A 519,802-nucleotide genomic window follows, 5' to 3' on the forward strand; every position below is an offset into this window, starting at 1 on the left:
CAGGGCACTTATGCAGGTATTGAGCCCAGCATTTCTATTTAAACAAACAAACAAACAAACAAACAAACAAACAAACAACTTTGCTCCAACATCCTTTGGCAGCATTCTGAGAATACAGCCAAAATTGTTAACTTGATACTTAACATTTAACCAGTCATCCCATCTACTGGGCACCCAGAGCTGGCAAATCAGGAGAAACAAATCATACACAATGTGTATGTACAGCCCCTTCTACATTCAACTCAGTTCCTAATGAATGAAATATTATTAGGTTTTGATGAATATTAACATAATTAAAAGACGGCAGAAAATAATTTTGAACATTATGGAAATCATCCATATCAGAAGGATTGAAAGTTAATTATACAGCATCACAATTACATGATCATAAGGTGATTACACTCTTCTGGAAAGTAAGTGCTTAAGGCATCCATTCCATTACAGGCAAGTCTCTTGCTTCAGTCAGTCATACAGAGCTGTTTTGTACTGTGATATGAAGCATTTCTAAACCAAAGCTATTTTCACTGGTCCCAAAATTTGGTCATGGCTGTGTGAGTGCCTAAAACCAGGCACCAGGGGCCTCAGATAGATGCACACAGCCTTACTTGCTCCAAAGCATCCAACAGGGAAAAGAGAACAGAGAAATTTTAAAGCCACATAAAGATGTTTTACCACACTGTTTTCCATTCAGATCAGAGGTGGGCAACTTACAACCTTCTGTCTAGTTTCAGTGTGGTGCAAACACTCTGGAGGAGCCAATTCAGCACTTTTTAATTTTTTAAAATTTTTATTAGAGATTTTCTTGGTTTACAAAAGTACATACCTTGTCTCTCTTTTTTAGGTTGTATAGTCTTTCTTATAAACCAGTTTCATTTGTTGTGAGACATTAGTGTTGAGTACAGTATGAAGGTAGGGGAGAGGAGGGGTGGGGTAGTGAGGCTTATATTCTTTTATATAGCAAACGTGTGGGATTTTATTTCAGCGTCAACTAGGTAGGTTCTCTTTCTATTTATTCATTTATTACATTTCCTTGGTAGTGAGAGGCAGTGAGTGGTTGCTTGTCTGTGGTTGTCTGCAGTGGGGTTTGTTTGCATTTGTGTGGGGGGAGGGCTTGCTGGGTCAGGTAAACCAGATGGATTCGTATGCTGTCGGTGGATTCTGGTTCTTGTCCTGTTGGGCCGTGTTTGTGATAAGGGAGAGCCATACTGGGGTGAAGGCATCCTCTTCTATTTGTCCCCATGTCAGTTTCAGTTTATTGGTTCGCTTTTCTAGTTAGGCCGTTTCCCATACAATTTGATACCATTGGTCCATGTTTACTCCTGACAGGTCTCTCCAGTATCTGGCTATGAGGCTTCTGGTTGCTGAGAGTAGGTGGGTTATAAGCTCTATATGAATGGTCATTCAGTAGGACCAGTTCTGGGGTGAGTTCTAATACCTGTTTAGTTATTTTGCATATCTCTTATAGGACTGCTGTCCAGAAGGGTTGGGTTTCAGGCATTCCCACCAGATGTGGAAATTTGTGCCTGTGGAGATGCAGCCTCTCCAACATCTTGGTGAGGTTCCTGGGTGTATCAGTGCCAGTTTCCTTGGTGTTGAGCCCTGCCTGTAAGTGAGTTTCAGAGTGAGGTCCCTTCTTTTGGCTGATATGGACTTAAAGAGAAGTTTAGATCACATTCTAGTCCATAGCCTGTGTCATGCTCCCATTGTTCTTTGATTGAGTCAAGGGGCTTTGTGGGATTTTGGAGCAGTATTTTGTATATTGTGGATACCATCCCTTTGTAGTGTCCCTCTGCTGTCAGGAGAAGGTTTTTGGTCAAGGGCATAGTGGCTGCTGATTTTACTGCTGGATTGTTTAAGACGGCATGCAATTGATAGTGTGTTAGCCAAGGTATTTGGGTGTCCCCTAGTTTGTCTTGCATTTCTTGTGCTGGGATGGGTCTATTGTTTTTGTATACATCTTTTAGCCAGTGTAGGCCTTTTGCTTGCCAGGTTTTTATCTGGAGAATTTGTGATGCGTGTTAGAATAGTGGGTGATAGGCCAAGGGGGTTAGTGGGGATGGGGATAGTTTGTTTACTTTTCCCTTCCATGCTGTGTGAACCTGTTCTGTATTGTGGATATTTTCTTTAGTTTGTTTTGGAGAAATGGGAGTGTTTTCAATGGTGTCTCTCTCCAAGTGGACCCAAGTGGCTGTGTTTCGGTTCGCGTACTGTTTTGGAAAGTGCAGATTTAATAGATTTACCTTTAATTGCAAATTGAATATAATTTCTCCCCCATCCCTACCTACCCTTAACAAAAAACATTGCCTTCCTCTGACTTACTGTAATATTAATTTGATGCAAAACATTTTTGTTTGGTGTTGTTCTGGTTTTGTGTTGGTCCAGATACAGCACATAGTCAAAGCCAGTGTTTCCCAAACTTGTGCAGATATTTTGGGCTGTTTTGGAGTCAGCAGGGGGTTGAAGTCTAAAGCACCTGGAGGAAATCAGGTTGATCCAAACAACTCTTCCATTTTGAACTAATTGAAACCATCCATTTCAATTTAATTTTTAGGCCTTATTGGCATTTTTTTTTTAAGAATTCAGATTCATGCTGATTGAATATACATTAATAGGTATCTAAGCTCTGTCTGTTGTGCTGCTGGCAATATGTGTAAACATTGTTAGAGTGCTAACAATCTCTCCACATGAAGAAGCGTTAGATTTCACCAGTGTGATTAACAACACAATATATGTTGCTTTGTAGAAAAGCTAAATATTGGCTGTTTTTGACCTTTTACAAAGCTCCCCATCACAATTTCAAGTTTAGCTGCAGTCATGGGGAGAAAACTTTTTTTTTCATTAAAAAAGATTATGAAATTTGGAAGGGCTTGTTCCAGGAAATGAGTTCACATTCAAAAATAGATAAATAGATTAGAAATTGGCATAATATCCATAGTAACATCCTTGGCTTTTTCTTCTCCAGAAGAAGAATGACATGCTCTTGTATTGTCTCTTGAGACAGACGGATGCTAAAAACAATAGTAAAATTATATTACAAACCTTTAAATTTATTCAACCCCCTTCATGATGAAATGTAGGTTAGGCTTCTCAGGTTGAAAAGGAGTTTGTAATGCATTTAGAGGAGCTCTGTTTGGAAAATTTTGTTGTGGTAGGTGAAAGCTAATGTCAGTCTTACTCAGAGTAAAAGGTAAAGGTAAAGGGACCCTTGACGGTTAGGTCCAGTCGTGACCAACTCTGGGGATGCGGCGCTCATCTCGCTTTTTTGGCCGAGGGAGCTGGTGTACAGCTTCTGGGTCATGTGGCCAGCATGACTAAGCCGCTTCTGGAGAACCAGAGCAGCACATGGAAACGCTGTTTACCTTCCCGCCGGAGCAGTACCTATTTATCTACTTGCACTTTGACGTGCTTTCAAACTGCTAGGTTGGCAGGAGCAGGGACCGAGCAATGGGAGCTCACTCTGTCGTGGGGATTCAAACCACCAACCTTCTGATTGGCAAGTCCTAGGCTGTGTGGTTTAACCCACAGTGCCACCCGCATACCCTTACTCAGAGTAGACCCACTGAAATCAGTGGATATAAGTAAGTTGTTCATTATTTTCCAAGGGTTTACTTTGCATGTAACTTAGTTGGGTATCTACCATTGTGTTTATGAGTACTTCTATTCTTCATCTTTTAAAAAAATCTACTTTACATATTCATAGCTCAAGGCAGCTTTCAACATTTAACAGCACAGCAAATGTTGTGCTAAACACATATGCAAGTCCACATAGAAGGAAGTTCGAAGTGAAGTTAGAAGTGCAGGGACTCATCATGACAGCTCCCATAGCCATCCATGCTCCCAAGAGGGAGAGGGAGAGGTGCAGGGAAGGTTTGAAACAGGAGAGACATTTGGGATGTGGTGGAGAATTCTGACATTCTAGAGAACTTATGGGAAAACTCTAGCAAGTTTCTTCAAAGGCTACAAGATTTCTCCTGCATATCTTGGATGTTTCTTTGGCATGAAGCACTCTTTCTGATGTCATCCTTAGACCTCTTTTCAGGGCCAGCCCACCCTTGAGGCAAGATGAGGTGACTGCCTCAGGCAGCAGGCTCCACAGGGGCAGCAGATTCAGCGTCTCAGGAATGCATTGCCCACCACCACTGTGGTGACATCAACAGCTGCAGCACATTCATTGAAGGCCAGATATGTTGCCTCTTTGGCAGTACCCCCTCCCCATACTGCCTCTACAGTGGCCTCTTGGTGAATAGGAGGCACTAGTGGTCTCCTCCTACCCTTATTCCTGATGTAGATCTTTATTCCCCACTTGATCCTTATGTTAATCTTCACTTACCCCTTGTTCCCTGGTGAGCAGGCATCATTTTGTGGTTTGCCTCAGGAACCAAAATGGTTTGGGCTGACCCTGCCCCTATTGACACCCAGCAAGTCTTTACAAAAAGGAACACTGATAATAAGGACTGAGAATTCTCTTGAACTACACTGTTGGGGAGGTACTGTATGTAATTTAATCTTAGTCTCTTGCTGTGGATCTGTGAATGGCATCCTTGGTTTTAATATCAACAAGCAAATAATACAGAGAAAGGAAGCAAAGTCCTACAAATGTTTGCTTAAATAAATTCACTTTAAGACGTAAGATGATCCTGAATATGTGAGTTGGGTAGGGTGTGATCTCATGTAAAAGAGATTTTTGACGGAGGTCTGACCATTGGCCATGCTGGCTGGGGTCAATGGGATGTTGGAGTCCAGCAACCTCTGGAGGACCACTGGTTTCCTGTCCTTTTTATATAGGTTTGGCCGAGGAAATGTATAGAACATCAACTGCTGGGAGTTAATATGCAGTTTGTTCTGATTTTCAGTTTGGTAACTGTTTGATTGCCATCAGAATTCAAATAAAACTGTGAAGACTTGAATCCTAAGATAACTTAAGGAAGTTCATATAATAAATGTTTCCTGTTGCCTTCACTCCCTTCTTCTTCCTGAACAGCATCTCTGGAGGGTTGAGAGGGCCTCCTGAACAAAGCAGGATGGAGCCCAGAGGTTGCTGGGCAAGAGAGGAGAAGGATGGGAAAAGTTCCTTCCATGAATTTTCTTAAATTAGCTTATCAGAGAGTGCTAGGATATTTTGTATGTTTTTTTGGGGGGGTGAAAGCACCACCCTGAACATGGGATTAATTTTGGGGGATTCTAATAATTTTTCAGAGGAAGCTGCCTTCTCTTCAAATACAGCGGTACCTCGGGTTAAGTACTTAATTCGTTCCGGAGGTCTGTTCTTAACCTGCAACTGTTCTTAACCTGAAGCACCACTTTACCTAATGGGGCCACCTGCTACCGCCGCGCTGCCGGAGCACAATTTCTGTTCTCATCCTGAAGCAAAGTTCTTAACCCGAGGTACTATTTCTGGGTTAGCGGAGTCTGTAACCTGAAGCGCATGTAACCTGAAGGATATGTAACCCGAGGTACCACTGTATGAAGTGTTGAGGATGTCCCTTTCCCAACAACAAAAGCCTTGCCATTGCTTCAAAGCAGCAGCTTGGCTGCCCTTAATAGGCCATGCAATTTCATGATGTAGTATGGTTCCCAAGAAGGCTTGTCCCTACCATTAGGCAAAGAGACACAACTGCATTAGACCACTCATTTGGGGTAAGTATTATAAAAGAGCAGCACATTTGTTAGCTATTTAATTTATCATTCTTTGTTTGGGTTTGTTTGTTTGCTTGTTTGTCTACTGCATGGAGAGGGGCTTATGGGATTTTCTGCCTCGGATGCCAAAATGATTTTACCAGTCATAGGTGAATAATTTCACCCACATTGACTAGAGCACAGGCGATATAATTTGCCCCTCCTCCTCAGGCAGGAACATACTTGGGGGAGTGGGGGACATGTCTGCCTCCACTGGTCTGGAAGTTACAGAATAACCCTTTTGAATAGTCCCCTGAAGGTGTGTATTTGTGTGATATTCAGCTCAGCTTTCTTTGCAGGAGCTGAGCCAGATTTTGTGTTATTACCACATCTTGCAGCAGACTCCTGCACCCAAACACACACTGTTCAGAAGAGGGCACCTAACTTTTCTCCCACAGAGGCTTTGGTGGGGGGTGTCAAGTGGTAAATTAAGGATCTAAGCTAAAGAACGCAATTACTTTTAATATTCTGCTATCTGATAAAACCAAATGTATATGTAAAAGAAGCAATTGCATTCACAACCTGCCTGCCCTTATTTCCCCAGGAGGAAAGCTAATTCATCTGAGTTTGTCAATTCTATTGATCACTCTTAAATAGTGGAAAAATCAACTTTCCCTTCAGTGATCAGCATGGAGTTTACAGTCTAATAAGTAAAAGAGGGAAGTGTTCATCCAGACTAATCCGGCAAGGAAATACACTTAAAACCTTATCCAGATATTTCATACCTGGCAGTTAGGAAGCATGAATGCATACAGGAAAACAGTGTAACCTGAAAATGCCTAAAATGATACAAGAAGCAACATCAATACTAAATATGGATTTAAAAACAGCCACAGAAAGAAAATATCAGAGCTGCTTCCCCTTTTATATTTTTTTCCCATCTAGCGAGCATCCACCAAGCACTCAAGTGATACAAATACTAATATTTGGGAAGAAGGAGAGACAGAAGGCATTGTGCCCAGACTTAGCTCTGGCTGAGATGAGACCTACACACATCCACACAGCACAAGCAACTGCCGCTGCAATCTCAAAGCATGCGAACTTAGAAGGAGGTTGCAGTAACAGTTAGATGTGCCCATCCATGTACCTCTTCCACAGTTCCACACTCTGTTTGAGGCAAGGAACTTTTCTTAAATTAAAGTACTAGTTATGACCTTTAAAACCCTAAACTCTGTGTGTGGAGGGAGGCTTCATGTCCTTGCACAATTTTATGGAAATGTAAAAATTTGGAAAGAATTTAACCCCCGGCTTGCAAATCATGTATGAGTATCACAGTGCTTAAAGCAGCTAATCAAAGCATCACTTTGAGTGAGGCCTGCTTTCACTGATTTAGAAATCCTCTTTCCATAATACAAAATTATGAAATTTCCTATGCCAAATGACTTCCAAGAGAGATTGAAACTTGTAGAACCAGGATCTTCCACTAGCCGGTGTTTGTGGAAGATCGCTATCACAACTTTTCCTGCAGCTGGTACAAATGTCAACAATCCTCAAATGCACTCAATGTGGACGCCGGACCAGGAAATAACTGATTCCAGTTGAGCTGATCTTTATAAACAAGTGCTCTGGAAAGCAGGGATGCAGAGGGCTTGATTAACTTATTCACAGACCTAAGGGTTACTTTATTTCGTTCAGGGACCCATTGTGGCTAGCTAATCTTTCCGCACATGGAAGAACACATGAAGAGAGCAGTTAGGCCATTTTAAACATTCACTGCTGCTGTTAGACAGTGCTGTACAGTGGTACCTCGGGTTACAGATGCTTCAGGTTACATACGCTTCAGGTTACAGACTCTGCTAACCCAGAAATAGTACCTCAGGTTAAGAACTTTGCTTCAGGATGAGAACAGAAATCGTGCTCCGGCGGCACGGCGACAGCAGGAGGCCCCATTAGCTAAAGTGGTGCTTCAGGTTAAGAACAGTTTCAGGTTAAGAACGGACCTCCGGAACAAATTACAGTAAATTCTTAACCCGAGGTACCGCTGGACACTAAAAGGGGCATCTTAATATGAAAATCTAGGTGCAGAGCTGGGCTGTTTCTTTCACAGTTCCAGGATCATGCTGCAGTGGTGAGATTTTGTATTAAGTGCCGAACTTGGCATCCCTCTCCCAGAGGCAAATGTAGTGTGACCAATTCCATCGCACTGAGTCCTGAGCCTAGGGGGTATCACAACTATGGCATAGTGAATTAAGCAGAACAGGAGGCGGGGGACACCAAATTTTGGCCTCACACAGGGCACCACTGAAATTTGAAGGACCAAAGTCTCTCCCAAAAAACCCCAGCTGTTATTTCTTAAACAAACAAGGTTCTAGTCCTTATGACTCTGAAATGTTTTCAGTGCCTGATCAAATATGGGTTTGTATGGGTTTACTTGTGCAGGATTTCCATTGGGCGTGGATCTGTGCCTTGCATAGTTAGCTGAAATAGGATCAGCTTTGCAAAACAAGCAAATATATGCAACTTGTTTGCATAGCAGGGAGGAGAATGAATTTAGGTGTCCCTGGCACAGATGGGTGTTCCCCACCCAGTTTATCATAGCCTCAGCTGTTAAGTAAAAGCCAGGCTGAGATACAAAAAAGCTACTTTAGATATGTCCAACTCAGGGGTGCCAACAGGATTTACTAGGTCTGTGGAATGGAGTCTGTGCTGCACTTTCAAAAGAGGGCACAACTCTGGATGTACCTTCTGTCATATGCAAATTTGTATCTCCCGTCTCAGGTGGAATGCGGGGCCAAAAATTAATTATGCGCCACATACTAGTAACAAATGCCATTTCCATACCATGCCATTTCCGTAAGAAAAGGCTTAACCTGTTGAATTTCTGCCTGCCACACAGTTGTAAAATGTGTAAGAGCACTGCTTTCCCCTAATGTTAACCATAAACCATGCAAGCAGCCAGTGGCGTAGCGTGGGGGGTGCAGGGGGGGCCGGCCGCACCGGGCGCAACATCTGGGGGTTAGGGAAATCCACGGGTTAGGGGGCGCAAATCCACGGGTTAGGGGGCACAAATCCATGGGTTAGGGGGCGCAAATTACTTGCCTTGCCCCGGGTGCTGATAACCCACGCTACGCCACTGCAAGCAGCTCATGTGACATGAACTGTAATCCAATGATGTTACTGTAGAACTATTGATTTGCGGCTGGCAATACTATACTCAGTGCAATAGGAGGCATGGTACTTCAGAAGGAGGGGATCAAATGAGAGTCAAGATTCATAGCAACCAAGGTTCTGATATCACCGCTTGGATAAATTCAAGATCAAATTGTTAAAAAGCAAGCAGTGTGTGTTAAAAGCATTTGTTGTGGTTATTTATTTATACTGCACAATAGCTATGGCAGTGTTATCAGAGCAGGTCAAACAGCCGCTGTTTTATTCTTTGAGCAAATAAATATTTCAGCCTTTGCCATGAATATACTCATTCAAGTATTTATAGCTGCAACAACAACCCACCCCCAAGAACCCTATTTCTACCCCAAAGATGGAATTCCTCCACTCCCATGCTGCTGCTGCTGCTACAATTGACTTAACAGCCCATCCAACTGCATTCCCCTAAACACACACACACATGCACACACAGAGAGACTGAATACTGTATTTTAAATATAAATTGAATTTAGCAACATTGGGCTACTTTGCAGAACTTATGTAACGCATGCATTCTTAACCACAACACAACACACTTTCCCTGCACAGCATGGCTATAATACTGATTAGTTTAATTGCATTTGCAGTGTAATTTTTTAAAATGTTCACATGGGGGGGAGGGACTGTTGTCGTTTTTTGCATGAAATTAAACCTGTGTTGCTGCTATCCTATTTTTGCTGCTACTGCCAAGTCACAATTGTACTAAAAATCATGACTTTCTAAATTATTTGCTCTGGGCTGCAATCACTTCTTTACTAGGAAAGACAATGGAAAAGCAGCTTCTGTGTGAGTCAGGAATTCTTCAAAACAAAGTCAGTATCTTCTCCACTGCCTGAGTCAAGAGAAAAAAATATAGACACCCACCAAGGAAGTAAAAAACAGACCTTCCAACTCTGCCTTACAAACTCTGCATTGTCTGGAGAAGTGATTCCCTGGGTCATTCTGAAGCCATTTTTTGCAATATTCTCTGTGTATAACTTCAAATTTCTTGACTCATCAATCATAGCTGTGACTTCACCCATTGGATAGAAACACAATGAAAGATGGGAGCAAGCTCATATCTCATAAAAGCAATTGTTTCACATGGTGTCTGCCAATTTTTGCTTCATAATTTTTGTTCTACAAAGTGCTAGAGACTTACCTTTTTAAAAAATGAAAGCTCCTTGCTCTTGGCGGCTGCTCTTGGAGAAAGCAAGTCCAAAGCATGGAATCAGAACAGCAGTTCTTTGGATCCTAGCCAGAGGATGGATCCTAGCCAGAGGATGGCAATGGAGGAAGGAAATGGCTTGTCTAGATCCTAGAGCTTAGTCACTTTAAAGGCCACTTTGGTTCTTGTAAATCACAACTTTTTGGCACTATTTGATACCATTTTTTCTCCTTTGGTAACACAGACTTCTATCAACGGCTTTTTGATATGGTACTGAGAAATCTCAGCTGTGTGTGTACACACAGAATGATGAAACCACACTCATGCTATACCTCTAATATTAGTTGTTTCAAATTCTTGTATAAAGGACCAAAATGAATATTGATCCTACAAAAGGAGATACATCCATAATAAGAGACTGAAGACTGAAACCCTTTGTGATTAAAAAGTGTGTGTCATTTATAAAAGTGACAAAACATTTAAAAATAAAAAGGTGGTGCTTTGGGTGCCAAATGTTGGCTTCAGAAATGCAAAAAGACGAATAAATCTGCATTTTTGTGAAACGGGAAAATGTTTTTATTGCAGCAACAACTTAACATAGCCAACAGCACAATCAATTAAATTAATCCCATGAAATAAAACTTGAAATAAAGATGATATCTGAAATCATTTTTATTCATGGTTAGAGACCGTGCAGATTCATTTGACAAGGCTTAAAAACCTTATGGGTGATGTTGAAAACTTCAATGTACAAGTACTGATTCAATTTGAAGGGGAAAATTGACTTGATAGGATGGTTTCTGTGGAGACATTACTAGAACAGCAAACCCCCAAGCAATACAAAGGCAACTAGAGTATTGTATGCTCATTACCTGAATTTTCAAATGCTGAACAACTGTGAGCAGTATGAATATGCAAAGCTTGTGGGCTCTGAACCAATATCCTTTTAAAAAAAAAAATCTTCTCTGCTTTTCAAGGCAAAGATGTCACCACTTCAGGCTCAACCTTCCAATATTTGTGTGCACCTTTGTCTAAATTGGAGGAATTGGAAGTTAAGGATTTAGAACAGAACACTTTCCTCAGGCCTGCACTGGGCAATACTACTTCTGAAGTCCTTTGCACCCAATTATCTGGCATTTTAAAAATGGGAACCCTCAAAAGGAGCTGGAAGCAGAAGCAAAAAAACAACAACACCATGAGGTAAACACGAGAGACATCTTCAGGGAATTTTAAAGAACGGTTATTCAAAATTCTGATGAGCTAACTTCCTATTCAGACATTACCTGATTACTAGTTATAGATATTACTAGTTGTAATATCTCTTTGCATTCACAAGGATGCAAATCACACTTCTACAAGCACCCATCTAAGCTTAACTATACATCTGCAGCAAATATTTGGCTTGTAAAATGTACTCTGTCATTGGGAGAGATTTAAAAATGATGATGATGATTTGCTATACAGTCGTACCTTGGGTCTTGAACGCCCTGGAACTCGGACATTTTGGCTCCTCAATGCTGCAAACCTAGAAGTGATTGTTCTGGTTTGTGAACATTCTTTTGGAACCCAAACATCCAACAGGGCTTCCAAGGCTTCTGATTGGCTACAGGAGCTTCCTGCAGCCATTCAGAAGCCATGATTTGGTTTTTGAACATTTTGGAAGTCAAACAGACTTCCGGAATGGATTCCATTTGACTTCCAAGGTATGACTGTATTTATTAGCTACTCTTCACCAGTTGGTCTTATGGTGGGTTACAACTCTTTTAAAATACACATTAAAAATAGTTAATACAAATTACAGTCAATGGTATAGGGTGGGACCTGAAAACACGCATCTCCGGTGTTGAAGGCCACAATTTTTGATGTTTTAAGCATTCACCTGAAAGCTGTATAGTGAATGCATGTCCTGGGTTGAGTTGGCATCCATCTGCCTTGGGAGACAATGGAGGAGTGCGCCTTCGGTGGTAAAGTCAAACCGTTGTAGAGTTACAGTGCCTGCTGTGGCCATAGAGACCAATATGGGAGACATATGTCTTATTGCAAGTGGGCAGATGAAGGTGCCTTGTAGACGCATGTCTATTGGGAGGGAATTCCACAAATTAGGAGCTTCCACAGGCTGCCACCCATCCCTACCCCCAAGTAAGTAGGCCCACCATCAAAGGCCAGTGAGAAGGAAACATCATTGTCCAGAATAGTTTGTACACCACTGATGATATGTTTTAGTGGGTTCTGCTTGGAACAGCAAGTACCGGTCTCATAGCCTGTCAATAGAGGTTTTGTACAATAAAAATGTAGAGTGTGAAACATGCTTCTCTGCTCCTCTAATTGTGATTTTCTCATCCCCTTCAAACACCCATACAGTAGTACCTTGGAAGTCAAATCATAGCTCTCAACCTTCCCTTTTTTTGCGGGAAATTCCCTTATTCCAGCACTGTTTCCCGCTTCTTCCTGCTTCTATCCCGGATTGTTAGATATCCTGTAGACTTTCCCCAGGACAGGTGGGGCTGCTGATCCCTTATTTTCGAGGCTGCTGATCCCTTATTTTCGAGGCTGCTGATCCCTTATTTTCAAATCTGAAAGTTGACAGCTATCAGTCAAATGGAATCCATTCGACTTCCAAAACATTCGGAAACCAAAGCGCGGAAGTTCCTGCAGCCAATTGGAAGCCGCGGAAGCCCCTTCAGACATTTGGCTTCCAAAAATAGTTTGCAAACTGGAACAGTCACCTCCAGGTTTGTGGCATCAGGAGCCAAAACATCTGAGAACTAAGCTGTTCAAAAACCAAGGTACAACTGTAGTCTTGTCGCTCGTGGGAAGTATTCCAGGAGAAAAATGTAGGCAAAGACTAGCTCAGGACCTGCTCATCCTGGACTCTCCAATCCCAAACACAGAGAGAGTGATGTACCATCAACTTCCCTGTGAAAAGATCCCCAGATTCCTGCTTCACTTGGACTCCCCCCTCCCCCCGCTGCTATGGCCATCTACCTTCAACTAACTCTGTGAAGGATTCCAGGGCTTATTTTCAGCCAGAACTTGCTGGAACTCAGTTCTGGCACATCTCAGGTGGGCATCATTGTCATTATAAGAGAAAAAGGGAGGTATTCATGGTGAGGTCTGGCAATCTTTTTCTAGAAAAACAGCACTGAGTGCAGCTAAATATCACCTCAGAGCCTGCTCCAACTGGACTATCCTTTTCCCCCTCCTAGGGTTATTCTGCCACCAACTACCTTGTCAGAAACATGCCAATTACATTCCATTCATTGGTAGCTTTTAAAAAGTTAGATTATAATATTATTTGTAAACTGCCTTGGAAGGATTTGTATCCTGAAAGGCATGCTCTAGGTAACTGTAATATATAGTGTCATGGCACAAAAGTGTCAGATGCTTATTGCAATATTTGCAAGAATGAGCTTGCCTTGGCCCAGAATTTGGGTTACTTTGTGCAAGAAATCAAGGTTTTTTCCCCAGATTGCACACATTCCTGACTACAGCATTTGGCATTTCACCCATACATACAGGCTATTTCCACATGTAAATTTACAGTCAAATTTTGAAATTGACTATTACTTAGCATTGAGGCAAAAAGTAAAAAAAGCAAGAGCCAACGTGATCAAGGCAATTAAAAACTGGTAATATGTCCATCTGCCAGATGGTGATCAAAGGCCAGTGATGCCATTAAGAGATCATGCTACTTCCCCTCAGTCACCAGAGTGACGACTTCTCAAGAAGCATTTATTAAAACGCTCTGGACTTCCGGGTTGGCGCCATCGCCGAATGGCGGATTCCCTCCGAGCTCCGGAGGGAGTCTGCTCGACAGGGGTCGGGTTCTGCCGCGCCAGCGACGCGGGGACCCTTAAAAACCATGGGCGCGGATGCCCGTGGACCTGGTGACTCGGCGGGCACTGTTAGCGCCCTCCCGACCCGCGAAGTAGCCTTTTTAAAGGCTACGGAACGGGGGACGGGGAGCGGCGCGGTGCTGTGAGTTTACTGCTTCCCCTGCCGAGCGAAGCCGCATGCCATTCGTCGGAGAGCGCTGACTTCTTCCTTTGAAAATTTGGACTAAAAACCAAGAACAACAACTAAAATTTGGACTAAAAACCAAGAACAACAACCCGTGAGTAATTTGGAAACTGGATTAAAAAATTTTCCCTTTTTGTGGATTCGGCACGAGCGGGGGAGGTGCAAGGAGGAAGTCCGTCTCCCCCCCACTGTAAACATTTTAAAGCAAGGATTTGACAACTAAGGTCGAGAGAAGAGTCTTTTTTTCCTTTTTGGATAAAAGTTATTAATTCCACGGATTTAAAAGTATAAGTTACTGTGCTGGAGGATAAGAGCTTATTTTCTGATCAAGTGCCACCCTTCCCGGGACCGGGAGTGATCCGCGAGAGGAGCCTGCTGAGGAGATACAGAAGATTTTGACAGCTGTCAAATTAGCTGTCAAAGTCGGAAAAAATAGAAAGCTTTGGTTTAGCCGGTTATATTGTTACAAGTTGTTGAAAATAAAGAAGGACTGAAACAAATTAACTTGATTTTTGGACTGGAAGTGAAAGGAATACTAAATAACCAGAATCCCTCTAGAGGGGGTTCACGGACATTACAAGAATGGAAATAGGTCGGAAAATACTGGCTGATTTGGATGAGGTTGTTTTTCTCATGGGAAAGCTGCGAAAGATGTACGAGCAAGGTCATGTTTTGTCTACAAGTGCTACAAATTTGAAGTCAACAGCAAATATATCTATTGAGATGGAAAAGGACTTGACGCACAAAACTCAGGCAGCTGGACAAGAAAAGAAACTAGAGACTGAAGAGGAGGAAGAGATATACGCTGAACAGGAGGAGCAGAAAGGAGGGGCTGAAATGTTACAGAAGGCAAATGAGAGCCGGAGGCCTGCCAAGATGGATATAAAAGAAAACAAGGATTGGAAGAGGAAAACTTGGTTTGAACTTAGAAATGAGGAATGGGAAGATATTCTTTTGTGGGGATCTGAAGATTTAGGGACTATTAATTTGATCAAGGTGGAAGCTGGAGCTTTTGGGACATTTGGATCTAAGAAACAGGACTTGAGCTCCACTTTTAAACAAGGAGGCCTGGCTGGAAGGAATATGGACATTATAGAGAGAGTGCCCCTTCGAGACTGGGTGTTAAATACAAGGGACTTTCAAAGAAGCCGGCAGAAAGGGACTGAGAGAGATTTAAGAGCCTCGGACGTGAGGTTGCCAGGCTAATAATAGATGGACCAATGGACTATGGTTTTGGGATCGAAACTGGGGAAGGGAGGGTGGGGTTTGGAAATCCAAAGGGGGCTTGATCTTCTTTATTCTGTGTTTAATTCTGTATTGCTATTAGTATAAGAATGGGGAATTCATGGAAGGGAAATAGGGTCAACCTTAGAAAAAGTTTTCTATAAATGATTGAGGTACATAAGGTAAAAGTTGATATATAAATTGAATTAAATATAATAATGAATTAAGGTTAAAAATTTAATATAAATAAACATAACAACAAATTAAGGTTAAGAAATTAGAGATAAGAACTTGTTGGATAAATATTTGGACTTGGAATACAAGAAGGGGAGGTGAGGGGAAGTCGCGGAAAAAAGTTATTGAAAATGGGACTGTAAAGGATGAATTTTTTTCTTTTTTTTCTTTTTGTTTTTTGTATTATTCAAAACTCTAATAAATATTACTTTAAAAAAAAGAAGCATTTATTAAAACTCTTAATATTTTTCCTTTTTCTTATTCCTACAAGATGTTCACGATTCAATCAAAACAGAAAATGTTTTTCTTTATTATTCTTAATGGTTTTCAAAAAAGAGCAGGCTTGCAAACACAAATAAAGAAGTTCATTGCTCAAGGCTTTGCTCTACGTAACTTGCATAAAAGTATGATACTTAAGAGTTGCCAAATTAGTATTTTTAAAAAATATTTGCATAAAGTTATCCACATTGTTGGAGTGTTGATTTGAAAATTAAAAATGCAGGCCAGACTTCAGGAAATTTTTACTTACTGTGTTAATAAACTTTTGTTTATGCCTAGAGGTGCTGTTAAATTGCCAGCCAGACATTAATATAGAGTCCACAAGGGATCCTGTATAGAAAATGTGATTATTGCTGTAGGATTCACATAGAACTTGTAATGTGCTTGGATATCTGCTGGACAGGAAGCAAGTGTAAATTTATATCGAAATGCAATCTAAAAGTTTTTTATTATTATGTCTGTTTTTTAAAAGTCCAAATATGGAACTAATTTTTTTCAGGTATTATTGAACACATTTTGAGACACACATGTTCTTAAAAAAAAAAGAAGGTGATATGGAATTAAAAAGAAACAAATAGTTTTCTGAGGAGAGATGTTTTGAAGAGGTCCAGAGAGGCCCAGCTAACTTCCAGCCTTTAAGGCTCTTAGCTATAGTAATAATTTTTAAAATGACAACATCATAAAAAATTAAATACTAGTAGTTTGTTTATATAATCAGCTGATCTGATAGGGTACATCCATCATGGTTCATCTGATATTGTACATTCAGAACCTTTGCATTTTTAGTAATATAGTGGTACATCTACTTGCAGACACGATCCATTCCGGGGTGCCATTCACACCCTGAAAAGTCCACAACTAGAACGGCACTTCTGCACAAGCGCGGAGCGTGATAGAGCACTTCTGCGCATGTGCGAAGCATGGAGTATACACTTCTGGGTTTGCCACATTCGCAACCTGAAAAGCCACAACATGAAGCAAACACAACAAGAGGTATGACTGTATTTATGAAAAACATTTAACTCTTTAATATGACAAAATCTACATCAATTAATAACAACAAAATAATTTTACCCAATCATTTATTTGATTTGTTCAAACTTGTAGCTCTGAGGCAAGAATGTGTGTCTCATTTTGGTCCGATTAGCAAGCGGCGAAACTTATCAAATGCCAAAATTTTTATTATTTTTTTAATCGCAGGGGTCAGCACACCCGCAGTGCAATGGATGAGCCTCACCCTGGGAATACCTCCTTCATGATCAAGGTGTCTCCCCTGCCAGGTAAGTATCAAATGCCAAAAAATTAACCAAGTGTCTAAATTTGGGGCCCGGTTTGTGGTTGAGGTCCCAGGCCAAATAGTCCCTTTGCTCTACCCTGCTTGTGATTGATCCTGTTTGAAACTCGATCGGAGATTGTGGCAAGCCATTTGAAGTAAAAATATTTATTTTTGAAAGTTATATTGATCTTTCAAACAGTTTTGCGGATTTTAGCTTTTTTCAACTATAATTGTATTGGAGAGTTTTAAGCTTCAGTGGCCCACGAATCTTTCTAAATAAACAAAAGATGGTTGTGTACTCTGCATTGGATAAGGAAGCCTTCCTGATGACTTGGATTATAATACCTGGAAGCGTTTTTTATCATCTTAGCAGCAGTATGATGTGAGGAGAGGAAGGCCACAATGTTCTAACAGAACTGAGTTCAAACTGATGGTTGCATCCCTCAATTAAATTATTTGTTTCTGTTTCTTGTAATTTGAGGCACTGGTTTTAACCGAAATATGGTTTGTTCTATTGCTGTGTCATTTAGCTAAACTCCTACATGATGTAAATAGCTTGGATGCCCCTTCTGCAATGGCCACTTGGGCAATTTTGGTAGGACTGCATCTCTACAAAGCACCACAAGAAGTACTGTGTTTCTTTCACATCTGTAAAGGACAAAACTGTGGAGGACCAATTAGGAGTCTGCCTCTAGGAATGATGCTAGATCACAACCTAGCATTGTTCTCATGGGGGCCTTTTGAAAGTAAAGGAACACTGCTGCACTGGGACTGGCTGCACATTGAGGAGTGGTGGCTGGAGCCTGGTAACTGGGCACAGGGAGAAGAGGGGTTGGGACTGACTGGGAAGAAGAAGGGATCAGTGAACTGGGAGAACCTGTAGTGGCCCGGAGGCAAGAGACAGAGGCAGGAGAAGCTGCAGGACTGGAGAGGGATGAACAGGTGCAGGAGGAGAACATTGAAGAGAGAGGAGCAGAAGCAGGTTACATGCAGGCAGGGTCTGTGCCTGCTTGCATGCAGCTCAGATAGGGGAGATACATAAGGTGAGGTCGGGGCAGGGGCTGGGTCTCTCTGTTGTGGTAGCTACTGCCTCATCAGGTGCATACCTAGGAGTAGCTGAGAGATGGAGGACTGATGGACATGCCTTTTCCTAACTTGTGAGTGTACTTTAGGCAATAAAGAGTTAAGTCCTCACTCTGTACATTCCCTGCCTGACAGAAGACAGCTGCTCAGGAAGATCCACCTTGTGGGGGGGGAGTACAGGAAAAAACCCTCAGTACCCATTGTTTGGAATAGAAAACCCCTTTCCCTGAAAATTGTAAGCCTTGTCCCCAAATCGCCGGATTTTTCCAAATTTGTCGTCAAAAGAATACCACTGCAAAAATGAACACGAATATTTGGCCCAGCTTTATAAATTTATATACCATTTCCACAATAAAACACCAGTCTGGAGGGGCCGCTTAAAGTAACAAAAGCATTTCCATAAGACTTTGCATTCTAGAATCTTCTCTCTCATTTGGGGAAGGATATTTTAATTCTCATGTTATATTTGCATGTAAGTCTCAAACATGGGAGTGACTCCCAAGGGTGTGCATATGTCATTCGTTGAAATTTAATGTGAGAAATGTCGCTCAGTTGGGATTTGCTTTTACATCTGATCTGTTCTGAAGAAAAATTCTTCATCGTTCCTAGGAGGAAAGCTCACAAACACTCCCAGAGAGGAGATGCCTTCAAAGCTCAATTATATACCACTATCTGTATGTAGGAATAACAAGAAAAACAGGATAGTTCCCATTCTGACAACAACCTCCTGCTGTGCCATTTTTTAAGTGCTTCAGGTGGCGTGTATGTGGCACTAACACCACAAACTGACACATTGGACAGGTGAAAGGATGCACACATTTACAATAAAGGTAATCACCACAGAGAGTTCTGTGGTGCCTTAAAGATTATATTTCTGCATTTTAGGGAGTTGGACTAGATGACCCTCGGAGTCCCTTCCAACTCTACAGTTCAGTGATTCTATGATTCTATGGACTACTTCATCCACTTAATCTGATACACTGAGCGTTTTCAGAGTTATATCTACATGTGGTGGTGGGAGCATTGTAAGAAGTAAGGGATCTAGATTTCTGAGCTAACGTAACTATACTAAATTCATAGCAGCCATTCGAATTCTTTATACATATAGGTAAAATTAGTAGGTAAATGACACCCTGGACAGTTAAGCCCAGTCAAAGGCTTTCATGACATGCAAATCGTTTGTGTTTTTGGTGATTAAGCAGCATATAAATACTACTAAATATATATATATGTTTAAATTCTCTTTTTGCACTGTCCATCAGTCTCTGACTTTCACAACCAACACTCCCCCAACTCCAGCAGTCAGAACCATCCCACCCACCTCCACTGTTAATAATTTTTCCACTAGCTCTTCTGACACACCTAAATACACACTTATCTGGGAATTCAGTGGGGCTTACTCAATTCTGAGGATCACCCCCCCCATTCTACTCATGGTAACAAAAGAAGGGTGTGGCAGATGAAGTGAACTCTCCTCCAGGAAAGTTTCAACATAATCAATCTGTTAGATTTTCAGGTGCCACAAGGCTATTTGCTGTTTTTTTGTTGCAAAAGATTAAGATCTGGAAATAGTTGAAAAAGAAGGTTGCTTCTCTTCGCTGTATACCTCCAGGCTACTCAAGCGGTAGATGAGGAACTCTATTTCAGACCAACATCTGTGAACTAACTGCAGGGTGACTGAGGCTGTAATCCTAAATACACTTACTAGGGAATAATCCCCATTGAACACCATGGGACTTCTTCCAAAAGCAAATATAAAACAAATGGAAGACAAAAAGTCACTAAGTCATAAAAGTGATATAAAAAGAGCCAGCAGGATTAAAGTATTTTAAAAGTTCAGGATTTGTTTTAAAAGGGTTTGTGATGGGCATCAAAATGTCAACAACAGAGATGTCAGAGAGCGTTCCACAGCTGTGGTACCACCCCTGAGATGTCCCGGTATCTACGTACACCTCTTCAAATGGTGAGACACCCATAGGAGTTCACTGAAGATCTTAATGCATTGGTAGATACATATAGAGGCAGACCTTCAAGTATGCCCACATTCCTGCCGTTACATTTCCCTAATATAGCATAGATTTTTACTTTAGGCAAGTGTGAATACAATAGCAATTCCTTTCAGTGGCTGGGGGGGGGGGGCTGAACTTATGCCATTAAGTGCTTGTGAGAAATAAAAATGGGTTGTAACCTGTCTCCCATACATTTCTAGATTTCTTCCTCAACTTCTCTATTCATAATTAATATCTCTCTTTATCTTGTTCCTTTTGACTATCTTTGTTCTTTCCAAGTTAAATTATTTACCACCACCTCTTCTTTTCATTTAAGCTCTCTTTATCTTGTGAGCTGCTTTCCTTTATTCTGAAATCTCTGCTGTCTAAACGCATAATCAGTTGACATCCACTGCCGTATGGCTTTAAAACCTTGGTGGGTTCGTGAAAATCATTTAACTGTGTACTTATTTGATCGTAAGGTAGGTCATGTGGATAAGGAGCCAGCATACTTCAGAGAGATGTGAATTAAAAGGTCAAGGACTTCAGATCACCACTGAAGGAAACCTTTACACATCACTCCTGCCAGCCACAGTGGACTTTCATTAGGCCTATCAACAGATATATTTTAGCAGAATAACAGTTTAAACCAATTAGCTAATGAAACAAGGATTTTTAATAATATTCAATAAATTTTGTTTGTACCATCTGCTTGAAGATATTTAAAACAACATCCTTCCATAGCTTGACCAAACCGAACACAGCTCTACAGCTACGTAAAGTGCTTTGCCAGTTAGTTGACAATTTCTCCTTTTTTTGCAGCCCTGGAGTGATATCATTACAGGATGATAATATGATATTTGAGGCCTCTGAATTTTTTCTCTTTCACACATGAGGAAGCTGTGGAATGGAGAAGTTTAAAAGAGTCAAATGTTTTCTTTCACTGTTCCTTCCTTCTCACTGTACTCAAACAACAGCAGAAGTTTGAGAAAATCAAGGATGGAGCAACACTGAGGGGCCATTTTAAAAAACAAACACACCAGTTTTATCAAGGAAAAGTAGCAGAGATCATTACAACACAGAAGTTAACACTACAACGCTAACACAGCCTTTCCCAACTCCCTTGTTGTTGTACTCAAACCTTGTTTATATGGCCACTTCTCCATCCTAGTGTCACCCTTCCATCACACTTCTCAAACCTCTGCTATTGTTCAAAACCGGCATTCCCCCCCCCCCTTTGTTTTTCTCTATTCCTGCCTTCTCTTTTGCTCCCCTGCCCCTCCTTGACCATGCAAATCAGGACTGTGATGAGGCACTATAAATTCTCCAATGGGGGCTGCACTCTGATTTCATGCAAATCCAGGATTACAGTGTGGCGCTACATACTGTATCATGCAACAGGGGCTGTGTGGTGACCGCCTTGCATTTTTGTTATACAGTATATAGAAAGACACACACACACACACACACACACACACAGAGAGAGAGAGAGGGGGGGGTTAAAACAGCTTTGAACAAGTGCAACTTGTGCAATACAGTGAATGTGGCACAGATACCATCATGGTTTATCACATCTTTTGATAAAGGAAAAAGACTGAAGGGAAAACAAACAAATAAAAATAATAATGAAGTACAGTATTGGGGCTTGGAGGATCAGTTTATACTGTGCTATCAGTATCTATGGAGCCTTACAGAGTTTCATTGGCAAAAATGGAAAGGTCTTTTCCCCCAGGGGGGCTTACAATGTAAAAAAAGACAATGTGGGAAACAAAAGGAGTTGGGGAGCTTAGGCAAGAGACACAAAGGACCAGGGATGAATGTGAGAAAATGCACTACCTAAATTTTGATGATGTTTGAAAATGGAGATTAAGAAATTAAGCCAGAGGCTTTACAGAAATGGATATTGAGGGAGGATCTGAAGGACAATGAAGAAATGGCAACACATACATGTTCTAAGAGAGTATTTTATGATATGCTTTATTAGCAGAGATTTATTTAACATTGAAATAAGCCCACTGACTTTCAGGTAAAGTACAGAAGAGGATCATATATATTTTCCTAAGTCTGGGAGCAATCTTATTCAGCAGGAACTCATACATAATGAAACAGAATAAATCACAAGAGATTAAGTTGTCTTTAGTTTATAATAGGTGTGCCCTTTCCCCAAGGAATGGCAGATGTTTCAGAATCCAGTCAGGTCAAGGCTTTCAGTAGCAGAGCGTTGTATTTGCCACTAATGGTTTTATAGAATTATTAAATTAGTCATTACCCTAAAGCTCATTCTTTTCTGATTCTGGCTGTATACCACTTTTGATTGATTGAAAAATAGCTATGTGAAAAGCAGTCTTTTTTAAGAGACTTGTATAGACTGCCTGTTTTCCCCCTCTCCTGCAACTGTGATGACTTAGCAGAGCAGACCTGTCTCTTCCTTTTCTAGTCTCAGAGAAGTGCTGATCTGTGAGGAGGAAAGAGCAACTGAGAACTCAAGTTACCAGTTCAAAGAGCACAGCATTCTCTTCTAGCCATAAAAGGCTGGCAAACTCTAAGACTAGGAGATAAATTGAATGAGTGCCCCCAAGCCATGCATGGACAGGAGCAGTTAGTGGATGCTCACCCAACAAACACTTGCTACTTATCTGAAGCAGGTGAATGACAAAATATAGGACTGTATAAAACGCAGATAACATAATTTGGAGGACCAAAAATGGTAAGAAATGGATATCTTCCCTGAGGCAAGCAATCAGAATCCTTTGCTTCTACTGTTTGTTCAGGCAGTTAAGCTGTTTTAAGTTTTGATGGTTGCTGCCTTTAAGCTGCCACTCTATTACCCAGCCACTTGCATGTAAGCCTCACTGAGTAGACATGCATAGGCTTGCACTGCTGTCTACACCTTTACAGTGGTACCTCGGGTTAAGTACTTAATTCGTTCCGGAGGTCCGTACTTAAGCTGAAACTGTTCTTAACCTGAAGCACCACTTTAGCTAATGGGGCCTCCTGCTGCTGCCACGCCGCCAGAGCCCGAATTCTGTTCTTATCCTGAAGCAAAGTTCGTAACCTGAAGCACTATTTCTGGGTTAGCGGAGTGTGTAACCTGAAGCGTATGTAACCTGAAGCATATGTAACCGGAAGTACCACTATATTTTCTGTCTCTCACTCTCCAATACAGGGGTGCCAACCTGAACAAAATATTGGGTAGGAGGTTAGGTAAGCCACACCCCACACAATTGATCCCATGACGTGGCGCGCACACAGCAACTGAATGGCAGTGCCCATCAACTTTTGGGGGGTCCAGCCCCCTCAAATATTTTATTGTGGTAGCTGAAGGGACCTCTGCCCCTAGGAGCTGGCTCCTATGCTCCAGTATAATTGCTAATGTTTTCCTTCTTAATGAATGGCTCCTTGTTGCTTATACAGTGGTGCCTCGCAAGACGAAAAGAATCCGTTCTGTGATTCTCTTCGTCTAGCGGTTTTTTCATCTTGCGAAGCAAGCCCATTGACGGATTAGCGGATTAGCGCTATTAGCGGCTTTTAGCGGCTTATCTGCTGATCGGATCAGCTGATAAGTGGCTTAGCTGCTTGGAAAAAGGGGGGGGAGGGGAAAAAACCAGCAGGAACTCGCAATACATTGTTGTCTTGCGAAGCAAGCCCATAGGAAATTCGTTTTGCGAAGCACCTCCAAAACGGAAAACTCTTTCGTCTAGCGAGTTTTCCGTCTTGCGAGGCATTCGTCTTGCGGGGCACCACTGTATACTGCTTGGTATATGCATTATGTGTGCTCCTGAAAGGACAGGCTCTAAGAACTGGTGGTGCTTTCCACTCAATGGGAGCAGCAAGAATTAGCAAGGTAGGAAGCTACTTTATACTGAGTCAGACCAACTGTCCACATAGCCAGTACTGTCTATATTGGCTGGAAGCAGCTCTTCAAGGTTTCAGACAGGAAGTCTCTCTCGACCATACTGGAGATGCTGAGGATTGAAGCGAGGACATTTTGCATGCAATGCCATATGCTTTACCATTGAGTCATGGCCCATCCGTGATAGTTACAGGTGAACCATCACACAGAGGCTGTGCCACACCTTCAACATATATACATATGCTAAAGCATAAATGCCAAAGAACAGCTGCTCTATGTTAGCAACTTTTGTGTCCCCCCGTCTCCGTCTGAATGCAAATACAGAAAAACTTTTGCAAATCAGCCTCTGGCTCAGAATATACACACACTTCAAAACAAAACTGCACAGAGGATACAGAGAGAAATTCTGCTAGGTAACACTAGAGAGAGAGAGAGAGAGAGAGAGAGAGAGAGAGAGAGATTATTCTTATTTGTTCATTTAATTTATGAATCACTTTTTTTCAATTTACAAACATACTATAAAAAGAGCGATAAACAGCTTTAAATACAGTGCAAAACAAAACTATAGAAAGACATTCATTCTGTATTGTTTTTAAACCTAAGGCAAGTGGTGTTTTGATCCAGCTAGAAAAATCTGTTGGAGCAAAAATGCCTTCACTTGTTTCCAGAAAGTTAGTGGGCACCTATTGCATCTCAACAGGGATGCTATTCCACAAAACAGAAGCAGCCACACTAAATGTCTTACTCTATGTTATGGCGAGAGTTTCTGATACTTTGGGGACTCTTAAGGAGAAACTGTTTGCAGAAGGCATTGATCTACTGGGAATATAAGAGAAAAGGCAATCCCATAAGGAAATAGGACCTGGGCTGCATTGGGCCTTATATATTAGTACCAAAACCTTGAATTTAGCCCAGTAGCAGATTGACAGCCAGTGCAAATTCCACAGACAAGTGAATCACGGCCATTCAGTTGTGAGGTCATCAATGCATGGACAACTGTGGTCAAGCTATCTCAATTTAGGAATGTCCTCAGCTCTCTTACTAGCTGTACCTGATAAAATGTACTCCTAGCCACTGAGATCACCTGGATCTAGAATTGTCCCCTAGAAGTACTTTTCTCTCTCAATGCAAATACGCTTGAAAGCACATCAGCTTTGGCCCTATAATACCTAAATTATCCTTTTTTCCAACAAGAGATGGATTCACAACCAGTAGAAAACGTGCTCTTCTATAAACAAAGGTATCTTCCTTTTTTATATATATGCTTACATCCACGATTAAGATTTGAGCACTGCTCCTTTGTCACACTTCTGTTTCCCCATTACAGTAGATCACCTTCTCTATTAATCCTAAAACTGTTAATTCTGAAGTCCCACTCAGTTGGCTGCAGGTTAGGCGACTGCCTCAGATGGCAGGATCCACATTGAGTCGGAAGGGGTCCACCTAGTCCAACCCCTTGCAGTGCAGGAATCTCAACACACACGTCCCGCACCCCCATTTGAGGGGGCCGCATTGCTTGCTGTTTAACAGCAATGTGTTATTTTGCAACGTTTATCTGCAACCATTTCAAGACCGTTCCTCTGTAAAGCTTCCAAATGCATTCTTGTGGTGGGGAGCAGACGCGCTTCTACTCCGCAAGGGGTCCAGACTGGGGATTCCGTTTGCACCAATGCTAGCAGCCCGTCCAGCCAACACTTCCCCACGTCCTTAGAACTTTCATAGCCGAAGCGGCGGCCACCTGGCTTTAAAATATGGAAACCCTCAATAGCGGCGCGTTTTGCACCTTCAGGTGCCCGAGAAGCAGGCCCCGCCCCGCACAACCCGGCCAGCCAATCCTGCCTCTCTCTTCGCCACGAGCCCAACTCCCGGGAAACGCGTCCCACTCCAGGAAACTGAAAGCTCCGCCCCGCCCTCCCCACGTCAAGCGCGTCGCGTCGGCGAACGGGCGTAAAGTCTCGAAGAAGCGCGCAGCCCCGCACCAACCGCCGCTCGCGAGGTTACCGTTGCCTTTCCCCCTCCCCCACGAGCAGACGCGGGGCCTCGCTGTCCCGCGCGCCGCTGGCGGGCGAAGGGGCTGCCGGGAGTTTCTCGCGCGCGCGCCTTCCCCGCTGTGAGGGAAAGAGGACGCGGGCCTTTTTCTCCCGTGTGACTGACGGGCTCTTTCGCGCAATATGCCGGCGACGCGGTGGCGGCGGCTGCTGCTACTGCTGAAGAGCTTCGCGTTTCTCGGGAGCCGGCCTCTCTCTGCCTTCGTCCAGCCTCAGCCGCCGCCGCACCTCGTCGCTTGCCGGCTTCCAGAGATGGCGTGCGAGTCTATTAGTAGGCGCGTGGTAGTGATGGCGGCTTTCAGGGAGACTTTTCCTGTCACTGGATACTGTTCCTACTACCGGCGGCGGCGGCGGGAGCAGCTTCTAAGTAGCCCCGCTGCTGCTGCTTCCACGCTGCACAGCCCTTCTGCAGGAGGGGCCAAAGGGAAGTCTTGACCAACTCCCCGCCTTCCTCCTCCCCTCCCTTTCCTAGCTGCCTGCAGCCGCGGGAGTATCGCGGCCACGCCGCCGCCACCATGGGCTTTTTGGACAGGCTGAGGAAAGACTGGTTCATTCTCGGAATAGTCCTGGTCATCACGGTGGCCAAGCTGGAGCCGGCCTTTGGGGTGAAAGGGGGTAAGTCTGGCCGTGGGCATACCGTTGCCTCATGAAATGCGTGTCAGCCCTGCCTGGATTCCGCCCCCCCTCCATGCCCAACTCGCTTGTTTGCAAACAAAGAGGAAATTGGGATTTTTAAATATATATTAAAAAGTCGGGTGTTGTGGGTATATGGAGTCCATTGCAAAATGTTGCGCTCTCCACACCGTAGCAGAACTGGAGGAAGCCCACGGCCCGAATATCTGCACGCTGCTTGGGGTTTGCTATCCGATCCCTTCTTTCTTTTGGCCGCTGCAGCCATTCTGAGGTTCAGTATAGCTTCCCTAGCGCTCCAAAACTCTTCGGCAAAGGAGCTGCGTTGACACGTTGCACACTCGGAGCGAGCGAGACGACCCAACTTCCGCGTGGTGACACCCAGCAAGCAGGAGGGGCAGAGCTCTGGGGCGGGTTGAGCAAACTTAAGTCCCAGCAACAAGATAACATTGAAGGAGATATGTGGACTCCTTTAAAAAAATAATAATTTTGATACCTGCAAACACCAAGCAGTTGCAAAAAAAAGGGACAGATATTTAACTCCCTCACTCCCCAAATCGCCTTTATTGTTTCCCAGCCAGTGTAGAAACTTAAAAGTACATTGACTAGCTGGAAACTCTTGTTCTGCTATTAGGCTATGTAAATGAACATGGAGAGGGGGAAGTCATTCCCAGATTAGGAAATGATTGGGTTTGATGTAATCCTTGTATGCTCCCACCTTCAGAAATGTGTGTGTGCGTCAATAATTTTCACAGTAATAGTTGGTAAAACATAATCCAGAGGAGGTAGTTTTTCACATCCGTGAGGACTGAGTTAACAATGAACTTAAACAAATACACTTGTTAACAGGGAGCATCTTCCTTACTTCCACGTACTATATCCATTTCACCTGGGAAAATTACTTCTGTTGAATCTGGGATAATTACTCCTCCTCTTCCGGAGAGAATTACTTGGAATGCATGAATTATGTATAGCCATTCCCCTAGTGCAAGAACGAGCTTATAAAGCAGTTGTGTTAGTTTTGTTTTCTTCAAATTATGGGGAAGAGCAAACTTCATTACCATTGGGCCCTTTTAAAAGCAGATAAGTCCTGCACACACCACCAAAAACTGTTGTGAATAAAGCACATAGACTGCCTGTGACTCAGTAATACTGTCTGTGTCTGTTGCACAAAGAAAGAAGCTTGAATATTAAGACTCAGTTTGTGGATTTGCTAAATAGCCTTTGACATACCATAAATGTACAAGCTGTTCTTGTTCAAGTGTCAAAATGAAATATTGAGCACTGAGTCGAAAATATGAGTAGGAACATCTTCCTTTTTATTTTAAAATGTATTGGTGAGTACTTAATGCCATATCCTCTCAATTAGTGTGTGCCAGTGATGTGGGATGGAAAATTTCCAAATGCTTAATTTTTATCAGCATAAAATGTTCTGTTTCAGGAGTTCATTAGAAAAAATGAAGGGGTGCCCAATTGCAAATACAGTTAAGGCAAACTAGGCAGTTTCAAAGTTTTCTTTACTAAATGCAAGTAAAATAAACTTGCTAAATTAGATCAACTCCCTCGGGATGCAAACTGACATTTTTCTTATGCACATTAGCTTAATTTCCATAGAATTCCCCCTCCCTATTATCTTATGCATGTATATATGAAAGTAAGTCCTACTCATTTTGTCCCTAATGGAGTGGCAAGATGTAAGAAGTGGATGGAGCTCTGACAAAGCTGCACTTGCTGAAATATCTTCACAGATTTTTGTTAAAATTGTAGGATTCCTGTTTTATCTTTTTCATCTGGTCACCTATCCTGCTTCCAGGTAAGCATGCATAGGACATTGCTGTCATGTTTTGAAAATGGCAGGAAACAAAAAACCTTTGAAATTGATGCAAGGCAAATGGCTCTTTTAGCTAAACTTATATAAAATGTATAACTTGCTTGGCCTGCAGATTCAACCACTTTAGCTTTTTTTGTTCTAATTATCTTCTAAATAAAAATAAAATTGTGGCCAATTTTTAGATATCCCAGAAAATATTTATTGCCTCATAGCACATGGCTTTGTAGGAAGGGCTGCTAACTTTTGTGTTGAGCTTAACAAAAATATATTTTAAATAATGCTATGAGTTTAATTCTGCAGATTTTGCTGTGGGAGTGCTCCAGTGTTTAAAGAGGATTATCTGTTAAAGTGGTAATTTTAAACTGGACAGTGGGGCATTTTGTCACATACCTTTTCCTCTTCAGTGCATCTGAGCACATTTACTGATGTAATTCCCACTCAGTTCAGTGACTTTTTATTTTATCTGTGGTGATCCAGACTTGGCTCCTGCAGTTGCATCGGTCATATATCACTGGTCTTCTGCCATCTGTAAGCTTGACAGCCTTTCAGTAGCCGGCCTAACTAGTCTTAGGCAGTTATTCTTTCAAGGTTTTTGGCCAGCAATTGTTTACAAATGTATTGAGTATTGCATTTAATCACTCTTCATTTATCAAGGAACATTTATGTCCAGGAGACCACTTCTTTCCCTGTATATCACTGCAGGTTAAGAGCACACTTTCCAATCTAGTTTTCTGCCAGGTTGGCTTATACTGCCCAGTGGAAAGCTGGAACCTGGACATGAAGTTCTTGGGTTCTTAATCTTCAGTTCCATGACTTCATATATTTTGCTCCTGAATTTAGAAATGTTGTAATTAACCCTGGGTCAGAAATCTGACTTAATAATGGCTAGTAATCTGTTCTGTGGTAGGTAGCATGTTGTGTTTCATTGTTTTGGTAATGAAGAATTGCTTTGCTCCATTGAGAAAACACTGGTTCCCAGGAGGTTCTGATGCATTTTATGGAAGACATAAAGTGTTGATACCTCCACATTTGCCTGTATGTCAGTTCAGTGAAATGTGAGAATCTTTTGCCTGGTGTTCAGGATAAATAACAGAATCACAGAACTGTAGAGTTGGATGGGATCCCCCAAGGGTTATCTAGCCCAGCCCCTTGCAAAGCAGGAATCTCAACATAGAATACAAACTTTACATTTTAAAAAAGTCTACAAAAATAGTGTCAACTAAGGATTCATTCTGTTGCCCAGCTAGAGAAATTGATTGTGTTGATTGTTTGATTAAATGTGAAACAATTGACATATACATAAAAACAGTAGTTATAAACCAAGGCACATATTTCTTTTCTCGAGTTGATGTGCATGTGTGATGTATCTGAGAAAGAAGAAAGCCTCTTCTAAGATAGCGTTTGCTACCTACAATTTGTATAATTGTATTAATGATAAGCTTTTTAAAAAAGTGCTAGCCAATTAATTGGGACTTTTAAATTTATTTCATTTAGCAAGATTTATATACCACTTCATAAATAAACAGCCTCTAAGCAGCTTACATAAAAATAGTTCATGAAACAATTATGTAGTTGAAACACTTTTTAATTGGTTTTTACAACTGATTGTACCAGCATTACAGCCCTGCTAAGGATGCTTTGAGGCATAGCATTTTGTGAGTGATTAACACTGACTTAGAACAGTAGCCATTTACCAGTAAGTGCACCAGTCATTCCATAATGATCATCCCATGCCAGTTACTTCTAGTCCATATGAACCAGCAGGAGCAGTACAGCTGGAGCAATTAGCGTGGTGTCAAAACAGTGATAGTACCTCTAAATTTTTACTTTCCCTGCAGTCCTTCCTTTTTCAGTTCTGCCAGTGCTGCTAGAAACAACAATGGAAAACTTACTAAAACTGACTAATGACACTCCTAAGGGAACACTATCCACATACCTTAAGGAGGTGTAGGGAGGGAACATTATTTGAATTTATTCAGTGTATCAGCCAGAAGTGAACATCGATAGCTTTTCTGTTTTTCCTGCTAACAGTATAACAAATGCACAATATTTACTGTATTTTTGGTTGCCAAATATCTAAAGTTCTCTGGGTGACATATAGCATATAATAAAAACCATGAAATACAAAATACAATTCTAAAAAGTAGCATTAAAACAATTAATATAAAACTGAACTAAAATCAAAGCCACAACAAAAACATTCCAGGTGTGAAACAAGGGTAAAAGCATCAGATTTAAAAGACCTGTGAGAATAAAAAGGTCTTTGCCTGGCACTGAAACATGCTGCTTATTTATTATGTGAGCCAGACATCTCTCAAGGAACCACAAAGAGGTCTAGGTTATCTCATTTCTTCAAAACTAAAGAACAATTTTTTGTTGCTGAGAGAATGCAGTTCTTTCGCCAGTTAGCCAAACTGTGCAATTAAAAGTACTGCCCGTAATGCTGTTGCACATATAGTGTGAGGGCCTATTGGACAGTGCTTGTGACATCATTAATGGGCGATAATGGATAAGCCCACTGTTTGCAAGCTCTTGTGTGTTAAAACTGCTCGGAAATTAGTCAGTATGGAGAAGCCCCTTACTACTTTCTCGTCCCACCCACTTTCTATTCCATGTTGTGTACATCTCTTGTGAACTATAGGGCACTATATAGCTCAAGTATTCCACTACCATCATCTTTGTAGTGATTCCCATCCCCCATTCATTATGTGTGAATTTGATATTGAATTGTTGACTTTGTATTTGGACTTGCTGGATTACTCTGCAAATATTAAAATCAATAGGAGCTGGATTTCAACTGCTTGTCCAGATATGAACCCCTATTTTCCCCTATTGAAAATACACATTAGGACAGCACAGAATCTAACTTACAGTAATTTACAAGAAGTAATTATAAAAGCTAGGCCTTTCTTCATAGCTGGTTTTACAGGGGGGCGGGGCGGTTAATGTTAAAGAAGGCCTTTGCTTTTATTCTTTAGATCACAAGTCTGTTAGATTTTTGTTTCTGCAATATCCAAATCTTATTACTTCCTTGTCTCTGTCACTCCTTTGTATATGAATCATAACCCTTCATATTGATCTTGAATGCATTGACTGCACACTGGTAGAGCTGGGCTGCTTCTGCACTTCTGCTCTTAGCTTGGGAAGAGAAGAAGCCAGTAAGCTTGGTTTTAACCCATATAGTCTTCAGTGGGAACCACATAATCATGTGTGTGTGGAGGGGCCTGTAAGTCTTATGTGGAAATCAATCTTGGCTGTCTTGGTTTATTTTTGTTTATTTTTTGTATTTGTATTTTCAGGACCACTGAAACCAGAAATCACCATCACATACATAGCTGTTTCAGCTATATTCTTTAACAGTGGGCTCTCGTTGAAAACTGAGGTACTGCAAATGAATGTTAATCTTTCTCACTTTTTTGTTGTTGATGGGAGCATCAGGCTGCTAATGGCATAGTACCAACAGCAGTCAATATGTGCTTATAGTTTTAGGAGACTATATGCATCAAGAGTGGGAGAAAAAGATGTAATGGATTACATCCGTACCCATAAATTACTGTCACAAGGTCCCTTATTGCTTCTGTATTAAACTTGATATTTTGCTATTAGTTTAACATGGAAATTATCTGTATGGATTGTGTTGAGTCTATATCTGCAGTCCTACAGTGGGTCATTTGCAAAGTATTTACTTGGAGTCATTTTATTGATTCAAATGGAACTTGGGTCCCAGAAAATTGTGATCAGGTGACTCTAATTTTGGTAACACAGGTTTTTCAGAGCTGATTCTGCTAGTATGGGCATGTGGCTAATAAATTGGCGTTGAACCAGCATCAGCTGAACAGCCCATGTGATCTATTGAAGTTAGGTATATTTCAGAGCAGTGACACCCTGTTTTTCCCACGCTCCTAATTATGCATTGTGGCATGACCTTGGTGTGTGGGCAGCTTTTGTAAACATGTGTTTAATATCGCCACTTAATCTCCAGCTGTTGTAAGTTTGTTCCCAATTTATTATTTCTCCATGTGTAATCTGAGGCTCAGAATTCAAGTCCTGCAGTATTTATGTGGTAAAGTAGGCTTGGAGCCACCTTACATAACACTGGATGGCTTTTTGATAAGTCATTTTTTGGGGGGGAAATTAGAATAGCTTTAGATAACAGGATTGATTATTTAGGGTCATAGCTTGACAAATATTGAAAATATTGTTGCACTAGGACTAGCCATTTATATACACGCACATATATGCTAGCTAGTCTTTTTCTGGGTGGTGGCAGGGCTAACCTTTGGTGAAGTCTTGCTGCTACGTAATTCTCATCATACCTGACTGTTGGCCATGCTGGCTAGGGATAATGGGAGTTGGACTCAACACCTGGGGACCCAGAGTTTTAGAAGACTGCTCTAAAGTCTATTATTTTTTAACGTTGTAGGTACAGGTGTCACCTGTCCAGTTGTTATAATTTTTAATTTGAATGTGTATTTTACTATTAATCTGGCTTCTGCTTAGTTTTGACAGTGGGTGATTTAAAATTTGCATGCATCAGGACAGTGAAGCAAAGACCCTTTTTTACAGAATTGGAGAATAGGCTTTTTGAAGCAATATGTATCTGACATATATAATAATGATACCAACTTAAGCAATACAAAATAGAACTGACTTCAGCTGTTAAAACTGCAACCTCTTCTTCTCTTGTTGCTTTGTAGGAGCTGACAAGTGCTTTGATGCATGTGAAATTGCATCTTTTTGTCCAGATCTTCACACTTGTATTCTTCCCAACAGCAATATGGCTATTTCTTCAACTGTTATCTATCACACCTATAAATGAATGGCTTTTAAAAGGGTATGTTTTAACATCTAAAGGGTGAAATATTTATGGCTGCTTTTCCAGAAATGTGCTATCGGTATCATTAGGGCTGATTTTTCCCTCCTGTGTACGTGATTTTTCTGCGTACGTTCATGCTTTGACACTTGCTGTTGGAAAAAAAATATGTATGCAAAACATTACTCTTTCAAAATCTTGGTCTCATGTATCCAAAGACTTGGCAGCTAATTTTATATGTAGGGACTTACTCAGCAGATCATGCCTCTTCTTGACAAGCCTTCTGTATTGAATTTGCTAGTTTAGGTTTCAAGGACTAGGAGTAAAAATGGGGGGAAATTGGTGGTAGAATAGTAGCTTAACTGTTTGAGTATGTATGAAACAGAATATGCAGCTTCACTCTCCACAGCAGGGGTGAGGAACCTTTTTTCTATGATGGTCTGTTGACCCGTGGGAAAAGTCAATCAGGGGTCACAGTTGATGGCAGGCACTGCCAGGGCTAAAAGCGAGTGGAGCCGGCAAGATTACATGGTGATCTCTCTCTTTAGCTATTAGCTTCCCAGCATCTTGAATTATTTTTTCACTCTCTCAAATTCTGACTAAGAAAAGTCCTTTGCCATGTTGGTAATTGTTTTTCAATGCAGTATGCCCCTCCCCCATTTTATCTGTAAATGCTTTCAGAGATCAAGAGCTATAGAAAATTGCAGTGTATGAATATGGCTGTCAATGTGCAGAAAAAAATATCAAGCACCATATTGCAGCATATTCAGCTAAATTCTGTAATGAAAGCAGTTCAAGTTGTATCCTTTTCTAGAAGTACTCTTTTTTTGCCTCTAAGGAATATAGCTGCTCTATTTATTTATTTAATGTGCCAGTATGCTACCGTTCCATCTGCATATTGCTCATGGTAGATAATAAAAGGAAAATCAGAATACAAACTGAAACATACTCAAAATACACCATAAAAACCACACACCAGTGACTGCACCAGTCATGCGTACAAGCAGTGGAAATGGAAAATGATTAAAAATTGGTTTGATCCCAAAGAGGACTTCATTGAGGGCGGAGGAAGCCCCAAAGAGACTGGAGGCGCAGCAGGGCTTTGTTAAGGCTCCTCAGGCTCCCTGCCTAGTAGCTGACATGTGCAGCCCCACAACCCCAGCTGCTTTTCTGCATAGCCTTCAGCTGGCTCCAGAGCTTCAACTCTAGTTGAAGAGAGAGTTGTGTGGAGAGAGAACCTGAAAAGAGGGAGCTGGAGAGCAGGAAAAAAATGGGTGTTTAGAGACTTTTTAGAGGGTCTTCCCACTTAGGCGATTTTAGCTTATGCCTGCAGGGGCTTGGAACATAACTCCCGCACAAGTGGGGAGACACCTGTACAAATGTAAACGCTGGTGTGTAACTATTCACAAAGATAAGACCCAAATATTTAGAAACAGGACAATTTTTATTTTACTGTCTGTGGGTGAAGTGTTGAATTGCAGGTAAGCTGTTAGAAATTCAAGGCAAAACAGTTGCAAAACAAATGTGGTTTGAGGACTATTGTTTGTACATCTTCTCCCAGTAATGCTATTTAGAAGGTTTTTTGAAGTGCAAAACTGTGTGCCACTCCCTCAACTTTAACTCCAGTATGTAGAAAATATTACAGCAAATATCTCTCTTTAGGGCAATTACTTACATCTCACTCACAGGCTGTCAGTCTACATTGTATATTATTAGGCTGCTAAATACTGTATAAGAACATTTTATTGTTTACTTCTGGTATAATATCGCTGCCTCCTTTTTATTTCTTGGTCTCATCTTTGCCGCATAGGATATGTTTTGTTAACTCATACAATATATTGTCATGGTCGTCTTTGAGACTCTTGTCCTAACTAGGGTTCATTAATACCAAGAATGTGATCATAATGAACAGCGCTTTTCCATAAGGGACGATCTTGTGATGCAATTCCTCTGTCCTTTCACTGTGTTCTGGTTATTATTTCTCTTCTGGCAATGTTATAGTGAGAGCAATCATACTTGAGATTTACATGGGGTCATCAGCAGGGAGCTGGACCAGATAGCTTTTGAGATTCCTTTCAACTTTATGATTCTTTAGCACTTTCTGACTTTGAGGTAGATCATGTTTCTGTCTCCTTTTTTGTGGGTAGAGGGCAAAGAGAGGATAGAACACATGAAACTGCCTTATACTAGGTCAGACTAATGTCAATTTCATCCAGTATTTTCTACTCTTAACTTGGTGGCCTGTTGCTTGTTCCAGGATTGAACCTGGCACCTGGAGGCAAAACATATGTTCGTCCACCGAACCAGGGGTCCTCCCCTAAGACCACTTCAGATTTCTCTCAGCACTGTTGCTAAGCCTGCTTGCAAACCACATCCTCTGAAGCAGAGAATACTTTCTCCAATTCCAGATATATGATGGATGGGGGTGGGGTATGTAATAATGAAAATTGTACTCCGCATGTGTTCAGGGGTCCTCTTGTTTCTGGAGCTGAATCTTGATATTGAAAGCAGATTCTGGGAGTGAACCTTAGTAGGTTCAAAGTAAGCTTTATATGCACATCCTCCCAGGAAGCTTCTCAAATTAATGCATGTATTACCATATCCCCAGCAGAAACAACCACTTATAATGTAAAGGCAGAAGTTCCTGAAAGCTACTCAGCTCTTTCATTCTCAGGGCTTGCCACCTTCCTAGGTTACTCCTATCTGTACAGATTTACCAAACATTATTCACATTAAGACAGTATTCTTCAATCTTGGTTCCCCAGAAGTCATTGGACTACAATTCCCATCATCCATCAGCTGGCCTGGAAAGATGGGAGTTGTAGTCCTACAGCATCTAAGGGCCCAAGTTGAAGGACATTGCATTAAGATTTCTCTCTATAATCTGGAAGGGGTAGAAAAATGCTTTTTAAAAGAACAAACATAAATGCTTGGAAATTAAATGTATTGACTACACCTGGAAGCTAGAATTTCACCATGCATGGCACAATCACAGCGTGCAGTGAGCACCTCCTTGTTTTCCTGTGAATGGTGGGACTGGTACTCCTGCCACAGGATGTAAGAGTACATCCTGTGGTAGAAGTTATCTTAGACTTTGAGTTCAGGACCGGAAGAGATTTTAGCATGTTAGTGTAGTTCAAAGCATCTGGGAAGTTGGATTTCAATTTTCAGTATACAGTATATTCCTTGGCTTCAGTTTTTAATAACAGTTTTCTATCTCCTTTCCTGTCATGTCTAATAGATTGCAAGCAGGGATTTTTATTTTTATTTTGTATTAAAAAAATTATTGCCAAGTGCCCAGATATTTTAGACTCTGAATAAATAAAAGCAACAAAACAAAGCAGAGACAGTATGTTTACCTAGGAATGAACTGAGGCCTGACCCAGCCAAAATTTACAAGGACAAGCATCCTACAGCCGCCGCTCCATGGATTATTTTCCATAACTGATGAGGGATCTTGGAACATTTTTTGAATTTAATAGATTGGTAGGTCATGCCTCAGAGCAATCTACTGCCACACACTCCATTAACATGAATAAAGTTTGAACAGTTAAAGTGTTTAGGGAATTGTAGCTTATGCCTCAAGAGCCCTGCACTGAATATCATAACACTCCGATTTACAGAGGAAAAACAAAGCTTTATAACAAAGCTTCTTATCCCGTTTTGTGTAGAATGACTTCTGCAAGCTGCTCATGTATCTGTATACATCTGAAAAGGAATGAGCAGTAGACTGCAAATGGATTTATCAGAAGACCATGTGGTCTTCCTTAAAGGGAATATTTAGCTTCTTGGGCAGATACAGAAACAGCTTGTATGAGTTGCCCATTATCCCAGTCCAGATCTACTTGTGCATTACAGTTTGAGCTACCCCATTTACTTTCATGGGGCATGTAGCATACAGATACTTGCACGCTTGTGAATGGGGTAGCCTTTGTGGATTCAAGTATTTTAGCACAGAATTATGAAGTTGGACAGGACCATGGCGGTCATCTAGTCCAACCCCCTGCAGTGCAGGAATCTTTTGTCCAATGTGGGGCTTAAAACTACAACCCTGAAATCAAGAGTCTCATGCTCTACCAGCTGAGCTATCATACTATCTCAGTTAAGAAAGCTATCCTGTTTTTGTATTCTAGTCACAAAACAAAGAATATTGGTATTCGTGGCTTCTGAATGTAGTGTGTAATTTTGCCCATTCTCCTTTATGGGTTGTTTTGTGATTAATTTCAATGAATATTACATTTGTATCTGTGTATGTTTTCTGCCCCTTAGTTTGCAGACAGTAGGCTGCATGCCACCTCCTGTGTCTTCAGCAGTGATTTTAACCAAAGCTGTTGGTGGAAATGAGGTGAGTTGATTACAGTTTTGTTTTATTAATTGCTTTAAAAAAAATGCTTTTGTGCAAAAGTTTTCTTTCCTTAAGGTTGACTGACAGATCATGAAAATACCACTTGAGATCCCATCAAATAACAATACCTTCAAATGCAGAGGTATAACTTTTGGTGAATATTTTGAAACCTTGGGGATACATGCCCTTTAAACTTTCAAAATGCCTATCTCTTTGTGACCGTAGCTCTTTTGCAGTTGCATCAGAGCCAGGATGGATAGGCCTATTCTGACCAAATCAAGTGTCATTATAGAGTGATTATTCCCTGCAGTACAAGGATGAAGGGAGAGGAGGAGAGAAGTCCCTCTATCCTTAAAGGAATATCCTACTTACCTTCCCTACTTACTTACCTTAAGTAGGAATATCCTACTTACCTACCTATCCTACTTACTGGCAGCAGAGAGCACTGGACAGGCATGGGCACACAGACTTTTGGATCTGGAGTTTAACAGACTAAAGGGAATCTGTAGGTTTGAAGTGGTGGTAGGGGAAGGGGATTGGACTGTGCCACATGTCCTTAAAACTCATTTCCTCACTGAATAGATCCCAGGTGAGGGGTTGACTTCCTCCATGTCCAATTTTCACCCCTCATCATCTTTTTGGTGAGGGGATTACTTTCCAATCATTTCTGGGTGGTTCTATGCTAAAGGTATGTTCTGTCTTTACTAAAAATCTTTAAAGGAATCCTATTTATGGCTCTCATGATTTGGTGTTACGCATTTAAATCTGTACTAAATTTCTTCTTTTTAATCTGTATTCAATGCACAAAAGGTGTTACTTAGTGTAAAGAATATTATATTTTTAGATCTAGTGATGCCTCCAAATCTAAAGCCTTTTCAGAAACGAAATCTTGGAGAGTCCCATGGGGCAAGGTAAATTATTGCATGTGGTGAACTCTTTAAGTCATAGACCAAGGTCAAGGCAGTAGGAGTCTTATTTGAAAAAGCTTTTCTCTCTGCTTGGAAAGCAAATGAAACCTCTCATCATTTAACTTTAAAATTATAGCTTTAAGAAAATTTTCACTGCAGCTGAAAGATCAAGTTCATGGCAGACATAAAGGACTCAGAAGTCCTTTCTCAGATGTAACCGTGGAACAAGAGACGTTCTGATTCCCCCACCCCTTGTGCATTCTTGATGGAAAATAAAGAGTTCACAAAGATCAGAATCTTTGTAATCTACTGAATAAAATCAAAGGCTTCACAAGGCAGAAAGGAATATATTAAGTCTTAGACTGCTTTATTTTATTTAAGACAATACTTTTAAGGTAACTTTATTTCAATTAAGATTATTTGCTTAAAATGTAATGAAATAAAATGTTTTGAACATTTTATCTGTTGAACATACCTCAGCGATCTGCTTTGCATGCAGAAGGTTCCAAGTTCAATCCTCTACATCTCCAGGTAGGGCTGAGAAAGGCTCCCTGCCTGAAGCCCCCAGAGAGCCACTTCCAGTCAGTGTAGGCAATACTGATGTAGATGGACCAGTGATCTGACTCCATATAACATTTCTTCCAAGGAACTCAAGGAAGTATACAGTTCTCTCCCTTTCTACCTTATCCGTAAATGAACCTGTGAGGTAGAATAGGGTGAGGGAGTGGACCAAGGTCATCCTGTCAGCATGAAGCTGAATGGGAATTTGATAAAGTAAACACTATACCACGCCATTCTGGATTCCATCTGGCAAATGCTCCTACATTAGCATCATAAGGTAATGCACTTGGGAGTCCTGCATTTGCATTAGGCCCTCACATGTTACCCAAGTTTGCCATCATGTGTAATACCCATTTAGAGGAAATAGCCAGTTCCAGCTCTCTTAAGTGAATGTATGGCATTCACATTTTATATATTTATCAATGGATATAACTATATTACATGTACATTAAAAAAACACCCCACGACACTATATGTGACGGTCAAGTATTTTTTAAAACCACTGTCAATTTTGCAGATAACTCTAGATACTGTATCATACTGGTTTTTGATATCTGCGATGGTGTGAGTCAGAACCAGAAAAAAACAAGCAAGCCATTTCTGTGGTAGTGCCACTGAAGCTTGATACTGCAGCAGATCCACTGATTTTTTGACTTTAGCCAGAGTGGTACAATTTGTCTAGTCGGGAATGGGCACAGAGCTCATTGATGGCAACTCAGTTGCTTGATCTGTATGAATTGCCTTAAGTATCTATGACATACCAATTAGAGTGATGTCACATGCAAGTTATTACGGTTTCCATCTTCTTTTAAAGAAAGTGAAGAATTTTACTAATACTATGGAAGGCACTCACAGTGCTGTTTCATTCTGTTCTGTTCTGTTGGATAAAATTGGAAGGGCTGTATAGAAATGGGAAGACAGGCAGACTGTAAAATGCAGCCAGACCATCCACTGGACAGATAAAATGTTTATTGTGCCGATGATGAAGGTGAGGTAACTATTGGGTGTATTGGGCATTGTTGCATAAAGGAAAACTCAAAAGGGGAAAAAAAAGAAATGAAATAAATGCATGAATGCTCCTTGTGCTGATCTTATCAGTGGAGAAAGCAGATGTCCATCAAATGTTTTCCAAAGTCAAGCCAGTTTTTAGTGTATTGTTGCTTTTGTTATTTTTAAAAATTCTCAATTTTCTAATCACCCCACTATCTTCAAACTGTTTATAGTTGGGAAAGGGGAGAAAAAGAATCTTCCATACTGAATTAACAGTAGTGGCATTGCAAAAGATGTTATTTAAATTTGTTCAGAAATAAGGCAAAACTGTTGTATTGAGTTTTTCTTTTAATTAGCAGGTGCCAGCTGTTCTAGGCAGAGAACACCTGTGCTACTTGAGGTATTAGGGAGTTCAGGTCCCAGTCTCTTTGCACACCAGTCAAAATTAGAAATAACGGATTCCTGTGGAGATGTGGGTTGTTAATGGCCTTAGCAGCTACTGTTCTCTTGACACATTCTCAGTCTTGAGATCTGAGGAAGTTAACTTGAGCACTTTGAAAGTGTTGGAAAACCATTGGCAAGACCAGGGGTCAGCAAACTTTTTCAGCAGGGGACCGGTCCACTGTCCCTCAGACCTTGTGGGGGGCCAGACTATATTTTGGAAAAGAAAAGAAAAAAGCACGAATTCCTATGCCCTACAAATAACCCAGAGATGCATTTTAAATAAAAGGACACATTCTACTCATGTAAAAACATGCTGATTCCCAGACCGTCCACAGGCCAGATTTAGACGGCGTTTGGGCCGGATCCAGCCCCCAGGCCTTAGTTTGCCTACCCACGGGCAAGGCGTTTGGACCACAGGTGCTTTTAGCAAAAATTTGCCCCTGCTCAAAGTGTACTGAACTCATCTTCATAGCTTCTCTTTACTGGTTGATAAAATCCATTGCCCATATCTACCAATAATTTGTAGAAGAGTTTTGAATGTAATTTAAAAAATATATAAATTAGCATTGTTGAGTGAGTGAGTAGACTCTAATGTTTTACAAAACATCCCTTTTAACACGAATATATGAGCATATGCGAATCTTAAGCTTTACTTTTGGGTCACTCAATAAGTTTTAATCAAAATATAGAGGTACTGGGGTGCCAATACAATACCATATCTAATATTATTGTGGTGGGAACCCCCACCCCATCACTAAGAAACATTTCACAATTTTGGAGCTTGGGCTTGATCTCCCCCTTTTAAATGACCATCATTTTTTAAAAAACAACAACCCTGGTCTGTTTTTGTTTGTTTTTTAAAAGTTCCAATTTAACACCTCCATGGATTCTTTCACCCTATCTCCTCTTTATATAGCCGGAGTCTTGACAACCTGGTTGGAAGTGATTAGCTGGACATGAGGGAAACCTCTGCTGTGTTTTAAGAATACTGTAACAGTGGTGCAGTTAGTGGGCTTGAAGAGGTTATTAAGATACTGCTTGTTGCCTGACCCATATCGATTTCTGGCTAGTAAGCATATGGAGTACTGTGTGGCAGTTTAGATGACAGTGCCGTTTTAGCTTATTATTGATGGGGCTGCTGGCTTGCCACAATTTGGGAGCAAGGATGCTATGCTTAAACAGGTGGGACAAGAATTGATGAGGGAGCCCTGCACCTGACTGGCTGTTTTGGGACCTGTTTGTGTTGTGGGGGGGGGGAAGAGAAGTTGTATCTCGCTGACAGAAGTTGTACAGTATCTGTCTTTGTACCTTGTGAGGCAAGAAAGCTCTTGTATTCATGGATGGATGGAGAGAGAGGAGGGAGGGAAAATTGCTTCTGGCTGCCACTGCCGGGAACCCACTTCAATATTTTTGAGTCTTTGGAGCTTACAAGGCTGCTATTATCTTATTTATCATAATGCTATAGAAAAAATAGTCTCACTAGTGAAGTGGATGTTTGAAATCCTGGCTGCAGAACAAAGGCTAAATGCTTAATCATGTGTTCTCTCAATGTTGGGTGTTTTGTTTTTTAAAAAGTATGTTGCTTTTACAGCAAAATACTTTATTTTATCCTTTACTGCAGTGTTTCCCAACCACTGTTCCGCGGCACACTAGTGTGCCGCGAGATGTTGCCTGGTGTGCCGCGAGATGTTGCCTGGAGGGAGGCGGGCGAGTCGGGCGGCGAGAGGCGGGGCGGCGGCGAGGAGAGGCCGCCCAGCGTGGGGCTCTCGCCGTCTGCCTGCCTGGCTGCCTGCGAGCTCGGCGGGCAGCGCCTCCGTCCGCAGCGCCCGCCTCGCGGCTCTCATTCCCTGCCCCTGCCAAAGCTCACCCAGCCAAGCCGCGCTCTCCTTCCTGCCTCGCTTTGCTGCCTCCTCCCCACCCACCCCCAAAGCTTGGAGGTTCCCCGGCAAGGGGGAGGGAAAAAATTGAAACTTACACTTTCGTGCGTCCCTCCCGGCGTGACGCTGCGCGCTGACGTCACGGGGCTGTAATCTTGGTGTGCCTCGAGATTTTTTTCATCAAACAAGTGTGCCTTTGCCCAAAAAAGGTTGGGAAACACTGCTTTACTGGAAAATGTATACCCAATATGCACAAAAATATTAATGCAATTATTCCTATTCTTGTCTTTATTTTCTTCCTATGTAAATGTGTGCAAATTTGCTGGATTTTTTAAAATTAATTACCAATTAATCTGCCTGCAACCTTAACTGGATCCCATGTTAAAACAGCTACACATTTTTGTTAATGTGATCTTTCCTGTACATGATTGAATGGTGTGAACAAAGCTGTACAGGGAAGAAGGCCTGCAGTTCATACAGTTGGTAGTGCAGGAATGTTTGGTGAGAGAGTTTAAAATGTGGCCCCAAGCACCATCCTGCATAGATCTTTGAGTCCATAGGACTTTTCCCAACATCTGAACCATGAAGTGACAGATCAGGCAGGTTCAAAGTTTTTATGTAGGTACAACATACAAAAGAGCAACACACACAAAAGAATAAACAGTAAAGTGAAGGATATTGGTTCACATCCAGTGCAGGTCAAATTCCTTCTTTCTTCCTGACACTTCTCTTGCTACTCTCAAAGTTACTATTCATTCAAGCCATAATCTTTGACTATCACCATTCAAATAGTGTCCATGTGTCTCATTCTGATTGGCTCTCTCTCCTCAGTAATATCTCGCTTTCTACTGTTCCTACTAAAACCCTGATTTAAGATGAAATGCTGAAAATGTTAAGCATATTTGCTGCTGAAAATCTCTGTTCACCACCTATTTAGATAGAACTACTAACATATTCTCTCTGAGGAGATGAATAAGGGTAATGTGGGTCTACAGCGTTTTATTTATTCATTAAAAATATTTGTATCCCATCTCTTAATTGCAAAGATAGCCAGCAACACATAAATATAAAATTCCTATAAAACCACAAAAAGCATCCACAAGTAAAGCAAAAATCAACAACTGCAGTTCAGAGGAGATACTAGTATCAAACCACATTAAAAACTTAGGAGAAAAAGCCACAATTTCAGTTGCTTTCCAAAGGCCAACACATTATTTATCTTCACATTAAGCTTGTTTGAAGAGGACACCCTTGGGAAACCAAATGGAGCTCAGAAGAAGGGTGTGGTGTTACAAGAACTGTACAAATGGCTTTTGCTGGGGCACTTCCAGTGACAAGAAGGAGCAAAGGAATGTAACTTCTTTACTTTTAAGACATCAGTAGCCTCCTTTGCCTTCAGAGCTGGGAATTGTCACAAGTGGACTGTTCCTTAAAAGGTAAAGGTCATCTTGACCAGTCGCGGATGACTCTGGGGTTGCGGCACTCATCTCGCTTTACTGGCTGCGGGAGCCGGCGTACAGCTTCCGGGTCATGTGGCCAGCATTACTAAGCCGCTTATGGCGAACCAGAGCAGTGCACGGAAATGTCGTTTACCTTCCCGCCGGAGCGGTACCTATTTATCTACTTGCACTTTGAAGTGCTTTTAAACTGCTAGGTTGGCAGGAGCAGGGACAGAGCAACGGAAGCTCACCCCGTCGTGGGGATTCAAACCGCCGACCTTCTGATCGGCAAGCCCTAGGCTCTGTGGTTTAGACCACAGCGCCATCCGCGTCCCAAGGACTGTTCCTTAGCTTCTGACTTTTGGCAGTGATTTATGGGTTGCTTTGAATTACTTGGGATATAGACTACAAGGACTTAAAGTGGGATTTAAGTCTAAGTGACCCACCTCCGCAGTATAGCATCTTTTAATCCAGGCTCATTTCTCATTTCATATTTGCACTTGAGTGCAGATACCAAAGTACAGAATGCATTCACCTTATGGCAATAGATAATTGCATACACAGGTTTTAGATAACCAGAAAAAGATCAGTCCTATATTTTGTTATTACATATTGAATGTTTTAATGTTTTAATGTTGTATTTCAATCTTGTTTTTAAGTTGTATTCATTCAACTTGTTTTTATTATTGTTTGTTAGCCGCCCTGAGCCCGGCTTTGGCTGGGGAGGGCGGGGTATAAATAAAAATTATTATTATTATTATTATTATTATTATTATTATTATTATTATTATTATTATTATATTGTTATTAAATGACTTTTGATGGGGAAAATTGTGACTTGAATGGGTGAGCAGCATTCACAAATTATTTTACAGGTGTATTCATATTTGGGTAGTTGTATCCAATGGCTAAAAGTCTTGGCAGAAGGAATCATAGTTCTTAGACCATGTTAATCAGTTTTACGCTAGGTTTACAGGGATACTTTTATGGCTGTGAGTTGACCAGTAACAGTAACACTTGGAAGCTTAAACTTTAGAGAGGCAACCCAAAGAAGAAAAAGGCAGCAGTCTTAGTTTCCAGGGGCAGGAATAATTTTTAAATAATATTTTACACCTTTTGTCATTTTAAAGAAAAATATTTAGTTTCCCCCTTTCCCCTTGTGCCTTTTTTCTGCTAGTTGACAGGGCACACTTTATTTACATTTTGATTGATAGCCCTCAAAGATGTGCTGAACTATTTCTCCCCTTTGCTGTGCTAAAGCAAAACCCCCTATAAAGCGCCAGCAGACCATATGACCCCAGCCTGTAAGAAATGTGAAAACAATGGTGATATGCCAATTCACTTTCAGGATCTGCTAATACTGTAATGTTTTTTCCCTTGCCAGGAGCCTCCTTGCCTGGTGTCATTTCTTGAGCTCTTTTGGGATGAGATTAGTCTACAAGAACAAAGTAGCCAGATGTCTGGTTCTGAGAGAGTCCCAGGGGTCAGGGTATGGTAGGCAACTGTAATCATTTGGGGCTAAGATCAAAGATACCTGAGAATTACTTATGGGCACATAGTGTGTGTCATGCCCGTTATTAACAGTCTGTGAAAATTTGTATCCCTAATTAACCCTTTTGTTGGTTAAGCTTTAGAGAATGAATGCAGTCCTGAATGAGAGAATAATTTGTTCTTTTTAGTAGCCGATACAGACACCTTTTTTTAATCTTCAACTGTGCATAATCTCATTATAGCCAAAATGCAGTATTTTGGCTGGAATACTTGATGTGAGTTGTAAGACTTTGTGTCTTATCCAAAAATGAAATTGGCAGAGAAAAATTCTGAATCCTTTCCTCACCTTTCCCCAAATACTGAAAATGTTAAAAATATATAGTTAGGCTCCACTTAATGTAGCTAGCTTAGCACTGGATGCTAATGTCAAAGTGTGGGCTATATCAGTTGGCTGATTGTATTTAAGTGAACAAATGCAGTGCACCAGTCTGAAACATGCTTTTCCTGGTTCTAGTATACTCAGCCTTTGTTATCAAGGGCCTCATTAGTGGGCCAGTTGTCTGTTTTCAGTGCTGCGACTTCCCTTTCTTTTATACAAAGTAATGTTAATGTGCTGATATGTATGTAAGCGTGTGGAGGGGGAGGAGGGAAGAGTGGTTGTGTTCATGATAAAATTGCATTTGCAATTTATTGCCTGTGATGCATGTTGAGCAATTTTAAGGGACAAATTTGAGTGAGCAGACATTTTTAAACCCTGGTAGGAAAGCCCTCTGGAGTAATTTAAAGGACATAATTGATTTATCTGTTTCAAACTTGACAGCCTCACCATTTTCTTTCTTGCTCTCTCACTCTTACTTAAGAGCACTAAAGGAAAACAGAATAAGCTGATCATTACTGAAAGAGTGGCTTAGGTTAAACTTCCTTTCTTACTGGTGATGCCTGAGGTCTGCATGTGTAAATTGAGAGTGCTTATAATGGCGAGATTTTATTATTGCTTGCAGCAGGCTTAATAATAACAAAAGCAATGAATGAGGTCAAAACAGTGGCTGCAGAGGGAGGTTCGCGGTGGTCTTTGGCCAATGCCATATTCTTGCACTACACTTTCCAATGCAGGCACCCACCCACCCCACTTATGTGCAGATTATGTTCTGGACCCCCATGTGCATAAGTGGAAAAGGTGCAAGTGGGGAGCACTCTCTAAAAAACCTCTAAATGCTGGTTTCGCCCCTGCTCTCCAGCTCCCCCCCCCCTTCTTTCCACACAACTCTCTCTTCAACTAGAGTTGAAGCCCTGGGGCCGGCTGGAGGCATGCGGAAAAGCGGCTTCTTATCCCCCCCAAGTAAGTGTGTTTAGGATTGCAGCCTAAATTTCCTTGTGTCCTGAAAAAGCTTATTTAGGGATCCAGTGTGCCTTTTCCTAGTGACTTGGCCCCCATTTCCTAACATTATGTAACGTCTGATTATTTGTGGACTGTAGAGACCCAAGAAGGATGTTATTCTCAGTAAGCAAAAAAATAGAAGAAAGTTCCCTTAGATGACTGAAAGTTGAGAGTGACTCAAGTAGAGGCTTTTTATTGAAATGTTTTAGCCTTTCTGCTGATCTCTATAACAAGATCAAAAAGCTGCTGTTCTTCCTCCCTATTTTGTATGAGTTAAAACAAGGCTGTGCAGGGATCCCATGTGGATAGAGAGGCCTCTGTAGAGCATGTGTATAGCCTGGAGGGATTCTTCAGATGCCCATTGCCACCCATTTTTCTTGCAAGTGGGGGAGTGACTACACGGGTCTGGTTTCTGAATTTGTTCTTTTTGTTCTGAGAATAATTGATTTAAGTATTTCTGCCCCCCTCCGCAGTTTGGAGTATAATCTCACTGCAAACGTAACATTTACGTTTTGACTATGCATTTCTTGAGAAGATGAAACTTAAAGCACTATTTAATTCTCTGTGGTGGTGGTGTGGAAGGCTTTTGGAGATATTTTATTAATGAAGGCCAAATAACAAACCTGTATGGTTATTTGCATGGTTTTTGACAGGATAAACAATGTAGTATTAGGCATTATTGGTGTAATCATCTTTAAAAGTATAAACAGATGGTATGTCTTACCTGAATGGATTGAACCAAAATGCAAATTGCTTAAAAAGTGCCTTGTAATGTTGTATTATGAAATGGGGGCTGGGGGGAACTCCTGAAATTTCTTCTAGATAAAGTGGGAGTTTTACCATTCATTAGTTCTGATAATCTGATTGAGGATAGCCAACATTTTTTACTTTCCTGAAGCAGCTAGGGTACATTTTAGGATTACTCCTTAACCTGGTCCTTTGCTTGGATGCTCAAGTGCTGGCAGTTGCCTTGTAAAGGCTTAATCTGGTTCACATCTGCAGTCTTTCCTGAAGAACCTGGTGTGGTCTCTCTGTGGGGCTCCCCTTGGAGACAGTGCAGAAGCACCAGTTGATGCAAAATACAGTCACAAATTTGTTTCCTGGAGCTCAAAATACATAATTTCAGGTTGGACATAGTTGGTTGTATCAAAGAAGTTGTCCTATTTGCACAAAGGCTTCTACCTGCACAACAGGACTTTCTCTCCCCCATTAGCTTTGGGGTATCAGAGGAATCACAGAACACATTTAGGGTATGTGCAGGTAGAAGAGAGGGAGAAGTCCTGTTGCAAAGTCCTTGTGCTAATGAGATAACTTCATTAGACAAAACCCAGTGTGACTGAACACGTTTGGGATAATGCTGTTGGTGTTTTCATTCTCAGTGCCTCTTCTGACACTGAATTTTCATCTTTCATTGTCATTGGATACCAAGTTGATATTCTCTTGAATTATTGTTTACAACCCTAAAATCTATTTACTTGGTGGCCACCACCAGTTGATAGTTCATCAGCTTATATATTAATGTAATTTAATACATAAAGTGATGGTTTTTTATATTGCCGTTAAAAAAAACCTTCCCCTTGGCAGATTTACAAATGCATATTTACACATATCAGTACAAAGAGATCAGCAGCAATTGAAAGCAGCATAAAACTGATACCATCAAGGCTTAATAGTTAAGTAAAAGTCATTGGAGAATACCAGCCTTTGACTGGTCTCAGAAAGATAAAGTACATACCAGGTGAAACTTCATTGGGAGAGCATTCCACAACCTGGTTGCTACTGCTGCCACCACTGAGAAGGCCCCCCGAACTTGTTGTGGGGGCAGGGTGCTGTGAAGTTAGCATTTTGTTATGTTAGTATGTACTTATACTTATACATTATGCCTAATTTGTCCTTTGTTTTTTTGCACTTTAGCCCATTTTTGTTACCACATTTGATATATTATGTGTTACTTGTAAAGCATGTTTAAAAGTAAATCCAAGGCAAACAAAAGCATAATATAGTTCAATATTGGCTTGATTTAAGCATGGTAGAAAAATGGAAATCTGTTTTTCATTTTAAAAAATCTCATCTTAAAACAAGGAAAACCCAAAATAATGTAATGGGTTAATGCAATGTCTTCATGTTGTAACTTAATATCACTTAAAACTGTAGTATGCTTTATTTATTTAAACGTGTATTTATTTGTACTCTTTGAAGCATAGCAAGCGACATAGTCAACTCAAGATTTCCTGTGTTTCATCAGAAATTTGACTGCAAACATGATCAAGTTGATAGCAGTCAAAGGTTTTTGCTGGCTGGCTGGGGGACACTGCTGATTGCCTTTTCCCTATTGGAACAGGATTGTAAAGCTTAGGGTAACACATATTTTGATTCATTCTTTACCTTGCTCTTTTTATATTCTTCTGCTCTTCCCAAATTAATCAAGAAGTGAGCAACTGAAAGATGTGTTTTGCATTTTGCAAAGCTGTGCTTGTGGTGGAAATTTGATTTGAAGGGCTCATTTCTGCTAGATGGAGCAATATGTCCTCTAGACTTTCAAAAGTTAAAAGGCAATAAGTCAATCCCTCTGGAAACTATGCAGAAATTCAAATCATAAATAAGGAAATGTGTCAGGTACATTAAACAGACACAGAAAAATGGCTTTCTGTCCTTTGTAGCAAGGTAATTGGGCACCACAGCTTGGCAGGAGCTGGTGCTATTGAGTTGGCTGTAACTGCCACAGGTTGATAGGCAGGTGATAAGGCAGCTTCCACTTGGGTCTGCACAGGAGGCCTACCTAATATGCTGTCTGCCCTAAGGGCCTATGGGAACACAGTTGGATTATTATGTTAATGCATGAGCCTGCTGCCCTCTTCCTATCCCAGCTGGGTTCCCTGTTGTTAGGAACTGCTTTGCACTGACAGTGGAGTAATATGCTTCATGATTGAAAGGGCAAAGGGGCTTCGAAGAAAAAAGAATAGGCCTGCACAGATATGTAAATGAGGAAAGGAAGTCAGTAGGAGGGTTTCCATATAGGTATAGATAGAGAATTTATTAGAAAATGAGTAATACAGGGCTGCTAATTGCACTGTTGTTTAAAAAACCCATTAAAAATAATTTCCACGTGCATTTTTACTTGTAATGTTAGCGGATGCCAGGCTGGTAAATATTTCTGAAGGAGTTGTAGGAATTCTGTTTGGTTTTTTAAATCGAATGATATTGTACAGGTCACCAGTATGCAAACCGATAGCAGTTTAGTTGTTTCAGGCTTTGATCCCAGTTTATTCCCCATTGCTAATTTTCTAAAAAAAATATGTAATTGCCAGTGGAGGTGTACAGTTCCTGCATTGTCTTTTAAAAACCACTTTTTGATCTTTGATGGATTATATGGCCATGGGTATAGCAGTTTTATTTTGTTTTGTTGAATGTTAAATCTTTAAATATACCGTGTGTATATTTACACACACACACACACACACACACACACACACACACACACACACACTGTATTCAAGGGACCCAGTGATGGAGTACACCTTCTGTGTATCCTGGGCTTTATCTGCATACCTAAGGCAACAACTAGCCCACTATTTGCTATATTGGAAGGCTCTGTTTCTGGCACCAGCAAATGAGCAACATTTATTGCTGTTGCTTACAGATCTCCACCCTCAGTTTCTAGGTCCTAAGGCTAGCCTGTTTGTGCTATTTATAGCTAATTGTAATGAAAATATAGACGGTCTTATTGCCCCCTAGTATTTTTACCAAGCCTTGATAGAGACTTGTCTTGAGCTTGCCAGGGTGACACACCCCTCTGTTTGTGTAGGGCTGGGAAGGCTTTGATAACAAGCATACAATTTGCAGGATTGTTTGGGGACACTTCCCCATATAATGTGCTGTGGATGATTGGTACTTTCAGTTGGAACACATGTCACTTGGAAAGCATGTATTGATGGTGCAGTTTCATACTATTCCAGACAGGCTAGAAGAGTTTTTGTGGTGGCACATTTTAAGCTCCTACACTAGGAGTTTTCTATTCCTTGAAGTTCTTCCTTCTTCAGAGCTATAGCGGAAACTGATAATACTGTTTTGAAGTCCCTAGCATAAATAAGTAGGATTGTATGTGTGACTTGAAGAATTTGGTGTCTGTTTCTTTTAAAATAATGATGATGATGCTGAATTAGGAGAGAAGGTTTGGGATTAATGGGAAATTGAGGCATGCATACTGTATGTTAAATTTTCAAGATAGAGTTAATTTCATTTTTCCCCCCAAACTTATGTGATGTGATCTGACTTTAAGCTTGTATGCAGACTTGTATTACAAGTATTATTAAAATAAAAAACATCAGGCAGCACAACACATTGTTTATTGTAGGAAACATAAATGTGTTTGATGACAAATACATCAAGTATGAAAGCAAAATATGCACACAACTTTCTATGCTCAGTGCTGTTGATAGTCAATATAAGTGGTGGTGGTTGCACATGAGAACACACATGCAGATCAGAAAGCTGTTCCTTCCGGATATAATACTGGGTAGATTTAGGCAACTGGTTAACAGGTAAACCACATAATGGATTATATCATTGCATGGAAGCTCTTTTCCCACCCCCACCTCACTGATTGCTACTGCTTTTAACAGATGAAATGACCAGCTTGTATTGAGCAATTATGTAATGAAAGCTTCAGTTGGCTAGGCTGTCATATAATAATTGCAGTTAACCATGTGAATAACATGGTTGTTCCATTCCATTAACTGTGGCTGATTGGTAACTCCTGTTTTTCACCTATCTTAATGCCTCTACAGATAGTTTCACAGGAAATAGCTGGAGAGTATAGGTTCTCCACAGAAAAATATTTGTGTTCATATAGCCTTGGAGGTAAGCTTAAAAGGGCACCATTTAAGATGTGGCCTTGTTCTTTCAGTTCACTTAGAAAGTAATATTCTTTGAAGTTATGGGGATGCATTGTTTTAACTAGACCTCTAATCGTGTTATAGATTATTTGTCTTGAGGAGGATCAAGGGACAAGACCTTTAAGTGTTTTCATCACAGCTTAAGATCTCAGGAAAATTTTAGCTTTAAATGAAACCTCTGTTTGGGAGGCTGTTATTGCTCTGTATCCATTGGAGAATACATTCTGAGGTAATTTAAAAGACAGAGAGGAAAAGTCACTTAGAGATATAAAGTGCTTGACTAGAAGAGAGTCACATGTTGGCAGTTACTTAGGCATCGCTGTTCTGGGGCCTCTTCTATTAAATCATAAAAGTGACAAACCATTTGTCCTGGTATGACAGCTATTGCCTAGCCTACTAAGCTAATAAGCCGTTGGTAGTGAACAAAACTGAGTCGTAAATTAAAATTTCAGATAGTTTCATAGCTGGGGGTTTGGGGTTGCCTTTTATTCATTATTGAGTAACCTTTCACTATCTGAAACCGTATATGAATAAAGTTAGGTTTTGGAAATAGCCCAGCAATGGGCTTCATCTCAGACAAGGAATACTGTAGAAATTCTTTGGACCAAATGCAGTCAGCTGCATTCTGGTTTGATGTCAAGGCAACGAAGCCATTATTTCATTTGTCTTCATGTAAGTAGGTATTGGGTTACATTAGAACAACCCTAAACCCTTCAGAAAAAGAGGGGAGAAGCGTGCACATTTCTGTAAAAGAAACTACAAGTTCAGTTCACTAACTACATGTGCTTTGCAACTTCCACTTGTTTCAATGTGGATTTTGTGGTAGGCCGTGCAAGTGCCTTGGAAGTAGATGAAGGTTGCATAGTAGTTTGGTGAATTGAAATATCATCTTAACTATGTCTACTTAGCAGTAAATCCCCCTGAATTCAGTGGAACTTGGGATTGCAGCCTTATACCTAATGGTTATTTGCTAAGGTTCTGAACGAAGGTGCTGCAGTGCCTTTTTATCTTGTACTAATTCACTTTATATGTTAACATTTAATACTAGAAAGAGGAGAAATTATGATTTCTCTTTCTAATACATTTGCACTCTTCTGTTGTCATTCCAATAACTAAGTTTGCATGTCAGAGGAACAAGCTGGCAGCCAGGTGGCCCATGCTCCTTCCATCAACACCACCATTTCCACTGGTGGGAAAGGGAAATGAAGAGAAAGTATTTTTCACCCTTCACCCTTCCCCACCACTGCCACTGCCACTTCTGATGGGAGGAGGAAGCCTTTGGAATATAGGGAAGGAAGTTCTTCTCCCCTTCTGCCATGCCCCCCACCAATGATGAAGAGAGATGGATTTTAAAATGCAGGCTTGCTTCTCTTGGCGGTGGTGAGAGGTGGGTGGATGAAGGACAGGTTAGGTGGAGAGTGGTGGCTGTGCAGTATCCTGTGTGCATCTTACATGCATTTGACTTGCTCAGTTTCAACCATACCTGCTTGGAGGTGGGCTGGTGAGGCGAAGGATCCCAGGTCCTGGGCAAGGCCCATTTGGAGCACCCTGCAAGCAAGGGAGCCTTTGGCCAGCATCACAGTGACTCTGGAACAGGTAGGGATTATATGGGAGACCCAGCAAGAGCCAAAGGTGCCCTGCTTGGAGGGTGCATCATTGGGATGTTGTCAAGGAAGAAATGCAGAGTTCTCTGAAAAATACTTGTAAATGAAAAGTAGCTTTAATAATAAAATATTTCAAAATATTGTACTTTTCAGAGATTTTACAGATTTTTTTTGATAATTTCAATATTGCCAGTATGGTCAAATTGCACTCTGATCAAATTCCCCTTGCACCCATTTCCAGCAAAGGTTTACTCACTATTGACTTGTTTCAAATCCTGGAACTGAAAATTTGAATAAAGAAGCAAATGTGTATTGCTGATCTATGTAGTAGGAGACAAAATTCTGAATTTGTAGAAGGCAGGAACTTGAAGATCGAGTTCCCAAAGTCTGCAATACAATTGGGACTCTTGAAGGACACTTGCTAATTGTAAAGTTCTCAGACACGGAACATTTGCAGGTGCAATATTGCATGCAAGGAGACAACCCTGAGGCAGGTGGATTCTTCTCCTCTACCCCACTCCAAGCTGGGGTTTGGCATTGCAGGCACTGCCACCTCTTCAAACCAGCAAACCAACAACAGGTGAAATAGCTTTAGAACGTGAGAGCTGAGTGGAAGGCTCAGAGTTGAAGTATATTATATAATCTTCTAACCAGGGACTTGGGGAAGAGATCCTGTCCTTTGTGGAATAGCTATTGTCGAGCTAATCTTCCTTCTTCACTTCCCAAGGGTGTATTGTTGCTTTCTTTCCTCCCCCTCCCCCTTTACCCACATGATAATGTTTTTCAAGATGAATTTAATAGCAAATCCCAGAGATCTGTGTTCCCTCTGTGTAGTGCATCCTGCTCCTGCCAATTAAATCAGTAATACTTTTGCTTTTAGTTTATGACTTAAATGAATGAATGAAGGCATTTAGTTGTCTCCTTCGGACGTGTCATCTACCATGGGTCATGTAACAGAGACAAGGAGGGATGTGAGGATCTAATTTTTCACCTTCAGTGTTTTTAGATATGTGTGATAGGGCTTGCGTGCCATGCAACCCCGTTTTTGTTGCCAGGAAGGTCCATGTTCCAGAACAAGTAGTAAGCTAGTGCACATTCAACTCCAGATATGCATTCAGTTTCCACTTAGTTCAACTACAAAGGCTTATCAAAAGACAGAATCTGGATCTCACTGTGTGTTAAAGTGGTGGCGAAGTACTAAAAGACACAACATGGGCAGTTTTTTGTTTGCCTTAAAGGGACCATTTTATTCATTCCCTGTCTTTTGTCAAGCAGTTAGCGCCACACTTTTATTTTGCTGTTCTGCAATAGGATTTTTATATGCATTTTAACAGTTATTTAAGAGTCCCCGTGTGCTTAAAAAAGCATCTGAATATATGTACTTCCCCCCCTTCTTAAATAAAGCTGCATCATAACCAGAGTGTTCCATCAATACAGAAGAATGAGAAGGGAGCTGTGGCTGGAACAATATGTAAAAATACTGCTCGTAAAAAATTTCCTTTATTAACTGTCATCATCCCCAGAATATATGTTCAAATAAACGTTGTGTAATAACTAAATTTGAGATTAATAGGTCCCTTAAGAAACGGTGAAGTCATTCAGGATAGTCAGTGAAAAATAGGCTGTAAGACTGTAACATGCACATATTGTCCTGCTTACATGCTCTCTCTGGTGTCATTCCCATTTATCAATGTCGGCAGGCTCTGTTCTCATTAAAACACTCGTGCACAAAAGCAACTTAATTTTCTTAAGAGGAAAGGACACCTGATTCAATTTAGCACCAACAACCAATAACTTGAATATATATTCTTTTCCATTCTGATGTCAAATGAATAGTTATGAGCAGGAGCTGAGATAAAATGCGTTCCTATTTTTTTATTTTTTAAGCCTCAGAGGTATGTGAACATGCTTCTAAAAAGGAGAGCATCTAATTCTTGGAAATCACAGTTAAGACTTAAACTGAGATAATATTAACTTTGGTTCCAAAAGGAGCACTTCAAAAGAAAAAGGATGCTTGATGTGGCTCTTTTAGGCACAACTTCTCACTGATTCAGTTTAGTATGGGTTTGCAATTTAGGGCCAAATTAGATGTTATGCTGAACACCCAGGTGAAGCAAAAAAAAGCAAACATGGGTTTAGCACCCTCTTGCTCTCTGTAGCTCCCTGTAAGACTTACCCATGGCCTGACAGTGGAGAATCCTGTATTTATGTGCTCCTGGCTGGGGCTGATGGGAGTTGTAATTCAAAACATATGAGGGGCACCAGGTTGTGGAATTAGAATATATGTTCTGAGACTTACAAAAGGAAGTGGAAAGCTTAATGTGGGTCAGGGAATTGGACATGTAGTGGCAGGGGTGTGGAAGCTGTGGCTTGACTCCAACTCCCACCAGCCTCAGCCAGTGAGGAATGAAATCAAAGAAGCACCCAAAAGAGGAAATGTATTAATGGGTGACTTCAACTTCCCTTACGTAGACTGTTTGCATATGCATTCCAGACACAACAAAGAAGTAAAAAATCTAGATACACTAAATGATTGTGCCCTAGAACAGTTGCTCATGGAACCAACCAGGAGAGCAATGACACTGGGTTTAATATTGAGTGGCACCCATGATGTGGTGTGAGTTGTGTTGTTAAGTCAGTTTGGAGCAGTGACCACAGTGCTATTAAATTAAATATACAGTGGTACCTCGGGTTACAAACACTTCAGGTTACAAACTCCACTAACCGGGAAGTAGTACCTCAGGTTGTGAACTTTGCCCCAGGATAAGAATGGAAATTGTGCGGTGGCGGTGGCAGTGGGAGGCCCTATTAGCGCAAGCACGCCTCAGGTTAAGAACAGTTTTGGGTTAAGAACCGACCTCCGGAACAAATTAAGTTTGTAACCTGAGGTACTACTGTATATGTAAATGGTTAATTGCCAAGAAAGTCCAACATGGTCACATTTGATTTCAAATAAGCAAGCTTGCCCCAAATGAGGAAATTGGTTAAAAGGAAGTTGAAAGGCAAAGTCAAGAGGGTCAAATCACTCCAAAATGTTCTGGAGTTGTTAAAAAAAATGCAATACAGTGGTACCTCGGGTTCTGGAGGTCCGTTCTTAACCTGAAACTGTTCTTAACCTGAGGTACCACTTTAGCTAATGGGGCCTCCTCCTGCTGCCGCCGCGGCCACACGATTTCTGTTCTCATCCTGAAGCAAAGTTCTTAACCTGAGGTACTATTTCTGGGCTAGCGGAGTCTGTAACCTGAAGCGTCTGTAACCTGAACCCAAGGTACCACTGTATTAGGAACTTAGTTGGAGTGTATACTGCAGGTCCAAGAGGATGCCAGAGGACAAATTTATGATCCAACAGACTCTTCTTATATTCAATATAGTGAATGATCACGGTTGTTGGGAGTTATAGTGCAGCAACATCTGAAAGGCCACAGCTCCCCTTACTCCTGTCCTATGGGCTAGGTTTCTAGGTTATGACAAAGGACATATGATTGCTATTCCTTCTGTCCCGTGTTTACAAGTTTTAGGTTTCTATCCTCTCTCCATTTGAATCTAAATTTCACTGGGGGGAAATGGCAGTTTTAAACAACAGCAGAACTTTGAGTAAAGCATGGATGGAGAAATACTGAAGAGGAGTTTCTTTTAAAACAACCCAGTTTGAAATTTATATTCTGCTTGATTGTAAAAAAAACAGTCAGAGCAGTTTACAAAAAATAAAACCTCATAATTATCAGTAAAAGCGGTTGAAAACAACTATTTAAAATATTCAAATAATAATGAAGCAATAAGCTAATAGAGTAAAACACATATTTATTTCCCTTTCAGTTACTGCCATTCAAACTTTTGCAGCTGTTTTAAGCCACCACTTTCCCCCTCTGTCTCCTTCTCTTCTTGTTCCCATGCCAAGGCAACTGCTATTGTGCAACATGCCTTCACTTTTGCTCCCCTGCCCTGCCTTCATGCAAATCCAGGATTGTGATGAGGCTCTACAGATCTTCCAGTGGGGCTGCATGATGATACTCTCTCTCTGTCCCACACCCACCCACCTAAAAACCACTATACAGCAAGGATGGGGAACCTGTTGCCCTCCAGGTGGTGTTAGAGTCTAGCTTCCATCAGCTCCACCTAAAGGTCAGGAAACATGGGAGTTGTAGTCTAGGAATATCTGGAGGGCTGCAGGTTTCCCACCCTTGCTGCTAAAGCTATTCTGGAAATATACTGTTAGGCCTCCCTGTGCTAAGTAGATTCTGAAATGGTGCGCTGTGCATGTTGGGTGCCATGTATGTCTCTAGCCCATACAGAGCCAGAAATGGTGAGTATCCATCTGTGATTCCACATAATCCACTGCTTTAATAGTTATGCCCTACCTTACCCAGATGTACAAACATTAAAACAGTCTAACTTTTTAAAAATCTACTTAAAATCTTAGTTTCAAAATCTCAATACTCTCCTTCTCCTTCTTTGGCAATCATTTGTAGCCGAATAAGATTGTCTTCCATGAACACGGTCTTACCAGTGAGTCCGTAAGTGACTCTGGAGGCCAATTCTGGATCCACACATCCTTCCACAGTGGGGACATAGGACCTGGGAGGGTTTGCCAAACATGCCTTCCTCTTAACACGTTTCTCTCTTTTGTCCTGAGTTTGGGCATCTTCAAAGTCCACAAAACCTTTGGTGAAGGCTGTTCTCCAATTGGAACATTTGCAGGCCAGTGTTTCTGAGTTGTCTGTGTTTATACTACATTTTTTAAGATTTGCCTTTAAACCTCTTTTGCTGACCACCAGCATTATGCTTTCCATTTTTAAGTTCAGTATAAAGTAGTTGCTTTGGAAGATGATAATCAGACATCCAAACAACATGACCAGTCCAAAAAAGTTGATGTTGAAGAATCATTGCTTCGACACTGGTGACCTTTGCTTCTTCTAGTACTCTGGCATTAGTTTGCCTGTCTTCCCAAGTGATGTGTAAAATTTTTTGGAGACACCGTTGATGGAATGTTTCAAGGAGTTGGAAATGGCGTTTATAAGTGGTCTGTGTTTCACAAGCATACAGTAAGGTTGGTAGTACAATGGCTTTTTAAACAAACATTTTGGTTTCCTTGCAAATGTCCCAGTCCTCAAACACTCCGCACTTCAGTTGGGAGAAAGCTGCACTCGCAGAGCTCAGGCGATGCTGGATTTTGGCATCAATTTTAACTGCCCAGGTAGGAGAAGTGATCAACACTTTCCAATGTTACATCACTGAGCTGGATTTGTGGAACTGCAGAGGGGTAGTTTTGTGCTTATTGGTGCAGCATTTTGGTTTTTGGGATGTTGAACAATAGGCCAAGCTTTTCGTAAGCTTCTGCGAAGATATTTACACTAAAGCAGACAAAGTACAGCAGAGAAGCATTCCATTAAATGCTCAAGAGAATAAAGCTGCTTTCACTGAGTACCCTAAAATATAATATTGCTCATGCCACGTGAATGTCTTTGGGGCAGTGCAAGCCCAAGACATTTTGCTACCCAAAGGTCAAATGCTGCCACCCCCCAATTAGGGTCAGCACCGTGAAAAGCTTTGTTCCATTTTTAATGCACCAGATCTACCATACAGAAACACCTAAAGCAGATTGCTTCATTCTAGGGCCATTCTGCTCAGTGGGTATCATTTGTGCAAAGCGGGTGAAATATGACTTATGTCCAGGTACTACTCAGCAAACCTGTAAAGGCAAGGCCACCTAGAAGACAGCCTTAGAAGATGATTGCAAGGGAGATAAGTTCATACTAGAGAGGGCAGTTCTTGTCTGAAGTGCTTTTACAGCTTTGTGGGTGAATATTGGATATGCTTACAGGGCGCACCTGTCTCAAGGTTTGAAACTATAGCTTGGTAGACTATTAGTTAAATTCCTCCTTTTCAGAGAATACGTGTTCCTGTTCTCTACCTGTGATTGCTGGCTAGCAGAGTTGTCTGGACTAGTGCCTACTCCTTATGTTCAGAAGCAGAATGCAGATGAGGTAGAGGTGTTAAAATATGTTGCTGTAGTTCTACAACTGTCAACTGTGATGTTTTATTCAGCTCTGTCTATTCAGAAGCTCCCCGCGCAATGAAGAATGCCATATGCCATTGTCCTTGCTCGCTTGCTCACTAGCTGGTGAGCAAGCAGCTAGGCAAAGGTTTCTAAACCTGTGTTTCCTTGTGTGTTTGGGCCACTGAGAGAGGCTGCAGTCCACTGCTATCTTTTATTGATAAGGCCAGCAAAGGATGACTCTAATGAAATTATCAAAGCTTTGAATTAATTATGAACTCGAATAAGAAAGCTAAGCTCTCTGGAGCCAAGCATCTCATTAGTCATTCATTCACATTGCAATCTCTTTATAGAGGCAGAAGGCAGGTTCTGCTGCAGCTTAGCCTGTGTTTGGATTTGGTTCAAACTTGCCAGCTCTTTCAAACGTCCTTGCTCTGTGGCTTCAAGACATCCTTGGTGATTAACTTGATTCTGCCTCCGTTCTTCATTTAAATGGCAGGTTCTGCTCTCCCCACCCCCACTTCCCTTCCCTCTAATCCTGGTACTGCACCATCGAAGTGGATGTCATGCAAGGGTTTCTTCTTCTCTGATAGCAAAGGGGAAAGCTTTACAAGATTGTAAATATTTTATGTCTCGTGGAGTTTGATAGCTTATCCTTAATGCTTGTTTCCATCATTGTTTCTTGGAAATTTAGGTAAGCACAACACTTTATTTAAAATCAATTCAAAGTCATTTATTTTTCTTACTTGTTGAGTTCCTTACATTCTATAGGTATCTCTGGCCTTCAGGATTAAAAGTCTTGTGTTCTTATGGTTTACCTATTTCAAAATGTATTCAGTTAAAGGTTCACAATGTACATGCCTAATATTAAAGTAAAATATGGCTTGCTACAGTTGAGAAGTTCTCACAATTTGGATGAGTAACACTATTATATTCAATTCTTTTTCAGAATTTTCCCAGTATTGGATTTTTATTTTCCCCAATAGTAACAGTATATTTCTAAGCACTGAGCTCAGTAAGACGTCTTCTCGAGTAAGTTTATGTTAGGATTATACTGTTGGTCTGTTTGTACTATTTGTGTCAGCCATGTAAAAAAAAAAAAATCACTCTGGACAGGTCTTTAGCAGTAGTTTATCATTTGTATCATATTCACTGGCATTGGTCCATTTGCTTTCTGTGCAGCCTCGATGTTTACCTATTTGTTTTCTGAATCACATAATGTTATAGCTACTTGCAGTTGTTATAAGCAGTGATGATGGCAAGCTAGATTCTTGAAGATTTGAATGAAATGAAAGGAGTGTTTTGTGTAAAGCAGAAAGACTTAATGGTTTTTCTTTTTTCTTTATTTAGGCAGCCGCTATATTTAATTCAGCATTTGGAAGTTTTTTGGTAAGTAATCCATATTTTTTTATATGCCTCTTTAATGTACCATTGTTTAATATTTGTATTGCTTGGGAGGAGAATTGGAGACTGTTATTATCCTGGTGCTCATTAAATATACCCAAGCTTGTATTTCTTTTCTGTGTCTCCTGCTGTTTGGAAAATTAGTGCATGAATAATCTCTGATCAATATAATTTAATGATGCTTAAGTACATGTTAATAGTCTCCTTAATGAGGTGACAATCTATTATTATTCAGATGTTTTGGAGGCTAGTGTCAATATATTGATTTTCTAATGAGGCTTATCATTATTTTCTATCAAGGGGCCATGGATTTTGAAAGGAAAACATGGCCCAGATGATGAGAGAGACAATGCTAATTCACTCAGTGATGTGTCACCATTTTTCTCTGCTCCATGACCCCAGGGAGGCTATTGGAAGAAGTATAAATAAGCATACAGTCAATGCTGCTCAAAGTATCATTTCTGTATTTACATGTTAGGGCTGCACTTCCTGAGCACACACTATAAAAACATGCAGAAAGGGCAGCTCAGTAGTTCTTTCCTCTGTTTTATGTATTCATCAAATCAAACAGTTTGGCCCCTTAAGAGACATTTTGTATAATTTTGTATCTTTATAATACACATTGCTCATCTCAAGATTGGTGTTGACAATTACTTTGATAAAAAGTTGCATTATAGTAAATACTTAAAATAAGGGGACATACAATATTACTTTGTGCATTATGAACACTTATCAGTAAGTTAAACATGCATATACAAAAATGCTGCAAATAACATAGGTATTTAGAGAGAGATTCCATACTCAGATGTTATTTTCATGTATATAGCTCTTAATGCTTGAAGCCTGGTATTTTCCCAACTTTTACCATTTTTTAAGCACTAGAATACATTGCAGAGCACTGGTGTTAGGCCTCTGTCAATTAGCTACAAAACTGCCTTTTGCAGCTAGCTGTAGTACTACTGTGGCCCTACTATGCTGCATGATCTCAAGAAAAAATGTGGACAGGCGTAATATGGTCAGTGTGCATGCTTTGTTTGGTATCTAAGCCTTCAGTTAAATTTTATGTAATAAGACTAGTATGTGGTACAATATGGTGTAACTGTCCCTGTGCCATAAACTCCAGTATATCTGCCCGTTCAGCTCCATAGTTACCTCATATAAAGTGAAGCGCACTGCAAACCCTGACATTTGCAAGAGCCCTCCAAGATGATGAGTTTGTATGTCAAGGCCTAATCTCCCAAAGAGTGTTGGATACTGAAAACTGGTTCACTGAGTTGGGTCCGATGGCCTATAGTGTGATAATTCTGTGACCAGTAAAGACATTCCTATAAGTGCTTTTCAGATATGCAATCAGGTGACCTGAAAAGAGAAGAGAATGGTTTTATATATGGTTGGTGAGATCTAGTTTTTCAGACAAAGTGCTGTGCTTTTCTTGGAGGTCCTGGAGATATGAATGAGAGCTTTCTGAAATAATATGTATTCTCCAGTTATTTAAATATATTAGCATTTGATAGTCTGCATTTACTGGCAATGACAGAGGCATATACTGGATGTATGGTTTTTAGAATATGAAACTAAACTTCAAACCAATCTCAGAAAATGAATTGCTGTAGTTTTGCAGACAGAAATATGTGCATATTTATAACTAATGTAATAACATCATAGGTCTAATTAAAACATAGTGTTTTAAAGAACTAATTGTTACAGAAAACTTTTTTTCCTGTAGCTAGCCTGGTAATTAACTAATGATAGATGAATTCAATTTACATAAATTTCAGACCAAGAGAATATTTTAGAATTATGCCACAGAGAATTGCTCTGAGTTTTAATATCATTATCTCCTCCCCTCATTTAAAAAGTTGGGTTTAGAATAATTGTGGAACATAAGTGATTTGAGTTTTCCCCATGACAGCAACTTAATAAAATATGATAGCATTTTAGTAATTCAAAGCAGTTGGTTATCAGCAATAACTGTGGCTCTAAGATGGTAGCTCTATGCACATTTATTTGAGAATAAATCCATTGAACACAGTGGGACTTACTTTTCAGTAAACACATAGGATTAGGTTGCATAGCATGTAGTTATAAAAAAAATGCTGATTAAATCTAGACTACACTCCTGCAATGCTCTCTACAGAGGACTGCCTTTGAAGACAGGAAACTTTGGCTAGTGCAGAATCCAGTGTCCAGAATGCATGTGTGTATGTAGGTGGCTTTATCATATTATTATACAAATTTTCATTGATTGCAGAGGTTTCCTATGTTTTCAGATGCTAATGTGTTAGTGATATTTGAAGTCCAGAACAGTTTTGGGAGTATGTTTCTTAAAAGAGTACCTACTCTCATATGAACTTGCTGGGCCCTGCTCTCTGCCCAACAACCAATGGAGACGTTTCAGTGGTGGAATTTTCTCCCCTGAGATCTCTGCTTGGCCTTGTCTCTTGAGGCAGAACATAGTAATAATAATAAGCCACTAAGGATTTTTCTTTTTAAAAAATTGCTGGACCCCTGTTTATGACTTTATCTGATGCTTTGTTTTATCTGATGCCATTTTACCAGATGTTGTTTGTTCAATTATGTGATGTATTTTCCATTTTTATTGTAAACTGCCTTGTGAAGGCTTGTCCTAAAAGGCAGGATAGAAACAAATATAATAAAAATAATTATACAATAAAATACACATTTTATTATACTGTCGCAGACCTGGAATAATTGGTGTTGTTGGAGTTCACCTGCCAAAGGCAACTGGTTCCTGCATTAAAGGGATAAAATGCTTAAATATTAACTAATTGCACTGTTGTCCAGTTATTCTGGATGTATTGTTTCTAAAGACTGTTGTGTTGAAGTGCTGGTTAGCAGCTTGGTGCTAATATAAGAACAGTGTGACTGTACATAAATTTAGATATGTACATGCACACACCATCTTTCCACAAAATGCCCTTCTAATAAAAATGTATGGAATTCTTATCTACTCCATTTTAGTAGGCATAATGCTTTATATAGCCTGACAGGACCTGTGTAAATGCATTAGGTGCAGTGTCCATTTTTCTTGCAAATTTGTGACAGAGATTTAATTATGAGAATGACCAACAACTTACAAATCTAATTTTCATAGGCTGAGCCAACTTCTTTATTTTTTTTAATAATGATGGATTTTTAATTTTTTTAAGCAATGATTTCATTACTATTTAAAGAAATTCCATTGGTGTGGAACTAACCAATTGACTGGCATTTTTATTTCATTATATTGCACCAAATGCTGTTCATGCTTTTTTCTGTTAATTGTTCTACATTGTGTTAAAAAACCCAAAACATTGTGCAGAAAATTTCAGGGGAGGAGACTGGCTTGTTGATAATATCTTCTTTCCCAGTTTGTAAAATCAGGCAATGTTTTTTAAAAGAAAGAAAAATGTTTGAAGAATGTTGGCCAAACATACCTCTTTGCCTTTCTTATGAGCGCTTATTTTAAGCAACTAAAGTAAGTGTTCACAACTGATGTTGAATAATAATGTGTATAACATCTAGCTGTTGCAACTATGTCTTCATAGTGTAATTTCATATTCTCAATAGTCAGTTTTCCTTTTCTCTGTTAGGAATTGTGGAGAATTGATCCTCTTTTCAGCTTTAGATTCTTTTAGCTCAGATTCCTTACTCCTTGCTGTTTATTTGAGAGGACCCATGTACTAACTTAGGTCCATTAATTTCAATAAATCTATTCTGAATAGAACATAATTGGATACAACCCACCTTCTTTTCTTTTGAGTAGACTGGAAATGGCGACGCTTTGCTATGGCAGTGAACTGTTTGATGACTTAGCTTGTGGAAATTATTTCAAACTTTCATTAATCTGAAACTGGTTTTGGAGATCTTTTGATTTGAAATGTCTTGGTGTCATAGATCCTAGAATGGTTTAGATATTTTAACTGCAAAGCTACCAGGGCCTGCTCAAGACACTTGGACTGCCTGAAGCAAAGATAGCACGACACCTCATTTCCATGTACAGAAGCTGACTGGACTGGCAATTGAAACTTGCTTCAACACTGGTGATGGGAAAGCATGATTCACCAGATCTGAGGGTAGGCAGGGTTGTGTAGCAGATGCATGACAGGCCATGTAGCACATCCTATTCTTTTTCCCCACTGAAGGGAACAGCCAGAGGGTTGTCTATACTGCTCCACAGCCTGTCTTGCCTAAGCCAATTGCCTAATGGTAGGGCTGGCCTGAGAACCACCAGTGGCAGGCAGTTGCTTTGCACCTGGACAGATCTCATCTCATGAGTGAATGAAATCTGCTATAGGTTCTCTCCCATAAATTTATGAACAATTGGAGATCATATTGGCTGAGCTCATATAAGGGTTTATAGGTGATCAGCAACAACTTGAAGTGGTGTTCCATATATATAGGTGGTAAGAAGAAAAAGCAGTTACCTACCGTGCATCTCTTATGGCTGCAGTTCTTTGAGATAAATTTCAGGAAGACGGATGATGAAATGCATACAGGAAGGTTTCCAGAAGTGTGCTGTCTTTCGAGAGTTCTCAGAATCCTTTCCATGTCTTATTGTGTCTATTAACCTTCTGCAGCCCAGCAGGAGAAATTCTTACAACTATGTATGTGAGATGAGGCCTTGTGGTTGGAAGATAGTGGCATGTACAAAAGCACCTTCGTCTATTCCCTATCTAACACTGTCTGCTTGTTCAGGAGCTAGGAATGTAAAGAAGAAAATCGGGTTGCCTTCATTAGTAAAACCAATTTCTCATCCGTATGCTAGAACACTTAAATTGATTAGTCTGGAGTAATCCCACAGGATTTGCTGGGGGAAAGGAAAAAACATTCCTCAAGCATTATAGTCTTTATTTCTGGTTTGCTAGTTTTCTTTCTACTACAGGCTTCTGGCAACTTTTAAGCCTGCACATGGACAAACCTGTTCAATGAAAGATTGCTTGTGACATCGCCCAACCATAAATCTCTCTTTTTATGTTGATGTTGTGCATATTACTATAGCAACAAATAATTCTGTGGTATGCACTAATGAGCCATTGGTGCACTTATGGATTATTTGAAGTCCTCCTTGTTTTGGCCTCCTGCCTATCAATACACCTGAGGCATGTGGTTAATGGCCTATTAAGGTACACCCTGTTGTGCATTATTGCTTAATTGTACTGTAGTTTACTTCCGTTTTTAAATTTTATTTTACTTTATTTTTATTTTTTGCTGGTGGGAGTAAATGCAATGCCAGTTTTTTAAAAGACAAAATGCACATATGTGCAAATAGGATAGCAATAATGTTACTCTTTAAAACATTTTTTTAGTATATGGAATTTTAAATACATCAAAAACAATGTGAATAGTTTCATATCCTTCTAAAGCTAAATAATTAGCAGCCATTGTGCAGTTCTTTTTTTATATTATTGGCTGGACAGCATAAAGATGAAAGAAGATTTATAGATAGTACTGCACTTCATAGCTGACTGAAGCAGGTGTTAGAAATGCAGATGATGTGCATTGACCAAAGACTGTACAAATTTGAAATGAAAATGCCAGTGGTCTGCTTGCAGTGCTATGCACATGTGATGTTTCCAGTAGCTGAATTATTAATTTTGTTGTGCAAAATTGTTCAGCTGTTCAGAAAAAGGTGCCCTTTGAAGATTTTCCCCTCACCCTTTATTTGTATTTGACAACAAGCAATCTCTGTTTTGCTTCATTTTTATTGTCTTTGCTTGAAAAAGCGACCTGCAAATTCAGTAGCCCAGAATAGTCTAATTGGCCAAGCTCCTGAGAATTTGAATGCAGAAGAGGACCTGCTGTTGCATGCAAGAATTTCTGCATATGCACTCATCTCCCAAAATTACAGTTAATTAAGTGGCAGAACCAATTATGCCTGCCATCAGCTTGGGCAAGGGTGGTAAACCTGTGGCCTTCCAGATGTTTATGAGCTGCCAACTCCAGTAGTCTAGCCAATGGTCAAGGATAATGGGAGTTGGAGTCCAACATCATCTGGAGGACTACTTGTTCCACATCTGAGTTAGGGAATGCATGCATGGACCAGAATGGCCAGGGAACAGTACGGGTGCAACCCCAAGAAGTGAATTGCAGGGTGGTTTATCCCAAACATGTACTGTTTTGCACAAGCACACTCCGTTTACAGAGGCCTACCAAACTTACATGGATGTGTGCTACATCCATTCACAGATGACCCTTGCTAGATTGGAATAACTGATTGGAATAAAAGAATATTTTCTTTAAATAAAAGATCTATATGAAATATGTTTAATATTCTGTGTTCAGATCCAAAATACATAGTTAATGTAAATGTATACAAGTGCAGTTGTCAGCTGTTTCAAATTTGTTTTAGCTGATCAACCCTGTCTTTTAACCTATAAGCTATTATGTTGATAAAAGCAACTGCTCTTTACATGTTCTAGATTTAGGTGAATTGACTGAGTTCACACAACATTCTTGTCTGATTGCCTATGGTCCTCAGGTCAAGTTCCACACTTTACTCCATTGTTGATGTATGGAATAATTATTAACCTTTAGTTATTGCACATATCCTGCCTCATGGCACCATACATGGTTATTCTGTCCTTTTTATCATCACAACAACACTATGAAGTAGGTAAACTGAGAGATAGTACCAGGAGCAAGCTTCATGGCTGTCTGGGAATTTGAGACCAGATCTTCCTAATCTAGTGGTGATAAAGGGTCTGGAAACCAAGCCTTCTGAGGAACGGTTAAGGGAGCTGCTATATTTAACCTCAATAGTAGGAAACTGAGAGAAAATCTGGGGCAACCCAGCTAGATGGGTGGGGTATAAATAGTATTATTATTGCCATCTTCAAATGTCTAAAGGCTGTTGCATGGAAGATAGAGCAAGCTTGTTTTCTCCTGTTCTGGAGGGTAGGACCAGAACCAATGGCTTCAAGTTACAAAAATGGAGGTTCTGATTAAACATCAGGAAGAACTTTCTGATGGTAAGAAAGAAGAGACTCCCTTGGGAGGTGGACTCCCTTGGAGGTTTTAAAGAGATTAGATGGCCATCTGTCATGTATGATCTACTTGAGATTCTTGCATTTCAGGGGGTTGGACTAGATGAGCCTTGGAATCCCTTCCAGTATGGAACTTGAACCCATGACCCTGAGGTTAAGAGTCTCATGCTCTACTACAGGCTGAGCTGTCCCTGAGAACACGTGAAAGGGCTTTCTCCACAGCAGTATCCCATCCCTGGAATACTGTTCCCTTGGAGGTGTGTCTAGCTCTGACATTTCAGATTTTTCGTTAGTTGGTGAAGACACACTTCTTCACACATGTCTTTGCAGGGGAAGTAAAGGGGTGGTCTATAATGAGCCACTCAGTCTGCAGCTGTTTGTCACCAGCATATTTTAAGGATATTTTTTGATATTTTAATTTATATAATGTTATGGTTTTACTGTACTGACTTGGCTTATTGTTGTGTTCCTGCCCTGAGAGCACTTGGTAGCCTAGAAATAGCATTGAATGAATTAATAGAAATCTGGAAGGAATTAGTGCATCTAAGCGAGGGGCCAAGATGGCGACGAAGTAAGACACGCTTGTCGGAGCTCCCCTTTCCAGTTCATGCTGTAAGTTACTCCGCTCCTATTTTTCTCTGGAAGTTGGCACGATAATGTTTTGATGAAAACGCCAGGAACTCACCCGGTGGAAGCTTGCAAAGTCAGCGCCATAAATCTCCTTAATGAGCTTCTCTAACAACCTGATAAGCTGTAACTTGGGCAGTCACCGGCCGCGCTTCCCTGGCCTTCCACCAGCTTTTGTTTGGCCTTTGAAGGACTCTTAGATAACCGAGCCGCTCAAGGGGTTTAGGATGACGAGCCTAAAACGTGGCCGTACCTCCTCTGTGGAAGACTGTTCCTTTAACGCCTCAGAACCTATGTCTAAGGTTTCGAAGCCTACTGGGCTGGATTCACCACCTAAGATCTTAGAGCCTTCTATCTCATCATTGGAGGAGTTTTTCTGCAACCTTGTGCCTCCTTCACCTGTTACTTCCAAGCAGTTAGATTGCCTACATGATCCTGCAATGACTCCAAACAACCTTTTAAACACCTCCAAGCAGGTAGACTGCCCATGTGACCCGGCAACGACTGCAAATACTCCCTTGCCAGGAGACAAATCGCTGTTGGATATAACCTCCAGCCCAGATGGCCTCTCTCCCTACCCCGACCCTCATCGTAAATCTTTATGTGATATAGTACAATCAGTGGAGCTGAGGACTTTGCAGAAATTTTGCCTGCACTTGGCTGACAAAATAAAGGTGCTATCAGCTTCCATCAATATGTTAGAGGAAAAACTAAATGCCTTCATCAAAACCCCTGTCTCGATTTTGAATCCGCCATTAAATCATCAGGGACCTGATAATCATGAGGCACAGAGTCTAAGTAGGGGGCAGCAGCTAGTAAACCTCCAACTCACCCCTAACAATATATGCTTGAACATCGTTCACTCCTGCTTCCCCTACTATGCCTGGAAAAATTGTAAAGCAGCTGTGATCTCATTGCGAAGGTTGACCAGGTCCTACTTGGCCCAGGGTGGTCTCCTATCATTAGAATGGCTGCCAGAGACTCCAAAATTTAAGCGCTTGTTGCTCAAGTTCGACTCTCCCAGGCTTCCTGCACTTTTGAGCAAACTTCAAAATCGTCTCAACTGGTTTGGAATCTTCCCACAAAGATGCTTCTTTAACAACTGTAGGGGCACTATTGGGAAAACCCCAAACTCAGCAAATTTGGTTAGCAGGCCTACAAGGAGGATTGAGGATTATGATCGGAATTCCCAGCAATGGACCCTTCCTATGAACCCCTCCCCACGATTTACTAACCGACCATCCCACCGGCAAGAAGGGACTGCCTTAAGGGGTAGAGCTTTGACAGGTCCAGCTTCGGCTATTATAGATGCCCCTAAAGATTGCCAGACACAAGCCCATGTGGACCCCCCTGCAGCGATAACGATCTCCAGTCCTCAAAATGGCTGCATTCCTTGTGCTGATACCATGACGATGCAAGAGACTCTGGGAGATCCAGCAGCCCTTTGGACAAACACTGAGGCAGTGGCAAGGCTAAACATGCTACTGGAAGCTAACCGAAAAGGATGTCTTTCTTCTGTCTTACATAGTGCTTTTCCATCAACAAGCCTCGATCCTCAAGGCACGACTCCTGTAACTATAGAGCATACGGCAAACGACGAGTCTATGGACTTGTCGGCTAGTAACACCCCCTCGTACCAAGACTTTCTCTTACAGCGATCTATAAATTCGCCCCAGCCTCTGGCTGCTCCTGTGACATGTGACAACTTGAACCTGAAATGCAAACAATCAAAAATCACTGCCTTTTTTCACCCTACTGCCCCTCCACGCAGCGTGCACCCCCATTTGGATTCTCCGGGATTAACCACGCAAGAGAAATCATGACTTGAGGGAAACACAAAGCGGCCTCTTACACTACTATCATGGAATGTGGCTGGTATTAAATCCAAACTGACAGATCCATCATTTGTTGCCTATATAAATGGCAGCCACATCCTTCTATTCCAAGAGTCATGGGCCTGTGAGGACTTCTATCTAACAGGATACAAGGGCTTTTACCTGAATGCCACGCAGAACTCGTTATCACATGGTAGACCGCAAGGAGGCTTGGCTACCTTTGTTTCCTTAGCCATAAATCTTCAGGCCGAAAAAATTGACATCCAGTCGTCACTCATGCTGATTATAAAGTTGCAAACAGCAGAGGAAACGATAGTAGTGATCAATATCTACTTATGTCCAATCTATAAGAGAAATTTGGTTGATCTGAGATGGCAGGAAATCCAAGCGACATTGGAAACACTTTTTGATAAATACCCCGAAGCCACTTTTCTGTTGGCGGGAGATTTTAATGGACGCCTGTCACATACTGACCAAATCTTATTCTCTAAATTTAGCAAGTACCCTTCTTCACCTCTTGTGACTACAGAACTTTTACCAAGGAAATTCAAAGATAACATAGCCACCTACGCAGGTTTCAAATGCAGGCAAACCTTGCTGGCCCTCAATTTCCTTCTGCTAAATGGGGCAGTCAGCTCGGACTACCCTGCCGAATTCACCTATTGGTCAGGTTCACGTGCATCCACTATTGATTTTGTATGGATATCTCCTGACCTTACCCCAAAAATATCCAGCTTTAAGGTGGCTACAAGATTGGAGAGCGATCACTTCCCTCTAGAAATTTCCTTGACTCTGGCTGACGAACTTGATAGGCACTCCTTTGTGCACCTATCAAATGATCATCTGGAGATAAGACCTACAGCCCTTAAATGGACCTCTAATTCGGCCCAGCAGTTGAACGAACTTCTCTGGTCTGATCAGCTCCAAATAAAAAGGGCTTCCCTTATGCAGGCGGATGAGCCTCTACCAATATATGACGATATAGTAGAACTTCTAAAACCAACACTAGTCCGGTCCCCCACAAAGCATGGTAAACAGTTTTTCCACAAAAAATGGTTCGATGAGGAATGCAAAAACTTCAAGAATCATCTGTATAATGAATGGGTGGCATACAGAGCATCAAATGACCCCATGCCAAGTAACCGTCTTATCACCCTCAGGAGAAGTTATAAAGCCCTACTAAAGGAAAAGAAGCTTGAGGCAGAAAGAAACAATTGGAACAACCTTTTGATAGCTGCAGAGAATAGAAATCCAGCCTCTTTTTGGCAGTTAATTTCCAGATACCTGGGTAGGCCGCTTGCAAGAATAGAACCCCACATCTCAGCGGTCACTTGGGAAAGATACTTCGCCGATCTGTATGCAGCCCATGATGCCTGCGGAGATACGGTGGAGCCGGAAGCACTGCCCGATTGGGACCCAGTTACATGCCCTGAAGTTGAAACCCTCATAGATCGATTTAAAGCAGGCAAGGCCCCCGGTGATGACCTTATATCCATTGATGCCATCAAAGCAAATAAAGATTGGTGGATCCCACTTTTAGCTGCACTTTACACGTATATAAACAAAACAGCAAAATTTCCCTCCAGCTGGAGCTCTGCGTTGATTGTATTAATACATAAGAAAGGCCCACGTACAGAGCCGAGCAACTTTAGGCCAATCAGCTTGCTAAATGTCATCGGGAAGATTTACTCGGGGTACCTACTAAACAAACTATCGAAATGGATGGAGGACAACAACATCATTGCCGATGAACAGGCGGGTTTTCGCCCTGGAAGATCTACTACAGACCAAATATTAACCTTGAATCACCTGGCGGAAAAGTATGCCGGCAAAGCCCCAAAGGTTCTTCATGTGGCTTTTATTGACCTTAAGCAGGCATTTGATCGAATCTCTAGAAAGCAGCTATGGACAAAACTGGCTGCAACAAATATCGATCGTCGTCTCCTTCATCTGATTATCAGCCTCCATACAAACACCTTTCTGAGAATCAGGCTAGACAATAAAGGCCTAGTCTCCAACCCCGTTACCACCACTAGAGGGGTAAGACAGGGTTGTTTATTGGCCCCAGCATTGTTTAACTTTTACATTAACTCACTGGTGACTCACATGGCCAATGATGCTTTCCACCCCCCCAAACTAGCAGGCCGATCTCTGAATGTTCTTCTGTATGCGGATGACGCTGCACTTCTTGCTAGATCCCCTATTGGACTGAGGAGAATGTTGCAAGCTCTACATGAATACTGTGATCAGCATGAGCTCCAACCCAACTATGCTAAGACCAAGATCATGGTCTTCTCTGCCCGACCGAGACTCTATCGATGGTCGATGAACGGGATCCCCCTAGAGCAGGTTAACTGCTTTAAATATCTGGGACAAGTAATACGGTCAAATAGGTCTTTTCTGGCCCATAGAGACTATATAACAACTAATGCATCTAAAGCAGCCATCCAGATTAGATCTCTATATGCTAAGAATCAGGCTCAATCAGTGAAGATAGCTTTGAGACTCTTTCAAATGAAAGTCCTCCCCCTTCTTTTGGTGGGCATCTCTTTAGGCTCCCGTAGGGACTTTTTGAAACTGGATTCTATCCAAACGCGATTCCTTAGAGCCATCCTTAGGATTCCCCCCTCGGTAGCGGGTGCAGTTATGAGATTAGAGGTCGGCTGGCAAGCTCTACGGTATGTGGCCTTGAAGACGAAGCTCTGGCTATGGCTCAAGCTTTGTTTTAAACCAGTGGGTATTGCCCCCTTGATATTGAGGGACGATTTCCAATCATCGTGGGAAAGGGAGGTCACTAACGAGGTTCAATCCTGCGGATTGTCTCATCTTTACTTTGAGTCTATGTCGTACAATCAAGCTAGAGCTGTGATCTCCCGGAGACTGAGTGACATTGCTAGACAAGAGGACATAGCCCAGGTAAAACCAGGGATGTTCCTAGGGGACCAGATTTATCGGACCATACCAGCCCCCTACCTTGCAGAAATCCACTATGTGGAATACCGCAGACTTCTTACAGCGGCCAGATTAAATGTCCTTGACTCTGCGATTTTGTGGGGAAGGTACAGGGGAGTACCATACGCCCAGAGAACCTGTCATTGTGCCATGGGTGTGGTTGAGTCCACCGAACACATTCTCTTGACTTGCCCTTCTTATGCAGAGCTTAGACAAAATTTTATAGACCCACTTCTATGTCAATTTAGCTCCCTACCTGGAGAAAACCAGGTTTTACACTTGCTGAATAACATCACTAGAGCTATACCTTCCTTGGTGGCCAAATTTCTTTTTTTAGCTTTTAAGCGTCGCAAGACTTTAATTGATTGTATTGATATGGGGCTATCTGTTTAGCCCATTTTAGTGTTGGCTAAGCTCTAAAATCTTCTTGGATGTTTTAACTGTGTATTGACAATTGTACTTTTTTCTGACTGACGGTCGAATAAAAGGTTGTTGTTGTTGTTAGTGCATCTAAGCAGTCTGCAAGGCATCAGGTCCCTTAAAAGTACAATTCTAAGCAGGTTTATTCAGAAGTTCCAGTATATTTCAGTGGGATTTATTCTCTAGTTAACCGAGTTTAGGACTGTAGACCCTGCATCCCAAATGCTTGTTTATCAGCTGCACTGGTTAATCAGAGTTCAGATCAGTTAAACCTTGCCTTGTTGTGAATATGCCTCAAGGTAATGGTGAGATCTTTATGGGAATAAATTTACAATTGAATTGTTTACTTGTTAAAGCCAGAGGCTTTTACAAGTTATCGGATAGTGGTACAAAATAATATAACCATGACAAAAAAGAGTATAAAACAACATTAAAAGGCATCAGACTGCAAGCTGTCCCCTGTGGGTAATGCAGACTCCTACCACGGCTTGCTTGTTACCTCAAGAGAACAAGCTCCATTGCTAAAAAGCTGTGATTTACTTTGCAGTCATGCTGAGTCATGGTTTGTGCCCTGTTCTTTGAAGAAGGGCACATGGGATTCATTTTGTTCCTTTAGTGTGTTAGGCTGAGAGAAAGTGATATAACCAGAGCCATGGTTCATGACCAACCATGGATTTGTACCTATTTGTCCCACTTTCCTAGCCAATATTCTAACTAATACTTAGTTAAATCCACAATAATTCTGTAAAGCTGAGAAAATTGAGAAGCGTGTACGACCATACCTTGGAGTTATTGTGGGTTCCGTTCCAGACCACCGCAATAAAGTGAATATCACAATAAAGTGAGTCACACTTTTTTTGGTTTTGTTTCCCAATGCATATACAGTGGTACCTCGGGTTACATACGCTTCAGGTTACAGACTCCGCTAACCCAGAAATATTACCTTGGGTTAAGAACTTTGCTTCAGGATGAGAGCAGAAATCATGCAGTGGCGGCGTAGCAGCAGCGGGAGGCCCCATTAGCTAAAGTGGTGCTTCAGGTTAAGAACAGTTTCAGGTTAAGAACGGACCCCTGGAACGAATTAAGTACGTAACCAGAGGTACCACTGTATACCGTATTTTTCGCCCCATAAGACGCACTTTTCCCCCTCCAAAAATGAAGGGGAAATCGGGGTGCGTCTTATGGGGCGAATGCCTGCAAGCCTCGCGCGCCCGGCAGGAGGTCCGACCGGGTGCGCGAGGCTTGGGGCGGCAGCCTGTCGCCCGAAGCACGGGGAGCCCTCTGGAGGGCTCCCCCTGCTTCGGGCGAGTGTCTGCAAGCCTCGCGCACCCGGCAGGAGGTCCCGCTGGGTGCGCGAGGCTTGGGGCGGCAGCGGACTGCTTGCGCGCACCTAGAAGCTTGGGGCGGGCTGAGCTCAGCTGGCCCCAAGCTTCTCGGTGCGCGCAAGCAGTCCGCTGCCGCCCCAAGCCTCCCGCACCCGGCAGGAGGTCCCGCTGGGTGCGCGAGGCTTGGGGCGGCAGCGGACTGCTTGCGCGCACCTAGAAGCTTGGGGCCAGCTGAGCTCAGCCCGCCCCAAGCTTCTCGGTGCGCGCAAGCAGTCCGCTGCCGCCCCAAGCCTCCCGCACCCGGCAGGAGGTCCCGCTGGGTGCGCGAGGCTTGGGGCGGCAGCGGACTGCTTGCGCGCACCTAGAAGCTTGGGGCCAGCTGAGCTCAGCCCGCCCCAAGCTTCTCGGTGCGCGCAAGCAGTCCGCTACCGCCCCAAGCCTTGCGCACCCGGCGGGACCTCCTGCCGGGTGCGGGAGGCTTGGGGCGGCAGCGGACTGCTTGCCGGCACGCAGAAGCTTGGGGCGCGCTGACCTCAGCTTGCCCCAAGCTTCTGGATTAGCGCAGCGCACCTGGGGGGGAAATAAATTTTTTTTCCTTTATTTCCCCCCCTAAAATCTAGGTGCGTCTTATGGGCCGGTGCGTCTTATGGGGCGAAAAATACGGTAAGTTACGTTTACACTATGCTGTGGTCTATTAAGCAGCCAGGCTACCTGCAGCTGCGCCCGCGTCCTTGTAAGGAGCAGCAGGAGCCGCTGCATGGCGGGGGCAGGCTCCTGCAGCCTTGTCTCCAGCCCAGCAGCAGCAACTCCTGCAATTCTTCAGTTTGTAAAAAGCTCAACATCTGCGAAGCACAATAAAATGAGGTAGGCCTGTATTCTGCTCCATGATATTCTGCTTTCCATTTTCTTACATGCCCGTAACTCAACCAAGATGGGGCACATCAGTAGCCTTGGTTTCAGAAACTAGTGAACCTGCAAATATGCTGCCTGAATATGAGACCTGCAACTCTGAGGAAGGCCCCTTGTGGCTTAGTTTATTTGTGTTGAAAGAAAGCTTTTGTTTATGGAATATGGCAGAACAGCTCTCAGGATGCAAAACAAGGTGATCAGACTGTATACTGTGCTCAAAGAAAACAAGGGGAGATATGTATGCATTGGCTCATCTTCAGCTGTGAGTTTGGTGGGAGCAAAGGGCAGGAGTAAATAATTTAAGGTTTCTAATCTATCATTTCCCCTGTAATTTACATGTAAATGAATGGAACCAGGTACAAGTTATGGAATCATAGCCAAGGGACAGTGAAAAGGAGGCCATCTGTGAAATATGGGTAAAAGGTTATTGCAGAGACTGTGGAGAGAACAGATGCCCCCTCTTTCCTGAGGACACATGCTTAAAAACCCGTATATTTTTATTCTGAAAAAATAATTTGAGAATAGCTCTGGGATAAATAGCATTTTGAGATGGTTCTCCTGGGACAAAGAATACTTTGGTTCCTAATCCCTGATAAAGAGGCTTTTTGCTCTTTTATCTGAATTGACAAGGTGTTCAGGGTATTCTATAATTTACATCACATGATCATGAGGGCACAGCTCCCATAATCTCCAAGTGGTAAGGGATGATGGGAATTGTAGTCCAAAACATCTGGAGGGGAGCAGACTGGGGTAAGTGGGTATATGGAGGAATCTGAAGCAGTAGAGCAGTTTAGTAAAGCAAATAAGTTTTAGGAGGTGGCCTGCCCTCATAATTGCAAAGTATTAAAACTTACTGTATCATACTTCAGTTAACTCCAGTACACTCCTCTGTTGTCTCCTGAAACAGACAGATGCCAGCCAGTACAGAGTCCTTACAAACTCCTGTATGGAAAGTGAGTAGCCACTTGCCAAAGCTCAGTACTACTTATACCTCCCAGTTTAACTTTTTGCTCAGAGTAAAGTGATTTTTTTTCTTTACAAAAGCAGTGGAGGAATGTGCAGCATTCCAGTTTAAGAACCTCTAGAAAGTTGTGCCCCATTGTATATCTCTGGCAGCATAAAGCGCTGCATTGCAAAGGCTTTGGCCATATTCTGTCAAGGAGCTGTTGGCCCATACGAAAGATGTGTGTCCTTTGTGCAAAATATTGCTAGTGCTAATAATAATATACATTCTCAAAGTGCTTTGAGAAGGTGGAATTCAAAGCACAAACTTACTGTGGCAATCTATTCAGTAGGCTAAAAAGCAGTTATTTTCTGATACACACAAGGGTAACAACTTGGATAAAATTTAAGTACAGTGGTACCTTGGTTTAAGAACAGTTTAGTTTATGAACAACTTAGATTCAGAACACTGCAAACCCGGAAGTAGGTGTTTTGGTTTGTGAACCTGCCTTGGAAGCAGAACGTGTTCCGCTTTCTGTTGAGTGTGTTCCATTTGTAAATTGAGTCCCCCACTGCTATGGGAAAGCATGCCTTGGAATGCTTTGGTTTAAGAACGGACTTCCGGAAAGGATTAAGTTCAGAAACCAAAACCACTGTATAAAGAACAGCACACATTCTACTGCTACACTGAATGAATTATGAACAAACATAATTTGATTCATGCTTTATTAAAAATAAGTCCTGCTCTGTTCAGTGAGACTTACTACTAGTAAGTGTTTTTTAGAATTGTTGCCTTGAAACAATGTAAGAACAAGGTGGCACAGAATAAAAAAAAAGTTTTTTGTAAAAAGTTTGTCTTACCACAAAACGTTGCCACAATTTTTTTTGAAGTATGAAAAAGGTGCATAACATAATTTGTGCAAAACAAATTAAAGTGCAAGTATGTCACTGTGAATTTGTAAGCAGTTTTGTTAGCTCAAGAGCATTATCTTAGTTAAATCCTCGAACATTTCCTTAGCTGTTTTAGCCTCATCATTTTGTGTACTATTATTATGATTATACCATGTTGCATGGCCATGCTATGCAATTGGATTACTTTCTTTTTCCGTTCCATTTTACGATGCCTGTATAATCACCCAAATTGCTCATTTGTGAAAAAGCACAAGACCCAGGCACTGAGTGTATACCCAGAGAGACAGTGGCTCTTTTTTAGCATGATTTAAATAGCAATATGTGCTTAAACCCTGGGTTTTATTTTTATTTTTTTAAATGCTCAGGAGGTTTTATTGTGTAAACTACAAAAACATCTTCTTAAAAACCGTAAGTTGAAGAAAGATAATGTTTTCCTTGCATCGTGATGAATGTAGCAATTGTGCACATATGCTGGAATAGATCATATTGAACATCCCCTGAGCTCCGTTTGCAGACAAGTTGTAGCTCCACCATGACAAAATTCCCACAAGATCTTGAATTATTAATGCTCTGGAATCTGCGGGATTCAGCAGATAACGTTCAGAATTATTGATGGCAAACTTTATCCCTTTTATTTTCTGAGATGCATAATGAAATGGGGAGCCCAACAAGATATTGTGGATAGCGTTTAGGCTAATTTTTGTAGGGACCAACTGGCCTTTTCTCTCATCTAACGTATGTAAATATAATATTTTTCTCTTGTGGCAAAGGGGAGGAGACTGGCGCTGATTTATGAAGCCTTCTAGCATTCTCTGTGCACTGCATCCTGTGAGGGCATGATGCTCTAATTACACTTGCTCTGTATAATGAGAGCTCTTAATGACAATTACGGATTATAGTTAGGGTTGCTCAGGGATTTTTTTCCCCCTCATCTTGAGATGATATATTGACTTTTGCACAATAAGTCTTTATACCGTATAGGTGCAGTGGGCTAAGCAGTGCTCCTTTGCTAGCCCTTTGGGGGGAAATGGAAGTTGTACAGCTGAACAGCTTGATGAACTTAAGTTCCCTGTCAATATTTACACTGCGCACCGGCTTCTTTGAAGTTTATGAAGGTAAAATGACATTTCAATGTGGGCCTTGGGTTCACTATCTTCTAAGCAGCTGGTCCTAATAAGTGGCTTCTGATTTGCACATAGATTTAGCTTGGTGTTTAGGGTGGAGCTAGGCATAGTCATAATACAGGGTTCCAACTCTGTTATGTCCTTGTAATGGTGGGGTGGAGAAAAGTGCACTAGCAAAGCAAAATAGGTGGCTGGGTGGGCGGGCAATATATAATCCTTTCTTCTGCCTACCAATTACTCTCTGAAAATGCCTTCCAGGCTGATTTTAATTGATTTTTTTTTTTAATGAAGCCTGGCTTTAGTGCCCCCCCCAAAAGGCCTGTTTGAGGGAGAGGAAGAGCTGAGGGAGGGAGGGGGCATTTACAGGGATAAACTGGTGGACTTGGGAAGTCTTAAATACCAGTTCCCATGCTCTCTATGCTCTCCTTTGGCCATGCATTCCCATTACCTTAACAAATGTGGGCTGCAGAATGTGTGTGCAGAACATCTAGTTTCACCCTGAGGCTGTTTTGTTGTTGTTGTTTTAAGAATATGGTTCAAGCTTCTGAACATTATCATAGTTGCTTCACATTTTTCATGCTTTGGCAATAAGCTTTTGCTGAAATGAAAGGTTAGACTGAAGGCCAGCTTTGTTATTCCGGCCACTGAAGAGTTAAGAAGCAAAACCTGCCATTTTCTTTAATACTATTGTAATTACTTCCCACTCACTTCCAAACACACAACATGTCTGTCCCAAACAATATTTTCCTAAGTAGGTAATCGTGCCTTGTGTACCTTTCCATTGTGAACAGAACTGTTGAACCAATTGAAAATACGTTTCTCTTCTCGCTCAGCTTCGCCTGAGTGGATGCCTACCTTTTGCTGCAAGGTAACAGCAGGAAGCATTTGTCCCATGTGTCTTGGAAGATTAATGGTAGAACTGTCCAAACCCCTAGAGAAGCCTATCCTAAGTCTGCCTTTTGAGTCTTAAAGACTGACTGTGACCATGTGCTTGCCCATTACTTAAATGTATGTTAAATTGCAGCAATAATTCCAGTAATGTGTGGTTCTGGTGTTGCTGTTGCCACATTCCCTAGTCATTAACCAATTCAGTTTCTCTGGCCCGGAGTCATTGGTTTTCTAATGCTACACCCCCTTTCTTTCAGATTCTTTGATTATAGAAATAGATGGTTTTGATGATTTGTTTTTGCGTAAGTTTTGCACTGCTTTCCAAATATGTAAGTCATCGAAAAAGCAGGGTTTTTTTAATGGACTATCCATTGTGCACACACCCCACAATTCTTTTTAGAGAACCTGGGAGAACTTCCATAAGTTCTTTTACATCTGTTTTTTTAAAAGCACTCTATCACCGTACTACATGCAGACAAATATTTTAGAGCTACTATAGTACAGTTTTCTCAGTGAAGAGAAGCACACACACACAACACATAAATACACAAACACCTGCTGGTAGTTATAAAGTGGTACATAAACAATAGTTGGAATTGTTAAATCTGAAACCCACTGAGAAAATACAGGGAAGACTCAAAGCATAAAGCTCAGAGGTATACCTTTGGTATACTTTACCATAGTTTGGGGGGGGGGGGAAGTGTTATGGACAAAAAAGAAAGAGCATCAGTTTTTGTCCACTGCTTTGTCTTCATGTACCCGCCCCTCCCCCCGCCGCTGCCGCCGCCAGATTTCAGCAACTCCCAACACAAAACGAGAAACATGTATACTGGGAACAATAAGTTGATTAGCTAAGCAAAATGGTTAATGAAGTGGTTGCAATTTTATGCTAAAGTATTTTGGTAACCTTATTTTAATACAGTTGTACCTTGGTCCTTGAATTTAATCTGCAGCCAATCGGAAGCTGTGGAAGCCAGCTGGATGTTCGGCTTCCAAAGAATGTTTGCAAATCGGAACACTCACTTCTGGGTTTGCGACATTCAGTAGCCGATTTGTTCAACAACTAAGGTGTTCAATTACCAAGGTCCTAACAACTGAATTCTTAGAGTGCAGTGTGGTGTCATCAGAGTCGCTACTCTGATGTTGCACCCTGATAGATCATTGCAAAGTGTTAGGGTAGAAATTCAGCTGTATGACTGTAGTATTCATTTATTTTTCTTTTGCTGCATTATATACTTGAAACTGTCACAGTCATAAACTTAATGTTCTTCCTCTCCCTTTACTAATGCTACTATGACACATTCATTTTTACGAAATGGGCATTTTCTTTACTCATGATTATATCCTGGACAGCTCCACTCTCCTGACCCATTTCCTAGAACCTTCACAGTTCTTTTGTTATTACAGTGGATGTAAAATCCTGTTCAGTAATTTAGCTGTTTGTCTTCCTTTCTCAGAGCGTTGGTGAGTGCATCAACAGTAAAATGGAAAAATATTCCACTAGCAAATCTGTTACTGTGAAGTGTATAATTTGGCAAGAGCTAAGGGCCATTCCTTGAGCTATGGGGACTTTGATATCCCTTAGCCATCAGTAGCACATATTGATTCATTACATAATAGTGAAAGTACACTTTGGTATTTGTGCAGTCTTAGAAAGAGTAGTGTCCATTATGATGATTTTACTCTATGTTTTTGAGCAATATGCAATAGAATGAGGAAGCTGATCAGTAGAAAGTACACAACTGCCTACAGAGGCTACATTTCTCAAATAAAACACAGGCTAAGTGTAAAACAAACTAATAACTTGCTTATGCGAGCCATTTCTTAACTTTTTGGGGACCTTCCTTCCCCATTTATCTTTTTAAGTTTTTCCAGAAATGTGACACTTTATTGAAATCATTGGGTGGTGTCTGACGAAGAGCAGACCTATTTAAAAGCTTCTATTTGGAGGATGATTTAGTTGGGTACCATCCAATGGGAGTAATTATCATTGACCTTTATTTCCTTATAAGGAATTAAATCTACCTCTTAGATAAATTTTCTCATTCAGTTTTGTCTTTGAATTGTCAAGCGTGTGTGTGTTTGGTCTCAATCAGGGGTCGGCAAACTATGGCCCAGGGGCTGGATGCGGCCCACCGGGCTCATAAATCTGGCCCTGCAGACCCTGCCACCCGCTCGGCCAGTCCCCGCGCTAAACCGGCGCAGTGTGGAGGCCTCACTGCGTGGGGACTGACTTCTGTGACGCTGGCATGGCTTTGGATTAGCTGCAGGAAGCTCCTGCAGCCAATCTGAAGCCACAGATGCCTCTGGGTGACACCCGTTCCTTCCCACTGAGGTGGCCACGTATGGCCAAGAGCCAAGCGGGAGGAAGCGGTGGCAGTGGGGAGGCTGCCTCCAATGCCCAGGCCAGCAGCATGGGCTCTGCGCCCCGCAGATCACTGGCTGAGGCAAAGGACGACGATGACGCTGCTAAAGACAAGTGGCGGCTACAGCGTGAGTGGCGGGCAGGGGGGTCCTTTCGGGAGAGGGCAGGTCCGGCCCCCCACAAGGTCTGAAGGACACTCCTGAAAAAATTTGCTGACCCCTGGTCTCACCTGTATGGCAACTCCTAGTCCAACTAGGCTTTTCAGGTGCTAATTATTTGTAGAGTGTCTGATCTTAAAATTGTCTAGCTGCTGAAGACACTCCAGAAATAGTATCCTTTTATCTATAAAATGGAATATTAGTTGGAGTACACAAACATTGCAGTTTTCTAGCTGTACGGGTTGTCCCCAAGCTCTGTTCTAATATATTTCTCCTTGACTTTCCACATTCTGGGCTTGTTTGTCTTTTATGTTCAACATGTAAAAATAAAAATTGAATTGTTCAGAATCAGGCTGAAGGTTCAATCAATGGACTGAAAGTTCAGGAACCGGGTGTGATTGAGTGTTCTTAGGATATCATAACTGGTCGCATTTGCTTGTGTCATGATTTCATAATTAATTGTTTTTTCTTTGAGTGCAATGGTTTGATTCCTATTTAACAGGTATATCAGTGGTTCTTACTTATTTGCCAATAATTTGTCTATTTTTAAAGCTGTCTATATCCCAGACTCTCTGTGCATACTCTCACTATCATCTTAAAGCAATGTGTGCATATTACCATATGTCCAATACCTGTTCTTTAAAAGTGTTCCCCTTTGGTGCTTGATGGCTTCATCACTTCCAATATTTCAATGGAATGCACTGGATGGGTTTACCACAGAAATGTTGGTGGGACAATAGGTGTGGGAGGGTTTAAAATTGATAATGTTGAGCATACCTGTAAAGGTTCTTTTTCTTCTTTGCATTTTCTCTGCACAGTTTATATATAGCATAGCAACAAAGTGAGATGAATCCTGATTTGACCTTAAGTGCCTTGCCATTCAGCTGAGTGGTTTCCCTGTAGGAATAAAAGCTGACACTGCTTTGCCTGAGTTCCTTCAATCAATATTAGCGTGGGACAATACACATTATATAGATATGAAATAAAAGCATCCCTATTGATACAGATGGATAGACAGACATATTCCTGGCTCAGATCTTAAAAGGTTATGGCAAAGAGCAGACTATGTCTGGATAGGACTGAAGAATTTTCGTCACTGGTGAGTTAACTATAGATAGTCAGGCATTGATTCCCACATCTTAAGGCCTTTTGATTTGGCTTGGAATTAAATACTGTTACCAAAAGAAGACTGATTTCTTTCGGCTTGCAGAATGCACTTATTAAAATTATGTAATTCATGAATATAAATCTAAAATAGAAAACTTGTAAGGAATTTGACTGACTAGAAATATGAATTATGATAAAGGTGCAGGGAACAATTTTCCTTTGACTTTATTTTTCATTAATCTCATGTATGATTTTTGTGTATTTTGATACAATGTTTATTAAATGTGTAGAAAGGAAATGGTTTTGAAATGTATTTCTATGAATGTCCTTAAGTTCCTTCTTCATGTGGCCTTTATGCTGAACATAGCTTTGAGCATGCTTTGTGCCATATAATAGTTGTACTAATATGATGATCAAATAGTATAAGATTTCAAATACGGATTTAAAAATCAGATTCACTTGCAGTTTTCTCTCTGAATGTGTGTTTCCGGCTAATAAAAATTACTGCAGTTATAAACCATCTATATACATCTTTTGATTTCGGCAGTTGACCCAATTCAGCCAACTCTTCTAAGTTTGCGTGTGCATCTTTTTATGGATGGTTGTGTATTGATTCTTTGGTACATGCAAAATTGACTCCTCCATTGAATACAATGGTCAAGGCCACATGGACAGGAAGTCTATGCAAACTGTAGTACATGTGCTGTGGTTTGGACTGGTAATGTTTTTAAGGTTCCTGTTCCAATAATAAAGTTCCTGTCAGCAAATATTCTTTAAACCTCACCTGTAGTAATTTTATCACTAGAAGTGTGTGCAGTAGCAGTGCCCCATCCACAAAAATATACCCTGCAGAGAAATGTTAAATTGAGGGGAATGGATGGTTCTCTTTCTGGTGTTAGTCAACTTCTTTTAGTGGTATGGAATTTCATTCAAAAGTTTAGTATTAACATCATATACTTCTGAATGATTTGTATTTCTTAAATGTTATGTTTAGTAGTAAGAAAAGAAGAATCCGAGGGTGCATAGTAGGCTAGTTCTTCCTGTTAAACTAACACTCTCTCTCTCTCTCTCTCTCTCTCTCTCTCTCTCTCTCTCTCTCCCTCCCTCTCCCTCTCCCCTCTCTCTCTGATGTTTTAGGTAGAGACAAAATCAAACCAAAGCATTTTCACTTTTCATGAAACTTCAAAGTAGGCTGGCCATGGCATTCAACAGCTAGAGCTTCAGTTTTTCTAAAAGTCTGGTTCATGCATGTTACCACATGCATATGTTCTTTGCCTGTGCATGTAGAAACTTGAATGAACCAGAGATTCAGTGATGTATAGACCACCAAGGCAGTTTATGTGGTGGTGATTTTGGTTTCTCCCCCAGCTGTCATAAGTATAGAAATGACTGCTATTACATACTACATGTAGTTGCAGCCAGTTTATGCTGAGGTTGGCTGTTCATAGAAGGAAGGCATTACAGTGGTACCTCGGGTTAAGTACTTAATTCGTTCTGCAGGTCCGTTCTTAACCTGAAACTGTTCTTAACCTTAGCCACATCGCCGGAGCACGATTTCTGTTCTCATCCTGAAGCAAAGTTCTTAACCCGAGGTACTATTTCTGGGTTATCGGAGTCTGTAACCTGAAGCGTATGTAACCTGAAGTGTATGTAACCCGAGGTACCACTGTACATGGAGTAAATCTGATGGAAGCTAACAAGTGTAAACAGCTCAAAGTCTCTGTTGCTTATGCTACGATTGAGGTGTAAATATCTTCTCCTATATTTAAGGGGAAAATACTGTACCTGAGTTGCTAGTATTCACATAATTATTGCATGAATATGAGAAGAACCCTGTTGGAGCAGACCAAAGATCTATGTAGCCCAGCACCCTTTTTCCAATAGTGCTGGTCAGATATCTCCAGAAAACACACAGCAGGGTTTTCAGTAGTCCTCCCTTGTTTGTTCCTAGCATGTTTTTTTCAGGTATGTGCTGCCTCTGAACCTGGAGTCTCTATTTAGTCATCATGGTTAATAGTCTTATCTTCCATAAAGTTGATTTTAATTTTTGAAACTGCTACACTTTCTTATGGCAATGATTTCTGTATAAGAACATTAGAGATAGTAGATCTGCAGTGACTTAGGCAGAAAACTTTCCAGGGAGGGAACCTGGGATCATCTGCATGTAAAGCATGTCCTCTGCCAATGAACTATGAAACTTCTGTTTCAAGAGAGAGGAGAAAATGCATAGCATTTAGATCTCTGCTACTTGAGGGCAGACCAGCAAAAGCTGCCTTCTGCTTCTTCCTCTCCATCCCAGTGGTGCAATAGCTGACCAGCTGCTTCTGCTTCAGGTTTTTTAGGTGATGTAGTGACAGCAGCACAGGTGCTGCTTCAGGCTCTCTGGGGCCCTGATCTCATCTACAGTGCCTCAGTCTCAGGAAGGCCCCTACTGGAGGGTAGATGCCCTTGGAAAGCCCTGTAGGATTGCTGCTGGCTGCCCTGCTGTGGTGGCAAACACTATTTTAAAAGTTTAACAGTATTTGCACTGTGGCAAAGCAACGGTAGCACATACCTCCTTCAGGACCACCTCTCCCACAATGCCTTGCTCTGAGGGAAGGACCCTGTGTTAGAATGAGACACTATGAAGGCAGGGTGGTGGTGGCTGGGTTATGGAGCTGCAAGTGATGGCAGCCACAGCTCGGAGTCCTGCAACCAGCAGGAGGAAGGCAGCAATCAGCCACATGTCCCAATCCTATGTCTGAGCCATGTGACTAATTTTGTCTCAAGGAAGGGCCACCACTGCCTACATAGGGGACAGCCTGGTGCTTCTCCCTCCCTCTGTCTTTAAAATGTTAGAATCTTTTGCTGGGGCAAAATGTAGTAGCAGCATCACTGGAAAAGGAAGGGGAAGTTGCCTGCGAGAATACTTGAACTTCTTTCTGAAAGATATAAAGGATGTGAAACATGTAAAGTAGCATGAGTGAGAGGCAGATAGATAGATATTGGTGCTGTCAACTGCAACTTCCAATCCAAGGCCTCTGTTGAACAAAATCCCAACAGTGCTAACACACTACCAGATATTAATATGTTGCCATGTTCCACCAAAATAATGAGGAAACATAAGTGCTGATTGAAGCTTCTGTGATGTTCACAGCCATCTTGATCTTTGTTCCTACCTCACATAGATTATATTGTAACCTTGTTGGGATCATTCATATATTTTTTCAGTGTGTATGATGTATGAATGCTGCAGTTCATATGTAGTAGAAGCAGGTGGAAGGGGAAATCAATGTGCAGGCTCTCTTGCTTCTTGAAAACTCCTAACCCATCCATATCCCTGTACCTTTTTAAAAGCATTTCCAGCAATACCATTTCCTCACAGTGTCTTCTGAGTTCCACTGCCCTAGATTTATTCTCTATGTATTAGATCACAGATGAGGAACCCATGGTTCTCCAGATGTTGTGGACTCCCAACTCCCCCAGCCCTAGCTAGTGTGGTCAGTAGGGATGATAGGATTTGAAGTTCAACAGCATCTGAGAGCCACAGTGTCCTTATTCCTGTAATTAGATTGTAATACAGATTGATATGTTTCATACTGATTGGAACAAAGTTCCAATTAACCAGGACATTTTATACCAGGCTTCACCAACTTTTATAAACCCATAGCTACATTTGGATTTTAGAACAAATGCTGTGAATACCACCCCTCTGGTCACTTCTGTCCCCACTCCTGCAGATCAGCCACGCCGTACAGAAGAGACAGAAAGATCAAAAGCACACGCACACTTGATTTTTTCAAGGGATCTGAGTACAAGCTGGATTCAGTAGAATCAATCTGAGCCTCAATAAGCATGTGGGTGAAAGAGGCCATGGGAAAGATTCGCACTCTTCCACCTTAAGCTCTAAGTACTTGTCAAGTGGAAAAGAGTTAACCACCCTCACTACTTCATGACTAGGGGGCAGTGAGTGGTGGAGGGAGGGCTCTGAGGCTTCATGGCTATCAGGGGAAGATCTCAGGTGTGCCACTGTACCCATGAACACCATGCTGGTGATCCCTAAGCCCTACAGACTAGGCAGGTTTCCATATGTCTGTGATTTCTCTGTATCCTTAAATATTCTAAATTTCCTAAATATTGTCACAGTCGCTGTCTAGACTTTTGTATGAATATCCTCTCTGCTAGTTTAATTTGAAGTAGCCAAGCTCACCATAATAATAAGCGAAGTTCTTTTCTTTTTAATGATAAAGATTTGAGAGGGCGGGTATATGTATGCATGTGTGTCATTGATTGCCAGGAAATGTGGCGATGACTAGCAAATCCAGTCAGAGGAGTCATGTGTAACATTATCATTGATGGAACATTTTTTACCATTAAGCCTTCAAACTCTCTTCTTCAGCTGTCAACACATGGGCACTTTTCTGGAGCCAAATTCTCTCACGCTGTGCACTGCCTGCAGCTTGCCTGAAGCTCAACTTTGACTGAAAATGTTGATTTCACTTCTTTTAGCCTTGTTCTCATTTAGCGTTAAAACCTGCCTAGAGTCTGCCTTTTATTCTGTAATGTACACATGCATGTGTCAGCCCTCGCACACTTCTGATGTGAAGTTAAGGTGCTCAAAAGATATGCTCGTAATCTCTATGAATAATTGATTAGAGATGAGTCTGGCGGTGTTAATTGTGAGGTGCAGCTGAGTGAATGCCAAAACAAAAGCTCTTCTGAATGTTTCCGGGGAAAAACTTGTAAAGTCTTTAGCATTGAGCAACAGGGTCAGTGCACCGAAGTGGAATTTAAAGGATGTTCTTGACTGTAATGGATTTTGACTTGCTTTTGTCATGTGCCTCAGTGCATCATTGATTGGGCACTCATTTGTTAAATCAGCTCTATTTTGTTGTTTGTCAGACCATAGACTGTTGAAATCTTCTTCTTTTTAAAAACATCAAAACCAAAAAAATCTCTTTACGAAAAAGATGTTAAATTATCAGATTTCATTGATGAAAATGTCATGTGGATATAACTGTGAAGAAACACATTGTGGGGATATCCACCAGCTTACTGGGGAATGAAAGGAATGAGTTAAGATTTATCTGAACTATTGATCGTTCATCTTCTTAAATGCTGCCTTTAAATTCAGCTCAGGGCTGGTCTCCAAAACTATTTCAGCTGGAAAAGGTCTTAAACAGTGTGCACTAAAAAGCATTGCTCAGGGTACGCACTATGCCATATCCAGTTTGGAAAATGGTTATATAGGAAATCTGATGGATAAAGAGTAAGTGGTGGGTAATAGGATTCTCGGCTTCAATGAGGCTTCTGAGTATTGGAAAACGCAACCTTCTGCAGTGAGCTGGAGTTTTCAAGGTGCTGGGGGGTAGCTAGAGCACAACATTATAAAGAAGTTGACCCTGAACACTTTTGATAATATATCTTCATAGACAGAGGTGGTGTTGCCCTTGGAATGGCTTTTCACTTTCCCCAGATGATTGCTGATGGTTGGAAGTGTTTATGGTGAATTCTTGAGTAATTTACATAAGTGGTGGTGTAGGAATGTTACTTTTGATATCTGAGGGAAAATAATGTGTTTATAGTTAATTGCTGGTTTGGGGGCTTGCAAATAGTTTTCTCTTGGGACACAGGAATGTTTTCATCTTCCCTGTGCTCAAAGCGATTCTATCTTTTAGTCCTTATTCTTTGGATATGTTTTATGTTGCTCCTGGAATGGGCACTTTTTCTTCAGGTAGGAAATCAAACCTTGGGGTGAACAGATTTTGGATTCAACACTAATCCTTACTGCAGCCGTGGGGAACCTTTGGTCCTCAAGATGTTGCTGAACTAAACCTCTCATCAGCCTCATCAAGCATGACCAATAGCAAAGGACAATGACTTGTAGTTCACAACATCTGGAAGGTCAAAGGTTCTCCAAGCCTACTTTAGAGCAGTGTTCCCCAACCTTGGGCCTCCAGCTGTTTTTAGACTACAACTCCCATCATCCCTCGCTAGCAAGTCCAGTGGTCAAGGATGATGGGAATTGTAGTCCAAAAACAGCTGGAGGCCCAAGGTTAGGGAACACTGCTTTAGAGGGTCTCTTTGGTCACTCTAAACTAGACCAGCTACTGGAATGGGATTCTTCTGCACCCACACAGGCACAGAGGCCTGATGCAGATGCTCTCCCCACCCTGCTTACTACTACTCTTCCCATATTTTCCCAACAGTTGTGCCAGGCTGATTGCTGAAGTTGCCATCCAGCATTTAAGCTGGGCAAGTTATCTCCAACAGTCTTTAATCGTGTAGAAAAACATCATAAATCAGCCCGGCGAAAGAGCACACATCTTTTCGCCTCTTGGTCAAAACCGAAAGAGAACTCACACACAGAGAACACTCCTGTATGTGAAACATAGCCACGCCTCAGAATGTGAGACGTCACTCAGAACTGTTTAACCCTGTAAGTTCTGATTCTCTTCACAAGCATTGCTATTGCTCTTATGCACTGAAGGATGAATGCCTTCGTCATAGACAAGGCAAGGTTTTCTGTTTTTGCAACCCTTGCAGAAATGGGGAAACAGTGAGTTGGAGCCAGTCATCCTTTAATCTCAAAAGGATCACAGGAAACTGATTTTTTATACTGGGTCAGTCCATTGTCTACACTGACTAGCAGTAGTTCTTAAGGGTTTCAGACAGGAGTCTTTTTGAGACCTTCCCAGAGACACCAGGAATTGATCCTGGGATCTTTTGTGTGCAAAGTACGCACTCTACTTACTGAATTTCCAAATACTATAATCAGTTAGTCATGACTAACTTAAATATTTGATTTTAGTGGCATGGACATATGCCTGACATAGCATTGCTCCAGCCCAATGTTTGTCCATCTATGGTAGCAGATCCTCCAAGGAAGCATGGGTGCTTGATCCATCAACTCTTGCTCATTTTAGATTTTGAGCAAAGATTAAGAAGTGATTAAAAAGTGAAACGTGAGCAGATGGGAGAAGAAAATGAATATACTCAATACATGTTAACAGCAACCATGTAATTACCTAAACACATACCCACTCCCATCTAGTATGGTGTTTCCCAACTGGGGCCCCCGAGGATATTCCAAGGGGGGCAACAGATGAAAATTGCGTAAATGGGGGGCCACGGCACAAGATTAGGGGACCACAGAGGGAAGAGAGAAGTGACACAGAAAACAGAAGTGCAGAAAATAGAAAACGGAGAACTAGAGTGAACAGAGGAGTGACTTGGGCTTCCCATTGGATGGAGCACCACATGCACTCTGCGGTAACATCTCTTCTGCTTCCTTCTCCCTTCCACTTTCACACTCCACCGCTGTGAGCACCAGGCTGTCCACGTCTCGTTTGTCATAGGAAGAAGTGTGGCTAAAGCAGTATGTGGAGTGCTGTTTCTTCATGCAAGTATTACTGTGAAAGGAGATATGTTGCTGCATGCAAGAGTTACTCAGCCTAATGCGGAATTGCCTTAACATAGTGGGCACAGAGGCGAGCTTCGGTTATCCCTCATAGAAATAGAACCGGATATAAAATAGCTTGTTTCTGGTCATCAAGCAAAAGGGTCACATTGATTGAGAAATACTTAAAGTATAAATTTTTATGTGATTGTATTTTGTATAAATTATATAAATTATAAATAAAATTTGTTCTATTTGCAAACAAAACATTTAAATAGCTACCTTTCTACTGGCAGGAAAGGAGGCCACAGGAAGGAAACAAGGTCAGAAGTGGGCCATGGTCCAGTAAAAGGTTGAGAAACACCAATCCTAGTACACTGTTATCAAGTAAATCTTGAATTCAAGCAGCTTTGTGGGAGTAAGGCCAATGTGAAGTTGGCAGTCACTCCACTGCATAGTTTTCTTGGATTCTCTCATCCTTCATTCTCACCATGCCTTTTGATCATGTGAATTGATCATCAATCTCTAATGAAAGAGTGAAATCGAAATGTGAAACCAAATGGAACAATCATTCAATCAAACAAACCCTTTATTGTAACTTTGTAGTCCATTATATTTAAAGTAGGGTTTTTATATTACCATTATCAGAGATGATATAAAAGCATTTCACTTAGTGTTGAACTTAAATGATCATCCAAGCAATTTTCTTCTCCCTGAATTCAGGCAGCTCAAGTTACTATTATCATTACTATTACTATTGGCTGACTCAGTTGTCTGTTTGCATTATCCTCCAAGTTGCCATGGTGTCATTTTATGGCTTAAAAGACAGAGCAAATTTTAAAGTATTTATTGCAAGTATTCTTTGGTTTTACATAGTCAAATGCTTAGCAAAGGAATCTGTCAAGTTTCTAGAGTTTGCAGTGTTTGCTGGCAAGCAGCTCATTTCGTTGATCTTGGGGCTGACAGAAAACACTTTTTACAATTGAAATAAACTTTTAAAAGCTGACCCACAACTTGCACAAAATGCTGATGTTCAGGGTAGGGGGAAATGCTAGAAGTCATAAAATTGTTGCTTCCTCAGAAAATCCACATCAGAGAAGTCTGATTTTAAAATTTTAATTTCAAATTCCATAGGAAGCTTAAAGCTCTCTTGTACAAAAGGCTACAAGGATCTGGCTTCAATCCTAAACACACTTGGGTAGTATGTGCAACATACTTCTGACAGTATAATAAGGAGTTGTGCATTCACACACATATGCATAACAACACATCTACAATACTGGCACTCACACTGTATTCTTCTGATTCTTTTCTAAATGTACATTCAGTTCCAGGTTCTAACACTCCTTTTACACTTCATTACCTATTGCATTATGGAACAGTGGCTTTTTGATCAATATATATCCATGTCGTGTTAAATTTCATTCAAACCACTGGGTGTGGCATGACACAACAGCAGACATCATTGGACATATCAGCACCCTTTATGTCCATGTGTGCTTCTGTTCCCCACTTAAGTTACCCATGAAAATGTCAGGAAAGAACTGTTCATCAGAATACCATCCCAAATTTTATCAAATGGCAGTGCAAAACTTCCATGATTTTCGAAGTCAGTGGGGTTGCAAACCAATTTTTTTTTAAAGTAATTAAAACAAAAGTGAGTGCTAATCTTCTGCTAGATTCTGCTAGGACTCCATCAGTGGCTTTTACATCTTTTGAAAGATCACATATGACACTGAAATTATTAGGTAAGAAAATACTGGGGGATGGGGGGAGGAATAAGATGCTATCATTGATGCTGTGTGGGTGCACGATAAAAGCCATTGTGACATAAGGTGCTATCTGAACTCAGCCTAAATGTTAACAAATGACTGAACACCTTTTGATTTGCCCTGTCGCTTATTGCATGGCATTGGTAGGAATGGCAACTGGTAATGTATAAATTCTACAAACTTGAAATTCATCAACATTTGAAAGGCAGCTTTATTCTCCTCTTAACCAGGTGTCCTTGGCCTAGGGAGCTCTTTGGCTTTTGAATGGTTTTTAAAATACAAAATTATGGCTTTGCTCCTAACTTCTCTTCAGTGAGCAGGGCAGAGTTCAGTCCATGGGAAGGGACTTTCCTGTCTACCCTTCAGCCCTCTGTGTTCCAGAACATTTTCTTCTGAGGACTGGATAATTCTTGGGAATGAGGTGGGATATGGTGCAGGGTTGTGCAGAGATCTGCCCTTGGGTGAGCAAAATACAGTGGTACCTCTGGTTGCGAACGGGATCTGTTCCGGAGGCCCGTTTGCAACATGAATAGAAAGCAACCCACAGCGGCGTGTCTGTGCATGCATGGGTTGCGATTCGCCACTTCTGTGCATACGCATGATGTCATTTTGCGCATCTGTGCATGTGTGAGCTGCCAAACCCGGAAGTAGCCCTTTCCGGTACTTCCAGGTCACCGCGGGGTGCAACCTGAAAAAACGTATCATGAAGCAAAAGTAACATGAGGTATGACTGTAGCAACTTTGAATCCAAGCCTAATGTTTCAGATGAGACACATTAGCTGATACCAGTTGCTGGAAACTACTGTTGTGCTCAAATCCTGCTTGGGGCTTCCCACAGGCATCTTGTTGGCTGCTGTGAGAGCAAGGATACTGAACTAAATGGGCCATTGACCTGATCCAGCAGGCTCTTCTTCTTATGTTCTTAATTTGTGTCATACCAACAAATCTCAAGTCCTGATAGCTGCATTATCCAAGTGTTGTAGTTGCTGCGTTCCTATAGCTGCACTCTACACCGCTCCAGCAATGGTTTGAAATGGTAAAATCACATGATGAAGGAAAGGCCATGTGGCAAAATCCCACCTCAGTGCTGCGCACACATACATACATACATACATGCATACATCCTAGTGGCCCTTATGCGAATACCTTCGCATTATTTTCTTGTTTCCATACAGGGCTGCCTAAATCCATCTTTATTTCTATCCTTTCACTTTCACATGTGTTCATTCTGTCTTGTTTCTGCTTTAAGCTAAATTGTTTTAATCCTCATGTAAAAGGAAACTTGGCTTTGCTCCTTCTCTTTGTGATGACCCGTTTCTGAGCTGGAAAATGGGTGAAGGAAAGCTGCTATCCACGATGCCTTTCTTGTGTTGATGTATCCAGAGAGGCTGGCTTGGATCAAGAAGGTCCCTTGTGTAATTGGAAGGCAACTCTCACTTAAGCCCCACCCCTTTCTGTATGCGCCTTGCTTCCACTGCAGTATTTTGCACTGTGTACCATGCCATTTCTAAAGGCCTCTCACCCCTGAGGAGGGCTTATCAAGGGGCATTTGGTAGAGGCAGAAAAGTCTCATAGGACTCAACTATACAGCTGCAAATAAAATGTTTTCAATGTGTTTTAAGTGCAATATACAATGTGACACTAGATGACAATGGTGAGCCTTATGGAAAATTCAATGTATTTTTTTAAATAAAAAAAGCATTTTCAGAACAGTTTTTATATGTGTGTAGATTCCACCATAGTATGAGCAGCTTTTGGATACTATGTATCTGGATCCAGCCCACTGTTTTGTTTGGTTCCATTATAAAAAAAGAGTACTTTAAGATCAACTTTTCCGATCTCCCAGTACAAACCTTCTGCATATTTCCTGTATATATTACTTTACTGGAGCTGCAGAAATGAGTTCTGTCTTTCTTCCGAGTCAACGGTGAATTTGTGCAGTTGTAATCTACTGTGAGCACTTTAATAAATCTGATGCAATTTGCTGAAGGCAGGTGGGAGACTAGAAATGGGATTGGATTGCAGGAACAGGAACTAGTGAGGTGTAGCTTCTCAAAGAAATTAGCGGATGAAATTTACAGGGAATCTATGTATGGCTGCAATGCCATGAATTCTTGGTAAATAACAAAGAGGGGGGAGGGGGAGGAAGACTCAGCATACAGCAACCACAGGAAACTTTTTCCAAGCCAGTTGCACAAGGTGTTTCTATTTCTCTAAATGAATTATATGGGCAAACTGGCAGATCACTTGGAGCAGAATGGACAACATCAACTCTTGACCAATTCTGGAAGCTGATCCACACTAAGAGGATGAATATATATTTGGGGGGGGCGTGCAATGTTGCAGAGGCATTTACCTCTGTCTTCATGTTTTCACCTAGAAAGGCATAATAATATAAAGTAATGCATTTGTCCTGTTATTCAAGTTTGTTTGTAAATGCTCACTTAAAAAAAAAGAAATGGTGGGTGGGTCAGTTTGCAAAGCTTTTGAGAATTTGTCACACTCTCTCCTCCCTCCCTCTCCTGATAATAGTAGTTATCCTCCTAGTGCAGTAGTTCTTGGACTACTAAAGTTTAGCATTATGAAAATATAGTATGTAATTTACTTGCACGGCCAAAAACGCAACAAAGGTTGGGTTTACATTGGGATTGGCTCAAGTGCTTGCAGTAGAAATTTAGTTATCCAGAACTCTGCTTATTCCCAGGGGATATGGATTGGTAAAGTACCAGCTGGTGCATTCTGTTTGTAAAACATGAGATGATCTCTCTTGCAATGCTACAATTGTGATATCTATGGAAATATGCTTAGGAGAAAGAGGAGGAAATTGCTAGAGATAACATCATACCAGTTTGTGTTGTTAGTAGCAGCTAGGTAACATTTAACTTATTTGCAATTGTTAGAAATTTTGGGGATCTATTAAGTTGTATTTCAGCAAATGTTTAATTTATATGACCTATGAATCAGTTGCTTTTCTGGACAAGTAAATTTGGTTTTCTTTTTTTCATCTTCCATTATGTCTGTCTAAAAAGTATAATAATCCTTTTTTCGAATGAGGCAAGATTTCTTCCCTTAACAAGAAAGTGAGGTGTTCTTGAATTCATATTTCCTTGGTTCCCCTTATCAGCTAGTAGCTTTCCAATTCTATAAATATTATATTGCAAAACAAAACAAATGTTTTACAGAGTTGATCTTCCTTCTCATTCCCCTCCTCCTGCTTCATGCTTTACTTGATAAATGAATACTTAAAGGTTTCAAAAAAATTCCTCCCCTCTTAATTTTTTTGAAGCCAAAAATTCTTTGTGGGTTTGTGGCTTTCTACATGCCAGAAAAAACAATCAAATGGCAAACCTGTGTTTTCCCCGCCCCCCCTTTCTGAAATCCCCAACAAGCCCCAACACTTGGTCCTTGTACTGCTGTACAGATCTATTCATTATTGATGACTTGGGCCAGGCAGTCAGGCAAAGTGCACAAGCAACACATACATAGATTACCATAGTGTGAGGTTTGCACTCTGCATTTAGAAATTACCTTAATTCCAAAAGAGGGCCTCCACCCACCCACCACAACTGCTGCACAACTTCTATTAATTTATACTAGGGGCAGTATATTCCACAGAAGCCATGAGCCATGCCGATGTAGCAACAAGATCCATGAATATTTTTTACTAATTCTTTTTTAAAAAATAAATAGTATAGGACATGTTCCATAAGGATCTAACTATTAATGAACAAGGAAATGTTCATTAGTTTTATTTTCCAAGCATGTCAGACATACACCTCAAACATAGCGATTATTTTTGAAATCCTATTGACTTGAAGCCAAGCATATATTTGTCTCTGTGGTTGCTGCTAGAAAATGTGATATTTTTCTCTTGGAATCAAATATACATGGAGAAGTTCCAAACTATATTTTGTGCTTCCCAGCATGTGGACTCAAATATATTCCTGTACATGTAATATAACTGTAAAGTCCTAAATAGCCTCGGTCTAGTATACCTGAAGGAGCCCTGTTTTTAATGTTTGATGCACTATTGTATTTTAATATTTTGTTGGAAGCTGCCCAGCGTGGCTGGGGAAACCCAGCCAGATGGTTGGGGTATAAATAAATTATTATTATTATTATTATTATTATTGGGGTATAAATAAATTATTATTATTATTATTATTATTATTATTATTATTATTATCATCATCATCATCATCATCATTATCATCATCATTATCATTATTAATATCCTATTGGAACCAATGAGATTGTGCAAATTTTTCATGCAAGGATGTTCAGAGAAGTGATTTGGATCATAAAAACTCATAGATTGCAGTCATTTACTATAGTATGTGATTCTTTTCGAAAAGTATTTTAACTGCATTACGCATATCCAGTTTGTGACATCTATGTCTATTCTGTAGTCCAATTGCAACTAGGGAATATTGAACAAGAACCAACAACAAAAAGCAATATGAAAATTGGTTTGAAATTCTAATGCTAATAGTTTGTCAATGAGTTTCCTTGGTTATGTCACACTGGTGCAGCACTCTCATGGGACTGGCTGCTGCTGGAGCTCTGGAGTATGGCTGCCCTGATTGGTTAGTTGCCAGTCATGTGCTTTCCTTTGTTAGTAGCTAGCTGCCCCTTCCCTCAGTGGCTGTACTGCTTCTTCCTAATCTGCCTCCCTACCAGATGGTTGCTTGTATTTCACCAGGCAGAGGTGGGGGTAGGGCTGCCTGAAAAGCTCCACCACCCCCTTCCCTGGTTGATAACCAGGTGTTTGGCGGGGTCAGGGGGGGTGGACCAGGAGCTGCCAGGAATCTTTCTCCATCTTCTGCAGTTGCACCAACTTCCTGCATGTGGGAAAGGGCTCCCTCTCAGTCTGTTAATTCCCACAAACACAGGAGCAACACATATAAGCATGGCGGTGATGTTTATTGTGGAGCATCCAGGATGAGGTAAATCATGAAAGGCAAAGATTGGTATCTGGGGTTGTCAACTAGCAACTCCAGCAGGACAACTGTGCCTTTGGCAATGGCAAGACAGAGAGAGGAACAGTTATAGCATCTGTTTATATGGCTCCAGCTGTATGTTGGGAACATCTTCACATAGTGCCCAAGTATTTGTTATGGAGCATGCCAGGACACAAGAGGTTCATACCATTTCCACCACCTGCCCCTGTAAGATTGCCTACCTACCAGTTGAAATTGTTAAACAGTACATTACTGCATGTGTTTCTCCTTTCCTTGCTTGCTTCTGTGAAGTGCCCTTTCCTAGCATCCCCAATTTTTGGAGTGTTTGGGTATTTGTGTCTGGAGGCTAAAGATCTTAGGATTATAGGCTGAGAATTGGTATCAGTGTTTGTGTGTCGAGGCCACGCTCCCCGCTTTGTGATGAAATAAGACACGTGGACACAAGTATTTTAGGTTAATGGGCTAAAAAAAGGCTGTAACTTTATTGGTTACAGAATGTGAGTGGTATTGGCTTAGGCATTGGATCCGAACAGACTATACTTGACTCCTGCCTGCTCAGCAGGGAGTCACACAAGGGTTAACAACCTGTAGGGGGAGCTTATTGATGCAAATCAACTGGAAGCTTTCCCCTAGAGTCACCGGGATTGTGCTGTGGCCCTAGCCACCACCTGGGCATCAGACAGGAACCATGACCACTGGATTCCTTTAACGGAATACCCTTCGAGGGGAGGGGTAGGTGATGGCCACAACCTCCTCTCCAACACACAACACATCTTCCAGTGCCTAACTGCCAAACCTTACAAAGTCATGCCGATTTGTTACGAGGCAGACAAAAAACCAAGTGGAAAAAATTCCTACCAGGCCCCTTGGACAGCCAAGGTGACCAGCGGAGGTCCATAGCAAGGTCAGGTGCTGAAGCAAAACCTAGAGAGAGAGCGGGTGATCTGAGGAAGCCAGAAGAACAATGAAGAGACCATGGGCATGCGGCCGTTTAATTGTGGCTAAACCACGCCCCCCAGCAAGTCGGATTGGCTGGCTGGGGTGCATGACGTGGGCCCAGGACTCCAATGATGCAGGGGGCCCAGCCACGCCACGCCCCCGCAAGCACGGGAAGCGATTCCCACTCACAACCCCTCCCCTCCAGGAAGAGGAGAGGCTTTGTAAGATCCTAGGATGTTCTGGAGACAGGCTGTTTTTCCCCAAAGTGCTCCCTTGGTGGGCAAAACTCATCTTCTCCATAGTTCCCCTCACCAAAGTTCCCACTTGTATCTCTTAAGCGTCACAGTATGGGGGGGGGGAGAGGAAGAAACACCACCACCATCATGCCATCTTCCTGTCATAATACATTTTGTTCACACTGTGTGGACTGTACTAATGGTGATGTACTGTGATGGTGTATTCAGTTGCATCATATCCTACGCTCTGTCTTGGCAATTCAGGTGAGGTGGTCATTCATACAGAGGAAGGTGGTTTAAATAAAAATAAAATAAAAAATCCCTCCCATTGAAACCAGTCAGTAGTGTAAAGCTACACAACAGGGCGTGACTGTGAATTGGAGGGACATAGCATGTGTGTACTCCTCCCCAGAGCAACCTGCCTCCCATCCATGATTCTCTCCCAGCCATTTTGGCCACTCCCTCAGCGTGTCTTCAACAGAACAGGTCTATAGGTAGCATGTCCCAATGACATATCTGTGGTGGTCTCTGAATCTTGTAGCCACTCATACAGATCTTTAGTGTAGGGATTGCCTTATAAATCAATGGGAGTATCAATTTTGGCTTGATTGTGCTGATATGCGTCAATAATTTCAATATACAAATGTCATGCACATTTCCCCATATAACATGCTTATTACATTGCTAATATTTTCTTTAAAGAAAGCAGAATGGTTGATGACTGGGTCATAGGCAAGAAGTTTCATGTGTGAATTTGCCCTGTAATGTATGCAAACATGAAAAATTATATTTCTTTTGATAAAAATGTCTCCCCTAATTCTTGCAATAGCTTTCATTTTATTAGATAGAGATAAAAAGTAAAGCCCTTTTAGTTTTAAATTAGAAATGAATTTGAATATGTTGACTGACTGACAATGAAAACTGTTTGCTTAGAAAGGCTATATACTCTGGTTTGGAAATAGTGATGAGAAGCCATTCTGGAAGTGGGTTATATTTCACTTTCTAGAAAAGGAGTGTCTGCCAACATTAATTGTCTTTGCCATGGTGCATTATTTTCATTTCTTGTATTGCCTTTGTCACCATTTGGAAATGGCTTAACACCCTAATGTAAATTTCAGACCGTAGAATCAACAGCATAATAAAACTTCCTTTTAAGTACTGTAGCAGGTTTTTTTCCTGGAAAGTGGCATAGCACCATCTAGTGTAGAAGCTCATTTCATTTTGACATAATTTTCTATTTCTAAGAATGCCATAACACTCAATTAATTGGACTGTTTCATGGAAGTTAAACTAAATTAGCACACACAGCATCCCAGTCCGAAATATTATCCCAGAAAACAATCAACAATACTCATGTAATCTCAGTCTACTGATATGATTTAGCTCTGTTGTGGTACAGTCCTCAAAATGTACAATTCTTTGTCTATATATGCTGAAATAGAAAATATTGAGGAACAGCCAGTATCAAACTGTCCCATATCCAGATTTACAGGATTTTTGCATTTAGTAATTTATCAACAGAAACTGGGGGCCCCTCCTTCTGTGTGCTTAGAATTGTTTATGTCCCTTCATATTACTGTAGACCTAAGGGGACTTTGGACTTAAGTTTTAAAATGCCCAAATAGTTACCTGGATCATTGAAATCCTGAAAATTGGCCTATATACATAGTGTGGATCTGCAAGCACTTAAAAAAAATATCTTTATCAAATTTGTCAGCATGAAGAAAACCAAAATAAATAGGAACAATAAATGCAAATTTAGACCCAGCAACTCAGTAATAAGCATGTATAATCAGGTAAATTTGTTTTCCAAAGCATTCAGCTCAACAGAAACTGTGAAAGATAAGGGTTGACCAACAAAGAGAATGTCAAGGGAAATATTCTGCATATTCTCTATAAAACGGTTTAGTAGGAGCTTTTGTTCTTTCTTAATCATCAACACAAGCTGCATACATTTGTAGTGCTGGGGTACCACTGCATTTCCAGGTGAAGTTGTTGCATATGAAAAGCATAAGAAGCATGCTTCTAGAAAAAGAGATGAGAATCCCTTGCATTTCAGCCTTACAACCCTGGCACATCAGCTTATATGAACATGTTCAAAGCACATTGTCCATAGCAATAATATTAAAATAATCAAAGCTTTATTGATTTATCTTTTTGTAAATCTCTCTGAGTTTTACAATCAAGCGGTATATAAATTTTATGAAATAATTAATGTGACAGTAATTACATTCAAGGCCTCAACATAACCGGATTAATGGTGATTCAGAAAATACACTGGCAAGGATCCAAACAAGCACACTCTTCAATCCACATTCCCGAGGGGAGTTTGGACTGGTGAAAGTAACTCTTCATGCTGCTTTAACTCTGGGAGCTTGAAAAGCAATTTGTGATGTGGCATGAGGGTCTGTTTAATTGGGGGGGGGGGGGGAGAGAAGCTATCCCCCCAAATAGCTCTTTGGATCCCTGCCATAACTTAGGTACATAGAATCATACTTATCCCTGGCCTGTTGCTATACGTCCATAGGACAGGGTGATACAACCTTGAGGCATTATTGTAGGTAGTACCACTCGACTTTGTAGATAGTGAATACTAACTTGCAGGAACTCCTTGAAAGTGAGGAAGGAAACCTAGCATACTAAGGGAAACTTTCCAGCCTAGCCACTTCTTGCCTGTTTGGTTTTTTGGTTGCTGTTTTTTTAATAGAGTACTAAAAAAGAAAAGAAAGAAAGCTACCAACCCACATACCGTCTGAAGTGGTATGGTCCACTCTACCACCTCAGGTTTCTGTTGCCTCATTCTGCTGCATTTGTAGCCCAGGCCTCCAAGAAGTAGACATTAAATTGTGTGTCTTGCTAAGATCAACAGGGACTGAATAGGCATGTATGAGGAAGCATGAAAAAATGTACAGGGAAGTGAGGTAGAATTGAAATACACATTGCTGGTGGAGAAAGAATATGTGCATGAAAAAGAGAAAGTATGAGAGGTATGTGTAATATTGGCAACATAAGGTCACTGCAGCACCTAAAGTATTTGAAAATGCAGGCAGGCAGATCTATCCATAGGTGTCTAGTAGAGCCCCTGTCCCCACAGCAAAATCCATTAATCCTGTTCTGCTGGGCAGTTATTTCTAAGTGTGTGTCCAAACGAGTGCATGAACTGTGTACATGGCAGCTCTGAACTGCATCCCACCTTTCTTGCTAACCTTGAATGGCATGTTAGACAACAGCACCTTCCCTTTGCAGGCATTGTGTGAATTTCAGATCTATGTTCGAACTGTTCATGTAAGCTGTACTACCTTATGTTTCCAAATGCATATTCCATCAGAAGTATCTTCTGTATAAATACTACTGAAGCTCTTGTTTGGGCTCCATTAATTCCAGTGTTGCCGACACAGAAGAGAGTCTTGGGGTATTGACCCTTGTCTTAGAAACTGTTAAATGTTATTTTCAGAACTGGACAACACTTGGAAACCCATATTTCTATTTTAAATGACACATTTCTTTCCCGTGTGTATAAAATTGTCTTCACTCAACTGAGAAGTTTTTCTAGTGTGTAGAAGATGCCCTCTGCTGGAAGAGAGGGTTTCTCACATCTATATGTGTGGGTGTATGATGTATTATATAAAATAGCATGTATATGTATGTATGGTTTTTAAAAGTGATGCTTACTCAAAAACTGTTGCTCAACATTTTTCTTCTTCTGACCCACCACACACAACTACACACATTTCTCCTCTATTATATAAACCAAACATTTGATTACTTTGTAAATTCTAATCTGCATACATCCCATATTTTTCTTCTTTGATGTTATATTTACTACATTTTAAATATTACATATCTATGCATCTAAGTAACATACAAACCATTCATCTAATCAGATTATGCTTGCTGAGGACATAGGATTGCAACTAAAGCTACAGTGCTATGCACATTACCTGGAAGGAAGTCCTATGGAGCACAGTGGGACTTCTCAATTGATAAGCATAGGGCAATGAGCACAACGTTACTGGGGGGAAATTACATTGGCTTAGTGCTATTCTTGTAGCAGTGGGAGGCTGCATTGACACAACTCTTATCCAGTCGATGGTCTTTTCCATCCCTGATGACAGAATAGCTCAAAAGAGGCAGCATAAACTTAAAATGTTGTAATTGTAGCCGGTAGAGAGCCCTAGATAACTGTCCTTCTATCCCTATCCCTACAGACTCATTGGAGTGTAGGAGCCCAACTAACCCTGGAATCAATCATGGCACACTTTCAGAAGCAGAAATGCCCCAGCAAAGAAATATTATTCATGTGTCCTCTAACAAGACACACAGCATAGGGTTACATAGCCCTACTACTGTGTCTAAAGCACAAGGAGCACACAAATTGGAACTTTGCCCAAACAGACATGCAACAGGTAGGGGATATGGTGGTGGGGTGGGGTTGGTGAAAGGGCAGATGAATGATGCTTGTCTTTTCAGAACCCTTCCAGATACTCTGCTTTTGAACACAAATGCCCAACAGGAACTTCAACTCCGTTGTTGCAACTTGGACTGCAACAACAAAGCACTCAGCACAGAAAAGCCAGGAGGTATAGCTCACTGCGGGGGTGGGGGTGGGGAGACACTATACTTCAAAGCAGGTATCCCTCATATCCTCCATTCCTTCCTGCCAAACCACCAAGAAAAGACACGGGTGAGCAGAGCACTATCATAAACTTCCACAGTGTTTAGTGTGTCATCCAGCGTGGCATAGTGGTTAGATTGTCGGACTAGGACCTGGGCATCAAGGATTAAAATATCCACTCAGCTCACTTGGATGAGTTACTCACTCTCAGCCTAACCTACCTCACAGGGTTTTTGTGTGGATGAAAATGTGGCAGGAGGAGAACTATGTATACACCTTGAGCTCCTTGGAGTAAACATGAGGTGTAACTCAAATAATAAATAATGTGGGTAAAGAGTTTACAGTGGTACCTCGGGTTAAGAACTTAATTCATTCTGGAGGTCTGTTCTTAACCTGAAACTGTTCTTAACCTGAAGCACCATTTTAGCTAATGGGGCCTCCTGCTGCTGCTGCACCGCCGCCGCACGATTTCTGTTCTCATCCTGAAGCAAAGTTCTTAACCTGAGGTAATATTTCTGGGTTAGCGGAGTCTGTAACCTGAAGTGTATGTAACCCGAGGTACCACTGTACTGGCTTTATGACCCTCCATTTACTCAACAGTTTGCAGCAGTATTTCCTGCATAGGGTACACAGGACGAATAAATACTGCGGAATACCAAGAAACCTAGGTAAGTTCACACCAGGCACAAATGAAAAGAATGTATAGCACCATCCATTTGATGGTGAGCACCAGAGCTGGGCAGTGGTTAGTTTTTTGTTTCGGTTACAGGACTACAGGCAGGGGATCCAGAGTAGAGCAAACAATAACTGGAGACAAGACTTCCAGTGCAGCTTCATACATTGAATTGGTGACTATTGTCTCAGTGACTTGCATTGTGAACTCCTCTTGAGATTGGGAGGAGTACCAAAGAGAGGTGAGTGCATATGGGGCACGAGGGATAGAAGAGCACGTAGATAGAGGAGGGATAGAAGAGCAGTACCCTTTCTCAACCAGTCTTCAACAGCCCTTACTGAGTACTTTAACCACTGGGTTGCAACTGCTACCCATTATTCACCACTATCCCTGTGTTTCTCCACAGGTAACCAGAATGCACAGAAGAAAGTGTCTCCCTCCTCCCGTTGCCATGCAAACCACAAGCAAAAAGGCCTACAACTGTAGCAGTGACCTGTGGGGAGCTATTTATACTTACAGTATTTTCTTATGTTTATCTTCCACATTTCTTCCTTCATTGAAGGCAAGGTGGTATCTAGACAGCCACCCAACCAAGCACTGGCAATACCCAGACTGGCTTAGCTTCAGCAAGGTCGTGGTCTCGTGTGCCATCAGACCACAACCTTGGAAATTAGGTGCTCTGCTGCTTGCTTCCATTTTGTTCTTGCATAGTTCCTGTGACTTTGCAGAGTTTTCAAAGACATACAATAGGTGATGGATATCCCATGATGAAGAAAGCTACCTGTGGTACTCCTGTGTCCATCATGCCGCTCTTGAAGGCACGAAGGTCCTGCAAAAACAAGCAAGTTGGTTGGCCCATTACTATATGATGCTGTCAGAACTTAATTCCAGAAATGATGCTGCCAATAAAAGCTATGATTCATTCACCTGTGTTGCTGTTATTACTGATACGTTGTGAATAAGAGTCTGCTTTCCTCAAACTCAGCTGTCTTCATAAGGGAACACACAATGAGAGGGGGCAGAAGGTTCTTTACAGCACCCCACTAGGGCTAAGAGACTGCATCTTGACCGTGGTTTTGCCCATTGAACACCAGCAAGGGAAGCAGGATGGTCCCTGCAGTTCATGGTGCTGTTGGCTTTTCCTCATAGGAATTGGTTTATGATAAATCAGGCTGCATGAATTGAAGGAGGAAATGGATGACATGTTCCGCTGAGGAAACCCCACCTACTGGCAAGCAGCCAGATGCATGTCCATGTGTGCACATGGCTGGTTGCAGTGGAAGGGAGTGAGCAAAATGGCTGGTATCCTGGGCCTCACTGAGGCTGACAGTTGGCAGAGTGAGTATGTTAGTCCTTGCACCATTCACTCCATTGGCAAGCACTCTGTCCCGTTTCAGGTGTGCATGTGTGTCTCCTCCCAACTCTTTCTCCTGGGAATCTAGCCCGGGATTGAACCTAAGATCGCCTGTGGTGTGTCTATGCTGTTTTCTAAGGCTAGAGCTCCATGTTGTTGAGTCCATCTAGTCCTGTCTACATGGCTTGTCTGGTAATCAGCATGCAGAAGAGCAAAGAGGGCATGTCCCTAGGAGACTACAAAAGTCCCAGCACAGATTATTATTCTTCCTACTCCTATAGTTGTGTGGTATAGTACTCAGTGGGATTCCTAGGTTCTAGATCTGCTTCCTCTCTCTTTCCCCATCCAAACACACAGTTGTCAGTGGGGCACCCATACAATCATCTTTGCCCTTTGGGAGTCATCTCACCTGGGTGGGAAATTCACACTGAACTAGCCGTCTTTAAATAAATAAATGAATGCTGTGCTGCTGCCTTCTGTGGTGTGTAGCTTTCTCTTTTATGTGCCCCCACCCCTTGAAAAAAGCTTCCATCTTAATGAAAACACAAATATGAACTTGTTGTGTGCTATGCTTTGAATACACTGTGTGGGGAAAACTCTTTGGATTCATCCTGCATGTACGGCTCCTGATCCGAATCTTGTGCATTGTGGTATCAAAGTGGTATGTTCTGGTGGAATAACATTATCACGGCATTTCTGCTGCTGTTGTGAGTTTATTAGTGCCATTCCTACAATGGCTAGTAGGGATGCCATTAGTTTGCAGTACCAGAATGTGTGGGTGGAACTTGTAGGGGTGCTCTGGCAGTGCCTGCTCATACTGGTACATCGGCTTTTGTTTCTCATGCTGTTCTTGTGCACAAGTTCATGACTACTTAATGTTGGCTTTGGTGCTGGCTTAGCAGGGCCAGAGGACTGGTCCGTCTGACTTACTAGCAGACATTCTGTGTGTGCAGTGCACATTGTGTGTGTCTGGCAGGTGAAATTGTTCCCAAGGTGACTATTTTGTAAATGGTAGAAACACTATCCATTTCTGACTTCTAATACTATTACTGTGTTTTGCATATGATGTGTCTAGCTGTGTTAATGATCCAATCCCTCCTCTTAAGAGACCACAAAAGATGCTGTCCCAGGGGAAAGAAAACCATGAAGCTTCCGATTGGGATTGGATGCCCAGGGCATAATCCCACCATCGAAAATTAAAACTGGCAGATTACGTCCCTTCTAATAAAGTAGAGGTTGTCTCACAATTGCATTTCTGATTTTATAATCCAGTCATTAAAATACAAACATGGGACCTCTCTTTTTAAAAACCTTTTTTTATTTTTACCTTTTGTCACACTTGTCATTTTTAATTGACTTGGAATATAGAAGTTGCATGCATTTGTGAAAATATAATTAAGCTCAACTTTTCATAGCCAGGTGCTTAGCCAAAAATGCAAAACAGATGAATGTTAGTTTAAGAAGAGCTGATTTAGCTAATGGCTGTCAATTCACAAAGGCTGCATTTATCACAAAAGAATATTGTAAATTATATCACATGTAAATAAACCAGATGCTTTTTCTCGCTTGATCTGGAAGTGTTTTAAAGTGTGAATTAGCAAAAAGAAAAATGGAAAGTACATGGCACAGAACTGTAAAAAAATTGGGAAATGCTGAAAATTGTAAACATTGGAAGAGAAAAAGACAGAGAATGAAATAATCATTTAGTATTTAAAATCTTTTATTAAACTAATGATGCAAGGTGAAAAAGGCATACATATTTGGTAAAAGCAACTATGACTATTTTGAGGAGCAGAGTAGTACTCTTATCTGTAAAATGTGTTTAGAGTAATATTTTTTTAAAAGAAAATAATCATGTCTGGTTTTTTATTTTGTTTTTGTTCTGATGTTACTGTTTCATGGGAAATTAGTTAGTTGTCCCATAAAGGGATAAGATACTAAAATGGGAAAGGATATATATCCTTCTTGCTTAGCTTGTTCTCTCTAGTGGCAGCTGATCTTCCCTGAGTAGATAAATGGGTAATTTCCCTTCCTCTGACTGCTCAGGGAAGATTAGATGCTGCCAGAGAGAACAAAATGAACTCGCCAGCAAAGTACAGTATAGGCTAGCCGCTAGCCAATTACAAAGCTAGCCAGAGTGAGTGAGTGGCAGCAGGGGCTTTTTTCTTGCTGAAAGCACCATACAAGGTAAGGGTAAAACAAGTGTTTTGAAGGTGTCCCCAGCTCTTTCTTTGATGCCAGGGAGGGATCGAGAGGTGACACTAAAAGGCACAGAATGACTGCAGCTGGAGAGGCTGCAATTTTTAGACTACATACTTGGGAGCAATCTTGTAGTAGATCCATAAATGTCAGTGGGATAGGTCTAAAATACATGGTTTAAAGACTGGCATCTTAAGCTTTAATTCTCAGTCTCTGAAGAAGTACACCCTTAGCAAAAGTCAGCCAGAGTGATTCCTTCCTTAATAATTAACTCGTGGCTTAAAAAAAAAATCTTCATTGTGTTCTTGCATTGCAATCTGGTTTGGCAGATAATAAGGGCATTGTGCATATTTTTGAAAACTAAACACCTTCCCTATTCAAGTTAATATTCAAAACTGAAATAAGAAGTTAGTTTTTAATCTTCTGTAGGAAGATAAAAACCTACCCCTCGGTGCCTATTTTCCTTTCAGAAAAGCATAACTGCCTTTCCCAAATATGACATGTTAGATGATCCTCACTGTAAAGAAAAGTGCATTTACAGGTTCCTGATGTGACTGCTTCTACACAGAATCATTCTTTGTATGAGCATTTTGGGTCAGGCTGTGAATTTTCCTCTTCTTCTCCTTCCCACTAAAATCATTGAAATATATTCTGTCGGTCTTTCACATCAGAGGTGTAAATGGATTTCTTGAAAGTTTTTCTTCAGAATGGTAAAAGGCAATCACTTTACAACTTTGACTCCATTACGAGCTGCAACACAAAGCTACAAAGATACCACCCTAACTTTGAGAATACTCTGCTGCTGAGTGACCTTGCCGCCACAAGGGCAGATACTGTACATACTCTCTCTGTGCAAAGAAATGCTTGGGCAGAATCTCTGTATCTCTGTATGCTGCTTGTTTGATAGCACTTGCACAAGAAGCACAGTAGAGGGAAGAGCAGTCAAGTTTAAGTTTTGAGTATGGTTCTGTTTTACTGACGGCACTTTTGTGTGCCCTGTGGTGGAAATGAGATTATCCCATTTTTTTCCTTATTTCTTAATGACACCAGCGTTGTATGGTCATAGTTCACATACTGCACAGATACTTATATTTGCTTTCGGAATTTAGGTGTTTCATTATACAGTAGTATTACAGTATTGAAATTGCAGTACTAAGGAAGAAGTTCTGAACAGCACTGGTGGTATTTGGCTACTGAGGAAACAGGCAAAGCAACATGACCTCTTAAAATATTTAGCTTTTAAAGCTTTTATACATAGACAGTGACCATTAGGCAATGCATTTGAGTTCAGAAGAGATGCAGTTTTTAGTTACGCTGTGCAACTTTCAGCATACATTTGTTTATATTTTTAACAAAATGCAACCATCAAATGAATCTCTTGATATATAATTCTATATGTAGCAAAATATATAGTTTGGGTCCTCCTTAATTTTTTCATGTGCTTTGTTCTATATCACCCTACGTTTTCATGTACATCAAAGTTCAATAAGTTGCTGATAAAGGCTTCAGACACCTTGTAAAGACCTGCATTTTCTCCCAGGCTTTCCCTGACGCATAAAATCAGACCCTTTTATGTGTCTGAATCTTTCTGACTCCTGTTTGTATTTGTTTTTAGTGTCTTTTGCTTCGCTTTTTTATTGGTTTCAGGTTGTATCTGTGTTTTCATGATATTGTTTGTTTTTTATATTGCAAACCACTTAGAGATTTTAAAATATTAAGCTGTTTATAAATCCTTTAAAGTAAATAAATGCCATTTCCCCCTTAGATTCTAAATATGGGACAAGAGGCTTCTATACTGTAAGACCCTTGGGTAATCGTTTAGGCTTAGCTGAGTATCCATCACAGAGCAGAATTTGCCCCTATAAATAACTGGCCTAACCCCACCCTAAGACTCCCACAGCACATGCCAGAGACCTGCAGGAATTATCCAGTGTGTGCCAATATTTCAACAAAACCAGCTGCCTGGAAACTGGTAGAACTGAAACAAGTTCTTCTCAGTCCTTTTCTGACGATGACATTAAAGACATTAAGAAACTAGATAGTTAAAATCTGTTGAATTAATGTAATGAAGGGCAAAACATATGTTTCAAAAGTGGTTTCTACTGTATAGAACAATCTCTTTCCAAACACATGTGAAATATAGATGTTTTGTGCTTTCTCCACAAACGATGCAAAAGAGTGAACAGAACTATCTGGACATGTGTCACTTTGAAAATAATTTTTCTCCTGCCTCCTCTTTCCTCCCCTCTGTTTTCTGGAAGCTCACCTGATCTTAGCTTTTTATCCCACCTTCAGACTTTCTGTCGTGAAAGTAAAAAGCATTTTAAATTTGAGCAAGCGTATGGTGGCTGGGGTGAAAACCAATGTAAGGCCGGCATTTTATTAAATTGTATCTATTTCATTGTAGCTGATCTGTATACCAGTGTGTTATAATGGTTTGAGTGTCAGAATGGGGACTGGGAGACTCAGGTTGAAATCCGCACTCAGCCAGGAAGCTCATGAGGTGACACATTCTCTGAGCCTCACTGGCTTGTTGTGAGGATAAGATGGGGGAAAGAGAAACTTTTTATATCACACTAAGCTACTTAGTAGAAGAGTAGGAAAAAATGTTCTCTATGAAATAAATAAAGGTGCACAATTATTAATTGTGTTAAACATTTATATATGTTATAGTTAACAGTAACAAGTGCCCTTAGTTATCCAAGTGCCCTTTGCATTCATTGGTCAGAAAACTAGAGCAACTGAGTAGACTATTTAATCTGTGCATTTCTCCCTATATGTCCACAAATAGAAGGTCTGCATTCCAGCATACTCTCTGAGGAGCCCAGGTCCCTACAGGCTCTCATGTGCCTCTGGCATGAAATACAAATAAATATATGGTCCAAAATAGAAAAGCCTGTGTCCTGAACTGGTGTAAGGAATCCAGATTTTTGTTATTTTTATTTCAGTTCATAGCCTGCCCTGTCCCAAAGGTCCATAGCAGCTAACAGCATGTGCATTTTATGTAGAGCCCTTGCCTCACCCTTCTTCACAACAAACTTGTGAATGGAGGTCATGAATATTTCCTTTTACAAGTGTGGAACTTAAAACTGAAAATGACATGTCAAGGTAAATCAGGGAAATATGGTAGAGCAGCGATTTAAACCCAGATCAAAGACTGTGGACCACTTTGGGTTTTGTTTAAACACATGCACACACATATATACAGATTAGTCCTTTTGTAATGCAGAAAATTGTAATGCAGAAAATTATACCTAATAGATATATTTTGGGGGGGAAATAACCTTAGTTTTTAATGGAAGGGCTAAATAAGATCTTTGAATTAATATGCATTAAGTAGCAGGCTGTTTTATTAATTTATGATAAGTATTGAAGTATGACGGAGTGGGTGAAGTGAGAATTACCATTTGCTGCTGTGAAAATGATGCTTGTCATGTTATCTCCCAATCCTAAAGCGTTGTCTTAAGCTTTGTCTTCATGAGACTTAAAATCTTGTATTATGCCCAGTGATCAGCCTTAAACCTCTTTGCTGTCACTGAAGAAAACAAATCTTTTGCCTTTCTTTGCCTGGGGGATGTGGAGAGCTGAAGTGGTCCTATGTGACTAAATTAGATGAAAGACTTGCCTTCCCACCACGGAGACACAGAGTCTAATCAAGTGAAATGAGTTCTGAGATCTCCACTCACTTCCTAGAGGATATCAGTTTACATTACAAAATCACGCGACACCTAATTCATCACAGTTGATGCAGACTTTACTCGAGAGAGGGCCACAGCGCAGACGAGGATAGTAAACCACCTGTCCCCTCTGTGGAAGGTGTTGATTATTAAGGCAGTGGGAAGCAATGGTGGGAAGGGTCTTTTGACCTGTATTTTATGTATTTTACATAAAAGGAGAGGGAGATGTCAGACTTAAAAGTGGAAAGATTTATACTTTTAATTATAGTTAACATAGATCATTCCCACCCCTTCATCTACATATGAAGCTAAACTTTTTCTTTTCTTTTTTCCAATTTTTAAATTAAATTTTCCACAATTATAACAAAATACAAAAAGTGAAAACAAAAACAAAAAAGAAAGAAAGAAAAGAAACATACCAAAGGGGGAAAAAACCAGTACCAGTACAACACATTACAAGAGAAATACAACCAAAACCACACCATAAAAAAGAAGAAAAAATAATCTTAATACTTTAAAACCCAACCTTGCTTACATATTGATTGACTTCCTCTAATCCCTCCCTTCTGAATTTCCTTGTATTTGAATGTAACAGCTTTCCAATATCATTATTAAACAACAATATTCCAATTATAATCAAATTTGTTCACTTTTCTTACTATTCTAAATCCCATTTATTTAATTGAATCCTAATTTAATCCTAGGCCTTTTTGGTACTTTCAAGTAATTTCTAAGTTTTTTATATTACAATATTTATTCAAATAGTCCTTAAATTTCCTCCAATCTTCTTGGTATTCCTCTTTTCTCTGGTCGCGGATTCTTCCCGTCAGGTCAGCTCCGTCAGGTCAGCTCCGAAAAGTCCATAATCTTCATCTGCCAATCTTCCACTGTTGGTAATTCTTGTGTTTTCCAATTTTTGGCTAGTAAAATTTGAGCAGCCGTTGTGGCATACAAAAACAATTTAACATCTTTCTTGGGCAATTCCAAACCTGTTATTCCAAGTGAAGCTAAACTTTTTCTGTTTGTTGGCACAGAAGTGTTTTAAAGTTATATACCAGTTCAACATCACAAATCGTGGTTGTATGTTACGAGAAAAGTGACATTGCAGTGGCTTTGTAAATAAATGCCCAAATGTTTCTCAGGGTGATGTCTAATGTCTTCATGCTTCCATATTTGGTGTGGTGAAGAAAAACTAATCAACTTCTTGATTTCTTTCAGGGCATTGTGATAACTCCCTTGCTCCTGCTGCTTTTTGTGAGTATCTTAATACTGCTTTTCTTTCTGTCATCATCATAATCATCATCACATTGGCTGTTAAGTAGTGTCATATTGGATGTGGAAAAGGGGCCATTTTGAATGTTCCAGACTATTTTCAGTGATCAAAGTACACATGACTAGTTCTTGACAACTTTCTAAGTTGATATAAATAAAAATGTGTCATGGAAGCAGTTATCACCATTTGCTCATCTAGGTTAGCAGTTGCATTGTTACCCAAACAAGGAGCAGCATTAAATGGCAAGTAACTTACTGGAAGATCTATCTTCTCCTATGTAGGCAGTATCTGCTCTAGATTTTGATTTCATTTGATTTCTTTTTTATTCCTATGCTGCTTATCATTCAAATGAATCCCAAAGCAGTTTGCAAACAGTAAATAACAGTAACATGTTAGAATGTAATAAAACATCATAAATACAGCATGGATCGTACGTAATAATTAACAGATCATCAGTGAAATAATTACCTTCTTTATAACACTGTTAACAAAGCAACTACTAAAAAATAAACTAGACATCACAATTAAAGCAAAAGTCATATGATTATCAATACATTATTTATAATTTATAAAGCAATATTAGCAACGTTAACAAAATATCAGGTAAAAAGAAGACTGTGAAGTTCTTACACACATATTCCACACCCCACTCACATAATCTTTCACTCTGTTCTGCTCATTGAAATACACATAGAAATAATGCCTGTGATAGCAACCCCCTCCTGAAGGTTCCTCTGGCTGGAGGTTGGGCAGCAGAGGTGAAACCAACCACCTTCTGATGGCAAACAGATTTTGGGGGACGCTTAAACAATATAATGGAAATGTAAGACTTGGCAGGATTTTGTTTTTGGAAGTAATGGGATAAGTGTGCTTTATATCTGTATAATTGAAAAAAGAAGGAAAACATATTTGTGATTTTCAGGTTGCCATTTTTAAGTACAAGATAGGGAATCAATGAATATGTATTTCTCAATCCTTGCCTACTCTTTTGATTGAGATAAACAATAAACTTGATTGGAGATATTAAAACACACACACACACACACACACACACACAAAATAAAACACATACAGAGAGAGCTAAAACGGTGAACAAGGGTTTTTTTTGTGTGTTTATCAGGACTATTATCTTGTATGATGACAAATTGCTAAAGCCATTGGGGCTATTAACCAAATTTTGCTCACATTTACCTGCTGCTGGCCTTCAAATCAGGAGGCATATTTGCTCAACCATCCATTAGTTTGGTTGAATTATATTCCTAGAATGAAACCAAGAGACTTTATTCTGTGTTTCTCAAATGTCGTCTTTGTTGTTTGGTGCTCTGTATGTGACTTTGAAAGAGGGATTTCAGAGGACATTTAACAATAGATTTAATTATTATTTCAACCCTACTGAAATAAGTAGCTAATTCCACATTTGGTTTGCATGGCTGTAGTTGTGTAACAAGGGAGAAAGGAAATGACACAAAGAGAAAATCAGCTATGAATTATAACTTAGAAATCTCCAGAGAGGAAATTTTAGGTATGGTCCACTATATAGAAAATGTTTTTGTTTACCTGTGTTTAACCTAGAAGGGTTTAAATATCCTAGAAAAGGTTGTAATTTAGGGTTCCATATAGTGAACTGAAGTGCTACCCTTAGAAGAACTAAGTGAAATTTCTTTATGCATTGCTTAGCTCCCTCCATATATTTTTCTGGTTCACCTGACACTGACAATGCTGGGTAATACAGCAAAATTGGAGCATAAAGTTAGATGAGACTGCCAATGCTCCCTCAGCCTTTGACTGCACCAAATCCCCAGACCAAATGCAGCAATTAAGAAAAGAAATGTGGACGTTCTCTTCTGTCAAACTTGGTCACTTGCTCTGTCTTTGAACTAATGGAGGTGTGTTTCAGAATACATTAAGGGTAAAGGTGAAGGACCCCTGACAGTTAAGTCCAGTCGCAAACGACTCTGGGGTTGCAGCTCTCATCTTGCTTTACTGGCTGAGGGAGCCGACAGTTTTTCCGGGTCATGTGGCCAGCATGACTCAGCTGCTTCTGGCGAAACCAGAGCAGCGCACGGAAATGCCGTTTACCTTCCCGCTGGAACAGTACCTATTTATCTACTTGCACTTTGACGTGCTTTCAAACTGCTAGGTTGGCAGGAGCTGGGACTGAACAACGGGAGCTCACCCTGTTGTGGGGATTTGAACAGCCGACCTTCTGATCGGCAAGCCCAAGGCTCAGTGGTTTATACCACAGTGCCACCCGCATCCCCCTCAGAATACATTACTTCCCTCTAAATCAAGAGAATGTTCTACTTAGTCCTGTTTGTAATTAGTGGCATATGTTGGTGGTGGGAGGCAGTATTCCCTTTGGAAAGCAAGCCCCATACCATGTCTCAAGGAAACAGTTTTGTCATTCCTGCTCACAGTTTTGCTCCTATTCTCAAACCACCTTAAGGTTGTCTGCATTGGTAAGATGTCAATCCATTGGAATTATTTTTTAAAACCTTGTTCCTAGTCCTCATATTAACACCTTTTTGCTATCTCCCCTCGTAATCACACGGTATGCCCCTAGCCCTGCCTTCTGCCCCTAACCGTGGCTTCAGTCTTGACTCTTATATTGCATCCATCCCCTATTTCTATTTATCAAAATGAACTTAGAGATGCATGCAGACATGATTTTATGATATTTTCTGTTGTCTTGCACATAATGGTTGCAAGGTGTAAGGAAAGCATGATGAGTGAAGTTTTATGTGAAAAAGAAGTTTTTTGAGAAATTATGCAATCTTTAAAATGGGAGAAATCATTAGCATGCAAATACATTGGTAGCTATTATTATCATTATAAATGGCATTTTTGTGAAGTATGAAATCATTGAAGTGGCTCGTACAAGTTGTCAAAGTTCTTGCCTTTTTTGTTAGCTCCAGATTGTTTAATTGGAGCCTTCAGAGAATGTCTAGGCAGGTGATTCCAGGCCTGAGAAGCAGATGCAAGCACTCTATCCTCCCACTGGACATGGTGGGAGGTATGGTGGCCAGGAGCTACCATACCAGATGAAACCTAGATACCCCCTGATCTCTCACTCTTGTCCACCAAATTGCATCTAAAGGCCAAATTAGGACAATTGGTTGCTTGTTGGGAAGAGTGTTTAACCTCTCCTGCCTCTGCTAATTCTCCTGCTCAAACCTCCTCAGTTCCATTTTCCTGCAACTGGGCTTCTTTGTTGTTTCAGAGCACCAGCTAGGCTTTACAGGGAAGATTTGCAAGAATAAATTAGTGGGTAGGAATAGGATGAAACCCTTCCACCAATACTCTTCATTGGTGTTGTGAGGATAGCAGGATATGTCTTGGTGCCATCTTAAAGACTTGACCACCTTCCTTCCTTGCAGGAAAAGGGGTGCTTAGACTGAGGGGATGGTGTGCTTTTGACTATGTAAGGAAAGTGAATGTCATGAGCAGGATATTTGTTTGTGCCAGGAGCATGTGTTGATGAGGTTATGTATGAGGGTTAATGAGTAAAAGGGAGATTGGTGTTATTTAATTACATTTTACTCAGAGTAGACATATTGAAATTAATTAACATGACTAAATTAGGCCCATTAATTGAATACCGTCATATGTGTATGTAAACTCCGTGAATTTCCATATTTTCTAGTAACAAAAACAATTATTATTTATTACTTGTATTTATATTTTGGTTTCCTGACCAAAAAGGAGCCTAGAAGCAGACTTTTTAACTTTTACTTCCTATTCTGTACTGCTCTCTAAGGTTTCAAAGCAGCACAATATATGAGTATATATGAGTATACTAATCTGTATGTGTAATGTAGTAAGATAAGAACTCCTTCTAGATAGGTTTACATTTATTGATTACAGTTTATATTTTGTGCTATTTGCACAAAATTTATTACTGGCAGCTTTTAATACTTCACACTGCTTTGCTTCCACATACTTGTTAATGTAAAATGAGTAATATGAAGTAACTTGTTAAAGAAATGCTGAAGTACACAAAGGGAAGAGTGAGCACTTACAATAAATTATACATTTTGCATAAATTATTAATTTTCTTAAATGAATGGTATTAAATGTAAGACAGTTTTGTATTTGAAAGAATACTGTGACCGAACTTAATATTTGATTAATTCCTTTCAAGAAAAATATTCAGGATTTATGTTACCTTAATGATGGGGTTTTTTGGGGTCTCATGTAATTGTAACCTCACTTAAGAAACAGTATCTTCCAGCCTTTTCAATTTTAAAAGTCATCTGTGTGTCTAATTAAACTTTGTTAAAGTGTTACTGAGCCTTTGTTCCCAATTATACTCAGCTATATTTATATCTGTATGAAAATTTCTGAATAAGTGGACAGCCTAAAGAAAGTGATACCATTCATTCATATGGTAGAAAGAAAACATCTCTACTGTACTTAAAAATACTTTCCACATGGGATTAACCCATTCCAGTTGCTAATAGTGGATTTTGTTGACTCTCTTAGTACTTAATGTGAGTTATTGAGAATTGAAAATCAAGCCTGCCCCCATTCAAGGGCTAAACTCAAATGGCCCCATTTATGAATGACACATTGGGCAACATTTCAGCAGCATGCTGATAAAGTCTTGAATGTGTGCGGGGGTTTTTTAAGTGCTCACAGTGCTTTGTATATCTGTCATGTAGTACTTCATTTATTTGAGTTCACTATCCTGTGTAATGTTAGTAGCACAATATTTTTGTATGAAGAGAAACTTTCCACTTCTTTGGCTTATCCCTTTTTCTTAATGCATTCACTCACTTTTATTGAAATTCTTTCATTTGTATCAGTCATTTTGACACTAATAAAGCGAATAACGGGGTTTTCCACTCTCCTGGAATGAAGGCTGAGCTATATTTCTAAACCTGTGAGGTAAGAGGGTAGTATATGACAACAGGGAAAGAGAAAGATGAATTGTAATGTACATTTAGTCAGCGTTTCAGCACAATTTTTGTTTGCATTTTTCTGTTACGTTGTAACTTAAGGCTGATTCTGCAAGGGTGAAAATAGGATGGTGAGTTCATATTTAGACTTGATTATATAACCATAGACTCAAAAGCATTTGACATGCTACCTTTCACAATATATGTTCAGTCAGCCAAGCTCCTCCAGTGGGCGGGGGGGGGGGCTGAGTGCATGTTGAGTGAGCTAAATAGACACATCTGAACATTCACAACTGTCCTGAAACCCAACTAACAGAGTTGCATTCCTCTGGACCACTTCACTTAGATGTATTTTAGGAATACGTTACTAAGAATAATGTAGAAATCTGTCTGCTGAAAGAAGGACAGTGGGAAAATCTCCAGGGGTTTTTGTTGAACTGGAAGTTTGGATAGATTAAGTCAAATATATGAATGCTGTCCTATCAAAAATGCAATAGGAAGCATTTGGAGATACTAGAGCAGCAGTATAAGGTGCTGTTAGCAGCACATATTGTTCCAGTTTTTAGTTTCCAAGCAGTCACCAAGGACAGCATCCTGTAGGTCACACTGCAGTATTCTTACTTTTGAGTTTGCAAAGACCCTAATTACTCTCCTTTGGTCTGGGGTGACAAAAAGCAATACCTCCTTCTAACTAATTTAATGTTGGGAAAATGTATTCCTGGCACTGCCCGTTACTAGGCTAATAGGCATAGTGTTGGATCCAGGGACATTTGAAGACTACAAACAGGAGCATCCTGGGAAAACATGGATATGGTGAATCTTCTTTTATTGCAATGCATTCCTGTATATCCCAGGACCTCCCTGTTTCATGTTTTTTGCAGAACTAGCAGGTACCATTTGGTAGACATTCCTGTCTACACCTTTACTGAATTGTAGTTTTATGTTTAGTAAAGCATATTCTGCATCCCTGTAGTGAAATATCTTCACTCTCAGTTCTCTGTAGCAGACAAAAGTGCAATCAGATAATTTCCTTTATTCAAACATTTATACACGGGGCAATTGACAGCCAGTAGAAACCCATTTAAAACACTGAGTCATAAAACCAGCAAGATTATTAAAACAGGAGAGTTTAAAGGAAAGCGCCAACATTTGGAATGGTGTGTGGAGACAGGTTGTGGATTCCAGATAGTAGCTTAACCACTGTATCCTTTATTAGCTTGAATTCCTAGAGATGTAGGTTCCTAGTGTAGATTCTACAACCTCAATATGATTAGGAGGATGCAAGAACACAACCTGGCTTTATTTTTTTAAAAAATGTTTACGCTCTGAGGAGCATAGCCCCGAGGACTGCCTCTGAAGTGGACTTAACGAAGTGGATGAGGGATTGCAATTTGGCACAACTGATATGAAGTGTTTCATCTGACTCCACTAATGCAATTGTGGCAGTTACAGATGCAGCATCTTCCTTGGAGAATACCACAGCTGTGATATTTGTCCTCTTTGCCAAAAAAGGAGAGAAATTGAACAGCTGGTCTGAGAGAGAAATAAGGGCCTGAAAGTTGATTTCCATCTGAGAACTCTAACAGGGCAAATCTATCCTTTCTTTTGGTGTTTTTGTTTTGTTTGTAAACTGGAATAGAAGTAAGGTCACAATTATTTTGCCAGCCATGGTTAAAACTAGTAACAATGTTTTAGAAAAGCCTAAAAACTGGGGTACCCAAGAAGGTTTCAGGACATTTTCATCGTATTTCATTTTCTTTATATTTTGCTGAGAAGCATGACTTTATGTTTTATCCTGTAATCTGGGGGTAGGAGACTTGCTGCCCCCTAGATGCTAGATTTATTACAGCATCAGATTATGTATGTTCATTGTATGGCCTTGGATGGGAAGCCTCCTGATGCGGCTCTCCTGATGCAAACAACATGGAAGATAGGATGGAAACCTGCAGAACTTTGTTTAACATGGGTGGCTAACTTGAGGCACTCCATATGCTGTTAGACTCCAACTCCCATGAGCCTCAGCCAGCATAGCCAGTGATTAGGGATGATGGGAACTGCATCTGAAGGGGCACAGATTCCCCATCACTAATATTAGTTGTGTAATCAGTATATAATACTTGCAAAATTAGAACATATACAGTGCAATCCAGTAGCTGTCTACTCAGAAGTAAGCCACAGTGAGTTTACACACATAAGTACAGATTTATACAGATTTATGTTTTATATATCTGGACATTTAAACTCATTGGTAATTCATTAGCTGTTAAAATTCCATATTAACATCATGCTTTTAATTTCTTTTACAGCTTGGATCCTCTTCCTCTGTGCCTTTCTCATCTATATTCTCACAACTGTTCATGACCGTTGTAGTTCCACTCATAATTGGACAGGTATGTTTTTAATATACATATATAATGTTTCTAAAGTCTTATGGACTGTAAAAGAGAGGAGTCTGACACTTTGAAAAAGGCCTCTGGATAGTGACATTTAATAACAGAGAGATGACACTGTAATGCTCCCTGAAGCCACATTGATTTTACTTGAGAATGAGCAGCTGTCCCTCATTCCCTGTGATGAATCTTTTACATATCTATCTAAAAAAAGTGTTTGGGAACATGAAGTAGGGGAAGAAAATGGTAATCTTGGTGTAAATGAGCTGTGAAAGTATTGTAAAGGTCTGCAAATGACTTGATTTAGAAAAAGTCTTCTTGATGAAGCTGCACAGCTAATTGTTTCAAATCAAATGTGGTTCACTGCATCTAAGCATGTGGTAAAGTAAAATAGATTATCCAAGAACTAGTTGTGCTTGCTAAAAGAAATTAAGCATTTCTGGTTATCATTTTTCATGTTTGTTTGTTTGTTTGTTTGTTTGTTTGTTTGTTTGTTTATATGTGTTATACATTCTTGTGTAAAAAACTAAGTTTGTAAGGGTATATAATGCATTTATTTATATTTTATTTGAGTATTTGTATACTGCCTTTCAGGAACCTGCATGTGCATGCATATATCCATATTGGTCTCAGGGCATATGTCAAAACCCAAGCAATTTGTGTTGGCCTCCCAAGGTGAAAATTAGGATAAAAATACATACATGCTATTATTTTAGATAGTAGTGTATATATGGATTTTTGGGAGTATATTAAGATTCCTGTTTTTGTACACAAAAAGTAAGATTAATATTAGGTTATACAGGCGACTCCCCACTTATGTGGGGTTCATGTTCTGGGGGCCCCCCACGCATAAGTGGGGATCACCCACTAAAAAGCCTCTAAACATCCGTTTTACCTGCTTTCCATGCTCTCCAGTACCTTTGCCTCTAGATTGCAAGAAAAAGTAGGGAACAATACATCTGAGCCCACTGTTGAGTGGGGTACTGGGCAGCAGCAAGAGCTCCCACCCGCCATTTTGGATCCCATAAGTGTGGTTTTTTAAAAAAAATAATGTAAACATTTATTTCTGGAGTTTGGGCTCATTGACATCCTCTTCAGGCCACAAGTCACAAGGATTTTCCAGCCTTCTCCCACCATTTCAGAATTTGAATTTATTTATTCCAGTTAAGTATAAGCATCTAAATTTTGCCCTGGGACCCACTTTTTGTGTACTGCCTAAATACCATGTATTTCATACATAGATTTTTTCAGGAAAAATGTTTATCCTGTCATTTTTGAACTGTACTTGTATTACAAGACTACAAATAGGCCACTGCATGTACTTTACAGATAAGTGTATACTAAGAGCCAGTCTGGCTACTTTAATAACATGCTTGCACATTATACATATATGTATGAAGTTACCAATTATATTAGTTGCATGACATGTTGATGTTCAGGTCTTTTGACTCTAAAGTCAGAACATATTTCAGCAGTTTAATAAGCTAGAAGTTAAAAGCACACATTCAGAATGTGTGTATTATTAAGCTCCCATATAAGGATCATATAGTGAAAATGATGATCAAACACAAAGTACCCAGTTAGATTAAGGCTGCATGTTTACATCACAAAAGGCAAATTTAAGCACCCTACCCCCCCCCTTGCCCTCACTCTGAATAGAGGTGAAAGGGAGGCATGTCCCTGTTGCCAGGCAGCAGGATGACATTCCTTTTCTTTCTGTATTGCATTGGTAGTTTCACTGTCCACTGATGTTGCATCACCTCTAGTTCTTTATGTGACCTTTAGTGAAGGAATGAAAATTGAGGTGTGCATTTGAATGTGAATCCCCATATACCTTCTGCTGTATCAAGTTAACGCTACCCAGTTGGATTGAGAAATGTAGGAAGCCTCAGTATACTGATTCTCTACACTGACTCGCAACATGTACCCCAGGATTTTAGAGAGGAGTCTCCAAGCCACATCTGAAGATTCCAGTAATTGATTCTGGATCCTTCTGCATGCAGAGGATGTGCTGCATTGCTCCTAAGCTAAGGTTCATCCCCGTGTGTTATCTTCAACACCTGCCCTTCAATACCCAACCCTTTTACAAGCAGCTTAGTGGCCTTTCAGAAAAATGTTCATGTAGAAAAGGCTTTGTTGAAGATTTGTCTTGACCTTATATTATTTCAGTGCCAGATAGATCTGGGATGCAGTGTGCATGAGCCACAGTGATGTGCTGGAGCCAAATTTTCACAGTTCTGTGGTAAAATATTTCTGCATGATATAAAGCACTTTGTTCATCTGCCTCTAAGCCACATTGCCCTATTCCCCACCCCCAATACTGGGACTCTGGACAAAGATTGTGGCCTCTTTTATTTGTGTTGTCTCATTCTAACAGGATTGTGACAGGTACCAGAAAAATGAGTACCATGACAGTATTTCCCTTCCCTTTTCTGCTGTCCTTCTCCCTTTTCTAGAACTAAGTGCTTGTGACAGACTTTTATTTTATGTTTTATTTTAAAGAGTGATTTATGATTAAAAGTTAATGAAATAGAATTTTCACAGTGCTTTTATTATATTCTACCAGTTTGAACATTTTTCAAAGCAGCACACCAAAACCCACTGTTCTCTATGAATAAATAATAAAAGCCATGTCTGTACATTATCATTCATGCATTCTGTAGTTGCCCACTGGTGATTTGTTTGCCAGCCTGAAGTGGGCGCTTCATATTAAACTGTCCTTAACTAAAACTCAAATTAGTTATTACAATTGCACCAATTTAAAATGTAAACATATAGATATATGTAATTGAATTCTACTTTGTAAGCTCACTGGGTTGCTCTCTTGAGATATAGTGATTCTGCCAGTGAACTGTACAAGTGGATTTTGCAGGTGGAGTGGTCTAATCTGTCCCCAAAACATTGCTCAAGCAGGAAGCAAATAGTAATTATTATTTATATTTGTTAGTCGCTTTCCTCACAAAAGCGTCCAGTTAAAACAAATGCAACCAATAAAAACTATAACTAATAAAATCTATAGAGATAAGAGAACAAGGGCCAAAAGTCTGGATAAAGAGAAGAGTCTTTGCTTGGCTTTTAAAAATAGAGACAGATCATGCAAGGTATTCCTCCTTGGGAAGAACAATCCATAAGCAAGGAACTGCCACTGGAAAAGCTCATTTTCATGCCTCAGATGATGATTGCAGGGTCTGGGGATAGGTAGTCCTTGGGGGAATTAGGGTCCTGAGCTGCATAAGGCTTTAAATGTCAAACCCAACATTTTGAATTGAGCCTAGAAACTAAATGGTAGCCAATGCAATTGTGCCAGAATTGCTGCTATATGATCAGAGTGTCCTGTCCTGATCATCAATCTGCTTGCTGAATTCTGAACCAACTGCAGTTTCTAAACTGCCTCCAAAGGGAGCCCCATGTAGAATACATTGTAGTAGTCCATCCTAGAGGTTACCAGAGGGTAGACAACAGAAGTTAGGCACAACTGGCCACTAGCAGAAGTTGATGGCACTCCATGCCACTGAGGGAACTTGAGCCTTAAGCAACTCTAATGGATCCAGAAGTATCTCAAGTTACGTATTTGCTCCTTCAGAGGGAGTATAACCAAATCCCAAGCTGGCCCCATCTCACCCCTCTGGTCCAGGGAACCACCTGCAAACTGTTCCTCAGTTTTGTCAGTATAAAGCTTCAGTTTATTAGCTCTCATGCAGTCAATTCCTGAGGCAAAGCAAACTTTCCAGCACATCCACTGGCACACCTGCAGATGTAAAGGAGAAGTAGAGCTGTGTGTCATCATCATATTACAGACAATGTAGTCCAAAATGCTGGATGGCACCACCCATCATTTTCACGGAGATGTTAAACAGTGGGGGGGATAAAATCACACCCTGCGGAATTCCACACTGAATGCTCCATGGCACCAAACAGTATTATCCAAGCACAACCACCTGAAAATTACCATCCAAGTAGGACTGGAACCACTGTAGAGCAGTGCCACTCAACCCTAACTTAGCTGTTTCAGAAGAATACCATGGTCAAAGGTACTGAAAACCGCTGAGAGATTGAGAAGAGTTAACAGGAACACACTCACCCTGCTTCTTTCCCAGTATAGCTCACTATTCAGTTTCCATATTGAAGTCAACTGAAATGGATCCCAACTGAAATGGATCTAGAAAGCTGGTTTCATCCAAGAGAGCCTGGATCTGTTCCACAACCATTGCTCAGAGACCTTGCCCAAGAAGGGAAGATTAGCAACTGGTTATTAAGGATTGGTCTTGCCACAGCCTCCTTTAAGCAGGCAGAGACCACCCAATCACCATCCTGGCCAAGGCTGACCCCTCTCTTACAGGTTGTCACCCAGACTGAACCAAGCACCTTGACCATGTCCTTGGGCTGTACTAACAGAAACTCATCCAACCCCTGGGACTGGACAGACACTTCTTGAGATGTATCTGCTTTAACAGTGGAGTCAAGGTCTTGGCAAATGCAAGCAATTTTATATCCATCTTGCTCACCCACTCAGGTCTTGGTGATACAGACCAGGTCAGCCTTCTTACCCACAATCAAATCATGGTTAGGAAAAATCTTATTCAAATTCAATCTGGCGTTCAACAGTAATAGCTGCAAACCTGAAGGTTGGCTGATAGGACAGCCACCATTCTTCAAGCTGGAGAGGGGCCTGGCACACTGATTGTCTATTCTGTGTCACCTGGCCTGTGCCTCCTCTCACTCTATATCTACCCTTGCTCAGAATCACTGTAATTGTCCTTTCCCCAGCTGATCTCGTCCCAGGCATATCTTTTCCTCACTCCCCAAAACTGAGTGCCATAAAACACCTCTGAGCAAGTTACAATTAGACAACAACCACCCAAAAGATAAAGTAGCTAGAAAGCATCAGCTACGAATTCCCCCTTTTAAGAGCAGTTTTCCATGGGAAACTGAAAAAGGAAAACCAGTGATAATTTACTCAAGCAAGAACTACTGTAGGTTGATTTTATGAACAGGCTTTCAGGCTGCAGTCCTGTGCACACTGAACTTGGTGGAACTTCCTTCTGACTTGTGCATAGGCTTGCCCTTTCAATATAGTTTGGCATTTAAAGTAAATAAAGCTACAGCATTTCTTAAGAAACATTTTAAACTAGAATGTAACTTTAATCCATATAGAAATGGCCCTGTTTACAGCTAAACTTCAGCTGAATTTCAGGAAGAAGCAGCAATCTTCTGGGAGGCCAACACTGTTGAAAAGCTGTTCAGAAAAATTGAGATGACAGATTAACAGCATTCATGCCATAGTTCACTCTTATCTGACACTTGACTTTAACTACAGACAGATGAATTCTTGATAGGAAGGTAAACAAAGGAAAATATAATATACAGCACCCTAAAAATGTCATGAAAGGTTTGTTTTATGGTATTGAATTGCAGTGTTTTTAACATTTAAAAATAGAAGTTTGAAAATGCCCTTCAGATTGTTTAGGGAATTATAATAAAATGCAAGAGCTTGTGTAACACTCATCTAAAACTAAATAGAACACAATATTGTGATTTGCATCCTGCTCATTGAACAAGATGTTATTCATAAACACACACATTAATGTATATGATGTTTAGAGACTGAGATTTAAAGAAGCAATACGCTAAAGAAAAAATAACAAAATCAAAGCAGAGAACATTTGAAGAGGCATATTCTGACATCCGTCTTTTTGGAAAGTACATTGCTACATCAGAATATTAATAGTCAATAAAGGAAATTATATTTAAAACCTTGCATTGTTTTGTGATCTTTTTCACATTTCTTCAAAGAAGAGAGCACTTGAGTCATAAGTGTTTCTTTGGGATGCTCAAAGAAAAGGGATTTTGTAGATCAAAGTGGCTGGGAAGTAGCAGTCAGCAAAGGCAGCAGTTCAAAAGTAGAATCTGTTCAGAGCACAGATCCAACAAGCTCAGAACCGTTATAGGGTATTCTATCCTATCCAGGCATTAATTGCCAATGAACTCACATCTGATTTTTATTAAGCTCCTATTTGCCCCTTTAAAAAATAAATAAAGGAGATTTGGAGGACCTCCCATGTAATTAACTTAGATCAAATTTACATTAGCATTTTCTTCCTATAGTGTCATTATTAGAATCACCACTGCAGTTGTACCAAGTGTTGTAAGTTCAATGGAAGATATATAGCATTTGCAGGCAACCCTGAATGCAGTGCATACAGTTCTAGATTCAGAAGTTCTTGAGGCCCGACTATGTGTTGCATGGAAGTAAGTGTAATTGAACCGTGATAACCCTTTTATTTTAGGAAATGCTTTTTCAGTAGCAATTTCAGGTAGGGAACTGACATGAGAGGAAAGGACTAAGCACGCCACACACCCAGTTCTCTGCTTCAGATTACCACTTCCTGAAGTGCTTTTTCCTTAAATAAAAGGGCTGCAGTGGTTCAATTACGTGCGTTTGCATCATGTAATGTGTAGTTATATCCTCAGATAGAAACAGGTGGATAGACCATCTTTTTCAAGTGTGATGTTGGAAAGGTGGCATATGAAAAATGTAACTAAATCCATAATAGATAACTTCAGCAATCTTGACACTCTCTTGCTCAGTGGCCTCAGATGCCTTTGTACGACGGACCATACACCCACCTTTACTTGCTGCAATAGAGTATGACATGGGCATAACTTTTCTTTCTTGGAGAGGCTCATACTATTTGTTTTCTTGTTTGGGCCAAATCATGTTTGAGATCCTTTGTTGTAAGAACCACTGTACTGTATGGCTAAGCTGGAAAGTCGCCAATTCAATCTCACCTCAACTATACACAAAGTCCTCTGCCCATATCATCTGCAGAGAGATAATAATACGGACCTAACATACAAGATGGTTGTAAGAATTACTGAGAAGAATGTGCATGGAGCTCTTTGAATATGCAGAAAGTGTTTTTTTGTTTAGTCGTTTAGTCGTGTCCAACTCTTCGTGACCCCATGGACCAGAGCACACCAGGCACTTCTGTATTCCACTGCCTCCCGCAGTTTGGTCAAACTCATGTTCGTAAAACTGTTATATAAATGCTAATAATTAATTTCATTATAGTAGCTGTGAAACTAATAGGCTACCCAATGCCTATTGTTAAGATATCTACCCAGCACTTGCTTTTCATTTCTCCCTTTGTCAGTTGTACCCACTAGCAAATCATTAATTTACATCATGTGATTTCCCCCCCTAGCACGCCACTCTGGATATAGATCAGTATTTCTACCCATAAGCATATATGGGGGAGACTGTGGTGTCCTTGCTGCCACTTACCAAGTTCATTGCAGTGCTTAGATTCAGACAGGTGCCTTTCATAACTTGGTCCTGTTGGCGCTCTGCTACATTGGTTTTCTCTCTCATTTCAAAGCCCCTTCTCTGGACATGACACTTTACCATCCCTGATTTGCAGAAAAGAAGCAGCAACCAGTCTTTAAAGTCATGTGACCAACGTGACTGAGTTATTCCACCCTTAGTTTTGTGAATGAGCTTTAAATCTAGGTTTCCTATTTCCAACCCCAGTGATTACTCCTCTGAGCCTGCCTGTTAGTGTGTCTCTAGTACCATACAGAAAGTGTAATATAGAGAACTGTTGTCTTGTTGGTTCCAGAGTATGAGAGGTTCAAAGTAGATTAGTGATCGGCCTTGAATAACCTGCCTTTATTTGAAAAGCAAATATTGGCTCAGTAAATGTGTTATGGCACCTGTTTGTGTGCAGAAGCACATTGCTATTAATTTGCGCTGATTTGGAGTCTGTAGTAACACTCTTGCAAAGCTCCAGGCTTTCCACAGCTGCCTTTAATTAAATTACTGCTTCCAGTCTACACACAGAGACATGTACACACACATTCATTTATTCAAAGACCTTATGTATTCTACCTTTCAGGGGAAAGCCCTCCCAATGAAGCTTATGAAAGATTTTGATTTCTAAAATTTTATTTAAAAGCATGTCTAAGCCATTTAATATTTTGAAAATCTCTCAAGTGGTGTACAGAAGCAACACCAATGAAAACAAAAATTTAACTTAAAGCCTATAAAAATATAATGGCAAATCCAACAGACTAGCTGGGGCTGATGGGAGTTGTAGTCCAAAAAAGTCCAGATCTGGAGGGTTCCAGGTTGGCAACAGCTGGATTAATGGGTAGCATGAACTTTCTGTGTTACTTCAGAAACACTGCAGTAATAAAATCTGTTGGGGCATTTCTTGAGAAGTCTTGTTATGTAGTGACTGAAAAATTAATGCAAGTCATGGCTTAAATAATTTCCTGCAAGTCTAATGTAAGCTGCAAACTTTGATTGATGTCACATAGCACTTTCATGTAGATTAAAGAGAAAGGGGAGAAAAGATGAAACCCTGTAGGACAGGTATGGTTGAACCTGAGATTCTCCAGGTGTTGCCCAATCAGCTCCTATCAGCCCCAGCCAGTATGGCCAACGATCAAAGATGGTGGAAGTTATATTCCAACAACATCTGGAGGGCTACAGGCTAGTCACCCTGATGTAATTCCCAGGGGGAATTAGTCTTCCAGCACCACCTTCTGGAATTATGTCACAACTTCAAGGAAGTCTAGAAAGAGGACTTTGGTCAATAGTAGCAAAAAGTAGTTATGACTCCTGTGTTTCTAGAACTGTGCTGCCATTAGTTGCTGTACTTCCAAACAATAAAGGGAGAGGAAAACTGATGAAACAATTTCATTTTCAAATTCCTGTATGTGAAAAAGTTGCACTAAACATTGTAGGCTTGCTCATCTTCTTCCGTTAATTCTGCTATTCCAAAAGCATGCAACTGGCATTTGTCTTTCGATTTACAAAAACTCCATATCTTCAAACTCTGAATTATTTAAGCTCCCACAACACATGCACTTTTGCTTTTCAAGCATGAGTTATAATTTAATTAAAAACTTCTGGTGCATTGCTAGCTATTTAAATATTTAAATGTTCCATGGATCACTTTCGATTATCTGCTCACATGAAATTCCTGAAGATGTCAGATTTTTAAGATTCCCAAAGTTACACTTGGAATTGTCTGTTGATGCAAAGGGGACTGTGATAATTACATACATCCATTAGTATCAGCAGAGGAGATAAACTTTGGGGAGGCTTAATGGGCATGTCTCAGTGACAGCTAGCAAAGAACATTTGGCATGATTAAGGATAGACTTGAATGTACTTGAAAATATACTCTCATTATGGACGCCCAGTGGAAGTTGCACTACAAATGTTAAATTCCCCAGAAGAAGAGTTATGTGGCAGGGAAGCTTTGAAATCCACCGTGGCCGTCATCCAAATTATTCTCTTCTCTTTATGTCTTTCCGCTGTCAGATTCATTTTGTGATGCCCAACTTGGCTCCCTGTGTGCGTTGAAAAGAGGCAACCTGTTGATTTTTCTTCTCTCTCCTCCTGCTATGTTTCAGATTGTCCGAAGATACATCAAGGAGTGGCTTGAGAGAAAGAAGCCTCCGTTTGGTGCTATTAGCAGCTGTGTGCTCCTGATGATCATCTATACAACGTTCTGTGATACTTTTTCCAATCCAAACATTGACCTTGATAAGTTTAGCCTGATTATAATCGTTTTCATAAGTAAGTACCACCAGTTCATTTATAATCCCTTTTAAGAGCTGGGAAATGTTCCAAAGGAGCTGTGTAATGCTGCCCAAGGAATCAAGAGCCCATAGTGTACTCCCACATCCATTCTGAGTTTCTTTGTATAGTGACCACATTCTAATATGTGATGAATTGGGGCTATTGAGCACTGCCATGGTCTTTGGATGCATTTTAGAAACGTGGAAGAAGTAACACTCACTATAATTTTCTGTCATAGAAATGGTGCGCCTTAATATGTGGTTAACGCTGCAGTAGCATAGATTCAATTAAGACATTTGTTCCTATTTAGAAATGATGTGCTCCTTGAAGAACAAGCATACTTGTGGGCAGGTGCGTACGAGGGGGGGCAGGGGGCGGCGCACCCTGGGTGCCACCCTGGGAGGGGTGACAAGATGGCCCTCTGTCTCCCCCCCCCCAGCTGTAGCGCAGCCTTTGTACTTGCAGTGACACATGCAAAAAAGTGGCAACTTTTAAGCACACAGTTGCACTATTTTACAAAATGAAGGTTGATGGTTATACCTAGCAGCAAGAGATGGCCTGATACAGGGACCTGCTCATAGTCTCAGCAGTGGCAGCTTTCGTGCCACCAGTTACCCACCCTCTCTCCATTCACACACATGCACACAATATTTTGAGCAAGGGTGCTTAGCTAAGCTGTGCTGCCGTGGTGCTCAGAAAGTAGTGTTGCTAGCATCTGCACTGTTGGATAGCATCCTTGGTTTGTTCTGCTATCAATTTCAGTACAGATGGGCTGCCAGAACAAAGCCTCTCATTGTAAGAAGAATCCAAACACGCAAACGGAAGCATATTTTTCCTCTGTGTGTGCAGAGGACTGTGTGGAAGGATTCTCTTGTGGCCCCTGCAGTGCCTGATGTGGCAAAGTGTCAAGTTCTAAATTCTATTGTGCTTCAGTTAGTCTTCCATCTCTAAGCAGTAAATAGCAGAGCCGACTATGATATGGTCTTCTGGATATAAAATCTTAAAAGGGCATCCACTCTCCATGGGCATTATAGAGCTTACAATATTATGGTTTTCTCCATGGTTAACAGCAAGAGTATCAGTTTTTTCATGGTGAATTTTTGTTGGGTGGTTCTAGTTGAATAGCAGCATGTTAAAATATTTGTTGTTGGTAAAATATTGTTGTGTCATAAAGCACAAATATATATTTCTTGCACAATCAGTATGTTTTGTCCTGTCTATATAATCCGTATGTTTTGGTCAGGAATAAAAAATGTCAGATAAATTGGATCAAAAAGGACCGTGTAAGCATTTTATTAATTGCCTGAGGAGAGAGGGGGTGCTATTCAAGTAAATTTTACTTAGAATAGACCTACTGAAATTAATGGGCCTAACTTAGTCATGTTCATTACTTTCAATGGGTCTACTCTGAGTAAACCTCAGGTAAATACTATTTGTTGTCTTTTGTGTTCTTCCATATATTTGATGATAAATAACATGCCTTGGGATTACCCTTTTAAAGATTAAAATTAGCTCAGAAAATAAAAGTATTCTGCTGAGGACTGTCTGCAACTTAGTTGGGTTAAAAAAAGGTTCCTGTTTTACTAAATAGAGATCAGAATGTGGGGAAACAATTCAGAAATTAATGCATACCAAAAGTGGAAGATGGTGGTGAGGAAGGGCAAGCAGCCACGTGAGACTGTCTGGTGAAGCTACAAAATTTCTAGTCCTTATTCATCCTAGAAGAAATAGACTCATAGAAAGTGCGCACACCCCACACACCCTGCACTTAAGAAGTTATTCTCAACGTAGGAAGGGTCAGGAAGAACTTGAGATGGGGCTAGACATGTTGTCCTGTAGCTCCATGGCTCCTTTGTATCTGTGTTGATTCTGCAAGTGACTAACACATGAAGACTTCTGTATTAACACTTTTAAATTCATAAATACTTTAGGAATATTTAATAAGAAATACTGCAGTCATTTGCGCGTGCGCACACACACATACACACAAATATGCATGTATATGTTCTTCCTACTATTCCTTTCAATATCCTCATCTTTTAATTGTCATAACTTTTCTTGGCTTTTAATTTCTTAGCTTCTTTGTATTTAATATGAAGCAATTTCTTTTGTCAAAAAAAATAACATTTATCAAATTCCTCCAATTAATAAAAGTTCACCCACTCAAAGAAACCAACTTGACCTGTTACGTGAGTCTCATACTGAAAACCAACAAGCCATCAGCCTTTTTGATCATTTATTCAGAGTATGAGAGCCATTTCCAAGCCCTTCATTACTTTTTCCTACTATGATATAAATTCTTTGCACAGGGGGAATAGGAGAATTTTGTAAGGTATTATGACAGTGTTTAGTTCTGCAGGTACATATCTGACTTTTGTACTTGTAGCAGAATAGCAGGCATATATTTTCTCATTCTTAATAGTAAAATATATGCATTTTTTATATGAAAAGATGGGTGTATATCTAAAATGCGCATTTGTGTGGGTCTTTTCATGTTGCACCTAACATTTATCAAACTAATTTGTCTTTCAGTATTTTCAGTTCAGCTGGGATTCATGCTGTTAACTTTCTTCTTCTCTACAAGGTATGTTACAGCAGTAAAGGTTATCTCTATAGCAAAAAAGAATAGTTGGGTGCAAAACAGAGGAGTATTGTCCTTTCTGTCAGCAACTCAAAAGTTTGTACCAGGTGTGTGGAAAGTCTTATGCGCCTGAGAAATCAAAGGATGGATGAATAATCTACTCCGGTTACTGTTTGTTTGAACATTTATACCCCACCTTGCCATGATACAATCTGACTCAATAGAAAATAGAAAACGAGCATTACAATACATTCCCAATATCGCTTAGAACAAGCCCTTTGCAGCTGTTGGGAAAATAACTGTAAATATCAGCAGAGGGTCTCTGACTGGCTGCAGCTCCAATTAACTGCACGGTGAGTGGAAGAGGCAGCTGTAGTGAAGAAAATGCCTAACTGGGGAGTAGTTAATTAAACAATTCAGGAGGAGGGGGTAAAATGGTGTGTTGGGCTTTCCTGGACACTTGCAGTTTGGAATAATTACTACTCTAATACGTATTCACACACTCTCTTTTTACTTAATAGCCACTAATTGAATAAGGTCCAAGAGCTACGTCTCTGCAGTCACAGAGGGAATCCCTTCTGTCCCTGTGCTTTGCTTGTTAACATAGGCCTGATCTAGCCCTATTAGCATAGTGCTCTGCGATGCAACCTGGCTTTTATTACCAAGATTTCTGTGATGCAATTAATTTTTGAAGTGCCTGGGAAAATCTCCTGCACAATCAGCGTGGTTGATTGGCCTCCAGGAGGCAGTTATTAGGCACCTTTAATTTATCTTCTGTATACAGACCATATTTTTTCATAATGATCCCCAGTGGATGGTGGACAAATTTAATATAAAACAGAGCCTACTTCCTGGTTTTACACTCATCTGTGATGTGCTAATTTTATCAGAGCCTAAAAGGTGCTGAATTCAGCACCTTCCCCAATCACCAAACACGCCCCTAATGTAGTACGTAATCTATGCCTTTCTTAGAGCTGGGGTGGTTTATTTCCTTCCCATTGGGATGCAAATCGTAAGTTGTTTTTGTTTCTGTTTAAAAGGGAAAAAGATATAGCTTTCCACATACATATAGTTGGCCATAATGAGACGGCGATGCTGAAGTAGATGGGGAAGAGCTGGGTAGGGGTTTGGACAGGTGGTTCAGGCACTTGCGGTTTTCCCTCCTTCTACACACACACTCCTAGAAATGCAGACTGAATTTTATTGAAAATACTTTGATATTTAAATTAATAATGATTTTCCTGTTGCATATGAGCAGCCATTCCTTTCCCTAAGCCATGTGCCTAGAATCATAGAATCATAGAGTTGGAAGAGACCACAAGGGCCATCGAGTCCAACCCCCTGCCAAGCAGGAAACACCATCAGAGCACTCCTGACATATGGTTGTCAAGCCTCTGCTTTAAAGACCTCCAAAGAAGGAGACTCCACCACACTCCTTGGCAGCAAATTCCACTGTCGAACAGCTCTTACTGTCAGGAAGTTCTTCCTAATGTTTAGGTGGAATCTTCTTTCTTGTAGTTTGGATCCATTGCTCCGTGTCCGCTTCTCTGGAGCAGCAGAAAACAACCTTTCTCCCTCCTCTATATGACATCCTTTTATATATTTGAACATGGCTATCATATCACCCCTTAACCTCCTCTTCTCCAGGCTAAACATGCCCAGCTCCCTTAGCCGTTCCTCAGAAGGCATCGTTTCCAGGCCTTTGACCATTTTGGTTGCCCTCCTCTGGACACGTTCCAGTTTGTCAGTGTCCTTCTTGAATTGCCTAGGTTCAGACCTCACAACAAGCTGCTGTTACTCCATATTGAAAACAAAAGCCTTCCAATTCCTTGTGATATCCCTGGAAGTGGAGTGGGTAGCACAAACCCAAGTGCCACTGCATCTTGTCCTTGTAACACTAAACCTGATTTAACATTGTGTGCAAACACACAGATAATGCTTCAGTAAGGCTACAAGGAAATTATGCCAGTATTTTAGGCTTCACCCTAATAGACTATTTAGAACTGTGTTTTAAGAGGACTGGTGCCCAGTTTTTGGAAAGGTGAAAATTAGCTGTAATGTGGTGCTTTACATTTATGGAAAAGTACTCTGGGCTGGGATAAACATGTCCCATAAGAAACCAATTGGAATCCTTTCATAGGTGCCAACTCCCTGGGTGCCTGAGCACCCACAAAATTCCCCATGAAGTGGCCAGGCACCCACAAATTTTGGTCGCAGAGCCAGGTTGACACACCTGAACCCGCTCATTTTCCAGATAAGAATATATGCAGACAAGATTTTGCAACAACAGAGAAACCATTCCATTTAATGCAAAAATCAAAAGCGGCTGAGCGTATATAGCTAGAATTATATTTTATGAAACCTAATGCAAAGAGATTAAAAACACACTTATGGGGTATGGAAAGTGAGCAGCCATTTGGTAGAAGAGACTTTTAAAGTTCCTTACATTTTTTCTAGGAAGAATTCTGGTTTCACACCAGCAGATACAGTGGCTATTATCTTCTGCTCTACGCACAAATCTCTGACTTTGGGTAAGTCTTTACTAGAGGTTGAGTTCAACTTTTCAGTCTAATCACACGGCTCCTTATACTTCACTTTGATATGAAAGTGGTTTTCTGATATTCTGTTATCAGTTCAGCAATATGACAAGATGTAGTATAAAAGCCTAGCATTAATATTAGTACATTCATGAGAACACTTTTGCAATGGGCAAGTAAATGTTTCCTAAGAGGAAGACAACATAGTCTTCTCCTCTGGGAATTTAGTAATTGTATTGCAGTGCCATTAATCTGTTCCTTCTTTAGAGAAAGTGATGTGATTTTTTCCCCCTTTGTTTTTGATGTTCTCTTTCTCTAATCTAATATTGATAAAGTTTGTGGTTCATTTCAGATTATGTTCTGAGTTATTACAACACAGTCAAACAGCAAAATTATTATAGCTCAAAACTGTAATGCACAAAGCATTTACAATATAAAGAAACATAAATAAAGACAGCAGTGTTTTATCAAATATCAGTGTATTTATCCTAAGCAGTCTCTGGACTATGTGTTTATTCATTACAATTCAGTATTCAAAGATCATTGACTTACTAGTCACTCAAAATTCCCTTGCAATAACATTTGTTATGGTAGATATGTACAATAAATTTAATTAAAATATAGTTGTACTTTGAGTGGGAAGACACTGCTGAACATTGCATTTATTTCCTGTGATTTATGGTGATTAGCGAAGATCAAAATAAGAATTTTTAATACAAAGTTTACAGATATTTGTCATACCATACTTTCTCACAGTGGGTGGCATCCAATAATGTCCACTTGCATGAAAAAGCCACTTGCGCAAAGGGGACTTCTCATTTCCCCCCTTCCTCATCCCCAGAATCTGCTTCACAAGGTCCTTCAATTCTCTGTGGCAGATTTGGGGGGCACACGTCTGCTTGCATTGCTTTGCTGGTGTTTGTGTTCCTTCTGGTGCCCCTCATTCCATCAAAGCTTCTATTTCCTGAAGGAAGTCTTCTTTCTTCAAGTAGCTTGCTTGACTCTGCTCATTAACCACATTGATGCCATCTTGGTGATGCCTTTACTGATGTGTAGCATATATTCGAGCAGAGCTTCTATTATTGTGCTTTTGAATAACTCCACCACTATCAGTTGCAGACCAATGTTGCAATATCCAAAACAAGAAAGGTACAATGACCGCTCAAACCTACTGAGTGTTTTCTTGAAAGTAAGTCCCAGTAGGGCTTTCTTCAAAATGCATGTGCAATCTAACTAGTTGCAGCTAAAAATGATGGTGATGTAAAACAGAGAAATATGCCATATAAGCTGGGACCTAATGTATATTTGGGCTGGGTAACTAAAAACATTTTTGGAAATGAACTTTTTAAAATTGCCATTGGAAGCGCCCTTGGAGATTCCATATGCAAAAACATGGCACTTAGAACTACACCACTGTCTATCAGCCCTTTTCAATTGGAAAGAACACCTCATTATACGGTAATTAATATTTGGCATTTTCTCCAAATATAACCACAAGTCAGTGTTCCGGGAAGCTGACGAAAAATTTACCGAGCAATTTAAATAGAGAGTGGTAACCCTAGGGAAAATATTTGCAAATGCACCCAATTTATTCTTATGTTGGCGTCAATGAGGGCTTCAGTTTCTTTCAGACCTATATGTCAAGATCACTCAGTGTGGACCTTTTTGGGATGGTGTATTTGTTCCATAAGACTGATCTGTTGACTACATGTGCTGATATAGGAAAGATCCTCAAATATCTAGCCACCTTTCTGGCCTTGTTAGCAAACAACTCCAGTGTATTGCATTAATTAAATCAATTGGTTTTGAGATGGAACGATTGCTAGGCACTTTGCAATCTCTCTCACTGTTGTTTCCTAACCCACAGTAAGTCCTACGTTAAATTCACAGCAAATTCCTCAGTGTTAAGACATCCAGTGCTAGAGGTGGAAATGTGGCATTCTAAAAAACCACTTCCGCTGTCTGTGAATCATATGGATGCATCACTTGAAGAAGAAAAAAAGAAGAGGTGGATAATATGGGTGGCCAATATAATGATCATCATCATATACTGTGTTCTTGGACATGTTACATGTATAGGGAGCCCTATATCAAGTAGAAAAAGAGAAATTAGTTGTGTTTTAGTATCTACATTTGGTAGTTGTTAGGGCCTACATAATTTCCAAATGAACTTATAAAGAAGGAAGGCTAGAGAATTATCAGCAAGACAAAGGGGTCTGAATCGAAAAGCTATGAAAAGGGGTGAACATTTACAACAAGCACCAGATTTTCTACTCAAGAGAGACCACGGAGGAACACTTGTGAGTTTCCGCTTTCCAAAGCAAAAGCAATTAGTATGCTTTGTAGCAATAATGATAAAGCAGTTGTTGTTGTTGTTGTTGTTGTTGTTGTTGGCATCCATCTTGTCTTGAGAGATGAGTTGTCTCATCCGTCTTGTCTTGAGAGATGCTTGGCTGCAGGAGTTGCCAGAAGGAGGGCAGATGCAGAGGACAAGCCTTTTCAGTGATGATGCCAGTATGTCTGAATGGCCTTCCTGGGAAGACCCAACAACCTCATTTCTCCCCTTTTTGAGACAGGATCTGAAAAGGTGTTGTTGTTTTTGGATGGACTTTTAATAATGTTGAAGTATCCTTTAAATTGTTTTGGTTTTAATATTGAACCCCCCCCCCTTCTGTTGCAGATTTTTAAACTTGTGCTTTGTTCATTTTTATCCCTGTATGCTGCCTTGGGTGCAGATACTATAGAAAATATTTATTTTTTCTTTTTAAGAGATCTTGTCTATGAACAGTAAAAGTCTTGCACCAGCTAAGTGATTTGAGTGTTTACCTCACTGGAAGTATCAGCTGATCAGGTGGTTATGCTAGCTGAAGCCACTATTGCAGAGTAAAGAGACAGAAGAGGTGAATGTCTGCCATTGTCTTTAGACGCCATTATGGGCAGAGAGCTCCTGAATAAGCATGCGGTTACTGACATAAGATGGATTGCACCAGCAGCGTCTCTACAAATTTCCTTGTTTAATTACATTTTTTAAGAGAAGTGAAAATAGAAGAAAGTAATAGGAGAAAGACTAAGGAAAGAGAAGAGAAGAAGAAAGATGGATTCTAGTGGCTAAAAATAAAAGTGGGTCCCTTGGTTGCCAGCTGGGGTTTATTGTTGATCCGAAAAAGGTAGATTGCTGTGTTACAAATTTCCTAAGTACTGTACTCTGATCTAAAATTTTCTATATTTAGAAAAGTATTTTTTTGTCATAAAATTTACTAGAGGTCCTAGTCAGGAAGCTTTGGAATAATTGTGAAAGTATGTTTAATCTGCCAGCTTTTTAGAGCAGATTTGTTTGTGGTGTGTTTTCTGAGGTTTCAGGGGACGCAATGGGACAAGATGCTGCAGTTCGGGGGGGAGTATAAATGGAATCTCTGGATTGAGGCCCCTGACAACATGGGAGTAATGTTTTGTCTAAAGTCACATTGTTCTGGAATAGTAATTAAGTTAATCTACTATCATCTGTTCCCAAGGCCAGATCTTTCTACCCAGGAAACCAACAAGACTTTTGCTGCCGACTTCATAACGAATGACAACTTGTCTGTTGTGGTGTTCCACTGTAATTTACCTGAACAGATTTAGGAGAGAAGCAAGATTCTGTTTTTAACACTTGTGTTTGAATATTTAAGGGCAGCAGTGAACTTCAGGGCCTTCTTTTAAGTCCGCTGTGAGGATGTTTTTATCTGCCTTCAAAACTCCAGCACCACTAAGCAAACAAGAGCACTTAGGGGCCTCCTGCAACAAAAGCCATTTCACTTGGAGCTTAAACTGATTTTTCACATTCTGGCATGTGAAGCCTCCACAGGGTGCCTTGCGTCCATTCCCTGGGGAGTGCAGCATAGCACCAGCAGAGGAGGAGGAAAGATGACAGCTTTGAAGCCTTAGAAGTGGTAATAAGAGAAGCATGAGAAGACTCTTGTAAGGCACTTCTCCCACACCGTATTATGAAACCAACTAATTCCCACATGCGGCATGCTCAGGAGGCCATCTGCCACTTCCTCTGCTTGGATCCATGAAGAAGCTCTCACTCAACACTGAGACAAGCACAGTTCCCTCCCATATGTTGGGTTTCCTTCTGTAGACAGAACAGTTGATGTACCTGCATTTCCTCAAGGCACAGGGTGCATAGGTTGAATTTGTATGGATCAAAACACACGCACACACGAAAAAACATACAGTCCTCCCTGACATTGCTCCTTGGTATATTTCATCTAATAACATCAGCTTTGATAGAAACTGAACTCTGCTCATTCTTTTTAACAAGAATGCATAATTTCTGCCATGACACCACTTTTATTTGTATTTTGTTTAACTAGATAATTAGGGATATAAAATCTCACTAGCGAAGATAAATGTGGCACCTGAGAATTCCCTCAGGCATATTTGCTCTCATTTTGTTCTTTTCTCTCTCTGCCTCTTTGGAACATGCATGCCTAGTACATGCAAGCACATGAAACACAAGACATTTGATGCATGGCTTTTATTAGTGTATTTGCCATTGATTGATTAGTGCTTAGTATTAGTACTTCTTCTATTGATTGATTGCAGATGAAGTGACTATTTGACCTTTAATTATAAGCTTGGCTATTGAAAATGACATTGAGCTATGGCTTCACATAATCCATCTGGAAACCCTGACATGATGTCATTCCCTGGGGTTAATTCTGCGGGAGAAGGGAGGCCTAGAGGAAGTACCGCAACTATCAGGATGGTTCATCTAGAACAATACTGCAGGCTTTGTTGCCTGCAGTTGATGTGCAGCCCCAGCGCTTTGGAGAAGTTAATTTGCTTATACTATAGAGATGAAACTGCCGGCTACAAGTTGCCAGTTCACAATGAGTACAGCAGATTACCCAGAAATTCAGAGGATGGAAAACCCATTTTAAAGTTACCATTCATTACAGTGTTTGGACCTGCAGTGTATAAATACTAGAAATAATGACATGGTCACATGGTTATTCGTGTATTTAGCTTTTTAAAAATAATTGAAATTAGTGAGACTTGCAAGTGTTTAACTTAGGCTGGATTGCACCCAAACATTTTAGTTTTAATACCAGGAATAAGTAATCATGCCTTCCATGGTTCTCATGTTGAATATATATGATCAGCAAAATGTCAATAATTACCATGTTATGAGCTTTGGTTGAGCTTTCTGATTTGGCTAATAGAACAGCCTAATGTGTCTAAAGAATTGCAAAGAGGTTTTTTCCCTAGCATGGATTTAAGGAGCTTCCTTATATGAATAAACGATAAGATTATATTACTTCGCACAGATTAAATGGAGTTGATTGTTGCAGTCTCTGAAACACTTGCAATTTTATCTTAACTCTATTGAATCATGACCTAATTTGAGGATAGGCATGGTGAATATCCCATTCTTTTACAGAAACCTAGAGTGGGTATCAAAGAGGTCTCCTTACCTCTCCAAGTGTGAAATCACTGTTGTTCCAACTTTCTCAACACCGTGTTGTTCTGTGCTTATGCTAACACTAGTCAGGGTCACACATCTTTTTATTGCTGTCCTCACTTTACTTGCTCCTTGCCTAGTGCAAAGAGGGAAGGAAAGTTAACTCGTCATTCCGGTTAGATGCATTCCAGCTAGATGCTGGCTGGTCTGAGTGCACAGTCAATCCAAGCTGTTGCTCTGGGCAGTAGTTTTAGGGGTATCACGGAAGAAGTGGGTGATTAGGTTGGGATGCCCCCCAGATCCCTTGCAGTCATCCAAAGGATAACTGGGGTACAGCTTTACTCCAGGAGTAAAGCTTGTCTTCTCAAACTAGTATTTCTTAGCTTGCTGGATTAATCACTGTTATGGGTGCTATAACAATATACAGCTATAAGCAGTGAATGAAGTGAGGGAAAATTTAAGAGTAAATAGTAAAGAGAAATGGTTATATGGGAGACTGACTTTATGTGAGTAAACAGTGTGTGATATTGGACACATTAATTAATTGCCTCCCCCCACCTGTGAACATATGGGATGATACCTCCTAATTGGCGGAATCTGTTATTTATTTGACCTGGAATGTAGGCTCTCTGGATTAAACCTTTGACGTGGGCAGGAACGCCATCACCAGAGTGCCTCCCTGATGTTCTCAATTCATCTCTGCAGTCTGCTTGTAGTAGATTTTGAATTAATATTTAGAAAGCTTGCCTGCAGCAATACTAAAATGTGCATCAGAGAACAACAGTTGTTTACTGTGTTTGAACTGAAGAATCTCACCCAGGAGATCACATTCACTTGAAGTTTACATCTCTCAATCTCAACTTGCAAAAGGGGGATCAATGAATAACAATTGTCATTTCAGAATTGCACCTCTCCAATTATTTATTTGGTTGTGTGTCTTCCCAGATATACATTTAATTGGATCAGACACTAAAAACCAGATTGCAGCTTTTCAATGACAGCAGCAAGTTCATGCCTCTTTATAAATATATCTCTCTTCTTTAAAATCTCATATCCAGATGTAAAACGATAATGACACAGGAGACCATATTACTGTCTCTCTCACCCAAAGTGCAGTTAAAGTTAATTTATCTACTTTAAAAAATGGCATTATACCTAGCAGATTATTGACAGGTCACCCACGAGGAAATCCCAGTTTGCTCATGATTCAACATTCCTTTATCCCAAACTGGTGTAGGCTACAGATGTCTCCTACACACAGGCTTTAAAATGTTGAAGATGTTTGAAAGCATCGTATCTGTGTAGTACTCAAAGTGCAGGCAGATCAGGTGGGAAGCCATCCCACTGCACTGCAGGTGGACCAAAACATCCCCCACCCCCGCTTCTTTTCAATGGACACCACTTTCCTTTTTCACCAATTCTGAGTGTTGTTTCTGTTCAAGTACTTGAAAACTCTACAGAGTTTCATCAACCATTTTGCCCAAGCCTGCAGGGAGTTCAGCCTTACCATAAGCCTGATGAAGACCAACATCCTGGGTCTGAATGTTGCCAGGACTCCACCCATCAGCATTGGTGACCACACGCTTGAGGTGATAGACAATTTTTCTACCTGGGTTCTACCATAACCAGCAACTTCTCCATTGACACCGAGCTGGGCAAACGTACTGGCAAGGCAGACCAGGCGTGTGTGTTGAGTACACCACTTTAAGGAAGTGAATCATGGGCAACTTAATTAGGAGCAATGCCTTTCACATGTGCTGCATCAGGAAGATTTGGGGCATGGGATGGCAGGACAGAGACTCTTTCAAGCCCACATTCCCACATGTTTGTACACCTGTCTCAGCGGCATCTACACTGGCTTGGACATGTCCACAGAATGCAAGAGGGAAGGATCCCCAAGGATGTCCTCTATGGGGAAGTGGCTTCAGGCTCCAGTCCCATTTTCAGACCAACTGATGTCTGCAAACAAGACATGAAGGCTGGCAACATCAACCCTGCCATGTGGGAATCCCTTGCAGACAACTGCAGTGCCTCGAGACAAACAGTTAAGTTGTGTATCCACAGCAGTGACCAGAGGAGGAATGACTGCTGGGAGGAGCGCAGAGAGAAGAAACGTCATGGTGCATCTGCAGCAGCACAACCAGATGCCTTCATCTGCCCCAGCTGCAACAAAATGTGTCTCCGATATCAGTCTCTACAGCCACAGCAGGCACTGTAATTCTCTCAAAAGATTGACTTCACTTCCAATGGCGCACTCCTCCATTGTCTCCCAAGACAGATGGATGCCAACAACTCTGAAATTCTGGTGATGTATATAGGATGACTGCAGAGCTATACCATAGCAAATGGCTTCTGTTCTGGATTGCAACTGGAGTAAGGACACACCCCCCCCCAAAAAAAAAAATCCAACCAAGGCTGATTGATTCACCAACATTCTTTTATTCTTTTTTGAGCTTGTTTGTTGTCCGGTGACATATATGTGAAGGCATCTTTCCCTAAAGTCTCACATATCGTCTAAAACCTTAACTCATAAAAAAAGAAAATGCCTGATACGTTCTGATTTTTATCTATATTGTGTTGCCAAACAGGAAGGATTCTAAGCATTCAAATTAAATAACAATGTAAAACCCATTTGGAACATTTATGATATTTGTAACATACGATATATAATCAATTGATAAGCAGTTAGGATGAATTTTTATTTTCTGCATAACTGATGTAAAAGTTTGCCTTTTATGTCATTTTATTTCTTGCGCTACCTCAAATTGTGTAAAATTACTGAAATAAACATATTACTGGAGATACAAGTTTCAAGGGTGTATAACTCAATCCCATAGAAGTTTTGTTGGGGAGTGAGAGTTGTATCTCATGAGATGGAAACCGATAGTGTTTTAGTTCTCTGTTTCTAAGATGTATATTTTCTGTGTACTGTCATTTAACCATATAGTATTTGAATTCATGTCTTATTCTATATATACCAACTGAGTTCTTCATTCGCTAACATAATGGTTCAAACAGCTGGAAAGTTTGGTTGTTAGCAATGAAGCCAGAGCTGTGCTTGTGTAAGAAATGAGGGCACTGCCTGTGTGCGCAGTCACTTAATATTAACTAAGGCAGTCACCATCTGAGTGGTACTAAACCACGATAAGCTACCACTCATAGCACATGTACTGTTGTCCCATTTTATGGCCCACACAACTTTTAAAATCAATCTCGTCGTGACTTGATTCATTTTTTAATTCTCTGTTAACTAATTGCTACTACAACACAGTCAGACAGGTGTAGGTGTTTTTGAATCTGAGGCTGGCATCTTCAGATGTTGGCATTAAATGTTTCATCGTTAGCATCTGGAGAGAGTGCTCAGACCATCCATTAAACATCATTTCCAAGCTGTGCAAACCCACTGGAAAAAAACAAGGAATAGATCGAACACTTGTATCCTTTTCATATTTTCATTTACTCTAAAAGAAAACAGCACCAAGAAGTGCTAAACTTTCCCCTCTTTCTACTGCTTTTCTTTCCTTTTTCCTTTTATATTGAGCATCCTTTTTGTGGCAATGTGAACATTGTGAACCAGTGACCTGAACCTATTGTTAGTGAGAAACACGCTTAGGACAATGTACGTCTTTCCCTTGTTTTCCCCAAGTGTTATGAAGGCCTTGCAGTTAATCTGGGATTCAGAATCATTACTTCCTACAGAGAGTCTTTCTATGCACACAATACTATCAAGTTTCTCATGCAAAAACTTTGAGAAGGAAGATCAGCAAAATAAAAAGAAAAGCTATTTCTTTCACTCTTTCATTTTCAGAAAAGCATTTCTTCCCTAACAGAAAAAGAAAACAAAATAAACTTAACAAGGAAATTTTCTTTCATACAAAAAGCCATGGGGAAGGAAAATGTGATTGTCTTTCAACCAGTAGAAAAAAGAAAAAAATAGGGGTGGGTGGGTAGGTGTGTAATCACCGGCCTCCTCACCGCCACCGCCTCTTGCAATTTTTTCTGGCTCTCACAAAATCCCACTGATTTTAATGGTGGTGACAAAAAGAAAACAAACTTAATAGTAAACACAGCTCTGCTTTAATCAACTTGGTCCAGCCCTAGTGCCTTGATGACAGTTTAAAACCCCTCCTCCATTCTCATCAGATTTAACATTTGATGGGTGGGGGGGGTGAAAACCCTCTTCCTCAGATGATCTGCTCAGACAACTGAGGCAGAGAGCTGTTTAACTCTGTATGTGAGTCCTCTGTCTTGCACTTGGATTTGTTCTGCATGTGTATGGGGTACTTGTGAGTGCACACAAGAGTGAGTGTGGGCGGCACTCACTTTTAGCCACATCTGCTACTGGCATTCAGCCCCTAGAGGGTTGGCCAAAGGTGAATCGTGCTCTCTGGCAAACAAAAGAAAAAAGCCACCCCTGCTCTGAATCCCAGGCTTCGTGTTCTTCACAATATACTCAGCCTCTGTCTTTCACAAGAGTTCTGGGACAGAAACAAACCTTTGGTGAAACTTGAATTTCTTCCAACAATAGTATTCTCCCATGTTGTCTTTTCCCTGTCCACGCTACGTTTAAGGAAACTTGTTTGTTTCCTTGTCATGTTGCACGTTTCCCCCAGTCTCACTCTGCATCAGCCACTAGTGGCTAAAGCAAAAAATTCAATGTGATGACATCAGGACATGGGAGCCTGATCCTGTTTTCATATACTTCTTTCTCCTAATGTGTAGTTCCAAAGAAAGAGTTCCAGAATTGACGTTACATTCTGTCATTAAATATTAGGGTGGGGGTATTTTTTTTAGCCTTAATGGAAGTGTTTCATGCTTCCCTCTCCCCTCCATACTGTTCCAGAGGTGGTTTTCGTGTTGGTGTCTTTCTGTATTGATTTTTAAAATTAAATGTACTGAGGAAATATTTATATTACAGCTTACGAAAAACAAAACTCCTCCTTTTGCATAGATCCATCAGGATGTTTGTGGCCTAAATAATCCTAGTTGACTCTGATTTCTCACAAACACTTCAATGAAACATCATCATATAAGGCAGTTTATGCCGCATTGATGTATGGCTACCTTCCAGCCATCAACAAATTCTCTCATTAATACTTACTGATCTATTGATGGGTTTTGATGCAGTCACCCATAAATGTACACTAGTGGCTAGTATTGATGAAAATACACTTAGGGGACTTTGCTGCATTGCTTTTTGAGACACCCCAGATTATAGAGAGATTGTTAATAGTGCCTCTGTAAATGCACATTCCCACAGTTCAACTTTGCCTAGCCGCCTGGGATGAGTCATAAGGCAAAGTAGACACAAATGCCAATCACATAGACAAATTATTTCGTCTGAGGGTGTTTTCACAGACACACTTCAGTCTGTAACATAACTAAGCTGTAGCATGACCCAGAAAGAGCAGCATGGCTTTTTATCCTCAACCATTGTACTTAGTGTGGCCATCATTGTGGGATCCACTCTATGGCACTTAGACTAGCCTTCCCCAATCTGGTGGCTGCCAGATACTTTGGATCACAACTCCCATTGGCCAGCATGACCAGTGGTCAGGAATGATGAGGCTGGTTGTCCAGCAACATCTGGAGAGCATCTCATTGGCTACCCCTTCAGGGAAAGGGAATGCAAAAGACTTGTGCTTTTTTAGAAGACACTACATTGAACTTCTTCCTTTTCATTCCTCCTCAATTTGATCCCAGTGTTAAGTGCATGTGAAACAAATTGGTTAGTGCAGCCAAATAACTTCTAATTTTTGTTTGGAGTTCCAGTTTTCTAAAAGGCTTGTGGTTCACTACAATCATGTGTAAGTCTGTATAAACAAATGACACTTTTTACTGTTATGAAGCCTAGATTGTGCAGGAAAGGGGAAAAACACTCTTCAATAGGTTGTTTTTCTTTTTCTGTGCCCACAGCAATATTATTTCTAAGTGGGGTAAGGGTCGCAGGCTATTGTACAGCAGGAGGGTTTTCCTCCCCAGTACATCCGTGTTACATGAACACACCTTATCTTTTTCTGTAATGCCCAATCTGTAAGTAAAATATCTCTGTTTACTTGCATGTATACATAAATGATTGGATGTGTGAGAGACTTCTAAAATGAATTGTTGGTTTGGATCTGCATAGGGAAAAGAAATCTAAATGCTGGAGTAAGAAAGAAACTTGGGGGGGGATCCGTGACTTGTGTGAAGGATAACCAATATTTCGGTAGTAACAAAGAGAGGTTCTCTCAAATCATAGCAGTGCCAAGCAGCAAGTGACAAATGCTACTCTGAGGAAAGCACAGAGATTCAAGGAGCATAAAATAAACATATTAAAACGGGGGGTGGGAGACCTGAGCTCCCGTTCTTACTTTTTTATCCTTTCCATCCTGGGTATAGGATAAAAGAAAACTCTTGGTTCCTTGTTAAAGAAAAAAAAAGCTCTTACTTGAAGTTCTTGCTTGGCAGATGTCAGTTGAAAGCTCAGCGAAGGAATAGGCTGCAATGTCAAACTCTGTTGGGTAATTTTAGACAAATGTGTCATGTGTGACATGGAAATATGGCGTGCTGTACATTAGTGATTTCCCAAGTGTTTGGATCAGGTAGTAATGTGCTGAGAAAGTGCTCTTTATCTATCCTCGCTGTGTACTTGTACAGCAGAGGGGGAAATGCTTTTGGTAGAAATTACTTTAGTCAGAAAAAAAGAATCCATTTACAATATGTGCCTGCTAACATCTTTCAGACAATGCATTGTATTAAAAAGGCATTTTTGATTAATGTTTTATAAACATTTTTCAGCATGACAGCTTAAAGTCCCTGTAAAATTGTAAATGCGTGCAGAGTGCTCACTTTCATAAAGTCAAATGCCATCTCCTGAAGCTTGCATGGATCCTGTCAACCATGGTGACACAGAATCAGTACCTTGGAGCATTAAAATTTATTTGCTTCATTTCTGTGGTTGCAGTGATAGCGGGATAGAAAGAGAGTCATATTTAAATTTATGTGAAAATACTTTCCTACCCTGCAAGTTTTTAAAAATACTGTGTGTGTGTGTGTGTGTGTGTGTGTGTGTGTGTGTGTGTGTGTGTAGTGACTGTGAAAATGTGAAGTACAAATGCTGTATTTCAGGGAGGGGGTTTTTTAAATGTAAAAGATTCACAGTCATTAAGAGGCAAGAGACTAAGGAAAGTCTGAAGTTACATGGTACCACCACAGGGGTAGACCTTCCTGCTTGAGTTGACTACTAGTTTGAAGAGTAGCCCTGCTTGCTTTGGGGTTAGCCTGTGATATTGGAGGGGAATTAGGATGCTGCATATATAGGAAATTTGCTTTTTCATAGAGCTACAGGGGACTAAAGACTTATCAGGGCTGTTCTTAAATACTTTGTGTACTGTGTCTCAGTACTTAAGTACTCAGACTGTAGGAGACAGAACAGTGTCTTGTTATGGTAATTAAAATATGGCCTCAGGAAGATGGGGTGGGGCTAAAGAAGCAAAATAGGGAAAGGCAGGATATCCCTTATGATAATGTAAGAGTAGAAAGCTGTATCTTATTTACTAAGGGATGGAAGGTACTCTTGGAAATTACTTCTTTCCATCTTTTTTCCTCTCCATTAGAGCAATCTTGTGCTTCTTGACTTGTGGTCTTATGTTCTGAAATGCTTTGATCATTCAAGAGACCAGATTGCTCCAGTTTGTTTTTGTGTTTCCTAACCATGAGGACGTAGGAAGTCCCATCCTTGGAGAGTGAGACCTGTATTTGAAGGTCTCCTCTCTATTGTCAGAGAAACTTCCACAGCCCTTTCCCTACCAATATCAGATTTCCACTGTTGGTAGGACCAAACCATGGGAGATTTGGGTACATGCTGGGTGTGAACCTGAGAAATGGCTCTATCCAAAGGACCCAACACTTCAGTCCCCTTACATGCCCCCAAACAAGGTGGTGAGTTCAGTCCACCCTGGAGACCCTTTGACTTCCCTCCCAGTGTTTTCAGTAGGAGGGAAATAGTTAAGAAAAATCATGGGAGAGGAGTGGAAGAGCTCTCCTCCATTTTGCCAGCCGGAGCCCAGCAGGGTTCTGGATTGGTTGGTCCACTGTGTATCACGTCAAGCAATCCGACAAAGCGATATTCCAGACATGCCTTACACAGTAAAGCATCAGAAGGCACAAAAGGCCCAGGACTCAAGTCCGCTGGCTCACTCCCCAGCAATGCCCCTGACCTGGGAGTAAAACCCACTGAACACAGTAGAACTTCCAAGGAAATGGATAAGAGTTTCAGTGCCCTAGTGGGGAAACAGTCTTGGTTTCATCCTCCCTCCTGATTTCACTTGCAGAAATTGGTAGGATAGGTGGAGGGATGGGAGGATAGTAGCAAAGTTCCTGGCAGGTTGTTGAATTTTGGTTCTCATTTGTTTCCTCCGGGTCCATGAACAGCAGGAGCAACATTGTTAACACTTGTTTTCCATTCCTTACAAATCGGGTTTGAATAATAATTTCAAATGTTTCCCCTTTAAAAAAACAACACACTGAAAGCAGCCGTCAAACACGGGAACTGGTGCATCTATGGGAAGACTAATGTAACAATGTGAACCATTTTTCTGAAATTCACTTTTTAAAAAGCTATGCTTAACTTTTTGAACATTTTAGAAAAGTAGCTGGATTTGCTATGTTTTAAAATATATATATTTGTGTGTGCCAAGATGCTGCACAACTTTATACTAAAGAGATCTAATGTTGGTGTTCCTATCGTATTCCATTACATCAGAATTTATGTACTATAAGTGATGAAAGAAACTGGAGTGGACAGATAAAAATAAAGATAACCAAATCCTTTTAAGCATAGCACCTTTTGTTCTTTGCTACCCATCTTAAAGATTTAAATTTCTCAGCAGTGCTTTGCTATTTTTGTTATAGTGGCACCTGCTCCTGTCACTGTCGTTTGAATCACTGCTCCTGTTCCATAGTTACATTAACAAACGCTGTGGACTGAAATATCCAAGAGTGGCCTGGGATTTACAATAGGCTTTGTTTCCATGTTTGTAATGTTGTTCAAAGAATCCAGCATCCCTTCTCAGACAAAAGACCAAAAATCAAACAAGCGTGCACATCCTCATGTAGTTTCTTTTCTTCATTCAAAACTTTGTAGGATTTAATGGCACTACATTGGGCCTGATTTCCAAAATGGTTTTGGGCCACAATCCTTTACCCACATACCCAGGAGTAAGCCCTATTCAACTCTATGGGACTTGCCTCTTGAGTAGACATTGTGCTGTTGTAACAGTGTAATGTTTGTTTGTTTGTTTGTTTGTTTGTTTGTTTGTTTGTTTCTTGCTTGCTTGCTTGCTTGCTTGCTTGCTTGCTTGCTTGCTTGCTTTCTAACATTCCTGTAACTGTATTTTTTTTATATACACACACACACACACACAAGCTTTCTAACATTCCAGGAATACTTTATAGCAATAATATGTAACCTGGAGGCCTCTTATAGACCCAACCACCCCAACTGAAGGAACTGCTAGGTAAACAATCAGTCATTCCTTTTGATGCACCAGTTGTCCAAAATGTCCTGGGCAAAGCGGTAAGGATTCCTTTTCCATTCCGAGGTGCAAATGTTCCCCTTTCACTGCAAAGAGAACATATTTGTTTGTGGAAAAGAGAGTAGGCTCAGCGACCGTGAGGAATATCATAAATGGGGGAGAAGGTAAGCAATTTGGCATTGAGATAAAGGAAAGCGAGAGGGTGGGGGAATCTAGGTCACCCCCCAATATTTTGTACAGTTGGCCTCTAGCAGGTTAGAAATTTGCATTCAGCCTCTGGCTGAGAGAATGCCGCTTTCGAGCGGAGGGGAGATTTGTTCTTGGAGTCTCTCCAGCATTCTGTCTCGTCCTTTTTGCCAAAAGGAAAAGGGGCTTTTCTTCACTGCAGAATTAGTTTTTCTGCCTCCTACTACATCTGTGTCTTCTGAACTATCTTTTTTCGTTTGTTTTCTTTTTTGAAATCTTAGTGAAATGTTATAAAAAGTATAATGCTTTCCTGTGATCCCTGACAAAGAAAATACATCAGTCAAAGCAGTCCTAAATTTAGCTGTCTTTCTGTCCACAGGAATACCAATGCTGAAGATAGTATTTGAAGGCTACGAACACCTATCCTTAATCTCAGTCCCTTTACTTATCTATCACCCGGCTCAGATTCTCCTCGGTAGCGTGTTGGTACCAACAATAAAGTCTTGGATGATTTCTAGACAAAAGGTAAGGAATTGTGGCCAGAAGCATAGTTCATTACGATAGATCTAGGGGGAGAGAAAGATAAGATTAGAGAACTGTTGTGTCCATTGCTGTTCAGGTGCTGGCAGAGCCACTCCATGATCATACCAATCTGCAGGCAAGGAGATTAGGCTGGGCTGAATGGGTGCTTCGTGTGGACTTCTGGCAATCATTTTGCACGGAAAAAGCACATCAGTAAATAGGACCTGCAGGCATACCCAGAGATGCTCACTGCATCTGAAGCACCGTGCCACATTTTGTCCTTGTACGATGCTTTGGTGAGATTCTCTGCACAATAAAGTATCTGCTCTTCCTCTGCCTAGATATCATAAACAATGAAGGGGAGGCATTTAGAAAATTTCCAAAGACAGGAAATTGTGACTCTTTCATCCATTCATGTGTGCCCAGTAAAGTCTAAAAAGGCCCTGTTGTGGGTGGTTTTGTTTCCCCCAAATCTAGTAGGGCATTTTCCTTTTTCCTCCGAGATGCGTCCAAAGTCAGGTCTCTTTTCTTGTTAGTTTTAATTAACCAGGCTATGTTGCTTGGCAGATTTATTTTGATCATTTGTCATTTTGCCATACCACTGTTCGTCTTCTGGTCTTGTAGGTTATTTTTCCAAGAATATTATTCTAATTACATGACAATATTATTATTTTTGTAAATCAGGGAAGTTCATTCTTGGTTCAGTAGCAATAATTACAATAGATTTTTGATGTTGTGCTTGGATAATGGTCTCCTGCTTTGAAAGTAAACATGTCAACTTCACCTTGATGTTTATTTTCTATCAACTCCTTGGCTTCACTTTGGCATTTCTTTCCTGGTGGAAAACTGTTATCCAGTCATTGTACTCAGCTCTACAGTGACATCCTTCCTTAATTATGATACCAACATGTGATTTCTTCATGAAGTAGAATTTAAATATTTAGAGGTTCGCCGACAAGAGGGCGTTTCTATTCCAGCAAGTAGTACTGTAGAAGCCTCCACACACCAAAGATCTCATTTTCCCAAACAATGTTGCAAATATATGTGTCTTCATTCGTAATGTATTGAATACAATTAACCCTAATTCCCAAATTTAAGAAACAAATAGTGCACTTTTTACGAGAGCAATGTGGTCTGTGTTCCATCTGTTTTGTTAATGCTTTCTCAATAGCCTGTCTGACTGTTTTTTAAAGATGTTTAAATATAAGATGAATACCCATATCATGGTTCACAAGCTCTTGGGAATATTTCAGCACACAGTAATGAGTTTTAACATTGAAGGAACCTGACAGCAACACTCACGTTACATATATGTGCACATAATTTACATGAGTGCAATTTCTCATATGATTTTTTTTAAAAAAGAAAACAGACCAACAAACACATTAGGCCTGAAACTGGGTCAACCAAATATGGAGAGCTAATGAGACCTTTCAGTACTGTCAGAACTACTACGGTACCAGATCTCACTACTATAAAGCCAACAGAAGTCTTATCACAAGGCATTTGGCAGTGCCAGAGGCTTCTTCAAGAAAGGGGCAGCAAAGCAGTGCAACACACAGTTAAACCATGGAATTCACTCTGATAAGAGGCAGTGAGGGCTCCCAACTTTGGAAAAGGATTCAGGAGAAGAAGGCTTATCAGTGGCTACTAGCCATGATGGCTGTTCTCGTGACTCCATGGCCATAGGCAGTAATGCTTCTGAATACCAGCTGCTGGAAGCTTGCAGGTTTTCCACGGGCATCTGGATGGCCACTGTGAGAACAGAATGCTAGACTAGATGCCATTCTAGCAGGCTCTTCCTAAGTTCTTATGCTCTTCTTTTCTAAGTGTCCAAGGAGGAACTTTCTCTGCCCGGTGCCACCCTGTGGCCCAGTGCTGCCATCTTTCTCCTCTAGGAAATGCAATGGTGCCACTCTAAACTTTTCTTAACAGGAAAGGATAACCTAGGATTTTTTTCTCCCAGGAAATCTGCAACAGATGGCTTCTTAAAAGTTACCAAGCTTCATCATCCGCATTTTATCAGATGGGTGATTCCAGTTCCCTGTCTTTAGGAATTGCCAGGAGTGAGAGAGGAGTAGGGTATGCTGCCAGTCAGTGTCAGAGAAATAAGAAAGTGTCATGTCTCCAGGTGTGAGGGAGAGAGAAAAGGAAGAAACGGTATGTTATAGCCCATCATGAGGTGACTTGTAGAAAAAAGCTAGAGTCTTTTTGATCCTTGCTAATCCCAGAAGAAAGAATTCTTGCATAAGGTGGAGAAGTAAACAGCAAGATAGTGGGGGAACACCCCTTGTAATTTAGCAGCACGAGGCACTCAGGGAAGAGTTGGCCAGAGACACCAGCATCTCTCCCTTCTGTAGGAAACCTATCACCAATTTATTTCAAGTACATTGGGTTGTTTAACTTTGCTGCTGCTTCTTCTTTCAATGCAAACAAACTGATGCTGTGTTTTACTGCTTGCAGGCACTGAAATTAACAAAGCAGCCCAAGATGCCAGTGAAAGTTTAACAGTGGAAGAGATCCAATGAATGTATATATGTACTATTTTGTACATACACAGAGACAATTCAGAAGATGGGCATATGTGAATGTTGCTTCGGCATTTATTTTATTTTTATAGATACTTATATATACATATATATATTTAAAATACCTACTGAAGTGCCTTAAAATATATTTGACAAAAAGCATTGATTCCAAAATCACATGGCTGCTTGGTGTAAGAGATTGCACTAAAGTTTGGGGTCATTTGAATTCCCCCCCCCCCTTATTGAGTGAATAGTTCAGACAATGAGAGACTGGAGCTTCCATCCTCACACCTTCTCAGAGGAAGTGGGCACAAGCCGCCAAGTGTTTCTTACTCTCACGTAAGCTCCACTGAACTGAATGAAGTCAGAACGAGAGCCGTGCTCTGCAGATTCTACTCACCATTCACGTGCATATATGCTAATCCCAGGCCAAAACAAACCAGGGGCAAGCAACACTCTTCTGGCTGACAACGGGAAAGCAATTTCTGACAACGGGAAAGCAATTTCTGAAGTTCTAGTCAAGATTAACTTGAATTTCTGTGTGATTCCGTAACCCTCCCTGCTCCTATGATTATGACATGCCTTTTTCTTCTAAGTTTGTGTACACTCAGCATGGGGCCATCCATTGGAGAGAAACGGAGAAGCATAAATTATTTGCATTTGTTGACACAGTTGTCTAGACATTCCTTCAAAGCTAATGGTTTCTCAAGGCAATTCTCTGCATTCCATTTTTATGATTTTATGGCATTGTATATCTTAAATGCATCGTGAGCATCTTCAAAGAGAAGGCCCGGTGCTTATGGTTGTAAGGGAAGATCTGTGATCTACAAGTGCAGCTAGGAGGGTTTTTATTAGTAACATTAGTATTATTGGTGTTAACCCAAACTGAGCTAAAAGATCTCCCCTCTTTCCCCCAAATTCAGTACACCATACCCCACAGCGACAGAAGAATATCCAATGCTAATATTCTCTTTACTGTCGCTTGCAGAGTGGTGTTCTTTGCAGCAAAGGCAAGCTAGTGAAAATGAAAACCTAATTCTGTAATTAGATATTTCCCACAGAAAGCATATATTTGTGTACTCTTTAAATGTTTGAAAGCACTGGTATAAAAGGGGGAATATTTCTGGTCAATTTGGCTGCTGTAGCTTAAGTGAATTTTTTTAAAGATTAAATATGTTGAGTTTTCTTTACACTTTATAAAAGAGTCCAGTATACTAATGATATACACTTACCTGGGAGTAAGTCCTTCATTGGAATTTACTTCCATTCCTCATAGGAATTTACATAGGATTGCATTGCTAGTAAGCAGTGTACCTTATTCATGTCAGTTGCCTTTAGGCTAAGGCAGGATTCCTCAGCCTCAGCCCTCCAGATGTTTTGAGACTACAATTCCCATTATCCCTGACCACTGGTCCTGCTAGCTAGGGATCATGGGAGTTGTAGGCCAAAAACATCTGGAGGGCCTAGGTTGAGGAAGCCTGGGCTTAAGGGGTAGTCAACCTTTTTATACCTGCCACCCACTAATGCATCTTTCTCAATGGTAAAATTTCCTCACCGCCCACCAGTGCTCGATGGAAGGAGGATTCAGCTTGTGCCGTACAGCCCTCTACCGCCCACCTAGAATCCTGAAACGCCCACTAGTGGGCGGTAGGGACCAGGTTGACAACCCCTGGGCTAAGCAGTGATCTGAGAGGCATATAATGCCATTGCACCCTCGTGAGCTTGGTAATCATGTGGCCCCATCCAGGAGATCCTTATGGACCTGGTAGCTTGCACCGCAACTCTGTCCACAAGATCTTCCTGTTCATAGCCCATTCCACTGAAGTATGTGAAGAAGCCTGCTTCTGCAAGAATGTATGTGTGCATTCAACCGCATATGGAATTGTGGGAATGAAAATTTTGATTTTGACCTCTGTACATTACAGTGGAAAGAAGGGGCAGGTTCTTAGGGAATGTCATCCAGTTTCAATATTATTGACCTGGCTTGTGCAACAATGTGAGCCAACCTGGCTTAGCAAGAACATGCAACCATGTGGGCTCCCATAGAGGAGCTCGCAGGTACTTTTTGATCCTCCTTAGTCCTCGTTACTGCTGTGCCTACCTAAGCCAAGGTTTGGCTTTGTGTGTTGTCTGAACCAGGACTCATGGTTACGCTCTTCCCCTCATTAACTACAATCTGCAGTTTGGCTTACCATGTTGTGCGAACCTTATTAACTGCACACACAAACTGTTTGAAATACATTCCTCTCCCTATACCCCAAGACTTGATAATGCATTATTCATCTTGGGATTAACAGTCCTGTCCAGATAACTGTATTTGGTGCCAAGCTGAGTTGCCTTATTATGTTGTCAACAATCTATATCAATCTGTATAAAATGACTTCCTTGTTGCTTAGGTCAAAATGTGTTTATTGATAGGCCACTTTTCTGAAATGAAGTTACTACTTCTGAATGATAGAGGTGCAAAAGATCTAAGTGCCCATTAATAAGAATTAAGGTCAGTGAAATTGAGCATAGAAGCTACTGCTTTTTGCCAATTAGATAGCCTCAATCATGTTTATTTGCATAAGGGTCAGAATTATAAAATGGTAAAATATCAGATATGTTTCTAAGAAGCAGCCTGTATAGGTACACCACAAACTCATCACAAGCTAGATTCTCAGTTAAGTGGATCAGATATATGTATTTTTACACACACATCACAAATTCACCACATATACATCTTGATTCAGTTGTCTAAAAATACAGGGAGCCAAAACGCCAGAAAAAGAACAGATAACATGTTTTTCTTTTTGTTTTGACAAATCCTTTCTTGGGCCTCCAAAATACAGGTTATCTTAAGTCCACAATCTTGGCCATAAGCTGAGGAAGAAAATGAGACCTGTGAGTTTTGTGGCTGACTGTTCCAAAACTGGATGCAATATCATGTGAATTTCTCTTGTGAGCAAGCCCCATGAAAATGAGGAGATGCACCACAGTGCAAGGCTTGCCCTTATGCAAATCCAATTCATTTTGATGCCTCTTGCAAATGAAATATACCTGGCTGTTTCTTCCACCACTGTTAAACTCACAGCCAACTAACTCTTCTGTCTTATCATTTGAGTCATGTCTGCTCTTAAACAGTCGCTACACTGCTACTCATCCAACAGATCTACCTCAAATTACTACAGTATCATCAGTTCATGACTTTTAACTACGGAAATTTGTCATGGCAATTTCATTGATATTACACTGTATTTAAGGCTTCCAGGGAAAGGCACTTCTGGCTATAATTGTTGATGGCTTTGAACAGCCTAAATGGTGTTATGTTTCTTCCTCATTTTACACAAGTGAATGTTGGGTGGATTGTTCTTAAAGGAACATAAAGCAAAACTGAATTACATCCTTTAAGTCCATACTTAGTAGAACTTAATTATTCATATCCAAAATGTTACATTATGTTTAAAGACTGTTAAGATGTTCATTTCATGCCTTCAGTTATAAGAGGAGCTCATTGGGTGTTAGTTTGGAAAGAGGCAAACGGATAGGTCTGCAGTTTATTTTTGTAACTTGGGTTCTTTTTTCTGCCTGGGTAAAGCTTTTGGTTTGTTTCTTTTTAAAGTCTATATGAACACTTTTAAAAAATAAAAATAACTGATAAAAATGTTTCTCTCTCTTTTTTGTGTGGATGACATCGAAAAGAGTCAAGCAGGAGATGTAACTGCATGGACCACTTGTTGTCTGACCTCTTACTCAGATTTGCTGGGATGTTTGCAGCGTACAATCTCGCAGCAGGGTTTGACTCACTTGTTGCTTTCTTCCATTCTGTGCTTTGAGTTGAGCATTGTTGGATACATTATTGTTGCCTCTGACTCTTTATTTATTAAAGCATTTCTATACCACTGTATCATAAAATATCAAGACAGTGCAACCTACAAAACATTTAAAAATAAATAAATGAAATGCAGTTAACCATTCAAGTGACAGGCTAACAAAAAACAAATAGCTGCAAAGGGTTGTCAGCACAAAAAAAGTCTTCAAGAGACACCTGAAAGTCAAAAGAGAGGCTGCCCTCTCCTGGTTTCTGATCCATAATTGACTTCTGACTTCTGCTCAATGATTGAAACTAAGACCTTCACGTCGAATCTGACTATGGACTAACACGAACTTATCTCTACTCATAAACTCTTATCTCTAATTCTGTAACGAATTATTGTGTTATACACATCCTTTTGAGTTTGTAATCTCTGTTTGAGTTTGCAACTTCTTATTAAGGCAAGTTGGGCCTCTGTAATGCAGGAGGCAAGTAACAGCACTCCTCTGGATGGCATCCTAAAACAACACCACCACAAAATTCCAAACAAGGTAAGTAAGATATTATAGTCACTGGACTTTGATATGCAAGTAAAATATTTCAATTTACGTAGCCCTGTTCAGCTGTTTGGTACTCACAGCTCCCAAATATGTAAAAGTGGGGAGGAAGCTACTTCCAGCACCAGGCCAATTGGCGGACCAACTCTGTGACCTGAAGGCTGGTAGTATCAACCATGTGGAAATCCCTTGCAGACAACCGCAGTTCCTGTAGGCAGGCAGGTTGTGTATCCCCAGCCGTGACCAGAGGAGGAATGACCACTGGGAGGAGCGCAGAGAGAAGCAGCGCCACAGTGCATCTGCAGCAGCACAACTGGATGCCTTCATTAGTTGCAGCTGCAACAAGGCATGCCTCTCCCGCATCAGCCTCTGCAGCCACAGAAGGCACTACCACCATCCAACAGCTTGACCTTACCCCAAAGGCGCACTCCTCCATTGTCTCCCTAGAGTCTGGACGCCAACAAATAATGCTTTTGTGACCCCCATAATAGTAACTTTATCAGGGTGATTAGCCAAATTCATGGAGGATATGTCTCTCTGCGCCTATTAGTCATGCTAATGGAAATTCTGCATGTTGGTGAAGAAGCCCGTAATGCCAGTTGCTGGCATGAGAGGAGTGGTCATGCTGCCATGCCTAATAGACTTAAAGACTTATTTACACATCCTTCTGATTTTGGCCCAGGCAATTTCTTTCTATTACACCCCTCTGCTAACACTTTTAAGGTAAAAATTTGTTGGAAAAGGGAGCTTGACTCTCATTGCTTTTGTAAAAGAACTGCTACTGAAAACGTATGCTAATAACAAAGACTCTACCCAGCATTGCTGCTTCAACAGTCTGGAAAATGATCCGCTCCCCGCAGCGGGTTGTCTTTCTCAAAGGGGTGCCTTTTTCTCTCTCCCCTCCTTGACTTCCTTTCTGTTGAGAAAATGGAGCAATTGATGCTTCAAAAGGGAATTCCGCACTTGGCAATCAGCTCCCGCTTGCAGGATGTCTTTGTCAACGGCAGCTTGAATATATTTTCCTCTCATTTCTCTCTGTTGTGGCAGTGGCAGACACAATTCCTTTCAGATCAGAAGCCTAGTGCCTACCTGGGACAGACTATGAAAGGCATCTTCCCATGAGCCAATCGGATCCTTGCCATGGAACTGAGGATCTTGTTGGCTGCAGTGTGAGTTTTCCATTGAAGCAGATCTGCAGGTCCTGCTGCTGAGCATCATTCCATACAGAGGAAGACTTAACTTCCTGGTGGCCCACAATAAACACCTCTCACCTTCAACTTAAACTATTGTCTGTCTTTCCCCAAGGGCTGCTTCACATACTGCAGGCTTTTTGACTTGAGTCCCATTATGTGAAAACTCTGGCTGTAGTAAAATCTTGATTATTCCCATAATATAGATCCAAACTAGGCTAGAGAGCCATGTCAGATAGTGCTTCTCTGACCCTGTTATCACAGTTGTCGCCATCAGCAATTCCATAGACAACGTTAAGGTTTCTCCTGGACCCCAACTTTCCATGTGTGTCCAGATCATGCATACATGCACCAGGAGAGAGGATGAATCACATGGTGTCTTTCCCCCAAGATTTCCAGTAAGTATACTTCCTATTTTCCATCAGTTAAAGCAAATTGCAGGAGGAGTCTGAAATTTCGTGATGGGGATACTTGCACTGAATTGCGGTTAACTCTTGAATAACATGGCTCTCTCCAGTTGTCCTCAAACTGCAGTGTTGCTGTAATTCACAGATCTTTGTTACTGACATCAGTAGACCCCCATAACATTGGGATTAGAATGAAAAATTTTATATCTTAAAAGGGATACATTATTCAGGAATATTGCCCACCAATAAGTTAAGCAAACTTAGATTTAAGAGTAATATCCAATCTTTTCTACCCACACAAAAATAAGACGCGGGTGGCAGATAATATGTTTGCCTCAAAAAAAACAAAAAGCGGTCTAATTTTAAAAATAAATTTCCTTATAGTATGGTTCACCATTTGACACATTACTCGGCAAACCTGCATTTTCACAAGGAATGAAGAAAAATGGAAAGCCCCTAATCTAATTGGCTACTGACGCCACATAAATTTCAACTCACAATTTGGCTTAGTTTCATAAAATTGGAAAATTCTGCAATTTTTGTGTCTTTCCGTGAGTTTAAACTTGCAATTTATTTTTGTTCCAAAACAGCAAGAGGGTATTTAGACTTGTTGCAGGTCTTAATGTGCGCTGGTTTGCTCTTTTGCATTGTTTTTAAGATTGCTTTTAACACATTATAATCCTGGTGTTAAAACCTTGGGATGAGCTGGCAACTGAGAAAATGAATAGCATTGTCACATAAAATATCCAGGACTCTGCCAGTGAGGAGGAGCACTTTCCTATCCTGTGGGCTGTGGCTGTTGGGATCCAAGGACAATTCTTGCCGATTCTTAGCTTCAGGGGGTTATTGTCTCATGTACAAAGTGTTTGCTCAGAACTTGGAAGCTGCCATCTTACACCCTGAAGGAAACAAGATTTTATAATTGACAATAATTCATTTGGATGTTATGATAATCAGAAAACAAACAAGAAGATTCCTTTGTAAACTGAGAGGTTGTTCATCTGGGATGCTTTGAAAGGAACACACATATGCTCAGTGAGAGTAAAATGTACCAATAACTGACTCTGTTCCATAGAGACTATTCCAGTGTCAAACACAGCAACTTTTTAGCAGTTCGGATTTGCCGGAGAACTATTTTGAGTGGTGTACTAGTGAAGGAACAGCAAGTTTCCTGTGGCTCTCAGCTTTGATTTTAAAGTTTCTAGCCATTATGGCTAGGGATGCGGGTGGCGCTGTGGGTTAAACCACAGAGCCTAGGACTTGCCAATCAGAAGGTCGGCGGTTTGAATCCTTGCAACGGGGTGAGCTCCCGTTGCTCGGTCCCAGCTCCTGCCAACCTAGCAGTTCGAAAGCCCATCAAAGTGCAAGTAGATAAATAGGTACTGCTCCGGCAGGAAGGTAAACGGAATTTCCGTGCGCTGCTCTGGTTCGCCAGAAGCGGCTTAGTCATGCTGGCCACATGACCTGGAAGCTGTACGCCGGCTCCCTCGGCCAATAAAGCGAGATGAGCGCCGCAACCCCAGAGTCGGTCACGACTGGACCTAATGGTCCTTTACCTTTAGCCATTATGGCTGCAAAGCTAGACTTGACACCGTATAGGCAATGCTTGTTGGATCTCAGAAGCCTGAGGTGTGACTGAATACGATTCCCAACAGATGAGGGCGTATGAGTCCTTGCAAAAGTGGATTTGAATATGCCACATCCTGTAAACCTGTGTGATTTGCGTAATTGCAATAAGGAGTAGGCACAGAATCTGGTTTTGTGGTTGAAAAGTTGCAATTTTTTGTCTGTGGAAAATGTGGTGCCCCCACTGATCTTGGTGGTAAGCACATCTGGAAAATTAAGAAACTATCTTAAAATGGCTGCCGGGGGGAGACATGGCCAGCCCAAAATGGCTTGCTTGAGGCAAGGGGCAGGGCGGGGAGAGAACCGGCTAGTCACAAAGCAAAAGTAACTTGCCCAACAAACCAAGTACAAGGCAGAGGTTGAGACTGAGTCCTGAACCAGATATTTAACCTTACAAAGCCCAACAAAATAAGCGGGTTTTTTCCAAGGCTAGCTGATGAGGTTTGAAAAAAAGTAACACGGACAAGTCCAAGAAACTGACTACAAGACAGGTTGGGTCTGGGTCCCATATTTAACCCGCATATTTGACTGCATATAGCAGAACAAAATCCCCATTTCACAGAATGGAAGCCAATTAATTTATCCAGATTACATCTGAATGGTTTGTTTATGTGACTGTTGATATTTGTGGTTTAAATTCTGTTTTACTGTATGCTGCCATGAGATCACATTCAAGATGAAAGATGTGCTAAAAATACCTTAAAATATTATTTCTCTAAAATTAATTTATTCTTCAATATTAATAGCCCTGTGGAACGCCTTCCCACCAGATGTCAAAGAGAACAACTGCCAGACTTTTAGAAGTCATCTGAAGGCAGCCCTGTTTAGGGAAGCTTTTAATGTTTGATGCATTACTGTATTTTAATATTTTGTTGGAAGCCGCCCAGAGTGGCTGGGGAAGCCCAGCCAGATGGGCGGGGTAATAACAACAACAACAAAACAACAACAACAACAACAACAACAACAATAATATCACCCGCAAACCAATTCTTCCAATTCATTTTTAATCAACTCTCTACGCTCATTTCCCCATACCCTGCAGGCCAAATGCAGTCTTCTAGGCCAGTGTTTCCCAACCGGTGTTCTGCGGCACACTAGTGTGCCGTGAGAAGTTGGCTGGTGTGCCGTGGGAGGGAGGCGGGCGAGTCGGGCGGTGAGAGGCGGCGGCGGCGAGGATCCGCGTTGAGCCGGGGGCGGCTCCGCGGTGGTGGTGCCGAGGTTTCTCTCTCCATTCTCCCCTCACACACACACAGGATCAGCTGACAGGACCCAGCCAATGGGGCGGCGGTGGGGCAGCGCGTGCAAAAGGGAGGAGCGCGAGACAGCGGACGAGGAGGCCGGCATGTCCGGGCAGCAGCAGCAACAACAGCAGCAGCAACTCCTGGCGACGGCTCCTCAAGCCCCGGGCAACCCTACTCCCTCACCGGCCTCGGCCGCCCTCCTGCTCCACCCGCCGCCGCCTCCCCTGCCGCCACCGGCCACCTCGGCCCCGCCGCCGCCCCCTCCTCCGCCCGCTATCGACGCCACCACCACAACAGCCGCCGCCGCCTCAGCTGCCGCCGTCCCTCACTCCCTCGCTTTGCTGCCTCCTCCCCCCCACCCCCAAAGCTTGGAGGTTCCCCGGCAAGGGGGAGGGAAAAAAATTGAAAACTTTCACTTTCGTGCGTCCCTCCCGGCGTGACGCTGCGCGCTGACGTCACGGGGCTGTAATGGTGGTGTGCCGCGAGATTTTTTTCCTCAAACAAGTGTGCCTTTGCCCAAAAAAGGTTGGGAAACACTGTTCTAGGCCACTCTGTCTGGTATTTGGGAAGCTCCCCATGGCCTGTCCCTCAGCAGCCTGGCTCTGCATTCACCTCAAGAGTTTTTCTAAAGCTGGGCTGTTTCCTTCAAAATCAGGTGTGTTGATGTTTCTTGCTTAACCAAAGAGAAGGATTTGGAGGCTTGTCTTAGAAAATCTCTGATTCTGTGTACATGATAGGCCCTTCACATGCATGTAACTAACCACGTTGAGTGTAACAGTCACCCAGTGGCAAACACGTACAGGTGATTTAGGAGCTATGTATTCATTTTAGATCAAGCATTGAACTAAATTTATACTTGTTCTGAAACAAATGCCAGAAGTAACTACTGGGTACATGTAATGTTTCTCACCTTTTCTTTGCATTGGGAGAACCCTACGATTTTACTCCACCACCAGCAGCAGAGATTATGTTAGTTGCCCTCCTGGTGTCTGCCATGTTATTTTCCTAGAAGTTCCCAGAGGTTGTATTGTTCTGGAACATTGTGATATTTTTTATTTTATTTTTTAAAGATACCACACACATGCAAAATGGTAGCCCCCCACTGAACTGATTTAAAAAAAAACACAGAATGACACAATGTCTAGGGCATTTGGGGGGGGGGGTAGAATGTCAGCCATTAAGAGCAGCTGTCAAAACCACTGCCACAAATGCTGTCTAAAAATGTGAAAACAATGTAGGACAGATGCACGCCTAACAAGCAAATAACAAAATGTATCTGACAAATCAGTAACAAAAGAAGTATTTTATAACAAAATATTTTTTTAAAAAAAAAAACCTCCCAGAATGAACATGCCTTATGATTTGATTCTGTCATATTTTGTTCTTCCCACAAATCATTTTTCTTTTGACTCTTTTCTCTAGGCGTAAAAATCACTTCAGATGTCTGGCTGCACTTTGTATCCTAAAGCCACCATTTTGAAACATCTGGTGTGGGTGTGTGGGCGTTGGAAGGGGAGAAATATGTGTATTTAAAATAAATTAATATGGCAATACAGTAAGGCTAATTATTGAACAAACTGCTGGAGTCTGTACTAGAAAAGAAATTTGGAGATAAGTGGCTTAAAAAAACCCCACACCTGCCTATGTGCTTCAAGCACAGCAAATCCTTGTTTAATGAGTCCAAAGGATTAGTGCTGCACACCAGCCATATTAGCACCATATTGGCCAGAGGTGTGTATAGATCCCTTCTCCAGAATCGTACCACTTTTTTGTTTTAACTGTGTGCCCCCAAGGCTATGGCTTTTGCCCATTCTGACTCTTTCCAAAGGAGCGAATCAATACCAGTCCATTACGTATGTAGATGAAGACCATCAATAAAGGAGGAACTAACTGGAGGTGAGAAGGCAATCATAGAGGATTTTGCGGTTTTATCAAAGGGCTTTCTCTGTGTTACAAGAGACTTTGCATAACTAAGCCTAGCTGGAAATAGTACAAAATAGCATGGAGAAATATGTTGTAAGTAGACCAGTTGATTATTCTGAGTTATTTGAAAGGGTGTTTTTTTATTTGTTTTTTTAAAAAACCCAACAACAACCATCAGTAGTGTTGTCGTGTTTGGGACAGAAAAGATCTTTTAAATTTTATTTGATCTGCTCTACCCAGAGACGGGGTAAAGATTCAAATTACAAAAACGGCCTTTTGGAAACAGTCATACAAAAGGATCATAATAAATTTGCTAAATTTTGCTAGCTTTTTCCACCGTAGATGCACAAAATTTTGAAATTGGCATCTTTTAAAATTTCTGATGGAAAACGTTAAAATACATAAAAGCTGTGAAAGTTACTATAAATGTTATACCCAAAAATTAAATGAGTATCAAGTAGCCCAGCTATCCCCAGTACGATATACTGTGATAAAAAGCAGATTGGTGAGAAAATTCTTTTGTATACTTTTATGCATGCAAATAAGGCTGAATTTTCAAAACAGGAGTGTAGGCACTGAACTGAAACAATCGTTTTCTTGAAAATTTGCCTGAATAAGACAATAAATTTAGCAATGGTGCCCTCTAGTGGGACGAAATGGCTAGTGCCGAAACAAGCGGAAAGCATGGGCGGCAGTCACAAAGTATCATCAGCCTGGTTTTCCAATAGCAAAAATTCTATTGCAGAGCTAAGGGGATCTTAAGCCTGACCAGGGTTATTTCCTGTTGTAACTAGTCAATTATTGTTTGCAATTGCAGTTGTTGGCAGTGCGGGGAGTAGCGCTGGTTTTCCTTACCATGAGGACTGACATTTTTTCTTTCCTAACAAGAGGTTCTGTGCCTTTAATGGCTGCATAGCAGGCAGACTTCCTAGGCAGGATGATGTAGCGATAAGAAAGGCTGCACCTGTGGAGTTTCTACCTCTCATGTGAATGTTAGAGACTGAGAGCTTGGGCTGAGAGGTGCCGGAACTCCCTTGGTCTCTTATCATGGCAATGGTGTCCACTTGAGAGGTGCTAGAACTGAGTTCCAGTGAATTTCGGCTGGGAAAAAAGCGCATTTTCCCACTTGCAATATGACTGAGGAGGTGCAGGGTATGTCCACATATTCACACACATGTGTATAAGGTACTGTGAGAGGCAAGCAGTATGCATGTGCATCTTAACATGTGCCAACCCAACTTGTGCAACCCTTTCTCCTCAGAAATGGGGGCAGAGCACAGAACGACCACACGAATGAGGCCTACGTTGTTACTGAATGAGCGTAGTGCTGGCATCATATGCATGCGTCAAGGGGCTGTGCCTGCTTCCCACCACCACCACCTGCATAGGATCATCGTCATCATCCAAAGCCGGTAAGTACGTCTCACCCCGGGGATCCAAGCTGATCTAGTTGATATACAGTTGAACTTGGAACAGGAAGTAGTACTAGGTGCACATTTCCATATAGCCACAAAATTCACCGCTTCACCTTGATCCAGTTGTTCTCTCTGCCCAATCTCCAGAGACTGATCTATATAAAACAAAACAAAACAGAAGAGGCCTGTGCTACTTCCAAAGGTGCTGGATAGTTGCTCCAGAGCACTGGAGTCTGTCAAGGACAAAGATGGGGAATCGGAAACACTCCATTTGCTACTGGACTACAACTTCCGCCATCCTTGACCACTGGCCATGCTGGCTGGAGCTGATAGGAGTTGGAGCTGAGAACAGCTGGAGGGCTACAGCTTTTCCATCCCTGTTCTTGGATGTGGGTGGGCAGGATGGAACCTGAGGTTAGCACCAGTGTGGTGTAGTGGTTAAGAGTGGTGGACTCGTAATCTGGTGAACCGGGTTCGCTTCCCCGTTCCTCCACATGCAGCTGCTGGGTGACCTTGGGCTAGTCACGCTTCTTTGAAGTCTCTCAGCCCCACTCACCTCACAGAGTGTTTGTTGTGGGGGAGGAAGGGAAAGGAGAATGTTAGCCGCTTTGAGACTCCTTAGGGCAGTGATAAAGCGGGATATCAAATCCAAAAGCTGCTGCTGCTGCTTCTGCTTCTGCTTCTTCCTTTCCCAGTGCTTTAGAATGTGGTCCTTCTTCAGATGAGTGTGGTGGGAAAACATAGCAATGCTAATACTGTTCAGAACTAAAATTCTGTGATGTATGTTAATGTCATGAAGGTTTAGTGGTAAGAACTGCTCAGGGTCATGACATAAGTTAGGTGTACTATCCAAAGGTTACCTCGTTCAAAGTCTTTATCTTGGATTAATCCCATTTGGGTCAATGGGACTTCTCCAAAGTAAGGAGACCTAAAGGCCCATTCCTGTAGATGGCTTAGACCAGTTGATGGCTGCCAATGGGGAGAGAGTATTGGCAGCAGAAAAAAACCCATATAAACAGTGTACGGCTGGGAGGTTCAGAAGGACAATGGGATTGTGCCTGAAGTATTGAAAGCTTTTTGTGATAGCTTATATAACGGACTGAAATTTCCTTTCCCTTCTTGAGCTTCATGTTTCCGTAATAAACCCCAGCATGTCACATCACCATTTCTCTCCACACTGGCAGCTGAATGCCTGAGCACCTTATGCACCAGTATCTAATGTACATCAACGCATATTAATAAAGTGATTCTGATCTTTGACTTGCCTGTAAAGTAGCAACTGTTTGTAAAGAATCAATTATGTGTTGACATTAGCAAGTGCAGAGCTGTAATGGATAGTGCAATTCCAGGAGTCAGAGAGGCCATCTGGGATCTTTGACCTTAACCTGAGGAGTAGAAGTCCTCCTCCTTGCTACCATATTAGTTGTTAGTTGATCACTACCTTGGGAGCCTGTTTTCTGACTAGTTTTTAAGCTCTACAGCAAAATCATCATCATAATCATCAAGTTCCATTAAAAACAGCAGATGGAGATTATAGGGACATACTGTAATGGCACTCTGCATGTTACGTACTTTCCGAGCAACTCAAGGAAATGAGATTATAAACTAGAAAAAATAAGTCAGCAATATAAGCAGAGGAAGAAGCCATCCCAATAAGCAGAAGCAGAAACTCCAATCTGGTCATGATGATGAACTAGTGAGCTATTCTGTTTCAAGAGCTGCCACAAATGCAGGAAGCCCAAACTGGGATTTGCCAACAGTGCATCACAGTTGCCATGACACTGCTGCACTGCAGGAATATCATGTGACTCATTCAGGCAGTCAGCTGATCTACATACAGTAAGTGATCTAGCCATAAATTCAGTTGACCTACCAAAGCATCGTGTGGTTAAGCTGTGTAAACAGAGTGAGCAGAGGATAAGGGAAGTAAAAGCGGGACATTGCACTGTGAAAGCTGCCTTGGGCCATGGAGAAATTCCAACCCCGGCTGCCAGGCTATGAGGTTGATGTCAGAATGGATGTAAATGGGCTCCTTTTCTGAAGCATCTTAAAACACCACTTTCAAGTCAAGAGCTGAGGCTCTTGCAGCCATCTAGTGACAGAGCTTGTGCGGGCAATTATCACCACTACTAAGACTGAACATGCATTAGAGTCATGTTCTTGTAGATATCATCATGATGAATGAAAAAAGATGAACACTTCATGGCTGCCAAAAACAAAAGCAATAGTTGTACTTTTCCCCCACCCCCATCTGTCTTCTTGTCCTGTCCAGTATTTCTTCAGTAGTTTTTCTTTCTCGCTTTGGTTCGTCAGAAGCGGCTTAGTCACGCTGGCCAAATGACCCAGAATCTGTCTGTGGACAAACGCCGGCTCCCTCGGCCTATAGAGCGAGATGAGCGCCGCAACCCCAGAGTCGTCTGCGACTGGACCTAACGGTCAGGGGTACCTTTACCTTTTTATGCTTTACATATGCATGTTTTTCTCCCAGACCTAAACCAATTCCTCCTTCCAACAAGTGCCTTGTCTTATAAAGTCTTGATTTCTCCATACCTATTTTGCTCTGATTTCTCATCCTCTGCTCTCTTGCTTATTAGCATTTCAGCTATTGTATAGGTTTGATTTGCTTCCTTTGTAGATCTTTATCTCCATTGGAAGGGGTTGTTGCATTAGGGCTGAGCCAATTTTTTTGTGGGCAAGGATTTTTTTGGTGTGCCATGCTATTTTACCCATTCACAACCATTCTTACTTTTGGTGCAAATTTTAAAACAGAGGGTGAGTTTCCTCCACTTTCTGATTATGTCTTCCAGCCACTCAGCGATCATATAGGCAGCATTATGATGCCATGGCACCACAAAACCAATTGATTTGGCTGTGTGACAGCACACTGAAGTAAAATCAGAGTTAGGGCAACTCTTCCTGTTTTCACTCTGAAAGTGGGACTGCTTACCTCAGTTGCTGAAAAGAGTATCATGTTTCACAAAAACAACTGTTAACCAGGTTTGTGGTTTGAGCCCACCCAGAGACAGCTGTGGGCAATATTGTAGGGGTTGGACTATAGAACCCCCCAAGGTCCCTTCCAACTCTACAATTCTATGATTCTATAAAAATTTGGAATATCACCTCTTCCCCAGTTTGGGTCAATACTAAGTCGTGTGTGAGTGAGTGAGTGAGTGAGGGAGTGAGTGAGTGAGTGAATATATCAGAGCAGTGGTAGTGGTGTTTTTCTTAATACTAGTAAATCTAGTAATAAAATCCTATTTATTTTCAGGCAGTAATTTGGTGGGTGGGAAAGAAGCCATTGTATTTAATAAATTCTGTAACTATATTTTCATGCCTAGCAATGCCACTATACCCTCAGCAAAGCATAGCCAGTGCATTGCCTTCTCATTTGCAACAGAGCTACACCAGAGTGCACACAAAAGACTGCATTTGTCCAAAATAAAAGTGTTATTGTCATCCCCTGCCACCTCAAGCTATTCTTAGCAATAGATATTTTGAGATCACCAGAATACATTGTAAGGTGCCCAGGATCTGAGTAGCTGCTTCTTGGAACTTGGGTCTTGCATGGTTGAGGTTTCATTACTTCTAGAATCATTCATTAGAAGTATAAATTACTTGCTACTCAGTAGCTGCCAAGAATAACTCGAACATCATCCTCTGCCAAGCTCTAACATTGGCACTGGGCTCATGCCCTGTCAAAATAAGCTCAGTTCATGTAGTCAAGCTTTTGGCCAGCACTCAGTATGTTAATATTAGGCACTCATGCTAATGGCAGTGAAGGTCATAGGTGTGACAGTGTCATTTGGTACTAAAAAGGTAATGTGTGCTTTAATTAGCTAATACAGTGTTGATAGTGACTGATTTGCCATTGCTATATTTGATCAGTATTGCTAATTTTAATTATCACTCCTCTTTTCCAGAGATGCCCACTTTTGGCTTTGTGTTTCATTACTCCTTACAGTTCGCTTGACTTACATGGCTCGTGGCTTGGTATTCTTTCCTAATGAAATACCAATTGTAACCTCATTATGATCCACAGCGATTGGGTGATGGAAGTGCCTACACAATCTAGGGTAACATATTTCCATGTGCTCTGTGGTTCCCTGAAAACAGGGTCCAGGCAGAAGACCCAGTTTGCCTCGCAACTACATTATCCACAAGCTCCACATTGTCATTCTTCCCATATGCAGCAACAGCAGATATTTATATGGGAGAAAGGAAAAGGGCACAATATCAGGCAGGAGTGGCTAATCTGGCCCCCGTGCAATTTTTTCTGACCCTCAGCCCTAATACTTTTGGTGACAGTAGCACCAACACAGACACAGCTTTGGTGTGGGCAGAGTTGGGCTGATGATGTGAATCAGTCTCTTCCCATTCATCATTTCAACCATGTGATGAGCAGAGAGGGGGTGATGATCCCTTTCCTCGACCAATTTGCTCAGATCATTTGAGGAGCTCGGCTGTGTGCATGTGTGAGTGGGATGAGTGTGAGGTGGCCAAGTTCACACCCACCAGTGGCATGCAGCCTCATGCAGCTCCTGTCCAGTTCCCGGTGACACTAGTATAGGAAGGGAAGCACAAAAGGTTTTGCACTTCTTAACTATGTTGCTGCCTGCAGTCCATTGTCTTTGTCCTATAGAGCTCATCGTGAACTGTGGAGAGCCATACCACCCTTCCTTGGATAATCGCACCTTGGTTTGCACTGCTTGTTCATGCTACTGCGTGATAAAGAAACAGTACCAAGAATTGTTTTTAGGTATGTAAGTAACTTCACTACTAATACTAATTTACAAAGTGCTCCATGACTGGTCTTCTTCACCCTTGGAACACTGTGAGATATAATCTTGCTCTCTTCCTAGAGGCATAGAGCTGAGGACTAGAGGTTGTGATGTCAAGGTTACCCATACCCACTGAATTAAGTTCATTAAAATAAATAAACGCTTATAATCCTGCCTTTCTGCCATGGGGCTCTTAAAGAGGTCTCCATAGGGTTCTCAGGCACTGATCAGAATCAGACCCTGAGCAGCTCAGCTTCAACAAGGTTGCTCCACCCGGCACCTTCAGACAGTGCCCTGATCTAGGGGTTGAACTTTAACCCATATTTGATCTATTTTTAGTTCACACAAAACAGGGAACCAAAAATGCTCAGTTAATGGGTTAAAAATATATATGTTGACTGGGAGCAAATTTTATCACTTGTGTAACCTCGCACTGCCATCTTGCTCCATGTTTACTAAACTCACCTCGCCAAATGGTCCTGGGAGGCAGCCAGGTTACTAAAATATGGCTGTCCACGACAAGTAGAGACAAACTACGATACCATCAATTAATCTATGTGCACTTCAAGTTGCACATTTAACCTTCTCTACAGAAGATAGGACTGGGCAAGGGCGTGTGTGTGTGTGTGTGTGTGTGTTTAAAAAACATCCTAAGCTATAACAATCTAGTATTATTAAACATAGACAGACAGAAATAGTGCGGGAGGACTTAAGAATTTGTAATTTATTCATAAACTGCTAAGCCATCATAGCAAACTTTTTAAATGAAATCTGATAGTTCTTTAAATATTTACCAGCTTGTTGACCCATTTTCTCAGTTAATTAGGGATTGCATTAACAATGTACTGAACAGAGGCAGCTTTTAAAATTAAGCAGCCCAACTATTGTGCATTGCACAAAGTTTTTATTTTGTTCAATGAAGCTAGAGAAAGGATGCTCAATTGAAAACATCCCAATTCTTTAACAAAAAAGACACTTAATATATGACTAGATTAATCACTTTTCCTATGACTTAGTTGACAGATCCAGATTATCTTTCTAGGAAGAACATTCATTTTTCAGTCTTCTCTGTTTCTGTAATAACTTTTTACTTACCGTATTTTTCGCCCTATAAGACGCACTTTTTCCCCTCCAAAAATGAAGGGGAAATGTGTGTGCGTCTTATGGGGCGAATGCAGGCTTTCGCTGAAGCCTGGAGAGCGAGGGGGGTCGGTACGCACCGACCCCTCTCGCTCACCAGGCTTCAGGAAGCTATCCGCTAGCTGTGGGAGACCCAGCTCTCCCAGGGCTAGCGGAGAGCTTGCCTGCACCCAGAAGCTTGGGGCGCGCTGAGCTCCGCATGCCCCAAGCTTCGGGATTAGCGCAGTGCTCCGCTAGCCCTGGGAGAGCCGCGCGGCTCTCCCAGGGCTAGCGGACTGCTTGCGCGCACCCAGAAGCTTGGGGCGCGCTGAGCTCCGCACGCCCCAAGCTTCGGGATTAGCGCAGCTGTCCGCTAGCCCTGGGAGAGCTGCGCGGCTCTCCCAGGGTAGCGGACTGCTTGCCGGCACCCAGAAGCTTGGGGCGTGCGGAGCTCAGCAGGCCCCAAGCTTCAGGATTAGCGCAGCTGTCCGCTAGCCCTGGGAGAGGCGCCCGGCTCTCCCACGGCTAGCAGAGACCTTGCCGGCACCCAGAAGCTTGGGGCGTGCTGAGCTCCGCACGCCCCAAGCTTCGGGATTAGCGCAGCGCACCTGGGGGGGAAATAAATTTTTTTCTCCTTTATTTCCCCCCCAAAAAACTAGGTGCGTCTTATGGGCCGGTGCGTCTTATGGGGCGAAAAATACGGTACTTCAGCTGCACATATTTTCTTACCATGATTTCTGTGATAGCCTGCATTATTTTCCAGTGAAAGGTTTTGCAGTATTTGCTTCTAATGAAAATGAATGAGTAATTCATCATACTTTCTCAACCTTTTTCAGTGCACTCGTTCATTTCCATCCTTAACCTGAATCCCTTCATCTGAAACACATAATTGTGCAGCTGAAAATAATTCAGGGAAGATGTGGCCACACATTTGGCCTGTTGCCAAAAGGGATTGAGAGATGTTTTAGTTGTTTGTTTCTTCCTGGTCATCACCTTTATTTTCCCTCACTATTTCCCTGTTATTAGCTGCTGCCTTGTACTTTATTTTGCATATATTTTGAGTTTTGAAGTCTTTTCAAAAATCTTTTAGCAGAGTGTTTCATATTGAGGATGAAAGTTGGGATATAAATGTTTCTAATAAACACATAGCAAGCTCTGGGAGTAAGAAGAGGCATGCCCAGTGCATCCCATTCTATGACAACTTAATGGTCTTGACGACTATTTAAATCTATTTCAGGTTAAGCAAATTCTTTTAAAAGGTATGTGATTTTAAAGTGAGAGTTGCAACAATGTTGCAGTTTAGAGTGCTTCTCTTCAGGGCCAGCCAGCCATTCCCATTCCCAGGATACTCCATTAAATTTCCTGATTCCCTGGTCTTCTCTTCTCTTGCCCCACCTACTTCCACAGTCAGCCAGCATTGCATGGTTATTGAGCATGCCTTCCCTGGGGTCCCCTCTACTTAATAATGATATTTTTTAAATTTCTACATACTTTGGGATTCCCCAAAGCATACCTTCTGGGTATGCTTAGAGAAGGATTTGCACTCAGAGTAGTAAATAGCCTTTGCCAATTAACTCTGAATTTCTACTTGGTCTCAGAGGAACCATTGCCCATGCCTTCTTTAATCCAGCGCAACCTGAATCTGAAGCAAGTTTTTCCAGTCAAAGTGCTAAAAGGCTGTAAAAGTTGTAATAGGGCCATCCATTGGGTTTCCTGAGTTGACCTGAGGTCTTTGTTCCAATTGTTCCAATTGTTCCAATAGCTGAACTGACCCAAAGTAGAAAACAAAGCAACTGCCAGCCGTGAGGATTAAACAAGCCAGCATATCAAGGTGCAAATGGCTAGAAGAAGCTTTCTCTCCATTTACACCTGATGAGCAGCCATGTTCCTCTGCCAAAAGGTGGCATTTACTGTGTCTTTGTTTCCTTCCTGGAGATCAATTCACAATGCAGCCAGTCAGTGTTTGCATCCCATGGATCAATTTTCTTAACTGCCAGTGTTGCTCTGTTTTGTTTTTCTAAACAGGAAAGTTAGCTCAAGTGGCAAACATTTGACTGATTTGAGAAATCTCACACACCAAACCAAAGGCATCGCAACGTAAGTGAGAAGAGGGCAAAGGGCTTCTATTTACTTGAAAAGAAGAACGCAAGAGCAGAAACTTTTTCTGCAGAGACGAACTAGGAGGTGACACTCAGTGGCAGAGGAATGATTTCTATTTCTGGCACTACCTTAAGGCAACAAAGGAAACATAATAGCAACAATAGTCCAATTTAATGAGCAGGTATGCAATATTAATTGCATTAAGAGTTACACTTTGAACAAAACATAACTTTATCTTTTCATATCTGAAAGTAAGAACATCTGCATAATATCTGCAAAGTAGCTAGATACATCTGCATTGCAACAAAATCATGTGTACACAAAACAGGTTTGCTTAGATGGTTATATGCAACTGCTCCACTTCCTGTGCTATTATTTTCTACTGCAGGCCTACAGATGAAGCTATCTGACATCTAACAGGAAGAACAACCACCATGAGCTAGTAGACATCCTAGAGAACAGCTTTTTTCCCACTGCCTGATGGGCTGATCCAGTTGTATTCTGCCTGTACTAGAACAAAGCTGTTCTCTCGTATTTTTCTGAAATGCATCATCTCCCCATTCTCCTGAAGTGCCATGGCATTATTTTCTGGCTCACTAAAGGACACTTCCGTTCGCTTGTGACAATACTGGGAATGGATGCAGCGTAGACCAACAGCCAGCACCATGCTGAGGACAGCAGAGCATCCAAGGAGAACACCCAGCTGAGCTACTACAAGCTGGGACTCCTTGCGTGACTTTCCTCCTCCTCCTCCAGAAACAGTAGCTTTGGGTGTGGCTCTTGTTAGCTTCAGGAGTGTGTTCTCAGGGATATCCTTTCTGCCCTTTCCTTCCTGCTCATGTGATGTAAGTTCAGCCTGGGGCAGGAAGTTTGCTGGAACTTCCCACGTCGCTGCTTGTTTCTCTGCCATCTTCCTTGAAGCTCCTGATAAAGTTTGATAGACACTCGTGTCCTCTTCACTACCTAAATGCTCTGATATTGTTCCCATGCCTGGAAGGCGTAGAGGATCCCGGAAGTGGACCAGCGGTGAAGCTGTAACGGGTAGCACAGACTTGCTAAGGCCTGGGTTAGGTCTTGTAGAAACCCCCTTAAAAACAAAGAGATGAAGTGCACATGGGATGTGACAGCCTTTTAGTTGTTCAGTTAGATCAAAACTATCATCGTTAACCTACTAGAATCGTCACAATTCTCACAGATAACTGTTCTCATCATAATAGCACACCACTTCTTAAGAGCTCTTAAAATGATCCTAGAACAGTATTGAATCAGACCAATGGGAGGGGATGAGGAAGAAGATAGGTAACCATTGATTAGCATTCAGAATTCTCATTTTAGAAAGGCTTCTTAGCTTGCAGAGGTAGGAGCAGGTTTATGCTGTGTGACCTTCAGAGATGAACATGTTGTTTTCTTACTGTGATGCCGTTATATGCTTTGGTGATGGGCTTGGCGTTTGGGTAAAGGAATGTTACAGAACTATTTTGTTTACCCCACTGGTCTGTGCTCGCTCAAAAAATGTCTGATAGGTTTTATAGACAGAGGAGAATAAAGTTAGCCTGTTGCACAATCAAATGCTTCTATCAGATGTCAAGGAGATAAAGAACTATACAACATTTAGAAGACATCTGGAGGCAACCTTGTATAGGGAAGGATTTAATGTATTATTATGCTTTTATATTTGTTGGAAATCCTCCTCCAGTGGCTGGGGCAACCCAGTCAGATGGGTGCAGTACAATTATTTATTTATTTTTATTATTATTATTCATCTAGGTTAGACTCCACTTCTTGGCCACTGCCAGTTATGGAAAATGGAAATGCGAGAGCCAATATGGTAGAGAAGGGCAAAACTATGGAAATGCATGTTCCAATTCTCACTAAGTAATGAAGTTCATTGGGTGACCTTTGGGCCAGTCACCATCTCTCAGCCTATCCTATTCTATGAAGTAAGCATTTGCCTGTTCTTTTATGCCTTCTGACAATCTCTGTCTTATCCCTACTATTCATGCGGCAATTACTACCCTCTCCTTGACACTGCTGCCTTGTCTCTTCCCTATGAACTATAACTCCTCTGAGCAGAATCTGTATCACTTCTGTGTTCTGCTCAGTGCCTAATATCATGAGCAAAAGAAAACACTGAGTAGCAGGACTAGGAAAGCTACTACCACTGAGAATCGTAGTAGTTGAAAGAGCATATCCGTATGCTGTATCTATGGCCCAAGGGTTAATTGTAAGACATGTCTATCCTCTTTCAGCAGAGCTGTTTACAGCCAGCTGTCTCCTGTCTATACAACTCCAGGAATAATTGGCATCAAAATGAACACTTAGAACACAATAGCTTTGAATGTCTGCATAAAAAGGTACCACAAACCCAGTGGGACTCTCTTTCAAGAGTTTACTTTAACTTATTTAAGATTTCAGAGAGTCTACTGCCCTCTAACTGGAGTAAGCGAGAACAGCACTAATGCCTCAGTATATACGAGATCTACATCAAAATCCACTGACTGGAAAATCAGACATTGACTATTTTGCCTTCTTTCCAGGACCTGCCATCATGAGTACTGCAGCACTGTGCTCATTTAGTCTTTCTGAATGTACTTCAGATTTTCACTAAATTCAGACACTTTAAGGGGAGAGAAACTCACCAAATGCACTTCTTTGCTTGGCCTGTTTTCTCTGTGGTCTACACACCATGCCTGTGTCTGAAGCCAGTAATAGTGGGGAGAGAATTATTTGCTTCAGAATCCGACGAATCTTAAAGCTAACTAGGTCACAACTAATTAAGCACATCAGTTTTGGCAATCTGTGCTTATCAAGAGACATGAAATGACCTCAGATGCAGTCTACGTGTGCCAGACATTCCAGACAGGATTCCGGAAGGCTAAAATCAAGCTTTTGTTGGATCCTCTGTATTTGCAGACTGGGGGCAAGTTTTCAAGTCACAAAGAATTCTTCCTCACTCAAGTAAAAACCAGAGTTTCTACATGCAAAAGGCTTCTGCCCCATTACCAGCAGGCCGACCCTCTGTTAAACCAAATGTTCTGCAAACAAACAACACATTCCCTACAAGGTCTGTTCAGCCTTGTGTGAGTATGGGACCAAGCCTATGACTTTCCCATCACAAAGCAAACAAAGCAGAAGTGTGTCCATTATACTTTTGAGTTCAAGCCTTCAAGGACAATTTGTTCTCCATATACATGGTTGGGGGTGGGAATACAGTTACAGATTTGTTTTCAGTCCCACATTGTTATACTCTTACGATTTCAATGCAGATTAAATAATGAGACAAGTTCTCATTGCATTCAGTGACTCTCTGACTGCAGGCCTTACAAAGCAGCAGGAAAATGGTCTCAGGAGCATTTGAATTTGGGTCTGAGGAGAGACTCTAAATTTTATCATTAGTAGAATTTAGCTATGTGTTGGGTCACTGCAATGGCTCTTACTTATTTGCACACCTCTTTGAGATTAGAGTGTGGTACCAGTTTAAACAAATACATCTCACTTTTATTGTATTAGGCTTTTTTCAGAAAGACACAATGCTGAAGCAGAACAGTAACAATGTACTACCAAAGATCTTTCTTGAAAACAAATCAAATGCCATCCTTTCAGTGCTTACCTCCATGCCTTTTATACATGTAGAGCAAAGCTGTGATATGGGAAAGCTTGAAGTATTTTCTCTCCTGAAATGTTGGGGAGCAAAGGGTAAATTAATTACATTTCATTCAGCTTGTATTCTGCACACATGTTCCTAACTGTCATAGGGAAATTCGTCCCAAAGCTTACTCAGGACTGGGGGTGGGGGGATGCTTTAATTGTATGGTATGTCACAGATATGAATCCCACATAGGAGGCTGCTTACACAGAGCCAGACCACTGGCTTGTCTAGCTCAGCACTGTCTACATGGACAGGTAGCACATCTCCAGGGTTTTAGGCAGAGGTCCTTTGCAGACTTACATGGAGATGCTGCAAGCTAGCTACTCTACCACTGAGCCACAGCCCATATGTGCCACAGAATCAGATCTGTTTCATATAAGCTAGGCACTATGTGAAGGTCATTTGAAATCATACGCTCAGGTGAGCTCTGGAGCTGAAAACCAAAGACAAAGAATGGGCTTGTGCCCAACACTCTGAGCACTGGGACTTCCACTTCCCCTCCTCTCCACTGCAGCCCCCTGCACGACCTCCAGAATCGGCTCCAGAGAGGCCCCCCAAGAGAGATTTGGAGGATACATAGGGGACAGAAGGAAAAGGGGGAAAGGAAAATTCCCTTTGCACAAGTGGAAGTCAATCCTGCACACACAATGGCAGCACTAGATACAAGCTGCAGAGACCATCTCTCCAGAGACTGTCTCTCTCCATGAGCATCTTATTTTGCTACCGGACAGCTATCATTCCAGGTAACTTTCAAATGGCACCCATTTTGCATTTAGCTGGGCTTAGTCCTCCAGAATGCCTACGCCTGGCACTGTTTGAAAGCTCTGCTGCTGTTATTCTGCAATTATTTACACACTTAAAATGAAATACAAACGTGTAACAGAGAGAGATGCAGCACTCAGAATCTTTTAAGACTCTGCCGTGTTTTGGCAAATCCAGAATTCATAAATATTAGTGCAATAAGTGTTATGTGCAGCATGACATGTAATGCTCACACAGTACCTGTTGTACATGCTGTGGCTGGAGGAATGATGTTGTACTATGAAGCCGAGATCCTGGAACTGAAGTGATGGCTCCAGTGTGAGATCACCAACTGTGCCACTTCCATTAGCTTGTCTTTCTCTACTGCGACTGATGGCATGTGAAGTGACCAAGTCTGCAAGGGATTCAGACAGAGCATTTCCATTGTCAGGAGGCTCAGAGACTTGTCGTCCACTGTAAGATGGATCCAAAATCAATGTGGCTGCAAGCCGAGTCAGACTAGTATGTGTTAATTTTGCAAACTGAGTTAAGATGGTGTCAGGAGTGGAACTTTCTGGGGTTAAGCACAAAGCAAAACATTAAAAAATATAACACTGTTAGCAGACATTTCTTAAAATATTGAACATGCTTCTCTTATGTATATATTTCTTGTTTGTTAAGATGACATAACTGGAGTATTGGATCAGACACATCTAATCTGTTAGATGCTTCTGTTTCCAATAGTAGCCAGAATGGTGCCTCTGGAGAACCTCACAAGAAGGGCATGATCATGACATTCAAATCATGACAATCAGTAAGGCAAATACTTTCACATTCATTAGCCCACATTACATTCTGGGAACACAGCACACTGTCTTTTACTGCCACTTCAGTGGTCCACCTCACTCAGTACTGTCTAACTTTATACACCAAGTGGCAGCAGCTCTCCAGGATTTCAGACAGTAGTCTTTCCCAGATCTATATGGAGAAGCTGGGTATTGAAAACAGGACCTTTTCATGCAATGTATGCAGTGTTTATTAAGACTTTCTATTCCCAATGACAATAAGTAATATAAAAGAAAGCTTATAATAAAAGTTAGAAGAAAATCTTACAGCTTTGGAAAAACAAGTGTCATCTTTTGGCTAGTACGTATATTCTGTTTTCAATCAGATAAGCAGGAAGATAAGGAAGTTAGAAGAAAGAAATAGAAGAGAAACAGGAGATGGAAAAGAGGAATGATGGAGTAAGTTTGTGTGTGTCAGCTGGACAAGGAGTTAGACTCTTGGATAAAAGAGCAAGTTTAGTTTTACAAAGGAGCAGAGGGGAGAAGCAACAATTACACACCCTTCTTCTTTTCCACTTCTACCAAAAAACCTCAAAGAGAACTTGTATGGATGTCATCCACAGAGATTGTGAATTACTTTGAGAGTTCTCAGTGAGATCTTGTGAGGCCTCCAAGCAATAAGGCGCTCATGCATTTCATTGCAAGTGAGATCCAAGAGCAAGTGATCTCAACAAAGCTGCTTAAGACTCAGAATTAGTATGTACAATCTAGCTCTGTTAAAGTCCGTTCCCTTTACAATGTAGTGTGAACTGAATCCAATGGAGATCATCTTAAGGATATTTACTTGAACATCAAGGCCATAGAAATCAGTGATATTTACTTCTGCGTCAATGGGTGGTACACAACTAAAACATAAGAGTAGGTTCATTGAAATCAATGGATGCAAGTCCCTTAAGTCCAGTGATTTCAATGAGTCTGTTCTGAGTATGATGAAGGGCATCACACAATGAGTTTATAATTCAATCCAACATAGAAGCTTTGCACTAAGTCCTAATACTTCTAAGTAATATAAGATAACAGAAGTGTGAAATAGCATAGACCTTTAGAAAGGTTCCACTTTGGCGGGGGGGGGGGGTGTTGGATAAAAGCATACCTTTCCCTGCAGCAAATGCTCCTTTTAGATCAGTAGACTTTTGAAGAGGTGTTGGCTTTATTACACTGGGGGCTACATTACTTTCAGCTGTGGTTCTGTTTTGTGTTTGTTGAGACACAGTGGAAGATTCAATCCTTGCCCAATAAACAAAGTACGACTGGACGACTGATAAACTGTTTTTAAAAAAGTGTTTGAAGCAAGGCTTTAGTCATTCTGTACCATAAATAAATCATCAGAACATTTGGTAAATCAAAGGGAATTTTTTAAAATCTACAAAAAGAATTAGCGTAAAAGACATTAAAGGATTAGACCATAACACTTTTCTGTTTTGAAATGACAACAAATAACCAGCTGAAACCTTAGTGAATGGGGTTTTAAATAAAATCACAATTAGAGCTAATCAAAACACATGGGGGGGGGGAGTTACTTTTAATTTAATCAGCTTTTAAAAAATTAATTTTGCATTTGACAAGAATAGCGCCATAGTCAAGAAGGGGAAGAAAACTGAATGTCATTAAAAAAAAGAGAGAGACCAAGTCATAAGTGTAGCCAGAATTTTTGTTGAGGGAGGGTAGCCAAAGTTGTTTAGTTTTTAAAAGAACATAAAATGTTGATCAGACAAAGACAAAGGCCTGGTCAAATAGAAACGTATACTGGTTAAAGACAGATTTTAATAGATGGAGCTTGTCTTAGCACTGAAGTGTCACACTGGGAAACAGAAAAATGTAATCTCTTTCCACAACAGCCTTATGAATGCCCTCAAAAGTTGGCTTTAGTTTCTCTAGGCAGGTAGAGCTAGCTGTGTGAGGAAAAAATGTACTGCTCAATTCTAAAAATGTTTACTTAAAAGGACTTGTGCCCAGTATTTAGTAAATGTGCCCTAAGGCTGGAATCCTAACCTATACTGCCCTGTTTGGCTGGGCGGTTACTAACATTTAGGATGCTTATGAAATCTGCCTGTGCTGGACGCCTTCCAAAATGTTGAGGTTTCACTTTACCAGAGAGAGCAGAGCTGATCAATGTTGGAAATCCATTTATATACAGTTTAAAGGTTTAAAAAGAGAAAGCATAAAAATGGTGCTTTGCCACTCTGTCTGACTTTAAATATCTGACTTAAATCCTCAGGAGTACAACTGTAAACCTGTGCAAAGAGAAGAAATAAAACATTTTCTCTTATTTCCCCTTTCAGCATACACTCCTGCAGGAAAGATTTTTTTAAAGTAATAGTTAATAAATTGTTTTGGGTAGGCTTTTATAGAAAATAATTTTAACTTTTTTAAAGAAAGCCTTCCTGAAGGAAAAAGAAAAACAGAAAGTAATTGTGTAGGGAAATGGGTTGTACTTTCTACAAGTGGAATTCCTACTGGACTACAAACAGAGTGGAACCCAAGGGATATTGGAATGGTGGAACAATAATGGAGCAGACCTGGTTCAAGTTCTCTTATAGTGACCATTACGTTTTTGAGCTTAGAATCAATATCATGCTACCATTCCTCAGTCAATTTTGCAAAGAGCCAGCTAGCTAGCACCCATGGATTCCTCCAGTAGATTTCCAATCTGTTAACCACCAAGCAGACCAGACCTTCAATCTTAACAATCCAAAATTTCTTACAAGAACCTGATGTCTCCAATGGGCTGATCGGGTGCTTTCCACACAAACGACAGGTTTCTCTTCAGGGACTTGTCTGAATGGGTGACGGTGTCGCCATCTTCAAAACATGTCAGCAGTTTGGAGCCAGGAGGAATGTAAACAAAAGTGCCAGCAATTTGATCGTTTGATACCCTGCGAGCTTGAAGCATAAAGCCCATGAAATCACGCGTGCTCCTGACGGTGACTGGGGACAAAGTGGAAGTTACACAATAACATAAGCCCTTGGAAATGCATTTTAATATTTGCGTTGTGAAATTTGTATCTACATTCCATGTTAGGAAGTGTGCTTGGCAATGCCAAGTTGTTGGAATTTTAGATATTTTTAAATAAATGTTGCCCTTGGTAATTTATTAAGCACAGCCAATATTAGCATTAGGGTCCCGGGGGGTGGGGAAAGGTACACCTAAAATAAGCCTTGCCAAACTGACCTCCACTGATTACTGTCAACATTCTGGTGTCATCACCATGAGATCCAAATCTCATAAAGCAAAGAGGGGAATCTGTGGCTCTCCAAATGCTAATGTACTCCAACTCTTAGCAGTCTCAGCCAGGAATGATAGGAGTTGTAGTCCAACCAGATCTGAAGAGTATATGCACATACAGTTTTATGCGCACAGAACCCACTGCCAGAAGTTGTGCAAATGTGTGGACACCAGGGGGCAGGAACAGCAACCAGGACAGTGTCAAAGTGGGGCCAGCAAACACAGTCCCATTCCCCCCTTCACATGTTAACTGTACCATGAAGGATGAGGGGTGGGGTATTTCTGGTCTGTGAAAGTGAAGCTTTCTTTGCCATAACAGAAGGGAGTCACTAGAGCTTCCATAGCAGGAGGCTAAGTTATCTCCTTCGATGAGAGCCAACTGTAACTAGCAGTGATCCATGAACTGTGTATGAAAAACACTGGTGTTTTATTCCAAGCAATGCCACATGCAAGCTACTCCTTCTGTAATATACATGAGCATAACTGCATTTCGATTTCTGTTTACACACAGTTACACCCAACACACATTAATTATCACATATAAAGCAAGTTTCCTTTTAAGTAATATATCTTCCCAACATACCCGTAAAGTGCCCTGACTGTTTTAATTAGTGTTTCAAATTTAATCTTGCTGTTACATCTGCTTACTGCTTGTTATTCGTTCTTCTGTTCATTCAATCACTTTTGTCCTCCTGCATTTGGAGAGCAACTGGGACTTTGGCAAATGCAGGCCATCTTAAGCAGCAAAGAGCAACTGAGACGGGATTCGGTGCTTTGAATCTTTTTCAGCCTGAGGGCTGCATTGCCCACTGGGCAAACCTCCAGCTGCCACAATGATAGGTGGGACATAAAGCAAAAGTGGGCAGAACAAGGAATTTTACCTTTGTACAGTAGGTTAGTTGTGACACACACTCACATACCATTCTCTATGCACCATCCAGGCAAGCAAAAAGCATTATCAGTTTCAATGACACATTCCAGCCAGGCTAAACCACCAAAGGCTCATGCAAAGCAGCAACATTGAAGAGTGTTGCCTGTGGAGAAGGAGCGTTGCTGGGAAGAGTCCCAAGAGCTGTATAGAAAGGCCTAAAAGGTTACATGTGGCTCCCAAGGCTGAGGTTCCCGCTCCTGAATACATCCCTCTGGCTTTTCCCCAAAACATCGTAATTAGCTGTGACTCCTTACCTGGAACCTTGTCACCTGGAAAAAAGGATATATTGGTATGGATGGTAATATAGTTATTCTGTGGGTTCTGGAGGTGAGCTCTGATATGTTTGGGCCTCATATCAGTACATGCCGAAAGACTGGCCCCATGGGAGAATGCTGCGGTGTATGAAACTAAGCACAGGATTGTCAATGTCCACACAACAAAAAGTGCCTGAACTTTCATCTCTTCCTCTACCTGTCAGGAAAAGACGTTGGAAGTTATTGCAGTGCTTTTCAATCAATTTTTTAAAGTACAATTTGTATGAAGCTACACCAGTGACACCTTTGAATTTCAGATGAAACTGTCAATTTCAGAAGCTTTGGACTGTGAGAAAGGAGGTTTTAATCTTCCCCGGAACTTTTTCCTGGTTAGTCCACAAAATAAAACACGTTGAGAACAAAGCAGGCTTTGACATATTCTGGAACTGTTGGGGAGGTGGGGCAGTAACCACCCAGGCAAAGTGGTTACCTGAAATCATTTGCCAGTATGCTTCTGGCTCATGGCAATCAGACGGAGCATGTATTCTCTTACATTGTGGCCATGCTGCAAAATGAGAGCTAGCAGTGGGGTAACTATCAGAAACATTGATGTTCCTTTCCCAATGTTTAGCACGCGGGGAATGGAGAGCAGCTACTTGGATTCCACACACAGTTCAGAGGACACTGCTGCAGCTAACACATCCTTGAAGGGCAGTTGGCATTTCCCCCCGCATTCAAACCCAATACTGAGTAGCTGGAAGACAACACAGCCATTGAAACTGCAAGTACAATATGGGATGAGATAGCATAAGTCGGGAAGGGTTTAGTAGTAGGAGCACATGCTTTTCATTCAGAAGATCCCAGGTATTTCCATTTTAATGGATCAACCTAGCCGAACAAATGCTCTGAGCTGGTATAAAGCAACTTCCTCTGTGTGTGTTACACATACCTATTTAATTTGTATGCTGCTTTTGCAAATATTTCCCAAAGCAGCCTATGACCATATACAAAATTTGTATCACTTATTGGCTGGTTCTCATGGCATCCGTAGTGAACAGGGACACAAGTACTTAATGATGCCCACCATGTTGATGCCATTTTATTTTCTAAAATACTTTTTAGAGGCATCTTTAAAAGTTGAGCATTCAAACCGGCCCAATATAGCCATTTAAATCTAGCATTTCAAACCCAACATTTTATCAGTTCTCCGATTTCCCCCACTTTCACCTTACCTCTGTGTGCTCCTCCTGATCAGTGCTGGAACGCACAACCCTACTGACTTAGAAATATACCAAAGAAGAATAGGAAAAAGGGAGGTGCTCATATATTTAAAAGCCCATGCTGAATATATTCATGTTCTTGGAAATAAATCCTTCAAAAGTATAAATATACATGTAATTATTAAAAGCAGATGTGCTTGAATACAGTAGAGCAGCACTATAGAGCTATGGCAGGAAAGGTCCAAGCAGCAGAAGGTCCTGTCCAAGTCAGGCCTAGGTCTCATGGTCACTTCTCTTGAGGTACAGTGCCAAGAGTGTTACCAGTGTGGTCAGTGAAGTTTAAAGGCCTCGTGTCATACTTGACTCCAAAATTTCCTTTAATTATTCATACTTTCCAAAACAAAACAAAAGCCCAGCTTTTCTGGAAGGTGAGTTAAGATTGGAGAGAATGAAGGGTGGTGAAGCAAACATGCAAGAGTAGAAAAATCATTTCCATCTGCACTGCAGATCCATCATCCAATCTCCTCCTGCCACCTATTCCTTCCCCTTCCATTTGTGTCTGCCTATCAGCAAAATCAGTTCTCCATTAAAGAGTTATCCATTAGCTGATCCCATAAGCTTCTATAGTCATCTCTTCTATCCTACCAGACCATATCAGCCATTTGGCATTTAAATTAGTGTCTTAAAACACCTTAAGCTCATACACAAGAATGGGTCTATGCAGAGTTCAGCTTATATAGACTTTCCTACCACCTTTAAATGTGCCTGATCAGATGCTATTAAATATTGAACTACTTATTCTGAGCCAATGTTTAGCTCAATTCTTTTCCTCCACAGTGATTTCTGAAACCGTTTACAGACTGAAGACAACACAAGGCCATATAAAGGAATCCCTTTTTGAAAACCCAGCCCTTGAATTAGCACAGGTTTTGAACAAATTGAGTCACACACACTCCCATCTTCCAATATAATCCCTGCTACAGCCATTTTTGCAAGTAGTTAAATATATACAAGTTATTTTTCCTGTGTAATAGGATATATCCCCCATATCCCAATTTTGCTTTTAGCCCTATAAAATCTCCTCTTTAGTATTCAACACCTTAGTTGCATTAACATTGCCAGTTTCTTACCTTGGGACACATGTTCCTTCAGACACTCAGCAATTTTCTCCTTCAGCCTGCCAGGCAAACATCCTTTAAGGAAAAAAGTTCTTTACTCTCTCTACTAATGAGAAGAGCAACAGCTGTTACTGCTAATCCTTAATACCTACAGGAACTCTGTCAGTGCTCAAATCCAGTTTTAATCATGTTAGTTTTCTTCACACTCTACTCATCCACTTAAAAAGAAACACAGCAACACCAAGTTTCCACAGTCAAAACAAAACCTGGGATACCATATTATACACATTTACTTGGGAAAAAATCTCAAATAAACTTAAAAGTGAACATAGGATGAGAGCCATTAAAAAGACTGTGGAGAATAATCTAGTGTTTCAGGTACATTAAGGTCTGGCCTCTTTCTCTCGCCTCCCCACACAAGTGTAGCACAAAGAAAGATGTGCTTTCTTTTGTGCACTCAAGGATATACACTGAGTATGTTGCCTTTCAGATTTGTATGGGAATAACTTGAGAGCAAAAATAATTCAGAATTAATGAGACCTAGACACATCTATTTCACTGTATTAAAACATAAATGTTTTGACTTCAAGAACATTTTAAAAGGCAGTTATACAAAGGGGAAAGGTCCTGATCCTTAAAGCTCCCTATTCTCTACCCTCGCTTTGGCTGATGTCATTGATTCTGACCAAGAATATAGGTCATGGCCACAAAATCCCATTCTTAGCGTGAAGAAAGGCTGCAAGTCTTAACTGAAGTTTCAAAACAGGTGTTCCAAACACTAGAGCATGAGCAGCATAGCATTTATTTATACCATATTCCTTGACAACAGCCTCAGTGAAGAAGAACCAATACTGAGAATAAAGTCTGAAAACAACTTAAGCTTGTGTGTGTGTGTGTGTGTGTGTGTGTGTGTGTACACAGAGACACACATGCACAAAATACCGTATTTTTTGCTGTATAAGACTTTTTCCCTCCTAAAAAGTAAGGGGAAATGTGTGTGCGTCTTATGGAGCAAATGCAGGCTGTGCGGCTATCCCAGAAGCCAGAACAGCAAGAGGGATTGCTGCTTTCACTGCGCAGCAATCCCTCTTGCTGTTCTGGCTTCTGAGATTCAGAATTTTTTTTTTCTTGTTTTCCTCCTCCAAAAACTAGGTGCGTCTTGTGGTCTGGTGCATCTCACAGAGCGAAAAATACGGTATATACTAAAATATTTGTAACCTCCCTTTCACATGTTTTAGGTCTGTGGGCACATCTGGATGTTTGAGCAAGTGCCATGGGTACCACCACCCTGGTCACTTCTGCCCCCCAATCCAAAGAAAGGAAGTGCATGCACATCTTACTTCCAAGGGATCTAGGTAGAATTAACCTGAACCTAGAAAAGCACATGGGGCTGAAACAGGAAAGAAGAGTGCCATTCTTCCAACTTCCTCCTTCAGCTGTATGTACTTTTCGGGGGGGGGGAGTAAACTACCATTACCCCGTCATGACCAAGGTGGCAGTTCAGGGAAGCATTCAGAGGCTTTGTGGGCACTAGGGAAAGGCTTCAGGGGCACCATTGTGCCCCTGGATGCAACACTAACAACCTCTGCCCCATGAATACTAACAAGCAACATTAAACAGAGCAGCAGAAATAAAGCCAAAAGCACTCAGCAGAGCCAATCAAAAATCCTCTGGAAAGTGGACACTTTGGCCTGGCAAATATTTAAAATCAAGAGGGAAGGGGCAAGGTAATTTCCTCAAGAAAAGTCCCACAGCTTCAATATCACAGCAACCCTGCTCTGCGTATTATCCAGTAGTTGGGGGCATATGTAGCAGATTTAAAATTAACAGCTTAGCTTTAAAATTTGAATGCTGAAAAACTCAAGTGGAAGGCTGTTCTACTTATGTCTCTTTAGGTTTTAAAATCTTCATCAAGCAGAGTAAAAACGAGAACTCTTGCTTTGGGGAAGGATTGTTAGTTCTGCTGTAGACACATTCTTGGAAGTTTAAAAATTGCTAATTGTCGTTTCCCTCATTAATTGCTCCTTTCAGGAAAGCCTAAGTAGGTGATGGCAAATTTTATCACTAGTGGTATTCATTAAAATTGCTAGAGCTATAGATATTTTGCACAGAAATCCTGTACTTCTATCATTGATCAGTTGCACTTTCCTACCCAAGGGAGGAATTTGTTTGGACTCAGTCTGGGTATTTTAAAGCAGTTGCTACATGATAATGCTCAACTAGCCTTGAGTAGACACTTCAGAAAATAAGGGGCAACTTACAGCGAGTCCACTCAGAAGCCTTAGCTCAGTGGAACTTAACTCTCAGGTGAGTATAGAATTCCAGTTTTAGTATCAAAAAAGATATCAAACAATTTTTTAATAGACTAATATTGGGCAAATAAGCTTCATCTTTATAATAGGAAAGTAAGGTAAAGGTAAAGGGACCCCTGACCATTAGGTCCAGTCGTGACTGACTCTGGGTTTGTGGTGTTCATCTCGCTTTATTGGCCGAGGGAGCCGGCGTACAGATTCCGGGTCATTCGGCCAGCATGACAAAGCTGCTTCTGGCAAACCAGAGCAGCCCACGGAGATGCCATTTACCTTCCCGCCGGAGCGGTACCTATTTATCTACTTGCACTTTGACATGCTTTCGAACTGCTAGGTTGGCAGGAGCAGGGACCGAGCAACGGGAGCTCACCCCTTCGCGGGGATTCGAACCACCAACCTTGTGATCGGCAAGTCCTAGGCGCTGTGGTTTAACCCACAGTGCCACCAAAGTACTGTGCCTTAAATATTCTTGTTACAAATCAGCAGAATACAGACTGAGTTAGCTTTAGACTTTTCAAGATCCCAACAGAAGATAGCAACTTTCTTTTCATTTCCTGCAGGCCTTGATCCACACCAAGAGTTGCTCACTGTGTAAATGACCCTAAGGCAAATAGTGAAGGTTCAGCCAAATATATAGGTAGGATTAACTGTGTGATCCTATACACTCAGATGTTAAGCCCTAAGGAGTTCAATGGTGCTTACTCCCAGCCAAATGTCTATTTCAATCACTTTTCTCCTTAAAAGCAATTAAGTTAAGTCTTCATCCCTGTCACTAAGCCGTTTTGCCTTCCTGGATAGCCATGATTTAATGTTCAGCTACATAATAAAGAACATACAGACATAGCACAATTGCAATGACTCCCAGTCATGCTGCTCTGTTTACATTGCAATGACACAAGGGGATGGCCAGTTATTATCTTGGGCTATGCATGCAATGCAGCACATGTCTATGCATATATTTGAATTAGGGCTCTTAAATAAAGCTGCTCTTTAGAGTTGTGACAGGGTTAAATAACTGTGGGTAAGATTTTATATAATAGTGGATATACTTACAATAAACATTCCATAAATACACTGTTTTAGATGTTTGGAAACAAAATACTTTAGCTACTTCCAGCAACCATTTTGGAAGATGAAGGGATCCAGTGACCTTGCCACCTGTAACCTTTTTCCAAAACAAGTTAAAAATTACATAGTAAAACTGAAGGAACATCCATTTTAAAAAGAAGCCATTAATAGAAAACCATGCCTGTGATTTGTATTTACATGGCAGTCCTTTCTCAAGCCCTTGTCAAGGAGTTATAAATTATTGAAACATGCTATAAAATTGTGTTCTTTGTATGCTGCACAGAGCCATGTGAAATGTGAATAAGTTAACAATTATTAATTCCTTCCCTTCAAGTGTTGCTATTCCCTCCTTGTACCAAAGGTCTTCTGTTATTTGAGGAGATGGAACAATGTTGTATTCACACAATTGTTAATGCTTATTCATGCACAACTCAAAGGTATGTGCTGATTTTAAAAGGCAGCTTTAAGTTGTTCAGAGAACAGCATAATGTACAAGGCACCCCATGCTGGGTTGTTTTATAACTTTTTATCAAAACATTCTCAACTCTATACTATGGGACTTGTTTTAGTTTAGCTTTGCATGCAGTACAATCCTGTACATGCCTATTCAGAGATCCCCCTTTAAGGTAGGTCCCAGCTGAGTTCAATAAGCTGAACATAGAATTACATCCTAAACATATTTTGAACGGGAGTAAGATTCCTTTGTACGCACATCAATGGCTATTTCAGACTAAGGAAACATTTTGTTTGCAGCAACTGAGTTTTAAGTTAGATTGCAAAACACAAGGTTTATAATTCCTTTCCCCCTATACTCCCATTCCTTGGGTTAAAAAGTCAGGCATCTAGTTGAACATTTTGGGGCACAAATGTATGAAAGAAAGTGTGTGTGGCCTAAAGAATGGTTGAGGAATATGCAGTGGAACTTTGACCACAGCAGCTCTATAGAGACGTCCCCCCCCCCATTTCTGTTATAGCCCATCCTACCAATTTATTTAATTTTTATTAGTTTCTTAGCTTTCATGTTTCAAGGCTGACTCTGCTTTAAAAATAAAAAAGAATAGTCTTTGGATTCTGCTCAAGCTGCTGGATTTTATATTACATGTCAGATCCTGCACTCTGTGCAGCCACACAGATTTATGAGTCTCCCAGTGTGCTGAGGGGGGAGAAAGAAGAAAAAGTTAACAGCAATCAGGAGAGCAAAGGGTTGCCAGGATTTGGAGGGCTGGCACATAAACAGAAGCTTCTCACTTGCAGTGCTTACTTGTAGCTGGCACAATGCTACCCCTGGATTTTTCTTCCATCCTGTTCCTATTGTTGAATTGTCACTGTTACACCCACTATTTAAGATTTTTGTTGGTTCACTTCAGACTGCAACTGAAGATTTTACCGTGTGACTAGAGTTAAAGAAAGAGGCTGTGCTTTTTAAAAACAGGGCATGCAGTTTGCCATACCTTTCCAGCCATCCAAACTTTTGAAAACAGGCTTTCACACTTTAGCAGTCCGAGAAAGGTTCCAGCGTGGTGTTAGGTTCCACTATGGTGTTATTCTCTAACTTACCACTGTTCATGTGAGTACCAGATGTTGTATAAAATTAGCTTAGAACATAAACAGATCATATTCTTTTCCAAGTTTATTTCATTCCAAATTATAACACAAGATGTATTCCAAACTCTGTCAGCAATATTCCATTTTGTTTTTACATATAAAAAATAACAACCATCCTTACTTACAGGCCATGTAACTTTTACAGCAGAATGAAATAACCTTGTTCACTGAAGAATTGCCAGTAACAAACAAAATAATGTTAAGAAACTAAAGTTGCAATACAAAAATTTTCCATCTTCAGGTATGCTCACATTCTCCTCTTCTGTGTACTTATATACAAAACTGTTTAAAAGGAGGAAAAGACAATTAGGATGTTTTGCATAAATGTACTTGTATATATAATAGTGTATATATAATAGGTATAATTATAACAGCTACAGTCCATAAACTTAATATTATTGCCAGAAATACTGATTTGATCCAAAAATACTGATCATTGATGGAAAGCCTGTTTTACATCTCGTACTATAACACTGCGAGAAAAGTAAAATAAATCCAAAGAGGTTTTGCTACTGCAACCTTTTGTATGAAACCTGCTACAGAACTGATTTCTTTTAGCATCATTTGACTTTTTGAATATTTGCACCAACAGTGCTAGTATAGCAGCTTCCTTCTGTTCATTATTCCTTGGAGCCAATCCTGTAGTATAGCTCTAAATATATTTTTCTTTGTAAGACAATGAAAAATCTTAGTAGTAAGACTAACTCAATCCTAAAAGAGGCATGATCCTGCCAGGACTAAAAATTGTTAAAGCCCACTGATTACAATGCAAGCTATTTATGCATGTGTGCAACTCTCCCATTGAAACTAAAAGGGCAAATCCTTAATGCTCCCATTGAAATTAGAAGGGCAAATAACTAGATTTGTGCAGCGTATGACACACCCATTAAACTTAAGTTGAGCCATCATACTAGAGAAGCTCCTACCTGCTAGACTGCTCCAAAAGTTTCAAGTGTCCATACACTGCAGGGTCTTTTGTTTCTTTGTTTTAAATATTTATATATATGCATTCCCACCAACCCCGGTTTAATTTACCTGATCCTAGCATCACTACTAAAACAAATGAAGTTATATCACTGCAAAGATCAAGAAAGCCTATTTTTCCAACTCTGTAAAACCTGGTGCAACCACCAAGAAAGCTAATGGAAAATGTTTGAAGGGAAGCACTGCCTAAAAATCTATTTTCCAATCCCAGGAACAATTCCTAAAATGTAAAGTAAAAATAAAACAAACCACCACTGAGCTCCATACTCTTGACTTTGAGGGCAACACAGATCGCTTATTACCTTTTTGCAAAGCCTCACATGAGTTGAAATATTTAATCATACCTCAAATTCTCTCATTTGGCAAGAGGACATGAGGCAAGAGGAAGGTGTTGTAAGAAGTCATTCTGCATGAGGCTTCACAGAAGCCAAACATTTATGGATGCCTGCTTACTACATCTAATTCACCATCAAAAGTATGTACACGAAGAGCCATTACCTAATTTTTCAAAAAAAATCTTCCCTCAAAACAATTTGGATAAATACACTAATACCCAGTATCTTCTAGTTAAGCATACTTACCATTGTTTCCTCTGATGAAAGCATCCCCATATTTATTTTTTAGTTGTCCATTTACATACTCCTCTGTCTGCTCCAGAGCTATATTCATGTACCCATCCAAGCAAGCCAGAACACCTAAAATCAATGAGACCCACAGAACTGCTTAGACTTCAGAGCTACATTTTTAAATCAAATGCTGTATTAAAAATTCAGTACAAGTACAGTACATTATTGCAAAAAAATGACTAGGCAAGCAGAAGTGTAGAGCTATAGGTTGTTATGGTAAAAAGAATTGCCACGTCTTCCTAGAAACTGATTAAGACTGCAATCCTTACCCTATTTCCTAGGAGTAAGCCCCATTGACTTCAATAAGACTTGATTCCAAGTAGATGTTGTTAGGGTTGCACTGTAAGTCACTATCTGTAATTTAGCATATGAAATGTAGTATCACTGTAGCAGAACCCTTTGCCACAAGATCAACAGTTTCTTCTCTGGAGCCTGGAAAGGTTATCCTTCCATTTATGGATTATCTTAAGACTACTGTATCTTAACATTCTGCAGTAAGTTGTCATGAATTTGAATGGACATAGGCACATCAAGTTTAACTCGTACGGTATGGCATGTATTTTATGTTTTCATATTGCAAACCACCCTGTGATCTTTGGATGAAGGGTGGTATAGAAACCAAATAAATCTGAATAATAGAAGGAAGCAGCCATGTACACAAGTCCAAATGTATGTTATTCACTGAAAACTGGAATACTACAGCTATAACAACATTTTAGGTATACAATGTGGGAAAAGTTAATCTAAATTATCAAGTTATCTAAAAAGATAATAATCTAAGAGGCAACTTTTGTTTTAAAAGTGTGTAGTATTAAAAATGGGATGCGGGTGGTGCTGTGGTTTAAACCACTACGCTGCTTGGATTTGTCAATCAGAAGGTCGGTGGTTCAAGGCCCCACAATGGGGTAAGCTCATTGTTCGGTCCCAGCTCCTGCCAACCTAGCAGTTTGAAAGCACACAGTGCAAGTAGATAAATAGGTATCTCCGGCAGGTAGGTAAATGGCATTTCTGTGCGTTGCTCTGGCTTCCCCAGAAGTGGCTTAGTCATGCTGGCCACATGACCTGGAAAAACTGTCTGCGGACAAACGTCGGCTCCCTCAGCTAATAAAGCAAGATGAGCACCACAACCCCAGAATCGTTCGCGACTGGACTTAACTATCAGGGGTACCTTTACCTTTAGTATTAAAGAGAGCTATTTAATATTACCTGAGAGTGCAAACAAGATTCAGATTCAGAGGAAGGCTTGAGGGGGGAAATGCTACGAGTTTATTCTAAAATATGTAATGATTTTGTGGGGTTTAAAAAAATAATGTTGTATGAAATATTTTAAAAATAATGTCCTGCCAACATACTTCAGTTACAGTCGTACCTTGGTTGTCGAACTTAATCCGTTCTGGGAGTCCATTCAACTCCCGAAACGGTTCGAAAACCAAGACACAGCTTCTGATTGGCGGCAGGAGCTTCCTGCACTCAATCGGAAGCCGCGTTGGAAGTTTGGCTTCCGAGAAACATTCGCAAATCGGAACACTCGCTCCCAAGTTTGCGGCGTTCGGGAGCCAAAAAGTCCAGAGTACCAAGGCGTTCAACAGCCAAGGTACGACTGTATTCTTAAACCAAGGTTTCAACCAGTTTCAAGTAAGTCCTAATGATTTTAAAGGGTCTTACTTTCAAGTTAATATGATGAAAATTCAGATACTGAAGTTGAGATCATAGAAATATAGAATTATAGTGTTGGAAGGAACCCCAAGGGTCATTTAGTCCAACCCACTGCAATGCAGGAATCTCAACTAGATCATACTTGACAGATGGCCATCCAAGCTCTGATTAAAAACATCCAAGGAAGGAGAGCCCACTACCTCTCAGGAGAATCTGTTCCACTGTCTACATACTCTTAAAACAAAAGTCCCAGCTGCAAAAGTTAACCTTGGCTAGGTATTAGAAAGGTAACCTTGGCTAGGTATTAGAAAGCTAGACATATCTCAAGGAAATCAGAAAAGCAGACCAAGGTCTCGGATCATATTTATCAAGGGAAGTTTTTAATGTGTGACATTTTAATGTGTTTTTAATCTTTGTTGGAGGCCGCCCAGAGTGGCTGGGGGAACCCAGCCAGATGGGAGGGTACAAATAATAAATTATTATTTTTTATTCTAAAAGGATGTAATTGAAATGTGGCAAAAAAATATTTGTGAATACTTTAAAGTAAACTCTATAAGTAGAACTGTATTTTCTCTCTCAATGTAAAAAAGGAGGAAACCCTACAAACTTGTAGCTTTCATCTTGTGTTTGTCAAGCATTAAATGGTCTCTTTCCTAGAATCACCTCTAGTATGGTAGTGTACAATGAAAACCTCACTCCTGAAAAGATGTACAGTCTCAAAGTTCCCCATCAGCTTTCTTCTTAGCTATAGAATCCTTTTAAATGAAGTGAGTTCTTGGGAAATTTAAACATTTAATTTACACTCAACATCTTAGAAAGATGGTCTAGTATTGCTTAGAAATGTCATCACAGCCTCATCCTCATTTGGAACACCAAGTAGGCTTAGAATTTAAGTAAATCAGCTAGGGTTGCCAGGCTTACTGTTCAAAACAGCAAATTCTCAATCCAAAAAGTTTGGCTAGGATGATAAAAAGATTCCAGATGTGGGGACTAAATTAATCTCACTACTCCTACCTTTGTATATATAACCCATAATGCCTGAGCCTGACTGTGAAGAACTCTCCAAGAACAGGCCAGGATCATAATCCAAATTATATTGGTTCCTTTCTTCCCAACTCAAAGATCACATAAATATATCATGATGACTGGCGCACAAGACTGACAGAACTTACCTCGATAATCAACTCCAGAATTCAACTTTACAACAACTGGTCTTCCAATGATTTGTTTCAAGAAATCACTTGGAGTTTGTTTCCGTAAACTCATTTTGACAGATCTGGGAGGCTAAAGGAAACAGAAATAGGAAAACGGTTGAAATGCAGAACTCAAAACAGCACAAACAAATGCTCAACAAACAGAGGTAGAATGCTGGCTCTGTAAAGTGATCATTTGGGAAATAAATATCAAACAAGAGGATAAAGCAAAAAAAATTTTGAAGCGAGGCTTTTGAAACTGCAGTTCTACAGCCATTGCATGAAACTACTCTCAACTACATACAGTTTGATATTCTTAATAAGAAGCTTATCTAACACATCTGTTCACAACACACCACCATTTGAAAACATTCAAAGTACTCTGGCATGCCTTTATTCTGTCTCTGTAGTTTTTCTACAAAAGAACTTCACAGTATTGTGGAATTCAGATTCTTTTTTTAACATGGTGACTATGGATTTATAAATAAATAGCTAACTGAGGAAGCATAAGCACAGGCACTCTCATCTCATGTACAGCTAATTCAGAACTTTCATTATTTGAAGGCAGTAACATACTGATGAGTGAAATCACTCCAAAGGTACATTGATATAATCGTATAACAAGCCTAATTTGTTAAACGTGTAAATAACCATCTAAAACTTCAGATCCATTTAGTAAATTATTGTTTTTGCAACTGGATACATGTTTCCTAGAAGAACAAGTTGGTGTTGGCAGCATTTCCTCAAATATCACAATAAATATGATCTATTTAAAGTCTTTAAATCTGCTTTTCTTTTGAATATCCTGAACTCTGCACTTTTTGCTAAATCAAATCAACGTATGCCCATTTCACAATATCCATAGCAGCCCAGATGTAACATACTAGACGCCTACACAACACAACTGACCTAACTGGGATTTATGCTGTAACAGATTAGGGCTCCTGCCCAAGAACATCAGCAAAGGATTCATCAAAATATTTTCTTCATTTATTGCCTCTAATATGGTGTTCTGGATTTTTAAGAAGTGTTTTAACTATTCTTATTTTCCTTTTCTATTTTCACCATCATTCACCAGCAACAAGATGATGACAGTCACAGATAACCTAGAAATGAAAACCTACAAGTGGACAGGATGCACAAGGTTTCTGCATGCAAACAAACACAGGTCAGGCCCATTCATTCATAAAAGCTCCAGATGACCCAATTATTTCCAAGACAGCTAGAGGTAGTATCATTATTATACTATGCTTCTCTGCAACAGCCCTTGCAACCTTGCACACATGATGTAGTGTATATGTACCCCAGGAAAAAATAGGGCATTCTTAAGTGTCCACAATTTTCCATCAAAATGTTGGGCATAGACCAATCAGACATTTGGATTATAAAATTCACAGAGACTGGAAGAGCTGCTTAAGGAAAATGAGTCAAGAAGCCTTGCAACTTAACATTTAGCACTCCCATAACTATTTTCTGGGACTCCTCCTGGAGTCCTGCTGGTGAAGGGTGGGTAATAAATTTAATAAAATCAAGGTATCTTGTGGGTGCATACATAGAACAGCACCAGAGGAAGCTTTCCAGTAAACATTTCCTGAAAGAACCTAACAGAGACCTAGGCTCCTTGACCTATCGCCATTTGAGTTATTTGGCATATGCAATCCTTGTGAAGGGCAGGATTAAAAAAATAAATGTCGCTTTCAAGTGTATTCCTATTCTACACTGATGTAAGAAGTTTGCACTTGGAAGTTATTTTGTTACTACCCGCGTGTGCTCCTGCAAAGGCCACTGTGACAGTAGCTGTGTTCCCGTGTGCTGTACAGTAGTGATCAAAGGGACGTATAGGAAGTGGGTGGGTGTGTCAGGTTCAAATTACTGCCCCACTATTAAAGAACCGCCGGGTAACACCGGGCCAGCCCCACCTGCCTCGCAGGTTTGTTGTGAGGATAACGTGAACTTGGGGAGGGAGAAGGTGGAATGCAGAACTGCAGCAGATGAACTGATAAACATTTGCGCGAATTTGAACCCTCTCCGCTGCCAGTCCTTCTGTGGGGTCGTATACCGTTAAGGGGCGCACGCCGAAGCCAGGGAGGCTGCTCGGCCGAGAATCGCAGGCACCCAGCAAAAGGCTGAGGAGCCGAAGCCCACACAATGCGACGGCCAGAGCCGCAGTCTCCTGCTTTTTTTTTGGGGGGGGGGGTGTCACTTGACTCCCAAGCCGGCAGGGTCTAGGAAACCAGCGTCCAGGGCCCCCTCGTTAACAGGGCGGCTGGGAGGCGCTGAGGAAGAAAGCGACACCCTCGACGGCCGCGGCTTGCGAAGAGAGCGGCCCCACCGCGCAGGCCCTGAGAGAGGCCGCGGCCTAGAATGTTCCGCCACAGCAGCGCGCACGCGGCCTCTCCCCCCCCCCCCAACCGCCACCCCTCGCGCCGCCGCTGCCCTGGAGTTCCACGCTTGCCCGCCCTCAGTCACTCACCCGCGCTTCTTCGCGTTACTTAACTAGCTCGGGCGGTTTTTCCCGAACGTAAAAGAAAGATGATGGGCTGCTGGCTCCGCCAATCAGCGCGCTGCAGCTTCGCGTCGCAGCTACGGTGCCCCGACCCGGCCAAAAGTCTTCGCTTCCTCCGCCTTTTCAAAATCGGGGCGGAGTTCTTTCCTTAAGGCTAGAGAGAAGGAGTCCCGTTGGACTTAAATCGGGTTTATTTCCGAGGAAAGGCGACGCACGCAGGGGGATCGGGCTGTAGGGCTCCCTTTGAGAGAGTCCCGCCCTGCTAACGGTATAGGTAGGAGAAGCCGCGAGGGAGGAGTTCATAAGCCGCCCCCTTTTTTTTAGTGAAATAAATACGCGCGTGCAGCGATAAAAAGCGAGCTGTGCCTTTGTTTTCAAATCAGGACGTTGTTGCTGCCGCTCCCAAGTATTATAATCATAAAACTGTAAAGTTGGAAGGGGTCACGAGGGTCATCTAGTCCAACTCCCTGCAAATGCAGGAAACTTTTGCCCAACGCGACTGCCTTAATAAAGAAAAAATTGAAATAGCAATCCTTGGAAGAGCCCCCTGTAAGAAAACGCCTTCTTCGGAGTTGCCAGAAAACATGTTGCAACTGCGTGGGATGCGCAAGTGCTTTCTCCAGGCAGAATTTGGCCCCTGCATAGAATTTGCCCCCCCCCCCATCATTAGGCAGAGTGGAGCAACTGCCTCAAGAGCAGGTGCTGGCAAGGCATCAGGGGTGGCCTCTCCAGTGCCCTCTGCTGACCTCATTGGTGGACAACACTAGCCCATTGTAAGTACTGTATTGGGAAACATGTTTGTGGGCTTCCTATAAGCATATGATTGGCCACTGTGAGTACAACATGAGGTTGTTTTTTTTAGGGGACTTGCCACAATTGTTGAGCTTTATTAGGATAAACAGCCAAAACTTATGTAGCTGGTGTTTTGAGGGACGGGCAGTGGCTCCACCCACCTGCAGTGGCCGAGACACCCAGCAACTGCCATGCCACTCTGCATCTCCTCTGCTGCCCAGCAGTCCAGCCCCCAATGCCCAACAGCCACCATGCCGACCTACAGCCCCCCCTGCGCCCGGGTCAGCTCGCCACCCCCACCCCTACACTACAGGGACTAGGTAAGCTTTTGGCCTCATCCACCATCAATAAGATTCAACTGCCATTCCAATTGGCCCTCTGTCTAATAGAGGTGCTGCCTTGTTCTTTGCCTCAGGCAACAAAATGTCTTGAGCCAGCCCTGCCACTAGGGTCAGCTGTTCAGAAATCCCTGTTATTGGCTTGTGCCTAAACACGCCACTCAAAAATGCCCCACTGGGTTTGACATGTGCATAGAGGTTTCCGCATGTTTACTCAGGCTGCATATACATAATTTTAAAGCACATTCAAAGTGCACCCTGCACGAACCCTGGGAACTGTAGAATTGTAAGAAGAGTTGCAGTTCCCGGCCCCCCTAAACTACAGTGCTCAGAATTATTTGAGGGGTTAAATGTGGTTTGAATCTTCTTTAAATATATGGTGTTAAGCAGCATCAGAAGTAAGCCCTGCTGTATTCAGTGGAGCATCTTCCATACTAAGTGCACTTGAGACTGCAGCCTATTGCTCAGGAAGGAGAGTGTACAGCTTGTGAATTGCAACTAGAGTTGCAGACTCCTGAAATTAATGGATTCTGGTACTGGCTAGGGTCTGGAGGTGGAGTCCAGAGAGGGCCAATTCAGCTGCAGAATCTAGTGGCTCTTGGCGGACCCAGGAATAGAAAACAGCACAGTTTTAAAAATGTTGCAGAAGATGCTCAGGAGTGACTTTGCCTATTGCTTTTCAAACAATTGTCAGAACCTCCCCCCACTGCTTAGTTTGAACTCTCAACAGGTGTGTCACTTGTTTGATGGGACTCTGAGACTGTCCGCTCCCATTATGTGCTGGAGCTAGAGAAATGAGAACATGCACATAAGGCACATGGAGATAAGGGTGGGTAGAGCATCAAAAGTCCCAGGATCAATCCCTAGCATCTCCAGGTAAGGCTGAGAGAGAGCCCTGACTGAAATCCTGGAGAGATTTCTGCCAGTCAGTGTAGACAATACTGAGCTAAATTGAACAATGGTCTGGCTCAGTATAAGGCAGTGTCCTATGTTCCTAATTCACACAACTCTCCTGGAAAAATATCTAGTCTGCTTTTCTTTTTATTACAACCTGGTTGAAGTTTTAAAAACATAGATTGAGGACTCCTATATATTAAGGGAAGGAGCAAAAAATATATTTTGATGATTTTCAAGCCAGAAGATATGAAGTGGTCAAACAGCTGCCTAGACTCTATAAGCTGTAAGGTTTCATGTGACATATTTTACATTTCAATTTTAAGGTTTTGGCTCTTGGATGAAAAATAAAATACCTGTAGTGTCAAAACCAGTCTTGAATACCCGCTAACCCATCATATTGCATATTTTACAGGAATACACAAATGTGTTTTTCTCATATGACTTCCTTGGCCAATCTTGATTTAAATGGCAGCATGAGTTCTTGGCAAATGTTATGTGGAAGGGACCAGGTGAGGGAAATGAGAGGTAGCCAGCTCAGCAACACATTACCCACAGAGGGAAGTTAGGGCAGGGAACTAGTTCTTAATGCTCCTTATCTGCATACCCTTTGTTCTCCATTACATAACTGCTGCCTCTTGATGCATGAACTGAAAATATTTCTTGTTTAGTACGCGATTTCCATTAATTTTGTTTAGTTCCTCTGCCAAGCAAAGCAGGAAGTACACTTTGAGTGCTGGGATGGCTGTAGCTATGCTCTCCAGAGGACAGATGTCAAGGGGAGACAAGAGTAAACACTCAAAAGAGGTGAGCAGTTTTATGTCTGGCCAGAAGAGGAAGCAGAGACAATGGTTTTTGTATTGTTTAAATGGTTTTCAAAGAAAATTGGTCTTCAAAAACAAGGCATTAGCAGCTGGGAAGGTATCTTGCATAAAACCACAACTTCTGCACAACTTCAGTTTATTTAGGAACATAGAATGCTACTTTATATTGAGTTAGATTCCAACTCCATCAAGCTCAGTATTCCCTACACTGACTGGAAGCAGCTGACCAGGCTGGCGGTATTCCCAGCCCTAGGGGACCGGGTGGTGCTGTGGCCTAAACCACTGAGCCCCTTGGGCTTGCCGATGGGAAGGTCAGCGGTTCAAATCTGCACGACAGGGTGAGCTCCCATTGCTCTGTCCCAGCTTCTGCCAACCTAGCAGTTTGAAAGCATACTAGTGTGAGTAGATAAATAGGTACTGCTGTGGCAGGAAGGTAAATGGCATTTCCGTGTGCTTTGGTTTCTGTCATGGTGTTCCATTGTGCCAGAAGCAGTTTAGTCATGCTGGCCACATGACCCGGAAAGCTGTCAGTGGACTAACGCTGGCTCCCTCAGCCTGAAGCGAACTGAGCGCTGCAACCCCATAGTCACCTTTGACTGAATTTAACTGTCCAAGGGTCCTTTAACCTTTTATTCCCAGCCTACCTAGAGATGTTAAGAGATTGAATCTGGGACTTTCTGCTTGCAAGGCAGGTACTCTCCTATTGAGCTATGACTCTTCCCCAAATTTCCCGGAAATTTCAGCAAAGTTTCTTCATAAATTGAATTATGTAGTACAAAATGCCGGACGGCATGTCTGCTTAGGGCATGTTGGGAGATAGTGGTGTTCTGATAAGCTGGGTCAGCTCATCCACTCTTTGCTAGCCAAAGGGTATCCATGCAAACCTGTACCAATCCTCTGGATTGGCCTTTTTGGACCTATGGGTCAATTAGCCATCCAGAGAAATTGTGGGCACCACGCGCGCGCACACATACACACACACACACACAGACAGACATATACACCTCCACCACCACCACCGCAGCCAAGCACACCTTTTCTACTCACTATAGTAAAATGTATCTTTCAAGCCTCATTTCACCTGAGAAGAGGACCCTCTGGGTGCCAGAGAAGACATATTTGGTTTTTGTGTACTAGAAGGTGCCATGTCTGTGAGCCCTGCTCTAGATAGTACAAGTAGAAGGGCATGCAAAATACGTTCTTTGTTTCCCATAGGTTTAACAGGTAACCCAGGTGAGTTGTGAAAGCTCTACCATTATCCCATGAACACGGCAGTAATTTAATTATTCCTGCACAGTTTCAGTTTGGCTCAGCTCATTTTTTGTATTGTACATTCTGTACTGTATGTTTCATTAATAATAATAAAAAATCATGAAAAAATGCATGAGAAATATTCCTTGGGTTCCATAATCTTTTCCAAAGCCTATTTCGGAAAAGGTGGATGAAACATATTTTCAGCTACACAAATTCCTTTGGCTTGAACTTCTCATGAAGACAGTGGAATAGATAGCAGGAGATGTTAATGCCTTCCTGTCATAGTCCTAACAAAGCTCGCCTGCCAGTGCCAGGCCAGTATGAATATGTCTCCAGCACGTTCTCTCTTACGTAGAATACACTTTCTTGCTAGTGGGTAGTACTTAAATTGAATGTTAGATATCACCAGGCTTATATTTGATAAGTGCTTTGATGTATACGGTATATAAAAAGCTTGCCCTTGACCACAAGAGTCATTCACAGAAAAGGCAGGGTAACAATACATTCATCCCCATAGCATCCTCAAACTTCCATTGGAGGGATTGTAATCCAAATTCATTCAGCCTTTCCTTTGGAAAGCAAGGCTCTGATTTTGTTTTTTTTCAAAAACACTATTTGGCAATATTTGCGATGGTGCTTTTAATGTTGACATTTGTAAATAACAGATATCCTTTCTGCTGTGGTTGAATGTTTAGCACTGGAAAGGGCAAGGGAATATCACATTGTGAATACATGCTTCCTCTCAACAATTCCATCTAAAGCCTGAACAACTAAAAACAATGGGAAAGCTTCCATTAGCACCTGTATAATGAAGCTCAACTCATTTGCTCTTCGTCTTCCTGCTACATTTACTGCTACTTGAGAGGTGTATTTCCTGTGAATTTCTGCATGATGTGTGCAGCAAAGGGAACAAATCCCTCCAGTATCATTCAGGGGGCAAATAATGATGCTGAAACTTGGGAAGGCATGGTAAGCATCATCATAAGAACATAGGAAGCTGCCTTGAATTGAGTCATACCAGCTAGCCCAGTATTATTTAGCTTGTAGCAGCTCTCTAAGGTCTTTCACATAATCTACTAGCTCAGAGTTTCTAGACGCCCAAGACCCATCACCCCACTCAGCATGACCAGTGGTCAAGACTGATAGGAGCTGAAGTTCAGAAAGACCTAGAGGGCCATGTGTTCCCTACCCCTGCACTAACAGAAGTCAGCTTCCCTGAAATTAAAAACACTACAAGTCCAACACCAAACACATTGGTGCAACTATATTGCCAAGGGTTTAGCGGTAGGGTAAGAAGCATGTGAAGTGAGCCTGTTTAATAGTCCTTTGATGAAAAGGAGAATCACCGAAGTTCACTTACCAGCACAATCCTATGCATGTTTAATTCAAAGTACATTCTGTGCTGGTTGTTATACACCACCCCAATCTCCACAGCCGTGCAGGATTCCAGGGTTACAGGCACTTACCCAGGGTTCATGTTTCCTTTGGAAATGAGGCACAGTGGAGACTGTGGTGTCTTTATGTTATATGGTTTATTTACACATATATACACCCGAGCCTACAATGTAGGGGTTCAAAGCATTCTACTCAAAGCAGGTTCTGTCTCTCTCATGGTTGCAACATTTAATCCAAAACTTCCAGCCCCATAGTGCTCTAAGTCCTCTTTCTCCAGCTCGCAAATTCCTTGCCAAATGCAACAAACTCTCCTTCAGCTTACATCCTTGCCCACTCTAGTTCTGCCCCTCACTCCTGCAACTCTGCCTTTTGTCTCCTGCTACCTATCTCTCAGCCCATAACTGGGCTCCACCTGCCTGCGTCCAGATAGTCTTTGCCTTCTTGATGGCTTCCTTGATGGGTCAACACCCTGCCTTCATTTGCTTAACGACCTGGCCATTCAGGCTGGCCTGAACACTGGAGGATTGGTTTGGCCTGTATTTTGCAAAGCCAAACTCAGGGTCTGGCAGCCGGGGATTAGAAGTGGGGGTCCAGAGATTAGAAGGTGAGCCCAGGCACCCCACAAACTATAGCACAGGTCAATGGGCTAACTTCAAAATAGTGTGTATAGGATTGCAGCTAAAACGTGCTAGTAGCAGACTTTACAAAAAGTTGTGTACAAGTACATTTATCTCAATGGTTAGGAGACATTCAAAACATTCAGATAATAGACAAATGATGCTGTGTCTGAGACATGCAAAGTAATGGTAGATAGCTGTAATTTTAACTGAAGTATATGCAAGCACTGGATGACCTAGACCATTTGCAGTTCTTTGGAATACTACAGCAAAGGTGAATTAAAATGATTAATCTGAAGTATCTCAGAAAACATTGGATCAACAGGCAAGTATGCCTTATCTCTCTTACCAGTCAAGAGGAGTGGATATTAATTATTAACAAATGTAGGATGGAAACAGCAGATGAAAATTAAAACTCCTAAGATGGTTGAATTCCATCTTAATATATCCTCGAAGATCATGTAATCACATCTGTTAATGGGCAACCTAAGAATGCTACATTTCCTGAGTGACAAAATCGAAATGACCTCAAAGATACAGTCTTCAAAGAGTTTACGTAATCCATAATTAATGGACGTGTTTAAACAGTTCAAAACTCTGGAGGTGAAAATAAAGCCGATCTATGTTCACTACACAAGTATGACCACAGCATTGAAATGATTAAGTCACAAATAGCCTTACATGCATTTTTGAGCAACTGGCTTGAACATTGCAGCCTGGTATCTTTTTTCAGTGTTTAACCTATATAGATGGAAGGCAGATTCAGATCAGATCAGGTAGATTCTATGTACCATTGCTTCTGTAAATTTCTTTACAGTGTACCATGGCAAAGCTTTCCTAGTGTTATTATTCATTGGAATCAGACAGAAGCCGCCCTTGTCTTTTAATCAAGATGAACTTGAAAGGTGAACATGGTAAGTGGCAGAAATTATTTATAATTTTGGTAATAAAAGTTTATGTCCAACATTCCAAATTTCATACATCTGCTCTGGTGCTGGCCTTGAGATATAAAACAATTGGAAGTTTCCTTTAGAGTGGGCATTAGTTGAAAGGGGATAAATCAGAATGATAGAGTTCATAGCCATTCCTAGCTCACAAAATTTCCATATTAACATCTTCACCTCAAACATAAATGGTTACAAAGTTACAATGAGGACAGTTGCATTGGCCTTTGTCAATTGAGCTTAATGATGGAAATCCAGACAATGGAACATTTACCTACTGTGGAGCGTTAAAAGAGGAACAATTTCAGAATCCTTGTGCAGAAGACCCAATTAAAAATTTATGGCCAACTGTAAAACATAAAGTGATATTTGACAGTCTTTCTCTTGTTCTCCTTTTACCGAAGTACAAAACAATGAAACATAAGAAGTCCTCTCACCCCCAACTACTTATAATGAAGCCTTTTTCATAGATCAATGGGAGCTGTACAGAGGATTAAAAATGTGTTTCAGGGTTGTATTTGTTTTATCTGTAGCTCATGCTATTACAAAGGCTGGGATGGCATAACAGAACAAAAAACATAATGTTTTTACAGTTATTAAGCCCTAGCCATAGTTATCAATTTAATTAGGGCTGCAGTTCCTTCATTCCTTTACCTGGGAGCAAGCCCCATTGAACTCAATAGGACTTGCTGTTGAGTAGACATGAATAGAAATGTCTATTGAATGACATTTGGGATTTAAAGCACCACAGCTTTAAAGCACGTTAAAAGTAAATGTATCATTACATAAATTTTCATGGATTACCAAAAAATGATGCAATCTGATGAAGCGAGATTTAACGCCCAAATAAGCTTGTGTCATAATAAATTTATTAGTCTTTAAGGTGTTAGTACTGATCTTTTTATCGTTCTGCTAAAATTGTGCTGTGATCTACTTCACAGGGCTGTTGTGAAGACAGTAGACTGTAAAAGACTTCAGAATTTGGTCACCTCCACACCATACATTAAATGCATATGTAAGGCACATTGCCTCTCTCAAAGAATCCTGAGAAATGCAGTTTGCAATTCCCAGCAGCCGCAACAAACTACTTTCCCCAGGATTCATTGGGGAGGCCATGTCTCTGGGGGGAAGTATAACATTACTGAAGGGCAGCAACTAAGAACATCTTTCTGCTTCCTCCCTCTCAGCCTGTTCCCCACAGTGGGCTCCCCCTTCTCTTCTTCATCTGACAGCAATTATCACCCCAGCCCTGAGCCAGTGATGACACCAACCCAAGACAGACATATCTCCCTCCATAAGTGGATACAGGTATTCCTCACTGTGTACCATTTCACAGTGCTTCCACGAACAAACATAGGGCCCTGGTTCATGACAAATTTTCAGAATTAGGAGAAAGATTGCACTTCAGTATTCACAACCGAAAGGCAAACAACAAAAGCATCCTCAACTGCAAGCCAAAATCACTGTAGTGATAGGAAAGGGTCCGTATGCTCAGACAGGGGTCTCAAGTGGACTCGTTCTGCCAGTGCAGAAGGGAGAGAGAACTAAGCTAGAAACCTCATGTGCTGGAGATTTGACTGGTTCAGTAAACTTAATATATGGCGATAATTGACAAACATGTTTTTGCTGCAGTTTCCTAACCTATCAATCTACTGAGGAGCTTTTAGGCTAGTGTCCTGGTATGTTGTCAGCAATTCCTACAATTTTCAGCAGGACTAGCTGATCTTACGAATCACAATTATTGGCCATGACTAGAAAAGTATTGCTGAAAACAAGCAAGGTCTTAAGAAACTGAACAAATGGTTGGCAGGCATGAACTTTATAGAGCCAGGCATGGGCTTTGGCAAGTTCTGAAACAGACCAACTCTGGCCACAATGTGATATCAAGATGTATGTAAAACCGGGGGGGGGGGCAGTGTGATGCCCTCCAGATGCTGTTGGACTACAAATCCCATCAACCCCAGCCAACATCTCCAATGTTCAGGAATGATGAGAGTTGTAGTCCAACAACATTTAGAAGACATTACGTTGGTTACCCCTCTTCCAGCACTCCAGAGACTCCACAGCTAGCATGATTTGCCACACCATTTGGGTTGTCTAATAGTGTGTGAGTATTCGCACACCCAAAATTTACAAATGGCCAACCCATGTAAACAACCACAGTGACACTCATATTGGCGCTTTTACAGAGTGCGCTGGAGTTGAAGACACTGGTCCCAGTCCTGAGATGTTGGCAAAGGATCGCACCCAAGGATCACCAATGAGGAAGGATGGGACAAGGTTGTTTGAAGCTGTAAGCACATATATGGGGAATGGGGAAGCAAGAAAAGGACTCAGTCCAGTCTCCAGTCTTGTTTCTCTGTCCCCACCACAGATTATTAGTGCTGCCAGAGATGTCCGTTCTTATTATTTGTTTGGCAGTGTCTCTTCAATACAGATGTGCCATGTGAAAGTGCTGGATACACAGTTCTTACTCATCCTTCTTTGATATTTCTAGCAGGGGATAGTCTAGTCAGGAATGAAAATTGGTTTCTGCTTTTGCATCACTCTTGCCAAATCGTGGCAATTGTGTGGTTTCAAGCCCATATCTAATATAGAGAAGCTGTATTTCATGTTAGCCTTTTTGGGGGGAAAGTGATTAAATCACTGGACAATTTTCCAGTTTTATTATAAATTTTTAACTATATGGATCAATTTCAGGGTGTGTCAATTTCAAGGTCTTGAATTAAAGCTGTATCGTTGTCAGACAAGCAGCCTATAACCAGAAATGGTTATTCTCCATCCATGTTTCCAATTACTGAATCTAATATATTATTAAATTAGCCTTTACCCAAAAAGCATTGATTCTCTGCACAAACATCATCTTAGACTGTCTTGTAAACTGCACATTGTTTTCCCTTCTGCTTTTAATTTCATCAAAGTAGAATTGATTTTGTCATGTAGAAGAGCTAACCCCAGCAACAAATCAGGTTTTTGAAACAAAAGTTCATTGTAGATACCATTTCCCCCCTTTTGTTGAAAATGTTTATTTTCATTCTTTGCTTTAGTTTAGACTTGGCTTATAAAAAATGCAATGTTTACTGTTGCTTATATTGCTCTTTAATGTAGCTAGTTTTGTCTACAATTACTACAATATTCAAAGCAAATGTGGTAATATCATGCTCAAAATCTCTTGGACAAAATTACTATCCAGACATGAATCTTATGGTGTGTCCTAGTGAAAATCACAGATTCTTAGTCTAATTCACTTCAGAAGTTGGTCTGGAGGGTAAAATGAGGCAAATGTGCTCTTGGGATGAGGGCAAGAAATATACTCTAAAATAAAAATTAAAAATGGCTAAACACAGCTATTTTCTGGTGACAAGAAATCCAATGAATGCATGGATCTTTCCATGGGTTCCCGTATCGGGGCTTGGTTGCTCCATGTTCTAAAATGCATACTTAAATCTTGCTATTCAGATTCTCTATGCAGGACTCACTGGACTCTGGATCAGGACAGCTAAAAGTTTGCTAACTGCTTTTGAAAGACTAGGGCTGTCATGGGTGTAGCCAAGGGGCAGGCAGGTGCTCCCCTAGACCAAGTAAAACAATATAAATACTTAACTAACCAACCAACCTCGTCAGTTTTGCCCCCACCAACACAAGTCCTGTCCCCCTAATCAAGTCCTGCTTCCCCCAACAAAAATCTCGGCTACACCCATGAAGGTTGTTATTGTTCTTTTAAGTTCTTCAACAATACAAGGGAGGCCTGTTTTACAAACTGAGCCTGTGTAGGATAGTGATTTTTGACTGTTGACCTTGAACCCAGCAAACCAAAGTTCAAACACCCATGTCAGAGGAAGAGTGGAGCCGGGGGTCGTCAGAAAGAGACAGTGGCGGGCTGGCGACATTTTGACTTGCTAGGGCTGCAGAGCAGCAGAGGTCAGGTTGACAGGAATCTCCCCTGTAGTGCAGGGAGTATAGTGACTTGGTCCTGTTGCAAGAATTTCCAGCTCAAGACCCCCAGAACCTTACACACTGCTGCTCAACTGTGATGTCAACTGGGCAATCTTGGGTCAGTCGCTTTCTCTCAGCCTAACGTTATTTACAGGGAAGTTGTGATGATAATATTGGGGAGTCTGGGAGTGTAATATGCTACCAAGAGCTCTTTGAACAAAAGGATGGTATGCATGTAATGCTCAAACGTGTGCAACAAGCAAGCCATTGTGATATAGTGGTTAGATTGTTGAAATAGGACTTGGGAGTCCAATCCCCAGTAATATCTGAAGGGACAGTGTTATTTTTCTAGAAAAAGAGGTGCCGGAACTCACCATGGACACCTCCCTTGTTCTCTTATAATGGCAATGGCACCCACCAGAGAGGTGGCATCACTGAATTCCAGTGAGTTCCAGGTGAGAAAAAAGCCCTAGTCCTTAGATATTGCTTGGATGCTAAAGCTTTTGATGGACTGGTTTTATGGTGTATTTACCATGTATAGTTATTGTTGTCCCTTAGGATAGCTTGCTGGTGAAGGGTGGGTTATCAATATTACAATCAGTCAAGCAAGTAAGTCACTTTATTCGTAGAAGTGACTCTAAACCACTTAACACAAGTAAACTGACCCCCAGCACCCCTCACCATCGGCCAGTACTGGCTGAGGATAAGGATAGAGGACTCTTCCTATTTCTTTCCTGTGTTCGTTTAAGTTATAGGTCTGTTTCATCCCTCCATTTTTTATTTTTTTATTATTTGGCAGACTAAACAAATGAAAAGATGCACGAAAACTTCGCATTTAAAAATGTACGTGTATTTATTTATCCCGCCCTTCCTCCCAAAGCAGCTCAAGGTGGTCAACACTTTATACATATTCTTCCCCAAAATACAGAGTTTGGTCATCCCCCCCCCCCCAATATTTATACTGTTCCATGGTTGCCACATATTCAATTAATTTATACACAAACTATGGCTTTTAGAACAGCGTGGCACCCGTACTTTGGAACACTGTTGCCACTGAAATTAGGCAGGCACCCAGAATTCTAGGAACATATTAAACTGTCTTATACTGAGTTATGCCATTGGTCCATCTAGCTCAGTATTGTGTACACTGATTGGCAGTGACTTTCCAGGGTTTTAAGCAGGAGTCTCTCTCAGTCCTAGATGTTGAAGATGAAACTTGGGACTTCCTGCATACAGGGAAAATGCTCTACCACTGAGCTATGCCCTTCCCCAGATTCTGACGTTTTTCTGCCTGCTGAAAATGTTTCTGTTTCGCCAAGCATTTCTAAAGAATTAATTTGATTCAGAGCTGGTCATTTGTTCTGCACATTACAGTTCGATAATTTTATGGTGTTTTAATGATTTTATTTCACACCCCCATGCTTTCTCTTTTTTCACAATGAATAGGCAGTTTAGAAGTACACTTGCAAATAAATATCTATAAAACATTCCTCATAAAATATGCATTTTTGTGTGCATTTCTTGAACTGAAAGTGCATCATGAAAGTCAAAGAGCACAATCTGATTGACAGCTTTATTCCGATCTGCATATAGGTCCAGGATCAGCAAATGAGGTCAATTGACTTTAAAACGAAGACTGAATAAATTTCTCTTCCATCCTTAGCTGGGGATTATGGGAGTTGTAGTTCAATAGCATCTGAGGACTGGAGGCTGTGGGAGAATGATGCAGACGTGGAACCCTCCACCCGTACTTTTTGTTGTTGCAGGTTAATTACTGAAAAGATATGTAAGTGTGTGCCTTTAACACACATTACAACGCTGGAGAGTAAGGACTGCACAATTAGACACTTTAAAATTACATTAAATTCAATTGGCTTGAACTTATTGCATTAAAGTCAGTGTAACAAAAAGTGATTACAGTAATTGGATTGAATCATGTTCTTAATTATTACCTAGGATTATGTATTGTCCTTAAAACAAAACAAAAAAATCTAAGTACAGATGGGTTTCAGTATTTTTTCCATACCAACCTTAGAAAGTCATGCCCTCCCTTCAGATGTCAGGGAGAAAAAGAATTACAGAACTTTTAGAAAACATTTGAAGGCAGCCCTGTTCAGGGAAGTTTTTAGGTGACATCTTCTTTTATATATATATATATCACTGGAAGCCGCCCAGAGTGGCTGGGGAAACTCAGCCAGAAGGGGGCAGGGTATTATTATTATTATTATTATTATTATTATTATTAAAGCCACTCACTTTTATTCCCATTTTAGAGTTCGGGAACTGAGGCTGACGTAACTGAATTGCTAAAAGGTGAGTCAACAGCTCAGGCAGGGCTTTGAATCTTTTATGTTTCATTTTGCTTTTGTAAAGTCATTCCCAATCAGTTTATTGAAAGCACAAAAGCAGGTGAGCTTTACTAGAAGCCTGACAATGCCATGAGACAGAAACTGATACATTATTTATATTTTTATTACTGCTCAGAAGGAATTTTGCTATCAGATTCCTTTATAGCATGTATAATGGTTGAATATTGTTATAGCCATTTCCTAGAGGCCACACAGGTTTTTTGGTTTGGTTTGGTTTTACGTGTGATTTAAATATGAAAAGAGAGTGGGGGAAACAGGTTAAATTATTGTATGTCATTTCTTTTTGAGGCTGGCGGCCTAAAGTCAATGGGAAAGGCTAATGATTTACTGCATGAGCAAGTTAAAAATGTATGCACTAATACATTTTACTGCCCTGTATATTCATGCTTTATTCCTCTGGCTCTTAAAGTTTTTTAAAAAAAACAAAAACCACACACACACAGAGAGAGAGTTTTCTACATTTAGAGATATCTCCTGAAAAATTGCCCTAACAGATAATAGAAGAGTTAAGAAAATGCAAACATACAATTTTAAAGTACCGGTAACCTCTTTGCAGCTGTGCATCTTTCCCCTTGTAACATGGGAGTGGAGTCCTTATCTTCCTATTTCCATAATGAAAGCTCCCCAAGCACAGGCCACTGTGGCAGATTTACAGCCCTGGAGCAAGAGAAGTGACAGGCATTTTAATATGAACGGAGATATGAGGTCTTTAATGTACAGTGATGTCACTTCTAACAAGGTAGAAAGTGGGGGCGGGGATCGGATGGGACTTTTCATCTGTTTGTTTGTTTCTCCTTCTCACTCCAGTCACCAAAGCAAGTGAAACCAGCCCACTACGCCAATGACCTTTTTTCCCCTGGGAAAAGGTTGCAAATAACTGATAAAATAAGGGATGAGATTCTGCTTATTCAGGTGGAAGGCACATGCTTAGGTTAAGGGAAGGAAACAAACCTACCTTGGGAATGCATTAACCACAGTAAGGTAAAGCCAAGCATAGTCTCTAGACAGAACTTACTTTGGGAGTATGTAAGGGCAAGACGTGGTAATGAATGTCCTCAAGGGAATGTTAAAATGAACCGCTTGTTGAATGTTGACCCTCTTTTTATTATTCTTTTGAACATCCTGGATATGGCCTCGGAACTTCTATGTAGTCTGATAATCCATCTATTGGTCAGAGAACAGGAGTGGCTGGTGCAATAGGGCTGTGTTGCAGAGCCATCCTCCTGACTTGGAATAGGCAAATCCATCAAGTTCTGTTTCTTCTCGTTTCTCATTTTCTTCTGGTCTTAAGTCCAGTCCTTCCCAATTTCCACATCAATCTGCAACTTTTGAAGAAGTCCTCATGGAAATCCACCGGCATCTCAGTGCACAGTTCTTCTAATACTTTTGCAAAGCATTCCTTCCGTAACATAATGCATTTTTGTATGTTATTATCTCCAATACAGTGGTACCTCAGGTTACAGACACTTCAGGTTACAGACTCCACTAACCCAGAAATAGCACCTCGGGTTAAGAACTTTGCTTCAGAATGACAACAGAAATTGTGCGGCGGCAGCGGGATGCCCTATTAGCTAAAGTGGTATCTCAGGTTAAGAACAGTTTCAGGTTCAGAATGGACCTCCGGAAGGGATTAAGTTCTTAACCCGAGGTACCACTGTATATGCATTTGTATGCACACTGGATATGCACTTTTGAAAATATTTCTTGGCTGAGTCAATGGGAGAAAATGCCTGCTCTGCAATTTTCTGTGGGCTGTGATGCACCAATTAACATTTACCCAAGTGCTCTTACAGGTTTCCCCAATATGCAAAACTGTTTAGATTCTGTGATCTTTCAGCCCCTCCCCAACCTTCTCTCCTTGGGAAAAGTTAATGAATGAATGGGTCAGTTGACAGCCTGTGGGCCACTTGGGTGCATTGCTGCCAGCTTTCTGGACTTCCATGTCAGTATGGATTTCATTCATTGTATGATCCCAAAACTGTGCTTGTGGCCTTGCTTGACAATCTTTCTCTAGAAACTGACAGGCAAACTTATACTACATTGACCCTATTAGATCTTTCTCTGGCCTTGGGTACATATGACATCAAGAGGTGTTAGGGACACAGTGGTGGGACCTGAGAGGCATTTGCATGCCAGAAACTCAATTTGTTCTCCAAAGAACGTTCCCAAAAGGTAACAATGAGTAATTGTGCAATGTTCCTCTGGAACCTCCCTTATGGAAAGATTCATAGGTGTCTCATTGTTAGTTTTTACTCTCTCTAACTAGGGCCAGATTTAGGTTTGATGAGGCCCTAAGCTACTGAAGATAATGGGGCCCTTTATATGTCCAGCTGTCCTTTGTCAAAAACAAATTGCTGCTATTTTTTGTGTTGAATATATGCTATATGGTGATTTATGGACCTAATAGGTATCTAAAGCCATTTGCCACTGTTGCTGCATGTAGGTTTTGTTTTATTTGTTTTTTATCTCATATTTTGTAAATGTAAATCCTTTAAACTTTTTTGGGGGCCCCAAGAGAGTGGGACCCTAAGCTATAGCCTGTTTAGCTTATACGTAAATCCAGCACTGTCTGTAACCCTTGGTTGTCAAATATATATTCCATATAAGCAGTGTGATCCTAAACCTGGTTTCTACACAGTGAATTCCATTGAGCTCAGTGGGTCTTACATTCAGAATAATCTTGCTCAGGAATGCACTGTTAGGATGCAATCCTAAACACTAGAAAGCATAACCCAGTGAATATGGTATGACTTACTTCTGAGTAAACATGCATAAGACTCTGCTGCTAATCACTTGCTTCGCAGGGACAAGAAGAGCCCTGGTTTAATTTTAAGTGGCTGGTTATATTTTTACTGTTAATAATGCTACTAAATTAGGTATTGCTGTGCTGTTCAATAAGCTTTATAGTTGCATAGAACATTTATGCTGCCGCATACCACACCTATCTCCAAGCAGTGTGAGATTCCAGGGTTCCAGGCGCATACCCAAGGCTTGTGTTTCATGTGGAGAATTAGAAGCCTTGATTAGATTTTAACACTTGCTAGATCCAGGGATCGGAAGGGTCTCAGCATACAACCTAACCCCCCCCCCCCCGCCCATAGCACTACTTTGGTTTTATATAGCCTCCTTTCCATAGTGATTTATTTCTACCAAGTTATTCTGATGGCTACTTCTGCAGTACAATAACTGCCCCAGATTTTGGAATGGAATCAAAGAGGCAAAAGAAAGAAAGAAGTTATCGGGTGTTTTCATATATTTCTCAGAGTTTAGGGGCCCTCTAGATACCACCAAACTCCAACACCCCCATACCTGACCATAACCATGTTGGGTAGGAATAATAGGAGATGGAGTCCAACAATATATGACTTGGCTACCCTTGGCTTGGGACGCAGGTGGCACTGTGGTTTAAACCACAGAGCCTAGGACTTGCCGATCAGAAGGTCGGCGGTTCGAATCCCCGCAACGGGGTGAGCTATCGTTGCTCGGTCCCTGCTCCTGCCAACCTAGCAGTTTGAAAGCACCTCAAAGTGCAAGTAGATAAATAGGTACCGCTCCGGCGGGAAGGTAAACAGCGTTTCCGTGCGCTGCTCTGGTTCACCAGAAGCGGCTTAGTCATGCTGGCCACATGACCCGGAAGCTGTACGCCAGCTCCCTCGGCCAATAAAGCGAGATGAGTGCCACAACCCCAGAGTCAGTCATGACTGGACCTAATGGTCAGGGGTCCCTTTATCTTTACCTTTACCCTTGGCCTAGGCTATGGCTACCAACTTATTTGGCAATTATTTTTCTGGGTAACCATGCATAGGATTGCACTGTTTGCTTATCATTACTGTTTATTACATTGACCTAAATGTACATCCATTCAGTGAAAAGCGTCTTCTTTCCATTTTCTCTCTCACACTAACAGCTATCTTGAGAGATGCTTAAAGGCACATCTCTGGGCATAATGAATGAAAACGTTCGACGGGACCACAAGAACATTTCCAGATGGATCACACCCATGGCATGCTGCTGCAGATGGAATGTGTTTCAGGAACTGTAGCTCAGTGTGCTGAATCTGTTTAGCAATTAGAATGCCTATGTTGACAAAGACAAAAAAATAAAAATCAGCCAAAGATAGTAATGAGAGACTATAGTCATGGCTCCAGTAGAACATATTATTAGCATTAACCTTAGCACTAGGTCATGCACTGTCCCTTCTAATGAGTGATGTTAGGGCTTCTCTGACAGGCTGATTCCAAGCAGAAGAGTAACATAACCTTTACTATTTGATTATGCCAAGAGGCATATATGAACTGCAGAAGGCTAGACAAGCCTAGCCCTGTATTATAAAGAATAATTTGATTTCCATCCTATTCCCTTCCCTGGCCTTTTAATTTCCTGCCAGCAAAGGGGAGTCCTATAGTCCAGTCGTATACACATGAATCTGGCAGTTAAATCCCATCAAGTTCTACGAGACTTACAGTCCTTGGCGGGTTTACTCAGAAGTAATTTCCACTATACACAATGGGACTCGTTCCCTGAGTACTAGGTGTGTGCATAAGATGGCAGCGTAAATCTAGGATAGGTATGCACATGATTACAGCCCAAGAGTCTCAGAGTACACACTCAAGAGAATTGAATGTGGGTGAAAGAATACAAGAATGCTTTGGCATCTTAAAGGCTGATTTGTTGCAGCATCTTTGGTATTCAAGAGCTTACTTATCTGATTGATTGATTGACGGCATTTACATCATACTTTTTTCTCCAAGGAGCTCAAGGTGGTATACATGGTTTCCCCCCTCCTCATTTCATCTGCACAACAACCCTGCAAAGTAGATTAAGCTGAGAGGCAGTGGCTGGTACAAAGTCACCCAGTGAGCTTCATAGTTGAGTGGGGATTTGAATCCTGGTCTGATACTCTAATACTCTAACCACAAAACCACACCGGCTGATGTACACAATTGTGGTTGTCTGTAATGCAGGCATTGTAAGTGTAGGTGAACACACAAGCACAGACATACACTGGATACTTGAGGAAAAAGAAATAGTTATAAGGAAGGCTGAAAAATCACACCCAACACTGGTAGGCAAGCAAAGAATTTGCACAGCATCACAACATTTGAGTTTTTATTTTTATTTTTTTTAATTATCACATCTACATATCCAATAACCAAAGTAGTAAACAAGCATGAATCATCTAATCCTAAACTGCACAGATAGTATACATAAATGTTAAATATTCAGTTTGACCAATGTACCTAAATATTTACTTGAAGCCACATCCACTCCATACATCCATAAAACTTTTAAAATAACAATCACAAATATCAAGTCATTAATGGTTTTAAATTCTAAATGCCATTATAAAAATATTATTTAAGTAATATGCATGTGATATTATTTTTGTTTGTAGTGAGTTGGCCAACCAATATCTTTGAGCAATTAAATCTGCCAGGGTTTAAGAAGTGCTTATTATGAGTATTCTTTGACAAAGAAGTGATTGGACAGGCATTGTAATCTTCCTTGTAAATCTTCCAATGAATTTTTTAATGTATGTGCATTTTTAGCGATGTCCCTGAGCTTATAGTAAGTCTACCTGAAGTCATAGGTGGAAAGACTGTCCTACAGGTATGCTTTTTGTTGACCACATGCGGAACGACCTATTTGAATGAGCTACAGCAGCATTCTTGTGATGGAAGTGGGGTAAGTCCACACTATTAGCTTATTGTAATAGTATACTTGCTTTGTGCTTTAAAGCCGCCCTGAGCCCAGCTTTGGCTGGGGAGGGCGGGATATAAATAAAATTTATTATTATTATTATTATTATTATTATTATTATTATTATTATTATACATACATATTGCATTTTGACAATGAAGTGAGATGGCAGCACAGGAGCAAAACCTGCAAAACTCCCTTGTGATCTTAGCAGAAGCAGAAGCTCATTAATGCCTAAATAGTGGCTGGGTCCATCTCTTTCAGTCCCACAGATTCCAGTAAAAACATGGCAGCCATATCTCTGCAGTAACAAGGAATCCCAATAGTATATCTGCTAATATTCTATAGCAGATCACTTAATTCAGTATACAGGCAGCCCGCCCACCCCATCCCATTTATGCACATTCAATATGTGCACGACCGTGTATAAGCACATCGTGCCAAACCTGAAAGTGACCCGGAATTGTCCTAAAGACGGCACTGAAATGGGGCAGTGTGGGGTGTTTGCAGCTACATAAGGGAGCTGTTGTATTACAAAGCACTACATAGAAGCTCTCCATGCTGTCCAGGCAGTGATGGCCTTATTTCAGATGCCCTTCTTAATCAGTCGTATTGGAGGGGGAGGAAGAAATACCTTTGAGCTGCTTGTAAGGAAGAATGAGATTGGCTGAAAATAGAGTGTAAGTCTGTCTGGTGTTAAAGCTCTGATGTTGTGTTCAGCAAGAAATCCACTCGGATCAATGCCATCCAAACACAACTATCAATAATCAGAAGAATGTATGACAAGAACTAATGTTTTATATCACAAAGTAGGTCTTGTTCACACAGTTAGCTTTTGGATTCTGGGCAAACAGGCTGATGAATAAAAGTGACAACTGCTTTTTTATGCCTGCTTTTAATGTAATTGCTTGCTGCCTTTAACCCTGTTTACTGTATATTTGGTTAATTTAAAATATTGACTGAAGTTTTTGCTTGCAAAGCTCTGTTCTGTAATGCAGATTACTATGCATCTAAATGGGCCTTTTTGCCTTAGATCTTCCTACCAGAGACCCTCTGAGAGATGATCTTTGTTTTGTTCCGTATCAATACCCATTTTCCAGCTGCACGCAAGATGACAGTAATACATTGCTTCTTTTATACAAGGCAATAAATGACCTTAATAATGTAATACTTATTTAAGGGGGAGCATGGCTTGTTAAACTGGGAAAAGAATGAAGATCAAGAAAGTTCCAGAGATGTTGGCAACTGTCTTTCTCAAGACAATGGAGTGCACCTCCAGGGGTGAAGTCAAACCACTGGGAAATCACAGTGCCTGCTGTGGCTGCAGAGACCGGTAACTCATAACTGCTGCCTTCTGCATTGTTATTTCTGCATTAGCAGCACTGAAGTGACATCCTCAGGGCGCAAGCCCAAGAACTGTGTATGGAGGTCCTGGCCTGCCCAGATGACAAGAGCTCATTGATGTGGGCCAAAGGAAAGCAGAGCAATATGTTTGGCACCAGTTGCTGGAAGGAAGCATACAAGACTCCATCCAGCCCTTTTCACACTGTCACAATTCTCTGAGATGGGAAATGTGATGACTCATGATAGGGTATTCTCAAGAGTGGCACCCCGACTCTGGCATGTCCTCCATTCTCAGGTGCAATCAATATCAACACTAATTGAATTTTGACACATTTGTCCATTCTTCCAAGCATTTGCCTTGGCTAATGTAGTTCTGCTGTTGGCATATTGTCTGATTTGAGATTAAATAGTATTTAAATGAAATATTGTTTTATTGTATATTAGTGGTATTCCTCACTCTGGGATTGTGTGAATTATGAAGAGCAGGTTATAAATAATTTAAACAAACATGTATATATGCAAACTGGAGTTGACCCAATGGGTTCCCATGACCTAGAATCTTCTGGGGCTGTGTGTGCATATGGAGCCATTTTCTTCGGCATCAAGTTTGACTTGTGCACCCAAGGAGTTTTGCGTGCACATTCTGTGGCACACGTACATTGGTGTTGCACCAATGCCTTTCCTGCTGCTAGGGCTTCACTTCTAAGAACCTGGGCTTGTTTGCAACTAATGGTGCCTAATATTTACTGAAATCAGCTGAACGTTGACAGGAATATATAATCAATAATTTCAGAAAATAAATTAAGCCATGTGACAATGTAGCAGCAACCTTCCTTATTCAAATCTGAATAATGAAGAAGAGGGTGACAAAGAGCAGCAAAAGATGGGGGTTCGAAAGCCTTGGTTTTTTACTAATTAGAGCTCTGGAAAAAAATCGTCATCATCACTGGACTCAGCCCTGAAACACAGAAGCAAACGAACAGCCCTGGTTCAATTTTCAGTTTGTGCTTTTGAGTCAGCTCCGGGGTTGCCTTTGATATGTTACGTGCTCATGAACTTTCCATCAATTATAGATGTGAACTTTTTCACTCTGCTGAGTTGTTTGTAAATACTGTGAGGTAGCTTTGCCCCAGATCATACCAACTTAGAACTTCAGAATGGGGAAAAAAAACACATACAGTGGTACCTCGGGTTACATACGCTTCAGGTTACATACGCTTCAGGTTACAGACTTCGTTAACCCAGAAATATTGCTTCAGGATGAGAACAGAAATTGTGCTCTGGCGGCGCGGCAGCAGCAGGAGGCCACATTAGCTAAAGTGGTGCTTCAGGTTAAGAACAGTTTCAGGTTAAGTATGGACCTCTGGAATGAATTAAACACTTAACCTGAGGTACCACTGCACAAAGTTATATGAGATTATCTTCTCCTACACCTATGATTGGCTAGCCAGTTTTGATATGTTTATATTTCTGTCCATCTGCCCCTTTATCCTTTCACCCCACCTGAATCAAAGCCATTCATAAACTCTCCCCTCACCTCCGCTTAGCTAGTAATAACTTTGCCATGAAAACTTTTCCAGAGTTCACTCATGAAAACCAAAGTCTACTGTAAACGCTCCGTGCAAAGTTAGCTGTGCGCTTGAATGATTCCCACAAAATGCTAACAATATGGAGGCAACTGAGGTAACCCACTATCTGTTGCAGGATAGACAGACTAGGTAGCTAGGAGTGGAGGCAGAAAGTTTGCAAGAGTGAGAACTGCCTGGGAATGAAGGAGAGAGACGATTCAGAACCCATGTAATTTGCACTTCTTGAAACATTACATAAACCAAAAGGAAGCTATCCTACAAAATTCACACTTCTCTGAATTTTGCAATGCAGTCATGCAACTAAATATTGTGTAAAAATGTGTACCATGGTACCTCAGGTTACATACGCTTCAGGTTACATATGCTTCAGGTTACAGACTCCGCTAACCCAGAAATATTACCTCAGGTTAAGAACTTTGCTTCAGGATGAGAACAGAAATCGTGCTCCAGCGGCGCAGCAGCAGCAGGAGGCCCCATTAGCTAAAGTGGTGCTTCAGGTTAAGAAGTTTCAAGTTAAGAACGGACCTCCGGAACGGATTAAGTACTTAACCCGAGGTACCACTGTACATTGGGCAAAATTGAAGACAAAAATATGTTTTATTAGGTAAAATGTGCACTACAATAGTAAAGCCTATTTAAAGCACATTTCGTTCCTCCCCTCAAAGGATACAGGGAATGGTAATTTACCCTTCATTGCGCTACAATACCTAGCACACTTAACAGACTACAGTTCCCAAGCTTCTTTGGGGAGGTGCTTTAAATGCAGGGTGGAGTCAAAGACTTTCCCAGCTCTGACTGGAGAAGCTGGGGCCTTTTACATGCAAAGCATGTGCTCTGCTCATTGAGCTAAGGTCTTTCCCCTAAGTATTTTGCCTCTGTCCTGGATGACTGAAAATAAGCTGCGAGTTTCTGCCAATCAGAATTTTAGATCAAGAATACCTTAGAATGTGTTTGCATCATGCAGGCAGCCTGGCTAATAGCTGATGATTAACTAATATATTCCATTCTAATTGATGTTTCAAACCCAGTTAATATTACTGATTTTTCAAATCAGGAGCTAGATGATTATCAGACAGTCAGCTATTTAAAATTGTTTTCTGAATGTAGGTCAAGTGTTACATTTTCCTGGCATGCATTTGTTATCACTGCTGTTGTCGAGTAGACAACAACACCTATGCAGCTAGGGTAATTCAGAGATTTAACGGCTCTTGTCTGGTGCAATCTCCTTTAATTTCAGGGTGAGGATGTTTCTAATTAACCTGTTTCCAACAGGTTTGCTTTGAAGTCCCTGAAATACCTTGGGACAGTCCAAGAACTCAGAAATGCTGGATGTGTTCTAAATCCTGCTTCCTCCTCCATCAGGCTTAGTGGCCTAATATTTTTTATTTCTTTTTTGCTGTATAACATTATCAATTGCAACAATTGGGTTATGTATGCTATGATGGAAAGGGAACTCGTTCAGTTGATCCTTGCACTAGACTTGTACATGCTTTTGGGGTTTCATCAGTAATTAGGATAATGGACTTGGTCTTGATTTTCAGAAGAAAACAACCATAATGCCTTAATGTTTTCTATGGCAGCATTCTGGGCAACATATATTTTAGCTTTCACATCTAAATGATGTTTGTTTTGTGGTCTTGACCTGCCTGTCTAGATTAGGTAGCATCCCATTTAAGAAGGGGTTGGGTGGAGGGAGACAATTTATTATCAATACATTAAATAGCCTCCTCAGTTTATTAATAGCTGTATCCATTACAGAAATGTTTCTGAAGTCTTTCCTGCAATACTGGCATTACTGCTAGCTAAACTATGACAATTTTTCCTGCTATCATTAATCTAGTGAGCTCACCTTTAAAATGTCCATCTTTTTGGCTTTATTCTCCCCTTTGGCATTTTGCCAGTAACTTTTTGCTCTTTTAGCCTTTTTTTTTTTAAGCTACCTAAGTGGATGAAGTAGGACATGCACAAGTCTTCAGATTCACGTTAAGTGGTTTTCAGAAAGCAAGGAGCAGAAGCAGAAATGTGAATTTCATAATGAAAAAAGGAAGGCTCCAGGCTCCAGAATGTATCTGTAATCATTTACGCCCCACGTGGTAGTATGTTTTGGATATGGAGCTAAAAATTGCTGTTCCACTGCAAAAAAAATGATACTAATAACTCATTTGAAAGTGTTATATACAATAATACCCAGCCCAGGCATAATTTCTCACCAATTGTTCAAGACTTTTATACAATTCTGTAGCAGCTAAAAGGTATGGCTGAATAGGACATATTTACTGAGTTCAGAAACTTCTGTGTTCCTATTTCTCCCTGTTACTTACACTAACCTAAAGCCTAATGGGGTTGGTGGAGAACTAAAAACATGGCTGCCAATTTCACTAGATCTTCTTGTAGCAAATGGTGCTGAAGTTGAAATTGTTTTCCATATAAAAACTGTTTGAAGTAGATGTTGTTGTTTCTTTGATTTTTGCTGATTTATTCTTTAAAATAAATATTGCCTTTTTTCATAGGAAGCTATCTTACATTGGGCCAGAACATTAGTCCATCTAGTTCTCTATTTTCTGCACTCACTGACAGCAGCTCTCTAGGCAGGAGTCTACCTGAAGACACCAGGGATTGAATCTGGAACCTTTGGCATGCAAATCAGGTGCTCTACTACTGAGCTATAACTCTTCCCTTTGCAAAGCTGATGTTTTCTCTTTAGAATAAGAAGGAGCTATGATGGAGTCCAGATTATGCTTGGACCAGGGAGGGACTATGGGTGTTATGATGGTGGGCCAAGCAAGGATGTCTTTAAGGGGAACAGTGTTGGAGGAAGTCTCTCTGGCACTCGGTGTGGGGTGCTGAGGGGTGGGGCAAACCACCCAGCTGCGCACACGCGGCACCCCTACGGACAGAGCTCAAACGGCGCCCGTACAGATGGCGCACGTGGCGCCCATACTGACAGCGCGCATGTGGCATCCATTCCAATGGCGTGCGAGCAATGCCCGTACCAACAGCGCATGCGCGCCCTCGACAACCCTACAGCTGGGGGGAGGCAGCGGGCAGACAGCGCAGAGCCTGCAGGCGCCTGAAAAGCATGGCTTGGGCGCACTGCAGGCCCTGCGGTGAGTGCCACGCACCATTGTGTCACTCCCCCCTCAGGGTGACACCTGGGGCAGCCTGCACCCCCACCCCTCTTTGTATGCCCCTGAAGGGGAAGATACCCTCAAGGGAACTCCTAGTGGATGGTGGGAGTAGACTTCACGAAGCACCACTGTTACACCATTTCTCCATTTCAGTGAGATTTGTATGGAATGCCCATTTCTTAAAAGCCTTTGCCGTGTGCTTAGAGTTACATATGTTACAGCACTAGTTCATAGCAGGATTTCATCACCTATATCATCATTAAAGCAATTATTTCAGAAACAGTAGTCTTCAGTATGCTTGTAGTAGCCAGGATCATATATTGCAGTTTTATTTCTACCTTGTCTATATAAATATATAGGAGCATTAGAGAGCTGCTTTGGCTGCAGATGTAATAGATTTATTTAACTAGCCCATCAGTGTGACAGGTTTTATTTATTTTCATTTTCCTATTGTAATGATAATATAAATCAGCAGCAAGCCTCAGCAACCAGGATTCAAACGGGTGGAGGGAGCAGATGAGCGAGTGCTGAAGAGGCTACAGTCTGTCATGGCCTGGTTGGACACAAAGGAATGATGGGAGAAACCAGTTGGGGAACCCCACGGGAAGAAGGCTCAGAGCCCGCCCAGGAAAGTGGTGGGACAATGATGACTGGTCAGAGGGGAGAAGACTGGGAGAAGGAGGCAGAGCCATTGTTACGGAGTGGGGGCCTAGCTGGGGTTTTTGCCCTGAGTGAAGCCTCCAGAGGGGCGCCATTGAGACTCCCAGTCTCTCTGTGTGTGCACAAGTGTGTGTGTGTATGCCAAACTGGGTCTTTGATCTGGGTGAAATAAAGCCTAGTTTCGCCCTTGGGAGGGGGTGTCAGAAGCTGAGGAGGTAATAGGGCTTAGTGATCTAGGAGAGTCTGTGGCTAAGAGAAGTCCAGAATCAGAGAAAGAAGCTGAAGAAGGAAGGTGGGAGGAGATGAGTGAGGCACAGATGAGTGAGGCTGGTGCAGAGTCACAGATGTCTCCCCCTCCTGCTGCGACAAACTCCCCTACTTTTATCTCTCCCAGAACCAGAAGAGGTATGAAAAGGGCAAAGGAGAGATTGGTGACATGCAGACACAGTCTCTTATTGCTTGGGGGGGAACCTGGATAGGAGAGGACTTAGGCAGTTGTGGGAGGCAGGGGACCTTCAGTCTCAGCAACTGCTTCATGGGGGCAAGACCTACCAGAGATGAGTTGCTATGTTCATTAGCACTCCTGTGCAGATCGTGGTTTCCTTAATAAAGAGGTAACTCCCAACTTGCAGTGTTATTTACTGCTGGCTCACTCCTGACACAGTCCTGAGAACTGTACACTGACCCAAGTGGGTTGCAGCAGTCACACTGACCCAATGGCTAACAAGTGGCTTAATAGGACAGGCAAACAGGGAGATTTTCAGCCATCCTGGGCAGCCTGTAAAGCCCCAGGTCGGGGGTGGCCGCCCTAGTGAGCAAAACATAATAATTGCATGCAAAATGCAACTTGTATAACTGATCGGCTATGGACAGAGAAGAACGTGGCATTGTGTTAAAGTACTGATAACAAGGGCTCCAAATTGGGACCCTTCTTTCAGCTGTATTTATTATTTATTTCAAAAACTTAAACAGTGGTACCTTGGGTTAAGTACTTAATTCGTTCTGGAGGTCCGTTCTTAACCTGAAACTGTTCTTAACCTGAAGCACCACTTTAGCTAATGGGGCTTCCTGTTGCTGCCGCACTCCTGGAGTACGATTTCTGTTCTCATCCTGAAGCAAAGTTCTTAACCTGCGGTACTGTTTCTGGGTTAGCGGAGTCTGTAACCTGAAGCGTATGTAACCTGAAGCATATGTAACATGAGGTACCACTGTATCCCACTTTACAACCTCAAGAGGTTCTCAAAGCAGCTGTACAAAAAAATTGCACAATACAATCATATTCAAGACCAGTATCAGGGACATGGGTGTCCGTATGGTGCCAGGATTATACAGGCAGCAATTCCTGTCCTCATCATTAGTCTTCCCTGGTGTCACTCTTTGGCTACGTCAGCCTTCACCAGCCTGTGTCTTCCAGATATTTTGGAGTACAACTCCCATCAGCCATAGCCAGCACAGCCGCAGCAAAGACTTCTAGCCCAAAACATGTAGATGTCACCACCAAGTTGAACATCTGGGTAGGCAACAGGCCCTGCTGAGGACCTCTCAGGTAAATCAGTGAGGCAGATTTGCTCAGTTGAATTTGCTCAGCCCATGATGGAAGCAAATATTCATTTCCTGGCAGTGTGTCAGAAGCTGAGGCAATGAGTTATGCAGCTGAAAACCATTTCTTCTTTGAGACTGCAATCCTACACACTTACCTGGCAGTAAGTCCCATTGGAACTTACTTCTGAATAGACATGCCAATCACTACTGTTATTTTAGCATTAAGAAGGCGAAATAAATTAGCTTTAAGCCTGAGACAACTCACATTGGTTCATTGATTTGTTTACTGACATTCCCTTTCTTAAAACTTAAGGGGGGGAAATCAAAACAATACAATGACACTTCCTTAGTGTTAGATTTCACTGGTGAAATTACCGTACAATGATTCTGAAGTGAAAGGAATGCCCATTTGGTCATTACTTTCAAAGTAATGGTTATCACTTTAAACTGTACTATGCAAATCACTAACACATAGATTTCACCTTGAGGGTCAGAGTTCATTTTAGGCCACCTATTTTGACATTAGGTTTGAACTGTATATCAGTTATTCATGACTGCAATTCCACCCCTACCCCCCCCCCCAAATCGGACAAGTCATTTTCACATCTGCAATAACCGCTAATGGTAATTATTAAATCAGCCTTTGGTATGCATATTGTGTCCTTTTCTTCTCCTGCTTGATACCTACACTTGTGTAGATTTAAACTTTCATATCCTTTCTGTATTATGCAATAGGCGAGGGGTCACACATGTTTCTCTGCTTTGAATAATACATCCCTATGAAGTCTTGGTATATTAACTGTTGGAAAATTTGTTTCTGTCGTTTTAATATTTTATCATTTTTTGTCCTAAGTCGATGACCTTAACTGGTTGCAGTTCATTTCATTTCTTTTCTGCTTAAATATTTTAAAGGCTCTGAAGTACAAATATCAATCATATTGGGTGTTAAGAAAAATGCCAAACTTGAGATTTGAGTTATTTAATTGCAATTGTCAAGCTGTATTTAAATTCTTTTCTTTTCTTTTCCTTTTCCCTTGCACAGTTTTTGCTCTCTCTTCCTATGTAGTTTTCAGCCATACTACCTATTTTCACTGCAAAATACAGAAAGAGACAGGGAAGAACAGGGACCAATCCAGCAAATAAGTTCATTTATTTATTTAGCACCATCAGCGTGCACAGCAGTTGCAGGATATAAAAGGATTTGTCCCTGTTCTGAGGAGCTTACTAGGGACACGGTTCCATCTCAGATGGGCCACAGGGCCGTCTTACCCATAGGCACTAGGGGTGCAAGGCACCCGGGCGCCGGGCTCTCAGGGGCGCCAGGCCAAGAGTCCAGGGCCTGAGAGTTGAGTCCGGGGAAGAGCCTGCCCATCAGTCAGAGCACCACAGTGGGCTCTTCTGCGAGTTTGGGGGCGACCAAGCCAGCGAGACGCTAAGGCGGCTGGCTGGCTCCGCCCTCCTGTGTGCCTGGGACTGGGCAACTAGGGGGGGCGCCGGGCGGATCTTTGCACCCAGGCGCCACATATGCTTAAGACAGCCCTGATGGGCCACCACCCCTTACTCCTGCCTTCTGCCACCTCCTCTTTCCTCCTGTCACCGTCTCCTCCCCATCCTTCCTGGTCTGTTGCTCTCATACTGTGCTCTGAGAAAGTGTCCCTTCATCAGAGGGAAACATTGTGGATGAAGTGGCTGCACAGATCGTCTGTGCCATTGCTGCTTTGCTGCAACATTCACAAAGCCTGCTTAAAATTTAACAGCCCACATCAGTCAAAATGCCTCACTTTCAGGAAGGATCCTTTCCTCAGAGTGAGTTGTGGTGGGCCTGGAGAACTTGGTTGGAGTGATGGCTTCTGTCATGGTAGAGGTGCTGCATTCCTTGTGACTGGGCAGGAAGCAGCTACTGCAGCAACAAATTTACCCACAAGTCTTAGCAGCAGGGGTGGGTGGGTGGTGTGGTCACAGTATGACAGCAGCAGGAAGCTCTATGGGTTGTTGGGGTGGGGCTGTTAAATTCACTACACATCCTAATCTTCTGCTTGTGAGCAAGTGCCTCATACAGGCACTCAGAGCCCAGAAGCTTACCGTGTAATATTTAACACAAGGGAAACAACAGAGAAAAGGCAGGGTAGTGGGGGGAGGGTGCTTGTTTCATTTGTACATGCTTAGGCTTAGATACATGCTAAGAGTCCATCCCAACAGCAATGCCCAGTATCAGGACGAAATGCAGGCTAAAGATTACATCCAACTAAGTTACACTTGGATTGAAGCCATTCAAGTTAATGGGCTTAAGTTAGTCAGGTCTATTAATTTCCATAGGTTTACTCTGGGTATAACATAGGCTGCATACACACCATACTTTTAAAGCACATGACTTCACCCCCAAAATATTGTTAACAGTCATTTGTTAAGGCTGCAGGGAATTGTAGCTCTGTGAGTGGTTGAACTACAGTTTCCATGATTTTCTGGGGGAAATTATGGGCTTTAAATGTATAGTGCGTATTCAGCCTTAGTTGGATACAGCTCTTAAGAGTTGAATACCACCTTGTGGCATAGGCATCTTGGCTTCATTTATCCTTTGGACTCTCTGCAAGGAACAATGAAAGCCAGGCAGGGAGAAATGGCCAAACAACATGCCATGATGGTGTCACGGAAAGGCAGGAGACAAGAGTTCCTTCATCATGGCATTTCACACTGGAAAAATCCTCCACCCCCCATAGAGACCCACAACAAAAAACTCTATGCAATGTCTGCTGGTGGGTGAAAATACCTTTGTATAGAAAAGCTTCCCAACCGCTGATAATAGGTGGGAACTGGTGTTATTCAAAGCTGCTGCTGTTCTTGTTGCAGTGATGGTCTTCTGTAAGCTCACGGGAAGTAACCTGGTTAAGAGGGGAACACAATGAGAGAGATTCTTTGAAGCTCATTTAATTTATTACATCTTTGGAATGACAAATATGGAGATGATCCCGATTCATACAGGTTGTTTTCTGAGCTGCAATTTGTTAACTGTAATATTTTTTAATGAAACAAACAATTGGAATAGCTTACAATTTGTTGCCTTTTTCACTCTTTTGCTTGATTTAATGCTGCGGAACAGCATAGCCTATTCTTTCCCTGTCAAAGACAACAGAAGAGGCACTATTTCTTAAACCAGTATTTTTATTCTGTCCTCCCTATTCACCCACTTTCTAATGTAAATAATTCCGTAATCATATCAAACTCAGAATAAATATTTGTACTATCAATGTTTTTCAAATAAGGCTTAAACAATCCTTTTGGTGTTTGCACACTACTCAGAAATGGCTTCAACATGCCTAGCAATATCTCCTGTGTTCTGGAAATACAGACCACCTTGTACTGTGTGGCTCCCTTTATTTATTTATTTTTGTAGCTTTCCTCCTCCTAAATGCATGGTGCATGCAACAATGTCAGAGTCATAAACCCTATTAGGATGATTAAAACTGCTTTCATTCCTCCATCCCTCCCAAATCCGTAGCTACTAAAAGTGGTTTCAAATAACCTCTTGGGCAGCTCTTCAGAAAGTGCTCAGTTCTGAATACAGTCGTCAAACACCTTGGTACTTGTACGTTTCGGCTCCTGAATGATCAAAACCCAGAAGTGAGTGTTCTGGTTTTTGAATGTTTTTTTTGGAAGCTGAACGTCTGATGCAGCTTCCGCTATTGTTTCCGGCGTGCCTGCGCAATCGGAAGCCAATCGGAAGCTATGCCTTGTTTCTGAACGTTTCGGAAGTCGAATGGACTTCTGGAACGCATTCTGTTCAAAAAACCAAGGTACAACTGTATCTATCCCACAGCTGAGTGGAAACCACATGAAAGAGCTAGACAAGGTGTAGAAAAGAGCAACCCAAATCATCAGAGGACCAGCTCAGCTTCCAGTTGAGGAAAGTCTACAACAAGGGTGGGGAACCAGTGGCCCTCTAGGTGTTGCACAATTCTCATTGACTATGCTGGCTAGTATGGATAGGAGTTGAAATCTACCAACATCTGTAGGTTTTCTATCCCTGGTCTACCATTTTGGGGTGGGTGCACAGGGGAACATGATGCAGACAATAAGGCTTTGGGCAGACCAATCTATAACTCAAATTGCCATGCTGGAGGAGGGTTGGATGAGGCAGAAGTGTCTCTTCACCCAGCTCTGCCTGGCTCTGCCAGTGGAGAACCTTAACTATCACTAAGATCTCCACCCAACCCTTCAGAAGGGAAGCTAGATGTATCCTTACTGTGGGTAGTCAGCATAAACCTATGAAATGGGGTTTTGAGGGGTAGGGATGGAGCAAGGCCAAGCCAGCCTCGGATCCCCTGGATTCTAAGCCAGTCCAGCTATGGGCAAGTTATGCTGAGGCTTGTTTTCTGAGCCAGCCCTGGAGCTGAAGCAGTAAACATAAAGACTTTTCCTGTCCGTCCCCCCCATTCTGGTGTAAGACCAGTTCCAGTGGTGAAGCGGGGCATCTAGACATGGCTTTTAAATCAGCTTTCCAAGGGATGCCCCTGGGATGTTGAGGAAAGAGGTAAGGAGTCTCTGAAAGACTCCAGGGTACACCCTAATCAGTATTAGGAAAAGCAGGATCAAAATTATGCTTTAAAATTGGGCTGAGAGTATGAGTCTGGAGACCTCAGTTCACATCTCACCGTGTGACTTTAGTTTGGGCAAGCTTACAATGACCAGGAATCAGCGTAGTCTACCCATTCAAGAAGTATTACTCAATTAATTGTATGAGTTTTAATGAATAAGTTAATGACTGAAATTTGTATATTAATAAAACAATCATTGTGAAGAGGAAATGCATGTCCTCAGATGTCTGCCTTATGAGTCACAGCACACACCATCTTAGAAGCAGCATAATTTCTTGTGTGCGATAAGAGGAACACTTCTTCTGAGATCAGGGGTTGTGTCCAATGCTGCATGTGTACACTTCCATTCACAAAGCTGGGCTTTTCCTTCCTCTCCTTGTGTACCTCTGGAGCAGATATTGAGGTGGGGGGCCGCAGAGGAGAAGAGGGGAGAATTAAGCTGCAGAGTTCGGTAAAACCCAATACCTGTCATCCTTAACTTTCTAACGTGTTACAAATACAGATAATCTGCTGCTTGATTAATTAGAGTTTTTGATCAATTAGAAGTTTTAAAATGGGATAATCTGACCAATTAATCCTCACATTGTTACAATCCTAGTGAGAACCAAACATAATGTGTGTGAAGTGCATTAAGAATTAGAAATGTGCTCTATGCATGCTTGGTATTATGATCAGCAAAGGAAAATTGCAAGTTGATACTGAGGAGATGTGAGTTACTCCCCTTTTCAGAGAACTCAGCCGATCAAAAAAACAGGTGTAAAGTACTTTTGCCGGGTCTGGTGTCTGTTATTTTTCAGATGTCTGCCCCACCCTTGACCTTAAATTGTTTCTGAGTTATCTTTCTGCAGCCTGGCACATGTAATCATGATTGCTGTGGACACCTGCTAGTCATTGATTAATGGGGCTGGGAAAGAATCTTATTCAGGCAGGCCTGAAATGACTTTTGGACTTCAGAGGTGAAAGAAGGTTGTCTTCTCAGAGAAGCCCATCTAGGGACCTTTGGATTTTTTCCAGTAGTGGGAAGAATGCTTTTAACACTGCATGTTTCTGCATCTGTTGACATTCTGGAATTAGATCAGCCACATAACAGAGGATAGAAGAGGGCACTACAGTCCCTAGATTATTTTCTACAAGGGTGTTCACACCTTTGCACGTCCCATTCAATATGTACAATCTGTGTACACAATAGTTGAGCAGTACAAATCCACTCACACAAATGCTTGTACATGGGTAGAAGCAGCTTGTACCTGTGTTCAGCTCAGCGTGTGAGCAAGCCTTAGAAAAGTTAGGATAGGGCGTTATCAACAAAGCTATAAGGGCTCTCTGCCTGCTAGGCGGCGATACAGGGAGAAATGAGTGTGATTTCTACAAGCAGTGGGACACCTTCCTATGAGCTACAGACACAGCTATCAACACAGCTGCATGCATTGGGCACAGAAAAGTATATTTGCTTCTTAATTAAACATATCTAATGTCCACATATTGGAATTTTAAGAATTTTAAGAAATATTACAAGCAATTATGTTGTTTTAGACCATGCATTCAAGCCACTATGATACCACATTAAATAGTCATGGCTTCACCCATATAATTTTGGGAGCTGAAGTTTGTTAACAGTGTTGAGAGTGGTTAGGAGGCCCCTATTTCCCTCACAGAACTACAAGTCCCAGAGTGGTTTAACAGTCAATTCCTCTTCACTGAGAACTATGAACTATCATTTTGCCTGAGAGTGTGTTGCCTGCTGCACTGAGCACAGAAGAAGTCCCTTCCCAGAGAGAAGATATCATCCAGCATAACATTTCTTGTTGGAAAAACAAAATATTAATATTAAATCAAATCAAATGCTGGGAATTGTAGCTTGGGGAGGGGAATAGGGGTCTTCCTAGTGCACTCAGCACCTTTATCAAACTACAGCTTGCAGAATTCTTTGAGAGAAGCCACAACTGTTTAAAGTGCTTTAAATGTATGGTCCGAATGTGGCCTTAGTCTCCTTTGGTGATCCAGGTGGACAAAGAGAGAGCCAATAGTTATGAAATGAAACCCCAGCATTCAGCTGAAGGTCCATGTATACAGCTGACTGGGAACAATGGCATCTGTATACACAGCCACGGATCATTACAGAAGGACGAGTCAATTAGCCTTTGGCGACACTACATCATGAGCCTGCGAAGTAATTTTTGAATACTTTAGGGGCTGTTGTCAAAAGGACAGTACAAGGAGGGCAATAATGGGGGGGGGGGGGACCAACCACCGTATAAACACTCCAGTGTTCGGAACTCTATCTGATGGCTTAATGTCAAGTAAAAAGGGTTTCGTTTGTTTTTTTTACGAAAAGTATAACAATTAACCTTTACTTACTACACACCATGAAAAAGCAATAGAAGGTGGTCCAAGGCTACATGTCTCATTTGGCCTGTCCGCTGATGCCTATAGCAGGACGCATTATGTACAGAATGCGGAGGGCAACCCTCCAGGCCTGTGGGATGCAAACATCTTGCTGAAAAGGTCTTGATCTTCCCCAAGTGTGACAAATAAGTTGTTTCAACTTAGTATGTGGTGCATCACAATTAGTCAGATATTAAGGCACCGCCTTTTAATCCCATGGCAGCCTTATTTTTACTTACTTATTGTATTGTCAAATCAACCGTGTGGGAGGATTGATTTGGATTGGAGCGGCAGTACCGGGGAGGGAGTGTTTAATATTTCCCCCCACTTACCATTATTCCAGTTTAGAGCAAACCCACCCACTCAAAGCTGCTATTAGCCCCACTTGAGAAAGAAATGTGCAAATACAAAAGGTACCTGTATTTCCTTCACAGAGAGGCTAATAGCAGTTTGGGGGTGATTGAGACTGGGAAAATGGCACAGAGGGAAAGGGTTACATTTTCCGTGTTCCAGAACTGCTGCTTCCCCAGAAAAACTTTCAAGTTAAAAAATAATAATTAAACCCAACAGTAGGAGATCTGATAACATATATCCTATATCTTATCTGTTTTGAACCCTAGTAAAGGTAAAGGGACCCCTGACCATTAGGTCCAGTCGTGGCCGACTCTGGGGTTGTGGCGCTCATCTCACTTTACTGGCCAAGGGAGCCGGTGTACAGCTTCTGGGTCATGTGGCCAGCATGACTAAGCCGCTTCTGGCGAACCAGAGCAGCACACGGAAACACCGTTTAACTTCCCGCCGGAGCGGTACCTATTTATCTACTTACACTTTGACATGCTTTCAAACTGCTAGGTTGGCAGGAGCAGGGACCGAGCAATGGGAGCTCACCCCGTCACAGGGATTCAAACCGCCGACCTTCTGATCGGCAAGTCCTAGGCTCTGTGGTTTAACGCACAGCGCCACCCGCGTCCCCAGCGCCACCCGCGTCCCCGTTTTGAACCCTAGTTAACACCAAAATAACATGTAGAATCTCTGGTATACATATGTATTCCTAGTAAAGGGACTGACACACTGGGGGTTGTTGAATTCTCTCACAATAAGAGACCCTCAGTCTAAAGCACCTACATCCCAGGTGAGCAGCTGTGTGACTACTAGGGATCGGCTCTCTCAGTTCTTCATTTTCTCCAATCTTAAATTCAGTTCTCCACATTTCTGCAGCAATTTGGGGGTTGTGGCTGTTGTTGCTTAAAAAAAAATCTTCATGAAACTTCATCAGTATGTTAGTGAGAATTTCTCCGAATTTTGGCATGCAGTTTTGGCTACACACTTTTGCAAGACCTTCCTTCTAAATAGTGCGTTTTTGTATTCTGTCCACCCTATTACTTTGTATATTGGCCAATCAGAAAAGGCTGTGTCATGAAGTATAGGACTGTGATGCACAGAAATAGAAAAAGAACATCACACTAAGCATGCTATGTTCTCAAGCTGCACGAAAATTTGGACGTGATTTGAAGAGTCTGTCCGCAAAGTTTCACAGTTTGCATTTCCCATGTGAGGAAAAGGAATCCTTGAACATTTACTATGTAGAAGTAATTGCAGAAAATAACTGGTAACGGATTGGGAAGTATTGGTTCTGGTTGCTAGAATGGAGTAAAGTACACTTTGGATATTCCAAGGACTAAACACATGCAGGAAATAAAAGTCCATTAAATTGGAGGGAGAAATGGCAACACTTTAGGATACATATCTATTGGCTGGTGTCCAAACAATTCACTCATCAATTGCAGCCTTCACTTCATTCACTGGTTAAAACCTCATTGGTTAAAAAGGTGGGAGCAGACAGCCAGGCTGGCTCATCTCACAGGAATCACGTTTTGCTTCCCTTTCATAGCAGGTAGAAACTTGCATTATTGTTTTTGAAATGAAAGCTGAGTGTCTGGGCATTAGTTGTGAAGTTTGATGGACCCCTTGGAAAAACTCAGTGTCCACCCCCCACCTACCCGCCAGGGCCTGCAGCCCCCTGCTATAGGACAACAATCTAACAAAGGAGGTCCTGAATCAGAATCTTGGGATTAAGCTCCAATATCTCAACTTCAGTGATGGCTCTCAGATATTTGATATTGAATCTATACATCACGGGGCAGTGGAGACAACACACACATACCCTTCTGAAGTCCTGCTCTGATTAAGTTTTAGAAGTTGTAGAGTTGTTGGTGACCTCTAAGTTAATCAAGCCACTGTGACAGAGGGCACTGGACACTTGCATTTTAAAATACAGTGGTACCCCACAAGACGAATGCCTCGCAAGACGGAAAACCCGCAAGACGAAAGGGTTTTCTGTTTTGGAGGCGCTTCGCAAGACGAATTTCCCTATGGGCTTGCATCGCAAGACGAAAGCCCATAGGGAAATGCTGGCGGTCGGGAGCAAAGACTTTCGCCCACAGCCGGCCTTCAGAAGAGGACCTCTTCTGAAGGCCGGCGGGGGGCAAAAGTCTTTGCTCCCCCCCCGCCTGCCTTCCCCCCGCCTGCCCCGGCGATCTTAAAATGCTGGCGGGCGGGAGCGAAGCGTTCGCTGCCGACCCCCAGCATTTTAAAATCTCCCCGTGTCCCGGGGAGATCTTAAAATGCTGGGGGTCGGGAGCGAAGCGCTGCCGACCCCCAGCATTTTAAAACGCTGTTCCGAAGCGGGGGGCGGGAACAGCTGCCCCATCCGCCCCACTTCGGAATGCTGTTCCGAAGTGGGGAGGGGGGGCGGGAACAGCTGCCCCAGCCGCCCCACTTCGGAACGCTGTTCGAAGGGGGGAGGGGGGGCGGGAACAGCTGCCCCATCCGCCCCACTTCGGAACGCTGTTCCGAAGGGGGGAGGGGGGCGGGAACAGCTGCCCCATCCGCCCCACTTCGGAACGCTGTTCCGAAGGGGGGAGGGGGGCGGGAACAGCTGCCCCATCCGCCCCACTTCGGAACGCTGTTCCGAAGGGGGGAGGGGGGGCGGGAACAGCTGCCCCATCCGCCCCACTTCGGAACGCTGTTCCGAAGGGGGGAGGGGGGCGGGAACAGCTGCCCCATCCGCCCCACTTCGGAACGCTGTTCCGAAGGGGGGAGGGGGGGCGGGAACAGCTGCCCCATCCGCCCCACTTCGGAAAGCTGTTCCGAAGTGGGGAGGGGGGGCGGGAACAGCTGCCCCATCCGCCCCACTTCGGAACGCTGTTCCGAAGGGGGGGGCGGGAACAGCTGCCCCATCCGCCCCACTTCGGAACGCTGTTCCGAAGGGGGGAGGGGGGGCGGGAACAGCTGCCCCATCCGCCCCACTTCGGAAAGCTGTTCCGAAGTGGGGAGGGGGGACGGGGACACCTGGCCCAGCCGCCCCACTTCGGAAAGCTGTTCCGAAGTGGGGCGGGGGGGCGGGGACACCTGCCCCAGCCGCCCCACTTCGGAAAGCTGTTCCAAAGTGGGGCGGGGGCGGGAACACCTTCTGAAGGCGGGCAGGGGGCGAAAGTCTTTGTCCCCCCTGCCTGCCTTCCCAGGGGCTTTTAAATCGCCCCGGGCAGCGGAGGACTTCTCCGCTGTCCGGGGCGATTTTAAAATGCCGCCCGCCAGCATTTTAAGATCGCCCCGGACAGCGGAGAAGTCCTCCTCTGTCCCAGGGTTTTTTAAAATGCTGGGGGTGGGAAGAAAAGCCCTTGTCCCCCCCCCCCAGCCTTCAGAAGAGGTCCGGGGACAGACTGTCCCCGGACCTGGTCCGAAGGCGGTTTCCCTAGGAACGCATTAATTGATTTTCAATGCATTCCTATGGGAAACCGTGCATCACAAGACGAAAAAACCGCAAGACGAAGAGACTTGCGGAACGAATTAATTTCGTCTTGCGAGGCACCACTGTACTTCAAGTACACCGTTGCAGGTGCTTTGCCCTCTTCCAGAAACTTTGGTCAAGAGAAAACCTATTTCAGTGAGAAACTTTAGCAGAAGGTAAACCAAAGACTGAAAGGAATAATGTTCTCAGGCATATAGACCCATATAAAGCTGTTAATAGAGAGGTCGCAACCAAGAGACTTTTCTGGGCTAGGCTGAGTCGGCTTTATTCAGCAACCAACAGGACCATTTCAAGTTTATCCCTCTCTCCAGACATAAAAACCAACTACCTCATTTAGAAAATATAAATTCCAGGTTGAACTGGGTGGGGGGACAATGCTTGAAGCCTCCAAGATAGTCTCATATGACTGCCCTATTTATTTTATTTTGCCACATAGTGTTTAGTTCCTACTGCATAGATAGGAAATACTCTTTGTGTGGTGGCCAGACGGACATTTTCCCCACCCAGAATTGTGTGATCTTGTTCTTTTTTAAAAAATGAATTAATAAATATCCCCAATTAAGCATATGTATGGATGTTGTTGATGGCATCCGTCTCTCTCAGGAGACAATGGAAGAGTGCACCATTGGGGGTAAAATCAAACCATTGGAGAATTACAGCACCTGCTGTGGCTGTAGAGACCGATATGGGAGGGTTGTTTTTTTGTAGGTGGGGCAGATGAAGGAGGCCAGTTTTGCTACGCTGCACTATGGCATTTCATTTTCTCTACCCACCTCCCAGCGGTCCTTCCTCCTCTGGTCACTGCTGTGAATACGCAAGCTAACTGATTGTCTCCAGGCACTGCCGTCATCTGCAAGGGATTCCCACATGGTTGGTTTGATGTTGCCAGCCTTCATGTCTTGTTTGTAGACATCCTTGTAATGCAGAGTTGCTTTGCCAATGGGCCTAGTGCCTGAAGCCAGCTCCCCGTATGGATGTACCAACACATTTTCCAATAGGTTTGTGCAGCGTGCAAAAAGCTGAAAGGGAGATGGAAGCCTGAGGCAACGTCTGGAAATATCTTAATTTCCAAGACCAAAGAATAACTGGATCGTAAGTGTCTGGAGTTTTAGCTTATGGATTATGCTCATTCATAATTGAACATAGTCCTACACATACAGCTACTCATACACATGTGAGCAATTAGCTGTGGAAATACTTCAGTCATGCAGTTATATTAGGCTACAGCTCTCAGCTGTTGTTCCTTCTAAATTAAAAATAAATAAATTTAAGCCATGACCCGATTGTGTGAACTCCAGAGTCCAAAACCAAATGGGAATTCAATTTAGAGCTGTGCCAAGCCATTATATCTTTGTACCAGGGAGCTTATGTGGCATCAGAATTCTTTTTAGGATATTGAACTAAATCTGCTCCTGGTCCTGCCTTCTTTTGGTTGGTGCCATATTTTGAGAAATACATCATCTTCCAAGTGCTCTGTTCCAGTAATGCAGAGGACTACACTGGCAATACATCTGTTGTTGCAATAATATACTGGTGCAATCTGTTATCAGATTGAGACATACAAGTGATCTATTACTTGAGAGGTGGTACTATTCTGAAAGGAAAGTCACCATGAAAGTATTCAGCTATTGAGCAACAGCCAAGCATAGCATACTTGAAGCCACTTTATTCCGAAATCTCAATATTATAGTCTGCTTAGTACTGTAGCTCTAGACTTTAAAATCTTCAGTTCATATGTCTCTTTTAAACCTTTATAAACATACTAAGAGCAACTACCATTAACCTTAAGGTCACTGTAAAACTGACTGCATACCATTGCATTATTTCTACTTTATAGCAGGACAATTCTTACTTACTCGTAACCATTTGGAACCAAGTAACATTGACCCCTAGATGGTCGGAAGAGCACACTGTATCTCATTATAATAATCTCAGCTCCATTCTTTACTCAACATTAATTATTTTCCATTCTAAAACATTTTGTGCTGCATGACAGCAAAACTTTAGCCTGTCGTTATCTGCAGGTCACTTTACCCTAACCTCCTTATTCCCCATTTCGAAGCATTTATTTCTTACAGCTCAGAACAGAGTCGGTCTAGTTTACATTTCCCCCCTGTGAATGATGCAAATTAAATATTTCTAACACCTTCAAAGCATCTTCATGGCATAGGAAGATGCCACGAGCTTTTCTTCCATACATTTCATGCAAACACTGCAGATTAAATAGGCTTTCTTTATCAGGGTTCAAGCTGATATCTCTCCTGTCCCAAGTAAATTTGGAACCAAATTTCACATAAAAACACATTTTTAGGGTCTTGCTTCAACGGGAGAAGTTTCAAGGGAAATTGGGTCAATTTGGATAAGCTACTGCAAGACAAGCGGGAAAAGCCATAGCTCGGTGGCAGAGCACAGGACCCAGGAGAGGGGGTGCAGTGGGTACATTGTACCCCTGCCTGGGGTCAAAATGGGGGCACAGGGGACAGAAATTTCCTGGGACCTCAGGAAACATATGCATATATTGTGTGAATACTTGCATTTACACAAAATGCCATGACACTTCTTCCTCTGCCCGCTTCCTCTTCTGCCAGTGTGCCCCCACCTACTTCTCCCATGCAATCCAGAGAGGCAGCAAAATTTAATGTAAGTGGGCAAGGCGAGAAAGCAAGCTCGCTTTGCCTCTCCTGCAGGTGATGTACTTCACCTTCTGAGGGGACTGCTGTCTGCCAGTGAAGGGTGTCGGTGCTGACAGTGGCCCGCCTTCAAGCAGAGGAATCTGAACAACAAGAAGCAACACGTTGGCGAATAATATACTGATTATAACACTATACTGTATCAAAATTCATAAACAGAACACATGTAATATGTGCATGGAGTCACAAACTAATAAGAATCAGATAAATGTTCCATAACCAGGAATGGTAGGATTGGTAAGTCACTGTCAAGGATCACTGAAATAGAGGCAGAATGCCTTTCCACAGTCAATATCCTATCCAAAATATAGTTGGAAGTAAGTTGGAGCACGGTGGTTCTATGGGCACAACACTACAAACATGAGATGATGGGTGCTCCAAAGGTCGCAATAGGGTGCTCTGAGCACAGCAGCAGACAGAACAGTTCTTCCAGGATAATGAACAAATTAATCGTCCCCAAAGGTACATCAAATGGCTGTGGATCAGCTATCACTCAAAAGTGTGGTAAGAGGAAGGCAAAGCAGCTCATTGCCACCATTACCATCATGAACAGATGAAGAACTCACTACATCTGGAAAAATGATCTTTTCCAGACAAGTGTCCTAAGAATCAGGAGATAGTTAATAACATGAAAAAGGTCATAGTCACAGAGAACGTTACCTAGCTTGGCGAACTAGAAATGTTCCTGCAGTCTGGGACAGGAGTTCACATCATCTTACAAGCATCCATCAAAACTGAAGCTGTGAAATGGTACTTGTTAAAGTGCATCACCAATGTTGCACTCTTCTTGGGAGAAAATGGTTTAGCAGTTAATGATTCATCCCATCGAATTGGTGATTCAAACAATGGAAACTTTTTAGGACTCATTGAACTGCTCTCCAGGTAGGATCCCCATCCTTCAGGAACATGTGCTAAGTGCAGAGGAGTCACAGAAAAGGCGTGAGCAGCCTCAAGTTCGTTATTTGTCCCCTGCCTCACAAAATGAATTTATTACAAAATGCTTGAATCTTGTGAAGCGACACTTTTTGCTTGAGAGGCAATCTGCAAAGGCTTTGCAGTAATAGTAGACTCTACACCAGATTCTTCCCATGTTGAACAAACAACATTTCTTTGGAGATGTACTTTTAAAAGAAATGCAGTATGAGATTCAAGAAAGATTTCTGAAGTTTGCAGATTGTAGCAACAAAAGAGGGAAAGAAATGGCTCAGATGATAACGAATGCATTGGAAGAACATGCTATTCCTCTCAGTGAATGTACAGCACAAGCCTACGATAATGGGACAAATGTGGCATGAAAATACAATGGCGCACAAACCAGGGGTGAACAAAGCATGAACGGTACCCGGGGCAGGGGGGCAGGGCAAACTGACCGTACGGTGCATGCACGGTGCTGCTACGTATGGCGCATGCTCTGCTCGCTCCCTCTGCCTCATGCACCCAGCCTTTTGCCCCACTCCATCAGAAGAAGAAGAGTTTGGATTTGATATCCCACTTTATCACTACTCGAATAAGTCTCAAAGCGGCTAACATTCTCCTTTCCCTTCCTCCCCCACAACAAACACTCTGTGAGGTGAGTGGGGCTGAGAGACTTCAGAGAAGTGTGACTGGCCCAAGGTCACCCAGCAGCTGCATGTGGAGGAGCGGAGATGCAAACCCGGTTCACCAGATTACGAGTCTACTGCTCTTTACCACTACACCACACTGGCTCTCCAGAGTCAGGCGTCAGGTGTGCGAGAGAGGGAGAGCCGGGCAGGTCACTCTTTCTTTCCCTCTCTCCGCGCACACGCGCCTCCCCCACCCACCCCACTCCGCCAGAGACAGCGGAAGTGACACTGAGGCGGTGGCGGTTAGAGCAAGAGCAGACGCGACCAGGGATGGTGTGCCTCAGGTAGGCAGTGGCCTTTGCCACTGCTGCTGCCACTGCTGCCATGCCGGCTGCTGTTACTGCTCCTCCTGCTGCTCCTCCGTCCTTGCTGTGGGGGTGAAGAGGCTGCAGCGGAGGGTGTAGCCGTGAGCGGAGGATCCTTTGCATGTTGCTGTGTCAGCGTAATGGCACCCCCGTGGGGTGCCCTCTTGTCACCCTGCCAGAGATGGTGCTGGGGGTGGTACGCTCCCTCCGCCACCCCCTTCCTACGCCACTGGCACAAGCAGAAATACAATAAAAATACTCAAAAGCAATTTTTTTCACCTTGTGGTTGTCACACACTCAACCTATGTAGAAATGCTGCTGCTGAATGCACCCCTGAAGCAATAACCCTTTTTTTGGAACAATTAAAACTGTGTCCCACCTGTTCAGTTCCAGTCCTAAGTGGTAGGAAATACTACAAAAACTATATTGGTTGTTCTCTTCATAGTATGTCTGAAACAAGATGCTCAAATCCTGTTGAATGTTGAATTTTGCAGATCACTTGCCTGGTATTACATTAGCACTGGAAGACCTCCTAGAACTAAATTTGATGGCCAAAACAAGAAATGAAGTCCATGGAGTTTTATTATATGTGACATCTTTTGCCTGTGTGTTAGTGTCAGCCATGTGGTACAAAACATTAGCTGGCATAGATATTTGAAACAAGGTCTTTCAAGCTAGAGATGCCACACTGGATGTTGATGTAACAGAGCTGACAAAACTTCAAAAGAAGCGGAAATGCATGTGGAATGAAGCCAGATTGGTTGCATCAGACCTAAATATAGAAATAAAACTCTGTCCCATGTATGTAATTAAGTTAGGTGCAAGAGGACAAGGTCACATGACAACAGCACACCTGATGCTAACTTGGAAGAAATGAATGACACAGATGATACTCCAGAAGAGACCCACTTCAGAAAGTGTGTGTTTTAGGTTTTGGTAGACAATGTTATAGCTGGGTTAACTGTCCACTTCAATGCTGTTAAGCAATTTGCACAAAAAATGCTTTCTTGTGGAAATATCTCACCATGTCTGAAAGTGAAGTGGAGAGAAAACCTTTATCTTTATCATAGCAATATGCTGCTGATTTTAATTGGTGATGATTTTGGAAAAGAAATGCAACATTTAGCCTCAGTGCACGGAGCAGATTTTGTAAATGTACAGTTTAAGCCATTAGGTCTGTTGAACTTGTTAAGAAAGTAAAGACTTGGTGACCTGTTTCCAAATGTGTGTGCTAGCTTAAGAGTACTATTAACAATTCCAGCAACAGTAGCTTCTGGAGAGAGGTCACTCAGCAAGCTTCAGCTGATTAATAATTATTTAAGGTCTACAATGTCTCAGAAACGTCTTGTGAATTTGGCCAGGCTAAGTTTTGAATCAAACATTGCCATAACAATTAATTTTCATGCTGTGATTTGAAATTTTTCATAAAAGTCCAGAAAAGCTATTTTTTAAAAGCATATAATAAGTTTATCTTCCTTCCTTTAGTCAAAATAAAAAAATTCCTTCCAGTAGCACCTTAAAGACCAACTGAAACAGAAGTTGCCAGATCCTTCTATATAGTGAGAAGGTGGGGAGGGGTATTACTCAGAAGGGTGGTGGGAATGGGAGATTGGCAGATAGCTGAGATGAGCCTGTTGACGACTCTTAACGACTGCAATAGGTCTTACAGGACCTATAAGACCTATTATAGGATCTATTACAGGATCCTGTAAGACCTATTGCAGTCGTTAAGAGTCGTCAACAGGCTCATCTCCGCTATCTGCCAATCTGTTTCAGTGTATCTGAAGAAGTGTGCATGCACACGAAAGCTCATACCAAGAACTAACTTAGTTGGTCTTTAAGGTGCTACTGGAAGGAATTTTTTTTATTTTGACTATGGCAGACCAACACGGCTACCTATCTGTAACTTCCTTCCTTTACTAACACTAATGTCTTCTGGTGATCTGATCTACATTGCAATATAAGGGGATGTTTCAATGTGAATTATTTTGCCTTATCTGTATTGTAGCATAATCAAAGATGTTCCAATCAAATGTGCTTTCTTATCTCTGATCCTCTTTTATTTTATTTATATTTATCATGGAGGGAGTATAAGAGCATAAGGCCTTACATGCAGAATAATAACAGAGTGCTCCACTCAGCCGATCTGTTGTCTTCCGTACCCTTTTTGACCTTTCAGTATAACCAATGGAGAAGGAAAGGGGACCAAAAGAGACATTTCTTGATAAAATTCCTCTCAGAGGCCCTGGTAGAGCATGCAGAAGGTCCCAAGATCAATCCCTGATGTCTCCAGGTAGGGCTGGGAGAGACTCCTGCCTGAAGCCCTGGAAAACCACTACCAGTCATTGTAGCTCAGCCAGGGAGAAACTGTGGCCTTCCAGAAGTTGTGAGACTCCAACTCCCAACAACCCTAGCCAGCATTAGCAATTGGCAGGGATGATGGGAGTTATCTTCCAACAGCATCTGAAGGGCCACCGCTTGCAAGCAAAAGCCCCTCTTCAGACCTTCCCTGCTCAACATGGGAAGGACAGAGACTGGGTGGGCAGAGCCAATATGCACAACAACTGTGCCTCCTACACATGCTTGAATAGGGCTAGAGAAGACAATGGTTCTTATAGAGGACAATAAGAATGGAAGAAGTGCCCTGCTGGATGTGGTCCATCTAGGCCAGCATCCTGTTCTCAAGGTGGCCTATGGGAAGCCTGAAAGCACAAGCCTGAGCACAATAGCATGCTCCCCACTTGTGAGTCCCAGCAACTGGTGCCTACAGTGGAGGCAGCACATTGTCTATCAATGGCTGCTTGCCACAATGGCTTTCCTATTTCTAATGGGGGGTCATGATGGAGAAAGTGTTCCTTCAGAAACCTCTGGCCCAGATCACCAAATAAGCTGAGGCCTATCTAACTTAAATGAAGCCAATGCCTGTGACAGTCAACTCTGATTAAGCAAGTAAAGTACTGGCTCAATTCCCTTGGCAACGTACTATATTTTTACTCCAGAAGACCAAGGGGGCCCTATTTGTTTGATTTAGCCCTTTAGACGTTCTCTGTTTTTGAAGCAAAATGCTTCCTTTTGCATTGAATAAAATGGAGTACTCTTTGTTATGTATTTAGACTCAGTTAACAAATAAAAAATCCAGCCAGGAAACAGCAATTAATATCACCATATGCCAAAACTGTTTCGTTCTCCTAACCAAAGAAAACTTATTTTTATTCTATTCAGGGATTAATCTGAGCCAAGGCTCAGCAATGGAACCTCTTTTTAATGCCAGCACTTGGCCCTTGAACATCTGAAGCAAAAACAAACCACGGATGTGTAGAATGCTTTTCCTCATCACTGCGGGAGAGTAACCACAATAGCCTACATACCTAGAATTAGATATTTCCAGGCGGTCTCATCTCCCGGCATCTGTCCACTTCAAAAATTAAAACACTGACTCTGTGTTTCCATCCCCCGCCTGCCCTTTAATTAATAGCACTCTCTACACGGGAACTAGAAAAAGAGTCAAATCCTTTCTGGAGGGTGACTGAGAAATTCAAGTTTTAGGAGAGAAATTCTCCTCTTGAGAATTCCGTTGTGCACACAGTGCAGGAAAATGTATGAGCTGCTTCATCTTGGCTGTGTTGCCAAGGACCGATTTGGGAGCCATGCATTTTTCCACACAGTTGAGACTCAGACTCAGCAGTTTAGCAAGATGCCTCTCTGGACTAAAGACATAAACCGATGCAAGGAGGCACCCTCTGCCCCCTCGGAACCAACCACAGACCATTCTAAACTTAATACACTGACTTGAAGAAGCATGCCAAGGAGAGAAATGGTGACACAGACACACGGCTGGGATTGTCAGAGGAATGCTGCCAACACCCCCTCAGCTGACCACTCTTAAAGGGAAAACACATGCGTCTTCCGTATGCCTGCCAGCACTCTGCTAACAGTCATTTATGGGCTTTGGCTCCTCCTGATCGGAGCAAAGTTAAAGAAATCTTACCTAACCAACAAGCTAAAAGGCGTACAGTATTTACAAGAGAAGAAGATTTTCTTTCCTCTGCAAACAGCTTTCGGAACTGAATTTACAACCTTCAAACCACTCTGTGAATTCAAGTAAATTCAGTTTCTGGAAAGTCCTATTATAGCAGGGCGAGGCAAAATACAGTAACTATATGTTTTTGTTATAATACAGATACCTCTAAATTTAGTGTAAGAAAAGATGGTGCCCTACAACTAATAGTAGCACATTTCCCAAATTAATATGTGAGTTTTGGTGACATAAGAACAGTAGTGCCTTTTCTTTTTTTGCCTTACAATGCTTACTCGGAATGCCTACTTACTTGGAAGTCAGTCCCACTGAATAAAGTGGGACTTACCTCTGAGTAAATATGCACAGGAGACTTAGAACTGTGAGTTGCTCCTCACACTCAAGCACCACCCTGAAAATAGAAAAAAGTAATATGCTGGAGGCATTTGTAATCCTTTCAGTCTTTCTTCCATAGCCCTGCCCTCTCCGTCAGAAAGGATATATGGAGAAAGTGGCAGTACATTGGGCGGGGGGGGGGGGGTTAAGCTTCAGCCAGGCCGCTTAATTGGCTCCAGGTGTCCAATGAGCCAAACCAAACCAAACCAGGAGGTTTCAGCAGCAGCTGGGCAAGAATGTGCCACAAATAAAAACGGGCTGCGGTTGTGTAGTAAAAGGAAATGGATGTCTCTGCCCAGTTTTTCCTAGGAGAAGAATAGGGTTGGAACAGCAATGCCACGAGTATTACTTTCTTGCCGACGAACAGAATGAGCTATAGCTCAGTAGGCACATAGTGACAGGGTTGTCAACTTTTCGACAGACCAGTGTAGCAGTTTGTTGTGCATACTTCAGCCGTTGGCAACCTTTAGGTTCACATGGTGAAATAAAGCTACAATTATACGGGAGGAGTAGGGAACAGACTGTGTTGCTTTTTCTAATCAGTTGGCAATCATAAAAACTTATTTCTTTATTTAAATATTTGCAAACTGCACTTTTATAAAACTACAGCAAGGCAATGCACAACATACAAAAGTTACAACAATAAAATATCAGAGCACGGATGGACATCTATAAATATTTGTTGGTTAAAAAGTAATTTGCATTTCGAAGTCTCATCTGAATAACCCTATTTTTAGGTGACATAAAGAAGGCAGGGGTGATTCCTGCTGAACTTCTGCTGGCAAGGACTTCCACAGGGCAAGTGCTAAATATATAAGTTTAATGCACATAAATTGTAATGTTTGTATGCACTGAAGTAAAAAAAAAAAAAAAAAGGTTATGTAGAGAACTCAGGGTCTTAGTCCTTGGAGTCAACAGCAGTAGAAGCTCAGCTCAGCTCAGCTCAGCGATGATGAACAAACAAGATGATTGCATAGGATTGCTCTTTGGGGCCAGGGAGAGGAAGTTTCTTAAACTGTACAGTGGTACCTCGGGTTAAGTACTTAATTTGTTCCGGAGGTCCGTTCTTAACCTGAAACTGTTCTTAACCTGAAGCACCACTTTAGCTAATGGGGCCTCCTGCTGCCGCCGCACCACCGGAGCACGATTTCTGTTCTCATCCTGAAGCAAAGTTCTTAACCCGAGGTACTATTTCTGGGTTAGTGGAGTCTGTAACCTGAAGCGTCTGTAACCTGAAGCATCTGCAACCCAAGGTACCACTGTATTAAGGACTAGAAAGACAAGCAATCTGTTACTTTGTATTTTTGCAATGTTTTATTTTGTAAGTAGTTTAAGGCAGTTTTGCAGTAAAACCTTTTGGAATGCATTCTTGTGGTGGAGCTCATTCATTTCTTCTCTGCATAAGGTCCAGCTCAGGCATTCCGCTTGCAGCAACTCAGACAGTAAGCCCTGCCACACTAAAGGCTCAGTCCCTAATAAAGGCTGACCAAACCTCAGGGGTGTGGGGAACCACAAAAGTGCCCCATCAGAGAATCTCAGTGACCAAGGTGAAGCATAAAGGATCAGGCAATTTTCAAGGTGCTTTGAGACCAAGCTGTTTGAGGCTTTGTGAATTAATTCAAGAACTTTGAGCTGAGTCCAGCAGCAAACTGGCAAAAATAGTTCTTAAAGTTGTTTAGCCTTTGAGTTTTTAAAGCTGCGATTGCCAGCTGATAAGAAGTTGAAAAGGGGGCGTGGAGCTTTTTAGTAGAGCTATGATATGCATAAACCAACAAGCAATGCTTTTTAAATTTTGGAGATAAACATTATCACTGATTAGTTGCTTCAGTTCCTATTGCTGTTAATCAACTGTTCCCCTCTCTCCAGTTCTTCAGTGCACAGGGTTAAGGAGGGACTTGTCTTTTTAAAAAGAGAATTACAATAAACACATGGCAAGACAATACCATATTTTGTGTTATCCAAATATCACTCAAAAATCATGTTACATAAAAATGAAATAAGAAAGCCTTGTCGATTTTACCTCTAATGTTTTGAAAGTACAAATGAAATGGACAAAGGCCTTAACCGCACAGAAGTTTAATGTAGATTTGAAACTGCATTTGATTTTTGGATGTTGCCCACATGATGTTTTCCCTATTCAACTGGTACACTTTAGTATTTCAACAATATACTTGGATTTTCCCTATCTGGAAAAAATCTGAACAGGGGAAGTAAATCCCAAATAAAATCACTTGGTACCCAACTGCAGACATGCAGGAGTGCATTGTCTAGATGGGTTCTGGTGATTTCTGTTTTGTTTCTGTCAGCTAAAAAAACCTTGCTGCTTTTCCCTTAAAAAAAAAAAATGCAGCCTTCCAACCTGTTTCTGGCCCATTAGAGTGTTTTTTTAAACTAGCCTCCTGTGAGGAACTTGTCGTAGGCTTTTTGAAAGGCCATATAAATTATGTTGTTCAGTTCCCCTTTTGTTGACCACTTTGGTCATATTTTCCATTTGTAACAGAAGAATGAATTTCCCTTTACAGAACCTTTCCCAGTTTTCTGCCATCTCTTCCTAGACATACCCAAACCTTATTTTCCACCCTCCCCTCAACTATCTACTGTGTGACATAAAATGCCATACACAAAGGTGTCATTTTTGACTAGGAATAACTAGTTCCTGCTCTAGGGCTTATGTGAAAAGTGGTCAGGGTGGCTGGGGGTGGAGTGAGGGGCAAGGATAAGCTATCTGGATTTTTAGCATCTCTGGTACCAACTGGTTAAATTTAAAGTAGACTCGAATCTTTGTTAGGCTTTCTCCACTCAAGCAATTACAGTCATGGAGAGAGCAGGTTCACACTTGCAGCCTTACCCCCCACTGTTGCATCCTGATGCCCTCAGACAGAAGATCCCCATGCAATTTATAGTGCTGCGTGAGCAGGATTCTAAACTATAGGCATGAGCCTATAGGCATGCAGCAGGCTTGCTGCTTCAGTCCTTCCAATGTATAGATGGTGGCAGGGAAGTGAGCAAAAATTGACAGAAGGGGCAGGGCCAGGAAATGCAGGTGGGCATGCTTCTTCCCCTCACACCAACATGTAACTCAGTATTTGGGGATTTTTCCTTTCTGTACAATCTTGTATAATGGGACTTTGGGACATTTTTCGTCATTGTACAGTCTTGTGTGATAAATAAGGATGGGGGAGAACTATCAGTTCACATTTAATGGGAAACCAGGTTAACATGCACTTTCTGAAACAATACACCAACCAAAACACAGCCATTCTTCTAAATTTACTCTTCTCTGAATTTTGTAATGTAGTTCTCTCATCAATTAAGCCCTGCAATGTGTTACAAAAATGCTTATACTAGGGTAAAGTGTGCGTATCACTGCATATTTTAGTGATCAGAAGTTAATGATGTATTTGGGGAAATATATTCAGGGAAACTGCTTTGCAAAAATGTGAATACCTGACAAATTGCATTAAAAAAGTAAGTGTGTGTGTGTGTGTGTGTGTGTGTGTGTGTGGAGAAATTCATGGATGAATTTTCATGAGGGCTTTGTTATTTCAAAAAAGTTGCAAACTGGTATGAAAATATGGAGAACTGAACTTGAAGATGAGAAATTGAGAAAAACCAAAATTGACAGATTTCCCAATCCCTAGTGATAAATGAGACTAAAAGCAATATAAGCCCGAGATGCTATAACTATATTATAACTATTAAGATAAGGTAGATGAGCACTCTGTTTCTAGAGGAAAATGCTTCTAATTTCCGTTCATTTATCCTCAGGTTTCTGCAAGAGACCATGTGTGTCATAGTTCCTGTAAGTTAGCCTTTGGGTAGTTGAACCCGTCATAGGGTTGTCAGTAAAATCACAGGCTGTGACAACTGCTTTGGCCTTCGTAACACAGTACCATCCACCCATATTAGACTCTGAACCAGTGAATGTATCTGTATAGTCAGAGGAGCCTGTGCGGTGTCGTGGTCTGAATGTCAGCATAGGGCTGAGGAGACCCAAGTTCAAATGCCCACTTAACTGTTCAGTTCACTGAATGACCTTGTGCTAGTAACAGCCTGTGGTGGTCATTTATGCATTGCCAAGGAAAGATGAAGTGCATCGTTGAAAAAGAGAACAAAAGAGGGTGCAGATTTGCATAAAATTTACATGTGTTAATTTATGGTGTAGAGGTGCAAATTTAGACAGAATTACTCTAATTTTAATAGAAATACATCTCACCATCATGGATAAGACAGTGACCAGGTGATCCATGTGTGTGGACTGTTGAGCAACTTCATGGATGCTGCTCTCTCCCCCTTCCTCTGGTTCTTTAACTTTAAACTGGATGTGGACCAGACAGCCTTTTCTGAAAGAAGATTCATTTGAATAAAACGTCTTCACAATTTCTTCAAAGAGAGGAGAGCCCTCTTTGTAGTTCCCCTTCATATCCCAAATATTATCTAAATACTACAGTTTATTTCTTTTCTAATATTTGCTAACAGACTTTGGTACCCCAGCTATAATAATATTTTACCTCATATTTACCTCATTTTACCTCTCAGCTTCTATAAGGGGCAAAGAAATGGTTTTCAAATAAAGGAAGGAAGGAAGGAAGGAAGGAAGGAAGGAAGGAAGGAAGGAAGGAAGGAAGGCATGGCTAAAATCTGGGTAAAACCTGGTCAACCTAGCAAAATGGCCACTCATCTGCTTATATTTGTCTTTTTAAGAAAATACATGTAGCAGGCTTCATCTGAAACAGCATGAGACAAAATGGGGAATGTGGCATTTAAGGTTAGAGTGGGCAGGTAAAAAAAAGAGAACAGTGTTCCTGCACCTTTGATAGTTGTGTATTAAGGGAATCTTAGCAGCTGTAGGTGCAGAAATTTCTTCTTCCTCATGACTACTACAGATGCAGGAATCCTATCTTCTTCTTCTTCACCTGCTCACCATACTTAAGGTTTTCTTGTCACCTGCACATTTTATAATACTTATATTATTATTATTATTAATAATTATTATAGGCTGAATCCAACACTACATGCAAGGAGTTACTATTGTGCAGCAGGTCTTCTCCTTCTTCTCTTCTCTGCGTGTGCCCTCAGATCTGCTCAGTAGGGTTGTCCAACCCCTTGCAGCAGATTTTGAGGATGCATAGGGAGCTGCAGGAAAGAAGAGGGGACTTTCCATTCCACAAGCAGAAGTCTGCCACACTAGCGGAACAGCAGTGTTGGATCTGACCCTTTGTGAAAATCTGCTGTCTTGTTGCCTCTTTAGTAAATTAAGAAAGCCTTTAATTTATTAATCTAACCAATTAATTGATTAAACATTGCAGTCTTGCATCCTACGTACAGTATGAGCAAATTTTTAATACTGGCTTATTTTGCATTACAACTGTTTTGCAGGTTCAAGGGCCTTGAATTAATTCTCAAAGCCCTGAACAACTTAGGTCCAGGATACCTTAGGGACTGTCTAAATCCCAGCGCAATCACTGAGATCATCTGAAGGAATGTTGCTGGTCACCCCCTGAATTGGTGAAGCTCATTGACATCAACATGAAACAGAGCCTTTAATGTGACCTGTGAGTCCTGTGGAATGAAATGCTAATTCAGAGATTTTCAGAGCAGTTCTGCAGGCTTTAAACACCCAGCTTATGCAGACAATTAAGAAAATATATTTCCATAATTGTTAAATGATTGTCTTCAGTTTAAACTTTGTATGTGTTTTTATTAGTTATAGATATCACTGTAAATTGCTTTGATATTATTTTTGATATAGCAGTATACAAACATTTTAATAAATAGATACTGTATCTGGCTTTTCTTTGGGCAGAATTTGCCAAGAGTTGCTTTGGTATAAAATTGTGTGTGAGAGACAGATACACACGTGTGTACACTAAAATAAATGAGTTCTGAGTCCATTGACCAACTGAGTCCATGAGTTATTGGGATAGTAACAAATAATGGCAATACTACTACTACTACTACTACTACTACTACTACTACTACACATACAGAACAGTTAATAGAATGTAGTAGATAGGTAGCCGTGTTGGTCTGCCATAGTCAAAGTAAAAAAAATTTTTTCTTCCAGTAGCACCTTAAAGACCAACTAAGTTAGTTCTTGGTATGAGCTTTCGTGTGCATGCACACTTCTTCAGATACACTGAAACAGAAGTTGCCAGATCCTTCTATATAGTGAGAAGGTGGGGAGGGGTGTTACTCAGAAGGGTGGTGGGAATGGGAGATAGGCAGATAGCTGGGAGAGCCTGTTGACGACTCTTAACGACTGTAATAGGTCTTACAGGAGAAGGCAAGGGGTGAGGAGGTGAGAAATGGTTTAGTCATGTATAGTGAGATAAGAATCCAATGTCTTTGTTCAGCCCAGGTTTTTCCATTGTTTTAAGTTTGGTAATGAGTTGTAATTCAGCAGCTTCTCTTTCCAGTCTGTTTCTGAAATTCCTTTGTAGTAAAACAGCTACTTTGAGATCTTGTATAGAATGTCCTGGGAGATTGAAGTGTTCTCCTACTGGTTTCTCTGTTTTGTGATTCTTGATGTCAGATTTATGTCCGTTTATTCTTTGGGGTAAGGTTTGGCCTGTTTGTCCAATATAGAGAGCTGAAGGACACTGTTGGCATTTGATGGCATACACAATGTTAGACGATGAGCAATTAAATAGTCCCGAGATGGTATGTGTGATGTTGTTGGGGCCAGTAATGGTGTTGTCCGGGTGTATGTGGCAGCAAAGTTGGCATCTGGGTTTATTGCAGGCTCTGGTGCCAGTGTCTGTGTTAAGTCTGGTTGTAGTATTATTGTGGGTTAGGAGTTGTTTAAGATTGGGTGGGCTGAACAAAGACATTGGATTCTTATCTCACTATACATGACTAAACCATTTCTCACCTCCTCACCCCTTGCCTTCTCCTGTAAGACCTATTACAGTCGTTAAGAGTCGTCAACAGGCTCTCCCAGCTATCTGCCTATCTCCCATTCCCACCACCCTTCTGAGTAACACCCCTCCCCACCTTCTCACTATATAGAAGGATCTGGCAACTTCTGTTTCAGTGTATCTGAAGAAGTGTGCATGCACACGAAAGCTCATACCAAGAACTAACTTAGTTGGTCTTTAAGGTGCTACTGGAAGAAAAAAAAAATTTTAAGTTAATAGAATGGTCCCTGTAGATTTCTAGTTCCTTATCCTAGGAGCTAAGGTCACGTTTTGGACAGAGCTTTCAAATTCTTACAGCCCAAAAAGAGTTATGGAAACCTAGTTTTAAATACAGTCAGTGATTAATAATTACCTTTCATGGAAGTTCAGAAAGGTTGTACAAAATGGTGGTTTTATACTTTCTAGGCTTGTTTTTAATTTTTTAAAAAACAAATCTCTATTTACTGTGGCAGAACACTTCACTCGGATATGCTGTGTACTGCACACCACTAATTCCCATCTTACTCTTCCATGGGTCTACAGTTTTTCAAGGAAGCTATGACATTGTCCTATGGTGTCTTTGACAGTTTCTACCACCAAAAGTCCTAAAGGAGGTTTCAAATGGTGGAAAGGAAACCAGTGTGCTGTAAACAAGTACCAACAGTGTCAGCATTAATTTATTACAGAAATCTGTGGGGAGTTGAAGGGAGAATAACGTTACAGAAAGCAGAAGTCCACCTGGTAAAAAAATTTCCTGAACCACACAGAGTTGGGTCCCCCCTCCCCGCAGAGTCTTCCTCAGGATCTAGAAGTAATATACTGGTGACAACTTCATATCCCTGAGTGAATCCAATTACTCTTAGGTTGCCCTTGTTGGAGGGAAGGTGACAATATTTGCACCTAGTGGCAGAATGAACTCTGAAAACATGTAGTTCGGTTAAACAAATTCAGTATGAGGTTGCTAATAATACAATGTGCAGGGCTGGTTTCATGCTTGATGGAGAAAGGACTCTTGGGTGGGCTTCCTTGTACATCTGTGGGCCTCCCTGGTAGACTTTTTAGGCAGCAGTGCTGTGCCACCATTTTAGTTTCCTAGAATGACCCCAATGTGGCATCACTGTGGAAGATGAATATGAACTTTGTGGGAGTCTCAGAGTCATGGGAGAACATCATTTAAATTTCCACAATGCTCAAGAATGAGGCTACATTGGAGACACACACATGTAAATTTGTTTTTAATTTTTTATGGTTTTATTTATTATTATTTTGTTTGGTTTTTTAAACAAACAAACAATATATTCTTGCCCAGAGGATCCTATTAATTACTAAAAGTCAGAAACAGCTGGGTGAGATGTCTCCCCTCTTCAGTTGACTAGGTTGCCTACGCATGAGTAGTTTTCAAGTGCTGGCTGAACTAGCTATATATAACATTGGTATATTAATTCTCAACCCCCTTACTAATACACTGCAGGTGTTAAATTTCTACATGTGAAGGAGAAGGAATATGCAATCATTATTTTGTATTGACTTCAGCAGGGTTACGTACAGAACTTAAGGTAGTTCATGGCTTTAGGTCAGTGGCAGTCCTTGGCGTCTAATATTTCAGTGGTGCCTGTTAAGTTGTGGGCGAACATATCAGACGACACAGCGATTCTTCCAAAGCAGCTCTTTATTTGTAAGCTGGAACAGAACTGAACTGAGGAGCTCAGTCAGACTGCTTATATAGAGCTCCACTAGAATGCAACAGTAACCATTTTCTGTAACTAGCCAATCACTGAACGTCACTTTCGATCCTTCATTTGCATACAAACTATCCAATCACTGAACATCACTTTCAATCCTTCATTTGCATAACTATCTACAATATCCCCCTGCTAGCCCAGGGTGAGAACTTCAGTACATAACAGTGCCCTATGCAACTGCTAAAATCCAGTGTGCGTCCCCCTGCCTCTCACCTTCCATTGGATGTCATAGTTGTGGCACCCCCTGCAGCACCCCAGAAGCTTAATGCACTCCCCTAGATCCACCTTTGCTTTAGGTAAGCAACTCCAGTCCCATCCCTCATCCCCTTCTGCAATATAAATAATACTGGCTTACCTGGCAGGGTTGTCGTAAGGGCTACATCTAAATAATGTTCACAAAGCACTCTGAACACTTGAAGATAATGATAATGAAGGCAAATATTCATCAGGCTTCTTTTTTTTCATATCTCTAACCAGCATGGGATGACACAAGAATATCAACTGGGTCGCCGATGTTCTAATTGCAGTTCCCTTGCTGTGTTGCACTTACTGATCAGAAGCCATTATTTATGTAGTGGGGTATGAAGGTGGCATCTCCCAATGTGTTTCCCACTTCAGAGTATACTTTCCTGTCTGGCTTAAACTTGATCCATCACCCCTTGTGATAGCTGTCTCTAATTAAACGGACAATCAAGGAAATAGAAGCTTCTGTATTCAGAATGGCCAAAATATGGCATAGCTCTATACGCAGAACTAGTTCGCACATGACTTTCACATCCAAAGATAATCTTGTGCAGGGAAGTATACTGTTACTCTGTGAAATGTCATGCAAATGTTTCTTTTTGCTATGAATATACAGGTAAGAGCCTCTGAACCTGTGAAACTGAAGTGAAACAAATTGTTCTGTCCTTCACATGTAGTGCTGCACAAGATCTTCTTTTCACAAAGATACTTTGCAAATATAATCTGAAAAATGGCTATTACAGGAAGGTAGCCTGCCTGCCTTGTATAGTGTGATGTGCATCATTATCATAATGTAGATTTGGGTATTTCCAGGGCTCTGACAGTGCATGGTGTGTGAGTTACTAGAGATGGACTCAGTCACTCCTGCCCCTTTTGTAAAGGAGCATCTTATGTGCAATGCCTGTTTCATGTTTTGGAGGCCTTTGTGCAAGATCCCCTCAGCAGCCAGCTTCCTGAGTGCACCCATTTCCCCCTCCTTACCACTGTTGCCGATATCCACTTGCTTGCCCTGCTTTCCCTGTGCCCAAGAAGCCATATCAGAACAACACATGTAAAACATAATGATAGCACTTTAAATGGCTTCCTCCTCACAGAGCTACAATTTCCACAAGTGGTTTAACAATCAATCCCTCTTCCCAGTGAACTCTGAAAATTGTCACTCTGTGAGGGGAACTCTCACAGCACCCCTAGCAAACTACAATTCCCAGCATTTTTTGAGGGAAATCATGACTGTTAAAGTGGTATAATTGTGCTTTAAATGTATGGTGCAGCTGAAAGGGTGGACAAGGTGTAGGGCAATTACAGATCATTATCACGTTTCTCTCACTGTTGTCATTACAAAGGCTAGATGGACATCTTTCAACCGCCTCCAGTTTTTGCCATCCTCCTTTCTTCAACATGTTGATTGACAATGCCCTGTCTGTTAGGACAGATACTATTAAAACAAGAGCTCTTAAGTGTTTATAAACACACAACCAGCAGAACAATGTAGCAAAGGCCTTCTGTTAGCATGGACTGTCCCATGGCACAGGTATCCTCTATGAATGAGGTGGGGAACTAGCACTTCAGGGAGAGAGGTGTGCCATTCTTGGTCCTGATGTTTTACAAACAACATGAGGGAGCATTCAAAAATGAAGGTTCCCCTGTTGTCTAGAATAACAGTCCACTGTTAACAAAAATTCATTGTGTAGTATATTCTAATGCTATCTTTTTAAGACTAGACATGCAGAGCCAGACTAGAGAATGACTTCCAAATTCCTCTGCCTAAGGGAGGACTCTTTTAGTTCTAAGGGGAGACTGTGAAGAGGCAGCCATTTTGTATTGCATCCTAAATAAATTATCACAGCCAACAGCAGCCTTCCAATGTCAGATGCCCGGCAGATAATTTGAACTACAATGCTCTTCAGCCCTAGCTGAAGAAACTAGCAGTCAGAGAGGATGGGAGTTGTCATCCAAAACATCTGAAGGGCACAAAGACCGGGAAGGCTGGCCTAAAGTATCCTATCTCAGAGCCATCTTTGATGGTGTGCCCTCCATGCCACATGACACTCACTCTGCTGCATGTTTTAGGCCTTGCAAGCCAAGGCCTAAAAACTAAAGGGCAGTTTCACACACTACAATTGAAAATACATTATTGAGACTGTCTTATGCTCATTTAAAAATGATTTTATTATATTCCTCCAAGGGAATCAAGATGGCATTCATGCATGGATTTCCTTCCCCAGTCTTTTATTTTCACAACAAGAACAACTGCCCTGTGCAGAAAATAAGGCTGTAAACAAACGACTGGCCCAAGACCACCCAAATAACTTTGGCTGAACTGAGAAACTGAGGGCCTAAAAAATATGAGGGCCAGTGTAGGGGTATATCCTTATTAGCTACCTGGGGCCTTGATCAACAATGCTGAATTTTACATTGGGCCTTCCTATGTGTGGATGTGCTTGACAGAAAATGGAAAGGACAGGGCAGTAGTAAGTTCCTACATGCTGTGGAATTCAGGAAAATAATGTTTTTTAAAATGTGCACACATAAAAAAATCTAAAACTAGAGACAGCCAAGGGCATGTCAGACCCTCCAAGTGTCCCTATTTTTCAGGGAAATCCCTGCTTTAGAAAAGCTGTCCTGGTTTTTTATTTGATCCCGGAATATCCTGCTTTTCCTTAGGATGTCCCTATTTTCATTGGAGAAATGTTGGAGGGTATGGAGTTATCCAACCCACAAGCTGTCTGAAGCAATCCTGCATAGGGAAGGGTTTTTTAATGTTTAATGTTCTAATATGTTTTAATGTGTGTTGGAAGCCGCCCAGAGTGGCTGGGGCAACCTAGTAAGATGTGTGGGGTATAAATAGTGAAATGATCATTATGGAATGGGACGTCCCTATTTTCATCAGAGAAATGTTGGAGGGTATGGCATATGCACTGCTCTCGTGCTACCTCTGAATATTGGCAATAGAGACTACTGTGCAGATAAAAGTGCTCATAGTTAGGCTGAAACAAGAAGCTTGCATAGGCTTACAGGGAAGGGGAAGTAAAAGGTTCCTCTGAGCCCAAGTTCTCAGTTTAAAGGATGGGGGGGTGTCTATGGGGGGAAAATGCACCTCCTCAATTGCACGTCCTTTGAGACCAGTTCTTCTACTCTGGAAGATCTACAGCCTCCAACAATTGCTCCACTCCCAGATCCTCCCAGGTTGAGCAGAGGAGCAGCAGCAGCTGCCAAGAGACCAGTCACATGAAATACCAGTGCACAACAATTGTTTTATACAAGTCTCAATAGCAGTCAAAAAGAGTCCACATTATATAAAAAATAAAGAATAAAGGAATAAAGAATAAAGAATTTTTGACTGCTACTGAGACTTGTATAAAACAATTGTTGTGCACTGGTATTTCATGTACCTTTGTACTATATCACTGTATATTTGAAACTACATTATTTCTGTACTTAAACGTTGTATCCAAACTTACCATTACTTTAAAACTATCGTACTTACACGTTGTGTTTAAATTTACTACTAGTTTCAAACTGTTATTCTTAGCAGAATACACACGTTTTTCATTTCAACTCTTGAGTAGGAATTATTCCTTATATTGAAACTTTTGGCCAGAGTTCTTGATATATCCTTTTCAGTGCAGTTTCAACAAGAACTCCAATTTCTTTAAAGAGACCAGTCACAGGCATCTTCTCCAATCCACATATTTTTTTGAAAACTAAGCACCCCAATCCAGCTAAGGATATCCTCCCGAATAAGCAGACTTCTGTATGTACATCACTTGCTGCTGGATCAGAAACCATAAATATGCATGAGATGCAACTGAGTACAGATGCTTTATCCACATTGTACTGACTTTTAACATACAAATGCAACTAAACACAATTCACTGGGGATTGAGCGTGTGCATGCGGGTATGCATCTGATTTCTACCTGTCGTTCCTGATCCAATTTTGGAATTGCATTGATTTTCACCTGTGGTTCCTGATTTATACCTGTGGTTCTAGCAAGTGACACGTGCAGCAGGAAAGCTTGTTTCTGCATGCAGATCTTTGCATAGAGGTAAGGAAGCCTGGGCAAGATGAGTGAGACAATAAAAGAATGAAAAGTTTCCTCTTCTCTATCCTCCCCTGTCCTGAATGTTTGAGTGTATTGGACACTTTTCTATATTAAGAAATGTGCATGTTTATAGTTGTTGTTTTTTAAGACCGCCAAAAGAGAAATTCTACTAAACAGAAAGTTTTTAACGTGTCCACTTTTGTAAAAGGAATCAAAAGGAATCATCTATCATATATGCAGGAGCAGATGGCTGCCAAGAATGCACCAGTACAATCTTTTATTTCAGAAACAATTCCCATTGAACTATCAGCAAATCGTGTCTTCCCTTAAAGAGGGCACGTGTTGCGGTGAGACCTGGAAACCGATCCCCTGTGTTGTGGGTGGGTAAGATTGGTCAGCCACAACACCCGATTGGTAGGTCCCTTGATGCTGGGTTTAATCTGGCCAATGGGACGCAGTCCTAACAGATCGAGGGACCTATATATGCCCATGCACATGACCCAGAGCTTCCTCTTTCGGTTCGTGCATTTGGAACACCTGTCCACCTCTCCCTACCTTTAGGGCTTTTGCGTTTGACCTTGCTATGCCGTCGTCTTTCGTCTGTTGTTGGGACAGGGGCACGGCAGGAATTTCCCCCACTTGGCTGATTGGCTCTTGCCATTTGGGTTTTGCCTGCCACGTAGCAAATTGTCACAACTTGTAAGGTTGTGGATAGGCTCTGGTTCAGGTGATATGGATGGAAGAACGCTCTCGCCATCCCTATGTGAAGGGTATTCCGTTAAAGGAATCCAGCGTTTCGAATGGTTTGGTCAACCCCTGAGAGGGGGGTTATGCCCGTGCCAGAGTCCAAGGGGACATCTGGGTGGCGGACATAGTCCGTTCCCAACTTTTTGCTTATCCAGGTGTTCACCCTTTGCTGACCTATGCTGGAACTCTGGGTCAGCGCTACCTGCATAGCAGGGAGCTAGTCAAACCAGAGCCTATGCAACCACTCACTTTCTGTAATCAATAAAGTTGTGGCCTAAATTCTACCAAAAATCAAAACTAAAATTTGAGCCAAGTGTGAATTTATTTACGGGGGAGGTTTCTGGGTCTGAACACGCAACAAAAAGTATTTGCCCAGAAGCAAATCCCACTGATTTCAAAAAAAGTTTATTCTCAGCATGATGCAGGCATAGAAGTGCAATGTCAGTATAAAATAAAAACTGCACTTCTGTGCAACACTTTAGTTTATCTCTCTGCCTCATTCCATTCTATCCTCATTTGTACATCCAATACTTTCTGCTAGGTTTTAGTACAGATTGGCCTCTGCATGAGGTTGTTGAAGAAGAAGAAGAAGAAGAAGAAGAAGAAGAAGAAGAAGAAGAGTTTGGATTTGATATCCCGCCTTTCACTCCCCTTCAGGAGTCTCAAAGCGGCTAACAATCTCCTTTCCCTTCCTCCCCCACAACAAACACTCTGTGAGGTGAGTGGGGCTGAGAGACTTCAAAGAAGTGTGACTGGCCCAAGGTCACCCAGCAGCTGCATGTGGAGGAGCGGAGACGCGAACCCGGTTCCCCAGATTACATGACTACCGCTCTTAACCACTACACCACACTGTACTCTGAGGGCTTCACTACACAAATAACTAGTACAATGCATTTTTTTTCTAGAAGAAAAGTGGTATATAAACATTTAAATTACTCAAATGCTGTTGAAACCTATTTCTGAGGAATCCCTATAGGCCATGGGACTCAAAGTATATTTATTCACTGCTATTTAACTAGAAGTGGCTGAAGCAGAAGTGATAGTAAGCAGCCTAAGAGAATTCTGATGGCTATTTAGAGGGCTTAAGCATGTTGGGCTTGCTTGTGCTTAAGGACCAGAAGAGCTATGACACCACAAATCACACCACTATCTCCCCTACCAGTTCTATGATAACCTTAGTAGAGACGCCACATGGGGAAAGGGGTGGTGAAACTTGTTTCCTCAAAGGCATCCAGAAAACCTGGATAAATTCTGTTATCTTTATCCTTTCAGATAATCTTCCTCCATTGCAATCCCACCATGCAATGGTTGTAAAAAACTAAATAAATTTTGGGAGAGGGGAGACTGCCCGCTGGGGAGCGGGAGGGCTGGCTAGGCCCCCAACATTTAGAGGCCCTAGGTTTCAGCCTACTTAGCCTATACATAAATCTGGCACTGTAATCAGGTGCCTGTAAATGTGTGGGGGGGGGAATGTGTGCAGGATTGTCTATATAGTGTGACATGATGATAAATTACATGAAGTACTAGCTAAATGTCTATTTGTTATGATAGGTAGTATATGGATAAAGAAGGTGAATACTATAACAACTTGGGGGCAACAGACAGGGTCTTACAGAAGGTGCAGAGACCACCTTATATTGTCCTGCAGAATTCCTGGCAGTGAAAGCTAAGCCCCCACAAGGTCTGTTGTTGTTATTTAGGGTCCTTAAACAAATGTGTACCATGTACAGTATTAACTTATATGGACCCATTCACTTATATGTGAGAGTGCAAAGGGGGGGATGATTAGGGATAACATTAGGATGGTTAAGACTGCCTTTGGTGATACCAGCAATTGAGGACTGGACCATCTCCTATATTCATGCCCCTATTCATGTTTCTTTGTCACACTGGAGTTTCCATAGAATACTGAGCTTTTGCATCCTTGTGGGTGTATAAAACGTCTTTGTGTACATTATAAATTTATGTTTCAGAAATATTTGCTTCTGTTACACTTGAAGAGCATACAAACTTCCAAGTACCTGTTCATGCTTAATTTAACTGAACTTGGGTCTCCTTCACAAAAAATGAACTTCCCACACAGATGGCATTTCTGCGTAGGAATAAAGAGCAGGTAATCTGCTTATGGAGGGTCATGTTTGATGATAGCACTCACATAGTAGAAACCAGTTTTGGTTTGGGCTTCCCAGTGAATGTATACACTATGTAAATTTGGTGCTAGACATGTGAAATAATCAATTTTTGACCTGTCTGAAGCAGTCCTTAATATGGACTGCTGGTGTGTATCTGTCAATCTCTTTAATGCATACTCTCATTATTCTCCCTTTAAACTAAAACAAGTGTTTCATGGCCAGCAATAATAAATATAAGGTACTAAAATGAGTAATATTGCCAAAAGCAAGCAAACAAAAAAGAGGAACACATAGCGTAATAATACATTGAAAATAGTTATTTTTCTTCTGAGTCATAATTCATGTTACATCTTCTACTAAGTTCAAAGATTTTGTTCTTTTCGCACAAAGCAAAAGCTCTGTGAAACAACTGTGCTTCAAATCATTTCACTCCAATTGTACTAACAGGTTTTAAGAGTTTAAATCGCGAGCCACCTCTGAGTGAACCTTTATCCAAATGACTGCAAGTCTCACACAAAAAGAGCACTTCTCTTTCACGGAGTACCTTTTGTGCTTTTGAGCCCCCGTCTCTTTTCTCTCTTTTTCTCCCCCCCCCCTTCATGTTTATCTTTGAAGAAAGATGTGTGCTTTTGTGCAGTAATGAAAGAAGGTATCAGTTAATGACAACCGCAACCCTGGCTTCATAATGTACCTTGGAAATGCTTATAGATAAAGCTTCCCATACCTGCATTTATGTAGGAATAAAGTACAAATTCATAAGTCAGGATGACTGCGAGCCCTGTAGGGGCATCATGTAGCAGTTAAAACCAACTATTAGGGGTGACCTAGTCTTGCTTCCCCCCTTCCCCTTCCCATTCTCCAGATCAAGGAGTTATGATTTTCATGCTGATCCTCTCCCTCGCCCCTCAAACCCGGTTTTAAGCCGTTCTAAAGTGTTCCACATTTGGATAGCACACTGTCCATAATTCAAGTCAGCTACTCACCACTTGATTTTTTTTATTAAAAAAATTCATTTCACCCTCTAGTTTAATCAACGGGGGGGGGGACGCAGGGGGGGGGAGAGAAGAGTTCCTCTTTAAACTCCCAAATAATACACATTATTATTTTTTAATGCCGTTACTAAGGTCATCTCAACCTACCCATAAAAAACCACTCTCAATCGCGCCAACTTGACCTTTAGTATTAATTTTAAGAACACCCTGTTTTATTTTAACAATCAACGCGGCTAATGTGGAGAACTCCAAACTTCCCCTGCCCACCCCCTCCGTCTTTGAGAGGAAAATGGGGCTGCATCCTGCTGGGGCTGCCCCCTTTGCCTGCCTTTGTCCCCCCTTGAACCTCGCTACGAGGAGCGCTCGCGATTCGGTGTGTGCGTAAAGTACAGCCTAGGAGCCTGGGGGCACCTTCCTCTTTGCTCTGCCTTGTGTGCGTGTGTGTGTGTGCGTGTGTGTCTCGTCTCCTCTCTCTGCCTCTCTGCCTCTCTCTCCTTCTCCAGCCTGTGTGTGAGCTGTGAGCACTGCTGCCGCCGCCGCTGCCCTTTGATCCCTGCATTAGTGTTAGTTAGGGGCTTGGAGACACACAGGGAGCAGCCATAGACACCGCCGCACCAGCCCTCATTATTGACACCGCATATGAGCACACACTCTCCCTCGCCCATTAGATCCATTTCTATTGAAGAATATTGCGACCGGGGACAAGCCAGGTGCACGACCGGGGGAGGGGAGGGGAGGGGGGGAGAGAAGAAGAGAGAGAGAGAAAAGGTGGGGGAGGAAGGGCAAGAAAAAGGGGAGAGAGGCGAGGCGGGGGGGCTCTTCTCCTTGGCTCCAGGAAAAGCAGCTTCTCAACCCCCCCACCCCCATTGCCCAGGAGAAGAAAACCAGCCCTTGCTGGGCAGCCACCCTTTGCCCCTGCTTTGTGCCTGCCTCTGCCCCACTTTTGGGCTTTTTAAAAAAAATATATTTGATCCCCCATTAAACCAAGGAGGAGAATGTGAAAAGGGGGGAAAATGCCCAGGAGGAAGCAGGAGCAACCCAAGCGCCTCTCTTCACGTAAGTGCTCCTTTTTTTTCTCTCCCTCTCTCCCTCCCCCCATTTCCCCCTTCTCTCCTTCTCTCCCTCGCCCCCTCTCTCTTTCTCTCTCCCCCCACCCCACCCCCCGGTCTCTGCCTGCCTCCTTCCCCTCCGCAGCCTCCTCCGTTGTTTTGTGCATTAGTTTAGGGTTACAGAGGTGAAACTGACAAAGACACAGCCTGGGTTATTCCTCTTTTAGGTCTGAGCTAAGGCAGCCATGTTGGTGATGAACAGCCTTGTGCCCTTTTAATTTTTTTCCTCTTTCCCCCTCCATGTGTGCGCGCGTGTGTATGTGTGTGTGCGAGGGAGAGAGCGAGCCGGAGAGAGCGAGTGTGTGTGTGTCTCCCCTCTCCCTCCCTCCCCTCTCTTTCTTCGCTCTATTCGTCCTCTTCCCTCCCCTTTCTTGTGATTGTGCATTTGTGTGTGAATGGATTTCTCTCTTTATGGCTGGGGTGTGTATGTTTGTGTGTGTGTGTGTGTGTGTATGTGTTGGGGGGGAGGAAGAGGCTTCTTTTTATTATTATTACTGTTATTCTTATTGGGGTGGGGAGTTGCACAATTGGAAACGAAAGCGGTTCGCTGGCGCCTTGCGCGGAATCAATCGCGAGGTCCGTCTCCGGCTAAAGGTTGCGGCTGGGCTCGCCGGCCCCGGAGCCGGGGAGGAGGAGACGAAGAGCGGCGGGGGAGGGCGAGGGAGGGAGCGGCGCGGGTGGCGGCGGCGGCGTTGGGGGGGGGGACACACAGCGAGAGAGACACACACGAGAGAATCCGGGGCTGCTGCTTCGCTGCCGCCGAGGAGAAGCGAGCATGATATTGGGGGGTGGGGGACGGCACGGGAGGCAGATCGTGGCATGCGAGGTCCCTGCAGAGCGGCGGCGGCGGCAAGCGAGCTCGGGGCTTCTCCTCGCGGCTGCAATAAAATGCAGGGTCAGATGGAGCCTGGGCGAGTCGGAGGCTTCAGCGCCGCCGCTGCCCCAGACCAGAGCAGCAGAGCGCAGGAAGGACTCGGAAAAGTGCCCTCCTCCTCCTCCTCCCACAGCCTGCAGGCAATGCACACACCACACATTGACACAGCCGCTCACCCCGCGCTCTCCCTCCTTTCCCACCCCGCTTCTTCCTCTTCCACCTCCAACCCGCCGCTCCCCCCCCCCCGATTTTTCCTCCTCCTCCTCAATTCTTTGCAAAGCAGTTAACTTTTTCTTCTGGTTCCCTGTGGTAGCAAGAAGCGATCGGGCGCTCTTGGAAAGAGGAGGAAATAAAAGTGTGTGTTGTGTGTGGGGACACACACATACAAATAATACGTCTTGTCTTTAAAAAAAAGAGCCCTCGCGTTGGCTTGGTGTCTCTAAAGAAAGGAGGAAGGAAGGCGGCGGCGGAGGGGGCGGCGTGGGTGGATTTAGGGGTCATTTTCCTGCGCTCTGCCTCCGGCACTTCTGCTCGCCGCTTGCTTGCCCGGCCCCTCCCTGGCTCTGCCCCCGGGTTCAGTGTCGGCGGGGCTGAACTGTTTATGTGTCAAAGCCATGGTCGGTCACCTGAAGTTCACTGGGGAGGGAGGGAGAGGGAGAGAGGGCTAAGGTTGTCGCGGATGGCGTGTGTGCCTTGCGCGTGTTTTTGTGTGCGGGGTGGGGGCCCCCGCCGCCTTTCCTCTCGCCTCAGACAAAAGAGCGCGATCGATTACTTCCCTCTCTCCACAGATACATAATTTTCCGATAGTTTATCAGGGGAAGGGTCTTGGAGAGAGGACTGACCTCCCCCTCCCACTTTTCTTCCCGCCCTCATCCTTTCTCTCTGCCTTCTTCCCTCCCCTCCCCTCCCAAGCACACACTAGCAGCCTGCCACGCATGAACCGTAGCAGAGGTGGGGACACCAATGGCACCGGAGGGATCGCGCGCACCAACGTTGCTCCTTGCTCTTGCCGCGCAAAGCCGAGGGAGAAGGGCGCCCTATTGGGCCCCTCCCGGCACTGTTCTAAGCACACACACCCCGCATCACCGTCTAATCGCCCTCGCGTTAGTGGATTCGGTTTTGGAATATTGAGGTTTCCCTATCCTAAAAAGCTAGTTCAGAGAGGTTGCACAATTGAGTTTCCTGAATGTCTAAAAGGGCTACAATTGCGTCCACTGCTACTGCTTTTCTTTGGTCACTTGCTTCAAAAAGGGGGGGGGAGTGGTGGGGTGGGGGCAAGGTCAGTAACCTTTCAGTTTTAAATTATGTATTTTCATATGTATAAATCTCGGAGGGCTTCTGATTGAAAGTTCGCCCAGCCCTAAAATTCAATGAAGTGCAGTTTAAGAGCAAATGGGCATTTTCAAAGCACGCAGAGAGTTTTGTGGAGGCTTCTTAAAAAAAAAAAACCAACGGAAGAGCCTGTTGTGTATGTGTGCATTGAAAGTCTGAACTGAGAGTTTTGGGAAGCGTGTTGTCTATGCGGTTGAAGACAGCTATGCAAGCAGCTGCAGACTGCCCCGCTAGTGACCTTGACCTAGACCTGGTGCTGCTGCCCTTTCTGTCTGTTTCTCTAGGGCAGAGATGAAATTCTGTCTCCATTTTAGCTCGCTAGGGAAGAATCTCCCTTGCTGCTTGTGTGGCTATACTTGGGTTGGCTTGGTGTGTGTCTCTTCCCCTCTCCCCTCCAAATGATTGCAAGTTTTATTACCCATTCGCTGTAGCTGTTTGTAGGGGAAGTTAGTGTTTATTATATTACAAGGTGCTGTGGCCTGTCAGGGAAGAGGGCTGTGAAAATTCCAGCTTTTAAAATGTGGTGCCCTATTTCTTAAGCGTTGGTGCTTAGTTTTAAAGTATTTTTAGGATTTTCTGATGTGTATGACTTGGAGGGGAAGGGTGTGTGTGTACCACTACACCACTGTAAATGGACGGTGCTTTAGGCCTTGTGTGTACTTTTGATCAAAGAAAAGCAAACCTGCTATTAAAGCCTATGAGACGTTTGAATAAAAATACATGTATTTGACACCAAGCATTTGTGATGCTGTTTGTGTCCAGTGGAGACTACAAGGGTACAAGGCATTGTATCACCTCTAAGAGAACGTAATCCTTCTGTAGTTCAGTATGAAAAGTGCAGGGCATTATAGTGTTAGGATGATAAGGTGTCAACATTAATTCTGTCCCTCCTCCCTTCCATGCAGCTATGCAGGAAAGTCCTTACATGTTCTCTTATTAATTCTTAATAACATGTTAATGGAGTATACAGCAGGACACACCGCATCTTGTAGCACTGTCATTGGTTCACTGTGTAAGCAAGATCTTTTTTCTGAAGAGAGCCTTGTATATTTTGGCATTCTTTTATAACAAGTAACAGCCTTGCTGTAAGAAAACGGGGTGCTATTGTAGTAGCTACACATGTCCTGAGCTTGTTATGAAGGCCACAATCCTAAACTTGCTTACCTAAAAGTAAGCCTCAGTAAACTTGGCAGGACTTGCTTCTGAGTAAATATATCTGGGATTGGGCTGCAACTCCCAACTTTGCCCATGTGCTTCTATGTGATTACTTTTAAGTTCAACCCTGAGCACTTCACTGTGATAATTATATGACTTTACTCACAAGTAGTTTTATAACAGTCCCTCCTTTTCCACTGTTCCACTGTTTGGGCTTTTGTTAGCTTCTTAGTCACCTTATTCTTCTTGAGTGTTTTACCTCAGAAAAGTTGTGATACTTCAGAGCAATAAAAATAGTATTGTCTACCTTACTGATTGTGGTTGCCACCTGCAAATGATCAAAGTTAATTTCAGCAGGCCCATTTGATTGTTGGGAACTTGGGGAAAAACAGGGATATAGAATCTGATTTTTAACTACATTCATTGAGAGAAAAGTTATATACAGGATAAACTTGACAATTATGATAGTTAAAATAATCTAATTATAGGAAAAGAGAAGACTGTAGTATGTAAAAAGGGACTTAATAACAAGAATATAATTACTGTAGAAATAACTTCAAGAATGTGGTAAAGGCCACAGGACCCAAAGACTCAGTTAGGTTTGTGTAAGCACTTTCCTATGTACATCAGGGCCATCCTGAGAACAGGTGAGGTGCAGTGGTTGGAGTGTTGAACTAGGATCATGGAGACCTAGGTTCAAATCCCCACACTGCCATGAGGTCCACTATCATACTGGTGCAAACAGTTGTGGCCTCCCCCAAAGAATCCTGGGAATTGTAGTTTGTTAAAGGTGCCTCTCACAGTGCTACAATTCTCAGAGTGGTCTGACAGCCGATACCTCTACTGTGAGGGGAATAGGGGCGCTCATAACAAACTACAGTACCCAGGATTCTTTGTGGGAAGCCACAACTGTTTAAAGTGGTGTGATAGTGCTTTAAATGCAGAGTGTAAATGGGGCCTGGTGGCCTCATCACTTCCTCCCTTTTACCTACCTCACAGAGTTATTGTGAAAGAAAAATAGGGCTGGTGGTAGAGAACAATGCTCCTTATGGGAAAGATATCAAGGCCAGAGAGCATCTTGGCTGTGAATCCTGGAAGACCTGCTCCCTGCCTTGCTGTCCTTTCCTAGCCGGCCTGGGAGGGTGGGGCCCTGACTGACTCCAGCTATAAAAGCTGATGCTGTGGAACAGATTCTGGCTTGTTTTCAGCCAGAACTCACCACAGCTCAGTTCTGGCAACTCTCAGGTGGGCACCATTGTTGTGGTAAGAGAACAAGGAAGGCGTTTGTGGTGAGTTCTGGCGCCTCTTTTTTCTAGAAAAATAGCACTGGGTTGAGGTATAGTTTTAAGGTTTTTGTTGATGTTGATGTTCATTGTTTGCACCTTTATTTTTAGATCTTCCAGTTCATGTGGAAATTGTTTCATTTGGCTGTGTATGTTTTGTTCATTGTTTGTGACTACTATTGTTATGTTTGTAATTATGTTTTACATGTTGTAAGCTGCCTGAAAGGCATGGGCATGGTCAGGATTTATGTTAGGCAGGCAGGCTTTTGTTAGGAGAGGCCGAACCTCAGTTAGTGAAGTATTATTGTTTTTATTGATGGGGGGGGGAGCTGCCCCCCCCGCTACATCCATGGCAGCATACAAATAAAATAATGGATATATATATATGGTGCTGAGTGGCAGTAACTGAGGGGGTGGGGAGCCACTTTCAGAAGCCTCAAAAGTTCCTCAGCCCATAATAGTCACCTGCACTTCCAACTTTGATCAATACACAGCAGTGGTACAGTTAAGCTTGTACATGTTGCCATGCCTTTCATTTATTAGGGGAGTTCACCGTTCAGTTCTACAAAATCTCTACAGTATTTTAATTCTGTCTTCTACATTCTTTTAAAGAAATAAGACAATTGATAATGCTATTTTTAGGGGGGTGGGATTTCACCAACATACCAGAACACTACACCTATGTGTCATTAAAAAAAACAACAACAACTCTACATTGATTGTGTATCTAGAGCAGGCATGGGAAACTTGTGGCTCTCCAGATGTGTACTTGCTGCTATCCCTGACCATAAGAAATGCTGGTTGGGGCTGATGGAAGTTGAAACACAACAACTTATGGAGGACCACAGGTTCCTTACCCCTGCTTTAGAATATAATGCTAATTCTTATGTATACACTTGCCTATTATTTTATTTAGCTGTATTACCATTTCCTTATGTTGAACCCCAGCATGTGATATAAGAACACTGGGCAGAATATTAAATGTGTGTTCCCAAGAGTACGTGGAAGATGTTTGGGGGAATGGAGATGGAGACTACAAAGTACATAGTTTTGATGGAATGGCAGCTAGGCAGAGAGTAAAAACCTACTCAGAAGAAGGAAGGAAAATTGTAAGGAGGTTTTTATTACGGTAATGACTTCAACAATAGGACACTCAGTTTAAGGATGCAATACTATGAATACTTAATTAGGAGTAAGTCTCATTGGTTTATGGGACTTAACGCTGAATAAACCTACATCATGCTGCAAAAACGATAGAATGGAAATTCTGAAATATTGTCATAATGAATCTAGTCAGTGTCCACACAGAGTGCATCATATACAGTGTTACCTCAGGTTACATACGCTTCAGGTTACAGACTCCTCTAACTCTGAAATGTTACCTCGGATTAAGAACTTTGCTTCAGGATGAGAACAGAAATCATGCTCCGGCGGCGCGGCGGCAGTGGGAGGCCCCATTAGCTAAAGTGGTGCTTCAGGTTAAGAACGGACCTCTGGAATGAATTAAGTTTCAGGTTAAGAACGGACCTCGGGAACGAATTAAGTACTTAACCCGAGGTACCACTGTATTTGTAATTTACCACAGCAGGACATGGGTGCTACCAGGTCAAATTCACAAAATCCATTTATCTGACATTTCAGGGGATTTGGGGATGATGAATTGGTCTTGTGATCCATGTTGAGATTACATTTACCATGTCCTTAGGAACACTAGAAAAATTAGGCCAAAGCAGCAAATGCTACATTATTCTCTAACCATGACTCAGAACATTCAGAAAGCTAGTTCGTGAAACCAAAATCTTGCCCCACCCTCCCATCAGTTTAGGGACTTCATAATATAAAAAGATGATCTTAACCATGTGGCCTCAATCTTAGCCGGAGGAGGAGCCTGGCCACATGGGGGTTATGTACTGTGCATTTAATTGTTCAGTTGTTCAGCTGTGGACAAGGTCACCACAGGTGTAACAAGATGAAATAGAGTATAATGTGAAATTATTGCCTTAGGGACAAACCATTTGCAATTGAGTCCTAAGTCAAGAAGGCAACTCTTTGGTGTTTTATGTGTGGAAATTCCAAGTCTCCAGTTGGGAAAGGAGCTCAGGTAGCAGTGCTGAAAAAGACCTTGATCTGAGACCATGGAGAGCTCAGAGTAGACAGTACTTAGTTTAATAGGCCATTTTTTCTGCCTCAGAATAGGAATCTTACGTTCCTCTTTGATATTCATATCTCTGTGGTAGTATCCATACTGAAGGTGTCAGTTTGTGTTCTGATGGCTCACTAATTAAAAGAACAAGTTTTGAGATTGAAGATCTTACTTTGTTTCTCAGCCATTAACTCACAGGCTAACCTTTGACAGGCCATGATATTTCTGTGTTAGTCCCCATCAGTAAATTTGGAACTGTTTGTTTACTTAATAAATGTATAAACTGCTTTTCAGGTAAAAAACTCTTCACAATGCAGTGTACAGGTATAAAAATCACCACCACCAAATACTGCTTACATGTTAAAAACTTTTAAAACATCCAAAATTCAAAATACTTAAAATCTGTAAAAGCCTGCACAAAAACTGAAAGAGACCAGCATAGAATTCAACACGCATCATAAAGCAGCCATATCATTTTTGCAGCCTAGTTGTGTGTTAAGAATATAGAGAAAATTATAATAATTGAATCTAATACAAAGGCAAATTGAGTAGCTGCATATACATAAACAATCCTAAAATTGTTTGGGTCCCAGGTTTCATTACATGCATATGCTTATGGCACCAGGTTTCAGTACTGTACTTTCAGTTCTTTCTGAGCTACCTTACAGGAGCCTTGTTAAGATAATACATACAAGTCTTTGGAGTGATAAATGAAAGTACTTTACAAATACTTGGTAGGAGCATTGAAAAAAAGAATACTACAAGTGCTCTTTCAATACCACTGGGGATATTTGGTCATTCTGTGCAGGCTTTATATGCACTTGGTGAAGTGGCTGTGTTCAGACTTTGGTTAAAACGTTGTATACCTTACTTTTGGGGTAGGGATGATAAAACTTGTGGCGTATATATTTTATGTAAACTGCTTAGAGATTTTTCATGACCTCTCTCTCTCTCTCTCTGAGTGGTTCAGAGGTAGGGAAAGCATATGAGTGCTGTATGAATGGTATCCTTTACTACTGCAAAGGGTTTATCGCTCATGTATAATTATTTGTAACCATTATAATTACTGTAGGATATCGAGAACATGTACCGGTAAGTGAAATTAGGGAGCTCACAAAGCAAACCTGTAGCAAGACTACCCCCCCGTAATCGACAATAGTCAAAGGAGGGAAACAAATATATCAATCCAAAGGAATGTGTGTAATTATTTTTAAAAGCATATAATTAGTATAAAGAGTCAGTACCCATGCGTGTCTCACTAATATATATAAAATTGTTATATAGAAGATTGAGCACAAGAAATAAACTGGGGTTCCGAAAAATAAAGGGCTTCTAATGTACTTGAAAGATTTTCTTGTTTTGATTAATGGTGCGTACAAAGCCCCAGCAGTGAGGCAACAATGCCGTACAAACACTATATCATCAATTAGAGATGAAATTTCAGAAATAATTAGGTGATAGATTTATGGTGTTGCCCGTGATGGAATTGCTGCAGAACCGAGGCCTTCTAGATCTGTTGGGATCCCTGACACAAGTCCCAAACCTTCCTTGATGTCTTAGTCTGCATCACACACACAGAAGCCTTGTGTACACGGCGTGATAATATCATTATACCATGTTGATGCAGGAGGCTGCTGGGCATAAACATTACAACCTACAATGACAAAGCCTCTGGGGAACCCCTGGATTCTTGTACATCATCCCAGAAACCAGGAGGGAATTGAGCTTGCATTTTTGACACTTTTATTTTTGGATTAATGCATACTGCATACTATTGAAATATAATACAAGTGGGGCCTGCAGGCCACCCCATTTAGGGTACACCTTTATATTGGTGCAGGAAGAGGATTTTTTGACGATTTTCAAAAAAAAAATATTGAGCTAGATCTTCAAGATAGCCTGCAAAAGAGAACCATAAAACAGATCAAAACAGTTAAGGTTTTTTACTTGCACTCCAGTATGACCCCTACAGGCTGTTAATGGGTTTTAGCAAACCAATCCCCTCGTCTCCCTAACCCCTTCTTAGGTAGTTTTGATTTCTTTTAAAAACGGGTTTCTTCCTTGTAATTTACAAACGTCTATACTTCTGTTTGCCTAGAGACTCCCACCCGAAGCACGTAGAAACCACTACCTACTTTTTGAGAAGCCCCATCTTTCTTTCAAACAAATTTGCTTATTGGGAATTTCCTAAAGACCCCTTATGTCAGCTGAGTCTTCATCCACAACCACAAAGTTACTTTCATTTGCCCCAAGTTTAGCTTGTGCCAGTTCTTAATAGTTTTGAGAACCTTGCTGAGAGGTATGAAGGTGTACAAGGGGAATATCTGTATGTTATTTTCACTGTTTAACTGTTGTAGTAAGTCATGATACAGTTAATTTCTGATAAGAAGATCCATGCAGAGAAAATTGTTAGTCTAAGTGTGATTGAGTTAATAATTCCATTACTATCGCAGTCATTGAATGAGTTTGGTGAATTTCTCTCCTCCCCCTTTTTAGTGCAAACAGTGGATGTCGTGCGATAAATTACCTAAAACTATTGACCCTTATTTTCTCAACCCTCAACTTCCTTTTGATTATTGTGGCTACATAAATAAAGTACTTTGAGGTAGCTCAAACCCATATCTTCCACTCTTCTCTTGCTAGAAATTATATGTCTGTCCAAAGCCATATAGTCATTTCTGATTAACAAGGGCTTGGTAATGTAAAATGCCCATTGATTTCAAATACACACCTATTTTCCTTTGAATGGCGTTTGGGATATGGTAGAGATGCAAATTGAGGTAAAGCTCAAGTGCTGACTCTATAAACAACCCCAATAAGAGGAACAACTGTGTCCAGGGAAACAGAACAGAATGTATTCTTTGAATGAATGACAAAATCATCACCAATTTGTAAATGTAGTTCCCTCCCTGGCATGTCAAAGGCAGGAGTGGGAGAAGGGATTAAGAACAGATATAAAACAGAAGGGTTAGGAAGAGCTGGTCAGTTCGGAATAAACTATTAGTAATTTTCTGTAATTGAATCAAAACAGATCCCAGAACTAGATAATGAGAGCATGACCTACAAATGAGGACTTTTTGGAAGGCAAAAGGGCTTGTAGCATAAGGCTTTGTAAAGCCATGTGATGTCAAACTCTTCACTTACTTTGTAAATAATGATGCTGGGTCTGTTTCCAGTGTGACCACTTTCTGTTGCGTGGTTTGTTGAGCAAGATACTGTAAATCAAATGCTGTAGCTGTAATTGTTGTGGTTTTTTTTTAAAGGAAAAAGATTGTACAGTATAGACAGTATATAAGAAAATAGTGCGCACACACAGATTTCAAACATTACATGATGCGTGACAGTTGGGCATTTCCTCTCTCTGAAATATAGATTTGTATTTTCATCCTCGGATTGTAAATTAGATTTTAATGATGCCAATGGGGAAACATCCATAGCTCAATATAGAGTACATGCAACCGGGGTGCCAACTTGAATAAAATTTTGTGAGGAGGCAGGTAAGCCCTGCCCCGCATAATCAATCACAGGATGCAGTGCACACACACCATTTTAATGTTTTATTGGGGGTGGGCAAAGGAACCTCGGCTCTTAGGAGTTGGTTCCTATGCATGCATACATGTGTAAAAGGTCCAAACTACATGGCAGCTCCAGGTAGGGCTGGGAAAGTTTCCAGTCTCAAATCCTGGCGAGCTGCTGCCGGTTGGACCACATTCACAGCCATACATTTAAAGCAGTATGATACCATTTTAAAAGGTCATGACTTGACCCAAATAATTCTGGGAGTTGTAGTTTAAGGGTGTTGAAGAAGAAGAAGAAGAAGAGTTTGGATTTGATATCCCGCCTTTCACTCCCCTTCAGGAGTCTCAAAGCGGCTAACAATCTCCTTTCCCTTCCTCCCCCACAACAAACACTCTGTGAGGTGAGTGGGGCTGAGAGACTTCAAAGAAGTGTGACTGGCCCAAGGTCACCCAGCAGCTGCATGTGGAGGAGCGGAGACGCGAACCCGGTTACCCAGATTACGTGACTACCGCTCTTAACCACTACACCACACTGGCTCCCTGAACTACAATTGCATGTTCCTTGTGAAGAGATATTGATTGTTAAACCACTCTGGGAATTATAGCTCTGGAAAAGGAATTAGGGTCTCCTAACAATTCTCATCACCCATAATGAACTACATCTCTCAGAATTCTTTGGAGGAAGCCATGACTGTTTATAAAGTGGTATCATAGTGCTTTGAATTTATTGTGTGAATATGGCCTTGGTATAAGACCAGGGTACCAAGGCCCTTTTAAACCAAGGTATAAGACCTTGGTATAAGGCCTTGGTATAAGACCTTGATATAAGACCTCTGTGTTCTCTATTTCAAAGTACTGCACACATTCAGAATCTAAATGGAATGGTTCTGTGCAGATGATACTGCTAGTCTGTAAAGATTTGAATTAAGTTTTGCTGCCTCATGACCATTTAAATATTGATATAAAACTTTTAGGCTTGGTTCTTTTAAAGAAAAATTGTGTGGTGCTGTTTGCCCATTCTTCATGTTGTTTGCCACAGATGGAGATAAAGAGGACAACCATCTAATTTTGCTAGGATCCTGTTGTCCAGCACTCTGAAGCCAGATATGGGCTTAGATTTATTTATAGGTTTTATAGAAGCTGCCCAATAACATTAATCTTGGTGGCTTGCAAACATAAAATAGTAGATGCAATATTAAATTAGAATATCATAAAACAACAATCACAGCATAAAAGCAGAAGTAGACAGTTGAAACCAGACCTAGTAATGCTTCAAGTAGACCCAAGAAATCAATGGGCCAAAAGTTATGTTTTATGGCTGTTCAATTTCAATAGGTTTACTCTAAGTCTGTCCAACTATGAATGAACCAGGTTTCACCATTTAAAATGAACATTTTAAAAATAATTATCGTGAACACTCCCAGGAGCACTTTTTGTTCTGACGTCATATACATGGATTTATATCGGAGCCAGGGTGGAGCCACAAGCTGCCATATTGAATGCAAATTCGGGATCAGTGTCTTCCAACCAAAGCTCCTTGCTGTACATTGGTAGTCTAATGAATTTACACATCAGTAGTGTGTAGGGACGCAGGTGGCGCTGTGGGTTAAACCACAGAGCCTAGGGCTTGCCGATCAGAAGGCCGGCGGTTCGAATCCCCGCGACAGGGTGAGCTCCCGTTGCTCGGTCCCTGCTCCTGCCAACCTAGCAGTTCGAAAGCACGTCAAAGTACAAGTAGATAGATAGGTAAGGAAGGTAAACGGTGTTTCCGTGTGCTGCTCTGGTTTGCCAGAAGCGGCTTAGTCATGCTGGCCACATGACCCGGAAGCTGTACGCCGGCTCCCTCAGCCAATAAAGCGAGATGAGCGCCGCAACCCCAGAGTCTGTCACGACTGGACCTAATGGTCAGGGGTCCCTTTACCTTTAGTGTGTAGGTATAATCAGGGCTGGAAGCAGGTGCTGAAGGCCCTTCAGTGTTAGTTTGTTTCTGTACCTGTCCTGGTGGGTGCTGGCACTCACAGTGACATGTAGTTACGAAATAACTTGATTTCATGGGTAACAGGGAAATTTGCAGCCACCTCCAGGGGGTGGCATACAATAATTAATCCGGGAAAATTGTTCTTTCAGGGCTCTACCATCGCCATCGATCCCCGGCATTGAATGTGTTGGCCTAGTGTGGGGCTCCGAGGAGAGCTTGGCTGTCTGGCTGGTGTACCGGCCACCTAGCGCACCAGCAGCCACCCTGTCAGGCCTGCTGGAGGCGGTGGCCGGCTGGGCCTTGGAGTTCCCCAACCTATTGGTACTGGGGGACTTCAACATCCATGCTGATGCCACTCCCTCCTCACAGGCTCTGGACCTGGTGTCTTCCATGGCGACACTAGGGCTCTCCCAATTTGTTTCGGGCCCCACACATCAAGCAGGCCACACGCTGGATTTGATCTTTGGCGCCGGTATAGATGTGATCATGTCTCCCTCGATGAAGGTGCCATGGTCTGATCACTACGCTCTGAAAGCCAGGATTGACTTTCCACCCCCACCCTGCTTAGGTGGCGAGCCGATTTGGGCTCGCCCGCAGAGGCTGATGGACCCTGATAGATTCCGTCAAGCCTTGCGGGACCTTGCTCCCCCTGGCGACTCATTGACTGAGCTTGTTGAGGGCTGGAATACCCAGCTCCTGGCAGCCATCGATGAGATCGCACCTAAGCGCCCTCTGCGACCCCGCAGAAACCGGGCTCCCTGGTTTACCGAGGAGCTTCGGAAAATGAAGCGGGACCTCAGACGGCTAGAGCGAGTATGGCGGGGTGCCCGTGACGGAGCCTCAAGAACATCTTATAGGGTTTTTATGAAAACCTATGAGATGGCAGTGAAGGCCGCTAAGAAGTCTTACTTCTCGGCCTCCATTGCATCCGCTAGCTCTCGCCCGGCGCAATTATTTAGTATAATCCGGTCTTTAACGTCCCTTGAAGGACAGCCAAATTTAAATAACAATCTGACACACAGCTGTGAGGCATTTGCGAGCTTTTTTGCGGAGAAGGTCTTGTCGCTCCGCCATGACCTCCCTGCCAATTTGGATACAATAAAGGAACTGGAGGCCCCTCGACTGTCCTCGGGTCCAGTATTGGACCACTTTGACCAGATATCTCCAGCCGATGTGGACAGATTCCTCCAAGCTGGAAAGCCCACCACCTGTCCTCTTGACCCGTGCCCGTCATGGCTGATTAGAGCGTGTCCAGACGAGGTGCGGGGCCTCCTGGGGGATATCATCAATTTGTCCCTTGGCACCGGGATATTCCCAGGGGAACTGAAGGAGGCGGTGGTGCGTCCGCTCTTAAAGAAAACATCGTTAGATCCCTTAGATCTATCCAATTACCGCCCGGTCTCGAATCTTCCATTCCTGGGTAAGGTGATTGAGAGAGCGGTTGCTGAACAGCTTGGTAGGTTTCTGGATGAAACATCTGCTTTGGATCCATTCCAGTCCGGCTTCCGTGCTGGTCATGGGACCGAGACGGCTCTGGTTGCCCTAACAGATGATCTCCGCAGGCAGCTGGATCGAGGCGGGTCGGGGCTGCTGATTCTTCTAGATCTGTCAGCAGCCTTTGACATGGTCGATCACGAACTCCTGGACCACCGCCTTGCCGACGTGGGGATCCAGGGCACAGTCCTTCAATGGCTGCGCTCGTTTCTCTCTGATCGGGGACAGAGGGTGGCGCTTGGGGGGGAATTGTCATCGCGTCACTCCTTGGTGTGTGGAGTGCCTCAGGGTGCGATTCTCTCCCCGATGCTTTTTAACATCTTTATGCGCCCCCTCGCCCAGCTTGTCCGGAGTTTTGGGCTGGGCTGCCATCAGTATGCTGATGACACCCAACTCTATCTGTTGATGGATGGCCATCCTAACTTGGCCCCAGACACACTGACCAAATGTCTGGAAGCTGTGGCTGGATGGTTACGTGGGAGCCGGTTGAAGTTAAATCCTTCGAAGACAGAGGTCCTCTGGCTGGGGCGGGACGATATGGGATCGAGGAGGCAACTCCCATCTCTTGCGGGGGTGCAATTGGTGCCAGCACCGTCCGTTAAGAGTTTGGGTGTAATCTTCGATACCTCCCTTTCTATGGAGGCGCAGATTACAGCTATAACAAAGGCGGCATTTTTCCATCTCCGCCAAGCTAAGCAGTTGGCCCCTTATCTCTCTCGCCCTGACCTAGCCACTGTGATCCATGCGACGGTCACCTCCAGACTGGATTATTGTAACTCGCTCTACGTGGGGCTGCCCTTGAGACTGACCCAGAAACTCCAGCGGGTGCAGAATGCCGCAGCGAGACTCCTTACAGGGTCTTCGCCGCGGGATCACATTCATCCGGTGCTATACCAGCTGCACTGGCTCCCGGTGGAGTACAGGATCAGGTTTAAGGTGCTGGTTTTAACCTTTAAAGCCCTATACGGCCTAGGACCCTCGTACCTACGGGACCGCCTCTCCTGGTATGCCCCACAGAGAAACCTACGGTCTACAAATAATAACACCCTCAAGGTCCCAGGCCTCAGAGAGGTTAGGCTGGCCTCAACTAGAGCCAGGGCCTTCTCGGCTGCAGCTCCAACCTGGTGGAATGCTCTGTCACAAGAGACTAGGGCCCTGCGGGATCTGACATCTTTCCGCAGGGCCTGCAAGACAGAGTTGTTCCGCCAAGCTTTTGGTCAGGGCGCAGCCTGACTCCCTCCTCTGGCAACCTGCACAGAATTTTGTTTAATCGGTTGCCATCAATTTGATTTTAACTAATTTTTATAATGAAATATTTTTAGAATGTGTTATTATTTGACTGTTATTTGGTTGTTGTTAGCCGCCCTGAGCCCGGCTCAGCTGGGGAGGGCGGGATATAAATAAAATTTATTATTATTATTATTATTATTATTATTATTATTATTATTATTATTATTATTAATTTGGTTAAATGTGCAGCAGTCCAGGCTGCTGAGTATCCATCTAACAGCAGACTTGCCTTTTTTCAAGGGCCTTTCATAGAGAGTCACTTTATCTAGCAACAATTTCCTTCTAAGAATCTTCTCCACCTCGTGAGTCCCCACTGGTGCTTCATCAGCCCTCTCAGACACACTCCTAGGCTGTTGTTCCTTTTCTGTTTCCGTCTGCCTCTTGCCGTCCCTTTTCCAGCAAGTCAACCCTTCTTAGGTCAGAGCTACAGGTGTTCCCAATGCTCCACAGTCCCATTACATTACATTACCCACCCTTTTGGGAGGTGGGGAGTCTAATTCTTACGTCCAGCTAATCCAAATGATAGTCCTCAACTCAGCAGGGTGCTCTGTGCTCTTTCTACAATTGTTTAGTTCTATTTGTCTCAGGGGCCCTAAAGAATCCTGAACCAGTTGCTTATTCTCCTGCATTGATGGTTCCACTTCAGATGTAGCTGTATCCTCCTTTCTATGGAACTCACTCCCTTGATTCATTGACTTTGCAAGGTATGGTGTCGTCTTCTGAATCTGTGCCATCTACAAAGTTTGTGCATGAGTATAAGACATTGATGTCTTAACTTCTTTGCATCCTGAGAACTGGTTTTGTCAGTGAGAAAAATTTATTTATGAAGCCATTTGTGGCAAGCTGTTAACCTGTTGTTCTGCAGGATCAGGGCCCTGGTATGGTTTGAGTCCATTTTAGTATAGGACAAAGCTATGCCCACCTAGAACTGGCAATGGTTGACACTCTGCTAATCTTTTGTGTATGAACCTCTGTATTTTTGCTGCAACGTAACAGCTAGATGTTTCCACTTTCTCTGGTTCTTGCCTCAGACACTCCCTCCCTTTCTATGCATGATTAAAGTGCTCCTTTTGCCTCTGTGTGACTTTATGCTGATGGAGCTTCACTGCTGGGCTTACAGTGCTAAAAATATCAACTAATTCAGTAAATATGCGTAGGGTTTGTATATTTTACCGGTACATCTGCTCCATTCAACAATTCTATGGGGAAAGTAGTCTCATTTCCAAACATTACTATATATGGTATGTGGCACGTGGATGACTGCACAATAGATCTGTAGGCCATCATGACATAGGGGAGCATTCTGTCCCAGTTCTGCACAAAAGATAACAACATAGCTGTCAGTGAGAGATTCAAGTGTTCTGGTAGCCCATCTGAATGGTAGGGCATGGTGCAGGTTTTCCTTATCTCAAGTACGTTGCAGTTCTTGTAGAATACACATGATTCAAAATTTCACCCTTGATAAGTGAGACAGGAGTAAGGAGAACATGAACCGCGTTCACCTAGATTCAGGTAGGTAGCCGTGTTGGTCTAACGCAGTCAAAATAGATTAAAAAAAAAATATTGTCCAGTAGCACCTTAGAGACCAACTAAGTTTGTTCTGGGTATAAGCTTTCGTGTTCATGCACACTTCTTCAGATACACTGAAACAGAAGTCACTAGACCCTTATATATACTGGGATGGGACAGTGGGGGTTTTATCAGATGTTGGCGTCTGTGACTGCGCAGACATGGTTTTCGGCGTCTGCGCATGTGCAGACGCGATTTCTGGTGCCACGGAAGCGAGTCCCCGCTCCGCGCTGCACCTGTTTAGCACAGCGCGTGGGGGCTCGCCGAGTGGATGGCTCGGTTCAGGGGCAGCTCGTGGGCCGTTTAAACGACCCTCATGGGCTACAGGTTGCCGACCCCTGCTCCAGAGAATTACCATAGTGGCAAACCAACAGTTCTACAAATACTTTAGAGACTATTCGAGCTTCTTGGTCAGGCAGAAAGTGTGTCTCTGGCCACTTAGACAATGATCTGCTATCCCAGAATATTTATCCCAGAGAGCCAGTGTGGTGTAGTGGTTAAGAGCGGTAGTCACGTAATCTGGGTAACCGGGTTCGTGTCTCCGCTCCTCCACATGCAGCTGCTGGGTGACCTTGGGCCAGTCACACTTCTTTGAAGTCTCTCAGCCCCACTCACCTCACAGAGTGTTTGTTGTGGGGGAGGAAGGGAAAGGAGAATGTTAGCCGCTTTGAGACTCCTGAAGGGGAGTGAAAGGCGGGATATCAAATCCAAACTCTTCTTCTTCTTCTTCTTATTGAGACTTGCTCTAGAGGACTACTTGCTTGTTTGATCACTGTGGGAACTATGGCTATAACAGAAGTACAGTGGTACCTCAGGTTACAGACTCCACTAACCCAGAAATAGTACCTCGGGTTAAGAACTTTGCTTCAGGATGAGAACACAAATCATGTGGCGGCAGTGGGAGGCCCCATTAGCTAAAGTGGTACCTCAGGTTAAGAACAGTTTCAGGTTAAGAACAGACCTCCAGAATGAATTAAGTTCTTAACCCAAGGTAAGACTGTAGTTTCGTGATTACAAGGATTGCATGTATTTTATGATTTCACCCCATCCTTAACAGTTGTGGACCATCCAGGCTAGTAGAGTTTGTTTGTGGGAGTCCTGTCTTCCCATCCAGAGCAGCCATATCCTGGAAGAGGAAAACACCTACCTCAGCTCCCAGCCTCTGTTCGCCTTGTCTCAACTCCCACCATGTCATCCTTCTGTTCTTCTCCTTTGTCTGTCTCAGCTTGCCACTGCACACCTGAGCCCAGCAGTGCTTAAGGAGTCAGTCATGACACTAGATACAAGACTTGGACTTCTTTGAAGGCGGTGGTTCTAGCAAGATTCCTGCTTCATTTTCAGCAGTGGTTCCTTCTAGTGTCAGAGTTGCGATTAAATTATCAACATGTTATCTCTCAGCCTCAGAGTTCTTGTTGGGATTATCAATGCCTGACAGAGCATCAGAATTTGTGTGTTGTTTTCCTCGGTGATGTGCAATCTGGTACTGGAACTGGAACAGAGCCAGGTGCTCAAGCCAGCACAGCAACTGTCCCTGTGGCCCGTAGAAGTTATGAAGCCATCAAAGTGAATTGCGAACTGCCCTTAGCAGGCATTATTTTACCAAGAGGAAACGAAAATGCTTAGTAAATATCACTACAACTAGCGGGTCTTTCTTTGTAGTGAGGTAGTTCCTTTCCACTTTGATGGACACCTTCCTAGCATATGCAACCACTCCCTTCATATCAGCATCGTACTGTGCTAGTTGGACCACAGCAATACCTGACACTGGCGTCTGTATCCAGGATAAATGTTAGCTGGAGGTCTGGGTAAGGCAGAATTGGTGCAGACGTGAGCCTTTGCTTTCACTCTAGGAACACTTCTTGGCTGGCTGTGGTCCCCTGGAACTTTTGCCCCTTGTCTGACAATTTGTGTAATGGCTGGGCAACAGTGCCAAAGTTAGCAATAAATCTTCTATAGTATGCAAGTAGATCAGCAAAACTCTGTTTCTCAGCAACTGAGTGTGATGTTGGCCGAGACTGGGTTGCTTCTAGTTGCTTTGTCAGAGTCCGTTCCTATTGCATCTTGGTCTAGGTGCTTCATCACAGAACAAATTATATTTTGCTGGTTTCACCTTTAAGTTAGCTTGACAAAGATTCTCTAGTATTGCTCTCGTTTTCTGCAGATGTTCTTCAAAAGATATTCCAATGACAATTATGTCATCAAGGTAAGCCAGACGATATGTGCCCTGTAGGTCTGCCAAGACAACTTCCATCAATCTTTGAAACATAACTGGAGCACTGCAGAGTCCAAAGGGCAAAGCATTAAATTGTGCTTCATGGTGAATGCTGTCTTGGGTCGGTCATTAGGATGTACCTCTGTTTGCCAGTCGCCATTGGCCAAATCCAGGGTAGAGAAGAAACAGGCACTTCCAAGCAGGTCTAGAGTGTGATCCAATCCAATAGAACACACCACAGCGGGTCAGAGTGCCACCCACAAATGCATGGAATATAAGAATAACTTTGCTGGAGTCAGATCAAAATTCTGTCTGGTTCAGCACTTCACTGATTAGGTTGATAATGGTTTATTTGTGTGTTTTTAATTTATTAAATTGGTCAGTTGCTTTATCTTGCCCAGGGCAACCCAAAGCGACTTACAACCAAATAAACGCCACATCTATACATTAAAACCAGGAGGAAAGAAATGCATTAAAAACATCCCATTCCAGACCTTCCACAGGGCAATCATTGGGAGAGGATAGGCCTCTTTCACAGTAATATTGCTTAGCTGTTGAAAATCCATACATATATTTGAATTCTTCCATCTTTGTTCCTTACCAAGACTTCTCCTGCAGCTCGGGGACTTAATGGATGTTTCTTGGTTCCATCATCTGCTGCAGTTGCTGACTGAAATCTGCCTGATAATGTACTCGTATCCTCTACTACCCCAGTCTCACAGGTCTTGTATCTCCTGCCTTGATCAGGCATTTGTCAACCCAGTACATCCCAGGTCATCATCTGTCAGGGAACTGCCATCAGAGCATCAGGTGGTGGAGGGACTCAGGCAGGATGAAAGAGACTCAACTGCTGAAGCAGGGACCAGCAGGGGGAGGAGTGGGTCTCTGAGGGAATGCGAGCAGGAGGGAGGGCTCAGGGAGGCTTCCAGCGAGAACAGTGGGGAGGTATCGGAGTCTCCCATAGGGAGACCCATACCTCGCAGGAAACTGTCACGCCGTGAGTCCAGGAGACGCGTTTCCGTTAAGGAACTTCTTTGCTGGAAACGCTTCCGCAGACAGCCACTGTCGGACTCTACTAGTGACTAGAGCAGACATGTCTGAGGAGCTCCGTCACACACGGAGGTTTGTGGGGGCGCACAAACTCTGAGGGAGCACGTTTTCACGCACAAGCAGCTAATCAAACCCTCACAGCAGTCCGACAGTCTTTGTACGCTGCCTGTGCAAGAGAAGGCATCATGAGCGAACCAACCGGAACCGGAGGAGCAGGGGCTGGAGCTGGTCCAAGCTTGGAAGATAGATACCGAGCGTTGGAGGTTCAACTGGCCCTGCAGACGGCGAGGCTGGAGGAGAGAAGGGCTCAGGATGCAGACAAGAAGGGGAGAGCCACTCAATTCCCCAGAAAGGTACCAGGATTGGTGCAGAAATTTGGGGGGGACCCCAAGGACTACCATGCTTTTAGGACAGAGATGCAATATGCCCTTAATGTGCAGTTCGATGAGTTCCCTGATGAGGAATCGCGAGTTGCTTTTGTAATTGGGCATCTTGAGAAAGGGGCTAGAGACTGGGTGCGACCCCTAATGGCAACGCACAATGACATACTAAAGGACACAATGAAGTTCTTTCGTGCAATGGATATCATGTTTTCCAGCGATATTGAGGAAGGGGTGGTGCGCAGACAGCTAATGGCTTGTAAGCAGGGGAGTCGATCTGTCCGTGAATATTGGACTGAGTTTACCATGCTGATTCACAGACTGAGTTGGGATTTATCGGCGGCACCCGTTCAAATGCTATTTGAAGAAGGTCTTTCTTCGGGGGTGAAAGACGAGCTGGCACGGAGCCCCAGGGCGGAGTCTATGGATCAGCTGACCAAATCTGCGCTGACCATAGGAGCGCGGCAGGAGGCAAGAGCCTTGGAGAGGCGGGAAGGGAGAGGGGAACGTTGGAAGGAGTTCCGCATTCCAGACATTCCTGAGCCAGCTTTCCCGCCGGCAGAGCCGATGGAAATCGGAACAGCGCGCGCGCGCGCATTTTCAAAAACCAGCGAGGGAGCTAAGAAGGAGGGAAAGGGCCCCCGGAAATGCTATCTCTGCCAACAGCCAGGCCACTTTGCCAGAGTCTGCCCCCAGAGGAAGGAATGGCAAGGGATGGTGGGAGCTGTTGAGGGGGGAGAAGAAGGGGGAGCGGAGCAGGTAAAAGCCAACGCCTGGTTGCCACAATTGGGGCACTGCAGCCAGGCCAAAGAGCAGTGAAAGTGCCCGTGCCAGAAGCTCCTCGACCTGCTCTAGTGATTGAAGTGTCGCTAGAGCTGCAGAATGGGCACCCCCTAAAAATAAAGGCGCTATTGGACTCAGGCAGCTCCTGCAATTTTATGAGCAAGGAGTTTGCTGCTGAACACCAGATACAGACCATCCCTTTAAGCAACCCCCTGCAGGTGACCACGATTGATGGCAGGGAGTTGTTGGGAGGAGGAGTCCGCTTGCAGACTGTCCCAATGATAATGAGGGTGGCAAGGCACACAGAACTGATAGCGTTTAATGTGGCCACCCTGGGAGGCGCTCCCATTATTTTGGGAATGAGCTGGCTAGCTCTACATGATCCGCTGGTTGGCTGGCATCAAAGAGTGGTGTCCTTTGGTTCAGCACATTGCCTAGAACACTGCAAAGGGGAGAAGGGTTCAGTAGGGGCCCAAGCCACCCTAGCAGGGACTGAAGTAATGGGGAAGGTGAAGGTACCACCACAGTATGCAGATCTCAGCGACGTGTTCAGCGAGAAGGAAGCTGACCAACTACCACCTCATAGACCCTTTGATTGTCAGATCAATTTACTCCCTGGAGCACAGCTTCCCGTGGGCAAGTTGTATGCCATGTCAGACAGGGAAATGCAGGAGTTGCGAGGGTTCATTGACAAGAACCTGAAGAGAGGCTTCATCAGAGAGTCCAAAGCAGCAGGGGGGAGCCCAGTGTTCTTTGTGGACAAAAAAAATGCAGACAAGCCGAGACTTGTATGTGATTTTAGGCGGCTGAATGCAGTGACTGAACCGGTGGCGTTCCCTATGCCCAGAATTGATGATATTTTGACCATGGTGAGGAAGGGAAAGATTTTCACAAAGCTGGATCTAAGGGGGGCGTACAACCTGATACGCATAAGGAAAGGGGATGAATGGAAAACCACCATGTTTACCCCTTTGGGGGCGTTTGAATACCTCGTTATGCCATTTGGATTACAAGCAGGCTCCGCGTGTTTTCAATCTTTTATGAACCACGTGCTGGGCCCTTTGCTCTACAAGAATTGCGTTGCCTTTCTAGATGATGTGTTGGTGTATTCTGAGAATGAGGAGCAACATGTGAGAGACGTCAGAGAAGTGTTGAGCAGACTGCAAGCCAACAGGCTGTGGGTCAAACTGGAGAAGTGTCGGTTCCATACCAAGGAGGTGGAATTCCTGGGGTACCGCCTGTCAGACAAGGGATTGGCCATGGATCCCGGCAAGGTACAGGCAGTGCTGGAATGGAAAACACCCAAAACCAAGAAGGATGTGCAGAGGTTCCTAGGGTTTGGAAACTTTTATCGTAAGTTCATCCGCAACTTCGCCCATCTGACGGCGCCCATCACTGACTGTCTCAGCAGTAAGAAGAAGTTTGTATGGACGGCGGAGGCGGGGCGAGCGTTTGAGGAACTGAAAAGGGCCTTCGCCTCTGAAGAACAACTTCTGCATGTGGATTTACGAAAGAAGCTAAGGGTTGAAACAGACGCATCTGACAGAGCCATAGGGGCGGTGCTTCTTCTGCAGCCGGGGAAGGAGGAGTCGGAGTGGCGTCCGTGTGCCTTCTTCTCGCGGAAGCTGAACAAATCCGAGAGGAACTACACGGTGTACGACCGAGAACTGCTTGCTATTCATGAGGCGTTCCGGAGATGGAGGCATCTGCTAGTTGGTGCACAACATAAAGTGCAAGTGTGCACGGACCATAAAAATCTAGAGTACTGGAGAACGGCGCGAGTGCTCAACCAAAGGCAGTTGAGATGGGCCCAAGAGTTCTCCAAATTTAACTTTGAGATTTGTTATGTGCCAGGCCCAGAGAATGTTAGGGCGGACGCTCTCTCACGCAAGCCTGAATATTTGGAGGGGGAGGGAGCACCCGAAGAAACCCATATCATTCCAGAGGACCGCTGGGTGTGTGGGGCGACCTTGGTGGGGCAAAGGGAATTGGTAGAGGGTACGGTGCAGGATGCATACGCCCAGGGGAAACTCAGGGATCTCAGAGGGGAGGAAGACAAACCCGGTGGTTTTGAGGAGAGAAATGGGGCATTGTATTATAAGGGAGCGTTATATATACCTGAAGGGGAATTGAGGGAGAAAGTACTCAAGCAGCTGCACGATAGCCCCACAGCAGGGCACTTTGGGCAACACAAAACCATGTGGCTGGTTACCAGGGAATTTTGGTGGCCCAAGGTCAGGGAAGATGTGCGGGAGTATGTGAGAGGGTGTGAACAATGCCAAAGAGCCAAGGGGGAGAGGCAGGCGCCGGCTGGTTTATTAGAACCACTGCCCACACCTGAGAGACCGTGGGAAGCAGTGGCAATAGATTTCATGACTGATCTGCCAAGGTCTAGAGGGAAAACAGCCATCATGGTTGTAGTAGACCTGTTAACTAAAATGGCCCACTTCATAGCCTGCTCACATGCGGTTACAGCAGAAGAAACCGCCAAATTGTTTGTAGAGAATGTGTTTAGGTTGCATGGCGCCCCCTTGAGGGTGGTTTCAGACCGAGGGAAACAATTTACTTCCAGGTTCTGGAGGAAGCTCATGAGCTTACTGCATGTAGAGGTTAATTTCTCGACGGCCCGTCATCCTGAAACCAACGGGCAGGCGGAAAGAGCAAATGGGGTTCTCCAACAATATTTGAGGTGTTATGTTAATGACAGAGAGAATGATTGGGTGGAGAAGCTGGCGTTGGCAGAATTTGCCTACAACAATGCAGAGAACGTGTCCACGGGGATGAGCCCCTTTTTGGCTAATCACGGGTGCCATCCCAGAGCCTTCCCAGGGGGGGAGGGGGAGAACTGGAGCGTTCCAGCTGCAGAACAGTTCGTGGAAGAAATGGAAGCGATCCATCGCCAGCTCCAACTCAACTTAAACAGGGCTAAGGAGGAATATAAGAGGCAAGCAGACAAAAACAGAAGGGAAGGTGAAAGCATCAGGGTGGGGGACCAGGTGTGGCTGTCAACCCAAGGGTTGCCATTCAAAGGAGGTTGTAAGAAATTAAGACCCAAAAGGCTGGGTCCGTTTGAAGTCATACAGCAGGTCAATCCAGTGGCTTTCAGGCTCCGGTTACCGAACCACATGAAGCTGCACCCAGTTTTTCACAGGTCGTTGCTGTCACCGTATAGAGGAGACAGTGAGGGGAGGGTCACTAGGGGACCAGCAATGGAGGAGAAGGAACACAGCTACCATGTAGCGGAGATCCTCGATTCCAGGTGGAAGGGAGATCAAGTAGAGTATTTGGTAATGTGGGAAGGGGAACCGGAGTCGGAAAACACCTGGGTTAGGGCAGAGGATGTCAATGACGAGGTTTTAATAGAGACTTTTCATCAGAGGTTCCCACGTAAACCTCAGCCTGTAGCGAGGTTCCGAAGGGAATACTTTGCCACCACCGACGAGGAAGAGGAGTTGGAGGGGTTCCCAGATTCTGAAGAGGAGGAGGATTCAGCTGGCCAGGACGACGATCGATGGAGAGAATTGTTCGAGACGTCAGAAGATGAGGAAGATTCGTTTCGGGGTTTTAGCCCTTCACCTCCCAGGGGGGAGGAATTGGGAGGGGGTGAGGGGGGCCCTGGAGGGGAGGTGGATGTCAGGGAACTGCCATCAGAGCATCAGGTGGTGGAGGGACTCAGGCAGGATGAAAGAGACTCAACTGCTGAAGCAGGGACCAGCAGGGGGAGGAGTGGGTCTCTGAGGGAATGCGAGCAGGAGGGAGGGCTCAGGGAGGCTTCCAGCGAGAACAGTGGGGAGGTATCGGAGTCTCCCATAGGGAGACCCATACCTCGCAGGAAACTGTCACGCCGTGAGTCCAGGAGACGCGTTTCCGTTAAGGAACTTCTTTGCTGGAAACGCTTCCGCAGACAGCCACTGTCGGACTCTACTAGTGACTAGAGCAGACATGTCTGAGGAGCTCCGTCACACACGGAGGTTTGTGGGGGCGCACAAACTCTGAGGGAGCACGTTTTCACGCACAAGCAGCTAATCAAACCCTCACATCATCCCTTTTGGAAAAACTATCACTGTAATCTTTCAACAGCTCCTCTCACTGCTTGCTATTGTTTTTATGACACACTCTCTTATTTCAGCCTCAGCCCCTGCACAAAGTGTACTATGTGCTACCTGTTCTTTGTCTTCCTATGAGGGTTATCTTGGTGTTCCTGCTTTGGCGTGATAGCAGTGTCTGGCTGTACTGCCAATACCTCATTGGCCTAATATTCATAAACCACCACGTCCATATGAAATGATCACAGCTTCATGTCTTGATACACATTTGAGGCTCTTGTCACATTGGCCACTTGCACTGGGACTCAGACTAACTGATTCTTGGCTGTGGTTCACACAATCAGAATCTCATGTTGGCCTAGCAATATGGGGTCTGGCATGTTTTCCCTTCCTTCTCTGAGGTTTTCTTTCATCCTAAGTATAACCAGTTCACTTCATGGGGACAGTGTCACTGTCTTCTCCACAGAAACTTTATCATCTCTGCTTTACCCTCATTGTTGTAGTGACAGACATTCTATCCTTTATAATGTAGAGGCCTTGTCTAAGGCATCATATTTTAAAGGAATCTGTCTCCACTAGGGCTTCCCAGATGTGTCTTCTGTGACTGAACTTCCACAAGGTAGACAACGTGTGCCCATGATAAGGGTACCTCTGATATTTCTATGATGCTGAGCTTGGTCTGGTTTAGAACTTGAATCGCCCCTGGAAAGGCTTCTGTTTCTGCCACCATCCTTTAGTTGTCCTTTTCCAGAACTGTGAATGTAAAAGGATAGCTTGTGCTACAGAAGCAATCAAGATATTACATGGAAGTCCGTCCATTTTTGTAACAACGTAGTATTTTGGCCTGTTCTCACTAGCCTGTAAGATACATTGTGGGGTTACTGATTTCTAGGTGGGAGTTTGGCCCATAATTCCCACCCTGGAAAGTTTCCTGGCATCTTTCAATTATGTTGCAGTGGGCACTCATGTTTAAAATGACTTGTTCTGCCACAGTTCCAACATGGCTGCCGCTGTAATTCTTTCCTGCTTGTAGTGGCACATGCTTTATCCTAGTGGCCTTGTCTCACTCGTTCTTTCTGAGATTGTGTGGTTCCTTTGCTGCTTTCAGTTCACTGATGTCGCACAGCATTGCTGTCATGCCTTCAAAGAGTTCTTTGAGATTTGAGCCCTATGTCTTCCATGTACCTGAACATCTGTTTTGGTCTCACACATTTGTCTTGTTGGAGCTTGTTGTCAGCTGCTTCTGTGGCTTGTTCTAACTTTGTATCTTCTTGTAACCCCTTTAGTTTCTTCTTAAGTAGAACTATTCTGAGTTCCTTCTCAGAACTATGAGCCACAATTTGATCTCAGGTCAGCAGGTTCCTCATGCTGCCATCTTAGCCAGGGTATATCCAAAACCTTGGACAGATTTCTTTTCCTCCACTTTCCTCTTACCAAAAGCTATTCAGTTCCACTCAGGTTCTGTTCAGTGATTGATATAAAGCATTCCTGACAGAAGTGTAGGTTCCCAGACCCCTTATGTTAGTCCTTCAAATATCTCCTGGGCTTTGCCTTGTAGTAGAAGGCCAAGGAAATCAAATTTGGTGGCATCGTTCCAGTTATTTATTTGTGCAGCTCATTCAAAGTGATTGATCCAGTTGGTCCAGCTTGGGCTATTTCCAGTATATGCCTCTGGCATCAGAATAGGTTGTTGCAACAGCTTGTCAGTTCAGTTTCACCAGCAGAACTTTGGGGTATGTTCAGTTAGTGGTCCATTTCCACATATAATACAGTCCTTGCCCAGCTATATGTCTGAAATTGCATCACTGTCACAACTGTAATAAATTTACAAATCATTGGCAATAGGTATGGCCAGCATTGAAGGTGATTGCTGAAGCTATTTCATTGTTAGTAATCGCTGTACTAACCCTGGTGGGTGCCAGGGATCACAGGTGATTAAGTGGGTCATGTGAACAGAGAAACCTGCATGAGAATCATAGAACTAGAAGGGACCACAAGTGTCATCTCGTCCAACTCCTTGCAACGTAGGAATCTTTTTGCTCAAACCCATGACCCTGAGATTAAGATTCTCATGCTCAACCAATTGGCAGATAAAAGAACTAAGTTACAAGTGCAACAGTCCAGACTTTTACGTTTTATCAGTTCAGCAGTAGGCCTGGCGCAGCGTCAGCACAATTTGATGCCTTCCTTCATTTCAAGGGCCTTTTTCACAGTCTATCAACTATCCAAGGGCTACTTTTCTTTCCAAACGGCCAGCATAAATCTCCTTCTTTGAGTTCATTGGTGCTTCACATGTCAGGCATGATGGGCCTTGTTGTCCAACAATATCTGGAGGACCACATGTTTCCCATTCCTGCTTTAGAAGTTACATCCATAATGTTTTACTCTTATCTAGTTTAACTGCTCCATTTCTGTGGTATGTTAGGTTTGCTTCATCTAAGAGGGATCAATTGATTATAGGCCCAAACAATCAAGAAGCACCTAAATAAACCTGTTTTGCTGCATGCCGTGGATTGAAAAAGCAGGGATTATCAAAGCAGGTCCTACATATAATATTGGTTGATGGGCTGGATTCATGGGACACAAATCATGCAGATCTGATACAACACAAAATGTATACTTTTTCTAGGTAGGAAGCCTGGTTGGAATCTCATGATTCTTCAAAGACTAACATTTATTATGGCTAAATATGTTCTATCTCTAGAAGGCCACAGAAACTAATGGATTCTTTCTGTTTTGCAATATACTGCAGAGAAATTGTATTGTGAAATAGGAGTTCCTCTATGTCAGTTTTTAGATACGCTCTCAAAATCTCAATTTTCTCATGCCTTTCATGGTTTCAAAAAAGCGGGGAGAGGTTCAGGAAGGCCTCTTATTCAACCTCCATACGTTGATTATATGACCTTTGACTCTGTCATGGGTCATAAGCTGGGGCAGTGCCTTGAAAGGACATGTCTAAGAGTGAGCAATGCCTATTCCACATGGAGTGTTCTGTTTTAGTGCATTAGCCTAGAAGTACTAGTAGCTTCCTAATCCTCTCTTGTTTGACTCTGCTTGTTAACCCCAAGCAATCCTCTCAGGGGCTGAGAAAGCAGCTGTCTTTGGTGAAGAAAACACAGCCCAGCAAAACAAAAATCTCAAACCTTCCCTTTTGACTTTGTATCATCATACCTTTTGGGGAAGTATTGCTAATACAGTGAAATATAAGTTGTGATATGGCCATCAGAATTATTAAAAGGTAGATTTCTCTGACATTTATGGGAATAGGAGTATGCTTGCAAACTAAAGGCAGAAAGACAACTGGAAACCTTTTCCCTGAACCCCTGGGAACAGTGCCATATTTGAAGTACATCGAGTGAGCAGGAGAGAGAGATCTCACATATGCATTGTAAGTGGTCAATCAGGTGCGCAGTGCATACTAAATATAGCCGTGAACATTACAACTCACAAAACTAGGCACAAAGCAATTGAAAGCAACAATAAATCAGCTTTGTTAGATCTGCTGTGCCTGTGCTCTTATGTCACCTGTTAATGTTTGAGTACTGCCGACACATAAGTGAAATCGTATTTTTTTTCTGCCTGACCTCTGATGTAAGCACTGTAAGCATCATTAAGAATTGTGAAACAGCTTAGACAAAAGTTTTGCCCCATCGTAAGTTTTTCTTCTCCATAAAACTAGAATCAGGAAGCATCCAGTGAAGGCAGAAGGAAAGACTTCTTCACACAGTGCATAGTTATGGAATTTGCTAGATGTAGTAATAGCACCAACTTAGATTAAAAAAGGATGAGACAAGTTCATAGTGGATCAGGCTATCAGTGACTGCTAGTCATGATGGTATAAAGTCTTATTTCCAAGTTCAGCAGCAGAATGCCTCTGAATACAAATGGTTGAGAAATAACATAAGAAGAAAGCTGTTGTCTTCACATCCAGCTTTTGGGCTTCCCAGAGACATCTAAGTTGGCCACTTTGTAGAAGAAGGCAGTGCTAATGGTCAACAATGGTCAACACAATTTCACTGTTCTACATTGTTGCTTTATGATAAATTGTAAAAAAAACAAGACAAAAACCTGCATAGTTGATTTGACAATCTTTCAAATGTCTACGAGGGGGAGGGTTTAGAAAGAGGGCGCTATTTTCTTTAAGATCTCTTAATATTGGGAATTTTATTTCCAATATATCATCATTTGAGCCTATTCTGGCATTCATATCTCCCATTAGGTAAAATGGTGATCCGGGGTACTTAATTTGTAGGGAATAAAGGAAACTATGAAATTTACGCCATGTGCTCTCGATCTGTGTTTGCACTGTATATGGTGGGATATAAGCTGAAACAAGAATGATACTCTTGGATTCCAGATGCAAAGTGATCCCCAGCGCCAGCTGCTCAAAAATGAGCACCCAGTAACCTGTGACGCCAATTGAGTGGAAACCAGAGTTACTAGGCCCCCCCCTCGGTCGTCCCCTTCCAAGTGGTTTAGAGGCCTTGATTTTGTAGGCGTGGTAACCGTCAAGATCTATGTTGTCAGTAGCTCACTATGTCAGGTTCCTACTGGAAGACCGGACAAATGTTAGAACGTTAGCAGTGGCAAAGTTTTTATCGGTGGTTGCAAGATCAAATGAGCCCTATATTCTAAACAAAATGCTTGTTTAACCTGGAGGTAGGCTGTATGAATTGTGTATTGTTTTGTAATGATTTGATGGGTCTCTGGACCATAATAAAGATTGATGATGATAAATTGTTTTCTCATTTTGTACTTTTCTGTTGTGAGCTGCCTTGGGATCTTCGGAAGAAGGGCGGTATACAAATTTAATAAATAATAATAACTTGGAACCCAGTGAAGATGCAGTACCAACACAGGTTCTCTGAACACAAGTACATTCAGCAATGAATAGGTTGCTATATGCTCATTCCTATGACCAGTTACTCAACATGACCTCTTCACAGAACTAATGTCTTCTACATCTGCTGCCAGTACCTTGATGTTCCACAACCAAATCCTAACAGTTGTGAGGCACTGATTTGTAGTCCAGGATGGGTGAGTTAGTGATCCACAGGCCCATGCATACCAGATGTGTGCCTGCAACAGACATTTTTTCCTAGCTGCTTCCTGTTTGGCAAATCTTTTGCCAAAACCCCAAATCCACTTTTAAATTTCCTTGAGTTTAAAAATTGCCTTGTGGTTTGCTGTTAGCTGCAGAAAAGGAAATGTCCAGAAAGCTTTTAGTGTGGGTGTACCTTACCTCACTGGAACATGGCCAGAGGGCCTAGAACTGTGACCTAAATATTACTAATATTCCAAATTCTGAAATAGGAAGACATTTTGCAAAAAAAATATGCATAAGCCTAATCAATTATATTATTGTACTGCAGAGTGTATGTGAACAGCATTGCAGAATTTGAAAAGTATTCTTTCCCTTTGTTTCTGGGATTGGGGAAGTAACATTGAAACTCACAGAACAGTTTGGAGCAATTGGTGGGCAAAACAAGAGAGTCCAGCGGAGGGGGGGGGGTGAAGGCAGAAAAGAATGCAGAAGTGATACCCTGACTCCTAAAACTCCCTTTATTACTTCTGCCTTTATCTGATGTCTAAGCCTTTAATAGAAACTGCCAACACTCCATATGTTTGTGTTGTTGAAAGTGATAGCTAGGGTACTTTAAATTGCTTTTATTGATACCTGCAAGGAAAGGAAACCATATTGGTTCCCCAGCTTCCAAAATGTGGACACCGTAGAATTCACAGGACCTGCAACAGAATGTTGCAGTTTAGAAGGCTTTTGTTCAAGCCATGTCTTTTCCCAGAATTCCCCCATTCCTTTCCTTATCACCTACTGTAGTGTTCTCTTTCTTTGCTTAAAAGTCAGTCTTGCATTATTTGGCCTCTGAAGCCCTTTCTCATTTGGCAGTTTTGTTTTTTCTCCTCTGATTTCCACCTCCCCCCAAAAAAGGAATGTGTGCTCTTGCAAACCTTAGGATAACTCTGAGCCTGCTGGAGCCTCTTGTGCATGGAAAGGGCCATTTGGGTGACATAAGCATCTACACTCAGAGAATGAGCTCACTATTATTACATATGTAGGAATGTTAAAATCAATTCAGAGCCCCTTCCTGATTGCATTGACTTCTTTTGAGTGCTGGTTCTATCTTAGAGGCATGCTTTAGAGTTTATCCTCATTTTAACAGAGCTTTCTATTCGATAGACCCATGAAAACAAGAGCTTCAGTATCCAAAGAAGCATGGTAAAGCATTTTTATTTGTGCTGGCAAAACAACAAAAAGTGTGGACTCCAGGAAGAGCAGTATTTACCCAAAGACAGGCAACCCAGTTATCCTTGGATTGCAGACCACAGCCAGACATTGCAGGCTGAATGTGGCCCCTTTGCATTGCAGGAGTCTTTTTTGCTCACCATGGGGCTTGATTCCACAACCCTGCGATTGAGAGTCTCATGCTCTGTCACCTGAGCTATGGGGAGCCACAAATCATTACTCAGTACCTTTTGCCGCCTCTTTTCAAAACCAGTTCTAGTTCTATGCATTTTATTGTAAGTTGCATGGATTTTAGAGGCAAAACAGTCTTAAGATAAAATAAGAATGATGTTGGCACAACATAATGGTGCCTAACTAGAGACCACAAACAGCTGTTTAGTTCATACAAGTGGTTTTTTATGTTGATTTTTATTTTATTTTCCCCAATGAAAATTTTTTGCCAGCTTCATGACAAAATGAAATTATTCTAAAACGCATCAATTTTTTAAAAAAAGAGAGAGGTATACTTCTTTTTTGTGGAAGATCAATATTCTTTTAGTTCAAGTGGTCAGGTAAGCAAACCTTGCAACACTGTGCTCCAGTTTCACTGCCCACCTATAAAACAGATATAAACTTTAAAGGATACATTCTTGGAGATAAAGCTAGAACATATGGATTCTAGCCATTTTCCCAAGAGGGGGAAAATATCTATTTTTCTTTGAAGTTGAGACTCATGTGATTCTAGATACGCCAAAGAGAACTCAAGCTGTTTCGTGGTATTTTCTGTCTCCTTGAGGACATACTGTAGTGCTGTGTGCATTCCTATAAGTTGCCTGTACATAATTAGTGCTGATGAAGGCAAGGCCACATACAACTCAGAGTATGATTCCATCCCTTAAGTTTTGTTGGCTGGGCATGGCAGCATTGCTCCTACACCAACTTGTGCTAATGGATCCCCTATATGAGTACAGCTAGCTCCCTCTTCCAACCTTCACCAAACATACTGAGTTAAGGAGTGAGAGTGTAGGATGTACAATGTCACATGCAGGGCTTTCCCCTTCCCTTTATTCACACATTAACATTTAATGTGACCAACACGTGACTAGGGCTTTGCTCTGCAGTCAGCCATGACATACCACTAGAAGTATGTAACCCCATGAAGGGGCAGCATGGGTCTTATCAGAGGGCTTTCCTCATTCTGCCCCCCCCCCCATCTAAAGAACTAGAAGCATGAAAGTGGGTGTTTTGGTGGTGTGGGCATGTGGGCTACTGTGAACAAAGGAACCTTTTTGTGCAATCAATGACTACTCAGCAGTTGGGGAAAACAGACACACCACAAGAAGAAAGTATTCAACAGGTGCCAAAGAGACAATAAAAGTAGTGCCTGACTGATATGCAAAAGGAAGGACTTCTAAAAAGTAGGTGCTGCTGCCACAGATTCTGGCACAGTGTGGAAGAGCCCTCCTGATAAGGAGGATGATGCCCTTTCTTGCAGAGAGCAGTGATCAGTTGGTTATACAAGGGGTGAGATTTAGCAAATAACTGGGTGCTGGTGTAGCAATCCTGTTATCCAACAGGCTGTAGAGTTGCCACATGTCCTACTTTGCAGAGGACAGCTCTCTCTTTGAAGGAATCCTCTGTTTGAAGGGCTGCCTGGTCTGTCCAGCTTAAAGATAATGAAACAGAAAAGGGGAGATCAGGAACCCTGAAATTGCTCATCAACAGTTGGCAGCACTTTGCCACACATTCTTCCCTGCTATGGTGAAATGTACTGTTATTTCTATTTAGAGCATAGTCCTTTTAAATGTGAATTTCTGCATATTAATCGGCAGCTGCAAATTTTATGCACATCTGCTGTTCCTTTTTTTGTCCTCTTCTTTGGTGATGCACATTGTCAAAAAATTAGAAATGCAGGTGCCCACACTCAAAGGTTGTAGAAGTATTCCCCATTGAGAGAAGTCAGGAAAGTATTCACTGTGTAGAAAGGGAGCATAGTATAGGTGTGCAGTGATGTGATGGGTGGATAGCAGTGCATTGTCCAAGGACACGGCCAAAGTGTAATGAGTGTTAGTTTTAGCTTCTACAACTACAGTTTCTGCAACTGCAGTTCTTATGATTACATTGGCAATGGCAACCTGGTGTACCAGGACTATAGAATAATATCAACTACTTACAGACTCCCTGCAAAACAACAGCATTCTCTTGGTAATAAATTTCTTATGAGTAAGCGTTCTAATATAAAGGTACAGATTTATTTTTATAATGTTTTTCCTAATAAGCCAATTGTAATTGCATTGAGCCTGTCCTGGTAATTTAAGACTGTCTTGATAATTTAAAACGATATCTTCTTGTAATAGGTATTGATAATGTACAGATAAAAAACAGAAGACAAATAAAATTCTGGGAAGCAGATAATTGGCTGATCTATCAGCCTTAGAAGTGTGTGTGTGTGTGTGTGTGTGTGTGTGTGTGTGTTTGTGTGACCAATAATATGTTGGCTATGTGAAAGTTAGCTTGGATTGCTAAAGGAGATAGTGGTATATATCAAGTAGAAAGGCATCCTTTCAGATGAAGAAATGAACCAAGTTGTTGGCCTGTGTTTCTTTAGAGACTTCCTTGTTTATTTTTGCGAGGTATTCTTGGAACTGATTTGCTAATAATAGAATCATAGGGTTGGGCATTGCTTCCTCTTGTCACATGATAGAACCACCCATTCAGCAATTCCCCACACGTTGGTTTAGGGAGCCACACAGAGTTCAGTGGCACAACCTGTGCATGCCCAAGGTCCTAGCTTCAATGAATCTGTGGCACGTCCAAATAAAATGAGGAGGACCATCAGCTCTAGGGGCCAAAAGTAGACTTCAGGCCTCCTTGTCCATGCTTTTTTTCCATCTGGAGCTCACAAGAACTCAGCTGCGACACCTCTCAGGTGGGCACCATTGCCATTCTGAGAGAACAAGGGAGGAGTTCATGGTGAGCTCTGGCACCTCTTTTTCTAGAAAAATAGCACTGCCTATTTCACACCCTCCTTGAGTGTTTTTGTGTGGCTGGACTTGGCTACTGCTTTTTGTTCACTTGGATAAAGAATGTGTGCGGAAACTAGCGTACTGTAAATATAAAATTAAAACTGCAGGCTCCACCGACTTTTACCTCTGGGCCCACCCACCAGCGGCATGTGGCCCTCAGATGATTGCCCAGAAAGGAATGTGGCCCTTTTGCTGAACAGGGCTCCCCCTCCTTGAGATAAAAGATCTTAGGACTAGGGCTGAGGAAGGCCTCTGCCTGAAGCCTTGGTGACCTACAGTCAGTAGACAATGCTGGGCAATATGGACCAATGATCTAGTGCTGTATAAGGCAGCTTCACATGCTGTGCTGTGCTGCCTAGGCCATTGTGTATATGCAGAGAACAGGCATTTGTGTATATGCAGAGCATACAAAAATGGCCACAGAACCAACTGCTCCAGGTGAGTCCGGTTTTCAAGCCAACCAGTCCTCTGACTTTCATCCCCTAGGTGCATTTTAAACAAGCAAAATAGGCTTCCCTCATCTTTGTATTGAACTAGGTATGGGTTTGCCTCTCACGCAGATTGCACAGCAACTCTACAACTTTGCTGAATATTGCTGGTGCATGATGGAACACGCTTGCGCACTCTTCTTACAAGTCAGTGCTCTCTGCACCTTCTTTCTCCCCTGGAAGAGAGACTGCAATCTGGTTGCCTTGGCGACCTTGGCAGGTTTAAATGAGTAGCTGCACTAAAAAAAAATGTTGCTTGCATCCAAGTGCATTGATGTTTTAATCTGAGTGGCCTTAATTTTTTTTTTTAAAAGGGCATTGTATTCTTCATGGCTCAACATTATTATGAGGTTGAAGTACTCTTGTGTCCATTCTGAGGGCCCACAAAGGTTTTCAATACAGTTCTGAGGAGGAGGAGACTCTTCGTTGGGCTAGGGAGAAGAGGTGGTGTTTTAAGAAGCTGATTAGAGGATGAGGTCAGGTCAGGTTCCAGCTTCAAAACTGATTACAGGCTGTTGAATGTACTGAACCAGGGAACAGCTAGTTTTTCTTTATTATTTATTGGAATGAGTACAAAGTTAAAGTGAAGCTTTCATCTCGGGGTTCACCAGTCCTTGTTAAAGGTGGTGGTTTTGCCTTTTAAAAATTGTAACCTTCAAAAAACAATGTTTCCCAAACAAACATTTGCTCCTTACAGCAGCCTGTGGGCTTCTTCAAGGAGGGGTATGTGGATGGTTTTTATTTTATTTTATTACACTATACTGCACTTCCATTCATCATGGAACCCAAAGCATCATAGACATGGTTCCCATCTATGCAGTGACCCAACCCAGACCTTCAGTAAGGTGTTGGCCTCAAATGGCAGCAGATCATACCTTGAGCCTCATATACCTCCAGGTTATATCTTGGACTGTCAGTTATGAGAAGAAGTAGGGTGTTGTCCATAACTCCTATGAAGCTGCCTCATACCAGGTTGGGCTACGTATCTGCCTAATCTAGAACTGCAGAGGTCTTTCACATCATGTGCTACCTGATCCTTTTAATTGGCAATGCCAGTGTTTGAGCCTTGGACCTTCTGCATGCAGAGCACATAGTCTACTACAGGATGATGATTCCTCTCTCCTCTTTGCCCCATCCATAACAGGCAGCTTCTTTCCTGTGGACCCACCCTTCTTGTCCATTGGTTCTAGAGGGCTTCCAGATCCAGTATTGTATCAAATATTAATCCTAGGAAGAGTAGACACAGTAAAACTAACAGACATGACTAATGTAGGTATGCTAATTTCAGTGGGTCTACTCGTGAGTATACTTTAGTTGGATACAACCCACAGATTAGAACTTGGGACACTTCATACTACTTGAAACAAAATTTTTCCCTGCCACACACTAGCAACAACTAACTGGATCTCTCATAGCATTTAAATTGCAATTCAGCAAATGTCTAAATGGGACATGTCTTGTTATTTTGCTGTTCTTCAGAGTTCTGCTTTTTATTAATTGATCCTGTTAATTGTCTGATACAGATTTATGTTGTGTATGTTTGGTGGAAGTGTATAAATGGGCTCAGTTAATAATTCTGTATCCAGGTATTTGGCCATTAATGTTACTAGAGTGATCTTTTAAACCACTTTTATTTACTGTATCATCACAGTATTCATGTCATTAGATTCTACCTTCCCCCAAATATTCTTGGTGACTCATGGTAGTATAGTATTTCCATGACTCTTTTTATTGTATGATATGTTCTCTTCTTAAAGCAATCCTGTTATTAAAGATACCTGGCAAGAAGAGATAGCATCCATTTAATTTTAATGTTACTATTGTTCTTTACTGCATTTTGATTGGCCAGCCTGATGCACAAAAAAGTCCTTGGTCATATCTGTGTCTCTCTGAATGCCTATTGTGAGAAAGAGCAATCCAGGGTCACTGCCCTTTAAACAGTGCCAGTCAGTTCTTGGGAGGGAGAAGATATGTTAGAACTGCCAGTGATGAGAAAATGTGGTTAAAGAAGCAAACAATTTTCAATTGAAAAATGACAGTTCTATTGGAAGTGCTCTTCATTTTAACCCCCCCCCCTTTAGACTACAATCTTATGAAACAGCTAGTTTCTTTCTCTTCCAAGGAAGAACTGACTTGCTTTTTTACTTTAGACTGGGGGCAGGGAGAGATGAATCCATGTTCTTGGAGCCTAATATAATGATTTAGAAATAAACATCACATAGTCATAAATCATAATATTTAGCAGTTAAGTGGCATTATGCCGGATTGAGCTATGTACAATTTCTGGGTGGGGTTGAAAATCTTTCATGTCATGTCTGAATATAATTAAAGAAAGAGGTCCCTGGGAAGTGGGATTAATTATGAAATCTGAGAATTGTAGCTTTGTGAGTGGAATGGGGTCCCTAACAACTCTCAGCACCCTTAACAAACTACAGCTCCCAGAATGCTTTGGGGGGGAGCAGCGACTGTTTAAAGTGGCATAATACTACTTCAGATGCATAGTGCTGATGGGGCCATAATGGCTAACTGTGATAGTCATATTGCAAATACATTTGCTTGTCCTTATTTCTCAAGTCAAGCGTACCAATGGTTACATTAAAGCCCTAAAGGATGAGTGTTCTCTGCTTTTTCCTATATCACATACTGAAAATTTTCTCTTGTGTGATATCCAAAGCAGCATGTAAAAATAGTAAAACACATTACAGTAAGCTCCACAACTTACGTGGGGGCTATGTTCCGAAGATTGTGCCTAAAGCCAAAGTCACATATAGCCGGAACATATTGGGTTCAATCGGAGGTGGGATTTCCAACAACTTTTTTTCCTGGATGCTTACCCCCTTTCTGCCCCCTTTTTATTTTTTTATTTTTTTGCCAAGCATGTAAAGCTAAATTTGCACAAGTTAATTGTGTAACTCATGGGGTTTCTGTATGAAACAATCTACAATTGAAGTATCAATATTCAGTGCAATACACTGTGGTTGGCTATATATGCCAAATCAGTATCAATGGTATTGGGTGAGGAAATAGGTTTTAAAAATATGCTGAAAACGTAACATAGTTGGTGCTAAAGTTGTATCAAACTAATGTTTATTGAGAATCTTTTTGTTAACTTCATAGGACCTCATTGAGTCCTGTAGATACACTTAACTTGGACTGAACTTGAAATGAAAGTGATTCCCTTTGATTCTCCACAGATGGTACCCGGCAGGAAGAAGCTGAAGGTGAGCTTAGTGAGGAAGACCACTGGTTTGGAAACTCTTCGGAAACCCCATCAGAAGCATCCTATGGAGAAGTCCAGGAGAACTTCAAATTATCCTTTGAGGATAGGATCCAAGAACAGTCCACATCTCCAGACACTTCCCTGGGGAGTGCAACTCCCAGCAGCAACACCCTGGAGCTAGCAGCTGTTGAGAACGAGGCTCTGAGGGACGTGTTACAGAATAAAGAACACCTTTCCCCCGGTGTGTCTTCTGCATGTGAAGATGACACTCCTGGCCCCAATAAGCCACTGAGTAGTAACCTGAGACGTCTGCTGGAGGCTGGTTCTCTCAAGCTAGACACTAGTGTTGCAGTTAACGGCAGGGTTGAGTCCCCTGTAAATCTTGGCTCAAACATCTCCTTTTCTCCACCTACGCATCATGCTCAGCAGCTAAGTGTCCTTGCTAGAAAGCTGGCTGAAAAACAGGAACATAATGACCAATATGGCGCCAGCAACCGGTTTATATGGAATCAAGGCAAGTGGCTGCCCAACTCGGCGCCATCTTGCGGTTTGTCTCCGGACTCAGCTATCTTAAAGTTGAAAGCAGCTGCCAATGCAGTCCTTCAGGACAAGTCGCTTTCTCGAACTGAAGATCCTATCAGGTTTGAAACCTTTTCTTCGCCATTTAGTTCCCAGTCTGCAAGCTCCACCTTAGCCGCACTATCAAAGAAAGTCAGTGAGAGAAGCATGACTCCTGGTCAGGACCACCCACCGCCAGCTAGCTCTTTTCTTTCTCTCGCCTCAATGACTTCTTCAGCAGCCCTTCTCAAGGAGGTCGCTGCAAGAGCTGCAGGCAGTCTTTTGGCTGAGAAGAAAAAGTCACTGGTTGCAGAAGATCCCCTGCAGCTTTCGGATATGAAGCAAGAGAAAGTAACTCCACCGCAGTCTTTGGAATTATTGTTACTCCCAGCCCCTAAAGGAAGAAGTTCTAAAACCTCTAATCCAGGTATGAGCTGTCATTCTGCTGAGAGTTAAAGCATCGTACGCATTTTCAGTTCCGCATTGTTTCAGTGCGTTAAGGAAACACAATGAAGCAGAAGGCAGTTAAAATAATGTATGTGATGGATCAGAGTCCTTAGCCTCCTGCATGTTTGAAAGGAAACTGGTGTTTAATACAGTTCTCTCTGAAATCTGGGCTCATTATCCAAACCGAATTTAAAATAGTTTAAAAGACATTTTTAGGGGAGGAGATAAAAGAGTTCTTGTTAGATAGCACATATCAGTGAATGTGTGATTTTTTTACTTAAAAGAGGCTAGGATGCATTTTAATAGCAGCCAAACATACGACATCTCTCTCACCTTGTCAGCGTCCCATCCTGTTTAGTTTTTTGTGTATAGTAAATAGAAAAGCAAGGTTCCTCTAGCCATGGAAGGGACTGTGCTTGCGTACACTTTAGGCCAAGGATGGGGAAACCTGTGACCCTCCAGATGTTGCTGTCATAGGCGCCGACTCCATGGGGCTTGAGGGGGCCCGAGCCCCCTCAAAAATTCGTTTGGGGGGGCTCCACCCCCCCAATAATCTCCGGCGCCCCTCCAGCAGACCGCCATCGCCGCCCCTCCCCCAGCCCAAAATGCACAGGGTCGGGCTGCATGCCTCCTGCCCTCCCTCCCGAGCAAAAGCTCCACCCAATTTCCTTCGGAGCTGATTAATAGGCGCAGCACGCTCTCCCCTATTCGTTCACGAGGAGGCAGTGCCACTTTATTTGCATATTCATGAGCTTATTTATTATTCATGAGCTTTCCCGGGCCCCCCCAATATTTTTTATAAGTCCGCGTCCCTGGTTGCTGTACCAACTCCCATCATCCCAACCAGCATGGCCAGTGGTTAGGGATGATGGGAGTTGTACGTCTCACAATATCTGGATGGCTTCAGGTTCTCCACCTTTCCTTTAGGCTCTTTTCACAGCTTCAGATGAATGTATGTTTGTCAGGGGGAAGGTGCCATCTCCCTTCTTGATGAAACAAGGATTCCAAATGGCTGAACAGGGTTACAGCCTATTTGCAAAGCAAGGGGTTTAAAGCCCGTATAGGTTGTTCTCTTCTTCCTTTGAGGACGGAGTGCCTGCAGGTGCTACAAATGCTACAAAAATCACATTTAACTGTTACAAATGAGGTTAACCATATCACTAGGCAGAGGAAAATGAACAGGTTTTTCCTAATTATGCTCCGTAGAATCTATCTATCCTTATTTTTATCACTTTACTGCTTTAGTCTGAAAGGGCAGAATTCAGTTGTTTGCCCAAAGATAATTCTGCTAGCAAACAACAGATAAACATTTTAAACCATAGATGATAAGTAATGAGATATATATTAATTCTAATTTATTCTTTAGTATATGCATCCCATATTTTTGTTTCCATGGAAAAATTGTTGTAGTTCAAAGAAAGTTAACATTTAATCATTTAATATTGTTAGTATGCTTTTTAAAAGAAAGAAAGAAAGAAAGAAAGAAAGAAAGAAAGAAAGAAAGAAAACTTATAAGTAACCATGACTTTTTTGGAGTAGCAAGCAGCAATGCTCAATGAGAGCAGTGGAACTAGATTGCAGGCTTTCAGATCCTGGGTAAACTTTGCAGAGAACATTCATGACCATGTAGAGAACATGGTCTAGTGGCTTGTAGTAAAGTTTAATTCTCTACCAAGCCTAGACTAGGCGGTAGAATAATAATAATAATAATAATAATAATAATAATAATAATAATAATAATAATAATAATAATAATAATTAATAATTAAAACCATCCAAATGGAGTACCATCCATAGCATGCAATGAATATTCATTACATATGTTTTAGTGTTCTTAAGCTGATCTGAGTCTCCCCAAACAGAAAATTGGGGTAAAAAGAAATAAAACCAAATCAAACTTCGTGGGGAACAAGTAAAAAAGGAGAAACAAACAAAATATAACTTGCTGGGTGGCAATGGGAGACTTCTAGGCCCACTAACATAACTTCAAGAGTCAGGATAGCTTTTGAGCCTCTCCAAGAGAACCCATTTTCCGTTGTATAAGTCCATGTTTTCCGGAATCTCAGGTCCAGTTGTGACATTCTTAAGGACACACACAGCCTATTGTGTATTAACAGGCCATTTATGAAACCCCAGGTAAAAATCAAATAAGTTTAAAATACATATTTTTGGTGTTGCTTTGGAAACATCTTACACAGACTTGACTGTTTGTTGGACACTTCATAGGAGCCTAACGGCCTGCTGGATCAGGCCAATGGCCCATCTACTCCACCATCCTGTTCCTCCAGGGGCTAGTCAGGTGCCTCTGGGAAGCACGCAAGCACCACCTGAGTGCAAGGGCATGCTCCCCGCCTGCCATTTCCAGCAACTGATCTTCAGAAGCATTACTTTGCTTCCTTGTTTGACTTGAAAATAGTTAACAAGATGATAATCAGACGAATAATAATCCTTTACCTTTTTCTCCTTCGTTTTTAAAGAGGAGTTGGGCTGTTTTTTAGGCACACGGTACTCTGCAGTGTTTGTCACTGCTGCAGAAATGGTACCGCTTGCAGAAAGAGGTCACCGTTAATACATGTTTTGGGAAGAAGAAAATTTTGAGCAATTGAGCTGAGTGTAGAAACTGAGTATAATGGCAGTGGAAATAAATCTCATGCATTCCTTTGATTCTTTTCATAACCATAGTTTTATGGCATTCTGTATGTTTATGGCATACACAGTATATTTCATTTTTTGAAGCTTTGTTATTTTTGTAGACCTCCTGCTCATATAGCCATGAGTCCTGTCCAGTTGCCATTAAGATAAATGTGATTTCCCTCAAGGATTATATCGGCAGCATTTCTCATTTACTATATGGCCGGGTAAAGAATGGCTCAAATAGATGGAGAATTTGCTTCTTTTCATCACCATTAGCATTTACAGTCTGATGGTTGCAGAATCCCGAGGAAGCGTCACTCACGCTTCCTCTTCCTCTGCTTCCATGTTTGTGGAATAGATACTGAGTCAAATACAGGAAGGGAACGTGGGTCAGCACTATTGAACCATCAGCACAGCCAGATATGGTATTTTTCTAATAGGGTATCATTATAATTATTTCATTTATGCATTGCTACACATAAAGTATCCCAAAGGGATTTACAATTCTATAAAACAATATAAACAATTGCATATATAAAAACAATTTTATAAAATCACAAGTATCTATATAAAGCATTTTAAAAGAACAGCATAAATAAAATCAATTCAAATCCAATACAGAGGCTAACTGAATGAAGATCTCCACTTAGAAGGCTTGTTGAAAGGAGAATGCCTTCAATAGGTGCCAAAAGGAAAATAGTGAAGGCACCTGCCTGAAATGTAATGGGAGGAAGTTCCAAAGGGCACACTAAAAACCCAATTCCAACATCGTGCAAGGTGGACCTCATGGTAGAATGACAACAACAGCAACAATTTGATTATTTATATTCTGCCCATCCGACTGGGCCATCCGCTGAAAGCTGCCTTCAAATGTCTTCTAAGATGTCTTCATATAGTTGTTTATCTGTTTGACATTTGATGAAAGGGTGTTCCACAGGGCGGGCACCGCTACTGAGAAGGCCTTCTGCCTAGTATCCATAGGATGCCCTCTGCTGCAGAATGCAGTGGTCAGTTGGGCATGTAGGGGGTGAGATGATCTTTTAGATACCCTTCTCTTAAGCTTTATCGTTAAGTAGACTGAGCTTGAATCCTGGCAAGGTGGAGGCACCATGGGCAAACGCTTCCTGCGTCTGAGAAAGTGATTAATTGCTTGCACCAATAGGGTTCTACTGCCCCTGAAGGAGCACGGATGCAGTCTGAGGTGCTTCTGGATCCAGCTTTGTCACTAGAGGTCCAGGTAGCCTCAGGGGCTAGTAGTACCTTTTACCAGTTGTGACTAGTGTGACAGCTGCAGCTATTCCTGGACTGGGAGAGCTTGACCACAGTAGTCCAAGCAGGTTGAATTACTACAACACATTCTTAGCACCTACATTTTGCAGCTCCCTGCCTGTTGACATTAGGCAGGTGCCTCTGCTTGTACCCTTTCCAGCGCCTGCTTAAAATGTTTATATCCAGATACGTAGATGTTATTGTGTTTTCATCTGCCTTTAATTGTCTGTTATGGATAATTTTAATGGGTTGTGAGGTTTTTGTAAACTGGTTTGAGGTTTTATTGCAATCAAATGGTACGTAAATATGGACTGGGAAGCAAGGGAATGGAGAAAGTGGAGTTCACCGAAAGTTTTGTGTTGAAAGGGTAGCAGTCATTTGGAAAATTCATGTAAGTACGTATATCTGGTAGATCACTATACCATGTAAAGCTGTCTCATTGTAGTTGTTGTTTATTAGATTTCTTGCCCTTTATCAAAAAGTCCTGGGGAGGTTTACAACCATGTAAAAATGCAATATTGAAATGGACAAAACACCCCGTAGACTGTTCCCCAGAATGCTGTTTTAAAATATTGAAAAGATTCAATCATTTAAAATCTGGAAGGAATGTAACGGATAAGGAATATGTCCTGCTATCCCAAGGCTTTGTGCTCTGTGAATCCTGTCTAGACATTTATTTATTTATTTATTTATTTATTTATTTATTTATTTAGGAAAAATAGTGGTTTCTCTACAGCAGCCTTTGCCAACTTGGTGCCCTCCAGATTTTCTAGAGTACAGCTCCCATCAGCCCCAGCCAGCACATGCTGTGGTCCAAAACATTTTGAGGACACCAGCTTTGGCAAAGGCTGTTCTACAATATACACATCCTTTCTAAACTTTTAGTAGGATAAGTCTGGTTTTGAATCTCGTAATGCCATGTTCCCAGAATCATAGATCTGATTGATTCAGCGGGATCACTTCTGAACATATGTGAACATAAATATTCCGCGCTCTTTCTCGTGAGCGAAGCAATACCTTTGGATGCGCCCAACGTTTTTATAGAGCTAAACTGAAATATTAGGGGAAATTTGTCTTGCAGGCCACTTGTCCTCCAGCAAGTAATGGGATGGAACCTTCCATTGGCAAGCATGCTCTGTTTCTTCGGCATTTACATTATTTGCTTATGAGGGAAGCAGCATTTTAATCACATTTAGAAAGCTGGAAATGATTAAGAGAAAGTGGTGCCGGTTCCTATATGATCAGTTATGTTTCTGCCATCTGAAAATATCTGGTACAGGCTTCCTCAAACTCGGCCCTCCAGATGTTTTGAGACTACAATTCCCATCATCGCTGACCACTGGTCCTGCTAGCTAGGGATCATGGGAGTTGTAGGCCAAAATCATCTGGAGGGCCAAGTTTGAGGAAGCCTGATCTGGTACATGTACTTTCTAAAGCAGATGGTTAGAATAAGTACACCTAAGAACATTAACTCTGCTGCTTACAGAGCAAGTTGTGGTTATTCAGCTGGACCCAATGCATGTTTACTCAGTAGTAAGTCCCAATGATTTCAGTGGGACCTTCTCTTAAGAAAGAGTTCATAGGATTGCAAACACACTTATTAAGGGATAAGCTCCATTGAACACAATGGGACGTACTTCAAAGTGAACATGCTTAGGATTTGAAGAGGCACACAATCCAAGCATAGTCTAAAGGTGAACTGGATTTACACTGGCATAGGAAGGAATTAAGAAGTGGGCTGAACAGGTGGGCTTTGCTTATATTTTATCTCTTTCTTTTTTGGTAGCAATGGTTGCACTAGCTGGAGATGATAGGAGTTGTAGCCTAAAACATCTGCAGGGGATCAGGTTGGGGAATACTGATCAACATCGCCAGACAGAATGTTGGACTTGAGCTCAGGTGGAAAAAATAAGTAGAAAATTCACTGATATCACTACTACTATTACTGCTGCTGTTGCTGCTACCGTTGCACATTGATTTTTAGCACCAACAGTGTGGGTCTGGCATTGCCCAGTGTGTGGGTGTATATACACACTCCATCCCACATCAAATAGCTCACAGTCTATTGAACAAGGATTAAGTCATGGATTTGCATCTGAAAAGTTGGAATTGGTTGTGAATAGTCAGATAGCAGTTGTGGTAAAGTGAGGATCAGGTGATTCAGGAAAGGCATAAAATTTTGAGGAAAGACTTAAAAGTAGGAAAGAGCAGTGTCCTGATTAACAGAGTGAGTAGGATGGCAGTTCCAGCATATCTGGAACAGTATGACAGGACGCAAGGAAAAGAAGTTTTACTTAACCTACCGTTTTAGGGAAAATTTGTTAGTGAGAAAGCAACAATTCTGGCATTGTTTTCAGATTATAATTCTCAGTGCCATGATGGAAAAATTGTATCATACATGATGTGAAATGTGAGAGAACTTTGCATTTTTTCTCACATGCTTGTTTTATTAAACTAATAAGATGGATTGCTTATATACTTAAATTGCACATACAGTATATTCAGCACTGAACATAGAATTTAGCATCCTGAGAATCTCTGGAAGCTTTGATATTTTATAGACAAAACCAAAGTTTCTAGTCTTTTGGGATTTGAAGACGTGTAGGCAACGTCTGGTGAAATCTTAGAAACTGGTGATTAAGCAGGCTTTCTGATGTTTGAAGGCAGGGCTTCAATGCTTTCTGTTGTAGCTTTTCTGTTTCTCATCTCCCCCACCTAACCTGTGTTGCAGAATAAATTAAATAAGGAAGCAGATTTGCATGTAGTTCCTTAATTTGCATCACTTATGCAGGTTACTGATTTCACCTGTTTCAGCACAGGACACTTGAGTGCTGTATTTATTTATTTATTTATTTGCTGAAACAGATTCAGAGTACACATGAACAATCCAGTAGGGCTCTAGCAAAGTCAGCTGAATTATATCTTTACAAGAAAGTCTGCAGCAGGAAATGACAAGTTCATGCAGGTTTTATCACTGCATTCCAAGTCGTAGAAAGTATTGACATTTGAGTTCTCAAAGATGAAAAACAGCTGATGAATACATTAGGGAGTGAGCTGTAATATTCTGGACATAATTCCTAAATATCACAAGAAAAACGCCACTGACTTTTGCAGTTTTGAAAATAATCAGATATCCTTTCGGCAGTCACAGAAATATCTCCTGTTTCCAAGGTAACACTGTAAACTTTCTCATAACAGGACTAGGAATTTGCAGTGTAATGTCAGATGGTTGATTATGTCAACTCAGTGGGCAGAATCCTCTTCCTCTTTGCATTTTCAACAAGTTGCAAAATCTTTACCTTGCCTTGATAGCACCCACTATCAGTAATGACTGATGGTCACATTTATAAAAGAAGCACTTAATTTTTGAGGTGCTGGGACATAAGCCTGTTTATAAATCATATATTTTGACTCAGTGGCCTGATTCAGAAGTTATGACAAACAGTGGTTTCTTTTTATAAGAATGAACAAATGTGAGCCTTGGACTGACTCGCTCCTCCTCCTTTAAAGTGTGAGGAGAGGAAATTTAAAGCTTCCAGTCATGGCTTGTAACAAACCACAGTTTCCCATTTCCTCCCCTTGCATGTAAAGGAAGAGCAAAGCGAATGAGCAGTGTGTGAGTCCAAGTCTCATACTTGCTCATTCTTCTAAAAACAAGCCATCGTTTGTTGGGCTCATCTTTTAACATTATGCATAAGTAGTGGCTTTGTGGTTGATTGCTCTGTGTATGTTCAAAGGCGCTTTTCTCTCTAGCTTAACCAGCAGGTGTGATGAGCAGCATTCAGATATAATATATGATACTTAAAAAAAAAAGGATTCCAGGGATTAATATGGGGGAGTTGTAATGAAATGCTAAAGTGAATTCTTGATGCAAAAGTCAGGTCTTCTATGAAAAGTCTTGTGACCATTCAAATATAGCTGTGGTCCCTTAGGTGAGGAACAGCTTGAAGAATAAGTAAATTGTTTTATATCTGAGTAGAATATGTATGGTCCTTTACTTCCCCTGGAAGGAATCTTCTTCCGACCGAAAGATTCCTTCAACCAAATGCAGAAACACCTTTAGTTGCATCCCTCATATGTCCATGAGAAAGGAGCAGCAGTTTGGGAAGGGATTTAGCCATAGAAGTTGTACTGAAATCAATGGTTTTTAATTTTTTTATCTGGTTGCTCACAATGAAAGCAGATTCTAGGGCTCAAATTAAGCTCTAGACATAATGTGTAGGTAATACTGAGTAATGAATTAAATAATGACCTCAGAGTTGCCTCTGAATCCTGAAGTGGCATCAGTGGTCTTCTTGAGCCAGAATGAAATTACGCAGCAGCAGGGGCTCTAAAAATCTCTCAGCATCAGTATTGCAAATGCAGTATGTCATGCTCAGTATTGCTTTCATTCAGGAGGTGTGGATTACTGTGTAATTTAATCACTTCCCTTTTCTTTGAATACTTCAGTGAAAGAAAGTGAAAGAAAGAAAGAGCCGAGTTACTTTCTCTGTATTACATAGGTCAAAAGCAAAAAAAAAATTAGCTGCAGGATTATATTCACAAGGCTAGGTAAAGCACAGTAGCATCCTCTGCTGGTTGACCAAAGTATGAATGGGACACTTGTCCTCTGTTGCCAGCATCACTTTCATTGGACCCATAGGATCCCCATTCCAGGGAAATGATTATTCAAAAGTTCTGTACCCAGAGATGAATGAAAACATTAAGGAAAAGCATCCAAGAGGTATTTCCACAGGAGAGAGATAAAATTTGCAAAACTGTATTTAGATAGAGGCAGAGACGTTCACTACAATTTAATGATGTTTTCTTTCTTTTTTTTATTGCTCTTTATCCTAAGCCTCAGAAGAAGAAGGTGGGAAACCTTTCCAGTGTCCAATCTGTGGCCTAGTGATAAAAAGGAAGAGCTACTGGAAGCGACACATGGTTATACATACAGGCTTAAAAAGCCATCAATGCCCTTTGTGTCCATTTCGCTGTGCACGCAAGGACAATCTAAAATCGCACATGAAGGTAAGGTCAGTGGATACTGGTAACTGAAGAAATCCAGTCTATGAGGTCATTGCAGTTCTTTAAAAACTCACTCGCTATAAAATCCAGCATGGTGGTTGGGTTTTTTTGGGGTTTTTTCTAGTGCCATTTTAATGGATTCATTTTCTCCAGCACAGGGGTTGGGCAGGGAAAGCAGTAGCCTTCTTGCTATCTATAACAAATAACTTGCCAACGTTTGGCCACCATCCAGGAAACCCATTTGCTTGCATGCAAGGGATTGTATACACGCAGCTAAGCTTTGCAATAATTTTTCAGAGAGGTCCCCTGTGAGATGTTTGTGCCTAAATGAACACAAAATACCAGTCTGTGCCAAGCTTTTCTTGATAAGAGCCTTGGTCTAGTACATACAGCTACACATCACTTATAACATTATAAGGGCGAAAATGTACCGTATTTTTCGCTCTATAAGACGCACCAGACCCCAAGACGCACTTAGTTTTTGGAGGAGGAAAACAAGAAAAAAAATATTCTGAATCCCAGAAACCAGAACAGCAAGAGGGATCGCTGCGCAGCGAAAGCAGTGATCCCTCTTGCTGTTCTGGCTTCTGGGATAGCTGCGCAGCCTGCATTCGCTCCATAAGACGCACACACATTTCCCCTTACTTTTTAGGAGGGAAAAAGTGAGTCTTATAGAGCAAAAAATACGGTAATTATCCATGAGATGGGAAACCCATGGCCCTCCAAATGCTGTTGGATTCCAACCTCTATGAGCCCAGCCAGAATGGCCAATCAAAGAGTCAGATTTATTTGCTAAAAAACATTGATCATCACACTACAAACAATCAAGTTGGGAGATACATTTTTAACATAGATCAACTCCAGAACGTTGGACCCCGTTTTGTGTGACAAATTTTTGTCTGATTCATTGAGCCACTAGAATAAACATAGAAACTTTATGTAGAGTCATGGAATTGTAGAGTTGGAAGGGACCACAAGGGTCATCCAGTCCAACCCCCTGCAATGCAGGAATCTTTCACCCAACATGATGCTTGAACACATGACCCTGAGATTTAAGAGCCTCATGCTCTACTGACTGAGCTCAGATTTATCCCTATCTATCAATCAGTAAATAACCAATCCCCCCTACTGTTTAAAAAAGGAAAGTGTCTGAAGAATCTCTTTCAAAAACCTGTCCTTAGGGAAATTATAGTGGAACAATATAATACTTAGTGAACATCTTCGATATCTCCCTGGCCACTAATACATAAACAACAATTTACAGATATTCTAACTTATCTCCCTTCTAAATATACTGTGGACATAGTTTGGAATCTTAGTGCAGTTAATGCTTTCTCAATTGCACCAACAGATAACTCAGAAAAGTAATCTGAAAGATGATGATCAGATTAAAAACAACAATAAAATGATGAAAATTGCATAGCTTAACGATGACATCTAGTTAACAAAAGGTCCCACTCTCTAAATTTGTTTTTAATACAGTGTTTTGCAGCTATAGGAATAGAAACCTTAAGGATCTCAGGAATCAGTTCATATTTGGATATAAATATGATGTTCTGGGATGAGGGGAGTTGTAGTCCAACAACATCTGATGAGCCACAGGTTTCCCATCCCTGAATATAGTTCCAACTACAGAGCAGGTATGATGAAGGTGCATCATTGCAGAGGTGCCTATAATACAAGGCATATATTAACTAAACTGCTATCAGAAACCCAAATATGTAAGGCATGTTCTACATGCAAAGGCCTAGGATTTCAGTATCTCCATGCATTCTCCCTTTGGGTATGTGAGTGTAGCAATATATATATATATATATATATATATATATATATATATATATATATGCTTTCGTAGATTTTCACGGGTACAGGAATGCAGGTTTTGGTGTCTTCGGGTGTCTTCCCGTGTAAGAGTTGGGGTGTCTAGGCGACGTTTCGACGAGGTCTCACTCGTCATCTTCAGGCTGGTGCTTTCGGCTTCTTGTTACTAGAACAGAGCAGGATCTTAGTGTTTGAGTTCCTATAAATACTGTTGAGGGGGTGTGGTGTATAGCCTCCAACGTTCTGGGCAGAGAGGGAGTTCCCAGGTTAGTGTGCCTTTTCTTCTTTTGTTCCTTAATTACTTGAGGGATATCTTGAGTGATTTCTTGAGTGATATTCTGAGTACCACTTAGGAGGGTCATTAGGTGTGGATTAGTTGCTAAAGCTTTCGTGTCTTGGCCTCTTGAGCTTGTGAAAAGTTTTTCTGAGAAGATGGCTGTACTGCACTTAGTTGTGCTCTGGCTTGGCTTCGTGTATAGGGGCGAGCTGTGGTTTTGTGCCCTGTGCCAGCCAGATCTGTGTAGGGATTGCAGGGGGGTGCAGCATCCGGAGGTGCCACTATGGTTTGGCTACTGGATGGTGTCTGTACTTTATCTGTGGAGAGGGTCTGGGTTTGGGTCTGGTGTGGTTGATTGGAGATGGCGTTCTGTGTGTCTCTGGTTCTGGTGTCGGTTTTTGTGGGGAGGGCTAATTTCCAGATGTCTGGCAGGCGGGACGTGTCGTCACGCTTGTTCATGTTGTGAGGGTGTTTCTCTATCTCGATGGCTTCCATGATTATTCTCTTGTGGTGATGTTCCATGTTAAAGAGCAATTTGGAATCTGCAAAATTAATTTCGTGTCCTGTTTCTTTCATGTGTTGGTAAAGAGAGGAAGTTTTTTCTTCTTTTTTGACGGCATTCTTGTGTTCTGCGATACGTGCATTTATTCGTCTGTTTGTTTGTCCAATGTACGTGGCTGGGCAGACTTTGCAGGGTATTTCATAGACCCCGGGAAGGAAAAACTAGATAGCTTCCTCACACATCTCAACAGCCTACACCCCAAAATACAATTCACTATGGAAATAGAAGCCAACAACCAACTTCCCTTCCTTGACGTCCTAATCTACAAAAAACCTGATGGCTCCCTAGGACACACTATCTACCGGAAAAAAACACACACCAACCGCTACTTACATGCACAATCACACCACCACCCTGCACAAATAAACTCCGTAGCCAAGACTCTCATCTCCAGAACCAAACGCCTGGCTGACAAGGACCACTTGACAACTGAGTTACAGAATCTCTCAAATGTGTTAATCGCCAACGGATACCAACAAAACAGGGTTACGAAGCTAATCCAAAAAGAAACACCCCCCAAAAACCAAGACACAGAAGAAAACAATGGCATGGCCCTCCTTCCTTATATCAAGGGCACTACAGATAAAATTAGCAAAATCCTCCATAAACACAATATCAAAACAGCCTTTTGCACCAACCAAAAAATAGCCAATATCCTCAGAAACCCAAAAGATAAAATCCAGTTAGAAAACCAAGGGGTCTATGAAATACCCTGCAAAGTCTGCCCAGCCACGTACATTGGACAAACAAACAGACGAATAAATGCACGTATCGCAGAACACAAGAATGCCGTCAAAAAAGAAGAAAAAACTTCCTCTCTTTACCAACACATGAAAGAAACAGGACACGAAATTAATTTTGCAGATTCCAAATTGCTCTTTAACATGGAACATCACCACAAGAGAATAATCATGGAAGCCATCGAGATAGAGAAACACCCTCACAACATGAACAAGCGTGACGACACGTCCCGCCTGCCAGACATCTGGAAATTAGCCCTCCCCACAAAAACCGACACCAGAACCAGAGACACACAGAACGCCATCTCCAATCAACCACACCAGACCCAAACCCAGACCCTCTCCACAGATAAAGTACAGACACCATCCAGTAGCCAAACCATAGTGGCACCTCCGGATGCTGCACCCCCCTGCAATCCCTACACAGATCTGGCTGGCACAGGGCACAAAACCACAGCTCGCCCCTATACACGAAGCCAAGCCAGAGCACAACTAAGTGCAGTACAGCCATCTTCTCAGAAAAACTTTTCACAAGCTCAAGAGGCCAAGACACGAAAGCTTTAGCAACTAATCCACACCTAATGACCCTCCTAAGTGGTACTCAGAATATCACTCAAGAAATCACTCAAGATATCCCTCAAGTAATTAAGGAACAAAAGAAGAAAAGGCACACTAACCTGGGAACTCCCTCTCTGCCCAGAACGTTGGAGGCTATACACCACACCCCCTCAACAGTATTTATAGGAACTCAAACACTAAGATCCTGCTCTGTTCTAGTAACAAGAAGCCGAAAGCACCAGCCTGAAGATGACGAGTGAGACCTCGTCGAAACGTCGCCTAGACACCCCAACTCTTACACGGGAAGACACCCGAAGACACCAAAACCTGCATATATATATATATATATATATATATATATATATGATGTCCAATCATGGTTGTGATTTATTAAACCATGAGCAAGCAATCAGTTTGCAGTTATGAACTTTGCAAACCACTTCAATTGCAGTTAGCTACCTAGTGGCCAGAACAGATGTTGCATTGGCATGGATGGGCAAAGATGCCAGCCCTGCTGTGTTCTGTGTTCCTCCCCCTCCTCCATCAATGTGATTTAGATGCTGGCTGCCATCAACTGGAAAGGCAGCAGCAACAGAACTCCTGAACTGGGCATACAGATACACTAAGGTCAATGGAATTTATTCACAAGTAAACGTGACCAAGGATGGAGTTCTTAGAGTTTTATACACTGTAGGGAATAAAGGCTAGGTCATAAGGACTGATTCCTTGGAACTCTCTCTCTTTCCAGTGAATAAGTTTTTATGACCTAGTCTTTGTTCCCTAAAGTGTGTAAACACACACACACACACACACACACTTATATACAGATAGATAGATAGATAGATAGATAGATAGATAGATAGATAGAGATATATTACAGGACATAATTGCTTTTGGAACTAATCTGAGAAGCAATGTGCTTTGCAGCTTGCTCTTGAATAATTCTGTGACTTTTAACCCGTGACCTCTGAACAAAGATGTGTACTGTGAAATATTCATCATTAAATTGTCACATATAGACAGGAGAGTCAATCTCAGCTCATCATGCTGACCTCCTTTGTTAAGGTCTTTTGAGATGTGCAAATAAATGTACTGAGCTCTATAAGCACTAAGGAGGCAGGAAGGCAGCCAGTAGGAGATATGCACAGTATTGGTCTGAAATAAGTTTCTGCTGTTTGTCTGAGAGATGTTGTTGCTGTTGTTGTCACCGTTACTTAATCATCAACCGCTTAATCAGGTTCACCAACATCAAGACCGGGGAGAGACATTTCAGTGCCAGCTATGCCCATTTACCTCCTCTCGCCACTTCAGCCTCAAACTCCACATGCGCTGCCACCAGCACTTCCTGAGGACAGAAGCCAAAGTGAAGGAAGAGATCCCAGAAATGGATGTCAAGGGGTCGCCATTGCTAAGTGACAACTCCAGAATGGGGCAGCAGATGGATGGGGCAACAGACCACGCAGGGACTGCGGCCACCTCTAAAACTCCTGAGGTGGCTGGATCTACTGTCCCACCTCTGCTAATAAAAGAAGAGCCCAAAGATGACAGCAGCACCTCCACCCCAACCTTCACTCTCAGTGTTGTTGACAGAATCACCAACAACACAAAGCTAAAAGACTCCATTGACTTTGTGACCAATACAACGTCAGCACTTTTCAGCCAGGACATCTCTGTCAAGATGGCATCAGATTTTCTCATGAAGCTCTCAGGTAAGGATGACAAAACTCTCTGCTTCTGGTCTGCATCCCTTTTTCCATGTTTTTACTCACTATGCCACCCTGTTAAATCCTTACAAAGTATGTATTTAAACACAAGTTTTAAGACATATTTAACTCGTATTTTTCTCTCAGAATAAGTTCTAAATGTTACCAGAAACTGGGGTCACAGAGACTCCAAGGTCAATAGAACTGAGTCCCAAGTAAATATGCCCATCATTGGAATTATTATGCATTATGTGCATTATGTTGTAGCACGCTCTGGGATTATATTTAACAGAGAGCAGGTTGGAAATATTCCAAATAAATTTATAATAAAAACTACTGAGAACTGTCTTGCAATATTCAGAGAAGTGTATACTTAAGTTTCAGTTGGCACATGAATCTAAGGTTACTTCATATAGTGAGTGGCAAAGATTGAATTCTTCAAGCATCTCTACTCTTGGATATTTGAGATGTGGGCTGAAGTTCCTCAACTCATGTAAGACAGCTCAGTTTTATGTCCCTGTTTTATATTTTGAGGCGATGGATCTCAGGTGTCTCCCCACCTTGAATTTACATTAATAGTGCAACAACAACAAGGAATCCTGGAGCACTTTCAAGGCTAACTAATTTATGTATTTATTTCAGGTGCTTTTATTTCAGCTGAAAAGGTTTTCAGAGCCTTACAAGGATCAGTAATAAAATAGTCCCTGCCTTAGGCTTACAATCCAATGATGCAACGCAAAAGGAAAAAGAATTGGGAGTCAGGAGAGAAAAAGCAAATTCGAGCATTTATAGGGGCAGAGCAATCCAAATTATAGGAAGCTAGTGTAATTCACAGGATAAATTATTCCGGTGAAATGTATCCCTATTCCAGACTTAGCTCTGGAGTGGGACTACTGCCAGCTGAGTTGGCCTGTGTCCAGCAGAGGGAAAACAAGCCTTTAAAATAGACAGCACCCTTTTTCCAGTGCAATTTGCAAGATCATGTGACTGACCTGAAAGGAATTGGGCTTAGTGGTAAGTCTCCCCTGCTCCATCACCCCTTGCCACACCCCTTTTAAGGACTTCCTCAGCTGAGCCCCTGCTAAGTGTATGTCTACCTGAACCTGGCTCATCCCATTGGATCTTGGTTGGGATTACTCCTTTGGTTACAAAGTTCTTATAATAATTCAGCTGTAATGGAAAGAGTTTAAGGAGAAGAGGAGCCAAAGGTTGCTACTATCTCAGCTGAGCTGATGGGAGTGGTCTCTTTTCCCTTCTCCCTTCGCCCCACTGCAACCTGACAGGAATGGCTGTTACAAGTTGATAGTTGGCGTGGGAAAATGGGATAGAGCAGGTTTCTCAAGAGAGCTGATGGTGTGCCTCTCCTTCTCCTTTCTCCCTCACTGCAGCTTGATGGAACGGCTATTGCCAGATAACAGGAATGGATCAGACTTCTCAGCAGAGCTGATGAAGTGGCCCTACTTCTCTATTGTCCCTCTCTGCTGAAATTTGGCTCTTAATCAATGAAAGCTCACGCCATGATTAATTTGCTAGTTTTTAAAGTGCTATAAGGCTAACATGGTTGGTTTTGCTGCAGAACAGACTAATGCAGCACATCCCTCTGGAAATTAATAATGTGATCCCAGTTTTTGTATCTGAGCATTCAAAAGAACATAATAATTTGCCCTAAATTGTTATGCATTAGCTATGCAGCTGCACTGATGCCCAAATGTCTTGTGGGACCATAGCAGCAGGCAGTTAAATCACTGGTGTGATCACATAACTAAAGTGTTGACCAGTTTGGCAGGGTGCCAGCACTGGGATATCACTAATCATGATGCTCTTGCTGAGTGATGTGCAGAATATTTTGCAACTCTGCTTCTTGCCATGTTGGGGTTCTGTCATTCTGACTGTCTTCACTTACAGGTTTGTGTTCAAAAAAGAGTGTAAAACTCTGAAACTTCCCTTCTGTTACAGTATGTGTTTGAACTGATGTGCGTGTCCAGCATTCACATGTACAGTATTCATACACACACCATAACGAGAAATTTAGGATCTTTTGCTGGAGTTATAACATGCAGCTGTTTATGAATATGTGATTGCCCTCAACCCCATGCCCATAAGAAGTTCTTAAACAAAAAGAATAAAGAAAGCTTGGTTTATTATATGAAATGCAAATGACAGAATATATAAATGCTGCTTCAGGCAGAAAAATTACAATTTAAGCAGGCCACAAACCCTACAACACCTACTCACCTAAACAGTGGGAAATTCGCTGAGTATTCTCAAAGCCTACAAACGTGAGTGTGACAATTTGGGCCAGCAGGACTCACCCTAATAGTAAGTTTAGAAATTGGGGGGGGTTAGTATACCTGTCCTTAAGCGAAATGGGATTGTGCTGATTCCTTGGGAGCGCTGTGTGAGTTGCTTTCAATGGAACTGGGAGAACCCAACTAACTCCTGAAAATCCAGGTGTTTTATAATATTTCATGCTAATGCATCTTACTGGGCGAGGGGGCCTTGAGATGAGCAATTCCTGCAGTTCTAGCAGTTCTTATTGTTTTTCTTCCAGAGTTTCCTACCCATTTCTTACCTCGCCCATGTTGCAAATTAGGAGTTTGAAAGGATATTATCCTAGTGCATGATGTCTAAACTGGTCACCCTTTGTTTGCTCCTTGCCTTCAAATTACCTTGATGGCCCCCATTCAGGTGGTAAATAGGCTGTACTGACAACTGAATTTACATGTGTTGACCTTTATGCCAGGTCTGAGGGACTCAGAATTTCTTGAATACCCTCCAGGAGATGAGGCTGGAATCAGACTTGTACCAAGGTCACCAGAGTTCATCATGGAGGGTCTCCTGTCCTATTAGGATTATGTCAGTTTTCTTACCTATGCCATGATCTACAGTAATAAACCACAGAATAGGTTCAGATTGACACATATACCTATTCATGCTTCCTCCCCAAATGTTTAGCGCGCCCCCCCAAATCATAACAATTAATATTGTTCCTAGTGGATCCAAGAGGATCTGGGAAAAATAATTTTTATTTTCTCTTTTGTTGCTGATGCAATGGAAAATGCAGATATGCCATTTATTATGACTATTGCTAGTACTTCAGACTTTTTCTGAAAAACCTCACTTGGTGAAGGGAAAGGGGAAAGCCTCTCTGGGGAGAGCATTCCATAACAGGTGTGTTAACACTGAAAAGTTCCTTCACCAAAGAGCTATCTGCTGCACTGAAGATGGGGAGGAATGTAGAGAAGGGTGGGCTTGTAGAAAGAGTAGCCAATATGGTGTCATCGAGGCTTCCATAGTCCCTGCCCATTGGCCATGCTGACTTAGGCTGATGGTGGCCACAATGCCCACCCATGCTTAATTGTCTTGATTTGCCCTAAATGTTGGATTTCTGGGGCTACAAAAACTGCTATTGGCAAACGTAGGATAGAGAGAAGATTTGTAAAGACGAATTGACAATTAAAGATGCTTAACACATGCAGTTTGATATGCTAAGAGCAAGCAATTTCTACTAGATTTCTAAGAGGCACACTTCCTAGGGAGTAAGTGCAGTATTGGGATTTACTTCCAAGTAAACATGCATTGAAGGGATGCCAGTGGCGCTGTGGGTTAAACCCTGTGATGGGGTGAGCTCCCGTTGCTCTGTCCGTGTTCCTGCCAACCTAGCAGTTCGAAAGCATGTCAAAGTGCAAGTAGATAAATAGGTACCGCTCCGGTGGGAAGGTAAATGGTGTTTCCGTGCGCTGCTCTGGTTCGCCAGAAGCGGCTTAGTCATTCTGGCCACATGACCCAGAAGCTGTACGCTGGCTCCCTCGGCCAATAAAGCGAGATGAGCGCCGCAACCCCAGAGTCGGCCATGACTGGACCTAATAGTTGGGTCCCTTTACCTTTACCTTTTAAACATGCATTGAATTATAGTGACATAAAATTATGAGGAACTGATAGGTGTTTAGAATTAGGAACACACTGATATCCCTTCCCCCTTTTTCAAACCCAAATCCAATCAAATGACTTGGTGATAGCAGAGCCTGTGGTGTCTGAAAGAAAGGCAACAAAAAGCATTTTAGGGAGAGAGGATAACAGAATACAGACAGAATACAGTTTCACTCTTCATTTTTTTTATTTAGAAATTGATCTTTAGTGTTCAACAGACAGGAATAGTAAAGGCCCCCAATGTGCATTTTTCATGCAAAAAAAGGCCCATGCGCTCATTTTATAGTGTCTTAACGAAAGGTCCTGAAACCTGACTTGTGTGCACTGTTACCTAGCAACATGTTATAAAGTCACTGAAGGAATGGAATATATCTGAAAGATGAAAATGTAGATATGTCAATGCCACACAAGGGGAAAGATGTTATGCTAAAGGAAGAAATTAAACCCATTGATCAGAGCAATGTGTATCCAAAATAGTGTTTGGAATTGTACATTTGACCAGCACTGCGATACTTAACAGAGTTCCAGCTCATAAAACAGCAGGCGATGATGTTTTATTTAGTGGGCTTGCGAAATTTACTAGCAATGTTTTAGGAGAGTATTTCCATTTATTATAATATGAACAACAGCAGAAACTTAGATGGAGCCTGAGGATAGTTCCCTGTCAGCTTTTTCTGCAAAATTGAACTTTATCCCCACTCACCCAGCTTGCTTTGGCCCAGATCGATGCATTGCGGGCTTCTCTGCAAACGAGCAAAATAGAAAGGGTGTAATTAAAGAAAGGAAAAAGTGCCAGGGCTAGACAGCTATATGTCTGATTGGAGCAAGCTGCATATGCTGCCACTGCAGGCATTATTTGAGGAATCCTATGGGCTTGGAGCGTGTGGAAACACTTATCTCCATTGTCCCAAAACCTGACAAAGATTTTTTTTAAAATGATGTAGTTCTGCTTCATGGATGCAACAGAACTCCATAGGCAGCTTGAAGCATTACTGCCTAGTGAGGATCCTAACTTTTTGGAATTCCAATAGATTAACCAGTGGGATTAATTAGTGCTTCTTCCCCCAGACTGCATCAGAAAGTATATTCTAGGATTGGCATTCAGAAGGCATCAGCTATCTGGTTGCCTTTTGTGTAGGAATTTATCAGTACTTTTTGCCTCTTGAAGCCTGCCCAATTTGGTTTTCTGTGTAGAGTTCCCTGCCCTGCACCATCATCCCAAACTGTTCCCCATGACTCTTGTGAACTTGCTGTCTTCTGATTATACATTTATGCACTTCACTGAACCCTTTCCTCCCCCTCTGTTAACAGCTGCAAATCAAAAAGAACCCTTGCCTCCTACATTTAAAGTGAAAGATGAACCGAAAGATGAGGAAAATGCAAGCTCCACTTTTCCGAAATCTACTTACGTTTTTAGTCCTGAGCCTGAAACATCTTCCGCAAGCCTTCCCGAGGAGAATCTCAAGCCACAAGAAGTGCCGGCGAATGTATTGCAGCAGGACATGTCTGTCAAAGCAGCATCCGAACTTCTTATGAAGCTATCAGGTACCAGATTGGTTTTTAAAATATTCAGCTTTCTGGTTTTTAGTTGTGAAGTTGTCTGTTGCCTCGTTTTAGTTACAACAAAGAGGGCTTTAATGGCTAATTACTGTGATGCACTGATGTTGACTTTCTAATAACCACTATCAAATTATTGCAAAATATTTCTGGTTCCTCTTCATGAGCTTTTTGCAGTTCCATATTTGGGACAGCTACAGCTTTGGGATACCCTAGAGCATGGGTAGGCAAACTAAGGCCTGGGGGCCGGATCCGGCCCAATCGCCTTCTAAATCCAGCCCGCGGGCAGTCCAGGAATCAGCGTGTTTTTACATTAGTAGAATGTGTCCTTTTATTTAAAATGCACCTCTGGGTTATTTGCGGGGCCTGCCTGGTGTTTTTACATGAGTAGAATGTGTGCTTTTATTTAAAATGAATCTCTGGGTCATTTGTGGGGCATAGGAATTCGTTCATTTCCCCCTCCCCAAATATAGTCCGGCCCCCCACAGGGTCTGAGGGACAGTCGACCGGCCCCCTGCTGAAAAAGTTTGCTGACCCCTGCCCTAGAGCAGTGTTTCCCAAACGTTTTTGGGCAACGGCACACCTGTTTACCGGAAAAAAATCTCGCGGCACACCACCATTAAAGCCCCGCCCCATGACGTCAGCGCGCAGCGTCACGCCGGGAGGGACGCACAAAAGTGAAAGTTTTTTCCCTCCCCCTTGCCGGGGTGGGAGGAGGCAGCAGAGCGAGGGACTGAGGGACGGCGGCAGCTGAGGCGGCGGCGGCTGTTGTGGTGGTGGCGGCGATAGCGGGCGGAGGAGGGGGCGGCGGCGGGGCTTGAGGAGCCGTCGCCGGGAGTTGCTGCTGCTGCTGTTGCTGCTGCTGCCCGGACATGCCGGCCTCCTCCTCCTCCGCTGTCTCGCGCTCCTCCCTTTTGCGCGCGCTGCCCCGCCGCTCGGCACCACCACCGCGGAGCCGCCCCCGGCTCGACGCGGATCCTCGCCGCCGCCGCCTCTCGCCGCCCGACTCGCCCGCCTCCCTCCCACGGCACACCAGCCGATGTCTCACGGCACAGTAGTGTGCCGCGGAACACCGGTTGGGAAACACTGCCCTAGAGGATGCTGCAATTCAGAATGTAGGGACATCATACAGGCTTCATGTATGGGAAGTTTTTAATGTTAATGCTGTACTGTTTTTAATATTCAGTTGGAAGCCGCCCAGAGTGGCTGGGGAATCCCAGCCAGATGGGCGGGGTATAAATAAATTATTATTATTATTATTATTATTATTATTATTATTATTATTATTCATGTATCAAGTGTTGTGCTCTAAGCCTGCATCTGCCCCCAGGTGAGTGGGCTTGCTACCAGCCTCCCATATGTAGAACTGGGTAAAGAACTGTTGCTCTCCAAGTGTGGATTGTATGGTACACAGCATCATCCATGCACAAGAATGCGGTATCAGCAGGCATGAGGAAGCCTCAAACATGGGATGGGGATTCCTAAAGCAGGAGTAGGGAAACCCCTGGGCTATGAGCTAATCTTGCCCCCACCCCAGGATTTCCATTTTCCACCTGTCAAACAGCTGGTGTCACTTGTGAAGTGGGGTGGCTGGGGTTCAATTCTGCCTTGGCTGCACAAACAAGTGCTTGTAACCGAAACAGGATTTAGCCATCTACCGTATTTTTCGGACTATTGGACGCACCGGTCCATAGGACGCACCTAGATTTGGGGGGGGGGAAATAAAGGGGGGAAAAATTATCCCCCCCCCCGCCAGGCGTGGGGCTGGGGCGGGGAAGCCCGAGCTTCCCCCTCCCCCAGAACGGGACTCAGAGCCATGCCGAAGCTGCGCGCAGCTTTGGCATCGCTCTGGGAGCTTGCGGGGCTGGGGGAGTAGGAAGCCTTCCGCCAGCCTCCAAACCAAGTCGGGGGACAGCGGGAATGGCGCGCTGCGCCTCTCCCGCTGTCCCCCGAGTTTGCGGGGCTGGCGACGGGGAGGAGCAGGCTTCTCCCCCCGCCAGCCTTCTAACCAAGTTGGGGGACAGCGGGAAGGGCGCGCTGCGCCTCTCCCGCTGTCCCCCGAGCTTGTGGGGCTGGCGGTGGGGCTCTCCTGAAGCCTGGAGGTTGTGGGGCTGGTGGGGGGGAGAAGCAGGCTTGCTTCTCCCACCCCCAGCCTCCAGATCAGGTCGCGGAATAGCGGGATGGCGGAGCGCTGCCATCCCGCGATTCCCCGACCTGATCTGGAGGTTGTGGGGATGGTGGGGGGGAGAAGCAGGCTTGCTTCTCCCACCCCCAGCCTCCAGATCAGGTCGCGGAATAGCGGGATGGCGGAGCGCTGCCATCCCGCGATTCCCCGACCTGATCTGGAGGTTGTGGGGATGGTGGGGGGGAGAAGCAGGCTTGCTTCTCCCACCCCCAGCCTCCAGATCAGGTCGCGGAATAGCGGGATGGCGGAGCGCTGCCATCCCGCGATTCCCCGACCTGATCTGGAGGTTGTGGGGATGGTGGGGGGGAGAAGCAGGCTTGCTTCTCCCACCCCCAGCCTCCAGATCAGGTCGCGGAATAGCGGGATGGCGGAGCGCTGCCATCCCGCGGTTCCCCGACCTGATCTGGAGGTTGTGGGGATGGTGGGGGGGAGAAGCAGGCTTGCTTCTCCCACCCCCAGCCTCCAGATCAGGTCGGGGAATAGCGGGATGGCGGCGCTTCGCCATCCCCCTATCCCCCGAGCTTGTGGGGCTGGGGGGGGGAGAAGCAGGCTTGCTTCTCCCCCCGCCAGCCTCCAGATCACTTCGGGGAATAGCGGGGTGGCGGCTCTGCACCTCCCCGCTGTCCCCAGCTTTTGGGTGCAGGCTGCTGCCCGCAAGCCTTGCGAGCCCGCGGGACATCCCGCCGGGCTTGTAAGACTTGGGATAGCTTCCTGAAGCCTGGAGAGCGAGAGGGGTCGGTGTGCACGGACCCCTCTCGCTCTCCAGGCTTCAGCAAAAGCCTGAATTCGCACCATAGGACGCACACACATTTCCCCTTCATTTTTGGAGGGGAAAAAGTGCGTCCTATAGTGCGAAAAATACGGTGCTTCTCAGCTGATGAGGGTTTGCTAAATCCTTCTTATTTTGGCTGCACCAAACTCCCCATTACTCTTTTTGATTGAAAAAGCTAACTTCTCCAATTTGATCATTTTCCTATAGGCAAATTTCCCAATTCATTAGCATTCTTCTGATTCTGCATGTTTAAACTTTTAGCTGCTTTTAATAAGTAATAAATATGGCTGCAGTCCTAACCATGTTTACTCTGAAGTAAGTCCCACAGATTTTAGTGGGGCTTACTCCCAAATCAGTGGGATTAAATTTGCAGACTAAGTTATTTTTCAGCCTCCAATCTAAAAACATATTTATTTACAAAACATTGTATACCACTTGATTGTAATAAAGCTTCTAAGCAGTTTATGAAGTAACTACGATGGAATCTTCACCTTCATTAATCTTACTTAGTGTTAATCTCCAAAATACTTGTATTACTGGTCCATTCTAAATACAGTAGTACCTCTGGTTACGAACTTAATTCGTTCTGGAGGTCCGTTCTTAACCTGAAACTGTTCTTAACCTGAGGTACCACTTTAGCTAATGGGGCCTCCTGCTGCTGCCGCCCTGCCGCTGGTGTGCAATTTCTGATCTCATCCTGAGGTAGAGTTCTTAACCTGAGGTACTACTTCCAGGTTTGCGGTGTCTGTAACCTGAAGTGTTTGTAACCCGGGGTACCACTGTATGTAGCATATCTGCTTTCGGGTGTTTACATCTCCAACATGTTGTCTTTTCTTCTAATCTCATTCTTTTAATTATTTCTGAATATTTTAAGGTGGGTCTATTCATTTGTTGGCTCTCTCTTTCTCTTTCTGTCTATCCTACTCCGGCTTCCCCCATTTATCCAGAACATGTTGTTTGGATGTACTGTGTATTCTAGGTAGACCTATTATACGAAAACATTTGTAAACAGCGTGCTTGTCTTGGTAAGCTACTGATGACTGGGCAAGTCTGGATGTCTCTCAGGCTATTCCGAAAGATGAGGTTGTACCCTGCATAAAATATTCAGTATGCAATTATGCTTAATAGAGATTTTGAGAAAATTTCCAACAGCATACCTGGTGATATGAGGTTTATTTTTCATTCACAAAGCACAAGTATTTGTGGGTAATGTTTGAATATAAATATAGGAATAGGTTGTTGAGAAGAAGGAAAAAGCATGCCCACTTTCTGCTTTCATGAATAATAAGTATGAGTTTCTGGAGAGGGAGATTTTATTATTAATAAGTCAGTTATAAAGAAATAAAAAGTCTTATTTAGCATCCTGATGATATGATTCATTTTTATCACCAGTGATTAGAAATTTAATTCTTGTGACTATTGGGGAAAGCCTCTGGTATACACCATTGGAGGATTTAAAACAACAACAAGAAAACGCCTTTCAAAATGGTATGAGGCTACCCTTGTACACAGCATTCGAGGAGGGGTTGCTGCACTCATACATATACTGGTGGTTGTTCTTTCTTTTTAAAAATCGCCAAGCAAGGAACCTGTTGAGCGGGGAGCATGAAAGCTTCACCTTGTTGGCTTATAGACAAGTGGTTTGCTCCCAAGTTCTGCCAAGATTTGTGGGCTCTGCTACGAATGCGGAGCATAATTTGTTGCTAGTTTTATATTAATATGGGTTGTAATGATTTTCTTCGAAATATATGCTTGTGCATTATGATGGCCTATCGGTCCATTTGCAGTTTAAATGAAAATGTTGAGAAGACACATATTAAATCTCCATTCCTTTTTGAGTTTTGAACTCACTGTATTGAAATAATGTATGTTATAAATACATTAGCAAACCATTTGTCTTGTGTGTGTGTGTTTTAAGTAATTCAGTAAAAAAATAATGCTGATGGTAGTGGTGTTTGCTATCTAGCTCATCAATAAGCTGGAAAGGGAGCAATTAATAGGGGCTTTCTTACAGAAACCACAGCTGATCTTTCTTTGCAGGCTGACTGGTGGGCTTATATTAACCTTCAGATTGAAATATTAGATTGTTTATGACTATCTATTTTCAATATAAAAACTTTTTTGACTTGTTTGAAATATTCTAGAACAGAAAAATGGTGAATCATACCTTCTGAGTGAGAAGGCTTTCTTTAGTTATATTCCCTATAATGTCTTTGTTCCCAGAAAGTTTGAACTAGAGCTCATTTTTGGACAGCTATTTTAAATATTCACAGGTGTGCTGCTCATTTTTTTACAAAATCAGGACTTTGCTTACAGGTATATATTCAGAAGTAAACTATGCTGGTGTTGGATGTTTCCTGTGCAATTGCCTTAACAGAACAAATGCTCAGGCTTAAAAAGCCTTGTTAATGATTTGCACTTCAAATTGCTGACAGGTCAGCCTAGTGGAGTGTTTGGGGTATTTTTAAGTGCCCCGGTTTCTACGTTTCTCCTGACAATGTCTGCAAGTGCTTCTGTAATCTTAGCAGCATCTGTCTCATAACTGTAGATGTCTTCTGTGGTTCAGAAATTCCTTCCTTTCATCTTTATCCGATTGAGCCGAATCTATCAGGACAACAGGTCTCCAACGGATTTGCCATTTCTAAGGATGGCTGCTGAGCCAGCAGCATTCCAAGGCCTGGTGATGTCACAATGCCCAGCCTAGTGATGTCATATGGTTACCAACTCTTGCGGGTGGAGGAAATCTCATACCAGAGCAGAATCCCAGTGGTAAAAGAAGAAAAATGAAAAAGGTCAGGGGATAAATGGAAATGTAGGGAGAAATTGAAAAGCCCTTTGTGCAATATTTTTATAACATTTTAAAATAATACTGTACCAATTATCTTGCTGCAAAACTCTGAGAACCAAGTTTGGATGCTAGCAGTATCCCTGTGTAGTATAAACCAGGGTTGCCCACTTATGCTTTGCCAAAACAGAGGACGTGCATCATCCAAAAAAGAGGACAACAATTTGCATAAAAAATACATATGATAAATTATACGAACAGTCACAAATTTAGAAACAATATAATCTGATTAGGTGATACATACACTTCACCATACTGGGGAAAACTTGTGTGACTGTTGACTCTGCTGACTAGGTGCTGCTAACTGTTGATAGACAATTTCAAGGACCCTGCTCTCCCTTTTTATGCTCCGCTGTCTTTAAAGCAGACTTTGGACTGGACATTCAAAACAGAGGACTTTCCTCTAGTGTAGGATATGTTGCCATCCCAGTATAAGCAGGCCTGTTGTGGAATGACATTGTAGCATCAGGATCTTTCTCAACCTGCACACATCTGTTTGAATGTCTGAAGATGGCCAACCCACACATACACTCTCTTCTGATGTTCAGATGAATGTGTGTAGATCAGGCACAGAGCCTCCCACAAGAGTGTCACCGAATGCATGCTGCCTGGTAAGAACATCTGTAAAGGGCTTTATTTGGAATGAATATGTAGATAGCATAAATACAGACATTCATAAGGCTGTCTACCAGTTGGGAAGACAGTGGCCTTGCTTGGTGGTGGTGGTGGTTTGACAACTGGCAGAAAAACATGAAAGGTTGCCCCTCCCTCCCTCCTCTGCTCCAAAAAAAGCTGGATTCCTTTGTACTGAGCACAATATCTAGGCCACCAAAAATGACAAGGGTTTTGTCCCATGCTTGCTTGCTTACTTCAAGAGCTGGGAACTGTGGCCATTCCTCTCTTGAATACCAAGACTAGAACCTTCATCAAGCACAGTGATCTTTTACCACAATATGTGTGTGTGTGTGTGTGTGTGTGTGTGTGTATGTATGTAAATATATATTGTGTGTGTGTATGTATTCACATAGTAAGAAGCGAAAAAGGGGATGGGGAGACAGCTTTTGATTTATGTTTGATGGAATAATATTCAAGTATACACTATACACCTTGATACATAAGTCACATTCACAGCAGCATTGTAACTGCCTGTAAGATAACTATTTGTCCAATATATATACTTGTGTGGTAAAGATTCAAATAGCAACGTTATATAAGTGTGTAAGGTTATTTCAGCTGTTTACCAGACCAGAAAGGAAATAAAAATATACAATGTGCATCAGTATTTATTCAATAGTGTTTAGATTTCATCATCTCTGTTTAGATGTATAACACAACCACGTATTTCTGTTATTGTATTTATGCAAGCAGAGTAGCATGTGCTATTGAAACATTTTTTCCATCTTGAATAATTTGAACTAGCATAACTGTCCTTCCTACAATCCAGTCCAATAAAACAACAGAGGCAATACCCTCCCCCAAAACAGATGCTCCTCAGCTTGTTTACATCAAGGATGGGGAAACTCAGGCTCAGTGGCCAAAGGGGGCCTGCTAGGCTTGTTTATCTGGCCTTCAGAATTTCCCCTGGGCTGCACCCCTTAATGCCCCACCTTTGCACCCCAAGTGCTTTTGCTTGGTTGGAATTTGTCCTTGAAATCTGACAGCGCCTCTTGCTTGTCAGGATGGTGGATACAATGTGTGTGTCTGTGTCTGTGTGTGTGTAAACAAGCCGACTGTACAATGTTAAAATATACATTCATTGCTCTACCCACTGTTGCCTCTGGCTTCTGACATGTGGTCCTCAGAAAGTTGCCCAGAAGGAAATGCAGCTCTTGGGCTGAAAAAAGCCTCCCACCTCTGGTCTACATGGATCATTCTTGCCTTGCATGTACTCAGCAATCAAGCACTGGGGATGGGGACACATTCTCCTAAAAGAAAGTGCCTTCTTTATTTTTGGGGAGAGGAGGGTTGAAACAGGAGTGAAATAAGTATTGTTTATGAATCTAATATATTTCATAATACCCAGAGCAGAACATATTAAGAAACATTTTTCTGAATATCTTTATCAACCTTGCAGGCCAAATTTGACAGGGGGTTAGGATCCCCCATATGCACCCCTTCCTGGGGAATGCTGAGCTAGATTTAAACCCTGCTCATCCACTGGTGTTTTCAAGAGGTTTACAAATAACCTACGTTTCGTTTTAAAGGTCACTTTAGGCTCTCACTTAGATTCAGGGTCTCTTTACCTCTGGTTTTAATTCTTAAATAGCTAGAGTTACTGTATCAAGTTTTTAAAGGTCAAATCCAAATCCTGCAAAGTTTACACTTTAATATATGTTATTTTATATATGTGTGGGTCTTATAGCACAGCAGGTTCATTGAGTCATTTCCTCTTCAGATACTCTTTGATGACAATAGCACTTTGACCTTTGCTTTAAATGCATTGCAGAATGCAAAGATAGAAAGCTTAAGTTTTTTTTAAAAAGAGAATAACTGTTTTCCTACAATAAGAGCTTTTTCTTACAATATTGTTGAATTGAAACATTCACCTCAGTGTCTCTATTATCTTCTAAAGAGGGTTGGGGAAAAGAGCATGGGAGATCTTTCAATTTTTAGCCATAATAAACCTTCCTAAGTAAAGCACAGTTCAAAACTCCCCAAGGTAGTGAAGGATTGATTTGTACATGGTTTTGCAAGATGGTATAATCCTCACTTTATCATCTATGTTTCTCAGAGAGGCATTTATCTGAAGTTGGCCCTATGTGAAAATGGAGGAACAGTATACCAGGAAAACAAGCTTTCATTCTGATGTAGAAAGGACTGCCATGTCAAGAAGGTGTAGGATTGCCAGGTCTTCTGAACCCTAAGAGTGTTATTGTGTTCTTTAGAGTTCTTCAGAGACTCTTCTGTCTGTAGAGATAATAAGAATGCTGAACACTTGTATGACACTTTCAAGTGTCTGAAGTGCTTCATGTGCATTATCTAGTTGTAAACCTTACAACAACCCTGTAAGACAAAGTCAGTATTATTATCTCCCCGTGTTGTCGAAGATGAAACTCAAACTAATAGTGTGGGTTGCCCAAGGTCATCAAGTGAGTTCATGGCTAGAGTAAGATTCAAATCAGTGATCTTCTGATTCATAGTTCCATCTCTCAGCCAGTACACTATACCAGGTCTCCAAGGTAAATGGAGCAACCAGAGACCGACCAACCCTGGTCTATGGTCCTGATGAGACCAGGTTCCTAGTGCAATCCCCAGCATTTCCAGGTAGGGCTGGGAATTTCTCCTCTCTGAAACCCTGGGAAACCTCTGCCAATCAGTGTTGACAATACTAAGGTTGATGAACCAATGATCTAACTCAGTACAAGGTAGCTATTTATTCCCCTGTTATGGTTGTGATTCCAGATAAATGATTGTCTCTCTATGGCAGTGTTTCCCAAACGTTTTTGGGCAACGGCACACCTGTGTACTAAAAAATAATCTCGCGGCACACCACCATTTAAGCCCCGCCCCGTGACGTCAGCGCGCAGCGTCACGCCGGGAGGGACGCACAAAAGTGAACGTTTTTTCCCTCGGCAGCTCCTCTCAGCTGCGCTCAATCCGCCTCCGCGCAGGCTGAGGGAGGGAGGGAGGGGCGCGTGTGACCCGTCTCTGCTGGGAGACCAAACCCAGCGAGACAGAGTCGCGCGGAGGCGCCCAGGCAGCGCTGCCGGCTGCGAGGAGGAGCGCCAGGCAGCAGCAGGAGGCGCGGCCTCTCCTCGCCGCCCCCGCCCCGCCTCTCGCCGCCCGACTCGCCCGCCTCCCTCCAGGCATCTCGCGGCACACCAGCCGGTGTCTCACGGCACACTCGTGTGCCGGGGAACACCGGTTGGGAAACACTGCTCTATGGGACACTAAGGTGGTTTAGTCCCTGTGTGAGTATCTTTAAATAACAGGAATTGCCAGGGGATGTGTTAAAAGACAGAACATGTCAGTCAAATCAGCATCTGAGGTTCTTAGCTGGCAGATAGTTGATTCATTTACCACATCACAAACTTATGCATCCATCATTGCAAAGACCAAAGCCCTCTTGGGTGTTCACTCCTGGCAAGTCCTGTCCCCTCTGGCACTTCACCTTGCCCATCTTTACAGCCAAGGGCTTTCTTTGGAAGCAAGGAGGCTCTTCTAGTTATGGAGGACCACTGCAAGATTCAAATCAGGGTTCTTAATTGCTTGGGGAGCATTAGTGAGGAGGTTCCCTGCTTCTGATGAATACCTTTCAGCTCAGGAGGGGCTGTAAAGAGAAGTGATGTGCTAGCAAATGTGTTGCATCCTATACTCAAAAAAGGCTGTCATCCCAAGAGTGGCACTGTGAAACAGTGTAAAAGAAGGCATACCCACTCACATTGCATATACTGGAGAGACGCAGTTTGGCACATCACCTCCTGGTTTGATCATTGATCACTGGCAGAGTGAGACGGCTGCCCCAGGCAGCAAGTACCAAGGGTATCAAGCAGGCAGAACTATGTGTATCATATGACCTGCCTGCAACACTCTAAGCTAGTCTAGTGCCCTCAGGTGCAGTGGAGATTGGTGTCCCATTGTCAATATTGAAGTAAGATTCAGTCTAAGGCTGTGTATACACTATACATTTAAATAATTCTGGAAACTGAAGTACAGTTCTCAGTGCTTTATCCCTAGAAAAATAGGTGCTGGTACTCACCATGAAGTTGTTACAGTAAGTGCCACACTTTTTGACAACAAAAAAAGAGATGTCAGTATTGCGTACCTTTGAGTACCCCCTGGGGGGGAAGCACTCATCGTCATCTTTTTATTTATGTGCCGCCTTTCCACAGTTAAAACAATGCTCAAGGCGGCTTACAAAATGAAAAGATTTACATAATTACAAATCTAGCAAAGTCGTCATAAAATTTATTTAATTAAAAACATTAAAAACTACATAGCCAAACTGAACAATTTCCACATAAAAATAAAGATACAAAAAGGTAATAGCTGTTAATATCAGTAACAACAGCAAAAACTCCCAACAAAACTTCCCCCAAAATACCCCAGTCCTTGCTGGGCAGCACTGGTTCTCAGCCCCCTTAAGAAACTACAATACCCATGATTCTTTAGGGGTGTGTGCTTTAAATGTATGGTGAATACACAGCCTAATGGGCTTCTAAATGTGAAATGGAGGAAGGGGGTGCCATCTTGTTATTTGCCTCAGGCAGCAAAATGCCTTGGGCCAGCCCTGTCTCAGTGAAAATATGATGCAGTGGGTAGGAAACTGCAGATTCTGCTATTCTTTTTCTCCGTACATCATTGCTGTGTTACATTAATTTACATCTAATCTGTATGCTCACAGAAACCCCCCCCCAGAAGGGAGCCATGACGCTAACAATGTGTACCTTCCATTGTAAGGCACTTGAAATCTAATAATAAATTATGATGAATTCAGTTTATTATGTAAATTCCATAGTGTGCTGACTAGAAGCAGTTTGAATCATTTTATGGTGGATATTTTCATAGGGAGTTGCTTATGACTGGATGAGATCATCCTTTGGAGAGAGATCACATGGATTCTAAAAATTAAAAAATAATGTTGGCTTTTCTACTCAGAGTGCAATTGCTAAAAACTAGCTCCCAATATTTTTGGCACACTAATTGACTGTGCTGAAATGTATTGCAAGGCAGTAGAAGAAATGTGCTGATTTGATAAATGAAGAATATTGCTTTGAGTGTTCCAAGAATATTACATTAGGCAACTCAGCTGATCTCAAATAAACCTTGTAGATGATGCACTGTTGTTACCATTTAATCCGTATACAGTAGTCAGTACTCAACTAACCCTATTTGGGCATGAGCTCCTCAAGTTAAGCAGATGCTGAACTTAATCTGAGTGGGTCCTAAAATACATGACTTTGGCTGGATTATGTCCATTGTTTTCATGTTTAGGGTTCCTTAAAAAGGGGAGGAAACCTGAAGAGGAGCACAGAATATTGTGTAGTGCTCCTGAGGAAGATTCTCTTCTGAACACATTGGGCCAATAAGCAGTACCTTGTGTACCTAGATGCTTCCTCCCCTTTTCTTTCTAGATTGGGGCCTCTTTCCCTTTTCCTGTTAGCCCTTCCAACAGAACATTTCCACTGAACCACTTTCCCCTTCAATGCATTTGATGTACCTTTGGCAATTTTAATAATAAATTGGGGAGGCAATATGCATAGTAAATGTTTGCTTACTGATGTAATCTTCTTAAAACAGTGTGTTGTTTTTGGAGGATTTTAAAACCAGAATGGACCATTTGCTTTAAGTAATAAATGAGGTGGGATGCCTCTTCCTACACTTGACTATTTATCTCTTTAAAAAAACCTATTCTCTTGAGATTCTTGTTACATTATGACCCAAATGATTTTACAGTGTGGTCTTCATGACTAAACACTGTTTGCTACAGCATAAGCCTCTATGCATGTAGGCTGTCGTCTTTACCTGGAACTCTAAGCATGCTGGATTCAAGCTTACAGGGACCACCACTTCTGCATGTTTGGCAGTCTGTGCAAAGCTCTTTATTATTGTTTTATTGTCCCACCTTGTAAGGAAATCAGGCTGGGCACATATGGAGACCTGAGGCAGTTAGTGACCACAAATGCCAGCTGTTTATTAATAATACAGTCAAAAGGGGCCTGTGAGTTACACTGAAGACATTTGTCAAAAATGTGTTTGCTAACTTGCCTCAACTGACTGGTAGGCAGTAGCTGGTACTGCTTGCGCCACAGTGCTTCTTAGGGAGGATGTGAGCTGCGTCTGGAACTATTTGGCTTTTTAAATAACATGACTCCACTGGGGGAAAGTATATTAGTTCAGGGCACCTACAAATTTAGCATGTACTTATCCGTATAGTATGCTTTGAGACTGCAAACCATGACTGTAACTGGATTAATTTCACTGTACGGCAGATGTCCTGACCCCTACCAGATAAATCTATGTCTTCAGGGCAGCTTGACTTCCTCGTGTAGGGTTGATTCATCACATCACTTTTATTTCTTCTTAGTTCAGTAGTGTATTTCATGGTGCTCCTGAAATATACTAAATATTACTTCATAAATGCAATCAAGTTAATTAATAGAGTTTGATTATCTTGAAAATTACTTTGAAACTTGTTTTTCCAGTTTCCTGCCAAACTGATATATTTTGCAGCTTTCAGCTCAATTCAGTTCATGCTGCTTCAGGCTACCAGAATAAGTCCCAAAGTGTTTTCCAGGGAGAATAGTATACAAAACATAATATACAATAAAATATACATTAAAACAAAAATACATAGTAAAAGCCTTCATCCACATAACAGCCATCCAACAACATAAAATGACCACTACACTGACATAAGAATGAACACAACAAAGAAATGACCCAAAGCAAGACCATTGGCACTGCCCAAATGCCCAGGAGAAACAAGAGCATCTTTTCCTGGCATCAGAAGGATGACAAAGTCAGTGCCATGCAGGCTTGCCTGGGGAGAACACAGCTGTTGGTTCTTGCTCCTTAGGATTCTCAAAGCGAGTCCCAGTGAGAAGATGGGACAAGCAGCCAACCAGGGTGAACAGGCCACATACATACATGTTTCAGGGACTCCAGAAAAACGAAACATTTATCAAAACACAGACTGGTCTGTGACACTAACTGAATAAGAGAGTTATGGAGGGGATACATGTATGGCTCATAAAGCTGTCCACATCATATTGAAGAGAATCAGGGTTGGAGGAGCCATTGACAAAGTGCTGTCTGATGGACCGCCACCTTTCCCCCACCCCAGCACAGGGTTGTCTGGTATCTTCCTGCTTGATGAGTTCTCCAAAGGGAAAGGAGGAGGAAGCTGACAGGATGTGTTACCTATTATTTGAAGTAAATTTTACTCTGACTTACTAATTGCCACCCATTCACCCATCTTTTATATCTTTGTAGAGGTGTTGTTGTTTTTTTAAAAAAGAAAATACAATGTGCTTAGAAATTCTGAACATTAAACAGTATATAAATACCTGAAATAAATAAAATAAGCATCCAAGCAGGAAGATATTCGCAGGCAGGAATTAACTGTTGAATGACACACATTCATTGTTACACGGAGGCGGCTTTCTAATCTACCACCTGACCACCTTTGCATTTGTGCCAGATGCAACCTGTCTAGCATCTACAGAAGGCTTTTCCGTTTGCCATAAATTTTAACAACTCGGGGGCAATGGAAACATGATTAAGCAAAGAGTTGTCCAGAAGAACAATCAAATTTCAGGCATGTTAAAGGAAAAACAAAATAGCATTTCAATTAACTGCTACTCTAATGCTGAAGAGGTGGCAAACTGGAAATTAAAATTTGGCTGGCTCCAATTTGATAAAAATTATTCAGAGTAGGGTGAGTCATTAAAGTAATCAATCCAAACTCCTTCCTTATCAACTAAATAATTCATTTGCAGGTGAACTGACCTGCCACTCCTAGGAAGGAAATGGATATTTGCATAAATGGTAAACTCTGAGAATAGCTAGTGACAGTTTGTGGTTAGGTTGCAGAGAGCTCCCTAGTCTGGAAGTCATGCTAAGCCAAACCTGTGTGGTTTTGTAAAGCTAAGGTTTGGCTTAGCATGTTGTGCTGATGGTGATGTGGCTGAGATGAAGCTCAGAGAGAGTTCCAAGAAACGTTAGGGGAAAGGTCAAAACTTTTCCAAAGTGCAATCGTCATCAAAGGATAGATGCAACCTTTCTGTTTATGCAGTTTTCACACTGAAGATGGATACAAAAGTTATGCCATTATACTGGCACTGTCATATGCATGTGACACTCCTATAAAGAATGACCTGCTTTTGACCTTTCCTTGCTAAGCTCCAGGAACCACTGAAGATTTTGCATGGGGGGGGGGGGGATCCTATTAAAAATAGAAACATAACAATGCAGTAGAAGAATATAAAAATAAAATACAGGCTTCATTAGTTATCTTGTTATATCGCTGCTGACATCTGGTGACAATTAAGCAGTGTTGTAGAGCATATCCTGTTTTCCCAGTTACTTACAGATATTTAATTAACCTGTTGGTGAGATACGTCTAATAAGGATTGTGCCAATTTTGGGGGGTTTTCGGTTTATTGCTGGTGAAGGCATGCTGCAGAAAGTTTATTTCAGGCAGTTCATTTAACAGCTTTTTCCATAACAGTCACAGAAACCCAAAATAACATGAGTACCAATATGAGCCAAAAGAGCAAAAAACCAGCATTGAACTTGGACCAGGGAAACCTTCATTCAAAGATTTGTTCAGCCATAAAACTTACTGGGTAATATTGTGTGAACTGCTGTGACAATAAAACGTGGAGAGGGACCTGTGTTTGTCTTTCGCCGCGTTGGATGAAGGGTGGAATACATTTGCAAAAATTAAAAGTAGTAGTACTGATTGTGTAGATCAGCTAATGTATCTAATTTGGCTTAGAACCCGTGAATCAACTATCTAAGTGCTGAGAATACCAACCATTTATTTATTTTGGATATTTGTATATCACTTTTAAATAGTAAGTTCTTAAGTGGTTTACATAGCAAATTCTTATTACATAGTTACAGATAAAAACAAGAACTACTAAAAACACAGAAAAAATAATAATAAAAAGCAATTAAACTTGATAGAATATATATATATATATTCTGTGGGGATTATGTCATGTTAACTATGCATGCCTATGAAATACACAAAGCACACAACTACTTAAACAATAACAATGATGGGGAAATTGGTTTTTAGGGTCACTGCTCGCTACTTAAAAGACTTGGAGCACAGACCTGTGGTACAAATTTACATGGGATATGCATATGCTAATTTATTTGAAAAAATGCAGATTTAGATCAACTTTCAGAGTGGGGCTAAAAACAGATTCTGACTCCTGCTGTTAGGACTTCATTGGCTCCTGGTCTTCTTAAGATAGTGAGTGGTTGGCTTTGACCAATACTGCATTCTGCAGAATGCCCAGATAAACTGTCAGCAGAGTCAAAATAAAGATATAACCAAGTGTTTTAAAAAGAGGCGAAGGGATAAGAGATCTTGGAACTAGCAGAAAGTATGTATGCCCCCCCCCTCACCTGGTCAGGCAATCTCTTACCAACATCCTTACTAGGTTTTCCTCTGGGATGGTTAGAGGTCTCTAAACCATCTAAAAGAGATTAGGATTAGCCAATGTTGATAGGCATGAAAGGAGCTGGTTTACAGGTATGGAGATGAGTTGTGTTGACATTAGTATCCAGTTCTTTAAATAATTACAAGTCACCCATCCCAACAAGGATACTGTGATATCTTTGTTAATTTGCTGATAAATGTGTGTTTTAGTTTTTGCCTTCTGTTTAGAGTGAATCAGAAGGGGAAACAAGCATTTTCAACCCAGCCCTGTAAAACTGTAGCTAGTTCTCTATTTGGCAAATGGACTTTTCCCCTCAAGCCTGAGTGTTTTTCCTCATTAAATATCCTGAAAGGCTGTTGTTAGTGGGAAATGTTCATATTCATACAGAGGTAGAATATTAATCACAATGCAATGTACTTTAAAGTTTATTAGATTCTGGTGGATAATCTGCCTTCAAATAGCTTTGAGATTACATCAAATATTTCAGATGACCTTCTACCTCTTTTATGCATGTGTATCTAATGAAAAAACATGTTAATTTGAAAGATGAGATCATTTGAAATAATGTTAAAGGGCAACAGTTTAAAATGTACTCAGCAAACTTCCAATGAGAACTTTAAACTAAAAGCAGTGACCCAGTACACAGTGCTTTGCTGTTACAGCTCTTTACTTATTCAGCCTACAAAGGCCTTCAAAGCTCTGGGAATGTCTAGACCTGAGTCTTCCGGGTGTGAAACAGACTGTTTTACATCACACCACACACTTCCTGGAAAGAGGTATTTTTAGTTTGGGCGGTTAATATTACCATGGTGTGCTGCTGCCTTATGCCAGGCTTGTTTGGGGACATATACAAAATGGTGGACACTGGATCCAGAACCTCTTAGGCTCCTCTTTTCACCCATCGTACTGAGCTCTGTGCATTGTTGAAGTCCAAAGGGTACTCTTTCACATGGTGCTCTATAAAAGGACACTACCCTTTCCCCCTTGCTGCCTTGGATGCTTCAAACTACTTCCCAGAAACCTGAGTGACCTCTTCCCCCCACCCCTGCTGAGGCTCTTCTGCACCACCCCTGAAGCCCATTGTCTGTGGGGAGGCAGGGGGTGGCCTTTTTCATTATGGCATTTCTGTGGCAACTCACTCCATGGAGAAGCTCACCTGATGCAGTTTCTTTTATTTTTTGGCATCAATGGAAGACTTTTTTTTAAAAAAGGATAGCCTGTTTTTAAATGCTTATCTGCTGAGATATTATTCTGTTGTATTGTATAAGTGTTTGTTGATATGGTATAATGGTATATATATAATGTTGATATAATATAATGGTAAATTTAGAAAGACAGGGTCGCTTCATGATAGTCGGAACCATGCCCCCTCGTAGCCATGCCCCATTTAATATTGTACAGCCTTCTAAGATTATACAATAGTAAGTATACAACAACAATAATTAGGGATGTATTGAACAATCAGTGCAGATTGCCATGTTTTATTTAAGTTGTTAAATGTTTGCATCTAGGTAGATTGAACAATTAGCATTTTAAATGCCCACTTCATTCTTCTGAGGGCTTTTGACAAGTCAATGCAGAATGTGCAGTTACTTAGTTCCATCTAGTTGATAGTCAAAAAGCAAAGTGGCAGTTTCAGTTTATTAAACAGCAAAGAAAAATCCCTTCACCTCCAAAAGTTGGGACCCCCAATGGATTTAATTCTTTTTTGTTATAACTGAGAGATAGGAAGGTTTGAAACCTAAATGTCAACTGCTGGAAAAAAATCAAAATAATTTGAACCTAATTTTGTTTCAGTTTGTTTTTACTTCAGTATTAGAAACTTGTGCAATGTTTATAAGATTAATAATAGAAGTTCAAAAGCATAGTGTAAATAAATACCCTTTACAAATAATTTGTAAATATTGTTTATGCTGTGACATAGGCGTGATCTTGAACTTGCTGCACTGATTTAAAAAACACCAACTTAAGTTGGTACAGGTTAGGCTAGTGTGAAAATTTAATGAGGTGAAAATTGGGCAGTATGGGGCTATAAATGTAAAATGTACCATTATTACACTGAAAGACTAGCTAATTTGGGTTTACATACACACAGTGTAATGTCACGCTACAGTCAAATTTTATTTTAAAGCTCAAAGATCCTGAACACTTTCTTTTCTACCATTTCAAAACAACAGCGTGGATGTTTCTCAGCTGATCCTTTTGTCTGCTTGCAGAGGAAATCCTTTCAGGAAGCCCAGGACAAGGCAGAAATGGAGCAAGCGGAAAACCTGGGGGGAATGGGAAGGAAATAATAAGGTTTTATTTTTGCATGCAAGGACGTCAGAAGCAGGGCAGTGATTCAGGAGTCAAACCAAGAGGATCTGGAGTGGGGGAAACTGCTATAATGTGAGCTCGTTATAAAGCATTGCTTATCACACATAAATAATAATATTTTACCTTCTTTTGCTTATATGATTTCAGGATAGCATAGCCTCAGCAATCCATGCTCTTATATTCTCCAGGTTAGATGATTGTAATGTGCTCTAACGCCACCAGTCTTCAGCTGGTGGATCAGGGCCCACTAGGTGGTCATGGCCTGATCTGAGATGGGTCATGGCAGGAGCCGTGCCACCATGCAAATATATGATCAGAGATTAAGAAATGGGTCCCCAAAGGCTTGTTTGGGTTAAGAATGGGCCCTAGGTCTGAAAAGGTTGAAGAATAGTGCTCTACACTATTTTGAAATTGTATCTAGTTCAGAATGCAGAAGGTAGACTACTAGGTGTTACTAGTTGTTATGATCATTATACCAGTGCTACACCAGGAGTTGTGCTGATTTCATTCTTGGGCCCAAGCCAAAGTGCTAGTTTGGATCTTTTTGGTTTAGGATCAAGTGGCCTTCTCTGCCTACCCATAACATTAAGATTTCTGTTGATGGTATTTGGCAGATGCACCTGGCATCTGAAGGGGAGTGGGTGGCTTCTAGGGCCTTCTTGGTGATAGTGCCCAAATCATGGAATGCTCTCCGCAGACAGTTTGATTAAGTTCACAGAGCAAATGTTTCCCATCCCTTACTTCCTACTGCAGTCAGTTACAAACTCTCTGAAAAGCCCCTCTGTAGCGGGGAGGGGCTCCTGAGTAATGTGGAATGCAGTATAGTTGCTGGGGTCAGGGAAGGTGGAGGCAGCCCAGCAGCTGCATCTTAGAGCCCCTGCACCACCACCATATAGGGGCCTTCCGAGCAGCTCCTGAAGCCAGCCAGAGCCAAGTGCTCTGGGCTGCTGAGACTGCCGCTGCTGCGTTTCCTGGGGACATTCTGGGGATGGAATTTGTCCGGGGACTTATTGAAACGGGGACATCTGGTAACCCTAGTATAGGAGGACTGCTGGGGCTGAGATGCTGGAAACTTCCCTTCCATGAACTTATTTATCTTGGAAGTCTTTCTTGATTTGGGGTAATTCTCCTCACAGCCTCCTGCTTCCCGTTGTTCTGGAAGACCCCTCCGCTTAAGGCTTTTTGTGGGGTACAGTAGCTGCAGGGGACAGGAAGGGATAGGAATTTTTCCTTCTTTGAACTTTCCTAAGGATAACATCTTAGGATCCCAGATATCAGCTGTTCCTATGAATGGGGCTGTAAGAACAATGCACAGCTCATTATTATTGACCTTCTATCACAAAATTGGAACCTGACTGAAGACCACAGGGTAAGCGTGGCCTGGGGCATGTATATGCGAGGCTGCCTATACTTGGAATTGCTAGACTTTTGAAATCTATCCAGGCTATTGTAATTTACCAAATAAGTTAATATTTTCATAGTTGGATTTTGGAGGTAAAAAAGGAACAACTGGGATGTCAGGCACTATGAAAATGGTTCCACTGGTGCTCACTAACTTTAGGTTGGTGATCTGTGTCCATAAAGTCTTAAGACCTAGGCCTCCACTCTGAGATGGCAGCAGCTCAGCCTTATGGAAAGCTGTTGCCTCTGCCAAGGAAGGAAAATGACAGCTGAGTCTGGGTCACTACAGTCAAGGCTTCCTCGTCTCATGCCACCATTTGCCAAGTCATTCACTATTGCCTGCTTCACATCTCCCCACATGCTCCAAGGCACAGCCTGTCAAGAAAGCACCAGTATTCTTGCCAGATCTAATGCTTTGCTTGATGGTGAAAAAGAATGGGCACTTAATTAGAATTTATTGTGAAATGGCGGACACTTCACTTTGAAGAGGCCCTCTTTTTTCTGCTTTCTTTCTTTGTCGTGAGGTAACTAAAGATTTGCACATGTTTACCTTTCTGACTAAAACTTGTGCAGTACTTGACAAGTCGTTGAAATAGCAAAAAGAAATGAGGCCTGTTCCAAAAAAGGCTGCCCTGGGGCATTTGCTGCCTGAGGCAAAACCACAAAAGACACCATTACCCTGGTGCCATCAAGTTATATAGTGCCCAAGAATGACCAAGTAATTTTGCCACCTGAGGCAGAAACTCTGCCAAGCATCCTTTCCTGAGGTAAAAACACAATAATAATGAATTCAATAACAATTTGTGTATTATCATTACACCTAAAATCAGTTACCTGAAGCAGGCACTCCACTCTGCCTAATAGTAGGTCTGACTCTGTGTGTTCGCTATGATGGTGTGTCCTGAGGTGTCCAACTGGGCAGTATAATTTTAAAACTGCATCTCACTTGCAGTGTGGGTTGTACAGTCCACTTTTGTTACCTCAGGATTTTACCAGTTCGTTTCCATCTCATTCTGCTGCATGTGAAGACCAGGTTTTAAATGTATAGAAGCGTTTCCTGCGTGTGAAAATCTGGAACGGTCAATGAGTAAAGGAATATACGGTGTCACTACACGTTTTCCATACCTCGGTCATGCCCATGTGTGCTAGCCAGAAGTGTTTGCAGAGCAGAGGATTAAACTGTGCACGGAGCAGAAACAGAAATAGAAAGAATGTTTCGAAAGAGAGGCTGAGCAACGAAGGTCATCTTGACTCTTGCACCTAAATTTGGAGTCCAGTGCCGGAACTCTAGAGGTCAGACATCTGAAGAACACATTTGTTCTCTCTGTTATCTGAGATTTTCATAGATAAAGATACCCAGTGCATACCTCTGAAGAGCCAAGTTCATTCTTAACGCACAGCGTTTGGGAGGTTTACCCTTCACCCTCAGTCCTGCTGAGAGACAATCATAGGGAAGGAAATAGCAATACAGTAGCGGGGGGGGGGGGGAGACCTGCATTACATTACTGTACTTACTTGAGAATTCAGAAGAAAAGCCTATTTAAGTTTGCAATAAATAAATGAGCTTCAAAATACAGCAGTTTCATCAATATCCATGCAGTGTTTTAAAGTCAACTACTGACAAAACAAAGGACAGGCAGAACACCAGTTTGTTTGTGTGTTTTTGTTTTGTTTTTCTGGTATCTGCTGTTTTTGGTACTAAGTACAGTAAATGTGTTGTTTTGGTTGTTTAAAAAAATTAGAATCTCAAAATACAGTAAATATCCTTCCCCATTTCCACATGAATATCAAAGCAAACTAGAAATTGATTTAAGGGTCTAGAACATAAGGCCAAATGCCTATCTAGTCCAGCATCTTGTTCTCACAGTGACCAACCATAAACAGGACTTGAGTGCATTTGTGATTCACAGTAACTGACAACTAAAAGGCTGCAATCCTGTACAAGTGAGTTCCATTGAACTCAGTGGGATTGTTGGCAGCTGTAGGATCAGACTGCACATCATTTGGAGTTGTTACTTTTATGATTAGGCTGAATATAGTTCCTTTCTGAACTTGATTCCATTATGTAGGAAAATGCAGTATTCCTCCACCTCCCTGAAGCTAAATGCAAAGGCTGTGTAGTTAAGGGGATGCTGTGCCATTTATCTCAAGTCATGTTCCTAAACATCACATCTTTCATAACAAACTGTGTGCCTTAGCTTGACATTTAGCAGGTGGGTGAGAATAAAAATGGAAATAAATGAAAGTAGCAAATAACCATGTTACTGGCTTCATTGGGGCAGAGGTGAAGTGACGGTGAACCTCATCTCAGAGAAAACAGTAGGGTCCCAAAACTGTACAGTGCCTTATTATTTCAAATACAGGATTAAGAGCTACGTCACACATCACCATTTCCCTCACTGGTACCTCTGCTATATACAAAATCCATGTATACTGGGAGGGGTAGCTAGATTTCATGGACTGGCTGGATGCAGAGGAGCAGTGGGAGGCATCAACTGGGGAACCCCCAAGGGAAGAAGGCTCAGAGCCAGAGGATTGGTGGTGGGACAAAGATGCATGGTCTGAGGGAGAAGAAAGAGCAGACTGGGAGGAGGTGGTGTTGGAAGCTGAAGAGGCAACAGGGTTTTAGTGAGCAGGAAGAGGCTGTGACAGAGGGCAGTCCAGGCTCAGAGACAGAAGAGGAGGGGGGCCAAGAGGCAGGCTGCCCTCCTTCTGTGACCAACTCCCCTCCTCCCTGGTCTCCCAGAACACGCAAAGAAATGAAGAGGGTGGAGCAACAAGATACAAGGCCACAATTTAAGAAGGATATTGACAAGCTGGAAACCAAGCCTTATGAAGGAGGGAGTTGGGTATGTTTAGCCTGGAAAAGAGAAGACTGGGGGCCTTCTTCAAGTATCTAAAGGCCTGTCACATGGAAGATGGAGCAAGCTTGTTTTTTCCTGCTCCTGAGGTAGGACCAAACCAATGGCTTCAAGTTATAAGAAAGGAGGTTCCAACTAAACATCAGGAAGACCTTTCTGACAGTAAGAGCTGCTCAGCAGTGGGATGGACCCCCTAGGGAGGTTATGGACTCTCCTTCCTTGGAGGTTTTTAAGCAGAGGTTGGATGACCATCTGTTGTGGATGCTTTAGTTGAGATTCCTGCATTGCAGGGGGTTGGACTAGATAGCCCTCGAGATCCCTTCCAACTGTATTCTAAGGTAATATTCTTGGGCTGAAGAAGGTTCCCCACACCTACCTACATGGAAGAAGCTTCTGTTTAGGAAATGGTCATGTGTGAAGCAACCCTAACTAGGCCTCATTTATAAGAGTGATCTCCCTTGCCCAGGAAGAAGAGCTTAGTGAACTTATAATACCTCAGTTATCAATGAACGTTTACACTAATTCATATGCTGCTTCCCAAATTAAAACCTACACAGAATCGCTCTGCTTCATGCATCTGGTTGTGTGATGAATTCATGCAGTTGGAAACATAAAATTAAGGCTTCAGCTGTGGAAGGCAAACTGAGAATTTTACTGACTGAAGTTTCATTCAGAGAATTTCCACATATCAATGCTGTTGGGTAACAGATACAAAGGAAAAGAAAAACCTTCCCTCTCTAGTTGTCAAAATTATGACTTAAAAGATGGCAAGTGTGTGTGTGTGCACCATTCAATTAAATTCCTCAGTCTTGCCAGTAGCAGGGCAACCAGTTCTCCTTCATTGTGCTTATAACATTGAGATTCCCAACAGCTAGTTGAGTCCTATTCTGCACCTTTCTATCGCAACAAATAATATGTGCAGCCTTCCCCATTTCGTTTTCTGCATACTTCATCTTTCTCTAGGAGGAAGATAGGAGGAGGTGACGCAAACAGCAACTGTCTCTTCTGCTTGAAGCCTGTGAGATTAATTGGCTATCCTACAGCCTGTCACCTGTTCTCAAGCAGGAGAAGGACAGCAAACTGATCTGTTAGCGTTTGACCCCTTCCAGTCAGCCTTGAAGCCAGGTCACAGCATTGTAAAGCATTGGCAACATGGATGGACAATTTCATGGCACACAGCAACAGTAAAACAAATGATGGTGCTATTTCATCTGTCAACTGCTTTTGACATAATGGAGTACGAGTGACTCCCCAAGCTGAAATAATGATTCTTTCCCCAGCATTTCTTAAAAAGAGTCATGACAGCCAGTTCCTCCTCCTCCTCTAAACTGCTAGCATTTACATTTCTGCGGGCAAATCCTTCACCATTGTTTCTTCACAACTTTGTAGAATGATCAGGGAGGCATCGTGACATAGCACAAGTTACCCTGCCTGCAGTCAATGGTTTGGGAGACTGAGCGTAAGCAGGCTGGTTCCACAGCTATTTCACTGGGCACAAGAAATTGGCGACCAAAACTGTAATCCTAACACCTGCTCCATGCAGGTGGAGCGGATGTTTTGTGCACAGGTGTGGGGCTCCATGTCCATGGAACTCTCAGCTGGGAGAGCCAAATGAACTGTGGCAAAGGGAACACTATTGCTGTAGCCAGGATAAAACCTCAAAACAGGGTGTTACGAGGCAGAGCAGGGTTGCATCTACTGGATTCTAAGCTGACCTGTTCCCTATTAAGGGTCCCAGTCTTTGCCCCTCAACTGGCACAACAAAAAACCTAAGCACACATACACACACCCCTTAGGCTGGTGAAAGTGACAAGGCTTTGGATGCAGTGGTGGATCTGCTACTTCCCAGCCAGAGTTTGTATTGCTCTGCCCAAAGAATAAAGAACTGACAGATGTACTGATGGAAGCTCTTTGGCAAGGGTGAAGAACCTTAAGGCCAGGGGCCAAATGTAGCCTTCCAAGCATCTCTGACTAGCTCTCAGGACTCACCCCTTGCCACATTCCTCTGCCTCACCCCTCACCAGCTTTGCTTCACATCCTCTTTTTAGCTAGCTAGAATGTGTCCTTGAACTCTGATAATACCTTTGGCTTGTCTGGATGGAGGATCAGATGTGTGTTGCTGTACCCACTTTTTCCTCTGGTTCTGTATTCCACTGGCTTGTAGTCACCTGGGAGGTTGCCCAGAAGAAAATATGACCACTAGGCTTGAAGAGCCTGATTCCCATTCCTGCGAGCACCTTCCTCTTGTCCTTCCATACTTTCATCTTCCTTTTTCCCTATTCCACCCTCCTCGGTTCCTTTATAATTATTTTTAATTGACATTGTCCACAGGAATCCTGAGCCAGATTCTTGCTGAGGGTTTCAAAAGCAGAGTTGCGTCTCAGAGCAGACCACCTGCCTTTCAAGGTGGCGCCTTTTGCTTTTCTTTTTTGTCTCCTGGTCAAGTTCTCTTGAAGTTCAACCTTTGACATCTCTTTGAAGTGAAGGACAGCGAATACTTCAAAAGGAAACGGTCACTTCACCTGCACTCAAAACCAAAGCATTTTTCAGCCACAGAGAGCAGTCCAGGAACTGCAGCAGGAGTGAAAAAGTGGTTCTTTCCTTGAATGAAGAAGAGGACTTCAAAACACTGAGGGGGAAACATAGTTGAGGGGAGGGAATCAAATTCTGATGGGATCCAAGATGAATTATGCACGTTAGCTATAATTTAAACAAATCTTATTCCTGTCTATTGAATGAGTTGGTGGGGGTGACGAAAGAGATTTGCTCATGTTTCCTTTTAGTATTTGTACAACACATCAATCTACCTAGCACTTTGCCAGTGGCAGACTTTGGGCTTTCACATTTCAGCATCACCCTAACCAATGTTGATGACCTGGTTAGTGGGGTAGAAGTGGAAGGATCATTAGGCGCGAGTGATCATGCTCTTCTGAAGTTTACTATACAGCGGAAAGGAGCAGCCAAGCATACTAGGACTCAATTTCTTGACTTTAAGAAAGCCGACTTCATAAAACTTAGGGAAGTGCTGGGTGAGATCCCATGGACAGTAATACTAAAAGGAAAGGGAGTTCATGATGGCTGGGAGTTTGTTAAGAGGGAGATAGTAAAAGCACAACGTCAGGCAATACCAATGAGACGGAAACATGGAAGGTGCTTAAAGAAGCCAGGGTGGCTATCTAAAGAACTTTTAACTGAGTTAAGATTAAAAAAGGATGTGTACAAAAAATGGAAAAGGGGGGAAACCACCAAAGAGGAATTCAAACAAATAGCCAGCACGTGTAGACACAAAGTCAGAAAAGCTAAAGCACAGAATGAACTCAGGCTGGCTAGAGAGGTTAAAAGCAACAAAAAAGGCTTTTATGGGTATGTTCGTAGCAAAAGGAAGAACAAAGAAACAGTGGGGTCACTCAGAGGAGAAGATGGTGAAATGCAAACAGGGGACACAGAAAGGGCTGAACTCCTCAATGCCTTCTTTGCCTCAGTCTTCTCCGATAAAGAAAACAATGCCCGACCTGAAGAATTTGGAGCAAATGATTCAGCAAAGGAAACACAGCCCAGAATAACTAAGGAGATAGTACAAGAATACTTGGCTAGTTTAGATGTATTCAAGTCTCCAGGGCCAGATGAACTGCATCCAAGAGTATTAAAAGAACTGGCAGATGTGATCTCAGAACCACTGGCAGTCATCTTTGAGAATTCTTAGAGAACAGGCGAAGTCCCGGCAGACTGGAGGAGGGCAAATGTTGTCCCTATTTTCAAAAAGGGGAAAAGAGAGGACCCAAATAATTATCGCCCAGTCAGTCTGACATCAATACCAGGGAAGATTCTGGAGCGGATCATTAAGCAAACAGTCTGTGAGCATCTAGAAAGGAATGCTGTGATCACCAATAGCATGGATTTCTGAAAAATAAGTCATGTCAGACTAACCTGATCTCGTTTTTTGACAGAATTACAAGTCTGGTAGATGAAGGGAACGCAGTGGATGTAGCCTACCTTGATTTCAGCAAGGCATTTGACAAGGTGCCCCATGATATTCTTGTAAAGAAGCTGGTAAAATGCGGTCTTGACTATGCTACCACTCAGTGGATTTGTAACTGGCTGACTGACCGAACCCAAAGGGTGCTCATCAATGGTTCCTCTTCATCCTGGAGAAGAGTGACTAGTGGGGTGCCACAGGGTTCTGTCTTGGGCCCGGTCTTATTCAACATCTTTATCAACGACTTGGATGATGGACTCAAGGGCATCCTGATCAAATTTGCAGATGACACCAAACTGGGAGGGGTGGCTAACACCCCAGAGGACAGGATCACACTTCAAAACGACCTTGACAGATTAGAGAACTGGGCAAAAACAAACAAGATGAATTTTAACAGGGAGAAATGTAAAGTATTGCACTTGGGCAAAAAAAATGAGAGGCACAAATACAAGATGGGTGACACCTGGCTTGAGAGCAGTACATGTGAAAAGGATCTAGGAGTCTTGGTTGACCATAAACTTGATATGAGCCAACAGTGTGACGCGGCAGCTAAAAAAGCCAATGCAATTCTGGGCTGCATCAATAGGAGTATTGAATCTAGATCAAGGGAAGTAATAGTGCCACTTTATTCTGCTCTGGTCAGACCTCAACCTAGAGTACTGTGTCCAGTTCTGGGCACCACAATTCAAGAAGGACACTGACAAACTGGAACGTGTCCAGAGGAGGGCAACCAAAATGGTCAAAGGCCTGGAAACGATGCCTTATGAGGAACGGCTAAGGGAGCTGGGCATGTTTAGCCTGGAGAAGAGGAGGTTAAGGGGTGATATGATAGCCATGTTCAAATATATAAAAGGATGTCACATAGAGGAGGGAGAAAGGTTGTTTTCTGCTGCTCCAGAGAAGCGGACACGGAGCAATGGATCCAAACTACAAGAAAGAAGATTCCACCTAAACATTAGGAAGAACTTCCTGACAGTAAGAGCTGTTTGACAGTGGAATTTGCTGCCAAGGAGTGTGGTGGAGTCTTCTTCTTTGGAGGTCTTTAAGCAGAGGCTTGACAACCATATGTCAGGAGTGCTCTGATGGTGTTTCCTGCTTGGCAGGGGGTTGGACTCGATGGCCCTTGTGGTCTCTTCCAACTCTATGATTCTATGATTCTATACCCTGTACAATGCTAAAATCCACCCTCACCCCCGCTTCTCTCACTCTGTTCTACATTGTTGTGGTGCCCCATGTAGCATGGTGCCCAGTGTGGCCAAACTGGTCACGCTACCCTAAAACCGCCTTTGACTTTACAGGACGTCCTTTACTGAACTTATTAATATGTGCGAGAGAGAGATTCTTGGCTATTATTAGTAACAAGAATGAAATCCAAGTTGAGTACTGTGCCTGGAAATCAGCAAATAAGTTTGGTAAATAAATACATTTTAGTTGGGAGAGGCCTATGATACTGAATGAATGAACTGAGTTTTAAACAGAAGTTATGTATGGTTAGTGTAACTCTGTAAAACAATGAATCCTAATGGTTGCCAGTTTCTGTTATGAAAGCATTTCTTCTTTTAGAGTTTCCAAGTTCTCAAAGTTTTCATTTTTCCCAAAAGATGCAGGATGTTTTTTAAAAACAAACAAACAGTAAATATTTTTGTCAATTCATACTTACAGTACAAGCAAACAAATAGGTGCTGTAGTTCTTAGACTTACCTGAGTCATTCTTTTAACACTGGGTAATATGTGAAGTTAGTAGTGATGCATGACACTGTTGTTCTTGCAAAATTATATGTAAGACTTGTATAGCCTAACCTTACATTTTAAATGTTAAATAGTTGAATAATAAGCAATCTTGTGGTGCTTTATTTTGTTTTCTTCTATTTGCAGCGGAAAGTTGCAAGGAATCTCAAATAATAAAGATCAAAGAAGAGCCCATGGAAGTTGATATTCATGATTCCCAAGCCTCAGTTTCACCTAGCCAAAACATCAGTTATAGCACTTTACTCAGGCAAGAGATAACTGAACACATACAAAAGATACCAGAAGGCCGAGTGCTCCCTGAGAGAAACCTCTTCAGCCAAGATATATCAGTGAAGATGGCTTCAGAGCTACTTTTTCAGTTGTCAGGTAGGTAAAGTAGTTGGATACCTATCGTCTACTTTCCTCGTTTTTGTTAAATTCTGAATTTGAATGCGTTGAACTGAGGCTAAAGTCCTTACTAGGACCTTAAGGCTGCAATTCTGTACACCACGGGCAGCCAATATGGTGACCACCGGATATTGTTGGTCTTCTACTGCCATCTGCCACAGCCGGCATGACCAATGGAAACCTGGAGGGTGCCATATTGCCTACCCCAGTTAAACACAATTACCTGAGAACTTAGTCCCATTGAATTCATTGGACTTACTTCTGAGTAGATGTGTGTAAGATGGTACTGTAAGTCCTTTTAAATGCAGTGTGGCTTTTTTATGAGTAAATGTGCTTCTGATAAAGCTTTCCTATCTAGAAAAATATCTTTGTAAGTACTGCAGTAGCAAAAAGTAAAAAATACTGTTGCAGTTTAACTGGAGACTTACGGTGCAATCCTAAAAGCATCCTTGAAAGAAAGTCCGACAAGCAACTCACCATTTACTCAGGGGTTATGTTCCAAGGCACTGTTCACATCAGTGAAATTGCTTATATTTGAAACACCATTGAAAAGGTCTGCAAACACCCCGCCCGTTCCCCATTTTGTGACATTTTTATGATGGTTTTGGGTCACTTCTCGATTCGGCACGACCGTGCGTAAATGGGGGTTGCCTTTATTGTATTCAGGCTGTAAGTTTGCTTTTGCTTTTTAGTTTTAGTTTATTTATTATTACATTTATATCCCACCTTTCCTCCAAGAAGCTCAAGGTGGCATACATGATTCTCATGCTCCCCATTTTATCCTCCCAATAACCCTATGAGGTAGTTTAGGCCAAGAGATGGTGACTGCCCAAGGTCACCCAGTGAGCTTCATGGCCAAGTGGGGATTTCAGCTCTCAGGGTCTAGGTCCAACACTCTAACCACTAAACCATATAGGCTCTCTGCATTACAGATAAACACAATTTTACTGCCAGTATCTGTGTGGTGCCACTTCTTTTCATGCACCATTGTTCCTGTTCCTAAAGGTTCAGCAGCATATCCTGTGGTCCTTTCTGCCCTGTTGAACCTGTGGCACTCAGTGGAAAACCATGGGCACAGAACTTCTTTCCTTTTGAACAATAAAGTTATGAGTCACAGCAAGATTGCAACATTTGAACTGGATGTGGAGAGTTTAAATTTGTGTTCTAGGAAGATTGCGAAATAGTTTCTGCCATCAGTTGAATATGTGCAATGACAAACTAGAAGGGAGTTCCATTCCAAAAAAAGCAGTTAATTACCTGGGCAAAAACCTATTCCTACATTGCCTAGAGGAAAAATTAAGCATGCATGACTTCTGATTTTTCTTTCCCCACCTCTGTATGTCTGACATGAGACATATAACTTACTTACAATGGGTGCCATAAGCCACAGATAACTGCTTCTTTCCAGGTCTCTAAATAATACAGGAATAGTTTCCTTGCAGTCATTTGTTCTAACACCAAGGCACCTTGTTTTCCTTTTGCCAATTTCTTTGTTTCCCATAGTATTCAAGCAAATTTATAATATCAAAGGAAAGCACATAAGTTGAGTAGGGGAATTTTTCAGCAAGGGAACACTGATGCATGTTTTACAATGTAAATGGGAGGTTGGAGAGGATATTTGGATAATAAGTTGATAAATCCATACAAATAAGATTTTCCTCAGCTGAAAATGGCCAGAACTAGAACTTTTAAAGGAAATACTTTTGTTCGTTATGACTAATTAAAAATAATAATTTATATCTCTGCAGAGAAAGTGAGCAAAGAGCACAATCACTCTAAGGATAACACCATCACAGCTACAACTAGGTAAGCAGCATACTTGTTAGAGCATGATAAGTTGATGTATAAGGGCTTTTATGCATGCAGAGAAAAAGGTCAAAGGGTTTAGTTAATTTAGCTGGTTAATTTTGGGTGTGTTTGTCCTGCACCTGCACATGTACCTGCACCTAGTTAAACATGAGAGTGTGTCAGCAAGCATGTGAGAGTGACTCAGCACAAGTATAAATACACTTATGGTTGAAACAAGTTTGCTCTTGGCCAAAGCCTATTCTGTTTGGGGCACTGCAAAGTGACTATATTCTGCTGGAAGGACGGTACAGTGGTACCTCTGGATATGAATGGGATCCGTTCTGGAGCCCTGTTCACATCCTGAAGTAAATGCAACCAGCATCTGCGCGTGGGCGGGTCGCGATTTGCCGCTTCCGCGCATGCGCGTGACGTCATTTTGACCGTCTGCACATGCGCAAGCTGCAAAACCCAGATGTAATGCGTTCTGTTACTTCCTGGTCGCCATGGAGCACAACCTGAAAGCGCTCAACCTGAAGCAACTTCAACCCAAGGTATGACTGTACAGTATATTACAATGGAATGTAACTTAAAAGCTGTGGAACTGCGTTATTCTGTCAGTAAAGGAACTGACCCTACCAATGGCCCACTTCACTGGCATGTTGAATGGGCACTCTGCAAAGGCCATACAGATAAAGCATCCTATAACATGGCAGGTACTTGGCATTGGTGTAGTGGGAATGTTATTTCAGATTTTGAAATGCTGCAGTGTATCAGATGGAGAATCGTACATGGTGTAATCAAACCAAAGTTATGCCCTTTTACATCTCATTGATCTCATGAGCTCATACCTAAATATTTCCCACAGAAATCAGGGGAATTTTTTTAAAAAAATGCTTAAGTTTGGCATGATCATGCCCATGCTATCTATGTGATAAGCTGATATATTTCTGTTTGACATGTGATTAAAAATTAATTCAATCAATAAGCTCATAGTATTAGGGCAGCTAAGGCAATAAATCAGCAGCAGCAGCGTTGATACATTTCTGATGTGCTTATAAATCATAGGATTGTTAACTACAGTAGGAAGGAAAAAAATACGTTCTCTGTACCTACTTCCTGTAATAGAGACTCACATTGGATATGAAACCTCACTCTCTCGGTCCCTCTTCACCTCTGGCCTCTGTCATGCTTGATTATTGCAGAGTTGTTCCAAAGTGCAGTGATTTCTCTCGTCCCTGGTCTTTTCTTGAGATCTCACTTCAGTTCATCGGTGCCTCTTCTAGATTCAGCAAAACATGGAAAAGGAAAAAGCAGCGGCCCATGCCATTACCTCTGCTTATTCTTATTTAGCAGAACAAGGCAGGACTGTAGTTTCCCAGGTGTCCTGGCAAGTCTTGTCAACCAAGGCTGTGTCCCCTCTAGGTCATGTGGGTGGTTGTGTCTGTTGGGCCTTTGTGGGAATACACATGAGCACCTTAGATTTTTTGCCTCCAAAATATATCCCGATGTTTCCTGTCTGCACTAGCAGGCAGAGCTTGATGAGATGTATTCTTGCTGTGTGTTTTTTGGAAACCTGGAGTCTGTTGTGAGCAGGTATTTGTTTACCTGTGTGTATCTGTGTGCAGATACACCAGATTTGCACAAAAAAGCAGTAAAAAAAAAAGTGTGTGAGGGGGGTCTGGGGGTCTGTCTGTCCCAAGTCAGGTCAGGATTTGGATCCCTTGCATGAAAGGCTACCACTTGCTTTCCTCCTGCTTTCCACCTCATCTATCTGCAAGGGCAATTTTTATTTTTAATAGAGCTGTTTCGTGCAAGAGCAGTTCTGCACAAAAAGCAGGCTGCGTCCTTTCCTGTGGGCTGATAGAAACAAAGTGGAAGTGGAAGGCTGGCAAATGACAACACCCAGAGAAACCTCAGCACATGTGTAAACAAACAGGCGAACAGTGCGCCTCAGAGCACCCATGCTCAAGTAACATGCGATATTATATGGGACTTGATTGTCCTCAAAAGTAGCATGCAGGTAGACCCCCAATCATGAGCAGAAATCCATCTGTTGAACACCCCAAACACTTGGGTACACTATACCAAAGAGAATTATCCATTCTTTCCGAACCATTTATCTATTCTTTTATTTTTATTTAATTTTTAAATCACATTTATATCTCACCTTTCCTCCAAAGAGCATAAAGTTGTGTACGTGATCCTTCTCCTCCCTATCAAATCCTCACAATAACCCTGTGAGGTAGGTTAGGCTGAGAGACTGTGGTTGTCCCAAGGTAACCCAGTGAGCTTTATGACTGAGTGGGGGTTTGATTCCTGGTTTCATAGGTCCTAGTCCAACACTCTAACCACTACACCACTGTCTTGTCCATTGCAAAATCCTGTCCATCATTCCAGTCCATCATTCCAGATATAGCTCGGGTCAATTTATCCACACAAAATCTTTTGCATGCAGGAGCCAAGTTTTACTTGTTGGGTTGAACATGAACTGATTTTTCCTCTGTCAGTAAATAAGTTGTGTAAAAAGGTACACAGCTTCTCAGTTTGTAGTCCTAGAGCTCCAAGGTCTTCCTGTCACAAGCTAAACAACTTCCTTGCAAGGAAACAGAATGTATTGGCTCAGCCAGAGATGAGGGGAATAACTGTAAGGAGAATGCTTAGCTTCATTTAGGCTCCTCCAGTGATACGGACATTTTCCTGAGAAAATCAGTCTCCCACTAAGGGCCCCTCAGGACGGGGAGAAGCATTGTCCTCCCTATAGAAGAATATTCAGACAGGATGTGTCAGTCTTCATACTGGCATTTACTGTATCCACACCAGCTGGATTAACTTGGCTTGGACATGTTGCTGGAACATATGTCTGAACTGTGAGCTCTTTGCAATGTGGCACTCCATAAAACCTGATATACTGTGCCATGTCCTGAAATTCCTTTGCACAAACATCACTGGGCTTCAGGAACATGCATGTCTCCTTAAAATGTCTCTGCTAATGCTGCTTTTCTAATGTGAACCATAGCCAGCGAAAGATGGTGGTTCTTCATTAAGGAATAGCTGGGAAAACATAGAGGCCATGCATCAAAATTACATTATTGGCATTGAGGGCTTTTGACTTTTAACTTCAGGGAAGGCCCATGTGGTGGTTATGGGCCACCCACCTGCCACTGGGGTCACTGCATCTTACCTGGATGGTGATGGGATGGCAGCAAGGTTGGGGTTGGGCAGGTGCAGTGGTATGGTCAATCTAGCACTTCCACTGGTGCCCCCCACCCCACCCAGCCTGCATTGCCCTGCACCAACCAGTAAACAGAAGTGATTCCAATATCAGGGGAGCAGCTCTGTCTCACCTTAAAAGCCACTTCCATTTGTCTCTTTCTCCAAAGTATTTCTACGAAAAGCTCCAGTTTTTCGGTTTTGATACATGGTATGCTGCGTAGATAACAATACAGAATTCAGTAGTGAGTGATGATCAAGTCATTTTGTAAAACAAGTGAAATTTTGTTCCAAAGGTTAGTCTTTATTTGAGTTTCAAAAGCAATTTTCATTGTAACATTGTAAACAGAACGTATTTAATTGTGCATTACTGTGATTTTTATTCTCTGATTATTATTATGTCAGCTTAAAAGAAAACAAATTGTTCTTTTCCTTAGCCCTTTTTTCCCTGAAGATACATTTAGACAATCACCATTCACTTCCAACTCAAAAGATCTCCTGTCTAATGAGACTGCTGTTCATGGAAGGACAACAGTACCAGGTATGGGACATTATGTTTTTAGTAACAGTAAAGTTCAGATATTGTGATTGAAAAGTCCTAGTTGTGTTCAGATACATCAAGTGGAAGCATCACAAATCCTGAAACAAAATGTATCAGAAGTCATTGGCTTTGAAAATATAAGACACCAGCCATAGGCCTTGAAAATATAATTGGCTAAATAAAATGTATTTAACTTAGCATGAATTGATGCTAATTAGAATTAACTGGGGTTGGATTCTTCAGCTAGAAAAAAAACATTAATTATTATTTCCAAGAATTGAAGAACATTGCAGGGCACATTGACGTAGGTTGACATCCAATGGTGACTGCATGCAAGCTGAAGAGATTTCCACTCATGCAACGCTGGATTTCACCCATAGTCTTTTATGGTCAGCAAGTCACAAAGCCTAGAAAACTACTATGAAAAGGGATGTTGATTAGAAATTCCTCACCACATAGAGTTCTGGAAACATTTACTTTATCCCAGACTCATTGGGTTGCTTTTCTACCTACACAAATTCAGCTGCAGTTTTGTCATGATAGGATAAATATTGCTTGCTACTATGACAAGTGAACTTTTAGGGATTTGGTCACTCTGGGGCTGTTGGGGCTTAGGCAGAGTGGAGTGAAGGAGAGGTTAGCATATATAATTGCCCTTACAATTGTACCAGAAACACAAGATCATGTACAAAACATTATGTATTTTCAGCTTTTCAATTGAAGTTCTGCCTCATCCCAACAAAATCTCAAAATATTTCCATAGTGGCTAACAAACTGAAAGGAACTGGAACTGGACTTTCTGCTTTTAATTTTCTGTCTGTATAAATAAGCACTTTGATATTTCTGTCAACCTGTACATTTTAAATCATTTCATCCCTTTAGAAACCCTCTCAAAAGGGCTTTGCTACTGAAATATTTATTTTATTTATTTCATTGTTGCATACCAGCCAGCTCTTTCTAACTTTTAAGGAGGCAGGATGTGACCGCCATCTGTAGTTTACCTCGCAAGAAAAGAGCATTGGCTGCCTGCCAGGATATCTTAATGTTGCTGTAACCTGACATTAACTGCAGCTGAAAATGTGGTAGGGCAAATTCCAGACTCCTGTGTATGTTGCACAATTGTCCAAAAATCTTGCATGGAATCCAGAGAAGAAACTTTGCTTCTTTGGAAGAGGACACACATGCAGCTGGTGGTTTTCTTGCTGTTTTTGACAAAAGGCATACATATAACGAAATACTGACTTCAGCATGCTCTGAGCTGGTGGGGGAGTGGGGCAGGTCGCGAAAGCAAAACTCTGGCACAGAGCACAGTTATTTTCTGCCTGCTAATACAAATAAATAAAGGGGTGGTGGCATCAGCTGCAGTGGATGCTCTGGACATTCAATGTTTGCCCAGCTCTGCCACGTGCTGATGTAAGGCCTTGGCATACATGCAAAACTTGAGTTTCTGTCCCCTCTCTTCCGCTTTCCATGTGCATAAGTGGTATTATTAGCCAGTGGGTTAAATCCATGTTCGCTGCAAATGTGGAAGGTTAATATATGATATGTGAGCCCGTCAAAATGCATTAACAAAGTGTTACAGTATTACCAAAGGAAGATCAAATTAAACTCACCGGGTGAGGTCATAGCTTGATATCAACCGAACTGCAAGAGCTCAAGCTTTTGTCTGGTTGTCAAATGTGTTTTTTGTTTTTTTAGGATGCTATAGACATGAAAACTTTCACTATTTTTATTTGTAAAATTAGGAAAGAATCATTTGCATTGGGTAAAATAAATCCTATCACAGTTCCATAAATTTGCTGCAAGGATACTAAAGCAGTTTTCATTAGGGCTGAGTGGTGTACTTGGCATACACCACACATGTTTCGTTATGTCTCAGGGGTTCTCAGAGAACAAGCTAGTAAATTCCTATGCGCTCAAAAAGGCTGCCATAAAGAGACATCACTTGGTGGTGACGGGACCAGGGAAGGGAGACTGAGATACCTTTATTCTGTCTTCTCTCCCTGCCTTCCCTCAGGTGTATTCATTATGTATAAGGGCGGGGGGTGTAGCTCAGTGCTACAGCATATTCTTTTTATGCCAAAAGGTTCTAGGTTCAATCCTAAGCATCTCCAAGTGAGGCTGGAAAAGACTTCTGTCCTGTCTGAAATCATGGAGAGCCACTGCTAGTCGCCATTGACATCTACTGAGGTAGTTAGGTAAATGGTCTGATTTGGAATAAGACAGCTTCTTTATTTTATGAGTTTTCCTTGAATGAGAAGCACCAAAGGACCTACAAGGGCTTAGCAGAAAGGAGGGAAGAAGGTTCCAAAGGGAAGAGGACCCTCAGGAGAAGAATCTGTTCCTGGAATAAGTCTCGCAGGGGCAGCATCCCAGATCATTAACACTCCCAACAGTAGCCAACTAGACACTGTAGCCAAGTTCACAGGAAGGGCATGATACACAATCTGCATCATCTAGGAAACTTTGCTTATGAAAATTATAGTTAGTAGCCATTGCTAGTGTTATGGTCTATATACTACCCCAGTCCTGTGACAATGAGTTTCATAGGTTGGTTATATGTTGGAATAAGAAATACTTCCTTTCGTTCGTCCTAAAGCTGCTGAGGGTTTATTGCTTTTGCGTATTAGTATTAATAGTATTGTTATTATGTTCTTAGACCACTTTTCAGACAAATATTGTCTCCCAAAGTGGCTCACATCAGTTTTTTTAAAAAAAAACCCTGAGGCTTCTGCCATCAGGCTTACAAACGAAAAGTCAGGACACACGAACTGAGGGAAAAGGTAGAAGAAGTATGTCAGTTTGACAATGCCAGAACAAGGTGTTGAGTCATAACCAGATATTTATATCCACTTAGAGTCAGGCAGATCTTCCTATGTGGGTGGCCTTGCCTGGATTAAGGTGCTGCGACTAGCCCAGCAGCTCTTGCTCCTCTGACTGATGGCAAAGGCCAGAGTGTTCTTCCCTTCTCATCTGCAGGGCAACTGGCAGTTAGAGATTTCTTTCTGGCAGGAAACTCCCTGTAGCAGTGATAGATGAAACTGGTCTGGTCTTTCCCTTGCTATGATGTTCTTCCTAGGAGACAGAAGGTGGAACAAACACCCCATTGGATGGCAGAGACCAGAGTAAACTTCCCTTTGGCTCTCTGGCCCAAGGGTGACTGACAGTTGGAGTCAAGTGCTATTTCAGACGGGGGGAAGAAGCAAGCTCCCTTCAGCTCCTCCTCCTTTGGCTGATAAATGGGGCCAGACTTGCCTTCTCTTATTCTTTCTGGGAGACATAGGGTGTAGCCTTCCAGAGGCCTGTGTTCCCCGGCAGACGACAGAGGCTAGAGTGTGCATCTCTTCTCCTCTGTGGACCCTCAGCATAGGATACAGAATATATTCTTGATTTTGAGACTGCCTGGGGGTGCTGGGATCTCGATTGGCTACCCCATGTGGTGAATAAGTGAATCGTAGGAGGCAGTCTTCTTGGTGAAGAAGCTTCTGGATTGACTGCACCTACTCAGGTTGGATCCTGCTGTGCAGGAAGAAGTTTAAAGAGATTCCTTTTCTAGCGGAGCCTCATTTTAGCAGCAAGGGGTTCTCAAGCTCTCATGTATGTTAGGTCTCTGGTCATGCATTGTGGTTTGACCTCTATTCCTGATTTCACAGCTCCTTTTCCCCGGCTCCTGGGTCACCTCATAATACTTCCCACAGTTCAGTTCCCAATGAATAATTCTTTTCCAATTCTCTCTTTCCAGCCATTCGCGATTTTTACAAACTCCTATTTTGTTGCTCACTCGGTGATCCTTTTTATTTGCTGAAAAGCATCTCTGTCTTTTAAACTCTGCCTCAGAAGTTATTTATTAATTTATATCCAGCCTTACACTCAGAAAGAAAAATCACACATCACCTTGATTGTTTTGTCCCTTTCCAGCTTTCCTATCACTTTTTTTGACTTGAGGCAATAAGAATTTCACACAGTATTCTCTGTGTGGATATTCTTTAGGCCTTTATTGGAAACATCATAACTTGCCGTTTAATCGTTTTAATTCCTAACAGTGAGGGCATTTTTTACTGCCACAGTACACCAAGTTGACATTTTCAGTGAGCCATTTAGAAGAACTACCCTTTTAAAATAAAGTACATTCATAGTAGAAACTGAGACTAGTATCAAGCATCTCAGGAGCCTTCCACACGTGTGTGTATAGAGCATGTCTAGAAAACGTCTCTAGCAGTCAATGTGAAATATAGCTGATCTCATTCCAGTAATAGATCTACTACTGGCATCACCACAACAGCTGAGAAGAAGAGCAAGTAACTGCATGCAAACAGAGACTGAAGTACCCTTTCACTCTATGAGACATCATCTTGAGGACAGCACTGAGGAAGCTGTCAGTGCCAATAGACATATAATGCCTAACATCCTGTGAGTGATAGCATACGTGCTTCTTTACTTTTAAAGACAGCTGCTGATCTGTGTAGCTGAGAGTCCTGCCAGCATTTCCTGCTTGGTTAGCTGGATGTGTGGATTGGCTATAGTTCTCCAGCAGAACTAAGAATAGTAAGATGGGAAGGAGAAAGTTCATCTGAGCTAGGACCTGACCAGTAAAAAATTGGCTAGGGTTGGACATGCTGGAATGCAGTGCTAGTCCAATGATGCGTTGCAAATTCCAGAAATATTGATGGAGGGATCGCCTATGCTAGGAAATGTTATATTTCCAGCTTTTGTTTGAGAATCTTTCTAGTTTTCACTGTGGCAGAGAAAATCTTTAAATATCACTACATTGTTTGCCTCTGTTTCTCTCCATTACCTGTCTCTGAAGATTAGTACACCTGCTATATCCCTACTCCTCTGTGTTATTTTGTTGCTCTCCCTCCTCTCTCTGGCTTCTCAGACATTTACCTGTTTCCCCTGCATACGTATCTGCCTCATGTGCTTCTAAATTCTCTACTAATAGTATCTCTGTTATTGAGCATCTCTTTCTCAGGCTCCGGGAAGGTTTTATTTGTCATTCACAAAATAAAGAAGTCCGACATCTGGGGTGCAGGAAAAATCTACGACCACGTTAATAAAGGTGTTGAAAGAGTGGGTACACATGTCATAATCTTCAAACATTATTACATACATGGTGAGGAACCACAGCTTATCAGACCAGAGCAGAAAGACATCATTTGCATGCAGCTTCAGTGCTTGGCATCTCCAGTTAAGGGGGTCAGGTAGCAGGTGATTGGGAAAATCTCTGCCTCAGACACAGGAGAGCTGCTGCCAGTCAATTGACAATACTGGATTGGGTGGACAAGCAGGCTGACCTGGTATAAAGCAGCTTTCTATGTCCCTAGAAATCATGTTCGCTTACTTTTGTTTAAGCTTCTCTCACATATCAGCGGTGATTCATAGAATTGCCATATCCTACTATCTATGCTGAATAAAGGAAGTGCTTGCTGACTGGAGGCATATTGCAATTTGCAATACAGTGTTAATATTATTTGTTAAATTTATATGCTGCCCTTCATCTGAAAATCTCAGAGTGGTTCACAAGATAAAAGTACAGAATAAAAGCTCAAATTGGTTATTTAGAACAAAAACAAAGCAATACTCCCTCCCAACACATTTAAAAGGCCATAGAATATTAATCAGCCCAAAGCCTGGTTGAAGAGGAATGTTTCACCTGGCGCCTAAAGATGTATAATGAAGGGAAAGGAGCAATGTTGGCTGCTTCTCTAAATTCACCTTATGGCCCAGTCTCCCTGTTAATTTTAAGACACAAAATTCATGATGTATATACGCTATTCTATAGTTGGTGGAAACAGTAAATCTTTTGCGATCGCAAGGAACTGGGAAAATCTCGGCATGGGCTTATTTACACAAGAAACAGGTGCCACTGTGAAGCACAAGCAACCTTTAATGAAAGAACAATAAGAGAATTAAACACAGCAAATAGTAAGAGTCAGGAGGTTTGAACAGAAATGGAATAAGGAAGAAAAAGTTGAAAGAATTGCTTTGAAAAACAAAGGTCAGCAGTAACACCACAACAGCCCAATATTGGCCAGGAAACCCATGAAATATGATTGAATTGTTAACGGCTTCCTGAAATAAATCCATGGATTTGAAAGTCAAAAGGATGACTCTCAGCTTCTAGCGTGGATACTGCAACCCAAGCATATTGTTAGTTTGTGCTGAGGTCTTATATATTAAGCTGAAGGAGAAAAGAATCATATATTTGTGTTAAACACACACAGTGCCACTGCACAGGTGCTCTACCTTATCATCAACGCAAAAGTTTGATGTTAAGAGGCTGTTTCCAATCATGCTCTGTTACATTAGCCCTTTCCCCTCACATTGCTTTCTGGATTCTGTGGTTATTATATAACTATTGCTAAAAACAAATGATTACTTCAGTTGGCCTACAACTGTTTTTTTAAAAAAGAGAAATAGGTTTATGCAAACTGAGCAAGCTTGGATAAATTTTTACTACAGGCTCTTTATATCTACCTATGTCAAGAGGTAAAGCACAGTTATGGGTTTGCATTGTTCTTGGTCTAAATGTGTCAGTGAATTAAACATTTGCCTGTCAGTTGGCTTTCTTGGCTCTGTGCCAACCTTTAATCCCTTTTAAAAGTTCTCTACTACCTTTTCTGTCACATCTTGTAACTCAAAACTAAACTCTTGATACCTAGATAAGTGGATTCCTTTGTTTAACCTTTCCTTCCACTTCAGCAATGTGTCCAGATAAGTTCAACTACTGTCAGACTCAGACTCCCTTTATTTCTATAAATTCTGTTTCTTAGGGCAATAAAATATATATTATTTTCCTAATTTGTTCATTGCAGCTCAAGCATAACGACTTCCTTTGGAACCAATGTGTCCTATGTCCTCCTATTTCCTTTCCTACTTCAAGAAGCAGAGTTTTAAGGCAGTGCAACATTATTCTTGGCAGTTCTGGCTACAAGAAATTAAGACTCTTAAGGCCAATAAATGGCCCTGCTTGAGGGTTTCCCACAGGCATTTGGGTGGCCGCTGGGAGAACATGCTGGACTAGATGGGACAATGGCCTGATCCAGCAGGCTCTTCTTACGTTCTTAAGACTGAACAACGGATGGACCATTTCTGCCCTGATTTATTATGACTTCTATTGGAGCAGCCAACAATGGTGTCTTGTGTCCATTCAGAAACAGTTCTCAAACAATCTATAATTTTTTCTAGGACAAACAGCCAGCGTGATTATTGTGACACACTAAGTGAGGCTTTTCAAGTGTATGGCATTTGTTTCTTCTTTTGGGGCTAATGTTTTGGACCTTAGGATGGCCTTGGGAGCAACACCTTCCCTCCCCATCAGAAGTTTCAAATTCCAGTGTAACATTTAACATTCATTAAATAACTTTTTGAAGCAACAACCTTGTTTGTTATGAATGACTCTGAAGGTCATCTGAGTGACTTCAAGATGCACAGCATGGGTAAAGGTAAAGGTACCTGACCATTAGGTCCGGTCGTGACTGACTCTGGGGTTGCGGCACTCATCTCGCTTTATTGGCCGAGGGAGCCGGCGTACAGCTTCCGGGTCATGTGGCCAGCATGACTAAGCCACTTCTGGCGAACCAGAGCAGCGCACGGAAACGCCGTTTACCTTCCCGCCAGAGCAGTACCTATTTATCTACTTGCACTTTGATGTGCTTTTGAACTGCTACATTGGCAGGAGCACGGACCGAGCAACAGGAGCTCACCCCATTGCGGGGATTCGAACCGCCAACCTTCTGATCGGCAAGTCCTAGGCTCTGTGGTTTAACCCACAGCGCCACCCACATCCCACTCAGCAGCACAGCATGGGTACATCCTTGTAATTTTGGGACATCTAAAGGTATCTCAGAAGTTGTGATCGGCAGTAAGAGGATTCTGTTTGCCGTGCTGCAGTTAATACAGTCCTCTTAACTTGAGCTGACCCATGACAATAATTCTTCATATTTGCTTATACATCAGATTCCATTTTCTGCTGCTCTTCCAAATGCTGTTGACAATTGCCCAGTGGCAGTAGGGAGCACACTTAGAGGTTTTGAATGTAAAGCCGTATTTCCTTTTAAGGAAGATTTGGCAGGCTTTGGAGATTTCTGAAACAAATTAGTATATTACTTCTGTGAAATGAAGAAGAGTAAATAGTCAGTAGTGTTGAGATTCAGATTGCTATTCTTCTGGCTCCAGAGCTATCATCCTACTGAGATAATGAGGATAATTAACACCATGCTTCCCCATTGTCTGCCCTACTCTGCCAAAAGGCTTCAAATCTAACTGCATTCCTTGCTTTATGAGGATTTCCTTAGTGATTGCAGAAAGCTGCTACTTTTCAAAACAGAATATTCCATTTCTAATCCACAGTATCCCAAGCAATGCATCGCTGCTGTGGTTGTTTCATTGTATTAGGTGCCCCAGAAATGCAAAGGACTTTTAAAACAGGAGTTTCAGAAACAATGAGTGTTTTATGCATTGCAATTGGACCTCTGACTAGATTGGACATTTGTAGTACTTTCACATCAAAATTGCCTTGAAATTGTCCTAACTAGAGGAGACACTTATGGTTAATTTTGAGATACCTACAGGGAGTCGAGTTGGAAAAGGATGGTGGGTAGATGGCCGGGTACATCAAAAATTATCTCAATCACTCACCCATCCACTAACTGCTCTGTTGTCTGGTATTTATTCTCTCCAAACTGAATGAGTGGGCAGTAAAATGACAAATGCAACTTCAGTAAGCTGGTGTAACATAGATGCTGATCCAGAAGCTGCATTTAGAGCAGAATGCTATAGCACAATTGCTACCAGGATGAGGCCTTGTCAGCATAGAACACCTGTGCTCAGGAATCTGCACTGCTTGCCAATTTGCTACTGAACCAAGTTGAAGGTGATACTATTAGTATTTAAAGCCCTTAACCACTTGGGACCCGTTTACCTACAATATTGCCTTTACCCACTTGACTGCTTCAATCAGTTGAATTGTCACTATTACAGGTGCCACGTAATACCCGTTCCACATTTATAAGAACTTAATCATTTAGTGTGGCAATGCCTGCACTTTGGAACTCCCTTCCTATTGAGATCAAGCAGGTACCTTCACTGTACTCTTTTCAGTGACATTGAAACACACCTTTCCCGTTCCCCATGGCAGCGCTGACTAATACCACCATTGAATGGCAGGCATATATAGATGGCTAGCTCTGCATTCACTTGCAGCCATTACTATTCTGTAGACCCATAAATCGAGGAATTTGCCTGCAACAGTCTAACATCAGTTTTAGTTATTTGGACTCTCTGTTTCTTACTGTTCTCTTGGAGGCTATTATCATGATTTCCCATAAGCAGAGAACATTCTGGAGCATTGTGTCTCCTTTCTACGCTTTTACCCTTTAGAAAATAGAAAATTTGCCAGCTGGTCTTATTGCTCTTCAGGTTCTCATAACGGAAGAAATAAGACTCATTACGGATTGGAGAAAGCTGGTGCTGGAAAATCAGTTTGTTTGGCAAGTGATGGAGGCAAACATACTCACAATAGTACTTCTTTTGGAGACACTGATTAACAGTATTTTTTGTCGGGTTCATATTGCACTAAACAGTGCTGTATGTGCTGATTTAGCTCATGTGGATTACTGCTTTGTTTATTCCACTGCTTTGTATCTTGAAAATTCCACAATTATGTGCCTAGCTTACATGCAGCATAGGGCTTATGTTGTTCCATGTGTCTGAAGACCAATATAAAGTATCTTCAGTTGACAATATTCCTATTATCTTTGATAGGGCTGTAAGAAAAGCTAGATTGCAGCTTGTGGTTACAAATTATTACAGCATAAACATTTCCTCCCACTTTCCATGCAATTTTCTTCTGTCGTGATACCAAACTAGCTGGCACTAAATGCAGATGGGCGGCTGAAACATAGGATCTTGGACACATTAAGCGTACCACACTTGCTCTATAAATTTGACTGAAGAGTTAAATAAGAATTGAACGCTGCTTTGCACAACAAATGTACTCTGTAATATCGATCAGGCTAATATCTATCTGTGTTGATGGCTGGCCCTGCTCACCAATCCGGCCCCGCCCCACCAACACCCTTCCAATAACACTTTAGACCAGGGCTGGGGAAACTTCTTGGCTCTCACTGCTTTTGTTCTCCTTGCCGCCACTGCTGAGGCTGAAAGTGTCGTCAGTGAGGTAGACAGCAGCAGCAGAGCAAGTTGGTTGCTGAGGAGCTGCCCTAGCCTGTTGGGACTACTCCTGAATGGACTGCCCATCACAGCCACCTCACCTCCACTGCTGCAGTGGTCCAGCAGCTCTCAGAAGGCTGTTGTTGCAGGATAGTTTGCAGCACCATTGGTCAGTGGATGGCACCACAAACTACAGCATGATGACAGCCTTAGGAAAATATTATAAAAGGAGAGGTGTATGTTCATATTTTCTTTCTGGTTGTTGTTGTTGTTTAGTCGTTTAGTTGTGTCCGACTCTTCGTGACCCCATGGTCCAGGGCACGCCAGGCACTCCTGTCTTCCACTGCCTCCCACAGTTTGGTCAAACTCATGCTGGTAGCTTCGAGAACACTGTCCAACCATCTCATCCTATGTCATCCCCTTCTCCTTGTGCCCTCAATCTTTCCCAACATCAGGGTCTTTTCCAGGGAGTCTTCTCTTCTCATGAGGTGGCCAAAGTATTGGAGCCTCAGCTTCACAATCTGTCCTTCCAGTGAGCACTCAGGGCTGATTTCCTCAAGAATGGATAGGTTTGATCTTCCTGCAGTCCATGGGACTCTCAAGAGTCTCCTCCAGCACCATAATTCAAAAGCATCAATTCTTTGGCGATCAGGCTTCAGGCGATCAGGCTTTATAGTCCAGCTCTCACTTCCATACATCACTACTGGGAAAACCATAGCTTTAACTATACAGACCTTTGTTGGCAAGGTGATGTCTCTGCTTTTTAAGATGCTGTCTAGATTTGTCATTGCTTTTCTCCCAAGAAGCAGGCGTCTTAATTCATACAGTGAATACATTTCTTTGCTTTCATTTCATAGGACTCCAGATACAGGATTGTTCTCATACAAAATGGAGAACAATTTGCAAAGATAGACCATTACTTTCACATATAGTGAAATTTATTTATTTAATACTACTACTGGTTTTGTGAACGTATAAATTTGAACCAGTTGAGTCAGCTGCTTATTTTGGCTGAAGGGTAAAATGAGAGCACAGCTGGTAAAAACAGCAAATCCTATCAACCTACATTTACCTTTTTCTGATGGTTTCTTTGTTGCATAACCTTTTTCGGATGACCTCAGTTTTGTAATTATTTTTTCTCCATGGTTGATGACCATTTTATTTATAGAACTCACCCCACTTTTCTCTTTCCAGGATGTTTAAGCTGTTCTGTAACCATTTCGTACTTTTAAACAGCAAATAGTGATAAAAACCGTATGAAATGCAAACAAATAAGAAGAGTGGAAATCAAACCTTCCTGGCAAATAATTCCTTAGGGATGCTTTCATTCTTGACTCAACAGTGCTGATATTGGCACAGTCCACAAGGAATAGGATACATTAAAGGCACAAACTTCTGTTTAAAAGATTGTGCCTTTAATGTTTATGCAGAAAATCATTTGTATATTGAAGACATACTTTTCTTTAGCTACAACCAATACAAAACTTCTTTCACACTATTTCTCATTAAGTTAGTTTTGTAAAGGGATAATCACTAATTTTGGGATGCAAAAAATAAAACCCACCCTCTATATCAGCGATAGCCAACTCTGTGCCCTCTAGTCTTTGTTGGACTATAACTCCCATCAATAGCCAGTGGTCAGGGATGATGGGAGTTAGGAGACGTACAAAGACTAGAGGGCACAGAGTTGGCTATCCCTGTTCTATATGTTCATGGACTGGACATAACATGATTAAATAAAAGTTAGAGCCATTTGCTTTCTACGGAAATGTTTGGTTCAGGTGAGACTTGCATTTTGGGGGGTATCACCCACCACACAAGTTCTTGGAGAATTACAGAGCTACAATTCTCAGTGTGATTTAACCATCAATCCCTCTTTCCAAGGAACTCTTGTGAGGTGGATAGACATCTCCTAACAACTCACAGCACTCTTTAGCACACAGTTCCCAGGCTTCTTCAGGAGAAGCCATGGCTTTTTATAGTAGTAGGATACTGCCTTAAACATATAGCAAAAAATGGACCCTTTGCCATAACTGTTGTTGTTTAGTCGTTTAGTCGTGTCCGGCTCTTCGTGACCCCATGGACCAGAGCACGCCAGGCACTCCTGTCTTCCACTGCCTCCCGCAGTTTAGTCAAACTCATGCTGGTAGCTTCGAGAACACTGTCCAACCATCTCGTCCTCTGTCATCCCCTTCTCCTTGTGCCCTCAATCTTTCCCAACATCAGGGTCTTTTCCAGGGAGTCTTCTCTTCTCATGAGGTGGCCAAAGTATTGGAGCCTCAGCTTCAGGATCTGTCCTTCCAGTGAGCACTCTGGGCTGATTTCCTTAAGAATGAATAGGTTTGATCTTCTTGCAGTCCATGGGACTCTCAAGAGCCTCCTCCAGCACCATAATTGTATTACACTATTTTTTGTGTTTTTTTGGTATTTTTATTTATGGTATTTATGTCCATAAGCGTATTACACTATTTTGGGGGAAGTAGCTGGGAATATTCTATAGCAGAAGTTGGGAACCTTTTTAGGCTCAAGTGCCACAGTCCCTTGTGGGCCATTTTCTGTGGGCAACATGCCACAGGCATGTGGGGCCAGAGGAAAATGTGGGAGAAGCAGCAGATAAGACTCCTGCCTTTGTCCAGCAGGCTACGTTCCAAGCATGGAAAACATCACATCTACACACACTTTCCTCTGTCTTCCATTCAGGCACACAAGTGGCACTAGCACAGTTTAAAGACACTTTCTGGGCTGGCAGATGGGTGCAGAGCAGACAGAGGAAGGTGGAAGTGTTGAGGGCTATGGTGAGGGAGAGCTCCAGAGGAAACTTTCAGCCACTTCAGAATGGTCAGTTTCTGCTAGGAGTCAGGACACTCAGCTACAAAGAAAGTGCATAGCTGAGGTGGGTGGGGGGGACCCACTGCACAGCATCACTTATAGCAAAGATGGCCAGGAAAACCTATTAGAAAATAATGGCAACCCAATTCCCAAAAGATTGCCTCTGAGTAGCAGACATTTAGAGGGAATTTTTAAAGCAAGAGAAACTTGTGTTGTAGATGGATGCAATGTAAGCTTTTACAAAAGTCTGGTTTCAGCACCTTTGGGGAAATTTGAAAATGGACACTTTTGCTGTTTCCTATGGGATTTCGGTGGCGATATTCTTTTCCACAGGAAATAGTTTCTGGTTTCAGCTACTTTATTATGGCAAGGAGAGAGCTAGTGACTAACGCTGAGAGGAATTGTTAAAGAGACGTATTGGCTTTTAATTGAGTCTGCTTGTTTGCTTTGTGTCCAAATTAATTCAGCTTTGTAGTGACCATGCTTTAGGAACTGGCATACACTTGACATTTTCTCATAATCATTACCATATTCCTCCCGTTGAAGCACTGTTTTGATTAAGCACTCAGAAATATCATTGCAGCCGAGTCAAATGACCGCTGTCTTGAACTCAAGACTAATCATAGGAAGAATGGCTCACAATTGATTTCAGGGAAGCATGATACATACTTCAGCTTGTTTCCCCTCCTCCTGCCTTTTAAACTTTACAGAAGGGCTAATTTGGAAGAAGCATGAGTAATCACACATTAAGGATAATTTATATTATTATAAGACAAATAGCAGATAATGGTAACACCCAGAGGGCACCCTTCAAGTGTCAAGCTTTTGTTGTTCCAGGTGCTGTATGAACTGTGGCTTTCTTGAGAGATGTGTCCTATAATAAATAGCCTGTTGTGATGGCTGCGTAGATCCTTGCGGCTCTGTTAAGCTGGCTTTGAGGTCTTGCGTGCATTAATTACAATAATTCACATGTATACTGTTTGACTGACGGTCAATCCAGATAGTTCTAGCTTTACATAAATGGAAAAAAGAGCAGTTCTGGATAGCAGCTGAACAGGAAGATTGGGGGCACCTTGCAATTCACAAGTGCAGTACTAGTTGCTACCATAAGGTCCATTACTGTTTTGGCAGTTACTTTATTATTTTTCATTGTTTATCGTACAATACATTAAAAATAACAGTACGGAAGCAAACTGGAGAACAGAATGTCCTTGCTTGCAGTCACTTTATATCACATGCAGAAATCATCTGTTAGACCGACCATATAGGCACAGATGGATTTCTGTGTGTTGGGTGGGAGGAGCTGTTTAACTGGGTAAGAGGAAGAGTGCTTATACATGAAGTGCTTTTTTTTTTTTTGTAGTGCCACATGAGCCCTGACCAATGGTTGCTTGCGTAAAGGGGCTGTAGGGGGCTCACATCTTATAGTTGCCATGCAACTCCTTCCAGCTTTTTTGTTCAGGTTTTATTTACCTACAGATGTGAGACAATAAAACGAAACATTATTATTAATATTTTCCATTTATGAATCGCTTAACATGAAGCATCATGAAGTGAATTACAATAGAATAAAAACATTATACAGTGTCATATATAAAAACATAAGCCCGCCCCCGCCCCCCCAAATTTTAAACAACATACATAAGATCAATTCAAATCCAATATAGATTCTAACGGGAATAAATATCTCTATTTAAAAGACTTGTTGAAAGAAGAATTCTTTAGCAGGAGCTGAAAAGGCAGCAGAGAAGATGACTTCCATGTATAAGGGGAGGAAATTCCAGAGGAGAGGGGCCACCACACTGAAGGCCCAGTTCTGGCACTGTGTGGAATGGACCTCCTGATAGGATGGTATCTGCAGGCAGGATACCCTCTCCAGACTCTTATTTATTAAATGTATATACTGCCCTTGTTAGAAAACCACAGGGTGGTTTACAACATACCAGACAACAGGTAACATCATATTTTTACAACATAAATATCAAAACGATTCTATAAATACAGTCACAATAATGAGAGGTTCACAATCTATTAGAAGCATTCTCTTTACTTCTAAGTTAAGCAGAGGTTCCAGTAAAGGAAAATAAATTTAAAATTCTGGGTTATGGCAAAGGGTAGATGCAGACAACTAATTTTAACCACTGCATGGTGACTTTCAGAGTTATTCTGCAGGGCCTTAGGTTGTCTAAAGGTTCTCACACAGAATGGATCTGGAGCCAGCCTGCTCAAACAAGTCCCCAAATATGAGTGAGTTGCATATTCAATCACACATTGGACCCCATCCCTTCAAACAACTCAAATCTTCCTAGCATGCTGTCACCACAGAGTTAGCAAGAGGTGGGGGAAATGGGTGATTTGACAAGCTAACAAAAATCTGTTTTAGCATCACTTTTTAAAATAACGTATTTGTGGGGAGCCTGAAGGAGAGAAGAGTGCTAGTTGTGGTGGTTTGCATCACTACAGGTCTTTAAATCAAGTTGGGATGTGCTGCATTTCAACCAGAACAGATGGGCTAGATGCAGGAATTGCTAGGTGGATTTTTACAACACCTTTGAAGCAGAATGTCAGGTTTAAGTACCATAATGGCTACCTTCTTGCCTTAAAAATCACCAAGTCTATAAACGATTACTTCAGAAGAGCAGTCACACAGCTCAGCAATTTAGCCTGTTCTGTTTTGCCTTCCTCTGTTATTTATGGCTTAAACTTCTCAGTGTTGGAACATTTGGAGCAATGAAGTGAATGAAAGATGCTACACAACTGTATAGGCATAACTCTTAACAGCTGGTATCATGAAACAGAATTCCTTTTGTAAGTGTTAAAAGCCACTATGAGAGCACGTGCGGTGAGGTGAATTCTGACCGCTGTAACTACAGTATTGGTATTTCATGAAAACCACCTTGAAAAACAAATCTGCCACTGTTGGATTTGCATTTCATCAGTGGTGAGGCCAGTTCAATTTATGTTTGAATATCCAGCAGTACCAAGTACACCCATGTTAATGAAACACCACAGATAATTGTGGCTTTGATTATTTGACCCTCTGAAGAATGCCCTGTTCCTGTAAGGAAGGATGGGATAACCACAACAGTTTTGCAACCTTAAGATCATATTGGGGAGTAGAGGCATAGGATGTGCTATGCAAGGGGACAACTGGAAAGGCTTAATTTCAGTGGAAGTATCTGTGCATTAAAAGGGAACTGCTCAATAGTACTGATTCCACAGGAGTAAAATTTTGATTAAAATTAAGAAATAAAAGCGGTTGCAGACTAAGATGCTCCAGCTACTCTGAAATTGTCAGTAAAAGAGGCTATACTTGCCTACACGGACTGGCAACTGCTCTCCCTGGTTTCAGACAGGACCTTTTCAACCCTGCCTGGAGATGCTGGGGGTTGGACCTGGGAGCTTTTGTTTACAAAGCAGATGCAAAGAAGAACCGTAAAAGAGAGCCCTTGTGCGGTGGCATCCAGCTTCCCGAGTCTTACCTGAGAGTTTGAGGCCAATGCATGCTATGTGACTTCCCTACCACTGTACAGAGTTGCTTTCAGCAGGGGTGCCAAGTTTAATAAAATATTGCGGTGGGGGGCAGGTAAGCCCCGCCCCGCATAATTGATCACATGACACAGTGCATGCACACCATTTGAATGGCAATGCCCATCAACTTTGGGGGGACCTGACTCCCTCAAATATTTTATTGGGGGCCCCCGAACCCCTTAGGAGTTAGCTCCTATGTTTTCAAGCCATGCTTTTAACATGATTGTAACATGGTCTCCAAGGAGGCTCCTGGCCTGCCTAACGTTAGTATGGTTAGTGCAATAAAGGAATCCATTGTCTAAGGCAGCAGTCCTAACCATGTCTACTGAGAAGTAAGTTCTAGTGAATTCAGTGAGGCTTACGTGCAGGTAAGCAGGGTTAGGATTACGCCTTGACTGGTGCCACACAAGAATCGTATCCATGTACCACGGCTGACAGTTTGGAACAGTGGCATTGTGTTGCTCATGACATATCCAGTGACACATAGTGTGGAATCAAGTTATGCCTTTGAGTCATTAATATTAGAACTGTATTTTCTCCTTTCTTGGGGAATAGAAGCAGAGAAGATAGGGCTGGAGGCTGGAAATGGGTTACCATCTTGGAAATTTAATGACCAGCTCTTTCCCTGTGATGTGTGTGGAAAAGTGTTTGGCCGACAGCAGACGTTGTCCCGACATCTCTCCCTGCACACAGGTAACACTTTTTAAAAATAGTGTTGGGCCGTTTCACTCCATTTTTTTCCGTGGAAACAATGAACATTTCTTTGCATGCAAATAACGGTGGATTGATCTATCCTCTGTACACTTTGCAACACTCATAGTCAATGGGTCTCTCGCCTTAAAATTCATAGTTTTTTATATTATTATTATTTTTAAAAATTATCCAAAAGTTGGGGCATCTGGTTTTGGTGCTTGATCATGCTGGTCATTATCAGTTTGGTAGGGCTTGTATAATGCACTAGCATTGTGTGTTGGATGCAGGGGCCTTCCCTGCAGCAGCAGTTTTTATTTCACTGATACAATCACAATGGAATTAAGACATTTGCCTTTATTATTAAACTTCTGCTCAAGTCTTCCCACATAAACCTGTGAGAGTCCCCTACCCCAATTATGTTATGACATCTGCACTCCCACAATCAGTGCATGTGTTAAAAACACTTCAAAATATATAGGGATCAATCAAAGCCTACTTACATTGCTGAAATAAAACGGCACCAAGTATAACAATACCAAGATAGATAACCAGTAATGTGATTTTTTAGAAAAGGAAAGAACATAATAGATTTTCTCATAAGCTCAGCTAATTGAACTATTACCCTCTTCCTTGTACTGAAATGCTGTTTGTCTCAAAGCAACTATAAGAAAACATTACACGTGGATAGGTAACCACAGGTGATCCTGTTAACATTTTGTTCTGTACATCTATGCTCAAAATATTCTGAAGGATTTGTTCTAGAGCAATACTTCAGCTTCAGTGCTTAGGTAAAATTGATGTGATGTTTTAAGCTGCATATTTACTAATTAGGGGGTAAGTCTTTAGCACATCTATGTTGTATTAAGACATTTAGTAAAGGCTTTTTAAGCTAACCAGGCTATTTGAATTTGAATAGGTTTTAGGCCCCAATCCTGTACCCACTTAACTGTGAATAAGCCCCACTGAACTGAACATGCCTACTCAGAAGTGGCATGTATAAGTTTACACTGTTGGACCCAATTTTTAAGGACCTTACATCTGTCACAATAAATCCCCAGTTGAGGTTCAAACATGCTGTCTGAAATCCAAATTCTGGGAATTTACCGAGCAACAGATTGCAGCTTCTGAAAACAATGCCAGGCCATTCCTGCAGATACCATCTGTTTGTGTGCCACAAGCTAATAGTTCAAATCATTTTTAAGCACTACAAGTCAGTGATAAGATAGAAATGAAAGTTTTAATATTATTAAGATATAACCTATAGAGAGAGCTGCGCAGCCTGTCTGAAAGCTCCCCTCACTATATTCATACATTCCACAATGGCTATTAAGATTATACCTCAACGCAAGCTTCAAGGAAGGAAACCAAGGCGCAAAATGAACACTCAAGCCCTTCAAGATCCTATTAAGTGGGATTGCTTCCAAATGACTCTTAAGGACCATCTGCTTTTGGAGTTCCCTGATAACATCAAGGAGCACTGTACCAAGATAAAAACATCCATTATTGCAGCCTGTGAACAAACTACTGGATACCAATCCAAGATACACCAGGACTGGCTTGATGAGAACGATAGTGAGACTGAAGGCATTATTGACAAGAAATGGAAGGCCTTTCAGATCTAGCAAAGAGCAACTGTGCTACTAAGAAAAAACTCTATGCTAAGGCTGAGGTTCAATGAAGAACCAGAGAACTAAAGAACACCTGGTGAATTAAAAGAAGCTCACGAGATCCAGCACATAGCCAACACTCATGATGCACAGAGTTTCTTTAAAGCCACAAAGACCATCTGTGGGCCAATAAATCATGGCATATGCCTCCTACACTCAACAGACAGTACCACACTTCTAAAAGATAAAGAAGCTATTGCATTGCTCTGGAAAGAACATTACCAGCATCTCCTTAACCACAACTCCTCCGTAGCTACAGAGGTCCTCTCACAATTTCCATAAAAACAAATTAAGAGATGAACTTGCAGTATCTCCTAATCTGGGAGAGTTGTGTACAGGTATTAACCAAATGAAAAACAACAAAGCCAGCGGACCTGATGGGATACCTGCCGAAGTCTTCAAAGTGGGTGGAACTGAACTTACACAACAACTTCACAAGCTCATCAAAAAAATTGGGGGGGGGGGAGAGATCCCAGCAGACCTTAGGGATGCTAAAATTATCAACCTTTTTTTTTAAAAAAGGTGACAGAATGGATTGTGGAAACTTATCAAGGCATCTCTTTATTAGCTGCAGCCGGCAAAAGTTTTGCAAGGATTTTAGCAAACCATCTCCTAACCCTATCCGAGGCTACCCTTCCTGAATCCCAAAATGGTTTTCGGCCTCCTAGGGTGACAGTGGACATGATTTTCACTGCTTCAAGAAAAATGCAGAGAGCAAAACCAACCCTGTTTATTGACCTAAGGCCTTCGACAGTGTAAATCGTAATGCCCTGTGGACTGTCCTTCTAAAAATCGGCTGCCCAGATAAATTTGTGAACATCCTTCGACTCCTCCATGATAACATGACAGCAACTATTGCAGTTAACAACGGCTCTCAAAGTGAACCATTCACAGTGGGATCAGGTGTCACCCCAACTCTATTTATTATTTTCATTGCCATGATCCTACACATTGTCGAAGGGAAACTCCCCACTGGGGTAGAACTCACATATCGAACAGATGGAAATCTCTTTAATCTGAGTAGGCTGAAAGCAAAGAGTAAGGTCATCATAACTTCCATCATAGAGTTTCAGCATGCTGATGACAACGTAGTGTGGGCACATTCAAAGGATGACCTCCAAACCATTCTAAATAACTTCGCAGAAGCTTATGAAAAGCTTGCACCAACAAGGGGGGGGGACTCTGCTGCACCACCCGTGTACTAGAAGAAGCAAAGATCACTAGCGCTGAAGCATTGATTCTTCAACATCAACTTCGTTGGACTGGTCATGTTGTTTGGATGCCTGATTATCAACTACTCTATTCCAAACTTAAAAATTGAAAGCGTAATGCTGGTGGTCAACAAAAGAGGTTTAGAGACTCTCTCAAGGCAAATCGAAAAAAATGTAGGATAAAAACCGACAATTGGAAAACACTGGCCTGCAAGTGCTCCAATTGGAGAACAGCCTTTACCAAAGGTGTCATGGAGTTTGAAGACGCTCAAACTCAGGACAAAAGGGAGAAATGTGCTAAGAGGAAGGCATGTTTGGCAAACCCTCACCATGATCCGCTCCCACCCAGAAACCTATATCCCCACTGTGGAAGGACGTGTGGATCCAGAATTGGCCTCCACAGTCACTTACAGACCCACTGTTAATGTTCATGGAAGACAATCTTACTTGGCTATGAGTGATCACCAAAGAAGATGATTCATTTCAAACCTACTGAACGTGGCTGAGCACAGGGAGCTGGATGTGTGCAGCGCTGATTAGCTGGCACTTCATGATGTCGCCAAGAAACTTCTGCCCCTCAGTTCCCAGAAAAGTTTTGCATTTCTCATATATATATATATATATATATATATATATATATATATATATATATGGTTATTAATAAGGAAGACAGCCCAGCTCCCAGCTGAAGCCAGGCTCACTAAGATGCTATGTGCACTGTCTATCCCCTCCCTACCCCCCATGATTGTCTTCACCTTTAGAGTCGCTGCAGCCATATCTTCAGATTTCATTGCAAAAGAATTACACTGAGCTTTCACCCAAATATTTCCTACTTAAGAATTTGCTGGCCATCACAAGTGAACTGGTGATCAAACACAAAATGTATTTCAGGCACTCAAGACTGTATTGTACTTCCTGGGGGCTGTTCTCAGAAATAACTGAACTACCATTGCAAATTATAGCCTCTTTTATATTGTCTTGCTGGGGTGTTTTTTTTTAAAAAAAACAGCAAGGTGCTTGGAGAAACTTGTGATGGGTGAACTGGTACCTCTTGCTGGGCTAAATATTTAGTTTAATGTGTCACAGTTGCATGCTTTCATGCCCAGAGGGACATAATTGAACTACTTGATATGATAAAAGGTAGCTTTTCATCTCTTCTCATTTTTATACAATACTTAGTCTGAACATATCCTATGAATATAGTAACTGTTGATATAATGCCAAGAGCTTTCTGAACTTTTTACACTTTTAAACAAGGGACATGAACCACACTAAGTTAAGGGCCTTTTAAAAAAGTTAAGAGCTTTTAAACCCTACCTATTTCAGTGGGAGATAGCTAAGCAAGTGCTTAACTCTCCCATTTAAACACTGAGGCTCAAAAGTGTTTTAACTTTTGCTAGATCATGCCTAATGTTGGTTAGGATTATTCTGATGGATGAAGATGGTGTTTTAATGTGGGACATAAATTCTGCAATAGTCACTTTGCATGTTCACGAGGCTGATTTTCTCTGTGGCAATCCAGACCATGCAGAGAGTCACACACCCATACAGTCATAGACCATGTCCTTTGTTGTTGTTTTTATTGTTTTTGTTAACAACATGCCTTTGATGCTGTTGAAGACAGATAGAGGATGTTCCCTCCTTCTGCCAGGGTGCCTCTGTGTGGGTGGAAGCCAGTCTGAGGAAATGCTGACGATTCCCATGCCGTTGCCTCAGCTCCATGGTGGGGATACAAATGTGAGATGTGTTTGCACGCATGCAAAGCTCCCCCTCAAAGTCTTCTAATGTTTCTTTCCAGAAGAGAGAAAATACAAATGCCATTTGTGCCCATATGCTGCTAAGTGCCGTGCTAACCTGAACCAGCACCTGACTGTCCATTCCGTGAAGCTGGTGAGTACAGACACTGAGGACATTGTCAGCGCTGTCACTTCCGAAGGCAGTGATGGAAAGAAGCACCCTTATTACTACAGGTGAGGACCCGGGAGAAAGCCAAGCCCAGAGACTCCGGCGCCAGCTGCCTTTTCTGCTTCTCTCTCTCTAGGAAAACCAAAAGAACAAACTCAGTCGGGTTTGCTTTTGAGGGAGAACCTGGCAGGTGCATTTGGCTTGTCTGCATTTAACCTCAGCAGTGGCCCAGAGTGAGGGCGATGGGGATTTTGCAGGCAGATGTGGTAGATATAAGCACCTCAAGGGCAGAAGTAATGTGTAACTCTTGAATTACTCTCAGCTCACAATCTGAATCCAGAGATTTGATGGCCAACTTCCAGCATTTCCGAGCCTGCTTCTGAATCCATTCTGTATACCCCACACATCCACTGCACCTTCCCACTAATATCCTGGAATGCTTAGCCAAATAACCTATCACTTGTGGACTTAGAGACTGGTCTAGCAGAGTATGAAACCTCCTGCCACCTGAATAGGTGGACTTAGTCAGGCATCGATATAATATCTACTTGTGAAAGCCCTTTGAAATGTAGGATGAACCAGGATGCAGCAAGTGACAATATTGCCATTTGTTGTAACCTGCCACAGTAGTCACATAAGCAGTTGCCACTGGGCTATTTGTCTGTCACTAATGAGGTGCTCCCTACTCTCAGGTTCACAACTTAAAGACATGACACAAAAGGAAGAGGGAGGAAGGGGAGAGCAAACACATGCACTAATTCTTAGTTCAGAGTTTTTTGCAAGTGTTCCTTCTGGCAGAGGGAGGAAGTAAGATCCCTGCAGCTACTCCTCCTTTGGCCAATGGATGGGTTCAGGTTGGTCTTCCCCTTGTTGTGATGTTCTTCCTGGGGGAGCAACTTCCCAGTGGCCCTTGGTACACTGACTGATGACAGAAGCTAGAGTATGCTGCCTACAGAGTGTGCTGTGCTTATCCAGTTCAAGCAAGCAACTGCACAGTGCCCACTTGGAATCCAAACAACACTGGACCCCATGGCATGGGTCATTCCTATGTAACTGCTTGCCATGCATATCTCCCATATAAATCACACCACTGTAAACTGCCCTGACAGCATGCCATGGTATGCCTGGGAGTGGTGAGTCTGTGTAGCCCAAATGCTGGTCATGGAGTGTCACTGCTTTCGCAAATAGCTACCGTATCCCCAAGCTGATTGTGCAGACTGGGCGTTAGGTGACCTGCCAGCCAAGGCTTGGAAATTAATGTTGACAAATCTGACTGGAATGAGAGATGTAGTTTTCAGTGTTTTGACTTGTGTAAAACTTGTGAGATCCTGTAAAGAACATCAGCTATAGTATGTATACATACGGAAGTGTATTATCCTGCCTTTCTAAGCAAAAGCCAATGCAAGACAGTTTAGAACAATTTGAAATAAATAATGCAGTTTAAAAACAATGTAAAATGCAATAAACCAGAAAACAGCACTAGCAGTAAAATAGATAAATTAAAAGGGTATTCCCTTTTAAACAAAAAACACCCACCAGGGAATAAAACCGGTTTTGGTGTATTAATCAAATAGGGCAGTGGTGCGCCTCTTTGGAGTGGCCATTCCATAATCTGAGCATCAGGACTGAAAAATCATTTTCGCTTGTCTTGTCCCAACAAGACTGGGTCAGAAAGCAAGGAGGGCCTCATACTAAGCAACAGAATCTGGTCATGGGCTGCTTAGGAGTTTGAAGGCCAAACCAAGCCCCTAAACCTTGTTTATTAGTTGCCAATGCCAGCAGGGCTAGAAGCTGATTGCAAAATGCCTCTTGGTAGTGCTGGTGTCTGCAGAGCTGATGAGTGCTCCCTGAGCCCATTTTGGCTTGCTTCTGTTGAATTTGCCCGGCATTTCTGCACAAGATCCCAACCTCACATGGGATTGTTTCCAAAGCTTGGGAGCTGCTTGCGAAGTCTGCAGCAAGCTCTCCATTTGTCCACGTAGCAGCCTGACTAAACATCTTGGCAAGGCTGCAGCACATCTTATTGCCCAAAGGAAATAGCTAGGTGATGTGCAGCATCTGGAACCTGTAGTTTTTAATTAACTTTATGATTATTTAGCATCATTATAGCGTGTTTGGGATTGTTGCCTTGTGCCTGCCCTTAATCATCTTGGCATGGCTGTCAGTTCAGAAACAGTTCAGCAGACAAAAGAATATCCCAGTGCTATTTAAACAGAGAGAAGAAGACAAAGTTAGTAAAAACAGGAATTGGTCAGGTTGAATGAAGAAAAGTGATGTATATCTGTCACAAAGCATTTCTGTAAATGCACGCTCCTTAATCTTTCTAACTCTCTCCTGCCTCCAGTTGTCATGTGTGTGGATTTGAAACCGAGATGAATGTCCAGTTTGTCAGTCATATGTCGCTTCATGTGGATAAAGAACAGTGGATGTTTTCTATTTGCTGCACAGCCTGTGACTTTGTTACCATGGAGGAGTCAGATATGAAGGCTCATGTCGCCACCAAGCATGCAGGTGATCACCCCAGATCTGGGCTTGTCTCCTACGGCCATCTCTCTCCTTCCCAACTTCTCCACCGAAATGTTGGCTGAGGCCCTCCTGGTTGGATACAGTGGTCTGCAAAATTCCACTGACAGAAACTTCAAGTGCATGATTAAGACCAAACTGTTTTTAAGATTAATCTATATCATGTGTTAAAACTGCATAGTTTATCATTCTGTTTAGAATGAACCTTAAAAATCTGAGGCTGCTGTGTGAAGAGTTTGTGAGTGTTAATTGCTTCCACTAGATAAGAGAAGGCAAGGACTCACCAACACCTCTTCACACTATCTACGTGTGACCTTCCTTTGCAAATGCTTTGTATAGTATAATGTAGGCATCCTCCCTCTTACCTTTTACAAGCATGAGGAAGTGACCTTATATCCGTGGGTAGAAATGACTTCAGTGACTTCACAGTTTCTCATCAATGGAAATAGGGATGAGTTGCAGGTGTTTTGTTAACACTAGACCAGTGCTGGTTTCCATTCTCCGCAACTATTTGAGCCAGTGTGGTGTAGTTCGGGTGTTGGACTAAGACCTGGGAGACCAGAGTTTGAATCGCTACTCAGCTGTAAAGCTCACAGGGTGACATTGGACCAGTCATTATCCATCAACCGAAACCTGCCCCACAGAGTTATTAAAAAATAGGACGGGGAAGAACTTTGTACTCCACCTCAAGCTCCTTGCAGGAAAGGTGGGAAATGAATGAAAATGAATGAATGAATGAATGAATATGCTGCTGTAGGAGGAAGTACAAGGGGGATCCCAGAAAGGCTGGAATCCAAGGAGAAGCTTCACTCTAGTCATAGAATTGTAGAGTTGGAAGGGACAAGGGTCATCTAGTCTGAAACTCTTTAATGCGGGAATCTTTTGTCCAGTATGGGGCTTGAACCCACGATCCTGAGATTAAGAGTCCCCTGCTACATACTGAGCTATCTTTCAGTGTGTCTCTCTGTCTCTACTAATCAATTGAAGAATGGGGAGATCATGCCTTTCTGAAGAGAGCTCCATTAAATCTGTAATTCAGTGCAAGTAGGACAAAGAAGGCTCTCATAGATAATTGCATTGCTTCCAAGACATGTCTACAGGAAGGTGACACTGGGTGGACTAGAACTACAAAGCTGGCAACAACCACAGGTCATCTTGCCCCAGCTTCTGCCCATATTCAGAAGCATCTATCCACCAGCCACACGAGGATCAACCTAAGAACAGAGCATTCTGTCAGCAAATTACTGTAGTGTCCATAGTTCCAGCCTCAAGGAGGGAAGGCAAACCTCTTATTGCAAAGAGAAGCCCTTGGGAGCTCAACCTCCTATTAAGAATCCTGCATCTACAGCAACAGAGAACCTGGCTAAAAGTCTGAGGCTCTGCTCCAGCCATGGGCAGATAGTTGCACAAAACTTGGTTGCTCTAGATGAGGATGTTCATTCCCATGTGAAACAACTGGTGTAACTGGCCAGATCAGGTGGGCAGGATGAGCACCGCACCATGTGCGTAGAGATGTGTGTGCAGATATGCAAGAACAGCTACTGCAGCACATGGATCTCTGCCTGCATTTGGGGCATAAATTTTAAACAACCCTGATACTAATAAGCAAGCTAATGCTTTGGGTTCTGTTGGTTGGTTTTCTCCGTAGGTGAAGAGAGGAAGACTCCAAGCGACTCAAACAGCCCTTCATCTTCTTCCCTGTCAGCACTTAGTGATTCTGCCAACAGCAAAGAAGATGCAGAGACCAGCCCCAAGCCCAAGGCTTCAAACAACCTGCTAGTTATTTCCGTAGTGCCTGGTAGTCAGACCTTATTGAACACGGAAGAAAAATCAGAAAAAGGTAAGGAGTCGGTGAAATGGATGCAAAGTCAGTCCCTCCACTTGCGCAAGGCTTTGGTGTGCGACTTAGGTAATAGTGTCTGTGATTTCCTCTTGCAGGTTTTGAATGTGTTTTCTGTAACTTTGTCTGCAAAACAAAAAACATGTTTGAGCGCCATTTGCAAATCCACCTGATTACACGGATGTTTGAATGTGATGTGTGCCACAAGTTCATGAAGACTCCTGAGCAGTTACTGGAGCACAAGAAATGCCACACTGTCCCCACCGGTGGGCTCAAGTAAGGAAAGCAAGTACACAAACTTTTACTGTGTTAAGTACCTCAAATATTGTGGGGATAGTAATGGGAGGGGGGAGAGCAACAAATTTGAACAGGACCCATTTCTGCCTGGAGAGACAGAGCCAGGGAAGTTTACTCTAAAAATCACATTTTACATTCACTACTCAACAAAACCCATCTATAAAGGACAGGATACAGTTTTTCTCCTCTTACAACACTAGAACTCATTGACATCCAACAAAGCCAAAGATTCAGCATAGGCAAAAGAAAGTACTTTTTTTTTACACAGCATATAGTTAAACTATGGAATTTGCTCCCACGAGAATCAGTGATGGCCAGCAACTTGGATGGCTTGAAAACAGGGTCACACAATTTCCTGGAGGATAAGGCTCTCAAAAGCTACTAGCTACTCCATCAGTGTTCTACCTCCATTGTTGGGCTGCAAAAGTAAAGCAATAGACATTGACATCTAAGGGGGGGGGGCGGCCTCCATCAGACCATTTAGTCCAGAGTTTGAAACTGAATCACTGAAAATAGATACAGCAAATATTAGGCACTTTGAAGTTTCATTATTTTCAGTGGCAGAGAATTAACCAAAACGAACGTACTAACGTGTTTTTTTGATGTAAATTTGTTCAATGCTGGTTGACTTTTGCCCATTGTTACGTGGAGCTGAAATACAGGGGCGGGAATTGAGATGGCCTGTCTCTTCTGCTGTAGCAATCCTCTTAGGTACTGTTTCCAGAGGTCTACAGAGGTTTCATGATTTGGCTGAAATTGGAGAGAGTCAGGGGACCTTGTGGATTCTGTAGTCTGGTTCTCACATCACAGTAAGCCAGAGACAAACCCTGACTACAGATCATGCTTAAAGAGAGAATTTAACCCTGGTTTGTGGTTTGGATTATATGCTAAGCCAAACTTTGGCTTAACTGCCAACCTGCACCAACATATGAATGGAGAGGAGAGGAGCAAAGTGCCTGTGATCTTCTCCTTGGGGGCCCTCAAAACAGTGCATATGAAGCACACCTGAGATTAGTGAGAATATTTTCACATCAGCTAGACAGTTGAAGCATTATTGTAGTTTAGTTTACCAGCTGAATAATTCTGGTTTGATTTGATACACTGAACATAAGCCAGTTATTGCTTCTCGGTAAGGGTGGAAATAAGTTCAAATAATGAAACACTCCTTGGAGTGTGAAATCCTGAAGGCTGCTTCTCACATTGCATTGGTGTGTTTTTGTTGTTACTGTTTTTTTAAACAATCAAGTCACATTTTATTTTTGAATTTCCAATTTTAAACTGCTCAATGTGACATTATAGCAGAGGGTCACTCACAATCTGGGTACCTATTTCTTTAACCTGAAATAACACCCTCCCCCCCCCAAAAAAAACCGAGCCCAAAATGTTTCACCTTAAAGACTTCTGTATTTGCATGTCAGCTTACGTTATAGCAGTAGCTTGGCATTTCATGTCTTAAACAGCCAAGGACTAGTCATAGTTTGGGGGGAGAAATTGAATGTCATGAATGTGTGGAATGGCAAATGTTTGGAAGAATGATTGCCCAGACCCTGTGTTTCAATATTTCTTTGGCGGTTGTTCTTGGTTTCCCCCTCCCCCCCGGCAGGTGCCCATTCTGCATTTACTCCACCAACCGCCCCGCAGCGATGGAATGCCATTTGAAGACCCACTACAAAATGGAATACAAGTGCCGGATCTGCCAGGCAGTGAAAGCCAATCAGCTGGAGCTGGAAATGCACATCCGGGAGCATCGCCTTGGCAACCATTACAAGTGTGACCAGTGTGGCTACCTTTCCAAGACGGCCAACAAGCTGATAGAGCATGTGCGCGTACACACTGGGGAGCGCCCTTTCCACTGTGACCAGTGCAGCTACAGCTGCAAACGCAAAGACAATCTCAACCTGCACAAGAAGCTCAAGCACGCTCCCCGCCAGACTTTCAGCTGCGAAGAGTGCCTCTTCAAGACCACCCACCCTTTTGTCTTCAGCCGCCATGTGAAGAAGCACCAAAACGGGGACTGCTCCGAAGAGGAGAAGAAGGGCCAAGGGGCAACCTCCAAGGAAGCCGGCCCTCTCCTAGCTGCCAACAGCCCCCGGAGCCTCTTGTCGCCTCTCTCGGTGATGTCTGCCTCCCAGGCGCTGCAGACAGTGGCCATGTCGGCTGCCCACGGCGGCGGGGCAGAGCCAAACCTGGCACTTAAGGCCTTGGCCATCAATGGCACTTCCCTGTGCTTTGACAAGTACCGGAACTCTGAATTTGCCCACCTCATTCCCTTAACCATGTTTTTCCCCAAGAACCACTTTGAGATCACATTCCATGCGCCCAGGCCACAGACTGTACGGCCGGACGACACTTCGCCGAAGCACTCCTTCCTTGCCTACCTTGGACTAACAGAAAGGGCAGAAACTGTCTGAGGGCAGCCAAGTACTGTACCAAAAAAATAATACTCTCCGCCCGCCCACCCCACCCCCCAACAGACACCCAACAGGTATATGCATTGCTGCAAACCATACACCCAGGAGGTATGGCTGGCTGAACATTTGTACTATAGATCATTAGTAGTAAGGTATAGGAAAAAAATGGCTCTGTGTGTCTCCTTAAATGCATTGACATGAAGGCTGCTTTATTAAAACTCTTCAGAGAAGTGACCTCCCGCATACCTTCAGAGGCATGTTCCCAGTACTCTTATCTAAGAAACTATTTTGTCTTGTTTAAGCTGAACAAGAGTGTCCTTAAAGGCAATCAGCACTTGCTTAAGGTTACATATTGATGCATTTTCCTTTTGAGATGGTGAGTGTGAGCGTGTCTGAAGGGAGAGTCAGTGTGCCATGACATTGCTTTTGCACATCCTTTTGTACTGGCTTATTTAATATGAACACATGAAGCTGCCTTATATACTGAGTCGGATCAGTGCTCCACCTATCCCAGTAACGTCCACTCTGACAGGCAGCCGTTCTCCGGGGTCTCAGGCAGGGGTCCTCCCCAGCCCACCTGCTCTCTGGGATTATTTAACTGGAGATGCTGAAGATTGAACCTGGGACATTTATACATGCAACGCATGTGCTCTACCACTGAGCTGCAGCCCCCTCCTCTCGTGATGATTATTGCAGTTCTCCAGTCTCACCACCTTGCCTGCCTAGCTTTATTTTACAGTTACTGGAATGCGGATACAGCAATGCTAGGTTCGAGAAGAACTGGCATGCCAGTCAGCACTACTTGGGATTTGCTTAGTATACTATAGTGTTTGCTTTGGCCTCAGATCTGAGAATTCAAGGATGAACTAGAGGAGCAGGAATTGCTTCTAGCTCTGCAAGGTTAAGGCTGTTTTACATGGTACATTTCCCCCAGCTGGCAGTAATAATATCTGTGTAGGCAAATGCATGGGCACTGTAGTGTTGGGCATGTAATGTGGTTTTACTCGGTGTACATGGACTGAGTAGACACTGTGCATACGGGCTGCCTCTTCCCTGCCCCCCGCAAAGCACTCCTACCACCCTTGAAATGTTACAGTGAACATGCATATTCTACCACAGAGATGAGATTTTTTTTCCTTCGTAGAGATAATGTATGAAGTGGCCCTGAACACACATGAGTGAACAGACACTTGGTGCAGATCAGGGTGGTGGAATCTGCAACCCTCCATCTGTTGTTAGACTCGTCTCCCATTGGCCTCCAGCAAACATGGCCAGGGATGATGGGAGTTGTAGTCCAGCAACCTCTGGAGAGCCCAAGATTCCCATTCCTAGTGCAGACAGACCTGTAAACAGCAAGTGCAATTCATACACGCACAAGGTCAGATTCTTCTGTAACTCAGGGCCACTTCTTATAATAAGTTTTGTATTTGAGTACAGCTATCCAAGTATCAGTTTTAAATGGGGCACATCTATTGCATTTAAATCACTGCTTTTCTTTGTAAAATAACTGGAGTCAGGAATCTGATCATTTCCCCATCATGTTTCTGTCTCGTTCGCTGGGAAGAGATGTGATTTAAACACACGTGCACCATTCAAAACTGATGTAAGGTCAATAAAAAAAGTATCTCATACCAAGAAGCCCTTTTGATCATAGATCAAACATACACATTCTCAGTATGTATTAATGCAGTGATTACCTTGGTTTGCAAAGACAAGAGTGTACATTCTACAGAGATTAAATCCAGGAATAGGGATTTTTAAAAGGAAGGGTTTGCTATATTCTGGGTATAAATGCTCAGACTAAACAAAGGCAGGTTTTGCACAGTGCCGGAGTCTTGCACTAGTATGTTTCTCACTTGCAAAAAAAAAGGTAAGAAAAGAAAAAGTGTAGAAGATTAAAAAAACTTTTGTCGACTGAAGAATTATCAGAGTGTATATTTGAAAAGTTAATGGCGGAGTCTTTTCAACATAAGAATGGTGCTTTTTAATCATATTATTCTGTTCTATATCCCCAACTGTTCAGCTATATTTTCATATTTTGTGTCCCTATGAACATTACCCTTCATGTTATTTGTATTCCTTTGTATTATTTTGTTAATGCCTACTTAAGTATACTCTTCTAGGAAGCTAACTTTATATTTTCTTAAAGCTCTTACTTTGTGGTCATTAAAATGACATAAATATTGCACTTTATTGCAGTAAGAAGCAAATGTTGCATTCCTAATACACAATCGAAGTCAATTTTTAACTTTTCCCAAGATTTAACTTTTCTCTTGCCCATGCACTGACATTTATTACGTATCATTATCACATACAGTTTCCTCCACTGAACATGTACGTAAGAATAAGTCCAGATCTGTGTACGTGTTCAAAGACCAGAAACTGCTTACATTGGATGACAAAGAGGAAAGGAACCTAAATATTAGCAAGCTATAATACTAATGTAAAGTAACTACAATCAAAATAATGAGAGTCTGCACATGAGTTTAAACAGCATGTGGCCTCCCCTAATTCAGCTACTATGGTAAAGTAAGTCATTATATTAGCTGTTCCTAACACATGTTGAGCCCTGTTTATTGCACTTAACTCTGCTAAAACTACTCTTTGGGATTCATCCTTTTTTTTTGACAAACAAATGTTTTCAGATAAGGTCAGTACAGTGTCATGAATTGTGGCGTTCCATCCTAAGATGTGGTGGTGACTTTTGCTAGTCGCTGTCATGCTGTCACTTGGTAGGTGGTACAAGGTACACCACCAGCACCATGCAAATCTTAGAAATCAGGTTGGCGCGCGCGCACACACACACACACACACACACACGTTTGATTTCCCATCATTCTGAGCAATTTTTTGCAGGTTTGGAGACTACCCATGTCTGATGTAACCATTTATTTAACTGCAGTCCTGCCAGTGGATTGAATGGGCTCCATTATTTCCTCTGCTAGGAATTTTAAGAGAAGCTGCGATGCTGAAGCAGGACTTACTTGCTAGTTAATAATGTGTAATTAAGAATGGGATAAATGAATATCTTTTTGGTGGAAATCAAGGAACTTCTCCCCCTATAGGCAGTTGCTGCAGTTAAGTAACTAAATATACCCAATACGGTTCTGGTCAGATTTGTCCAAACTGTCAAGCAGTGAGTCTTTCTTTAAAAGGCACGGTAGTGGGAGAGAGACCAAGCAGTTTGTCAGCTGGAACACAAGCATAGGAATGTTAAAGGAATATTTTCTGTAAACCAAATGGTGCAATATAACATAGGAACTTCAAGGAATGAAAGTATTACAATGCTCTAAGCAACTGAATGCCTTGGGTTTAACCATTTCCTTTTTGTATTTGTCTGTCATAGTGATGCTTAATGTAATTGGGCAGCTTTATTTAGCACTTTGAAACACTGAATTATTTCTGGAAAGTTAGTTATACATGATTTCCAAATAAGAGAGAGAGAGATGCATCAGGAAGTGTTTTTATTTTTTTAAGGGGAAAAAATACAGTATTTATCAAAGCCCTTGCATATACAATAATTGGTTTGCTGTTTGAAGCTAAAGAAAGGAATGCTCCCTACAGATATCCTTTGCTTGTTAAAAGACTTCACATTTCTACCAACATGCTCACTTTGTATCTGCTTTTCTCACTATGCATTCTTTAAGATAGGCTGGTTTCTTGTTTTCCATCTAGTAATTTGCTTACATTCTCAGCACTTTTCTCGCTTCCCCTCTCCGACCTTTCTAACTTGCTGTATCATATTCAAATATCACAGTCAAGGTTTGTGTACATTAATGGAAATTTGTATTGTATAAAGCTTTTTGCATTATAAGGCTGTACAGGGTCATTTTGACAGTAACTGGTATATTTCTTTGCATCTTACGTTGCATTGCCAATTTCTAGTGTATCCAGTTTGGAAGTATATATACTCTAATTAAAAAACAAAGTTGGCTATACTCTGGCATCATGTGTGCCTCTCTTTCCCATTGTTTCATTATTGGGTGTGCAGAGAATAAGGAATTTAGAAGGGAGACCTAAAACAAAACGTTGCAGTATGGAGTGATTACTTCGCAGGACTCGGCTATTTTGTTCTCATCCCCGGGTTTCCATTTTCCCTCCTCCCAACTGTCAAGACAGCATTCCGTGGCCCAAAGCATGCTGAGTCCTCAGTGGACAGTTTTTCTGTCCCACCCACACTTGCAAGCCAAAGTTTTCCCCCTAAAGATTAGTTGTACTTCTGAAAACCTTGGAGTTTGCCCAAACCAGGTGATGCTTCTCTTTTGGGTATGGGTGGTGCTGTTTGGATCCACAAGCAATAGCACTTCAAGCCCAAATGTTGAAAACAGAGCAGATGCTGTTAAATGCTGGTGGGGAAAGTTGGTAATGCCTGTCTAGCTAGAAGAACTAGGGAAACTGAAATAAAAAGTTAGCATAATACTACTTTGGCAGTGCTGTTCTGATAAATTCCTATTTATGTTTCCAGGGTTACTTGGTGCTTCAGTTTAAATTGAGACACGGTGAATGTGTTGCTAGGAATAGATCATGCCACAGGCTCCAGGGACAGTGTTGTCTTTTTAAACCTTTTCTATGCATAATTCAGACTGCTGGTTTATCATCTATAAAGCCCTGTAGAATTTATGCCAATGCTTGAATTACAAGTTAAAATACATTCATATAGGCATATAACTAAGGCCACAAAAGTTCCTAGCCTGCAAAAAAATTGGTAGCTTGTGGGCTGACTCCCTCCTCCAACAACAGCCCATTTGGTTTCTATACTGGGTGTGGAGGAGTGATGGGGTCCTCTGTTCAACCTCTGCATCTTCACTAAATGTGCAGTTCCTTGTCACAAATGGCTACTGGGTAGGGGATTAACTATAAGGCTGCACTACCATGGTTTACATTACAGTAAAGCAGTGAAATATGCTTCCTTTATGTTTCAGAAATAATTCCTGGAAACATCTTCTATTAATATTTAAAGGTAGTAGCTACTATTGCATCATTCTCCTTAAAAAGAAAAGCTACCAAAGATTATGTTTCTGCTCTAAATAATAGTAGCTTGGAGGAAGCTGAAGGTGTTCCTCCTAAACCCTTTTCCCCTCCTCAAGCTGCTTTTTTTCAGCCCAGCTTCTGTTTCTTAATCCATAAATTTACACCGATGATTCATAAGAACATAACAAATAGTGCCGCGCTAAGGGTTTTGAACAGGGTTGAGGAACCTGTGATTCTCGAGAGCATGTTGTGTTACCCATCAGCCCCAGCCAACATGGCCAATGGGCAGGAATAATTTGATTCATATCCAGCAGCACCTGCAGGGCCACGTTCTCCATCCCTGGTTTAGAACATCTGGTTCTGGAACCAAAAAATACATATGATCTCTTGTAGGAATTGCTCAGGGCAAGGGAAAACATTTCTCTATAACCAAGCCCTTGGCTGATTGAACAATCTATGGCCTCTTAAATGTGTTTGTTGTTTATCCCCCAGAGAGTGGGTGAGGGTGCTTTCACTTGATGTGCATGACCTGACTTGTTTTCCCACACCAGCAACACTCCCTACCAACTCCTTTTCAGAAAGCTGTCATCAGTGCATGCACAAAAGGCTGTCTGAACTGTACACACATCCGCTTAACCTCAGCTTGCGTTTTCACATAGCATGGAGGCCGGGGTTTTTTTTGGGGGGGGGAGAAACACATCGAAGGGGAGCATTTCTCAAGAAACTTCAGGACACAGATGGATTGTGGCTAACTAGCAGTGGAAGCACATTGGAAGCAGAGTAGATAGTAATGTGCAAATACTTCTTGTGTGGACAAGTATTTTATCAACAAGGTTAAACCAGAATGAATTCACAATTCCAGCCCCGTCCCCCAGTATCAATGCATTTTCTAGACATGCAGTAAAGCTTCTCCACCTGCAAGGACTATTCCAATGCATTTCATATAATTGGTATGAGCATTTCTAAATGGATGTGAATGTGCTCCCCTCCTGCTAATGAAATTAACAAAACCCATGCGCAGAAGAAATCTGTGTGTGCATCAGAGCACACACAAATCTCTGGAGCAAATTTAAAAAAGGCAAATTCTTTACTGTCTCTTGAAATCTGCTGGTACCACCAGTATCTGCTGGTACTATTATTGTAAGATTTCTTTTTCCTGGACTAAACACCCCCCTCTCTCCCAGGTACCATATATGCTCTTTTTGAGTGAATACTGCAACACATTTTATGGGGTTTCTTCCATGTTTGGACCTTGCTTCTCCAGGAGTTGGTAACTGATTCAAAGAAACATGGATCTGGCTCCAGTTTAGGCATGGCCATACCTGCACAGTCAGTTGAGGTCAGGAAGATCTTGAGTCACCTTTTCCATGATTTGCAACCCCTGAAACAAATGAGATGGAAAATGCCATTCAGCGTACAGGTTCGCTTGTGTCAGAGCTGCTTCAAGATCCTAGCTCACAGAGGATCACGCTAGCCAGCGGTCATTAAGTAAAAGTCTTTATTGAATTACAGTTTCCATTCTCACGCTGCTGTCTGCAACTCTACGTCTACTAGCTAGATCGGCGAGGCTCCGTCTGAGTCTCCGCCCCGTGCGCACCAACTTAATATCCTAGCCTTGCTCCACCTTTTCCTCCTGACTGTCCTCCTCTGGGTCCCTCTACCCCCCGGGGCTTCTTCCTTCCGGGATTCTTCTGACGCTGACCCAGACCCTTCTGCCTCCTTGCGCCGGGCTTTAGGACCCGGTTCCCTTTCGGGGCTGCTCACTGCGCCGCCTTCCTCTGCATTTGAACTTGGCGCGCGCGCCCAACCTTCCACTTTCCTCTTAACCGTTTCTTCGCTCCCCGATGGAGGTGTGGCCACTCCTGACTCCTGCCCTCCCTCCTGTGGTGAGCTGCCAGCGCTTCCCTCCTGGCTCCTTTCCTCTTCCCTGCTTCCTGGCGGTGACGCTGGTCCCGATTTCCAGCTGCTCCCCCCTGAGTCTCCTCTGGCTCTATCTTCCTGGGGTGCCTCCCTAGACTCCCCCCTTGCCCTGGCCACTGGTGCTCCTTTCTGTGAATCCTCTGATTCACTGGAAAGACTGGGAGATCTCGGGTCGTCGTCATCACTCATCCTTTCCTCTGTCTCCTCCCCTTCGCTCTCTGTTTCCTCCCTTGCCCGTGCCTCTGCACCTAAACCCCTGACATCCATCCCCCCCTCGAAGCCCCCCAGTCCCCCCTCCCCTCCTTCCGGTGCTGGAGCTGGGGGCTGCTGTTGCAAAGGGACGAACGTCGGATATCGGTCGCTTCCCGTGGCAGGCCTCCAGCGGAACTCTTCCAGGTCTTCCTCTCTGCTCTCGTTGACGACAGTCACCTCCTCTTCCATCTCTGTGCCGCCGTGCTCGAAACCAGGGTCGTCCCCGAAAATGTCCATGTCCGTCTCTCCCGCACTTCCTCCAGGCGGCGTTGCTCGGCCGGAACAGTCCAGCCACTTCCTGCGGAACTGCTCCTCCGGCTTATCGTCCCACCAATACGAGGGTTCTGAGACAGATCCCGAGGGTGACCCCTCCGGGGAACGGACGTCTCGTGTTGGTTCCTCGTCCGAGTCGAACCCCCTGAACGTGCTGTCCGAAAGCGTGGGCGTGAAAAGCCAGTCGTCGAAAAAGTCTGCTGGCATAGGTCTATGTGGGAAGAGGGCATGAAACTCGTCTTTGAGCAGAGGTTCGTCTAAAGCGTAGCCCGGCACCCAGCTGTTCGCACTGGCCGGGGTGCCCTCCCTGGCGAGAAAGTATTCTACTCCCTCTTCCCCCCATCTGGAGTCCAAAATCTCCGTGACTTCGTTGATGCGCTCCTCCTGTGCCACTCCCGCGAGCCCCGTTCCTTCTCTGAGCGGACTCGGCGCCGTTCCGGGTTCCTGGAACCTGTGCGGTGCCTTGTAGGGAGTGAGCACCGATCTGTGGAACACCGGATGCATTCTGGAACCCTCCGGAAGCGCCAGCCTGAAAGCCACCGGGTTGACCTGCTCTTCGACTTGGTAGGGCCCCAGTTGTTTATGCCCTAGTTTCTTCTTGGCCAACGACCTGGCCGGCACTGCGTGGGCTGCTAACCAGACCCAGTCTCCCACGTGGAGCTCTTCGCCAACCCTTCTGTGTTTGTCCGCTTGTACCTTGTATGCGTGTTTAGCCAGCTCCAGGTGGCGCCGCAGCTGATCGTGGACTTCCTGCAGCTCCGACGCGAACGCATCTGCTGACTGCGGCTCCCCTTCTCCGCTGCATTCCAGTCCCGGAAAGGTTCTAGGGTGCCGCCCGTTGTTGGCGAAGAACGGCGTGACGCCCGTGGATACGTGCTTCGTGTTGTTGTAGGCAAACTCTGCAAGCGGCAGGTAATCCACCCACGTCGCAGGCTGTTGGTTTGCATAACATCTCAGGTACTGCTGCATGATGGCATTGGCTCGCTCCGCTTGCCCGTTGGTCTGCGGGTGTCTCGCCGACGCCAGATTGATCTTGACGTTCAGGAAGCCCATCAGTTTCTGCCAGAAGTTCGAGATGAACTGCCGCCCGCGGTCGGACAGAATAGACCGTGGCAGACCGTGAACCTTGAACACGTGGTCTATGAACAGTTTGGCGGTTTGCTCCGCCGTGGCCACCTTAGCACACGGAATGAAATGCGCCATCTTGGAGAACAGGTCCACCACCACCAACACTGCCGTCTTGCCCCTTGAGCTGGGCAGATCCGTGACAAAGTCCAGAGCCACCCTTTCCCAAGGTTCGACCGGAGTTTGCAGCGGCTCCAACAGTCCAGCTGGCGGTTTGTGCACCGGCTTTGCCCTCTGGCAGGTGTCACACCTCGCTACGTAGTCTGCGACCTCCCCTCTCATTCCAGGCCACCAGAAATCCCTGGCTACTAATTCCACCGTCTTCTCCTTGCCAAAGTGCCCGGCCGTGGGTGCGTCGTGCAGCTGCTGTAGCACCTTGGCTCGAAGTTCGTCACCCGGCACGTAGATGGCCCCTTTACGGATGAGCAAGCCATCTCGTAGCTGGAAACCGTCGGCCGCTGCCTTGCCCCCTCGCACCTCTGCCATCTTCGTTTGTGCGAAGGAGTCCCCCTGCAACGCTCGCCGCACCGCCTCTAGGTCCACGGTCGCCGCGGCGCACGCCCACACTGTCGGTGCAAAGATGTGCATGGCGGCCGCTGGTGTTGCGTCCTCCAGATACTGTGGCTTGCGGGAGAGAGCGTCTGCCATGATGTTGGTGTCCCCCGGGACATACTCTATTCGGAAGTCGAAGTCCGCAAAGAACTCAGCCCAACGTATCTGCCTCTGGTTCAGGAACTGTGCCGTGCGCCAGTGTTCCAGATTCTTGTGGTCCGTGCAAACCTGCACCGTGTGCTTGGCGCCGATCAGAAAGTGCCTCCACGCCTTGAACGCTGCATGAATGGCCAGCAACTCCCTGTCCCATATGGTGTAGTTCTGCTCGGACTTGCTGAGCTTCCTGGAGTAAAACGCTCCCGGCCGCCACACGCCCTGCGGGTCCTTCTGCAGCAGGACCGCCCCCACTGCTCTGTCCGAAGCGTCTGTCTCCACCCTCATCGGCATGCTGGGGTTGACATGAAGCAGCTGCTCTTCCGACGCGAAGAGACGCTTGAGGGCCTGAAAGGACTGCTCCGCCTGCTCTGTCCAGATGAACTTCTTCTTCTTGGAGCTAAGGGTGTCAGTGATGGCCGCCGTCTGCATCGCGAAGCCCTTGATAAACTTGCGATAGAAGTTCGCAAAGCCGACAAACCGTTGGACCTCCTTCCGGTTGCGTGGGCTCTTCCAATCCAACACCGCTCGAACCTTGGCGCTGTCCATGGCGAGCCCCTTGGCAGACAGCTTGTAGCCCAGAAAATCCACCTCCGGCACGTCAAATTGGCACTTCTCCAGCTTGGCGTAGAGCCTGTGTTGCTTTAGCCTGCCCAGCACTTCCTTGACGTGCTTGTCATGTTCTTGCTGCGACTCCGAAAAGATCAGGATGTCATCCAAGAAACAGACGCACGTCTTGTAGAGAAGTCCCGCCAACACGTGATGCATAAATGCTTGAAAAACGTGAGCGCCATTTTGCAGTCCAAAAGGCATAACTCTGTATTCGTAGGTACCCAGTGGCGTGAACATGGCTGTCTTCCACTCATCACCTTCCCGCATGCGAATGAGGTTGTACGCCCCCCGCAGGTCCAACTTGGTGAACACCTTTCCCTTCCGTACCTTCGCCAGGAGGTCGTCGATGCGGGGCATGGGGAAGTCCGACGGCTTGGTCACACTGTTCAAAATCCTGTAATCCACTACGAGTCTTTTTTGGGGCGTGTCTCGCTTCTTAACAAAGAATACAGGACTGCCCCCCACTGCCTTAGACTCCCGGATGAAACCGCGCTCCAAATTATGATCGATGAAGTCTTTGAGTTCCTGCAGTTCGTCCTCAGACATGGAATACAGCTTCCCTTTAGGCAGCGCCGCCCCCGGCAGCAGGTCAATTTTGCAGTCATATGGTCTGTGAGGGGGTAGCCTGTCCGCCTCCTTCTCGCAGAAAACTTCCAGAAATTCTGCGTACTTGTGGGGAATCGCTTGCAGCGTGCCTAGCAGCAGCTGTGATTCCTCTTCCTCTCCTTCCTGCCTGGGTACGATGCAGTGTTCAGCACAAAAGGAAGAGCCGAAGACCAGCTGCCTCTGGAACCAAGCCATCGTTGGGCTGTGCTTGTCCAGCCAACTCATACCCAATACAATGGGCGTGTCAGACAGTTGAGTGACGTTGAAGCTGATGACTTCCCTGTGATTCCCAAGTCGCATCACCATTGGTGGCGTCTGCTTCACCACTTGCCCCCCTAGCAGCTCCCTGCCATCCACCGTGACAACCTGCAGGGGCAGTGTGGCCGGCAGCAACTGCACAGCGTGCCTGTCGACAAATTCCTGCCCTATAAAGTCCGCGTTGCTGCCGGAGTCGATGGTGATTGGCACGTCCATGGTGAGTCCATTGGGCAGTTGGAGAGATGCTGTGAGCCTCACTACTGGTTTGGGCGGGAGGGGGTTCACTGGCTGTAAAACTTCTGGGGACTGCGTCACTAACACGTCTGGCTGGGCCCCAGTGCCTCTTCCTCCAGCCAGACACCGTCGTTTCCCTGCTGCGTTGCTGCAGTCACCATTGCTGAGGCTGCAGTAAGCTTGTGGGGCCTCTGGGGACACTCTTTCGCCATATGCCCTGGCTGCTCACAGACGTAACACTTCCTGGTCCCTCTAGGAGGCTTCGCCTTCACTGCTGCCGGTGCTAGGGCTCTGGTTGCTGACTGAGCCCTTGCACCTCCAACCTCCATAGGTTCGGCTCCTCCTCCTGGCGGAGGCGTGGATTGCGCTCGCGCTGCTTCTCTGGGAAAGAAGGAGGGGCCCCCGGCTGGTTCGCGCCCTCCACGTCCTTCGTCCTTGCTCCACGGACGTCCTTCCAGCCTCACCCCCACAGCCAGTGCCCTCTGAACGACCTCCTGGGTGGTTCGGGGTCTCTCCCCCCTCGCTATCTCATCTTTAATCGAGTTGTGCAGTCCCTCCCAAAAGAGGTCTCTTACAGGAGCCGAATCTCTGTCCCATTCCAGGGCGCTGACCAAGGCGAAAAAGCGTGCATGATACTGTCTGACGCTGGCCCTCCCTTGTCTCAGCCCATGCACCTCCTTCCGTGCAAGATCAATGTCAATACTTGATAAGAAACACCCATCCATCGCTTTAATAAAGGCATCCGCATTCTGGAGCGCCGGATCGTTATCTCTCCATAAATTGCGCAACCATGCTTTCGCCTCCCCATGCAGATGGGACATGATGAACCCCACTCTCTCCTGTTCATCTCTAAAATCTTTATGCAACAGTTGCAGTGCGCACAGTACGTCGGCTCTAAAGTTGGGATACTGTTGCAGGTTCCCATCGAAGTGAGAGAGCAGCCCGCCTGTCCGTCTCGCCAACCCAATTCCCTCCTGCCGGGGTGGTTGCTTTGCCAGTACGTCTAACCTGACCTGGAGATCCCTGCAGGCGGCAGCTGCCTCGTCCTCTCTCTTCCTGGATGCGAGAACCTCGGCGTTCAGTTGTGCCACTGCTTTTCTGAGGTCCTCTATCTGCTGCTCAGCCGTCATGTCTCCTGCCGTTCGTGAGCTCGCTAGTGGGCGCCTGTTTCTCTCCCCTCCTCGAGGCTGCAGATGCCCACAATAGTCAGACGGAGCCTACTGTCAGAGCTGCTTCAAGATCCTAGCTCACAGAGGATCACGCTAGCCAGCGGTCATTAAGTAAAAGTCTTTATTGAATTACAGTTTCCATTCTCACGCTGCTGTCTGCAACTCTACGTCTACTAGCTAGATCGGCGAGGCTCCGTCTGAGTCTCCGCCCCGTGCGCACCAACTTAATATCCTAGCCTTGCTCCACCTTTTCCTCCTGACTGTCCTCCTCTGGGTCCCTCTACCCCCCGGGGCTTCTTCCTTCCGGGATTCTTCTGACGCTGACCCAGACCCTTCTGCCTCCTTGCGCCGGGCTTTAGGACCCGGTTCCCTTTCGGGGCTGCTCACTGCGCCGCCTTCCTCTGCATTTGAACTTGGCGCGCGCGCCCAACCTTCCACTTTCCTCTTAACCGTTTCTTCGCTCCCCGATGGAGGTGTGGCCACTCCTGACTCCTGCCCTCCCTCCTGTGGTGAGCTGCCAGCGCTTCCCTCCTGGCTCCTTTCCTCTTCCCTGCTTCCTGGCGGTGACGCTGGTCCCGATTTCCAGCTGCTCCCCCCTGAGTCTCCTCTGGCTCTATCTTCCTGGGGTGCCTCCCTAGACTCCCCCCTTGCCCTGGCCACTGGTGCTCCTTTCTGTGAATCCTCTGATTCACTGGAAAGACTGGGAGATCTCGGGTCGTCGTCATCACTCATCCTTTCCTCTGTCTCCTCCCCTTCGCTCTCTGTTTCCTCCCTTGCCCGTGCCTCTGCACCTAAACCCCTGACAGCTTGTAAATAAATATCCATGGATGTTTAGCAGAACATCCGTGGATAGGACAGGACAGAAAAGGCAAATTTACAGATTTTTTTAATAGATCTGAAAGAGTCTTCAAACTTGCTCGATTTTTAATGGGGTGTCTTTTTCTCCTGCCACTAAGGCCCAGTTGTTCAGTCATAGAATCATAGAACTGTAGAGTTGGAAGGGACCACAAGGGTCATGTAGTCCAAGTCCCTGCAATGCAGGAATCTTTCACCCAACATGGGGCTCGAACCCACAACCCCGGGATTAAGAGTCTCATGTTCCACCCACTGAGCTATCCACAGGGTTTTTAGGATATGTTCTATTCCATTAAGATTGCACGGAAGAAGAGAGAGTAGGCCATGACCCCTGATCCCAGCTCCTGCCAACCCCTTTCCCAAAACTTCTCACACATTGGAGAGATGTATTCAATGGGGAGTGGTGCTGATTGTGCAAAGGCTGGAACTTATGCAGGCGCATGATCCCCTTATCAGCCCTTGTCAATGGTGGCTGGCTGTAGCAGTGTGCATTGCTTCTGTGCCTGCTGCCACCTTTTATCTCCTTGGGAGATGGATTCAGTAACAAAACACATAATACATGGCATTCATAGAGCACTTCAATTCCATTACTCCCACCATGTTAGGGTTTCTCTGGAAGATTATTTTATTATTATGGGGTGCGGGTGGCACTGTGGGTTAAATCACAGAGCCTAGGGCTTGCCAATCAGAAGGTCGGCGGTTTGAATCCCCGTGACGGGGTGAGCTCCCATTGTTCGGTCCCTGCTCCTGCCAACCTAGCAGTTCGAAAGCACGAAGTGCAAGTAGATAAATCGGTACCACTCCAGCGGGAAGGTAAACGGCGTTTCCGTGCACTGCTCTGGTTCACCAGAAGCAGCTCTGTCATGCTGGCCACATGACCCAGAAGCTGCTCCTTCGGCCAGTCATCCGCGAATGGACCTAATGGTCAGGGGTCCCTTTACTTTTTTTTATTATTATTTATTAACTACACTCTGAAGCTGCACTTGGTATACTTAAGTAAAGTTTCGACTGGCTTTGATGGTGATTAAAGCAAGGATGGCGAACCTTAGCCAGCCTCCATCTATCTGCCAGTAAGTGGCTGTCAGCTTCCTCCTCCTCAGTCTCAGTGTTGCCCCTTGTAGGAAGCAGGAAGGAGGATTGGAACAAAACTAGATTTGAATTGACTTTGCCTGTATAACTCCCTCTCGGCCTCGCTGATGTGGTCCAAAGGAACGCAGAGCAATACATTTGGCACCAGCTTGGCTGCAGGAGTTGCCTGAAGGAGGCATGCGAGGCGACATCCAACGGTCTTAGGGACTCCACTGGATACAATTCATAGCTTGCAAAGACCTGTACTTACCATTGAATCAGAACTCCCAGTAACAGGCCACCCAGTCAGAATATCCTGACTTGCAGTTGATGCCGTCCCCGTTTTTATTCCAGTTTGGTTCCCTATAATTAAGGGGGGGGGGATAAAAAGTAAAAGCAAAAGCTGGAAATTTTGCCATGGGAAAATGAAAAAAACAAACAAACCTTCCACCAATTAAAGGAATCTGGAGTGCTCACCGTTTACCCTGGGGTATTTCATCGCCTGCTGAATTTCATTCAGTGGTACTGCTGGTGATGGAATGATGACTGCATTATGATTCATCTGTATATATTTTTTTCAAAGGAATTGAACATAAGGTGATGAGATTGTAAAGTTGCATCAGTTATAAATAACACGCCTACCTATACATCTGGGTGCCCTCTTTGCCATTACTGTTTTGTTTGCCATGAATTGTATCCTGGACATCGGTGAGCTAGCAACATTTGGAGCCATTGGATAAATTCCAGGTGTTAAATTTCTAGAACGAGAGGCACCAGCACTTGAGCTTGGCTGGAAGTCACCATTTCTGACCTATCAGCTCTCCCAGTGGATGCTTGAGGTGGAGTGACAGGAAGCACTTACGGGAAGCACACTCTGTGCATGCTGAAGGCCACTCTCCTGGGTTACGTTCCGCATCCTGGAACTGAGCTCTGCCTCAACAGAAGCCCCGCAAACCTCACTTTCTAAAATGAACCACAATCCCATTATAGTTGAAGTTGAAATATTACGAGTTCTGAACAGAAACACATCCCATTGTTTCCACGCTCTGCTTCCTCCTCTCACATGGAGAAAACAGTAATTATTCTCCTGGCAGAAACACCCTCTCTGTTGTCAGAGCTTAATTTGAGAGATGGCTCACTAGAACTTGGTCCCAATATCAGCATGTTATGCCAGGATGCACATATACCTTCAGGGTATTTGTGATATAATTGCCCTCCATGTGGAAGGTGGTTTGCAGGGGCACTAAAGGGCAGGTCCCTGCCCCAGGGAGCTTGCAATCATACCAAACAGAGGTGAGGAACCTTTGGCTTGTTGGTTATTGTTGAACTGCAACTCCCATCACCCATCGAGGATTGCCAAGAGCCAGGGATGACGGGAGTTGTAGGCAGCAACATTTGAGAGGCGGGTAGGCTCCCCACACCTGCTCTAGAACATGTAAGAAGAGATGCTCTTGCATTTGCAGTGATGTGCCCAGCTTAAGGCACATTTTCCAGCCTCTTATTTCTGGGCACTGCTTCTTAATAGTACATGCAAATACAAGCCTCAAATCTCAGGATAATGGGTCTCCTCCTTTGCTCTATAGTAGTGCTAGACCCAATCCTGCAGCAGCAGAGTCTTCCCTGTAGGATGCAACAGAAGCATTGCAGCAAGAGAGAAAGCCTGCTTGCTTCTGTGAAGTGTTTGTGAGAGAGAGTGTGCATGCAAAGGAGAGATGTGTGCAGCCTAAGTGCTGGAAATGGGGTGTGCCCATTTGACCAAAGGATTTTTATTTTTAAAAAATATATATTAATAAACAAGAAGGCAATCTTCAAAATGGCAGGGCATTGCTGTAGGGGTTAATAAAATGAAATATAACTACCCAAAAATGAAAGGGTTGCAACAAACGTTTATGGATTAAAATTAGTAAGTAGCGCGGTGACCTTTATCAAACATGTGAAGTGGGAGGGGAAGGAACTGTGTGTTGTTATTAATGATGTCACAAGCACAATCCAGTAAATCACAGATGGGGAAACTGTAGCCTCACCCCACCAGCTATTATTGGACTCCAACTCCCACCAGCCACAGCCAGCATGGCCAATGGGCAGGAATGTTGGGAGTTGTAGTCCGGCAACATTTGGAGTGCCACAGGTTCCCTACCTCTTAAGTAGCCACTCAAACACTTCTACACCTATGTTTAACTACTGCTGGTGAGAGGAGGGTTAAAAGCTGGTTTGCCACTAAGAGAAAAGCAAGGGCAGAATAACATTTTCCACATTTCAAAAAATGCATCATGTGTTCAAGCAATTTAGACCATCCTGCAGGTGCCTGCAGATTTACACCAGCCTTTGCCAACTCCAGCTGTTTTTGGACTACAACTCCCATCAGCCTCAAGCAGCATGTGCCAGCTGAGGCTGATGGGAGTTGTAGTGCAAAAAGCTCATTTTGGCAACAGCTGCTTTACCTTGTCAAGTCAGTGCTCAACCGCCAAAGCCATACATTGCTAGGTCACTTTCACAACTACAGCAGAAGGAGCAGCATCTGTGAGCACATCCTCTTATAAAGCCGGCACCCAAAGATCCAAGACTTGGCCATGAAATAAGTGAAAATCTCACATAAACTGGAACACACACTGTCTTCATCACTCAATATTCCAATTCTTGCACCACTTTACTTTGAGGCCACTAGAGAATAAAAAGCCAGCCACATTTCAAGGGAATCCTGCTGGAGCCAATAGGATTATTCTGCGATACATGGCTGGAAGACTGCAGGCTCATTATTCTGCATTTTTGCTCGTCTCATCTATGCAATTTTCACTAGCTTCCCTGCTTCAGAATGCTCAGGTGTAGACAATGAGAGGCAAAGGGGGAAGAAAGAATTGCTATACTGGCCTTGCATGTCATGCCTTCCAACATGACAAGTCTTCATTGGGCAGTGGATCCACTTTTAAGGTTCAGGATGAAATTACACAACATAGGTGTGAATGTGCTTCCTCTTCTACCCCGGGGGTGGGGTGGGGGAGCTCCACGGAAATGTCTATTTGGGGAGAGAAGCTGTGGCAGGAGGAGGTACTCAATCTGTCTAACACCCAGTGCTTTCTTTCTAGAAAAACAGATGCCGGTACTCACCATGAATTTGTTGCAGTAAGTGCCACACTTTTTAACAACAACAACAACAACGAGAGAGAGATGCTGGTACTGCATATCCATGAGTACCCCCAGAAAGGGGAAAAAGCACTGCTAGCACCTATCACATTTCTTGCAATCCCCAGGGAATTCCAGCCTATTGTTGAAAGGAAAAAACCCAACCGCCCATATCTGGAACTCCTAATATCTGCTTTTCTCAAGAAGTGGCTTCATGCTGTGTGTATGTGTGCTCTTGTTCACATCCATTTGCACATAATGAGTAGTTGGTCCTCAGGCGACACATACACAAACACACAAATATCTAGTGCTCTACTCACTTGTTGGGAATGGTGTTTAAATTTCTTCCTATTACTTGAAGACTTTAAGAAACTTGGATGACAGCCTAGAGGGGACAAACAGGAAAAAGATTTTTCCCTCCACAGGGAATTTCCCTGAATCCATTTTTTTTTACAAATGACAAGGCATGACACAACTGCTTTTCATTCATAAGTGAAACATGCATAGAGTTAGATCAGATGCAAGCATAACCTGGATGGAAAAGTAATCTCAGTTATTGAATATTCTCAATTCTCTTCTCTAGATACCTGCTTTTGTCTACCTTGTGTAGAGTGGCCACTTATGCATTGCAAAAAAATAAAAGAAAATAAAAAGAAAATGTAGCACCAAGGGAAAAGAAAGAAGTGGATAGGTATTTGCATATGTTAATATATATGCACATGTATGAATAATTATTATAATTTAAACATAAATAGACCAAGATACAGAAGATATAGTCACATACATTACTATCAGATGAGCATGATAAAATGTACATCTGATTTTTCATAAGTCCTCTTTGTGGCAGAAATTAGGGGCAGGCAAGTCAGGTGAGCACCTGGAATGTCAAGATTGGTGATGCACTGAGCATAGAGGACAGTGGGCTCAGGGGATGCCTGTCTTGGGCTGTTTATTCTGATATCCCCTCAACAAGCTGTAGCAAAAGTGAGTACAGTTTGTTTTCCCTTATGAAGCTGGCAATTAACTTGTGCGGCCACTGCTGCATTAAAGTTCTTCTCTTTCTCTCGCATGCAGGGAAGTTTAGAACATCAGTCAGTGCGCATTCAAGAAACACCATCAGTGGGAATGATTATAATCAAATCTGTGCATATTATGTGCATTGTCTTATGCGACAGAGATAAATGTGTGGAAACTCCGCATCAAAATCATGTAACAGATAGAAGTTGAACAAATGGGGGAAAGTTTATCATCTGACCTCCAAAATCACCAAATTATCTATCCCTCCTAATTCGGCACTTGCCTTATTATCACTAGATTTGACCCCAAAATCCACCCCTAACTCTGAAGAATTAATTTCCTTCCTGTTCACAACAGCTAGACTAGTTATTGCCCAAGAATGGAAAGGAACATCTAATATACCCAATAGAGGCTTGGGTTAATAACATCTGGAGTATTACTCTATCAGAACGCCTCACAGACCATTGGCAACAAATCAAAGGCATCTCTGAAAAAGATACCTTTGATATACCGTAATCTGGTCTCCCTTTTTCTCTTTATTGAAGAAAAACAGGATGTTTTAATGCCATCATCAGGTGTCTGTGGAGGGGATATATTCATTGAAAATGTTGTGCTTGAACTTTTGAATAAATGTGTGTTTTTTAATTAAAAAAAAGACATCGAAGAATTGGAGGTCACCAAAGACCTCCCTTTGTCTAGGGCTGGCCTAGCCACTCTCTTCTACTTACAATCCCATATGAATAACAAGTAAGAGTGTCACCTCTAAATGCATCCTTGCAGTCAATAAATAGCTGGGTGTGCATCTGAGAGTTTCCAATCTCTGTTTAGCATGAATTTCAATGGGCAGCCTTGGATAAGAAACATTTCCTCAGTCTAATGTCCCTCACAAGGCTGTTGTGACGTGAGAGTGAAAACCTTCCATGTGCCGCACATTAATGCGACGGGGACAGATAGCTCTGTGAACAGAGCTTTCCAAGTTACTCAGCTGAATTAGATTCTGGCTGGTTTTGGAATGAGCATTGCTCTATGGCACCATCTAGAGGTTGCCTGCCAGCACAGCATACCACAGCTGCTGCCAGCTGTATACACTGCTATCCAACATATTTATACAGTGGTACCTCGGGTTAAGTACTTAATTTGTTCCGGAGGTCCGTTCTTAACCTGAAACTGTTCTTAACCTGAAGCACCACTTTAGCCTATGGGGGCCTCCTGCTGCCGCCGTGGCGCCAGAACCCGATTTCTGTTCTTATCCTGAAGCAAAGTTCTTAGCTCAAGGTACTATTTCTGGGTTAGCGTAGTGTGTAACCTGAAGCGTGTGTAACCTGAAGCGTATGTAACCCAAGGTACCACTGTATCTCCCTTCATATTTCTCTTATGTGTCCAGCTGTTTACAAAGACTTCTCTCACCCAGAAAGTTTCTTCTTGGTTTTCCCGGCTGCAGCGTGAATTGATGTTTTAAAGCCCGATTACAAAACCCCCCCTCATTTGCTACAAAATCATAGGAGTCACGCCTCTTTCTTTTTACCCTTCTCAGTTGTCACACCATGTTTAGGATTGCCGTAGTTTCCAGAAAGATAATGAAGCCGGTTTATCAAAAACACTCTGGAAAAAACACAAAAGGAGATATGAACTCATGTAGAAATTACTGGAAGGAAAAGTAAGAAGTGAACTCTACATAAGGGTTAGGCATTTGAGTACGATGTTTTTTATTAATTTTATCCAATTTATATTGTGTCCTTCCCCCTGAAGAAGCCGAGGGAGCCAATAATGAAACCATTCTAAAAAATGTTCTCTCAAGCAGAGATCTCAGGGTTGCCATGACCAGTGTCCTTCAAACCTTAAATGAATGGATAAACCAAAATATTTTTAAAATCCTCCTGAAAGTCAGTGATGAGGGAGACAGACATACCGGTACTTCACCAGGGATGGCAGTCCACAAATAGCCACCAAAAAGGCCTTGTCACAGGTCAACCGGTCAGCACGCCATGGACATACAGCCAAGAAGGCCTCACCTGCTGATCGTAGGGTCCGAGATAGCTGGTTTTGGGGGAAGGCATACTTTTAGGTACTCGGGTCCCAACAAGCTATTAAAGGCTTTATATACTAGTACTAGCACCATAAATTAGGCCCAGAAGCTCACTGACAGGGCCAAGGCAAGACATTTTGCTGCCTGAGGTAAAGTTGGAAATGACCCCAACAAATCAAGGTGTCTATAGTACCCAACACCAGCCAGGTTATTTTGGTACCTGAGGCAGAAAATCTCACCATGCAACTCTCCATACCCTGGAAGTAATTATATAATAATAGTAAATTATGTAGATACCTTTACATTTAGCAGCCCTTTCATGACACCCACGATCAGCTGCCTCACTTTGCCTAGTTATACGGCAGTTATAGCTACCTTACAGTTCATATCTGAAGGAGAACCTAAGCAAGTCACACTTTCTGAAACCCTACACACTCTGAAACACAGCCAGCCCTCAAAATTCAGACGTCTGTTAATTTTGCAATGCCGTTCTGCATGCAAACAATGTGTACACATATGATCATACACAATGTGCACACAAATGCCTTTATTACCGGAAATAACATACTGAAATACATTATATGAAGCAAAACTGTGTATATGAAATAAAACTGCATACAAAATTGTGATATTGGGAAGTATTGGCACTGATAGGCCTACAAATTGTCATGGGGATTTTTAAAAATTTGCAAACTGATGAGAAAATGTAGAGAACTGAGTTTAAGACTGGAAGAACAAGAAACCAAAATTGTCAGATTCACCCACTTACAGGCTGAAGGACAGATATAGGACACCACAGGATAACAGAGGCATTCACATCCTACTTTCTCTGCAAGAGTATTTCTTAACTTGTGAACAGGCAAGAGAACAGAACACTCCAGAACAGAGCAACAGCCCTGTTTGAATGACAGAAGAACCACATTGGAGGCTAAGCTGGAAGGAGGAAAATCCAGACTGACATCTGAAGGGCTTGAAAATACATAAAATCGCTAACCCTGAAGACATGATGGATTGGATAATGTGCAGTCTGGATGCTTGCCAGATCAATATTTAAAATGCAAGAAATGCTGTGAAGAGCTACAGCAACAGAAAAGGCATTACCATCAATTCAGAAGTAGTTTCACTCCCTCGCCTTTCCCACAAATTATGCCCAGCCAAGGAACATAATTTGCTGCTTGGAGTTCCCCCTGACCTGTGGAATGGTAGTATAATATCTGTTTGTCTGGCTATGAGTAATATTAATGGAGGGCTTCTAGAGGGTGGGCAAGGAGGGCAAGGTATATATGGAGTTCACCGCAGCTTGAGATACTTTTAACTAGTGCAGTAAACTACAAGGGGCAGGGCATCACTGCTGCTCCATTGCAGCAGTAACATCCATTCCTATTTATCTTAAAAGCTTATAGAGGCAGTTTATAGAGGAGCGGTGAATTCTGCACACACACACACACACACACACACACACACACACACTCTCCCTCTGGTCACACCCTTCCAATACAGGGGTTTTTCTTAGGTTTGGAAGGATCGGTATGGCTACAGTGCTGTGCCATCTCCCTGGAGAGGTCTGTGAAACTACTGTATAGTGTTCCAAAATTAAGGAAACTTAACTATGTACAACAGGAGTGTTTATAGTGGCAGACCCTCTCAGAGGTCCAGAGGCCAGGACCACTTCTGAAACCCCTGCGGCCGTAATAAAGGTAAAAAAAATGATAAGCACAGAGAAACAAAATAATGCACCCCAAAACAAGAGTGGTTTGTTTCTATATTCAGGTTGGATTATATTGTGCTTGGGGTCCCTTTCTACTCTACAATTCTATTATTAGACTGTCTCGCCAGAGTGGTGCATGCTTCATTTAACACCGGTCCTGAAAGATCTTCATTGGCTCCCAGTAGTTTCCGAGCACAGTTCAAAGTGCTGGTGCTGACCTTTAAAGCCCTAAACGGCCTCAGCCCAGTATACCTGAAGGAGCATCTCCACCCCCATCGTTCAGCCCAGACAGTGAGGTCCAGCACCAAAGGACTTCTGGCGGTTCCCTCACTGTGACATGTGAGGTTTCAGGGAACCAGGCACAGGGCCTTCTCGGTAGCGGCGCCCACCCTCTGGAACGCCCTCCCATCAGATGTCAAGGAAGTAAACAACTATCTGGCTTTTAGAAGGCATCTGAAGGCAGCCCTGTATCGGGAAATTTTTAATGCCTAATGTTCTACATCTTTTTATGTGCTGTAAGCCACCCAGAGTGGCTGGGGAAACCCAGCCGGATGGGTGGGGTATAAATATTATTATTATTATTATTATTATTATTATTATTATTATTATTATTATTATTATTATTTCTATGATCTGACTGGAGGTTCTACACCCCTGACTTCAAAACGTACATCACCTGGTTTCCTGACGTGTCAGATTGAAAGCTATTTAAAAAATTATCCCAAGCTATGGTGGTCTGTTGTTTGATCTGACCATGGTGCTCTTTCAGTTTGTAATTATTTGCCTTGCTTTGATCATTGTCATCTTTCTTTTACAATCAGGAGAGCCATTCTGAGAATTTCTAATGAAGAGAAGGATATCTAAATAAAACAAATGACTCTACACTGAAACAGTGGAATTGTACAGAAAGGGCAAATACCAAGTGACCAGCCCTCAGGAAGGTGCAGGGCTGTTATGGAGAACGTTCCTCACAGGAGCTGCCTCTCCTACATGACTCTCTTATACAAGCATTTCCAGAGCAGCATTGGATCCAGGCAGCTGCAGTGCCACACTCATAACATACGAATCAGGCCTGTTTTCTCCCTTGTGCCATTTCAGGATTTGCTAATGGTCTGTATGGGACAGAAGTTTAGCTTACAGGAACTATGATGCTATAGGCTGCCACAACTGAGACCCCAAGCTCATCTATGTGTCTGTTTAAACCGTATTTTCGCTGATGGGCACAACTCCTATTTTCTGATCTGTCATATAGCAAATATGAGCAGCTGTTTTTCATTATAAGATGAAATTTGGCATAAACAATGAGATCATTTTCTCCTTACTGACAGCATGTACATAAAATTTAAAAAACAACAACAACAACACACACACAGAATTAACTCTATTCTTACTAACAAGAAAGGATATCAAAGCACGACTCTTAAGCTGACCACCCAGGATCTTCCAAGATTTGAGGATTGCTTCACTGCTTGCTTATTTAAATATATTCCACAACTGCTAGATTTGTTATTATAAGCATAAGATGCACTGCAAGTTTTTCTACCATCTATCATTAACTATAAATGATGCACAAGATTTTCTCAAGGCCTTCTCATTATACAGTTGGTGCCATTCCATTAACCATCTCTTCCCGCATTACTACTTGCACACAATTACTTTAGACACAGGACCATAAGCAGCAAGTGAGAACCCTTTCAAATACTTACAGATTTTTGCAATGCACATGAATGCACATAATTCAAATCTGCAGAAAAAGCTCTTGCTGTTACCACCCTTGATTGGTGCTTTCTGCAGAGCGTCAAACTGGTTAGGCTTGATGGTCAGGCTTGGATAGTAGAATGAAGGACCACTAGCTAGTATGGGCACACTCAGGATGTGCATGCATGCTCTCTTGGTACTTAGTCAACAGAAGAGAATCAACAAATTAGAAGCTGGGGACAACCACAAAAGGAAACGCCTACTGGGATGAATGGGAGAGATTAAAGTTGCTTCTCAGATACAGATTCAAATGTTTGTGGGTCTATTCAAATGGGGAAAAGGTTGATTAACAGCCTAATAATTCTCAAATGGGGACAGGCCTGTTGTTTTTTTACCAAACCTGCTAATGTTCAGGATCTGGGATGAAAGCTTTCACATAATTCTTCAGTGCAAGATGAAAATTGGACAAAACAAAAATAGGATTTAGAAATAAAACTGCCACAGATCTCAGTGCTATCCCAGTGAATCTGAGAGCCTCGAATACAATCACTAGGTTGAAGAAAAACTATATTCTAGTGATATATGACAAACACAAACATTTTCAACAAATTAACAAGATCATGTGGCCAAGACAAATAAAATGCTGCCTTAAGCATCCATTTGAACACCAGCAAAAATTGACTCACTGACACCTAACAATATAACACTGACTCATAAACTTTCACCCGGTATTCTTAAGCCTCGAATGACAAATAAGACCTTGTTAGCTGTATGATGTTAATCCATATTTATCTCACTGACGTTAAATCGTTTTTGTGAGGTAATGCGCTTTGTATCTCAGCAACCAACCAGCTGTTTTTTAGGACGTGTATCTAAGAGTTCCATGTTTGCTTTCAGACAGCACTAATTGGATCCAGAGCTGTATAGCAAGGAGCACAAATTCAGGACAAACAAACAACCAAACATGTCAAAGGGAGGGATATCAAAGCCCAAGGTTAGTTGCTCATCCTTTCCACACCCTTCTAGATTTAGCTACCTGCCTGATGAGAGCATTTTTGCTTTTTTTACACACACAAAAAGCAGTTAGGCCCAACTTTTAGGGTGTCAAAGGCCAGTTTCATGACAGCCAGTTATCTGCAGTTTTGTGCAAAAAAATCTTTGGCTTGAAGTTTTACGGACGATCACTTTTACCAGTGCCAGTCCAAGACTTTTTTCGGCCTGAGTACCACCCCTTTAAAAGGGAACAAGTCCCATTCAACTTAGCAGGATTTACTTGTGAGTAGACAGGCAGAAGATGGCACTGTCAAGACGACGATTCCTGGTTTCATCATCTTCCCCCTGCCCTTTCTTCATGGGCCAGCTTTGACCTCCCTGTAAGAAAATGCTTACTCTGGAGGGTGAGGTTTGTGGATCCTGGTAGGAGAGGAGGGGGTGACGTGGCAATATGCGGAGCCATCCAGCTTTTTATTTCCATAAGCCCCAGAATAGGTGGTGGAGCAGCTGGCGTCTTCTTGCGTGTGCTGTTCCCAGGCTCGGCCTGCATGGCGTTTGATCTCTTCGAAAGCTTCAGAAGAAAGAGGGCTGAAGGGCAGCGTCAGCCCGGGAGCCAAGAACACATACTTGGCCATGTGGAGGCCTCCTTCAAAGCCAAACTGCAAGATTACGTAACTTTTAAGCAATTCTTTCTCCCTGCTGGTGTCAGTAACTTCACTTGCTTGTGTGGCCCGGCCTACTTACAGGAAGTAAGGGGGGGGGCGGGGAGAAAGGCCTTGCTCTTGTTCATAAAGGTTGCTAAGCAACAGGTCCTGGAATCAGAAGCATTGTGTACATCAGATAAAGAAAAAAAGGCAGAGGGGCAAAAGAGTTTCAAAGAATAACCGATATCCAGCACAGGCTTCAGAGAGCGTGTTGACCTGCTCACAAGGAGATGTGAATAGGATCGTGCTCCAAAGCCCACCATGTTCAATGGCGCTGTGGGTTTCTTTGTCGCTGACTCCCCATTTTACCACCTCCTCAGATATAGTGTCTTCCACTCCCAGCAGGTAGTTAATTTGGAGTTGCAACTGCTCCTAGCTCCCTACTCACTATCACCAGTTTGGATTGGGCTCCCCACTTTAGCCCCTAAGGCAGAAGCGGAGGAATGTCTGGCTTATGGGTTGGTTTGGGCCCACATCCTGCCATCCTGTCCCTGTCCCTTCTCACACAGCAACTAAGCATAGGGGGAACATTTCCCATTGGATAGCTGGCATAGCTCAGTTGATAGGAGCATGAGACTCTTAAGCTCAGGGTTGCAGGTTCGAGTTCCACGCTGGACTAGATGACCCTTGGGGAACCTTCCAGCTCTATGATAACAGTAAAAGGTAAAGGTAAAGGGACCCCTGACCATTAGGTCCAGTTGCGACCGACTCTGGGGTTGCGGCGCTCATCTCACTTTATTGGCTGAGGGAGCCGGCGTACAGCTTCCGGGTCATATGGCCAGCATGACTAAGCCGCTTGTGGCGAACCAGTGCAGCGCACGGAAACGCCGTTTACCTTCCCACTGGAGTGGTACCTATTTATCTACTTGCACTTTGACATGCTTTCGAACTGCTAGGTGGGCAGGAGCAGGGACCGAGCAATGACTGAGCTCACCCCATGCGGGGATCGAACCGTTGACCTTCTGATCGGCAGGTTCTAGGCTCTGTGGTTTAACAGTAGCAGCTTCCAATTTGCTGGAGGTTTTATTTTCCCAGCAGCTGTGGAAAAATATGATGAATGAATACTCCTTTTTGCTGTGTGGGATGTTGGAGGGGTTAGAGGGAGTATGTGTGAGAGAAAGTGGGGGGCGGGGAGGGAGCACGTGTGAAAGATAAAAAGTGTTTGGTGGTGATGATTTTGACGCCATCACCATCCCTAGTCTTCCTTCCCTCCACCAAATAGCGGCTTCTCAGACACTGGATTAAAGACACCACACAACTTTGGTTTTACTAAACCATCCTTTTCCATCCAGTCCCAAAAGGAAAGAAAAAATGGGTTGCTTTTCAACAGATATTATCTGGTTACGTTTTCACAAAAGTGTTCTACTGTACCACTACTGTAAAAAAATAAAAATAAACGAACCAAACATTTAATAATATGGTTGTGTTTTTTGGGGTTTTTTGGGAATGGCCTTGTTTACTTTAGTACAGCATGGAAAACAAGAGTACAAAATGAAAATAAACACGCAAAGCAAGATGGGAGGTGAAAGAACACGAGCAAAGGATTAGAAAGGAAGAGAGTGTATGTGGCAGCACTACAGAAATAAGGAAGCAATACGCAGGACGGCTAGACGTATTAAAGGCTACCCCAGCTTGTGTTACAGGAAGTAATGGATTTAGAAAGGTCCAGTGTAGATTAGATATAGCCGGGCGTGGAGGGAGAGGAACTTCCTTATAAGAGCAACACTGACAATATAACAGCCAAACAATGGATCGTTCAAGCTCCTGAACTTGAAGGAGAAAAATGAGTTTTTATGTATGCAGTGCAGTAGCTAGCAGTTAACTATCAGGAAAATCATGTGCTTTAGAGCTTGTTATTTTATCCCAGTTGAAGCTCATCACTAGCTTGCATTGTTTGAGGTTCTTCTCCATGGTCTTTGTACTAAGTCTCCTTTTTTATAACTAATCTGAGGCACTGAAGCCTTGATCCTTGGCACTAAAATACATCAGCAGGAACAAGAGTAATACTAGCCTGAAGAATCAGGGTCAGCATGCATGCAGCATAAGTAGATTGATCTTATGCATGCTTACTCCACAGGAGCAACCTTTGCTATAAGTGAGGCACGTTCTCAAATATACAGGTATAGGATTGCAACCTAAGCATGAATGAAGACCCACATGTTCACCCTCATGACACAAATGGACCCTGTGCATGCCATCTGGGGCAGAAGGAATTGAGGTTCATGGGTTTGCAACACACTGGTGCAACGGTAGTTATGCGTCATCATGCTGCTGTAACAGATCTTGGGGTGAAACTCAAGGACTAACATGGTTGTACAATAAGTTGGCTTGCAAAAAGCATTATGTCCCTGTTATGCACACAAAGATTCGCCATCCTCTTTTAATCCCTATTATCTCTGAGTTGCTGTATAAACAGAATTAAGGACTTCTAAATTAAACTTATTAAAAATTATCCAATGTCTAATTCACACTTACCCTTTTAATGATACATTGTAATTAATAAAGTTCAAGCAGTTGGAAGTTTCGACCAATGAAGATGATTGGGCAAGTGCTGATAACTGAGGCAAATATTAAAACATGACTGTATTCACTGCTGATATTCTCTCTAGCATCCCCTGCAGATTAGAAATAAATTTGAACTAACAGTAAAGCACTTGTGTACCATTACAACTGCATACCTTTAAACATGCTGTAAATAAAAAGGATCGACATCCATTTACAGAACATTTTTGTTACCAGGTAAAAGTGTGCAGATTCACTGAAGTAGAACATTTTATGCCTTAGGAAACTGTTTGTAATGTACAGGTAATTGGTGAAAATCAGGTCATGCACAAAGGTGAATGTTAAGATCTTTCTTTAAAAGCTTTGAGCAATAGGTCTGCAGCCAGCCCTGGAGAGAGAATTCCACTGACAACCTTTTCTTCCAGAAGTGGAATCTGATCTCTCACTGCCAAGTGACTCCGGAAATGATCCAGCATGCTTTCTTGGATTACATTCCACATCCACACTTTTTGCTGTCTCCTTCGTTTGGTCATCAACTCGCTGCTTGTAAGCATGAGGTCTCGGAATTCTGTCATCTTATCCCATATGTCAGAGATGCCTTCTCCAGTTTTGGCAGAGATTCGTATTACCTATCGGATTGAGAACGTTTTTTTCAAGATGCAGGACAAATTAAGGCTATTAGTATTGACCTAAACATGAGTTCTTAGTAACTTATATTCTATAAAACCAGATTCAAACCGCAACAGGCAAGAGCTGCCTTTAAACAAAGAACCTGAAAATCCAAAACTGAATGCTGTACATCTAAGCAAGTTTTTATTCTAAGGAACTAATCTTGGGCAGGCCAATGTAGACAAGCTAGTTAACCGATAAAGTAGCTTTGTATGGTCCAACACTAAGAAGGTTATGAGCTACTTTTGGATCCAAAACAGGGCTTTAAAGGTCAGCACCAACACTTTGAATTGTGCTTGGAAATGTACTAAGAGCCAATGGAGATCTTTTAGGACCGGTGTTATATGGTCCCGGTGGCCGCTCCCAGTCACCAGTCTAGCTGCCACATTCTGGATTAGTTGTAGTTTCCGAGTAACTTTCAAAGACAACTTATCCCTTTGTCTTTTGAAGTAACCTTTCACAAAGCACATCTCCCAAAACTGAACCTTTGAGGGCTCAACTTTCTACATCCCTTCATTGTGAGAATTGTCCTCTGTTCCTGCTCTCTGCTTCTGCTACCTTAGCCAGTTCCTGATGAACAGAAGAACCTCTTACTGCATGACTGCTAAGCTTACACAGGTGCCTTTGCTGCAGTACCAAATGTGGAAGAAAACTTTGGTACTTGAAGAACCAGGCAGTTTAAGCTAGTACTGTGCCTAGTGTAGTAATTTCTACAGCATTATCTTTCCTCACCTGTGTCTCGTATTTTTTCCTGGCTGAAGGGGAAAGGATTATTTTGGATGTACCAACCTTTGGGCTCCAAACCTTTGAGCGCTTACGGAGTAATTTCAGAGCACTGACGTATTCTGCTTGAATTCTCCGTGCCGGTACAACTAGATCTCCATCAGCTTTGGTTACAGCAACAAGATCAGCCATCTCAATTATACCTCGCTTGATACCCTGAACAGAACAAAAAAAGAAAGTAACAGAAATCTCAGAGACACTGTCTATAACCAATTAATATCTCCCTCAAATACCCAAAGATCATTTTTAAAACAGAACAACTAGACTTTTAATTGCCATTTCCAGTAACACCCTGAGGACTAGATAAATGAAGAGGGGCAGAAAGAGCCTTCACAAGCTCTTAAAAGGATTCCCTGATTGTTTAGACCACTAAGTTCACATGTCTAATATGAAACATTCACACATTCAGGTGTATATAAAGATCTGATGGTAAAAGAATTAATTCTAATGCATGCTAGCAAAGGTTTCCAAAAGCAGAAGTAGAGTTATCATTTTAAAGCCATTATAGGATTTCAACCTTGCCAGACAGAAATAGCTCTTTCCCCCCCCCCAAAAGATATTTATTAAAGTTTTTTTAAAATATAACAATGAAAAAAATAAAAAATAAAAAGAAACAAAATACAAAATACAACATAAAAACAGTTAAAAAACAAATAATTTTCCATACCATATCTTCCTTACGCTTATTTCCCCAGACCTCCTCATACCTCCCTTCTTTGTATTCCACTTCAATTTGTTAGTTCAGCAAATCCTTACCATTAAACTTTTACCCATTTATAAACCTTTTTTTTCGTATCTCCTAAAGCATTACAGCTGGAAACCCCTTAGTTTCTATCCAACATCCTTCTAACTCCAGACAGAAATAGCTCTTAGCCCGAGTTGCACTCCTATAAAATGAGATCAAGAGTTTCATGTCTTTGCAGGTTTATTCAGAGGACAAGCAAAATAAAATTGGAAAGCACTCTGTCTCCTAAGCATACACAAAAGCATTACAGTGGTACCTCAGATTAAGAACTTAATTCATTCTGGAGGTCCGTTCTTAACCTGAAACTCTTCTTAACCTGAGGTACCACTTTAGCTAATGAGGCCTCCTGCTGCTGCTGCACCGCCACCGTGAGATTTCTGTTCTCATCCTGAAGCAAAGTTCTTAACCCAAGGGACTATTTCTGGGTTAACAGAGTCTGTAACTTGAAGCGTCTGTAACCTGAGGTACCACTGTAATAAAAATAATGAACTATTGCCCATTTGTATTATGACAGCTTTTTAGGAGGCGTAAGGATTGCTAGCAAAAACCAGCAATGTCAAAATTCAAAAATGTTTTGTTGCTCAGTTCTGGTAGCTCAGAATGACTCAGGAAGACCTCCTACAGTTATGGTTTATATAAAGTTCAGACTTCTGCCAAATGTAGCATTATTACCTGCAGCTCGTCACCTCCTGCTGGTGGCAGTAGCAATACAAACATATCAACCATATCAGCAACAGCAAACTCCGACTGACCCACACCTGAGGATCAAGAGCAGAAATTGACCAGTCACTTTGGAGATACAATGACAAATAATAATAATAATAATAATACTACCAGGGTACGACACTACCAGAGGATGGAAGGAGGGAACCTGAGAGACAACTGAGGCTTATGAGAGTAGCAGTAAAACAAATGTTTGCATGCACATCCTAAAAGTTCAAGCAAATTAAGGAATGGGAATAAGTCAATCCACATTATGGAGCTGAGCCGTATTAAATCCCTTCTTGCCTAGGCAGAGTAATTATCGTCCCCTGGGGGATATTCTTCCTGAAGAGTTGTACATATAGGCTCAGTTGCACTGCACTGTATTGATGGAGCACCATGGCTGCAGTTTTTCTAGCAATATTTTATCAAAGGAGTGAGGAACCTCTGACCCACATGCCTAATTAGGCCTGCCAGGCCTCCCCATTTGCCCTCCAAGGCAGTTTCAGCCAAGCCACACTGACCTGCCCTACACCTGACACAATATACGACGTTAGGTGTGAGGCAGGTAAGAGTGGGGTTGGATAAAAGGGGGCTTGCAGGGACTGCTAATCAGTGGTACCTGAAAAGCCCTTTGCGCAGCTTTTCTCAAGTGCCAACTATCAGCTGATTATCAGCTGGTGCTTGAAATGATCACCTGATGACATTGCGATACCACCCAGTTGTCAAAATTGGCCTGCAATGTGTGAAGATGAGGATATGACCCACTGACCAGATTCAGTTCCCCACTCATTTTATCACAAAGTAGCACTGATTCCGCTGCACCTACGACTTGGGTTGTCTCTCTCTTCTTGGCTCAGCAGGCCACAATGCAAAGCAGAACTACCGAGCTGTGTCACCATGGAAGAAGCCATGCTGCAGGCTGCATAGAATGGAATGACATTTCACTGACCTACTGTTTCTACAAGAACTATGTCATAGCCGCCTCCTTCACACAGCAGAATGGCTTCATTTGTGGTCCGCGTTACACCTCCTAGCGTTCCTCTGGTTGGAGAGGGCCTGATGTAAGCATTCATATCTCTCGACAACTCGGTCATTCTCGTCTTATCACCCAAGAGTGAGCCTGAAGCAGTGAACAAAAGAAAGAAAAGGGGGGGAAGAGTTTCATAACAGTCTAGCCATTCAAAACCTTTACCCATGTCTCCATTAATGCAGACTTATTCTTTGATGAGAACTAGGCTGCAGAGAACAGTCCTTCAAAGAGAACTATTGTGTGCCAAGTTCCTCCACCCAGTTTTGGGTGATTCCCCCCACCCCACCCCGGGCCCTTGTACCACATTGCAGACTGTCCACAAAGCGCCCCCACCCCTCCAGCCCTACTTTTTCAGGAGAGCAGGAAGCTGCAGGGGGGAGTGATTGCAAAGTTTTCTTCTGTTAACTTCCTTCCGTTCATGGTCTTTAGAATAAAAGCCAGCATCCATAATACTATCAATTAATCTTATGTCTGCTTTCCACCTTTGTTACGACTGTTGCTGAGCTTTCAAGATGAGGCAAGTCACATAATTAAAGAACAGCCAGTAACTGACAGAGCGAAACCAACCCACTCAGATGTAAAGCCCCACCATTTTCCATAGCACTTTCTCCCAGGTAAGCCTACACAGGCTTGCAGCCCAATCTATGTCCCTACAACTGGCAAGGAAAGAGGCATGAGAGATAAGTAATGCATTCACACATACTCACCACCACTGGTGCTAGAAGATGGGTCCACTGCCAAGACAGACACTTTGTGTCCTCTTTCAGTGAGCATTTTCCCAAAGCATTCAATAAATGTTGATTTCCCAGCACCAGGAGGTCCAGACAATCCTAAGTCGGAATATAAAGATCCTTTGTTCTAACATGCAATCACAACTCTGAGTGCAAGTCTGTCTCCTTACTATGAAAATGGCCTAATAATAATAATAATAATTTATTATTTATACCCTGCCCATCTAGCTAGGTTTCCCCAGCCACTCTGGGCAGCTCCCAACAGATGAAAAACAGAATAAAACTTCAAATATTAAAAACTTCTCTAAATAGGCCTGCCTTCAGATGATAGTTGTTTATTTCCTTGCCATCTGATGGGAGGGCATTCCACAGGGCGGGCGCCACCACCGAGAAGGCCCTCTACCTGGTTCCCTGTAACCTCACTTCTCGCAGTGAGGGAACTGCCAGAAGGCCCTTGGAGCTGGACCTCGGTGTCCAGGCAGAACGTTGGGGGTGCAGACACACCTCTAGGTATACTGGACCGAGGTCATTTAGGGCTTTAAAGGTCAGCACCAACACTTTGAAGTGTTATATGGTCTCGGCAGCCACTCCCATTCACCAGTCTAGCTGCCGCATTCTGGATTAGTTGTAGTTTCCGGGTCACAATGCTTTTTTGGTGAGGACCTCCTGGAGGGACCACCAGTGCTTACAGAGCTTCAGTAGGCAATGAGCAAGGGAGGAGTCTTCACTGTGGTGGCACCTCCTTCCCTCAAACTTAGGCAGACACCATTATTGTTGAGACATTGGCAACTCCTGAGGCTTCTATTGACATCTTATTCCAGTATAGGATTTACTTTATTCATTTCCAGTTTCAGTTGCATGTAGCTTGTATTGTATTGCATTATGCTTTTATTATTGTACTTGACTTTTAAAAATTTTGTACACCACGTTGAGACTGATGTGAAAGGTAGTATAAGAATGTCCCAACACATAAAATAAAAATCCTGAAAAGAAACCTTCCTAAACCCAGATAATGTACCAGATAGATACCAATAATCTCTGCTTCACTCTTAATTCTTAACCACAACTCTTCCCTCCAAAGTTGTAAATTTTCTCATAATTTTGTTATTGGACAACATACATGTCATGGTTCGCTTTTTAAAGAAAATTCACATTCCACATGGTAACTTCCATCTCTAGAATGAATCACTTAACTCTTCCCATAGCAGCCCACCTTCTGATTTGTTGACTATTTTTCCTAACCTACAAGAAAGGAATGTCATATACAAGCATGTTTCATACTGGTTAAGTAAATTATTTTGCTCCAATTAAAAACAACAGCTGATGCACTGTGCTGGCAGAATATTAATAAGAAAATGAGACAGTTCATAGGGAGCAATTTTAGTGGCACGTTAAAAGTAATGGGACTTTGGGGATGACATTCACTGAACTAAACATATTCCATAGGGGACAAGCATTATAACAGAGGCATTCAGCAATGCATAGTTAGTGTGACATATCACAACCAATCATAAGCTAATAGGTTACAATTCCTTTTTAGAATTAATTAAACTGTATTTCTTTAACAACTGACAAGTGAAGACACATTAAATCATCAAAACAGCAATAACTGCACAAACAAAAGAGAACTGACCCACTCTAAAGGCTAGTGGCTTTCCTTTATTTAACTGCTCTTGTTCTCTGTGGTAGGATAGTACCTTCTGAAGGAGCACCTGTGCAATCTCCTTCTTCCTGCTGTGTGTGGATTCTACGAGAGTAATGGCTTCTGCCAGGCAGGCCCTGTGTCCTTGAATTAATCCATTGTACAATTTGTCTAGAAGTCTCTGTTCCTGGTCAGAGAGCTCTCGTGTCTGATGTTCCAACACTGCTGGATAACAGAGTCCAGTGTTCAAGCCCTTTGAAGATATCATCCTCCTTGAACAACACTGTTGTAATGAATTCAGCTGTTGGACACATGAAAAAGCAGATCCAGGGCTGGACCTCCAGCAGAAACCGTCAAAACTATTAGGAAACCTTCTCTGAAAAAAACAGAGTGGAAATCGCAGCAGCAGTGATGATCCATTCATTTTGTCTTGATTCAGAGAAATCCGTTTTTTGGAAGCCTAATAGGAGAAGAAAAATGCTTGGTACTTCCACATTTTTAAAGGCCTCATGAAGTGTATTTGAAGCAGCGAAGAGGTACATAGGGAAAGGGTTCGACACCCCCTTGGCTTCTAACTCTACATAATATACTCAGACCCTTAAAGAAAACAAATATCAGGAAAACCTTAGTGGCAGAGATTTCAATTTTATAACAGTCTTGCCTGGCAGCCATAGGTGAGAAGGAGTGTGCAGAATCGCATGCAGGCAATAATAATAATAATAATAATAATAATAATAATAATAATAATAATAATTTATTATTTATACCCCGCCCATCTGGCTGGGTTTCCCCAGCCACTCTGGGCGGCTTCCACAGAGACCAAAAATACACTAAAATGTCACACATTAAAAACTTCCCTGAACAGGGCTGCCTTAAGATGTCTTCTGAATGTCAGGTAGTTGTTTATCGCTTTGACATCTGATGGGAGGGCGTTCCACAGGCAGGTGCCACTACCAAGAAGGCCCTCTGCCTGGTTCCCTGTAGCTGGCAAGTGGGTGGGCTGGCAGAAGAGTACTCTGTCCCTTCTCTGTGCCCAGCAAACACAGTAGGCTGCTAGAGGAGAGAATGAGTTCACCTTCCTCTTATGCCAGCCCCCAGTAGGCTAGCAATTTTTAAGTTTATTTACTAGGCTGTTTTATAATGGTTAAGTTTTTACTTACAATTTCTACGAACCTAATACACACTCTGTGAACTTCGCCTCCCCACATCCAGCACTTACTCTCAACCTGCAGATTTTCCAAATCATACAGACAAATTTTCCCTCAGTTACCGAACTACTAGCAACTGAGAACAAAACTAAATGAAACCTGGTTCTCTAAACTGAACATAAGCAAACAAAACAAAAATTGCAGAATGGTAGGAAATGACAAATTACGGCAAGTTCTCCACAACATTCCCTGGTAAAGGAACCACAGGTTATTGCCCCTGTTGAGGTGAACTTTAAACTGAAAGTTAATGTACTCTCCATTTGAACAACTCTAACACTCTGGTTGGCCACTCTGAGAAACAGGATACTCAATTAGAGAGGCCTTTAGTCTGATTCAGAAGGGCACTTTATGCTCTCAGAATGACCAACCTGCACACCCATGTTATCTGAACTTAATGGATGCTTCCTATTACATTGTGATATTTGAATTTCTACAGTAAAACAGCACTCTTGTGTACACAGAGGGCTCTCTTCCATATTCAGGTATTGTGGGTGTATTAGTCCCACCTTCCTACTCCTATTGATTCTCATATTCCAATGTAGTACTGTAATAGTACAGTAATTCTTTTTATTTACCACTCAGAAAATGTTTTAGGTCAAAATGCTTACTTGGAAGTAAGCTCTACTGAAATCAAGGGAACATTGCTGAATGAAATCAAGGGAACATTGCTGAATCAACACTTATCAGAATTCTAAAACAGACTAAACATTCTAACATACGCAGACACTTATCTTATATTACAAGGCAATCTGACGCACAACACTGACGGTGGTAATTATTTTTTTGAAAGAAAAGTACAGATTAGTAAGGGCTTTATCAGTTAACCACACTTCTATCCGGCAACACAGACAACTTATACTTTCTTCTATAACCTACTGTGAGAGATAAAACCAACAGTAGACTAAAATCCACATTTAAGCATTCCAGTTAAATGATATGCTGCCTTCTGAAGTGAAGGAGCCGAGTGACCTTTTAAAAAAACAAACAAAACCTAGGCCCCAAGTAACATTGTTGCAGTCCAGCAATATTATAGTTTAATTCTCCGGGGGGGGGGGTTGAGAGGAGGGGAGGAGACCCTCTCTCATATATGTTCTCCCAAATTATGTCACGCTGAACACTTAAATACAGATAACTGGTAATTTATAGCTGCATACACTTCCAGCAGCACAACCCTTGTCATGTTTATTTGGGCTCCCGTGGGGCTTAACCCCCAGGTAAGTGTGCACAGGGTCGCCTCTCAAACCACTGCAAAACCTGTACCCCCCGCCATCCTGCACTGGTTTTATTGCTACCTAAGATGGTTTGCGTTTAAGCACCGTGAAAGGACAGAGACCTGTTTCTAAATAGGCAACGCAAATGCAACGCCGCCGGGGTCCACCAAACTGGCGGTCCACGAAACCCAGGCGGACGCGGGTCGACTAGCAAAGACGCGCCCCGCCCCCCCCGCCCGCACCACAACAAGGAAATGACCCCGCTGCTCCGAACCTTTTCACATCCGGGATACGCCAGAGGACGCAAAGCAGCACGCAACTTGAACCGCAACCTCCTCTAGCCTTGACCCCGCCCTGCCCAGCTGCTCCGTGACTATGTCTGCCAACTGCGCCTGCGTAGAAACCGGGCAGCTGCGGGGGCGTTGCAAAGGGAGACGCAGGCGCAATCGAAGGCAGCCATGTCCGTTGGAGTTTGAAAAAAGTTTCAGACGGCGGTGGTTGTGTCTGCGGGGAGACCTGAACCTGTCTCTTTCTTACAGCGGGGGCAAACGCAGTCCTTTCACCTCCTCGCACAAAGGGTGAAAGCAAAGATCCTTTAGTTTGGTGTGTGTGTTTTTTGCTTGCCTTGCAAGTATTTGCTTATTTCATAACGCTTATATATTCCTTGGTTGATGAATAAATACATAAAATGTTGTCAAAGCGGTTCTTCGGGAGGGAGGGACAGAAGCGTCCTGCAGCCTCGTAAGAATACAGATCCCTTGTTGTAGGTGGAGGGAGGGTGAAATTCGAGATATTTATGCCCATATTTCATGAGAAGGACATAGTGGCTTACAACAATCCTGCAGAGTAGACCAGTGTTGCTATCTACCCCAGCGCCTAGCCAAGCGGGGTCGTCTGGAACGTCTCCACCCCCATCATCCAGCCTAGACACTCAGATCCATCACCGAGGGCCTTTTGGCGGTTCCCTCGCTGCGAGAAGTGAGGTTACAGGGAACCAGGCAGAGGGCCTTCTTGGTGACGGCGCCCTGTTTAGGGAAGTTTTTAATGTCTGACACTGTATTGTTTTTGATAGTTGGTTGGAAGCCGCCCAGAGTGGCTGGGGAGACCCATTCAGATGGGCGGGGTATAAATAATAAATTATTACTATTATTGCATTGCATCTATTAAAAAACTCTCTGCTCAGAAGAAAGCTGCCCTGAGTTCAGTGGGACTTACTCCCAGGTAAGGGTGTGAGGGGCTATAGCAGTGGCTTTCAGCTAGTGTGCCGTGGCACCCTGGAGTTCCTTGAATGAGGCACCCTGGGGTTCCTTGAATGAGGGGTGCCGCAGGCAACAATGGCCTCTGTCCCTCTTTGCTTCCCTCCCTTCCTCTGATGCCCTCTTGCATCTCTGCTTCCCAAAGGCTTGCGTAGCTGTTTGTTGCTGCAGCCTTGGCTACAAGCTCTGCAGGCGAATGGTGCCTCTGGGGCTGACCAGGGGGTGCTGGTTGCCAGGAGCAGAGGCTGCCTCGGAGTAAGCAAGTGGGTGAGGGAGCCCAGCCAGCCAGTTCACCAGCCCTTGCTGTTGGGAATGGACAGACAAGTGGGAGGCCAGGAAGGCAGGCTGGTACCATGCTGGCCTTTCTTGTGCTTGCCGTGTGCAGTGCCTGCCCTGAGTGGCCCCCATGCAGGTCCAGAAGCGCCAAACGTGCTGTCCTCACGTTTGGCCATTGGGCCACTAAGGCTGGGGGCATCCTCTTCTCAGGCCCCTGTGGGGCAGTGTGAGGAGGCACCCCTCTCTTTAGATGCAGCTCAGAGACCAGGGGCGGCAACAGTGGCTGCCCAGAGGACTCCCAAGTAGAGGGGAGAGTCGAGGAGGCTGAGGGAACACTCAAGAGAGTGTGTTCCAAAAAGGGTGAGAGGCTGCCAACTCTGCAGGCAAGGGGTGACATAACTGGGTTCATGAGCCCCACAGGAGTGCCGCAGAAAGAATGTAGTTTGTCAAGGAAGCCGTGGACTCAAAAAGGTTGAAAACCTTTGGGCTATAGTGTTTTATCTAGGCAGCCAGGGCTCCTCTGGATGACAATATCCTTTTGCACCAGGTCAGTGAGGACCACTTGTTTTTTAAAATTCTCCTATATACAGAACTCCCTAGGTGCCTTTCGGATGTATCTGTAGGTTTCCCCCTCTGTGTCTATTAACTTAGGTCAAATAAGTGTTGTTTATTTTGTATAATACATGGAAGATGGATCTTCCTTGGGAGGTTCTGGACTCTCCTACCTTGGAGGTTTCTAACCAGAGGTTGGATGGTAATCTGTCATGGATGCTTTAGCTGAGTTTCCTACATTGCAGGGGGTTGCACTAGAACGCTGACTCCTGATGTCCTTTCCAGCTCCATGATTCTGTTCTTCTGCTTCACCAATATTTCATTATGTTCCTATCATTCTATGTAATTGTATTTTGTATAAATTATAAGATTATAAATAAAACATGTTCTATTTACGAACAAAACATTTAAATAGCTGCCTTTCTACTGGTAGAATGGGGGGCATGGGTGTAGCCAGGATTTTTGTTAGGGGACAGGCTTTTGTTGGGGGGCAGAACCTGAGATCTGTATTGATTAACACCTATGGGGGGCACAGGAAGGAAACAAGGTCGGAAGGGGGCCACAGTCAGAAAAAGTTTGGGAAAAACTGATCTAGTCCAATGAATCTTTTGCCCAACATGGGGCTTGAACCCACAACCCTGAGACTGAGTCTCATCCATTACCAACTGAGCTATTCCAGGTTCTACAATAGCCCCATATTGTAGCTGCAATGGGGGAATAAAATATCAATCCCTGTTAATATCTACATATAGTGAATTAGGAAGGGGAGGTTATAAACTAGCTCCTGTTAGTATCTCTGTGTCTGGTGCCAGCCCCTAAATGAGGTTGAGGTTCAAAAACCATGGATGGGCAGCTGGTGTCTCCCTATTATTACAGAGCTCTGCAATCCAAGTCTTAGAACACGGAAGGTAAACAGTGGCATGAAGAAGAGAATTAACAATTATGGGAAGGCAACTAAGGTTTCTTCCACATCACTTGTGTATTAAGTGTTCAGTCTGATTTGCTTGCAAGGAGGTTATATGATGCCAGCAGTTTATTGAGCATTCTGATCTGCCAGGAAGTTCTATGATTTCACATAAACCAATTTAGCCCACATTTTCCTTAACCCTGAAATGTCTATTTTATTTTAACTGGAAGCAGTTTTGTTGTGCAAGAGCTCCAGATCCACTCTAATGGCACAGTTGAATCCCACTTACAATATAAAATGGAACTGTCCTAAATTCTAGATCTCATCACCACAGTTTAGAATAATAAGTAAATTTGCACTGATTTCAATCCTGGTGAAAGTAACCACAAATTCCCTTAAGGCATAAGAAAATAGAGAGAGCCCTGCTAGATCAGAATAAGGGCCTGTATGTCTGCTTGAGGGGTGGGCAACCTGCAGTCTTTTACAGCACTTTTAAATCTTATATTAATCACATTGGCATCCTCTTCGGGTTACATGTCACTTTCCTAATCATTAGTATTCATTTTCTTTCAGGTTCTATTATTGTGGTTTTAAATGAATTCCAGGCATCCTAAAGAGATTTTAATTGACTTTCAAGTTTCACTTCCTTTTAACTGATCCCCTAATCTTTCCAAGGAGTGGGGGAGAGCAACAAGAAGGGTGATGAGAGCAAGGAAAATGAGCAACAGGCTTCACTTGCCTTGCCCTCTCCTTCTAAGCAGTAATGGGCCCAGAGAGAGAGGGCAACTGGCAGTGGGGACGGGGGCAAGGAAGCAGGTCCCTAGAAGGAACACACTGTAGCATCATGCATGAGACCCCCCCACAAAACCTGGAGCCAGCACTAACTATGTCAACCAGCACATTTAGAAAAACAGTGCACTGGCCAACTGATCCCCATTGTCACACACATACACGCTTCCCTGATTTTCCCTGCACTAGCCATGGACTGGCTAGGGACAGGAAGAGGTGATCAAAGTGCTGAGAAGTATAAAGGAGGCAGTTTGCTGCTGCTCCACCTCATTCTAAATCTCATCAAACTGGGGTTGTGGTTAAGTCTCCAGACAGATCACTTTGAGGCTAACCACAGCTCTAAACAGATCAGTGTTTGGCCAATACTTTACAGCCCAGTTCTATGCAGCCTAAGTCCTAATTACTTAGAAGTGAGTTGCCCTGAATTCACAGGGGCTCAACTCTCCACTAGGAGTACACAGCCTATACTTCTATAACATCACTTGCCCGTCCTATATGATGTTATATTCAATGCAGTTTTTCTTTAGAAGTTATCCTTTTTTGTATCGCATGAGGATGGTATAGTAACTGCCCATCCATTTTAAAGCCATAGGATAATACAAATAAAAAACACCAAATTGACTCAGGCACCCATACATAGTTCTAGCTGCCCAATTCTATGCATTCAGAAGTAAGTTTTGTTTAGGATTATTCACAGATAGGCAGCAATCTTATACACACTCAAGTCCTGCTGAACTCAGTGAGCTCTGTAGTTAACATGCATGGGATTGGGCTGCAGATACAGAATCACACATACCAGGTCAGGCTGTTGGGCTACCTAGCTCAGAATTGTCAAGCTTGACTGGCCATGGCTCTGGATGATTGGGTTTTAGATGCAGACATTTCCAGCCCTGCCTGGAGATGCTGGGAAATCAACGTGGTGTGAATTCATAGGGATACCTATGTCCATTTTATCACAATAATGTTTTTGTCTCCAGAGCTCTTGAGCTCTTTTAAGGCTTTGCATGCATTACAGCTGCCAGATTTCAGGAGAATCCTGAAGTACTCTATGTTCACAACTGTAGGCCCCAATCTCTACACTTCAATCTCTACACTTCAAATGTAAAAGATTAACTTTCCAAGTAAACAAAAAGCCTGGTTTGCAGCCATCTTCTTTTCCAGATGCTGTCAGAATGGTGTTTGTATTCTCTGTACCAGCAGGGAGTCAACAATTTTTGAGACATGTTCTTGTCAACTGGTGGGTTTCACTTAGTGACACTAGGCCACTAAATATGGCACACCTCAAAATCATGTGCGTGTCTGAAACACTTCCACTCTTGCTTCTTTTGCTGAGCCTCTATGAAGCAGAATTGGAGAAGTGCCTGCATAGCATACATCTTATTAGCACATGCTGTCCTAAGTTGTCAATGATATAAAAACTTCCTGAGCCAAGGAGACACCCTTTAATAGGAGTTACATACCAAGCAGTCTTGGGAGGAGCAGGCACATTGCTATGTGCAATGTGGATCCCAGCCAAATTAGCTTTAAAGTAATTTAAAAACACATTGGAGCTATTTATATTTGTCTTCTGGCTAGTGAGCAGAAAGATTTTATTTTCAACCAAAGAAGACTTGCAATTACTATTATTTAAAGCTAAAGGGTAAACTGAGATTTTAAGTGTTTTAAAAACCAAGCCAAATTGCTTTGCAGACTGCACGTTCCAGTAAGTGTGGGAAACCTCATCTTATGACTCATGTATACTGAAGTGAAATGCAGTGTGGCACTTTAACAAGCAATTATATTTGTGATAAGAGTGCTTTCTCTGAAGGCTGTCCTGAAGAGGGCAGATAACTGATAATGTTCAAAAAGTGTGATCAGTTACCATGCAGCATAAATTCAATACTTACCAGTATCTTTATTATTTGTTCCAGAGAAGTTAAAAGAAACTACAGCCTTTACCGCCAATAATACATATTCAGCTGTATATGGTTAAAAAGCTATCACCCTTTTAAAACCACATTCAGGTCCACTTACTTTGATGCAGTTCAAATTCTGTAGCAGCTGACAAGCTGAGCTGTTGAGTTGCTGCTCTTGATCCTGAAATATCTTATTTCAGCTTGTCAGCACAAAGCAGAAATGCCTGTTTATTTGATTAAAAATAATCTATTCACAATGTCAACTTGTTTTTTTCTGCTCTCACTGTGGGTTGTGTAACACTCATACTGTCAGATATGAAAAACAGTTCTTAAATTCTAGTTCATGTCTTCCTCCAATTTGGCAATATCTCAGGGGCCGTTTTGGCTATTTTACCTACACCAAATAACAACATCCCAGAAATTCTCATCAAAGGAGAGATTGCTTCCCGTCATCTTCTTAGACTGCAGGTTCTAATGACTCACATTGGACAACGGACCTTCCCATATGCATTGATGAAAACAACAATGTGGTGAGCAGTGATGGTAAACAAAGAGGCAACAGGGACTAGCAGTTTATTATGTACTTTTTGGAGCTATTTCCACTCTTCCAATAAACCTGATGGCTGATGGTGCTATTAGGCCAATTTGAGTTAAGGATGATTCTTCTATCCTTAAGAAACTAATGATGTGAAGATGGATATTATGCACACTTCCCTTCATTATTAGCATGCACTCATCTTGCTGCTAGGTATATTTCTTCTTTTTAAAGCAGTGAGCACAGAACCATGGTACATCCCTCACACCAAGACCGCTAAGCTTGTGTTTTTCAAGCAGCTAAAAGGAAGGCAAACACATGCAATGTGGTAAAATAAGGCAGTTAAAAGCACCAGCAAAGTTTTAAATAATTTTACCAATAAATTTGGCAATAAGATTAGACAATGAAGCTACCTTTTTTAAAAGAAGGCATAAAAGGGAGCTTCAGGTATTGCTTGTGCTTCCATGCTGACAGCTTGCATATCAGTTCCATTGCATATCTCCTTTTCCAAGAAACTGTTCTCAGCAACTGATATTCATTTATATCACAGCTACTTCATGTTTTGTAGTTTGATAAGGGGGAAAAATGCACAAGAGTGTGTTTTAATCAAAGTAAGCAATACGTTTATTTGAACTTCAGTAGAGATGAACCACTAAGTTTTGGAATAAAAAAATACTGGAAAAGTACTACAGCTTGAATGAATATAAAAACATTAGCAGAAAGAAAACAATTTAAATGGTAAAAAATTAACCTTTAAGTCTGAGACACTTGAATAGGTTGTTTAAGTCCTCCCAACATGTGCTAACATCTGCTAAGTTGGCAAAACACAAACCTCTTACAAAACGAAAACAGCTACTTCTGTTATGTGAACTGCATAAAACTGTCCAATCTTAAAAAAGGCTGTATAGTTTGTCTTGAAATATACAGACCTTGCAGTACATGACAAAAGCATTTATTGACCCAGCCTTGCTTCATGAAGCTGTGCTTGGGCAGAAATATATCAGTTAGTAAGATGAAGCCTCTATAAAAATGAAATGCACACAGCAAGACTTGGACTTATTTAACAAGCTATGTTTACAGTATAATTCTACCTGTCCATGTCAGCTTCCCTTCCCACCCGCCTCCCGCAACTATATTTCTTTAGGCTAGTCCATCTCTAACTTCCAGATACACTGTACATACATTTAGCAAAGAGCATACCTAAAAATTCTTGCAGCGGTATGGTCAGTACACAGTTTCAGAAGATTACACAGAAGCCTTAATTTTTCTGAGGATAGCAACTATTACCAAGAACCATTAGCTTTCGAATATTGTGAGAAGCTTGTTAAAAAGGAGAGTAGCCTTCTTCTTTTTGGTACTCGTCCCAGAACGCAAAACACAATGGAAATTCAGCACAAGGGGATCTTAGTGTTCTAGATAAGATTGCTTGAGAACAGCGTCCCGATTATGTGGACTTGGGTCATCCCTAGCTATTACACGCTGCCCTGTATAAAGATTACTACTATGTAAACTAAAAAGTCTTTGATACCAACAACTTAGTAGCGGCTTTTCCTGATCTAACAGTTGGTCACAGAGGTCAAGTATAATAAAGGCTGCTGCCAGTTTTGTACATGTGTCTGACTCATACATCCTTCAAGTACATGCAAGGCTCAATAGTTTCTTAAGTGTAGCTGCTCCGAATCCTTTTAAGACACAGAAGAGATTGGGTTATGAGGAGAGCCCATCTGCGTGAGAACTTTATCCAGCCACTGAAGGGGACCATGTAAGTGAATCTCAATCCAGCACGGTGTGCTTGTGACATCTTGCCGATGATACTCTGCTCCCCAGCCCTAGAAACACAGAGTGATTGTTACAACAATTCTTGCTACAGATTTAATTGCATTCTAAGAATCCAAAGACAGTAACATGGCGTCATATTGAGTAAAGGAGACATTATTTTTATTTTTTGCATTAAAGGAGCGCAACCATTTTCTGATCTCTGAATTTTAATCTGAAGTAGATTTAAAACCTTGCCAGATGGGCCCAATTGAAAGCCCTGAAGACATGAATCTTACAAGTAAGTGATCACTCTCAATGGGGTGGGGCAGCTTGTGCTGTAATGGCTTCTACTTTCAAGGGAAAACACCTGTTGATGTTTAGTCAGGCAGTGCTGCTCTCTCAATTCTTTATACTATTTTCCCCCCATACACACTGCCATCTATTTTGTATCCAGTGTCTGTGCACCTTATCTCTAGAAATTCAGAGATTTTTTGGGGGATGGATGTTAAGGTACCACTGAACAAGTCAGCCAAACACAACATTTCTCTATTTCCCAGTGGCTGCACCCAGATTATAGAACTCTCTGCACAGGGAGCACCTACCAAGCTTCTTACTGGCCTTCCACTTAATAGGAAAGACGTTTCTGATAGGCATTAGACCCATTGGGGTGATTTCTCTCCTGTCACAAGGTATAGTTTTATTGCTTTCTTACTGTTATTTATCTTTTAATATCTTTCAGTTTATCTGTTAATATCTTTCAGTTTTAAGTTTGATTAACATGAAAGACAGTGCAATTTTTAAAAAATCAAGTATTTCTTAGCTTCAGCTCTAGAGTACTTTTTTGGAGGATTTGTTGAGCAGGCTCAGCAGCAGCCCCCAAAAGATTTAAGTTTTGGGCAGCATTTGCATGCACATGCCTTTGTCTGTCTAGGTTGCTATTCCCAGGCCAAGGCCTCGCAAAGGCACACTCACCTCAAAGCCTTGCTTACCTTTACAAAGCTCATGCGGATAGTGCACATCTTGGTGAGTTCGTACACAGTTTCAAAGCCATGGTTCACCGACTGAGCCAGAAGTTGAGCAAACTCTTGGTTGTTGAAAATTTTCAAACTGCAGCCACTTGGAATTTTGCAGACTGTAGTTGGGTGGAAGCCATGATGGTAATTGCAATTTCGACTTTGCACAAATATACTACTGTCACTAAGGCACTCTGCATAGACTTCACCACCGACATAATACAGGTGAACTCCTATAAGAGAGACATGATTCTGTTAGTTTCATTCTGAAGTCAAAGCACTTCAGACTGCTGCAGGTATTCAAAACAGCAATTAATGGGTATGAGTATTTTCTGGTGCTGTTGTCCAAATGAGGATCACACACCTTCCCCACAGTGATGCATGAATTTTACATACCTGGCCCAACCACATAACTGCAGTTGTCCAAAATTATTATTCGCATGCTGTATAGGCAACATTTTTTGGACATCTGCTTTTCTGGACATCTGCACATATCCTTAGATTTGAAGGATTTTTCTAGTTAAAAACTAGGGGATTCAGATGAATTTGTGTCTAATGAAACCAATGGGATAGAACGACATCTGCTCAACTCTCCTTAGCCAAGCAAGCCAAGTACTTCTTCATTTTATCTGGTCTGAGTTTTAGCTTCTATTTAGATTGGGGTTTACTGTAGTTTTAGCAGATCTTCTTAAATATGCATATTTCTTTGCAAAATAAAAATGGTAATCTAGTAGTGTGCGTGTGATAATTTTCAAAAGCAAAATTTAAGACTAAGACATTTTACTGAACCTTTTAGTAAAAGGAAATAGGAGTTCCTATGTGCTGCATAGCTATAGGTTCCAGGCACTAATACTGATTCAACTAGAGAAATTAGGCATACTCTTCCTTATTGGTGGCTATCTGCCATCTAGTGATCTTTGACCTAAAGTGAAATTTAGCGGCTACAGCTATTTTCTCAAATTGGGCCACCAGTGTGGCATAATGGTCAGAATGTGAGACTAGTACTGGGGATATCTACTACAGGGTTCCATGGCCCCCTCAAACACTGAAGCTCAACTGGGTTAATACTCTCTCTCAGTCTAACTTATTTTACAGATCACTGACAGGATAAATAAGATGCCATGTGTATCACTTTGAACTTCAAGAAGGGGAAGGGGAAGATATAAATGTAATAAAATAATTTGGCCATAACTAGATCCCTAGTAAGGAATAGGGCTGTTACGAGGAAAAAACATTAAAACCCTACTGCTATTCAAACTTTTAAAAGTCCTTCAGTGCACCACCAAAAGGCATGTTCTGAATAGTTTTTAAGGCACCAGTAGTGGATAGTCCCCAACTGTGTCTTACACATACCTGGAAGAGAAAGTCATCTTTTATATAGCCAAAATACCAGTCATACCTGGGCGGGGGGAGAGTATCCCTTGTTCATATCTGGCTTTGTAAAACCAAAGTCATATTCCAGCAAAACCAAGTAGGGAATTATTAATACAAATAATTGACAAACTAAAGTATAGGAGCTATAGTCTTCACTCAAGACCGTCTCTCTCTTTTTTGTTAGAGAGAGAGAGAGAAACAAAAAGCAAATGCTTCTAGAAACACAAATTATGCAGAAAACCAGAACATTACTAAATTACTTCAGTTCTTAAAATAAAGGAGACAGCACATTGTTTTTTATATAGTTTTATATATTGGGGGTATTATGGGTTTAAACAGGTGGCATATACTGTAATACAAACACTTGCATAAAAAATAAAAATAAATTTTAAGTGATTCCTCTTTTTCTCCTACGGAGCTCAGTACTATTTTACCTTGGAAACAATTTCAGATTCTGAACTGGGAAAGCAAGAGATGTCAACTTTTCTGCCCTTTGCAAAAAAGTCTTCCCCACTATTTTGCAAGCTATGTTAATTCTCCTGTAGCTGCACCAGGGAGCCCGATAGTGATTTTAACCCCTATATAAGAACCTTGTGTAGTAATAGATCCACCAGCTTAGTTGCAGCTCAAGAGGTTTATATTCCAACAAAACAATTTGGGAGAAAACTGTCTAGTTGGAAGTCGGATCGTGCACAACCCTGTTTCTATGTGTTGTTGAAATTTCCTTGTTTGCAAGATTACATTGTGTAACGCTGAATATGTTGCTTCTCAATGAAGCCTTGAGGCAAACAAATGTTGCTTGCATCCCAGCTCCTCTCTCTTTCCACTTTCAAATATGAACAAAACCCCACAGTACCTTTGCCAATATGCCGCCTGGTGTTCTCAATGGTGGAATTCCGGTTAACATTGGAGAGCAGCCCTAGGCAAAACCTGTTCTTGTTGTTTGAAGGATCAGTGAAGCCATCGACCAACACACTTGTTGAAGAGGCATGAAATGCCTCTCCAACACGATTGTTAAGCTCATAGTAGACAATAGAGCACCAGTGTTTTGGCTCTTCATAAGCAACTGCCTGAACATCTGGAAAGGAGGAAAATCAGAAATCAGTGACACTAGAATTAATGAGTTCCTGAGCTTTAAAGTTTTATTTATTTTCAGTGTGCAGGTTTTGGCTTAAGATCACTGAAGAACCAAAAGGGGGGAAAAATAATCTGGCTACGCAGCTGCTAATTAGAAGTCATTCTCCCACAATGCCCTATTATACAATACATATGAGCCACACTAGCAATTCAATCAAAGCCTCCACATAGCGAAAAGAGAAGGAGCTCTAACTGGTACTTTAACAAGCAGTGAGCAGATTCTTTTTACCACCCTGCTATACAAGTAGACTCACAAAAACTGGGGCTGCAGTACTGATAATCTACTAATTGGTTAGGTTGAGAGTCCCTGCAGTAGAATGATTAGACTGGCTTCCCCTCAAAATGATTGTAACCAGTAAGCTTTACTTATCTCTATGTTTGGGCAGGTGGGCTGTGTTTGTGTGGCAAATGAGCTAGAAAGGAAACTACCAGGTCTCACTCAATTTACCAAACGATGTTGACTGGTCACCTAGTGGCAATCCTTTTCATCACAGCCCGCCTCAACGCTTTAGAAAACCCAGATGTGCTACTGTAAACCATGCCTATTTACAATGAAGTCATTGGACAGTATGCAATTCAAAATGTATGCTTTGGACCAGGAACTATTGCTCAAAAGACTTGAGCAAATGTCCATATCATGGTGGAGTTGCACTTCCAAGTCAGGGTCTCACCCACCCTTTAGGGTCCATTCTGTCTCCTATGGCAACTCAACTGCCATGTTAAACCACTGGTTGCTGGGTATTTGGAGCATGGCGTTGCAAGTACTTAGCACTTATCTGTTCATGTCAACTGGATCAGAAGCTGAGAAAATGCTGTTGGCCCTGAAACAGTGATGGGCTTGTTGGAAACCAACCAACTGAGAGTGAATCCTTCTAACACAGAGGTGTTGTGGGTAGGTGGTTCCTGCGTTCAGGAATCAGGTGGATGACCCAATCTAGAATGGGTTGCACTGTCCCTGAAGGAAGAGGTTCCTAGTACTCCAGGATTTCAGCCTGCCACAGAAGTCCCAATTGCCTTCTACAGCTAGGGGTGTTTGCTGGGCTGGCATACCCTGGCCTCAGTTGTCCATCATAATGACCTCCTGGGGCACTCTATGACCATCTCAGCTGTGATCTGCTTCCTGCCTTGCAGGCCTTTTTCCACCTGGCCCAAAGTGGGCTTCATGGCCAGACTGGGATCTGAATTTGAGAACTCTCATCCTTCGTCTGACACAAACCACTACACCACAGTGGCTTGTGGTAGCTAAGAAGGAAGAGTCAACCAATGACAGTCATAAATATAGTTTTGGCTGTAGGAAACCAATTATATGGAACTGAAGATAGCAGACTATATTCTCCGAGCTGGTGAGCCTCATATGACAACAATGAGAATTTGAGCCTTTAGTGCCATTGGCCAGTCCTGTGGAGCACCTTGACAACAGAGATTCAGCGGCCACCTTCTGTGCCAACTCTGAAACACCTGCTGAAAACTTTTCTGTTCCATCAGGCTTATGCAGGCAATTAAGAGTACATCCCTCATCATGGTCTATTGTTGTTTGTTTTTTTCATTTCTTTTTGCTTTTAACTAGTTTTTAAACTTATAATATATTGTATCCTACCACAATATAAACTGTTTTTATTTTGTTGTAAACTGCTGGTATATTTTTATGATACAGCGGTATATACTTTTTTGTAAATAAGGCTTTTCTCCATCCTGTTCACTGATTACCAAAGCTATGCAAAGAAGTGCTGATTCAAACAAGCCATGATATTTTTAATCCTTTCAAGTCATTGTACGGCAGCCTTTAATTATTAGTAAGTAGGTGCACTCTTCACAGTAAGATGCCAGCAACCATTAAGGCTGCACACAGCTTTGCCCTAGTTCTCAAACTCGGGAAGAAATCCTGCCAGCTGGCCATTCCTGCAGAATGAAATCATATCTCTCTCACACAGATTTCATACTAACTTCCTCACATTTGCCTTAAGTCATGCAGAGCAGGTGTGCTTTGTCTCTCCATTCCCAGCATGAGCCAACAATAGGAGTTACCCAACTTCATTGACAGGATGCAGCTTGTTAAGTCAAATCTCTTAAGACTAACAAATCTTCACAAAGAACAGGCCTCTCTAAATGTCTGCAGTGAGAGTGCTTGAGCCTACGTTTACTGCCGGTGCCCTTCCTATATGCGAACTTCAGCAGACCTTTTCTGAAGGGCTATAAAACAAAGGATGTGACCGTACGTACCAGGTAGAGGTACGGGAGTAGAGAAATGAGCTCACAGAATTAAGGGAAACAGGTGTGCGTAAACAATGTAAGTGTAAAGGAAATAAGCAAGTGTAGTTTCACCCTCTAAAAAGAAAAAGAAAAAGAAAAACGGGAAGGGAGGGATATTAAGATCAGGGGAGGAAAAAGTTACCAGATTTAGAGGGAGCATCTGCCACTAGTTGCTACTAGTCGTTGGGCCTGCAGCATTACTACTTCTGTGCTTGTGATTGCAACATCCTTCAGCTGTCCAGTACATACTGTTCCCTGCCTCCTGCTAAAATATCTGGCCCCAAAGCCACAGTGGGAAGGGCGTGCAGGAAACTGCCATTGTGAACACAGAAGTGGGTAACGCTGCAAGTGCTGTGATTTCTGGTAACAACACAGCTTGTAAAAATAATCTGGTTCCAGATCCAGCCATCTTGACAGTGTTCTTGGATGAAACTGCTATGGTCATGGTCTAGCCAACACACAACACTACATGTGGCAGTGCCGGTGGCAGAAATTTTATGATCCTGCCACATGAACTGGAGCCAACCTAATGAGAATCACACTATTTATATGCATCTCTTGTGACCCAATACACAGCAGTTTGTTGTGACCAGAATATCCAAACAAACCCTTAAAGACTGGTTAGACACACAGCCCTCTGCTTACTGGGGCTATTCCTAAGGAATGCAAGAATGACAGGACAAAGATACAGGACAACCGGAAAACTAATGTGTGCAGAAGGTCTACAGAGTCAGGCATAAGCAATGATAAATTTGCTTCTTACTTTTGTCAGCAACAAGGTCTATGTGAAATGAACAGATCAGCAAAACTACCCAAAGATTTGCTTTATTGGTTGCGAGCCAGCTTTAAAACAAAATGTTAAATAACCAAGAGGTTGTCTACTCTTATTTTTCCAAGATGGCTCCAAAACTGCTGGCACAGAATACACACTTTGGTTATCTGAGCCATCTTGCCTGTAGCTATGAGGAGGAAGAAGCAGTGCATGATTTGGTGCAAGTCTGGCTGAAACACCATTTTCCATACCTTGTTACTTGGGGAGAACACATCCACTGACATTTACTTGCTATTATGCCAGACTCTTAGTACAGAGCATGAGCGCAGCATTATTAAATCATAAGAACCTAAGGCCACCTCTGTTGGATCAGACAATCTAGTCCAGCACCCTGTTCTCACAATGGCCAACCAGAAACCTATTGGAAGTCCATAACTCAGATATGATCATTCATAGCTTCCTATTCATAAAATGTATGCTACAAGCATGTTTATACTCCACATGCCACATATATATGTTAGACCACATTTCTTATTAAAAGGGGGAGAGAAAAACCCTAAAATTTTCACCACCTCTGCTTATTTCTGGAGGAATTGAAGGTGCCATCATATTTGTGTCCATTGGCTGTGAACCATCCTGTGTCATCTGATCTTCTGGAGGCAGATAAGCAGGAGGGGGAGTATCAGCTAAATGGGAAAAATACAGGACAGATAATTTAATTTCTCTTTGTACATTAGTAGAAAGCGCTAAGGCAGGTCAAGCAACAATTTCCACCTATTTATGATAACCCAATAAAACTCTTCATTCCTGTGTCTCAAGTGAGACTTGCTAGACAAAACTAAACTCTTATAAACAAGGCTAACAACAGAAACCATTATTTTCTCATCAAGGAATAATAGTTTAGCGTTTCTTTTTTAGGGAACTAGGCTTTGAAGCAGATAAAGGTAAAGTTATTCTACATGAGATAAGTGATTTTGAGGAGGTTTGTTTTTTAATGTATGTTTATCATAGCTAGTGATTTTAGGTGCTTAATAAATATCAGTCCTGCTGGAAAAAGATTTCAGCCAACACTATTGTACTTCTGTTTTTCCTACTTTCCCAGTTCCGACAGTAATAATTCCCTATTATGGTGCTGCAACAGAACTAACAGCAGCTAAAGCAGCCTTACAAATAAGCCAGTTAAAGTTGCCAACCTACTAAGAGGAACCCATATTCTCATGCTGGAAGGGAAGCCCCCTCTTTTAAAGATGTGCAGAAATGCAGGCTATTTTTTAAAAAAAATGCATTTGATCGAGTGGAATGACAGAGGAGGGACAGAACTGAGGATCAGGCTTTCCTTCCTCCACATCTAGCACAGAAACCAAATGGCAGAGGAGAATGGAGTGGTCTGTCCTTCCTCCACCAGCCCACTCACCTGCATGGAATTACTGGTGGCCTGTGGCTTTCAGGTGAGCTGTTAATGCATGACCACTTATCAAAACAAAGCATTTCAATTAGGAGATGAACCAAGTAACATTTAAGTTTACTAGCAAACAGGAGCTGCAATCCAGTACATAGCAAGATTTACACTCATGTGCTGTTGACATTAGTGCTGTTAAGCCCAGTTTATTGCCGAGTGGCCAGCCAGAATCCTTAGGTTTAAGCTGTCACCAGCTATACAGTTGTTGATTGCTACACCAGGAATAGTTTGAATACTTCTTCTCTTCATCCATGTTTGGGTGTTCCTACATTGGTTTAATTTTTTAGAAGTTTAAACACAACTGAGCAGTTCTTTAGTATCTTTTTACAACCCAAAACACACAGGAGAGATTTGGAAGAACTAACGAACAGTGAGAAAAAGCTATTTCTGTGCAACATTTAAAAGAGCAAACTTCATGCTGCTCTTTGTCTACTTGCCCTTTTGAGACACTGCAAATTCATGTCATAAGATACTTCTACCAATGTGAAGTGTGGGTTTTGTTTTATTTTTAATGGACAATTGCCTTCCCCTGATCATTTGGATTTGATCTTCCAGCACCAATCTGGAATCCTAGTTGAACAAAGCACCTCATTGATTTGACTTCTAATCTAGAGGGCAAGTGCAGCTCCCCTCATTTTTTTACCAGATTCATAACTAACTTCAAGGTTATGCTACATCATGTTCTACAAATGAAGTTCTAGCTAGTGAAGTCCAATGGGTCCAATTTCCAGTGAGTAATTCTCTAGCAGCACATTATGCTCTCGCGATCAGCTAAGATAAATCTTTTAATGCTATCTTTATGTGGTAATTCATTAAAATCCTTGGATGCTCCGTAGTTTCAAAAACTTTTCTTTGCAGACTAGGTAAAGCCAGAGAGACATTACGCGACACCTATTCACAGAGAACTGACAGGTGAAAGTTTAACACAGCCAAAGGTTCAGTGGGCAAGAATTGCAGCTATTGTCCCAATTGCACTGATCATAAAATTATGGTTTTTGACAAAAAGTATGTACAGTCATAACTCGGTTCTCGAACGGCTTAGTTGTCAAACAAATTGGCTCCCGAACACAGCAAACCCAAAAGCTAAGTGTTCCGGTTTTCAAACATTTTTCAGAAGCCGAACATCCACTGCGGCTTCCACTTGAGTGCAGGAAGCTCCTGCAGCCAATCGGAAGCCGCGTCTTGGTTTTCCAATGGTTTCGGGAGTCAAATGGACTTCCGGAACAGATTAAGTTCAAGAACCAAGGTTCCACTGTAGATTTAATTGCCATAAAGAAACCTTTAAAGGTAAAGGGACCCATGACCATTAGGTCCAGTCGTGACCGACTCTGGAGTTGCGGTGCTCATCTCGCTTTACTGGCCGAGGGAGCCGGTGTACAGCTTCCGGGTCATGTGGCCAGCATGACTAAGCCGCTTCTGGTGAACCAGAGCAGCGCACGGAAAAGCATTTACCTTCCTGCCGCAATGGTACCAATTTATCTACTTGCACTTTGACGTGCTTTCGAATTGCTAGGTTGGCAGGAGCAGGGACCGAGCAACGGGAGCTCACCCTGTCGCGGGGATTCGAACCGCCAACCTTCTGATCGGCAAGTCCTAGGCTCTGTGGTTTAACCCACAGCGCCACCCGTGTCCCTGTAAAGAAACCTTTAAAAGCATGCAAATGTTTGCATTTTCATTGGTTTCCATGAGATACTGACCCAAGCAGAACATGTGTCCCAACCATGCCATTAACACTGAGAACTTACAACCAAGGCCTCTTGGAGCAAGCTTACCTGGCATCTGGAAAGGACTTCCTGGGTCCGAGCTGGCAGGTGAGTGAGGATAGGTGCCACTACTGCTTCCCGGGGAGTTTGGGTAGCTGCTGTTGGGCGAGTGAGGAAACGGATGGCTATTGGGCTGTTGGAAAGAGTCTGGGAAAGTAGCATTGTGTGGCATGTGTGGCTCGTTTTGTGGCACGCGGAATTGAGCCAGGAGACTGTGCTGTGGGTTGTATTCACTGTGTCTCGGAACAAGCACTGGAGGAAGAACTGGAAAGTTGGGGGGGGGGAGAGAGAGAAAGACCGAAAACTTAGTTCAAGACCACACTTACAGAACAAAGGCAAACTCTTCCATGGATGCAACCAATGCATGTGAGGTATTCACATTCTAGGAACCAACAGGGCTCAGCAAGGACACTTCATTGGATCCTGTCATTACATAACTTAAATTCATACAGTGGCACAGTGACTGCAAGTTTCCTAGAGTCGTAAACTCGGTTTTCACAGTAGCTGGAAACAAGATAATCAAAGGATTTTGCTGCGTTTTTATTTACAAAACACGGAGCAGTGTTTTGTATATTTAATGCCAACGTTTGAACCTTTTAGTGCATTTTGCTGGCTTGCTAACCACTTAATGGTTTGTAAGCCAAAACCTTGTTAACTAGGAAATTCTTCTGAAGACATAGGCTATGGACAGAGAACTTAAAGAGACAACAGCTGAAAGTTTATTTTTAGTATAAGCAATGCGCTAAAAGCTACGGTTTCCTACAGTTGCCAACTAGATATCTATGGGAAACTCACGAGCAGAACATGATGACAAAAAACCCTCCCATTGTTGCTCCCTAGCAACTAGTATTAAGCAGCAGGTTCCCGAGGATCCTGAAAGTCATGTTATACAGTGGTACCTCGGGTTAAGAACTTAAATTCGTTCTGGAGGTCTGTTCTTAACCTGAGGTTCCACTTCACCTAATGGGGCCTCCCGCTGCCGCCGTGTGATTTCTGTTCTCATCCTGAAGAAAAGTTCTTAACCTGAGGTACTATTTAAGAGTTAGCAGAGTCTGTAACCTGAAGTGTCTGTAACCTGAAGCGTCTGTAACCCGAGGTACTACTGTACATAGTAGAAGTATGCATCCGCTTCAGAGAGAATCCAAATCCAGAACCAAATAGGCCACTTTGCAGGGATTTGGGCCTTGTTTGATACAAAATGGACCTTCTCCAAAGCAGTCTGAATTGGGCTGCTCCCAAAGCTTTAAACCCAACTTAGGAAGAAGTGAGACACCAGACAGTTGAACATGGACTGTACACAGTATACTAAGCATGGTCACACTAAAAATGGTATTGGAAGAATTGGTTTCTTTTTTCTAATGATCCTGAGGTAATTCACCCTTGTCACGTCTGCCGCAAACTGAGTCAATATTTTCAGTGAGCTATCCACCATGACCCTAAGATCCCTTTTCTGGTCAATCTCCATGAGCTCAGATGCCCTCAGTATATACACAAAGTTAGGATTCTCCCAGCGCCCCCACCATATGACTATATTTACATTAAGCTGCCTTTTCTCTTTTATCTGTTAAACTTTTACCCAGTCTGTCCAGTGCATTTGCATTAAACAGACTCTTCCAATGCATTTGTACCTGGCATTTTACAAGTATTAAAAAAGTAAAAGCACATTCCCATAAAAGAGAACAGCACAAAACTCAGAAACAGGCTAGGAATGTCAGAACATTCTCAAATGAGGCTTCAGCATATGAAATTCACCTGCCCAGCTAGATATACAGTTGCCAGAACAGGGAAGTTTTAACAAGTGAGCAATGAAATGTGTAAGAGGGGGTAACATAGATCTTGCTGGGCGAGGTATTCCACAATCTGGATGCAGCCACTGAGAAGGCTCTCCATATACCTTCCTCAACTATGAATGGGACACATATGGGTCTCTCTAATCTATCTTAGGTATAGATCCAGGTATCATGGCACAAAGCCATTTATTGTTTTAACAGTCATCACCAGCACTTAAAATTATGTGAAGGAAATAATTCTGCAACCAATGCAGCTACAGTGGTGCCTCGCAAGACGAAATTAATTCGTTCCGCGAGTTTTGTCGTCTTGCGATTTTTTTCGTCTTGCGAAGCACGGTGTCGGAAAAGTTTTGGAAAAGCTTCAAAAATCACCAAAGTCTTCAAAAAAGGCTACCACACCGCGTGCTATGAGTTGCTCCTCGAAGTCAAGTCGCAACTGTATTAACGGTGTTAAGAAAAAGGAAACAAACTTGCAAGACGTTTCCGTCTTGCGAAGCAAGCCCATAGGGAAAATCGTCTTGCGAAGCAGCTCAAAAAACAAAAAACCCTTTCGTTTTGCGAGTTTTCCATCTTGCGAGGCATTCGTCTTGCGAGGTACCACTGTATTACAGAATCTGTGTGGTATGGTATCTTTGGTGAGCACCCATTGACATCCTTGCAATTAGATTCTGGACCAGCTGAAGGTTTCTGAAATCTCAAGGCAATTTCATGCAGAGGACATTATAGTAACCCAACCTGGATGCAACCAAGGCATGTGTTACTGTGTCTGGGTCCGATCTTTTCTGGAACAGACGCAGATAGTGCACCAACCTAAGCTGGGCAAAGGCATCCTTGTCTACAGTCACCACCCCCATGAGATACAATCTCCAAACATACAATCTGCCTTCTCTGAATCTTCTGTCACCTGGCTTCCTGTGAACTCCCTGCAATTTCAGCAACAGCACTATTTGGACATCTAGATGCAGAGTAGGACTGCCCCCAAACGACGAACCCCAATTTTCAAGTCTTGTCCAGAACAAGCCAAATCCCTATTCCAAGAGTCCATCTCTCAAACTGGGATCACCTCTGTCTTTTCTGAATTTTGCTTCAAGTTATTTCCCTTCGTTCAGCCCATTACTGCCTATGAGACCAGGTCAGGACATTAACAGTTCCCCTGGTATCTGTTGAAAATGTTGCATCTTCTCCTGGGTTCCTGTAAGGAGACTGAGCCTAGAATAACAAATGCCTTGATTACCAGAACAAGCCACATCGTTCCTCTCCTCTCTCACACATTTAAACAAAGGCATATGAAACACTAAGTTTTTTTTTGGGGGGGGGGTGTTTTGCATTTCGAGAATAGCTGGAAAGAGAATCTTCAAAGTGCTTTTAGCAATCTAAAAGTGGATACACTAGTCATTTTCTCCAAGGTTCCAGAGACAGTGGATTTTCCATGAAAACGACAGACAAAGGGCAGAGGGGAAAAGAAAGTGTCACTTTTGGTACGGCGTTTCCTTAACAGCTCATGGAAACCATGTCGCTAATTTAAGACTCTCCCACATTGCGAAAGTATGTGAAAGCTGCCTATCGTGAGATTTCCCTTAATAAAAACACAATTTGCAAAACACAAGCACCGTGAAGTGTGCTCTCAGAAGCAGAGATGTGGGACCAAGAACTAATTTAGGTCCCAGAAATGGCAAGAGGCTTCAGTCTGAACCTGCTGCAACAGAAGACAAACATTCATACTTCAACCAATACACATCACTTTTAGTGCAGCTAGTAGTGAGTTAGTGGACCCCCTGGTGGGATACAAATGCTAGCAACTGAGCTGGGAAGAGTTGCCTGTCCCAGACTCTGAGGAGGATTCTATACCTTTTCAGACACCTTAAAAAAAGCAGCAGGTCGACTTGAGTGCGGCTTCTCCCATTTCTGCGCTAGGAAATCTTCCCACCAGTGCCATCAGTAAAAGCACAGGAGCTTCCCAGTGACCCGGGTCCCCCAAATTAACATCCTTGAGCAAGAGGGCAAAACCCCAAGAGGTTCAGATGAAAAACCTGCCTGTAGTTGGATTGGGATAAGCACGCTTAGCTTGATCAAGTTGGACACCTCCACTGTACAAAATAAATTGCTAAAATTCGACACAGCAGGAAAGGAAGCTGATCTCAGAAGTAGCTGCCAGCCCAGAGGAAGAGGCATAATCGAAGAGACAGCTTGAGACTTTGGCTATGTTGAGCCAAGCACACCTGTTGCTGCAAAGTAACCAAGAGGCACTACTGATATGTTATTTGGAGAGGTTGCAAGATACTGGAGGATACAGCTGTAGAGCGTTATCACTTTCTTTTATTGAAATGAAAAAGGAACTGTTTTACAAGGAGAGCAGTTGCGTTCTGGTACTCTCTCTAGAGCAACTCTGTCGTCAGGAATGTCTGCTTTGTTCACCTAGTGATGGTTACTAACTAAAAGTTTGTGTTGCTGCACAGCAGTGTTGCCAAGCACAATAGATGTAGCCCACCTTGTCCCTACTCTCTTTCCCTCTTCTGCACTTCTGAAAGGCCTTCTTGAAAGGGGAATGTCATAGTACAGGTGATAACCACAGCGTGCATCCAATCACATTAGGCCATGGGTCAGCAAACCAAGGTCCGTGGGCCGAATCTAGATCCAGCCCGCAGACAGTCCGGGAATTGCGTGTGGATCACCAGTGCATGTGTTCTTTACCTCTCCCTCACATGGCGGCAGCGCCTCCTCCCTCCCTCCTCCTGGCTTCTCCCCACCCTGCCTAGAGGAGGAAGGGGGCTGGGCTTTGTTGGCGCCAGCAGCAGCAGCGCTCGAGTGGCCGCCATTGTAAGCAGCCTCTCTCCAGAGCCTTTTCGCACGCCGCTCCTCATCTTGCCACCGCCAGCCCCTGCCGCTTGCAAGACACAGGCAAGCAGCCACCGGGGCTCATGGTGCTCTTGCATCATTTATTTTTTTCAAAATATAGTCGGGCCCCCCACAAGCTCTGAGGGACAGTGGACCGGCCCCTTGCTGAAAAAAATTGCTGACCCCTGCATTAGGCCATAACTGTTCACATCTACACTAAAAGCATGGATTATTATGTCTGCATGTTACGTAGCAGGCAAAGGAGACAAGCCTACCAATGAGAAACTAGCCTGTTGCATAGTTGAGATCAAATTTGTTGCAGCCTACGTTACAGTTTCAAGACAACACTATACAGTATTAACATTAGGTCTTCCAAAACTATATAGCTTGGAGTAGTTGTAGTTCAGGATGCTATCTGAACAATCAGAATGAATTTCAGGAACCAAAATGCTTTTTCTGTGCAGCCTGAGCAGGAGCAGTGAACAACATTATAGTTAATGGTTGTAGTTTGTCTTCACTTACCCCACCCCGCTGCCCTGCTCACAGCTGCGAAGAATACTCATACTCTTACGTTATGAATGGTCAGTGTAACCATTAAGAGAAAGAGGTAGGAATAGGCCAATATATATGTGGACTGTCCCTGGATAAAGTGACTTTTCTTCATTAAGTTCTCATAGTTCTTCACCTAGCGAAAGGTTGTCATCTGAACTAGCCAGATGTTTAACTGATAATCAGTCAGTCCATCATTTGAAAAAATAAGACATAGGAGCCACCTTGCCCAAAAAATGGCAACCAGACGTTCCGTTTTGGCGACTGTAACATTGGTTTAAGGAGTTTCTAGCACTGTGTATCATTCCATCAACTGATGTAAAAAACCCTAAAAAACCTACCCCTAAATGAATCCCACTAAAATGGCTGGGACTGGTCATCAGGGGAATGTGACTGGGAGAATAGGGAAGCCAGGCTAGCAAGCATGTCCTTTTCACCCCCACATGGTAATAAATCACACGAGGACTGAATGCCTGGGTATGTTCTTAGTCATGGAAACCATGGAGCCACTGCTGACTCATGAATTCCACTGGCATCCACTTAAAGACACCAAGTTCAGTATCGAAGCTCATTGCTATTGCAGAAGATGATTTCAAGCATTTTAGAGGGATTCATCACATCACAAAATGTAAATATACTTTTGGTTTACATTGTACACCTCAAGACCTAACTTTTAATGACAATACTCCACATTATATTTGCTTGTGTGCTGGCTAAAACTTGCATACATTACAGGAAATTGGTTCAGGAAATATTTTAACAGGTTATCCCAGCACCTAAGAGTTTTACGAAAGGCTTGTTGAGACAGTTGCTGCTAACCAAGTGTGTGTATTTAAATTAAATGTGTATGCATGTGTGCCTTAAAAAAACCACAACTCATTTCACTATCTACAAAAGAGATACTAGCATGGATACTTAAGGTTGGCCTACTTGTGGCTCTCTAGATGTCACTGAACTGCAACTCCCTTCATCCATGACCACTGGCTATGTTGGCTGGAGTGATGGGAGTTGGAGCCCAACAGCAACTGGAGGAAAGCTTAGGGAAGGCCGTTTTAGTAATATAATAAAACTACAAATCAGACAGTGTCTCTTAAGGGGAGCCTTAATATCCTCCCCTCTTACTATAGAGTGGGCCAAGTCCCAAGAACAACAAAAACTGAGGTCAAGACAAATTATTCATCCCAGAGGCTCTTTACAAGGAAAGTTTACAAGGAAACCAGAAGCCAGTTCTGTCTTCAATGTTTTAAAGCACATACCAGCCAAGTGTTCCAAAATGTCCAAGTTTACAGAATACATCGGATTTCAAACACACACACACACACACACACACACACACACACAAGCATCATCACTACTAGCTATTTACCCAGGAAAATGGACTCTCTTGGGAACAAAGGTGGGATATAAATGTAATATTAATAATATTTTTAAAAAGTAAAACCACTCTTTGCTCAGGTGTGACAAGGCATCCTCCAATTTAGGAAGGAAGAATTAGCATGGCAGATACATATACCAAGAAGATTGCCAGTTTTTCTGCTTGAAACTTACTGCCTTCCACCACCTGCCTAAACTACATGCAGAGGGGTTCCAAGCTTACACCTCAATGTTTAAGAACTTAACCTACAGATTTATCCATGTGGTAGAATTATTGAAAAAAACTCTGCTGCCAGTGGGAGAGGGAGGAAAAGATTTGCAACCCTACTTCCAGGACAGATAAGAAGGTAAGAGAGCTACAGCTCTTAATCTGTGGTTAGATCCAATTAAAATGAATTTCAGCACATTAACAAATTAGCTAAATTGCTTGTTCTTTCTTCCTTTTGCAATTTAATCCTAAGGTCAAAAGAGTGCACTTGAGTCTATGACTAGAGCACACCTACGTTAGTCATTTAAATTCTTAACTTGAAAATGCAGATACAAGAGAAGCCCAGCCTGGGAGGAGTAGACTGTGTTAAGTGTAATTACTTGGAAGTTCGCTGTACTGAGGCATACAATATTTAGGATCTGTAAAAGGAAAGAATTAGTTCGAAGGCAAAAGGTAGTCACTGAAGGACTGCTACCTTTGCATTGCAAAACAAAAGACTTCACAAAACACACCAAGACCAGAATACACATCCTTACAGTTCCAGGAAGAGACAAACACGACCCCTTATTACATTAGATTCAAAGGCATGTTTAAATATTTACCAAAAATCAGCAAGTTAGACTTAGCATAGTCTTTTAAACTACAACACTTTTATGTACACAGGCCATGGCTTTGTATAGTCCGTTATAGCTAGCTGTTACAGACATGCCTGCGCAAGGCACTTCTTTCCGACAATTGTGCTGGAGTGTTTGCCAGATGACGACAAGCTTCCCCTATCACTTCTTCCTCCTCCCGTCTCTACATATATGCAGCAATCTTACCAGGAAGCATGCTGACAAAGCTTGGATTCTCCAAGCTTTGAATTGCCAGTTTTAAGTTACTGCTGCCCTTCAGCTGCAGTTAGCAGTCTCAGCTTTCCAAATGGCATATCACTTTTCACAGTGTTCACCCCCCCTCATACACACACACACACACACACACACACACACACACAATATCTATAGTACAGTTTTCTGGAGCTCAAGTATGCAAATTGGGATACTTGGAATAATTGGGATACTCCCTGCAACTTTTATCCATAGCAATCTCTCCCCCTCCTCCAGTTTAAAGCGGAGAGAGAACCAGTTCTGGTCTATCAAAGTAATTCGCTGAACAAAAATTACACTAGCTTTCCAAATGTGGTTATGGAAAATAGATTTACTGCGCAACCATCTACCTATTTGCTAGTAAAGGTAAAGGTACCCCTGCTTGTACAGGCCAGTCTTGACAGACTCTAGGGTTGTGCGCTCATCTCACTCTAGAGGCCGGGAGCCAGCGCTGTCCGCAGACACTTCCGGGTCACGTGGCCAGCGTGACGAAGCTGCTCTGGTGAACCGGCACCAGAGCAGCACACGGAAACGCCGTTTACCTTCCCTCTATAAAGCGGTACCTATTTATCTACTTGCACTTAAGGGTGCTTTCAAACTGCTAGGTGGGCAGGAGCTGGGACCAAACGACGGGAGCTCACCCCGCCGCGGGGATTCGAACCGCCGACCATGCGATCGGCAAGTCCTAGGCACTGAGGGTTTTACCCACAGCGCCACCCACATCCCTATTTGCTACACAGCCCCAAAACAGTGCACAACTATGGAATCAGTTCTGCCCCTCTCATTCAATGTTTATAATCTTTTATAAAAACACCAGGTGTACTAAAATCTAGTGTGGAACTAGGGAAAGATTTATTCAGTTCTTGCAAGGGCAACAGATCTACTATTCTCATGAGCTTTTAAGCAGTTTCCCCCAATGTGGGACAGACAACTCGAGGCTGGCTTCCAACAAGATCCCTGCTGCCCCAGGTCTAATATAGGAAGTCAACAGTCCCAGACACAGTCATCAAAGCAGCTAGTTTATTTCACTGCTTAGCAGAATGCACTGCTGAAGGTCATATGCCACTGCAAGTTTTACTTTCACTTCCTCTACCACAGGGAGCCATTACTAACCTACTGATTTTTTTAAGAGTCACATAGTATTTGTAACACAGAGATTATAGCTATAATGTACAAGGAGAGAGTGAAGTATATCAGTTTATTATGCCCTACAAGTACCAGAGTCTATCTTGAATACATGAGTAAGCATAGATGTGGCGCGCTACTGTCTTAAGATGGTTCAGTAGTATAACTAAGATAACTGAGATAGTTCCATTGGATAGAGTGTGGTGCTGATAATGGCAAGGCTGCAGGTTCGATCCCCGTAAGGGACAGCTGTATAATCCTGCATAGCAGGGGGCTGGACTAGATGATGCTCAGGGTCCCTTCCAACTCTTACGATTCTAGGATCTACCCCCAGCAAGCTGCACATTCAATTTCTCTAGTTTAGCAGTCCTATAATCTTAAATCTGATTGCAGTTGAGCTGTTGGGAAAAGGCATTGCGTAAGCTAATAAAATCAAAGTATACACGAAGATACCTACCAGGACTTTCCACTCGCTTATAGTGATAGGGATTGATGCAAACTTCCTTCTGCTTTGAACCAAAGGGAAACTCACAGCATTCCAGTGGTTTAAGTTCATGGTGGCTCTGCAGATCAGGCCAGCGCCACACACGGCAATAAATTACATGGGGCAGCCCTTTCCGATGGGACACCTGGAGCCTCCCATCCAGCGAACGAGGAATTGTGACACAGTTGCTGGGCTGACCTGGGCAGCTCAATGCCTTCTCCAACTCTTCCATTGCTCCTTTTTTCTTCTTCAGTTTTTTTACTAGGGCATCGACAGCTTTCTCAGCCCATTTTTCCTCTTCGTCCCCTTGCTTCCATCCTAGCAGTCTTTTAACAGCTGGGCTTGTGAAGGAGAACAAGCTCGTCACGTTCATGGTGAGTGATCAAACGCTTGAGAACAGCAAATCCTTCAAGGACTGCCCTACAACAGTCTTGGGCGAATTTATATGATTCCTTTAATCTTCCTAACCCAGAGATCTTGAAAAGTTGAAACTAACATTCCAGCTTGTCAGATGTTCTTTCTTTAGTCTTTGGGATTCCAAATGCAAGTCAGGCACCTACGAAAGGGTAAAAGTGAGAAAAGGCAAAGATCAGATCTCTTTCATACAGACAATCTGAAGAAGCACAAATACTCTACCAGAATCTAACAGACCACTGTTGGGTTATTGCAGAACTTTATGCCTGGGCAGAATTCAAACTATGGGGAAGTTGTCAGGAATTAGCATAGGAAAAGCCACTGCTTCAGCTGACTCATGAAGAAGACCAATTCCTCTTGAGAGATGAAAACTGCTTTCTGCCATCCCCTTCACGAAACCACAATTAGTCAAGGTGGCACATTTAGCCAAGTAAAGAGAGAGTAGGATGCATTTCGCATCAGATTTCAAAGTCATTAAGCAGTTGGAATTAATTAAGAGATCTTCACACAGCTGGTCAGCTGACTACAACAATACAGTACTTGGATGTGTTCTGTACTCAAGTTAGAACACCAAAAGTAACAAGTCAGCATTTTCTGAGTCACCAGAAAATTTACTACATGGAAACTTTAAAATAAAAAGTTGATCAAGTTAACCACCTGCTTACAAAACCAGCAGAGACAGGATAAATTCATTTCAAATGCCTCAGAACCGTTGTGTTCTTAAAGACACCTTCCAACAAAATCAAGAATTATTTCTCAAAAGGGATTTTAGCAGATATGGTTGCCGTGGCGTTTGTAAATATGGTGAGACTAGAACGTTCCAAATCGGGTTTGCACACTTGGACGAACAACCTGAAAGGGCGCTCGATTCAGCGATGACCCTCAAAGGGTTGAGCATTTCAACATGCCTTGCCCCACCATCACATAAAGCCTGCTGCCCTGAGGACAGTGCTGGGAGGAATGTGTTGGAGGGTGGGGAATATCAGAACTGAGTGTATGTGGGACTTCCCCTATCTTTCACCAGGAATCTGTGTGAGCCTCTGTGTACCAGTCAACGGGATGGCACAGGCAGGGCAGTGTTGCTCACTTGCCTTCTAGACACACAGTGTTGCAGCTGGTTCCCAACAGGGTGGAGAGAGGTATACAGAGCTCAGCATGGTGGCATAGCCAATCCAATGCTTCTGCCCAGCTCACATCACATGAAGCACGCCTCCCCGCAGCATCCTTTAATGGTTGGAAGACAGGTGGGCTACCTCAATGAGTTCTACTGCCTCTGCTGAAAGCATCTTTTTAAATGGTGATTCCGCCCCCAGTGCTATGGCTTGATAATTTGTTGACTTTCATTATACACACACACTTACATGCTTTCTGGCTTCTGTTGCTTTTGAGATCCAAATATAAAAAAGATAAACAAAAGATGCTACATAGGTGTTTTGAAATAAACACTCAAGCACATGTCTGCCAAGTTTCTAGTTTCCAAGAAGCCTTCTTGCTTCTGAGATTTTGCCAATACATTCCATTTTCCTTTCTGCCACTTTTAGTTTCTGCAGTGCATCATTTCCTGTATTACTCTGAGCACAAAGTGGCCTTATCAGCCAGAAGTACAAACAACAGCTAACATGAGTTTGACACCTACTCTGTACTTTCCCAAATAAATGTACCCTTCTGAGAAATAGGCTTCTGTGCTTCCAGCAACTTCCCAGCCCATGAATATAAGTGTCTGTGCAAAAGGCAGGACACTCAACATAAACCGGTAGAGTTCCTTCCCCCCAAAAATACCTTGACCCAATTCTTGTCATCACCTGGTTCTGATCCCAATTAGCATCCACTGATTTATACCTAGTGTGATAAAGCAGCTACTTTGAATATTAGGGACGTAGAGAGTCCATTCCTCTTTGGAATTTGAATTTCAATCCTTTGGTTATCCTGCAACAACAATGAAGTAACTCAGTGTAAGCAGTTTTAGCACGTAAGTTATAACGACCAATTTCTCTACTTCTGTCTGGACACCAGATGCTTAAAACTCAAGCCTACGCCCACATCAAGCACCAAGATAATATTTGGAAGCCCTGCTCTAAGCCCCCCCCCCCCATGTTCTGAGGTGAGGTGGTGGTGTGTGGGACTGGCTGGGGAAGACCTGTTTGGTTGTGGCACCCTGCTAACCGAACTCTCTCCCTCCAGACAGAATCATCAGCCACCTACCAACATAGAAAGAAATGGGAATCCTCCAAGATTACTGCATCATCCTTTATCGCTCAGACCCTGGGTGAAATCCAGTGTTGGACAAACAGACCTTCCCCTTCTGATCCTCCTCAAAATCTGTCTGGATCCTCTAGAGCAGTGTTTCCCAACTGGTGTTCCGCGGCACACTAGTGTGCCGCGGAACGTTGCCTTGTGTTCCGTGGGAGGGAGGCGGGCGAGTCGGGCGGCGAGAGGCGGGGCGGCGGCGGCGAGCACACACGGGGTGGCGAGCGAGCTCCCTCCCACATCCCATTGCCGCTCGCTTCGGCCGGCCTACTGGAGGAAGGCGCGAAAACCTCGCGCATGCGCAGGCCTTCCGCCTGCGACAGCCCAGTAGGCCGGCCGAAGCGAGCGGCGATGGGATGCGGGAGGGAGCTCGCTCGCCGCCCCGTGTGTGCTCGCTGCCCGACTCGCCCGCCTCCCTCCCACGGCACACCAGCCTACCTCCGTGGGAGGGAGGCGGGCGAGTCGGGCGGCGAGAGGCGGGGCGGCGGCGGCGAGGAGAGGCCGCCCAGCGCGGGGCTCTCGCCGTCTGCCTGCCTGGCTGCCTGCGAGCTCGGTGGGCAGCGCTTCCGTCCACAGCGCCCGCCTCGCGGCTCTCATTCCCTGCCCCTGCCAAAGCTCACCCAGCCAAGCCGAGCTCTCCTTCCTGCCTCGCTTTGCTGCCTCCTCCCCCCCCACCCCCAAAGCTTGGAGGTTCCCCGGCAGGAAGGAGGGAACTTAATCCTCTCCAAGGGCTGCGGAAAACAGACATGCAAATGGGGGCTTGCCAGCTCTTCAAGCGCCGCCGGCTTTCTTCGGGAATTACCGCCCGCCGAGCCCGGTAACGCTGACAGGCCGAGCCGCGGGGCTTGGCAGCGCAGCCGGCAGAGTGTGGGAAAGGGCGGCCGCCACGCGCCGGGCAAGGCGAGACTCGACGGGGAGGACACCGGCAGCAGCGCCCCCCCCCCCAGAAACCCGCTCCGGGCAGGTAATTCACAGAGAGTGGACAGAAGGAAGCCTTGAAGGGCTTCAGCCTCCCAGAGTGGCGGAGAATAATAATAATAATAATAATAATAATAATAATAATAATAATAATAATAATAATAATAATAATAATAAAATTGACAGGTGGTGTTTTTCTAGGTGAGGGGGTGGGGACTGTAATAACAAAAAAAACAGCTGTATATCAACCGCTGTTTTGCAATGAGGAATTGCAAATAAGGAAGATCAAAAGGAGAATGTTTTTTTGGGGGGGACTCTCTTCCTCTTCCTCCTCCTCCTCTCGTTCTTGCTCCTCTTCCTGGCAAAAGGGCTGCTGAGACCCCTTCTCTCTTGGGTGCTGGTGGGTGCTGTGACGTTGACGCTGCTGTGGCAAGTGCCTTTACTTAGCAGAGTGCATTCCCCTTTACACAGGAGGGGAGGGGAAAAAATTGAAACTTACACTTTCGTGCGTCCCTCCCGGCGCGACGCTGCACGCTGACGTCACGGGGCTGTAATGGTGGTGTGCCTCGAGATTTTTTTCATCAAACAAGTGTGGCTTTGCCCAAAAAAGGTTGGGAAACACTGCTCTAGAGCAGATATGGGGAGGGGAACATGAGGTATTGCAGGGGTCGGCAACCTAAGGCCCATGGGCTGGATGTGGCCCAATCGTCTTCTCAATCCAGCCCACGGATGGTCCAGGAATCAGTGTGTTTTTACATGAGTAGAATGTGTCCTTTTATTTAAAATGCATCCCTGGGTTGTGGGGCCTGCCTGGTGTTTTTATATGAGTAGAATGTGTGCTTTTATTTAAAATGCATCTCTGGGTTATTTGTGGGGCCTGCCTGGTGTTTTTACATGAGTAGAATGTGTGCTTTTATTTAAAATGCACCTCTGGGTTATTTGTGGGGCATAGGAATTTGTTCATATTTTTTTTCAAAATATAGTCGGGCCCACCACATGGTCTGAGGGACCGGCCCACGGCTGAAAAAGGTTGCTGAACCCTGAGGTATTGCAAGGGAAAGTCAGTTCAACTCATGCAACCACACAACTGGCTATCATCCCCCCCACAACCCCGTGTTAGAAACTCAGATATACAAGCTAATCGCCAAATGGTGCCTTAAACCTGGGTTGCAGTCACCAGTACAGACTGTCTGGTCGCTATTCCTCCCCCTCGTGAAAATAATAATAATAAATTAGAAATAAATAAATAAGTAAATTCATTTGTCTACAGTTTTGTAGTTTAAAGACGGAAAATCTCAAAGCAGTTTACAACATTAAAAAAAAATCAAATAAAACAATCCAGAATAAAACAGGGACAAGACTCAGATCAGCCTGCTGACTTCTTTTCTACCAGCCTATAAAGAGACTAGTAGCCAGCATGTGGGTGGCGCTGTGGTCTAAACCACAGAGCCTCTTGGGCTTTTCGATCAGAAGGTCGGCGGTTCGAATCCCCACAATGGGGTAAGCTCCCATTGCTCGGTCCCTGCTACTGCCAACCTAGCAGTTCAAAAGCATGTCAAAGTGCAAGTAGATAAATAGGTACCGCTCTGGCGGGAAGGTAAACAGCGTTTCTGTGTGCAGCTCTGGTTCACCAGAAGCGGCTTAGTCATGCTGGCCACATGACCCAGAAGCTGTACGCCGGCTCCCTCGGCCAGTGAAGCTAGATGAGCGCTGCAACCCCAGAGTCATCTGCGACTGGACCTAACGGTCAGAGGTCCCTTTACCTTTACCTAGCCAGCATTTCTATGCCAGATGAAGAATAGGGGAAACCGATCTGTAATAGTTTTGCCAGCTGTGGCATGAAGACTACATCCTCTCACCCAAGCACCTGCAGAGGGTTGCACAAAGAGCCACAGGTACATGCACACCTTGCATTCGTGAGAAATATCTATGAATTTCAGCACACTGGTGGAAAGGCAGCACAAACAATTACGGTACTTTTTCAAGAACAGAGTGCTGTAAGCTTCCACAGCGCTTTTGCCTTTCCACAAAGATCCATCACCACTCCCAACTGCGACTGTTACAAACACCTGTTTTTTTAATGGCAGTTTTACACACACTGCGTGGGTGTGTTAAGATACACAAAAGCAGGATACCAGACGTTTCTGCCTATATTTAGATCTGCCTGGTCAGCTGTAATTGCATAATTTCATCAGGACCTTCTGCAACGGAAATACATCCATATTCATCACACAGGCATCAAAGGAAACATCTTTACAAGCCATATCCTTTTACAAACCAACACATGGTCTCATGCCACTCTCCCCAATTGTTGAATTCCTCCTTTAGGAAGGGCAGGGGATTTTATTCCTTTATCAATAGCAAAGTCATTTCCCCTTATAGTTAGAAGGACAAAAAAGGTGGGGCTTTTCTCACAGGTGAACGAGTGGGGGGTGGGGAGTGGAAACAACCGAGAGAAGGGGGAATTGCTTTGCCACTAATGAAGTTCTGACAAGAAAGAGAGCTCTTTGGGATCAACTTCACAAATGTGGTAGAAAGCGCTTTGGGAACTCAAACGCATTTGGGGATGTTTTGCATTTATATTATAGAAGCAGGTACAGTAAAGGTTTTGCTTCGTTCCTACATGTGATCAAAAGTCATCGACTTTCCTCACGGAAAGGCAAGATCTCTTTGGTATGCACCGCATGGAGGCTCCTTATATGGCACACAGCTGCCGCTTTGGTGTGGCTCAGGCATGCCCCATGAGGAGGCCAGCTGGAGTTAGTCAGCCATTCCTGGCAGAAGCATATCTGTCAAGGTGTTTGTCTTTCCTTACAGAACAAATCTGCTGGCAAAAACAGGGAAAAAATTTACCTGAGCATTCCTGCCCAAGCAGTGTCTCTCAAAAGGGGTGTCCTTCATTCCTTTCCCCTCCCACAGCAGCTATGCACTACAGATTTTTTCCTCCTCAAGGAGTACGTGACCAGTCTGACAGGAGAGATCTCACTACCTTAGGAAATAGTCACTTACAGAGGATTTCATAGTTGAATGAGCTGAAGAGCCTAGATCTGCTGCAGGTTTATTAATACCTGAATCCCTTAAGCAATTAAGAGTTCACTGTTCCAAATTAGAAATCCACTTGCCTTTTAAAAGCTCTGCATTGTACTTAAAATGAAGGCACAGAATCCACTTTTTAATCAAAACAATGTGTTCAGCTGGTGTCTGTTGTCTTGACACATGAAAATACTCCAATATCTACTCAGTACCAAAAAAAGGAAAGAGTGGTATTCAATTAAGTTTTAGTCATAGGCTCGTGGAAATTAATAAACAAGGTGTAGGTCCATTTATTTCAGTGGGTCTACTCTGAGTAAGGTGGGACGAAGGTGGCGCTGTGGGTTAAACCACAGAGCCTAGGACTTGCCGGTCAGAAGGTCGGCGGTTCGAATCCCCACGACAGGGTGAGCTCCCGTTGCTCGGTCCCTGCTCCTGCCAACCTAGCAGTTTGAAAGCACATCAAAGTGAAAGTAGATAAATAGGTACCGCTCTGGCGGGAAGGTAAACAGCGTTTCCGTGCACTTGCTCTGGTTCGCCAGAAGCGGCTTAGTTATGCTGGCCACATGACCCGAAAGCTGTACACCGACTCCCTCGGACAATAAAGCGAGATGAGCGCCGCAACCCCAGAGTCGGCCACGACTGGATCTAATGGTCAGGGGTCCCTTTACCTTTACTCTGAGTAAGACTTGATCAAATACCACCTTTCCTCTGTCATGTTATGTTTCTTACTTTAAGTAAAGCTAAGCCAAATTCCAAAAGGTAACCACACAGAGAGGTGCAAAAACCCTGGATACAATAGGTGACCCTTGGTCAACTAAATGCACCAAGAACTGAAGCTACAACTGCTGCCTTTAGAAACCCAGAATAGGGAATTGGCAATACTGATGAATACTGTATATTGGGCTGCTTCATACATCACAGGAAGGGAACCTGCATTCATGGTTTGTTTTCCCAAACAAACCACCAGCAGCTTGTGATTTCTTCACAAGAAAGAAAGCACAAGCACTGGTTCTCACATAACACTGAGCCAAGGCTCCTGGTTTCATCTACTGGACAGGGTGGAGCCAAAATTGTAAGCCATAAACCAAGGGTAGGAAACTTCCAAACTGCAGACCAATTGTGGGCCACTAGGGGGTCCAATTTGACCCATGACCAAATTTCCCCAAACCATGCTCACCATGGACTAGTGATGTCAGCTAATGGGTTAGGAGGACAGGTTTAAGTTTAATTCTACAATGGCTGTGTTTTGAACCCCTCAAAATGCATTGTTCAGCTACATATGTTTTGGAGATATTCAAGTTCAGCTCTCATTACATGTTCCTTTGGCAATCTCCAAAAATAAGCTTTTTACAAACTGTGAAGTTGTGTTTGATAGCAGAAACTCCAAAACCCGTAAAAGCATATTAGCCAAACAATGTACAAATAGGTACCATGCTCAATTTTGCCCCAATATATGCACTACATATGCCTATATATCAAAAGAAGCTGCATCTTTTGAATATACACGCAAGTCCCGCTATCACTCGCTATCTGAAAATTCACTTATCTACACAAAAGGAATTATGCTGAAACCTTGCTATATGCCCCACAGATTCATTTATCTGAAGAGCCAGCGTCCTGGCTTCCTGGTTTCTTTGTGGTTTGCTGCTTGGCGGCAGCCATTTTGGGGCAAAAACCATAGAGAAGAGGGAGGGAGACTGGACAAATCAGTTTCCTCCTTTGGCTACAGCCATTTCAGGAAGAAACCATGGAGAGAGTGAGGAAAGAGCAGACAAATCCCACATTAGAAATATTTCCGTAGGAAATAATGGAGATAATGGACTCGTTATGCACATGCTCGTCTAACAAAAGATTTCCAGAGAATGCGTTGTGTTCGTAAGGTGGGACATGTCTATCTAATTAGTCAGAAATGTGTAGAAATTTTATATAGTTAATTCCATAATAGAATGCCATTTTACTTTGCAGTTTCTTCAAGAGGGATGGAAAACATGCAGTTATTTGACTTGGGGAGTCTCTAGATCAAAATTCTTTCCATGCAGAGTTTGTGAGATGTCCACTGGCATGTACAACCCAGATTTCTCTACCCTAAACCATGTTCACTTAAACCAAGGAATAGAGTTGCATTTTGGAAGCCTAAGAGTTTTCTTTCGCTGAACACAGAAAATGAAACAAGCTGTAACTTGCAGATTCTCCTCATTAATCAAATTTGCAATACAAGTCATCCAACTTAGATTTGGAACTCTTGCAGATCTAGGAATATACCAAGTTTCCTCATAGACTGCTAGTGTGAGAAACTTATAAACAGAAGTGAAAACACTTGTCTAAGACATTTGATAGAAACTGCCTCTTCCCCAATTTTCTTTCATGAACATGCAGCTGCCTCTTGCTTTAAGTTGTGTACCACAGTATATCTGATTTATAAAGGCTATGTTTGGGCATGTACACTTATGCTGAATTTATTACTAGTTCATGCAAATTGACTACCTAACTGGAGTTTCTCCCTGACCCCCAGGGAACTGCATTAAATACAAGTTTTGTAACAGGGTGAAAGTTAAGCTGTGAACATATGCAGCACAACTCAATCTGTTTAAATACCAGAGGGAAGATGTGAAATAACACAGGGGAGGAGTCATATATTTTTTTAAAAAAATTTAACATTGTAGTAACCTAATTGTACACAAATCTATTTATTCTGGAATACTGCGTAACATTTGATCATAGAAAAAAATTCAACTCAGATAACGTTCATCCCAACTACACATTTAAGACAACCTCTAGTTTTACTAAGCTACCCTAGTATGCCTCAATCGTAAAAGTTGTCATGACAGCTGACAGTTCAAGTTACATATTCTGAGAAAGCCATTTTAAATATTTGGCCTTTTGTGAAATTTTTACACACCAAAGAAAGCTTATACTGTACTCCTGAAGCTTTCAGCTGGTTTAACCACAAAAGGTGCTCAAAGTTATAAATAAGATCTTCAAAGTCTACCACCTTAGAAGTATTATCAACTTTTAAAACAGGGGCTTTTAATTTCTATCTCGAAGGATTAGGACGGGCTACAGTTGTATTACACAAGATACAATAAAGCCCACATCCTTAAATGCGGAACAATGAGCACCAAGGCCAGGCCTGCCTTAAAGGTCTTGAAAACATCTCCAGGTAGAAAAAGTTCACAGCTGTCCAACAGCCATCAAGACCGCCATACTATTCACTCTTCCATCTAAACCTGTCATGTGGTTGCAAGATTCAGTTTCCTCTGCTCTGAGAAATCACAAGGGAATATTGGGGAGGATGAAATATAACATATGCCGTGCTCAAGTAATTTAATGTTTTAAAATAGGACTGCATTGTTTCATTTTTTTTTGTTTTTCTTCCCATCCTTTCTTCATGTTGTGGATGATTTTGCTACCCCACCCTAATTTATCCTCACAAGAATCCTGAAAGGTAGATTCAGCCAAGTGGTGGTGGCTGACCCAAGGTCATGGCCAAGTTGGGATTCAAACTTGGGCTTCCTCGTCCTTGTCTAAACAACTCTACAACATTGACAACATTTGATTAAAGACCGATCACCACACCAGTCACTCAAATCTACTAAGGAGGTGCGTCAGATTAGTCAGGCACATTCTTACAATACAACAACAACCAACACCTGCCATCTGAAGAGTTCCATCATTTCTTACACACCGCATCTAAAAACAACAGAATAGGATCCAGAACTATTGTTCTCATTCATATTCGTGTTTAAAGCTCAACCACCCAACAAAGATTTCTTTGTCTGGGTGTCAGCCCTGGTTTATAAATATTCAAACAAAATGAAAGGTGCAGGTTTTGAAACACAACAGGAGATACCAATGCAGACACTGGTGGTATCTGCAATTCACCAACAGAAGCTGGTGGTATCTGCTTGGTATCAATTCAAGCCGCTGAGTCTTTAATAGGCATTCTAGGCAGAACACACATTTCTAGTCTAGTCTCAGTTTGTGCCAGTTACTGGGACAGAGTTTGGGGGAACAAAATGGTTGCAGCCTTCGCAACATCTGTACTGAAAGGGACTCCTCCCTGGGCTTTCAAAACAGAAGCCTCAACGCATCTAAGACCACTCCAAAATTTTACAGTATTCAAGGAAAATGAACATTATACCACCATTACCAGTGATGCATGGCATTAAGTTTTCTACAAAGTCTGTTTTTTATTTCATAAAATTGGTAACACAATGAATGAACACAACACAACAGGGCAGCTGGAATGGAAACGATACAAGTCAAGACTAAAATCAGAGTTGTAATATCACTTTTGAGGTGACTATAACCAGAGACACAGGTTACTAACAAAATCAGTATGTCAACCATTGTCTTTACCTTAAAAAGTAAATAATGTAAAGAACTGTATGCAATTGAGTAGTCATATCTTAATATTTCAATAAACTAATATCCAAATATCCAAATTTAAATGTTTAAGCCAGGCAGGCAGAACCATCCTAACACAGGTGAATCATACTGGCCAGGACAAAAGGGGGGGGGAGGAGAAATGTTTTTGCTGAACCAGTTCCAGGCTTGTAGAACTGAAAGTCCCAGATTGAGCCCCACTCAAAAGGATGAAACAGCTTTGGATCCAGCAGATCAATGGCTGCCTCTGCTCTATCCCCACCCTGCCCTCATAATATCCCCTTTGGGGTGGGGACTACGTTCGTTACTGGCAGCTGAAAGACTGCCAGTGAAGTAACATTTGGAATGAGTTTATACAAAATGTAGTAGGCTATTAAAATTTGCATAAGCACTAGGACAATAACACTATACCAATTTATACAAGAATGTATGGGAATATCATATATTGCTCTCTCTTTTTTTGCATATTTTTGCTTTTATCTTTGTTGTTGTTTTTCTCCCTCTCACTTTTCCTTCTTTTTTTCTGCATCACTTTATTTCTTTTAACTGAAATCATCTTAATAAAATATAAACTTTTTTTTTTTTAAAAAAAAACCCTGCCTGCACATCTCGCACCTACACCAGGAGGCAAATATCAGGGGCTTAGGACAGTTTTGCTTATTGATCCCCCACCCACCCATATCAAATGTTTTTGTTCAGCTGCTTTTTTGGAGGGGGAGGGAATGAGATAATTTATACAACATGTGAAATTTAACATGGTGCATATTTAGTAAACAGACCTAAAACAAAACAAATATGTTAAAACAAAAATTTAATTGATTTAGGGCAGCCGGAAATTTTCCATGAAGTTTCCAAATTCAAGATTTCCCAGAAAACCCACAATACTTCCCCTCTCTCCCGTTACTCAGTTCACAGGATTTGCCAACCACCACTTCCTCCCTTCTTAACTGGATTTCATCTTATATCCCTGGTTTTGGATGAAGTCCCATCTAACTCATATTGCACCAAGTGGTACAAAAAAACCCCACAACCAATAACTTATTTGAAGCACTAACACACTGTATCCCCATGTAAAACTACCCTGGCTATTTTCTGAATGCATAAGAATGTCATCTGTACAGTCTTTTTGTTCAGCAGAATGCAACTCTTGAGAAAATAACATTTTCCAGTTTGTAGCAGAATTGTAGCAGCACCAATTGGCTGAGGCTGGTGATGAGACCAAGAAGCCTCCCCCTGGAGTAGATTTTCAACCAATTTTAACTTTCTCCTTAAATATAAAGGTGTCAACTGTATTTATGCATTAAGGATTCAATTCCCCCCCACCCCTGAAAGCCAGATAAAACATGTGAACTGGGAAGAACAGGGAAACAAGGACCAGGTCAGGATTGGGCCTAGAACAAAATCTGTTCTTTTCAGTTGAAAGCCAGGCTCACACCAGTGTCTGACTTGAGGTATGTCTGTATGGAACACAATTTGCCACTTTCATACATGAAAATCAAAGCTGTTAAGTGCCCAAGCCTTGAGCAAGTCACCAAGGAGATGTTAGGAAGCTTGAATTGAACAGGTTTACACCATGTTCAAGTCACAAAGTTACTGTGCAGCCATGGTGCAATTAGTAGTTTTGAGATTCAATGGTCTCTTACATGATTTGTTACCCATCTCCATAAACATTATCCGTATACAGGAATATAACCAGGATTTGCAGAAAGCTGCATTAAGATTTGTATCTCACTTCTTTCCTAAACACATTGAACGCTTACTTTTAGACAAACAATACTAAAATGCTGCCTTCTATTTTTCAGCTGAATTTTTTTTTCATGGAAATTTGGAGGTACTATTATTCCTTTATTTGCCAAAATTCCATATGCTAACATTTGTCCAAATCTTCATCTTTACCCCTACAGCCCCAAGACATTTTGCTCTGAAAAACAGTCATTGTTTTGTTGCACAGTATGGCTTAGATACCATAGCTAGATGGATGGCAGTGTATTTTGGAAAGACTGTTGTTCCAAGAGCATTTTCTTTCCTTCCAATCTCATAACTGTTTGATCTGGAAGCATGATTGGGCATGCACCTACCAGAAATAGGGCTACTGGAAGAAGGTATTTTCACACACTATTCAGCAAAATCATTTCCTGCATCAGTCCAAGCTGAAAGGCACATTGTCCCTCGCCCCAATTCAAGTGTATTTATGGGCCCTGAACATTCCAAAAACTTGCTACCAATCAAACCTTCTATTTTCCAGCTCCAATAGTAAGTTGATTTGTAGTGGCCAACACTGTTGTAGTGACCCAAGTCTTGTTTGTTCAGCACGAAAGCAAGCCCAGTTGGTCTGTTGGATCCAAGATCCTAACAGTGCCAAGGACTGCAGCTTGCATACAAAAGTACAGCACATGCAATTTACTTTTTTCTTATTGTTATTTGATACTCAAAAGCAGGATCTGTAGTTTCTGCAGCACCATGACTGCCACAGAGCTTGCTGCATTCACAATCTGAATTAACTGCAAAGTGTTTGCTTGCAGACAAAGCAGCTTTCATTAGCCTCCTCACATCTGTATCCCACCCATGCCCCCAAGCAGAATTTCTGCTATACAACTCTTGAGAGTTAAACTGGGCTGAATGGTGATTTTTAGCTGGACTCTCAGTACAAAGACATAATGCCAAATGGCAATGATAATCTGGTGGCCTGCTGCAAAGTGGTGTACCAGGATAAGCCAGCTTTCAATTTAATTTAATTTAATTTAGAATATTTGTAGTTTAATTTTTACTTTACATTGTTTAGTTAGCATGCGGGGGGCGGGGTTCCCCTGTAGTAGTGTGTTCTTCAATAAGCTCCCTTACCAATTTAAGTTTTATGAGAACATACTTGCAAAGACAAACAAGGCTCTCAATTATTAACTTCTAAATATTCACCTCTGTATTACACACAAAAGAAGAATATGGGTGTTGGAGTTCCAACACTTGCTTTCATAATATATTTAATTATGATGACTGAACTAACAAGCTCACAGGCTGACCCCCCTCATTTCACCCTGATGTATCATTTTGCATTTCACTGCTGTAAGTCAATTTGAGATCTACAGCAGGTTGGAAAGGCTAGTAATGATGCTCTCTGCAGTCTCTAGGGAGTCCACATTATACACAGCTTACATTATTTATAAAGCCTAGATGATGCGTCCATTAGCCTTGCAGGATTACACACCAAGAGATACCACTTACACTTGACAGTACTGACTGCTGCATTGCCAGCACAGCTTAATTCAAGTTTACCTACTCCCTAAGCTGATCTTTCCTTCTGTTTACATACATTAAGGTAGATTGCTGTGAGAAATTTGTTTGGAAATAATCACTGCCACTTTAGGTTCATGCTTTCATTCCCAGAACAAACCAGACTTTACACATAAAAGCTCTTTTGAGCTTCTCTCTGTCTGCTATGCAGCAGCATGCAAGTGTGAAAGGAAGAACTGTGTTTTAAAAAGCACATTTAAAATCTATTAATTTTTGTAGCATCATAGATTTACAATCACAATTTCAATTTGTTGTCACCTGTGAACATATACTTTCTTTCTCCACCTCCCACTATCCTTTAAAGTTGAATACACTTTCGGGAATGGCTTTTCCAATGTTTAATCTCCCCTTCCCATACAGAAACAAGGGGGAAGCCACATTGTCAGTTCCACAACACTGGGGGGGGGGAGAGAGAGAATTAACACCCACCCTCTTTCTCTGCTATCCTTGCTATTAATGTCCTAAAACAAGGGAGGGAGAATGGGTTTGTCTATGTGTTTATCTTCAGGAGGGGTATGTATAAGCATAAGAGGGTGGTGAAAATACACGGCTTTCCTCCTGTCCCTGTCAGTTTTACAAGAATACAGAGGGAGGAAATGATGGTGCAGTGATATGGGACAAATGATGCTTGTGGGATTGCATCCGTCTATTCACAGGGCAGTATAGGATAGCATCTGGTATAAGCAGGTGGGGATATGTTTTCTCTCACTCCAGCGCCAAGGGCTGCAGTGACATTTGAAACAGGAAAGCCATAATTTGTGAATAGTGGCAGATGTGCATTAACTGAAGGGATGGGGAAAGGCCGAACAATAAACAAAGGTGTCTTAATATTTTCCCTATCTTTCTCCTGCGGAACTTTAAAACGTGCGATTGCAGCCGTAAGAGTTTTTCGCCATCAGCGCTATTATCTAGAATCTATATTGCCTTCGCCTCTCTCAACACTGCTCAGAAGTGTTTTTGAGTCACCAGATCGTCAAGGATATACACTAAAAACCACAACTAGAGAGAGAGAGACAATGCAGAACAGAACTGCATTTGATTACATTTTGGGGAGCGAAGGGGTCATAATTAAAGCAAGGACAAATCACTATCCTTGTAACCTAATCTGGCCTTGAACTGAAGTGATCTTATCTGGGGAGGTGACTAGGAAGCACTGCAAGGCTCTGAGCTTTTGGAGACCCTGTTTGTGCCTTGAAAACAGAAGGTCCAAGTATTACAGTTAGCAAGTAGGATAAGCATTTCCAGAAGCTTTTTTTAAACAGACAGCAGAACGGAGTTGTCTCTCAGTCCTCAGCAGTGATCTCCAATCTGTTTCTGGGTGTAATAATCTTGTCTTGTGGCAAACCAATTTATTATGACCCATGTTTTTATGGACTTAAAGCCCATCTGACAAAGTGGGCCTGAGTTCACAAAAGCTTATGAGTCCACAGAAGCTTAATAAATGTGTTTGCCTCCAAGGTGTCATAAGACTGATCATTTCTGCTGCAAGAGACAAACACTACTACCACTCCAGAATTTTTTCCAATGAAAAATAAGCATCTAATAAGTATAATGTAGCAACAGTCTGGAAGAATATAATCTGTTTGTTACTCCCCAGCAGCCAAACATCAAATGTTTTGGAAAGAGAATCTTTGTAGTTATAGTAAAGTTCCAGTTTCAAAATAGTTATACAAACAAGAAGTCACATGCACAAACTGCAGAGCAAGACCATTAAGTGAGACACAACTTTTGCAAGTGTTTTTGCTATAATTCAAGTGCAAACTATAGTTATACAGTACAGTCAACTTAATTAAGAATGTATCTGTCCATCCTAGGCCTGTGAAGGCACCCTGGGACCCATTTGGGAACATGAATTTTCACCAGTAAACACTTTTCCTAAGCACTGCTTAGGAGCCTTTCAGTCATAAGTGGTTGGTACTGGAATATATACAGGGGGGAAATCCGTATTAATTTTGGTCTCCACAGAGTAACTCACACATTATGTGTATACATGCGCTACAGTGAAGATCAGTTGTTTCCTGAAGCATGAAGCCACTCCTCAAATTAAAGCAGCCATTCATATTCATACCCTGTATGAAGAACTGCTAAGCCAGCCCACACACAGCTTCATCAACTATTAACAAAGGGCCAGAAATTGCTGCCCCCGGTTTTGGCATAACTTCTCTTCCCACCAATTCCCAGAAAGGTTGCTAGAATATAATGAGCCAACTATTTTCGGGCTGGGGGGGGGCGAGGGAGGAAGTCACCCCCAGATTTCACCGAGCCATCCCTGCCACCCCGGTTCGATAGAGGCTGGAAAAATAACATTTCAGAAGGGGAAGTTCTAGGGCACAGATGCCTCCTATGAAGTCTGAGAAAGATGGCTCAGTAACATCACCCTCACACGGGGGGGGGGGGGAGAAGCATTAGAAAGCCACAGAGAGAAGAGTAAATCTATTGTGTTGGTTTCTCTGAACCGCACAACTCCGGCCTCATCCTGCCGCCCGGGAGAGAAGTCGCGTCTCAGGCGCGCAGGCGAAGAAGCCGTGGCAAGTTTCCCCCGACTTGGCTCCGAGCACAAAAGGGGCCCGGACGCCGGGGGAAATCTCCGCGCAGCCGGGGAACAAGGGCTCTTGTCTTCTGCTGCATTTCTTCTCCCTCCCTGGCTCGGGACGGAGGGGAAGCGGGAGCCGCTCCTGGCGTGTCTCCTTCGCGCCCCCAGAGCCACCCCGACCGTCTCCATGCAGACTCTCAGGAAACAAGGGAAGATCAGGATGAGGGGGAAGGGAGGGAGGTTGGCCCGACGGGACACTTTTTAAGACAACGAAGTTTTAAGAAGGGGGGGGACCCCATCGCGGCTTCGGCCCCCGTCGGCCCCACGGCTAACTACAGCCGCCATCATGATGGGAACGAAGCCTCTCTCTCTCTCCCTTTCCATTCCCCTCCCAGGCAGCCAGACGCGCGCGCCTCCAGTCCTTCCCTCCTGCCTCCTCGCCGCCCTTTCGGCTGCACGGAGGAGGAGAGCGGCTAGGAAGGAGAAGGCGAAGCAGCCCAGGGAGGCAGGGACGCTCCGTTGTCCTTTGAGAACCAGAAAGATCCCCAAACCAGGAGGAGGCCGCCGCTTGGGGTGGAGGGGAGTTGCTGGATGCAGGCAGGACTCCGGGCAGGAAGGAGAAGGGAGAGAGAGCGAGGGAGTTTTTCTTACCGGCTCTCGGTGGGGCGAGGAAAAGAGCGTGCAAACGAGCCACCCGCCGCCGCTGGGCCGATGAGCGAAGTCCCGCTCTGCTTTTGGGGTTTTTTTGCCTTGCCGCCCCCCCCCGCTTCTCTCCTCCTTTGCCGCTCCCGCTTCCAGCGTCGCCGCCGCTGCCGCCGAGCAGCCGTGCGCTCGCTCTGCTGCTGCGCCTGGATTGATCTGGTCTCACTGGCGTCAGAGAGTCGGAGCCACCCAGCCTCCACTTACCCCGCTGCCAATATGCAACATACATATATACACACACACACTCGCTCACACACACACGCGTGCGCGCGCTCTCTCTAGGCCAAGTTAGGGATCCTCTCCAAATGCCCGCCCCCGCTCCGACGAGGAAGGCACCGCTGGCTTGGCTGCAGAAGACAAGCCTCTCTCGCTTCTTTCCTCTTGTCTTTTTTTTCTGCCCACCCCCCTCGCTCCTTCCCTCCTTCTCTCCCTCTCCTCTCCCAAGGAGGATTCTCAGCCGCGGCTGGGACGGGCGGGCAGGCGGGCGGCCTGGGGCGGGGTTGGAGCTCCGTCAGCGACCATCGGCGGAGGGTGGCGAGCCGAGCAGGGAAAGGCTTTCATGTTGTCGCTTCCAGCTCCCTGCCGCTTCCGCGCGGGTTAGGCGGCCATCCGCGGAGCTGCAGCCTCGTCCTTCCGAGAGCAACAGGTCCCGAGGCTCTGGAAACAAGCGGCTGTTGTGCCAGTGGATCCCAGAACCCCGGTTCTGAACCCAGTTATCTGCAAGATATTTGAGAGGCTTTATGAAGGCATATTTTGAGAGAAAAGACCCCCAAAGATACATTTTTAAATGCATATACAATTTGTGTATGGACTTTGATTCAAGCCCTAGCATGTTTTCTGTTCCAGCAAATTCTCAAGACTGCATGTTATTTTGGATAGCCCTACACGTTACAATTGTGGAAAATCCTAGTGGTTCCCCAAGAATGCGTGCAAGACATGGCCATCTTACAAACAAGGTGTAGATGTAAACACATCTTCAACAACCAGTGTACACATGGCTGGGCAGCTTCCCAAATGTGTACATTTCTCTTCGCCACCAACCTGAAAACCTCTACTCCCCTAAGTCTGATTTTAGTAGCGGACCATATTGAATTTTCTACTCTTTTAAGTGAGAACACAATACAGTAGTACCTCGGGTTAAGTACTTAATTCGTTCCGGAGGTCCGTACTTAACCTGAAACTGTTCTTAACCTGAAGCACCACTTTAGCTAATGGGGCCTCCTGCTGCTACTGCGCCGCCGGAGCCCAATTTCTGTTCTCATCCTGAAGCAAAGTTCTTAACCTGAAGCACTATTTGTATGTAACCTGAAGCGTATGTAACCTAAAGCGTATGTAACCCGAGGTACCACTGTACTATCCAAACAAGCTAGCCATTTTTCTTCAAGATCTATATGCCAGGGTACTCCCATCAAGAATGAGTCAAGTTCTGAGTTGGAATTACTTGGAATTTGGGCGCTGAAAAAGCTCAGCTTACTAGATAACTCTCAGATAGGGTTTTACAAATTTGTTCCAGCGAGAAGTCTGTTTGTGCTATAGCTAGGGTTGAAAACTGTTTTGAAAGTCTTCTCATTTATTATTGTCACAACCATGAGGCCAAATTATACTGAGGCACTCAGAGAGTTTAATTGGCCAAGGAAGAATTTGAACTCGCATAGCATTCTATCTACTATCACTTGCAAACATGCCATTCAACAACCCCTACTAAGAAAAAAAAAATTAAATCAAGGAGAGTCGAAGATGATGATAGAAACAAAACCATGCACATCCCTAAAGAAAGCCTTGTGGTTGGAAATAGCCCAAAACATGTTGATTCAAGATGTGCTTCTGATATGCAAAGGCTGGAAGGGACAAAAAGAAGGGACATACATTAAGTGGGCCACTGAATAAAAGAGTACCAAAGACTATTATCCACCTCACTGCCTTTTTCAGTGTGTGGACCCATGAAGGAAGCTTTTGAATCTAGCCTTCCTGGGCCTAACACATTTTGATCTGAAAACCTTTTCCTCTAGTGATACGGGGTTTGGGGACTGCTTGAAATTCTATACGGTAGTCATGAGGGAGAGGCACTATGCACATGCTCAAAGACACCCCTATGTTCCAGGGCTAAAGCTGCAGTCCTAATTCCACTTACCTGGGTGAAAGCCTCACTGAGTTCAGTAGGACTTAACATCTGGGTAGACACAGGTAAGTCCAGATATTAAAAACGGGTCCTAAACTAGGCTGAAATGAGTATGAGGGCCAAAGTACAGTGGTAACTCAGATAATTCGTTCTGGAGGTCCCTTCTTAACCTGAAACTGTTCTTAACCTGAGGTACTTTAGCCAATGGGGCTTGCTGCGCCGCCGGAACATGATTTCTGTTCTCATCCTGAAGCAAAGTTCATAACCCGAGGTACTATTTCTGGGTTAGCAGAGTCTATAACCTGAAGTGTCTGTAACCCGAGGTACCACTGTACGTTAAATGTGCTGTCACATACATGCACAGCTATTATAACACCTATTACAGTGGTGCCCCGCAAGACGAATGCCTCGCAAGATGGAAAACTCGCTAGACGAAAGAGTTTTCTGTTTTGGAGGTGCTTCGCAAAATGAATTTCCTATGGGCTTGCTTCGCAAGATGACAATGTCTTGCGAGTTCCTGCTGGTTTTTTCCCCTCCCCCCTTTTTCTAAGCTGCTAAGCCGCTTATCAGCTGATCCGATCAGCAGATAAGCCGCTAAAAGCCGCTAATAGCGCTAATCCGCTAATCCTTCAATGGGCTTGCTTCGCAAGACGAAAAAACCGCTAGACGAAGAGAATCACAGAACGGATTCTTTTCGTCTTGCGAGGCACCACTGTATCTGATAATAACACCTATTCTCTGATACAGATTAGAACTGCCATGCCATTTCCCCAACCAGGGGAGTTGTGTCCCCAATAGTGTGGGAGGGGGCGCTGCCTCCGCCTCTCTGATGCTTCTGTCCCCTTGTCAGACTTGACCCGGGGGTCAAGCTGTCGCTGGCTGGTGGCTGAGCCCTCCCTCTCCCTCTTGGCTGGCCCAGCAGCGGCCCTAAAGAGAAGGAGCCGCTGCTGCTGCGATATGGGAAATGTAGTGGGGCACCTGGTTGCGTCCCTCAAAAAAATGTCCCCAGGGCAGCCCTGCCATGCTACGCCACTGCCATGCTACGCCACTGATCCCAACAGTCCCTCCTCTCCATTGAACACAGTGGGAAATATATCTAGGTAAGTGTGCTTGGGTCTAGGGTTCCAGGTGGAACTGTAACATAGGAGACGTTTGTTATATGTGGTATGCAAGGATTTCACCTCCCTGGTAAAGGCCCTTGCCTCTTTAGCAGATGCAGAAAGGCAGATAGCACTTTGAAAGGCAGATAAGATAGCTGGTGATAGTACTTGCCAGTATTAGGCATCCATGAGTGGTTGAACTCTAGCACTTGAGAGACCAGCAAGGAGAGTAGATTAAGGAGCATGGATGTGATTGGTCCATGTGCTCTTAGTAGGAGAAGGAAGTTATTTGATACAGAGTCAGACCTACCTGGAGACAAGGAGGATTGAACCTGGAACTTTTATGCATTCAAAGCAGATGTTCTGCCACTAAGCTCCAGCCCTTCCCCAAGGGAATGTATCTTGCTAGTGAGATGCTGCAGATTCTGCTGGGCTCATGAAAATTTAGAAAATAAACTGATAAAGCTTTCCCCATCACTGAATAAGAAACACATCTGTATTCTTGCCAACTGAGCTTTAGCTGTCAAAACCTACCTGCTTTCTAGCAGTAAAAGGCATAGCCACTTCCGAGTAAAATAAAGTTGGCAGCTCAGCCTTATAGGATTGGTTAAATATGACATCCCATGTAAAATGACAGAGAACCTAAGCAAATGTTCTTTGGTAAATCCTGCAATCTACTGTAAAGAATATAAGGGCCTTTTTAAATAACTTTCAGTGGCTATCCTAAAGCAAACAGAAGCAGTCCCTTATTTCATCCTCCAACACAGTATTTTTCTACGGAATTAAGCACAGGTTATGAAGCACGCAGAATCACCAAGCAAATGAAAACATTCTAATATTATTAAATGCACTTCGCTCTTCTAATTTAGATAATACTTCTGCAGAAATAGATCTAGATGCCAAAAAAAGTATTTGCTTGGCTTCAATTCATTTATCTTTCCTGTTTATGCTCTGATGGGACTCAGACCAAAATTCATTACTTAGGTAAGATTAATGTATCCCTCCATACCAGCCAAGATCCTGATTAAAGGTTTTAAATTAAAAGTTTGGGGAGTGAGACAAGGAGGCTTGCCCATTGTCTCCTTCACTGCCTGTCATCACCACTTACATTTGGATAAAGAGAGTTCATTCTAGCAACTGTGTTTACTAGTTTAGAAGTTAGAAATCTGGGATATCAAGTTATATATATTTGATGTCGCTAGGAGTGGTCTCCTTGCAAGTCGTATCCATTCTGTATACTGGAGCTATCCCTTCTCAATGCTGAAGTGGAAGATAGGGTTGCTAGCAGGCCTACTCATGCCTCTGAAGTATTCCCCACACCCCTCCTTGGGCCTCGGTAAGGTAGCCTGAGGATTCCGCACGGAGTCGTTGAAAATAAATTATTTCCTTCTAACTATTCCACTTGGAGACATTTACATAACTGGATTAACATGGTCTTCTGTTTGTATCTTGGAAGACACCTTACCATGAGTCTGCTCTGGCATATTAATTACGCTTTCCCATTTCTTATGAGCTCTGCCCCAGTTACATCTCGTTAAAAACTGCAAAGTGGTTTATTAAAATGTGTTTCGACACACAGCAGGCTCAGAATTAAATCTCTCCACTTACTAGTTGTTGGGCACTGTCAATCGTCATGGTTCAGCAGCAAAGTCAAAGGACCAGTCCGCACATGCATCTATATGTCTGCTTCCCCTCATTCCCCTCAATCCCTTCTAACTATCACTGGGTATATAACAGCATGGAGAAACATCAGCATGAACCAAACTAGACACAGATACAGCCAGCAACTGTCAGCAACTTTTCCAGTGACTGCAGCAGCTGGAAATGGTGCTGCTACATTTGCTGCTGGCAATATCCACATGCATCCCAGTTCAAACTGATTTTTCTGTACACCTTGGGACAGCTGAAATGATGTTCATCATGGAGTGGGAGCCAGCACTTGTAAGCAGAATGCTGTGAGCTGTTCCTTAGACCCATAAACTGTCTGGTGCAGAAAGGCCTGCAAACAGCTCTGGTGATCTAGGGCAGTGTTTCCCAACCTTTTTTGGGCAAAGGCACACTTGTTTGATGAAAAAAATCTCGAGGCACACCACCATTACAGCCCCGTGACGTCAGCGCGCAGCGTCGCGCCGGGAGGGACGCACGAAAGTGTAAGTTTCAATTTTTTTCCCTCCCCCTTGCCGGGGAACCTCCAAGCTTTGGGGGTGGGGGGGGAGGAGGCAGCAAAGCGAGGCAGGAAGGAGAGCGCGGCTTGGCTGGGTGAGCTTTGGCAGGGGCAGGGAATGAGAGCCGCGAGGCGGGCGCTGCGGACGGAGGCGCTGCCCGCCGAGCTCGCAGGCAGCCAGGCAGGCAGACGGCGAGAGCCCCACGCTGGGCGGCCTCTCCTCGCCGCCGCCCCGCCTCTCGCCGCCCGACTCGCCCGCCTCCCTCCAGGCAACATCTCGCGGCACACCAGGCAACATCTCGCGGCACACTAGTGTGCCGCGGAACAGTGGTTGGGAAACACTGATCTAGGGAAGCCTTAAAAATCCAAGTTAGCTGTCCTGGATATATTTATTTTGTCCTCCTTTAGTATATACAGCATTGAAATATCTGATCCAGTCCTCAAAGTGTCCTGTGTGGAAAAGTTGCAGCAAAAATCACTGTATTGGGAACCAAGTCTGCAGTAATATGCACACATACAATGGCAGATATCTGATTGAATTTATTTCTGAATAAAATGGCTAGTGTTTATTCACCAGAGTGAGTGTTTACAAATTGTGCATCTTAAAACACACACACCATGAACAGACTTTTGGATGGCATATTATAAACAATAAGATTGGTAAGCAGATTGTTGTTGTAATTGACTTTTAGGAAATGTTGCAATTACCTTCTAAAATGTTGCAATTGCCTTCTAGGAAAGATTGTGAAGGCTGGATTATATCATGGCCACAATCCAAAACTCCACAAAAAAACTACAAAAAAATCTGGCACATACATGAAGCTCAGTGTGTACAGGGGATATATTCTGTTCTCTTCAGTGTCAGGAAATGTTTGTGCCCACTGCATATACACAGAACATTCCCAAACCAGTATCAGTCCCTGTGGGAGTAGAGCATAAAATAACTGGATGATAGCATATAGGGAGATAGAGTTCTGATACCATGCATTGTCCCATGGCACAACCATAAAACAATGCACAGAGTGGTGCTATGCAGAAAAGTTGGTGTTAACTATCTAAAACCCCTTTTGAGTACTATGCATATATACACATTGAACATTTAGATCCTTTCTTGTAATCCAGTTGATTTACAAAATGTTTTAGAACCAAATAACAATTTAAAAAACTTTTCAAAATCATAACCAACCACACGAAAATTCACATGACCAAAGTAGCAACAAACCAATAAAATAAATCTAAGCAGCAGTATAAAACAGCAAATGAAAATAAATGAAAAGAACAGCAACATAGCATTGCATTATTCTTTCAGTCTGGATGAATAAAACCACTTTGGCCTGGTTCCAAAAACTCCAGTGAGCAGCAGGCAAACCTTTCTGGATAGGGAATTATAGAAACTGGGTGCCACCACAAAAAAAGGCCTTATCCCTGGTTGCCACACCAACCAACTTCTGATTCTTTTAGGGGGGGAGGCACCTGAAATAGGGTCTCAAATGTCAGTCTGCTAGGAGACAAAGAAAGAAGGTTGCAATCCGATGTAAAGGGCAAAAACTGCTACTAGACCCAGGGACTTGGACTTGGAGGACAAACCTTTTCCTATCCATGCCCATGAAATTTGAAGAATGTTGCAAATAGTTATATTGTCCATAGAACAACAAGTCGAGTATTCTAATGATAGGCGACTTCCATTATCAGTGATCTTAAGAGTTCCATTGGAATCAGCCACATAAACACACAAATGAAGCTATTTAGAATAAGAGTGCCTCATAAGTAAAGGTAAAGGGACCCCTGACCATTAGGTCCAGTCGTGACCGACTCTGGGGTTGCGGCGCTCATCTCGCTTTACTGGCCGAGGGAGCCGGCGTATAGCTGGTCATGTGGCCAGCATGACTAAGCCACTTCTGGCGAGCCAGAGCAGCACACGGAAATGCCGTTTACCTTCCCGCCAGAGCGGTACCTATTTATCTACTTGCACTTTGACGTGCTTTTGAACTGCTAGGTTGGCAGGAGCAGGGACCGAGTAATGGGAGCTCACCCTGTCACTGCCGACCTTCTGATCAGCAAGTCCTAGGCTCTGTGGTTTAACCCACAGCGCCACCCGCGTCCCACCTCATAAGTAGTGGGAGGCAAATTTACCATTTGTAGTACAGGCTAAAGTGAGATTCATTCAAGTACAGAAAAAGGCTAAGGATGCAATACTATGCATACCTAAATTTCTGATGAATTACATAGGATTTACTTTTGAGTAGATGTGTGCAGGATTGCAGTGCAAGGTTTACTCATCTGATTTTTCTCTCTAGTGTCCCAAGAAACTAAAAAGATATTGCTGCCTTTTTCATATTTATTGTGTAACTGTGCAGGTTCTGTATAGGATTTTGACTTGGCATCTGAAACAGAGATTTTTCAAAGATATTGTTATAGATCTGAGGGGGAGGATCCCCCTAAACCTTAGGAATGAAGAAATATTAGGATTTTGATTAATTGGGATATGGATTAAAGTGCAGAACTGTGCCAGGCAGGGAATTTAGGAAACTCCTGGCCTGGTTTATGCAAACCAGCCTGGCCTGGCTAAGGCCATTAAGGGAACAATAATGGGCCATTGAGGAGAGGAATCCTTTAGCCTGTGGGGTGAGATGCTACCAAGGCAATGGGGTGTATGTTTGAGGGGAAAAGGGAGTTTGGAAGCAAGGGGTTTTATGGGAAGAAGGAGGAGGAAGCTGAGCAGGAAGGCTGCCTGCAATGCTGTGGGCCATGCTGCAAGATCTGGACTGAAGATGTAAATAGGGGAATAAACCATATTTCTTAAAGCACGACAGTCTCCGCCGTGTCTTCTATTCTCCAAAGGGACACAGACCCTGTGTGTGCCTTTGACCCCATGGGCTCTTGTCACCGCTTGGCAGCGAGACGGGCAGGCACCGTGCTTTTGTAACAATATAATTGTACCCGGCAGGTCTACAGCAGCCAACCTTTGCTGGCATCAGCTGTATGCCCACCCATACTCATGCACCTTCTTCTTTGACAAGCTGGATATACTTTAGAGGGCTCCCTGGCTCTACATCAAGCCTGGATGCAACTAAACATTAAATAGGAGATAGAATGTGGGCTGTCTAGCTCTCTGTCCCGGGGCAGCAGGTTCTTGGCAGGTACTTTATGACAGATGGTCTTGAGACAAATTTCTCTCTCTTTCCATTTGCACCTCCTGGAGCAAGATGTGCTGCAGATTCTAAGCATCCTGACAGTGACACGTTTACACAAGCTCTTGGAAATCTAACCTTGATGTGAACAAAATCGGTAGCAAATGTCAGTTCAGTGCAAAACAGCAGTGCCTCTTCTGAAATTAAGCAGCATTGTTTTGTGTTTTTCAGCAGTTAAATGTCCCACCTATTATAAAGCATTTAACCTCACCCCTTAGACCTGATCCTAAACCACCAGTAATCCTTTGGGTTGGGTGGTAGTGGTGAAGATATGGAGAAAGGGTCCATGAGTGGAAGAAAATAGAGATGTTGTATGTTGGTGCAGGGTAGGCTGTATGCCTGAGCCCCTTCCAGTTCTTGGATCCAACAGAAACTCAATTGCTGGAATGGCCAGACACGTTTATTGGTGATATCCCTCTAAGTATGGGTGTTTAAGGTAACAAAGGAAGTGGCTCTGTGCCAGAGGCCAAATGGGTGGGGCCATCTCCTTCAACTGTCTGGTAGTTAGGAAGACAAAAGCCAGAGTTGTATGTGTGCAGGCAAGAAGATGGAAGCAAAGAAGAGCCATGCCTGATTTCAGCTGGAATCCAAGACTGTGGCTATGGGAGAAGGAGACCTTTTTGGGTGTTAATGCTGTGAGCCCCTCCATCGTAGGATTAGTTGTATATATGTGTAAATAAACCGTATATCATAAAGACACCACAGTCTCCACTGTGCCTCATTTCCAAAAGGAAACACAGAACCTGGGTCTGGAACACTGCCCTAATCAGAGATTGAGATGGCATGCAACCAGAGGGATGACTGGGGAGTAAGGAAAGGTAGCCGGGGGGGGGGGCGGAAATGTGCACAATTAATGGTTATGCAAAAGAGGACATTTCAGCAGGCATAACTTGCATGGCAAGGAAACACAAGCTTTGTGTCTCTGTTTAGAGAGACAGCCATGATCAAAAGACTATAACGAGAGGGTGTGAGTAACCCCCTAAAAAAGGACACTCCTTTTTTGCCTTCCTCCTCCTTACAATGTGTAAGGAAGGATCACCTTCGAGTGACCAGGTGTCCTCATTTATAGAGGATGCCCCACCATTTGGAGGACGACCTTCTGTTTGAACTTGAAGGAGTCTTCTGTTTGAAGTACTGTCCTGTGAGTCCAAGTCTAGTTTAAAGATAGAAAACCAGAAGAAGGGAGAGTGAGCAGAGACCCTGAAGTTGCAAATAAACACTGGGCAACAGGCTGAGTAGGAACACAGGTCTCAGTCTTCCCCCTAGGATGAGATGTGTTTCTATTTAAATTATAGCAATCATTTCTGTTCTAATTGTTATGTTGTCTTAATGGGATTGTTAATTGTATGTTTTAATTGTGGGTGTTATTTTTAATGTTTTGGTGAAATTGCTTTATTGTGTACTTTAATTATATGTGGTCATATTTTTTGATGATTAGTTTTATACGGGTAAACCACTTAGAAAGCATTTTGGCAAGTGCTATGTAAACTACTAAATATTAATGATGATGACAATTGGCATCTATCATATAAATTGATATATGCAAATATTATGCACATCTGTGGCCTCCTTTTTGGCAACATTGAAGTGACTACCTTACATCCTTTTCATTTGGGCTCTGTTCTGTTTCTCCAAGCCCTTTCCAAGTGGCCCACAAGCTGAATGCTCTTCAGAAGTCCACCTTCAGACAGACAAACAAACAAATGATAAGTATATCTGTTCCTTGTAATCATGATGTAGGTACCCTCCAGGCAGTGTACTACGGAATACTATCTGCCAAGAAGCAACAGGAGAAGACAACATTCTCTATGCCCTGTTTTGGTCCTCTCAGAGGCAACTGGTTGAGCATTGTGGGGGAAACCCTATGTTACTCCTTAAAGGAATTCAATATAATAACAAAAGGTATAGAGATCAAAGCATCTTCTATTAATTACTAAGCCAAATATAGGGCCAGTTATGTTAAATGAAATCACACTTTGGGGCTATGTTATCAGTAAAGGAAGAGAAGCAATACTCAACAATGATTACATATTCAACTAAATTTTACTGGCTATTGAAATAAATTGGTCTAGCTTAGTCATGTTCACTAATTTTAGTAGTTCTACTCTGACTGGAACTTAGTAAACCAGCTAAAATTAGTGAACATAACTAAGTTAGGTCCGTTCATTTCAGTAGTGACTAAACTTAGCTGAATACCACCCATACAAAATAATATTTCTTGAAGACACTGCTCAAGAAGGATGAAAGGGAGATAGAGAATCAAAGAGAATTGTGGGTTAGAGCAATTTGTAGGTGCCGTATACATTTACTTGGAATGTGAATGCCACTTGTAGCGTCTCTGATATCAAATGAATAATAATAATAATAATACAGGGATCATGTAGCAATCTGCCTGGAGTCACTCACATCATGCAGCGATAAAGGATGCAAACGAAGTGTGTCTCAGCCCTCATTAACTACAAGCATAATATACATTAGTCAGAGTAACCAACAGGAGGGACATAACTCAGATTTATGGCTTGCATTTCTACAGCCAAATTACAGTCATATTTCAAGCCACACAGGGCAGGTCCGATTGGCAGTTGGATGGGAGACATGGAAGGAAAGTCATGAGTATTTCAGGAAACGATGGCAGGGGATGATTCAACTGCTGATACACTCCATGCTGCGTCACTTTTGGACACATTTCCAGATCTAGGGCCAACACAGCAATTCCACAAACAGATGGTTAGGGGCATTTATTGAAACCAGGGGAATGAAGAAAAAAAACCTTCACCTTTATAGTATCAGATCACGATGGTGCTGTTTTTGCCAGATGGGCAGTTCTCCGGGTGTCACAGACAGTTCTAGGAAGAGAAGGTCATTTACCTGTCTAACCCCCCGCAATCTAAAAACACACACATGTGAAATAGATGTCAAAGAGTTATTTCCTCAGCACATGAGCATAGACTGACCTGGAGTTGTAAAGAGAAGTCAAATGTGATGAAACAGGCAATGAGTAACACAACCCAGTGCGTGGTTTTAGTCTTAACAGCGTACCTGTCCTTTAGGGCTAAGGGGAGCTGCCCCACCAACTTCAGTCTGCCATTAGCCAGTCCCTCACCTACAGCCAACCTGGGGTGGGCAAACATTGCACATATCTGGGCAGGCTTGTCTAAACAAAAGCAACTGCTGAAAAGAGTACAGTGAAGGTGCCTGCCTCATGTCAATAGGTAGGGAGTTCCAAAATGTGGGTGCCGACATACTAAAAGATTGATTCCTTTTCATTTATTTTATGGCCAGAATGGGCCAAAAGCAGCCCTCCAGGCAAGTCTTATCTGGCCTTCCGGACTCTTCCAAGGCTAAGCTAATCAGCAGCTGTGCTCCACATCCTCTTCAAGGGCTTTTGCCTGGTTGGGGTGTTTCCTTGAACTACGATTGTGCTACTTGCATAACTGGATGGAGAGAGGAAAGTGGGGGTGCAGAAGTTTCTGGAATGCAGCACACTGTACCAAGAGTCACATTTGTCGCTCAGCTCCCTTTTGCCTCTGCCCCCCCCCCACTGGCCCTGGAATGTTGAACACAAAAGGCCAATGGTTTGAAAAATTTTCAGCCAATGGGTTGAAAAATGCCCTCACCCCCTGGGTTCATGGCATACCCTTCTCTGGTACAAGTATAGATAAGGGGTGGGCTTTACATATTTTAATAGTAAACAGTCAAATGAGCAAATCAATGCAGAGGGCTGAGGAGGATATGATGATGCGTCCCCAGCTGCGTTGCCATTGGCTGCGGACTTCCTGTGATGTCACAAAAGTGCACGGCAGATGAGTGGATATATAAAGGTGGGCCAAGGGGAAAACCAAGGCAAAAGCTTTTTTCCTTCCCAAAGAGAACACAGTGGCCCACAGTAGTGGGATTCAGTACTAGATGATCTCCTTCCACATGGAGGCAAACTGGCAGATAGGAAACCTGCAGTGAAACACTGTGAAGCAATGAGAAGGCAAGTTCATGGGCAGAGTGGGATCACAGCTTGAAGGCGGCTGATATCCATGGTCAGAGACAGCCCTGGTGAAAGCTTGCAGATGTTGGTGGACACCATTTTGAGCTCCTTGAAAGAAAAACGTGGTACATAAATGTAATAAACAAACAGTGAGGGCAGGCTTTACAGCAGCTTTAACAGCATATATTATTGGACTGCAACTGAGATTCATCTCTGATCACTGTTCATGTTCTCTGGGGCTGAAGGGAATTGGAGTTCAACATCTGGAAGGTCATAAATCCCCCCACCACTTTTTTACATGACAGTTTCTTCTCAAGCAGAGAGGACTGAGGCAACAGTCATTTTCCCCCTAAAAGAATGTTTAGGGGTACTTTCATTTTCCTACTCATATTGAAATATTGCCCCACAATGGGACCAAACTTAGATTCACAAAATGTTTAGGGGTATGCGTACCCCTACGTACCCCTAGAAAAAAAGCACTGGATACAGACAAGTGTTTTTTGTAGTGGTCTGCTTATTTCCATATGCACAGGTACAACATTACAGGGGCACAAGAAGAAGAAGAAGAAGAAGAAGAAGAAGAAGAAGAAGAAGAAGAGGAGGAGTAGTAGTAGTTTGGATTTGATATCCCGCTTTATCACTACCCGAAGGAGTCTCAAAGCGGCTAACATTCTCCTTTCCCTTCCTCCCCCACAACAAACACTCTGTGAGGTGAGTGGGGCTGAGAGACTTCAGAGAAGTGTGACTGGCCCAAGGTCACCCAGCAGCTGCATGTGGAGGAGCGGAGATGCGAACCCGGTTCACCAGATTACGAGTCTATTGCTCTTAACCACTACACCACACTGCCTTTACAGGCCGCTACCACAGTTATTGTGTTTGTGTGTACATGATATGTGTCGTGCCCAATTTCTCTCCATCCCCTCTCTCTTTTTTGCCTAGCAGAGAAATGACTGGTTTGAAGCTACAATCAAATTAAAGATAAGTCAATTGGTCTCTCAGCTACACCCCATTGCCATCTGCAACACAAAATTATCTCTGGCTAGTGTAACTCTTAGAACTTGTCTGTGGTCATAAATGCCTGTTATCAAAATAAAAACTACTCAAGTTTCTCTGTAATGTTTGTTTGAACTTCTGGTGCTGACTGCTATCCTTACTGCTCTGCCTCTGTATTGTTAGCCTATCAGTATTGTATTTGAGCAAGCTCAGTGCAATTTTTCTGATGCCGTCCAAATGTGGGGAGGGCTGCATCCTCTTTTATAACCGTGGGACCTGTTAGAGAAGAAGCAGGAGGGCTATGCCGTTTGGGATGTGGAAACCCCAAATGGACACAATAATTGTGTTTGATATGATGTAGCATTTGTCCTCAGAAAGGTTTTCATTTATGGTAAGAGGCAGTCAGAAATGCTTATCTTTGCTTTTAGTCAGTAATGTCTATCCATCTAGAGAGAGAGAGACTGTGAACCATATGCCCATGAGCACTTCTTAATTTATACAAGTGTTCAAAATTAAATTAAATGACACACAGGTATTCCTACTAGCAAGGGTCTTGAAAGCCTTTAAAGGGACCAGGCAGACTTAAGCTGCAAATGGCAGCTTCTCTTTCTAAGCCACAATGGGCTAATTCAGAAAAAAATGTACATTTTGTTTCTCTATACCCTGCTTTTTATCAGTCTTGATATTCAAGGTGGTTAATAACAAATACAAAACAATCGGAAAATGGAAGAGCACAAAATGAAGTCAAAATTAAATTAAGCAGACTTCAGATGAATAGCATCAGTCAAAAGCATCTCAATAACATTGCCAGCCGTAACTCAGATCACTGCATCAAAAGCCTTCTTAAGAAATAAATTGTGGGTCATGCACTGCAAAGTCGAGACTGAGCCAGGTAGACTTCCTGTGGAAAGGCTTCCCTGTCTTCTGTGCTCATCTGCTGAACTTCAGGTGGTGGAAGAGAATGAAGCAGAGTATCTGAACTGAGTTGCCGATCGGCGGTTCGAATCCCCGCGGCGGGGTGCGCTCCCGTTGCTCGGTCCCAGCGCCTGCCCACCTAGCAGTTCGAAAGCACCCCCGGGTGCAAGTAGATAAATAGGGACCGCTTACTAGCGGGAAGGTAAATGGCATTTCTGTGTGCTGTGCTGGCTCGCCAGATGCAGTTTGTCACGCTGGCCACGTGACCCGGAAGTGTCTGCGGACAGCGCTGGCCCCCGGCCTCTTAAGTGAGATGGGCGCACAACCCTAGAGTCAGACACGACTGGCCCGTACGGGCAGGGGTACCTTTACCTTTACCTTTTTATGTCTTAGACAGCATCTTAAAAAGCAGAGACATCACTTTGCCAACAAAGGTCCGTATACTTAAAGCTATGGTTTTCCCAGTAGTGATGTATGGAAGTGAGAGCTGGACCATAAAGAAGGCTGATCGCTGAAGAATTGATGCTTTTGAATTACGGTGCTGGAGGAGACTCTTGAGAGTCCCATGGACTGCAAGAAGATCAAACCTATCCATTCTTAAGGAAATCAGACCTGAGTGCTCACTGGAAGGACAGATCCTGAAGCTGAGGCTCCAATACTTTGGCCACCTCATTAGAAGAGAAGACTCCCTGAAAAAGACCCTGATGTTGGGAAATATTGAAGGCACAAGGAGAAGGGGACAACAGAGGACAAGATGGTTGGATAGTGTTCTCGAAGCTACCAGCATGAGTTTGACCAAACTGCGGGAGGCAGTGGAAGACAGGAGTGCCTGGCGTGCTCTGGTCCATGGGGTCATGAAAAGTCGGACACGACTAAACAACAAAACGTCAGTCTTCCCCAAGCTGGTGCCTTTCAGATGTTGTTGGACTACCCTCCAGATAATTTAGACTAGAACTTCCATCACCCCTGACCACTGCTCGTGCTGGCTGATGGGAACTGTAAGTTTAAAACATCTAGAGGACACCAGCTCAGGGAAGGCTAGCTTATGTATTCACCAATCTTTAACAAATTGTGCAAATGGTGCTTGGTAAATGATTGCATTTGTCAGTGAAGAGAGACATGATCATACAATGCTTTGGCAAGACTGATATAACTTGTAAGTTCACTGCCACGTTAGTTTGCTTTAGTTGTACCTTTAGTATAGAAATTGTCCAAAAATGTATGATCTCAGCCAGTGCTTTTTTTCTGGGGGGACGCAGCAGTATGCATACCCCTAAACATTTTGTGAATCTAAGTTTGACCTCATTGAGGGACAGTTTTTCAATATGAGTAGGAAAATTAGAGTACCCCTAAACATTTTTTAAAGAAAGCAAGCACTGGTCTCAGCAACAAATATCTCTTAGGTGGGATAAAACAAATTGAATATAAAATATTGAGAATACGTTCAAAGGCAATGTGAAAATTGCTTTCGACAGTCTAAAATGCAAAGTCTGTGTTGTGCAGAGATGATTATGTAAATAATAATAACAATATGTATCATTAGAGCAAAGCGTGTACCAAAATGCATTTATTTCTTTTAGAATGTGGGGTGATAGACCTGGATAGCTCAGTTGGTTAGAGTGTGGTGCTGATGATGCCAAGGTTGCAGGTTTGATCCCTGTATGGGGCAGCTGCCTTGCAGGGGGTTGGACTAGATGATCCTCAGGGTCCTTGCCAACTCTACAGTTCTATGATTCTGTGGTTTCATGTGTCAGACTGGGACCTGGGGTGGGCAGATCCATTTTCAAATCCCCATGAAGCTCACTGGTGACCTTGAACCAGTTACTATCTTGCAGCATTGGCCTGAAGATAAAATAGGGGATGGGGTACTATGCAAACTGTCCTGGTATCCTTGGAGGAAGGGCAGGAAATAAACGAATGAATAAAAAGCCCAACAGTTTTTACGTAGCACTTTGAAGGACTAAATAATTTCACAAGCATTATCTCAGTTTTATTTATAAGGACCTAGCAAGGTCAGTGTTATTATCTCCATGAGGTTGAGTATGAGATATATTGTCAAGCTTAAAGCAACCTTGTGGATTTCATAGCAGAGATAAGACCTGTATGTCGGTAGGGACTTTCCAACTCTCATGTGGTCTTTCCACACTGTCAGCTCCTTTTTTCCTTATTCTTTAATTCCTACATTTACACAAATGTGGAATAGAAGTATTGTGAAAGAAAGTGATTTAACGGTGATTTAATCTTATGCATGTCTGCTTAGAAGCAAGTTCAATTTCATTTAATTATTCCCACATAAGTAGGTCTAAAAAGAGCAGGTAATTCATTTTGAATAGCTAATTCATGATGCTGTTACCTCTCCTGAATCTTTACAAAGGATAGAAATATATGGAGCTCAGTACACAAGTTAAGCTGCCACACAAATGGCACACACACACACACACACACACACACACACACACACAACCCAACAGTTGATTAAACACTCCCTTCTCAATTTCAAAAACAATTTGCCATGTGGAATTTTGGGGTGCTGTTGGAGAAGAACAAATATGGAGCCCTTTTGAGTCTGTGAAAATAGTTTGTGCTTTGGAGTTTGTGTGTGTGTGTGTGCGTGTGTGCGCGCGCATGCATGTGTCCCATATAGAAAGTGTTTCTTTTGGTGACCTGTGTACAGTGTAGCCAAAGGACAAGATTCCCAGCAGACCAGGGATAGGACCCAGCATGGGTAAAAATTTCCAGAGAGGTACCCGTGCTAGTCTCTTACAGCAAAACAAACAAAGAGTCTTGCAGCACATTAAAGACTAACAGATTTATTATGGCATAAGCTTTTATGAAGCCCACTTCATCAGATGCATGAAGTGAAATCTTAGTTGGCAGGTACATAAAGGTGGAAATTGTACAGTGAAAGTTGAATGGCAATGAGATGCAAAAAAAGTACAATCAGTACATTCGTTCTTCGGACATCTCTGAAAATTGAGTTGAAGTGCCAGAAGCAAGAGTTAATTGAATTAATCGAAAAGCACAACATTGTCTCACAACTTCCCAGAAACGCAAGCTGACAACTGAATTTAAGATAAAACTGACTCACTCCTGCGCTGGCTTCCCCCACCTAACGTTTTAGTGTTATCACTGGTATTATCTGAAAAAAGGGCCAGCCCTACCATTAGGCACAGAGCTTTTGAGTGTCACAAAAGGGCAGCAAATTGTTAGTTATTTAATTTATTATTGTTGTATCTAACTACCAAGGAGGAAGAGAGGTATTTCACAGATTTTGTGCCTCAGGTTCAAACTGCACCTTGAATTGTGAGGTAGGCATTATTTGCTGCTTTGCCTCAGGCAGCAAAATACCTTGGGCAAATTCTGAGGGATGTTCCAAAGGCTACCACTTTTCTGTAAACTTGCTGTGGATCAACTGCATATTTTTTGTAATGGCTGAACAGCATTCGTGCATCTCAAAAATGCGGCAAACATAATGGGCTATGTGCCTCTTTCAGCCATGTTTATGATGTATTTTCAGGCTCTAAAATACCCTTCAAATGTTACCAAAAAATTGCAAGTGGCTCATGGTGGAAATGTGTGCACCATAAGTACAAGCACAAAGAACAGGGCCTTTTCTGTGGGAGCACCAACACAGTGGAAGTTAGTTATTCAGTCTCTATCATTGCTCACCTTTTGCCAAACAGCTATGGTATATTTTCTAGGAGCATTTTTTAGATACGATATTTTACTACAGATATCTTACAGGTGGCTTTTAGTATTTTTTTTTAATTGATAATTTGAAATATTGTTGGGATTTTAAAAAACACACGTATTTGCCTTAACAGGACTTGCATCAGTTCATGGCAATCTTGGGCACCTCCTGGGCTCCCAGAGCCCCACTAGAGGCCACTGCTACCCTGATGCATGCCCTCTTTAACCTGGAGATTCTGGACCCGCTGTGCTGTATGCCTTGGAGCCACCATGTTAGTTTCTCAGAATGCCCCAGGGTGATTGTGCATGGGGGGAAGGGCACTGTAGGAAATCAAAACAGTGGTTTCAATGAAGTTGGCTGCTTCCAGCACAGGTATAGTTCCCCCACCCCCATTTCTCATAAAAATCAGTAGCATCTCATGCAAATAAGCCTCACAGTGCAATTCAAAACCAAGATCCATCAGGGTGAGAGAGTTTAGATATGGGCTTTCTCAGCCAGGCCTGCGACAGCTTACACCAGTGTTTCCCAACCTTTTTTGGGCAAAGGCACACTTGTTTGATGAAAAAAATCTCGAGGCACACCACCATTACAGACCCGTGACGTCAGCGCGCAGCGTCACGCCGGGAGGGACGCACGAAAGTGTAAGTTTCAATTTTTTTCCCTCCCCCTTGCCGGGGAACCTCCAAGCTTTGGGGGTGGGGGGGGAGGAGGCAGCAAAGCCAGGCAGGAAGGAGAGCGCGGCTTGGCTGGGTGAGCTTTGGCAGGGGCAGGGAATGAGAGCCGCGAGGCGGGCGCTGCGGATGGAGGCGCTGCCCGCCGAGCTCGCAGGCAGCCAGGCAGGCAGACGGCGAGAGCCCCGCGCTGGGCGGCCTCTCGCCGCCGCCGCCGCCCCGCCTCTCGCCGCCCGACTCGCCCGCCTCCCTCCAGGCAACATCTCGCGGCACACCAGGCAACATCTCGCGGCACACTAGTGTGCCGCGGAACAGTGGTTGGGAAACACTGGCTTACACCCCTCACCCTGGCCTGGGTCAGGTGCAGCTAGTGGAACTCAAGCCAATACTGCTCTAAGTCCCCACCCCCACCCCCAAATGGTGTTCCTGGGGCATGACAGGCCAATAAGAGACTCATATGTACAGTGGTACCTCGGGTTACATACGCTTCAGGTTACATACACTTCAGGTTACAGACTCCGCTAACCCAGAAATAGTACCTCGGGTTAAGAACTTTGCTTCAGGATGAGAACAGAAATCGTGCTCTGGCAGCGCGGCAGCAGCTGGAGGCCCCATTAGCTAAAGTGGTGCTTCAGGTTAAGAACAGTTTCAGGTTAAGAACGGACCTCTGGAACGAATTAAGTACTTAACTCGAGGTACCACTGTATTACAAACCCCGCTGAGCTCGGTCCTGTGATGTAGGGACCAGCGCTCAGGCCAGGGGCCCACATTTACCTGACTGCTTAGCTGGCAACAGCTCTTCCCATAGGCTTCTGAACGGAGTTCAGAATAGGGAAATGATTCCAACCTAAGTTACGCTGGCTTCTTATAGGTTAGATCATTCTGTTAGTTAGTAGTAGTAGTAGTAATAGTGGATGGCAACATTAATATCAACACATTATTACTATTAACACTCTGAGAAGTTCTCCTGCATGCGCCACATTGAAATTAATGGAAGTTGAGCAAGAGCACCACCTTGCAATCATTTTAATGGCACTTGCTGTTGAACTGTGTCATTTTTTTAGACAAGGAAGGAAGCATCTGAACATTATGTTTATGCTGACTGCAGCCATTTAATTTCAGTATCTGCAGCTGTGAAGTTACCAGGGAATTCTCCGCCATGTGTTTTCCCCACATCTGTCTGCCAAATCAGAGATACAAATGATAAAAATTGAGTACTGCACCTTGAGGCATTTTGTGGATCTGAGACACTCCCTGAAACATTGGACCAAACAGATGCAAAAGAACACAATTAGCATAGCCTCTTCTCTGACACTTATAAAATTGTTTGGGCTTGGTTTGAAAGAAGAAGAAGAAGAAGAGGAGGAGGAAGAAGAAAGTTTTTGCCTATTAGCATGCAGGGTGGAAAACAATATTGTATCCAAATGGGGCTACAGCATATGAGACAATACATTTGGCATATGGTTTTGAAACATTATACAGCATGGATAAGCAAAACTGAGTAAATGCTTGTTTTTAATTGCATTACAGTACCATGTTCAAGCAAAGCCGTAGTGGAATGGAAACTGAGGTTAAAGTAGATAGGCAGGACATTTTCACAGATGATCCTCAAACTCATGGTTTGAGACTGCCTTCACTATTTTCTCCTAAGTAATTTCAGCAACAAATAATCTCTAACCATGCAACTTCCTAGTAACAACGAATCACATAAACCGAGAGCTTAGTCCTATTGAACTCAGTGGACCTTACTCCTTCCCTTCCACCCAAATACAGTAGTTTTATTGATTTTGCAATAATATGCATTAACTGAAGACAATTAACACCCATACAATCTAAACGTCCCCCCTTCCACCAGACGGCTGGTATTATAATTCATATTCTATTTATGACTTATCATTTCTTTATGTATTAAATTTGTAAGCCGCCCTATACTCATAGATCTCAGAGCAGTTCACGTCATGAAATTACAATATTAAAAAAAACCCACAATCTTCACTCGTGTTTGTTTCTTATCTATTTTTGCCATTCCTTCAAGAGAGATTTTATGTAACATATCATCATAGTCTCTGTCACCCAAAGGAGCTCGGACACACATGAACATTATTTTAACAAAGGGTAAGCAATCAGTGGGGACGCAGGTGGCGCTGTGGGTAAAAGCCTCAGCGCCTAGGGCTTGCCGATCGAAAGGTCGGCGGTTCGAATCCCTGCGGCGGGGTGCGCTCCCGTCGTTCGGTCCCAGCGCCTGCCAACCTAGCAGTTCGAAAGCACCCCTGGGTGCAAGTAGATAAATAGGGACCGCTTACCAGCGGGAAGGTAAACGGCGTTTCCGTGTGCGGCTCTGGTTCGCCAGAGCAGCGATGTCACGCTGGCCACGTGACCCGGAAGTGTCTTCGGACAGCGCTGGCCCCCGGCCTCTTGAGTGAGATGGGCGCACAACCCTAGAGTCTGGCAAGACTGGCCCGTACGGGCAGGGGTACCTTTACCTTTAAGCAATCAGTACAGAACGTCTGTGCTGATGAAGCTGACACTCCCAGAGTATTAACATATGTAGTAAATGGCCACCAACTGGCATAGAAAATATCTGGATTCTTTTTTTCCCTTCAGTGCTGCTACATCATGGGTTATTTTCTCCCCAAATTCCTATTTTCCATACATTCTCAAACTATAAATCTAGCCCCATACCTTGCAAGTTTCACCAGTTTTGAACTATGGAGATTCTTGCTGCAACTAGTAACCTCCTTTACTGGCCTTTGGTCTTAATGTCTTTATTCATCCCCTCAAAAAGAGAAAGAACGGGCAATTGAGGGGTGAAATCAATTTGTTCCCAGATTATCTTTGAAATCTCCACACACGCTACCCCCTGAAAGGTCTGCACCATTGGGCAGGTCCAACACATTTGGTAGTGCCTTCCCTTATGATCACACCCTCTCCAACATGTAGGAGATAATCCAGGGGTCATATGGGGCAGTTGCACCAGCGTTCTGCATCATCTAAACAACCTTGCTAGAGCTCTCCTTAATACAGTGTTTCCCAACCTTTTTTGGGCAAAGGCACACTTGTTTGATGAAAAAAAATCTCGAGGCACACCACCATTACAGCCCCGTGACGTCAGCGCGCAGCGTCACGCCGGGAGGGACGCACGAAAGTGTAAGTTTCAATTTTTTCCCTCCCCCTTCCCGGGGAACCTCCAAGCTTTGGGGGTGGGGGGGGGGAGGAGGCAACAAAGCGAGGCAGGAAGGAGAGCGCGGCTGCGGACGGAGGCGCTGCCCGCCGAGCTCGCAGGCAGCCAGGCAGGCAGACGGCGAGAGCCCCGCGCTGGGCGGCCTCTCCTCGCCGCCACCGCCCCGCCTCTCGCCGCCCGACTCGCCCGCCTCCCTCCAGGCAACATCTCGCGGCACACCAGGCAACATCTCGCGGCACACTAGTGTGCCGCGGAACAGTGGTTGGGAAACACTGCCTTAATATATGCCAATACTGACTTGAAGAAGAAGAGGAGGAGGAGGAGGAGGAGGAGGAGGAGAAGGAGTTTGGATTTGATATCCCACTTTATCACTACCCGAAGGAGTCTCAAAGCGACTAACATTCTCCTTTCCCTTCCTCCCCCACAACAAACACTCTGTAAGGCGAGTGGGGCTGAGAGACTTCAGAGAAGTGTGACTAGCCCAAGGTCACCCAGCAGCTGCATGTGGAGGAGCGTAGACGTGAACCCAGCTCACCAGATTACGTGTCTACCGCTCTTAACCACTACACCACACTACACCACACTTGAAAAGTTTGGTTGTCCATAGCTGTGCCCAGTTGCATTCACCTATGTTAGTCCCAACACTAGTTTCCCATAAGTGAACCTTACAGTACTTTTCAGTAAACAAGTGTAAGGTCAGGCTGTTTGGTTCCACATTGATATGGGATGAGTGCATTTATTTTATCCCCATGCAGTAAGGCAAGAGAATCAACATACCCAGAAGCTAGAATATTGTCTGAACTGTGCAGAATCTGAGCTGGTTTTTGTTAAGTAAAGTACTTAAGTCTGCACATTTCCCCAGCATGGCGAATAGCATGGAGATGTGGCCAGCCATGTCAGTGTTGTGTTGACATATAGCATTAACTTGAAGCCTTGGGTTTTTCTGAGTTTCCATAAGTCTGATGGCTCCTGCTTCTTTCCTGCTGCATGCAAATGTGAAGTAGCTGGCATGCATTTGTTCAGTAAATGCTAATTTCTGTCTGATTTCATTATTCTTGCCCACTGCTGACTCACTCACTTGTGTTATGCTGGTTGTTATGTATTCAGTGGTCTGTGTCTGCCTGAGTTAGAGTCTGGACTAAGGATTCTGAGCCCCTGTGTTCTGATTCAATAAATGATATCCAATCACAGAACATTTCAGGATTTGGGCTACTGCCATTGGCCCTTAAACTCTAAGTTATTATTTGCAGCTTGGGAGTTTAGACAGCCAATCATGTTGACAGTGGGAGTGGCCTAGGCCTTCAGAAAGGTATATAAGCAGTTTCTTTGCCCCTGTTGTCCAGTTCTGTTAGTTCAATAAAAGTTCTTGCTGTTATCACTGTGTCTTGCTTTGTGGGAACCCACCTACACTAGTCCAAATAATCAGAGTTGTGCCTGGGGCACACTATCTGCTGTGAGCTATTTCCTTCATCTCCAGTAGCAACTCATAGACAACTTTTGTATGACTCTCCTTCTCAAGAGCGATTTTGTCTTCGGCAGGGGTGCCTGAAATTATCTTTCTGTATGTTGACATTACCTCCTTGATCACCACTGCACAAAGTGATGGTACTAACTGCTGCTGTTCTATTACTGGTTAATCCTAACTTGGTGTCATGGGCAATCAAAGTTCCGGCAGAAGACGTCAGGACCGGGGGCAAGATGGCGGGGTTGGAGCAGGAACAGGGGTCCAGAAGTCAGGAGCCAAGAGTCCAAGGGTCAGAGAGCCAGGAGTCAAGAAGCCAAGGGTCAGGAAGCAAGCAGTCAAGAAGTCAAGGGTCCGAGGATCAAGAAGCAGGGAGTCAAGAAGCCAAGGTTCAAGGATCAGGAAGCAAGAAGCCAAAGGCAAGAAGCATGTTGCTGTGGCAAAGAGCCGAAGGGAAATGCTGACCTTATATCCCTTCCCAGCTCTTGCCACCAGTTGCTGTGAGTTACCAATCGGCCTCACCTGTGAGGCTGCGCCTTGCCTCTTCAGAACAAACTTAGGAAGGCCCCAGTCCTGCAAAGTCCTATTGGTCACAGGGTCTGGCTCCTGCACGCACACCTGACACTTGGGTCCTTAGTGTGGTGCCTGTGAAAAACAATTGCACCAGGGGCGAACTTTGGTTATGTAGATTTCAGTGGTGCCATGTGTGAGGCCAAAGTTTGATAACCCCTTCCTTCCATTCTGCTTAATTCACTATTTCATAGTTGTGATGCCCTGCAGCACTCCCTAGGCTCAGTGCCCAGTGTAGTGAAACTGGTAAGACTGTCCTAAACCTGCCTCTGAACTACACTCACAGACACTCCCCTTTGGGGTCACCCAAAACCTTCTGTTTCTCTCAATTGGCTGTTTTTTTAACTGGGGGTTGAGCATTGCCATTTTTTATTCTGTGAAATGGGCATTTTGTGGTTCTCACAATAATTTCTTAGATTTTAAAATGTGCCCTTGGGCTCAATAAAAGTTGGAGACCCCTGACCTAGGCCAAAACCACAAAGTAAATAGCATTGTACCTCAAAATTTGGAAGACCAGCACTACACCAACACTTACCAGTTCACTGTGGAATTGGATCCTCAGGCATGGCTGAGCCATTCAAAAGGAATCAATGGAACAAAACAAATATTTGAACAGGTGCAAAGTAGTTTTGCATGCCATAGATACTTTGCAGCTCAAAACTCACAGCACAAGTTAAAAATAAGGTATATTGTGAATCGGTAGTGGTTGTTCTGCAGAGTTTTATGATAATTTTCTAGAAACACCTTGATGATATTCTAGAACACATCCTTATTTGCCATTTCCTTGTTTCCATCACACTCTGGAATGACCCAGAAAGAACATTAATTTCCCGTATTTCTTTAAATAGCTCAGGCATTTTCCAGGCGTCTTCTCTCTCTTTTTCCAGCTCATCTCAAAACAAGGCACAATGTATTATTCCAGTCTATCTTGACTGGAGGGGCTCATGGAACTGGCCTTAAATTCATGCTCTCAGTCTGAACTAGGGTTGTTGTTAGGGAAAACATTAAGAACCCTATGTACTCTCTGAAAGGTAGTCACTTACGCCTTCAATAAAGGACTTTATTCTCTAAAATAGGGACCATGCCAACCCAGATGCTTTGATTTAGGCAGCTACTCAATATCATGTCAGACAATTGGTCCTTCTAGCTTAGTACTGCCTGCACTGGCTGATAGCAGCTCTCCAAGGTTTCAGACAGGAGTCTTCTGTAGCCCTTCCTCAAGATGCCAGGGATTGAACCTGTGACCTTTTGCAAGCAAAGCATGTGTTCAACTATTGACTAAAGGCTCTCGGAGAAAGGGCAGAATATCATTTACCCTGTTCTTCCACATGAAATCAATAGGTGAGATCCACCCAATATTTAGGTGTCATCAATATGTGAATACCCACCTCTCCTTTTGGCATCCCACAGAGGCAATGGTACCAAATCAGTGTCTGAGATCAGTAAAGAGTGAAATGCAGGTGGACACAGTTAAGATTAATCCAGACAAGATGGAATTGCTGGTGGCTGGCAGAAGAGTTGTTATAGATTTAGGTGTTTAATTTGGTTCAGATGAGGCTGTACTCCCCATAAAGAATTAGAGTCACAGGTGCCCTTAGATTTTCTAGATGTTCAGGCAGTGACACTGACCAGTTTCCTTTTCCAGGTTAGTCTTCCAGCTGCACCTGTTCTTGGAGATATCTAATCAAACATACCTTGGTAATGTCCAGATTAGACAACTGTAAACATAATCTATGTAGGGCTATATTTGAAGAGTATTCAGAAACTTCTACTGGTTTGAAATGAAGCAGTGAGGGTCGCAACTTGCCTCCAGGACCTATTTAAATGAAGTTCTAGAGATGACCTTTAAAATGCTGAATGGCCCAGGCTTGGAGTATTTGAAGGATTACTTCATTCAATAAGAGCCAACCCGAGCACTTGTATTGATTGGTTTTTGAGAGTGCCACCTCTCAAAATTCCTTTCCTCAGGAGTCATACTTTCCTTTTTATATTTTGGTCATCTAACACAGGGAATATGTGGCCCTTGAAATGTTGTTGGACTCCAGCTCCCATGAGCCTCAGCTAGCAAAGGAGTAATAGTTCAGCAACATCTGGAGAGCTGTACATTCCCCACCTCCTAAGAAATCTTAATTTGGTGGGTACTTGGAAATATGAGTCTTCTATCTATTGCTTCTCTTGCATATTTAGTTTGGTTGCTGCAATTCCCCGTTTTATGTTATTTCTCTGCTTTTTGTTTTAATTATATTCATTCATTTTTAATTCTTTAATTTTCTCATTTTACGACTCATGAGATGATAGTATTTTTTTAAAAAAAGAAACCCAAAAGAAAATCGGTGTTATGGAGGAACTGCGTATGTGAGGTAAGGCAGAATTAAAATGTGTTGAATAAATAAATAGCATGCAGGTGTGGTAATTAAATACTCAACATGTAAATTGGGGCCGGTGTGTGTTTGTGTGTGGCAGGAACTTCCATTATGGCTCCTTAGAACACAACATTCTCCTCTGTGGTCTGGCAGTATTATGTCTTCTGTGAGTGGAAATAAATATTCGGTTATCAGCCATCGCCTCAGCCTAAATACTGTCGGAATATTCCTTATCTATGGTCTCACAACAGTTACTGGAACACCAGGGGTAGGCAAGCAGCCAAGACGGCAAAGATATGGAGGCAGCAATTGGGAATCAGGTGGACTCAAGAGGACCAAAGGCCCAGTCAGCCAGCCAACAAGCATTTAGCAGCTGCAGCTGTATCTCAGCTGCTCCCAGCTGAGGATTGCTCTATCAGCCAACAGGGAATTATCAGAGAGACATGCCTGGCAGGCAGGCAGCAACTGTGGAGTTCTTGTGGACAGATATCTGTGTGAAGAAACGGGGCTCTGAGTCTCAGCAGAAATAGTGAAACCTGCTGAGAGTTATGTGCCGCTTTCTGACATTTTTAACATGGGATAGAAAAATGCCAAAGGGTTTCTGAGAGACAAAAACCATAAGGTGGCATTTATTTTAGGCTTACATCTGTGGGGTTAGGGTGTGCAGCATCAGACAACATTTATTCAAGTGGTCTGTAAAATAGTGCCAGCCGGGCTGTGAAACAGGACCACATTCAGACTTGAAGAGGCCCTAAATTATGTCAAGTTTAAGAGGCCCCATGGCATTCCCCCAAAATGTGTATTAGGTAATTATGTAAAACCTGAACATTTGTTTCGTGTTTTTTTCTTTTCCTATTTAGAGACACCTCATAAGCTGAGGCCCTAAACTGTAATTTACTAAGCTGCCATGAAGGTAAGCTGTTACAGAAGAGAGCATTTTCTAGCTCTGTGTAAAAAGCACTATCATTTTATTTGTTCATATTACATTTATATCTCACTTTTCCTCTAAAGAGCTCAAGGTGGCATATATGTGTCTCCCCTTTTCTATTTTAGTCTCAAAGCAATCCTCTGGAGTAGGTTAGTCTTAGAGATGGGCTGCTATTCACATTTTCCTCAGAGTAGATCCACTGAAATTAATGAACATGACAATGTTCGGTCCATTCATTTCATTAGGTCTGTTCTGAGTAAACTGATTCCCACACATAGTGACTTGACCCAAGGTCAGTCAGGGAACTTCATGGTTGAGCAGGGATTAGTCTCCTAGGTCCTAGTTGAACACTCTAACCACTACACCACACATTTTTGCATGCTATAAAGGATATCTAAATTGCAGAGTGTACATTTCCACATATTCAGCTTAACATTTGAACTGATGAGATTAAGTCTCTTGGCTTCCTAAATAGCTTACAGCATAGATCTGTGTATGTCTGCTTGTTCTCAGGTGGGGTGGGTATAGGATTTCAGCCTTTATTTATGGTTTTTGTTACGCCACCACTTATGATCACATTTCCCCCCCTCTACTGCCATACCATTGAACAGTCTTGTCAGCCTGGTGCCCTTGTTCTGTCTGAACCTGGCCATTGTTGACAGGAACAGCCACAGCATGACATCTCCTAGACTAGCTTTGCATATTACCTAGAAGTACACGCAGAATGTGTATGAGCAACTGGCACATTCTCTGCACATGCTTCTGGGTCCAATATAGAGGGGGGAAATTCAGTGTCTACCTGCAGGTAGATTTTTACCTCCTCATCATGAGCCCTCTTAGGCCTCATTTCCCCATCCCATTAGTTCTCTCTTTGCACACACACCTCCATACCCCATCCTGGGAGACAAGACATTCCATCAAAGCAAAAGCACTCAAGGCTACATAGCAGGGATGGTGAGGGTTGTGATCTGAGGACAGTCCCAGGGCCAAACAGAGAGACTTAGAGGGCTATATTTGGCCCCTGAACCTGAGATTCCCCAGCCCTGATCCAGAGCAAAGGTGTGTCACTGGCAGCCTGTGGGGCAAAACTGCTGCCCCCCCAAGTAAATATATATGGACTTTACTGTTCTGAGCTATTTTTATCCACGTTCAGGAGGAGAAAGGCTCCTCGTGGATTCACTTGAAGGGAAAAGACAAAAAGGTGCTAAAGTTTATTTATTCATTTTGTAACAATATTCTATACGGCTGCCAACTTTTATGAAATATCAAGACTGCACAACAATATAGTGGTACCTCGGGTTACAGACGCTTCAGGTTACAGACTCCGGTAACCCAGAAATAGTACCTCAGGTTAAGAACTTTGCTTCAGGATGAGAGCAGAAATCGCGCGGCGGCTTGGCAGCAGCGGGAGGCCCCATTAGCTAAAGTGGTACCTCAGGTTAAGAACAGTTTCAGGTTAAGAACGGACCTCCAGAACAAATTAAGTTCCTAACCCGAGGTATCACTGTACTGTAATGGGAAGAGTCATTTCAGCTTCCTTTTGCAGCCTTTGGGTAACTTGCAAAGAAGCTTCAAGCGAAGGCTGGCCTTGAAACCAGGAAGGGACTGACTGAGGGAAAGGCTTTATCGGAAGAACACAGAAAGTGGGAGAGCAAAGAACAGAGTATGCTGCAAGGTTACATAACAGAGGACTTCAAGTCACCAAGTAGCCAGACTTGGCAGATATGACTGTTGAAGGCATATGGCAAGTCTGCTTTTGGTTCAGAAACTAAACAGGTATTAGAGTGAAGCTATTCCTAACTTGTCCTCCTCTCTGTGTCCATTCATAATGGACAAGAGTTAGTTTACAGGCTGCTTCTGCCTTGGCTGACATTATAATGTTCCCTCTTTCCATTGGCATATTACACTTCAGAATTTGGCCTGAGGAGCCGAGTAATTCCCTCTCTGACTTCTCGCGTTCAATGGTGCAGTTTATCTCACTGTATTCACCTCTGCCCTGGCAAATCAGTTTTCTACGCAGAATTTCCAAGATCAATATGCGATTATTCTGTTTGTCCTGGCACCTCTGATGCTGAATGACGAGAGTTGCAACCCAGCTGGGATATCTGGAACTCTGCAACACTGGATTGTGGAGGCAAGGTCACTTGAGGTTCCAGACTGTTTTGCATTTCATCACAAAGCATTTGGGGGCCAGTGTTTACTGTAGGGCTTCCATCAGCTGTAATTTTAGTAGTGTCATCATGAGTTTGTACTGCATGCTGAATCTATCACTTCCTGTGGAATTTTTTTCCTCCTGTCTGGATAGCCTGCATAAGTGCCTCTCATTATGACATAAAATGCATGCTTTATATGCTGAGGATCACCAAATATGAAAATGTGTCAAGCTTGGAAATAAAGCAGAAAGAAATCCATACAGCTCGCTCACAGGAGTTTTTGTTTAAATAGTATCCTGTCTCAAGTTTGTAGAAGGAGCTCTTTGTCTCAGTTAGGCACATTCAGATATAAGACTATATACAGCATCAGGTAAAGTATGCTATATAGATAATGGTCACATTATTCAATCCAGCTTGACTGATGTCTTCAAAAAGCTTCTTAAGTAAGGTGCATTTATGATAATTCCTTGTGGAATTATGTGTTTATTTTAATCCCCCCCAACTTTAGATACATGGGTTCAGTGTCTGCATCCTTGTGGGGCCTTAAATAAGCAAACAACAAATGGGATCTTAATTAATTTTATTTATGTGCCATTTCATATTCCAGCAGAAATCTCTAAGCAGTTTACACATCTCAACAAAAAGAGGAATAAACATAATTAGAAATACAATACAAAATGCCTCCAATATTTAGCAAAATACAGTGCACTTCATGCTTCACTGTTCTAAGATGGGCATGGCAATCCTACCCTAAAATTTTGCCAGGGGTGGAGATTCACAATCATCATGTTGTTGGGATGGGTACTCTCCTCCTTTGTGAAACTAAGTCCCCTTTCTTCTTTTACCAAAAAAACCCAATCAAGCTAATGGCATCATTTTAACTTTGAACTACTGTTTGGTTAAATGCTTCAGCACAAATCAAGCTCTTTTTCTTATAGAACCAAACATTAGTTGGGGGGGAAAGCAGCTGGTTCAAAGGCTACAGATTCTAAAGAAAGACAATCACAGAGATTCTGTAGAGAGAAGCAGAACTGAACTCCAGAGGCAAACAACAAACAGGTGGAATCAGTTTCAAGTTCTATTTGTGTGGCCTAGCAAATTGTTAGTTGGGTTTCTGAAGGGGATTGCCTAAAGTAGGGAAGACCAACTAACCTGATCAACTCTTGTGCAAATTATTTACAAATCTAGGGAATGGGGACAGTATATGTTAATGATTGATATGTTGTTAAAGATGGTAAGGACAGATGAAACAGAGAACTGATTACACCTATTTATTTAACAAAATGTATGTACCGCTTGATTATAAGAGAATCTCTGAGTGGCTTACAAAAGTGTAGGCTTTGGCCAAGAGAATGGCCACAAGACGCATAGTTCTACCACAGAAGCGTAGTCGGTCTCTTTTTTGTAAACGGTCATGATTGGGAAACGCTTAGGAAATACAGAAAAAGAAATTGAGCTTCTTGAAGAAAGAGCAAGGCATACCTGCAACAAAGAAACCTGTTTCATACCCAACAGCAGAAGGCTATGAAGTTGCAACAAGGCATAAATTCATAATTCATATGCCCAGTGCTTTTTCCTGGGGGGACGCAGGGGTACGCATAACACTAAACATATTGTGAATCAAAGTTTGGCCTCGTTGAGAGGCAGTATTTCAATATGAGTAGGAAAATGAGAGTACCCCTAAACTTTTTTTTTAATAGAAAAAAAGCATTGCATATGCCTGTACAAAACCTGCTGTTAGGTTTATTTTCATTAAAATAAAAATTCCATACATAAACAAAGTTGATATCACTCACTCACTCACTCACTCCACTCACTCACTCACTCACTCACCCCTCACCCATTAAATAGATTATAGCAGACTCCCATACCCTCCAACATTTCTCCAGTGAAAATAGGGACGTCCCATTCCATAACAATAATTTTACTATTTATACCCCACACTGCTGCTGATCTTAAAGTTACCATTTTGGGGGGAAAGGCATTTCAAAAGGAAACTCCAGCATGAAACCTCTGCATTACAATATTTCAGGAAATTCAATTCTGTCACCTGTGGCTTGAATTAAGATTGCAGTTTTTATCCCATTACATGCACTAATCGGTTTATTGGTATCAAGATGTTTGCCTTATCAAGAAACTGCCTTGTTCATGGCCACTTATTCTGTTTTGACGTAATTGCCTCTGTGTTCTTTAATCACTACGTTTCCCTCTGACCTTGGTCTTCTCCATTCTATTCCTCCTCCTGCCATGCTTATATATGTCTGCTAGTTTAGGATTATACTTCATGCCTGGGATGAAGTGGGCAGTCCTTCATAAAACCTTTATGCCATAATAAATGTGTTAGTCTTTTGAACATGGCTACTCATCTGAAACTGACTTCTAAGTGAAGATACTTATACTGTAGGCTATAATCGAGCATTACTTTGTAATCTTACCCTGTATCTTACCCTTTCCAGCCTCCCTACTCCCTCTATTATATAATAGTGATTAAATGTGGTGGAGAAAGGGTGCTATGTTACAAGAAAATGCAATAATTTTTTCATATGTTTTTGATTATGTTTATATATGTTCACGATAGAAGGGTTATAGTTCACTGGTCTAGCATTAAATTTGCACACAGAAGGCCGTAGGTTCAATCCGCAGCTTGAATGTTTTTGTTTGGTTGGAATGTGTCTTTGAGCTGCGATAATGTCTCCTGGTTGCCTGGATAGTGAATGGAAAGATCTGGGCACAGAAACCTTTGACTTTGGCATGGCTAGAATGTAGTCTGCTGTAAAAAAACAAACAAACAAAAAACGGGTAAAGGACCCCTCGACGGTTAAATCCAGTGAAAGGCAACTATGGGGTTATGGCACTCATCTCACTTTCAGGCCGAGGGAGCCGGTGTTTATCCACAAGCAGCTTTCTGGGTCATGGCCAGCATGACTAAACTGCTTCGGGCACAACGGAACACCATGACGGAAACTAGAGCACACAGAAATGCCGTTTACCTTCCCGCCGCAGTGGTACCTATTTATCTACTTTCACTGGCGTGCTTTCAAATGCTAGGTTGGCAGGAGCTGGGATAGAGCAATGGGAGCTTATGCTGCTGCGAGGATTCAAACCGCTGACCTTCTGATTGGCAAGCCCAAGAGGCTCAGTGGTTTAGACCACAGTGCCACCTGTAGTGTCTCCCCGACTCTGCCCATCCCTGGCATATGTCCCTCAGAAGTCACCCATGAGGAAACCCTTGCTTCACATTGACTGGAAGTGGCTTTCCAGGCTTTCAGATAGGGGTCTTTCCCAGACCTACCTGGGGGAGTGACAGGAGTTGAATATGAGACCTTCTGCATGCAACACGACTGCCCTGCCACTGAACTATTCCTTTACAATTGAGCGCCTCTTTATGGTTATATGTCAGCCACACAACTGCAACACTCCCAATCTCAGAAACCCTACTGCTGAATCTCAAGTCTTCATCCACACCATAGATTTAAAGCACATGATTTCCGCTCCAAAAGCCTGGGAGACATAATTTGCCCTTCACAGAGCTGCTCTTCCCAGCACCCTTAACAACCTACAGTTCCCAAGATTCTTAGGGGAAGCAATCCACTTCAAAGGTGCTTTAAATGTATGGTGCAGATGAAGACATGAGATCTCCAGAAGTAGTACTTTTGAGATTGTTGGCCTCAAGATTTAAACTTGCTGTGCTAACAATTGACCCCCAAATTGAGTGTGACTTGTCAGCTCTATGCCCAAAATTACCCCTTAATGAAAGAATTGTTCAAGTCAAGAGGGACAAGCATGGAATAAGAGAAGGAAAACAACACAAGAGACCCCAAAACCTCTCACTCCCCCAAACCATCCTTGTTTTTCAGCTCCATTTGTGGTGGACAGGATCCATCAACAAATGTCATCATGGGGTACACGCTGGCTACATTAATCTGGCTTTGCTTGTGCAAGAGTTTACTTTTATAGCCCTTTCTGTGGCTGAGAGAAACCATCTGAGTTCAACGTTTCACAGATTTCTGGGAAGCTAGTAAGAAGTGTGGCGATGGGCCTTGCCAAGGAGGAGGCAAAGGCCTTCAGAGAAGCATTTCAAGTCACTTCAGAATCCTTTGCTGAATCTGATTAGTTTCAACGCCTGTGTGACTGACTCCACATCAAAACCAGAAAATATGTTTCTGCTCATCTTCAAGATTGCTGCTGCTAATTTGCAACATCTGCCTCAAAAGCAAAACAAACTGAAGAGTGGAGACACTGAGCCATGTGTCTGAAAAGCTAACACAGCCATTCAAATTAACAGAAGTAAACACCAGGGCTGCAGATGTGGCATCTGCTTGAACAGCAATATGTTTCTCATAAATGGAGTGCAAAATGGTGGCTGTGCTGTCAACAGCACAAAAATGTTAGGGTTAATGCCTTTTTCTTTTTAAAAAAGTGTTTTTCAATGAGCATTGTTAAATATAGAATTACAAAGGAAAGGGCTGTAGCTCAGTGGTAGAACATCTGCTTTACATGCAGAAGGCCCATGGTTCAACCCCCCATTTCTCCATAAAGGGCTGGGAGAGACTTCTGCCTGAAACTGGAGAGCTGTGCCCATAAGTGTAGACCAGGGGTAGACAACATGATGCCCTGCAGATGTTGCTGGACTACTGCTTACATCGTCCTTGACAACTGGCCATGCTGGCTGGGACTGAGTTGTAGTCCAATGATATCTGGAGGGCAGCACAGCTATTCTTGGTGTAGCCAATACTGAACTGGATGGACCACTGGTCTGATCTGGCGGATACTTCCTATGTTTGTTTAGGAAAGACTAATGGAACACATATGACCATGCATGTATTGTCCTAATTAAAGCAGCAATTCCCAACTGGATGCAGAGGTGGACCTCTTACCATGGGTTTACTATAACTTTACCACATTGCTGGGATTTCCATGCTGCTATGGAGGTATCAGAGTCCAAGGTCTGGACCACACACCTCTGAATCTGAGGCTATGACTTAGCTATCAAGACACTTGCTATCCTTAAAAAAACACACACACGTGATAATAGGGGTCTGGAACCTCAGTCCCAATGCTTAGCAGGCAATATGAAGCCTTTGTATTTACCAGATTTAGTATTAATACTAGGAGGCGACTTACTCCTCCTGTGACTTCAGACCATTGTCTGAGATCAAAGTCATGTTGATTGCTCTCTTTCCCCATAATTCTGAGAAATCAACTCCTTCCAAATTCTTAGCAATGTTGAATAGGGGACTCCCAGCAACTAAATCCTGAATTAGTATTCAATACCCTTGCTTGACAAGCTTACTACACTCCTCCTGTCTTTTAAGAGACCACCACTACAGGGAAATGGTAACTTCCAGTTTTTTTCCTTTTAAACACAATAGAGATGGGAAATTAATTATTTCCCCTATTTTGTTAAAGATCAATATGGTTGGTTACATTTTCAGATGGAAAAGTAATATAATATTCCAAATCTCTCTCTCTCTCTCTCTCTCTCTCTCTCTCTCTCTCTCTCTCTCACACACACACACACACACACACACACACACACACACACACTAAGGTGGGGTGTAGCATAAGGCAGGAACCAGAGCCTATTCCCATATAAGAGACTTTAAATAACCTTCAATATTACCCACCCACACAGCTGCCATGGAACCATCAAACTGGTGCAGGACCAATTTTGCTGCTGAAACTATAGCAAGGAAGATTTACGGAAGAGTAGAGTAGTCTCTGCATTTAATTTCACTCTGACCTCACTTTTTACAATCCCACCCAACCACGTCTATATATATCTACAACTCAGGATAGCACCTCATGTATCTGAGACTAGTCTACAGAAACTTATGCCATAATAAAATAGTTTAAATCTTTAAAGTGCCACAAGATGCTTTGTTAGAGCTGGCCTTTATGATTGGCACAACAGAAGCAGTACAGTAGCCATAGGATATATTGTAGTTCTTCTTCTTCTTTGGTGATCACTCGTAGCCGAGTAAGATTGTCTTCCATAAACATGGTTTCAACAATGAGTACATTAGCAGTGACACATGTGTGAACTCACTCACCTTGATATTTTGCTTATTTATCACATCACCCTCCAGCCCTTCTGCCAAAGGGAGCAGAATATATGGGGTTATTTGGTGTCAACCTTGGAACAACCCTCTGAGGTAGATGAGGCTGAGAAAACATAGTCACTTGCCTAAGGCCACCTAGTGAGCTTCATCATCTCGGCCCAACAATAAACTCACACTAAGCTACTGGAATTATTATTATTTTAGTCTTTCTATGGCAACCACAGAAAATTAGCCTGTATTTTCTGGGAGCATGGAAATTCCATCCCTTAAGCATCCATTTCCTATTTGCCTTAGAACAGGGGCTCTCAAATGTTCTATAGCCCCAGGGCCCGGCTGAGGCAGCTGTAAATTACAGAGGCCCACCAGTCACAAAATGGTGTTTCAGGGGCTGAGCGATTAACATGATGGTGGCAGATGAAGGTAGAGTTTGGTATAATCAGCTGGCTATTACTGACTGATGTTTAATCCATGCTTGGAAATTGCTAAATTCTTTGCCACAACATTTTCCCCATGTTAAGTAAAGGCATTTCTTCTGGAGGCATTGTGACAGCCTCCCCACTTTAGGAAGAATTTGCTGGTCCAGAGGCTCTAAAGTAGAGAAGGCTTTTTCTTTTATATTTTTCATTTCTTAATATTTTTATTCCCCTAGCTCCTTCTGTTTCAGGTTTGCTCTTGTATGCACCCTGCTGTGGCTCAGATCCAGCTTCTGTTTACTACATATCAAAATATTGGGTGAGGCCATCCACATACCTAACAAGGCCTTTCCAACACATCTGAAACAGGCAATAGGATACTTGGTGGATTTCATAAGTACTCACTACCTTTGTCCCATAGTCACTATCCTCCTGTGTTTTAGAGCCAGGCCCAAGGGGCTGTAGATATCAATTTGGTAAAGGATTATGAGACAATTGCATTGGCAACTCTGCATGCTGAACATCAGTAGAGGAGGCTTAGCAAAGAAGGTTCATGTGTGATGGATGTATTGAATTCACAAGTGGTACATTCTTAATTCATGTGTGATGGATGTATTGAATTCACAAGTGGTACATTCTTAATTCAGATTATCTTTATCTTTACTTGTGAAAATACTTCTAACATCAGTCATGGGCTTATCAGTCCATTGGCTATTTAAATTCTGACAATTTTGAAATTTTCATACACCCACCCACACCACACAATTGGTGTCCATTTTTTTGTGATGCACGTCCTCTTTTTTGGCATTGGCCAGCCTAGTCCAACAGGTAGCTGGAATATGTGAACTCAAGCAGGGCCGTTTTAAGCATATTCGGTGCTGTGGTGCAAATATCCTTCCGGCGCCCCACCCCCCGTTTCCCAGAGTTGTTGACCTTTCCCCAAAACTCTGCGGGGATCGCTCTCCTCCCGCGTAGGCTTGGGAGGCAAGTATCATGCCCGCCAGCCATATGGTTGATGGGACGCAGCTGGCGGGCGTGCAGGAGGGAAAGGAGAGGCCGCCAGCAAAGCTGCGCAGCTCCCCCACTTGCTGGGGTGTCCATGACAGGCTGGTGCCCTGACACAATGCGCCAGTAAACCCAATGGGAAAGACGGCTCTGAACTCAACTATTTGAAGTCAGAGATGGGGAACCTGTGGCCCTCCATATATTGTTGTTGGACTTCAACCCCCATCTGCCCTAACCAGCATGGCCAGTTGTCCCTGATCTAAATTATTTCTATGAGGCTCTATCCATCCTTTGAGGACTTCCAGATGGAAATTTTTAAGAAATGCTAAAAGATTATTGTAAAGGAACATGGGTGGCGCTGTGGTCTAAACCACAGAGCCTAGGACTTGCCGATCAGAAGGTCGGCGGTTCGAATCCCTGCGACGGGGTGAGCTCCCGTTGCTCGGTCCCTGCTCCTGCCAACCTAGCAGTTTGAAAGCACGTCAAAGTGCAAGTAGATAAATACAGTGGTGCCCCGCAAGACGAAATTAATTCATTCCGCAATTTTTGTCGTCTAGCGAATTTTTCGTCTTGCAAAGCACGAAATCCCATAGGAATGCATTGAAAATCAATTAATGCGTTCCTATGGTCAAAAAAAGTCGAAACAAAGCCAAATTTGGTACAACAACAGTTTATTAACTGCTCTTTAAAGTCACACATACTGTAAAGAGCAGTTCAAAAATTGAAGGGAAAATAAATTAACTTTATAAACAAAACATGTCTTTGTTTTTAGACAAAGGAAACAAAGCCGCGAGACGTTTTCGTCTTGCGAAGCAAGCCCATAGGGAAATTTCGTCTTGCGAGGCAAATCGAAAACGGAAAAACCTTTCGTCTAGCGAGTTTTTTGTCTTGCGAGGCATTCGTCTTGCGAGGTACCACTGCAGGTACCGATCCGGCAGGAAGGTAAACGGCGTTTCTGTGCGCTGCTCCGGTTCGCCAGAAGCGGCTTAGTCATGCTGGCCACATGACCTGGAAGCTATACGCCGGCTCCCTCGGCCAATAAAGCAAGATGAGCGCCGCAACCCCAGAGTCGGCCACGACTGGACCTAATGGTCAGGGGTCCCTTTACCTTTACTTTAAAAGATTATTGCAGCAGAAATGTCTGCATGAATGGATTCTCTGTCCTATCTCCTAATGGTATACAAAATTTAGCTGGTCACATATGGCAAGAATATTGTCGCAGAGAAATGGGGGAGTGGGGAAATCAATAGATGACCCAGGAAAATGGGAAAGAGACTGGCATTTTTAGCATTTACTGGTAGCTTCCTAATGATGCAAATAGCATGATCAAATCATGCTTTGGGATTAGGAAGGAGGGTTGTTCTGAGATAGGAGGATGTTTTTACTAGCCTTATGACTCCTACAAGTTTCACCCAGAAGGTTAAGATTTTCTACTCTGCCCTCAGAGAGTTACCAGAAGATAAAACAGGTGAAGGAAGTATTTGCACAAATTTTACAGATGCCCAAAAAAAGAAAACACAGCCAAAGGGAGACGTGAGTAGACTTCCATATTAACCAGCAACTAGACTTCTTTACTATTTATATTTTGGATTTAATCACCCAGAATATTATGACTAAACCAAATAAATATTTGTTGTTCATTTTAACAAAACTGTAAAATTAATAGGAAAGTGTTTATTATCACTTTGACATTGCGCTTCAAAAGTGGATACATTTTGGCATATTGCTAATGTTTCCCACTGAGAGTTCTGTTTCTGTATTAGTTGCTCTTTTTATACTCCATGAGGCGGGAAGGGGATTTCTACTTGTATTGCTATGAAAATCAGACAGGTGCAGGCCTATTTTACCAAACCAGCAGAGAACACTACCTTCCCTGGACTTTTGGCAAGCTCATCCCATGTAGCGTTCAGCTGATGACGCACAGACTTCTTGCTCTGCAGCAGTGAAGAGGAGCCACAAGGTGAACTGTAATGAGCCATAGAGCATTTCCTTTCGTCCCTTCCTCTGTGTATACTCCAGATTTTGAGGAGCTCTTGGGAAAGGACCCCCCGACCCCCCCGACCCCTTTTCTTCAGTAAGTCTTACTTACACCACAAACACTAGCTGCTGCTTCTCTTCCTCACCATTGCTACCTGTGTTGCCTGCTGACCATTGGGATTGGTAGGATCAGGTGGAAAGCAGAGATATCAACAGTGGGTAGAGCCAGGCTCATCATTCACATCATACATTTAAAGCACTGTGGTACCACTTTAAAACACGGATGGGAAGGTAAACGGCATTCCGTGTGCTGCGCTGGCTCGCCAGATGCAGCTTGTCACGCTAGCCACGTGACCCAGAAGTGTCTGCGGACAGCGCTGGCTCCCGGCCTATAGAGTGAGATGAGCGCACAAGCCTAGAGTCTGTCAAGACTGGCCCGTACGGGCAGGGGTACCTTTACCTTTACCTAACTGAAAGAAAGCGGGGAAAGCAACATTATTTCTGATCTTAATATTCATGCGGTCTGACTTGGGCTCACTGATATTCAAGAGGCAAATTAACTGCGTTAAGCTATGATATTTATGCAAAACTAGAAACAGTATGAAAATGCACTTGTGCAATGTACATTGGAAAAGTTAATGCATTAACAAAAGTTCTCCATTATCTCAGTATATGTGCAAGAACCTTGATTTTCCTTTTCTTAAATCAAAAAACCCAAATGATGTCAATATGGTAAGATGTGATGCATCTTTATGGAAGCTAAATAGTAAACTTGGCAATTCAGTGAGTAACGGTGATGAGAGACATAATGGCTTGTTCCCACACAAGAATCACATCAGTAGGCTGAATTCATCATTGTGGGTTATGTTCCTGGAATGTGCAGAGAATTAATCAGCACACAAAACAGGGAAGAGAAACAATTTTGGCAGCTCTCAAAGAAAGAGGTGCCAGGCAGGGCTTGAAGAAAAGCAGTCAGCTGAAAAGAAGAAGAAAAAATAAAACAAGAAAAGCCCATTCAACGTGTTGAGACAAGTGCTCAAATGCCTCCTTTAGCAACTAGCAAGAATGTCGCCTAATTTGTAGGTCCCAGCAATTACTTGATTAAATTGTATTCAGGTGACAATGTGAAGACATTGCTCGCTTAAGGTGAAGCAGGAAGAAGAATGTTTCAGTGCATTTAATGAGAACGGGTCAGTTAAACTTCAAAGAGTGGCATCATTAGAAAAAGAGTTGAAGGGGGCAGGGAAAGTCTATGTTAGCAACAATGCTGTGTTAACGATGAACCTACATGTCATGGGACAGTCCTGTGATTATGTAGTGCACAGAAAGGCTTCTGGGCTGTATTTGCAAAAGCAGTTTTGCCAAAACCTTGTGCCTGAAACCATCCTGAACACTAGGAGCTGGATACTAGAAGCAAGAAAGGATGCCATGCAAGGAGTTCGGCAGTTGGAAGCCAACTTCGTAGCTTAGCAACTAAAGCTGAAAGGGAGCTGGGAACTTCTCAAAAAAGTGGGTGAGAGGGGCAGAAGGGGCACGCAAGATGAAAAAACAAGTTTAGATGAAAAGGGGGAAGTCGGGAGCAAAAGCATTAGAAAAGGGTGTAAGGTGAAAATACAACTAAGCCATGTGCCAAGGTCAGGGCCAAATTTAGGTTTGATGAGGCCCCAAGCTACAGAAGGTAATGGGTCCCTTTATATGTCCAGCTGTCCTTTGTCAACAACAAATTGTCGCTGTTTTTTGTGTTGAATATATGCTATATGGTAATTTGTGGACCTAATAGGTGTAAAGCCATTTGCACATAACAAAATATGTATTTTATCAAAGTAATTGTTGAACTGAAATACAATTAAGAAGTATAATAGTGAAATACAATTAAGAAGTATATTAATAGTGAAATAATTATTAAGCTCTAACTGTATGTAGGTTTTATTTTATTTGTGTTTATTTGTGGGGGTGGTTTGAGAGTCAAGAGCAGGTTTATTGTGGTGTTTGGGGGTCACGGGGCGTCGTCGAGGCGGCTCTTCTGAGGTGGGCTTGGGCTTTGTGGGGCCTAGTGATACTTGGAGGTCAGCACGATGACACGGCAGTCCAGGAACTTGTCCATGGAGACGAGGGTGCTGGCCTGGAGGAGCCCTGGGTGGTTGGCGGCGATGTGGCCCAGCAGTGCGAAGTTGACGGGGTCCACGTGCAGTTTCTGAGCGTGCAGGTCGCTGAGCTTGTCGAGGGTGCTGGCGATCTTGTCGATGTGCACCACGGCCTCGCTGATGGCCACCACAAACTTCCTGCCGTGCGTCATGATGTCAGCGGAGCTGGGGCTCACGTCGATGTGCACGAAGTAGGTCTTAGTGGTGGGGTGCGCCGCGAACATCCTGGTGATGGCCTTGGCGCCGATGTCCTCAGCGTGGGACTGGATCACACTCCAAACGTGCTTCACGTGGCTCTTGTCGTCATTGGTCAACACCATCCTGGCAGCTCAAAGTCTCGGGTCATTTTATTTGTTTTATATCTTATGGAAATGTACATCCAGGTTTTCCCCCTTTAATTTTTTGGGGGGGCTCCAAGAGAGTGGGGCCCTAAGCTTTAGCTTATACATAAATCCAGCACTGGCCAAAGTCCAAAGCAGGGAGTGATTTAGTTGTCCTGTGGCTTGGGCTTACTGAATATTTTTGCCAGCATAAAGCAGGGGTGGGCAGCTATGGCATTGTAGACCATCTTGTGGAGGGCCACAGGACCCCCATCCCAACTATCACATATATAGCCTTATCTTTATAATAAATAACGCGTGTTTCAAAATATCCAATACCTTGGTATTGTGCAGCATTCTGAGCAGATTGGAAAATGTCATCTCTCAGAGTTTTGATCATCGGAGTCAACTGGCCTTGCTCCACAGCTACAATGCATGCACACACACACGTTGAACCTCTGACCCTTTTTGAAATGCACAGAAGTCTGCAGCTCCTGGAACAGGCCAGTAATTTATGACGCATAAAAGTGCTGGAAGCTCATGCTTTAGTGTCATCAACAAGACGGTGCTCTTATCCCAGGCAAGCTTTCAAAAATTACATATATAATAATATTTTATCTTTTACTTTAATCCCAGGCAAGCTTTCAAAAATTACATATATAATAATATTTTATCTTTTACTTTAATGCAAGCTTCAGTCTTGAGGCCATTCCATAAGAGCACATATTTAGCCAATGAACTTGGAAATGTTACTGCATCACTCACATATAAAATCTGGTTTATTAATGGATAGCTTTAAAGAAGGTGTGACTGTCCACTAGGCATTTCCAGAATGTGCATGAGGTAAATGCTGTGCTGTTTTTTTATGGAGTGTCCATCTGGAAGCTGAGAAAAACAACAACAAAAATATAAATTTCTCTCTGTCCTGAGTCTGAAATTGAAACGCAGCCTCTTGTGTCTGTCATGTGAGCTCTAGCTGAAGTGGGGGCAAAGGCATTCATCGCATTTTAGATATTCAAACTAATAATAGTTCCAAGGCTGAGTTCCGGGCAAAGAATCCGTTCTGCCTAGAAAGTGTGGCTTTCTTACAGTGAAACGGACAAACAAAAAGCTGTGATCCCTCTGGTCTCTGTATCAAGAAATATATGCCTTGTTACCTTGGGTATACACACAATAATTTGGCCATTATAAAAGCAGTTGTTAGCTTCAGGCTGATCACACCCCATTAAATCCTTCAAATGTTCAGCAGTGTCCTGTGGCATACAGATGTGATTCCAATAATAGTAAGTGAGCTCATCCTTGGTGTAGAAGATTATTCATAAGGGAGAGAATGGTGTAACTGATATCATCATTACATCACCTTTTCCTGTGCCTTATTCTCACTGCAGCTGATAGGGAAAGCACACCTCAGTCCTAAGTTATGTCTTTTTCTGCTTTTGCAGAATATGCTAAACAGAATATGGTTTGAAAGGACGTTCTTCCTCCATTAAACCTCAGAACTGATCATCAGTGAGAAAAACACATGCAACAGTGGAAATGCTTTGCTTGTGTCCCTTTTCCTCCTTAAAAATAATTTATGTTCGTCAGCAACTGCTTAGTAATGATTTTCAGCCATTGAAATACTCTTGTGATCCAATCACATGACCAAGACTGGAAACCCTCTTCTTGCAAACCAGTATACTATAATCCCATGACCAAAAATGGTTTACTGAAGCCTATTTGAACAAAGAGATTTAAGTTTCTAGAAATCTTTCAGCATATACGACCCAGTCAAGGGAATGATGAAATCGACCATATCAGATTGCAAGCATCTTTTGCTCTCATTAATTCCACTTCTAAAACAAAACAAGAATGTTCTGAAATAGTTGGGTAAAGTTGACTTGTGCCTTTTCTTTTATTTCAAGGACTACAAGAACACTATTCACACTTCATCTTTATACATATTAAAAGTACCTTAAGAAAAAACCCTCTGGGCATTGCAGAGCATGCTTACTCATCATGTGCATATCATGTGCACAGTCTAAAATCCATGACAAATGCACCAAAACATAAAGACATCTCTTGTAGAAATGTATGCTGTTCATGTTTCTGGAGGTTCGTTTGACTTTTTCCATTGTGCATCTTGAAGTGCTACTGTCAGGGAACTGACATTGGAGCTAGAGGCGGAGGGGAGGCTCTCAAATGATGCTGGAGAAGGGCCCAGCAGGGAGAAAGGCAGCTCAGCAGATGGGGAAACAAATCAGCGCTACACCAGGGATAAAGGGGGGCAGATGGGGGAATCGGCGAGAGGGCTCCAGGACTCTTCACCGGACACCAGCGGGGAGAGTACGGGTCCTCCGCTACCCACGCCCACACTGCGCATAAGACTTCTGCGCAGGGAGAGTAGGAGGAGACTGGGTGTCAAACAACTTTTATGTTGGAAAAGTTTTAAGAAACGCCCACTGACGGATTCTGCTAGCGACTGAGGCAGCCACGAAGTGAAGTGCTGTCCAGACAGAAAAGTCCAACAAGGCAACATAGCCAGGAGAGGCGGCAACTTACGCACGAGCAACCCATACTCATTACAGCTACTAACCTTAGGCAGCAGCTTGGACTCCAACTCAGAAGGGGACGAGGTCAGCCAGTTTGTGATCAGTGTTGTGACCAGTGGCGTAAGCTGAAGAAGTTTCAAACTTGGACCCTGATGATGACACTGAGTCAAACAGCCAGAACACGCAGCCCCCTCAAGCCAGGTCTCCTGGAGAAAGTACCCTCTGAGCCAAATTCACCCAAGAAACCCAACCCTTCCATAGAAGGGCCTTGTGCTCTCTTATGCCTGCTCACACCAACACAGGCAACACACCAGACAGGCCTGAATAGAGTGGCTAGATAACTACAAAAAAGTCATTGTCTCTCATTAGGCTCATTCATGCACACTGTTCCATCTTGCTTTGCCAATTTCGTTACCAGTGGGAGTGGGTCATACCAACTCTGATTGGATCTTTTCACCTTTTCAACAGACTTTGTTTGCTTTACATAGGCTCTGCAGGGTGATAGCTCTTGCATCTGTTGGGCCTTTTGGCTTGGCTTTGCAATAACATCATCCCCCATACCGCTGCCTGTTTCAGCTGAGGATGCATTAAGCTGATGTGATGAAGAGCACTCTGCCCATGAAAGCTTATCCTGCAATAAACATGTTTGTCTTTAAGATGCCACAGAACTCTTTTCCTGCAACAAATTAACACTGGAATTTAGATCCCTTGCTATTCATTTCACACATACCCCATGTTCTTTCTTTTTTTTAAAAAAAGTCTCTTCTTAAGAGTCTGCCATGGAACTGTCTCTAATTTCCTTTCAATTTTACAGTTTCCTTTTCTACATAAACTGGCTGGGCGTTGACCACATATTACAAATGCGAGCAAACACTGCAATAAAGCATTTCCCATTTTTTTCCCCTTTTGTGTATCCTAACATCCTGTTTGCTAGTATCTGCAAGGAGAATTAACATCTTTATTGAGTTCACAAAACCCTTAGCATATACTATAGAATCTTGAAAGGATTTTGGGTATGATTTCTGGAGAACCAGTAAATTTTTGTAGGATCCTTTCTAAAGTTGTTAACATTTTCCTGTCCTTGGTGCTTATGAATTCCATCATGGGGGGGGGGGGGAGGAAGGAAAGAAGGAAGGAAGGAAGGAAGGAAGAGGCAAAAAGAGAGATATTTGCATGTCCACTTCTGGTTGGATTTTCCTTACCAGCTCCTATAGTCCTAATATGTGAATCTCTATGGCTTTATATCATGGCACTACATCCAAAGAGTCTGAATAACCTATGGGGATCAAAAAGGAACAAAGAATAATTCGGGAGTCTGATGCAAAGCCAGCTTTTATGCAAGAGTCAGAAATGTGTCAACCTATGAAACATTTGGATACCAACATGGTTCTTCCTCTTGAATAGGCCACCAGCGGGTGACTGTGGCCTGTCAGTTGCCTCTCTTAAACTTCTGTACGAAATGGTTTTAAGACACTCATTTACAAAGGCTGTTATTATGGTCTATGAAGTCACAGAGTCCAGTCTATAAATGTGAGCTGGCATCATAAGCTAAAGTATTTGTGTTAGAACAGAAATAGAGATTGAGAGGAAGTTTAGCTATAAAGGCTTTGTCCTGAAAAGGAATTGATAGAAAGCTACTTCCTGGCCCTTTTACAGTGCCAGCCCTGGTGTGAATGGGGAAAATATGACATTACACTATGCATGGGCATAGGAAGCTGCTTTATCAATAGGCTGAGTCAGGCCATTGGTCTCTATAATATTGCCTACTCTGACTGGCAGAAGCTCTCCAGGGATTCAGACAGGGGCCTCCCACAGCCATGGAAAGTGGATGCTCTGCCACTGATTAGGCTATTTATCCTACAGTTAACTATTAATATTGCCTGAGCTCTGTCTGCTGTAATGCAAAGTATCCAGAAGCTTTGGTGTGACTTGGTTTTGAATGGGCAATCAAGGCCCATCAATCTTACAAAAGGCCTTTCCTGGAAATGGAAGCAGCTCGAACTAGTTTGTCAACTCTTGAGCAGATAGAAGGAAGGGGAACTCCCTAACTAAAGAGCTGGAAGAAGATATGGGATTAGACAGAATCTTGAGGTGTTGGTCTCATGTTGCATGGAGGCCAATAAATCTTCTTAAACTGGCTGCCTACACCTACAAGCTCAGCCATTACAAAAAGAACTATAATACCCCCAATAATTTCTCCTTCAAAAGGAGAAATTATATATTATTTCAGGACAATTATATATATATGTTGATTCAGAAGCAATCCCCATTGAGTCCCAGGTAAGAGTGTTTGCAGCCTAAACCTCATAGAGCTGTCCCTGGAAATGCTGCAATGTTGTTACTCTTTCTACCATTTTCAATATTAACATTTGGTAGCGTCTTGAAAAGAGTTCTCTCCTTGGCCCTATGGCAACCTCTATAGCAGGGATGGGGTACCTGTGGCCCAACACTCCTCATCTCTGACCATTAGCCATACTGACTGAGACCAGTGGGAGCTGGAAGCCAACAGCATTTGCAGGGCCACAAGTTTCTCTGCAACTTTTTGCTAGGGCCTTGAGAGCGTCAAATTAGAGAAATGCATCCACCAACTGCCCTCAAATGCTGGACCATTTTATTCAACACACAGACTGGTTGTAACAAAGAGCTCATATAGAAGATCACCTTACCGTCTGTAGGTTCTTCCACCATGAGGTTGCTTGGTTGTTTGTATTACTACACTACACTACAAACACATCTTCTGCCTCCTATGAGTTGTGAAACTAAGGATATTTACTAAGTAGTAGGCCTTCCTCATGTAGTTGTCTGTAGTCACACATTATTTGTGCAAAATAAGCATACCTCCTTCTGATGTTACAACTCACCCCTAACTTTAACTATTTCAGAAGCTAATTTAGCAGGCTGACTTGGTTTAATTCCCTCCATGCAGTGTAGTGTGAGCATTGCCCAAGTCAAAAAATAGTGGAGACGGGTGTATCCCAGAAGCTCACACACTCTAAAGCGACTTGTTCTCCTGGGCAACCTGCTTTGCAGTTCCTCATCCTTAGGCAATCCTGAGGCTGTCTATGTTGGCAAGCAGTGGCTCTTTTAGGCAAGGATCTTTCCCAATCCTACTAGGAGATATTGGGGATTGAACCTGGGACCTTCAGTACTAGTGCTACACAGAGTAGACCCATTAATGTTAAGGCGCATGACTAATTGTATCCATCAATTCCAATGACTCTTTGAGTAGGGCTTAGTTGAAGACCACTCTAAGTTTCTGGTCATTAAGTTATGATATGTGGGACAGTGGCTGGAATATTGGACTAGGACTTGGGAGCCCAGGGTTCAAACCCTCACTGGGTGATCTTGGGCCAGTCACTGTTGTTGTTGTTTAGTCGTGTCCGACTCTTCGTGACCCCATGGACCAGAGCACGCCAGGCACTCCTGTCTTCCACTGCCTCTCACAGTTTGGTCAAACTCATGCTGGTAGCTTCGAGAACACTATCCAACCATCTCGTTCTCTGTCATGCCCTTCTTCTTGTGCCCTCCATCTTTCCCAACATCAGGGTCTTTTCCAGGGAGTCTTCTCTTCTCGTGAGGTGGCCAAAGTATTGGCGGCTCAGCTTCAGGATCTGTCCTTCCAGTGAGCACTCAGGGATGATTTCCTTAAGAATGGATAGGTTTGATCTTCTTGCAGTCCATGGGACTCTCAAGAGTCTCCTCCAGCACCATAATTCAAAAGCATCAATTCTTCAGCGATCAGCCTTCTTTATGGTCCAGCTCTCACTTCCATACATCACTACTGGGAAACACAGGGTTGTTGTGAGGATAAAATGGGGAGAGGAGAAGTGCCATGTATCCCGCTTTGAGATCTGTGGAAGAGAGGTGGTCTGCAAACATAATAAATAAATACCTGGATGGCGGCGGCGGCGGCAGCAGCAGCAGCAGCAGCAGCAGCAGGCTGCTTTGTTCCCCCTTTGTTTTTGTATTTCCCTCTAGAATGCAGACAAGTTTCCCTTGCATATGCAGCCTGGATGTCTTGCCCTGTAAAAGTAAGGTTTAAAACATTATAGTACACTACAATCTGGACCATATGGCCTGATACAATGATGCATTGTGGATGGCTCCTACATCTGTAGCCGAGATAAACTTCAGGTCCCTTTGGTATCTATGAGCCCATGATTCCAATTAGAGAGCTGTTTGGATTAGAACGTCACACTTCCCTTTTCCCTGCTGAAGATCCACACACTGTTTGACCTCTGTTAAGGCTGATGCTGCTAGCTTCTTCCACTCTTTCACCTGATTAACAGTAATTAGCCACCTGCAACTGCATTGTCTTTTCCACAAACAGTTTAAACTCAGGGGAGAAAACACCCCAAATGCTTGTTTTGAAAATGCCAGTCTGACTCCTGCAATTTTTGGCACTAACATAAAATTATCCTTTCTCGGTTGTAAGTATGACTACAAAGCTACATGGATGAAAGAGGTAAGAAGGTAGTAACGATCCTGCTTTGTTTTTCTTTGACAGTCTGCTTAATTTCTCTCCTTTTCTGCAGTTTGCTTGCATGCTCTAGGCTGCATTTAGCAACTGTTGCTATTCCTTAATGGGAACTGTAATTAATCTTAGTTCCCAGACATTTTGGTAGGTAAAACACTTTGTGACATAACTATTCTTTTTTATAGATGGAAGACGCTGAACTATGAAGATAGTAGGTTGCTGAAAGCTATCCTCTTTGATGGCTTTTGGAAGCTTTGAACCATTTATCTGCTATGTTCAAGATGAGGACAGTGCTGTGTTGCCACTAGGCCACAAGTGATCTGATGTGGCTGGAGCTGTTCACTATTAGTCACTATATCAAACTAGTGTCCCTTCCCCCAAAGGAATTGTGATCTGCATTAAAAAAGAAAGAAAGAACAAACCTCCATCTAGTTTAATGGTGCCTGAATTAACATCACTATGCAGATAAAAGTCATGGAGGCCTGCTTCCATATGCAGATCTCCCTGGCTATTCAATAAAAAATAAGTAATGAAGCAAACATTTATTGATGACATGACTTTCTTTCTTCAATAAAGTCCTGTGAAACCTACCCTGGACATAGGAAATAATTTTGTTTCTAGTAGAGATATTGCATTGTGCACTTAAGTCCACAAAAACTTGTGCCGTAATAAGAGTGACTTTTTTGTTGTTATTAAACATTCGAAGTCTTTAAAACTCAGTGTCCTTAACTACTCATCCCCTCCTCCAAATAATAATCTTCAAATAATTCTTTGTCTAATATTACCAAGACAGAAACCATTCTAACTTTTTTATTTGGTAATTTATTTGGCAGAGCTTTCCAAACTTGTCATGTTAGTGACACACTTTTTAGACATGCATCGTTTCGTGACACAGTAATTCATCTTTACTAGCAAATCGGAGGTTAAACTAACCCCTTTCCAGCTTTGGGAGGAGTGCAGGGAACGTTTGTGTGACACACGACACACTGTAGTTGACACACTGATGTGCCGCAAAACACAGTTTTGAAAGCTCTGGGATAAGGGCTCCCCTAATCTAAATGAATTACAGGAATTAAATCTCAGTTTAATTTCCATAGGATAGGCACAATCCAGAGAAAGGTTTGCACATAAACCAATATTAACTGTCTCCTCTCTGACCCTAGTAAGTTTAGAGTATGGTGCACAGAGAAAAAGCTGTCTTGCAGTGAATGTTTTGCTCTGGGCTGCTCTGATATTTCAGGCAACTAACCATTATTTCAGCAGGGGTGGGGAAGCTGTGGCTTTCCAGATGCACTACTAATCGTAGCATCCCTGACTATTACCCTTGCTGGCCAAGACTGATAGGAATTGGAGTCCAACAATAACCGGAGGGCCACAGATTCCCCAAACACTGTATTTCAAAGTCAGTGGGCTCCTGATGTTCAAAAATATTTAGACCAAAGTTGAAGAAAGACACCCTCTCTGTTAGTAGACAATTTGCAGTAGACTATATGATGTCAGAACAATGAAAATTGTGGGAAGGCAAATTTAGCATAACTTAGAGGTTTTTTTCCAAGCACCCTTTGCATGTGCTTTAATTATATATCCAAAAGCTAGGAATATTAACTGGCCAGATGAACAGTTGATGAAAGGCAGTGCAGTAGCAGAGCCAACAGGGATGTGGCAAAACCCTGGCAGTGCAAGCCCATGCTCAGAAGTAAGCCCAACAGAGTTCAGTGGGATTTGCTAGCAGGTAAGTGTACACACTTTGTAGCATAGGATGGATTACAGATTGCAATCCTATACACCAGGAATGTGGAACCTGTAACCTTTCACCTGTTGTTGGACTCCAACTCCCAATAGCTTCAGGCAACATGGCCAATAGACAGGGATGATGGGAGTTGTAGTCTGGCCACAGGTTCCCTGTCCCTGCTATACACACTTATCTGGAAGAAAGCCCCACTAAACTCAGTTGGGTTTACCTCTGGGGAAACATACACAGGCTTGTCTGTTAAGAGCAGCAATACACTGGCCATCTCATTCAGACACCATTCTGTTCTCCAGTTCGTAAACTGGCATTAGGAACTAGGAGGCAAGGGACTTCTACAATGGTTTTGGGCAGAAAAAGCAGAATAGCTATCATGTGCCATTCGGGGGATGGGAGCAAAATGCCAGACAAATAAGCAAATGCCATACTTATGCCTTCTTACTAAGTTTAGATTTGACTGCTGAAATAAAAGCCTAACACTATTCCTTTGGTTAAGAGATCAGCACCTGCCTAGGTGGTCAGCTTGATTGCTTGGTAAATAAGAGTATATAGTTTTTAAGTTCAAAGAAACTAGCACTGTCAACATTTCACATTGTTCCAAAACCTTGCAATTTGATCATTAGAATTTTTGACATAATTTTTCATAGGGCCCTATTTCTGGAATCTCATGGACCTTTTGAAGAAATATTTTGTGAGGTTGAAGGGAAGTCTTGTAATCTGTACAGTCTTGAAACAATCCAAAATCGCAAACTGACCTTACCAAGGTCTTAGCCAAGGAAGAAGCTCATGATTACACTGAGCTACTGATAAAACAAGAATGAGCCATGAGATTAGCAATTAACCTGTTCATTCTCACGCTACTTAGCATACTGCCATCTAATGCTTATTTAAGTGTACAGCTCCTTTGCTTCTTAGACACCATTCTGCAAGCCATATACATTACCCCCAACTCCTCCCGCCCCCCGCCAGCTGCTCAAACCTGTCAGGACCCAGTGTGGTAGAAGCCAAACAACTTAACTAAGTTTGGGTCAAGTCCATGAGAATAACTATGGGTCCAAGGAGCCCAAACAGATGTGGGCCAAGGCAGGCAGGTAGATTTTGGAATGGGTAGACAAAACATCAGAGGCAGGCAGTGAACTTCCAAGAGTTGTACTACTGCTCCCAGCAACAACCTGCTCAGAGTAAGATTCAGATGCATTATATAATCTCGTTGGTTATCCAAGCCATTTGATTCAGCTGGGCTGCAGTCCCCTTTCCTGCCAAGATGAAAGGGGCGCTGTAGAGCTGAGCCCGCCACTTCTTTTAACCCCAAGCTGACCTGGTGGAGGAAAGAATAAGGTGCTTAAGCCCTGCTGTCAGATAGGCTATTTTGAGTGCTCTAATGCCTTCTGTTTTCTTGAATATGCCATACTGGTTATCTGACAAATTACAAGAAGCCCCACAACTTATATCCTAAAGTTTCTAACTAACATACTTTCCACCACTGAGAAAGTAAAATTAGATCTAGGCACAAGATCTCACTAAATTAGAAAAAATCAACTTTACCTTGTGGCACACGATCTCCACCCTCATGCTGCTAATACCGTATTTTGCGCCCCATAAGACGCTCCGGCCCATAAGACGCACCTAGTATTTTGGGGGGGAAATAAAGGGAAAAAATTATTTCCCCCCCAGGCGCGGGGCTGGGGCAGCCCGAGCTTCCCCCGACCCCAGCCCCCAAACAGGCAGCTCTCTGCAAGTCGTGGGAGCCCAGCGGTGGTTCCCGCTGCTTGAGGAGAGATCCGCGAAGCCTGGACGCGCTGGGATCAGCGCGCGCAGGCTTCGGGATGCCGGCAACTCTCCCCAAGCAGTGGGAACGTTCCCGCTGCTTGGGGAGAGATCCGCGAAGCCTGCACGTGCTGGGATCAGCGCGCGCAGGCTTCGGGATGCCTGCAACTCTCCCCAAGCAGTGGGAACGTTCCCGCTGCTTGGGGAGAGATCCGCGAAGCCTGCACGTGCTGGGATCAGCGCTTGCAGGCTTCGGGATGCCTGCAACTCTCCCCAAGCAGTGGGAACGTTACCGCTGCTTGGGGAGAGATCCGCGAAGCCTGCACGTGCTGGGATCAGCGCTTGCAGGCTTCGGGATGCCTGCAACTCTCCCCAAGCAGTGGGAACGTTCCCGCTGCTTGGGGAGAGATCCGCGAAGCCTGCACGTGCTGGGATCAGCGCTTGCAGGCTTCGGGATGCCTGCAACTCTCCCCAAGCAGTGGGAACGTTACCGCTGCTTGGGGAGAGATCCGCGAAGCCTGCACGTGCTGGGATCAGCGCTTGCAGGCTTCGGGATGCCTGCAACTCTCCCCAAGCAGTGGGAACGTTCCCGCTGCTTGGGGAGAGATCCGCGAAGCCTGCACGTGCTGGGATCAGCGCTTGCAGGCTTCGGGATGCCTGCAACTCTCCCCAAGCAGTGGGAACGTTCCCGCTGCTTGGGGATAGATCCGCGAAGCCTGCACGTGCTGGGATCAGCGCTTGCAGGCTTCGGGATGCCTGCAACTCTCCCCAAGCAGTGGGAACGTTCCCGCTGCTTGGGGAGAGATCCGCGAAGCCTGCACGTGCTGGGATCAGCGCTTGCAGGCTTCGGGATGCCTGCAACTCTCCCCAAGCAGTGGGAACGTTCCCGCTGCTTGGGGAGAGATCCGCGAAGCCTGCACGTGCTGGGATCAGCGCTTGCAGGCTTCGGGATGCCTGCAACTCTCCCCAAGCAGTGGGAACGTTCCCGCTGCTTGGGGAGAGATCCGCGAAGCCTGCACGTGCTGGGATCAGCGCTTGCAGGCTTCGGGATGCCTGCAACTCTCCCCAAGCAGTGGGAACGTTCCCGCTGCTTGAGGAGAGGTCCGCGAAGCCTGGAGAGCGAGAGGGGTCGGTGCGCACCTACCGCTCTCGCTCTCCAGGCTTCAGCGAAAGCCTGCATTCGCCCCATAAGACGCACCCACATTTCGCCTTCATTTTTGGAGGGGAAAAAGTGCGTCTTATAGGGCGAAAAATACGGTAGATGATGAGCCTCACCTGTGAAACTGATCCTATTGTCTGTGCTGTGCAATTTGATTTCCAAAGGATTTTATGTACGGGCTCTAATTATTTTAAATTTGTTACTGCCCATGTAATAAATTGTGTGTTGTATCCATCTAAACCACACTCAGAGTAGACCCCTTGAAATTAATGGAGCTAGGTTAGCTACGTCTATTAATTTCAGTACTCCTAGGACAAGCAATGGGCCCATCTTTTTAAAAAGATCTTTGTGAAAAAATGTTTAAACTTATATACGAATAAACGGGGGAAATGGAAAGCACACTCTCATCAGAACATAACTGTTGTTGCATATTTATACAGTCAGATCAGTATACCTGGTGTTTTACAGAAAAATATAAACAAAACACAGAGAACTCTAGAGCATGAGATTCTTTATCTTAGGGCTGTGGGTTCGAAACCACGGGCAAAAAAAAGATTCTTGCATCAAAAGGTTGGACTAGATGACTCTCATTGTCCCTTCCATCTCTAAGATTCTCTGATTCTGTCTTGAGGAGCCTACAGTCTAAATTGTAATATTTTGGGGCTGTTGTCTTTGTGTAGGATGCCTACAGCATTTCAGCCCTGCATGTTTTGCTAACATGTCTAAGGATTTAGTGCCATCTGGAGGCTATCACATGCTATAGAAACTATTTCCAGAGAGGCGGCTGTGTTAAGCTTCTTGCAGCGATAGCAACAGAGTCCAAGCTCTCATGGACTACAGTCCACTCCATCAGGGGAATAAAGTGTTGTTACCTGGTTGCTAGGAGGTATGGATTGTATACAGTGGGCTGCCCGGCTGTTGTGATGCTGACCATCCTAACACTGCTGGATACTGTGTCAGACTATTGATCCATCTAACAGAGTATTTTCTCCAGAGACTGTCAAGGGCCCTTCAGGGTTTCAGCTTAGCTGTACAGTATCTGCTTTGCTTGCAGAAAATCTCAGGTTTAATCCCTGGCACCTCTGGGTAGGTCTGAGAGAGAACCTTCGCCTGAAACCCTGAAGCTACTGCCATTCAATGTAGACAATACAGTGGTACCTCGGGTTACATATGCTTCAGGTTACAGACTCCGCTAACCCAGAAATAGTACCTCAGGTTAAGAACTTTGCTTCAGGATGAGAACAGAAATCATGCTCTAGCGGCACGGCAGCAGCAGGAGGCCCCATTAGCTAAAGTGCTTCAGGTTAAGAACAGTTTCAGGTTAAGAATGGACCTCCGGAACGAATTAAGTACTTAACCCGAGGTACCACTGTACTGAGCTAGATGGGCCATTGGATTCACTCGATATAAGGCAGCTCCCTATGTCTCTCCCAGTCTTTCTTGGCAATGCTGAGCATTGGCCTTGAGCTTACTGCTTTCAAAGCAGGTGCTCTACCTGTGAGCCTATGGACCTTCTCCTTCTCCTGGTCCTATCCTAGGCAAATGAACATAACACACCTTCTGTTCAACAAGTGGAAACAAAATATAAAAATTCCTTCCAGTAGCACCTTAGAGACCAACTAAGTTTGTTATTGGTATGAGCTTTCATACCAACGACAGACCAACATGGCTACCTACCTGTAACTGTTCAACAAATCTTAGTCATGTGTTCTTCAACTGCTGAAGGGAAGCAAAAGGAACCTTAATCTCCTCTTCCTACTTGCCTAGTAGGGGAATATGTTTCCCTGAGCCAGATACCTCAGG

The 519,802-nt window shown here is 42.6% G+C and overlaps 7 protein-coding genes, 5 long non-coding RNA genes and 1 pseudogene across 43 annotated transcripts; 5 read left to right on the forward strand and 8 right to left on the reverse strand.

Moving 5' to 3' along the window:
- The first annotated feature begins 25,871 nt into the window (after window positions 1–25,871).
- On the forward strand, window positions 25,872–156,045 carry SLC10A7 (solute carrier family 10 member 7). Of its 10 annotated transcripts, XM_081208449.1 has the most exons (13): window positions 25,895–26,587; window positions 31,733–31,815; window positions 33,131–33,267; window positions 37,516–37,591; window positions 60,524–60,562; window positions 112,150–112,185; window positions 119,409–119,492; window positions 128,916–129,081; window positions 131,617–131,668; window positions 134,123–134,196; window positions 149,732–149,877; window positions 151,841–152,034; window positions 152,338–156,045. In XM_081208449.1, exons 1-12 carry the CDS (start codon window positions 26,488–26,490, stop codon window positions 152,009–152,011), a joined length of 1,164 nt encoding a protein of 387 aa, XP_081064575.1. In that variant the 5' UTR covers window positions 25,895–26,487; the 3' UTR covers window positions 152,012–152,034; window positions 152,338–156,045. The 10 variants fall into 10 exon arrangements, 9 of the variants coding, with proteins under 9 accessions (XP_081064580.1, XP_081064581.1, XP_081064582.1 ...); XM_081208451.1 differs by lacking the exon at window positions 112,150–112,185 and having other exon boundaries at window positions 25,892–26,587; XM_081208452.1 differs by lacking the exon at window positions 151,841–152,034 and having other exon boundaries at window positions 25,904–26,587.
- Window positions 156,046–167,348: 11,303 nt separating this feature from the next.
- LOC308594929 lies at window positions 167,349–173,086 on the forward strand. 2 transcript variants are annotated; one of them, XR_014011680.1, is made up of 4 exons: window positions 167,349–167,551; window positions 169,194–169,310; window positions 172,477–172,732; window positions 172,940–173,086. It is a non-coding gene; the product is annotated as an uncharacterized lncRNA (long non-coding RNA). The 2 variants fall into 2 exon arrangements; XR_014011681.1 differs by lacking the exon at window positions 167,349–167,551 and having other exon boundaries at window positions 168,638–169,310.
- On the reverse strand, window positions 172,704–189,451 carry REELD1 (reeler domain containing 1). Of its 5 annotated transcripts, none has more exons than XM_081208409.1 (9): window positions 189,364–189,451; window positions 184,548–184,610; window positions 182,198–182,414; window positions 180,492–180,714; window positions 178,880–179,052; window positions 177,203–177,515; window positions 176,162–176,225; window positions 175,191–175,247; window positions 172,704–173,638 (listed from the first exon to the last, which is right to left on the reverse strand). In XM_081208409.1, the coding sequence occupies exons 2-9, from the start codon at window positions 184,557–184,559 to the stop codon at window positions 173,003–173,005; spliced, it is 1,695 nt and encodes a 564-aa protein (XP_081064535.1). In that variant the 5' UTR covers window positions 184,560–184,610; window positions 189,364–189,451; the 3' UTR covers window positions 172,704–173,002. The 5 variants fall into 5 exon arrangements, with proteins under 5 accessions (XP_081064535.1, XP_081064537.1, XP_081064533.1 ...); XM_081208411.1 differs by having other exon boundaries at window positions 177,203–177,356; window positions 187,898–189,386; XM_081208407.1 differs by having other exon boundaries at window positions 187,898–189,386.
- A 73-nt stretch (window positions 189,452–189,524) lies between these two features.
- Window positions 189,525–196,585, reverse strand: LSM6 (LSM6 homolog, U6 small nuclear RNA and mRNA degradation associated). 5 transcript variants are annotated; one of them, XM_081208494.1, is made up of 4 exons: window positions 196,450–196,585; window positions 193,956–194,067; window positions 191,083–191,196; window positions 189,525–189,799 (listed from the first exon to the last, which is right to left on the reverse strand). In XM_081208494.1, exons 2-4 carry the CDS (start codon window positions 194,047–194,049, stop codon window positions 189,765–189,767), a joined length of 243 nt encoding a protein of 80 aa, XP_081064620.1. In that variant the 5' UTR covers window positions 194,050–194,067; window positions 196,450–196,585; the 3' UTR covers window positions 189,525–189,764. The 5 variants fall into 5 exon arrangements, with proteins under 5 accessions (XP_081064620.1, XP_081064624.1, XP_081064621.1 ...); XM_081208498.1 differs by lacking the exon at window positions 196,450–196,585 and adding an exon at window positions 196,036–196,354; XM_081208495.1 differs by lacking the exon at window positions 196,450–196,585 and adding an exon at window positions 196,000–196,354.
- Window positions 196,586–196,721: 136 nt separating this feature from the next.
- On the forward strand, window positions 196,722–217,252 carry LOC308594926. Of its 2 annotated transcripts, XR_014011677.1 has the most exons (9): window positions 196,722–197,255; window positions 199,205–199,313; window positions 203,414–203,510; window positions 204,728–204,848; window positions 205,730–205,833; window positions 209,750–209,789; window positions 213,753–213,869; window positions 215,395–215,455; window positions 216,579–217,252. It is a non-coding gene; the product is annotated as an uncharacterized lncRNA (long non-coding RNA). The 2 variants fall into 2 exon arrangements; XR_014011678.1 differs by lacking the exon at window positions 205,730–205,833.
- Window positions 217,253–224,819: 7,567 nt separating this feature from the next.
- LOC308594940 lies at window positions 224,820–228,812 on the reverse strand. Of its 2 annotated transcripts, XR_014011694.1 has the most exons (4): window positions 228,653–228,812; window positions 226,857–226,922; window positions 226,576–226,687; window positions 224,820–224,899 (listed from the first exon to the last, which is right to left on the reverse strand). It is a non-coding gene; the product is annotated as an uncharacterized lncRNA (long non-coding RNA). The 2 variants fall into 2 exon arrangements; XR_014011693.1 differs by lacking the exon at window positions 226,857–226,922.
- Window positions 228,813–236,312: 7,500 nt separating this feature from the next.
- LOC308594931 lies at window positions 236,313–253,976 on the reverse strand. 2 transcript variants are annotated; one of them, XR_014011683.1, is made up of 4 exons: window positions 252,603–253,976; window positions 248,418–248,553; window positions 247,823–247,949; window positions 236,313–237,369 (listed from the first exon to the last, which is right to left on the reverse strand). It is a non-coding gene; the product is annotated as an uncharacterized lncRNA (long non-coding RNA). The 2 variants fall into 2 exon arrangements; XR_014011684.1 differs by lacking the exon at window positions 248,418–248,553 and having other exon boundaries at window positions 252,052–253,976.
- Window positions 253,977–260,847: 6,871 nt separating this feature from the next.
- Window positions 260,848–387,365, forward strand: ZNF827 (zinc finger protein 827). 4 transcript variants are annotated; one of them, XM_081208316.1, is made up of 14 exons: window positions 260,848–261,462; window positions 299,572–300,582; window positions 309,343–309,515; window positions 314,708–315,179; window positions 320,415–320,648; window positions 349,010–349,249; window positions 351,019–351,076; window positions 354,706–354,809; window positions 371,898–372,035; window positions 376,712–376,883; window positions 379,163–379,329; window positions 380,990–381,181; window positions 381,280–381,457; window positions 383,082–387,365. In XM_081208316.1, exons 1-14 carry the CDS (start codon window positions 261,420–261,422, stop codon window positions 383,887–383,889), a joined length of 3,990 nt encoding a protein of 1,329 aa, XP_081064442.1. In that variant the 5' UTR covers window positions 260,848–261,419; the 3' UTR covers window positions 383,890–387,365. The 4 variants fall into 4 exon arrangements, with proteins under 4 accessions (XP_081064442.1, XP_081064445.1, XP_081064444.1 ...); XM_081208319.1 differs by having other exon boundaries at window positions 261,267–261,462; window positions 381,280–381,466; window positions 383,082–383,213; XM_081208318.1 differs by lacking the exon at window positions 260,848–261,462 and adding an exon at window positions 277,858–277,994.
- On the reverse strand, window positions 369,002–409,830 carry LOC308594913 (uncharacterized protein C4orf51 homolog). Of its 4 annotated transcripts, none has more exons than XM_081208479.1 (7): window positions 408,896–409,830; window positions 403,600–403,676; window positions 401,378–401,442; window positions 398,415–398,499; window positions 398,209–398,300; window positions 390,183–390,241; window positions 369,002–369,284 (listed from the first exon to the last, which is right to left on the reverse strand). In XM_081208479.1, exons 1-6 carry the CDS (start codon window positions 409,132–409,134, stop codon window positions 390,191–390,193), a joined length of 609 nt encoding a protein of 202 aa, XP_081064605.1. In that variant the 5' UTR covers window positions 409,135–409,830; the 3' UTR covers window positions 369,002–369,284; window positions 390,183–390,190. The 4 variants fall into 4 exon arrangements, with proteins under 4 accessions (XP_081064605.1, XP_081064604.1, XP_081064603.1 ...); XM_081208478.1 differs by lacking the exon at window positions 369,002–369,284 and adding an exon at window positions 376,477–376,950; XM_081208477.1 differs by lacking the exon at window positions 369,002–369,284 and adding an exon at window positions 387,337–389,220.
- Window positions 409,831–411,957: 2,127 nt separating this feature from the next.
- Window positions 411,958–420,807, reverse strand: MMAA (metabolism of cobalamin associated A). 3 transcript variants are annotated; one of them, XM_081208441.1, is made up of 7 exons: window positions 420,704–420,807; window positions 418,002–418,470; window positions 416,345–416,467; window positions 415,557–415,727; window positions 414,575–414,660; window positions 413,164–413,313; window positions 411,958–412,334 (listed from the first exon to the last, which is right to left on the reverse strand). In XM_081208441.1, exons 2-7 carry the CDS (start codon window positions 418,432–418,434, stop codon window positions 412,047–412,049), a joined length of 1,251 nt encoding a protein of 416 aa, XP_081064567.1. In that variant the 5' UTR covers window positions 418,435–418,470; window positions 420,704–420,807; the 3' UTR covers window positions 411,958–412,046. The 3 variants fall into 3 exon arrangements, with proteins under 3 accessions (XP_081064567.1, XP_081064568.1, XP_081064566.1); XM_081208442.1 differs by lacking the exon at window positions 420,704–420,807 and adding an exon at window positions 420,552–420,672; XM_081208440.1 differs by lacking the exon at window positions 420,704–420,807 and adding an exon at window positions 419,171–420,527.
- Window positions 420,808–427,239: 6,432 nt separating this feature from the next.
- SMAD1 (SMAD family member 1) lies at window positions 427,240–465,227 on the reverse strand. Of its 2 annotated transcripts, none has more exons than XM_081208434.1 (7): window positions 464,867–465,227; window positions 447,370–447,952; window positions 438,175–438,429; window positions 435,513–435,629; window positions 431,641–431,862; window positions 429,387–429,643; window positions 427,240–428,468 (listed from the first exon to the last, which is right to left on the reverse strand). In XM_081208434.1, the coding sequence occupies exons 2-7, from the start codon at window positions 447,767–447,769 to the stop codon at window positions 428,325–428,327; spliced, it is 1,395 nt and encodes a 464-aa protein (XP_081064560.1). In that variant the 5' UTR covers window positions 447,770–447,952; window positions 464,867–465,227; the 3' UTR covers window positions 427,240–428,324. The 2 variants fall into 2 exon arrangements, with proteins under 2 accessions (XP_081064560.1, XP_081064561.1); XM_081208435.1 differs by having other exon boundaries at window positions 435,516–435,629; window positions 464,867–465,224.
- A 28,666-nt stretch (window positions 465,228–493,893) lies between these two features.
- Window positions 493,894–498,830, forward strand: LOC308594934. The gene is made up of 2 exons (XR_014011687.1): window positions 493,894–494,020; window positions 498,255–498,830. It is a non-coding gene; the product is annotated as an uncharacterized lncRNA (long non-coding RNA).
- A 7,074-nt stretch (window positions 498,831–505,904) lies between these two features.
- LOC308594472 (hemoglobin subunit alpha-A pseudogene) lies at window positions 505,905–506,360 on the reverse strand (annotated as a pseudogene). Its single transcript has one exon. The product of its transcript is annotated as a hemoglobin subunit alpha-A pseudogene (transcript).
- Window positions 506,361–519,802: the final 13,442 nt, after the last annotated feature.

The sequence above is a fragment of the Podarcis bocagei genome, assembly GCF_964188305.1.
Source record: "Podarcis bocagei genome assembly, chromosome: 9".
Taxonomy (NCBI): Eukaryota; Metazoa; Chordata; class Lepidosauria; order Squamata; family Lacertidae; genus Podarcis; species Podarcis bocagei.

Bases quoted from the DNA above. Each gene is read 5' to 3' on its own strand.
- SLC10A7 (XM_081208449.1), top strand. From the start codon at position 26,488: ATGGGCTTTTTGGACAGGCTGAGGAAAGACTGGTTCATTCTCGGAATA. The intron at 119,493-128,915 runs GTATGTTTTTAA...GCTATGTTTCAG, and splicing joins TTCCACTCATAATTGGACAG to ATTGTCCGAAGATACATCAA. The intron at 131,669-134,122 runs GTATGTTACAGC...CATTTTTTCTAG, and splicing joins ACTTTCTTCTTCTCTACAAG to GAAGAATTCTGGTTTCACAC.
- REELD1 (XM_081208409.1), bottom strand. The intron at 180,715-182,197 runs GTAAGGAGTCAC...CTTTGTCCCCAG, and splicing joins TCCAGGTGACAAGGTTCCAG to TCACCGTCAGGAGCACGCGT. The intron at 175,248-176,161 runs GTAAGCACTGAA...TACTGGCTTCAG, and splicing joins CATGTATAAAAGGCATGGAG to ACACAGGCATGGTGTGTAGA.
- LSM6 (XM_081208494.1), bottom strand. From the start codon at position 194,049: ATGAGTTTACGGAAACAAACTCCAAGTGATTTCTTGAAACAAATCATT. The intron at 191,197-193,955 runs GTAAGTTCTGTC...CATTGATTTTAG, and splicing joins TTCTGGAGTTGATTATCGAG to GTGTTCTGGCTTGCTTGGAT. The intron at 189,800-191,082 runs GTAAGTATGCTT...CCTTTTAAACAG, and splicing joins TTTCATCAGAGGAAACAATG to TTTTGTATATAAGTACACAG.
- ZNF827 (XM_081208316.1), top strand. From the start codon at position 261,420: ATGCCCAGGAGGAAGCAGGAGCAACCCAAGCGCCTCTCTTCAC. The intron at 349,250-351,018 runs GTAGGTAAAGTA...ATATCTCTGCAG, and splicing joins GCTACTTTTTCAGTTGTCAG to AGAAAGTGAGCAAAGAGCAC. The intron at 381,458-383,081 runs GTAAGGAAAGCA...CCCCCCCGGCAG, and splicing joins GTCCCCACCGGTGGGCTCAA to GTGCCCATTCTGCATTTACT.
- LOC308594913 (XM_081208479.1), bottom strand. From the start codon at position 409,134: ATGGCCAAGTATGTGTTCTTGGCTCCCGGGCTGACGCTGCCCTTCAGC. The intron at 401,443-403,599 runs GTAAAAAGAAAG...TGTCCCCTCTAG, and splicing joins TGGTGTGACAACTGAGAAGG to GCTGTCATCCAAGTTTCTTA. The intron at 398,500-401,377 runs GTGAGTAGAGCA...AAATATATACAG, and splicing joins TTAAACACCATTCCCAACAA to ATGAATCATAATGCAGTCAT.
- MMAA (XM_081208440.1), bottom strand. From the start codon at position 419,218: ATGTGGGGAGGCGAAGTTCACAGAGTGTGTATTAGGTTCGTAGAAATT. The intron at 414,661-415,556 runs GTCAGTGAAATG...CTTGATCCTCAG, and splicing joins AGTTCTTGTAGAAACAGTAG to GTGTGGGTCAGTCGGAGTTT. The intron at 413,314-414,574 runs GTAATAATGCTA...TGTTCTGTTCAG, and splicing joins CAGGAGGTGACGAGCTGCAG to GGTATCAAGCGAGGTATAAT.
- SMAD1 (XM_081208434.1), bottom strand. From the start codon at position 447,769: ATGAACGTGACGAGCTTGTTCTCCTTCACAAGCCCAGCTGTTAAAAGA. The intron at 435,630-438,174 runs GTAAGCTTGCTC...TTTCCCATTTAG, and splicing joins AAGTCCTTTCCAGATGCCAG to CTGATACTCCCCCTCCTGCT. The intron at 431,863-435,512 runs GTGAAAATTTTA...CCTCCTTTCCAG, and splicing joins TCCAGAAATAAGCAGAGGTG to ATGTTCAGGCAGTTGCTTAT.